We start from the raw sequence: 569,372 nt of genomic DNA on the forward strand, positions 1-569,372 counted from the left end.
TAAAAATGTCAAAAGTTCAAGTCCGGAAAATTGAAAACATAGCAAGTCGAAATACAGAAAAATATAGAAAGGTCAAAATATGATACAGTAAAATCGAAAATCCGTATACGATTCTATATTACCGAGAGGAATTCCGAGTATTCGACCGTTTGGCATTATATGTTCTGATCTTTTCAATCTTTTACTTTTCCATCCGTCGATTGCCAACACTTTTGAATTCTATATGTCAAGTTTTCGCTTTTTTAAAAATTCGATATTGCGGCGTTTCGATCTACTCATCTTTCTATATTTTTACCCCCACTCTTTTGAGGGAGCAATCGGAAGGAAGCTGCACACCCGCGTCCTCAATCAGTCAATCCGATCGCTCTTCTACGCGGCGACGTTCCTTCCCCAGCCGTTCTCACTAATCTGACGCCAAAGCGGCATGGATACAGGGGATTCACTGGTCGGGTGGTTCCTCAAATGGTCACCGATGGTGCCACCACCCTGGCGGTATCAAGGGCCACGCGTGATGCCGGCTTTCTCACGTTTGCTCTCGAGGTTCACGTCGGTCCGTCGGTCCATCCGCAGGATCGTTTGAACGAATGAGAAGTTTTGGCGTCGCTAGCGCGATATTCGCCGCGGCTAGGTACTTTAGTTGCGGTGCCATGAAGCTTTCGCGGTTGCACGATTGAACGTACATACACGAATACATGCATACACATATTTTTTTCTCGAAAAAAAAAGGTTATGAATTCAGTTTTAGTTATAGAATTTCTTTGATAATTGTGACACGGTGTGAAATATCTTGCACATTTTGTTAAAATGAAACTGCTGAAACCTAACTGGGTTACTCACGATGGTTTGTACCGCAATCTCCTAACCGATACCTAACCTCAAATCCGACTCGAAAATCTTTATTCATATTTTATACATTTCTAGAATTTCCCATATTTTCTGTTGATATACATCCCGATGGCAAAAGATTCGCGACTGGTGGACAAGGTGAGTTACTTTTTGTTATTATTTCGGAGGATGGATTTTAAAAAACAAACATTTTTGTCAGCGATCGGTCCATCGGCCCCTGCGCGAAGGGCAATGTCCGATAGGTTAGGATTTAAAAACCCGCCCATTTTTAATCTGTCTACACTTTGCTACCGATGTTCAGAGTAGGGAAACATGTTTTATCCTAATATTATGAATCTCAATAATTCGTTACTGGTTTCGTATCAAGTTCTCCGTGTCAATCGGGTTAAAGTTTGTCTCAATTTGAGCGTGTTGGATAATCAAAGCAAGCATGGATTATTAACCGTTTGTCGTTGAATTAGGAAGATGTGCTAATATTATTAAAATCTGAGATTGTATACTATGCTTTACAATAATCTGTTTTTTATTGTTTCAATAGGAGGTGATTCCGGCAGAGTGGTAATATGGAATATGCAGCCAATAATTGATGAGTCTGCGGAGATTAATCAAAATGTTCCTAGAATGCTGTGTCAACTAGATAATCATCTTGGTAACCAATTATTTATGTCGATGTTGTCAATCATAGTAATCCAGAGACTGGTTTGAAGGAGAAAATTCAAATCAGGAAATAATATTTATTTGGACAATTATTTGAATTTTTTACCATACCTTTACCATAATGCTGTTTGGTATCTGATACTACAACAGGTCAGGTATTGCAATGTTTTCGAAAATGCTTATGCTACCTGCAACTACTTATTCAGAAACTCAGAGAAAGAAACAACAAACAATTGGAATTGAACGAGGAGTATACGATATACTTTCAGGCTCAGGTTCTATTAGAAATACAAACTATTATTTGTTACCGAACAAACTGATTTAATACAATCAGTCCAGTTCTTTACACTGAGTCATATTGAAGAAACAGTAAATCAAAATTGATACTCGTTTAGCCCTCATTCCATCCAGTCTCTTAAGTATTTGACTTGCCAAAATCCTGAGTTGATAAAACTCGCTGACTACATTCCATTTGCCTATGTATAAGTAATGTATATTTTCTCGTGTGACACATTCTTACAGCATGTGTAAATTGTGTTCGTTGGAGCAGTGGTGGCTTGTTGGCCTCGGGAGGAGATGACAAGCTCATAATGATATGGAGACTATCGGGAGGTAGTGGTGGAAGTTCTATCTTTGGTAGCAAAGCCGGAGTCGAGACTTGGCGATGTATAGCGACACTCAGATCCCACGAAGGAGACGTCCTAGACTTAGCGTGGGCACCTCATAGTCCTTGGCTGGCCTCAGCATCTGTTGACAACAGTGTCATCATATGGGATGCATCTAAATTCCCAGCCGTGGTCGCTGTACTGAAAGGACATACCGGGCTAGTAAAAGGTGTCACTTGGGACCCGGTCGGAAAGTACTTGGCGTCGCAGTCCGATGATAAAACATTACGAGTTTGGCGGACTACAGACTGGGCTGAAGAAGCTTTAATTTCAGAGCCATTCGAAGAGTGTGGTGGCACGACTCACGTTCTTCGATTATCCTGGAGCCCTGATGGACAGTACCTGGTTTCAGCCCATGCAATGAATGGTGGAGGTCCGACTGCACAGATTATCGAAAGAGATGGCTGGACACAAGACAAAGACTTTGTTGGACACAGAAAGGCTGTCACTTGCGTTGTACGTGAAAATATTTGATATTTTTGATACCACGATTATACTGTTACATATTGCCACAAAATTCATGTCTGCTTCTGTAATTTTCAGAGATTCAATGGTAATATTCTACAAAAAAAACCTCCAGGTAGCACGAAACCTCAACAGTATTGTTGCGTTGCGATCGGATCTCGAGATCGTTCACTTTCGGTGTGGTTGACGTCACTCAAGAGGCCTCTGGTTGTGGTGCACGAATTGTTTACTCATTCAGTACTGGATGCCAGTTGGTCTCCATGTGGCCTAAGATTGGCTGCCTGCTCTTGGGACGGGTCAGTCGTTTTCATCGAATTTACGCAGCAGGAGCTTGGTCAGCCACTAGACCACACAGAGCAGGTATGTTTACATGTGTTATCTTTAATGTAATCGTTTTTCAAGTCATAATGGGTCGTCCAGTGTATGTTTATACTTCGACTTTTAACAAGTAACTCCTCGCATACTGCACAACCATCAAACGACTCGATAGTAACGGATTGAAATAAAATAAAGTGAATAAGGAGTTTCTAAAATCTAAAGTATTGACGACAATTGAAGATTTGAAGTATAAATCGAATACTCAGTTCTTTGCCAACAGAATTTAGAGCCTGCTGCAGCGAGATACTCTCTAGTAAACAGCAACGAGATTAATTTGAATAAAAAGATAGAATGCGTACAGCAGGGAAGTAAGCAATCGGATGTCATTTTACAGAGCACTCTCCACGAACGTATGTATGGTAAACCACTGGTTCAAGGGGGTTGTATGGTCATGGAGGCCCCTGAGCTGCTCAACTTGAAACCTCCAGCGCCACCCTCTCAGCCTTGTCCACCGCGGCCAGTACCGGCTAACAATACGCCTCCTCCTTCTATAACTTCAACACCAGCTAAAGGCCCTATCAATAAACAAATTGAGACGAGGACCTCGGATGGAAGGAGAAGAATTACACCCATGTTCATACCGCCACCACCAGACACAATGTGAGCTGAAAAATAATAACGAAGTTTTGATCATGATTGCACTGAAATCTTTAGATATTGCACTTGATTTCTTAAGCTAAGTTCATCAAGCGATGGAGACCAAATTTTTGTATTTTCTACAGGGACACATCGATAGGTGGAGGTGTAGGGCCCCCAACGTTTACTAGCACATCACAAACGAAGAGTTCTATTATCATAGAGAAACGAGACGATGTTGTTACTCCCAATGTCAGTTCAGCATTGAATGCCACACTGCCTGCAACACCAGTGCCGACACTGACGTTAAAACGTCGTGAACAGACTGCCTCGAAACCGCATCATTCTACCCTTAGCAAAAGACTGAAATTAGTTGCAGAAAGAAGTGCAAATCACATTGTTTTCCCTGCGATAAAGCCATCCAGCTCTTTGTCTCAACAAGCCGGACACTATGCAGTGACCGTCACAAGTAGTCAAGGATTGGCTCACCTGCAAGTATTCAGGGGCACCGATTCCGAACCTATTTGGGAACTGTACCTCGGTTATAATGCGGTGGCCTTGGCCGCTTCCCCGGCAGTTATAGTATTAGCACTAGAAGACGGCAGTATTCACACTTTTCATCCAGCTAAAGGATCGAGACCTGCTCCTCCACTGGCTCCTCCAGCACCACTGGCCAAATTATATGCCATTGGAAACATGGTCAGTTGATTGTTTTTATTCTAAGAGTCGACGATTCTGCGAAGCACTTAGAAATAGCTTACATACCTATTTCTTCTGCAAGGTAATGGTCATATCAAGCTGCGGTGCCGTCAGAGTATGGGAATTCGGTCCATCTCCTCGTCTCATCGTCTCAACTTCAGCAGTTCATTTAGTCTCACCTGGAGCATCACTCTTGTCCTGTACCATACACAACGGGATGCCACATTTATCATTTACGAACGCCCGAGCTTACATATATCACAAAGAAATGGGTAAGACTAAGTTCTTGATAATTTTCCCTAATTTGACGGTCACTTCACTTATTTCATAGTTGCGAAATAAGTCGTTTATTGCATATTTGGCTGCAACATTTCTTATCCACCTGTAAATCCGTAACTCAATTATTTTTTTCCAAACGATACATCAGGTACTTGGCTCTTGATTGGTGATAACCAGGATCCGGTATGGCGGTGGTCGTCTCAAGTGGCTTCCAGCACGTCTGGTGGCAGAGCGCCGCGAGGCCCACTATCATCGTTGCAGGAAGCTCTTCAGCGTACAGCGGGAAGTGCGCCACCACACCCGAGACCACCTCACAGTGCGCCAAGTGTTGTTGCTTATTTGGAGCAACAACTTCTCGCTTCGAAAGCGCTCGGCAGTTCGCAAGAATACGTCCACTGGCTTATGGCATTAGTATCTTTTTTGTTAACTCAAGGCAAGTTGTGAAGGACGGTCATGTTGGCTTTGTAATATTGTTTGGCTCGTATCTAATATGCTCACTATTTAATGATACATTTTGAAGTTGAATCTTTATTACAGATGGATTAGAGAAACGTTTAAGGATAATACTCGATGATTTATTGGGACCGAGTCATGGATCGGCTGCAAAAAGTGCCTGGGAACCTACAATGCTGGTATGTAACAAACCAGCACTAAATACATTTTTCTTTAATTTTAATTGATAATTCGAAAGTAATAAAATTTTACTTACTCGGGTCAGGGGATGAACAAACACAAGTTGCTGAGCGACGTATTGGCTGTTGTTGGGGGGCATCTGCGCTGGCAAAGGCTGTATCTGGAATATGCTGAACAGTTAGCAGCGATGAAACAGACATGATAATAACGGTACGACGACACGGTAGACTGAATTTTCATTGCAACAATGATATTTATATATATATATACATATATATACATATATACATAGGTATACCTAACTACTATACAAAATGTATATTTATTGCAACATTTATCAATGAAGACTGTACAGATTTTTATATTTTACGTTGTATGATAGTGAAAATAAATTATTATGAAATGAGTTTGGTGAAGTTGTCACTACTTTTTATGTTGGAAACTTGTATCAGCACGATTAAAACTTTGCTGACAAATACACAGATCGTTATAAATTTTTTCAAACCGTAATCCGAGGGAAAGGGAAGGATATAGAAAAAATACACGCGAAATAACTGCATTGTATTTAATAGTGTTTATAGCAATATATTATAATATCGATAGATGTACACCACCGTTAAGCTCTTTCTTTATAAAAATACGTAACAAAGCTCAATGTGCAATAAGCAAAAAACATGTAAATTATCAAGCGTAACTATTTGGCTTTAGGCCCGGTAAGTATTCGTATTTTATTTCGCCAATTAACTTATGGTTAATCTGTGCGTTCAATAATTTCTCGTTCGTTTTCGGAACAATTTCTTTCGATTCTTGTTACACTTTCAACATGGTATACACACATTGTTCGTACCATCATTCGATAAACTTTCGCATTCTGATTCAGATACACGCACGGCAGTAATATAATAACAATTGATTATACAATTAAATCAATTATATTGTACATATCTAATTTCCTTCTGTCGAGAAAACCGCAACTGGAATAGCACCATCGGACCATGGATATTGTTCTAAGTCTGACTTTGAATGTTCCACTCTTCAAAATCAGACTTATAACTAAATCGCAATAAAACTAAAACAATATAGAAAAATAAAGTTAGGCAAGTATCCTTTGTTCCCCTCTATAGTATGAATGTTGCGTACAGTAGGAATACATGTATTATAATGTTAAATAAAAGTACTTTATAATATATTATACGAGAGGTTAATCAGGGTATATTGCGGGATTGATTTTTGTTTTATCATATATTTGGATAAGATCACAATTTGGACACGAATATTGTAATAATAAATAAGACGCATTTCAACAACAAAAAATGATATAAATAAAATTGTGATCATATCCGATATTAATTTACGTATAATAATAACATGTGTCGGTTATCGCAAATTATAGTGTATAGATATTACGTAGTAGCGGTATTAAATTTCATACGGCACGCGTGTTTGATTAAGTAGAATATAAGTATACATTACCATCAAAGGATGTCAGCCTTTTCTTTTTTATCAATCGTTTTATCTCGGCGTCGTATGTACTTTTCTCGCTTGATGTACATACTTTTGTTTCTTTCAAAATCATAAATGCAACAGTCGTAATAATATATATCAATTTCAGACGTCAAGATTTGGTAATTACACATCCATATATCAAGACTTCTTCCGAGCGATCCGTACACGCAATATTACATCATAATATACAAAAGAACGTAAAATAAATTATAACAATTATTCTCTGCCAGCCATTACGAATATTCAACCGCTTGGTCCGCTATATATGTTTTCTTTATTTACAAAATCTTCTTGTAAAACTAACTATAATCTAACATTACAGCAGTATAAACTGTGCTAGGTAATGAGAGATGAAAATGTACGAATAACGCGCGTAGTCGCCTCCACCGAATAATTAACTCTTTGCACTTAGCCACTTTTACTCCAGCACAGATTACATCATGCTGTAAAGTCTATACTGACTGGCATTTGAGAAGAAGTATTAATGTCTTTGACACTGTTACAGGGGAGGAGGTCCGTTAGTATATTCAAACGATGGACTGAGGCTTTTCGCCAAATTGTTAGATAGCGTGCAACTGTAATCTTCTTCCGCCGAAGGTACCAAAGTTGCAACGCCAAGCAACAACAGCATTAACGCTTGGATCGGAAGCGAGGCTCGTAAAACACGTCCCAAGAACCGATATCCTCGCGCTAATACGGTTCGATCTTCGTTGTCACCACTGAAACACAGGTAAACGGCAATGTAATGAACAGGTCAATTTTTTCCCGTCGCTGAAATGACAAACTCCAACTAATAAAATTACAGATATACAGGTGCTCTACGAGTGAAAACTATAAAACGCTATTTTTAAAATACGTTTCAGCAAAATATATTGCTTGGTCTATAATTCTTCTGAAGAAAATGAGTGTTTTCGATATCACGTATTTCAATCAAATTCGTTAGTCTCCGACTGGACTTACGTCCGTATTCAACAACGAACACTTGACGGGCTTAAAACGAGTGTCATACTTTTATTTCTTAATGATTGTATACAAGGAAATAGTGAAACATACTCTCCAGCAGCCGTGTCGTGGGGTTGAACAGTTCCTGAGGTAGCTTCGTCGAGTAACTAAAATTAAACAAAAAAAGAAAACGAAAACTATAGATACGGTGCACTGTGTGGTTTCTACTTCAATACATAAGAGCGAAATTTAGACAGGCGAATATACATTACATCGTTTTTCTCAATCCCATCAAACTACATTATTATTATTCTTTTTACCTAGATGTGGCTCTACTTTGGTGCAATTACCTGGGTTACCTTAATCCAATAATACCAAAGAAAACGTTATAATTTTGACTAAATATGAACAACGTCAGAACTCATTTTTCGCATTATGCAATTTATCGTTCTTAAAAAGTTTCTCATTACTACAATGTTAATCGCACAGAATAAAATATATTCATCGCTGACCGCAAAAAAAAAAAAAACGATCCGTTAGTGTTGCGAAATTTTACGTTACAGAGTTAATACTTTCTTGTGATCGAGTAAATACTTACATCTTGAGAAAGGGACGCAAGCGACGAAGATGTTGCAGCGAGGCCCACTTCTCGTGGATCTAGTCCAAGAGCTGCGCCCAATTTTAAGGCGTAAATTCCGGTCAGTCGACGAAGCGACTGCAACCGAAGACGAAGTTCCGAAAGTCGTTTACGAGCTTCGCCGCGTTCTTCCAGCAACTGGTTAGCAGACTCTTGCAGAGACAATACGCGAGGTTCGCATCGTTCGAGATCACTGCGCAGCTCCCTAAAACGTAACATAGTTAGTAGGACAGTGGTCCACGGGTATTTCTCCAGTCCGATCTTATATCATCGCTGATCGTCTTTATCCGCAAAGAATTGGGCGAACTCACCTGAACTTGTTGTACTTTGCCTGGATGATGTTGTTATTTTCCGTTAGGTCGATGGGTTCGCTGGCTCTTATCGAAACCTCGGTTCTTTCGAGCCAAGTTACGAGTTCCTCGATAATACGGTGGAACTGCTGATTGCCCATGAGGGCTGTTTGCAGCGCCGATTGCCACGAGCCTGCTGCTTGGCAAACTCTGTCCCAGCGCATATTCGCCGTTGCCAATCTTTCCCGCAGTTCGTTTGCACGTTCTATATCTTCCGTGTGATCAGCGAGATGAGTTCCCACTATATTCAGACTGACGACTATGCTCTTATGACTGTCAAGATCGAGTAGGAATTCACGGTGGTCTTGTATCACGTCTTCGAGTTGTTCTATATCACTCGGCGGCGATTGCTGCTCGCTTTGTGTACCCTCTGCCAGCTGTAGCCACTTCTCTAATCTCCATAGATCATTATCAAGCTGAGCCCAATTTCGCCGCGAGCAAAGCGGGCATGTCAATCTTCCGCCGTCACTGTATTACGGAGAAGAGAGATGTTTTAACAAGAGTTCCTATGCGGTAGTATTAATTAATCATTTGCATGTTTGTTGTGTATTTGCACGGAGATTGTGGTGTTTCGTTTGAAACTGCGGATTATAATACATATCATGCACTGTTAATATTGTAAGCTGGTAAGTTAAAGGACTCACTGTTCGCATGGAAAAGAGTAATCGTCTGAGAGAGGAGACCTGGATACGAAGAATAAATTTTAGTTAGTATTGCAGTGGCGTTGAATATATTATTTTTGATCAGTTGGTTGATTAATATTGCTTAAAACTATTAAAAGCTGGAAAAAATCTGTATGATCGAATTCTCGAAGTGTATAATATTAATTGTAGTTAGAGCAATCACCGTTTGTAAAAAATTATAGCCAGACTTTATAGTGTGATCATAATTAGGCTGAAATGAAAGCGTTATTCTCCGTTGTTAATGCGTTAAAATAAATTCCACGATGAAGACTATCTGAAAATTTCAGAAGCAAATATCACGCCGTACGGTAAAGTACCTGATTTCTCTTATTTGCTGTTCTCGAGCTCGTGCTCGAATCAAAAGTTCCTCATATCGAGCTGTCAGTACTGCGACTTCAGAACTCTTCGCAGCTTCTTCACTCAGCTTCTCGTCTCCGACCAGCAAACCGTGTAAATGTCTGACCAATTCCACGGAGGATTGACAGCTTCCAATCAATTTGGCCTGGGTGAACAAGTACAAAGGAATAGAAATACGGCGGAAGAGACATAATGGTGGAATCCAAAAGTGCACAGAATGTAATTTGAATTTCATCACATTCTGTGAGGAGTTTCCATCACTTCGGTAATAATGATTCAGCATTAATACTAACCATGATTTTCGCAGCGGCAGGAAGACCCGGTCCAGCAACGGGATCCGGTGTGACGGCAACCTCTAGAGCATCAAGTGCGGCTCGACACTCTCTAATCGCACCTTCCAATTCCATGAGATAAGCGTCGCACGAGGTCATCCTAACAATTCTTGGCAAGGTGTCAACCTGCACAGCCGAATCTTGTTCAAATTTAAGTGTTTCCACCTGTATGGCTGCGTCGACTTCCATTTTCTCTTGCGATTCAACTTGAGCGGGGAGATCGGCGAGACGGGATTTAATGTCCTTCCACAAAAGTTGATATTCGTCAACAAGTTCCTGAATAGTACCGACATCGTCGGCGTGACTCTCCTCCATCACTTTCAACGCTAATTTGTCAGCCCGTTCTAGGGTCGCGTCCAGCGCTACCAATTCTTTTGCTATCTCTGCAAGTTGCTGCATCCTTTTTCGCGGAGAGGCTTTTTGCTCTGGAGTAGCCAAGTGCTGAAGCTGCGTCAACCGAACGTCGATTTGCGTCAGCGCAACGACAGCTGTGCCGTGAATAGTGATGAATTCGCGATAACTCTTGTGCTCGCTTTGCAGCGCAGTCAACACCGCATCAATTCTGGGTCGAAGCGCGTTCCACCTATCGATTACTCCACGAACATCAGCGGTCAAAGATCTCAAATTGTCAGGCTCCAAACCACCCTTAGCGAGGCGGCTGTAGTTCTGTTCGAGTGTCTGACGAGCGGGACTGTGAGCTTCGACGTCTTTTAACATCTTCTTGGCCTTCTGCACAGTCTTCGCAGTCTCCTTTTTCGACAGGTCATCGACATGACTTTCGAGCTTCTGCAATTCCGATTCGGTTTTTATGAGCCACTCTTCGTGTTCCGTTTTTAGCTTCTCCAACTGCTGGAGCAGCTTCCACGCAATCATGATCTTCCGTTTGCGTTCTGCGGAACCGACGCAAGCCGCTTTCCACCGTCGTTCCAAACCGTCCATCCCAGACTTGATGGCATCCGTGTTGAAGGATGCCTTCCAAGAGTCACAATCACTGAGCAGTATTTCACACAGGTTCAGAACCTCTCCGATGTTGCCGCTTTCGGCTTCGATCATCTTCTGCAGGACGTCGTGATCTTGGATCTTCTTGTCGACGGCATTCTGACTCCTTGCTTCAAGGATGAACGGCTCATTCAACTGCACTTCGATTCCTCCGAGCCACTGTCTTATCTCGGCTATTCGTCTTTCCAAGTTATTAGTCGTGTGAACCAGGTCTTCTATCTTGCTTGTCCGAGCTTTACTGGCATTCAACAACTTCGACCATCTCTCGTTGAGCTCGTCTAACGATCTCTCCAGTTTCTCTCTCTCCGTGCTGTCCTCTGCAACCTCAATTAACTCTTTACCAGTGTTCTGAAGCCAGTCCAATTCCCTCTGCTTAAGAGCCATTTCGGCTTGAAGTTCGGACTCTACCCTCTTCAGAGCCTCTTCAGGTTCATCCACAGCCATAGAGTCACAGTTCTGTATTCTATCCTCGGCATCTACTGTCCAAGTGATCAATCGAGATCGTCTAGTTTCCCAGCGGTTATAAAGGCCGCATCGTTCTCCTAGTCTGTGAGCAAGAAGAGCCAACTGATGTTCGAGGTCCCCGTGCTGCTGCCACAGAAGAGAACCGTGCTGGTTCAGGGACTTCATTTCGGAAGGACTCAGGCACTCCTTCAATTGTTCGGCCGTTATACCAAGCGCTTCAAGATCGGAGGTGGTAGCAGCCAGTTTGGCCTTGACATCCTGAAGCGAGTCGAGCTCTTGACGAGTTCGCGTTAGACTGCTGGGTCCAAGGAGGAAGGCGTTGTTCAGCGATTGGCTGACTTCTTGGAAGGCAGATGTGATTTTGGCGCTTTGTTTTTCGTGCTGTTCACTGAGCTCCTGTATCCGGACGACGAAGTCCTTCCAAGTTTCAAGTCCAGCCCGAATGTTTGCTATACGTTGCGTATTCGCGGCGTGTTCCATGCGCACCGAAGCGGCAAGGGCCTCGTCGCAGTTGACCAGCAGAGATTCTTGCAGGCCGGAAAGAGACTCGGCCTGCATCTCGCCAGCGGGTAATTTCTCCAAGAGAGAATGGATTCTCGCGAGGACCTTGTCCAGTCTTCGCAGATGGATGAACCGGAGCTGGAGTCTGCTCCTTTCCCTCTCCGTCTCCTTGAGCCAGGCCAAAAGCCTGTTCTGGTCATGTCTGTACTTTTCCCAAGCAGCGAGACGGTCTCGCACCGCGGCATGTCGTTCCATGATCTTTGCGAGAGTCTCATTGTGGAGATTCGTCAAGGCGTTAAACTGCTCGGCCACGGAGAGTTCGCGACCCTCCTCGGAATTTACGGTCAGCAAGAGATTCTGCTGATCAGTTAGCAGGTTCTTGTGAACCTCGCACAGGTGTCTGTGCTCTGAGAGACCGCTGTAATCCCCGGGGACTCCCATCGACAGGAAGTCTTGAACATGAGCGAGATACTCCTGCCAGAGACGCAAAGCAGCCGCGCCGTCCTGCGAACGAACCAATCGAGCCGACAGCCGATGATACTGCTGGAAAGTCTCTCGGAAGACCCTTTGCCATAGTTGCAGTACTTCGACCACGGAGGTTTCTTGAGGTGCAGTCTCCAGGGCTCGGTCTTTTATCGACTGCAAATGAGGCTCCGTTCGCGTTAACGCTAGGAGATGATTTCTGAGTAATTTCAGTTGCTCCTTTGAATCTCCATGACCTACGGCCGCGAGACTCTGGAATCGAGATAAGATTGTGTTGCGTAATTATTTTAACGAAAGACGTATTTACACATGGTAACGGAGTAAAAGTGAAACACTGTTTGGTAAATGTTTTCATACGGAGCGGAAGAAAAAAGATTCATCTTAAACTGTGGGGGATATAGCATGTCGGTAATCGCTGTTTGATCTTGAATCGGGCGATTGCAACTGCAATGGAAATTCTATCGGGGAATTCACGCCGCCTTCGAAACTCCAGTGTACGTTAAGTTATAGGAACCACAGCCACTCAGCTGTTGCGGATTCCGTGACCAATGTAATTGCCACTCAGTGAGCCTACTGACCTTGACATAACAAATTGTTTCGAAACTACAATTAAAATATAAGCGTGTGCCGGGGGGTATGATTGAGTTGTGCCAAGCACCAGAATCGCGCCAAATGCCCGCGCTAACATCAACGGGAAAGGCGCCGTGACTAATAACTCGCAATATCGTAAATCCACGCCACGTATACACGTTTATTCAATCTACACCTCGAAATCACCAATTAAGCTAAAAATCCACAACCCGTCTGTTTCTGAGGTACCGATGAATAATTGTTTCTTTATTTTGTTTTTTTTCAAGCAAAGTTGCGCTATATTCTCTTTATTAGCCGGTCCACTTTCCGATTGAACTTATTTTTGTTTACACGAACAAAACCATCCCAAGAGCCACACGTAGTAGACTGTGTGAAGAGCGGTACTTGTGCCGGTGACACCGTATCTGGATATATTCAAGAGAGCGTCCGAGGATACGATAAGCAAGATTTCTGACCACTCTCGAAGACTACTCTGACAAGAACGTAACCGGAAGATAACGATCTATAAACATATATCTACTTAACGTACAAGCTCGCTTCTTCCGGCACCGCAAAACAATGCAAATTGTTACACAAATCACGCACTTCCGTTCCAGGTTACAGACACGGGGGTTGGTGCCGGTATCATTTAAAGTTTACGTCGCTGAAAATTGCGTACACACCTGCTGGACAGAGTCGAGGAAGATCTTCGTATGGTTAAGATCACCGATCGCCAACTCCTGGTTCAGCGCTCTGGCGTCTGCTGTGTCGGCCAGAGTCGACAGGGCTTCCCTTACATCCTCAAGACGGCGACCCAGCGCCTCGACCTCCGTGTGTAAAGGGCCGCCTGCGTCAAGGCCAACGTCCGAGGCGATCTGTGCCACAAGTCCACGAAGTTCGGCCAATCTCTCCTTGTGTTCGGCTAGTGTTTCCTCGCAAACCTGCATTTTACAATTGATGAGAAAAGAAAAGACGTTAAAAATTGAACGAGGAGAATTGAAATAAACATTTTTTTCTGAAATTTATTGCAAGATTTCATCGGCATTAATTCAGTGACGCAATCGACGATCTGCAGATCTTTGTAGTTAAATTTCAAATAGAATTAACTTTGGACTAGATTTGTTAACAGTTTAATGCCCTTAATTTAAACTGAGGGAAACCCTGTTTATATAAACTTTATGAATTCGTTTTTCGTAATTTTGTGATAAATTGTCGCAAAAGAGAAGTTTCGAGAAAACGTGTCTGAACTTGCTACTTGTAATAAAATTAATTCAAATATATCCAAAGAATATCTTAATGCTGTTTACAAATGCGTAATAATTATCGTTTCTCAAGGTCCAATTACGATTCGACGAGTTATCGTTACGTATTAATGTTACTTGCTGTATGAAAGTACGTAACAATAACGGATATATAATATTATTACCCGAACGAGAGTGCCGATAGACGCTGTTCTTTTTTTAGCCGTCTGTATTATCGGTGCAGCTTTAAACGTGTTTGAGAAATTCTTTTCTCCAAACGTTAAGGATTCTCGTTTCAAAAGCTACATAATATTCTAATATCAATACTGACGCAACCGAACGATTCCGAGATCAACAACTTCTATAACCGTCAAGCATTATTTGTATATTATACAAAAATTCCACAGCAGCACAAAATGATGCCGATAATTCATACCTATATTCATATTCTTTCCTGAGAACGAAGCAAAAAATGTATTAAAACTTTCACTATATCGGCCGTAGGAATTTCCATTTCGTATGTAATACGCGGGAACTACGGCAGCTGCCGGTATTTTATATATTTGCTGGTATTTGCCCCGGAACAAACCAACTCTTGTGCGCGAGCGTGTGTTTATTGTGACTTTGAGGATATTTATAGATATCACCACGAGGTTTCAGTCTCCTCCGTCGCTCTCCACCAGGCTACAGGAGTGTTATAATTTTGAAACGAATTTCAACCGCGGTTGGCAGCGTATATGCATAGAATTTCATCGACAATCCAAGGATCTTTGCCGTTTCATTACTATCCGTATTTCGTTACAGTATGGATAAATTTTATATTCTTAAAATCGATCAAATTTAGCGATACATCGAATGCGTCTCATCTCCCGCGGTTAATTGAGAAAATAAAATAAATTCGAGCTACTTTCGTGCATATATGTCAACAGATGTTTAAGCAGGCCGTAGAAACCAGCAACAGCGACCAGATGGCGAATTACGCTCAACGGAATCGTGATGATTCGGAAGCATTTGACGTAATCGCCAAGTTACCAAGTGTGTTATTCGTGTTCGCTTAATTAGACTATATTTAATTAAACAACGATCGAGTATACAGTTAGCTCTTGATACTCAAGTAATGAGATCGGGTAATTAATCGGTACTTTAGTCAATCGGTCTAATGCCCTTTCGCTTGCAATAACACAGTATTATAGGTAGGTACTGTCTACGAAGTTAATCAATTTAATTAAAATGCTCGCTGCAACAACCAAGGACTTAATTTTTGTATTATATCCATGTGCAGGTACAAAAATTCTTTGCAAGTAAAGTTTGAAGTCTTTGTAATCGTAAATAACCGCTGCCATGTACGTTTATGTGATAAAAACTGAGAGACAAATTTTTAGAATATTAAATGCTTTTCCGCACCAATTTCTTGTACATGTCTGTACAAATTTTTTAATAAAAAGAAAGCGACGGTATAACGAACCGAAAATAAATGTTGGGTCATTGACATTTTTAGTCCCCGTCTATAAGCTCTATTCCGAACCAACTAAATTACGTTGAAGTACGTGGGCTTATCATCGGTGGTCCGTCTCTCGTCTGAATACCACAGTTTTTAGAAACCTTCTCGTACAAAACAGACTTTCAAATAGTTCAATTTTTATTATGTAGCAAGCGCAGTTTTTCAGATGTGTGCAAGTTAAGAAGCTTAGTTCATTTCATATATCTGAGATATGACATGCGAGATAAGTTTAGTGCTGACTTAGCTAGAGAAATTGTTTAACATTCCAAGATAGCAGAACTAATTATACAACGTGCCTTTATCAAACATGTTTCTTCTTCTTTCTTATTTGTACTAATCTTTGAAGTGATCTTACAGTAATTGGTTCATGTTTTCGATCAATTGAAGCTGCAGACTTACTGCGATTAAAACGATTGAACTCCGATGAACTGCAAGTAAGGAAAATTGCAGAAAAGTGAAGAAAAAACGAAAGTTACACGATACGTGCTTCTTAACGCTATTATACCTTTAGTTCTTCCGGAGTGCACATAGTTCGCTCATTTGTACCCAAGCGGTAAAATAATCTTCACGTGCCGTTGACTGCACTTTGACGTTTCACTAATTGACATCACGTGGCCCTAAGCCACTGGAACGAAAGTGAGAGAAAGAGAGAGATAGAGATAGCGAAACACGTGTGTACAGATACTCGGAAGGAACGTCATGTCTGCGCAAGCAGCATACCGAGAAAGTGGGCGTAAAATATAAGATAGATCCGACTGATTATATCCATTTAAAAACCCCGGACCCGGGTGTATTAATTTTAGCTGAGTTTTATTAGCGTGGGCAACAACAACGGGGACGAAATCACTGTAGCGTATAATGGAACACTGTGTTAGGATATGGATGCAAAAAATTAACACTCGACAGCCCGCCGAGATGAACTCATCGTCGAGTTCAGGCTCGGAGGAGACCAAAAATTTTTTCAAATATTCGAAAAATCCGGAAACGCCGATCGGCAGGCGCGAATACACACGAACGAAGGCTGAACGCGGATGTGTATCTGTGAAGCAGGCGTCGCGACGCCCTGGTCCAGACTGGCGTCTGGGAGGATCGATGCGCCGACTCCCTCGCACAATACTTCCCCTGTCGACTGTCGACGACCCCTCCGACCGACTCGCCGAGCACCCTTCCAAAAATCTTCGGCCATTTTTCCCGACCCTGCAGGGATTTCTCGTTTAGAAACAGGGGAGCCGTCGGAGCGATCTCACTGCGGATGACAATGGCTACGCTTTTTCAAATAACCGGCCGGAACTCTGCACGTGCCTGACGCACTTTTCGAGATGATGATCGCGCGTGCGTCATACGACGATCCCCCCAAAGCCATGCGGGATAATCAGTCATTGAAGGGGTCCGAAGGACCGGGAGGGTGGAGATCGCCCGAGGAAAGATAATGGTCTATTTCAATTTTATAATCAATATATTTAGAGACTAGACCCCGATGAAAATTCAAAAATAAATTATTGGAATTTTATTCCTAGTAAGAGGCAAAAATACCTACGCTGGGCAGTTAAAATTCAATACTTTGTTTTAGTAACTTTATTATATCACTAGGTGGTCGAGTGTTTATCTAAATACTACAGTCGTAAGTTAACAGCGATTGTTTTATAGAAATGTAGAAAGGAAGGAGGAACAAAATTATAAACTAAAAACTAAACTGACTTATTTTCTTTGGGAAAATTATTTCTCACTGATTCAACGAGACGGATTTTTTTTTCGCATTGAAGTCAATTCAGTATCGCTAAAATAAAGCAAACTGCGTGCATTTTTTAAAACTATTAATCAAAAATGGAATTAAACAATTCCTAAAATTATAATTTCGACCCGCGACGCAGTGGCGTTCGATTTGTCAATGCCCGATGACATCACGTGCGCCCTGCAGCAGCGACAACTGTTCATTTTCCGACCATATGTCAGGCCCTTGGGGTGTCGTGGGTTAGGAACAAAAACCGGCCACGAAGGCGAGCCGAGGGGCGGATGTACCAAGTCTTTCCGTAGAAATAATACACCCTGAGACGATTCATTTATAGGGGTTTCTTACGCGCGAGATTTATTTTCTACACCTGTATTCGTTTCGTTGCAAAATCGTTCAATTAACATCTATTCAAACTGACCATTTCTCACGAAGAATTATAAAAAATAATTTAAAAATATATCCCCAAAGTAAGAAACCTATTGCGAGATATTGTGAATAGAGGTAAACGAGTGATTGGTCAAAGCCGGTTTATTACGGTTGCAATCTCTACGTTTTATTTTTAATGAGGTTCAAGAAACACTGCCTGATCTCTAGAGGCCACGTTATTAAGATAATCTCTCCCGAAGAGGCTGCACGCTGCAGATAAGAACTTGCGTCCAACGCGCTGACGGTAACTTAAAGCTGCAACTGAATTGACAACTATTATATGTATGCATCTTGAAATCAGCGTGCGTCACGCGTAAGTGTAAGCTAATCAAGCTACGCATGATCTATTAGCAAAGCCTTCCGCTTCTACTAACTTCCGGATTAACCCTAATCGGTCACTGAGTGTGAACCCCCCCGCCCCACGACATTTTTCAAACTCCTCGTAGAGTTCAGAAATAGACTTTCATAGTTTGTTTGCTCGAAATCAATTTTGTAAAAAAAAATTTTGTAAAAGTTTTTTATTCCGTTTTACCCAAATTGTGACGACGTTTTACACTATTTAAACAATCAATTTTGGTTAGGAATATTGGGAGAATTTTTTCAACGATCCTTAAATAATAACTAGATACCTTTTTAGATTTTTAGAACTCATTGTTGAAACAGGATATCACTTTTTTAGAGCTGGGGTGAATTTCACCTCGCGTGAGCGTTAGACGATTCTACCAAGGTGTGACAATATTAGGGTTAATACGCCAAAAAAGCAGTGAGCGCAACAGGGATTTGTACGGTTTCAATTTATTACACTGCTATACTTCGAGCGCATCGGAATTTGCAGATCATTCGACGAGAATTATCGTACGTCTTAGATTAGGCGTGAAAATTAATTTTATAAAAATCAAAAAAAATTCATAATATCAAGTTTTCCCTGAAGTAAGTATGTTAGAGCACGACGTAAAATGGAAATAGTTGAAGCGTCGTCTGACCTTCCCTAAATCGCACGATTTATGCCTGCGACAACCTTTGAGCCATTGAGTCATGGACTCGATTAGGACCGGAAACCGTTCACCGATGCCCTCAACCTTATTCACCAGTGCCAACTGGCAAGACGTGATTAAAGTAAAAAACAAACAATTCTTATTTGCATACATTTCGGCATCGGACCACCGCTGTGTATGTATCTAATATACCTCTGAATAGGCCAGTGTTATAAAAGTGCGTCATACGGTGGTAATTTTGGAATCATTCCGACTATCGATGACTCACGTTTCCAATGTGTTTGTGCATATACACAATTGACAAACACTAATGCGTGCGGTCGATCTGTGTTCGGTACCGACTCAAGGTTCAGTTTCGCTGTAATCGGACGCTGATCGCAATGTCAAAGTCATTCGCATAGGTTACTCCGTGACCTTAAAGAGGGGATGCCAGTAGACGGCTAACAATGTGGGTGAATTTTAGAAATTTGTATATCCCGCCAAGCAATCACTCGACTCGATTCGATTGGGGTTTGTTTTATTGAAAAGTAAAAGACCGTGGTGTATTATTTACATTTCTTTTTTTTCACGCTTTACAATAACAATGCTTCCTACTAATTGATTCTAATTGAAAAAAATATCTCGACGAAGCTTGATCTATAAAAATACACCCCAATTGAAATCAATAATTTGTTACGGGGCTGAAGTTAGTAACGTTAACGTAACGAACCATCAGGTGATAAAATAATAAATTCGCAACTTTAGAATGACTTTAAAGAACTTGGCATTTCGAACTAAGAGTATGTTTCGTTTATCATGGTTTACCAAATTTCATACATTCCTGAAAATGCGAAGTAACAATTTTTCCTAAACATGCATCGTTACAGTAACGTTACTAACTTCATGCTCAAAATTAATTGCGGTTATCGCGGTATGAATTTCTGGAATTCACCTACTTTTTCCACGTCTTACACTCGTTTTCAGTTACCGATTAATGAATAAAGCTAGTTCGTCGATTATGCAACTGATTGCCGATTAATCGCCACGTATCGTGTCAGAATTTAATTTTTTTCTTATCTCTGCCTATCTTAATTTCCACATACCTTGACTTGCTTCCTTGCTTCTTCGGGTGGCAAGTTGGACACGCTGCCCATTTGCGTGTCGACCCAAGCCTTGACAGCGGCGCTTGCGTCCCGATATTGCTGCCAAAGTCTAACAGCGTGATTATACTTGTTGCAAAGGGCGTCTAGTTCCGCCCTCGTATCTTCCCAGGCCTGGACCGCCTCCTGGACGGCGGCTTCGACGCGTTCCCCGACCTCCGCCGTGCAGGACTCCCGTAGAGGTTCGGCTGCGGCCCGAAGTTCTCCAACAAGGGCCTCGCGAGCGCCCAAATCTCCGCTTAGACCCTGAAAATTTGTTAAGAAAATGTTGGTCAATTTTTCGGATTGGTCAGACGGTTTTTACCATCACTGGATTATGTTCTCCGACTAATGCTTCACTCCGGCCAACCGTTCTAGCCTTTAAAATAAACAAGGTCGCTGATATTTCTACATCGATGTTGGACTCGGAAGTCTATGTATGTATAGAAATCTGTGGCTGGAAGTCGGTTTCCGGCTTATATTCGCGTCTCTGTAGGCGATAAATACAACCAAAGATCAAAACAGTGGTTTTCCAGGCGGCTAGACCGGGTACCTACGTTATGTTATATACAATTCCTGTGCACTGCTTGATCGTAAAATCGCATCTGGTTTTGCTCTCGTTTCAAACAGAGATATTCAACAGACCGGAGTTCACTTGTGGCTATACATAGACGCGTCGAAGCAATGTCGATTTCAACTAACAGACGGTACAGCTTTATGGTCTGCATTCGCTTATCTGCACGTCTTGTATTCGTTCGTCTTCAGTCGAGAGAGGTTCACGCGATTGGAAGTATAATCTATACACCTATACATATATACATGTAATATGCATATGAAGATTAGTCTTTCGAGGAGAGAGTGATAAAAAATTTTAAATACACCATGCGTGGGTAATAAAATATCCCTATTATACATATACGAGTACGTGATGCACTAAGGCACAAAACGGAATTTATTCTTATCATTATGCAAAAAATAAAATATCTAATTTTGCAGTCAATTTTCTTTCGCATAGCTTTCTGTCCTCGATTCCTTCTACAAATAAACTTCCCCGCTATGTAATGTCGTTGTAATACCGATTCTCAGTGGCACGCTATCGCACCGCTCAGAAAATGTTTTACAACAATTATAAGATGCCGAGCGAATCAGTTCTTGACGTATTACCCTTCACTTACTAATTCTAAGTGAGCCGGCCACTCCTAAAACCATTTCTTCAGATATCGGTTGAATCAATACATACTTTCGTATCCTCAACGTTTCTGCGCTCGAAACGAGTCCCTGTATCGCCGTACAAAAGGCACGTATCGAAGTTTGCATTCGGTTTAAGGCTAAGTAGCCACACACGCGAGTCTCTGCGTGTATGCAAAAAGATTCCTCCCGGCTCTGGCCCAAGTATATTAAAGTTAATTTTATTCCTTCATTCGTACTGGTGGAATGACGTAAGATTTTTTCACGTACAGCCAGGGAATCGACGCACGTACGATTCTGCCGACGATGGATGATTCACGAATTGAAGTATCAATAAGGATTATACTAAAGTAACAAGTTCGATTTGGCTGCCGTAAAAATATTGCAAACAATCGTACAACATATATTTGTATTCTTATAAACATTGAACAGTCCTAAAAGTGGAAAAACGTACCAATAATTCAACGTTAATTTTTTCCTCCACTAAATTATGAACAGTAATTTAAACTTTCCTGATTAAAAACCACCTCTGTAATGATAATAATAATAATCACGATGCTAATTCTTATCTGCCGTGAAACTAAAATCTCATAAATCACAACAATAATACGCAGCATGATTTATTCAAGAACTAACATCATCCATCACGGACTTCCAATTTTTCATTTGAAACGGTGTTTTCTTCTTCTTTCTTTATCTCCAATTTTTCTTACCGGAGACCGAGGACTCTTTGGTTTTGAAAAATTTGCATAGTACGGTATAAAGTAAACGTAGATGAAACTGCCGTTCTAAGGTAAATACTCGTGCGGGTATACCAAACATATTGCAGAGGTGCACGTGATGCTTTTTTACATGAATAGGAAGGTCCACGTGGCGACATTTAGTGACACCGTTCGGTCAGCGCGTAACAACTTTAGCGATTATGTCATTCCAAGTATAATTATTATTAACTGGATTAACAAACGGCACGTTGCAGGATATATTCACAAGAGATAATACCAACTATGAAAGAGAGACACGCGCGTTAGGCACCTACACAAATTTACACAAACATTCATTCCCAAGCAATCAACCGTGTCCATATAATATAATATAATAGGATACGAGAAACGTATCAATGAAGGACTCACGACGCAAAGTCTTAAGAGGATTTATTTTTTGCTTAGCCAAATTACCCGGGATTTGAACCAAATATTTTCTTTTCAGTGCGTAGTATTGGAAAAAAATTCTTACTATTACGTAACGAACAACGATACAATAAGGACAAGTGCGTCGGGTTTTGACTTTTAAAGGACGTGAATTAACGATCGTTCGTTACTTTTTTTTTCATCTAGGAAGATTTTTTTTTCTTGTTTGCTAGTTGGAAATTTTTGAACGTGAGTCAATGTACACGTGACTCGAGTTTCTTATCGTCAGCAGCAATTCACGATGAACTATAGCTACGGAGACTTCCGTTAGTGGAGCTAGTGCTAAAGTTAACCGAAACTAAAGCAAAGTAACGGCTTAACTATAAATAACCACCTCTATATCTATAAACGCGTTGCATTTCGCGGTGAGGAGCGAAGCTGCAAGTCGCATATTTTTTGTACTTTATACATCAAATCACGGTACAAAACGTTGGCTTGCAGTCGAATACGGATCTAAAATTTTACTCGGCGGTATATAATTCTGGCTATCCATTTTGCAACGTCAACGTTCATTGCAGCGTGATTCCCATGGAACAATGACGAGATTACCTGGGAAACTAGGAAGACATTCACAGCTCGCGTCACGACTCAGCCAATGTTTTACGGTTCAGTGCCTGTGCAGCAGGACGCGATGCCGGTTCGCTAACCGGAGGTATAAAATCTGCGGACACCAGCTAATTGCAAACGTCAACGTCAACGAATAATTTGCATAATGCGCGGAATACGTTAGCTAATTTTTTACCTGCAATTTTTTGTATCCAAAGACCATCAAATATGCGGGTAGCGACTACGAAAATACATTGCATATAATTCTACAATAAGTTTAAACGAAATAGAATGAATGACCGTTCTCACCTAAATATCCGCCGTTCGATAGCAAGAATAGCAGAGAGTTCGAGATGATTGAGTGGCTATGTGCAACGATAAACAGTTTAGAACAATGCAGAGAAATTATGAAACCGAGACTGCAGATCTCAAGGCGTCTCAGCTATGCAGTCATCGAAGAAAACTGCGATAATATGCACGAGTAAGAACCTTGGCGTCCACGTGAACACGAGAGATAGGCGTTCTGCACACGGAAAATATGCAATAAACTGCATTAACGTATTTTTTAAACGGATTCACAATTACGTATATAACACTATCTTGTAATACCACGAGGAACAACACCAACGATGAAACGTAACATGCAAAACGATGTACAAACATTAAGAATTTGTTTAAACGACGTGGAGGTTCCGACACTCGATCACCGGTGTGTTAGAGCGCGCGATCTTTACTCGCCCACGATTGGGCGCCGACTGGCGAGAAGACCGTTGATAGCACCGTGGCCGCTACTGATAGCATTCCGAAACAAATACATAATACGAATCAAGCCGCCCGTCCGATTGGTCGGTGCGCGTGCGTAGCCGGCGAGTTTTAACGTCCGTGAAACGGTCGGAAGTTGGATGGATGGGTGAGTCGTTGGTGTGTGCAGCCCGGCGAGGGCGTGGATCGAGTCAAAGAGTCTTATCTCCACGGCTCCATGCAAGTCTGACGCCTCGGCTTTTTCGTCCAAACTACGACGCCGAGAATTTCATTATATTCTGAGGGTTTGAGTCGCTCAAATTCGAAACACATTAAATAAGAATGTACGTGTAAACTAAGTTGTCACACATATTTCTTGTGCCGAAATAAAGATACTCTAAAAATTTGAAACTGTTCGGAGCAGCATTAGGGTAGATACAGCGCATAAGGCGTCTGAATACGGTCATAAGTCAAAAGGTTCCTTGTTTATGATGGAACTGTACATAGACCGTTTTTGGATAAGATAAAACATTACGGTAGCCTATTTTCTACTTTACCGGCATTTTGTGGAGGTATTATGTAGCCGGCTATTGAATGCCGTTTCTTAGAGCTTGGTTATCTTAGACTCCATGGTTATGAGTATGGTGTAGACTCGGAATAAAATGTTCGAAAAGCGCTAACGACATTTCAAAGTGCGACTAGTAATACATCGTGTTTTATGACAGAATTTGAAACAGGTTGTTATATTATTGGCCAACTATTTCACTCGTCGATTAACACCTACACGCTGGCAAGTCAGAAACGCCTTGAGATATGAGGTCGGCGTCAATTATAATGAACTGTTCATAGTACCTACGACTCCGCGATATTGATGTGTCAATGTGGCACATGATAGTTTTTTATTTGAAATCTATACGCGAATATAACGTACTATGCAACAGGAAAATGGTATCAGAATTCTTTTTCAAATGCAAGGGGCGAGGAGAATCGAGATGTATTTTTAATCCAGTTTCAACGTCTATATATATTTCACAAGGGTCATTGAAACCTGCTGCACCGAAGCCCAAGAATGCTTCGCTGACGATAAGCTGCGTCTGCAGTAACAGTTCTCTGTCGTTACAGAATTTGAAAGGGTTCGTTAAGCAATACAACGATTGTAAAGTTGAAACTGGCAAATTGGTAAAAAAACCGTAGTTACTGAACGACAATTTATTTACCCTCTTTTTAAGGTATAGAGCAAGAATTTAATGGGGTATTATAATTGGATTTATCCACGGATTCGATTGGATGGATTTTCATAAATTATTAAACGGCAAATAATACATAGCAACAATAGTCATTACACCGAACTCTACTACCCACCGAGCTCATTGTGTTACGAGCGACACCTTTAAAGTGATGTTCTTCAAGTGATAAAAAGACGATTAATTTATACCGATATCTTACCTCCAGCCGTTCGGTCGCCTTTAGCAGTCTCTCGTAGTCAACGGATCCCTGGACGGTAAGAAGTTCCATCATGTAATCCGCCTCCTGAACGGACTGCTGAACGACCTCCAACTGCCTTTCAAATCTGCGCCAGAGCCCGAGTCTGTTCCGAAGAAGAGTAAGGAGTCTTGCGCACCGGGATTCCAGTTCAGTGTGTACATCCTGAAGGTTGGAGATTTTTCTTTCAACGGCGAGTGGTGACACCGACACCCTGGTCCGCATCGGTAGGGTATGAAGAACCTGGCGTAGTCCCATCAGGTCTTGCCACAAGTTGGTCAACTCCTCGGCGACGCCGTGGCACCGATCCACGCACGCCGCCACGATTTCACTACCTTGACCCTCGTTGCCTTCGCATTGGTCAAGAACGGATGACTGTCTCTGATGAGATCTACGAACCCGCGCGAGACCTCGTTGCAAGGCTTGCAAGCGCTCTCTGAGAAGTTGCGCAGCGTCTAGCTCCTCGCCGATCAATCCTTCGATGCGGCGTGCCGATGACAGCAGGACTCCGACCCGCTCGCTTTCTGCAGCCGGAAGTAGTCCTAGCCGGCCGAGTTCCTCCTGTATGATGACGACTCTATCGAAGAGAACAGATAACCGTTCAACGTACAGGTCAAGCTCTTCTTCGGTCTTCAGAACTCCATGGAAATCGTCGATGGTGACACGAAGTTCGTTCAGTTCTCGCTCCAAGAGCTTCAGCTTGTCGTTAACCGGGACGTCGCTCGACGATATATTTTCGGCAACGGAAGCTTGGATCGTGTTTATCTTTTCGGTAACGCCTTGCCAACGGTCTTGGAGCTCACCGTGGAACTGCCTCTGAAGCATCTCGTCTGACAATGGAACGATTCTAAGTGCCTGCTCGAAGTTGTTCTCAGCCTCGTTACGGATATTGTTGTGCACCTCGTACTGCGCTTTTATTTCCTGGAAGAAAGGAGAGACCTTGATTTATTTATTTATTTATTTATTATTTCATCTCAAAAACCCTCTTTTGGCGGGGAATTCAACTACTCGAAAGAAGGACTCCGTGTATCCGGATCTTTAACCGAATTCGTTGGGCTCATATGTCACTGCCGCATCTTGTCTGAGGGGGTATATTTACTCTAAAAATACCAAAGTTGATGGTGTACTCGCCTGTGGCGGTGAGCCAAGTCTATTTTCAAACTTGACCTGAATCTATGAGCAAGCTCTTAACCCGTAGCTACATGAAAGAAAGTTCGAGAGGTTTGGACACCGAGAGAAAGCTTTAAGTATTTACAAATATAACATAAATTCGTGAAAACTTACCCAGAATTGTCGCATGTTACCGCCCGATGGATCGTGGACAAATGCAAGATCACGTTCCGCGGAGTTCATCCAATTTTCCAATCGACCAACTAACGCTTCCTGGGTTGTCCAGCGATCTTTAAATGCTATGAGACGCCTCAAAGAAGATTCCACTTCGTCTTGAAGCTTGATGATAACATCCAGTGCCTCTCCATATCGATCTTCGGGGTCTTCAATTTGCACCAATTCTTCCAAGCTACGAGCTACTCCTAATAGCTGAATTAGACGTGCATGGTGGGTCGCGATGTCGGAGGATAATGACTGAAAACCATATTGCAATGAGTCACATCACCAAAAGATTAAGTACTGTAATCGAAAAAAAATTATATAATAATTCTTACCTGATAAAGCGAAATATACTGTTCATAGTCAGACGACGTGACTGTTTGTAGGTCCGGAACCCGTTGGTGAGCAACTCCCAGCCATCCCCTTTCCTCCTTAAGTCCTTGTTCAAGTATAATCCATCTTGAAGCTGCCAGAGACATCTGCTGAGCGCGAGAAGCAGCCTGGTCAAGCAGCGTGGTTGCTTTCCTGTGAAGTTCCTCGTGGAGATCGGAATACTTTGCTCTTGTCTCTCTATCAAGGTTGCCCTCTAGAGATTCGAGAATAGCGCGACAGTGGTTCAAGTTGACGAAGAATTTCCGATGCTTCTGCATTTCCTCCTGCAGGTCTTCTAAGCTCGCGACTGATATTGGACTGTCCAATAAGTTCTCCGCTATCTCGGTGATCTGTGCAAATTCCTGCAACGTTTGCTCGTACTCTTCGGCGAGGGAAAGAAGTTGTAGCAGTCGGTCTCTCTCAATGCAGATGGTGTACTCGATGACTCGGGTCATTTCGTGAGCGGCGTAAGTGTCCTCGGGGACAATCTTCCCGGGATAATCCTTCAAAATTCGTCTCGCGGCAGAAACCAACTTTCCAGTCTTCCACATGTGACAGCGGTTAGTGTTATCAATTTTTTCTAGCTCTTGAAGCTTCCACTGCGTCGACGCATCACTCGCTATGATGATATCCAGTTGCTTTCGATGTTCGTCAACTAGTCGAGAGACGTTGTTAACACCATTCAGGAACTCGTCCCAGCGGATAAGTTCCGTAGTAGCGTACTTCTCTCCGTCATCGGTGACGTTTTCGATTGCCTGAACCTGAGACTGTAGAGCATCCAGGCACTCCATTATTCTTTCACGATCTTCTTCTACGAAGTGCACTTCGACGTTATTCCAAATAGAGTCCAACTCCCTGACACTTTCCTCGACATGATTGATTTCTTCTTTCAGTTCAATGAACGTTCGCAGGTCGTCGTGTGAAGGTCCGTGGGGACTTTCCCTACTCAGAAAAATTCTGTACTCCACAGACTCGAGCCAGGTTGATATGGTCTCAACTACTGTGATCAGAGTATGTTTTATAATGACTGTATCACTTTCTTCTTCGACAGCAGCTCGCAGCTGGCCCAAACCGCGTTGAACAGTTCCACTTAGTTCTTCGATGGATTCGGTCGTAATCACCTGATCCAGAGTTGCTATGTAAAGTATGTTGGATAAATGAGTGGTTTGTTTCGCATTTTGCGAGTTCCTTACACGGTCTGCTATGACTTTTGTGGCTCTTGTACGCTGTGAGACTTGATTTTGCGGAACACCGTATTCCAACGCCTCCGCAAGAAGCAAGGATGTTGGGCTAGGTGTTTTTCGAACAGGACTGTGCGATACTAAGAGTCTGTCTTCCCAGCTGGAGTTGGGACTGGTATCACGTTTTTCATACTCTGTACTCAAAGGCACAGGAACTTTGGATGTTTTTTGGTCGTCAATCGTGTCGGTATAAGATTTCACTTCCACTTTTGATGATGGTTTAGTTTTTGCGGAAAGCACAGATTCCGTTGGAGAAAGGGGTTCCTCTGTCGTATCCATTGGTTCAGGAGCTGTTACAATGCTTATAGCCTCTCTTATAGATTGACGAGAATCTATACCTACTTGGCTCGAATCTGGAGTTTTCGCTGGCTTAGCTGATACATCAGAATAAGTTGAGTGGAAAGTTGGGCCTTGAGATTGATCCGTTGATATTATCAGCTTTACCTCATCTTTAGGCATTTTTTCCGTAAGGCGTTCTTGGTGTGGCGAAATTTCTTGAGAAACTGACACAACCTGCACTTGGGCTGTATTCGGATCAGAAGACTTCAATTTCGCAATGGTAACTTTGGACGTGATGATTTCTGCCTCGGTTTCATATTTCTGCGAAACTTTACCTTGCGCTCTGATGGAGCTTAGGTCAATATCGGTCAATACTTTTCCTACAACGATGTTGCCCGGTTGTTTATTCGTGGCATATTCTTCAGAAGAATCTGGTGGCGACCCAGATCTCGTTTGATCGGAATTTTTTCTGGCTACGTCGGAATAAGACAATTTTGGTCGTGACTCAAGAGCCGTTGTAGGCTGACCAAATATTGTTTCAAGATCAGTTTTTTCTTTTTCTTTGGTAAATGGAGCCGACTCTTGTGCCTCATTTGTCTTGTGTTTTCTTTTCCTCCGCTGTCTTCTCCCTAGCCTGGCTGTATCATCTTCCAAGCTCGTAACGTTCTCCGAAAGTTCTTCGGTAATACTCGTGTCTTGCGACGTTTCTATCGCTGAAGCGCGTTCAAAATCTAGGAAACTTTGACTGGCGCTATCAGGTATTTCGATGGTGGCTTGGACGTGAATTTCGTACGAAGTATCCGTAAACGAGTCCGTCTCCGATTGCTGTTGAACAGGCTGTTCTTTTTTAGCAACGATTCTTGTCACTTCCAGTTCCTTTGTGGCTAAATCTTTCTTTTCAGGTGTACGATCAGCAGTTTTTTCTGGCACTATAGTTTGAGCACTAATATCAAGCGTAGTTGGAACAGCTTGAGTGCTTTCTTCAGAAGTTGGAACAAGTTCATGCATCTTAGTTTGTATCGACGAATCTACAGCTGTCAATTTTTCGGGAACAACAGTTTGCGACTCTCCTTCGACAGTTATCGTGGTTTTTTCGACAGTTGTCATGGCTAGTAATTCAGGGGCTTCGGTAGGCTCTGGACTTTGAATGGTGCTTGTTTGCGCAGCACTTTCAGTGGTTGGTTCTGGTGTCTTGGTCTGTATTTCCATATCGGAAGTAACTGCCGGACGCGGGCTTTCTTTAGGGGTTGTCTGCGTCTCGGAGGTATCGATTTGCATATGATCGACTACGTCAGTCTGTATGGTGGAGTCTTCTAATACAGGCATTGCAGGCGTGGGTGTTACACTGGTTTGTATGTCCACTTCCGTCGTGACGACAGGTTCTGGTGTGATAGTCTGCATCGTAGCTTCCTGTGATACCACCTTTGTTTCATTAGGCAATGGAGTTGTTTGCTGAACTGCGTCTTCGAGCACTGCTTTGGGCTCTGGTGAAATTGTTTGTGTCTCTATTTCATTGGTGGGCTCTCTTTGGATTGGAGAGGTTTGAGATTCTATGGTGATTCCTTCAACTGGAGTGGTCTGCACTTGAATGTCGTCAACCTCTGTCTTCTCTAAATCGACAGGGCTCGTTTGTACTTGCGCATCGTCGATCTCTGTTTTTTCAGGTTCAATCGGGCTGGTTTGAACATACGTTTCTCCAATTTCTGGTACCTCCAATGGAATTGGACTCGTTTGCATAAAAGCCTCATCAACAGCCACCCTCTCGAGTTCGATTGGGCTCGTTTGAACGTAGATTTCATTAATTTCTGGTTTGTCAGGTTGCACTGGACTTGTCTGCATGAAATGCTCCTCAATTGCTGGCTTCTCTGGCTCAATCGGGCTGGTTTGACACTGCATTTCTCCAACAACCGGCTTTTCAGGGTGAATAGGACTTGTCTGGACAAAGTTTTCCTCCAGGATTACCTTCTCAGATTCGAAAGGACTCGTTTGAACGGAGGTTTCCTCAGCACGCGGTTTTTCGGGTTCGACTGGGCTAGTTTGAACATACGTTTCTTCGATAACCGGCTTTTCGACTTGAATTGGACTCGTTTGTACAAAAGTTTCGTCAATCTTGGGTTTCTCTTCCTGTACAGGACTTGTTTGCACCTCATCATCTGCGGTCGGTGTAGGAATAGGCGTGACCGTTTGCATAGCCAAGTGTTCTATATCTGGTGTTTCAGGCTTACTAGTTTGATTGGACACGTCAACGGCGGGTTTTGGAGAAGTTTGCACCTCGATATTAATTTCGCTCAATTTTTCTGTCTGAACTTCTTGTTCCTCGTTGTCCGCTACTACAGGTTCAGGTGAAGTTTGTGCTGAGCTTGTGATGATTTGTGGTATTTCGGGTGACATGACTCCGGCTCCTACGTCACAAGTTTCAACGACAGTTTGCGTTTCAATCTCAGTACGTATCGGTTCCGGTTCTTTAGGTTTTATTTCGATTTCTATGTTCTCAACATTCGATAAAGCCTCGCTCTTCTGCCTACGCTTCTTATCCTTCGCATCCACTTGACTCGCTTCAGAATCAACAGGAATAATTTCATCCGTGAAGTCTGCTTCGTCGGTAGTTGTTTTAGGTACTTCTGAGTTTTCGTCATGCTTAGTTTTCACCTTCTGCTTCTTCTTCTTTTTCTTCTTGTTCTTTTTCTTCCCACCTTCGTCATCCTCAGCGGTAGAAATTTCATCTACTGTTGTTTTGTCGTCAGGTTCGTAACCGTGATCCGGTTCCGAGTTATCATCGCGGAAAGTTGAAATCAAAGACAATGGTTCTGTAATATCTTTCAAGTCCGGTTGCGGCTGTTCAGATTCATGTTTTGAAGAATCTGTCATCGGTACGTTAATATCGGTAGAATCAGCAATCGTGGTAGTAATGGAGGCGCTGGAGTCTTCTGTAACGGATTTTTCAGGGGTTTCAGGTTTATTTTTATGTTTTTTCTTTTTTCGAATTTTCCTACTCGTTGTACCGTCGGATTCACTTTTTTCAGAAGGCTCAGGGTACGTCTCGGTTTCTTTTTCAGTTGTCGGAAGGGTGCTTGTTTGTACTATTTTGTTGTGGATTACGTGCACTGTTTGTTTCTCTGCAGGGAGATTAATGTCTACGTCTTCCTTCACTATGTGATACGGAGCTACCTCAGGACGTTCAGCCTCAGTTCTTACGAATACAGATGAACCTGCCTCTTCGTCTTTCTTCTGTACCGATAAAGATATTTCAACCTTTTCCATCACTGGTTTGTACTCGGATCCGCAAGAGACTGAACTCAATTGTGGGTCTGTCAATGCATTCGCACGTTCGTGTTCAATGAAGTCATCGTTTGATTTATGATGAGTTACAATTTGGTAGGTGAACGTTTCTCTTTTATTATCTGGTTGCTCTGGAATGACAATATTCTCTTTTGTAGATTGTTGAACCTTATTTTCATCATCGTCAGCTATAAGTTTTGAAGTATCTTGCACCGGCTGAGTTTCAAGTACTAATGGCGTCGTGGATTCAAGAGCTTTAGGTGAATCAGGTATTTGGTGAACTGCCTCGATCGGTTCTATTACCACGCTTTCAGTCTCCATCAATTTTATTATTAATTTTTGTTCAGCTGTTGGACTTAGTTCTTTTGAAGGCTGTTTTTCAGGTGTTGCTTCTTTCTCCTGAATTCTGACGAGCTCATCACGGTTCATTTCTTCTGGCACAGGGATACTTTGTTTATTAAAATCTTCTACTGTGCTGCTACCTGCATGCTCTACTATTTCTACCGTGCCGGATACTAGTTTCGTGATTTGTGAGTCACCTTTACTAGGTGCATCGGACTTACACTTAGCGCGAGCTACGACATCATCCTCAGCAGTAGCAGTTTCTACGGATGGTTCGGTTTTTGAATCACCAATCGACACGTCATCGATAGGAGTCTGCAAAATTTGACATTTTTCAGTGTTGATTAACAATTGACTTAGACCAGCTGCTGGCTGATGGTCGTGTGCATCATTTACCTCAATGGGCAAATATTCCATAGCATGTTTCTCGACAACTGTGATCTTTGGAATTACATCTACCACAACAGGGGTTTCAGTACGTTCCGATTCCATAGTCACAGATTTAACATCAAACGAAGTTTGAATGTTCGATTCAACAATTCCTTCATCGTCTTTCGACGGCTCCTCAAAAGCTTGATCTATCATCTTGTTTTCTGCGGCTAAGGGGCTTTCTTCGTCACTACCTTTCTCCGATTTCTTCAGAACTTCTTCCGGCTTCGACTCGATGGAAGTAGGAGCTTGAATTGTCTCTGTAAAAGAAGATTTTGATGTCATATCTTTGGCAAATGGTCCAAAGAACGGTCCTTGCATCGGACTTCCCGGTGTAAGTGGCACCGTACCTTCCGGAAGTAGTGGCTGAGGTACCTGCGCACTGGCCTGGGCATCAAAGATATGTCTTTCAACTCCAGTACCTTCAGGAGCAAATGCAATACTGTTATCGATGATTCTCTCATTGTCATTTCTGGTTACGTTGATACTGATGTGCGGTATATCTTGCTCGTCGATTTCTACTTCTTCCGGTTCTTCGATAACTTCCTCAGTCGTTGTTTCTTTGCCGTCAATTATGGTAATCTTCCGAATGGTGCGCCTGGTTCTTCTGATCACTCGGCGAGTAACTTGCTGGACTACGGCGTGAACGCTCGAAGTGGTAGTTTGATACTCCCCAGATTCTACTGCCGACGGTTCACCTTCTATCGGTTTAAGCTGCAAATCCTGAATGTTGCCTTGGATTATTTGGTGCGAATGCTGAGGTCCCGTCTCGAACTCTTCAACGTTGATTTCGCCGCCCGGTGCACCAGTGGTAACGCGTCCCCCGTAGGACTGAGTCGTCGACAGTTCAACAGTTCCATCGGGCTTCGATCGCGTGACGGTAACTTGTTGGCCTCTCATGGTGGCCTCTGAAAAGGCTTGCGTAACCGGCGGGTTACCGTCCACTGCTGTCGACAAGGTGGTCAAATGTTGTTGAGTTGTTTGTTGGCTTGTTACCAAAGTGCGCCGGAGCTTTCGAACGATGATTCTCTTCGTGCCATCGGCGTCGACCACTACTTCAGTTGTCGTATCGTCAGGTTCTGTCAGGAAAGTTTCGAAGGCCTGCGGAGCAGCGTGCGATATGTTCAACTCCGACGTCGCGCTCTCGGTCTTCTGCGCGTCTTGGTACTTCATGTCGACCACTATGTCATCTGGCATTGACCCAGATTGTTCGCGTCTGATGAATTCTGAGCTCGTACTGGAAGGCACATTTTTCGTCGCTATTTCGATTACATCGTGATTGCCGTCCGAAGATTTTACGATTTTGATCGTCTCCTGAGTTTGGGCGTTGTCCTCGTCTCTCTTCACGAGTGTGCTTGATTCCGTTGGCATCGTTTGAGACGCGGTAGAGACCGGTATCTGAGTGGTGGACGTTTGTTTGGTGAGCTGAGCTGGTTTTTGAACAGTTGTTGTTGTCGTTGACGTTTGTTTTGTCAGCTGGGCTGGTTTTTCAATCGTGATCGCATTGAGTAACAAGCTCTGACCGGTTTGCAAAGAAACATCAGCTTGCGATGGCAGAGAATGGGGCTCGTGCTCTAAAGAGGAGTGAATCGAAGGCGCTGAGTCTAAAGTACCTTCCCCACGCTCGGACGCGTCATCTTCTGCCTCTGCCATTTCCTCTAAGTCCTCAATCTCCTATAATTTGGGAAGAAGATTGTGATTGGAAATTTCACTTAACGATGAACGTTTATCACTTGTTATTTTTTTTTAGTCAGCAGTTACGTATGTAGCGAGAAATAATAGAATTGAATTTGCAGACAGATAGCGTGCAGTTTCAAAGTTTCAATATTCTGTCGGAAAAGAAATGTGTTCAAACCACTCGAAAGCATTGACCTAAGAGATCCTTCAATTCTTTTATTTCTCGAACTATTACTGGCTCAGTGATCTCGAGTACAGGAATTTATTCGTTGATTAAAAGGAAAAAATATCCAGTCCCGCACATCCGGTGCAGACTGATACAGACTGACACTTAGGTAGTGAGTTATACTTAGCGACGTACCAGAAGCGAGGAATTAGCCAAGACTTTATTTGGATTAGCATACAAAACAAATTACATACGTGCAGGGAACGTGATTGGCCTAGACGAACACTGTGCAAGGTCAATGACGCTGGTTGACAAAATTACCGATCAAATTAGATCATCATTGCATAACATACTTGGCAGATACTGAACCAGGTATATTGATTTTTACATGAGGGTTATCAAGCGCAATTTATGAATGTAATTTACATTTAAAATTTCTATCTTTTTTTGGAAAAAAATTCCGTGCCATAAAATCATTTGGTTTTATTCTCAAAATTTTCCACATGCGGCTACTTTTAAACGAGGATATTACATATTCATAAAAATATCGAGAGCACCGAATATTGTATAAGAGTTGACTAAGTGACAAGTTGGCGAAAACGATTAGTAATGACTCACTGAAAATGACAAATTGTCGTCTAATCTACCGAGAAATTATGTTTCTGTAGTCATGGATTACATATTTAGAGATAATCTGTTCTGAAGCGAACATTATTTTATTTTGATATCAAACAGATTTCCGAGAAATTAAAATTTACGAGTACGTTGTGGTAGTTTTTCTTGAATCTATCACAAAAGTATTTTGCGAGATTCGAGTAACAAATTTTCCGGAGTCATCGTTCACTTAGTTTGATTATGAATTGTGCTCTTTAAATATTGATAAAATCAGTTTTCGTCTGATTTTTCAATTAAGGACGCATAATATTTGCAGATCGGTAATAATGCAACACTTAACAGAGTATACAGCAGAGATTAAAATAACGATAGGAAATTAATCAGAAAAGTTTAATTATGTCAAAATACAATGATGAATTAACATTCCTTAAGTACATGCAACTCCTACAATTACATCTATCTTTTTACATTAACAAATATGTGTAGTAAATATGAGCTATGATAAATGATATGCAGAAAGATACAAAATAATATACGTATATCAGTGATGGGATGGATAAACGATAATATAAGCAAGAATATACAATCTACGCAGACAATAGCGAGCAGTACTTAAATATGCAAATTTGATTCTACTGTACTGAATTAAACATCGGTTCTGAAAACGATAGTAAAGCTTCTTCTGATTGTTTGCGTACAGCGTAGACGAGCGTATAGACGCTGAAAAGCTTGATGGTCGACGCAAATAGAGATAGATAGTTGAGAAGTAGAACCAATTACCGACGACTTAATTAAGGTTTTACTGCATTGAAGAATATTCCTGGAACATGCTGTGTGTTTTAAGTAATACCATTTGACACCATGATTAGGTACATGAAAACTATAGGATGATTCCTACATACCTATAAATTGTGATTATTTGTCATTCTCTCTTGAAGCAGACGAAATTAAAAAAAAATTTGACATCGTCTGCTCCAAATGCGAAACCAGGTTATACCACAATGCGTAATGTGACTTACACTTGGGTGCAAATTGGGGGTGAGAATTGCAAGGATATGATTTAAGCGATGGAAAAAAAAAATAGGGCACGATGAAGGAGCGTGAGAAGAAATGAATAATTACACTCTACAGGCTTGCTTGCGCGAGCAGGCCGCCCGAGAGTTCAGCTAGAAGCGAACCCCGCCACCTTAGCGTGGAGTGTTGCGAACAGTGCGAAAGCCCCGAGATGTTGTAAGCGTTGAGTACCTGCTGCTTGTGTCGTAGACGCGTCGCAACGTCCGTCAGAGCCTCCCTCATAGTTTTCGCCAGGGCACTCACTTCGGGAAGTGACTCCATTTCCGCAACTCGCTTCTCCCGAGTTTCTATTTCCTGGAGAAGCACCTATCAGGGCCGAAACGTATTTTATCATCATTGTTACGAAAGTGGTTTCTATCTAGTGGACACCAGAAATGACCTACAGCATCCAATTCAAGCCGCTTTACAAACCTTGCACGCCGTCACTGATTGTTTTTCGTGTATGGTCGCGATGATCTGCCTAATCCATATTTCAGTTTCATCCAGGAATGACATGTAGATTTGGACTTCTCGCTGACGACGTTCTTGTGCACTTCGTGCATTCTCCAATGCAACAGTTCCCTGCTCTGCTTGCGATGAAAGGGTTGCGATTCGCGCACGAATTTCCTTGAGAGTCGATGACAATTGCTGAGTTTCGGAATCTCTGGGGATCGTTGCCAATGACGTGTTTATGCCGACTGCCTGTCGGTCGTACACCTGAAGATCCGCTAGTATTGTCTGAAAGTTTATTGTCGTGTCTCTTGATAGCAATTTCATATCAGCGTCTTGCGCGGGTTTTAGATTATGATTTTGTAAATAGAGGAACATTGAGGGTCTCAAGACGAGTTATAGGAGGATTTTGAATCTAAAATCTCACCACAAGTGCCGAAAGCATAGACTGTATGCTATCTCCGGGCAAACAATCTAATGATAGCTCAAGTCGCGTCACTGCCAACTTCAGGGATGCAAGGTCATCCGAAATCGATTCCTAAAACGATCAATCAATTAATACGCAGATTACGAATATCGCGAATCACTTAATTCATGCCGTGCATTCGACGAACGCCAATCTTACTCCAGCGATGAATTAATATATTAGCTTCAAGGAAATCAGCAAACCTGTCAATTAAATAAACACAATTAATGAGTTAAGGACGGTCGCATGAACCGAGCTGAAGCACGATTTTAGCATTGGATAAAACTGCTTCATACAATGAGTAAAAAAATCTCGAACGATTGATATGCATGACGAAATTCAGCTCGATTCAAAAACGATAAGACAACGATAACGACGAAGATGATATGGGTTCCTGAGCAACGAGGATTTATGTACAAAATTGCGGGACGATTGAAGCAACGCAAGCGAGATGAGGATTGAACGATGTGCGGTATGACATGCAGGTTGAGGGCGAGCCGGAAGCGAACACCTACTGCACAATACATCATGTTGACAACAAAAAATGTCAGTTAAAATAATAGTAACAAGTTGTAAAAAAATCTTGTAAAACATTTGTCCATTGAAAATGGAAAGAAAATTGATCAATGGCAGACTGTGTCGCACCTTGAGCCTTCGGGTTCTCTCGGCCACGGTCACGGCCGTTGCCATGGTATCTCTCTCCACCTCCCGGAGTGAACTCCAGTGCTGCATGGATGTTTCTGTCTGTCTACCTAAAGATGAAGAGGGTGGCGGTATGGCATGGGAAGGGGTTGAAGATAAGGTCAAGGTTTCGGAGTACGGACTATCGGGAACATCTAAATCGGTTATAATCTCTTCTGCCATTCTACGAACTAGCTCGGATGTATGGTCTGGCCGAAGGTCTTGATGATTATCTAACGGTTCGTTAGCTAAGTAAGTGCTATAATCAGTCCAACTACCGATACCGCCCGGAAGATCTGCGACTAAACGTTCCGTCTGCGGCGCGCTCGCGGATGTTTGCGAACTCAGGCCATTGGAAAGACCTTGCGGGCCGTTACGATGAGAATTATTATCGTCGTCGTTGTCATCATCTTTGTCATGTGGACCCTTATCACTGGGCTCGTCTTCATTTGTTACTTCTGGCTTCTCAACGATTGCTAAGTTTTCGAACAGAAGACGTTCTGCTTCGTGGTAGTCCCACTTTTCGAACCAAAAACCACTGTCTAATGGTATGAATTTCGACAAAGCTGTCAAGCCCGACTCTTTTTTGGGCAAAATGATTTTCTCATCGTGTTTACTGAGGTCAAGTACTTCGTCATCGATGTAAAATTGCACTTTCTGTTTCGGTGCTGCGTCGGATTCAAGGTGCTGTGTTTCTATGATCGTTTCTTCAGGGGACTCTGGGACCTCCTCCTGGATGTTCTTTTCAATGACAAGTTTTTCTTTCACTTCTTTCAACGGCTTTTGTTCAAATTTAAGCTCTGTGACGATTGCGGAAGAAACTTTTTCTCCTGGTTTGTCGATTTCGTCTACTGATGTTGTAGAAGGTGTCGGTAATCCGGTTGATGGAATTTTAGTAGCAACTTGCTGGAGTTTCTCAGGTTCCGTATCTGCAGATTTTTTATTCTTATCCGTAGGTTCCTCTGGCTTTGAAACTGCTTTTTTGTCCTTCGTTTTTGTCTCAAGTGTTGTCTCGACGCTAGTTTTTACAGTGTCTTTGAGTGGGTCTGATGTTTGACTCTCGAGTTTTGCTTTTGGTAGATGTTTATCTATGTCCAAATTCTTATCTTCTTTAGGTTTCTCCTTTGCCTCACGTACTTTTTGATCGTCTTTTAACACTCCTTCACCTTCAACACTTCGATCGCTGAGCTCATTCTTTGCAACGATCGAAATCTTATCATCGGTCTCAACTTTTTCGTGGACAGCGTGCTTCGATTGACCATCGACAACTTGTTGCTTCAGAGATACATCATACTTTGTTTCCACTGTTTCCGTCCTCTTCGGTACTTGATCATTTTGAGCAGCGGTAATTTCCTCAGACTCCTTACCTTTCTTCGATTTACTTGTCGCCTGTTTCTCTGTTTTGATACTTGATTCCACTGCAATCTTTACTGTTTCTTCAAGCTTGACTTGAGTCTGAACTGGCTTTGAATCTTTCGGTTTGGATTCTGCTGCCACGTCTTTTGGAGGTGTTGCAACATCTTTTTCCACTTTGGTCACAGTCTGGGGTTTCTTCTCTTCTTTAGGCTGTGCCGTTTCAGGTGATTTTGATTCCTTTCGCGTAATCGACTGTTCTTTGGATTCATCAGATTTCTTAGATGAACTCGGAGCCTCACTTTTGTCCTTATCTACAATTTCTGGCTGCTTTTTCTTATCTTTTTTTTCTTTTTTGTTTTGGATATTATCTGGTGTTTTAATAGCGCCAGTATCTAGTTCAGATTTCGTCTGAGTGACTTCACTTACTTTCTTCTCCTCAACGATTAATTTCTGGTCTTCTGTCTTAGCTTCCACTTTTGGTTTTACTTCTTCACGTTTAGTTTCCTGTTTGACTTTCTTTTCCTTACTTACTGTAACTGGATCTTTGGGCTTCTCTATCGTAGCTCCTAGGTTTTGCAGTACTACTGCAGCTATGTCCTTCAAGTCTTCAACTTTCGTTGATAATTCAGGAATTAGAGTTTTTGAATCAATTACCGTCTTTTTCTGATCACTTGATTTCGTGGCTGACTTTGTTGTTTTCTGGGTCTCATGCTCCTGTATTTCAGATTTCTCTTTGGACTTTTTAGGTTCAACATCTGTTTGAATTATTTCTGCTTTTGAATCAACGATGGGAATTGATCCTTCTTTAATTTCGAGATTTTCCTTCAGCTTTGCCTGATCACTGGATTTTGTGGATTTCTTTGATTTGCTCTTCTCCGACGTTGCTGGCGCTTTGCCTTTATCCGTCACTTTGGTTTCTCCGCTCAAAGCCGGTGTTTCAGGTTTTTTAACTTCGGCTGGCATAGGCTTTTCTTGTTTCGACGCCATTTCTGCAGTTTTTTCTTTCTCCTCAGGCTGTTCCTTGATTTTTTGTGGCTCAGCCACCTTAGCGGAATTTTTAGATTTTACTTCTTCAGAGATTATATCCTCCTTTGCTTTAGTCTCGGTTTTTTTACTTATATTGGGTGTAACCTGTATTTCTTGCGGTTGTGGTTTCTTAGGCGTCTGATCTGACTCGTATTTTTGCTTTGACTCCAATTTTTCCTTCAATTTCCGCTGCTGAATAGTCTCAACAGATTCGATCGATATTACTTCCTTCTGCTTTTGATCTATTGTGGTAGTCACTTCTTCAGCTTTCTCAAGAGTAGAGGATGCTTCAGATTCTTGCGATTTAGCGTCAGGGGAGGTCTTTGCTTTATCTTTCACCTCAGACTGTTCTTTCGCTTTTTCTTGGTCGCTCAACTTGCGAGCTTTCTTCGATTTTTTGTCTTCTGGAACTTTTTCTTTGTTTGTTTTATCCGTTTCCTTTATTTTTTCTGCCTTAGCAAGCACGGAAGATTCCGATAACTTCACCTCAGCACTTGTCTTTCCTTTATTCGTTGGTTCATTTTTTTCGACAGTTTTTTCTTCTTCACTTGGTAGTTTCTTTAACTTTTTATCTTCCTGAGCCTTTTCATCTTTGACCTTAGTTTTATCAACCTTCAGTTTTTCCGTTTTCGCATCCAAAGTGGGTTCCTGCACTCTTGAATCAATTGCGGATGTCACGACATCTTTCGTTTCTAGCTTTTCGTTAGACTTATCCTGGTCACTTGATTTCGATGCTTTTTTAGTTTTTGAGTCTGCAGAAGTTTTTTGTTCTTTCGCCTTTGGTTTCTCTTTCGGTTCTTTTACTTTTGGTTCGTGGGCCTTGACATCACCAGTGGGCTTCGCAATTTCTTCAGTCTCAGTGGATTCAATTGCTTTTGCTTTGTCTACCGCATCTGATTTTTGTTTTGAAACTTCAACCTTCGTTTCAATTTTTTCGACTTTAATTTCACTTGCTGCCCGTGTAATATCAGTTTTATGAATGCCTTCCTCTGTTTTTGCTTGAGGAATTGGTTTCTGCTCATTAGGTGCCTGTACTTCATCTGCAGAAACAATTTGGTCTTTCGGTTTAGCCTTATTCTTTCCCTTTGTTTGACCTTTGGTAGCTTTAACCTCCTTCTCAGATGTAGCTTTATCTGGAACGTCTTTAGTTTTTGATCTGCTTTCACGCTGCTGCTTGGTAGGTTCTTCTTTTTGATTTGGTTGTTTCGGCTTTGTTTGATCCTTGATTTTAGAGTCCTTCTTATGCTTCACATCAGGTTCTTGTGTCAAAATATCTTTTACCTTAGCACCTGTATCTGGATGACTTCTGTCAACCGTTTTGGCTAGACTTTCTTGTTTAACCTCGACCTTCGTATCACTTCTATCTTGAGATCTTGCATCAGCATTACCTTGTTTACCAAATTCTTGGTCAGTCATTTCATGGGCTTGCAATGGAACATTCCGTTCTCGCCTAGCACTCCTAGAACGTGATCTAGACCTTCTGGAACGCAGTTCTTTCTTGTTCAAAAATTCCATGAATCCCTGATCGTCAACTTTAACAATATTTTCAATGGGTTCAACTTCCGGAACTTCTTCCACAAGAATTTGTACATGTGAAACAGGTGGTGCAGACTTGTGAACTGGACTGCGTTCGCGTGTAATCACAGCCGACTCAATCGACGTGGATGTTTCAGTAGTTTTAGTCCCAACGATGGCGGCCCACGATTTCGAATCAACTTTCACGGTGTTATCCGAAGAGGAAACTTCTTCTGGTGCAGATGGGAGACTGAAATCTTCAATTTCGTCAGCCCAAAGTGAAGATTGCGGCTCCGTATGCGATCTTGTATCAATTTCTGCCGGTTTGTTTTCTTCGTGCGACATCACCAAGGCCAAAATATCGGGTTCTTTATTTTCTCCCAAGGCTTCAGTGTCACGTACCGTCGGAGCCTCCACAACTTCCACGCTTAGTTTATCTCTACCATGAGGTTTATCTTTGCGCGGGCGTGCGTGCGTCGGTGATTTATTTATTTGTGTCCTAGTTTCTGTTGGTTTTTCCAGAAGTGATTGGTCAGTATCTTTGGTAGATATCGCGGTCTTGATATCAACGTCATTATCCGAAACTGTAGCGATTGCTTGAGATGTCAGAGTAGCTGATTCCTCGGAATGAGTTTGGGAAGAGACTTTTGTCGAACTTGCCACGATAGAAGCCCACGATTTACCATTAGCATCTTTTGTGGTATCAGTCTCGGAAATGGTGAATTCGATAACCGGAGCACTAGTCGTAAGTGAATCGATGGATATTACAGGCTCATCTTTTTCAAGAACCTCGGCCTGTTCGACTTCGACATGTTTGCCCTTCTTCTTATTTTTCTTCGCTGATATAACTGGCGCTGCTGGTTCTTGAGTCTTTTCTTTCTGTTGCTCAACTGTTGCAGTCTTTGATATATCTTCTTCGGTTGTTATTTTCGGCAAGTCAAATGTTTCAGGCTGTACAGATGATATAATTTCGACAGCTGCAACCTTCGGCGTTGCTTCAGACCTGCCCAGCGACTGTTCGGTAGTTTCTACTTTTTGCAAGGTATTTGGGTCAGATTTAGGGCTGTCAGTCACGCTCTTCTTTCCAACGACGGATGCCCATGATTTGGCATTTGGATTTAGTCGATTGTCGAACTTGGTGGGTTCTTCCTTTGAATCAAGCGAGACTGTTTCTTCTGTTTTGAGAACAGACTTTAGTACATTTTCTTGAGTAATGGATTTCTTAGAGACAACGTTCACGTCTTGGGAAACCGATGTGGCAACTTTAGACTTTCCTTCTTTCTTCCCTTTCGTAATTTCCGTGGTATTCACTTCTGGCTCGGAATCAATATGAGCTGCCTGTTTTTTTGTCGGTTTAGTTGATTTTTCTTGCTCTGTAACCATGTCGTGAGTTTTCGGTTCCTTAACGTTCACTGAAATTTCTTGCTTGATTTGCTCACTTTGCTTGACTGATTTTTCTACTACAACAGCTTCTGACTTTTTGTGCTCCTCGACTTTCGTTTGTTTCTTGGGTGACGGTTTGATATTATGTTTCGATTTTTCCTGGGGTTCTGAAACTTCAGTCTCGTCAAAACCATCGTCGCAAACAGTCATTTCCTCGTCCAGTATAATCGTGTCCATCCACGAATCACAAGACACCAAATGAACGGATTTAGGTTCTTCGACTGGTTTGATCGGAACGATAGTTTGAACCTCCACTTCACTCTGGATTACTTCTTTCGTTTCACTTTCGTCTTTTCCAACTGAAGCTTTCGACTCAACAGCTTCTTTTGGTTTGGATTTATCAGTAACCTTCTCGTCCACAGTTGTCCGCTTGATTTTAATTTCTGCACTTTGTGCTTGTTTTTCACTGGTCTTCGGCTGTACAACGATCTTTTCTTCAGATTTAAGTTTCTGATCGACCTTGACCTTGGATTCCTCCCACTCCTCAAAGCCATCGTCTTCGATTACCACATCTTCGTCCAGGAGATCCATCCATGAGTCATCAGAGACAAGGTGAATAGATTTACTTTTTTCTTCGGATTTAACTTGACTCGGTTCATCGGGCTTTGGCTTAGCAGGGACTTCTGGTTTCTTCTCTTCCTTCTGTCCGAAAATCGCTGGGACTTCCTCCTTTTGTTTGTATTGAACTGCAGACACTGATTCATTCTTTAGCTTTTCCTCGCTAACGACAGTTGCTTTTTTAGTACTCGTTTTCGGTTCAACTTTAACTGTCAAGTCCGGAGACTTTTTGGACTCATCTTCTGATTTGACAGCTTCTGGTTTTTTCGATGTATTAGTTTTTTCCTGAGTTTTTTCTTTGATCTCTATGGCGTGCTCCTTTTTATCCTTGACGACTGTTGCCGTTTCGATATTCGGCTTCGGTGTAATTTTATCTGCAGGTTTGGATGGTTCTTTTGTCTTCTCCTCTGGCTTCTGCATATCATCAGCCTTCTTTTTTGTCTCATCTATCGGCTGTTTCGAGCACACACTGAGTGACAGATCTTGTCGCGAATTTTCGTGCTCAAATGTCGGCTGACTTCCAAGTTTTTCCTCGGTCACAATAGGTGTACTAACAGCAGTTTCTGATTTAATAATAACTTCCTCTTTCGTCACAGTTATTGTAGTAGGTATTGGAATGTCCTTGGTAGCCGGTGGTTTCTTCGGTTTGACCTCGGACTTTGAAGCAGGTTGTTTCTTATCTTGAGATTTCTTCTTACTCTTCTGATCTACACTTAGCTTTTCTTCGGTGTTAACCTCGACTTCCACTTTTATCTTTGTATCCGTTGCGACCACTTCAACATCTTGAATCGTATCCTTTACTTTAAGTGCTTCGTGACTTTGAATTTTCTTCTTGGGCGCCTCGTTAGATTCCTGGTCTTTAGGAACTGGACCCTGTTCAACATTAACGGCTTGTGGTGTTGGAATAAACGTAGATTGAGTTGGTAACTCATTTTCCATTGCTTCTTTCGTAGGTTCTTTTTTATCGGTCATTTTACCATCTTTGGGCTGCTTACTAATTTTGTTAGATTTTGGTTGATCTTTTGTGACAATTCGTATATTACTTTGTGGATGGGGGTCTTCTGGCTGAACTTTTCCTTGTATTTCTTGAGGTTCGATTTCCTTTCCACCAATCTTACATACAGCTTCAGTTTTCTGTATCACCGTCGATTGCTCCATTTCCGGTTTCTTTTCGCTGGCTTCAGCTTTCTGTACCACCGTCGATTGCTTCGTTTCTGGCTTCTTTTCACTGGCTTCAGTTTTCTGTATCACCGTCAACTGCTCCGTTTCTGGTTTCTTTTCACTGACTGCAGTTTTATGTTTATTTACTCCTATTGGTTTTATTTCATCCTGTGATTTTTTATCCGCTGAAATTTGTTCCATTTTAATGGTCTCTTCAATTTTGACTGATTTCACATGTTTCTCTTCTTCCTTACTTGGTTCAGAATCTTTCTTAATGATGGTAGTATCCTGCTTAGCATCAGTTTGGACTTTGATTTTGGAATCAGTCATCTTTTCTGCCGTAGAAACAATTTTACTTTTCTGGTCTCTCGCATCTATTTGCTCTACTGGTTTTTGAGCATTTTCTTCAATTGGCTTTTCTATAGGCTTAGCCGTTGGATTGGTCTTTTTCGAAACTTTTTTCTCTTCCACTTTTCCTTTAACAGCAACTTCCTTGCTGCTTGTAGAGGTAAGTAGCTCACCTTCACTGGCATGTTCTTCCTTAGTCGTTTTTACAATATGTACGGTAGCTACTTGAGACTCACGTACCGTGGAACGTTCAGACTTTGTTACTTTTGTATCTTGCAACACGTTTGTGGGTTTGTCGTTATCGGATTTTGCTTTCTGCTCTGGAACTGGCAAGTCAATGATTGTTTTCGATGTTGTTTGCTCATCTACTTCATGTTGAGTAGTTTTAAAATACTCTTTCGGAGCTGGTTTATTCACCTCAGAAACATCGTACTTCGATTGCAAATCGGCCTGAGTGTCTGTAGAAGGATTGATCTCTGCTTCTTCTGCACTTGTTGCACTTATCAGTTCTCGCCGCGTTTTATTCTCGACCCATCTAGACTCAATATCGTAAAAGTTCGTTTCCAAATATTTGGGAGCTTCATTGGAAAGTGCAAGCAGTCTTAGCTCTTCCTCTGACTCCTGTTGGGCTGGAAGGGAGGCATTCTTTGGATCACGCATCTTCGATTCTTGGATTATTTTTTCAATATCTGATGGACTAAGTTTTTCAGGAGCAGCTGGTAAGACTTGTTTTTCTATCGTTTTGACGACAGTGTAGTGCTGATGGAATTGTCTCTCTGCATCCGCATAGTGGTGATAGTCTATCCAGTATGGTTTAATAATTTCTGCTGAATTCTTGAGATTTTCAGTAGGACTGCTAGTGTCGATTGGTTCTTCCTCAGGTAATACTTCTTGAAGTTTCATTTCACTGTTCTCCTCATGTTTAATTTTTTCAGGTTTATTAGATGCCATTGGTTGCAATGTGAGCTTCTCCTGGGGCTTATTTGCGTCACTTACCTTGATAACAGGTTTGGTAGTTTCATCAAATATCACGGTCTGTTCAGAATCAATTGCCTTAACTACTTTGGTGTTGCTAACGCTGGTAGAATCGAAGCTTTCTTTTACAATTTGTTGCGATTCTTTTTGAATAAACTCTTCAGGTAGGGTGGGGCGCTTCTTAGTCTTCTTTTTTAAATTGTTCTCAATACTTTTCATGAACAATTGATCTTCCTCGGTTAAAACTACATCCGAATGCTGCGAAATTTCTTTCTTGTCGGTAATGATTTTGTTAGATTCACCTACAGCACTTGAAACCTGGGAAACTTCATCTGAAGCTAAGAGATAACTTCTACTCCTGTCCTTAACGCTACCAAACAAAGGAGCCTCTTCCTGCAACGAAACGATAGCAGAATACGCGGAAAGACTTTGGACATCCGACTGCGAATCTGTAACAGTTTCACCTATCGACTGAGCTACTTGATCTATTGGCGCGGAATCGACGTCTCCGACCCTAGCATAAGTTGTCGTTAACGTAGCCTCTACATTTTCCGGTCGCAAAGATATTAATTCCGTTTCTTTTGTACCTACTGTAACCGGAAGTGGAACGTTTTCTAAAATTTCAACGGACTTGACAGACTTAATAGCGGGAGGTTTTATTTCCTCTGATCCAGCAGTTGTGGTTGTTACGGTGGTAACTGTTTTCTCAATGATGAGAGCTTTTCCAGTCTGGATTTTTTCTCTAGGACCTTCATCAATTACTAGCATTGTATCGGTCTCCAAATGAGAAAGGACCCCCTCAGAATCGGCTTCATCTTTTGGTTTTAACGCAGCATCGCTCACAGGCCGAACTGGCTCTGTTATTTTGGCCTCCTCCGTAGGTTCAGACAATTTTTCTGTCTTAGATTTCCATTGTTCTTTGGATTTAGCTTTCTCATCTAGCTTACTTGTGGACTTAGTACTCAGATTTTCTACTCCTGATGATTTTTTAACCTCTGATTTTTGGCTATTTCCAAGTTTCTCGTTCAGCTTTGTCTGTATTTCAGTACCAGCACCCGATTTTTCTGGTATGTTCTTCTGTTCAGGCTTATCCTGATGTCCGCTCGGTTTTATCGATGTCGTAATTTCGGCCCGTTTAGTTTCAAACTGCACATCCTCTTTTACAGAGGTGGACGCAGATGTACTGTGGGATTCCGATACAACCGTCACTTTTTCCACAGATACAGATTTGTCCTTACAATCAACTGGCTTGTTGGTTGTTGTGCTTGTAGTCTCAACAACTGTAGAAAGAACTTGTGTGATAGGTTTAGTTTCTTCAATTTTAGTCGTCTCTTTCTTAGACTCGCCCGTTTGTTCGCTATGTTTTCTTTTGTTCTTGTCAGCAAGTACAGTCGCGGGAGAGCTGTGTTGTTTCTTAGGTTCAGCATCTATGTTGGATAAAACTTCAACTTTGACATCGAGTTTTTTCTCAGATTTATCAACAGCACTAATAGTTTGTTCAAATGAAACCTTGTTAACAAGTTGCTTGGGTGTTTCGCGAATCTCGGGAGATTGCGGCTTATTTTCAATTTTACTTGTTGCGTCGGAAGTTTTCTCAGCAGTGACGATTACTTGTTCCTCACCTTTCACTTCCGTTACAGATTTATTTTGTTTGTTAGATTTAGATTTGCTCTTTGTCGACGTTTGTTCTTCGATTTTAGTCTCTTTAGGAGTAGCCTGCTCTACAGGGGTAGATTTAACTTTGGAAGACTGTGGTTCAGCAAGCCTTTCCTCAATTTCCGCGACATCTGCTTTTTTAATTTCAACCGTGACCTTCGAGGTGGATTTTTCCAAGATCTTTTCATCTTCTGTGACGACGATTTGTTTCTCAGAGATTTGTTCATTCTTAGAAAATATCTCCTTTGTGGGTTCGATTTTAACCTCGGTAGAAACTTTAAGTTGAGTTTCGGATTTGATGGGCGAGTCAGTTTTTGGAGCTTCAATTACAGGTGTTGTTAAAGTAATTGGTTTTTCTGGTACAATGTCAACTTTTTGCGCAAACTTTTCTATGGAAGGTTCGTTCTTCAAAGTAGATTTTACGTCTTTGTCTTTGGGAGCCTTTTGCTTATTCGACTTCGGTTTGCCCTTTGATGAGGTACGTTCCTCTGGTGAAGATTCAACGATGGGAGATGGCGGTGCGCCAGATTTTTCTTTTTCGGAAGTAATTACTTCTTCACGTATGAAACCAGAAGAAATTCCTACCGAAGATTCCACTGTTTGTTTAGCTATGACTGTTTTCGATGCGGTCGTGATTTGAACGTCCGTCACTTCTTGGGTCTGGTGTTGATCTCCCTTTGTTGGGACGATTTCACCTTCAGGATTAACTTGGTCCTTAACAGGTTTTTCATCTTTTGGTTTTGCACCATCATTTGAATCAGTTTTACTCTTTGCATTAGCCACATGCTCCACAGATTTGTCTTTTGTTTCAAATGGGGTTTGTTGTTCAGACTGCTCCTTTTTAGGTGGAACTTTTTCCGTTTTAGGAGCAATCTTTTCCTTTTCTGGTATAATCTGTTTCTTATCAGCAATAAGCTTTTCTTTTTGAGGAATAACTGTTTCTTTTTCAGGAGCAACCGTTTCCTTTTCTGAAATAACCTGTTTCTTTTCAGGAACAACTTTTTCCTGTTGAAGAGCAATTGTTTCCTTTTTAGGAGCAAGCTTTTCCTTTTCAGGGACAACCGGCTTCTTTTCAGAAATAACTTTCTCTTTTCGAGGAGGAACTGTTTCTTTGTCAGGAACAACCTGTTCTTTTTCGGGAACAACTTTTTCTACTTGAGGAGCAACTGTTTCCTTTTTAGGAGCAACCTTTTCCTTTTCAGGAACAGCATGTTTCTTTTCAGGTGTAACATTTTCCTGTTGAGGAGCAGCCTGTTTCTTTTCAGGAACAACTTTCTCTTTTCGTGGAGCAGTTGTTTCTTTGTCAGGATTAACCTGTTCCTTTTTAGGAATAATCTTTTCCTTTTGAGGAGCAGCTTCTTCCTTTGTAGGAAGAACTTGTTCCTTTTCAGAAGTAACTTTTCCCTTCCCCGAAACAACGGCTTCCATTATAGGAGCAATTTTGTCTTTTTCAGAAGTAACTTTTACCTTTTCAGGTACGTCTTTTTCAGCAACAATCTTATCCTGTTCTGGCTGAAGTTGAACACTGGTAACAGTTTTTACCGTCGTTTCGACCACGTTCTTTGTAATAATCTCTTCTTTCGGAATGACTTCGACTTTGGAAATAGATTGTTCCTTAGACCTTGTTGGTTGCTCAGGACAAATTTGTTTTGTGGTCTTGCCTTTGGTTTTGGTGGGAGTTTGATCTTTGATCTCCTGCTTTGACTTCAAATTAGTTGCTGTCTTTGGTGTATCATTTTCTTTAGAGTCAGCTTTTTCTATAGGCTTGGTTTTCATGTCGAGGATACTTTTGTCTTCAAACTTAGGCTCGTCCTTCAACACAATAGGACTTATGGGCTTCGAATCGTCTTTCGAGTCGTTTTGATCTGAACGAACTTTTTCTGTTTTAGTGGATATCGTGCCTACAACAGTGATTGTTTCTTGGGAACTTATTTGAGAGACAGTTTTGTTCTTGCCAGCAATTGGGGTAAGTTGTTCCATGAGCTTGGTTTTCTTGCCAGTATCTGACGAGAGCTCAGAAGGATCCTCTGGTTTCGAAGGTATTTGCTTGAGTGGTTCAACTTTTGTCTCAACAGCCAGTGAAGGTGTCGAGGTTTTCATTACTTCTATTTTAGACTCAGATGTGCCGATGATTCCCACAGGAGAGATGTCAGTATCCTTAATGACACTTTGGTCTTTTTGGATAGATTTAGTTTCGATGAGAGTTTGTTCCTTAGGCTTATCTTCTTGAACAACTTTTCCTTTTTCTGACTTAATGTTTTCTGTTGAAGAGATCTCTTGGGTGAGACTTACTGTAGTTATCGGAACTGATTCCTCTGGTTTGCCGTCCGTCTTCGGCTTATTTTCCTTGTGACTAGATTGTCGAGTAACTTTGATCTTAGTTTTTGAGTCAATTTGAACACCAGTTTTGCCAGGAGTTTGATGTTCTTCTAAAAGGGGCTGAGAAGTACTGACGGTTTTTGCCTTGCCTTCAGTTTCATTGATTGGCACAATTTCTCCTTTGAAAACAGTTTTATCTGTTGGCTGGTGCTCCATCTTAACCTGATTTGCAGCAGTCATTACCTCTAGATCGCTTTTACCTGCTAAAACTGTTTGTTCCTTGGAAATAAATGTGGTCTTCAGAGTTTCTTGGGTATGAATCGTTGTCGTGAATGTTTCTGCTGAAGTAGAAACTTCCTCTTGTTTACCCTGTTTCTGAGATATCATTTCTTTTCCAGGTCCTTCCGGCTTCTTTTGAATGATTTGTTCTTTGAGCTGTACTTCCTTCTTAGATTTTGCTTCAGCCTTAGATTTGCTTTTATTCGACACCTGTTTCTCCTCTTTCGTTACATCTGTTGATTTTTGTGTCCCTTCAATCGTAGGAGATTTGCTTTTTTCTTTTGCTACGATTGGTTCACTCGCAGGTGTGTCGACCTTAGATTGGGCTTCAACTTTAGCAGTTTTCTTTGACTGAGCTTGTTTCTGAGATTTCTTACTCTTAGATTGGACTGTCTCCTTGGAAGCAACTTGAGTTTCAGGTTTCTTCACTTCCTCGGGCTTGGGCTCGATAGAAGGAGTAGTTTTTGGCTGCTCAGATTTTGCTTCACCCTTCATCGAAACATCCTGTTTGATAGCAGTCTCAACTGAGAGAACTTTTTCCGCATCTGGCTGAGCTTTTTGCGGGGAAACAGTTTGCTTTTCGGACTTTGATTTCGTCTTAGTTGAAATTTGTTCCTTAGTTTTTTCCTGGCCTTTGCTGGGAGCTGTTCCCTTCGCGTCGACTTCAACTTGACAACGTACAAGCTGTTCTTTTGGTTTGATCTCCTTTTTGGGAGTATCTTGCTTTTCTGGCTTATTTTTGGACTTGGAAGATGCCTGATCTTTCGATTTGGACTCCTCTTTCTTAGTAGCCTGTTTTGTAGCAGAAGTTTTTACAGTCGTTGATACTTGTTCCGCAGATTTAGCTTCTTTTGGCAAATTAATGTGTTTCTCAGATTTCGTTTTCTCCTTCGAATGAGCTTGATTTTTCAAAACGTCATCAGTGACAGATGAGAGAGACAATGACGCCGATTCTTTATGCTTGATCGTTTCCTTATTGGAAATTTGTTTATCTAGTTTGCTCTCATCTTTCGTGGCAACTTTTCCCTGAATATTCGTTTCGTTTTTATTTTTCTTCTTGTCTATTACCTTGGCATCATCCCCTGCAATTTTGTCTTCTTCGGGCTGCTCTTTCTTAGCAATGACTACATCTTGCGTAATGATTTCCTTAGTAGTATTGACTTTATCCGTTGGTGCGACATTGTCCTTATTTTTCTTAGCATCCTTATTAGATTTGGATTTACCACCTTTCTTATCTCTATTTTCTGAAATAACCTGTGCCTCGGATTTTTCCTGCAGCTGAGTTTCTTGCTTTACCTTAGTTTGTTCTTTAGGCTTTGGTTCATTTCTAGGCTTGGATTTCTCCTTTGATTCTGTACCGTTCACAGGCTTCTTTGCCTCTTTGAATTTATCTTCATTTGTTGGTCTATGAATATTCTGCGTTGCAGAGTCGTTATCAATCTTGACCTCTTCAGTGAGGATAATGTTCTCTTTCGGTTTATTTGAACCCTTGGATTTCTCCTTCCCTGTTTTCGGCTTATGTTTATTCATATCTTCGATTTCTTTGAGCGCCTTTTCTATCTCATCGTCTTGAGATTTCTCTATCTTCTTCTTTTTTGGTTTGCGTTTCTTTGCTTGCTGCGCATCGTTGGCACTCTGCTCAACGACGGCACTTGGGCTCTGCCTTTGAATATTATCAACGTTTTTCTTCAGCTCGGTTAGTTCTTTCATCACCGTTACAGTAGTTGTACTTCCGCTCGATTGTCTCGGAGGAGTATTTCTCTCAGTTCGCCGATTGGATTTCCATCCCTTCCTATCATCCTCACGTTGGGGTCTGTCTTCCTGATACTGTTTTTTCTTTATCTCTTTCTTCTTCATAACGTCCCACTCATTATCTTTCTTCACTTGCGAGAACTGGGTCTTTTCCAAATTGCCCGTCTGCTGAGGTTTAGCATATTGTGGAGGGGAAGATTCTTTTGGCGATAAGGATCTGCGTGGCTGTTGTTCACTACCACTTTTTTCCCTAGGAGGCGTCGTGGCTTTCGGACTAAGTCCTTGCGATAATATTTGTGCATAAGAGAAGGAATGTCCACGAGAATCAGAAGCAGGTAAAGAACCTTCTCTCTGTTCGTGTCGTAAAGTCATTTCACTGGTAGAAATAACTGAACTAGTTTGCGTAACAGCTTGTTCTTTGTGCTCGATGTGCTCGACGTGCTCGCTTATTTGTTCGGCTGGTTCAGTTAATACTGGCACATCATTTTGAGGGATATTTTGATTGAAAGAGAAATCATCCGGCACATGTTGTTGCTCCATCTCAATTACATTACTAGAAGGTGTTTGCTGTACAATTGTTTGCTGATGTTGATGATACAATTCTGCAGTCGTCGGCAAGTAAGATCCCTGCGTAACGTAATGCTCGCTTGTGTAACCGACCATGTGACTTTCGTAAGGATTCAATGGAATCGCGTCCAACTGTTGGACCCGCTGCGAGTCCGGCGCGTAGACGTAAGAAGTTACCGGATAGGCACCAAGTTGTGAGTTTATGTAACCGACGAGTTCCGGCATAGGATGAATGTAGTCGTAAATCTCTGCGGGAGGTCTATTGATAGTTTCGTAGTGCTTATTTTCGATTACGTTGTAACCTTCCACCGGTTCGTCGGCCCAATTTGTCGTCTCTTTGGTGTAACGGGTTATCTGTTCTCTACTTATTTCCTCAACATTTTTTGAACCGTCCAACTGACCGATGTTTTGATACGAGTCTGTAACAACGTTGGGAGCTTGAGGGCCAGCGGGAATATTATGAGCTTCGATTGGTAGCTTGCCTTCTTCCATTGTGTGAGTGGGTTGAGCCACAGACTCTTCAACGTGGCTGACTACCATTTCCGCGCTCTGACTTAGATTGACAAGATCTTCTCGAGGCGCATGATGACGAGTTTCCTTCGAAAGTTGCACCATGTCTCGAGAGTCAGACGCTGCTTCGGAAGACGCGCGAAGTTCGGCCTGCATTCTTCCTCTGAGAATGTCCGCGTAAGACGTTGAACCCGGAATCCATATCGGACTTGGAGAACGTCCCCTGATTTCACGCGGCGCAAGAGTGTTAGACTGACGCGTTTGAGGCTCCTCGGACACCTCGCGGACATTATGAACGTAGTGCTGTGTCTCTACATGTATCGAAGGTACTTCCTTGACCTCCTTCACCGCTTGGGGCTCTCTGGAGTCCTTCTCCTTTCGTTTGGATGCTTCCTTCCGAGTCGGAGAACGCCCGCGTCTCGATGGACGTTCGACGTTTCTTTGCATCGACGAATTTCCGGTCGACTTTTCAGTGGCGCTAACTTTACTCGCCGATATCGTTCGGCTTTGTTTCTCTCGTTTATACTCGACGGCTGTTACCTGCTGTGTCGATACTTGTTCGACCGCAGCTGGTTCGGGTTGCTGCTGATACTGAAGGGGCTGAACGGGCACTTGTGGCTCCGAGATACTAACGGTTTCTACAACGGTTTGCCTAGCCGGCGTCGGATGCAGAACGTGCACAAGCACCTGAGGAGGAGGCTCATCGCGTTGGGCCCTCTGAGGACTACCGCCTCTAGAATTTGGGCTCATGCGGCCCGCAGCGATATCTGCGTAAGAAATGAGCCCGGGTTGGCGGGGATTCGCATCACCCCCGAGAATATAGTAAGGGTCCACTGCATGAATCTGATCCACCAGAATTCTCGAGCGTTGCCTCCAACCGTCCATCTGTGTCTGCAAGGCCTGTTACCATTGCAACAGCCAAAGAATATGGTATTGTCAATTGATATTTGTATCAGAGTGATAATATGGTTTTTAGTTCTTACTTATTTTTCATTTTCTTAAAATCATTTATTGTATTTTGCGTTTCCAATACATATAATATCATATGTCGTTACGCTTTAAGCGTTTCTCATAAAAATTACAAAACATACTAAGGCACATGATTCAGAAACTGGACTTGATACACGTTGTTCAATAGGTAAATCGGTAAATCGGTTAAATCGACAAATCCTAATAAATAGCATAATATCTAAAGGTACGAAATACGAAGGCTGCGTATCTTGTAATTATCAACTATTCCACTCATTCATAACAGTTTTATACACGACGAGATTTTATGTCATTTAATGTAAAATAACGAGACTTTACAACAATAACAACAACAACGACGAGGCCAAAAAAGAAAAGAAGAACTTACAGGTTCTTAAATGGAAAAATTTATTTAAGTAAATCACGTTTCGATAAATTAAAATAAAATTAATGATCCGTTGACTCGTTCCACGTTCATGCGATATACCGATCTAAACGTCCAACGGTTCGACATCGGGAGATCCGCGTTGAATCAAGAGCTTCGATCGCTCGGTACGCGCAGCTATCTTCGTTTGAAGCGATTTAATCTTCTCTCGATACGACTAATCGACAGCGCAAAGAATAGAGCAGAGAGAGATGGAGAGAGAATGAGGTTATCATGGCGAGTATATAGTATGATACGAGAAGATAGAATTACACGATTTCAAGATGACGAGAATGAAGAGATGACCAAGTGACGGGGGGTTCAGTTGGAAGGAGAGGATGCAGCAAACAAAAGTTATGAGTGAAATGCTAGTCGACGAAAAAAAAAAGGTTTGTTTTTATACATCCTGTTTTAAAAAAAAGTATGTAAGTACTTTTGCATTAGTCAAAGTTCTGTTTCTTTGTTTTTCTCTTTCTGAAGAATTGTTGAAATAATAATGCATTTCAGGGAAGTCACTTGATTGTGCGATGCTTGTCGATGATACCCTTGACACGAGTCAATGTTGAGTCTGAATATAATATAGATGATCGAAATAATAAAAGGTCAATGATTAGGTGCTGTGCAATATACAGCGAATGTTAAGCCCCCGTATAATGATTGTCAAGGGCTTACATGTGTGACAGAAGCTACCAACACCATCACATGTATGTGTGCGTAATACACCAAAGTATAATACCAAAATATTTGTCAATTATGATACAATAAATTATAAGTATAAAACAAATCAAACTCAGCGTAAAGTGAAAATGAATTAAACACAAACAACAAAATCAAGTATTCCCCTTTTCCTTATTTAAAATAACAGTATAATAATGTATCAATAATAGTAACAACAAACAATCTTAAAACTAAGAAAATAAAAAAGAAAACACAACCAAGAACAAAAAAAAAAAACAAGATACCAACCAATACCCTGTACATGAAATACCACCATAAGGCTTTTACAATGAAAATCTGTCCTGCCGGACATCGTCACGCGCCAGCTGTGACTCGATCCCACAGAACAGCCTACATTGTATATATTTGTTACACATAGTATTAGTACAGCTACTGTTAGACGATGTTATCGTGCGTATTAGTTTACGTCAGTATAATAAATATGCGGGTGTGACAGTGACTGCAGCGTATGGTGCGAGCTTTTGTTACGCGTGTTCTTCCAGAATAAGATGTTAAAAGCATAAGCAAAATTACGAATGAGATGTGTGTTCGACGGAAGTGAAGTGAGGGTGAAGAGCGAAATGTGACATGAGGGAAATTAGTTGTGAGTGAATTATAACGTATACAGCAACGGTTGAGGTGTGATATATTAAATTGGCGTAAGGGATGGAATGGGTGCTTAGTTGGGAGGTGATGATGTACTGTAATGGAAACACCTTGATGATAGCTGATTAGATCTTTACCTCATCCTTCCTCAATCTCCGTCGCGCGAACGCGGACAAGACACGCAGCCAAACGTTCTCTGGCATCAAAATGTTTCCACTTAAATCATGTATTAAACTACAGATTTGCAGGTCAATTATTTTTAGATAGTTAAAGAAGTGCCATTGCTTCAATTCAATCGTACAATACGTAATGATAACGTAACGGTACCAGGTAAATCTCGGAACGATAGAAGGAAATAAAAAAAATTATCAAAAAAAAAAAAGACTTTTAGGTACTCGCCGCGGCTAATTACTGCAGGGGATGAAATAACTTCTAATATATAACTTTTAGTATGTAGTCTTGCGTATTATTTACAAATTTACTACAAACACAGTTATAGTATTAAGTGCAATTTGGTGGCTAGTAGCTCAACTCTCAATGTTTCATACATGTAAATTGGTGGTGGTGGTTTTCAGTTGGTATCGATATAATAATCGTATAATAAATTAATTTATGCGCAGAGCACAGTGCTTGGTGAGTATATATTACGTAATAAAACCTACCTGTTGCTCTTGTAGCGCTCTTTCCCGATCGTTGGGTAGATACGTCGGACTGAGCACTGTTCGAAGCTGCTGTTCAACCTGGACAATCTGTTGACGAAGCTGCTGAATCTCCTGTAATCAAATTTGAAGAGAACAGTTTTAGATATTTCAAGCTTTCGACAAGGATGGAACCCCCTCAACTTTCGCAGATGAACCGCGAGACGCGTTTGTACCTGTTGGTACTGGTCAATCTGGGCGAGGCAGGTCTCCAAAGAAGCGGTTTGATCCTTGACAGATTCGTGAAGGACATCCAACTCCTTGATCAGTTCGTTGGCAGCTTCGCTAATCCGTGTGTCACCACCGACTCCGGACCTGAAATGAACCTGCAGTTTTTCCACCGAGATGGATATCTTCGTTTTCTGGATGGTAATGTCGCTGAGCATCTTCTCCCTCGTCGCGTGCTGATCCCTTAGCGGTTTTTTCTTGCTTTGAGGCGACTCTAAAGTTTGTCTAGCTTTGTCTAGCCAACTCCTAACGTCTTTCATCTTCTTCTCGCACTGTTCCCATTCTTCGCTCGTCTCTTGGAGCAGAGAATTCTGAAATAATTATCGGAACCTGTAGTATTGCCGTGACCGACTGGCGACGACGTGTTACAATCAATGCCCGACGACCCACCCTTTCGAGTAGTTGACCCTCGACCTCAACCTTGGCGTCTTCGGCTTCGGTCAGTTTCTCTGGAAGATTTCCGACGTTCGTCACCTGACCTATACCTTCCAACTCCTTGCTCATTTCACTCAAGTTCTTGTTTACTTGCTTGCAGCTCTTTACCGCGGTCTGAAAGGATGCAGAAAAATCGTAAGACGGTCAACGCGCAGGCGCCGTAGGGTAGAGTAGAAAAAAAATGTCTGTCAACCGAGTGAAACACCTACGGAATAATCGTGGAGTCTCTGTCTGGCTTGTATCAAAGTACTAAGCTGCAGAGGCTCAACAAGGAAGACCCGTTTCTCCTTAATCCATGCCATGACCGCTTCGTGAAGTGTAAGGAATCTCTGCCACGCGTCCAACGTGTCGCCAACTTGTTGCTTCTTCTCCTCGAGCCATGATCGTACCTGAGCTAGCTGCTCGGTCAAGTTGTTGACTGTGCTTTTTATGAGTTCCCTCTCGTTTCCATCCTTCGTATTGTCAATTATCACCTGTCCGTTTCTAGTCAGCCTTTCCAGTTTATCGGTAATCAGTCCAATCTCGTTTTGTATCTGCTGAAGGTGTTCCTTGAGCTTCAAAGGCTCCATGGAACGATCCTGCACCTTGAGCTCAGCGGCACGAATCCACGTCTGGACTTCATCGACGTCGGCGATGTAGTCAGAGCGCGTAGTTCTTGCTCGCTTTTGTTCGCGTTGCTTCTCCTCCATCGCTGAAGCTGCGCTCTCGGCCGCTAGTTCGAGAGCAGTCAGCTGCTGGCCGATATCGGTTGGAACCAACTGCTGGCTAGCTTGGTACCGCGCCTTAGTGTCTCCCGAAAGCTTCTTGCCCGTCTCGACGAGCCCTTCGAGGTACGAACGGAGCGCCCCGAGTTCGGTCTCAGTCGCGTCCTGGTTCGCCCCGAAAACGTATAAAGAGGTCGTCTGGTGATGGACCTCTTCCAATCGCTTCTTCAACTCCTGTACCTCGTGTTCGATCGTTTCGAGTGTTTCCAAGTCCTCACTTGCCTTCTTGGACTTATTGCGTAGTGAATCGACAAGCCTGTTTGGATAAATATCAACACATTGAACACTGAAGTAAAAATGATGATCCTAATTATACTATTTGCCTCCTCGTGATTACGTGATAAGTACGTCAGATATTTGTGTTCGGAAAAAACTCGCACGAATTGATACGCGTGTTAGAAAATTTGGAGAATAAAAAAAAAAAAAAAAAAATACAGCAATAAATATTGGAGAGGAGAAAACGATCTTGTTCAACAATATTGTTGACGGTTTAAACCGCGAGATTCCCAGGCAGGCAGAAAAGCAGTCGCTAGCCAGTTGCACGCACGGCCAAGCCAAGGTGGGTGGCAGGCGGTTAGCAGCCTTGGCTAAAAGTAGACGGTTGAAATCCGGCGTTAGGCCGAAGAGGCGCGAGGAGTTTTTGCTCCTCGGAAAAAATTTTCACTACGAAGCTTTCTAGGTTTATACATTCAACTTTTACTTGTACGCATAATTAGGCTTGAAACGCAAGCGCAGCTGCGTCTTGGCGTGACATCGCTTCAGGCTACGCATCCCTCGGCACGTATACGCGTATCCTGACCGATAAATATAACCGTGGTCGCTATACGCACATCCGCGCTATAACCGAACCTAATAAAATAAAATCTCTACATAGTCCTGAATCTTATGGAGCGATGACATCACGGCTAAGCTAACCCGTATAGAATCTGCACACGGATTGCGTACGCGTGCGATTATATACGCATGTGAAAATTATTTCCCACCGAAACTGGTATTTGAATGTATACTTTTGTGGCGAAAATTCCAACACCGTCAACGTCCACGTGACACCGGTTAACCGACATCTAGTTGTACGTTAAACAGTCACAAGTGACGTATTGTGAATTGTCTAAGATATTTGAAAACTAATAACTATAACGTATTCATAAATTTTCTTTGCAACGCTGAACTGGAGAACAAACCACGCATTATTGTTTCGCGGTCACGACGTTTAGAGGTGTGCAATATTTGGCCTCCGGTTAATTTATATTTGGTATTTCAAGCCCACCTATAGTACTGCTTGACGTTGTATCACAATTATTGTCAGGTGAGGTTTGGTAGTAAGGCAACGAAAATATAAATAAATAAACAAGTAAGTAAATAAATAAAAGTAAAAAACAAAAAACTCGGTACAGTTCGGAGTACAGTATGTGGCGCGGCACTATCAAGCCAAACAGCGTCGGTCGCGGTTCGAAACGTATTGCCTGCCGGCGGATGAGCTCCGACGCGAGCGAGCGATGGGCAGAACGGGCTAGCTGGCAAAACGCCGGGGCGCATGCGCAAACCTCCCTGTTTCGAGGCGAGCGAAGCTTTCGACGCCGGATATAAAATGCCGAATGTGCAGTCTCCCTAAGAATACAGGCACGCATATCGCGGCGACAAGCAGGAAGACTTATTTACGTCGCCGAGAAACGCCTTGAGACACTAGAGGACAAACGAACTGATTCTGATATCGGGGAGTAAGGCTACAACCGCCTAATAAGGATGCAAAGATATTAGATACAGGGGCGAGATGAAGCGTTTCACATCAAAGATCAACGTCCTTTGATCGAAGGCTTATCTTTATTCCGTTTGGGTGGGTTCTATTTGCGGTCCCGAATTCGCGTGATTTCGTATTCTTTGCCAACTATCCGAACGCTGGGCACGGAACTCTTCGTGATCTTTGCCTTGTTGTTGCCGTTGGCAGTATTCTCGACTCTCCGACGACTATGCGGTACTAGGGTAATTTATAAGTATTCAAGGGCGCTCGGTGACCTCGACTTGGGACTCTTTATTCGCTTAAATATTTCGCTTCGAAAGTTGCACGGATCAAGTACTTATTACGCTCGAAGATTTTCCTTCGGAATTGTTTTACGCCGAGTAAGCCAATTCCGAAATGACCCTGGCTGGATTTAGAGGTGAGGTAATGACGAATCAAAATTAATTTAAACCACTGCGTCATCTCTTAACACATATTCAAATGAGAAATGCTGACAAACACACCAATGGTCTGCTTATTGATTTCTTCGATTTTCCGTTAACTCGCTGACCAAAAGAGACTAAAAAGCTAATTGTTAATTAAATTCGGTGAACCCATAAGCAACGAATCTATGACTATGCCTTATGAAGACACTTCGTTTAAACCTTTGAACTGAGGAGAAAAAAATATTGTGAGTTGCCATGATCTGTTTACAGTATGCACAAAACAACGAGCACGTGCGAGCGCAAAATTGAAATAAGAGGTCTCGGGATGCTCGCTACGACCAATCGAGATTCGTTGGTTTTATTTTTCTTTTCAACGGCATACCGATCGATCTACTTATACACGAGAAGAAAAAGATTAAAAGATTCGAGTATTCGACATAATCTTCCGGGTTCTGCAAATCGAAATACGCGATTGTAAAGAGAGAGAGAAAGAGAGAGATAAAGTATTTTTAGAGACGTACCAGACAACCAGCGAATACTCAAATGGCACACATGACTACTATTACACTTGAGTGATACATGGCCCCTGTGATATCGTTGCCAAAATCGAATACCATTCTATCGTCGTTCTATTTCTGCGCAAGATCATCTCTCTCGAGTTGCCTTTTTTCTGCACCTTAGTATCACGTTAGCTCATCGCCCGGTGAGATTCGTAATCAAAAATAGATTTCAATTGTTGAATGCTTCACCAAGTGCGAGTATAAACACAGAGCAGCACGTTTTCAGCCTGCAGACTTCAGCCGTATAGGAGTTCTTTGAGGTGGAATAGCTCCATTAATTTTTGGGCGATTGCCATTTACTCAAAATCTTCTAACTTTTATCCTCACAAAACAACATAGAAGAAATAAGGGCACGATGAAACAAATTATCGAAAAAACTAGAAAAGTGGGCAAGAAAATAGCACATCGATGATTCGCAGTGAACTGGAGAATAAAATGCGATGTACATATAATTAGAGCTCAGAAGTATCGTCATCTATAAAAAAGTGCGTTTCAAAAATGCTGTTTCTCTGGAGATATCGTAAGGTTGTAAAGGAAACAATCACACTTATGCTTCGGAGATATCGTTCCATTCTATTTCGGATGGTACGTATACATAGGTGAAGTCCGCGGACGTTTCATTGATTACATTATCCTTTGAGTGGACAGTTTAACGTGTACATATTTGATGTATACCTATGGATTGTACCCAAATGTATGTTACTGCTACTGAGTGAGGCGAAATCAATTTAAGCTCAGCTTCACGTTTAAGTGCAAAAATAGCCAGGCTGCAAAATTTTTTTATTCAGCTAATGGAGTTCTACTCGAACTTTGTCCAACTTAAGACTACTTTCACTGGCTCCACTGTATAAATTGTGATTTATGAAACACATTTTCTGACACAAATTTACAGAGAATGACCGTCTGATATTGGCTTTTCGACAACCTTCTTTGCTTTTCGAAGGATCAAGAACTGCGGGCAGTTTTTCCAATGCCAAACAGACTTTCGCTTCGCTATGATGCCTCCGTATAACTTTAACTATCCTAGCTGAAAAGATCAATAGCGGCAAAGCGTAAATGATGGAAAAACAATTCAATAATTGAAACATGTTGAGGAGCAAGAACTCGCGGTGAATTTGCTTTAATCATGAATCATGCGCTGAAATCAATCGAGATGAATTATTTAGTCTCGTTCGTTAGTTGTCTTCGGTAGAATGCCGGTTTCACCTCGTGAATATCACGCTATATCCACAAGTAACGATTCTAGCACCTATCGACGTAATTTTGGCCGAAAATTAGGTAAAAAGAAAAAAGTTATAAATCGAAGAAGTACCAAAACGAGCTACAAAAACTTCGCAAAAAATAAAATGCGGTACGATCGTGTAATTCTGTACTTGCAGAGCCCCAAAAATTGGTACTAACGCGAGTTGGCATTTAAAATTCGCTTATACGTAGATTCGCATAAAAACCACGTGTTTCCTATAATCAGCGAACCTGTCGATGAAAAAACGAACAAGCTTACCTTGAAGGAACATTGTGCTCGCAAGGCTGCAAGCTCACTGTGCCAAAAACATTATGTCGTTAAGAGTTTTGAAAATATACGAAAACGATAAAAAGTATATGTATATACACGTATGAACTGTGTCAAAATATTGTCGGTATATACAGAGCGCGATATCACGTTAATTAAAAAAATCTTATACTGTGGTTTTTACAGAAGCCTTGCGTTGTCACGATTTATTAATAGAACACTCATACACGTGAGGAACACGGCACTCTATCGTTAACCGTACACACTTTCCTTTTCAAATCACTGGCGGTCCGCTCGATCGAGCGAACGGATGCGTGAATTTACTATCGCGAATGGAAGTAAAATCGAAACGGATAAACTGTTCGTATATAGTACTAAAAAGTCGTTCATCCAATGCAGTTAGATTGTTTTACTTCCGATCTAATATGCAGCCGCGCACCGTTTGGAAAGCCTCGAACGAACTAGACACCAGCTCGACGGCAACAGGTTGACTAAACGCCTCTGACTATATGAATCGTGCGTCGAGTCCGCGAATTATGCTACCGGCGTTCCGTCCGCCTCCGTACAAACTTGCGCTCTGCTCGGACAGCCAGGCGATAAAATGGAATGGAATGGAGTGGAATGGTGAGGAGCTGCGACCTTCCGGCTGTTTACCATTGTGTCACGGCACAAATTTGGTTATGACGTCACAGTTACATACGTGATGCAAGTTCCTCAAGAGGCATCTTTTAGCGCTCTGTGTCGACACTTGACATACGTCTATCCTTCGCACGCTAGAACTGTCTATACGCGGTGTATCGCTCGCCGACCAAGCAAGCTTTTACGACATGACAGGGCTTTGCGTTATCGCTCTACGGAATATCCAGCTACTCGGCGCTTGCGCATCGTTCGCTTTAACTCCGTGCGGCGAAGCCGCTGCGATTAATGGTCGCGTTTTACCTTGAACTTGTGTGGGTGACCTGTAACGTTATACGTCAGTTCGAACACGTGCTGCGTCCGACTTAGGCGCCCTTGTTGCTAACTAAGTTTTTCGAGATTATACGATCCTAATGTGTCCGTTTGGACAAAAGTACAATCCGCAAGTTAGCTGTAATTGCATATAAGTAAGGAGAGAAAATTAATTCACCAGTGACATTGCTGGACGCCAATTCAAATCTCATTTTATGCCAAAAGCAAGGATTATTGGCATTCAAAAGTTTTTTTTGTTAATTACGCCATCTGATCTATCGTACACACCGTGTATGCGTACGTATCGATTATGCGTTTACGCTGCAGGTGGTCAACCGAGACGAATTATTCTTACAATTTTATTGATCCTCAATGCATTCGGAACTAAGTCGCGGACATACGCCTATATTGCATCAGACTCGGGATTGGGTGTAAAATTCAATACCGCTGTGCACTATGCGTTCCTCCCCAGAGGCCGCCTTTTCCTCTACTTTTACTCTGTAACGATCAAACCCACGTTCGGTTGAAACGGAAGATTGATTCGAGAAATTTTTACCACCCTCAATTTTTAGACCGTAACTTGAATGGATCAGGGGTCGGACGGAGCTTTTAGGGGCGGAAAAAGCCTTCGACGGAAATTCGATTTAACATGTTACGGAGTCGGTCTAAAAATCTTACATTCTTTGAAAAATCGAGCGTGCAAAACTTTCAAAGACGAATTATACGCTGGCTCGATTTTGTGTAATACTGTACCGGAAAGTATGCTTCGACACAAATTCGTTGACGATAAAATATTTTTATCGGCATTGCAGCTGAGCTGAAGTCACTATCCTGCAGATAATTTTTGTGCAAATGTCAAAACAGGCTGCATGTTCGCGATATCCAGCAACTCTCGCGATCAAGTTATCTGCTGATACCGAGTTTCACCGATAAAAGAATGACTATCATATATGTTGGAGAATTGCCACACCCTCTCTGTTAAAGTTATTCTGTACACCTAGATCTGAAACCTTTTACATTACTTATACTTTTAGAAAATTTACAATTTTAATATAAGTCCACATCGTTTGATGCAAAATTCAACACCATCGGTGTAAATTGTGCTTTTTTCATTCCAAATGATGATAATATCGACACCAAAATACTGTGTGAACTTTAATGTAATTTTTATTCTCTCCTAACAATGTATATTCGACAAACGTAACAAATCGTCGCGGATAAATCACTGGGGCTGCAGCTCGTCAGTCGTAACCGGAAACCTCTGGCGGTTTGCGACCATTGTACACATCTGCGACTGGCCACATGTATAGGTACTCTCTCATTTATTTACTTTATGCTTTTACTTTATGTTTTCACTTTATCCCGTCCCCTCTCTGAACTGATTCAGAAAACGGCCGGCATAGTAGTGGATATCATATCGTTACTTCCGGGACCGGAAGTCTACTGACCTTGAAACCTTGCACGTGATTGTGATGATTGCAAACATCTATAAAAATGTAGAATACAATTTGAAGCACATTTTACGCAGTTCGTTAAACACTCGCTAGTTTTGTTCCGGAAATTCATTTAATTAACTGGTTTATTGGCTCGACTTCTTCCTCCCGCCTGGGACTCGTAAATTTGCATAATATTCAATTAGTTATTCGATCTCTCCTGGGAAGCTATGGGCTAGAGCAGGACGAGATACAAATATAATCAGATTTTGTGCAATTATACATTATATTTGTGTTATATCGCTCCTGAATATGACTGCAATCTGGTGCGTATCGGCTCATTCCAGAACTCCCTAATGTACGTAGTAGGTAAATGAATTTTGTGTACGATAATAATCTCTCTCAGTGTAAGCCGAATGGCTTTCTCCTACTGAGGAATGCACTGCGCAAACACATGTCGGCAATTACTCAGTGCAGCATCGTGATTTCAATTCTACTAATGCCTTTATCGTACAAGTTATGTTGCCATTGAGCCAGTTCGCAGTGGCTGATCTTATGCTGGCGGTAATAAAAAATCAGTCACTGCTTATGCTGGAATGGCAAATAGTCAGATATTTAAACTAGATTTACTCGTAGGTATGATAATTTGGACAGTCGACGTTATAAATGTATTGTCGATATAAATAAAATGTGAAATAACGTTGGTTATTGGGGTGTGAATCACAAGAAAATGAGCCATCGTGAGGATTAAGGTTTGGCGTTTGCCTGAATTGTCACAGAGTGCAGTCACAAGTTTTTTCGGGTATAACGTTGAACACGTTTCTGATTCGTTTTGATTGTTTTCACCTTGAGATCTATGAAAATTTACAACCGTTTGACAACATTATACACAGTCAACTTAATCTAAAGTTATACAACGTCCTGAAAACTGAAAGAGATGTTAAACAGATTTATGCAAAGATTGTATAATAATAACGAACGACATTTTTATATTATTTTTTTGTTCAAGATACCTGTGAAGAGAAATAAAGAGAGAAGAAATTTACGACTTATACATATAGTGAAAAAAAAGCATATAAGCCCACTGCAAACACACACACGCATACTCATGCAAATGTGCTCGAGTATACAACGGCCGCCAAAATATGGGCGAGGGGATCCCGTTTTATCATGAATTCAAATAATCGCAAATCGTTGTCGCGAAAATTGATCTCAAACTTTGCATGAAAAATTCCAAGTTTTTGTAAAGTTATAAAAGTTTACAGATTCAGGAAATGTTTTGAATTCACCAGGGTTACAATTGCTAAAGAACACAATCGTGAATTATACATATCGAAAGGAAACATTCGCAAGTATATATAAATAGTAAAGAAACGGATTTAATCCCAGCTATTTCTAACGGTCCCTATAATTAGAGCATATAATCTACACGGTGCCAAAACGCCAGGGAACCTTTCGAATAACAAAATTAGGCATTTATCAGAAACCGATTAGATTGAACAGCGCACACATTACGTCTAAGGTATCGCGGCTGGAATAAGGCACAATAATGAAATGAACGATATCGATAACCGATATCTTCAGAGTCAAGGTCTCAACCCTACAGGGATTGCTCGGGATTCCTTTCAGCGTCGCACGAATACTCTTTCGATTTTGCGCGCATATCTTCACCTACAGTTACAGATAAGCCCCCAAGGGAGGCTTGGTGGGGATGAAACGCGCCTACGGGGGTTGTGGGGGGGTATTTTGGCTGGCCTGAGTTTCGAGTCGACGAAATAAGGAAAAGAATTGATTTTTCACTCACGACTGCACCGACTGTGAAAGTTTCTTCAGACGTTCTTCAAGGATGCGTGCCGGCTCTTCGGTGAAGGCAGCGAGATAGGCAAGGACGGGACCAGCGAGCGTTCGCACCTCGTCGGTTGCCGGTTTCAGTCGTTCACCCTCGGCCAGAAGCTCCTGCGATAATAGAAAACGGCGAAACTTAATGATCAAGGATCCGGTGAAACTGCCCACACGATCAGCACTCCTCACTGCTTACACTAGAAATCGACTAGATTTCGTGTATAATCGTATTGTGCCCCAGTTGAACGTTAATTTGGGGGTTGGGGACGGGGACCGAGGTGGGGTCACGCACCTGCGGTACCTGGCTGTGCAAGCCTGGCAGCTCTGCCCTCTTTTCAACCGTTTCGGGGATGGAAAAATTAAATATCAGCCTCGTCTAAGAGTCGAAAGAATTATCACGAATTGGCGAAAAATTCCTCGGCTGGAATTACTTTTCGAAATATTTTTTCGTTCGATCTTCAAGTCGGTCTTCAATTTATACACATTCAAAATTGTTCCATTTTCGCATTGAAATTTCTCGCCCTTGATTCATTCATGATTATAATAAGAAATAACAATGTGAAACTCATTTTGAAATTAAAAACATAATTGTGAATAATTTGACAATTAGCAGGCACAGGCGCTTAGGAGTGAAAATTGAAGAAAAAAAATATGTAAGCTTCGATAAAAGACTGACGAAACTTTGAGGTCATGATTATGTAAAGAACTTGTCACTGTACAGACGACTGAATTAATTCCGCGTCACAATAAAATGCTGAACAGCTTTATCATAACTTATGTATACGGTTAATTTCTAAGAATACTCGCGATGACGTAACCCTCAGTTATACTGCACATCGAGTTTTTACTTTGTTGGTATAACATTTCCCGACGGTGACGTCATCAGCAGCATAGCTGTCAACCTCTGATTTATGTGCAAATATTAACGATTCTTTCGATTGTGTATACCAAAACATCGCACTGACCATAAACGATAAAAATACTCATTTCAAATCATGACTGAAAGGGAGATTTGATCAGAAACGGAATAGAATATGGTAAAATTATTGCTCAAAAATGACTGTTCTGTCATATACGAACGAGGAAAGCATCTTTGTTAAAAGTGTGTGCGGTTGAAAGACTAGGCGTAATTTTTATAAATATAACATTTTCCCTTGGACATTCAATCTTATAAATCTTCCGATCTGAACAAATGTTCTTTGATTATCGTGATCAGCGGGTTTACTCTAGTGGTTTTGATCCTCACGATGCGGAGGTGAATAATGGCGATGTAATTATAATAATTGAATCGAAATATTATACTCACATCCAAAGACTTGGTTGTGTCTATGAGATGCTGTTTCGATCGGACGATGTTATCGATAAGTTTATTTCGTTCATCGTTGGCGTTGAGTCGTGCTTCGACCTGGGACCATTGCGCCTCGAGTTCCTCCCAGTGCCGAGAAAGAGCCTCAAGAGTGTTGCGGCGACCTTCGAGTCCGGAAACCAGATCACGCCATTCAAGAGTCGTAGCTGACAATTGAGTCTCAATAATAGATTTGTTTGCAGAATCGGCCTGGTCTAGAACCTCCCTTCCACGTTCGTTCAAGAGATCTAGCTCGAACTGTTGATTCTGTGAACCACGAACGTTGGAAGATCTATTTTAGCATATAGTACTCTCTACAAAAAGTAGTAATAATAAATAACGGAAATGGTCAGCTGCCTGCAGAAGCCTCATCCGTCATTCATCGCAACCGGTAGTGATATCACCGAGATTTTCGTCCTATAATTTTAAACTGACACGTTTAAAGTTGTAAAAATACTCGGCGATTGAGAAAACATTCACCACCATCGACGATTCGGGTCAAGGTTGCATAATTTGTTGCAAAGTAATATTCACGTTACATAAATACCGAGAGTGCAATTGGTGACAGATAAGGTTCTACTTATCTTTGATAAGTAAATTCCGGAATCGGAATTACTGTTCACGATTAGATGAATAATCAGGTGACACATACAGCTTAATAATATTCGTATTTCACGTACAAAAGTCGGAATGAACCTGAACACCATACTGTTAGCAATAATCCAGGTGCTGTGTCTCACCTGAATGTCGTTGAGGGCGTGAGTAATTTTCTGAATATTGAATTGCAGACCGGCCAGAGTGCTGACGGGATCATCGGAGAATCTGGTCCTGGCAATTACAGCTCGAACGCGTTCTAAAGTCTGCGAATAATCACGCCAAGTCTCAGCACCTTGTTCAAGACGAGCGCGTTGCGATTTCGCAGTATTCAAGGTATTCTTAAGCAGCTGAGTGTGCTGCTGTTGTTCCCTACTCAGCTCTTCCTGTTCCGAACTGTTCAACGACGGCCAGATTTTGTCCGCTGCCTGCTGTATCTGCTGTGAAACCAACTCCCGTATCGATGATTCCGTGCTGAAGTAGATCTACAACATTCAAGAGATTCGATGGAGGTTCAACATTGGTGTCAAGGAAAATAAGATACACAATAATGTAACTCTCCGACAGCCTATTATTGACAAATAAAAGTTTGCAGATAAATACCTTGTGCTCCTCCAAGTCGGCCAGTATATTTTCAAAGTCAAGGCCGTCCTTATCGCTCTGTAATCGGATATCAGCTTCCCTGACCCAAGCGTGCAGTTTATCTGTCAAAGCCGCGTAGTCAAGACGCATCAGTCTGTTAGTTTCAAGGTAGGTACCACGATCGTCCATTTCCCGAGGAAGCGATGTCATCAAAGAGGCAGCCTCGCTGAGCATCTCCTTCAGCGAACCAGGCATGCCCTCATCGTGGCGGACGGATTCCTTCAGGACGCGTATTCTCTCCAGATTTTCATTGACACTGTCGCAGAGTTCCTTGTGCTTCTTCAGTTCCGCATCAACGTTCGCCGAGTCGCGTTCGAGAAGCGGACGAGATTTAACGTCCTTTTCCTTGCTTTGAAGCCAGTCGAGAATATCTGCCAATTCGTTCGCCAATCGTCTGTGTTCGGCAGCGGCCAACTCGTGTTCTTCGCGTTGAGACTCGACGGCGCGTCTCAGTGACTGGAGTTGCTGTTTGAGGGACTGAAGTTGTTCGGTCACATTGTTTCGGTCGGCCGCTGATCCTTCGGCTGCGATTTGCTGCCCCTTGTCAGTAGCGCTAGCCAGAGTCGCTTCGCACTCCTGGATCTTTAAAATCACGTCGTCATAGCGTTTGATTTTTTCCTCAGTCGTCTGGCCGGACTTTTCAATATCTCTAACTACCCCAGTGTACTTCGTAATGAAGGTCATAATCTCTGTTACCAGAGCAATGAACTGTTGTCTGAGCAGAAGGAGTTGGCGTAATTTCGCTATCTGGGACTCAAGCGCTCTGATCAGGTCATCCTGCTGGCTCACAACGCCGTGAAGATCACCGACGTTTCCAGACTGCAGGTCAGCCAGCTTTGCTTTATTGGCCTTCAGGTCTCCTAAGATTCGTTCGTAAGTCGCCAACATGCCTTCTACATCTTCGGCGCGTGACCCTATCGGCTTGTTCAGTTCTTGGAGCTCTCGTTGTATGTCAGTCATGAATTGCACCGCTTCCGCGACTCTCGCAGCTGCCTCTTCAGCTTCGGCTATACTTGCCTGGAGGGCCAAGGCTCTCTCATTGATTATGCCAGCTACTCTGCGATGCGAGTCTTTCAAGTTCTTCAGTTGCTCACTAAGCTCTAGCTTATCGGCGTCGCTAATTGTCGGAAGGATCGATTTTCCTTGCTGCGTTATGTTCTCAATTTCGTCAGCGTACTCGTTCGCTTCTTTCTTTAGTCGATCGTACTGAAAATAATATCATAAAAAACATGCTTATCGTAGCAAAAATGATTGCGTAACTTAAAAAAGTAAAACGTCGCTTACCTTGGCCAGTTGTTCGCGAAGGACATCGACGCTGGTGGTACGGAGTTCCACGGACGTTGCGACCTCAGCTTCGTTGATCCATCGTTGGCACCTGTCCAAGTCATTTTCGAAGGCCTTTCGTCCTTGGAGAAGGTCAGCAAGGGCCGCCTGTTTTTCTTGAGCTTCTTTCTTCAGCGCGTCATACTCTTCGTTAACGGTATTCAATACTGCTTGAAGCCGACCGCGATCCTCGTCGGTGCAATCCTTAAGCAGCGCGTTACCTTGCTTAAGGACATCGTTGAGTTCGGTCTCGTTGAAGTTTGCAATGTCGGATTCAAAACCATGGTGCTGGCTGATATCTTGCTCCACTTTTTTCGCCTTCAACGGTAAATAGCCGCTGAGCTTCTTCAGGTCGCTGCTCTTCGCTTTTATCCACAGTCGAGCGCGCTCTAAGTCCGTCTCGAGCTTTCGTCGAGCATCCGCAGCCGCTGTGGTACCCGAAATTTCTTCCCTCAGAATGGAGCACAGCTCCGCCTGCTCACCCCGCAGTGCTCGCGAGTCTGACTCGAGTTGTTGTTGTTCACTGGTTTCCAACTCATTTTGCATGTTGCTGACCCTTTTTTCCAGTGTTCCAATAAGGACCTGTTTTCCCTCAGCCTCCTTGAGCAGTGCCTGTAATTTAATTGTCTCAAATGTCAGAAGGAATTGCGGAACTGTAGGTAACAATGTAAAGACGCTGTCGATTGTGCAGCTCTGCAATCAACCGCGAACCATAAATAATGTAAGTTTGCTTGCACGAAATTATTCAAGGAATCGAACGATTTATCATCTTCAGCCAGTCGGCGATAAGCGGCTTAAGCACCAGAATTCACAGATAAGCCGGCTTTCTACGCTCTGATTAATATCTATTCCTGCTCTAAATAATATGTTCTTTTGATCAAACGTCGTGAGAGAAAGCGAGAGAGATTTTCGGGCGTTACTACCAATGCCACACATTTAAATTCAAACTGATAATAACATTCTGTAATTAAGCTGGGGATGATCAATCGATGGATACACTATCATACATCATATAAACATTATCAAGTGGTGAAAAAAATGATTACAAACAGAAAGTGGCGCTGAAAAGTATCCCTGCAGGAACCTTCAAGATGTTCGAAAAAAGGTTGGTATTACTAATAGAAATTTGATATACTTGCCTTGAGAGACAGAAGCTTCTCATCGGCCATTTTGCTCTCGTAACCAATGGGCTCAGATGTTCTGGCAACTTGCTTTTTCTCAGCGACCCATTTTCTGTTTTCTTCAATCTCGCGTCTCGTGGCTTCAATACCTTGAGCGGTCATGTCCAGTACCTGGCTCTTGCGTTGAAGCTTCTTACCGATGTCACCGTACCTCCTTTCGACGGATTTTATCTGCTCCTCAATTTGCTGGGAGTCAAGATTGCTGACCGAGTCCATAACCAGGTCACCAAGCTTCTTGACTTCATCCAGCTTACCTGCACCCTGAGATTCGAATTCGGCGGTGATTTCTTGAACGGTGGAGATCTTTTGAGCAATTGTCAGACCACTGCCCTTGTCCACAACGTCTGCTCTTTTCGACAAATTATCGAACCAAGTCTGAATGTCCTGAACGTGAGATCTGTACCTCTCGATCAGGTCTTGGGTTGCCTGCTTCCCGGCTATCGCCTCGATCAATTCTCCCTCTAACTTGTTGAGGCCTGATTCAAGGTCATCGGTTTGACCGCCCTGAGCCGAGGAAAGTTCTGTGAGGGTTCGAGTCCGACGCTCTCCAACCCCAGCCAGTAATTCGTTCATCGCTTGAAGCTCGGTGTGTGCAGCTTCTGGCCGCAATTTTGCTGGTCTTGACTTCCATTCGGCGCAAAGAGCCCGCTGCTGGTTTACCCAAACGCTCAGGGCGTTCCGCTGATGGGCACGTTCCTCAAGAGAACCAACCGCCTCAGTGACTGTAGTCAAGTGCGTTTGCATCTGTGGTCACGGAATACGTTGGTATTAAAAAATTAATGCTTTGCGTCAGCATGAACGAATTGATTGGTTGAAATAATTTTCAATAAGACCGATACATTACTATAGCTATGGGATTTCAATCAGAACTGTTAATGTAGAATCAAGCCGTGTTAAATACGAACGAACATTATGTAAATAAAATAATTTACAAAAATGCGGTAATCATGAGAATATGTTCTTACACATAGCGAAATAAAAATAAAAGTGATGCAAACCTTGTCATACATGTAATTAAGTTTCGCTAAGAAGCCGCTGTGCTCAATAATATCTAGCAGAGCTTTCAGTCTTCCTGAATCCTCGTTATTTTTCTGTTTTGAAGGGTGAACAAAAACAAAAATTCACATCAAACATCATGCAAAAATAATCAGAAATAGATTAGCAACAAAAGTGCAAGATCCGAGTAACTTTGTTCTTGCTATCTCATACTTAATGCTGCACTGAATTAAAAAAAAATCTTATTTACTAGGATACAATACAGAGATCCTAGCTTCTATAACACTTCATGCGACAAAAAAATTAAAAACACAAAATCAACCACGAAATTATCGGTAACGTGCAAACAGGTCACGAATTATAATTCCATGTAACTGTTGTTTTCAATCAATTGCAAAACGATGACTAACAAATTGTAGCAGAATAAAAATTAGTCATCATTCAGGAGAAAATTAGCTGATAAGAACTGTACTTTTAAGCGGGTTGACCTAATCAAAACAGCGATAACAAATACGGTGCATATTACAGCTACGGAAACTCTACAAAACTTTCGGAAGTCATACCTGGTCTATGAGGTCTTCGAGCCGAGTTCGCACTTCGACTTCTCTAGCTGGAATTTGTACAGGTGGTGCGTCGAGCGGACTTCCGGGTCGAGAAACGCACGCAGCAGCGGCTTCGCAGGCTTCTACAGCTAAAGCAAGGCGCGCCTTTTCTGATTGCAATTTATTGTGAAGTATTCTCGCACTCTCCAAACTGTGCTGTGCATCCTCCAGATTGTCAATCGGCGCTTCCAACTCTTGAGCAATTTCCGGCTCGTAAGTGTCCAGGTTCTTCATTATGCTTTCAAGGGTGTTTTCATACTCTTGGAACTTCGCTAAAGACTCGGCCAATCGGTTCTTTATCTGAAGTGCAGTGCCCAGGAGAGCATTGTAGCTTTCCTGCACATTTTGGAGCTGCGTTTCGATGGTTGATTCGATCCCCGGAGCGGCTGAAACGTAGCGTTTTATCTGACCGGATCCTTTCGCTCTGAGGTCATCGAGTGTAGACTGATACTTTTGAATCTCTTCGAGCAGAACCTCGTGCTGTTTTATCTGCTCAATCGTCTGATCCTTGTTGGTGATGTATAATGAGTTATGAGCCATAAGCTGGAATGAGATTTGCAGTAACCATTTTTCAGTCTCCTGAAGAGCTGCGTGATAACCGTTGTACTCCTGGAGCTCCTCCTCAAGGAGTTGTTTCCGCTCCTGAACGTGACTACCCAGTTTCTCCCACCGATTCAGCAACAGCTTAGTCTGTTCCTTGGTGGTATTGTTCTTGGCCCAGCTGGATAATTCGTCAGCCTCGTTCAGCAGGTGGTCAAGGTCAGATCGTTTACCCTTCACTTCGTCTTGGGCATGCTTGGTCCTCTCCAGAAGTCTTTTCATTTCTCCAAGCTCACCTTTCGTCTCGGGAAGCACCTTGACGGATTCTTCAGCTTCGCTCAGCCAACTCTCAAACCGTGCTCGAGATTCTGCATAGTCCTCCCACCGACTTAGAACCGATTTCACTTGCGCCTGAATGCTGTTGAGGTCCATGCTGAGCTGCTCCCAGCTTGAACGTAAATCTGCCATGTCAGTTCGTAGTTGCTCTTGTTGTTCCGGAAGAGCGGTATTTATCGCTTTTGCAAACGCGTCTTGCAACGTTGATAGCAAATGTTGGCCCTCGGTTATTCTTGTTGCAACGACCTGAAATTTTCAACAAAAGTATTCGCAATGAACCCCTCCTTTAATACCTACTATACTTCTGAATTCAACATCTTTGGTACTTACACGTGTAGTTTCCAGCTTATCTTTAGCCCACTCGATATCGCCAACTCCAATACAGTCTTGGACAGAACCATGAGCAGTATGAAGCCATTCTTCGAGTTCCTTTTTAGCCTTGAGGAACTCCGTATGGTCGGATAGATTCTTCTCAACTTTGGATACGAGACTTTGTGCTTCTGTCAGCAGGGTCGTGTATGCTGATTGAAGCTGTACTGTTTTATCCCTGGCCCAACTACACGCGCTTACTTCCAAAAGAGCCTCACATTTATCGTTTAGGTCTTCGAGTATTGGTTTCTGACGAACTGCCTCTTCAACGATACGTTTGCATCGTTCCAGGTCTTCCGGGGTTTTGTTGTCCTTGGCAGACTCGTTGCTGACCTTCTTCCTGAACTGATCAAGCCAGTCCTTCATGCTATCAAACGCAGTTGTGAATTGGGTCCAAGTCACGATGCAGCTTGCCAAAGTACATTGGCTGTCACGTGACTGAGTCTTCAGTGATTCCCAGTCAGCGTTTAGTTGCTTAACGTCTTGCTTAATAGAATCTTGTCCTTCAGAGCCAGTAGTCAAAATGACAGAATCCCTCAGTTCCACTGCCTTTTTGATCAAAGATTCACCTTCTGGCATGGATGCTATGATCTGGTTCACCTTTTGCTCTCGTTCAATGACCTTCGCCTTCTCGCCGTGAGTGTCACCGTGTCGCTGCAGTTCAACCTTGGCGCGACGAACCCATTCTACGGCTTCATTTTGAGCTTGGCGTAGGCGGTCATGTTCCTTCACTTGTTCTTCTAAGTCCTGAATGAAAAGATGAAAAATGAAATATGCGATATTCTGTGGATAGAATCTAAAATATGCCAAGTATTTGAATGCTGCAAGGTAAGACCGTAGTTTACTTACACTGATTCTAGCAACCACAAGGGTCTTCAACTCCTCGTACTTTGCAATCGTCGCTTCGTAAGCGTCTTTTGGGATGCTTGAATCTTCGATCAGACGAGCTTGAAGGCGATCTACTGTCTCCGCATGACCATTTATGTCACGTTGCACCGTTTTATACTTCTCGAGGAGAGCTCGCTTCTCACTGAGGTCATTTCGGAATCCTTCTTCGGGCTGTACTTTGTGCTCGACCTCTTCAATCCAGTCAGCGATCAACCTATGCATTTTGTTAAGCTCTTCTAAGACACCAGCTCTTGTAGCGAGTTTCTGCTTCGCTTCTTCGACGTCTGCCAGTAGCTTGTCGAATTCAGTTTTCAGATTTTCAGTATCCTCCTGAATCTTTGCCGCACCGTTCTGCTCCGTGTTCATAATGACCTTTTCTTTCAACTCAAGCACATAGCGAAGCTTGTTCTGACCTTGTTCTAAAGTCTGACGAATAGTTTTGCAGGCATGCAACTTGTTGTTCACTTCTGCTAACGTGTTTGGTATCTCTTTACACTCTCCCAGCTTATCGCGTGTTCGTTCAATCCAATCTTCACATTCTTGGTAGAGGGTATTGTGTTGCTGATGCTCCTATTTACATTTAAAAACCGTACCATCAGAAAATGGACTGACGCCTTAAATTAGAATAAAATAATTTCGAATTCTGATGTTCAAACTGCTCAACTTGGTATCAAACTTACCTGATAATGTAATTCCAATCTTCGCATAATTTCCTTTGCCAGTGACAATAACGCATTGTATTTTGTGGTCAGCTGAGTAACAGCATTTGAGATTCTGGTATCAGCACAAGTTTCGAGAAGCATCTGTGCCTTCATATTAAGACGGTCCAATTCTTTCTGCCAATCGAACAACGTCTGCAAATGAACCTGAAATTCTTCTAGTACAGTTTTCTTCTCTTCAAGGCTATCCTGTAGCTTGTTGTATGGTCGCACCAGCTGTTCAGTTTGCGTTAACCAATCAGAGGCTTCAGAAAACTGATCTTCATATTCAGTCCATTTGACTATACCAATCTCAAGCAGAGATTTGGTGCTGTTCAAGGAATCGCTGTGAAAAAAAATTGATTAGTTCGATTATATTCAATTTACAATTTACGCTAAACGTCGATCAAATTTCCAAGTCTAATACTTACACGTAATTATCGTACTCTTCTTGGAGAAGAGCAACTTCTTCCTCGATAATTTCTTTATCTTCGGCATCAGCCACTTGACATGCAGCGTTACCTTGTTGTAGAGCTTTCTCGAGCTTCTGTTGGCCTTCTGGAAGTTCACTCTCCAGCACTTTCAGCTGCGTGATCTTGCTAGAAAGGGACTCTTTGTCTCCAGTAGGTTCCGAACATTTTCCTAACCGTTCCTTCGCAACACGGATCCATTGAATGAACTCATTACCACTGTCAATGAATGCTTGATGCTGTTCGACGGTTTCCTTCTGTTTAGCATACAATTCCTGGGCTTGTTTACTAAGCGTTTCGTATTTGATTGATATTTCTGTTGCCGGCGTTGCCTGCTGAAGATCCTCAGCCTTTGTCGTTACAGATTGAATCATAGGCTCGAATGCAACGATATCTTGAACGATGCTGTTCGTCTGGCGCAGATTGGCCTTCCTTTCACCGATGGCCAGTGAACTGAGACCAGCCAGACCTTTCCTGGCTTTCGATACCTTCTGTTCGCAAACTTGCTGTAGTTTTGCCTCACGGTCGTTAATCCATTGCTGTAACTGCGAGTATGAAGAGCTATAATCGGCCCACTGAAGAAGGCTGGTCTCCAAGTGGACCTTAGTCGTCGATATCTTCTTCACCAATCTCTCCCAATCATTTTGGATTTCCTTCAATTGTGAGTTGATCTCTTCACGGCCGTCAGATCTCGTGTTACGCATCACTTTTTCGCCACAATTTACGGTAAGATGTACCAAATTTTGTCCATCTTCCCGTTTTCTGAGGAGTTCTTGTATTTTGTTCAGTCTCGATTGTAATTCATCCCGGCTGCTTGTAGAGGCAGCTTCGGTACCTTGGCGAATAATTTGTTTAGCATTCTCAATCCATGCGTGAGCCTTGCCGAGATTTGTTTCGTACTCTTGGTGTTGAGCAAAGTTCGTTTCCACCTTCTTAACGACATCCTTGGCAAGATTCACTTGTACTTGGTATCTGGAGTTCAAATGCCTTAGTTGGTTGTTCACGTATGTGTCAAGATGTGAAGATAACAACCCTGATGCAGTCTTATTGAATTTGTCTATTTGCTCTTGTCCCTTGAGCAAGTTTTCCAGTATTTCCTTGACTTCCTTCACCTGCTTTTCTTTCTCTTTCACGTTTGGTAAGAGAGCGTTCTTCTGTGCCTTTATTAAGATATCGAATTGTTGCAGCCAGTCACTGAGTCTCTCGTATTCGTCCTTATAATCTCGCCACTGACTAACGGTGGCTTCCAGTTGATCTTTCTGTTGCTTGATGTCTAGAAATGGAAATAATAAGAGAATGATTTAGAAAACCGATAAAAATAGGATTCACTCGTGAATGGCAATTATCGAAACCTATATTCAACTTTGAATAATATTTAAACAGAAATTTTAATTTTTCAGACTTTATTATTCAATGTGCTTCGAGATAAACTAGTTTTCGAAGAATAAAAAATAGTTTACCTTTGAATAGCCCTTCAAAACTCTCAGTGAGTGCACGAATGTCGTTTCGAATTACTTCCTGTCCTTGATCACTGGTACTTGCGCAGACCACTTCACCAGTGTGCTGAAGGTGTTCGACCAGCAATTCACCCTGAGCCTTTTTATTCAATAGACTTTCAAGTGGAGCAACAGCGTTTTCAATTGCAAGTTTATCACTGAGCGATCGTTGCTTCATCGATGGTATTTTTTCGCGAGCACGGCTGAGCCAGCCGATAAGATCATCGTGTGCCTCTTTGTAAAGACGGTGGTCTTTGTATTGATCCTCGCGTTCGGAAAGAAGCGATTTGATTTTCTCAAATAGGGAGTCAAACTTGTTTAGAATGTCCTGTGCTTGTGAGGCAGCTAGGCTTTGTTGTCCGCTCGCTATCATCTCGGCAACCTTGGCCTTGAGACTATCGACTTCGATATTTTCGCAACGGACGCGTTCCTCCAAGGTCTTGATTCGCTCTAATTGGGATCGCTTCTCAGACATTGTAGACTGAAACTGTGATATTTCGTTAACCGAAGTCTGCATGTACTCTACGGTTTTATTAATCGATTGAATTTGTTCGAGTAAACCAGCCCAATTATTTATGGAATCGTCCAGGTTTGTTTTGGTTTCCAGCATTTTCGAAGCTAAGGCACTCCATTGCTCTTGAAGCTTGGCCAGAGCGTCGTTTATCGCCTGATGTCCAGGCGGTGCGGTATTCGCGAGTACCGTCTGGGCCAATTCAACGATGCCTTGAACCTTTGAGAATCCATCTTCCTTGTATAAGAGCAGGTCTTGGATGATTTCCATTTTACTCTCCAAGTCTTTCTGCGACGAAGCGCTAAGGTCGGAGCAATAAGCCAATTTGTTTCTGATGTCTTCAAGCCACTGCATACACTCGGACAAGTGATTGTCAAATTCTTGATGACTGGTGAAATACTGTTGCCAACGATTGTTGAGATCCTTAACCTTGCTTGATATTTGCTGATACTTTATTCCAAGTTCAGATATTTGCGAGGTCCGTGATGTGATGTTCTTGTGCAACTGTTGAGCTCGCTCTGTGACTGCGTCTATTTCAAGTTCCTTAGCCCTGACCTCACCCTGAAGAGCGCGAAGTTTCTCTGACTGATCTTTCTTTTCTTGCAGAGTTGACTTCAGATCCACCGCGTGCAGTTTGGTGTCGGTTTCGCGTAGCCAAGCAAAACATGCTTCCTTCGATGACTCAAATTCGTTCCACTGTTGAAGCTTGTTTTCCAACGCTTCGATAGTTGACTTTACAGCGGATACCAACCCTTCCCATTCCTGCTGAGAGGAGTCGATCTGCGAACGGATATTCACTTGTCCCGATTCCAATGTTCCAGGTATTACCTTTTCGCCCAGCGCTCGTATCTGCTGAACGCGTGGCTCATCCTCGGGAAGACTTTGCAGTAGGTTCTGCAGGCGGTCGAGATTCGTGTGCAAAGAAACGCGTTCCAGTTCCGCATCTCCCCAAAGATTCACTGCGTTATGAGTGGCATCTAGCCATTCGTGGGTGTCGAGAACAGCCTTACTGTACTGCTGATGATCGCTCACTATTGCTTCATATCTTTCAACAAAACCTTGAGCACGCTTTAGGATAAAGGCATGTTTTTTGGAAAGTTCATCGAGGACATGGTCAATTTTGTCTGTGCGATCTGGAAGGCTGTCCGCTTTGTCGCGTAAATTGAACAGGTCTTGTTGATGAGACTGAGTCTCGTGCAGAAAAGTGCGATAGACTTGAAGCTGGGCACGTTTTTCATCCAAGGTCGTCTTTAGCTCGATTTCTGAGGGTAGCTGTGCTTCGACTTCCTCCAGCCACTTTTTGAATCCGTCGCTGCATTCATCAAAGCCTGACCAGCGTGAGAGTTTCGTTTGTATTTCACGATCTGTGGACGCAACACCATCGTAGAGCGTTTCCATGGCTTGTTGGAGCTCCAGAAGCTGCTGCCGGATAATTTCTCTGCCCTCCATTCCAGTGGTAGGATAAAGGCGCTCGCCGGCTTCAACTGTACTGTTTACCAGAAGGTTGGCTGAAGCCTGCTGCGCCAAAAGCTCCTTCAATGCATTACTGTGTGAAATTAACTCCTGACGAGTTCCCGAAATTCCATCTCGAGAAGTTTGGAACTTCGACTGTGCGGTTGCCAGCCATTCTGAACAATGCTTGTAGTGCTCCAAGTAGGCCTGGTGATCAGCTGCTGCTTGTTCGCACTTCTTTATCAGTTCCTATACAACGAGAAAACAAGTATTTAGAGCGGAACAAAGTTGAATTGATACAATGAATACGCGAATCATGAAGAACGGTAGTTACGTACCTTGGCAGTTGTTTGAATGGATTGGAAACGAGACGTGACCTGCTGAACGCTTGCGGAGAATCTTGTTTCCCCACTAATTTGTATAAGTTCCGAAGAGTCATCGCTCATTTTGTCAAACTCGGCTTCATTGTGGCGCAAATTCACGATCAATGACTGTAGAAAACATAATGATATTAGGGCGCGTTTACTTCCGGGATATTTATACTTTCTGTATAATCATAGTGTCACGAAAAGAAGAATTTCTTTGCAAATGTTAAATTTCTACCATTAAACCCACATGCCAATGCCATCTAAACGAGTGAAGTGAATTGATAAATGTCGTGAACATAGCAGTCGTCTATTGATAGCAGCTGGAAATCAAGTCGAATTAAAACAAATGCTTTATTCTCTAATGAATGACAGAAAATTCTGCAGGTAAATCGGGTCGATTAATCAAAGAAAGAAAAATTCAGAGTATAGATTTCGGAAGAGTATTCTTCACTTTATAATAGGGACCATTTTCACCATCAGTATTTTCTTTATAGTGAACCGTATCATGTCACATGTCAAGAGTTACGAGGTACATCCTGTGAATGCAAGTCTTATTTACGAAGTAACAATGTGTCACGAGTATAGGGAGGTAGAACTATGAAAATCAACGTGTAGATTTCTTTAAAAGCGAAACCAGTATCTTAAAAATGGAAGGTACCCGTGTTTAATGCTAACTGACATTGTATAATAATATACCAAAAATTTAAGAAAATATGCTTGGATAAAGTTTGGTAAAACTCATGTAGGTATCTATTTGGTTTTACTGTGTACGTGACATATTTCTGGTGTATACCAATCATTGAATGAATGAATGTAAGCCTGCCTACTTTCTGGTTAGACTAATTTTCATACGCGTTAACATAGAGATAAATAGCCAGAAACAAAGGTAGCGAGAAAAAGAGGCATAGATGCTCCAGGCACGCCACAGTACGATCCTCCTACAAGACAAAACAGAAAGACACAGTGATCAAGCCTGGAAGCTTTTCAACGACACGGGCATAATAACAAATAGGACCCACATTCAGAAGTGCAACAAATCGACGTTTGCCTATCCCTTGTCATCAAGGTGAAAAGCGATCATCAGTCTCTATTGAGTAAAGACTATTGTCTATGCAGGGCCTAAGTATACTATGCCTATGACTTATACATCAAGCAATATCGGAATCAGCGCGTTGTTGAAGATTGAATCTGTGGATATATCCGTACTGTAAAAAGAGACTTAAAGTGTATTCAATGAATGCCGAAGATCCCACTTTAACGAGACGCCGATTCCGTGAATTTGCTGTGCAGTACAACAGGCATGTTTATTTTTTAGCAAGATAAATTACCAAGTCAAGTGGATACAGATACTATTCCACTTTTAGCGATACAAGTAAACTTGTTGTACTACACAAAAGAAAAATTTCGAAGCATTCCTGCCGACAACTGCCACCGATGAAAGCTGGAAGCTTTATTATACGAGAAGAAAGTAGCCTACTCAATGGTTCCCTGAAAGCAATGCAACGTGTAAGTGAGTAGTAATTGGTAAGATACTGCAACGAGCCCCAGCCCCTAGAGTGCCGATTCAAGCCCAACCAAGCTTCGGGCCCTACAGATGGAGCCAGAGAGTGTGATCTCTTACTTGATCGAGGTGGTCACCCAGGGCTACCAGTTCCGTCACATCTGAACCTCGAGACTCCGTTATTTTTTGCAGATCCTAAGACATTTCATTAGGTACGTGTGAAGGATTCTTCGTGCGTAAGCCATTAAAAGGGTATACACGACAATAACACCTAGTTATAATCGAGATTCATGCGAAGAAAATCTGTACGTTGACGTAAATATTCTTAAACGACGAATAAGTGTGCGTGAGTAATTATCGTGCGAAAAAATCTATTCGAAGCAAGCACTTCTTCATTCGCTTTTTTTTCGTGTTCTAATCTTAGTGTTGACTAAGCGTGAGAAAAAGATGTTGAAATGGAAACGTCTTGCAACTTCCAATTTTTTGTCTACGTTGAGTGGTATGTGACTAACTTGCGTGGGGTTCTTTTTGGCAAATCACTATGTGTAATAATGTCGAATAACGACTCGCGGAATTCATTATCATGGGCCTTGGACATTTCGAACCGACAGCAAAAGCTGCAACAGTGTTTGTCTCACCTGATATTTTTCTAGTTGTTCCTGCTTTTCTTCGATTGTATTACGCAGAGTGTAATTCTTCAGAGAAGCTTCGGCTTCGGAGAGCCAAGCCAATAATCTGTCCAAAGAGTTTTCGTACTCACTCCACTGTTGAATTCGTTCTTCGATTCCGCGAATAACATCGCTCACAGCTGTGGTAAACTTTTTGTTTTCAAATCTGAAATCAAACGTCAGCCGACGTCAAATCAAAATGCCACGTACTGGGAGAATGAACTCAGATCAATAGGTTCTGAGACTTTTATAACTGACCTAAGATTTGTCAAATCTCTTTCCATGGATTCCTGAGACCTTGGCGGAAGGCTGCCAGCGCTTTGGGCTACATGATCACTGAGGACACGGAGTTTAAGTTCACCTTCGCCTTGACTATCCTGTATCTCAATCACTTTGGCTAATCTAGCCTGTAAGACCGCCTTGTTTCCGGTGTAGTCAGTGTAATTAGCAAGTCTCTCCCATTGCTGCTTCTGATAATCTTGGTAGGCCTTCTGAAGATCATGGAATTGTTGGAATATCTCTAAGAGCGCCTCGAGGTTGGAAATTCCCTTCTGAGAGGCTTCTCCGAGTTTTTCGTACCTCTGAGAAATCGACTTTGCTTTCTCTTGAATGTCAGCTGGTGTTTGGGCACTCTGAGCCAAAGCATTTGCCTTTTCAGATATGGCTTCGATGATGCGTTTGTGGGCAAGGATCTCTTGATGGATTGTCTGAAGTAGTAAAAAGCAAACATATGTCATTCTAGCCACTACTCGCCAGCATCGAAAATTGCTTACCTTGTTCTTCAGCAGCTTGGATCGGATTTCTTGTAGCGACGACCAGACAGCCGCCGAGTCCTGCTTCAAAGTTCTTTCCATACTGTCCAGCCAGGCCAGCGTTTGTTGAAGCGTGTCCTGGTAACTGGACCATTGGAGCGAATGTGCATCTTGTTTCTTCTGTTGTTCCTTAATGCCCTCAGCCAATTTGTCCCATCGTTCACGTGCGTGGCGAAGTTCGTGTCTGATAACCTCTCGACCTTGAGCCGATGTGTCCGGAAGAATTCTTTCACCTGCGGCTGTCAATCCAGCCAGACGATGTTCAGCTTGTTCCCGCTCTGCAAGAAGAACCTGTAGGCGAGACCCCTTTGCTTCGAGGTTACCACCGACCTCCTCTTTTTTTAAACCAGCCAAATTTTGCTCCAATGGACCAAGCCAGGCGTTAACGGCCTCCAGCTTGTCCTGGAAAGCTCGGTGATCGTCGACGAGGGTTTGGCATCGATGGATCACTTCTTTACTCAGCACATGAAGTAATTGATACCTTCGATAAAATCAGTTACAAGTTATTGAAAAACAGTTTATATCAGGTACATTACTTATTATTTTTTCAAACCACTTGCTTACCTGTTACTAATCTGAGAAATCAATGGTTTAATACGATCTACGCCACTGGCGTGAAGAAGACCGTGAGATTTATCGACAAATTCGTCAATTTCTCGCTCCTGTTTCGCAATAGATTCACGTTTATCTTTAAAGGTACTCAGTTGACTTTCCTTGTCTTTCAGAGTGGCTTGAAGCTGTTGATCTCGGAACGCAGCTTCCATTGCACGGAACCATCGAGTGTGTGACTCCAACTGGTCCTCGAAATCTTGCCACTTTTGGAGCGCACCAATTTGCTTGTTCTCCACCGATTCTAGAATCACAGACACAGATACATATTCATTGAATTGCTTTAGCCTTTCACACACAATTGGTTGCGTTGACAGTATTGACTTCCAAACTTACCGATTTCACTCAGATGTTGGTGCAAATCGGCTTCCAGACTTGCAATTTCTTTATTGATGACTTCTTGTCCTTTTGGTGCGGTACTCTTCGAAACAGTTGCGCCTAGCTCCTTCAGACTAGCAAGACGATTAGCTCCCTGAGTTTGTCCGTCCTTCAGAACAGCAAGAGTCGCAAGTCGGCGAGTGATATCACCCTTTTCTCCCGTGACATCATTGCACTCCAGCAGTTTTTCGTGTTCACCGCTCAACCAATCAGTGAAACTCTTACACTGTGCATTAAACTGATTGTGCTTGTCGACACAGTCTTCCAGATTCTCCAACAGATCCTGTGACTTACCCACAATATTCTGGAACAGTTGCTTGATGGATTGCAGGTAGACATTGAGCGACGAATCTTTCGTTTGATCAACGAGTTGCTGAGCTTTGTCACAAACAGATTCCACCAAGGCCTGATGAGACATTATTTCTTGATGCATTATCTTGTGGTTTTGCAGCTGAGCTCGTTTTTCCTGTAAAGATGACTTTAACTCTGTATGTTGGTGCATGGCACGTTCCACATCACGGAGCCACGTGGTAAGTTGCTCTTGAGAAAGTGAAAATTCAGCAAATTGCATCAGGCATTGATCTAACTTTTGCATCGCGGATTGCAAGTCCTCTGAGAAACCGTCCCACACGGTTCTCAAGTTACGCAACTGCTGACGAACAATTTCTCTACCATCCGGTGATGTATGAGCGTACAATTTTTCTCCAAGGTCTATGACCGATTCAAATTTAGCATTTTCTTTGGTTCGAGTGTCGGCCAAGTCACGTATGTTCTTCTGCCTGGTTTGCAACACCGATAAGTCACCGACGATTTGACTGTGTTTTTTCAATTCCCTATCAACGTCACGAACCCATTCTAAGAATTGGTTGTACTTCTCATTGAAGATTTTGTGCTCCTTGACGAATTGTTCGTATCGCGCGACTGCTTCCTTTGCTTGATTTTTGATAGCTTGATATCTCGTTGCTTGTCGTGATATTTTCGTGGCCAATTCTGACTCACCTTCGATTGCCTGGCTTTTTTCAACAGCGGCGTTAAAATCTCCACTTTTCGCATTTATATCTTCCTCCAGTCCTTTCAATTTCTGCAGGTGAATTCGCTTAGTGTCTTCCGTACTCTTCAAACTCTGATCTTTAACTTGTGGTTCCATCTGCTTTATCCACGTTTCTAGCGATTCGACGACCTTTTCAAACTCTGCCCACTTGTCGAAAAGTTGATTCAACTTGTCCCGAGATTCGAGACATTTCTGGATAAACTCGTCCCACTTCAATTCGCTGTGTAGCTTCAGAAGAGGCTGCTGTCCTTGCAACGAAGTTTGTTCCAGTACGACGTTCAACTGGTCGGTAACCTCTTTCATAATTCGATCTCCTTCAGGCTTTTGTTGAAGTATATTTTCTATGAGGGCTATTTTTGCCTTTGCAGTGTCTCTGTCGATAGTTAAATCATCTGTGACAGGCGATGCCTCATTTACCAGAGTATTGATCCAGTCTCGCATCTTTTCAATCGATTGCAAGTAAGATTCATGGTTGGCCACATACTTTTCTGACGTACTAATCTTGTTTTCAACATTCTCCGAAAGCTGATCGTATGCGTCGATCACGTTTTTCAACATCTCAGCTGCGTCGTCATCTGACATGGTCGGAAGTCTGTCCTGAAGTTGTTGCAAGATATTTCTATGCACGTTCACATCCTGAGCGATTGTTCGGAAAAAGTGGAGTTCCAATTTCTTTTCTTGAAGGTTAGGCAAGAGGTGGCACTTTTCTGCGAGTTTGGTCTGAGCATCAAATACCCATTGCTTGACTTGAGAGTATTTGTCCTCGAAAGATGACCTGTGCATCATATCGCTTTCAATTCGCTTGTAAATAACGTTAGCTCGGTCCGTCAATGACTCCACTTGATTTCTGAGATTACGTAACTCCGTTCTAATGGTTTCTCGATTCTCTGGCGTGATTCTGGAATACAGAGCTTCACCAGCTTCTGCAGTACGATTCAAAATTACTTGACCTTTCTCACGTTCTTCAGCGAATCCTTTCAGTTCTTTCAATCGCGATTGATAGAAGGTTATAGCCTTTGGTCCAGAGATCTCACCAAACTTGTTCAATTTCTGTTCAGCAGCTTTAATCCAAGCTTCGAGTTCCTTAACATTAACATGGTATTGGTCGCGACCTCTTGCAACTTCTTCAAGACGCTCCAAATGCGATGATAAAAATTTCACAATAGCTTGATAGCGAGTGTTCAAGTGACCTACGTACTGGCCAACACGGGACTCTGGGCTCACTTTAAGAATGTCTTCGCCCAAGCTACTCAATTCTTTAATTTCCGCTTCATACTTCGAGACAATTGTCTGGAACTCAACTATTTCCTTGATTTTATTTTCAACATCAGTGAGAGTTACCTGAACACTACTTTCTATTCTAATTTTATTCTCAGTTTCCTTCAACCAACTCGAAACATTTTCCGACATCAGCTCGTATCGTTGCCACAGAGCAATATTGCGATCTAAGACTTGTTTTATCTTCGAATAACTTTTCTTCAGCGATTTCAAATCCGCAGCAACCTTGTCGCGTTCTGCCTTTAATCCGACCATTGTTTCCTTACTCTCCACTGACTCCAACAACTTTAATGAATTATCCACGTCAGCTTTACGGGATTCGCAATCAGATATTCCCGTCTCTACATCAATGAGCGAAGCCATCTTTACCTCAAGATTATACCGATCACTACTTTGCTCCGGTTCACACCAAGCTACCTTTTCTTTATGTGTGGCCACCATGCGTTGCAGGGCTCCAAATTTCTCGTGATACAACTTTGTCAAGAAGGCTACCAGAGTGGCGCTTACCTTATCAGCATGACTGGCCACACCGTCATGACGTTGCTGTAGTGCTTGAAGTTCCTTAGGTAACGTAGACTTGGAAATAGCTGGATATTCCGAGGACATGTCTGTTACCTTTTTCTCTACGGCAGAAAGAGCATTGTTGGCTTGTTCCAATTCGCCTTTTAGCGCTTGGCATTTGTTGATCCTTGCAAGAATCTTCGTGTTTTCACCCGTTAGATCATCGCACTTAATAATGTCTTCACGAATTTTCGAAATCGCCTCTCCAGATCGCTTTAGTTCTTCTCGAATATTCTTCTCTTTTTCATGGAATGACGAAGTCACGGACTCCAGTTTATCTGCTGACTCCTTGACGACCCTGAATTGATCGTCCAACAAATCACTGAGGGACTTCAGTGTGGGTATACTTGCATTGTTATTCATTTTCGATAATTGGGCAGTCTTCGCTGCAATGCCTTGTCGGAGTAATTGGTGAGCCGGTAATTCGTCGCGATACCTGGCAAGCTTGAGTTGCCCATTTTCAGCATCAGATAAATTTTTGCAGGCACTCATCAATGCTTCATTTGTGTCACTCAACCACCTCGATAATTCGTACTTTGCTTCATCAATTTGCTTCCATATGATCACCTGAGTTTCGTAAATCTGAGTCTTCTCCACGACGTTTGTATACGCGTCCTGATACTGCTTGCGCATTTTTGCGAGGTCTTTTTCTATAAGCTCAGACTTAAAGTTTGGCATTAGTGACGCTTCCTTGATTAACTGCTGCGCTTTGTTGTCCATTTTCTCCAAGGATTGCTTTCCCTTCTTCAGCATATCAGCGGCTTTCTTATGCTTGTCAAGAGCAGCGCTTGCTTGCGTTATATCATTTGGCACTTCCTGTATAGATTGGCACAATGTTTTTGATTGTTTAAGATGGCTGGATAGCTTCTTTTTAGCTTCTAAAAATTGCTTCCAACCACCATCCATATCGGCATATTTATTCTTCTGCTCTCTCAATAGCTCATTAACTTTCTCCCAGTTGGCATCTGTCGAAGATAAGACAACCTGGATATTAGTCACAGCTCTCTGATCCTCTTTCATCAGGGTATTTCCTTCACGATGCAGAGTTTCCTTGTCCGGTTCACGTTGCTGATGATCAGCGATTAGTTGCTCAATCTGCTCAACCGCTGGAGCCAACTTTTCGCAGGTATCAACCTTCATGGTGATATCCTGGAGTGTGGTTTGTGTTCTGGTAATTTCCTCTGTTAAAATTTGCTGCGTTTTTCTGAAGTTATCCCAACGGGCACTCAAATTTTCCAGTTTGTCACGCTTCGTAGCGAGTTCAGTCTGCAGAGTGACAGCCTTGGCTTCAAGTTCATGCACCAAAGCGGAAGCTGTCAGCGGTTTCTCCAATTTATCGCGCACTTGCACACCCATCGAAGTGTCCACCTGGGGTACTTGTACCTTCCAAGTGTTAATCTTAGTCGACATCGTCTGCAATTCTGATGTCAACCTTTCCAAGTCAGATACAGTTGGTTTATGGGCATCAACTTGATACTTACTGTGACTCAACTGGGCACTCGTGTCTGCGTGCCAGCTCAAAAGTTCCGCCCATTTTTCGAGTCCTTTCTTTTTCTGATTCAGATCGTCCTCAAGAGCCTGGTACTTCGTAGCTAGAGAGGAATAAAGTTCATTCAGCGCTGCCACTTCTTCCGGTGAGCTTTGTTCCGAAAGATGCTTTACCTCTTCGTAAATGCCAGCAAAGCTTGGCTGCTTGTCAGAATGTTCCTGCAAATACGCGTGTACCGCTTGCAGATTCGTGTCGACATTATCAGCGTTCACATCGCTGATCTCAGCTATGTTTGCTCTCAGTCTTGACATCCAGTTGTCAAAGTCTGTCAGTTTAATCTGGAACTCTTGTCGGGCAAGTAAAGCGTCTGATACTTGGTTTATCTGGCCTCTGACAATGTCAGCTAGCTTATTCACGCGAGCCTTCATCTCGACCACCCGTCCCTTCAAATTAGTTGCACCTTCCAACGCCAGGCCATGACTGATGTGATCTGAGACCTGCGTCAGAGATATCAATTGGGCTTGCCTGTCGGATATGTCCTTGTTGAATTCCTTCAAACGAGCAAGTTCTCGTTCTAATTTCACCGTCTCCGGCGTCTTCACGTTCGGCTCCTCCAAAGATCCCTTCTCGCTAACCTGCAGCCAAGAGTCAAATTCCTTTGCCTCTGATTCAAACGTGTTCCAGGACGATACTAGTTTGTCCAGTTTAGTTGCTGTTTGGATGGCTACATCGTGGACGGAGTTCCACCGAGTATGAACAGCATCTACCTCGTCAGGTGCGACTGTTCTACCCGCGATCTGTTGGCTAAGTACCCACAGTTCTTGGACCTGTGGAAGCTGCTCCTCGCATTGTTTTTCGAAGGCCTTTGCCGTTGACAGCATTTCGGTTGCCTGTGCAAGCGTGGACGGTTTCGAGCCGATCGTAGCTGCTTTGATCTCGGCCTGTTCGACCCAAGGCTTGAGCTGCTGAATACCAACTTCATATTCTTTCCATGTAGCCAAATTGCGACCAGCCATTTCCTTTTGGTACACGATACTTTTGTTCAAAGAATTCGCAGCTTCTTGAAGTTCTATAATTTCCGCACGTAATTTCTTCGCCTCAAGATTGTCCTTGTCATCTGTAAATGTAAAAGAGAATGAGTTACCGTGTATATACTTGTTTCATAACAATTGCTACACTAGAGAATCACTTACCCTTTACCAATTGCAAAGACTCTTCGTCGAGAACCTTCAACACGGTTATTTTTTCGTATATCTGTTTTTGCAGGCTCTCGGTTTTGCGTACACGTTCCTCCGGAGATGTTGATATTTCTTGTATCTGAGCGAGAAGTTGCGGTGCACTCTGTTGTGTCCAAGACTGTAATTCACCGAGTCTGGCCTGGAACTTGGTCCACTTCGCATTAAATTGTTGTAGAAAAACGACCCGCTCCTGAACAGTCTCAAGGGTGACGTGAAGCCTTTTTTCTACATCAGTGATTTCTTTTTCCAAAACAGGTCTCTTCTCGGGTGCGGTAACCTCTGAAAGGTTGCTGTAAACATCTCTCAGCTTTTTCAACATCTCTTCGGCAGCCTTGCGCAACGTGATACTCAGCTCGTGTTTACTCTGAAGGTCGGCAGACATTTGGTTAGAATCATGACAGCCCGTCTCGACGCCCCTGAGTTCGCCTTCTGCCTGCTCTATCAAATTCAAGACCTCCTCCTTTTGTTGCTGATAATTGCTCCAGAGTTTCTGAGTGCTCTTTAAGGTCTTCAAAGCCTCGATACTCTGCCCATAGGTGTTATTCCAGCTTGATTCCAGTTGCTGGACTTCTGAGGACACGAAGGTCGGTGCGTGCTGATCTTTCAGTATGTCTTTTCCACGTTGCAGCATACTGACAATATTGGCTCTCTGTTGTTCCAGCTGAGTGAGGCGCGTCTCTTGGTGCGAAAGTGCTTTGCGCAAGATCTCGATACTTTCGGGTTTAACAGGAACAGTAGATTGCTCGCGGACCTTTTCGAGTAAAGTACAAACCTCACGGACCTCTTTCCGGTAGGTATAACTCTTCGAGTAGATGTCCGTCTTTGTCATCGTGATCTCAATTGTTGGTATCAAGTTCTTGTAACGCGTGATAAGTTGTTCCAGTTGATTTTGCTCAGATATTGCTTCGTGATCCGAACGATTCGAGGCGAGGCTATCCAAAGTCTGTACCAACCACTTCATCTCCTCTCGTTTGCTGTCAGCCTCGCGGCATATTTGCTGTTGGAAAACAAACAAATTGGACGTCAAAAATGTGTAATGTGAATAACCGGCATTATCGCGAAAAAAAGTAGATGTAATTAGTAACTAATCGTAAACTCATCTAATCTCCATATTTACCGTCACCGTGTGAAGCTATCCGGGTTAGCAGGACAGAAATACAATCTACTCAGTAAATCGTCGACGAAACATAAATAAATCAGCGATAACTTCACTTACTTGGAATACCGTCTTCTCTTTTTCGAATTCCTCCAAGGAGCTCACTTCCTGTAAAATAGTTCTCAGAGTGCTGTCAACGTGGTCCATCCAGTGCACCATCTCGTTAAACCTGTGATCAAAGGAAGAGCAAAATTTAATGAAATTTAACAAAGGCGTTTTTAATATCGCGGTTCATATTATGAAACATTATCCCGAAATATATTATGACTAGAAATGATGAACAGAATCTCACTTTTGTCTGTAAGCAGCCCATTGTTCAGGCACTTTGCGCAGTTGTTCCCTCAGGGTTTCAACGCGTTGTGCCGTGTCTTCCCATTGATTCTCTGCTCTCTGAGCTGCTTCATTAAGACTTGAGTCGTCTGGCTTAAGGAGATGATAAGCCGTGCTGATCTTTTTCAAGGTTTGCAGGCAGCGTTCTACTTCTAAAACGACACCGCGACTCACGAAGAACTCCGTATTTCGTTGGACGATCCCTCCAACATCGTCGTTTTTAATAAGTGCCTGTTGTTCCGAGTTAATCTCCATCTCAATTTCTTTCAAGTACTGTAAAAAGGCAGCCTCGTCAAGGCGGAACTCAAGTCGCATCAGATGAAGCGGTGCAAATGTCAAGACTTCCTTCCAACGTTTTTGCAGATTGTTTAAAGCCTCGACGATCGGAGCCTGTTGTTCTGCCGGTAGAGCGTTCCTGAGATCTTGACCCGCGTTGACCAAGTCCTGGATCCATTTTTCGTTAACCTTCCCAAAGAAGTTCTTGTGGTATTCCACGGATTGACGACTGTCGATGTGTTTGTCGTTTATCATGGTTTCCGCAGCAGAAAGCCATTCCGAAATCTGTCTTTCACACTCACGGAATTTCGTCCAACAGCGCACGGCTTCTTGAAGTCGCTGCTCCCATATCTGTGCTGATTGCGAAACGTGAGCAAATCGGTCGTTCAAATCACGAAGAGCAGCTCCTCCTTCGGCAACCTCTGTACTCGCCTGACAGTCCACTGATTTCACCATACTGGAGAAAACTTTGTTCTTAGATTCCAACATGGACTTGTAGTACAATGTCCGTGAGAAAAATGCTTTGTGACGGTCGAGGTGAGCTAAGGCCGCGTCTCTGCCTCCCGCAAGATTAATTGAGGTTAACAAACGTTCCGCCTCGTCTAACCAGTTGGAGATTTCCTTCTGCCCAGCTTCCAAGGATTCTTGCTGAACGAGAAGCTGGTGATACAAGTGCAGCTGCATCGGTATCAAAGCGCGGACCTTGACGAGAGCCTCTTTCTCTTTCTTCAACGTGTTCATCATCTTATCGACTTCCTCCCGTGACATGTCTTGAATAAGACATTGGAACTTTTTACTAATGTTCCTAAACAGCTCCTCTATTCCTTCGACTTCGTTGTGCAAAAGTTGAAGCTGTTGTCCGTAGGCCTTGATTCTTTCGGTCGAAGTTAGCTGCGTCGTGGATAGTACTGATTCTGCGTTTCTCAACCATTTCTGCAAGGTCTCAACTCCCGCTCTGTAGTCCTTTCTATTTCTAAGTAAATCTCCGGCGTGCATGTATTGCTTCGCTTCGGAGAAGAGGTGCTCCCATCTCGATGTCATTCGGGTGTACCGGTCCTTCAATTGAAGAGCAACCTGTTCGTCGGAGGTTGCTATGAGGAAGCTAACGGTGTCTGATAGCTGCTGGTATTTATCTTTTCGCACGCTGATGTCCTGGAAGAACTCCATTCGTTCCTCATCCGGTAATTCTAGTGCCGGTTCAGCCTTGGATAGCCAAGATTCAAAATCGTCCGCCACGGTGGCCCAGCGACGCCAATATGCAACAACTTCTTCAAGCATACTTTGCACACAGCGCAAATCCATTGATACGTTTTTCCACTTTTCACCGGTCTCTCGCATAAATCGATCGGCACTGATGGATTCCTGCCGGTCTGTAAAAAAAATGCCAATTCATAAGTTCATTGGGTATAAATAAATCCGTGACAAAGCTTAAACGTTACTCAATTTTGTGTATGTATGAAGGTGAGGCAGTATTCTGAAATGGACTTATAGCTTATAATGCTTTATACTGTAAGGAGTGCCTCCAACACACTTGCGAATAATTCTTATACCATAACGGCCTTATCGGCGCTAAATCGAAAGAAGCTGAACACAAGAGTAATAAACTTTCTAAGTAGTTGTAATCTATCTCCTATCTATTAAAAAGCAGTGTTACCGATCTAACACTCGATACGTCGTAACTCAAGAATTGATGTCCAACGCGTCAGTGGAATAAAAATACCGATGAACGCCAAGCCATTATCACACTTGCTTAGATAACTATAAACGTGCCGCGTGACCTCTCGACTAAAGATGTATGTATGAGAATTTTACTTGTTGTTTTTTTTTCTTCACCAGAAAAAAGTCATAGATCACGTAATTACCGCATATCTGTGACGATAATTATGTGATTCTAACGTTAATACGTAGAGTTATCTCGTCAACTCACCAACGTCTCCCTCCCTCTTGTACTCCTCAACGACTTGTTGCATGTCCAAATACGCCTTCTGAAATTCCTGGAATATTCTGTTTCTCGAGACAAAGTTCCTGTACTGTTCGAGCATCTGATGAACTTTATCCTCTGTTCCGTACTTCACACTCCAGCCCTTCAATTTCGTCTCGACTAAGAATAGGAACGCGATCAGACAACATTTGTGTTCTAGGAACTTAAGACGGATTCTGCGCTTAGCAGCGCGAGTCGGTAAAGTCGCCAGTCTTGAAGCTATGCTTTCCAGTTGTTCCAGAGAGATTTGCTGAGCGACAGGAGATCCTCTAATGCCTTGGAATTTCTCCGTAACCTCCGGCAAGTCCAAAAAGTATTTCTTGTGCTCTTCGAGCTTGTTTGAAATTATACTTGCGGTCTCCTCCGTCATTTCATCCGGGATGTCACCGTCCGATTTGAGGATTTGCTCGGCTCCAGCCAGCCATCTTCCCACTTCTCCAAATTCACCGGGGAGCGATGAATCGAGAAGCCAAAGCCAGCGTAGCATCTGTCGTAAGAAATTGTATACGTAGATTATAAAATCATTGTTTCGATCATCAGCGTCATGAAAATAAAAAAAACTAAAGACCATAAGTGACAATTGCATGCTTGCGTGACTTACCAGGATTTCCATTTTATTCCATAAGGTTTCAATCTGTCTCCAAGAGTCTCGAGTTATGCTGATCATGCTCGGAGTATCGACAAGATTCTGAAGTTTCCGGTAACTGACTGATTTGTCGTCAGTTTCACTTCTGAACAGCATGTATTCCTGAATGCAAAATTTCTCAAAATAAACGCTAAGTAATCGAAGTATCTTCAATATTTAAACGAATGGAAAACTTGATTGGAAAACGAAAATGAATGAAATTAGCCTGTAACAAACGAATGGAGTAGAACGCTTCGCGAACACTAGATGTTTCATCTCACCGGATAGCTCATCGGGAAAGCGTTGGTTCTATCGAGCTGTTCAAGTTGTCTAGTCCTGTCGTTGAGCCAGGCCAAAAGTGAGTCGTACTCCTGTTGCACAGCGGCAAACGAGTCAGGCCCCGTGCTTCTGGGCTCGGGGTACTTGTGCAGAAACTGAGCGACGTAAGTCATGATGGATTTCTCGTCGGGACGCGGCACGTCAACGTCCTCGGGGTCGAGAAGTCGGGCGATTCCCAGCTCTGTTTCAGCGACCTGGAATGCCGTCTCAAGACGAGACTTGTTGGAGGCCTCTCGCATGGCGGCGATGTTGACCAGGTTGGCTCTGATGGCGTCGATTATGGCCAAGAACGCGTTTCCATCCCTCCAACTCTCCCCGAAGTCTCGTACCTGGATTCCGGCGTCCCTGTGAACAGAAAACGTGCGTTGAGTCGCCTTAAACGCGCCTTTCCTTCGCGATGCGGGCTGTCATGGAGGTCCAATCCTTACTTCGGCAAGGCGTTGGTCACCCACTGCAACAACGTCTTCCTGGCGCCCTGCTTCCACTTCTCGCTGCTCTGTCGGCGGCGTTCGTTTGCCGCCGAACCCTGGGTGCCAAGGCTGTCAAGGCTGCTCTGGCTACCCCACGTCTGGCCCAAGTACTCGAGGGCTCTGGTGTTCTCTTCGATCTAGAGAAGAAGGAGAGGTCTTGTGATTGCGCGGGTCTTACTGCATTTTCGACATCTAGCGTGCGTTCTAAAATGTGTCGCGCAAGGCATGCAAGAATGATGCAGTGTGCACGGGCGCTCGCAAGCCCATTTTTAATATATCTCTTTACTCTGTTTGTTACGCTTTGTTGGCTACTCACCCGCCTTCGATCCTTTGATCGTAGCTTGTTAGTTAGAATAGATAAAGTTAGCAACGTTGCATTTTTCGACCTAGCTCGATCGGGCTAACTCGGATAAAAATTGAATAAATTCACGATTCGCCCGGTCAATATCTTTTTCTTCGTGAAACGAAAGTGACTTTACGAGAAATCGAAAAAGGTGAGGAAAATGCGTGAATCTCTTCAAGTACAGTCAGAATTTTGAATCAATTAGGTACCGTTACCTGACTTGATCCTAACTTTCGGTTTCATACGTCTTCACCGGACAACTCCAAATCAACCCGATCATAATACTGTGCTCAACATACTCAGGATGTGTTATGCGCTATTTAGAAGCAGCTATCGCATACTAATGACGTGTATACTGTAACGAAAATAGCTGGTTGATCTAAAATACCTGGAAATACAGGATGATGGTCCAAATAAGTCCCAATACTACCGGAGGTCGTCCATCCACTAGATCGGATGAATTAATGTTCACTAATTTGATCTGAAAAGAAAATACGACGTCCACGGTATAGCCAGTGTGTTGTAAATTGCTAGGGTAAGATCTGTTGTGCATATTCACAAATTAATCCAATTATTCGGATTTATTATTATTATGTACGCTAAGCAATCTATACTCACTTTTTTGCTCTGTAAAAATTGAAGTGCCGTATTTGCATTGCTGAGGAAATGAGGTCTCTTTAAGTTACGTCCTCTTTCAACCGGCTGAAATTGCATTTCAACATTCAAATTCACAAACAATCAGAATTTTTCATGCTATGCTAATTAAACAAAAAGAAGAAGGAATATACGAAAAACCGTTGACAGAATACGTCTTAATTATTGTCAAACGATATTTTGTAGTCTCATATAGTCAGTATGAAGTCCGAATGACATCACGCGACAATCCATTTACTCCGGAATTCTTCACGTAAAAAAAAAAAAAAACTAACTAAGTACAGCATCGATACGGGATTAACGATTAGCAAGAACCAGTCGCCCCAGATTGATTACCCGCGACTAAATACGGTAATGCCGTTTCTATTTACATCAGGATTAATTCTCACCAGTTTCTCCCCAGACAAAACTTCAAGTAGGGCAAGAAGGCGCGTTCCATCTTTCAAATCCTCGATCAGTTCCTCTACTCGAAGCGGTGGAACTCGCTGTAATCAATGAATATGTATACACATGTATTAAAAAATTCAAATTAACCTGAAAATCAGCATATCCGATCGTGTAACTAAAGTGTCTACATGACTTTCAACAGAGAATAATGATGCCGCGATTGATCCTTCGGGCAAAAACTGCCTCAAATCACACCTAATATAATCAATCAGACAAGATACCTGGCAAGTGGTTGTGAATAATGATAAACAAATAAGTGACAAAATATCCACGCAATCCTCTCGTGAGCCGCGGGCCAATTCTACGATATACTCTACTGCCTTTTAGAGCCACAGGTAAGCCCAAAAAAAAAAGAGGAGAGAAAAAAAAAACGACGGAACTCTTTCATGCCGTAGAGCAATTTCGCAGAGGCTATGTACATCACTTTCAACTGGTGCTTTGATGTCGTGCAAAAACATGATTGTTAATGCATAAGAAAAATTGGCAAAATTTTTTCCGGCCTGCAACACCTCCCCGGCAATTCTGTAGGCCAAGCTTTTCAGTCTGGCCGCAGGCCAATGCGTCTCGCATTTTAGACCGAGTCGTTGACTGGCTGTATCAGCTAGGCGCCACTATTTTGCCGGCTGCATACCGAGAAAGCATTTTTCCCAGATGATTAATTCCATCTTCGACGGGTCCGAAATACGAGTCAGCAAATGGTTCCAAACGATTGTAAAACCGATAGAAATTTGCTGTCCAAAAATCTCGAAATTAAATCAGCCAGTTCACGGAAAGCCCAAAAAGCTCGTTTACCGACCTGAGAAGTCGTATCGCGGTAGACGAGCGGATACGTCGAGTAGTTTGCGGGGTGAAATACGAGCCAGGTACGGCCTACACCGTTAATTTTCAAGTTTTGAACTAGAGGAATCGTGCCGGAGGTTGCAGCTTGCAAGCATGGTGCTCAAAGCTCGCGAGAGAGGAGCTGCAGGTTGAAATGCACCGAGTACTGAGAAAGTTGTGAGTAAGTTATAATTATCTTTCAATATAACTGCGTTATGTTGCAGCTGTCAAGCTGTCCTCCGTTGATGGGCAGCGTCTTAACGGAGTGTGCGAATTTCACTCTTATCCGTCGACGTCAACTCGCCGAAGAAATTGTCATAACAAGTTGTTGTTATCGTCTACCGAATGACGTTGTACGGCTCTCTCATGGGAAAAGCAATCAAGATTTATTCTCGGTTGGCGAATTTTTTTTTTTATCCTTACTTCAATCAACCGTTGTACCTACAGAAAATCGGAGGTGAGCTTACATCGCGCAGCTTTTATTCTGTAGATCGTTCGTCATTTCCGAGTCCTAAACGAATCGTCGATTTCACTTTGGCCTTTTATAAAATTCTCCTCGCTTATGAAGTATTTAAAAAAATCCACATTCTCTTGTTTGACGTTTATTTTACCCTAACACCAGGACACGAGTAACGAAATCTATAGTATTCTTCCAATCTATCACCGATCGATCAGCCCTCGTAATTCAAGGACGGTAATAGAAGGAAAGCCGCTTACCTTCGAGAGGTAGGAATTAATCCAATTTACAAAAGTCTTCTTTTGCACGCGCTCCTGTTCATCTGAAACAAAAAATTAAATTATCTTCATTAGAGTCGTTGGTTTTCCATCCACTCTCTGGTTGCCAGAAATTTCGCAACTACTCAAACTTTGTAACACTTAATATATTTTTAGTGCTAGTAAAATTTGGATTCAAAGCTGAAAAAATAAAGCATTACATCAACATTCGGTTGCAGCTGTGTTATTTACACGAGTAAATCATATTCTGTTAATGCATTGGTAAAATGCATTTTGATCATTAATTTTCTTTCTATTTATTTTTCTGTCCCGTGCCGTATAATAAAAATTCATCTGCGATGAAAATCGACGGCGTTCGATGTTTCTTGATTTCAGTAGTATGCGTGAATAATTGTAAATTGTAAGATGATACGAAGTTATCTGTCGATAAAATGACGCGAGACGGGTTTGTTCGTATCTTTAGTTAAACTTGACCTATAAGAAACGACGAAACGTTTCGCCGGCGATGAGAGATGTTACGAGAACATAATCAGTTGAGCCAAAAATAAAAACCCGTCCTAAATGAAGTGTCGCAATACGTGATGGACAGCGGATAGCAGATTTACGCTTTAAAAAAAAAGAAATCTTTTCCCTGTAATAATATTGCTTTATTGTTTTCAAAGAGAAGAAAAGATCACAAGCCTAAATTATTATACTCTGCATCACGTGCGCCGTTGAAGACTGTTAGCTGGTACGGCTTTGACGATATATTATTCATCGCATAAGCCCGTCAATCTAGCTGGAAACTAAAAGCTCGTCAACTGGATCTGCAGTGCCGTTGAAATAAGGCTAAAAATGCGACGTTACCTCAGCCTCAACCCGAAGCCTTGATACGTCTATAAGGCGGTGAGTGACGTAATTTAGGTGCACGCAATTTATGGATCGACTGCAATCTCCGGTCGTAAGATGGAAATCGGCTTGATCCTTCGTGCACCTGCAGTAAGTAATCAGACACGTCTTATCGAGTTCTATAGGATTTACGCTCCTCTCGTTATTTCTCCAAAATCACGAAGAGCGACTCGCCGAATATTGCGCGAAGGCAAATGTATGAGTAGTTCCCGATTAATCTTGTAATTAAAGAACGCCGAGTTAACGTTGAATTCATTCATCGTTCCGCCCAGTGATTATAACTGTGGTTATTAAATTCCCTGTCAAATCGACACAGTGTGCAGGTATACCTACGTGATGCGTAAGACAGTTGTAAAAATTTCCAGACAGACTTACACCGCAATTCTGCACGGTACAATGCAGGTCTGCAACAGCTTGTCCGCCTTTGCATTTGTAATAAGATTTACTTCTGTAACGGTCGTTTTGTGCAACCCGTTTTGCGACGGCAAAATGAAACGCCTTGAGCGATTCCCCAGAATTATATTCAGGACGAGGCGACCTCGCGAGCGATTATGTCATCCTGTTTACAGACACAGTTTCGTTGAGGGGGAGAGATGGAGAAAAAGAGAGAGAGAGAGAGAGAGAGAGAGAGAGAGAGAGAGAGAGAGAGAGAGAGAGAGAGAGAGAGAGAGAGAGAGAGAGAGAGAGAGAGAGAGAGAGCAACAAAATGAGAAAATAAAAGAAATAATTATATTACACGATGTATATTATATGGATATGGGTTATATCTCGAACTTGATTTCAAAGCGACAACTTGTACGTTGTATTACCGCCTAAATTATCACCTCGGTTCAATAGCAAATTGCACAAATACTTCGTTGCGATATTCGTCGCGGTCTCGGCGATTCGGGTTCAGCAACGCTTTTGTACAATATCCCGAGACCAAACTCCGATCCGATTGCGTAAGCTTAGAATTTCAATCGCCGTACCGCACCTGCGGAATAATTACTATTGCTGCACCGGCGGCAGGTCTTTACAAGGTAAATATAGACCGGTAATTTTCGTCTTAGAATATACCTGTAAGCCATGCAGACGAGATCGCGATCCCACCGTTTCTGTTGATCGCAATATCATTGCCAGTTTGAGGAGGTAGTCGCGGGCCTGTTAAATGGACTGGGATCTTTAATTACAGTCTGGAACACAATATCGTACGGTGCATAATTCCTAGATGCAGCATCAGGTGAGAATAGGAATATCGACATTGCAATGTCAACTTGGTGCATTGAGATGCATTTGGCTCAGAATTCAGTTGAATTTTTTTACCACAAACGATGGTCGCCAGCCTCCTGGGACGCTTCTGGATAAGGTCTATGCATGAATCTTTGCAAAATAAGACTCTCAGGTGTTGCAGAAAGATAAGAAGATGAACGCTGCAGAGCTAACGAACACCTTGGCGCAAAACTTTGACTTCTAGTAACGTAACGTCGATCCTAAGGCTAGTGTCAACGTCAACAATCTACCATACCTGAGCCAGGCTCACCTGCTCTCAGACCTCTGTTACACACATTACTTTATGTTAAAACGTTCCTGACATTTACTGAAATCATAACACGTTTTCTTATTCTGTGACCATAGCAACCAAACTATTCCAAATACCTTATCTCGGGATATTACAATAACTACACGGGGTAGTTGCTATGTGATTTTGTAAATCCCGGTGGAATTAACCTTCTAGCCGGACGATAAGGTAAATGTAAAAATATAGTTCCGTTGCAAAATGAGAATAACGATAACCGTATCGCTCGGTATTAATGTTAGTGGTTGTTCATAATAATATTATTGAGAACTTCACGGAATTTCAAGGCGTCTGCGACATGTGTGATTAATTAATTAAAAATAATGTCTATACGCGCGTTGATATGTGCAACGAGCTTTCAGGCTTGCATTATACAAAGTTGAGAAATCCGTTGCGAGCTCAACTTTTTGTATGTTGCGACGTGCTCTGTAACAGGCTGAAGCCACTGTTGATACGCCTGAGTAGAAATACATGGTTTTTTCTTCAAAGATAGCACAGTCGCTGCATCTCAATCTATTGTGTGACCAGGAGCTCCATGCGGCGTTGGATAGTCACGTGCGGTACGGTCTTATCGGTAGCTCGATGGTGTGGCCAAGCAAGTACGAAGCAGCTGATACGGCGTGCAAGTTAATCTGCTTGTACGAAGTTTAAAAATTATTTTATGCAAGTCTTCTTGATATCACTGACACAGTATAAGCTGACGCCGGACCGCGTCTAGTACGTATCCCAACTCACGAATATACTTGGATGAGCTTAGGTCTCGATCGGTCCGCTAGCAGGCTGCATGTGCATTGAATGTGCATCGGACCGACGTGCAGATGTAGGCGTTACGCTGCAACTTGTGCAGCAGCTACTGCGCTCTGATAGGTCGAGCGTAACGGCTCAGGAGTTAACATCGATGCATGATAGAGTTGTGTCTCCTGATTTCAAAAATACCACCCCCCGCTACCCCCCAGCCCTAATTTTGAAGTTATAGCCCGTACGTTCTTGTGTAACTGACTGTATATCATGAGCCAATTAATCACTGCTGGATATACAAAGTCTGCACGCGACTAAAAACCTCATTTTGTTATACTCTAAGGTCACTTTAGCAAGGATCTCGACTGCGGGTCGAGTTCAGCTTGCGAAGCTCCATTTCTGAAGGAGAGACTGACGACCACGCAGAACTTTTACGTACAGAACGAATTTCTCAAGATCGGTAAGGCGCGTAATATCGCGCTGAGACTGTCAGACTCTTTCATGGTTTCACATAAATCGAAAATCTAGATGTACGGAATAAACAAGGCTGCACAACAAACAAGGTGGAACAAGAAACCTTATATAATATAGCGTAAAAAGAACAAATACACGTTTTGCACACCTAACTCAAGGTTTTTAAATGTACCTGTAAGACAACCGTACTTTTCAGAAGCGGACGAATTACGCGCGAAATCTGCTGCAATTCTTCGCGATGGAAACGGAATCGTAAAAATTCTTTATTCTGATACATCCGTGGAGGAAATGGCTGCGGGTTTTGTTAAAGCCAGCGAGGCACGTCCAACGGTCCTTTTTCGTCGAGAGTATTAGCTTTAAGAACCATGGATCAATACCTCCAATCAGTCGGTCACCGAACGCGTTGAAAAATGTCGAATCACGTACACAAATTTCCCCCGTCTATTTTTCACCCTTACAAAACGTTAATCCACGGCTATTCAACCCTGGGCAGACCGCAGCACGTCAAATCGTCGTTGATACATGCCAGTCACGCATAATTCGTCCAATTTGGACGAAAAGTTGCCGAGACTATCCGTGCAGGTGTAAAAAGACGCGTGCTGTTTGCGAATCGAACGCCTTGCCCTTGAGTGACCTTGACGATGCCTATTCGAAAATGGCGAAAATCCTCGCGATATACTTTTGCGCGGTAATTTCGCTGCGCAAGTGTGAACAAGCGGATTGTCCGAACAGCATCGCATCTCTTTGGTAGATCGCTAATTCCCGGTTGCGCAGTTTCAGCTTTGTCATTGTACGTGTGCGTCTGCGAAACTCGTATCGAGGTATGGAAAACAGTCGAGCTTCTCGGGACAGAAACGAACGCATATATATTCGAGCAACGCGACGACGAAAATAATCCAGTGCATCAGCATCAGCATCACCGTCAGCATCGGTATACACATAGCAGTACCTACAGTGTATGGATGTATATGAGTAACGTGTGGGTCACACATGCGGAGGATTAAGCCCGAAGTAGGACACACATGTCGTAATTATTTTCGTTCCCTCCGCAGTGTGCAGATCTCCGATTTCACACCCGGACCACCGTTTTTCACTCATCCGCTCGATCACGCACCGCAGCTTCGCATAATCTTACCGAATCGAAGCTCCGTCGCTTCAACACTTACGCTACAATCATCCACGGTGAAATTTTCAACGTTACACGCAGTTTCGAGGAGGATATTGCGTCCTCGACTCGTTAATCCACCGATTCTAACCACGACGATTTGTTCGCTGTAAGTAAGTTCCTCCAGCGCTCGCCAGCTGCAGCTCGATCAAGTACCGTTGCAAATCACCCCGAAGTGCACAAGGTGCAACACATGTGCACAAGACCCGGGAACCGTGATCAGAAGACGCACGGCAGCTGGTACCAAAGGTATTATTTTATTTAAAGACTCGGAACGATGGTAGTAAAAGCACACACGATATTATTCTCCGAAACGGCAGAGTCGTCGCGTAATTCCATGACGACCTCTTACATCCCACTGCGGACTCGTCAACGACGATACAAGTTCGTACTGTGCCCTTTTTATTTCTCTTTTGCAAATTTAAACTCTTCTTATATTCTCCATGCGCGAGAAATAATCGCCAAAGGCTCTCCTCTGGACAGATGCTAAAGTATCGCGATTCTCGGCGTAAGAAAAAGACCATTCCTTTCCGTCTGACGGAGGGGAAAATTTATGTCGAAATAAATCAGAAACTTGGAGCGAATTATCGGGAGAACTTCTTTGCACGCTCTCTGGAGTGCACTCGAAGCGCTGTCGACATAAAATCCATTCGCGATATGTGAAGGTAAAATGTACATTGCGTTTCTAGCTGCAGAGCCTGGTACCTACTGGTTGTCAGGCTTATAGGTGTAAGCTAATAAAAAGGCAGCATCTAGCCTCGTACGCATTTAATGTATCCGTGTAACACAGCTTGCGACGCGAAGTCTTACAATTTTGCGGTTTACCGTGTACCGCAGGACTCGCAATATGAACAGAACCGCAAAGACGTTCGTCAATTAGGTACAAACACCTTCTGCCAGTTGATCCATATTACAAATCGATCGGATCTTGGTGTAAAACGATATTTTTTCATCAATTTTTTCCACTAAAATACCCGAACCTTGCACAATGCAGACGTGCTCGAATGGTTCTTGATATAGTCACTCTCGAATTGACTACCTTGCCACAATTAATTACCAAAGGAAGGTATATCAGAACGGTTGAGAAAGAACCAAAATTTTAGAACTCCAATTTTTACTACCTGCACCACGCACGTTTTACGCAAAAAATTGGGTCAGTCTCCTACAGAAGAACAGATGTCTTTCAGCCAAGAATTTGGACAAGGTTACAGTAAAAAAAAAATCAGACTGCTACAACTTCCAATTTTCCGCTACGCGTGCATGCAATAATATTGTTTTATTATTACTCGATGATCGTTCCGGAAGTCCGAATTTTTGGCAATTTCAACGCAATTGATATTCAGTGATATTGAAGAGGTTGTGGAAAAAATGTCAACTTTGAAATTCAACCTGTGGTCGTGACGATCTATCGACAATATTCGTGAGTAATATGGAGTTATGCCCAGCCGAGTTCGGGATCGCATGATGTTTTGCGTACAGGGGCGAGTTTTGAAACATCTCGAAAGCACCCGAGAATCCCCAAGCCGAGGCTGGCACGAGGGAACTGAGATGCCAGTCCCTATTGCACAGGGAATGTTTCCGAGGAGGAATGAAACTTACTTGCCTGCCAGAAAGAGGCACGATATTACGCAAGGCAATTCCGGCTGTCATCGTAAATAATAATAATATTATACTTCTGGTTAAGTTCGTGACATTAAAAACTTTAAATAGAAAGAACCCATCGCGCGAGTGGCTCGAGAGCCACCGACTATCTCCGACAAGAAAAGGAAACGAAAAAAAAAACTCATACCTCTACCGGTCTCAGGTACCACAACTTGTTAAACGCCGAGCCAAAAGCTCCGAGTCACTTTCCGGGGGAATTTAAAGCTCGTGGTTTCCGGTTCTTTCCGCTTGTCAGACGTCTTTAATACTGCACAAGCAGTGAAATTATTTTTTTTTTTTTTTACTTTACACTTTTTTTAACGCTTTTCTGAGATCGTGGCTACGTAAAACACAGATTTTTAAACTCTTGGCAGCAGAGAAACGTTCGAATAGATTTCCTGCCTTTGCCGTGTCTTCCGAAAATTTGATTCCAGTACGAACAGACCCTTCACAAACCACAGTTACTGAAATTATAAATTCAAAAATTTCCCAAAAATTTGCCCAACTTTGACTTGATGTACCTGCACGTTTCGTCCTCTGTATTAAAATGTATACAGTTTTATCAGAGACACAGAATGCGTGGCCGTTTTCTTCTCACGTGGAACAATGCGTCGTGAATTTTATTCTTATCTGATAAATCGTGACGTGCGTCACGTAGACGTGGAAATAATAAAAATTCCGGATGTTACAGACGTGTACAGGAGAAAGAAATTACTCACGTAGCAACGAAGCAGAGCCGGGTGCTTTCGCATATCTCTTGCAAGCTTGCGAGCTTGCTGCAACGGCACTTGAGTAAGACACTCACTATTTTTTTCTTTTCTCCGACACTACGCCTGCATTTCTATACCTCGCACAAAAGAAGAGCACCTGAGATATGAGAACACGTGCCTTACACTCCCCTTACAGCATCTTGAAAATTCGATTCAAGGAAGTGTACGCATCTCTGAAAGCTTCTCCAAAAAATTACGAACCACAATGTCGTGTAGAAGTTTTCGCGCGAAGCCGATTGCTCCAAAAACTGATCGTTCAGAGGGCTGATCAGCGATGAGCATAATCAGTTTCTTTGGATAATTTTAACCCTCAAAGTAAGTTTGACGTATCGACGTTTCAATTCAGAGCGTATCGGATGTCGCCACGTTATTCTCCTCCTTCATATTATGTACGAAGTATCTCGCGTTACGGTAATCTAATGTTGAATTAATCCAGGGCGGGATCGATTTCCTACCCTTGGATACAGTCTCGGCTGACATCGCGGACGACGGATGGTAAATAAAAAACAAAGTGCATGCCGGTATGAATAGATAAAATGGAGCTAGAGCCAAGCCCGATGTCGAATCGATGGAATCAATACCAACGGCTCATCCAATCACTATTCACTACCGGAAAAACCGATCATCACCAGTTTGCTTGTAATCGCTACATAGCGTGTTCGCTGTCTGTATGTTTATCATTTTCTTCCTTGTTTTTTTTTTTTTTTCCTAAAATCGCTAAAACTGATTAAAAGGTCCGTCATGCTCGGCCTTTGTTTCAGTCAGATCATGTCAGAGACAAATAATCTCTGCCCTGCGAAACGCGGTGTCTATTTCCGGATCGCTTTACATCGCGTTCCTGGACCGAATATGTCGAGTGTAAGACAAGCTTGAAAAGCTCAAGAATCTCGAAACCTATTTGCTTTTCTGCTGAAGGTGAAGATCTAACGGTGGAAGACTGGCACCGCGTTTGATCAAAATTTTTTCGAATCTTCATCGCTGGCCAAGAACACGTCTCTTAGAGTCGACCAGACACAAACTCGACACTTCCGGCTTACATCTCAGCCAAGATACGGAAAATTGGCCTCGAAATGTGTATGATACTTGCGAATGTAAAACTGGTTGAATACAATTTAACTAGAAAATTTCGAGGCCGCCGAAACGTCGATAGGGAATAAAATCGGAAGTTCATAAATTTTCATCTCATTATTGGAAACCGAATGTGAATCGGACCGACCGCTACAGCTTCGACACACGTGCCAGAATTGGCCTCGGTCTTGTTTGATCGAGGTGAAATTTTTCCAACTCGAAAGATACTTTGTCAATGATCTATATAAAGGATTTCTCTCTAATATGTAGACTTGTAAGAGTTCGCGTGACGATATCGTGCCGTTAGACAATGAAGGGAAAGAATAATTCGGCGAGGAAGAAGAAAAAACAAGGGAGAAGAGTAAAAGAATGAGGAAAGGAATGCGAAGGTTGGAATCGCGTGGAACGGACCAACGAGAGGGGGATGAAATCCCAAAAGACCAATAAGTCAACTGGTTGAAAACCCGAAATTTTCTACCGACGAATTTTAAAACAAAAAATGACCAGCGTACCGAAGCTGGGATTTTTGAAAAATCACCCAGTAGAGCAACTGTTTTTCCGAAAGTTCGTTTAACCGAACACTCTCTTATTAGAAAAAGTATTTTCAGAACAGTCGGCATTCCGAATGACCAAAGCACAGAATGTGGAGGTACAGAAAAATGAGAGTTCCGAAATTAAAAATTGCGAGTGGCTAATGCTTCGAACAGCCACAAAATCGATGAAATTAGCTGTCGACAATCAAAGCAATGAATGAAATGAATTTTTCAGTTCAGGAGAAGAAAATGCAGAATGGCCAGAAAGCTGAAAGGCCGCAATACGGTTGTCATAGTTATGTAGACTTGTGTTACATGGCACTAGACACAGACCATTGGATACATGTGGCGCCGCAGAGAATAATATATGGGTTTCTGACGTCATCCAACCATTCAGCATTTTGGCCATTCTGTCTTTGACAGGTTTCGGGATTTCGATCTTTCGATGCTTTGGACAGTCGTCATTGATAAATTCGGATTTGTCGATTTTCGACACAGGCACGAGTCTGCCACTTGAAAAGTTGACTTTTTGACTGTGCGTTTTATCGCAATTTAATATTTCGTCTTTCGAAATCTTAGCCATTTAAAAAAAAAAATGTCGGTATAAATTTATAATATTTACACATTTTTGCATTCTCAATTTTTACTTTTCTACAAGTCGTGTTTACATATTTATGGTCTTCCTACGCTTTTAACTATCGGTAGTTTGACTTTCGGGATTTTGTCCAGTCGACTTTTTAACCTTTCGCAATTTTATACCCCACGCCAAACTAAGAAGGAACTATCCGGTTACGTATTATACTTCCGGTTCCATATTCTTATTCGTATGATAGATGATGCACGATAAATTATGCACAAGTAGTGCATACTTGGGGTTCGCTCGCAAATCGGTTCGATTTCCAACTTCCGAAGGGGAATTCGTCATCTTAATAGGAAACAGGATGAAATTAATTACGAAACTAGTGGTTCCACCTCGTTGGTCAAGCTTTCAATTTTCCATAAACGTGATTTCGAGAACTAATACACTTATAATTTTTAACTGCTCACGCGAAATTAAACACCGAGATCGAATCCTGAATAGCGCACACCGTTAAAAATGTTTATAAATTCACTACGTATTTACTGTACAAAAGAGTTACGATAAAAATGTTTAATTTTACGAAATTTTATAAGAAAAATACATAAAGGCAATTCGAATTTACCAAATTGTGTAGTAAATTTATTGTATTTGTAAATTGAATTATCAATGAACGTATGGTGAATTCACTGTTCCGTATCCGAATAAAACTTCCAATACAGTGTAGGAAGTTCCATACAAAAATTTTTAACATTGCTTTTATTCGCCGGATGACGCAACACTTGGCAATGTAATAAATTTAGAATCCTTCTTCGTACGATACGTATTATCAGAAGTATAGGCTTTGAGCAACGCGATTCGGGCTGAATTACACCTTCGCATTATACGTATGTATATACATTCTACAGATGCGGAGAAGGCTTGCATCAAAGATATGTAAGAGATCGCTTATCCTCGCGGCCACACCCAAAGTCTGGTCAAATGAGAGTAAAAAGGAAAATACAACTGTTAAAAATTTCCGTATGGAACTTCTTACACTGTATTAAAAGTTTTATTCTCATACAGGACAGAGAATTCACCATACGTTCTCTGTTTGTTCAATTTACAAATATAACAAATTTACTACACAATTTAGTAAATTCAAATTATTTTTTTCGTATTTTTCTTATACATTTTAGTTAAATCGAACATTCTTATCGTAAATATAAGGCAAATACATTGTAATTAACGTCGCTACGACGAATTTTTTAATTTTCAATTTGATTTTGTAATTTGGCAACTGTTTTGTACTATAAATGTGTAGTAAATTCACGATGATTTTTAACAGTGTATTGTACCTGCAATTAGGTATATTCTCGGGCAGGATTGCAGATAAATATACGCGTTATGTCAGGTTTACTGATTATTTATTGTTACTCACCTCTTTCCGATAAAGGAGAAAGAGTCAGAGAGAGAAAATTTCAGAAATCCTTTACGTGATCTCAGAATCCTTTTCGTCCTGACGGTAAATATTTGGCTAAAATAATGAGGCGTTGATTGAGCGCGGATACTTCACGTTTCGTTGAGAGATACTCGTTACATCTGCAATTCCTGCGAGTATTCAGTCTTTCTGTACTAGTTTGCCATGGACTTCTGTAATTCCTTAATGAAGTGAGTCCTTTGAATTATGAGTGATGTTTCTATATTCATTTCTAACGAATAAATGAGGAATTCACTAAGCACACGTGGACAAAGTATTCTGTATTTGACAGAATTAAAGTATGACCAAGTTCAAGCACGCAATTAATTCTATTGCATTAATTATTATTAGTCTTATATTATTGTTATTATTACTTGTAATCAGGGGTAATTGATCAGCAATAAATTCTCGGTCGCTTAATCCTGCTGCGAGGATTAAATTGTGTTGTTTGCTGAAAATTATTAGAGATCTTACGACGACGAGCGGTAATAATTATAAATTGCCTCACAACACAATCAGGGTTAAAAGTTACTACGTATGAATAATTCACAATTTATCGATGCTTGCCTTTGTGTAAATCGAACTTTCTCTTTCCTCTGGAGCTCGAAATCAAAGAATAAAAAAAATGGACCTTGGGAGAATTTTTTCACTTAGGTAAAGGATTAAACTTTTAATCAACTTTCAAGTTCATGCGAATTGCAGGCTTGCCATACCCACGTCATTGATAATTCCGTATAATGTTACGGCATCGATATAATCGCTTGCCGCACGTGCCGATTCTTTTCGCAATATTTGTTTGGCTGCAAATAATACGCGAACCTCGGCTGACAGATTCGTGCAAGCATAATACAATTTAGCAAGTGAGAGACAGGATATGTACTTGAACGAAAGACGAAACCTACACGCATGGCGACCGTGACCTAGTCGCTTATTCGTTCAATGTATATTACCTTGTTTTGTGCCGGCGATGATAGTTTTTTTTTTTTAGATTTCGACGAGAGACCGAATGTGCTGCAGGCATTGCGTATTGCGAGTTCGTCGTTGCTTTTCATTCTAATTTTATAACACGTTTTATTATCCTGTGCACTAATTATCTCAGCAGCAGCTACGAAAGCTTGCTGTATTAAAATGACCTATACAATTTTACCATTTATAAACACACCGTACGTTGTTCTATGAGTTAATAATCTAGATTAAAAATACAGCGCCTTCTCGTGCAATGTGAACAGTTAAAAATAAATTTTCACCTATAGATAAACCTGATCTACTTAATATTTCAACGATGTTACGATCACAAAGTTGTAAAAATTCGTTCGTCGTGTTTCCTATCAATTTCATACCCGTATCAGTTTTCAAATGTAATATCCACGTCCTCATATGAAACATAAAATGATTGTCTATGAGACCTCGTAATTAATTGCGTTATTATTCTTAAAAGAGGTCTGTCGTACTACGATTCTCAAATTCGGATAAATTTTTTGTCAAATCTCTCAACACTTTCCCACCATTCGAGGTTCTCAACAACAAGCTATCGAAAAATGCTATCCAACGATATGAATATATGCTCAACGTATACGTGCGATATAATATAATATAACCAGTCGACGTACTTTCGCATAACTCAATGGATTCAGTCGTGGCGGTACAATAACAAAGTCGTGATAAAATCGTCACAGTTTGTCGCTTTCACAGTGCGATGTTCACTCTTCGCCTCTTGTGGCAGCGATTCCGATGCAGAAGGTTCACCGGTTAAGTGGGACAGGTTCTCAGCGATGAGGTCAGACACTGGAATCGAGTCTCTCTCTCTCTCTCTCACTCTCTCTCTCTCTCATTCTCGCTCTCTATCTCTTTCGTACCTCTCCTTCGCTTCACTCCCAATTACATAATCGTGTCAGCGAAGGCCTCGTCCATGGCATAGCGCTTTTACACTGATTGCGCCTATCGTCTACACAGGTATATTCAATTCAAATGAAAGAACTGCTCGAGGTGCAATTTATAGAAATCTTACAGGCGTCCCTAATTTGCCGGTATTATTGGGTGAAAAGGAGTACAGACAGGTGTCCTGGTAGACACCTTGAATTTGTCAAGTGCTAGCTTCTTCAATTTTATTACCAATTTAAATTATATCGGGAGCGTTTCCGCGGCAGGTGTGCAAAAAAATCCAGGAGCGCTTTTAATGAAGAATCAAGTCAAAGATAAAATATTAATTTCTGTCCAACACTTACAGTTTTTGATCTGCCTTTTCTGCTTCGTCAATCGGATAATGTAAACCTGACGATGCAGAAATAAAACGTAATTGAATTCTGTACCCCAAAGTCACCAATTCATCGTCCAGGTGATATTTTGGAAGATTTAAAAGTTATTTAAAAAAATGGGGGTGCTTGAGGTAAATATCGTGGCACTTAAAACGAACATACTTTAAGTAATCGGAAGCCTTCAAGACCGTGCGTGTTTTTCGTAAAAACAGTCATGGATACGATTCTTCGAGAGTCGTTCATTTAAATTTCAGAATTCCAGACCGCCGACCATTTCTTGGAGGCCTGAACCATATTTCGTGACAAAGTGACAAAGTACCAGCCGTATAATTACGTGTCCAACTATATGTTTTATGAAAGACGCAACTTGTTCATACAATGCATTATAACTTGTAGAAACTGAGTACGTGTCATTCAACCGGTTAATTTATGACTCTGCGTTGTCGTCAAAATATTTTCTCAGACTCGCTGAGATGTTATTCTGACAAATAAAAACTAAAAACAGGTTTTCCGTGAACGTAGACAAGTCGAATCGTCCGAGTCTGAGCTTAATAGAGGAGTGAAACTATAGCTGACAACTTTTGCTAGTTATTCCTACGTATACATGAATAATTATTGAAAGTATCGGTATCTCGGTTGCAGCCGCCGATCACGTATTACAACAAACGAGAAACAATCCTTCGAAAATAGCCCGGAGGTCAAAGCCACGAGGAATTTCATAATCCATCAACGTGCAGCGAGTTTAAAGACGTTGACTTCTCGTAACGATGACGTAACGTCTTACGCCGAAAGGCATGCCTAATAATCTTGTAAAAACCCAACGGCCAATCAGAGATAATCCATTTAAAATGAGATCAATCCGTTCCGTGACGTGTAATAAAATCTCTCAATGGCATCGTTTTCTTGATAACGCGCGAAGAAATTCGATTCGAGTAAAATGCCGGAGTTACGTTTGACGCGGTAAAGTTCGTCAACGATGTTGTCAAATAATTAACAGTTCAGACTAACAACGAGCATTCGGCTTGTGTTCAGAGCTACGAGACGTCGTTTATAACATAATTTAAAGCTGCTAGTCGAATCGATTTACGACGGAGGTTAGAGGTCACAGAAGCAGAGTAACCCTCGGTGAATGTTATAAATAGGAATGACGAGTGAATCATGAATGGTATGTTATCAATTACAATAAAGGGTGTTACACATAATTGAAATAAATCCTAATTTTCACCGAGCAGCCTTTGATTCTTTGGTATTAGGTATTATTACTATCATCGACGCGACAAAATTAATTAATATACCGTTTCTCATCGTGGCTGTTGGGCGCTACGGTGACGAAGCGGATAAAACGATCATTGATTCTCAATCCCATTAGCCTGACTATCGCACACATAGTGTAGTACTCATATTTTTATTAGATACGAATAGAAAAGGAGAAAAAACTGTTTAAAGAATCTCCAACAATGTTATTTGCACCAAGATATTTCGTCAAGATATACGCGAATAACATTTCGGGAGTTTTTCTCTCTTTTCCTAGCTTTTGATTCTGACTGTATAAGGCACCATTCATCCTCGCAGATCATATACAGTACACCATAAAATATTTAAGAGCAGCTTCGAAGTGTCTCGTTCGAATTTTATTTTACGACACAAGACTCGGAAAATTTTTTTGCATTTTGCAAGTGTAAAAACTCCCCGATATCCGTACATATTATTCAAAACCATCTCATTTCGATAACTAAACATGCTCCTTTGAAGAGAGTGTACAATAATTCCACATCGATTTCCTATAAGGTGAGAACCGTCGTTGTAATCCCGCGAAAGAGCGAGCCTGCAGAAATATCGAGTTCATGTTGGCAGTGATTTGACGAGTGAAGCAAATACGAGATCGTTAAAAATATACGTATATTATACATCGACTTACGGTATTCTACCAAGACATACGATATCCGGAAAAAATATTATCTTACCAAGCTTGCTGCGAAGCTGCCGCTGCTTCGGACACTTTTCCGTCCATATTTACTACGCGTCGCGTGAGTCTCTCTGCCTGTACACCCCGATAGAAAACCAAACCACGTTTCTCACCCCAGCCAAGGGAGCAATCGCCCCAGTGCGATAAATTGACGGTGCGTACGCCTTAGTATTCACTATTACAAGACCGACAACTGGGTGGCTAGAGAATCAATACTGACCGGTGTGTCCAGGTGAGGGTTGAACACTTTCCCATGCTCTAGGTGTGCTTGCACGGCACTTGCGTGGTTACCCGATTCACCTTGAATTCTTTTTCTCTACATCGGTTACTGTTTTTCGACCTGTTATACATTGCAAGTCAGTATGAGAGAGAGAAAGTTAACTGGACGCGTTTCTTTGACGATCGAGTGTAATGTGATTTTTATCAAAATTGGTACGACCCAATTCGGAGGATCCGGTTTCGGTAACGATTTTGTAAGCTCGTTGTATTCTTGGTCACATAAGAAACGTCGAAGATTGCGGTGACTGCAATCGCAATTTAGTAACTCGAAATATGTGTATGATCGATTGTAGTATTTAGAAAATTCTAGTGAAATGGGAACAGTGAAAATAATGGTTTAAATATTCTTATAATTACCTACAAGAAAGCGTGATACGTACTAGTAACTATTCAATCTGATTACAGTTGTCGGCAATAAATTTTTTGCTGATTCAAAATTCTATCCGTTAGTCTAGTTATTACTACATTTTTTCAGTTAGAATAGGGCCTTAGATTAAATCATTGTTTTCCCAATATCAAATATTGCACATATACCTAGGTAGAATTACGAGAAAGTACGGCACGAGTGACGATAAGCAAAGAGAATAGTAACACTCGCTAGATTTTCCGATCATAGCTGCAAAACTTATTTCTATCTTGTACCCAGAACTGCATTTTACGGTTGTGGTAAAAACGAGAATAAACGATAACTGTACTGTAACAATAACCAAAAATTTCTCTCACCAAAGAGCGAAGAGTTGCTCGTTTCTGCCCATCAAGTTTTTAAGCTAAATATCAAATTGCGTCTTCGGTTCAAGAGCACAAAACGCCAAAGATGTTCGCCTTCTCAATTCCGAAACGGACCAAAGGCTAGAACCCAAATTTTTACGAGCGGTGAAAAAAGGTTTTAAATCCAACCAACGCGCGAAAAGACGTCATTTAAAATTGAAATGCCTGTGCGAGGGATTAGGATGAGAAATACAAGGATCTGAAGGTGGAGGCGAGTGAAATCCTCCGAAACAGACTACGACTACTTTAACGTGTGGGTTCGAATTGATTTCTGACAGTTGGTGAAGTCAATCTCATCGCTGCTTGGCGAACAAAATTGTTTCATAATTACTTGATAATTGGTGTGTTTCCGACGTGTACAGGTAATAGGTATATAGGGTTAAAATCGCATGCCGAGAGCACGTAGAGTCTGACAGTGATTTTGGTAAACTCGTGGTGCATGCGAGGCAAACTGAAACTAGGATAATACCGATTCTAACTTCTACGTCACGGTTAACAAGCCTCGTGTTTGTATCTTGTGGGCAGCGTAGATTCTCTCCAGTCTTTTGCGGATCATATTCTTCATGTCGTATGTAATGAACTCATTCCATCACTCCGGCTCGTGATGCCCGTAATACATATAATCAACCGTTTAACGCGGTTCAGCCTTGTCATTTGACGCGTGTGTACCTACTCGGCACGCGTGATTAGTTGTCATGAAAAATGTCGGGACTGCATAATACGCAGGGATAAAATCTGCGTGAGAGTCGCTTCGCTGCTCCAATTTTACGCTAGTAATTATCAGTACCAGTTACTGACCCTGTCCCAATTTTTGACCTTTTTTGGTTGTATCTGTTCGATCCTTAGTTCTCTAATTACCGAGAAATACATTTGTAGTCTCTAATTCTCCAGCAATTGGTTTTAGTCGTCGAGAAATTCGCAACTTATACCGTCAATTCGTAAGTTTGGTAAATAAATGGGTCCGTAATTGGGTCTGAACGTGTCAATAACTGGTACATTTACCTTAAATACTGTTATACAAGTACGAAATATTGTGTTTCAGTAAAGTATACAGCATATCCACAGCCACATCGTCACAGTAGGTACTGTGCCGCTTGCGCCACGCAATGGAAGTCGGTCAACATCGATAAATAAGACAAACAACTCGATATTCCTTGTTGACTTGCGGTTGATTTCATCGCAAGACGTACAGGTGAGAAAACAATGGGCAAAGCCCGGGGAAAGTCGTTTGAAAATGTTCCGAATCGTTCGAAAAGCAAATTTTAACGAAAATCTGTGACACGCCTCGGTTTAATAAACGCGATCCTCTTTTCAGTGGCATGAGAATCGTGTAGATTTCTTGCGTCGGTGACGAGTGTGTAATTTATCAGTCGGCAAAAGTAAGCTTCATACAGCGGTTTGTCACGCCGGTGGATGTCTGTTGTACGTGTAGTTGTACACAAGCTACAACCTTGAACCGGCATACAGCGTCGACTGTAAGCGTTTCGCGGCGTCGCACGAGGCTAGAAATGCCGGCCGGCACTCGATGTAATCAGTGGGCGTAGCGCGTTTCCCATGCTTCAAATTTACCCCATTATCCTGCCAATTTCGAGGCTAATGACGGGTACCGACCACTGACCGTGATGATACGATATCGCTTTCATCGGTTGCCACGGCGCGTTACGAACCGACTTCGAAGGTGTCCGTTGACCTTGGCTAGCTAGGCGCGGCATCCCGATCATCTTTAAAAAGTGAAAGTACAGGCGCAACGGTCCAACGATTATTTATCAGAGGCCATCGAAGTCCGGTGTCTTCTGGCATTTCACGGAGCCAGGTGGCTTTGTAAATTAGGCGCGAACGATCCGCAGCCATGTAATTTTGCATCGGTCTAACCGTCGCGACCGCCATGACAGTACCGACCGAACCCATCTTTGAACACCTTCTCAACAGGTTGAATAGAACGCAATCGTAAAACACAAAGCTCAAGAATTCTTGCTGCTAGTAGCACACTGCAAGCGACTAATATTCAACCAATCGACGGTAGAAAATTAAGACAGCTGATGAAAAGGGCGTTTTCAAAGCCAACGGTTGACTTTGACATCGACCAGACGTTCGCGAATATCCGCTTGGTTTGCGGCTTGCGATCAATCTAGGGTGCAAGTTCGATGTAAATTCACTTATTAACGCGATCAGAGAATAGTGAAACTTGTTTTCATCTAGATTTTGTTTTGATTTTTCTCGATCTCGACGTTCTGAAGACATTCGTGAACATAGAGTTGGCACAACTTTGACTCTAGGCTTATTGACAGTCATTACACCACATCTCATGGGGAAATTATGATGGTCACCGTCTTTTTTCTAATCCATTGACACCAAGCAGGCCATTTGTTACACTAGCCAAATGATAGTCGTCGGCGCGACGCCTCGACAAGTGTGCTATGCACCTGGTAACGACCTGCAACTTATAGGTACATCATCTCAAGGTAGATACCTCTTATCTCAGCAATGTGAGCGTCGTACTCGCTGCGACTTCGCTGGTACTCCATCCTGACAGCGATGTTCTGGAAGCTCTGATTCCGGTACTCAGCGTACCACTCGGCGGAAGGTCGCTCAGCGCCGAATCCCTCAAAATCGGGGGTCCCGGTCCTGTGGGGGCTGGCCCCTTTGCTCCTGGACAGACTCTCCTCGGAGGGAAACCTTGTGAAGGAGGTGACCGAGCTGGACTTGCTGCCGTGGACCCCGTGGCTCTGGTAGGCCGAATCCTCAAGGGCCTGCTCCTCGCTCGGGGTCCGACTGGCGGTCCCCAGGGTGCCTGGGCCCCGGAGGGTCGTGGTTGTAGAGGTCGTGCTATCGAGCTCTCTGACACTTTTCCGAACGGTGATCTTCTCGAACTTGACCACCTTGGCGCCGTTGAGCTCGCCCTCTTCGACGAGTCGCTCGAAGCTCTCCTCGAAGGAGGAGTTGCTCGTCCTGGAGGAGGGCCTCATCGTCATCGGGGAACGCGGGTGTACCGCGTGGTCTACCTCGTCGACGAGGTCCTCGGTGCTGGAGGTCCGTCCTCCGGAGGCCCACACCTGCTCGAAGAAGCTCACGCGATCGCGAAGCCGGGTGCCGCGTGGCGTCCGGGGACTTCCGGCGCCCCCGGGGCTGCCGCCCCCCGGCGGAGGCTGTGACATCTTATTCTAGACGGGTGAGATCCCGGAGACCATCCCGGTCCGGTACCACTTCCGAGGTTAAACCTGCCGCACTGCACTTCGCGAGCCAAGGTGGTTCTACGGGTCGCTTAACCGCCCCTCGACTCTGCTTCTCTTTGTCCGGCCGAAGGCGCGCGTGCTCCGAACGCTTTTCTACCCTCCTCACCCTCTGGCGAACCCTTCGACTCGGTGTCGACTCTCTTGCTACGGTTCCTGGGAAAAGCCGGGTTCCTCTACTCCTCCAATTCTCGACGCACAATCGCCCCCGACTACGAGGCGTATCACTAAACGCGGTATAAAATGGAATGCCGTATATGGAATGTACGCATCTAGACTCGGCTGGCGCCGGTTCGATACTGACGACCGACGAGGCGCCGCCGTCGAGTCGAACGTCCTCTACCCGCCCCCATGCCACCGCCGCAGTTCCCCCAACGGAGCCGCTTCCACCGCCTCCGCCACCTCCGTGAACCTTCGATCAATCCTTTATCTTGTCTGGTCCTTCGCCGGCCGGCCGGCATAACCTCTTGCGGAATATCGTACCTACGGCGACTCGGTCCAGGACTCCGCAAAGGAAACCACTCGGTGTCCGCTTCTTTTCGGAACACCGCCCACACGCGCACTCGCCACTAAATGGTGAACGAGGAAATGCAAATGCAACATCCCACCAGCGGCAAAGGTCCGAAGGTTTATCGCCTCTAACGAGCGGTACTTTCAGGAGATTATAGAGTCACGGATTCTGCCGCCAAATTCATTTTTAAAGTCTCTTTTGTGTATAAATTATAGACTCGGCCTTGAATTAGTTCACGGCAATTTGTGTATCTGAAAGTTGGTTCAGAATGTAACTATCGGCTTGAAAATTGTTACAACAAATACTTAATTGATACTCTTTTTTTTTCGTCTCGCGTCGATTAAGTTCTTGAAGAAATTCATAGTCGGGAAATCAATTTTGCAGAAATAAAATGTTGACTTACAGATTACTATACTTGTAGTGTACAAAAGAGATACCATTCGCAAATTATACCTCCCCCAATTATGCAATACTTCCAATAATTTGCAATTGGAACAATATCACAATTTAAGCAACTTTAATCATCACAGAATTCAGTTTTATGAATATTTTGATGATATGTTACTCTCTAAATCGCTGCTTACAGTTTACGTAAGTGAGAGAACCAACGTAATGAAAGTTATCTCAACAACTTTATTTTTTGCTTATCGTTCCTCTCGTTTGCGGATCTTTCTAAGAAAAACATTCCGATAAGTTAATCGAATGGTATAATGAAAGCTGGTTCATAACATGTTTGAATACGGTCAAGTATGCGGTTTTTCAAAATTTCTTGTTTCAAAGAAACAAGCCAACATCGGAATTTTCACTTCGCGTTCAGTGCAGGTATGGACACATCAAAATTCGAGTCATAAACACCGGCGCGTTTTGCTCCGATACCCGAGTTAATTGAATCCCCGGTCACCGCAACGAGGAAACTTTTATCGCTTCCGAAATACGACTAACAGGAGCTTACGCAATTCGACCAAATTCAGCGATCCAAAGCTTTGGTTAATTAGTTCCAGTGGCAGCCTACACGCCTTTAATTAGTCGCCACTGCACTTGGACTCGTATCCTAAAGAATCCAAACGATCGTTTTCACAATGTTCGGTCCAATCGCGCACGTGGACGAATTGACCGCTGCAATTGCATAATTACATTAACAAGACTGTATCGAGCAAATACGATTTTTGGTATATCATCCATATGTATATTATGTATAATATTAATACACCTGCACAAAGCAATATCGGTCATCCTTGCTAACTGAATGAAATATACAATCCACGTGAACGATTTGAATAAACAAACCGATATGATGCCGGATGAAGCGATCGCGTAAGCTACAGTAATTCGTCACCTTTGATTCGTTAAAATTTAGTTTTTTGTTCACCGTCAATACGGCAGGTCTGACCTGTAATATTAAAACTATAATCAAGAAGAAAACAGACGGAGTGATGATAGGACGAAGACTCAAGTTGACGCTTGTTTGAAGCAATTATAAATCCATTCGACTCGTCTTCCTAATTGTATTTCGAGCCTCGATGTCTTATACAATGAGTGAAAAAACGCTAAGATAAACACTTGTTCAGCGTGTTTAAAAAATATAATATTTGGAGATATTAGTTCCACGTGTCTAAAAAATATATAATATTTAGACAGTCGGTTATGCGCTACGTAAATAGTTTATCACAGATTATAAGAATGAAAAAAGAAGATCGGATTATTTTTATACACTGACTTTCGAGTTCAACGCGACATTCGATGAAGCGCGAGACTAAGCAGGCTCGTGTGATTAATAATCTTGACTTTCTTTGCTTCGAATACATTATATATGTGTAATATATGTACGTGTAGAGATAGCATCGACGTAGCGTTGCTGTGAGAAACCAGTTTGACTTCCCCCGCTGTTAGGTATTGAACTTTTCTTTGTTTTTTTTTTTTTTACATAAAAAAAAGAAGATAAAATTATCTCGCACACTATATATACATATGTAATATATAAGCATACAAAATTAAATAATTTAATATCATTACTGCCGTGTTGATCTTGTGTTTTGCTGCGCAAACAACGGTCAACTCACTAATCTAATCTGTATTATAAATTTACGGCAGAATTAGCCGATTACATCGATAACAGCGCCAGAGTCTCGTGTTATAACTCTCAACGATCAAATTAAACCATCGCCAGATACGGTACAACGGCATGTGGAACGGATTTTTTTCTCTATTACTCTCACGCTGATGCAATGAGTCGCACGGCACGTGGACATCGGATACTATCAGCCAAATGACCGCAAGATCGACGAAAGTTCTCGGCACTTCGTTAATGTTCACGAATCGCATAGTATAGTTCACGAGAAACGCCTGCATGATATTGACCCATACTTTTCGTTGGCACTTTCTCGAGCAGCCGCTCTGTCCTTGCTGCGCCGTAAAGCATTCAGCGCAGTAATCGGTAAGTGGCGGTTGCCTATACACAAGTAATTTGATACACCGGGTGTCCCATTCGAATCGATTCTCCAATTTACGTTGAGAAAGTGGATACAACCATTCGGAACGACTAATTACGGCGGAAGAGATTGTTGAAAAATTTGTTATTTTTCGAACTGCATTTATGTCCTATGAGCGCTGTCAGCTACCAAATACGAGACTATCAGTCATTAGCGTAAACGACATTGCTGAATATTTTTTAAACGGTTTCTCATCTTTACCAAAATTCAATTCTGACTCTGCGTCCCATTCAGTCCTAAATTTCAAGATACCAACATCCACGACACAATGACTCAATACTTCCGTAATTTTCTATGATACAAGAAGAATATTCCACAGTGCCAATTGATGCTCGGTAAGTTCAACTTTGAAAATATCAATCAGACCCTGAATTTCCTGGTCAAACTGTGCCGTAATTAATCGAGCAAGCGTAAAAATTAAAACGGACTACTCTGTGTGCAGGGCAGGAATACACAAACGTAATACGGTCCGCATACGACGGGTAAAAATGAATACAATTCGTCGGTGAGATGGCCTCGCACACGCGAATTGGGCGGATGTGTCTTCGGTACCAACATTCGCGTCTTCCTCGTACACACGTCTCTTCGAAAAGCCGGTTTGCATCCCGGCGGTCGCAGTTGGTGCCAAATGACCGTGTCGGCGAGCGAAGGTCATTCCGTGAGGCGCGTCAAGGAGATAGAACTTTGGGCATTTTCTTATTTCATCCAGCAATCGAACCGAGAACTGCGTGGTTTTGCCACGGCGATGAATTATGTCCGAGGCAGAAAACGAGCAAACAAGTTGATGACCAGGTTCACCACCCGTAATCCCGCGTGTCCAACTCGTTACGAGGAACCTAAGCTTTCCGATCAATATGGCGACCGTTGCTTTCCGCTGACATCGACCCTCCGGTCGAACACCGCTTGCCAGGGTTTGAACAGCTTTTTTGTTATTTTCCGCAATCAGTACGAACGAGTGGCGAATGAAATTTTCAAAACAGAACTTACACTCGTTTGGCCCAAATTTCGGACTGTCAGAGGTAGCGGTTTGAAAGGAAACTTCATTCGATCTAAGAGCAAACGGTATATTTCCTTCGACGTATTTCATTTAACGCCAAGAAATGGCCATCGAATTTTCCGACAAATCACATCGAGTGTAATGACCGAATTAACGAGTAAGTTACCGTAAAGATTTCAAACACTTCGGGAGGTTGGTCCGATAATGAAACGGTGGAACTTTTAAAATTCAGCAATCAGCATTCTTACGGAGAACGAGCTTCTCTGAAAACAAGCTTTCCGGAATTTGAAAAATTTAATCAACCCCTCGCTACAACGATATCTAGATGAAACGAAAGTAGAGGAAGTTTTATTGAATTTTTACGAGATCTGTAAACAAGAAAGTAAACCACTTTACAGGGTGTTACACAGCACTTTTATCGGTGACAAGAAATCCGCCGTTTATACACCACGTGTCGCGTATTCAGTTCATGAGCACCGGCCGAACAATTACCGAGAACACTCTCAATTTCGTCGGCTCGACGTTTAACGGAAAGGGCATTTTTTTGTGCAGGGTATGAGAAAAAACGGCCTCGGCTAAAAGTTACACCGTAATCACGCGATGACCGACGGTACACTGAGTAAGTGGGTATTATAATCGACGTAACAGCTGACCGATCGTCGAGTATTAAAGCCGCATAGCCCCGTGATCGTTCACCGCATCGATCCGTTAATAATTCGATCGGAAATCATCGATACGCGAACGAGACACGCGTGTCTCGCATCGCTTTTTTTTATCCTTGTCCCGCAGTCGCAACATCGATGCGTTACCCTGCTGCATAATTTCATCCACCCCGACTGCATGAATTTCCCTGCCGACTTATTAAGTTGTAAACTTGCCACCAAACGTAATTACTCAAGTGCGCAGCTATGAATTTGTACACCTTGAACGGCCTGCTTCGGCATTCCTTGCATTCCCGGGATTAAATTCACTCTTGATATTATGCGTTGCTCGTTTCGCCTCGGTAATGCGATCTGGTTATTTACGCGAAAATTTCCACTTCTGTGAACTGCATAATCCTACAGACAGTTTTAATTTTTCTTCACGCCTTCCTTGTTCCAAACTTTCTTCTTACTCAAATTATCAAAATTTCCAAAAAATTTTTATATTCGTGGTGAAATTTTCTTCAATTTCTTGTAACGCCAGACTGATGTTTTACCTATACGTAAAATCTTGGCTCTGAAAGTGGTGCTGGTCAATAAAGCGTTACGTAACGTATAATAAGTGTAAGGCTTGAACTTTTGGAAGACTGTATAAATATAAAATCATTCTCCCTAGGGATTGCTAAAGAATAACAAGTCTACGTACAAATCGTCTCAATAATTTTCAGTTATTCGAACTTGTAACGATAAGCCGAGTTCGTAAAATTCTAGCGGGTGTTTGTTTTTGGTAACTTTTGCCCGATCAGCTGATGTTGCGTAGCTATAAAAATTTCCGGAGCTCCTCTACTTTATTTCACGACTTATAGTTTTACTTGATCGCACCAGTTAATTCGTTCGCTCCGTTGAGCTAATCAATGTGGAAAAATCCTTTTGATTTGCCGAGCGTTACTGTGAAGCTAATCGATGCATGGTGCCTGGAAAAGTGTACAGCAATGCCAATTGGAAAAAACGACATCGGCGAAAATTATTGGAGCTGATAATGAACAAAAGAACCTTAACGATGCTACATCGAAGCATGTAAACTTACAAACTATGTAACCCAGTTTTTACAGCTGTATACATATATGTAAAGATAAAACCGATTAAGGGGTCCAAACAACTTTCACGGTACGATGAATTGTTTATTAAAAATCGTATAGACAGCTGAGCTGCACCTTAAGAAACTCGAGGGAGCGATAGCGGGGACTATGATAAAAGGGAATCCATTATTTCCCAAATCGCCGTATAAATATTTGAGTAGAATCGAAGCCTTCCTCCTGCAGTGGTATACATTGTATTTCTGACAGTCGACGAATCGAGGTGATTTATTTTTATTGCTCAGTCTTCCGAACGATACTGATACAATTTACACAGATCGGAACTCCATGTTTAGTATCAGAGTGAATTTGCCTTTATCCGAAACGAAATATGAACCCAATTAAATACATCACGAAACCTCGCGCAAATCGGAGGACGAGTCGAAGTCCATTCCAGTTAAAGTCTTCAAGGAATAAAAAAAAAAAAAAACGATTAGGAATAACGGCGTGGTTCCTCGCTCTAGGCGAAATGAATCGATTGATTCGACAAAACCTGTATCGATTTCAGGAAATGGATCAGCTCAATCCAAGCTCACGAACCAGGAGTATAAAAATCCTTTCAGGTCGAGCATAAGTAACGTGCAAGTCTGGAAGAGCGATGAGACAACAGGATGGGCACAATTGCGTGGGCAAAACTACCTCGGTCAGACTATGCTAAACGGGTTTCTCAACCGTACAATCTTGTGAATATCCGGCGAAGCACAAGCAACGCGTGCAGACTCGGGTGCGACATAAGCGCAAGTTGAATTCTCACCTCTCGAGCTTTCATCGAAGACAAATTCACGACTAAGCCATTCTTGCCATTATTTTACTTAGCGTCGAATAATTCTGGATCAAAATTAAACTCCATAAATGGATTTGTAGCTAAAATTAAACCGCAGGCGTGCAGATTGGCGGCCATGTTGGTTCCGTAGTAGAGTTTCCTTGTTTCCTATCCTATAGTTGCGTCCACATTTTCACGCGATCTGACGATCAGCCTGAGCATTATTTGGACCCAAGGCATCATTAATCTGGTTCGAAAGTATCTCTCTATTACCGAGAATTCGTCCAGAGTAATTTATTCGCATTTTTGCCTGGGATGGAAACGGTTCGCTCTTCACCCTCAACGATTTTCGTGTAACACGAGCTAATATGCAAAGCGACGTGTCGACGCTGCTCCATTATTCGGTACGACATAGGTGCGTGTACGTAAAAATACGGGTGTAATATACCGACTCTCTGCGAGCGAACAAATAAACGGAAATTTTTTTTCTTGGTGGTTATTCTTTGTAGAACGGTTCTTCGGCATGAGTGATTGTACATGGTGTTAGCACTTGTATATTTTGTGTAATACTTAATTTGATGGTAGTTCGCCGCTACGGAAGTCCATATCATCGACTCGGAATAAAAGTGTGCTAATACAGGTTATTGATACGGATGTGTTTATCTTTCGAAATCTGGTTCAATGGGTAAATACGCGTTGATACCTCCGCCGTTGGATACCGGAGAAACGAAAAGGGGCAGCTTATGCCTGCAGCTATCGTCTATCGAACAAACATTCTGTGACTGGGAAAACGACAATGAGTTCTAGATGGAAGTTCGTGTCGCCGCATCTAAATTCACGTCATAAACAAGTTACGAGTTTCCGCATGCCGATATACGTATATTAGATGCAGAGGGAAGATGCATATTTACAACCTGAGTATATTACGTGCACAAGTGAGAGACACATTGAACGAGGGTTATTACGTTCGGTCTACGATTTTAGGAGAAAATCTGGGGGCAATCCTCCGTCGACAAAATCTTTGACACACCGTAAACTGAAAGCCAATAATCATTCCCACTGTCCTAAAAGCAGCGACTGCTATCAAACTTTTTCACCGTTACACGATCGATGCAGAAAAATTTTGCGCCACACGTGAGAGCCGAGAATAAACACGTCGCGAAAGTAAAAACTCGATTACGTGGGTGCAAGAAAAATAGGATTGCACGCTACGTGGACTCGGTTATGACGAGGCGGTGCATTCGGTGCAGAAAAAAAAATACGCAAACAGTATGAGAGTTTAGCGGCGACGAAATCGCCGGAAATAAACGTTCCGTGTAAATTGAAACGTGCAACTCTACATCTGCCAACTTTGCACAGCCGCGATTTGCTACAGATGCATGAATTTCGAGCGCAACAAATGATTCGCATTTGCAATCACCCTCGGATCGTCCAAAGACACGGCTTAGTTCGCAGTGAAACATTGTGCCATAGGGAAACAATTAATAGCTTCTATCGAGACGATTGATTTAACCCTACCTTGTTAAATAATACTGCTTTCTAAATAACTGGCTGCTGGATTCTTGTCCAGGTAATCAATGTATTGACATTTCCAATTGAGGCTTCGATTCATTGCGCAACGCTTCACAGCACTCGTTGCAATGCGAGCTGTTCGACTCTTGACTCTTAAGGAACCCTTTAATCCGAGTGCATTTATAAGGTTCGCTACAACAAGCGACACGGCTATTCCGACTTTCACCAGATTGTGTTTAGAGACTTCAGCATCAAACTGTCATGTTAAAGCTTGAAAAACGCGCTCAAGATAAAGACTGCTTCGAAAATCCCCCTCTTTAATATGCCATAACAACGGACGTTCGGAGGCTGTTTGGTAGCCTTTACGACTGGTCGATTCCCGGAATATCTAGCCCTAAATGTACGGAGCAATTCCGGAAAATCAGCGGGGACCACTTTGTAGCGTGAACCACATTTAGTCTCGCTCAAGCGTCTATTTTACACAAGTGTAACGATGTCAAGGTAACAAAGTTTCCAGCCGAAGGTGCAAGGGTCGAGAAACTTGAGTAGGACCTTATTGAAAATTAAATTTCGCGCGATTCGAGGCACGATCATCGGTTCTCGGTCTTGAAATTGGCCTCAGATCTTGGCATCCATTGAGGACGGAACCGTTAGTCTTGGGTCTCGAACCGGCTACTGGGATCCATGTGAGTACGTATCGCCACATCGCGACTCGATAGTAGCCAGAACATGACCAGGGCATAAATATATCCTGGACTTCTTACCGAGAAGCATCAAACGCTGCGTGATTCAGAGACGTGACTATAGCGACCCCGATTTCTCCCCGGCGATTGGACGAGACCGTAAGTCGGTGCAGAAAGCTCATTCGCAACAACTGCACATCTATACGCTCGGATAAAACTGAGCTGCATTCGAAAACGGTTGGAATTTGAGAATTGAAAATGAGAAGAAAAACCTTGAAAAAATCGGGCGAATATAGCTGCAGTATTTGTTTTGGCAGGTTCACACCTCGTGATGTTTACCAGGATTTTTAACGAGCTTCCCCGATGAGTTTGAGGCGTTATTAAACCCGACTGTATACCTGTTTCATCTAGGCACTCCGGGTGTCGTGCATGTACATCATTGTAAATATTTACAGAAGCCGCACGATCTTATGAGCGAAATGAACGCGATCATCGGTCTTTTTGCCCGTACCTAGCTCATCAGGGTGCGGACACTCTACCATTTCACGGACGAATTATTCGTCGACTTGGACCAAAGTGCAGTCAACATAATAATGAGATTTCCACTAAAGATATTACAGAATATTTTATATTATCACTGAAGTAGTTGGTAAATCTGTATTTATGCCATGTGCCGATTAATAACAGTTTTACCCAAGCCGCTTACAACGATTCATGAATCGCTTTTATATTGTCATTCGCAAATTTTTTTATCCGTATTAATCGATCCGTTAATAATTTTATCTTAAAAGAAAGCACGAGAAAGCGCCACTCGAAATCAAGAATACAACGAAAAAAATTTCTATGTTCTAAACTTTTGTCCCACCGTTGCGACATCGCTTTGGTGGTCCAAACCTTACGAATAACGTGTGGAGGGAAGTATCAAGAGTCCACACCCTGGAGCTCATGTTCTCCTCGTAATAATTACGACTTTCTCTGCGGTCATGCGCAGCTTAAGAAAGCTCGATTCAATCAGCGATAAGCAAACTTGTAGACCCCGTTTACACGTGTCAACTTATCTTTGCGTACACACAGTGTAGGGTTTCAAGTCGCCCTGAACCTTGCAGCTTTAAACACAGTTTGCAGCGCGCGTGCTCTGCTGCTTGCTACCGCTACCGCTGAGACTTGGGTATATAGGTATAAAGATTTTGCCGTCACGAGTGAAAATAGAAAGATCAGTTTTATTTTTGTCACCGACAAAGAGACCACGAAGAGTTTTACACCGCGAGACCACGATCGCGGCGTTTCTTGTGCCCACCTTCGTAGTTATAAACTATCGACCTGCACCATGTGGCATGGGGAAGCGGTAAAAGACGAGCTACTCGAATTACGCCCGTCTCTCCGACAGGCAAATCTCTGCCGAACTGTGGAAACCTCGTGATTATTAACGATCGTTGGATCAGTTTCGTTTCGTAAGCGTTCACCCGCTTCCAAAGCCGCAAATCACTCGCCGATCGGCAGAAATCGGTTTCCTCCACATGCCTGCGACAAAGTCCCGCAGATCGAAGTCTGCATAGCCGGGCGGCGTTTCAAGTGCGTTGAAAAATACTTCGAGCCGGTTTATATGTCCCAGATGTGTCTGTCGTCGAATAAAAATACGTAAGAGACAAGAGGCCCCATTGGCCAAGCGGGAGCGGCACAACTGCGAAGCCATAAATCGGACCGTTCTGCCTTTCGCGCCCACGGTAAAATAGCCCCGAGTTCTGTCGATGCGGTTCGTATCGGTTCGGAGTCGAAGCTCGTCGTCGTAAATTAGCCCGACGATATTCGCCGTTAAATGAAAACTTCGCGGTTCGGTGGCGGAAAATTTCTTCCGAGACAGCCGAGATTTCCACAACTACGTGAAATCACACAAGTACACGGACCTTTCACTCGGGACCTTCGAAAGATCTGTTTTTGCACTCGTTTATTGACCTTTGCCAAAAAATTTCTTTACAGTTCAACAAATATGATGAAGCAGAATTTGCGTCTGTTATACTAGGAAATTTTTTCCGTACCGTAATTTCATTTCACGATCCGCTTTCGAGGTAACGAAACTTGTATTCTGAACCGAGTCTCGACTTTCTTCTGCAACTTTTCATGCAAGGCAGGCTTTCCTTCATCCATCTTACGATTTCTACTCCTCGTTAATCTAAGAATTTCCGTTTGAAGATACAATCATTCAAATTTGAGAAGTTAAAGAAAGAGCTTGAACACAAGGAAAGAGCTTTTTTGATCCCAGTTGTCTCTTCTACATGAAATTATAACAGCGAAACAGCTGCGCTCTAAGAAACCTGTGAAGCAAACTGGCACCACCGATCACTTCCGGTATGAAAGAGACTGAAGGAGGCTGATTGAAATCTCGTATTCAGTTCCGCATACTTTGAATCAACTTGAGATTGAACCTGCTAAACATTGTCGGAGTCGATCAAACGGTCACCGAAAAATTGGAATGATGCAGAAAATCAAAAAATAGAAAGTGGTGAGTAGAGTTAGAAGTCAGCCGAGCTGACAGAGGTGCATTCCACTTCCTGGACTTCCCTGAATTGAACACCAAAAGTGCAATTCATCGGCACAAGCCTTCTGACCGGCATTAACTTTGGCGTAGCGTTACGATTTCAGCCGACGTAACATCGTTACATGTTAAGCCTTCAGCACGATCCCCACCAGTGAATGTGAATGGTTCGCGGGCAGGTGTTCGTCACTTCTATTTATAGAACGGTGTCCTACTGTACTCACGGTGGAGCGGCGTTAACGAATATTTATTGTGTTTCTCCGAAAAGAAGAGAATACCGCGGCTTCGCGCGTTACAAAGCTTGCGGCACGCGTCGCCTTGCGCAATATGAAACGCGGTGAAAATCGAGGTGATAAGAAACGGAGCCGCGGGCTTGAGAATTGCACCCTTAGTTCGAAGGACCGTGAGTATCATTTGATGGACGCAAATTCCCAGGCATGAATGATGCGCGTGTTGACTCCCAAGTTACGGTTCCACTAGATTCAGACTCGTAACCGGCGGTCTAGGGTTATATTTTCGAGAAAATATCTCGGGCAAAGTTTTATCAATAACCCCGCGATTCATGGAGAGGGTAATTGATGGGCACGCCATGGCATCGGAATGCCTGCTATGCACCAGTCAACAATTCCATGTACCTCAGGAATTGGAGAAAAAAATATCGCTCGACGATAACACTGGAGTAATCTAACCCAATTTGGATTTCGGACCGGGGACGCTTCGCATTCTAATTTTATTCGTAATCATGTCGTAAAGCTATTCCGATGGTTTTCTCGAGCCCTACTCGATCAGAGAACTCGAATGAACGCGGTTCTGATTCAAAGCACGGTTTTAGAATAGTCGCTTACTACGATTGGCGACGAGCAGAACACCTGACGGAAGTACGGCGGCGTGTGGATGGACCACGAATCACTTAAGAATATGACTAATTGTCATTTATACGAAGAGGAAATGATCCTTTCAGAAGCAAGGAATTTGCGAGAGAGAAAAAATTAACTGCTTCCATTTACGACTAAATATACGGTCGGGCATAAAATATTCGTGCACTGGACGACGGGGAAAAAACTGAAATCTTAGAGCCAATTTCCTAGAAGCTGTGCGTATTTTTCAACACTCGAGAGAAATATCAAAGAAAAAACCTGGAGCTTGGAATCGACTTGAAATTGGTCAGGAATAGTGTTCTATTTCCGCTTTTCTTGTGGCAGAAATATAAAACGCTCCCAATTCCGCGCCTCGTTGTCACAGTTGTCATTCGATAAATATGAGAGTGGTTTCTTTTCCGAAAAGTCAAAGATCCTGCAGACGATTGAAGTCATTTTTACCCGATTACAATAATAATCAGTTTCTAATGCCGCATGAACCCGAAGAGTTTCGTAGAGGCTGAGACTCGAGTCACGTGGCCAAAGTTTTTCTATATTCCAAAAATATTCAGCTTTTCAAAAGGAAAAAAATTAATTGCAACATGTTCGAGCCTCGACGTTTTCCATTTGTCAAAGTTGACCCGAACCGAACTGTTTCGCGGTAACTTCGACCCGTGCCAGCGACGTAAAAGATGCAGGAGAAAGGTAATAACAACTAGCGGTTCATGTGTTTATAGAAAAATCACCTTGACCTTCAACCTTCGTCAACGTTTCACGTGGCAAAAATTTTCCAGTCAGCCAGCTAAGCTTTGCCGGCTTAGCGACGCGGACTGACGCCGGAAGCATACAGTCACGTCAAACCGACTCCTTCGGACGCCTTTCTTGGTTCTAGATTTCCTGGGATAAGTATGCTTGGACTGTACTTTTCACCCAACACCCGACACACTCCGCCATGAAACCCTACGTCGGTGTAAGAATAAAGCCGAACCGAGAGGTTGAAGCCCGCTCGTATGATGCTTGCAGTAAGTGAGCTTTATGCATGATCTAATTGAAGATTATTGCTACGGAAAATACTTACATCCTGTACGCTAATTCACAAGGTCCGGTAAATTTCTCTGTACCGTGATGAAACAGGCACTTGCGTGTCGAAAATCCAATCAAAGTCTGATCAAAAGTATTGCTCGTTTTTATTCTTCTTTATTTTTTTTTTGGGGAAATAAACCCAATCAAATGGGCAACAGCTTTGATGGAAGAATGCAACAACCTTTGATTATTTTGGTATACTGACCCGAAAGCCAAATCGTGGGATGAAAGATTTACGCAAGATTAAAGATCCGCCGCATATAGGTGTCGATGATGCAATTTGTAAAATTAACGAATCGCAAAGTGACGCCTAAAGACTACGCGTAAATATTTGCGAGATGAATTAACACCCAAGTCGACTCGTGACAAGAGGATCACCTCTTATATGTACTGTAGACATTTTGGCAGAGCCTTTTTCATTTAGATTCAACGTGCCAAACTTGCCCACTTGCTTACTCACTGCAGGCTTGCACACTCTGCGTTACTTTCAGAGACGCCGAAATACAACGTAATCTTATTTCAGCTTATCCGACGCTGATCATGTACCAGAAAATCAATAAGCAAACAACTCTCACTAACCACAAATCGGTCAGTTTTTGCACGGTTATCGCAACGAAGACGCCTCTTCGCTTAGATAGTTCACCCAAGCTTTCGGAGCTTTTTCCGTTTTGTTATTCATCCGAGATAAAATGTGGGCAATTATTTTTTTCATTCACTGCCGTAACCGGAGGCTGCAGAATAATATACAAAGCCCACCGCGAGTTCACCACCGGATTTTAACTCTTAAGAGACCATCAGCCGCTTGTTATACCTCACGTCCTACTATCGCGTAGGAACAGGGCTCGGACTCGTAAACTCATTCACAAACCTATCCAGTGCCAGTGGGTAACGGTGAATGAAATTTGACTGACAGCGGCCAGGTGTTGATATAGCCACCTTGCGCAATACAAGGGAAATAAAAAGCGCCGCGCTATACGGTCAGAATAAATTGCTTAACATCCGTGCACCACCCACGTGTTATATGAAAACAGGCGCTCTTTGTTTACGTATATATGTATATAACGAGACAGAGAATAAGAATCAAGCAGGCGTGCAGTCGAATCTGTGTTTAACAATCATCGCTTCTGGCGCTGCAGCTTTTTCAATTATTCTCATGAGTATAGCACCTAATCGCTTTCATGAAACACTTGGCAAACACTTCATTCATTGCCGGGGTCTTGGATCTGCCTTTTAGAAACCTTGAACTTCGTAGTAATAATCCAAAGATTTTAATAAGCATCAATTTTTCTTTTTTCTTTTCCTTTTCCATCTTTCAATTCGACCGATTGCGTCATTAGTGTTGTAAATTTTTAATTGCTACTTCGATGATAACGATACTCTAAGATAAGACTGATTTCGCATTTGGGCCTATATTATAAAATACATAGTCATCCCCAACAAGATCCTGTACACTTCAATCAATCGGTATCGGAAACGAAAAAAAGCTACGCTACGTACAGTGGAACGTTAAACACAAACTGTCAGGTCGTATAGCATCTCTTTTGGCATTGATATGGATATCTATTACAGCATGTGAATACGTATGGTAGTTGCAAATAAAGCTCGTGTCAAGAACCTTTCAGAGTTTTGCATAGAAATGACTGACTTCATTCCCGGCCTTGGGTACAAAAATAAATCCTACGAGATGTAGGTAAAATAGAATTACCTTCACTTTAAATCCATGACACGTGTTCATTCGATTGGTGTGGGTGAACTTTACAGAATAGGATACCTACACTCTGCCAGACACGCACATTACCTAACGATTACGTGACTCTGCCATAATCAATTTGGTCGATGACAAAGGTAAGCAAGGTAAAAGAAATACTAAAAAAACTATTTAAACGATCCAGCGCTCTACTATGATTACGATTTATACGATCGTTGTCCGCGCTGCGACGATTTTTTTTTTTTTTTTTTCTTCCTCCGATTTTCTTATCAACAGATGATTTCGAAAAAAAAAAAACTAATCTTGAAGTGAGATGAGACTCGGATCGAAGTTTTCGAGATGCGAAGCGATGAAATGGGAGGAAAAATATAGCTGTTGAAAAGCTGACACAGAATTTACGATATTTCGGCATCACGTCTGAGAGAGGCGTTAACGTCCATTAATTAAACTTATTATACACGAAGGAAAACAAAAACACAGCTTATGCATGTTACCGCCGCGCGTGAATTGGGTCGTTGAAATAATTCATAGCGTAATAACAGCTGTCACCATACACTAATTGATCGTGACCCAATGACGTCTCCGTCATTTGTCCGGGATAGTTGGGTCGACCACCTATCGGCGTTGAACATTTCGTGAAACATTTAACTGCGCATCTGACACGTGCAACGGCTCAAGCTTCATCGTCAGCCCGTAATAGCATCTAGTCGGATAGCCGAGGACTGGCTGTGTATACACGTCTGGATATAATATCGAGGTGAGAAGACGTGCAAAGAGAAAAACGCTATCTCGACTAATTTTCAAATTCTGTCGAATGAATAATATTTGTTTTAGCTAAGATAAAATATAGATTTTTCCGAACTAAATAAGTGGATACATAACATTTCGAATCAGCGGGGGAAATCAAAGAAATATAACAATCGCATATTCGATCAACGAAAATACTTTACTCCTTATACCGAAAAGTCATTAAGCCTCAGCTAGGCTTTTCGTTCAACAGCCTCAGATGTATATTCTTTAACTGTGAAACTGAAAGAAATATCGTTTCATATTTTTATCGATTGAGAAACGAACTATGTCTACAGCAAGTTGACGAGAATGCGGTATAAATAATGATTTTCCGTTTATTTGAACATTGTCTTGAATTTTCAGAATCGAAAGGGCTAATTACTGTTCACGTTATCGGAGTCTACACGCCTGCGGCAACAGCATGTTGACACTTTTCTAATGTTAGTTATAACAGAGTTAACGGCTTGTAAGCGAGCAGCCGGAGTCAGTAGTTACGGTCAGTAATTATCAGCCGAAAGCGCCTACCGTTTGTCACCTTGAACGCCGCACCGCGTACCGTGTAATCTGAATTCAGGCGTACGGTTCAACCAGTTGATTAATACCTTGTTGCGGTCTATTTTTACAAGGTGGGAATATAAATATAGGCAGAAAAAAAATCATGGAACGCAGTACCTAAGAACGATCTCTGAAGTTTTGAGAAAGTAATGGGAAGAGTGAATGTCTGAGAATGAATAGTTTTGGAATGTTTTACGCGTTTTACACGATCGTTAATCGTCCGGTGAATCTTGTTTGAAGTTAGCTGCTCAACGCGGCTAGATTATCAGGCAGATTTTCTATCCTCTTTATAAATAAAATCCCAAGGGGATCGAGCAGATCGAGCGTGAAACTCACCCTGAAGTTGTTGGATGGTCGCTTGGTACTCGGCTAGCTTCTCGTCAACGTAATCCTGGCTCTGACTCGCGATGATTTCCGCCGTACTCGGACCCGTCGCTTCTTCGTCGCCCTGACTCGGCTCCAACGGCACACCGACGTACTCGTAATCACCGGGTCTGTACGGTGCGATCAGGTATTCCGGTGGACCACAGGGAATCGGTGAACCGCTTCCGCTTCCTACCGGACTCTGCGTAGGCCGAAAATAATTATCTCGCGTGACTGTCAAGTCGAATTTTTGCGACATCGATTTATCCTTGTCAAAAATCGATGACCCCTGAATTCTCGCAGAGTGATTTAGATCTCGAAAAAGAATTTTTCGGATGAAAAATGGGTATTCCCGCTTGGGACATATTTAAATTGTGCAATAAATGACGTAAAAATAACTGTTCGTACACAGAGAGCAAGACGTGTGGGTTCAATTAATTGAACACCTTCAAGCGAAATGATTAGTTTCAAGTTTTCAACCAACTTAACTCAACTCAACAGTATTAGGGAAATATTTTGAACCGACCACTAATTTTTTGAAAAACTCTATCTGCTTATTGAACCCCAAACTATGATTTCAATTGCAGGGTTGCAACATTTAAATTTCGATGTGTAGCAATAAACCACTGAAATTTCAGTGCAATAAACGATATCTTCATAATCCTCAGAGCACGAAATCTGGTGTACATACATAAAAAAATTAATGACTGCAGAATAATTATTTAAAAATCGCGGTAAACGATACGAGTTTTCGGTGAAAACTGCATCCAAGGAGGTTGGAGGGCCAAGAATCGATACTTTTTATTAATTTTACAACGATATAGTCGTTAATTGAGGATTAATAAAATTAACCTACTTGCAAACCGCGATAATATCTCAAAAATTGACATAACCAAACATATTGAAATTATATACAGAAGCTTGGATATCGATGGCTGATTTCATTCAGAAGTCTATATTTCTTACAAATTCACCGAATAAAACTTTTTCCTATTCGCCGATTCGATATTGCCATTTATTGATAATGTGCACAACGACGTTGTGTAATTAAAATCTAAACGAGATAAGCATGTTGAAACCAAAAGTGTTTCATGAGGATCGTAGAAATTATTCTTGTGAATAAAATGAGTCATCGGAGCGTAAAAAATCGTAAGAATCTACCAGATTTTCCATAATTTGTAAGCGATCTAAACATCGATATCCGAGCTTTTGTTTATAATCTCACTATTTCTTGTTTCCGTATTTTTGAAGAAAATATCATTGCTCGCAAACAAACCGTCCGTCGATTCGCTGAATACTCAACATGCTGACGACAGGATGTACATTCGATGAAGACGAATGTTTTTCTCACCTGCGGTGGTAAATAAGGTCGAGGAACCGACCCCGGCGGCAAAGGCGACGGCCATCGAGGTCTCGGGCATTGGATGTATCCCGGCGGTGGTGGACAGCCGAAAATGGGTGACATTCCCGGGGAAATGGGCATGCCCATGGGCACCGGACTCATCGGGTGCATCATGGGGGGATAGCTGAGCGGCGACATGGGGTGCGGGTGCATGGGGGTGGTTGGCCCGCGAGAGCGGTTATGGGGGTGGGGTAAGGAGTGGGGGTGGTTGTGGGGATGGTGGTGGGGCGGGGGTGAGGGACTGTAGGGAGACGCCGGTCGGAACGGACTTGGAGCGCCTGGCCGGTTCGCCCAGCTTCCCGGAGGAACACCGGGAGGCCCAGGCATGCCCGGCGGACGCGTCGGGTGCTGCGACATGTCGCACTACTTTTTTATACTGCTGAAACTGGCCCTCTCTTCGCTGATCAGCATCGCTGTAAATAGATTTATAAACAATCACGTTATTGTCGTCTACATTGGTATGGCCGATAAGGAAATGGGAGATTTTCAGGTTTGAAAGTGCAACTGAAGTTCATCGAGTTGAATTTACAATTATTTGAAACTGAATTTCTCAAGCAGGAGAAAAGAAATTGAGAACGATAATTTTCAGCTACAATTGAATAATTACTGATGACTCTGGAAAGATCCTGTCATCAAATTAATTCTACGATGAAAAAATCACACGTTAATGAACTAGTGCTCATTTTCTTCGTCAACGAATTCTCTACAAATCGAAAAAATCAGTTTTTGGATAACTGTCGAGCTTTTTTATTTGTTGGGCAATTGTTTACCCTGCATCACTTATACTAGTTTTACTAATCATACTTTTTTCGATCAACTGAGAAAACGAATCGAAAATGTGTCCTTGTTATTTGTAGACAGTTCATTTACGGTTTAAACGAGCTCTAGTTCATTTTAAACGTTCAAACAATGCGATTTTTTTCATTGTGGAAACTATTTAATAACGGGATATCTTCACTCAACAATAATTATCCCGTTGTAGCTGAAATTTACGGTTTTAAATTTTGTTCAGTGTTAAACAAATATTGCTTCAACTAAATTCAAATCGATGAACTTTGGTTCCGTTTTCAAGCCTTCGTTATATGATATTTCTGTCTTTACAGCTTTTTGACTGGACTGTACAGTTGTTACATGCTTAAGTATCCTGTTTACATTTCCGCAAGAATCCTCCATACCTACCAATACGATAATAGGTATTATGATGATAAAATTATTTTCAGAATCATGCGCTTTCTTGATTAACACTTTAGTAAAGTAAATTAGATGGAACTGCTCTTTTCTAACTAACCCGCTGTTGGTTACGATAAAAAAAATATTGGCTAAAATAGTTGCGATTTATTTTACATTATCAGATGTGAATTATGTAACAGTTTATTTCTGAAAATTTGTAAAATTTGTGAACCATTGAAATCCGCTCAAAGAAATTTCCACACAGATATGTAAAATTATCTGGATTTCGTAATCGGATATCGTATAGCCAAAATTATTTTTTTCGCGTTGTAAAATTTATGTCAGACGTTGACAGACAGAAGCCAGGCAAAGAAATAAACTATTGTCATCGTCCTGGTTTCTTTAACAAAGTGCAGATCAGGTATGACGTAATTTAACGTAATACTAACGATGAGACATATTACTGCAACTGATTGTGAGCGGGAAAGATCGAGTGATATTCAAAATTTGTAAGTCAGAAAAAGATTGATCGTATATCAAGTTCCTTTCGAAAAAGGTTATATTCAAAGTTTCTTAACAAAGAACTAATGATATGACGTAAAGATTCAAAAGTTCGACACCAAAAGAAGAAAAGACGGAAAGAATTCGAAACTTCTAATTCATAGTGAAGAATAAAAAATTTTTAAATTAGAAAAAAATCGATCGATTACGTAAACGGCGATCTATCAATCAAGTTTCACCCGTCAACCGTCCGTCGACAGATTTTCAACCCAGTTAATATGGCATAACTTTTTTCCCGGACGGTACGAGTATCGTGCAGTTAGTTACGCGATAAAATAAATTCGTAGTACCGGCCACGACAGGCATAAAACATCATTCGGTGAACATGATCGCTTGACCAAGGATTCTTCGAGGAATGCATTCGTTATCCGCCCGCAAGTTTATCTCATGTTATGGAAAATTGCTTGTCGTCGAAGCTCGACATGCTTTGAAATATTCAGGGTACCGGGTGCCAGGCTTTCGATGGGAACGAAATTCATGCCGCTGTAAAAAAAGAACGTTTCTGCCCGAAGAGAACGACAACCGCGTTTCATTATCCAATAGATCGATGGCCATTAAGCTAAAAATAATCGATGCATCACACGTTTGATCTAGGACAAAAAAACAATCGAACACAACTCGAATGAATCGGTAAACATTAATCGATTATATCGTATTTTTTTTGAAACGATGTGTTTGAAACCAAAATTACGTAAATTTCAGTATACAGTCTTGATTATTATAATATTAATATACTTAATATTTTTGAACTTCAGGTAAAAATATTCAATTATCTTTCACTTGTTATGTCAAATAGGTACTCAGCAAAGAAAGACAATGATAATAATTGATACTTTAATCACAGAAATTAATATTGTATTGCGTCTTTCATGGAAGTAAAAAACAAAAACCGATTGTGAGAAAAAATAATCGTATATACTCGATTAATCGGGAAAAATTTATCAATTTAATCGAAAATCGATCATTTGATGATAGTCAGCTGCTGCCGCTCTACTCACGCGCCTCGCATTAATACTGATCAACCTCTATCAAAGGTTCTCGATTCTCTATTTACTAAATTAAATAATCCACGTAATTGATCGCGCTTTATTATTCGTTGATATAATTCAATTGTCTTTAGCTAATAATAAAACGAATTGAGGGCGAATTTCGAGTGAGCTGTTGATTTGTTAAATATCATAAAATATTATTTCGAATTATCGACGAAGTGCTTTGATCTCAATTTCGATCAATTAAAATCCATGTGACCATTAATTTACTTCCCTTTCAATGCATCATCGCTTGATTTAACTTCACGGTTGCGCAACGATCACTAGCGGGAATAAAAATAATTTTTACAGCGATTGCGGGATGGTTATACAGTGGGAAACTTCGCCCACTGTGCAGACGAATCTCGAAGGTGGTCATCTGCTCTTCAGGTTGACTTGTGACTTCGGTCTTTTCCCGTATTTCTCGTCGTTATATATTATCGGGTGCGAAAACTACGCGTGCGTCTAAAAATTCCCCGTTATACTGCGATCGCGGAGATCGTTCGGCGAATTGGGTCTTTGCATTAATAAACAGCCATTATTCACACGTGTATAAAGCAGAGAAACATAAAATAATCAGGTGATATTTTTTTCACCGAAAAAGAAAATTTCCTATGTTATAACGAGCAGTTCAATTTCGCTGATTTTGTAATACATGAGTGACGTCATGCTGTACTTTTCAATCTGCTATATTTCCTTGATTTTTTTGTTCAGTCGAAAAAAGTAAAAATAGCGTTATTAATTTTGGTTTCTCTATTATTTGGTTTTTCTATGCATACATTTTTATTAAAGATCCAGCAATTGTTGGTTTTCACAATTTGTCAAATTTCGCTTAAAACCGTGTTTGCGATTCCAGAATCTGAAAATAACGTGCCGCTTATCATCTGCAGATTTTCATTGACCCGTGATTAATTACTGCGGCATCATTCGCGACACAGTGATTAATTACGATCAATAACGGTCTTGTAATCTCGTCGAATTCTTCGCACGAGCCTTCTTAAATTCCGGGTAATAAATTGGGATGACTAGGAGAGATTTTTATCCAAACGAACTAGAATATCAGTCGTGAAAGCTGCCGCGGTGATCCGGGCAATAAGGAAAATCCTGCGCTCGAACTTTTAGCCAGAGGTCCCATAATGGAACCGAGTGAGCGTTGAGTGAGCAGTTTGTATGGCGCTACGCCAATCCCTCCCGAAATAGTGCGTCGTCTGCACGTACGCGCTATAGAAAGGCCATGTACCGAGATCAACCAAAGAGTTCATTCCCCGCTTATACATGCTACAGTCTGTAATATTTTTCGCAGGCATCGCACGAGCCTTGGTTTTTAACAGTCGCCCGACGTCTACCGGAGATCACCTATTTTTCATGACGAATTAGAAGCCAGAAGATGTCGATTTCACAAGACCGCAGAATTTTGTGCAAAATGTTAATTTTTACTTGAATTTTGACGTGGACGGATGAAACAAATTATTCCGTTATAATTAATTTCGTGCGGCTAATTGAGCAGCGGTTACGGGTTTTTGTTATGTTCGCTAATTGCTGTGAATTTACTGTGGCGTATTCATGGACCATTTTTGCTATGATATATTGACACGCGCACTGTGCAATATTCAGTTGACAAAATTTTAGCTCAGCGATGCTTTGGTTTGACCAACTGCGCATTTTATTTCTGTGCGTTCTCGTTACAATCACAATCCCATCAGTCATGCGTGTGTTTTGCTGGTTACAAGATCGCAGGGAGAAACCTTATCTACTTCCATTAAGTAACGAATGAGTGGCGAAACGAATCGCGGGCCTTGCTACTCGAGTAAAATTAATTAAATCAAGGACGCCCATGCACTTTTTTCGCTACTAATTTTTATGAAAACTTACTACATAATGTGTACGGAAAACAAATAATTTTTAGATTATTTTTATATTCCGTGACTGAATTATTCCGAAAATGACGTTATATTCGTGGGGGAAATTGTTTTCTTAAAAAATAGTTCTTTCCCCCTTGTAGAAGTATTTAATGAATACAAAAACGATTTCTTGAAGGTTCTTCTTGACTGGCATGTGTGAAAAAATTTCCTACATACACTTTGGGCTAAATTTTTCTGCGCCGCAAACGAAATTTCGCTAAAGATGATATAATTCCTCGGAGACGTTTTATCTGTTTTTCGGTGAAAGCTAGTCGAACTTCTATAAAACACTTGGCAGCAATTCAAAAATTAAATAATCCAAAACCAAAAGCCTAACGCTTATGCAAAATTTGAAGATTACAAAATTTCATAATTTGGCAGTCCAAAACTTGAAGCTTGACCACTCAGAAAGTTCTTGAATCGGAAAAACACCGATCAAAGGCACAACGTTTTGCCCGATGGATTAATTAGTAGCGATAATTTCCGGTACATTGTGAAAATGGTCGGTGGATAAAAAATTTGGGCACCTGGTCATCTCCTATGTAAGAAATTCGAGGCATTTCATCTTTTAAACCAGTTCAAAGCACGGCAATATAGACATCAAAGTCGGAGCGATTGTCGTAAAGTATAGACAGTATCGGTAACAACAGAAGTCCTCTGAAATATGGTAGTAAAATATAAAAGCCAGCCAAAAAGTATGCATGTATGGCATATGTCATAAATTCAGGTTATTTAAAAGGACTTAAAAACGGGCCTTGAAAATAGTACAGGAAGTACGATAAAATTCATCAGTGCAATATTTTCCACGTTTCTGAACGCAATTTCAATGCGATCTGTAGGAAGTTATAAGAATAGCTATCTATAATTTATCTCGTGAGTCACGTCAACTCTGAAAACGCGCAATATGTTGAAATAAGATTGTACGTTTTTTTTTGCGATTCGTTTGAGACAGACCAGGTCCTTGGAAAAAATTTACCCTTTGACATTATCATTCTCTATCAAACGGTTGAACATATTCATATAAATACGAATCCTGCGGCAAGATATTTTCAGATCCGAATACACCGCGGCATGAAATCGGTCAGCCGCAGTTGCGGAGGCCTATTAAAAGTGAATCGCCAATCCTTAAATTAACCACAGCCCAACGGCGGCCTGATGACTGACCCGGTATAAAAATTTGAATTTTTCGCGCAGTGCACGTAGCCACGTTTCAAGTTGAAACATGTGTTACAGGTATGCGTGTGTTTCTACACGTGAGACTACGTGTCTCTGTAAGTATGAGCGAATCCGAGTCTAACTAAATATAAATCTAATTCTATTTTTGAGTTGGAAGCGACATGGATTGGATGCACACTATATTCTTGGTGTCTACCGTGGATATTTCAGAATCTGACACAAATATTTAAATTCGCAACGCCCTTCGCGATGACGCTTGTGCCGAGCGCTGAGCGTGTGGCCTAATAACACGCGACGACGGCTAAAAGAATGGATTAATTTTAACGTTTCGATGCGACGCTGTTGATTACCAAAATGTTTATTTCGATTTTAACAACGACACGATTGAAAATGCGTTCGTAGAATTTTCATACGCAAATTACTACACTGTTGGAAAAATTTGACTAAAGATAATGTTTCAGCAGGTCCACTTTATGTTTGAGTTATTCGTTACATTTCTGCTAGTAAATATGACACAAATTATTGTAATTTTAACATTTTAATTGTAATATCGACATGTCATTTGTAATTTGTACTTTATTTTTCACTTGGTGATACACTAGAAAATGGTTTAATCAACCAAAAAATCTTAGCGGACCTGTTGGGACATTTTTTTTCTATCTGTGTACCTGCAGTTGACGCTCTTTCTGTATATCCTTCCCAATGCATTTTTCTACTACAGTGTGACAGTAATTTTACGTTGATGAATGGCAAGAACTAACTTTAGATGCAGAGCCTGAATTGAGAACACAATTTTCTAAAAATTGAATTACATTTTTATCGTACCATTCACAAAGTAGAGTCTGCTGTGATGCTGAAAATTAGTTGTTCACCGAATTTCAATAAGTTTCTTCAAGCCGTTGAGCAGATATTTCCATCGAGTACTTTTCAAAATTGCGATCTATTACATTTGCGCGAAAACAATTGTGCTCGAGTATTTCATTCTACTCGTTAACTGGCTGCTCGTCTCTGAAACGTTCAATTCTAATCGTTTGAAAACAGACTAGACATTGACGTGTAATCAATTACAATGAAAAAAATCTTTTGATAAAATCCTTCTCGATCGATCGACGATTTTAAAACAATCGTTTGAAAGAAATAGGAAGCCAAATCAACGACAGTTAATTGCGACGCAAAAGGCCGTTTGAATTCAGTTTTACGTACCACTTCGATATACAATAAAAAATTTAACATAATCAGCAACGACTTAATACGGAATCCTTAATATTTCGGTGAAAAATTTACTCTTGACGTGACAAAACTGACAGGCATGAGCGCATTCGATAAAAAATTCGAATCGGAAAATCATGAACTTCGATGGAAAATAATGTCAATTTTTAACGGCTGTAACAGATATCCTGTTGATCGGAAAAATTCATCCGTGAGACAGGATTAGGACGTAAATAATTGCGCGGCGGCACTTTCTGCCAAGAGTAAACCGCAATCATATCCGCCATATTTTGGGCAGCGTGCACCCATTTCGAATTAATTTTATAATTCACTTTCGGCTATAATGATTGAATACTTTAAAATGTATTCACGAAACGCACAGGGCAATGGACCGCGCGAAGGCTGAATCCTGGATCCCGAATGCTGAGTCCAAAAATAAAATCAATCGTGAATTGCCGATCAGAAATAGTTCCGCTCTAAGCGGAAGTCATGTTCCTAATAGATCGAAAATTCCGCAACGTCCTCCGGGTCTTTTCCGCTCACTGTACAATCGGCGTCGCAATGAGAAGTCACAACAATTCCTCGATGCGGAGAAAAATTTCTCAACTACGCTAGGAAACTCGTGTAAGAAAACGTTCCTCCGTGTACTTTAAACAACGTGTCCGTACACGTTGATCTATAAATCGATTGAGAGCATTTTGAAGAGGAAATACATATAATAGGATAGTAGGAAAAAATCCGTTTTTGCTGAATTGAAAATTTGACGAAGAAAAGGGAGAGAAAGAAGGAGGCGGGGAATTAGGGGTGAGTTTAGAGTCGAGATCCGGAAACTCGGCATGGATCGGATATCTTCCTATATCGACGGCCTCGAGGATCGTTACGAGTGACTCTGCACAGGATTCACAGAACAACCTTGGCTCACCTATAAGCATGTACTCCGGAAAAGAAGTCACCGTCTACCGGTTAGCGAAAAGCTTGTATCGAGAAGCACTGTTTGTGAAAACGCGTCACAGTCCGTTCGTGATTCGTCTTCAGAGGTAAGCCGTAAAGTGTATATAATCGTATTATTATCGCTGGTTGTAATCCCTGTTTCTGTTTTACCACCCCGGTTCTGATTATCGAAGTCTCCCGCGAACGGCCGACGCAGAGATCACGACGAGACTGGCCAGATTGGTCCAGGATGAGCGTCGGGGCGCGGGCGTCGAGACGCTTGCCGCCACATTTATATTTAACTTTGGCATCACTCGACGAAGAAGATCCAGCACCTCCCCCACCAACGACACCCGGCGTCGCGACGCTGCTATTATCTTCGATGAGCCCGCGACGTTGCGTATGAGACATTACGGCTTCGGATCATCGATAAATTAAGTATCTGCGTGCAGAGTGGATTACAAAATGCAACTTACGAACCAACCGAATTAGCCCTTCCATTCTCTCACCACCTCGGCTTCGTCCGTGGTTGAATCTTGCGTTACGATTGATACGAATAACGTTGTTCGACGTGGGATTGAAGGTGACTTGAGAGTATGCGTAGGTTGCGAAAGATGCTTGACAAGTTATTCATGAAAAATAATGAAAAATTCGCTTTGATCTTAAAACGGGAAACCGTTGCAGTTCCCGGGGCAACCGGGAGTGCAGTATAATTGTGGCGGTGACGATGTTAGAAAAATTCATTTCCAGCAATGTATCGAAACTTTTCCAGTAGCTGTATGCCTTTCAAAATTAAACAGAAATTTTTATCCCGCAAAAATTTAAGGCGTCAAGAATATCGTCTGTTCTCATTCACTTTCGTGTAACTTAACAGTGGTCGAATAATGCTTTATGAAGGCATTTTGACAATGCCAAAAAACAATTACAAGACCATGTGATAAGAATTAATCTTTTATCGTGTTTTCCGTGATCTGACTTCGAAAAAACTGGAAGAAAGAACAATTTTTGTTTGAAAAATAATTATTACTTTACTTGTATTGTTTTCGTGACCATATAGATTTCCACGCTTGCTGCGCACACGTAAAAGTAAGTACAACACGACGAAATAGGATGATTTGATTAAATTCTGACGTGCATTATTATACCTAATTGATAAAGAACACAACGTATATCATCGACCGCGTATTCATTTAAAGATAAACAGTGAATTGAAATACTGGTAGAATTTTAATGGCAAGTCTTGTAACAACAGAATCCAACCCGTCATTTTACTCCAATAAAAGCCCGGAACAATATTGTGGAATTTATCAATTGCCGATTCAACTACACTGTTAAATCAGAAACTTTTAGCCATACATACCTGTACACGATGATATTACATACTAATCATAAGATATAAACTTGAATATAGTATTATAATTGAATTAAAGATGCGCTCATATACTATAGCTTATAATATGGATGACAGGATGATGGGAGTGGAACGTTAATTGGAGCATCGAGCAAAATTCAAAACAAAGCGTTATTTTTCACTTATAGTACATCGTTGAAAACCAGTTATCACTATTGCAGCTTTTTTTTCATTCCATTCCTGGAATAACGCGGGGTCTTTGAATTTTGCACAAATGCTAAATAAGTACACTTTGTGAAACATTGATATACATGTAATAAAAGTTTACTTTATTAATTTCCTGATCTTTATAATAGGATCGGATAGCAAGATGGTGTTAATTATTTCTTTGCGACTGGTCCAGATTTTGCATGGTTGGGATTTCCTTGGTTTGCATGATTATCCAAATCCGCTTTGGTCCCTGAACCGTGATACCCAGCGTCGCGACCGGGGCCAGAGGGTTGATGCTGTGGGTTCTCCTGGCGAGAACGGTTATCGCGTGCATCCCTGTCCATTTTTCTGTAACGATTTGAAGAAAGTCAGATAGTTACATACAGTTATCATTTTACATGTTAATAATATAACTATCGACATCACATGCATAGTCCTTCTAATGTGACTTAATTGTACTTGAATACGCAAGAAACTGATCACCGAAAACATATGAAGTGTACTTTAAGATCCCAACATTAAGAAAAACTTTTCTTGACCTAAAGCTGATCCATTTGCATATTAGTAAATTTCATGCCGGAAACAAAATTTAATTAGCAGTTACCTTCCAAGTTTTTTTTCCTGAGACTGGTTACGAGATGCAGTGAACATTCTGGATGCGCACATCAAATTCACTCACTTCAAAATTCTCAGTTGATTTTCAAAAATATCAAGCATTCGTACACGATTCGAAAAATGTTTCAAGCATTCAATTATAGAAACTAGTAATTCGTTTCAATTCAAGATGATTCTCGATTATTTCAATTCAATGTACAGAGTTCCTGTTACTTTAAAGTAATCCACCTAATTCATATAAATTTTTTTTAACCTAACTCCTCATTATTATTCAGATTTTTCCCCACTCAAATCTTATTATTTCAGTTATTTCTCAGTTAATTCCCAATACTTCAGGGTTTAAAATTAATTCACGATCTATTGACACGTTAATTTAACAACTTATTTCCCCCTTGAATTTGCGCATCCGAAAGATACCAATTCACTAAATGTAGTCTTAGAAATATGACCGTCGCATGAAAGGCCACGGTTGGAGAATATTTTGACGAACACGTTATAAATTCTATCACGCAGGAAATGGTGCAAAAATTATTTTTTATGGGTAAATGGTAAAATGTTGAACACGTTCAGCACTTGGTTAAACAAGACATTACGAAAGTGTTGAGCTTCAAGTAGGATGATTATGAAACGTACCTGGATTTATTACTGTTGAAAACTGTAGAAAACTTCGGAGATTTTGTCGTACGATTCGCTGTGACTGTTAACTGAAGTCTGTGCCCTCCCGAGGATCGGCAGCCTTTTATATTTCTTAAGGAGTGCGCAAAAGATTGAACAGAGCACAGGGGGGTGGGGGTGGACGATCACCCTTGTTCCTCAAATTGGCGGAGCGGCAATTCTGGGAATTACATTATCTGCTTCTACTTCCACCAATTGGTGAACCAAGTGAACCGGAAACACGATGTACGAAATTAAAGGAAACTTATTCCTCTTTTGATTCCGAAAAATAGTGTGCCACTGGAAACCTATTAATGAACATTACAGTAGATGCATACGTGAGATTAATATACCACCAAAAAATTGTCTTATATTTTATTGCAGTGCAGTCGGGTATTCTTTTGATTTGTTTCGCGACCGGAAGTTTTCAAAGTCACGCAGCCGCGGACGACGCCAACAGATAGACGAACAGAAGATAGATATAGAAGTTCATCTCTTGGTCTCATCGTAAATTCCACAGCTCTGTCGAATCAGTTGAGTTAGTTGTCCACAGCAACGAGAGGTAGAATTTGGGCAGAATCTGCATTATCGATACAATTGTTTACCGCTCGTTTTTCGAGGTTATGATTTACTACAGTGCGCTTTCATTCTGATTGTGAATACAAATAATAAAAGCTACTCTACAATGGATAAATGATTGAATCGAATTTCTGTAACATAAATTCACATGTTTTGTGGTTGAGTCAGCGGTTAGAAGCGGTTCGTAAAATCCCAAGCCACAGTCATGGCTCAGTCTTATAATCCTTACTACAATGAATATCATCAAAACTTGGAACTGCAACAGAATATAAAATATAAGAAAAAGTATAGAAAGCTGAAAAGGATCGTCAAAGACACAGTCTTCGTAAGTACGCATCAGGTTTTACCGAACCATCGCTTCGACATGTTCCAAACATTGTCTCTGGATAGAATTCAAATAGTTAATATTAGGTTTGCAGTCGATTCCTCCAATAATGAAAAACGTTGGAAGTCATATCTGGGAATAGATTTATGTTCAAATTAAAATCTACAAATGTATCTTTTGCGTTTTTAGGAGAATGCCGCACTTTGTGATCAAGTTGCACAAATGCAGGAGAATCTTTTGGTTGTCAAGGAAGAGAGACATTTTTTGCTGCGTAAACTTTACCAACAACAGGGTGAAGTCGATCCTACAATGCTGACAAAATCGCAGACGAACAGCTTTGGATCACCATCTCCAAACCATGAAGGAGTGGCCCCAAAGAAAAGTGTAAAAAAGAGGAACTCTACCGAAGCACTGGGTAAATAGCGATGATCAGGCTTATATTTCGCTGCTCTAGCAGACCTCAGTTTCTCACATTTTACGAAACTTACTTTTCAGAAACTAAGAGCAAACCAAAGAGGTACTGCAAGGCAATGCGAAGGGTGGTGCAGCTCATACCGCTAGATATTCACGGTCGCCCCGTTTTTCCAATTTCTTTAGGTGATCTGACAGTCTATTCGCTCGGAGAAGTTGTTTCAGATCGCATTGCATACCATACAGAAGATCTTATTTATCCTGTTGGTTATTGCAGCACGAGAATGTTTGCGAGCTTGAGAGATGCTCATACCAAGAGTTTATACACTTGTAAGATTTTAGATGGCGGTTCAAATCCAAGGTACAATAGCACTGTTTTGTTCTTTAGAAGATTTCTTTCCAAAAACCAAAGGTTTCTCAATTTTTCTGTAGATTTTATCAGAAAGCTTATATTACTTGCAGGATAAGCTCAACTATTTCTTCACTCATTTCTTTCCAATAAACAGGTTTGAAATAGTTTCGGACAGTGATCCTGATCAGCCTTTAGTTGGCTTGTCACCCGACGAATGCCATTCCAGACTCTTAGCTGCGATTTCTCCTACCCTTTGTTCCATTCCTCCAAGAGGAGCAGATTTCTTCGGGATTTCTCATCCAACCATTCAGAATTTGATACAGAGTTCACCTGGAACACGAAAACTTGCAAACTACAAATCAGTACGTTTTGAGGTATGTATTAACAGAATATGTAATTTATTTTAGGTATTTGACTGTTAAGTTGTTATAAACCTTCGTTTTATGAACCGCAAATTCAACAAAAGCGGTTACTTTTTTTGAACAAATACAAATGAGGGTTTCAATTATACAGGTTTACAAGAATCAAAATTCCGATCGAGCATCGAGTCCCATTGCCGAGGAAGAAACAGACCCTGGTCTTGGGTTTTCTGCCTTACACAGGACTTTTGCAATTCCTAATGGTTACAGAATTAAAGAGGAACCACCAGATCCCAACTTACTTACGTTCCAAGATTTCCTCATGTGATGTTTACGCTCAGTATTAACAGTGTATGCGAGACTAATAGTGTATTCCATGTTAATTCTAGTTACTCGATTTAATCAAATTGAACAAATCTACAAATGCTAGTGTTACTTGTTGAAACCATGTGTTTGAATAATTTTTCAACCAAATTGAGATTCAATTAATTGTAAAAAGTGATGAACGGCAATGAGAAGAGCCTGCTTGACATATTAAAAGCTATGTAGTAAAAAATTAAATGCAGCGGAAATAATTGTCACAAAAATTTATAATGCATTGTAATGCGTGTAAGTATAAACAAAAAATGTTTTTAACGTTGTATACAAAAAGATTTATTGTACATCAGATTCATAACACGTACGATGGGCCCTGTCTCACATTTGATAAAGATAACATAAAAAGGTATTTATCACAAGTTGATAAACAAAACGATAATAATAGTTTCATTTCAGTTATTTAGCTATAAAATGAAATCCCTGGATTTTATTAAGTTAATATTAAAACGTACTTCACTATACCTGCCAAAAACAAAAATTAATTCTTTGTGCATGATGTCAATAAACGTTGGGCATATTTAGATTTGAGGTAAAAATCAATCTACATCCAATTATGCTGAATTGTTTCATTAGATAGTCTGACGAATATTGAAGCATTTCTATTTATAATAGTCAATTATTTATAACTATATTTATGTCAAATGAAGTAAGTAGATTACATTTTCGTACTCAATACAGATGATCATTTTTAAAAATCACGAGCAAGTTATCTAGGTTGATCTGTTAAATCTGTGTCGAACAGTTTGTCACTTGACTGCTTTTGTACGATTCAAAGTAATGTTGAATATAAAGTAGATTAATTCTTTTAAGGTCAAAATTCATTTCACAATTTCTATATTGTATATATAGAATTCTGTCTCAGAAGGCGTTACTATTATCTAGGTATATGCAAACAGAACCTATTATAGCCAATAACAAGAACACAGCTGCCGAATATGCTATAATCCACAATATGATTTAAAACCTCTTCATGTCCAACAATTATTGATCAGTCTAATCAGGAGCGAAATCTGATATTTTTGTATTAAGGAACAAGAGATCTCAAAGTCACTAATTAAATCTGTGGAGTTGTCTAGTTGTGTTCCTATTCTTAGCGTTGACTATTGTATCAGCATGCAATCGGAAGAACAACACAGTAAGAAATTACATTCTCAAATATATATACATGTTATGTTATTTTACGGGATATGTATTGTTGCAAATGTTTTTGCCTAAATATCTGCGGCGTAAGTGCTGATTTCTCGTCTCATATTGATTACCTAACTCACAAAGCATCGTTTGCGTTAAGCCATTTTTGAGTATCAGATATTCTCAAGTAAATTCTGATGAAAAATTAAGCTTAGGTTATATTTTAAGTAACGTGAAACCGAAATCTTGGTAGATTATACGATAATTATACCTTGCCTTAAACTGTAAAGCACTATCTGATTGCTGGTTGTTTTTTTTTTCACTAACATTTTTTTCCGCGCACATATACACACACATATACTGAATGTAGCAGGCATACAAAATAATATAGCACTCAGTTCTGTTTTAGGAAATACGTGCTTTGCGTTTTGATACGTAAAAATTGTTATAAAAATCTTATGTGTATACAAATAGACCGAATCTGCGTTTACCAAAGTAATTGATTCGTCCGATAAACTAGCCGTCTCTGAATCAATGTCTACATGTGTACATACATACATTACCTAATTTTTACTGACTAATGTCGATTTTCTTTAAATATCCTCGAAAAATACAACTAGTTAGGTTATATTTAGTAAGTAAATTACAATTACGTGCACTTACAACTTATTCATACATGTATGTATATATTCAGTGTTATTAATTGTTTGTTGTATAATAACAGTTGCGATAAGTATTCGTTGTATGTACAGCTTAGGGCATATAGTTAGAATGATTCAGATCCCTCCGATATCCCTAGTAATTTTACGACCCACGGTTTTCGATGAACACTGTTGACACTGCCGACCGCGCGTCTCAAGTCTTTTTCGAATAGAGAGTCGCAAAATTACTTGGGATATCGAAGAAATCAGAATCAATCTAAGTGTCTATACTTACAGTTGTTATTTAGACACCGCAGAATGAACACTAATTATCAATGCTTTTGCAAGTCACCAGTATATATATGTACGTCACGTTGAGTGTCGTCATTCAGTATGTTGATCTTCCACCACGCATACTTACAGAGGGTATACCATGGATAAACTTTCTTACATCCTATCGATTTTTTGTTCAAACTCACTCAATTATCATATTTCAAATATAGTTCTCAATGTTCATCGAAATGAATCGTTAATCGTGTAAAAGCTTACCATGCCCTTGAAAAATAAAATATAATTTGTGACAGGGTTGGTGGATGCTAAAATTTTCGACTCGTTTAACTAATTAAACAGAAGTAATGGGTATTTAAATTATCTTCAATGTTGGTACATTGTATGATAATGTGAAATAAAATTCTGAATCTATGCTCTAAATTAAAAGTCTTATAATTGTAAGACATTAACTGAAGCTGAAATATCCTAAAGAAATTGAATTTTTACCATCGTAATTGCTGGTTGATCTCGTACAATGATAATTAGTGCTCATCTAATAGATAGCTGCTTTTCAATGCGACAGTGCAGTAAATAGCAATAAGCTTGTTATGATGTTGTTGCTTCCGTATTTCACTCGTGCATACTTGAAATAGCAGCATTTGGAGTACCGTGCAATTGTCACCGTCTGGTGGCAGGCCGGATAGTTTTATTGAATAGAGTATTCGCAATGGCAATGACTGGTGAAAAGAGCTTGAGCGGATAATCACTGCAACAATCAAAAAACATCGTACTAGGTAAACTAGCAAAACATAAAAACTTCGTCTCAACATAACTTCAGATGTGCAGTCTGGAATAGTTTATTGCTACGTTTACCCAGGTTTGAAAAAATATCATCAAACCAAGAGTAACAAACATCAATGAAGTAGTAACATTTGTATTATATTTACCAGACTCCAGTCACTGGATCTGCTTCATTTCCACTGATTATGAACAGTGGAAATAAAATGGAGAAGACGCACCCGCTAAAAACAATTATATCAAATGCATTTAAATGACGAAATTTGTAACATGAATAGATTTGATTCAAGATAAATCCAATAAACGTAAGAAAAACAAAAAGCCTTCAACAATTCTTCATGGACAGTCAATCGTACCTTATAACATATGAGTTTGGAAGCTGTGTCAAAACGGCTAGTGGAAGTCCAAATCCAATAAAATAAGGCCAATTTCCTTCAATGAAGGTCAGTCGCCTGTGCAGTTCCCAGCCCATGTTAAACCACTTGTACTCAAAGGCATACAAGGCGTAGAGGAGGCACATATGCACAAGAGCTAGAAGATCGCCTACAGGCGGAAGAGGCACTCGCGACACCAGCATTCCTTGCCCCAGGAAAAGTGCCTGAACCAAAACACTGAACAGCATGTCAGCCACCAGCTTACTTACACTTGATAACAAGTGGGGCCTGCCCTGCCTGTATCTGTACGCACTATCGGCTATATCCTGAAATGAAAGTAAAATCTGTCACTCATTTGCCAGTACATTTCAAACATTCGTTTATTGTGTCAACTTATTTTGAAAATCATCATTCTGCACCGAGATTTGTTTCATGAGTTAAATTTCAGCTTCAATCTAACCTTTCAATTAACCTCACAACAAGTGACTGAGAATGATATAGTTTGATAACAGAAATTGCAAAATGCATTACACATACCTGAAACCATAAGCTATTCACTATCCTACTGAGTAAAAAAAGTGGTAGCACCCATATAGTGCCAAATGTTAGGGAAAGAAAAGGCTTCATCCAAGACCAAATCATGATGCCCATTCCAGAAGAGTCACCGAACATAATAGTTAGTAGATATTTGAGGGACGGCAGCACTCCGCATTCAAAAATGAAAATACTGGCCCAAAAGACTCCGCCGTTAAGTGCGCAACACTGTATTGTTCTTTTGAGGACCTTTGATTCCCTGAAACAATGATCGTACGAATTAAAGTAAAACCTATAATTGTATCATCTCGAAACATATTATTTGCGATATTTACTGTGTTAGTAATCTGCTTTACAGAATTTTCAAGGTACTTTGGCTGATAAATTGAATTCAAGGTTCAAACAACGTGATTTTAATTCATTGACCAACGTACTGTTGGTGTTTTGGCTGCTTGCTCGATTCTCGTTTCTGTAGTCCGGAATCTCTCCTCAGTGGAGGATTTCTGAGTGCCCTCTCATTGATCTGTTTGTCCATGTAAAATAGAACCAGAGCACCTTTCAAACTGTCCATAAAACCTCGGCACATCGCTCGTACTATACCCTGTGAGAAAAAAATAATTATCCATGACAAAAAAAATGTGAGCTATGACAATGAATGTTATTTGTAAAATAGTAACCAAACTACTTTTCATCACAGCTTCAGTTGCAACTAACAGAGGAATTCGCATATTTTAAAAATTATTATTATTATTTACAGTCAACTTTCAAAAATCTAATTTAAAATAAATCCAGCCATTTCGGGTGATGGGTACATAATATCTTGGATCCCGCTTTACCATTTTAGCAAATCTTTTAACTGTAAACCGTAACATGAACAAGCAGGTAAATATTTTGCAAATTTCACGGGTATTTCTATTTGTTCAATATTTTGTAACTATGAAGCAGAGAAAGAAAACAACAAAACAAATTTTTGTCCTTTTCAGGATAATGCAATTCATGCCTCCAGACTTAAAATTCAATTTCGATTCATGCGTGCATTATAATGAATAGCGAATGCTTCAGCTGTATTTGGTGGAAATTTAAGCTGGGCAAAGAGTGACGAATAAGCGGCTAATCAAAGTAAGGAAATAGAAGGTATAAAAATGTTTGACAACAAAGGAATGGGCTACATTTGTTTACTAAATGTGTGAGGAATGTGTAAAGGTAAAGGCAAGGAACAGAGGTTAGTAAAGAATTTTGGCCCGCTAATAAGAGGAAGGGAAATTACATAAAACATATGCGTAAAATATTCTTGCAATGAGGTAATTGTTAGATAGCTAGGTATTAATAGAAAACGATATAAGGTTAGTGTAGCGGTAAACGTGTAATTACGGATAAACGAAGTATCATTTTCCAATGAAAAATACATGGATAAACGCGGGAAGATTATGTGTGATTACCGTCATGTTGTCCATGTCTCATCACACTGTTGTCCACCTTTAATAAAATAATAAATAACGCTAATATTTTTGATCACGTCTAGCCAGTAGACATTTTCGATACGACATCTGTGCGGGCTGATCGATAGTTCAAAGTACAACGGAACGATCATTTCATTTTGAACTCGACCTGAGTTGGTTAGTTTTACACGTGTGAAACAGGTTATAGTATTTTTTTATTTTTCGTTTCTTCCTGCAATTTAACGCTGAAATATAATGTTTCAAAAATTTATCGATGGTGGTGGTGGTACTGAAATAGATAATTTAGAAAACAACGTGTTCGAATATTCCGCTTCCTTTTAACCTTATGACGCAGTGCGAGATAACGACATTTAAAGGAGTCGATACTGACATCGAGTATCGACTCGACGAAGAAGAGAAGTCGCCGTCAGCTGTGTTTGACAGGTGAAACAGGCAACATAACCTATTCGAGTCGAGTTCAGTCAATCTTTCACGTTTATCATGGTAATATACGGCGTGTATATTGTTTCCAAATCCGGGGGATTGATATTCAACCATGACCACAACGTTCCCAAAGTAGAAACTGAAAGGACGTTTACATATCCGTTGGATATTCAGTTAAATTATGAAAATAAAAAGATTGTTGTTGCCTTCGGTCAAAAGGATGGTATTAAAGGTGGGATTCTAGTATTTATTATCTCCAAAGTCTCCATGTTTTCTCTTTGATTTTCGAATCATTTTGCACTTTCTCGCTAACAATTTTATACACTGAGCTCGCGCTGTTGCTGTGTTCTAAATTCTTGTAATGTTTACTAAAGTGAGAATTTTTATCACAATGCACCTGTTGAAGGCAAAGCTATATTCTTTCGTTACACATACCTATATTCTGCAGTGTACACGCAGTATTTATCGAATGAAATTAATTATCTTCTTGATTTCACAGAACATATTTGGTTTCTGTAATTTTATTATTTATAACCTATCTAGTACGGAAAACAAAGTCGATTTTACAGCTATCTGTATGAAGCGTGGTATGAGAATAAACTCAGTTGGTCAAGTAAGGAGTGTAGCCTGTTATTGAGTTACTGATAACGTTGTCGATTACAGGAAAAAATCACAGAATCTATCAATAATCCATTGATCTGGCTAGTTTATCTGTTTGATTTTATATACGGCTATCAAGGTGTAAATAAAATCAGGACTATAAGTACTGATTTATGTCAATAATGAAATGACCTGATATTGATTTAAATAATATTCAGTTGCTAAGAAAAACATAATGTTCACTAAACATTGATTTGCATTATCCGGCTGTCCTATTTCGTATGAATATTTTTCACTAAATTTTATCCCTTACAATTGCAGTGGGTCACGTATTGACTTCGGTGAATAAAAATCCAGTGAACGGCCGGGAGTTGGATGATGGAAGAGACGTTTTGGACATGTTGTCCAATGCCGAGAATTTTCCTATACTGCTAAAATTTAGTAGATCAAAAATGACGACGAACGAGAAAATCTTCCTGGCCTCCATGTTCTACCCGTTGTTTGCCATTGCAAGTCAGCTCAGTCCGGAACCAAAGTGTTCTGGAATAGAAGTCTTGGAAGCTGACACCTTCCGTTTATACTGTTATCAAACGTTAACCGGAGTGAAATTCATGGTAGTAGCTGAACCCACTCAGGCTGGAATGGATATTTTGCTGAAACGAGTCTACGAACTTTACGCCGATTATGCACTCAAGAATCCATTCTATTCTCTAGAAATGCCGATAAGATGCGAACTCTTTGAAACACATCTTCAAACTTTATTAGAGACGGTAGAAAAATCAGGCATAAGCAACGTGTAAAATCATTATTGAAAAAATTTCTTAAAGATTTATCAATTAAGATATCAGGTGCAGTGAACATGATCCTGTTGAGCAATAGTATTCCTCAAACTTCAGGTTAATTTGGTACATGCAACACACCAAAGCGAATAAGCTAAGATCTGCCTTGGAGGTAAAGAAAAAAACAGAACAAACGTTTATCATTCATCCAACGTTATTGTACAGTAAAAAGTATTTATAATAAACTATATGTATAAATAAGATATAGTATCATGTACATATGGAATAAGCCCTTACTTGTAATAAATTGACGTATATTAATATGGTAACTTATAGAGATTTTACATCTCACTGATTTAATCAGAATTCCATAGAATGCAAGTTTGATATATTAAATACAAGTAAAATTATCTAGATTTAAAGGCTGCTGCACCGAGACTGTAACAATTCGTTAGAAGCCGAGTGTATCTCGCACACGTGTCGAGCCGTTAAACGGCGTCGAAACGATTTGCTGGAGTGCGATCCTCTGGAATTTATAAGCTTTAGAGAGAATGAAGATCGGTTCAGTGGCCAATGAGTATCGGCCGTTACCGGTTGCCCACTCATGGGCAAGGTATGCGGCAGCTATGCAGGTGAACGGAGAGATGCGACGCCGTTGAGACCATGCATATACACCGCGCAGACAACCAGGTCTAATTTTGGGGTCACTGACCCGAAATTCCAAAATATTCGGGACGATCGAAATCCACCCGATGCTCCCCGCATTCCATAGCGCGTACACCCCTGAAACGAGGTGAACCGCTCTGTGATTATTAATGTGAAAAGCGTCGATCAAAGGACGAATTTCAAATCAGTTCTGCGATTTTTAATTCCAGAAGTACCTGGTCCAGTCATAGAGTAATCACAGATTCATGATCGTTCACACGTAACGGTGTAAAAAAGGTCCGAGATTCGCAGGGCTGTAAACGGATTACGAAACATGAGATATGAACCGCGACGAAAACGCTGCAGGTATAATAAACGGTGCAGGTATGTGAGACACATTATACATCGGAACCTGCGTTAGCTTCCTATATGCCTACCCACCACCTCTTCGCCTTTTATTTTATAGTCAGGATGCGAGCAGGTACGTGACGTCACTCAGCAGGCGCGCCGTTTTCTTCAACAGATTCCGAGGAATCTGTTCAGCTATTTGTTAGGTCCGTACCGTGGCACTCGCTTTAACCAGTCGCTGTAATTCGTACCGTTTCAGAACACTGGCTGGGCTTACGGGAATAGAGTCTTCAGGAGATGACTTAATTAAACGGGTCGTGTAAATGTGCGAAAAAAAAGAGGATACTCTTAACAAGCATCGGCGTCTTAAGAGGAATGCGAATTGCACGATAGAGGTCTAATTTAAACGCTCGTAACGGCCTGGTGGATGAAAAATTCCTTCGCGGTTTATAGGCCTCAAGGTCAAATTCGTACAAAATTTCGCCCGACTATTAACAGGAACAAATTACGCATGCGATTGTAGTATTTGCGAGGACACAGGATCTACGTCCGCATCACAATTTTTCTGGTTAATGATTACTAATATTATCGTTGCGGGGGTTGACTCATCGATTGATAATTATCGTTAAAACGGCGTGAGACATTGTAAGGACGACGAGTATCGTGCGGTGAGTCACTCGGCGCCTAAAAGATGATTCTCACGCTGTAACGGTTAGTTAATGTGTCGCCTCGGTTGCCTGACCGCAGGCGCCGCGTCACATTTATCCGCGGTTAGTCGCCCCCACCCCCCTCCAGCAATTTGTTCCACAAATCATTCCCTTAACGAGGATCACTCGACACGAAAATCCACATTCCTCGCAACTGGCTACTTTCGTTAATCTTGAGCTAATGACGTAACAACAACTAGACATACGAAAATAAAATATTTTTTCAGCGAACCCGATTAGTAAAAACAATTCTAATTTTATCGACACCGCAGCTTTACGCCGGTGTCGAAGTGAAACCTATGCGACGATACTTGTTGTTCAGCGAGAGTTATTTCTAAGATAAAAAATAAAACGCGACGTTTTTGGGTACGACTACTCCATTCAACCGAAAACACGACCAGCTGTAATGTAACGTTTTTACGATTTGGCGCGGGCGTCCTTCCTGCTTTCCAGGAAGCCCGACAATTCGTTGGCACAGTTTTTAAGATTCTAGTTGGACGATCCATTCAAATGACATACGCTACGCGATCTCTTTGCCGCGTCATAAAATTTTCCTGTAACTCGACTCGTCAGCAGGGATCGTGGTTCAAAATTCATCGTCGCCTAGTAGCGTGGGGCAGTCTCGACGTAACGAAGGCCGCGTCGCGACGCCTGTCGCCCATATTTCATTAATTGTAAGATGACTAACTCTCCCACGAATACGACGAACGCAGACACTATCCGAAGCTTGCATTCAACATGGTTTTCGGACGACTGCTCGTCGCGTACGCACGAGTATCGGGCGATATCGTCCGCCCGTCGTTGCGGCGGGACGCAGCGGAAGCCGGCCGCTACGTCGAAACGGTAAAACGTAAAACCACATCCGCCCCCGCCATACGCGTATACCCAAATCAATGGACCGGAAGGTAGGTGTTTATTTTTGTAACATTGCAGAAGCCAGTGATTAGCCGGGAGAAACTTTCGGCGTGTACATTATGCGGAGGAGTGCAGCCGGTCGGCACCGTGCGCAGCTTTTTTCTCTTCGGTCGACGTGATTCAGCGACGAACCTCGCCGCGCTCGCCCCTCCGGGCGCAGCTTCGCTGGTTCCCAGAATCCGCGGGCGATTCGCCTCCGCCAATAGGACGACGAGATTTCGGTCCATTCACGCCTGAGAACCATGCCACGGAACCGCCTGACGTCAGACCTGGGAAATACGCTGGGCCAAGTGGTGGCATAATGGTGCTGCTGCTGCTGTTGCTTGCGGAGCAAACTGCAGAGGAATTCTTAGAACTAATAGTCGCTTTATGCAGCCTCTGAATCGCGGCGCGAATATCTAGGCTTTAGGAGGAATCATTCGGTAATCCGCAAAACGGAATTTCGAGCACCAGTGGCGTAATATAGACTGCTGCAGCCGTCAAGGACACGGTTCGTAACTCGACGATATATCGCATCCCAAGTCGCACGATTTACGCAATATTTTGACAATTCTTGAATAGGATCTGCTGCTGTTATTTTCCCCCAACAAGTTCCAGGAATCCATTCGACGACCGACTGACTGCAATTCCTGTTTCACCTGCAGGCCGCCCGATGGAGCAGCTTGATATTCCTCGGCGAAAATACAAGGTAAACGACGGGTAAACGTTGGGCTTGCGGATTGTTCCAAAAAAATCGAGATCGAAACAGCCGTCTTGTCCGTAAGACGAAGGATCGATACCCCTCGATCTCTCCCGGGGAATTTGATTTATCGTGCGGTGTGGTACCGACACCGCAGTCGTAACTACCAAAAGTAACGAGATACTTACTAGTCTGTCGATTGCCGACGGCGCCGCAAGCGGGTCCAGCCGCGCCGAGAAGTCCGCTCACTCACGCGCTCTGAATAATCAAAACTCGATGTGAATCCCGGAAGGTGGATGATTCCGATTACCGAGAAATCCCGGCTACTATTGACGCGCGAAACCGGATGCGGCCTTTGAGGAGTCATCGATGTCCATGAATCAGCAACGCAGTCACTCAGACGAGCTGCATCGCGGCGCCCGCCGTCTTACCGAGACGCTCCGCGGGCCTCAAGACAGTCCCGAGTCGTCGACAGGTGAAGATGAACTCGTTGCAGAGGTGCGGACAAGTCCGAGCCGAGTGTCCTGGTCCCTCGACGACATCGAGGAACACCTCACGGGGAAAAGCGGAGCATCGGTAGCACGCGGTTCGAGGGAAGAGCCCTTCGATCAGGGGAGGATAAACTGCAATCCGCGGCGAAATCCCCGCAGATCGATCAGGGCCAAGCCATTGTCTTACATCGAATACACGGAGCTCGATGAGTCGTCGTCGACGCGGGTTTTTGGAGAGAAACCGTTGACGGATGCTTCCGGTGAGGAAGGTGGTGATTCAGAGGGAAGATCGGAGATTGGTGGTGCCGGAGAATCGCGGTCCTCGGTGAGTCAGGAATCGAATAAAAACGTACGCGCTCTAGTTGGGACCAGGAACTGCGGACAAGTTTGCAGGCATGGAGAGATGTGCGAGGCAGACTTGGAGCTCCGCCGGGAGTTGGAGCACCTCGACAAGGGATCAAGGGAAGGCGTCGAGGAATCCTGGGCTTTCATCTTTCACGGCAAGTCTCGAGAGTCGTCGGCTCCTGCGAGGATCACCGGAACTGGAGGAAGTCCGTCACGCTCCGGGGAAGGGACCTTCTTCAGGAATAACCCCAGGATTACCGAACCTGCCGCCGCTTTTCCGACCAAGGAACGTCGCGACGTCGAGTGTGGATCTAGTGCCAGTGCGTCGCAACGTGTGGCAGGGCAGTCCTGCATCCGACCTGGAAAACACGCGGCTCCGGAGAACAGCGACGGACCCCGAGATCCTTTCCCTGCTGGGGCCGCCCAGCTATCGCAGTCCGGAGAACGTGGAACGGCTGACGATGAAGATCCACTCGAGGACTCTTCGCGTCTATCGAAAGGCCTTCTGCCGGGATCTTTGCAAACGTCGGAGTTCCGCGAAGGCTTCTGCAGAGATATGCAGCGTGCGGGAGACGGAAGTGCCGTTAGAAAAGGAGGCGGATGTAAGGTGAAACCGGAAAAACCGAAGAAACCCCCGGACGCTGAACAGACCGATGAACTGGTCCTGGTGCCTTTCGGTGAGTAACGTTTGTTTGTTTGTTTGTTTGTTTGCTTGTTCTGCGGTATTCGTTTAGTTGCAAACTAGCGACGCATGCTCGACTCGAGAGCTGAACATCTTACACTGTGTGGATGTTGTTCGAAGCTAATCGACGACCATAATAGCAATAATAAACAACGAAGGTCAAGGTGACGGGAATGACGGAGTGGAATTATTATGACGTGTCTCGAAGTTTGCGTATGCAATTCAGTTCCAGTCGTAGATTGTTTCTGGGAAATAGCCTACGCGTTACTCTTATTATATTTTCACGGATCGGCGTCGTCCGACGGACGTGCGTCGATTGTGCTATTGGCAAGTAACTACAAGTGTCGTTTGTGTTGAACGCCGCGCGATGAGTTACGACGTAAACGTAACTGCTGATGGAGTGCAGTATAAAAATAATAAGGACTTTGCGGTACTAAAGTATAATTACGTAACGAGGCATCGTCGTGGCTTAACAGTGCTCATTGTTATACGGTATTTACAGCAACGGTGACTGATTAAATCTGAATCATAATACACACATCATTGTCAGACGTGAGAAGCATAAATAAAAAAAGTTCAATCCTAAGTGCAAACATGTTTTTGGAGGTGACTTGGCAGAGTGAAACGGGGTTTTAGGGAATAGCTGTTATTTATTCCGTGAATCTGTCCCAAAAATTGATGGTGCTGTCACGCGTAATTTGCATATTGCACAATTGAAGCAGATCAAGTGGGAAGGTCTTACCAAGAATTGAGGAATACGTGAATTCTTGCGACGTTCATTCTGTGCCTTCAGTCGATAATTTACTCCAGCCAACTTGATCATTTGACTTTGTTTTTTTCGGGTCTCGTTTGATCGGATCGTACTAGGAACTGGGGGCCACCTAACACTCACGATTATTTTTCCGTTTTTTCAAGTCGCTATCCACTTTAAACGGTGTTTATTAATCGCCCGGTTTCTCTGAACACAGTAAATCGATCGTGATCATTAAATTCCTCTGAACCGTATTTCAAATAGTTTCAAAAATCCGGCGGTTACAATTAGTCGAAACGATAAAATTACGCGATGCAACACAACGATGACCTGCAATTGATATACGTATCCAATCTTAAATATTCCTAACAAACCATGTTTTAAATACTACGAGACAATTCTTATTTTATCTCTCTCTCTCTCTCTCTCTCTCTCTCTCTCTCTCTCTCTCTCTCTCTCTCTCTCGGTCATTATCATAAAGCAATCAACGCTCGTACATTGTCGTTTTAATTGCTGACTACAGACCCTTCGGAATGGAACGAAAGCCACGTGGCTTCATGGGTGGCCTGGTGTACGCGGACATTCTCTATGAAATCGGCACCATCTACCACGGATTTGCCACCAACAGGAAAGGAGCTGTTGGACCTGACAGCGGAGCGTTGGAAAAGCTTACCTGGAGGAAATATTCTGGCAGTTCACCTGGCACACCGTCGTTTCCAAGCGACAGGAGTATCTAGCCCAATCCTCCAGGAAATGAACAAGCTTCCTTGCAACGAAATCGGTGAGTTATTCAAATTGGGTGATAAATTTGCGATGCACTCTTCCGTGCTTTTTTAATGTTCTCCGTAGCTTGAACGTATGCCAACGCTTCACGGACGCATGATTCACAAAAAAAGAACACGATTGCATCACTTGCGTGCATGCAGCCTTCCATTTGGTCATGATGTATGTAGTATTTGCAACTCTCTCCGCCAACGGGTGTTGTGCAAGTTCATGCTTGTACGGAGCATATTCTCCGAAGTACAGGTCAGTGTAATAGAAAGCGAATTCTCGCGTCTATCGTTCAATCTGGATTCCACTTCAGGTGAAAAAGTGGTTGAATTTCGAAGATACTAAAAAACATATCCACATGAAGTTATCTTATTTTTACTCCCGCGGTATCAAATGTTAAACGTGTTATCGCGTAGCCAGATTATCCAAAATCGATGCAATCTTTATTCACGACCCTCTCTTTGAAAGATCAATGAATTAATAGCCGCTTCAGGGAACGCGGATTCCTTTTGAAAGGGGTGGCTGGCTCGTAGGTAGAAATTCGGTTGAAACAGAGTCTATAAATCTCGAATCCTAGATCTCAGATCCAAATGGGCGGGTCTTTTCACACTCGTAACTCTTTCCCATAAAAAGCACCAGCCGTACGTGGAACGAAGTCCCAGCTGCGCCGCGTTTCACAATTTTATTAGAGAATTATTCATACAGCCTGAAAGAAATGTGTGAAAATTTTTTGAAAGCACTATAGTCAAAGCATATTATAGCTTCGTTCAAAATCTAAAAAAAGAAAATGTCGCGATTGAATAAGCAAGGACGTAATTTATCCTTATCGGTCAATTCGCGCCATAAATCTTATGGAGTCCGAGCTGCACGGCCAGCACGGGGGTTAATACGGGTCTCCCGTTTCTCCCAGTCTGGAATTACCGGAAACGACTAACCGCTCCCAAGGGCGGCGAGACCTTTCATCTTATCTCTAACGAGGGAGCGATCTATCAGCGATAAGGCCAGTCCGAAAAGTAAATATCGGGCTGATAATAGCCTCTTTCAGCTACCGGTCAGTGCAACTATCCCCTCCTCCTATCAACCTCTGGCGTTTATACCACTGTAACTTATCAAGATGGGCTTCCAGAGGCTTGCGGGTAAATCGATTCTGGATCGCCCATTATCGCCTCGGAACGGAATGAGAGCTTAAAGTTTACCGACTGTCAGAATAATAGATTTTTCAATTCTCATTACTGTGTTTTTACGTAACGGTTGTTTCTCACGTTTTTAGAAGGGTTCGGTTATTAAGGCTGGGACTTCAGTCACGCTTTGGATTTTTATCTCCAAACATCAGTGGTTTTAGATTCACAATTTCGATCAGAATTTGTTCTTCTCCTCTTCATCATCTTCGCATGAATCATGACGTGAACGTTCTGCGGAAATCTCTGTTCACTTATTTACCTCGCTATAAAAACCTTGCGGACTGATTCAGGTGACGGATGAAAAAGTGCAGAGATGAGTCGAATGTGATGGTTTCAAGTTAAGCTGGAAGAACGCTGCAAAGTGCTTTGAAAGTATTTAAAATCATCGAAATCCTACGGGATGCTTTTTTTAAGCGGTGATTCAAACTGCATGTTTACTGGTTTAATTATTCAAGGACACCATGAACATAGAAATTGCGCAAAATGCGTGCAATAAACTGTGCAAAAACATATCAACACCAGGAATAAAATTCTCTCATATTCCTCGCCCCTTCAATTAGTCAATACAGCGTCTCCTTGACGAAATAGAAAGGAACCGCGTATAACAAATGTACTTGGAGCGCATGAATCAGAATGTGTCAAGTCCTTGGGGAAGGCGTTTTGCCGGGTGCAGTCATCCGCGTCGCAGGAGTCCTTGCGGTAACCGCGAAGGACGAATAAATGTGAGCGAAGGACAGTCGTAGGTCGGACTCTCGTAAGCCTGCTGAAGGCGATGGGAAGTGTTTTGTGGGCGATAGGTCGAGTCGAGGATTTCAGCTCTGGCGTCGCGGCGCATGGCTCGAATCCCCGGGATTAGAGGATCAAGTGTCGCAAACTCCGCCCGGTCACGTTCGCGTTCTCGGCGAGGCGCAACCTCCTCGGGAGGAAAGGGCCCAGGAGGAGGAGGCCCCTCTGCACCCCCGACGAACAAGTAATCCGCAATTCAACGCCTAGCAGTTACAGCTAGACACGTGCTGTGTCGGGAATTCCACGTAAACCCAACCACCATTGATCATCGATCGATAATTATCATTTTCGATTCGCTTCAATCCTTTTTATACCGCACAGCAGGTTCGATTTCGATCTTTCAGGATCTGCCTTTTTTCAACGTCTTGACCAGAGTTGCGAATTTCCAACCCTTCTGTCGACTTTCAAAAAAAGAAAGTAAAATTCGAAAGTCAATTTCACACATGGTCACGTTTGGCGCGGAGATTTCAGTGGTGGAATGATTAGAAAACATGACGACGTTTCTCCTTCTCAAAATTGACTCTTACGATATAGCTGTGTAGCCGAAAAGGGCAATTTGTCATCCCTGTCAAAGAAAATCAAATGAAAATATATAACTCGGCAATAAGCTCTCACTGGAAAAGTATTCGAGATATACGTCACCGATTTTCTTAATTCCATGATATGTCGTAATACGTCATAAACCATTCGACAGGAATTTTTTACCTCGTAATTCGGCCATTGAAGGGATGAGAAGAACCCCTGATTTGACCTTGAAAAAATAACCGATGCGACTTGTAGAGGCAAACACACCGCGCATATTATCGTTTCTTAATACTGAAAAATGTTCATTTGTGACCATCAAAAAAGATTTCTTTAGTATCAAGAGATATTAAAAAATCTATTTTTGCGAGTAAACTTTAGGGGTGATTTCTAACCCTTGAACTGTCGATCGAGCAAGTACAAAAAATAAGCGTCTAATGTTTTCGATGTACTGTAACGTATTATAAAGTGAGGAAATCCAATGATAAACTTTCACCAGTGAAGGAATATCGAATTCACATGAAATGCCCTGTATAAATCCAAGAAGCGAAGCTTTCCTTGGTTTCCTCAAATCCACCCCCGCCTCCCGAGGCACGCATAGGTGTCTCCAGACGTGGCGGATACACACGTCCGTGTACGTGGACTGGGTAGGTATTCGAGAACATTCGCCACCCCTTCGCTCGACGATATAACACCCCCCACATTATACTTTTAGATAGCAGTGGCTATTTCGTTCGGCATGAAGCGGCCAACCCTCACGAAGCTCAAGGGATTTCCCCTCCGTGTAATTTCAAATTAATTAATTTACCGCCATTAAACGTCCTACTGCAGTATTGAGATCGGAAAATCGACCATCGAATACCTTCGGATTAGCCTGCAGTGCAAGAGAAAGCGTTGACTTTTTTATCTAGACGCATCGTCGTGTCGATTAATTGATTTTTTACATTTAAATTAAATATTTTAATTAGCTTATCTTACGTTGATGCAATCGCGAGCAATCGCAGAATCAGGTTTTCATTGTGTAAAAGGCGTTGACGTTATATCGTGATTATTGTATACTTCTCACCTTCTCAACTATTGTCATTTTTTTGATCCTCGTCGAAAAATATAGTTATGGAGACGAAATAATCATGAGTCTTGTTGCTGCAACGAGAAAATTTGTATGTCGTGTTAATATATTTTTCAATTTTTTATTTACGTATAATAACTCGTAATATATTTTACTGTAACTGTTTCAATAATGTGATGTCGATACAACAATAAATCGATTTTAAGGCCTTGTTCGGCAGGAAAAATATGTTGAATTAAAGGAACAGATTTAATATTTTAGTAAACAGAAAATTTAATATTATCAACTATTAATAACACTATAAAATATTTACCCGCGCAACATATTTCCTTTTAATTCCACCAATATTTATACCATTCTTGCGACGATATGCAGGCCACTTTGCTAGAATTCAAGTACAAAAAATGAAATTTTTCCAAGTAATAGCTCTGCAGGGGTAAAGTATATTTTTACAAGAAACCGAATGTCCTCTCGCAGAATAATTTTTTTTTTTTATATTTGACGGGGATAGAGTTGAGAAGCTCACGAGGGATAACCTGTTTCAACGTGTAACACAAAAGTGGTGAAAAAATATCGATTCTCGAGTACCTGGTCTACAACTTCGAAAGCTTGACACCGGGCACAATGTATCGAAGCAGGAAAATTCAAAGTTTCGACCTTAGCTCCCTGATAAAGGGCCGCCCCGGTACTGCAGTATAGCGGCTCTTGACACGGTAAGCCCTCCCCGAGATATATAGACGTTTAAATAATGTTGTACTCGGTGGCGCCCTTTGCCGTTTATTAAATGAATCAGTGTTATCGCGGTAAGAGTCTCCTCATGAATAAACCATCAAGAGTGTTTAGAGAAGGGGACGCCCGGCGGGGGTTGAGGGGGGGTTGCCGGGGGCGAAACACCCCCGGAGGAGGCTTCGCGGGTTGATAGGTGGTGGGTTTTGGCGGGAGGACGACCGGGCGGTTCCAGGGTGGAGGTAAGCTCGCCACGGGGTGCTGCTATATTGTTTTCTTGATGAGCTTGAAACATCCCCCTTGGATCATAGAAGATATAGATGCTCCGTGCAGTTTGCGCCCATTCGATTGTTCTGTATTGTATTAAACATATCTATAAGCCATATCTCTGTGTAAGGTACGTATGCCGGTAAGATTTTACCATCGACCGTAGGATAAATTCCTTGAGCTTTCGAAACGGGGAAACCGAACAGTTTTCTCTGTCTCTTAATTTGAATGAGACGAAATCGGAGAACCGATTCCATGGCACCGATTTAAAATCAATAATCCACTCGTCTCGATCCTTGCAGATGAAAATTTGTGTCACCACTCGTTTCAAGTGTCCATCGCTTATCGTTGGTGGGTATTAACGATTTGGTACCTCGCGATGGTTGGTTTACAAGATGACGGTGAGGTGGTTATGAGCGGGGGATTACACGAAGAGCATTCGCACCCCCGCTGGAACCGGTTACATGTAAGAAGAAAATTTCATTACACATCCGGTGGCGAAGCCGGCTCTCCTAAACACAAACGATATCAGAAAATCCCAAAATTTAGCTCTTCTCCTTGTGCACATAATATATTGCTTTTTATGCAGTGCATGATTTGTACTTGAGACATAAAATTCTCTTTTACAAAATTTTCACCAAATTTTTTCCTGATTTACGATCAATAATCTCGCAGTGTAACAGTCATGAATTTAGTTACGAATTAGCCACCTTTAATGACCCATCAATTTTTACCGAAACTGCAAAATATTTATTGATACTTCGATTTTTTGCTAAGTACGTAAGGGATGCATTTTAGGCGGCCCCCTTCCCAGGTTTCGGTAAAATATGGAATAATTTCTTGGATTTCCGACTTCCGGATCTGTCCTCCGCGTAGGGGGTGGAAAGCTCCTCATCGCGCCTCGTCGCCAACTCGGATGGCGAAGCGGGGGCGTCAGGGGTTGAAACCAGAGAGGGCAAAGGTCGCTCAGTTTCTCGTTGTCCACCAGCTGGTGAGCTTTATTTTATTTACCATCAACCGCCGGGTCTTTATCTCGGAGTAAAGTTGCGGCTTCATCTACAGCGACAGGCATTTATTGCTCAACCAATTAATAAACAATATTTCGTTACGATTGTGGAAAAGAAAATGGATGAATATGATTTTATGGTGAAATGTGAAGCTAGAAGCTAACCGTTCATTTGAAAGCCAATTAAGTTATTAAAAGCTCGTAGCTCGTCGTTGGTTACATCAAAGTGTTTTTTTTTTTTTCTTAAACAACCTGGAGTATATAAACAATGTAAAATATGAACAAAATCTCACTTCTCCAGTATTCTGCGAATTTTTGTTTCTGATTTTCACATGTGGACTCCGATACTGTCATGATATGGCGTATTTAGCTCAAGTCGCGTCGAGGTCACGCTGAATCGGTACCAAATAACATCCTTTTTGCTGGGTTACGTTAATTCGTATTCGTTTTTCTTAGCCAAATAATCGAAGATTTATGTGTCTGCGGTTCTTTGCAATCTGGTATTCTCAAGCTGGGCCGTCGTCATCCCAACTTTTAAGTGCTACTCAAAGGTCAATCTTTCCGGGGATTTAAGATTATTTGCCTCTTTGTGCGTAGCGCGATATGTGCTAGTCTCACAAACGGATAATTCTTACCCTTATTGTTAGTCACTTTCTTTACGACCAAGCTTTTAAACGGACATTCCAAGTAATAACAACCTTTCCGCAAGGTTCAACGTCGGCGTCAACAAATAAAAAAAGTACCTTGAAACATGTAGAAACCTTTTACTTTCCTGACTAAAATACCGATTAAACCCTGCATTTGATACTGTATGTAATTAAAATTGGAAAGAAACATAATAGAATTCTCCAGACCTCATTTATAGGTTACATATGTGAAATGACGATTGTATTAGATTGTTGTTAATAAAAATATATATCAGCGCGGGTGTGGACGCGATGTACGATAGCTTATATTCAAATTGTGCGAGAATTGGTGCAAAGGAAGAAAATGCGAGGTGAAATGCGAAGTAAATCAAACAAAATGCTGAAACTGACGATGGTACTAAGTTACAAAGTAATCAGTGAAACAGTGCGTGGTTCCGGAGTTCTAAAACGATGCACCCCATGCCTCTGTTAAACCGGAGTAATGTGGAGGTTACAAACGCACCCGCTGCACATTCAGCAGGACTCCAGACTTCATCCATCCACAGCTGCCATTTTCTACAATGGTACTTTGCATGATAATGTATATAAAAAGCCATTCTGTAAGTCAAGCGAACAAAAGATCGACGATGCGGTTATTATTTGTCGTTTGAAAATTCTGGCTGAGAATATTATTGTCAGCAAGTTTGCAGTTCACTCGCAATCATTGGTAATAGCTAATTATAACCGCACGAACACCACCATCTAAACCCTATTCTCTTGCATGATTCAGCGCCAAACTTTTGATTGGATTTAATTCTTCGTTTCGTTCATCGGTTTCAGGTCTTTGTTTGCCGTGAAGTCATCATTTTCAAATAGTATTTATCGTATAACATTGTCGAAAATATCAATTGTAGCGATCATTTACACTCACAGATCGTACAGTGTTCAAAAATAATTAGTATCCAGCTTCTTATAAGCTAGTTGTTTTTTTTTTTTTTATAAATTTGTAATGTTACCGGACATCGATGCATGCATCAGGGTGTCTGTCTTGAAGGGTGTGATCTCCCCCTTCGCCATGGTAATGACAGGCTTATAAGTCGCGTGGATATTCCCCGAATATCCCGGCATAGGCTCAACCCATAATTAAGTACACGGGTGGTTAGTTTAAGCGACAAATCACTGATCTAATAATACACAGCCACGCGTATTATGGCAAACACTTAGATTCGTGCTAATAGCTCTGTTTCAAGTTTAATCGTCTATGTATACTTAACATTGTATACAAAGATTGCGAAGTAGATATTTTTTGCTTTATAGATCATCCTCTTGCTATAATAAATTTCACGACGCTGCAAGCGTATCGACTTTTCTGCGGTATCCAGACTGAATTTCTCGATGAAATGATTCGATGATAATCTGCAATATAATTCAAAATTGCAATTTGTGCATTATGCGTTGAAGCTAATTTTCTATCAATGAAGCTTCGAAAACAGTAAATCTGCGTATTGAAATCTTGAATTAAAAGTTTGAAGAGTTGAATATTTTCGATTACAAATCTGGCCCAGATCCCAAAACTACATCTCCTGTAAAATAATCCCAAGATTTTTACCTTACTTATGGTACATGTAATTATTTACAACGGCTATTTTTCTAAGTAACTGCACCATATTCCGGCTAGCGCGTTTATTTGACGAAAATCATTCTTTTCAAGAAAACTACCCGCCAATTTCCGATGTTAAATATATGATCCTGACAGATTTCAGGAAGTTTAGAAATACTGCAATGAAACTTGTCCAATCACACGAATTACACAGATGTAAGTATAATGTGTATAAGCTATATCATGACAACAGCTTGAATAAGCGTAATTTGAAGATTGTTGAATCTGCGACCGCAATCGGCAAGGTCTTCCAAAATCCTATTACTAATCGGTGATTAAGTTACGCGGCTTGATCGCGGCCATTCGCGTTTGTACCGCATGGCGGTCGTCTCGATCCGGTAGACTGCAAAAGTCCCACCCAGGTATAAGGTATCTCCTAGAAAAGCAAACCACGGACTTAATTGCCAGTTCTTAGTATCGCCGTCTCGCTTGTGTATCTATAATAGTATAAAATCTATCGAGGCCGACACGTCCTGTTATTTCATTCCCGACAGCTATTTTTTTACTCAACCTTTCATATATCTATACGTATGAGTATCTGGTTTCTCTCCCGCCGTACCAGCTCCAGCTTTATACCTTCTCTTCGGTCCCGCTTTTCCCGCCTCCTTAACGTTTACCGTCATTTTTATACATCTGTTTGGCTCTTCGACACAACCATACGGCCGCATCACGCCTACGCCTGTTACGCCTCTGCCACCATTTTGGTGAACATGGATATGCTTTTAAGACACTTCGGGATTATAATAATTAACACATAACGAAGGAATTGGAAATTCGCTACAGTTATTCTACTGCGTTGATAAAAAATTTTGTTGTCGGTCTTACTTTTTGCATAATATTCAATACTTTCGACAACTTATACCGAATTTTGTAATTTTCAAACATATCCTTCGGCTTCGTCAATAAAAGCGGTCTCTTAGGCAGTTTGGAAAAATTTTGAAACGTTTTTCCATCAATTGAACCACCGGAACAAGGTATTAAGTATATACGTAAAGATCATGAGTATAAAGTGTGTCGGATTTACAGATTACTCTTTGGAGAAATCAATTGATCTGATTACAGATATTACAGTTTACGTCTATTCGACACCCTCTTTTTCCCATGGCACGATCGAGCCAATATCATTTCTTCATTTATACACGACGCGTTATTCATAACATTACGATAACTCTCTGTGCTTACGCAATGAGCTATATAAAAGTACGATCTAAAACAGTAATCTAGCAATCCTCAATTCTCTATCATTGGACTGAAATGCCCATATAATTTCGCGCTCACTCTTTTTCTCTCTCTCTCTCTCTCTCTCTCTCTCGCTCTCTTATTCCAAAAATGTAAAAAACTCGCCGCATTATATTTTTATCATTATTTCACTCCTTCGTACATATTTTCCTTTGCTCATTGTCCGCATAGCGGCGAAACTCATGGCGCTAGGCGCAGGTGCCGAGGTGAGCTATATACGCAGACTTCCTATACACGTATAAAGCAGAAGGCAGATATAGCCGCCCCTCGAGTGACTCTCGGCATAAATTTCCTCTCTCTCCACATTTTCAGAACGGATCAGCCTCCTGCAGAGAACTTGTTCGCTGATTGGCTCAGGAAGCGGAGGCCCCGGATCGGTCGGGGGAGGTCAGGTCCAGCTGTGGCAGTTCCTCCTAGAGCTACTCTCCGATTCGTCGAACGCCTCCTGCATTGCGTGGGAGGGCTCAAACGGAGAGTTCAAGCTCACCGACCCGGACGAGGTGGCGCGGAGATGGGGCGAACGCAAGAGCAAACCCAACATGAACTACGACAAACTTTCGAGAGCCCTCAGGTGCGTAATATTGGTATCGATCCGAAAGTGTCCAAGAGTACCCTGCGTCAGATTTTTAATCAGAGGAACTTTAATTACTGAAATCTGAGGAAACACATCGAAGCGAATCACTTCGAATGACTGGAGAAATCCCGCTGCAAGTATTATTTGGAATAATGGTAACGATCGTTGTAAGTCTTGCGGTAAACCCACAAATCGTTTCGATCAATTAACGCTTCGTCGATTTCCGTCTTGTCGTGCACTTTGACTGATAATTGTGATTTCCAGTGATTTTCAGTGATTTTTCAGCGTTCTGTAAGGTGTTTTTCCTGAAATTCTATCTAATACGAAAATCACCGAAAGTTGTCAGATACAACGCTTATAGACTTCATTCTAAATCAATGTTAACGAATCGAAGCCATTCGTTTGATTTAGAAGTAAAAGGGCCTCTTGTACTGTACTAGACACCTCGAACGAATCTACCTCACAGGTGTTCATACGTGTATCTTGCAGTCTTTATCAATCGATACCTTACATAGAGGACTTATACTGGTTTCGAAGCAATCATTTTATTCATGCTTCAAGTAAAATCGAACATTTGATCTCACATATTGTACGAAACTGTTGTATTCAATCAGAATTAGAAGAATTTGTATGTTAAATTGCTGAAAAACTTTTGCTATAATACTAAACACTGTCAAAAACTAATTTAATTTTAGATTCTTGAGTGAATTACATGACGATTATAAACGTGACGTAAGTTGTTACAGGAGATGCATCCATTATCATTGAATATTTAAACCGTTATATAACGCAGTTCTATATTTTCTGTGCAGGTATTACTACGACAAGAACATAATGACGAAAGTCCACGGCAAAAGATACGCCTATAAATTTGACTACCATGGGTTAATGGCGGCATGTCAGGCCCAAGCAGGTGTGACGGTGGACCAGCCGCATCCCCATCATATTTACCCATCGGGCCCACCGCCTCCACCACCACCGCCCCCGCCGCCTCCACACTATTGTTGGCCCTACAACGCGCGCTACAGTCCGACAATTTAAAAGTCAACCAAAACCACTAACCTTCGATGACTCAGGATCCCGATGCAGTTCCTTGGATTCCTTAATCTCGCAAGGACGTACGGGAAATACTTGAAAATTACCATAAAAAAAAAACATTCTGTGTAGATAAATCTTGAAATTTATAGAACAGTCGCAATAGTATATATGATAACTGTTGTTAATTATTGTAATAACATTGTATAATTTATAATAAAAACAATAAATGTCCTTATTCCCGAATTTACCTATATTCTACATCGACTTCAGAATGATTCCTGTAGTGTGCCTCGTTCGAAGAAAAGAAGACATAATATTCCTCGAGTTTGTGTCTAATCCACTGGCAGAAGAAAATAAAAATTATTTGAACGTCGCTAAATTTTACGGTTGATATATAATCCACTGAACGATGTGTTGATACAATCGCAAAATTACTCGAATTTTTTTGCATAAGGAATCAAAATATTTTAGCTATTTTCACCGAAAAAGTTCAATACAGCAATTGAAAATATTCCGTTAGAAAGATGAAATCAGACTTACACAGTAAATTCGTTTTGTAAGGTTTGTAAAGTAATTTTTTAACTGTGTTAATTTCAAAAATTATCGCTTAACCGTTTTTTTTTTATGCTACGTGAATCGGAAGCAGCTTGAAACTATTTCAAGAAATCTGCGTTGTTACTGGTAAGCTCATTAAAAAAACTCTTCATCTGCTGCGATGACTGGTTAAAAAAATACAACTGGAGGAAAACGAAGATATCTTGTCGTATTTTCTCAGCGGTTCATCCTAAAATTTTCTGCCTCTGTTTCTACCAATAGACTGGAATAAGTGTGCGGTGAAATGTAAAAAAAATTTATAATACGTATCTAAAATATGTTCAGTTCAAGTCAACTTAAGCGCAAATAACAGTGTGCCAAGATGTGCGTAGAACTACATCATATCTTGTATATTAAATTGAACCAAATAGTATTAAATTATACATTTAGTCAGCCTGAGTGAGTCTGCAAGTGAAATCGATGGTGCAAGAACGCATGTAGCTGCACTTATAAACTAACAATAATCATACGATATTTTATTGTACAAGTGTTAATTACCAATTTTCAGACTGATATTACTTACAATTTCCTGAATTGATTTGCGTACCTACGAATAAGCTGTTGAATTTGAAGTAGAAACTATACGCTTAGAAAAATAAATTGATGATGCATTGCAGACATGTTAGGTTCTAAATTTATATATATGAGAAATATGTATACATATATTTATTACGAATAGAACAAATTTCACAATATTAACAACGCATCCGTTTTGTTTGAAGTGTTTCATCTATTTGACTGGGTAGATAGGTAGGTTTGTTTTACGAGTTCTGAGATATTGACAAATTTTTTAAGACCAATATTAAATATTCTCTTCTGCAAAAATATCGTAGAATACCGAATTTTTAATTTAACAGAGTGTATCGTTACAGGCCAAGGTTGATTGACAACCAAATGGAGAACATGCGCAACCTTTGAATATATTGGACGATTACTTGAGTATTTATTCCTATCAGGTAGGTATGAATAGGTTCGTATTTGTTCAATAGTCAATCCTTTCTTCAATGACTGACAGAAAAGTATTACAGTTCGGTAATTTAATTTTTTAAGTCATCCCCGTGCAATTGTATAAGCGGTTGCCAGCTTACCATCGAATTATTTAACCTCATGGGGCTGTACGGGCTATACAGCTGTAAATATCTTAAGAGGCCTGAACTTTTGTTTGTTGGTAAGAAAAACGTTACCTTGACTGGCAGTCGTATACTGAACCTCTTGAAGGCCCTCCGCCGGGAGTTAACTGAACTTGTGGTATAATGCTAATATTCAGGCTGTCACAGTAACGTTTTTATTTCAAATAAAAAATCCAATAAGCAATCGTGACTAGAACGAATACCATATGGTATTAAAATAATTATTCATCGATCTTATTATGAAATCTTTTTATAAATTTCACCCTGCAAAAAATTAATTATAAGTTTTTACTGTGCGCGTAAAATATATAGGTAAGCAAATTCCTAATGGATTTAGTAAAAGACATAAATATTATGCAAACTTTCCTATTCCATAAATGAAAATCTCGAGAATGATGCACTTCCGAAAAAAAATATGAAATTCATTCAAACTGGCCCGCGGTAAGTAGTCGGAATATGGACATCGACCGCTGACATCTGATTTGAGAACGCACCAATGACGCTCATCCAATCAGTTGAAGTTTCAACAAGCTCCAAGTAGCAACTACAGCTATTTCCCTTTCCGGTTAAGAAAAGGTAAATGTAGCGCACGTCGTGTAACTGGTGTTCGAATCGAGCGAATTTACGATAATCAGTGTTCCACTTGTGAAAATAAATCGTTTTGAGCAAACTAGAATCATTTTGTAATAATCTTGTGTGTATATTTCAGGTCTCCAGCGAGCTCCAACAATGTCTGATGTGGAAACGTAAGTGTCTTGCAACACGTCTAACCTCTAACAACTGTTTACACACTAGATATTCTGATACTCCAGAAACCATAATCAAGTTGTAAATGTTATTTATGTGATGATACATTTAGGCAGGCTCCCTCTTCTGAGACGAACCCTAAAATTTCATTTAAATATGCTGTGTAAAGCCTTCTGACAGTCCGCCGACCACATAACCTTACTTCCTACTGGCACCATACCTGATGCTAATTATTTTTTATCCATTTCTCTTCTCATAGCGATGATATTCCCTCCGGTGTGGCGGCTGGGGGACCCATGGACGTCAATACAGCCCTTCAAGAAGTTTTGAAGAATGCTCTTATTCACGACGGAGTTGTTCACGGACTCCATGAAGCGGCAAAAGCGCTTGACAAGTATGTGTTGGATTTTATTTCTTGACATTGTATCAGTTCACGATTCTATCACTTATAATTTCCTGTAATATTTACTAAAGCTATCTTCAATCTTGAGTCAATCTGATGTTGATTTATAAATCCAGATATTGTTTAATTTTTAGTACATACTTGAAGATCTTTTGGATATGTTTTACTTTATAAGATTAGATATTCAAGAACCGTATTTAATTTTATTATGGTAAAATTTTGGGTATTTGAGTTGTAACGACACTATATATGATGAGACACAAAGGCAGGCTCCCTCTGCTGAGATGAACCCAAATTTAAAAAAACAGTGCTGTGTAAAGCCTTACTGAATACAAAATGTATATCCATTTTGAAAGAAACTCATTGATGCGGTAAAGGTTTAATTTTCTTTTGTAATTATTGTTAACAGGAGGCAGGCGATGCTCTGCATTCTGGCAGAAAACTGCAACGAGCCGATGTACAAAAAGCTAGTACAGGCATTGTGTAACGAGCATCAGATTCCTCTGATCAAAGTTGACAATAACAAGAAACTGGGTGAATGGGCTGGACTCTGCAAAATCGATAACGCTGGTAAAGCGCGCAAAGTTGTTGGGTGCTCCTGCGTTGTCATCAAGGTATATATAGGCATTGATGTTTAAAGTTCCATTCCAATAGATTCAATAAAAATGATTATGTGGTTACCGAAGAATTGTTTCGAAAATCAACATTAGATGATCTTATAGTCATTTTTGTTAGTTTTTGTACCACAGTTTTATACTCATGATGAAATTTAAAGTAGTTTGTGAAAGATCTTGTTTATAGTAGTAGCCACATTTAAACAATTAATCCACAAATTCAACGAACTATTATATTCACCTGACTAATAAAAAATACCAGAACATTCCAGTTTCGTACATTGCTTAGTATTTTTATTCAAGAAAGCTGGTATCTCATAAATGAAATGCATTAACGTTCTCATTGCCTTATGCAAAAAAAGCCCTTGCGTGACTGCTGCTTGTTCATCTAATGCAGACATGCTTATATTCATGGTTTATATGATGATACTTTCCAAGGCAGGCTCCCTCTTCTGAGGTGAACCCAAAAACGTAAATCCTGCTGAGAAAAGCCTTTCTGACTATCCCACCCAGTATTGAATTTATTTTCCTTATTCTATTCTGAATGAAATCTTTTTCTCATGTATTAATTCATGTAATTAAATTTTTCAGGATTTTGGAGAAGAGACGCCTGCCAGGGATGTTCTTATGGAGTACCTCAAACAAAGCTCTGTACTATAAGCTCGTTTTAATAAAACTTCCTAAACTGTAATCTCGCTCGACGCTATCTTACTTTTCATTGAAGTAGTTATACATATACCTAATTCAATCTTTTATCTGGCCATCCTGAAATCCGTGACTTCTCTGCATGAAAACACATCCTTAAATTTTGTCCCTTCCGTTAACGTTCTAATTGAATAACACTGAGATTCCTAAATAATTTTATATTTTACCGATCCTTAAGCAAATATTCTATTAATAATTTAATGCATCTGCTAGACGTATGAGAGGAACATATAAAATAAGTTATCATAGCCCTGATAGCGAGCTAAAAGCTCAGAAAATGCGTGGTTCCGCAATTAATTAAAATTCCATCAGACATCAGTAATGATGTGAAATTTCTAAATTATCTAAACTGAATCTCTGCCTACAGAAACATTCGATTTGTCGTGATCCTTTTCGAAAGTTTTATAAATGTGCTAGTGTGAAATCATAGCATGATTGCAGTATTAGCTCCGAATTGTAAAAGACGATATTACAATTCAATAAAGATTTAGCGTATTTCTCAAATGTTTTCAATTGCCCTGATTGTGTATGTCGTCGCTCTACTGGTATAATATACCGTATTGAACTGAATGAACGTTATCATGGAGCATTAAATGTATTGATGTTGCAGAATGCCGCAGAAGTAAAGGGTAGGGCAACACCGAAGTTTATAGCTACGATCTAAGCATAATTCGGAACGTCCCGTATAACGCACATAATAAATAGGCATAATATAGCCTTCTGCAAACTCTTGGCAAAGCCTTGACAAAATAATACTCAACCGGACGAAACAACCAATCCCACAATTCGGCTTCTAAGAAAGTACAACTGATTCGATTAATTTACCATTTCAGTACAAATTTCATCTTTAATAAATTAATCTGCCTAGACATTGAAAAGGTCTTTGATGCTGTCTAGCACAAGGGAATAAGTTACAAACTTTACGAGTTCGACATCCCTTTTTAGATTATAAAAATCTTATAGATGTACCTAAGAGAGAATATTCGCGGTCTCAGTAAACTGTGAATCCTTAGGGAATCAAAAAATAATAGCTCGAATACTCCAGGAGTTAATTTCAGGTCTAGTATTATTTCTCCATTACATAAATGACATCTCAGCATTAGACGAAACGCAACTAGTACTATTATGAGATGATACCACACCTCCTAGAGCAATAAATTAGAAGTCATATGCAACATGTCGAATAAATCACGAGTCATTTCCGCAAATGGAAAATGAATGTAACAGAAATCGTCGCGTTTAGTAAAAAAAAAAGGTAGCTATACCAACATTTAATATAAATAAGGAGCTAATAGAATTGATGTTCAAAAATGCTTTACTTCAAATAATATTTCATCATTCTTTTGTAGCATGGTTGCAGCATTATTTCTTTCATAATCATAAAGGACAACATCAGAGTTCAACATAGAAAGAGCGTATTTTTCGAGTACTTTAAATTTTCTTGATTATGGAGTTCGTCGCAATGCTAGTATTATAAACTGTATTGAAGCTACGAACGCTATCCCGAAGGATTAACTTTATTGACGTTAGAGAATGACGCATGTGAAAAGGATGGGTCGTTTGTAATACCTATTTAATATTTATAACCTAAGCATAATTCAATACGCCCAATAAAACTTATAACAAATGGATTCAGTAGCTTATTTACGAGGTATGTTTCGATTGTCGAACATTTTGCAAAGATTTTTGTGGTGGCCCTGAAAAGGGCCGTTGTTTGTATCATGTCGCTGACGAGCTCACTTGGAACTAGTATATTTGGTGACGGCTTTGGTGCCCTCACTCACAGCGTGCTTCGCCAATTCACCCGGTAGCAAAAGCCGAACTGCTGTCTGAATTTCCCGAGAAGTGATGGTGGACCGCTTGTTGTAATGAGCGAGTCGAGATGCCTCTGCAGCAATACGCTCGAAGATGTCATTAACAAAGCTGTTCATGATGCTCATTGCCTTGCTGGAAATTCCAGTGTCAGGGTGGACTTGCTTCAGCACTTTGTAGATGTAAATGGCATAGCTCTCCTTCCTCTTCTTCTTTTTTTTCTTGTCGCCTTTCGAGATGTTTTTCTGGGCCTTTCCAGCTTTTTTGGCCGCCTTGCCACTAGTCTTCGGTGCCATGGTTCAACAAGCTTCTACTGCGTATGTTCTGATTTGTAACCGTTGGGTCTCAAATGATGACTGTACTCGGTCAAGCGTCTCCCTGCGTATTTATTACGCTCTACGCCTCGCTGGCCGGCCCAATCAGGGAGCGCGGCGAGCGGTGCCGCACTCTCATTGGCCCGCGGCTCGGAGCGCCAAGAGTATATAAGCTTAGCTAAAGCTAAACTCGGCACTCACGACTTGTCAGCTGCAGTGTGCAGTTCGTATCAGTTCGACCGTAATCACCCGAATCACAGCGACATAATGTCTGGACGCGGCAAGGGCGGTAAAGTAAAGGGAAAGGCAAAGTCTCGCTCTAGTAGAGCCGGACTTCAATTCCCAGTTGGACGAATTCATCGATTGTTGCGCAAAGGAAATTACGCCGAGCGCGTTGGTGCTGGAGCTCCAGTCTATTTGGCTGCTGTGATGGAATATCTGGCTGCCGAAGTATTGGAGTTGGCTGGAAATGCTGCTCGTGACAATAAGAAGACTAGGATTATTCCTCGTCATTTGCAGTTGGCCATACGCAATGATGAAGAGTTGAACAAACTGCTGTCTGGAGTAACGATCGCTCAAGGTGGCGTCTTGCCCAACATACAAGCAGTGCTGTTACCTAAGAAAACCGAAAAGAAGGCGTAAAGCAACGATGCTGTCAACGTAAACAACCGGCCCTTTTCAGGGCCACCAAATTATTCGGATATAGCAAACAAACGAATATTCTATCTGGCACGTTACGGAGCATTCAGTTTTTCCGCAATTTTTTGAATTTCTTTAATACACGTATTCGCCTCCATATAAAATTATTGATTTTGTTGTTGATGGCTAACTATTCCTATTAATGCAGGAAAGTCCTATTTCAATAGAAATCAATTCAGCTCAAGATTAAATGTCTTCGTCGAAAATATTTTCATTCAGTACATATGTATACTGTCAATTTCAACGTCCAGAACTACGGAATGCCGAGAAATATACATACATGTGCAATAGATTGATTACAAATCAATCGTTTTCTTTTTCAAAGTTGCATGTTTAATAGTTGTCAGAAGAGAAAATAAACGCCTGCTACAATACGAGCACTTAATATTAATGTTTAGCGTTCCTGAGCGCAATGAAACATTTGATTAACATGAAAAAATAAGTGATCTATTTCTGAATTTTACAGCTCAGTAACGAAGCAATGTACATAAATGTCCGATACGTATTTTTTTAAGAAACTCCACATGGATAGCCATTTCCAAAAAATACAAAATTTGAAAAATGTCAACATCGTTTGAATACTCGTGCTCGTCAGCGATGTAGATGCTGATATTCATCGAGTTTCTATGTTTCTTTTTTTTATCAAGTCTTAGAAACTCTTTTTCATCAGTTGGGTCATAATTCCTGGATCAGCGACTGAAATTCGTTTATCGAACTGACAGATACGAGAATTCACTGAATAATCAATTCGGTAGAATATCGATTTGTAATTTATCCTAATATCTGTTTTTTTTTTTTATACAGTTCGAAGATTGTTTTCTACAAGAACGAAGTTCTCACGATTCATCGTTTCTTAGAGACTTGTTCCTCTCACAAGTAGAATCTTATAGGATCATAAAATTTTTTAACTCTACGTGACCTTTATCATCAAAATGAAGATCAATTTTGTGGCGACGATTTTTTTCAGGATCTGTGCTGATCTCAACATGGAAAATCCTCTGGTAAAACGATGACACATAATTTTTTTACACCCTGTACAACAGGACGAAGAAAAGGTCAAATGGCGGTTTAAAAATTGGCGAGAATAAAGGTCGATTCACAGTATATGGCACGATACGTATCGCCAACAAAATTATTACTGGCGCTCCAGTAGGAATATTTCACTCATACCTACATTTCAAATCAAGAGAATATGTACTCCTCAAATTCATACTATAAGAATTTGTCTGGTTTATTTTTTTTCTGCAACAGGTATTGGGCATTTGTATGGTTTACGTTGCGTCGGACTGCAGCGAATGGTCAATACTTGTGAATCAAGCTTGTTCAGAACAAGATATATGACTGGTCGTTTGCGTCGCAATAACTTCTCCATTATTTTTCTTACAGTATATGGATAAACATCGGACTAAGCGTAGTTTGAAATTCGATTTCTAGTCCTTAAGCTGTAACCGTAACAGCGATACGCCAGGTGAGCCTAATCCGGAACGCGGCGTGGCGTCCCAACATTTTTTTGGCCAGGTAGACTGCGTCCCCTCGAGCAGTTACAATGGTTAGCGAAGGGTATCCAACCACCTGGCTTGCGTATACAGCTGGCTCAAGAATCCAGTGAAATTTTTCCACAGCAATATTTGCCGCTACCAGTGAATATCTGATGTATAAAGGATGTATGGGCCGTATCGTCTGCGTCAAGAGTAAAGGATAATTATTTAAATCAAGATAAAATATTTAATTTATCACGTTTTTAAAACAAATTAAAAAGTATGAGACAATTTGTTCTAGCCCCATACAGATTTAACACGAAAAAAGTAGGGTGCATGTATTAGATAATTGTAACGAGGGCAGAAAGTAGCTGCCGTTGAGAAAATTCAAACAATTCGTATCGTTTACAACGCAATAAAATTTTTAGTGACCGGGGTGAACTATTTGTGCATTAACTATCTATTGGATGCGCACCACATTTTTCGTTTTAAATCTGTGTGGGGCCAGGGGAAATTATTTTGTATTTTTTAGTCCGTTTTAAAAACGTAGTAAGTTAAAATTTTTATATTTAAATAATTATTTTCTGCTTTTCCGTCATATGTGTGTGAAATTTTGCAATGGGTTTCATACATCTTGACGAGATTATGACAGAGCATGTAGCACGTAGGGAAAACCGTTGGAAAAATCTCGTTTTGTTCTTTGCATCAACGATAGTGAAAATGAACAAAATAACATTCCTAAAATATTGTCAGAACAAGCCGAGTAAATTTGAATAACACAAGCAAAGGTATCAACAAGGTTTCATGATCATAACGTTTGATATGATAAAACTGCCGTTATTGATGTGATCAAATTTTAATGGGGTCTTTTGTTCATTTCACTTACTGACCGTATTCGTATAAATTGTCTTAAACTTGGCCACGAACATCTGTCGTACCCTTTGGTTTGTTTTATTCGAGTTTTCTCAGATTTATTTTACTACAAAGTCGGAAAATTATTTTATTCGTGTTCAGTGCCATTAGCACAAATAAAATTGATTTTTTGTTTTTTTTTTTGTTTTTTACTTCGCGAAATTTCGATACAAACGGTATTCATACGTATTACTGCTTTGGACGGCATATGCATTTGTGTAAGCTCATTAGATTTTTTTTCGTAAACATTCAGAATTTTCATACTAAAATTTATGTTTCAAATCTCTAACACTGGCAAAGTTATCAATACTAATTTTCATTTCGCTGTGTATTATTTATTTACTGAAGAGTATCTTTAACGTTGCAAAATTGCAAGTGGAAATCTCGGGAGTATACATAATTCAACTATTTTAGGTACATTTGTCTGATGAATTGGAAATTTTCCTAGCGATGCTAATTTTTTGATTCCTGTCTTTGGCATACTGTATTGGTTTGTTTGGAAAATCTAATCATCTAAGAGTAAAGAGCATTCTATGTATAGAAAATGTAACGTGAGATCAAATGAAACGGTGTGCTTTCGAGTAAATAATTGTTTCCATACCATATCTAATATTGTATTCCTTCAGTTTTGCAATTTGCTAGCATAGATTTAATACAGAAGACAAAATCCGGACTTAATACATGTGATGTATTGATAAAATCACTAGGATACTCGAAGGGTGAATTTTCAAAGGTAGTTTCACAACACGATAAACTACGAATCGTAAAATCATATGTAAGGTAAAAATGCGTGTTTGGATCAGTTCTTTGCTTCGACTAAAATTGGTGGCCCTGATAAGGGCCGGTTGGTTTTTCTCTCGACGTATGTCTCGTGAATCAATTACGCTCGCTCGCCACGAATGCGACGTGCCAACTGTATGTCCTTGGGCATGATAGTGACACGTTTGGCGTGAATAGCGCACAGATTCGTGTCCTCAAATAGTCCAACCAAGTAAGCCTCGCTAGCTTCCTGAAGAGCCATAACTGCAGAACTCTGGAACCGAAGGTCAGTCTTGAAATCTTGGGCAATTTCACGTACCAACCGCTGGAATGGAAGCTTGCGAATTAAAAGTTCCGTGCTCTTCTGGTATCTACGAATTTCACGAAGAGCAACAGTTCCAGGACGGTAACGATGAGGCTTCTTTACTCCACCTGTGGCCGGGGCACTTTTCCTTGCTGCTTTTGTGGCCAACTGTTTCCGCGGAGCTTTGCCACCGGTCGATTTGCGGGCAGTTTGCTTCGTACGTGCCATATCTAAGTTAGTTAGTAGCTTGAACCGAAGTTACTTTAGCGTCGTAGGTCCGTGGTCAAATGAACTCTATACGATAGTAACAGCTGCGAGCCCCACCCGAAGTATATAACCCCAAGGCGAACCGCAGCGGGACCGTTGATTGGTCCGTGCCGCAGAGTGGGGGAACCGGTCTGAAAGGTATATATATCGGCTGTGCCTGGCCCTAGACAGCATTCGTGCATAGACTCTCCGACGTTAATAAGTCTATACAAGGTTTTAAGATGACTGGTCGAGGAAAGGGAGGAAAGGGATTGGGAAAAGGAGGAGCGAAGCGGCACAGGAAGGTGCTTCGTGATAACATCCAGGGAATAACCAAGCCCGCTATTCGTCGTCTGGCCCGCCGTGGTGGAGTGAAAAGAATCTCCGGGCTGATCTATGAAGAGACTCGTGGTGTCCTAAAGGTGTTTCTTGAGAACGTCATTCGTGATGCTGTGACTTACACCGAGCACGCCAAGAGGAAAACTGTGACCGCGATGGACGTTGTATACGCTCTGAAACGACAAGGTCGCACTCTTTACGGATTTGGAGGTTAAATCTACAAGCGCTTGCCCGCGTCGGCACCACAACCGGCCCTTTTCAGGGCCACGAAAATTTTTAAAGCAAATGAATTTCGTACGAAAATGCAAATAGTATTATTAAAATACATTTTATGATGTACTTGTCAATATGTAACTGACTTCATCGTGTAACAGACACTATTCGTACTATTCGGATTCAAATTGTGAACGTAACCGTTTGACCGTTCCGATAGTATAGCGGAATATTATTATACCATACATATATCCTAATGGAGTGCAAATATTGAATAGTATACGATAATAAATGAATGAAATTATGGACAAACACTGGCAGAGATGGCCAGTTATTTTAATTCCGCAAATTCAGTTTGCATTGCTCTTGCAGGTGTGTAAGTATAATCGACACATGCCGAGTATTTAGATATGAAAGTTCCAGATCTTTCGTGGCATGCCGGCTGTTGCTGCCAAACAAGTCCTCACACTACAGTGCCGTTCTCATGCACCGTACACACATAAGGACGTATATGTACGTACACGGTAAGGCATTACCCAACGAATTTAAATGGTATTTCATTTGTGACGAATTATGGTGCTCGGTTACAGGAAAACACTAGATTGTCTTGAACCCATTAATTCGCTGACCGGAATACATATTCAATTGTACTGTGCAATTGAATAGCTGTAATAAATAATACACTCAATTAGATTTATTGAGTAGGTGCAATAAATAATACGTTGAATTAGATTTATTAAATTTATCAGAGACGTGTTAGTTATTTACAAACTCAGCCAAATCAAGGCTAGAAACCCTCCAGGGACGTAGAATTCGTTATATCCAGAACGAATCGATTGAGAAAAAAAAGTGGAGCCGTGTACTAAACCTGTATTGTGCAGGCTTCTACAGTCCGTCCGTGCCTACCTGACCAGTCCGATCGAGTTTCTCATGCCCTTTTCTCAATGAGAAATACTTAATTCACCTATGATAAGATATTGCGTAAAATTTTTTAGAGGAACACGTTCGCCAAAAAGTTAATTGTTTTGTGCACGTTGGGATTTTCCACCATTTTGAACTGCTTGAGGAAGCGAAACAAAGTTTACATACATCGATATACGTATGCATATGAGATACGCATATATGTATATGTATAAGAACTATATGTATACGTAAATAAGACTAGTGTTGCATTGCCACGTACCAGGAAGGAACAACAGTGGCGTATACGATAAAAGTGCATATGATGCAGATAGCGCCGCACGGCCTGATGATAGACGCTACGTGGCGCTGCATTATGAATTCAAATAAATGCCGGACTCGGAAAGTAAAGTGCATAATTCCACCAAAATTTATTAGCAACGGCCAACAGTTCAGTCACAAGTCGCATATGTTCGTTCTGTTTCGACGAAGTTCTCTACTGTGAGGTAACGAAGCATCCCGGCAATTAATCCACCGGGTTAATTATCCTGAAGACATTTTACCATGGAGTATTATTTTTGTGAAAGTGAAAACATCGTATTGAAAGCTAAATGTTACTTGATTAGAAACCTACTGGTCAAATTAAAAGGAAAGAGATAATTGTTACAAGTAAGTATTAGCACATTTAAGTTAAATCTTCATTCAGTATTTTACTAGATACTGCATATTCTGTTTCTCATTATTTTCCCGGTTAAACTTGTTGCAGTAGGAAATGTTAATCATTCGGTACAGTGTGTTAATTAAATCGTATCACCTGTATAACTTATAAGTAGCCCTAGTGAAAAATTACGGTGTAAATGATATGCGCACATCAGGTTTGACCATAGTACGCGTTAAGGCACCAATCTGTGACAGTAGGTATAATTTACAACCGTTGAAGCATTACTCGGTAACTACTTGACAGTATATCCGCATTTATGATAAGAATTTTAGATAGAATACCAAATAAGTGGGACACGCCAAAAGGTAAACCTTGCCTTTTTGATACTACGAAGATTTATAAGGACACGTTTGTCCGAAGGTACTCGCGATCGCCTTAAATACACGCCGTGTAACTCAAACCACAGCATTTATAATTTAAAACGCCCCGCACAGTGTCATAGATTTGTATTATTTTGCTGTGCAGTATATGTCGAAGAAATTCGCAACGTAGTTTTTTATTCAAAGAAGCTTACGGAAATGCAAATGAAAGGTCTGTTCACATCATCAATCATTCTGCTTCTTGTTGTCCCAGGATATTTCGCATCCTTGCCAAATTCAGCGATCAAGGAACTTCGCAAAAAATATGATGGATACGGAGATGATTGGATCTTCATGCCAGATGGAAATGGTCAACCACAAGTTGCCGTTCTAAAGGGATATGTGCCAGAGACTCGTGGTTTTTTCGACGAAGATCGAATTACCTACTTCCTGCATACACGGTATTCGAGAAGCAATGAGATAGAGTCGCACAGCAGTGATCTGGAGAATTTTTACTTTTGAACCGAAAGCAATAGACCAGTACAGGTTTAATACGAAATATCTGAAATACGTAATATCATCATTTTCAGAGAGGGTCCCAAAAACGGTACGAAAATTAAAATAAATGACAAGGAAGCGTTAAACAAGTCAGGATTTTCTCCGTCGCGTCCAACAAAGTTCATCACTCATGGTTGGAAATCTAGTGCGTTTAGTGCTGGTTTTCGAGATATGAAAGACGGTAAGTTATATACACTTTTTTCCCACCAAAACATTTCCTTTTGAGACTGGTGTCGCAAATTGGCCACATTTCAACATTTTCATCTTCCATTTGGTGTTCCATTCCCTAAATTACTCTCATCTTTTATGTCCGCTTTCCAGTGTTTGCTAAACGACAAGACAGAATTACAGAAAAGCTATAAGAACTATTTTCATTAATATAATCACTGGTAGATTTCTAACATAATATTTGGACATAATTTCTAAAGCGTGGTTGGCTCAGGGTGAGTACAACGTCTTCCTGGTTGATTGGGAGCCCCTGGCTGCTAGCACGTTTTATCTAGGACCGATGGCGAACACCGGAAGAGTGGGAAAAGACGCGGCCACGTTTATTGACTTCTTAGTTCACGCGACTGGGATGAAAACAGAGGACGTTCATTTCATTGGTAAGTTGACGGTGTGAAAAATTTCAAGCAATTTAAGATTTTGGGCGTTGATGAAATATTGACAAATGTAAGGACATTCCCTGGGAGCGCACGTTGCCGGAAACACAGGACATCAAACAACTTCTGGTCTTCTCGGTCGTATAACAGGATTGGATCCCGCATTACCGGGTATTCACATATTCTCAACTTTAGAAACTCGATTGGACCCGTCTGACGCTAAGTTTGTTGACATCATTCATTCCTGCGGTGGAGTTTTGGGCTACTTCCAGCCCTTAGGTCATGCAGACTTCTATCCAAATGGAGGAACTGCGGTGCAGCCCGGATGTTGCTGCATTCCAGAGCTGTTGGGTGAGGCAATTAGTAGTGATTTAGATGGAAAATTTCCGGAATAAAACTGACGATGTAAAAATTATGGATTTCAGAGGCCTGCAGCCACGGAAGATCTTACGAATATTTTATCGAGAGTATAATTATAAAAAACGGGTTTCCGGCCACAAGATGTTCCGACTGGGACCATTACATGGGGAAAAAATGCTCTGATTCTGATGTCGCGTACATGGGAGCTCACACCGATCCTTCTACGAATGGCTCTTACTTTTTGCAAACTAGACACGAGAAGCCTTATGGTTATGCTGCGGAAGTCACTCAAAATGAAGTTTGATCCATAGTTGCGCGAAGCATCCCAAAACTAATGCTTGTCTAGTCTGGACGGAGTATAACATGTAACACAGTAACAAATGCATCGTTTTAAATGTTATACCTATTTCACGTAATGCATTTTTTTGCTGGAAATTTCATGCGCGTGTGTAATGTGATTGTAATCAATAAATATCGCTAAACTATAAGGTGATCAGAGAAAATTTATAATGAAAACTTCGTCACTATGTAAATTAACGTTTTCTTATAATTTTTTATTATTATTTTTCTCTCGCGTTTCTTTTTTGTTTATCAATAGTCGATACATTTCCCACAATATTCTTACATTACTGTACAATAAACGAATGCACCATTTTTCATGCTTCAATATTAATTCACAAAATTCACAAGATCGACTTACGGATTACATTATCGACGTGAACAATTCGAGAAACTTTTGATTTTAATAAATAATAGTTACAATACTCAACAGATACGTAAGGTACAATATATTACAAGCTAAAGAGGATCGAGGGTAATCACTTTAATCAAATGTCGTTATAGACAATCACTAATGTTCTGTTATTTGACATGTAAGCGAAAAATCTTTTGTAAGTATTTCTTGACAGAAACTAACATACTTTAATGAAACGAAACTATAGCAACTTTTTTACAGAGGAATGAGAAAGAAAAGAAATATTATATAGGCTTGTAGAGTAGAGTTGTAACGTATTTTTTGCGATAACGATGGGTGGCCGAAAGAACCATCACACTGTCTTTGATGCTCAAGGCATAAAGGTGATTCAACATAACGTGGTTTGGCTCAGGTAGAAGCGTTGGTTCACACTGAAAGGTATAATTTAGGAACGAATAAATATGCGTAAGTGAAAAAAGAAAACTTACTAAAATTTTATGCGTATTAAAGGCTAGATGTTAATACTGACAGACATGGGAGTGTCCTTGTTCAAAATAACTTGCAATAAGTGTGGTGGCAAGACTGGAGGGCCAGCAACTTTTTCCCAAGGCTTATTTGGCGGAATCTCTTGACTGTATTCTGTCTGAGCACTGCTAATTATTCCTTCGCTGTCTTTTGCCAGCGCTTGGAAGACCTCGAAATCTGATTGTTTCACTGAGACAAGGTTATTCTTTGATCCCAAACCGTTGTCAACGATTTTCTGTAATTTTTAAATTAACAGAATAGAACACAAGAATGAAACAGGTATTATATAATATCAACAAGGCTATTTTGCAATATTAGGAAGAGTCAATACATAGAAATCAATTCACAGCTGTTTCCAAACAACTCTCCTAATATCTATTCCATCGACAAACTGGCCTTAGATGAGGATAATTTGTAGCCTTCGTGTTATGAAAGTAGTAATTTTTATTCCAACTATCAGCTCTTGATATATATTGATATTAAAATTGATTTGTCTTCCAACTCACCAATCCTGGATCATGTCTCCATTCCCCATCTACATAGAATTTGTATTGATGTTCACCCTCGGGCAAATCGATGATCGTCACAAAATCTCCGTGGCTTTTAACCATTGGTAATGTTTTCCATTCCGTGAAAGTACCACTGATATATACTTGTTTACCACCTCCTTCCCATTTGAACACAGTCGGTAATACTTTGCTATCGGAAACTTTGGTTCCCTCAGATACTGTATTTGAACGAGGACGCCCAGGTCCAAAGTTGTCCCCATCTCCTGGACCAGCCTGTTCAATACTTAGCGGTTCAGTGCCCATACCAAATTGGTATCACGATTATACATGGCATGTGTATCTTTATTCAACTTGTTGAGTTTTATGTTTGGTCAGGACACAAAGAAATACTAATTTTATATTCTTTTACAGACTGAAAAGCAAGTATTACATAGAAGCAGAATAAACGTAGTTAATTTGCTAGAAGGAATTTCACACTGAGGTGAGGCCGTGAAAGTGGAATCTATTTGAGTTTTACTTTGTTATTAAAGTTCATAACTATCATATTCAAAAAAAGCTGTTCATAATCATAAAATTTAATCAAAATCAAAGATCCGTGCGCAGTAATAAGTGTAGTTTTCAAGTAACTATTTGTCAAATGATAAAATTATTAATCACACCTTTGTGTAATAAGGCTCTTCCTCGTCGTGAGACGATTGAAAGACTAGCTTTTGACTTGGCTTTTTGTCAAAAATAAAAGCTTGTCCATCTTTTCCAGGGGAGGAAGGTGGATGATCCTTGCCATGTCTGTGATGACTTTCTCGTACTACGCTACTACTATGATGTCCAGGAACATGGCTGCCTGCGTTACCCATCCTTGAGCTTTGATCCCTAGATAAAAGGTTAATTCAGATTCATGGAATATCTAATTAGTACATAAGCTAACTGTTTAGGTTGGCTAAAAGACCTAAAAGTACAATGATGTCATTAGCAATCAAGGAATTACGAAGAATTAATCATAACATCGAGATGGATGTAGTTTCTAACGATATGAAAATTTGTCACGTTTGTTTACCAACGAAATCGTTATCTGCTTATTCATTACATACCTTAGATAATAGCGTCTCGGCTAACAAAATTTCATCGAACTTGATACATGCTTTAGTTTTTTTATTTTATTCTATTTTATTTTATCACAGGTAGAATAAACGTTACAGCAGCAAAAATTACCAAAATTAGGTTTTAATTACTTGAGGATATCAGCTGTTGCGTGACAAAAAAGCAGCCCTTGAGCAAGATTGATATACTTGGTGATGAGGTTACCTCGATCAGACCAATGGCGCCTGATTGGTTACCTCGACTGACGTCGTTGTAATTTGCTTCGAAACATTCAACACTTCTACCGTCATTTTGCAGTTTGTAGAAAAGTTCTGTTTCATAAGGTTTTGCGTCAGTATGAAACTTTAAAATTGTGAATTCAGGCAATTGCCTTTTTCTTTAACGTCTATCTACTTGCCGTAAATAAGTAGAGAGCCATCTCTGTTTGCAGGAAACTAGACGTCTAGGTCATCTGGCAGAATATTTTGGAACTATTCACATCTTAGTCGTGAGAAGGATGAGTGAACTCCCGAGAACATTTATTATTAGCAGTGCTTAACAGTCTTTGGGAGGGGGTCGGTCGCTTACTGGTAAAAAATTTTGTCAAAAATCACCATCGGCGCTGGGATTTCGCCCCCAGTTGACATAGCCTTCAAAATCGGATCATCCGTAATTTTGTGAACAAAACTAATTTTATGCCGACAATTGCCTGCATGATTGAAGACCGTGATCAGAGTCGTTGAAACCATGGACGATTTTTCGAAAGCTGAACTGCGCAAGGCTGGTTCTGATGACGATCTTTGGAAAATATTCAAGAACCATACTGATATCGAAGCCATCGTTGCGGAATATGTAAGTTGCGCAATCTTATGGGTCTGAAAAGATACATCGACCAAAGAATTGTTGAAGACGACAAGACATGTGGATCATTTTGAAGTGTGTAGAAAAGCATGGTTAGCCTAGGTCACAGACCGTGGCCGAGGTCAACACAGTGTTCTGTGTTCACTGACTTGCTCATTGGCTTATAATGTGAATTCTTGTGTTTTTTTTTTTTTCATTATTGGACACCGGTAATGAGGTAATTTGAATAACAGCAGAAAAATTCTGGAAAAGAAAGAAAGAATCCATGCAATCAAATACCTCCAAGGATCTTTATTCAATGTATTATTTAACTCAACAACATCGGTTTATGCGTTGCACTAAGATAACGATGTTTTCTCCTTTTTTTTTTTAGAATAGTTGGTTCCCAGATCCAGTGGTTGGGTGGACTGATGAATTTTGTATCTCCGAGGCGTTGAGTTTGTGTGTATGGAAAGAAATTCCAGAAAATGATATTGAAGGACACTTGGTAAGATTTGTAAATCTTTGGTTCTCAGATGACAAGATTGAACCAGAAGAAATTAACATTATTATCAGAAATGTACTTCTCATGTTTCCACTTGGCACATGTAATGAATTACTGCTCAAAAATGTGTTCGATTCAGCGATCGAAACAGCACAGATTCCTACGGCCGTTGAGGCTGACAAACACGTAATTAAAGATCCTGTTGTGGATGATCTTGATTGTGACGTCAAAGCCAATGTTTTTGCTTTTCACAACTGGCTGAAAGAGAATTTAATTCTTTTAAAAGCCACTGATAACGATATGCATAGTTCTGCCAGTTACAAGCTCAGGACTGTACTTGGATTCTTTGCTCTAATACTGATGCAACTGATAGTCAGGAAAGAGTCGCACGTCAAAGAATACTTTCCCTATAAAGCTTGGAAAATATTTGATTGCTTGTTTCCCGACATCAACCTCACTGTTGCTTTAGTCGCACCTTCGGCAAATTGCTTAAAATTGGCGTCAGATGCTCTGAATAAGAATCGCAAGAATAAGGCTCGTAATCTATTTCATTTATTAATATTTGAGTACACAAAAACTATGATTGAAGGTGGTGAATCTGAATCTGCTCTATTTGCTAAACAAATTCTTCAGAATGGGTGTCTTAAATTCATGGAAGGCAATGGAATTGGATTAGTGACCATGTTTCTTGATGTCAAGTTACTATACAAAAATATTGAGGAAAAACAATTGCTTTCATTTATCGCCAACAGTGAAAAGGATACGGAGAGTTACGAGCGGCTGATTAATTTTTTGGATATCTACATGCAGCAAGAGAAACCTCAGTACTCGTGGAAATGGGCGAGAATATTGTTTGAAGATATTTTTCGTCATTTGAACATTCGTGAGAATCAATCTTTTTGTTCTAAGCTTGCATCATTACTCATCAAGAAAAGACCTGGTATATTTCAACATAAAGATCTGAAAACTGATAACCCTTACGCCAGTTCATCGGTCAAGTGGGCAAAATACGCTACTAGAAAGTTGATAAAACTAAATAATCAATATTCGCAAACTTGAGGTAGCATGATCATCAACTCATTGAAAGCAGAACAAATTCAAAATCAAATGTACTGAAATTGATGAATATATCTCTATATAGAGAACTTTCGACCAAGTCTGTTATCAAACATTTTGTTTGTTTAATGACAAACCAAATTTTATAAAAAGACAAATTAGGACATCCAACTTTTACAAAAATTCCAGAAATTGCAAGGTTCGAAACAGTCTATCTGTTCTTGATATGTAAAATTTACTATTTTAAATAATATTGGTGCTACTCTATGATATTTGTAAATTTTAACCCTTTGTGATACTGCCATTGTAAAAAAAATTGCCAGAGAAATAATTAACTTCACATCTCTAATTTAATAAACAAGGCTGCTTCCTTTGCAGGAGCCACTGAACTAATCTGGAGTACAGTAAATCTAAATAACCGTTTTTAAACTAACATGTAGACTAAGGATAAACCCAACCGAGGTTTTGGAAGCGTAAGATAAGAAAGAGAACTGCCGACAATGCTTGCAGTCGATAATGCAATATCCACTAGGAGTTAGGAAACTGTATGGAAACTGACCGTCTCCTTCGTAGTCTCCCAGATCGATGATCGTATTGGCCGATTCTTCTGTAATACTGTTGCGATTGGTTAATACTTTTTGTAAATCCAGATTAACTATCGTATGATCGAGACGCTGCTGGGTACTGTATGTTGGCGTTTGCGTTGCTTCCTCACGTGATGTATATACTATACGTTCTTTCTTATCGACTTCTGTCGGCGAGACATCTGGTGGAAAAATGTGAACAAAATGTACAAATTACAGGTATATGTTTCGGACTGGGGGTAGAGTAGTGAATCATATATATTCGAATGCTTGTAAAATCGCGCCAAACGTTAGTCAGGGAATCACCTGTCCGCACGCCTTTTTTCTACTTGTTTAGCTGTCTTTACAAGTTCGTCAGTATAATCGCCACAGCTTCTTTCATTTTGTGTTCATATCTCGAGTGTCTACTTGTTAAACCATGTCTGCTGGTTCAAAATCTACATTTGAAATGTCAGAAGAGGAAACGGTAGACTTGCCGGAAGAACTGGAAATAGAGTTTAAATGGTCAGACGAAATCTGTATGACTAAAGGGCAGAGACGGTGTGTTTGGTTAAAAATTCCAGAGAGCGATGTCAGAGGACACTTGGTGAACTTTGCAAATTTTTGGTTTACGACAGAGAGTATTAGACCAAAAGAAATTCTTACTGTAATCAGAAACGTTCTACTGTTGATTCCAGTTGGAAAAACAAATAAATTACTACTTCAAGATGTGCTTGATTTGGCAGTTGAAAAAGCAAAGACCCCGCCAGCTGTGGAGACTGGGAAGATTGTACTTAAAGAACCCACTGTTCATCGTCTTGGTCCTAAAGACAAAGCAGCTGTTCTCTCTTTCCATAATTGGATAAAACAACATTTACTCCGTTTAAATGCAGCTGATAAGGAGACCCTTAAGACTGCAGACTATAACTTTGAATATAAAGTGGCCAGTGAAAGACTCAGAACCGTTTTCGGCTTTTGTGCTCTGATACTAATGCGATTAATGGTTAAGAAGGATTCACAAATAGGAAAGTGTTTTCCTAACTATGTGACAAAAACTTTTCATAGTTTGTTTCCTAAGGTTGGGCTCACAGTTGCTATTGTAGCACCTTCGCCAAAGTGCATGGAATTGGTATCAGCCACTGTGTCACATGATTCTCCTACCAGGGCAAAGGCTGTTAATGTTATGTATTTATTAATGATTCAATACATAAAATCCTCAAATAAAGATGAAAAATCAGCTCAACGTACCAGACGAATTTTAGAGGAAGGATGTCTTAACATTCTGGAAGAAAACGGAATGGGACTATTGCAGATGTTCCAAGGTGTTAAGAAAATTTACAGTAATGTTGAGGAGAGACAATTGCTTTCATTGATACCTGAGAATAAAAGGGATACTAAAAGCAGCAAAATTCTGATGAAATTCTTGGATACATCTTTCCAGCAAGGCAAAAAGCAGTACTCATGGAAATGGGCGAGAATATTCTCCCCTGGTGATTTCATTTATATGAATATTCGTAGAAACTTGTCTCTTTGTTCGAAGTTTGCTGCGCTTCAAATTGAGAAAAATCCTTCTATATTTGAGCATGAAAGTTTGAAAACTGGAAATGTTTTTGCTCAGCCATCGTTGAAATGGGCTAAATCTGCCAGGATTAAGTTGCAAGAACTAGATAAAGCGCTGGCGCAAGGTCATCATCCGAATAATCATGATTGAGAAATATATAATCTATACATATATGCACTAAGAGATCCATCTCCATGCGACCTGATATTATCATGAGTATGTGCTTTGAGATGTTTTGGGAAATCGATTTGAGTGTAAAATATGATTTCAAAAGGCGATCAATACCATAGGAGTTGATTATTTTTCTGATTTTTTGATATGTAATTTCATAGTAGTGTGTCAGTGGTGTCATAAATTCTAAATTTTGTAACTATTGACCTTTAAAAACTTAGAATTGTGATGTCAAATGTTAATACTGCTTTGAAGAAATGCTGCATCAACGTAAATTTAAAAATACACAGTGGAAACTGGTCACTATTTTGCAACTTTACAATGACTTTCAAGGAGTTAATTTTACTAAATAAGTTCAAAACTGCAAGAATTTGGTTCCTCAAAAATGTATTACATCAATGTGACGAAGTTTAACCTTATTTAAATATCCTCTTCTTGAATCCTCATCATGTACCAGATAGAAGAGATTAAGAACCAATAACGTCACGTGTTTATATTGTAATCTACATTTAATTTAGTAATTGGAGACATTTAATTTAGTATCATTTTAATATACGCTTGGTTTGATAGCTGATAAATAAGTTCGTTTATTTTTAACATATGTGTTTGATATTTTCCAACTTGATATGTAACCTTACTTTTTCAATTTGATTTAATTTTCAAAACCGATTCAATTGATGCAAATAAATGAATAACTTTTCAGTTATATTTATGGATCGATAATGGTATGGCAATATTTTTCGCCATGGTGCAATTGTGCAAACCCTGTTCCTTTTAGGTTATAAAATCCGGCTTCAAGTATGACTAAAAGACGGTACCTTGAGTCCCAGTGACTATAAATTAGATGCCGGAATAATTCTGGAATTGAATGAACGTCTTTTTTCCCCTTGCATAATATTTATTTCCGTTTTTTAATATGTACTTCTAAACGATGTTTCGAACCAATTGGAAGTATATGTATAGATTCCATCATCACCGAGTGTCAGTGAACCAGCATCAATTCTTGAACGTCCTAGACAGCGTATCGTGGAATTCAACGACATCGGACAGAGCGGCGTGACGTAACTGCGCGAAAGATCGATTTAGGGCAACTGCGCATTCTCCATACGGGTCCAGGGCCGAGCGGCTTGAAATCTGAAAGCGACGTTACTCGCCGCTGAGCTAGCGGACGGATCGTTTCGTGCGTGGGATTAGCACCGATTGCTTATCGTGTCTCAAGTGTCATTTCCAGGTGCATCACAAATACCGATCGTGATCAAACTTGCCAATTTGATTAAAGAGGTGCGTTGGTGTTTATATGTAAATTTATGTGAATCTCTTGTGATAACTCGTAGCGTGTCGTTGTCAAGTTTCGTAGAAATATAGATACAAAAAAGTTGAGAAGAATTTAATGAAAGAAACAAATAAAGACAAAAGATAATCGACAAGGAATTATTGCCAGGAATATCCATGCAGGTTTTCATTTTGATATTACATATGTCTTACGATTTTTTCTCTTCGAAGGCAAACGCATCTCCAATATCTATAAATATCATGTCTGAACTCTTTGTGGCAGACATTCGCGTAGGTTCATTTTTTCTCAAATTCTTTCAGTTAAATTGAATTACAGTAAAATCAGTTATTTCCTGTTGATCAATTAATTCACAACGTGATTAAGTGTGGAGGTCCGACCTCAGCCGGGTCGTTATAACTTCATGTAGCTACCGGAGCTATTCCAGCAATTCTAAATCTTCGGAGTAAATCTAGTAGAGTTGGTATCTTTTATGACAAATAATCCCAGCTGTAAATTGCGTTTCTTCGACCAGTTTATCGAGCGTCATTGACACTCATTTTACGTGATATATAAACAAGCTATGGAAGCGTTTGTGCTCGCTGTCCGTTGCAAAGCCGAGCGGGGGAGGGATATAATTGCCGTATCTTCCTCTGAAAGAAGTGATTTTTTAAAGCAGGATATGAGTCATAAATGTAGCACCGAATCGGGACGAGACGAGACGAGAGACAAGAGAAGAGAAGACGAGACGAAACGAGGGCGAGGCGAAGTGAAGCGAGGCGTCGCTCTTGGATCTAGACTTTGAGGGCGGAACGCCTTGGCAAGGGGTGCGTTCGGCGCAGCGGCGCACGCGATCAATAAACCCTGCCTCTAGCCCGAGCCGAGGCTCGCGTTAGTATTTTCTGCCGATTGTAATCAACCGCACACGTGCATGCACGAAGCCGAAAGCTGGGAGTTGAAATGGAAAACGAAATTGAAATTATTCGCCAACCGTTGGCGCGCGTTCTGCGCTGCACGCGATCGTCCAACTTCTACCAGAGTCAGAGAGGCCGAAGTGCGCGGCTGACGCGATCCGCAATAATAATTTCCAGGATGAACTCGGCGGTGCGGCGGTGCGACGGACCAAGCATCAATGCATCATGATAATGATTACAACTTTGCTCTCGATTCCGAGGCAAGCGGGTCTATCAGACCTCCGCTCACACGCCAATGCGAGAACTGCATCTCACCCTCGCGCTCTTCACGCATCTGTCCATCCTGCCCATCTTTCAATGTCTGTATGGGTATACCCGTATCCGCGTATATAGGATTCATTTTCACTCTGCTGGATGGGCGGCGAAGGGCGGGAAGGGGCGCCAGGGGCAAGTCTTAAATGAAAACGCAGATGCGGCCTTTTCACGTTCGACCAGACGTCGATGGTCTGTGTTATATATAGATATAGAGATTTTTAAGCCTCGAGAGTAAACCATAGACAAAAGGATGTTCCCCGAGCGAAATTGTATTTCAGGTACAAAACTGCGCTGAGCGTAATGGGTATTCCTCGCAATATTTATCACTTGTCAAAAATGAGTTGAAATTTAAAATCAGATAATATGTATAACTACTCGCAGGTTGAAAATCGTACTGGTGCTGATAGGTACTTGTTTAATTATGTGCGATCAGGTGGTGTTGATCCTGTTCAACGTTCTCTTCAGGATGTGGTGTGATCCGCCTGGCGGGCGCAGGGCCCCGTTAGCCCTGCTAATAACAGCGATGATGGCGTTTACGAATGGTAAGTTGGCAAAATATATCTGTTAAATTTCTGGTATCGAACAGTAGTGCAAAGTTTGAAACGAGATGATTCCGAAACCCGTACAAAATTTGGAATTTGCTCATCACAGACGTGATTCAACCGTTATGTTATATATGAAATCCAAGAAGCTGTTTTCACTCCCACGGCGAGGTTCCTGCAGGCAGGGTTCGGTGAGAACTTGCTTACCACGAAATGATGCGAACGTGCATGGAGTCGATAAAACGCCTATTGACGAATACATCGCTCTGTCTTCTAATACCTACAGCTACGGTATAGCGCTTGAGATTTTTCGCAGCGACTCAAGGTGAGAATACGGGGGTCAAATCCCTCGATGAGAACGACCGTACGTCTCTTGTCCAGATCGCCGAACATGCCGTGGTATAAAAAGAAACCCGAGACTCCTACATCCGACGCATTTTTCCAAGGCTCGTTTAAACTCGAGCATTAAATACTTATTAGGAACCTGATACATTTTCGGTACGCGGATGTTTCTTTCCCGAGGAGGAATGAATCTCTTCTACATAATCGCTGCTTATCTATCAGTGCACGTGTGAGGTACCTTGGTGGCTGGTTTTGTTGTGCCTAAGCACACACGGGAATGTATAATGTACGAGAAAAATTAACACCGTTGAACCGGGTCGAGGAACTTCTTCTTCCTAATGCTAAATATAGAACGCACCAATCAAATTCCACGCGTTTATTGTTCCGGGCTATATAGGCTGCGCACTCGAACTCTTCTTTCTATTCAAGGTTCAGACGAATAAAGATCTTCACGGTATAACAGGCAGTGTGGCTCCTCTACACCTTCCGTCTATACAACGATACATTACAGTAATTAAAGCAGTAGAAAGTCTCCGAAGAACTTTAGGCGCCGGGCGTTACAAGTTCACGCGTGTTGTTGTATTATGTCTATCATAAGTGATAATGAACGACGAGAATCGGCTCGATATTCCTCGAGCATATTTACATACATGTATGAAACTGCAAAGAAGTCACAGTGAGGTCTTTCATGAATGATATACTGCAGTTAAAGTTTTATCTTACCCTGCAACGACTTCATCGTATCATGCTTGACCGTAAAAACAATTTCAAGTATCTTTTTCCAACTATGCATGTATCAAATACGTACGTATTATACTAGCAGTGGTTTTACGATGACTTCATATTTATGCATATAGTAGGTGTATAGAACATTGAGAAACCGCGTCTCTGTAACCTTGACGTGTTTCTCTCCTACGTGATAAAGGCGAGAGGGATTGCAGATTGAATGGGAATTGACCGTTTCTAGCACATTTGTCATAATTATACACATGTACGGTGAACTTTTGTATCTCGTGCCGAAACAAAGAAAGATAATGAACGAGTCAGCTAAACGAATGTCGTGTATACACGGCCTAAATAAACGATTTTTTTAACAACAAAAATAAGCATGAAACGAAAGCTCCTGTTGCGGTAAAAATTTCAGAAAGAGACGCTTTTGCTTTTTGTTATTCGCTTTTCACGAAAACTCACCAAAAGTTTCTCTTTTACCGTATAATTAGGCCATGAAAAAGATAGCTGGCACCTCTAACTACGGCTTTTACATGCGATATTGTGCGTTTATTACACGTGTGACACGCTAGTCGTCAGAGACAGTCGCAACAGATTAATGACAATCGCTCATCCGTGGTGCAATTAGTTAAACTGTGAAACACACACGTGAACGTTGCGGTTTGTAATCTATCCGCTCCTGCCTAAACTACATCATATTGAAGTTAGTAACGTTATCTTAATGAATCGTGTTGATAAAAAACTGTCATTTCGCAATTTTGGAATTGTTTAAAATTCAGTAGATCGTATGATAAAACAAAACACAATCATGTTGCGAAATCTTAGTTGCGAAATCTTAGTTGCGAAATCTTAGTTGCTTGAAAATCATTGTAAAATTATGAAAATAGTGATATTTTCCCGATGTTTAGTTACGATAACGTTATTAACTTCAATTTCGTTAAAACTGCTCAACTAGTGCAAGTCAGAATCAAGCCTAGAGAATTTTCATCCGTGTTATCTTAATAGAATATGACGTACCGGTACAAAGGCGGAACTTTTATTGAACATCCTATCATCTACTTACACCTATAACAATTCTCATGACGATGCCAATCACGTTTCATACGACGAATTTATTCCGAGGCCGTCATTATAGTCGAGATTTAGGCTACAATTGTCATTTATGAATATGTAACGGGCCCAGCTGCATGCAGAGACTGTTTGTAATTCCACCGTTCCATTTCGATTGCAAAAGATTCGGTGTCTTTGACTTGTTTTTTCATACTGCAGACTGCAGTGACGGTGAAATTGGACTTTGAATTTTATCATTTTTCGGCGATACAATCGTACCACATGAATCCAAAAAAAGTTAATTTCGTGATTCACATTTATTATTATTATTATGCATCATGCATACATTTACGTATACAAATTCTGACTCTTCCAAGCCTTTATATTATGCCGAGGGGGAGAAATAGGGCTGCAAGTATAAGGTATATAGATGACTAACTCCATGACAACGAGGAAACATTGATTCGTCAAGGGCCTCGGTGACGTCGTTATTATACCACTAATTAATTTCATTATTATTTTTATCCCTTACCGCCACGTAGCGGCGATTCGCCGAAAATATTACAGCTTTCGAAAGATACCATTTCACTTTACGTCATGGCGTTCGATCAATTCTTAATTCGGTGTCTTTTATATTTCTGAAAGGAATGGGAATTAATTCTGCTTCATCTTCTCTGATTCTGCGGTGTTGGGTACTAATTAATCAGGCTCACCGAACGGTACTTTGTGAGACACTTAATTATTTTTACATAAATTATTCGTCTTCCGTTCCTTTGTACAGCATTATTTCCTCGATAAAGGATGAGGCTGACTTGGATTTTTAGTTGTATCTTTTGAACGCGTTGTTTCATCGACCAATTGGTACTAGATAGTCGTGATATTTTTGTCTTGCAAAAATATGTTGATATATAACTTGGGAAAAAATTGATCGTAACGTTTTTTAAAGTTCCTAAAAATATTGGCAAAAATCAAAAGAGTTCGCCATGAAGTTTTTTGTCTCTCTTGTATTTTCGAACAAAGTCGAGCACAATGATGTTCAATGTGGCATCTCATTAGCATTAGAGGAAAGGGCGCAAGCGCTCCCATAATTATACTAGCATGTATATTAGGGTGTTTCAGAAAAAAATAATTTGCGATTTGCCACCATGGCATCCCCGAAAAAGTTTGTTTACGTTGAAAGAAAGGTTCCCTCAAAAGATGAGCGTTTTATGTTATGTGCCAGATCGCACGCAGTTGATTGTTCACTTTGATCAATTTTTTTAAATCCATAAAGTATAATGAATAAATTTTTTTTTATTGCTTACACCAATATAATAGCAATTTACGTTTACAATTAAGACTCCAGTTAATGTTTGGGAAGCGTATCTGACGACTTTTTCATTATTAATTCAATCTCATAAAATAGTTATCATTTAATACGAACTTTTAATTTATGTTACGGATCGTGATCTTTGGGTTGATCATAAATGCCAGGAAAGAAATAATAATCGAAGTGCTACAACGTGTTTATTTGCTTATTCAAAAAAATGTGTAAAAAAGTGAAAGATCTACTGAGCGTGATCTTCCACGTAAAGTAAAACGCTCACCTTTGCACAGAATCTTTCCTTTAACCCGAACAAACTTTTTAGGGGTTACCACGGTGGAAAATTGTAAATTGTTTTTTTCTTAAACACCCTAATATACGCGCTAGTAAAATTACGTGAGAGCTTCGCACCCTTTCCTCTGTAATAATGGTCGAAAATCAATTTTTGGTTCTCGGCTTGTTATTTCAACGAACCTCGAATTGCTCCCGACCCGTAAGTTCCTGTCGGAAGTACACGATTCATGGGACACATGTGCAGCCGCCCGTCTTCGAGCAGCGTTCGCCATGCAGGCTGCTCCCGGCGCTGCTCGTCCTAGCCCGGAAGTTCCGGAGTTAACAGTTATAAGGACGCGATTCCTGCAGCACTCCGGCACATCCATGGCATGCGCTTGAAACGGCGTCGTCGCTCAATTCGGAACGCCACCCTCATCCACCTAAGGCACATATACGTAAATACTTGCCGCGACCCTGCAGCAAGTCGAGGAGTAGTAATCTCTTCTTTTTTCCTACCACAGTTATTCTCTCTACCGTGATCCTTTGTTTGGACAGCTTCGGATATTCGCTTGACGAGTTGTGAAAATAAGAGAGGCATTATACGGTTTAGGTGACGGTTCTTTGGTCGAATCTTCGAATTGGACAGGATCGAATTCCTGTTTAGTATATGAGGCATTCGAGCCCAAACCGATCTACGCCTAACTTCCGCTATCGGCGGTTTTTTATTTTTATTTTTAAGGAAAATGTTTTTGGGAGGAATAAAAACGTGACCCGTGATCCAAAAAATCTACAACTCGATGAAAGATGTTATTTTTGTACACTGTACACCGTACTTAAAAATATAAAAAATCGCTGTTGGTGAGTATTAGACGTACTTCAGTTTGGGGTGGAATGCCTCATATGTACTTAGGTCTAATCGGTCCGGGAAAATAACGAATAACTATTTCGAATATTCAACACCTCCAATCTATCCGTATGTACAGAAAAAAGTTTACAAACTCGTTGAAGAGAGCAAAAAAAAATAGAAAAAATTGCACACGTGTGGTCACACAACGGTATAATACATGTAAAGTGATGTTGTTTTTTTGTCTGTATTATCATGACTTCATCACCGAATAATTATAAACATATATTGAATTTTTTTTTCTCACCTCTTTTTAATTCAACTCCACGTTGAAAAAGTGATCATAATCACGATTGATTCCTGAAATTATTTTCTTAGCGAAAAGACTTTCCTGCGAATAAAATCACGTATAAAATCAAATGAGATAATAGCACATATATACCTGAACGCAGCTACATATTTTCATCCTTCGTGCGAGTTTTCATGTCAAATTTTACACTCGTTAGCTCAGGATCGTATATTTTACGTGTCCGTAGGATGAGATCATCTTTTGCCAGCTGACGCTGGTTGGACAGGCTGGTTTGCCTCGGTTTTAGCCGTTGGAGGATGGATTCTGAAACGATGCATGCACAGTCGTGGTTGAGGCTCGCAATAGTAAAAAAAAAAAAAGTAAATAAATAAATAAACAACTTGGTTCTTCCGCTTTCGTTACAATGTTAATTAATTTTTCGTCACCTCGGACGAAAATTCTCAAAATGCACGAGAAGAGCGTACAAAATGAGTAATTTCGTTACTTCGTGCAGACGCGGGCTTGACCGGAAGTCGAGATTTACCGGGGCTCTCGCTTCGCGTTCAATTATCGTAACTCTAGCTCATCCGGTAAACTCGGTCGTCTCTAATTCTCGTAAGAGTCATTCGCTCTTGCGTTTCAAGGTAAAGGACATTTGCGCCGCATAAAGATGACTCAGGAATGACTGGACAACGGTATGTACGTGTCTTATAATTATTCTAGAAATGAATAATCAACGCGAGATTTTCACCTCAAATTAACGGAGATTGTTATTATATCGTACAAATATATATCTCACACAATCGTCGGTACGAATATTGTATTTATAATGTACATACGTCACTGCACAAGGCAGGATACCAGCTATCTATGTATAGTCGTCGCAAAGGAATGGCTTATTATAGTCTTTCTCATCTTGCAGAAATTTCACCAACACTTTTACGGTCTCGTACACTTCGCTCCTTCTTACAGGCTCGTTGCAACTACGCATGCATTATATTCCCCCAGGAATACGTGCACTGCGGTATGTTGCCCTACCTAGGACCTTAAAATCTAAATATATCCTTACGGAGTGTAAAATTGGCGTATAGAGGCGGAAAGGAAAACCGCGAGGTGCGGTCTCGCGTGCCTAGAATACGGTCGAAGAGAATCTCGTGATTCGAAAGATTGGCTGTAGCTTACTATTAGTTAGTCATAGTTTGTCACCGTGTACTCGAATATACATATAGTATAATATGCAGGTACGTGAGTAGGTAAATGATTAACATTTAGCTGACTCCTTGTAGTCGTTTCTGACGTAATGGTTTTTTAATCCAGATTTTCGTAAGTTGAAAGTTTCTGCCTTTTAACAAATTTTTTACAACCTTAAAATTAAAAATTAGTGTTGCGACCTTTTTTATCTTGTAAAAGACACTTAGGTCGAACAAATAAAAAAAAAAACAATTCAAGTAAAAATATGAAATCGCTTATATACCAGATAAAGGTGTCAGCTAAAGGTCAAGGACTAATGACAGAATCGCGTCTATAATCGGCAATTATTATCTAAACTTAACAAATGAGTAAGAGTTGACTTGATAATCGTCTGCTTTGTTCGGACTTTCTCTGATATACTCGAGTAGATGTACCGCAGTCGTATAAATATATTGATTTAGTCTTGAGGTTTTATATACAGGGGTCACATACACCTGAATGAATACCCATATCGAAGTTCGACAACCTCGCTCGTCGGCCCGGCAATGCGAATATTACATTTTTATACCGGCACAGTATAACCGCTGCAATGAGTTGGAATTATTTGTGGAAAAAGCGTCATATAAATGATTTACGGGAGTTGATACCGCATTGCAGTGGTTTTATATTATATATATTATTATTATATATATTAGTACATATATATATATATAAATATATATATATATTATAGCTATAGCATATCGTCTGCTTGTAAGAAAGAATTCTTTCGCCAGAGATTATTTCTCGTGAAGACTCTGAGAAGACCTCTGCCGAGGATGTGGAGGGCGACCGCAGAGTTAGGGAGGGAAATATGTAAGGTAGTCGGCATCATCGGCAGCTGCGCTCTGCCAAAGGCGTAGAATATAAGAAGCTGCGGAGCTCGAAGAATCGACGAGACGATGAAGAGAAGAACCCAGGCGACTCCTAGGAACGGCGAGGAGAAGAGAGAAAAGGAGAGAGATAGAGAGAGAGAGAGAGAGAGATGAAGGAGAAGGACGAACACCTGTCGTTTTTAAGAAAGAAGGAGACGTTGGTCCCATCAGCCAGGTGTTCGAATCCCGAGGAATCCCTTTTCTCCACGCTTTATCCTGGAAGCCTGCTGGCCGTTGGTCGTTTTCTTTTGTACAGATTGAACCACAGTTTTTCACGGTCCAGCAGTTAGACCTACTTGCAGAGTCCAGCTTTGCGAATGACGAGATGAAATACCGATGCCCCATGATCGAGAATTTCTTCCTAGTTTGATGGAGTAATGCGATGATTGCTTGTTTTGTACCTTATACACTCTTCGTGCTGACAGCCATAAATTTTACTCGAGCCACGCGATTTATATTCCAGAGATTTCGTAATGTATTTGCGAAATGTTTTTCAGAAAGTTTTTATTTTTATTTTCTCTCACCATTTTCTTGGTGGTTCTCAGATTTTATTAACGTCTCATTATCGAATAATTGAGAAAAATTGTTAATATGCAACTTTCAGATTGTATAAAATTCAATATACATTAACAAAAAAAAACATACTTGTATTTTGCAAAGACAACTCCATGAGAATCATTCTAATACTGCACATTGATGAATTTTTTCCTGATGTTTCGTTACTTTAACATTACTAACTTCAAGCTCTACGAATTATACATGATTCGACTTCATAGGCTTACACAATGTGCGACCAAAAAAAAAAAAAATGGGTTATAACTGCAATATTGATCCGCGTATTCTGATTGTATGATCTATTATCAAGGGGTAACAACTCATTCTGGCTTCAACGTAAGGATGTCGGGTTCGTCAGTGCTGAAATTTTCAATGAATTATTACATCCATTTTTCATCCCATATATATCATACATTACTGACAAGTAGAAAAAGGCTTTTGAAACACTATCTATCCATTCAACAATTGTTTCAATATCCATTAACAATGGGAAAAATAATAATAAAAAACAATGAATGGTATATAATGAATGAAAACGTTGGTAGTTTTTGTCTGCAGACCTGTACAGAGTTCAACTGCGTCTCTGCAGTCTCCTTTACAATTTCTCTTCGTATAGACATCTATTATATTCAACAACTAAGCGCTAATTGGAAGTCGTATATATACTTTCCAATTCTGCTTGATTACGGAGACGAACGAACAGAGACGTTCTGAGCAAAATTTGGTTGATAACATCGAAAAATTGCATGGCATCTTCCTATTTTGGTAGAAAAATATTGTATCCGAGTGCAATAGCCAAAGCGATAGCAAAAAACAACTAAATAATCTTTCGGTCTTTGGTCAGAATTCCTAGCAGTTTGAAATTAATTTTCATAGTAGAACTTTTCATACCGATCGTAAATTCGATTGTCCAGCTATATTTCAAATGGGTTACTCAAGTTTTACTGTAGAAATAAGAAGAAATCTTTTTTTCCCCAAGACTTGCGATTAGTTCGCTGTTTTCTGCTGCACGTATCAGTGTTAAATCAGGGTTGAACTGCCCGTGCATGAGGTAGGATCGTATCAATTTCAGTGTCTTTCGGTTGTCGGAGAGGTAGGAAAGGAAGCCCGTTGCTCATGCCTGTGCAGGGTGGCTACTCGTTCGGAAAATCTATAAAGTCGGGAAATGTCGGGGAATTTTAGAACATACTTGCAGTTGTTGTTAAAAATCGCGTGAAAATTGGTATTTCTATGTAATCTATAAATCTTTTCGACTATTATGTAATAATTCGAATCGCTGTCCACAATTTTAATTCCTCGGATGTTTTTTTTTAAATTCTTATTTTCCTCTCTAACTTCGTTAGATCGTTAATATTTATTTATACAGAATACAGATAATAGTAATGATCTCCATTAAAACGTGAATACATAAATACTTGATGTCTAAAATACGTTCGTAATAGCATTGATGACCTTCTGTTTTTTATGAATGAACTATTATGAAACATGAAATGAATGAAATAACAATTTCAACGTTTCTAGAAATATGCAGAAAGTATTGCGTAATGCGATTACGATTGAAGCACGAAGATGAGAAAAAAAACGATTGATTTAGTCAGCAAAACCGGGGAAATTTCGAAAATTTTCATAAATGACTTTAAAAGGATTGGCCAGCCTGAGGGATGTAGAAAGGTTAGGAATAAATATCGAAATTTTCTCAAGCACGTGAAAACATGTCTGAAAAAGTTGAAAAATCTAGAAACCGCAAACATACAAAAGTTCAAAATATATCTAAAAAGTTCAGAAAGTATGTGGAAAATCAAAATACACAATCATCGGAATTCTGTCTTAATCTTTGGCTTTCTACAATCATTCCTTACATTAATTCCAACGATTCCGTGCAATTATTTTAACCCTCTGCAATACTTTAACTCAATCTTTTCTACACCTCGACTTTTGACTACGAACCAATCTTCTACCTTTCGAAATCCTACGAAATAGATTCTCGCGTGTTTGATCATTCTCTATACCGCGACCATTTAATTTTTTTATCATTCCACACCGACCCTCCCCCCCCCCCCTCCCACGCTCGTGCCTATTTAACAACGCATAACGTATAACGTTAAACATATTCTCACGCCTCACGCACGATCAGCTAGGATTTACCGAGAGGTTTTCTCTGCTCCCTGGTGTGCGCGGATGCGTCGCGGGGGGAGGATGAGGATGATGTCGAGGATGAGGGGGATGAGGGGGATGAGGGGGATGAGGGGGAGGGTTTAGCCTCCGTGGCGGATGGCTCGGCGTTCTTCTTCCTCCTCGTATGCAGCGCCGGTTTGCCCTCGACGACGACGGCTTGGCGCGAGAGGATTGGGATGTGGAATTGCACGTGACCTAGCATTTTAATGCGCACCCCCACACGCTTTGAATCTCGCGTGTATGTATCCACATACGTACGTTGAGCGCAACGTTGATGTATGCGTTCATGTATACCCGTTAAAACAAACACTGTCGCGCGCCTCCCAGAAATCGCTGAAAATAATGCACCGACGCTCGGCGTCCATGTAATACGGTTCTGAATCTATATGCATGCACGTATTTGTACACACTTGTACGTACATACGTGTTTGTGTGTGTGCGTTAGTGTATATATGTATAGTAGACGAGGATGATCGGGCTACTCGATCCTCAAGGCGACGATGGTCGCGTTTCTTTGATTTTTATCTCTAATTCGTTTTATTCGTATTTTTTTTTTTATCTTTACGGTCAACTGTGACAAATTTCATACCAGCAATAGCCCTTTTTTTATTGAATTTATGGATATTTCGATTGATTGTTGTAATTATTTTTTAATACTTGCGTCAATAACGACAGAGAATTTTTATTTTTCAATTCATTCGTTTCAGTTTTTATTATTGTCATCGATTTTAATAGAATAAGGAAAGTTTTTCACGTACCTATCCTAAACTCTGGAATAACTACAAAGAATTTTTTCGATAAATTTTGAAACGAATTTTGCTGTATATATCTATGCTTTGGTATTTTTCCTTGTACTTTAAGTCTTGTCTCAAGTTATATCTCGTCGAATCATGAATTATAATTATCCCGTGGTAAGATTGTCAGAAAAGTATGCGCGTGAAAAGCTTCCACACCTCGGTATTCCTCTTTTGCACCTTCATTAAATTTCAATCCTCGTTACTTTAATGAGGCAATGAAAAAAAAAAAAAAATTATGCGCATGCACCGTTGCATCTTTTGTTCAGGCTTATGCATTGCTTGTAACGCAATTCACGCTGATACAGTTGTGTATTATTTAACATACACCGGTGGAGTGATTTTCAATACGAGCAGAGTTAGTAATTCATTTGAAGAAAATTTTCAAGTGTCCATGTCCCCGTGCATTTCGACCTTAGGTGTATATACATACATTTCGAGATACCGACACACCGTCACGTGACTCATTTAATTCTACTTCTATACGAACGCTTTCTTCGTATTCATAAGTGTGCGTGTAAGGGTGTGAAACAGGGTCCCTTGCTAACGGCCATGCGCCCAACTGCGAGGGTGTGAAAAGGGTAACCTTAATAACAAGCCACCGAGTGCGAACGAGTTACGAGTTCTCAAGACTCGAAACTCCGTGATAGGTAGGTAGGTAGAATGCACTTTACATCATCTTTACTCTTCGTCCTCCGGAGCGGATATCGAGCATTCGGCTTTTATCCAACTTTATGCAGTACCTCGATATAGAAAAATCCCCAAACTGTATCAACGCGAAATTGCAGCAGAAGTATGATTGCGATGATTTAATTTTCCGCATATTTGGCGCAAGTGTTAGTGGAAATATCGTATAAAACATTAGTTTTCGAAGGCGCTGGTATGAACACAGAACAAGACTGCATCGGTTGATTGCACGCCGGTGCATCTGTTTATTAATGTCATGTCAGGGAAAAAAGGGTTGCGCTCACGAAGCTCATATCCTCCTCTCGGTGGAGCCGAAAAGCTTAGTTGTTTTGTCGCGTCGTAAGAGAAATATTTGGAAGTTGTTGTTCTCGATGCTTCTCTCCATAGTTTGGTGTGAAAAAAAAGGTGTGAAGGAAAAAAGGGATGTTCTTATACGGAAGTGAGGCATGTATGAATGATCCATCTATATGCAAGGAAAACCCAGCTGCTGTACATCCTAGGATTATATGTACACCGGCTTTATAAGCGATACGGTGACGACGTCGACGATACGAGACTCTCTGAACCAGCTTCTTTTCAACCGTTTTCTTCATCCTCGCCGTAAATATCGATCCTTTCCACTCGGCGACGCCCAGCAGGCAGTTTGCAGTTTGCCACGGAACGTTGAGTCGCGTCTAGTATGTTGTATATATATAGCTTTAAGAAAATGTTTAAAATAAAACGGCACTTCAATTTACCCCGATAACTAAAATCAACAAAGACCTCCTTTCAGCTTTCAGATCGAAGCGTTTATTCAAGCCCAAAATGCAACTAACTAGACGGAAACTCGCTTGCTGCAAGATCAGCCGAACCAAAAAGCTTCATTAGGTTTGTGTGTTGACGTAACTCATCGCGTCAGGAGTTAGAAGTTGACGTCATGTATCTTTTTATAATTTTTTTTCACCGTAATTTATTAAAATCTGTCAAAATTTGTTCCCCGTTCGAGCATCTAATATTTTGCCTTCGTAATTCAACGCGTTTCATATTTTTCACAACTTATCTGAACCATGCACCTCTAATATACGATATATTCGACGATTGCCACATCGTTTGATGCATTTACACACGTATTATACACATGATACACTTGGCGCATCGACGTTCCTGCACTCCCATTACGGAAACTTAATAAATATACATGCACGGAGAACATCCGTTCATTGTTCTAAGGGTCGCTTACTTTATAGTTTACCGATTAGTAATCAGCTACCAGCAACCTTAATTGGCCACAATGTCTGAACACGTGGTATAAAACCGAAGAGTCTGCAGACTACCGAATCGATGACCTCGATAAATTATCATGTACAACAACTCGCTTGCTCATCCTAAGTTTCAAGTCGTGGCACGAACTGGAATTTTTATTTTTTTCAAAGTAAATGTAACATCGTTGGGGATACTCGATAACCTCAGGCATGTCTAAAATTTCGCATCTAGTTCTGATATACAAGATACTTGTCTAGCTTCTTTTTACGCAAAATTCAACCATCATTTCAATAGTCTTGAAAACGCGATTAATGGAAGCACTCAAATTCCGATTATCGATACGATTCACGCGCATTAACGCTTCGGTGTTTGTAAACCATCAACTGAAGCGACTATGGTCGTAACTCGTATTTTCAATTGATACCCAAATGTGCCAGGTGTAAAAATTTGATACCAATATCGTTAGGCGTCTGTCTTCATCGAAGTTACAACGTGCTCAGAAGTGGAACTACACACCAAAGTGTTTTGCAAGGTATATAATACTTGCGCAACGTTCTCTTTATGTGCCTACATAGTTATCTGTTAAAGTAGTAAAATACTTGCTGAAAACCGGTCATCCCACCACTTACTCACTACTCGGTCGGGCAACCTACCTGCTAAACACATACAAGGCAGAATATCGTACACCTGCCGTTCTTCCGAGACTGGAGCGCCGCAAATTGCATTCGAGTAAAAAACGTGGCGAGATACGCACGCGAAAATTTAATCCCCGTTATTGTCTTTTTGGTTTTTCATTTCCCTGATTGAACGTTCGAGGAAGTCAGGTACGATCTTCTGCTCAGAAATACTTGCATGATTTTATATTTAATCAAACATTTTGCATATTCTATGGACGTAGAGGAATATTTAACGTGTACGATGGGCTTGTGATCAATCTTATAGCATTTTCAACAAGATTACGTATTGTGTATATTTTTTTTATATAGAGGTGCAGCAGTCTGCATGGGCGTTAAAAGAGAAAACAGTTATATTCTGATGTATACGACCGAAGCAAATATTACAGTCACATCGTACACGTGGGATTCGGTAAAATTGTCGATTCTAATGATTTCGTTTTTTTTTTTATCTTACTATCCTTAACCAATTTTTGGGCTTTCGCAACATTCGGGGCGAATGTTTAAGCGGTGATGTTTGAGGAAAGTTTGGGCTACATTCGAAGTATGTTGCAGGATAACTGTGCAGAAAAAATGTTAAAATATTGCAAATTTAAAGCAGAATATAACGTTTCATCCTTTAACCATTTCAAAGTAAATAATTTCTATTTTAAGTCGTTTAAACGGTATGATATTTATTTGGTATAAAACCGGCCTTCTTTGGCTCGTAGGACTCTGGAAAAGTAATTAAACCTGGAAATTGATGGGTCTAAACCAACTGCAACCCCGTAAACATGAGCTTGCGGTATTTGAGAGGCCGACAATATTCCATGATTGATACCATGACGATGACACCGAGACATTGGGTTATGCATCAATGTACAATTCTTGTCGAGAGCGTAGTTTGACCAACAAGCCCCGACAAATTGAAAAGACTTTCGTGTCGGGAGAAAGGCTTAAGGATTTTGGACTCCACGTTCACACAATAAACAAAGAATAAAATATGAATATCGCGTGTTCTTCTTTGCGTTTGTGCGATTGTGGCGTGTAATTGAACCTCGTGAACTTTGGGAGGCTTTGGAGTTTCTCTCAACATCCTCTTTCGTTCACTTTCCTTGTTTATTTCTCTTTAGCGGTTCCCCCCCACGGTTTTATATAATTACTAATCATTGCTCTAATTTACCGGCCCCCGGAACAGCGGGTAAAAAGGCACCAGCCGCGCAGGGTCGTTAGGATTCACATGATCTTTGAAACGACGCACAGACTCTTCCGTCATGATCTGTATAGTTTTTATTTTTCCAAGATAAATTAGTCGCTGGACCGTAGTCGAGTTTGACTCGAGTCGCAGCTTTCAGGGCATTCTTGTGTCACGTGTATAACAGTTTTCTTCATCTATTTTCTGGCTACTCTCCGAGCTCGCTCCTCCTCGGTGGTGGAATACCCACCCATGCTGCCCAGCTATAATGATTCGTCGTGGCTTTTGTGAAACGCCGACAGTTTCGGGCGGTTCTTTTAATTTTCTTTTTCTTCAATTTCTTACACAATCTGCCAGCCGTCGCGTTGCAAACGCAGCGTGAAAAGGTCGTGGAAAAAGAAATTAGGGCTTCTCGTTTACAATCAGCTGTCGAGACGTCGCGGCTTTTGCTGGGCTCTTCTTACACCGCGCTCCTATAAGCATTTGGTACTACGAATGGTCAATTGAACGTGGGTGTTAACATCCTCATAAAAGATTACGATAAACAAACACCAACGAGCTCGATACCCGCCGACACGCGTTATAGGAGAGGTGGTGCTATATCTGATTACCACTGTTTTCCACCCACGCAAAAGGGTTTGCGCTCCACGGAAATTCTACGACGTTTTAATAGTTATAAATAAGTTGGGCACTTTGTCATACGAACTGTACCGTCTCCCACGTGCTAATTACACCAGATGAAATTACACCAGACTGCCGAGGAATTCGCGTTATTTTACCGGAGTAATGGTAAACGTATTCCAACAACCGGTTACTTCCGTGCCTTTCATCATTGCATGAGCGTAAGCGCGTTTATTAAAGCTCTGAACGGCCCTTTGAAAGTACAAGTGACCTAATTCGACATCGTTATATGTATATCCAATGTTTCTTCTCCGCGCGTTTTATACACGCTATTGTTTAGTCCCTGAATATCAAAAGGGGTAAAATTTCAGGCGATAATTTCTTATCACGTGGAAAAGACGTGTGACTAGAATCGATTTTCTTAATCTGTCGCGTCTGCAGGCGAGTTTAAGTTTGAAATCTAGGAAATGAGGTATTGTTGTAAAATCTAAAAAAATACCAATTTATATTTCGGTATTAGACAAAAAACAAAAATAAAAAATGAGCACGAATTTAACCCCTCGTGGACGAATACGTATCCTATTGCATCCAGTTTATATATTTATATATACTGTATACTTTCAGTGCTTGTCTTGAAGTATATAAAAGCGTGCAGCTATCTGGTATGTATAAAGTAATGGTGCGATGTATTAATAGACCCGACGATTTATTTACTCAGAATTAATGGGGGTCTTATGGACAGTGTGTTATACATCGACGGTACAAATGTAGTCTGCGTTGTTAACAAAGATTCACTTGAAAATAAAAATGAAAGAAAAAACGGGAATCAACAACGCCGACCGCAATATGATGGTAAAAATAGAAATTTGATGGGGAAAAAATGTGTGTATTTTCTCGATAGCTGGAGTGTCTCTCTTCTGCGTAGCTAGCCGTGGAACGATACATAATGTAAGGTGATAAAAATACCCATAATATCTTCGACAAATGTGTTCTTGTCGTCCTGGGTATTCGTGTGTTGTACAGAATCTTGGACAAAACCATAAAGAAGATCCCTTGCGACGTTTTTCCAAGTTTCCGGCCTTCGATTTTAATCTAATCCTAGCTTGTTCGACTTAAAAACATCTTCCAACTCATGCGATAAGTTTTTAACAACCGAGCAGCGATTGCATTTGACGAGGCGTATAGAAGAGCACAGAAGGAGCAAAATGAAGAATCGAAATTCACCGCGTAAGTTGGCGGCGGTACTTAAATGTTACAACGAGGAGAACATATACTATATATATATGTATATATGTAATTGCCTCACTGAAAGATAAAAAGCTTTTGTCTCGTTGTCACTTTGAGATTTACACTGCAGAGAAAGAGAAGAGTTGCCGCAACGAGAGGAAATCGTGAAATAGGTATGAAACAAGATGTAGAACGGAAAGGAGATAAAATCTTAAATGGTATCCGTATCGTTTCCTCTACAACTCTGAATATTTCGTTTGTACTCACCCAAAGAGTATCGTTGACGCTTGCTGATAAAGTTGAAAGCTTTGTCCTCCATCCGGCCAGTGAAAAGAATCTCCGGATGATATGACGTAATGGGTGCAAAAATTTTCTAGTCGGTCGAGATGAAGAAAAAAACGAAGAAAAAAAAAAGATTAAAAGACATCGTTTCAAACGGTTGCATAGTTCATTCGTTCGAGTGTAGAAAGCAAAGTGCAAGAAAACACCCGAGCATAAATCAGCACTAACAGTACTATCATTAATAACAGCCGATTATGCAAGTTATACCTCTTGAGAAACAAAAGTAGAGGAAATCGACAATCAGAAGCAAAGAAGGAGAAAATAAACTGCAGAGCTGAAAGCGAACCGGAAACGGGATGAATTCTAAGCCATTATTGTAACATCTATAACGAAAATTCCTGTCGCATATTTTGCGGTACACGTGTTGGTGTGCCATTTGAAAAAAAAAATATAGCACGTCATACGAAATGCAAACGATGTTAAAAATGCGTAATTAACTTACGACAGCTAAATACTTCAACGGTATTTGACACCTATGTTTATGGGCGGTATTGGATTATATTTCATTTATGCAATTCCGGGTCGAGAAATTTTCTCCTGTGTTAAACTTTGCATAAATATATGAAAACAATATAAGAACGGAACCGCTCTGTGATTCTGGTTTGATCATGCGGCGAAATTTTACTCTGAAAAGGAATAACGAGTAGTAATACGATGACGTGATAGAATGGTTCTAATTCAAGTGCAAGATCACGATGATTAATTAGCACCGTAGTTAAACTGCAGCTGGACTCTTCCGAGCCTTATTGGACTTAAGCCTGAATATTTCTACCATTGGGTCCAACCCAATCATTAATTACTACCAATTATAATTGAGGAAGTATGTATGGGAAAATGAGTAATTTCATTTTATATGCTCGAAGGAACGAAATTTCAACGAAACTAATCGAATTACTGGTGGTTACTACGAACGCGTGGAAACACGCTAGAACATAAAGGCGTTACGGATAAGATATAGATTCCACCCTTTCACGGTGATAATAAAAGTACAATGAACCTCGCGGCATTTATAAATGCGCTAAGCATTCTTGCCTCGCGATTTCTGAGTAGTCAAAGTAATGCTTTAATTCCGACGCGAGCGTGTTTGTTTGTGAAGAATATCGACCTGGTCGACGGGTATTTTCCAAAGCTAACAATGAGTTGTACGAACGGTAAACGTGCAGTGTAAGCTGATACATAGTAACACTTGAGTATCATCTTACAATAAGTAAGCTGCAGGTAAAGTTGAAAGCACTCAAAGTCGACATAAACCACTACCCTAAATTTTATCTCCACTTTTCGATCACGGATTTTATTTTAAAAATGTTTTTAAAACACCGTTTTCAGCAGCGAACTGTAACGTCGCGGTTGCTGGCTAGCTAAACCAGATTTAGGATTGAAGAAAAAAAAAAAACACCCCGAAGACGAAAAAAGGACAAGTCTAGTTACTAATAGCTCCGTGTAGAAAATCTGGCTACACTAACCCGTTTCTCGTGGTTAAAACGAAGAGACAGACAACGGGAAAACAGCCGGTTTCTTTACTTAAGGTTCTCCAGTCGAGTCCGATCGCGTGCAGAGTGCTGCTACATGGCCACACGTTTGTTTATTAGCAACAACCGACCGACAGGTTGGCGTGCATCCGCATTCGTCGTATGTGACACCGTATACAGAAGCAGGAAATGAATCCCGCAGGTGTCAAATTAATATTGACTTCCGTCGGACGAGACGTTGTACATATCAGCCTATCGATACGTGTCCAACTGTCCATGGCACGGTGCGACTGGACGAGGAAACTTTTTTTTTATCCCAACATTAATCAACGCTGCTAATTTCCGAGCCGTGAATCAATCGGAATTAGTTTTTTCAGGTCAAGCAATCACGTGTACATAATTAACGCTGTTAAATTGAGTAAGGGAAAATCAGGTTACGTAAATTAAGGATTAACCCGGCGAGAGATACACTCAATACTTATAATTACTGCATGCAGAGCGCAGATTAGACGTGCAGCTATGTCACGAGTAAACCGCATTCAGTGCAGACATTTCGCTAATGAGAAAATAGAAACACGAAAAAATGAATAATTTAATCGCTTCTGGTACGTGGTGCTCTGAGTACTTTTTCGCAGAACGGGGTCACGTAGTTCTTACTCTAGTTTGAAAATTCCTACGATTTTCAAACGCCCTCTCGTGTGTTCCTCGCTCGCTCCACATTGCTGAACCGGTTTCTATGCTTAATTGAGATTCTGCAGCGTCGTCGCGAATTCAGGCTGGCAGCCTTTAGTTGCGGAGTGGATCGGTGAGGTGTATTTTCTTCGACTCACTCAAAAGTTTGATACTTGGTGAAACGGGTTCCATATTCCTCTTTTCAAGAATCTGGGAGTGTCGTCAGAGAAATTGACACGCGACATTGATGAAATAGTGTCCTATCGCAGTATCATCATCGACGATGTGCCCGCTAATGGATCCTTGTGTAAAGGACGAAAATAGTCCTTGAATAGTATAGAAATAACGTCTGTCGACGCAAGCATCCCTAACGATAAGTTTTTCTTCACTCGCAATTAATGGCTTCGGAAAACATCGGGGGTTGAGGAAAGAAAGCTTTTCGTACGTAGTTCTCAGTTGACCATTACTCGTAGCAAAAGTGTATCTACACTTCGTGCACGTATGTCAGGGTGAGAGAAAAACAGGCACGTGGTGGCCAGATGCTGCTGCGAAGAGGCCCATGAACGTGATCCTTCATGATTTGCGACATGGTGTAACGAGTATACAAGGGTGTGTGAAATTTTTGAGAGACTCTTAACCAACGAAAGCTTCGTAACCACTCCCCTTGTTGATTTTACAGAAATTTATTTTTACTTTCCCCAATTCTTGTCGCGACGACCCGCAGACGTTGCGGAGTCGAATCGATAGATGCGCCTCGCTGGCATCTGCGCCGAGTACCTATCGAGAGACTCTGTTCAATCCAATATATCCGCAAAGTTGTACTCTTTTTTTTATGCAGAGATCACTGCCGCGCTTCTTCCAATTTGATCTCGCGTACGCGGAGAAAACGCCTGCGGATAGTTTTGTCATTTTCTTTTCCCTCTTATATCTTTCCTTCTTCTCTGCCTCGATTCCATCGCTTCTTCGGCTCATTCGAGGCGTGTAATTACGTGTCAGGTATGCGAAACGATAAGCTTGATATTTCTGGAGCAGAGTCACGTGTCGTCCTTATAGGTATACGTCTATCACCCACCAGGCTGTAAACTATAATTCGAGACTTGTTTTAGCAGTGTCCGGTTTCTGCACGTTCTGTAGACAGACGCTCATCGTTTGCACAAAGGAATGTCCTGATTGTCGCTTTAAGCTGGACAACCGCTTGATTGCGGACTTGAGGTTTTGCCAAGGCGAGCGTGTTGCGAGTCAATTTATTCGCCTCGAAACTGAGAGTGAAAACAGCTGATTAGATTTCTCTTGTATGTTTTTTTTGTTTTTTCATTTCTTTACTTCCATTTCTTTCGTCCACCGATTCGTGCGAGAGATGCCGGTTTTAATCTTCTTGAAATTTTAATACAACTTACTTGCTGCGGTGATTAAACCGGATATTATTTTTCTCTGCTTCAGTATTCGCTGATGACGAATCTATGGGGCCGGTTTTTATCAAGGAACCACCGAATCGAATTGACTTTTCCAACGGCACTGGAGCTGTGGTCGAATGTCAGGCTAGAGGAAACCCCCAACCGGATATTATTTGGGTACGAACTTCTGATGGAACAGCTGTCGGCGATGTCCCTGGACTTAGACAAGTGAGTATTATATCATAACACATTTAGCATCAATGTTTAATCAATATTATACATATAGGTATATTTAAACGTACGTATATATAGATTAATGCGCGCGTTTTGCGACGAGAATAAAATTGGTTTGATTCCGCATTAATTTTCAGGTACTTCCCAATGGAAATTTGGTCTTTCCGCCGTTCAGAGCCGAAGATTATCGTCAAGAAGTACACGCTCAGGTTTACAGTTGCCTTGCTCGATCTCCGGCAGGATCGGTTCACAGTCGCGACGTTAATGTCAGGGCCGGTAAGTTTCGTTAATTTCATTTTTACACACTGTGCTGCATTTATTCCAGCTAGCGTATCCAGCGAGCTGACACACTTTCAAGTATTTATTGCTCAATGAGTTTTTACAGAAAATCAAGATACGTTCGGAGGAATATTCTTGAGAATCGTTATGGATAACTATATTAGACGTATATACTTTTTCTTACATTTCGGGTGAAATTACTAACAATCTTCATTTGCTTGATTATGTACAAAGTTTTTGGAATAATCGCTGGATGCGGACGATGAAAAAAGATGATCGTAAAATATCCGTTTATCCATGTTTCGTGTACAAATGACTTAAATACTGAAGATTGAGTATTTAGGGTCATTGTTTAAAATCTTGATTATAGTTGTAAATTGGCCACATGACGCCTGCCGCGTACGAATGCCTTCAGTCTTCTGGTATTTGCTTTATTTAAACTATCTTCGCAGATGTCAACTGCGATCCTTGATCTCCGAGTTATTGTCACTACTCGTTGCGTGTTGAAATCATGTAACTGCAAACGGATTCCGTAACTGAGTATTATTTGCGAACGAAAACCAGGGTGGCCACACACATGGAAAACCTGGAAATGTCAGGGGATTTTTAATTTTGTCATGGAATGAACTGGAAATATGAATTTTCTATCATGGGAATTGAAAATGATTTTCTCAGGTAACAAGTTTACTTTTTTGTCGTCGAGAAAAGAAATTGGCTCAGACTGACTTTTTTCTACATTAAATTTTTCTTCAATTTCATTTGAATTTGAATCGAATACTAGAGCTGGGAAAATGTCAGGGAAAACTAGGCTTTAAGTCCTGGAAAACCTGGAAATGTCATGGAATTTTTTTCCCAATAATTTGTGGCCACCCTGAAAACGAACTTTTGCTTTTCTGCTCCATGGATAAAACCAATATAGTCAATGGAGGCGCTTTTTTCATTCGTGTTATATAGTGTATTAAGCTGTCGCATATATGACAGAGTTTTGTATAAAGATTCGTTTTTATGCACAAAACTTAAAACAGATAATCAGATTCCCTAGATTGACAAGAGAGAAATCGTGTCAACGAACCTAGATAATACAGGGAATTTACGATCATTTCGTTTCACTCGAGGAGTTTTCAATCTTGTCTCGTATTTATTTCTAATATTTCAGGAACTTTCAGAAAGGAAGCAGCGACGTTTACTTCGAGTATATATAATATCTACACAATACGTATGCGATATTACATGCTATAGACCGCAGCCCATATATCGTACATCTGTATGTCACACTGTTATTTGATCCGTAAATTTCCATGTGTTTTCAGGCTGAAACCGCACATTCTCCAACCCTAAATTACATATACGAGTTGATCTAATAACTCGCCGACTTCCGTTCAGACGGAGCGTAATAAGTACGTATATGTATAAAGTTTGCCGCTCTGCCATTTAAGGGGTTAATAAACGTATTACGGTCTGGTGAAGTGAAACCGAGACTCAAACGTCCCAACATTTCGAGCATCGGCACTAAAGCATTCGGGATGCAAAAATGCGAAATAAAAATGAAACAAGTTACCGTTAATCGTCCGCAGATAATGAGATACGGGAATACGCTTTACTGTAAAAAAAAAAAAAAAATCCTTTCGTTTATATATTTGCTATTTTTACGAATGATGCGCGCTTCGTAGTAAAGGCTGATCATCTATTTATGCGAATTTACATTCATTGTCAGTGCTAAACTTCGCGAGTCATTATTTCCTCAAGGCGTAGACGCACACATATGCATTCAAAATAATTAACGGAACATCATGTGTTCAATACAAAATATAAATAACGAAATTATAATATTTTCAAGGAGTTGGAATTTGGAGCACGGTACGAAACTAGAAATTCGATATTTCATAAAATTCCTACTTGGTTTGTCTTGATTGTAGTATATTTCTTAATGGAATGCGGAAGTCTGCAGATAGATAGTGCCATGAATTAATTTACATATTGTTAACAATATGTCTATCTTGTGATGTTTTCTTTTTTTCACCGCAAAAATAATCTTTTTACGGATGGCTTGTATTTAAACAGTTTTCTGGGTATCGGGGAATGTGCGGTTCATGACAGCGTAATGAATTTCTGAAATATCTTTCAGCTTGTCGTCAACGACCGGGTGTCATTCAAAGTTTCGCCACGCGAACGATCGATAAAAATTTATCGTTCGATCGACGTGTCGAAGAATTGATTATTACGTGTCTGCAGCGGTATATTTTTAAATGTTTTTATTTATTTTCATTCCCATTAATGACAGTGGTGGCACAGTATTACGACGTCGATGTGAACAAGGAATATGCCATCAGAGGTAACAGCGCAATAATGAAATGCGTCGTCCCATCGTTCGTCGGTGACTTTGTTAAAGTTGTCTCTTGGCACACTGACCAGAACGAGGAATTCGTAGCAGGGGATGATTACGGTAGAATGTCAAACGGATATTACGTTACATGTCAGAGAATAAAAACCCATCGCCTTGAATACACTCGAAAAATCATAATTCTCGGTCACGGGCAGATGGCGCTCGCAAATTCCAGCATACTATAACCCATAACGCCTCGTGTTTCGAGTTGAGAAGAATGGGGTTCGTTGCTCGGTTATTTCAGGCTGTTTTTAGGGGAAAATAAAGGCTCGGTTGTTGAGGGCCCTTTGTAAACCACGGGGGGATTACTAGGGTGCCGATTCTTTGAGGGTGTCTTTTAACGCTAAAACGCAAACGTTATACGCGAAGTGCTCTCATGTATGGGGGAGACTTATCCACCTGCTAGACCTCTGTGATAATCAAATTTTACACGCCTGGTGGACGATTTTCGTTTTACAAATTTACCGCAGAAGCGAGAATCTCTCAGTGATAAAAACGACGATATGGCGGATCGATTTTTCAATCACACACTTACGTTTACCCTTCGCAAACACACGCGCGTACATACATATACATATTTATATATGACGTTGTACCTATGCGTACGTACATGGGGGCACACGAATATACATAGTTAACTACCAAGCACCGTGATTGGTCCAGGACTTAACGTATCTAGTCCAATTCGTTTTTAACTCGTTATCTACGCTCGCTAATAATTGGCGAATATTGCCAGCGGTGCTCCCACTTGTACACATGTACGTACATACATGCCGCGTTTTAGCCCTAGACCAGCAATTTGTGGCACTGTATGCGCGCAGGCATCGGTCGGAAGATAAACATTGCGATTACCGTATTAACAATACTTGCATGTTGTCGCCAGACAAATTACCCACTGTAGAAAATTGGCGGAAATTTGAAGGGCATATCGTGGAACCGCCGAATGATTTTTTAAACTAAATACATCCGACTGCCCGTGACGGAATTAAATTTGTTAGCGTACCTACGCGATATGCTGCTGTCAACGTCGTCGAATATTTTTCTCTGTATTTCACCGGTCATTTTTACATGTAAACATAATATGTTCTCACTGTCGAAATGGTAGATTCAGACGAATCACGTGACTTGAATGAAACTCCTGGCCAAATGTCGTCCAACTAGTCGATTCGATGAGACCCTGCTTCGTTGTTGAAGTGTACTAAAGGAAGACGGTCCAACGTCTATTGTCTTATAAATATTCAACACCATTCGCCGAATTGGATTTGTACGACGATATATTGACTTGGCGGTCATACTTCAGCTGCATCTTTTATTCAGCTGAATCGTTTTGCACCCTAAACTGCGACTCGAGATCGCGCAGGACATAGGATACAAACTTTCATTGAAAGATAGATGTCCCCTCATATACCCAAGTACTTGAATCCCGCGTTGTTACACGGTCAGTTGATATAAAATTACTTCAATTCCATTTGTAGTCGTTCATCAGTACTATCAATCCGAGGTAAATAACGAGTACGTTATTCGAGGAAACGCGGCGATTCTAAAATGTAGTATCCCAAGTTTTGTGGCGGAGTTCGTTCAGGTCGTCGGATGGCAAGATGACCAAGGCAATGATTTTGGCCCTGAAGAAAATAACGGTAGAACCATGACATTTTCAAAGTCTACTATGTAAAAACAAAATATTACTGACTCATTTGTCGTTCCACTTTAGTAGCAAGCAGCGGCGTCGGCGTTTCACTTTCCGTCGTGTAACTGTGTATGAAAAAAGAGAAAATAATAAACAAAAAATAATGTATCATTAGGTAGATGAAACATCGCAAAAGCGAATCGTTGGTGCATCATCGTCATGTTGATACTATTTTCACCGCACTGTTTAGTCGTCACCCAGTACTACGAGGCTGAGGTCGTTTCGGAGTATGTGATTCGCGGTAATGCTGCGATTGTCAAATGCACCATTCCCAGTTTCGTCGCTGAATTTGTCTCCGTCGAGTCTTGGCAAGGGAGCGACGGCTCAAGCTATAGACCGTCTAACGACACTGGTATTCATATGGAAAAAAACACTTTGAGTCAAATTAAGGTATCCAATTTTCCTGGTGAACGCGAGTAGCGGCTAAATTTATTTTGCAATTGATATTCGACGTGCGAATCTTCCGAGGATATTTTATTAATACGCCCTTGTGCGACGTGGTATTCAACGTAATTCGAGAGCAATAATACTTTGTGAATAATGGGTCTTTTCTCTGGTTCTTTCTTTTTTTTTTCTTTTTTTTTGGTTCCAAATCGCTTTTTAGTGGTCACTCAACTCTATCAGCCTGAAATAATGACGGAATACGTGATCCGAGGAAACAGTGCAATTTTGAAATGTAGCATTCCAAGTTATATAGCAGAATTTGTTACCGTCGAGGCCTGGATTCGCGAGGACGGAGAAACTTATCTTCCTGGTCCTGTTCCAGAGCGGGGTATACGTATAAAGAGAATTTAGAAATTCGTAATTGATCCAACTGCTGATATCCTGTAACTGTCCGTCATGTGAATTCCTTGCTAATAAATCTTTGTACGAATTTCGTTAACTAACGTTATGTTTGCGGGGGCAGTTGTGTCGCAGTACTACGTCACAGAGGCTGAAAACGAGTATGTAATACGTGGGAACAGTGCTATTATGAAATGCAAAATTCCCAGTTTTGTTTCCGAGTTTCTTTTTGTGGATCAATGGACGGCCGACGATGGGAGCATCTATACAACTGGCACGGAATATGGTACACTATGGGACTTTGAGAGACGATATTTCGTAGATTTGATAACGGATTAAATTCCCCCACAGCCGTCCTGATAAATGACATCATAAGAGAAATTCCCATCAACGATTTCTTTCTACCCGCAACCTCGCAGATGCTGCCTTGTGAAAATCAATTTTATGCACGTTTTAAAAGTAACCTGAAATATTGGGGTTTGCGCGTTGCAGTGGTTCATCAATTTTACGAAACAAGAATCACGGACGAGTTTGTCCTGCGAGGGAATACGGCGACTCTGAAGTGCATTGTGCCAAGCTTTGTGGCCGAGTTTGTAGACGTTATCGAATGGAAGGCAGACGATGGGTCAAGTTACACTCCAGACAATACCGACAAAATGGGTATAACTGGGAAATCATGATACCTTACACTGTGTTCCACGCTACTGTATTATCAAAAAGCTATTCCAACGTAACTGTTGTACACCACGTGACAAAAACCTGACCGTACATTCACGATGCTTAGCACTGATATCTTTTTCTCTCACTTTTATGTGTCGTTTGAACAGTATCACGGTACTGTTCCGTATTCTACACAACTACCAGACATCTCTTATACTAACACCTAATTGAACGGATCTGGGGTCAGAGCACAGCGATGGACGTGTGCATTTGTAGCGAGTGTAAAAACAGTCATAGCCATGTGGTGTAACTGAATTTTATCGTCCAATTATTGAACAAAGTCACTAATGACGAAGAGTAAATTGTTTGAAAGGAAAAACATGTTGTGTCGTTTGCAGTGGTATCTCAGTATTTCGAAGCACAAGTTTACGACGTGTTTGCTATCCGTGGAAACGCAGCTATATTCAAATGTCAGATTCCCTCGTTTGTGGGCGATCACGTTGACGTTGTTGGTTGGATTGATTCGAATGGCGGAAGTTACGTTGCCGAGAAAGAATCCGACGGTACAAGAGTGCAGAATTTTTGTTTTTTTCTTCAAGTCCTCTCAAAAATCGTTTCCACGTAGTTAATCTATGAACCGGAAATCGTGTCTGGTTGCAGTGGTCGGGCAGCGGTACGCAGTGAATGTGATGGACGAACATGTCCTTCGGGGGAATGCGGCTATTCTCAAGTGCCATATTCCAAGCTTTGTTGCTGAATTCGTCGAGGTCGACTCTTGGGTACAAGATGAATCTACTAACATATACGCTAGGCCAGATTATGGTACATACATAAATCATTTTTTCTCATCTCAATATTGTTAATTGGTTTAGCGAATTTTTTTTCCATATCGTCAAGCTCAAAAGTTCGCCAATCACTTGAAAAATTGAAAAAGGGAATTACTACTACTGTACACAGTTATAGAACAGCACTGTTCTCTTGTAAACGTTATTTCTACTATAAATCTTGGAATCTAAATTAACAATCGAGTGAATCCGTGCTAGTTAATCTCAGTACGTCCGCCATGTACGATAAATCCACTCATAGTTATCTATTGCCTTTAATAATGTACGTATTTGCGTGTAATTTTCTGCCTGTATATAAATCCGTGCCGGTTGAATAGCGGATTTGGTGTCTTCCGTTGCGTAGTAAAAGTGATAACACTTGGTTTTCGCATAATTTTGGTAACATGTTTAATAGTATCCACGTTATACCTCTGCAACTGTAACAAGTGACATTTGAAAGGGGTAATCTTGTTGAAGTTCTGGAATAAATTGATCCATTGCAATATGAAACAAACATTGATCTTGAGTCTATAAGAATCGAGCCCATTGTCTGCTGTCTTTGCTAACGAAAAGAAATTCAACATATTATACGAGTATACTGACAATGAGCTTTGAATGTAAAGCCGTAAAAAAGATAAAAAATTTAAAAAAAAAATTCGATTTACATTAATATTAGACGTGTTCTGTTTGAATTGATTTATATGACGTTGACCGCCGCTGCTCGCGCTGCCCCCAGACCCTTTCCTCGGTACCTCAGACCTATCCTCAAGCCTGGACCCTTATTCCTGTACTTGTCATGTAGCAATTGTAACAGTAGTTGTAGCGAGCGAAGTAGCTTAGTTAGCTAGTAAATGTCAAAGGCTTGAAAGAGCACTTGGGGTCGCCTGTTACGAGGGGAGAAAAAATTCTTTTGTATTTAGAACGCGGACGTGTTTTACGAATGCGAAACGGTCCCGCATTATATGCGAATTATAACGCTAGATGCATTATTGGTCACGAAGTTTTTGTGCGCGGTGATACCGGATGTGCACCATTGTGGACGACATTCAAATTTCGTACGATTGTATGCATACGTATATCAAACTTTCGTTCTTTATACACCTGTTGAGAATAATCGTATTATCGTATTAATCAGCTTCTTTTCTTTCCTCGTATCGTGGTCGATCGACTAATTGGAAATTTCTGAAAATCAATTACTTAATTCTTGTCAATTTTAACTAATTATTCTAATACTTGGAAAAAAAATCCTTAGTTGTCAATCGAATATTTAAACAATCTTCAGCTCTTCTCTGAGCGGTTTTGAATTTAAGTTAGGGTCCGATATTTGAGTGGACGTAGGGTTTTTAGCTATGCATGCTGGTTAGAGTTCTATTACGTATTGCATTCTATACTTATCACCGATTTCATTAGCTCGATAGTGAGGAAATAGGTGAATTAATTATTGGCAAGATAATTCATCTTCGTAATTGTTCCACGTTACATGATTTCGTGAAAGAACTTTATCGCGTAGTTTTTTTCTTATCGTAGCAATGGTGATTGTGATGAATTAGGAATACGTAATAGAACTAGGAATAAATCTAGAAACTTGATTTGTTTATATTAATCTCCATATCTTATTGACAACAGATGGAAAATACCTGGTGTTACCCTCGGGAGAATTACATATCAAAGATGTCGGGCCAGAAGATGGTTACAAAACTTACCAATGCAGAACAAAGCATAGATTGACCGGCGAAACTAGACTTTCGGCTACCAAAGGACGTTTGGTCATTACTGGTAAGTTTTTCCCCTCTTCGTTTCATACATTCAAATCTAAATCTCATGACAATCCTGGTACATCGGTTCTCGAAGCATTGAAATATTTTTACAGAATTTTCAAGTTCGGCAAATATTTTCGGAAAATCAAATATCACGATAATTTTGAAATATGATTTTTAATTCAGTGGGTACAAAAATATTTTTGTGAAACGCCAGACTTTTTTCGTAAAATATTTTTCATTCAGAATTCGTGTAATTTTACTTTATCGATTAATAGTTGGAAGCAATAAACTTCAAGCTTATATGTCAAACGTTATCTTGCAATCATAACGGATTTCAAATAGTAAACCAGGAGAGTCAAGATTTTATACAAAAAATGTAAGTGTGCAAGATATTGGGCTGGCTTGTCGACGGTAATAATAAAAGTTATCTCCTCCTCAGATGTTAAATTTCGTTGGTAACACAATAAATTAAAACATAAGAAATGCAAACTGATAGCATATTCACAGGTACCCCATAAAATGATCGCAGTACTAAAATGAGTTTACAATTTTTTCTGTACTATTGCTTGTTATGGTAAAACTAGCGAATTTGTAAGATTGAAACTCGATTCATATCGCATCAGAGAGTGGTTCTAATTTGTTTATCAAATCCGCCTACATAGAACAAATTTCATACAACATTTTATGAACCTGAATTTCAATATTCAGTAATTTCGTCATAGAATCGAACTTGCACACCTACATTTCAGTTCTCTTACTGTATGCAATCAATTCTCTGATTTTCAATTTAATTATCTGTATACAATTGGCATATATAATAAACTATGCGTGTTAGCTACACGCACAAATTGAATAATCCTATGAAATCCGGATAACATTTATTGAATTGTATATTTGGATTCAGCGTAGCAGAGAATTGGTTCAGCAAATTTTGTAACGGCATGCTATGTCTATTTATGCCAGCGTGCTTGGTCTCATGCATAAAATTGTTAATTTATGCCTATTTCCCGATCAGTAATCGTGTAAAACAAGGTTTAATTTTTTAAAGCAAAAACCTCGAGTTACGCTAAAGTATCGCGAAAAATTAAACATCCGCAATTGCGCTGATAATCGACACAGCTGTGATCCGAGATGAATGTGATGAGATGAGTCGTCAAGCACTCGTCACGCCTCATCGGTCTCGCATAACGAGGTCGAACATTCTTCGGTACATAATGTAGTAACGAGATTAATAAAGCAAAGACCAAGCTCGTTGATCGCCTGAATGCTGGGACAGGGTACCCCTGCGGGCACGCGCCACCGTCCGCCCTCGATCCCATGAATTCCCGCTCTCAAATTCACCAAATTATTGTCACTTCGCTATTGTTCTTCTTACAAATGAAAGGTAAGTTTCTTAAATAAGATAGTAAAAGAGCAAGGATTTAGCCGCAAGTTAATACGTAGTATTAAGGTTGGCCTAGCAGGGGGCCTAAGCAAGCTCGAGACATTTTTTTTTCTTTTCTTTTCTTTTGTCAATACGCAGAACCTATGGGAAGTGCGAGACCTAAATTTCCAAGTTTGGACAACTTGAACGGACTTTCCACCCATTTCGGCTGGAGTCTACCGCTCCTCTGTCCTGCACAGGGGTTCCCGGTTCCATCATATAGGTAGGAGATCCAATTTCCTGGCTTCTGTAAAAGTTTGTGTACGCATATTTTTCATGTTTACTCAATTTGCTAACAGCTAGGTATCTTTTCTTTATTCCTTTCGATCACTCGGTATATGAGTGTTTAATACGTACTTCGGTACAACTTCTCGCTGATACGTCAATGAGAGACGGACCTTCTTTCCGACTTTCGAACAATCGCGTACTTGGGTACTGTAGCATTCACTTTGGAAAATATATTTCGTTTTTATAGAACCAGTGGGAAGTGCTAGACCAAAGTTTCCGACAATGGACGATGTTCGTGGATTTAAATCAATTATCGGAGGATCGATTACTTTGTTATGCCCTGCTCAGGGGTTTCCTGTTCCAGTGCGCAGGTAGAATGAGAATAAGAAATAGTATATTTTATAATACAGAACCCGTCGGCAGTGTTAGACCAAAGTTTCCGACCGTCGACGACTCTAGAAGCTTCAGAACAATGAACGGTGGTTCTGTAACGTTGATGTGTCCCGCTCAAGGGTTCCCTGTTCCAATGTACAAGTAAGTCGAAGCTTGAAACTAAAGGTTCAATTTCAATTCCGTAAACCACAGAGCCAGTAGGTAGTGCCAGGCCCAAATTTCCGACAATGGACAACTCCCGTGGTTTCACCTCGATAATCGGAGGTGCTTTAACGCTGCTGTGTCCGGCGCAGGGGTTTCCCGTTCCTATGCATAGGTAGGATCCTTTCAAAACATCATTATTTCCTCATGTAGAGCCAGTGTCGAGCGCCAGGCCGAAATTTCCAATGATGGAAAATTCAAGAACTTATACAGTTTTCCTCAAGAGACCAATGACCTTGTTATGTCCTGCGCAGGGGTTTCCCGTTCCAAATTACAGGTGATTTTTCTCTTTCTTGTATTAACTCGCAATTGCCATTCACTGTTATTCGTCAATTATGGTAAATTATAACTGGTATGTCAAATATCGAACAACGTACCTCTTCTATATTCAGAACCAGTCGCTAGCTCTCGTCCAAAATTTTCCACCACGGAACATACGAGGGGATACATTGTACCCATCATTGGTTCGTTGACAATTACTTGTCCGGCTCAGGGATTCCCTGTTCCATCGTTCAGGTGATTACATTTATTTGGAATATTTATTTTATTGTTGACACCTGTCAGCTGAGTGTAGGTATACATCAATGTTGCCTGAGTGACTTTACGTCGCTGTTATCGAATGTACTTTTTGCATATAGAGCCAGTCGCAAGCTCTCGCCCGAAATTTCCATCGTTGGCTGATTCTCAGACTTTCAAGGTCTTGCTTGGTGGCGCGATGACTCTATTATGTCCTGCCCAAGGGTTCCCCGTTCCATCGTACAGGTAAATTCGTACTAAAAGAAAAAGATCTACTTATTATTCTCAGAACCAGTCTCTAGTTCTCGGCCAAAATTATCCGGTACAAGTGATCTTCAGAGATTTACTGTCAGTTTAAATAAACAAACAACACTACTATGTCCTGCCCAAGGGTTCCCAGTTCCATCATATAGGTAGGAAAGTTACTGATTTTTATTCCTTAGAGTAAAATAAATTCTGTGTCAAGAATCGGAATTATAGCATAGTCAAGGGTGTAGGTAATTAATAGTACTCGGAAATTTTGTAGCACTTAAGTGTTGTCAAATACTTTTTCACTTTCAATAGTCTGTGTGACTACAACAGTTAACGATGGAAGGTAACTGAATTGAATATGATTTGTTCCCTAACTTTATAGAGCCAGTGACAAGTTCTAAGCCACAGTTTCCATCTGTAAATGACATCGGCTTGAGAGCTATACAAGGATCAAACTTTACTTTGTTGTGTCCAGCACAAGCGTTTCCAGTTCCCATGTTTAGGTATGGTCACTATTTCATTTGCCTTTTTACTAAATAAGTTAGACAAAGTAAAATTTTTGCAACTTTTTCTTCGCTACACCTCAGACGTTTCCTGTCCCAGCAGACTAGCATTGAAACTATTCAGCAAACGTTAGTATTCAGTTTAATTTTTAGAACCCGTCGGTTTTGCTAAACCAAAATTTTCAACCATCGACAAGAGTCGCACGTTTGAAATTCAGAAAGGCCAAGGTGTTCCGCTGGTCTGTCCGGCACAGGCCCATCCTGTCCCAGTTTTTAAGTGAGTTTGAATCAGTTGGTTGTAAATCAATTTGTTTAAACATTATGACGGTATTAAGGTTTTTATTTCAATCTAATATAGAGCCAGTGTCGAGTACAAAACCAAAATTAACAGCGCTAGATGTAAAGGCTATAAATCCTAGTATATCGTCTAAGGGAGCCGTGACTTTGCTCTGTCCTGTACAAGGATTCCCTGTCCCTGCAATGAGGTAAATATTTCAGCCATCCGTTCATGTTATGATATTTTTTGGTAGAGCCAGTTTCAAGTTCCAAGCCGAAGTTCACAACCGTAGCTGTCAAAGCATTGGAACCAAGTGTCCCTGAACGAAATCATATTACGCTCCTTTGTCCTGCTCAAGCATATCCTGTACCAATGTTCAGGTACAATTATAAACATGTAATATTTGTAACACATAATATTTGTGTTTGGTAATTCAACACTGTACCGGATATGATCTTTTGTTTATTGAAAAATGAAAATATTTCGATTCAAAGATTGATTTATTTGCTTGGCGAAAGGGTTACCTAGATTCCAGCATTCAACATTTTTTTGGCCAACAGAAATTTATAGATATTTCTTCGTTCCTCGTATAGAGCCAGTATCAAGTTCTAAGCCGAAGTTTGCTGGGGTAGCTGTAAAGACTTTGGAAGTGATTGTTAGTAAAGAGAAGCCAGCAACGTTACTTTGCCCCGCTCAAGGATTTCCTGTCCCAGCATTTAGGTACATTAAAAAGAAAAAAAAATATATACTTGACGATTCAAAGTGTGAATATAAATTCCCATTTTTATGTTGATTTTTCAAAAATTTTATGCCAAATATTATGTCATGAACTCATTTAAAAACTTGATGTTTCATATCCTCTTTCCCAGAACCCGTATCCAGTACGAAACCAAAATTTACAAATTCAGATATAAAAGTTGTGAAGCCTACGATACACTCTACCGCTGTATCTTTGATATGTCCTGCTCAAGGTTTCCCTGTCCCCATTACACGGTTAGTAATTTTTCCATTGTTGCACACTTACGTCGACTAAGTATTTATACTTTTGTTAGAACCTACCTCAAGTGCAAAACCGAAATTTCCAACTATTGACAAAGTTGAGTGGGCTGAAGTCGTATTAAATAAATCAGCAGCCTTGTTGTGCTCTGCTCAGGGATACCCTGTTCCTATTTCAAGGTGAGACGACTCCTTTCGTTGATTAAATGTTACACCCATTAGCTAGTCTTAGCAATCAGTCGATTGATTTTCGAATGTGACGCCTACAATGCACTCTGACGCAGTATCTTTGATATGTTCTGCTCAAGGTTTCCCTGTCCCTGTCACACGGTTAGTGATTTCTCCGTCATTGCATACTTATACCGACTAAGTATTTGTATTTTCATTAGAACCCACTTCGAGCGCAAAACCAAAATTCCCGACCATTAACAAAGTTGAATGGGCTGAAGTCATGTTGAAAAATTCAGCAGCTTTGTTGTGCCCTGCTCAGGGATATCCCGTTCCTATTTCGAGGTGAGACGGTATTTTAATTATCAAAATATTATTAGTCTTAACAGTTCGCCGCTATCCATTCCATACAATCAAATGGTAAGTAAACTTCTCTACTGGGACAATTTTCACTATTGTACTAGGAATACTTTGCTCAAATTCTACGAAAATTGTCATTTCGGTAGAAGTAAAGCATAGCCTAAAGCATTGATTTTTTCCCCAAAAAACTGGGGTTTCCTGTCCTAACCTTCGGGTTTTTACTCGATTTGTTGTTTTATCTTGTTATATTTTTAGAACCAGTCGGCTTAAAATCACCAAAATTTTCATCTGATGATACATCAAGGGCTTTTAACCGTTACAAAGGCTTAAGCGTCTCTATAATGTGTAATGCACAAGGTCACCCTCCTCCATCTACTAGGTAAATTTATCTTATCATTAGGTACTAAACTGTTCTGAAATTTAGATTATCAGGGATTATTTTGATGTAGAATGTCGGGGTACCCTAGCCGATCCTACAGGTGAAACAAAAATGGTTTAATTTTTCTTACAACGTTTGGTCAAGTTTCTCTTTTTCACTTTCTGTAGAACCTGTTGGACAAAAATCTCCAACCTTCTCTACAGACGATTCGCTTAGTGCATTTGTGAGGCGTAAAGATACGAATATCGCACTAACGTGCAACGCTCAAGGGCACCCTGTCCCAAAGACAAGGTAACATAAATATTTCAGTCTAAAATATTTTCAGAACCCATCGGTGCAAAATCTCCCAAATTATCCTCCGATGATTTGAGTAGAACAATTCGAAGACACACCGGACAAGGCGTTGCGTTGTTTTGTACTGCACAGGGAAGCCCTGTCCCAAAAACTAGGTAAACTTATACATCTTGGGAATTACATAAGACCTTTCTTCACTTAGAACCAGTCGGCAGCAAAGCACCTGCGTTTTCGGGGGATGTCAAGTTGTCCTTGTTGGTTCGAAGGGCTGGTTTAGGAATAAGTCTTCCTTGTAACGCTCAGGGTCATCCTGTTCCAGTTACTAGGTATTGTGTGTTTTGTCGTTGAGTAGAGTTATTTCTTTTTTACGTTCCCAGTATACTTTCATCTTGTTGTCTTGGTATCTAATACTAGTGCAGACTGGATAATGAATAATTATTTCTGCATCTTCGGGATAGGTAGATGTGTTTCCATGTAGAAATAACTGAATAGACAGCTAATTCCAAATTACTATTTTAAAACAGAACCAGTTGGCAGTAAGGCTCCAAAGTTTTCGAGCAGTAACAAACTATCTTGGTTTGAACAAAAGTCCAAACAAGAGTTTGCTCTGTTTTGTCCGGCACAAGGTGTGCCTGTCCCAACATTCAGGTGTGTGCAGCATTTACAATGATTAATAATTATAAATTTATATTGAAAACCTCGAACCAGAGCCAGTCGGGTCCAAAGCGCCAAAGTTTTCTAACGATGCAAAGAAAGCTTGGTACGAAAGACTTACCGGTCAAGATCTGACGGTACTTTGTCCTGCCCAAGGGTTCCCTGTTCCAACGTATAGGTAATTTGGAATTTGATATAACATACTGTCCTTAAAATAGAACCTGTTGGAAGCAAGGCACCAGCATTGACCGGTGATTTGAAAGGTGGATGGTTGGAGAAGAGAGTAAAGTTTAGCATTGTGATGTTGTGTCCGGCTCAAGGGCACCCTGTCCCCATGTTTAGGTAATTTCTTATATTCTGTTTGACGAGTTGTTAATTATATCAATAGAACCAGTAGGGAGTAAAGCTCCGTCGATTTTGGGAGAAAAAGGGAGTCTGATGGAGAGGCGGGCTGCAACAAATATTGTAATTCTCTGCCAGGGGCAGAGTCATCCTGTCCCAACATTTAGGTAATAATTCTTTCTTACTTCATTGCACATGATTCCACTTCTTCTTTTCTTCTTTCAAACAAGAACCAGTTGGTAGTAAGGCACCGGCTATTATTGGTGACGCCAAACGTTGGTTAAAGACTCAAGCAACGAAAATTTCTGAAATTCCTTGCCAAGCTCAAGGACATCCAGTTCCAGCATTCAGGTAGAACTAGCATTGTCTTAATTATTTTACCTCACTTTTACTTGCTTTCATATTTTTGGTATTAAAAGTATTTACAACCAACTGTATCGGCCCAAGTTTACCGTTCCTCTCTTCTCTCTAACTGAAGAGTTATTGTAAATTAATTTTCAAATATCGCTATCTAGAACCGATGGGAGTAAAAGCTCCTAAATTTTCAACTGATAATCGAGTCAACTCGTTTTTTCGCCCCGTCGGGGGAATCCTTACTTTGCTATGCTCTGCTCAAGGGTTTCCAGTACCACTCTTTAGGTAACTATTAGAATTTTATTATTCTCGCATGTTAATTGTAGCCTTTAGGGTTTTATCGAGGGCAGTTTTTCACTTTTCAGAATCAAATTCCTCAGGTAATGCGATAAGTATTGTTATATCTTATAGTACATTTCACGTAATACTACAATGAATGGCAATTGAAATACAAGTTCGATTAAATCATTGGCTCGCTTTTAATATATTCCACTGGATTGTATGAAAATTTGAATTTCCATTCTCTTCAGAACCTATGGGGTCAAAAGCACCATCTTTTGAAAGTGACGCAAAGAGTAGTACATATTTGCGCGAAGCAGGGTTACCAATTAGTCTGTTATGCTCCGCACAGGGATCACCTGTTCCAATTTCTAGGTAAATGAAACGTTCTTTCAGTTGAATATAAAATTAATTGATTCCAAATTTCCTACGATTAAGGGTCAAATTATTGTACTATTGCCAAGATCCCAGTATTCAGGTAACATTATGTATTAAAAGTTGTAAATTTAACATTTTTCTAATACCATCTCAGACCCAGCAGGACGAGTGTCTCCCAAATTTCCCAAGTCGGCAAAGTCTGATTCCTTTGACGTGGCGGGTGGTACGGATCTTAGCTTACTTTGCGATGCCCAGGCGTTACCTCCTCCCATGTTTAGGTCAGTTCGACAGCTGTAAACAAATCATAAAATTGTTCGTAGAACCCGTAAATGGTGCAGCACCTAGAGTACCACCAACGGCAAAGTATAGCGTGCAGATGAGTGGTATCGGGCAAGCCATCACAATGCTATGCGAGGCTCAGGGAAATCCGCTTCCAATTTTTAGGTAGGACTCGAATTTGTTTTTTATACATTGATTGGTATTGAAAGTTTGTTGGTGGACCTCATACGATACTGTCCGCGAAATTTGTCGTTTCAGTGTCATCAAATGGGTTTTTTAATTTTTCTGAATACGTAGTGGAAATTATTTTCGAATAGGCTCCTTCAGTTTCCAAGGAAAAGTGTCTGTTCTTTGTTGCATCTGCAGTTTTGGTTCAACGTCTTATGTTGATAACTTCTCACATTATAGAGCCTGTCGGAAGTAGCCCACCTCGTCTTCCACCTCGATCAAGGTTAGATGCTATTTTTGGGCATGTAGCAACATCCCTGACATTGCTGTGCGACGCACAGTCTAGTCCGCCACCTTTGTTCAGGTATTGAAAATTCACTTTTATCATAAATATTGGCATTCTTGTTTCTAGAGCCGGTGGGAAGTAGCCCTCCACGTTTGCCACGTAGATCCAAGTTTGATGGAATGACTAAATGTCAAACCGAATCTGTTTCACTACTTTGCGAGGCACAGTCTAGTCCACCACCATTGTTTAGGTGAGGCATGAAGTTCTAGAGCTTATAACAAAAACCATTAGTAGTATCGACTGTTCACTCTGAATAATTACAAATATGCTAGTTTTGCAATACCGATATCCAGCAAAAATAAGGTAATTACTTTTTCCCAAATTTCTCCACTGTGTAACCGAGATACCCAGTCTCCAGCATTTAGACACTTTGTCTAGGATCGAGCTTAAGCATTTTTCGTAATTGCAAAATTACAGAGCCTGAGGCCAGTGTGCCTCCAAATGTACGCGACAAAGACTATAACGGTATGAGGAAATTGATAAAAGCAAAGCAAACAACTGGGTTACTCTGTCCCGCACAAGGATTCCCAGCTCCCATATTCAGGTAGTGAAAAGATTTGTGTAAAATCTCATGCATAATTTTAGAAAAGATTCGGTGGCAGTGCTTCAGTGGTATTCTTGAACTAGTATCCCTATCTTTCATCTTGTAAGATTGAAAAACTATCTTACAGAGCCTACAAGCAACATTGCTCCTCAAATCGCTGGTAAAAAATACGAAGGTGGAGAGCTAGCGAATGTTTTATTAAGGAATGTTGCTGCCTTGAGCTGTGCTGTACAGGCGTTTCCTGTCCCTATAACAAGGTACCGCCTTCTTATTTTTCTTTTCATCTCCTTTACAGAACCAACGAGCAATGTTGCTCCACGCGTAGCTGGTGAACGTTACGAAGGTGGAAAATTAGTTACAGTCTTCATAAATAAAACAGGGGCATTAGGATGTGCTCTTCAGGGGTTCCCTGTTCCCATAACAAGGTAGACGTTGAAAATTTCTTATTCACTTTTCAGAACCAACATCTAATGTTGTTCCGAAATCTCCAGGAAAGAAATTCGAAAGAGAATTACTTTCCGCATCAATGAAACAAACTGTGGCATTAGGTTGTGCTCTTCAAGGATTCCCTGTTCCTGTAACGAGGTATAAATTATTCTTTCAATTTTCCACATAAATTCTCTTATGGAAATCTTGAAAACCAGTAATTTTGTCCAAACCAAGGTGGGCATGTTGCTTTCAATACTTTTCTCCTAACTGGAAACTCGATCTTGCTTAACTTGGGCGTTAATAGAGACTGATAGAATCAGGAATGAATTAAAGTTTATTGTTTCGTATGCAATGAATCGTTCTGCATTCATCATCCGACGCTAAAGGTAGGTAATATTTTTTGAAAATTAAAATTACTTTGGGCATTTGGCTGGTGTCGTATATCACGGACTGATGGATCAGTAACAAAAAAGGTTGGTTCATAGCTCACACTATAAATTTAGATAAATTATCCTTTCAGAACCATCAGGTCGCACCGCCCCAAAAGCGACCGGAGACGGTCTTAAGTACCGTGGGGTAGAGGGCGAGTCTCTGGCGCTGGCATGCGCGGCTCAGGGGTTTCCTGCCCCTATAACTAGGTACACTAGCTCCTTTTTCCTGGTTTTCCTATTTTCTCTTTAGACTTACCCTTACCCTCTACCCCGCGTGGGCGGCGGCACCAGATTTAGTTTTTTACTTTCCTCGAGAAGCATTAAAGAATTTTCCTCTAAGAAGTTCCTTGACAAGAAAACTTCCTTAGATCCTCTCGGGGCCAATCAGGCGTGTTGGTTTCAGACCCGACTGGACACGTCGTCCTCAAAGTGAGCGGTGATCGCTTGAATAAGGCCTGAAGTGGGGTTGATGAGGGGTCTGCTCTGCGACGCCCAGGCCTTCTCTGGGTTCGGCTTCAGGTGGGCTACCTACCTACACAGTCCCAAAGACTGGCTGGTAAGTCCCGTCGTCGTCAGTCGTCAGTCCTCAGTGCCCAATCCATATCTTTGTATTTCAACCATCAATCTCACACATTGTATCCAGCATCTCGCCTGCCTCGTTATCGGATTAAATTTAGTATGTCTAGTGCACCGCCGCCCCGCTCACCACAAAATTTATCATCACCACTTACTTCCAATCATCCGAACATCACCAATTTTCCAAATCAGTTGCTCTGTTCTCCTGCCCCTTCCTATAATACCGTGCTTCTTTGCAGTTAATTTATAAGGATATTTTGCATATGAGGATATATTTAGTACAATAATATTCATCCTAATCATTTATATTCTGTCACCGTCAGAGATAGCATATTGATTTAACCTGAAAATTTTTGATATTGTAAATTTGTTGTTCTGATAGTAATTTGAGCTCAATCTATTATCAGGATAAATCATTTTCACTCATATTTCATCGAGTTAAACACTGAAGGAAACAGTGATCGAGTACCAGAAAAATATTGTCTGTTGTCGCTTAGAAAAAAGTGATTCAAAGTGCCGAGACGCCCAATACCCGTTGTAAACCTTGAATCCCCGCTTCAGTCAGCGTATTTTAGTCATCTTAAATTTGAAGGCAGGCAACTGCCAAATCGGTAGACTGTGATATCTAAATTTGAATTTTGTTTCAGATGGTACAAATTTATTGATGGAACCAGCCGCAGGCATCCAGTTCAGTTGAACGAACGTGTTCGCCAAGTAAGCGGTACTTTGATAATTCGCGAAGCTCGTGTTGATGACTCTGGAAAATATCTATGCGTCGTGAACAACTCTGTTGGAGGAGAGAGTGTTGAAACTGTCCTTACTGTAACTGCACCTTTGGCAGCTGAAATTGAACCTCGAACGCAAACTATTGATTTTGGAAGACCAGCTAAATTTGTATGTAACTTTGAGGGAAATCCAATCAAAACTATCTCTTGGCTGAAAGATGGAAAACCACTTCAATTTGAAGAATCCATTCTCACAATTGACGCAGTAAAGAAAGAGGACAAAGGAATGTACCAATGTTTTGTTAGAAATGACCAGGAAAGTGCTCAGGCCACTGCTGAATTGAAACTTGGAGGTCGCTGTAAGTATAAAGTCTGATCACATTTCCTATGAAATTAACTGATAAATGTGAAATCAAATGAAAAAAATCATTTAACCGTTATTACATCAGTAAAGATAACTCTTCACTCTCTTGTCCAGTTGAACCACCACAAATTCGACAAACCTTTCCTGAAGAAACTCTACAGCCTGGACCCAGCGTCTTTTTAAAGTGTGTTGCTAGTGGTAATCCCACACCAGAAATTACATGGGAACTTGACGGAAAACGATTATCCAACACTGACAGACTCCAAGTTGGACAATACGTCACTGTTAATGGAGATGTCTTCTCACAGCTGAATATTTCGAGCATTCATACGAACGATGGAGGAATGTACAAGTGTATCGCTGCTTCTAAGGTATTGCAGTTGTACAGAAATTTCAAATACATATATATATATTTTTGTGTGTAACCATTTGTTGCAATTATTTTCAAAAATTGTAAATCTTAATAATAAGTCATGCCCTTCAACTATTCCTATTGGATGTCTTATAAGGTCACATCAACAACCACGAACATTATGTTTACACATCAGACTATGGAATCATGATCTAAACTTGGTGTTTTGTCCCTATAGGTTGGTTCAGCAGAACACTCTGCACGTTTGAATGTCTATGGTCTACCCTTCATTCGTCACATGGATAAGAAAGCTATCGTAGCCGGAGAGACGCTGCGTGTGACATGTCCTGTTGCTGGCTACCCTATCGAAACTATAGTTTGGGAACGAGATAGCAGAGTTCTACCAATAAATAGGAAGCAGAAGGTCTTCGCCAATGGTACATTGATCATCGAAAATGTCGAACGAATGAGCGACCAGGCGACATATACTTGCGTGGCAAGAAATGCTCAGGGATACAGTGCAAGAGGAACTCTAGAAGTACAAGTTATGGGTAAGTTTCAATTTCAGATTCTCTTTAATCTAATCATACAAATTTGAAGAGTATTTGATGAAATCCGTTTTTGACAATAGGTTTACCGGTTTCACATTTTTAAATAAGATATTTCGATACCAAAAATAATAAATTGTTGAAAATCTTGATTGAATTTTGATGAACTCTAATATTATACAATTAATTTCATTACTTCGAGTTAAATATACAATATTGTTTTGAATTGAAGTACTTTCGTAATGATTGAAGGATGGATTCGAAGTTTAAATTAGAGCCTACGTCTTGCCCATCTTCGAAGCAAGTTAATAAATATTCAAAGTATTCTTTAATAAGATCTCGTAAATATTTTTTGTGCCTTTATGTATTTCAGATATTTTTTAGGTCTTACAAAGTGAGTTTTATACATTGCTTGATCCGTATATATACATATATATACATACATACACGTGTCATAGATTTTTATAAGAAATCACAGTACGACAATGATAGGTGCAGTAACTCATTAGCAGAATACTTTCTGATATATGAAGGAGGTAAACTTCTGTAGGAATTCGTATAGCGTCATCGTTGACCATTGAGTTACTGCGATAATTATTTCTGCTCCTAGTGCCACCCACGATAGATCCATTTGCATTTACAAAACTCCCCATGAATGCTTATGAATTTGCAAATCTACAATGTATCGTTCCTACTGGGGATTTTCCTCTGAGTGTACGTTGGAATTATCCTGGAGAAGAAATGGGTGGTGCTTCAGGCGTACTCACTAAGAAAGTGGCAGATCGAGTTAGCATGCTCATGATCCCTGTTATTGCTGCGAGACATGCAGGAGAATATACTTGTACCGCACAAAATGCAGCTGGAATAGTATCTCATTCGACATTCCTAATAGTCAATGGTTCGCAATTGATAATATGTTTTGCATAGCCCGTATTGATTTTCATCAATTTTTGCTACAAGCGCACATTCCTGCACATTCCTCACACATACGTTCAATTTCAATTCTTAGCAATAGGTTTAGTAGCTGCCCCTCACTTGAATGACTCTGACTTTCCAAATGGTTAATAGATGAAAATTGTGTTGTTAAAAATTTTTTCTATACTCGTACGGTGTTTGTTAGAATCAGTTTTATCATATATTACAGATTAAATTAGATACTGCTTGACATCATTACAGTAACTAGGAAAATCAGAGAGAATTTGATAACCAACATTAGCATCCATATATTTAATTCCGTGATAACAACTTCACGCATTTATTATCTTGTTATAAAATAGATTGATCATATAGTACCTAGAAGCTAGAAAAAGTCTAGCAAAATCAGAACACATGGGAGAAATTTGTGTTTTCTAATATCATCGGTTCTTGTGTCCCTCAACGAGCACATTGTACGTCTTATTTTTATTTGCATCTTATTAGGCCACTCAGTTTCATGACTTTCATGTTTCATGAATTAAAAAAGGTATGATTGGCATAGCTCCTTTAACACAGAACAGTAATGATAACAGGGAGATTTCGAGTGCAAGCATTGGAGTATAATATTACTTACTGACTAATTGTGAAATAATAATTGGCTTACTTTAGCGTCATTATAGTTCTTTGAAATTGAGAATAGTTTTCATTTTGTATATGTATAAAGAACAACATTTTAGTTGCTCCCCAGATAATGCCATTCTCATTCGGAGATGAACCAGCTAGTGCTGGAGAGAGTATCAGCGTGCAATGTTCAGTCCGAAAAGGAGATTTACCTTTAAAATTTGAATGGAGTCACGGTAATCACGTTATTACGCATATTGATGCTGCCGATGGAATTACATACAGAGTTGATAAAAGAGTTACTACATTAAATATTGAGGCTGTCGCAGCGAGACATGCTGGAGAATATACTTGTTCTGCCTCCAATAGAGCGGGTGGTGCTAGTCATACCGAAAGACTTGCGGTCAATGGTATATGAATAAATATTTGACTCCATTTATAGTGAAAATATGTAGATTTTTCACGGCAATGATGTAGTTCTCTTAGACTCGTATCTTTGTTTTTATTTTTGTAAAAACTGTCCATACTCCTTTCCAATCGGTTAATAATGTCGGAAAAGATCAGCGATATTCATAAGGTATTGAAGGATTACGGTGGAGTTAATCACATGCATCGAATTTAGTTGGTCCACAGTTAGGTCCAATTTCCTTCAACGCTGAAACTGCGAATTGGGGAGACTCTGTCTCTGCAGCCTGTTCGGTGCTAAAAGGTGATATGCCAATGGATATTACCTGGGCATTCAATGGTGAAATAATAAATTCCAAATATCCAGAAATAGCAATAACTAGAATCAACAAACATATGAGCGCAATAAGTATAGATGGAGTTACAGCAAAACATTCTGGGGAATATACATGCTCCGCTTCAAATCTCGCTGGAACCGTCAGTCATTCTACATATTTAGCTGTGAACGGTATATGGATGCAACATTAACAATAAAAACACATTGAATGTGTTAAATCTTAGATATGAATTCGAATTTGTAGCTGTGAGTCACGTTCATAGAATTACTTATCCTCTCCTATCCTACGAATTTCACGTTAATGATTACGTGCTCATTATGCTTAGTTTTCTCTTTCATTTCTCCAATAGATTTTCAATTTCGTTCACCTATAAACTATCAAACATTATCTTTATTTAACGCAATCGGAATGTTCATTACTTTACTTACATTCTCTAGATTACTATACTTATAATTCCTTCACTGGGGTTTCTTAGTCGCTCCACAGATTCTTCCATTCACTTTTGGTGAAGAACCAGCCAATTGGGGTGAGCTAGTGTCAGTTACTTGTTCGGTCATCAAAGGAGATGTTCCCATTGTTATATCGTGGGCTTTCAATGGAGAACCAATTGAAAACGATCAAACAGATGTAACTATCGGAAGCACAAATAAAAAAAATAGTGTTCTGAGCATAGAAGCAGTAGCTGCTCGACATGCTGGAGAATACACTTGTTCAGCATCTAATAAGGCTGGTGCTACAAGTCACTCTGCGGCATTATTTGTCAATGGTACTAGATTTTCGCTGGTCATCCTTCATAGTATTTTCGTAGAACCCATTCATTCACACCTTTATCTCCTGTATTTATCCCTTTCCAAATGCGATAAGCTGAATGCTAAAATACTCATTCTGGTCTTCAGTTCCGGATGCGTAGAGTGAATTCATTGCTGTCATCCGCAATGTATTCAAGCAAGGTCTCAGCGGAAAACAAAAAAATTGGTGCAATTCTCAAAAATTAATTATCTTATTCTTCAAATATTCTGCAAGTTGAAGCATTAGATGACTATTAGCTTATTGAAAAGATTTCACTATGTATTATTCTATAACATACTGTTGAACATTTGTAAGGATTCTATAATTTTGTACTTCATCTACTGTATTTCATTCTCCTACAAAGGTTGGAAAATTTACATACATGGAATTGTATTTTACAAACCTGTACATTTTGCTGTATAAAATTTGAAAGAAGAGCGTAGCCAAAGCTGCTAAATTCCCATTTAATTTTTATAGTCGCACCGCAAATCATGCAATTTTCTTTTGGCGATGGTCCTCTGAACTCTGGTGAAATGCTCTCTGTTTCCTGCACGATTTTGAAGGGCGATTTCCCAGTAAATTTAACATGGACTTTCAATGACAAACCATTAAATTATCATCAACCTGATGTAAATATTGTCAACAATAAAAGGGTCAGCTTTCTAAGCATTGACAGCGTAGCAGCAAGGCATGCTGGAGAATATAAGTGTACTGCAGCGAATGCAGCTGGATCTGACAGTCACACAGCCGTCTTGTCCGTTAATGGTAGCATATAAATCCCAGCACTTTTGTAACTTGTTCGCACATGAAAGTAGCACATTTCAGCATAGATTTCAGTAATAGCCTTGCAAATTTATTCACCTGACTGAGATGCTCTATAAACCAAATTTTATCATCATTGAAATGGGATAACACGTTTGTAGATTATATTTATTTTGCTTACATGTCTTTTAATTATGCATATAGACGTTACCGTAATTGTAGTTAATTTACTGCAGTTTTCAATATTTTTCATTTCTATATTACATGTTTCATATATGTAGCATAGAATGTGATCCTATTTCAAGTGCATTATTATTGATCAGTATACTCAAATGAAAAAATCGATCCAAATTATATTGCTGAAAAATTGAAATTTATGCGGCTACCAAGTGCTTGATGTGATCTATTAGACTTAAAAAATTTCCTCGCACCACCCATTTCCTATAGTTAGTTCCATTCCTCCTATTGTTTAAGGTTTTTTTCAAACTTCTAGTGGCACCACAGATAGGGTATTTCTCATTTGACAACGAAGCTGCAAACGCAGGAGATATGGCCACTGTTCAATGTGCCGTGACAAAAGGGGATTTACCAATAGATATTACATGGTCTTTAAATGGCCAGTCTATTGGAAATGATTACTTGGATATCATTGTTAGTAGAAGTAGTAAGAGGGCTAGTACATTAACAATCGATTCAGTGGCGGCAAGACATGCAGGCGAATATACCTGTTCGGCAAGCAATGCTGCTGGATTTGTTACACATTCAGCGACTCTTACCGTTAATGGTACACTAAAGGATTATGCACAATACATATCATGCACTAGTTTACATTAGTGTGTATAATGCTTTTTACTTGAACCTATATACCTATATCGGCAACCTTTTCTTATAAGTTCAGTCTTAATGATCATTTTTGAACGATTGATACTTAACGAGATAAAAAAAAATTATTTTACTCATATGGCTTCAAGTAAAGTGCTTACATAAACCATTTCCATGTCAAAATCCTGCCGCACCTTACTTTTAAAAACGGCTAACGTGATTGATCCCTTTGACAATTTACAAACGAAATTAACCACCATGTTTCAAGTGGTAATTTACTTGACCTGATCTTCAGTTTTATACATTTCAGTTCCTCCTCAGATAGTTCCATTCGAAATATCAGACGAACCTTCAAATTGGGGTGATTCGATATCTGTCGTTTGTTCTATTGTAAAGGGGGATGCTCCAATTGAAATTTCATGGGCACTCAATGGTGATGTAATTGGAAATAACTATCCTGACATTGCTATTACAACAAATAAGAAGAACAGTCTACTTAGCATTGACCCTGTAAAAGCAAAACATGCTGGAGAATATACTTGTACAGCATGGAATAGAGCAGGAGCTGCAAGTCATTCAGCAACACTAGCTGTGAATGGTACTTCCGACCCAAATGTCAACCGAATGAAAAATATACTACTACCTTGTACCCATCCGAACCTACATCCCGACACTAATCCCTAAGCACATCTACGCATACTAGAGTGGAGCTCAATCGACAGAGTTCAAGATGCACATGTTTTGAATAGGCAATTGATATTTCTTCCCGGTTGTTAGTTTCTCCACAGATAGGTCCCTTTGAAATTGCCGAAGAGGCTGTAAATTGGGGCGACTCTGTTTCTGCAGTTTGTACAATAGTTAAAGGAGATTCACCAGTTGATATTTATTGGGCAATAAATGGAGAACCTATTGGAGAAAATTATCGCGACGTATCTATAACGACGAATAAAAGAAACAGTCTCTTAAGTATCGACTCTGTGTCTGCTAGACATGCCGGTGAATATACCTGTACTGCTTCTAACAGAGCTGGGGCGACAAGTCACACATCTGTATTAGCAGTGAATGGTATTCCATTTCACATAATTCTAGTTGTTATGAAAATCATCCCATCCTTCTGTACCACACATCCCGTGACATGAACCTATCCACACACATAGGAATTCTGAGATCTGTTGGATGAAGGATATTGAATATTAATGTCTTGTGTGCTAACTTCAGTGAATTACTCGATTCTAATCAGTACATAACGTTACTATCCAAGAAAAATTTCAGTTGCTCCACAGATCGCACCAATCACAATAGCAGATGAACCAGTTAACTGGGGTGAATCCATCTCTGTAGTTTGCGTTATCCTAAAAGGCGATTTACCAATTGATATATCATGGGCTTTGAATGGTGAACCTATTGGACAGAATCATCCAGATATCAATATTCTGGCTACAACAAAAAGGAATAGTATTATGAGTATAGATTCCATCGCCGCACGACACGCCGGAGAATATACGTGTACTGCGTCGAATAAAGCTGGAGCGACAAGTCAATCTGCTACACTTGCTGTAAACGGTACTTCATGAAAGAAATGAACGCACATTCATTTTAATTTCCTTCTACTCGAAAAAGTGAAAATCCTACCAACGCTCACAGTCCCTTTCTCACGATGGCTTATAGTGTATGAAATCCTGCAATTTGAGCTAAGTTAGCAGGGGGCTTAGGTCAGTTCACAGATAGCACAGGGCACTCCATCAACTACAAGAATAAAAAAGTATCTACAAGTATGCGTACATATTGATTCTATATCGACTTGATTACATATTTCTCTTCGTCAGTCGCTCCACAGATAGCACCATTCGTTATTAGTGAAGAACCAGCTAATTGGGGTGAAACTGTAACGGCAACCTGCACTGTGATAAAGGGAGATCATCCTGTTACGATTGAATGGAATCTCAAGGGAGAACCAATTAATTACAATTACCCGGACATATCAATTATTAACACTAGCAAGCGAGTTAGTGTGCTCACAATTGAAGCCGTATCAGCAAGTCATTCAGGAGAATATACTTGTACCGCAAGTAATGCTGCAGGGGGGACAAGCTACACTGCATTATTAGTCGTCAATGGTAGATTGTACCACATTCTTATTTGATTGTTGTATTGAAATTCATTTTCCTATCCCACATTTACTTGACACTGGATTTACTATTCTCTGATATTCTCTTATCAATGTTTTTATTTTCGATAGGTTCCAGTCTTCGTCGCGGGTTTGAACTTTATTAATATTTCCAAGATGAATTCAGGGCGATATATTTAGTACTTTACACTCAGGGGTTTTCATTGAATTGAAATTGGTATATTGATCTCATTTTAGTTGCTCCGCAAATAGGCCCATTTTCAATCAGTGATGGTCCAGCAAATTGGGGTGATATGGTATCAGCTACTTGTTCCATAGTAAAGGGTGATTTTCCAGTAGAAATTGTTTGGCAATTTAATGGGAATCCTATTAATTTTGGCGATGATGATATTGTAATAACAAGAATCAACAGACACATGAGCGCTGTCAGCATAGAGTCAGTTGCAGCCAGACATGCAGGAGAATATACTTGTACTGCTATGAACAGAGCTGGAAACGTCAGTCATTCAACTACCCTGGCTGTTAATGGTATCCATAATCTAAAACGCATTGAATTTTCTATTGCTTTGTGAGCACAATATCATACTAATGCACAATTCAGTAACATCAAAGCTTTTTCGCTTCCCTCATTGATTATAAGACCCATTTTTATTTTGATAGAAATTATTATTGCTGCATATTTGACAGCGATTGTTATTAATTCATCGTGAGCATTGTATGAGTACTTTTGTTGTTGTTGACGTGTTTAATTTCACCACTTTGTCAACGTAACAATGGTATTCACGTATCTGAGCTATTTGGCTTAAATTCGTCTCTCATAAAAACTGGACACTTCAGTTGCTCCCCAGATATTTCCATTTTCTTTCGGCGACGAACCAACAAACTCAGGAGAAGCGATGTCAGTTACATGCTCTATTATGAAAGGAGACTTTCCTATGGATATCTCATGGGCGCTAAACGGAGAACCTATAACTGCTGAACAATCGGACATAACCATTTCAAATAGCAAACGTGTTAGTTTGTTGGCGATTGATGCTGTAGCTGCAAGACATGCTGGGGAATATACTTGCACTGCCTCAAATAAAGCAGGAGCTACAAGCCACTCTGCACTTCTAGCAGTCAACGGTAGATTTACACTGAAAACGAAGCATTTTCTGATTGCCACAATAGTTGGATTTCAGCTTCAAATTTTCATCAATCCTACCTCTTTCCTTGATTCTCCCTACGTGCAGTTCATTGTTCGATGTCAGTGTTTATATAGACGAGGCGCATAAACAGAATACATTGCACAAAGTTTTCAAACCCTAATTGAGTTCATTCGCAAGATGATTATTTTGTATGTTGGGAATAGATTTAGAAATAAAATCCTCTAAAAAATAAAATATCTTAGTTGCACCACAGATAGCACCATTTACAATCAGCGATGAACCAGCTAACTGGGGCGAAGCAGTATCAGCTGTTTGCACGATTGTTAAAGGAGATTATCCCATTGAAATAAGTTGGGCATTCAATGGAGAGCGTATTACAAATAATAAACCAGATATTGTCATATCTAGCTCTAGTAAACGAGTTAGTCTACTGACCATTGACGCTGTAAATGCTGGACATGCTGGAGAATATACTTGCATTGCTTCAAATAAAGCTGGAGCAATTAGTCATTCGTCGACGTTGGCTGTGAATGGTATTGATTGACACATCACATCTAGATGATTCTCACTCCTGTACACTCGACCATCCCTGCCCATATTATGAAGATGATCCATCTTTATTATTTTTATAACAATTTTTTTTTTTTTTTCTTTAATCAATTCTACCACCTCTGTTCCATTTCTATTTTTTGATCCGTAACATTCCTCATTTGGTATGCAGAGATGGTACATTATTAATTCGATTTCAAAATACGTTGTGAGACTTTGCAGGGAAATGATGGTATGAAAGTGGAAGGTTGATGATTGTTTTGGTATGAAATATTATCTACGGCCTTTCATTCGCAATTGGGTTTTTTAGTTGCTCCGCAGATAGCCTCATTTACAATTGGAGAGGAGCCTGCAAATTGGGGTGAACAAGTATCGGCAATGTGTAGTATTCTCAAAGGCGATTATCCTATCGAGATGCAGTGGACTTTGAATGGAGAACCCATAAATCACCAAAATCATCCGGACATTTCAATTATGAAAACTAGCAAAAAAATTTCACTACTTAGTATTGATTCCGTTGCTGCGCATCACGCTGGCGAATATACTTGTATTGCAAGTAATATCGTGGGATCTACAAGTCATTCGGCCACTTTGGCAGTCAATGGTATAGTGGTATCGTTTACTATTTTTTTTTCAATGCCTTGGTGTATCGAAAAGTAGTGCTATAGAGTTATCGGCAATACATTTTTTTTACTTTTCATGCATTTTTTCACTGCCCGATATTCCTTGTCTCGAATGCTGTTTGTGAAAATCAGCTGATCCCTCCTACAGTGATACGTCTTCATTACACAATACCATATACATTGAGCTTGTAAACCGGTATGCAAATACTCGTTAATTTCCAGTTTGAGTGTCGTTCCATTTATAAAACAACCAGAAAATTATCCAACTGAGTAAATTTTCATATGATTAAAAATCTTCCTAAGTTGCTCCACAGATAGGTCCATTTTCATTTGGTGATGAATCCATAAACGCCGGTGATATGGCATCTGTCCAATGTGCCGTCATCAAGGGTGACCTTCCGTTAGAAATTTCTTGGGCATTCAAGGGCCAACCAATAAGACCTGACCAGTTAGACATCGCAGTATCTAGTTCAGGAAAGCGACTAAAGCAACTGACCATCGAGTCAGTTGCGGCAAGGCATGCGGGAGAGTATACTTGTATTGCATCAAATAAAGCAGGCTCGACATCACACTCGGCGACATTAGATGTCAACGGTACTTGGTTAATATTAGTAGGACAGTTGGTTTAGGTGTATGTAGTTGTCATAGTATATTGTGACTACAATGCTCATTGTTCGAAATTTGTTGTTATGGGTCATTTTAAAACTTTACATTTTTCCCAACCCCATGTCATACAATCCCTCTATTATTCAGCGCGACTTTTAACATGGTAGCATACGTTGTCTGCAGTTGCTCCACAGATTCAGCCACTCATGTTTGCTGAAGATTTTGTAAATGCTGGCGATATGGTGATAATTCAATGCAGCGTAGCTAAAGGCGATCTTCCTATACAAATAATTTGGACTTTGAACGATTTACCATTGGATCCAACCGATTCCATGATAACTGCAACAATGTTCAACAGTAGAACTGGAATACTTACTGTTGAAACAGCCAGTGGACGACATGCTGGCAAATATGCCTGTCACGCATCTAATAAAGCAGGATCTGCGCAACGTTTTGCTAACTTGGCAGTAAATGGTACAAAATCAAATTTGTGTACAGCTACCGCCACAGTATTTTTGCTCTCTTTACGATATCTTCACGCATTCTGATAAGTTTCGAATTTATTTCTGTTCGGTGTAGTTTAACAATTTCGCATAAAACTTGCAACAGGCTCAGAAGACATCTTGTATGGTATTTTTATTATCGTACTGTATCTTGCTGTTCTCCTTAAAATCATAGGATGATCCGACTATGTAAACTCTGCTTGAACAAATTTCACAAGCATCAATACCTGTCCTGTATCATTATTTATTATATTACATAATCAGTTTTGTTCTCATTTACTTTCATGATATACAAACTTCTATATTTATCAGTTCTTTAGGCTTCGTGGACTAAAATTATACATATGTAAACGTATCTATGGCTGTACATTTTATCCAAATGCATCATCTTACACTCTCGTTAACTGATATTAGATTTGCAATAGCTCTTTCCAATCGTTTCAAAAATTTACAATGTTTTCTGGATCATCCTATACATTCCTGCTTCCCAGTTGCACCTCACATTGCACCTTTCACGGCTTCGGAGGACATAAACGCTGGAGATAATGTCCAACTAATTTGCAACGTGGCTAAGGGTGATCGTCCCTTGTCAATTTCTTGGAATTTTCATGGAGAGCAGTTGTCCAGTTCAGCAAGTGGAATATCAACGATGAAGATTAGCAGTGGAAGTGCCAGCCTATTGACGATTGAATCTGCTAAAGCAATGCATGCTGGGAATTATACGTGTACAGTATCGAATCCAGCTGGCACAGTGAGCTACACAACGACATTGAAAGTCAACGGTAGAGCAAGCACAGAAAAGTGGAACTGACACTTGACTAAAAAGTACTAACATTATTCGATAAGTTCAACTAAAAAAAAAACTGATACCGAGGGTTTTTGTTTCATACGGCTAATCTTGCCTCAGACAAAGGGGGATGAATGCTGTCCTACAACTAATTAAGTTCATGTAATTAATCGATTCTTCTCCGTTTTAGAGTTCCTGGGATTTGTTAGGAGAGTTAGGAATTCCATCCATCAAATTTGACTTGTAGCTGGGCGTCTCGTTAGGTTTTGCAAATGAGTGGGTCTGGTCGATAATTTTTTTAGCAGATTATATTTGTTTTACAGTAATCCCAAGACTGTTACCGTTTACGTTTGGTGACAAACCGCTCAACTCTGGTCAAGTAGTGACAGTACCTTGTGCAGTAATAGAAGGCGATCAGCCTTTGAAACTTCGTTGGACGTTAAATGGGCATTCTATTTCACCGCATTCTGGAGTTTCGATTTTGGATCTTGGTGGACGAGGTGCTATATTAAGCATAGGATCTGTCCAAGCAACACACGCCGGGTCATACACGTGCATAGCAGAAAATTTTGCTGGACGACATGAATTATCAGCAGATCTCATTGTCAATGGTTTAAGAAAATTATTTCAAAGCCTTCGAATATTCTTTCTGTTTTGTAGAGTATCGCATTTTTTATTGCTGATTTGTTTTTCTTTTAGTTCATATCAATCCCGAATCCAACCGTCGTCATCCTTTTCCAAAAATACTACACAATGTGCATTGCTGCTGAGGGGACAGTGTAACTCGAAGCATTGGGCGCAGTACATTGGGAAACGATTTATTAATTGAAACCGGCAGTTCATATTTAATTTCTCAAATTAGTGAAATCTTGTATTTTCTGCAGTTGCTCCCCATGTTCAACCGTTCTCATTTGATGAGATGAATACTGGAGATCTTATAATAGTTCATTGTGCCGTGGTAAAGGGCGATTCACCAATCTCTGTGAGATGGTTTTTTGAGGGTCGCCACTTAGAGATAGGGGATGGCGTGCATATAACTCCAATGGGTGACAGAGTATCGGCTCTAACTATCCCAGCCGTAAGAGGAGAGCATTCTGGAGAGTATGCTTGTGTTGCCGACAATCCTGCTGGTCAAGCAAAGCATAGCGCTCATCTCAAAGTCAATGGTACACGGCCTCTGATAGTGTAGTTTTGATCAGTGTTAAAATTCTTGTCTACAATCCATAGTACAGCAACTCTGAACTATCTGTTCGCGTATTTAGTAATATGTACCAAAGCTGACTGCCCAGATTTGGTTCGGAGCATTGATAGATGCTTGGATTAATGTGTAGATTGAATAATCGTTCATTGAATTAATATCGTATAAAGTAAATATTTGTAGCTTGGGATGCCCTTTCTCCAATCCTTCCAGTAATGTCCTCTTATGAAAAATAAATGGAAATATTTCAAATGATATGGCCAATGTCGTCTAGTTGGATTTTCTGTTCTCAACATTTTACTCCAGATATTTAATCAGGCGAATATTAAGTTTTTGTTATACATACCTACATAAATTATGTTGCGATAGATCCAATATCTTCTAGGTGTTGCTTTTTTAAGATCGTGTACTAGTGAAAGGAATTACGATATAATTGCTCTTCGAAGTTGAATATTTAATCGAGAATCAACAACTTATTGGTGTCAAGAATGCGGATTTGATGACCCGTGACTTGCAGACGCTAACCAGATTAAAAGAAAACTGAAATTTCAATGAAATGGTGCAACTTGTCAATATTCAACGATATATTCCAGTATTACCTCGCATCAGCCCATTTGATTTTGGCGATCAACCAATTTATACTGGACAAGCAGCTCAAGTAGCTTGCATGGTGATGGTTGGAGACACACCAATAAATATGACATGGACATTTAATGGAGAACCATTATCTCAATTCATGGGATATACAACAGGAATACTAGGACCAAGAACAAGTGTTTTATTAATTGAAACTGTAACTTCAAAACATGGTGGAACGTACGCATGTATTGCAAATAATCCATCAGGAAAGGCTATTCATGAAGCCATACTACAAGTCCATGGTTAGGAGAAAGGAAAAAAATACCACGAATGAGGATCAAATTGAAATGAGCTGCTCTTTAAAGATGTCGCTTTTGAATGAATTGACGTTGACGTTGCTTTCTCTTGAGGATGATTCTGCTGTTATTCTTTTTATGTTTGTTTTGAAACAGTTGAGTTAACGTTGTCGGAATAATCGTTAATAAACAGGCATTCTGTTGCTTAATAGAGGGTGTGTAAGCCAAAAGCGAATAATGATCACATCAAAATAAACTAACTGTCCTGATAATGGTAATGTCATGGTGTCAAGATCATATACGTTCATCTATACTAGTTGTTAATTCAAAAAAACATATGTACTTATCGTATTAACTTGTTGATTGTTTTTTAAGTGCAGAATTGGTTTTTAGTAATATTTCAAAGACTACTCAAATTTCGAAGCATTTTGAAACGCACATTCATGATTGTATATGTACTAATTGCCATCATGCGCTCTGTTATGCTTCAGACTCAATGGCTTGTTACTTGCCTGTGTGTATGTCATTTGAAAAGAATGGTTGAGTAAGGGCGTATTCTTCGATGCATCGTTAAATCCGTCGTAGCGGTATCTGAGGAGGCAGCACTCTTCCTGAATTCTATCCTAAACCCTAGTAATCCATGATTGTGCTGCCGTTTGTTTCAGGATAGGCTTTCGGGTTGCGCTTCTTATCGTTCTGTCAAGAATCCTATTTCCTCAACCTACCCAGGCCTCTCACCTTTTCATTTTGTATCATAATGCATGTTTCCTACTACTGACATCGCAGTTTAGCATGCAACTGTCTTTGGTTCAACTTTTTTTACTAGGCTCCTTCTGAGCAGACATCATTTATATTCAGTAGCTTATAGTTAATGTGTAGAGAGCGAGTTTTATTAAATGCATGGTTTCAATTATATCTCGTGCCTTGTCCATCGAGTCATTTGCTCTTATTGTTGTACCGTAAAATTAAACAATTCATACTAATCAGACACAAGTCAAGCAGGTAAAATACATCCAGTTCAATCCATCTATATAATATACCTATATAACATCACTTTTATAAACCAATGAATATATCAAATGAAATTTGTCATCTTCTATATGATATCCATTTCTTTGAGATACTAGCAGTCATTTAAATTCAATAATATTATATACATTTGTAATTTATTTGTGAAGGCACGAGGTAACTCGCTCTATAGTTGATAGTAGCTAAAAGAACATTGCAATTAACCGGATATATTCTTCAGTGCCTCCTCGTTGGATTCTTGAACCAACCGATAAAGCATTCGCTCAAGGTTCAGATGCAAGAGTTGAGTGCAAAGCCGATGGTTTTCCCAGGCCCCAAGTGACATGGAAGCGGGCAGCTGGTATGAAATTGTTTTAATTGTTACATTGTTTCAACAACATTCAGAGCGTTACATCCTAGCGGAATCATTTTTATTACAAACATTACAGGAGAAACACCTGGTGATTATAAGGATTTGAAATTGAGCAATCCTGATATTAGCATTGAGGATGGCACTTTGTCAATAAATAATATTCAGAAAACGAATGAAGGTTATTACTTATGCGAAGCCGTTAATGGTATTGGAGCTGGATTGTCTGCCGTCATTTTGATCTCAGTGCAAGGTATGAATTCATTTTAATATTTTCCGACAGTATTTGCTTTAGTGACTTGGCAAGACAGTTTTACGTCATCCAATTGATATTTTCAAATTGCAGCCCCACCCCAATTCGAGATTAAGTTACGCAATCAGACAGCTCGTCGAGGAGAACCTGCTGTACTACAATGCGAAGCTCAAGGTGAAAAACCAATTGGAATTTTATGGAATATGAATAACAAGAGACTAGACCCGAAAAGCGATGCTCGATACACAATTCGTGAAGAAATTTTGGCCAATGGAGTTTTGTCTGACTTGAGCATTAAGAGGACTGAACGAACTGATTCTGCACTATTTACATGCGTTGCCACAAATGCTTTTGGAAGTGATGATACTAGCATCAACATGATTGTACAAGGTGGGCAGTATGATGATTTTTAATTATTCTTCAAAATGAATAAGTCGTCTATTTTCAAACACAGTGTTTGTTTTTTAAAGTAGGTGTATTTGAAAGTTATATTTCACGTTTTCAGAGGTCCCCGAAGTTCCATATGGATTGAAAGTATTGGATAAATCTGGCCGTTCAGTTCAGCTCTCATGGGCAGCACCTTACGATGGCAATAGTCCTATTAAACGTTATCTTATTGAATACAAAATTAGCAAGGGATCCTGGGAGAATGATATCGATAAAGTCTTGGTACCTGGCTCTCAACAAAATGTTGCTGGTGTCTTTAATTTGAGACCTGCTACAACTTACCATTTACGTATCGTTGCTGAAAATGAAATCGGTGCTTCAGATCCTTCCGATACTGTCACTATTATTACTGCCGAAGAAGCTCCCTCGGGTCCACCAAGCTCAGTCAGAGTTGATGCCCTTGACCAACACACCTTGAAGGTAGATATTTTTCGCTCTTATTTCAAACAGTATTATTCTAAATGTCTATCCTTAAACTGTCACGGTGGATATCATTGTAAAATATATACACTAGATACTAATAATGTACACAATACAGTATTAAGGGATGTTGAATAGAATAGGAAACTCTAGATGTTTCAATTTTTTATTTTTTTTCCAGGTGACATGGAAACCACCTCCACGTGAAGATTGGAACGGTGAAATTCTTGGCTACTATGTTGGCTACAAGCTTTCGTCAGCTGACAAACCCTTCATGTTTGAAACTGTTGAATTTTCGAAGGAAGATGGCAAGGAGCACCATTTACAGATAATGAATTTAAAAACTTATACTCAGTACAGCGTGGTTGTACAAGCATTTAACAAAGTTGGAGCTGGACCTATGAGTGAAGAACGCAGACAGCACACAGCTGAAGGAGTCCCTGAGCAACCACCCCATGACACCACTTGCACGACATTGACTGCTCAAACTGTAAGAGTTTCATGGGTATCTCCTCCTCTGAGTGCAGCTAATGGCGTAATCACTGGATACAAGGTATGCAATTGTTATTATGATGAATATATTTGCAAATGTTATAATGTATATTACAAAATACAGAGCATTGAACTAAATTTTAATCTAGTATTGCAGAGGTAACCAAGGTGTGTGTCAATATTCTTCAAATGGATATTTCAAACCATTTTGTCTTTCTATAGGTAATCTATGGACCGTCTGACTCCTGGTATGACGAAAACTCCAAGGATACTAAAATAACATCATCTAGTGAAACTATCTTGCACGGATTAAAGAAATATACAAACTACAGCATGCATGTTCTCGCTTTCACGTCTGGAGGAGATGGTGTTAAATCTGCACCCATTCACTGCCAAACTGAACAAGACGGTGAGTAGATTTTTGAACTTCAATAACCATCTTTGTGAAACGAACAATGGAAATATTCGTAGCAAAAGTATAACATGTAAAATACTATATTTTAATCGAAATATTAATTTTTTTTTGGTCAATAGTTCCGGAAGCCCCAGTTGCCATCAAAGCCCTGGTAATGTCTGCCGAGTCAATTCTCATTTCATGGCGCCCACCAAGCCAGCCAAATGGCGTAATCTCTCAATACACTGTCTATGCTAAAGCTGAAAATCGTGAGGAACCAACCACCCAGAAAGTTTTGCCGAACCAATTAACTCATGAAGCAACTGGTTTAGACAAACAATATAGATACGATTTTTGGGTTACGGCAAGTACGAATATAGGCGAAGGTCAAGCATCTAAGATTGTTACACTGTCTCCTAGCACCCGTGGTGAGTCTTGTTTCAAAATAAATCAGTATGATCTATCATTCGCAAATTCAGAAATATTATTCGTAATCTGAAATAAGTTGAATAAACATCCTCTTTTATTCGGTTCAAGTACCTGCAAAAATCGCTTCGTTCGATGATAAGTTTACTGCAACGTACAAGGAAGATGTTAAACTGCCCTGCCTCGCCGTTGGGGTCCCTGCTCCTGAAGTAACATGGAAAGTACGCGGAGCTACCTTGGAGCCCAGCGACAGATTGAGACAATTACCGGAAGGATTTCTTTTTATAAAAGAAGTGGACAGAGCCGATGCTGGAGAATACGCTTGTTACGTTGAAAATTCATTCGGTCATGACACTGTAACTCATCAGCTAGTTGTTCATGGTATAAAAAGCTAACAGTAATACATTTACAGGCCAATACTGTACTCCAGAGTAAGATATATATGATACTATTAATTTTTGTATTTTTCAGCTCCTCCTCATTCTCCACAAGTCACGCTAACAGCAACCACTACAAACTCATTGACAATGAAGCTCAGACCTCATCCCACAGATAATGCTCCCCTTCAGGGATACACTATTCACTACAAACCAGAATTCGGAGAGTTGAAAACGGTCCAAGTTAGCTCAACTGCACAAAAATATACTCTAGAAAATCTATGGTGTGGTTCGAGATATCAAATCTATGTCACAGCTTATAACGGGTTAGTTCGTCTCATTTAAATACTAATATCTTTCATACTGTTATTGTCTATTTGCGATATTTACAAGTTTCTCATTTTCAGTATTGGAACTGGAGATCGGTCAGATATTTTGAACACACGAACTAAGGGTTCAAAGCCAATAATACCTGAGGCTGCAAGATTTATTGAAGTGTCGACGAACAGTATCACGCTGCATTTGAGTGCTTGGTCCGATGGAGGGTGTCCTATGTTGTACTTTGTTGTTGAACACAAGAAGAAGTAAGATGATCAATCGATTCCCTTAGTAGCCTCTCAAGAATAGATAGACAGATACTTCATAGTCGAACCCTGTCACGTTATGAATGTAACTAAGTATTTTGTAGTGATTATAATTAATTGTTTTACACATAAAATATTTTGCATTTCCTGTAGGCTTCAGCAGGAATGGAATCAAGTTTCTAACAACGTGAAACCAGGCGGTAATTTCGTTGTCTTGGACCTAGATCCTGCAAGCTGGTATCATCTGCGTGTAACTGCACACAACGATGCTGGATTTGCTGTTGCTGAATACGAGTTCGCTACTCTCACTGTGACTGGTGGTGCGTCAATATCTTTCTTCATGATTATAAGCATACATATAATTCTATGGGCAAAGAAAGACCCAGATCCTTACCAATGAGCTACAAATCACTTTCTCTCTGATTACGTTCATGTTCATTCTCTTACGGGAATATGATACAATATAACGTATCTTTCATTTTGTATTTCTGTTGGTTTTATACCCCTCAGTCGATTCTGTTATGGGTCGGTGCTCTGGTGGCTGGATTTAATTTGAAATAGCGAGAAAAAAAGAAATTATTTTTTGTTCCAGGCACCATTGCCCCGGCCCGCGAACTTCCCGATGTTAATGATGGTGTTAGTGATGAGGATCCAATGAAAATACTAATGGCAAACTTAAACCTCGTTGTACCGGTTGTTGCTGCTATTCTGGTCATAATTGTTGCCGTTATCGTGATTTGTGTGCTTAAAGGCAAGGGGCATGGCAATGACAAGGGTTAGTGAAGAATTTATTATCTTATCTTAAAACAGGCACAATTGCACCACCTGTTCGAGAGACTGGAACAGAGAATACGGATGTTAGGAGGTATTTCCCATGGCTGCCTAGCTGGCTGGATGTCAACGTTGTTGTTCCTGTCGCAGCAACTGTTGTCGTCATTATTGTTGGAATAGTTGTCATATGTGTTGCACTGTCCAGAAGAACTCGTGGGCCTGAACAAACACGGCTCCGAGGTATCTCATCAGCCGACGAGAAATATTACGAGGGACAATGTATACAATTTTATTTATTATTATTCACACACACTATACATTTAAAATTAGAAATTTGATTGCTGTCCCTCGTGGCTTATGCCTGCAACAACTAATCAATTTATGGCAATCTGCTATAACAATATTGTGACTTATTTATCTCATGTATAGCGAGGGACAGCTATTTTGCTAATTTCAAATACCTATATTTTTTATGCTTTACATACGTGAAACATATCATTCAAAAGGGGGCCATTATCATATACTTGCACACTCAAATCATGCAATAATCACGTTTATCATAATTTTTGAATTTATAATGAAAGATTAAACGAAAAATTATTCCTGTTGATCTGGATTATAACTAAACTGAACAAACTGCATCAAATTATTAATGTTTCATGTATCATATAACATCTTCAGGACTGCAAAACAGTCGGCCAGTACTTCGAATTCATTGATTCTTCCAGCTTTCTTAAATTTGTAAAATAGTTCTGTCAAGCGAAGAAAGACTTAGAAATAGTAAATAAGGAAAAGCATAAAAACAGTAAAATTTTCAAGTGTTGCGTGTGTCTAGAGATCATTTTTAGAATTATTTTTCATTTTCGTACATTGATATGATTTTTTAGATGACGTTGTGTATCAACAAACTGGAGTTGTTGGAGCTACTTTGGATAAACGCAGGCCAGACCTTCGAGATGAACTTGGTTACATTGCTCCACCGAACCGCAAACTTCCACCTGTTCCTGGCTCGAATTATAACACTTGTGACCGTATCAAGCGAGGTACAGTGATAAGTAAGCCAGAACTGCCAACACTTTGACTAATAACTTCATCTAGGTGTTGTTGCGTTGGCACGACAATTCGGTTTTTAAAACACGACTATTGGGTGTCACCTGTTAAACAGCGCATGTATCGTCATATTTCTATAATTATTGATTAATGCTTTTTATCATTTGCTTTACCCCAAAGTTATTATCGCTACTTCAAAGCACACTCTAATTTAATTTAATTTCAAGCTTCAAGCACTCTGTGTACCAAGTATGATCAATATGTTGAAAAAAAGCTACTTTCGGAAATGGTCAAAATAAGTTGACAGAAAACTACCTTACCCTTTCTTTCTGGCATTATACACTCTTACGATTAATTTGTATCGCAGAGTATATAATGCGTTTATAGTTGTGAAATTCTGATTCGAAATGGAAATATCTTAATGTGATAAATAATTATTACTTATGAATGATAAAAGCTCTGTATGTATGAGCAAAGCATATAGACATCGAAAATAAGTTTTATCAAAGTGCTTGGTAGGCAAAAGTGGTAGAACATCTTTGTAGCATTTGTTTGACAGGTGGGACAGGCTCTTTAAGGAGTCATTCGACTTGGGATCCGAGAAGAAATATGTACGAAGAATTGACTCATTGTGCGCCAAATAGAAGATGCCCACCACCTCCCCATATGGGCAGTGCTGAAGGGCTCTCGCATAGAGGTTGGTAATTATGAAACATACACTTCGCCTGTCATCATTCATTCATTCATTTACAATACAATGCACATTACGTTTTGTACTGATTCGTAATTTTCACATTTATTTCAAAATTCTTCATTTGTCTTGATCATGTATGAAAAAGATTTTATATTCGTAATGTAAACCCAATTTAATAGTGATGACCTCATATGAGTTGGTATATTGCTGATTCATGCCTTCGGAATGAACAATTCAGCCAAGTTTCGTATCCATTATTTATTGTAACACAATTTTTCTTCTAATCAAATTGGAGATTTCATCCATTTGCAATTCGTTAAGATAATTTCATCATTGAATCATAGTAACTGGGAACTCAAAAAATAATACACTCCTGCACAATATTTCTTGCATTCATAAAATTTAACTATAGAGTCGATTTTAAAATTTACTATTATGTTTTTGACTCACACATCAATTACTCTTCTCATAAAAACATGATAAAATCACCGCAAAACAACTTGAACCAAATATGAACAAACGTTGGAGGTAATACAGCGTCATAATGTAAGTTCTCCATGTTCAGTGTTAGTTACTTTTCACGAAGTTTCAGTGTCGCACGTTTGCATGATAGGGGTAGTTTTTGTTACGTTAATTATTTTCTTACTTATATTAATTATTTAAAGAACCAACCGTTCGTATTTTCCATCGCTCCATTTGATTATGATAATTCAGTTAATTTAATGCATTTCATAGCATGGACTGGAATGCATTTAATGGCGTTATGAAAAATGTTGAAAAAAAGACTTGGCTTCACGTAATGGAAATTAGTGTTGACTAATTAACAAATAATACCACTGAACTAAGTTTTGTCTTGTGCCAAGGAAAGTCAATCATAAATGACTCAATGCAGAAATACATCTTAATTATCCTTTTGTGGCGTTCGCAAATACTTTCTAATAATAATTGTTGAATGCGCAAACTTTTCTCTAAAATATTTGGTTTTGTCTTGGATAATGTAAGTAACGTATCACGAGTCTTCTATCCAGGATTTGTCATAAAATGAATGCAAAAAACGTATAACATCTAAAAAATTTTATCGTGTGCTTAAAAAAGAAAGCGAGTCTCTCAAATCTGCCTCTTCAATTATATTAAATGCAGCATCTACCCTCTAAAAATATTTCCAGGCATGGAGGATGAGATCTGCCCGTATGCCACCTTTCACCTATTAGGTTTCCGTGAAGAAATGGATCCGAACAAAGCCATGCAATTCCAAACATTCCCTCATCCAGCCAATGGACACTCTGGAACCATGGGACCGCCTTCTAGTCATCCTACTAATGCATCTGCCCACAGCAGATCTGGATCACAATCTATGGTAAATATTATACAGCCATTTCAAACGATTAACTAAGAAAGTAAATGTAACTGAAATTGAATATAATGCAATTATTTTTTTACAGTTGAAATTGTGTACAGGATGATAACGTGGGAATTAAATCGAATTGTACTCTTTTTCGGCATCTTTGAGTCTTTGATTAATAACTATATATATTAATGAATCAATATCTTGAAGCTATACTTTATTTAATAAAATAATTTTTTCACTTTCAACAGCCTCGTCAAAATGGCCGCTATTCGCGCGTCCCATCTCAAGGTGGTGGTCCCCACAACATGTTTTCTCCTGAATATGATGACCCAGCCAATTGCGCTCCTGAAGAAGATCAGTACGGTTCACAATACGGTCAATACGGCGCTCCTTACGATCACTACGGATCTCGTGGTTCTGTTGGCCGTCGCAGTGTTGGATCAGCTCGAAACCTACCAATGTCTGGTTCCCCCGAACCCCCACCACCACCACCAAGAAATCATGATCCAAACAACTCGAGTTTCAATGACAGCAAAGAAAGCAACGAGATTAGCGAAGCAGAATGCGACCGTGATCAAATAATCAACCGCAACTACGGTGGTCAGTACTACTAAATTGAAAGGACATCACGAGACATGACCACTAGGCCCAAACAACCGGAACCTCGTAAGATTCAGAGGAAGTCAGTTTTTGCCCACTGCAACAAAATATTTAAACATATGATAATGACATATACTTTTTTGTTTCTACTACTAGATTCATGGCCTGGTCTGTATTCTAATATGTTATGTGATTAACAGAATCGGTCTTTCTTTCTAGTTATGTATACGTAATTACTCGTCTAACAGGTACATAAATAATTTTCGTTTTGTTTTAAAAAATTTTAATTCAATGACTTTAGCTTGTTTCTGCAACTACTTATCACGTGATGAGAAAGTCTCTGCAAAGTTATTGTTATTTACAAGGAAGTTATACTTATTAACAATTCCAACACATGCGATTTATATATTAATTGCACATCTTGAAAACACCAAACATTTTACAACAATTTTGTGTCAATGTCATTAACAATTATAAAGTAAGCTCTGAATCTTACAGGGGTACTTGGTTCGGTTTGCATGTTACAGGAGGGGCCGAGGCGTTTCTCTTCCGCAGATTTAGCAGAGTTACGCAAAGCCCAGTTTCCCGTTCCCGAGCATGTTATGTGTCGTAGTAACCGTTGTGTCAATTGGTCTGTGTGTTTCTCTATTTCAGTGAATGCTCGCAGCAAGGATGGCATGACCACCGAGGAGATGCGCAAACTCATAGAGAGGTTAGTAGCGTGGATGATTGGAGATACGAATGAATCTTTTTTAGCTAACTAGCGAATGAACAATGCGATATTCCTTTAATCTGAAAACAGTTCATCAAATTATCCCTTTAATACACATTTAAGAAAAAATTCGTCTCATCTACAGTGCGAAACTAAATAAATTTTCAACTGTCGACATTATTACTGACCACTTAATGAACTTGAATTTCATTGGAAGTTTGCATATAAGTGCCTTTATGTTCTTTGATAATTATGGTAGAATTTTAAAAAGTATTCCAAACGATGGTCATGGTAGCATGAAATCACATCCTTGACTGAATTCTCTAGTTACACGTTTTATTTTACGTCTTGTGAAGTCATGCACAATAATTGTTGATGTGAAATATTATTTTTTCAATCTTGACCTCAGCGAAATTACCCCGTCAAATAGTCTAGAAATCGGGGAAAAATAGATCCAAAATTTTGTTATGATTTTGCTACGTGTGAGTGAATAAAATAGATCTGTCATGGATGACCCCAGGAGCTCTATCATGTCTAACATATCCTGACCTTCTCTTGTTTCATGACTCTTTGTGCAGGAAACCGTAAGTGTTTTACCTCTTCGATGGGTGTATTCTGATAATCAATAGTAAAAATCAGTGTACAAATTGTTAGAGGTTCTTGAAATATAGTCAAAAATCATCTAAATTGATGTCAGAATATACTTCCTGCGTGTAACTAAACATGACGCTAGTACACTTCATTAACATGCTATTCAACACCTATTTTTTGCATGTAATTGTTTGTTAATGCTTGTAGTAAGTCATAGTGATACATTTTTCAGGCTTAAAATAAATTGTCATCCCAATTTAGTTATGCGTCTTCCCATTTTCCAATAACACTTACCATTGTTCACAGTAAGAATAATGCATAAAGAATTTGAGACGTTTTTCATATACATGTGCTTTTGTTCTTAGCGCTCCAGAAAATCAGAATCCATCCGTATTTACGTCATTAGAGTAATCATAATCCATCTTCCGCTATTTTTAAACAGATTGTTTAACTCTCGCAATTCAAAACTACATGCCCACGAAAGCTGCTGCCGCATTTGCTTCTCAAATAGCATTTTAATGTTTTTTATAACATGGATGCAATCATGCAAATGGCAGATATAATACTGCGCCCCAAAAACTTCCTAACTGTCATTTTTGACGATATTTGATTTTCAGAAACGAAGCTACCGGCAGGCAAACCAGCGGCCCCCCCGGCAGTCACGGCGGACTCCTCACACCCTACGATACTGTGGCAGTGTAACTTGTAAATCTCCTACCCACACCTACGACCATAGAAGAGTTGACAGCCTATATGCCATGTATGCGGCATGTTCATGAGTATGTAAGCAAATACCAAACATACTACTTCCCCAGTGTTGTCAGTCCAATTGCAACGACTTTAAATTATTGCCATTGCGGTTAGCTAGATTTGATTATCACATAAGGATTAAATTACTATAATCTAATGTAGAAAATGATGGCAAATATCTTGGAAATTCTCTTTCGAATATATTATAATGTGGAATATTACATACATGATAATTATCAAAATTACGCCAAATTATTGTATTAAGTGATTTAATAGCAATGCTGAATTTTCGATTATAAACTTTCGAACTATTTTATGAGTAGCGAAGAAAAGACGTGTTAAATCATGTGCGGTGTAAACTATCCATCTGCTGCAAAATGCATAAAAAGAAGGTAATCAATGATATGCATAGTTTTCCTGACATTCAGGTAAATCATTGAACTCGAAGAAACATGGGATAATTGTTTGCATCTTAATTCTATTGATTACTTGAGTATTATTTATTGACAAAAGTTTTGATTTGAAATTATACAATGTTTTTAAAATGGTCTTTCGTAAAAACTGCCAGATTTTCATACCTGTTGTCACATCTGTGTACATCGGAGTAGAAATACCAAAATTTTGTTAAAGTTTGATACCAAGAATTAAGCTGCAAGTTCAGAAAATTATGATCTAACAGGAAAATAATTTGGCAACAAAGAATGAAACTTATGTTTGGTCAAGAGTTCGTAAAGTTTTGAACATTTCATGAAATAACTACTCTATCGAATCTAACATGTCATTGATGGTAAAGGGGATCCTGACAGAAGTCGATAATCACCAAACGGCAAAAGACGAAGAAATAACATGTCATTTCTTCAATATTTGAAAGCCTGCAATTTTAAAGTTGACAGGGAAATCTAGTTTCTCGTTTTGAGTCAAGGTTGTGCCACACTGCCGCATGTTGGCAAACAATTTATAATTTCGTAACGAAGGTTGTGTCTCCAATGATTGATGATAATTTTAACGACAGACAAAGCAGGGGCGATGTGTCTGTACGCATCAACTATTGTAATTATTATCATTGCATTACCTAATTTTCCTAATAATTGCATATATTTTCAAACTGATTAATTACAATTGAAAAGAAATCTATTTGATCGCTGAAGAACCTACTATTATATTGGTAACCATCCTATTTAATCTACAACCCATAACTATTACAACATAATGCTATAATTAATTTCACTTCAATGATTGATGATATTAAAAGCGTACGTGATTAATTAATGATTAAACTTATAATAGATAGGTTTTAAGTAGGACAGATGGTCGCGAGGTGGTACTATTATCAGCAAGAATGGTACGAATCTCATAGTATATAATACTGGTTTTTATCATACTACTATCCCTAGGTATTGTAGGTGTCTTGTTTACGTTGGTGTAGGACTTGTCCAATGCGAGTTTTCATAAAAGGTGAGGGGAAGACTTTTACATAATAAAGCATTATAACCTAGCGCGCCACTTTGTATGAGAAGTTTTCCCACTCACCAATAGTAGAAATTCTCAATTTGGCTGAGTCTAACAATGCTTTACTCATTGATGTGATTTAATCGCTGCGCAAATTTTTGTGTATCGTGTATGTGTTGGATATTGCACAACCGAATAGTGTTAATACTTAAACTATAATATGATATACTAACTAACATGCAAAAGCTTGTCGCTTATCACATTTAAAACTTTAATCCTAAATATGAATAACCACAATACTATGATACAATGGTAACGAAGTAACATTTTAGATATGGAAATGTTACAAAAATATAAATACGTATATTACATAACGTCTAGCTGTGTTACTGGATAAGTTTTGTTTAGTTGTCGATATTATAAGCCTATGGATTAAAATTATAATATTAAGATACAGTCACTCATATAGCTTAGTTTAAGCTGCTTAGTGCTTCGGTGCACATTTTCCGAGAGGTAAAAACTGGTGTACGATTTTGAATGTTGAATTTTTTGTGTAATATAATGATTATTAACAGCTACGACTTTGATTTGCGCAGAGGTTTTGTATGTGCTTGCATATTGGAGACTTTCGTTATCGCCAGTTACATATATTCTATGCTCTTTTTCAATCCTCATATAATTATTACACAATTTCCTATACGATTTAATACACAGCAAAACTGAGGTACTGATGTTTTTCACATTTCTAGTTATTCGAAACTCCGATCAGAACAATTACCGTCTCTCCAGTGCCACTCTTTTATGTTTTTGTACCAAAGTTGTAGTATCTAATTTTACGTTGAATAAATAATACATGAAAACAACTGATTGAGCATATCTGTATATTATTACATTGATTTCTTTATATCTTAAGCCGCTATGAACAACTGATTACAATTGACAGCCGAAAATCGAAAATTTTCAACGTCTTTTCCTCGTATTTCCTCAGTCACTAGTCTTACGTTGTTTAAGATGTCTCTTTTGATTTTCGGAGGTACAATTAAGTACTTCAGAAAGGCTCATATACATGCAAATCGATCCTGACAACAAACGTTTTACGTTCCCAGAATCGCAGGAAAACGGGAAGGGTTATCCCTCCGAGTTTTTTTACTAGAGATTTCGTTTGTTTTTCAAAAACACTAGAATCAATTTAATTATCCCCTGTTTCTACGTAATTGTGTGACCGAAAATGATTACGCACTGGAGTTTCTAGTCCCGGCGCTTAGCGGATCAAGAGACACCCGAAAATAATGGTAAACAAAGAGTGTTTCATTTGGCTGACTTTGCTAAAGAATGCCTGAGGTCTGTGAGCATAAGAACTTCCATTGACTGAAGAATATGAAAACGGATACCCCTGGGTGAATTTTTGTGACCAGTTTTCGGCGGGCAAGTGGGCCTGGGAGCGTGGGAGGGTTCAGCTCTATCGACTCTACCTAACGAGCTCGCACCGACATTGGCAGCAGCCAAAGTAGTGTCGGTATGGAAGCTTGACATTAAGTCAGTACAAAGTGAGTACGTAAGACTGTAAGTCGACTGCGACTTAAAAATATCGATCAGCTCGATCATCCCCGTGAGAAGACGCGTAACCGCGTCCAACGCCAACGACCCCAACTACCTTCGAGCACCTCCAACCACCGTCAACCACCTCTGACCACCCCCCTCATCATACGTCCGGATAGTGCCAGAAAGAATTTATCCCAGCACTTTTCAAAATCGCAAAAATTTTTGACAAAAATGCAAACCTTACTTTTCTTTCATTTTTCGACCAAAAAATTTTTGGTCTCGGATTCGATTTGTGTGACAGTTGCCCGACTGATTGGACCCCCAGAAACTCGAAAAACGCAGCGAAAAGAGCGTGGAATCAACAGGAGAGTAATTACGAAGGAAAAAGCACCAGCTGAAAAATGTCGAAAACACAGGTTCTCGTTTTTCGGCTCTAACTTTTGATGCGTTGATCGCAGCGTATTAGGACTGCGCCCAATCGATTTCTCTCGCAAAATTACGTCCGAATAGTGCTAGAAAGAATTTATTCCAGCACATTTTAAAATCGCGAAAATTTTCGCCAAAAATGCAAAGGGGTTAGCCTTCCTTTTTTTTCATTTTTGGGGCCGAAAATTTATGGTCTCAGATTCGATTTAAATTACCCTTTCCTGACTAATTGGACCACCAGGAACTCAGAAAACGCAGCGAAAAGAGCGTGGGATCAACAGGAGAGAAATTACGAAGGAAAAAGCACCCGCTGAAAAATGTCGAAAACACAGGTTCTCGTTTTTCGGCTCCAACTTTTGATGCGTTGATCGCAGCGTATTAGGACTGCGCCCAATCGATTTCTCTCGCAAAATTAGGTCGGAATAGTGCATAAGAGAATTCCTTTCAGCACTTTTTGAAATCGCGAAAATTTTCGCCAAAAATGCAAAGGGGTTAGCCTTACTTTTTTCTTCGATTTTTGACCAAAAAATTTTAGGTCTCAGATTCGATTTAAATGACCCTTTCCTGACTAATTGGACCACCTGGAACTCAGAAAACGCAGCGAAAAGAGCGTGGGATCAACAGGAGAGAAATTACGAAGGAAAAAGCACCAGCTGAAAAATGTCGAAAACACAGGTTCTCGTTTTATGGCTGTAACTTTTGATGCGTTGATCGCAGCGTATTGGGACTGCGCCCAATCGATTTCTCTCGCAAAATTACGTCCGAATAGTGCTAGAAAGAATTTATTCCAGCACATTTTAAAATCGCGAAAATTTTCGCCAAAAATGCAAAGGGGTTAGTCTTCCTTTTTTTTCATTTTTGGGGCCGAAAATTTCAGGTCTCAGATTCGATTTAAATGACCCTTTCCTGACTAATTGGACCACCAGGAACTCAGAAAACGCAGCGAAAAGAGCGTGGGATCAACAGGAGAGAAATTACGAAGGAAAAAGCACCCGCTGAAAAATGTCGAAAACACAGGTTCTCGTTTTTCGGCTCTAACTTTTGATGCGTTGATCGCAGCGTATTAGTACTGCGCCCAATCGATTTCTCTCGCAAAATTACGTCGGAATAGTGCATAAGAGAATTCATTCCAGCACTTTTCAAAATCGCGAAAATTTTCGCCAAAAATGCAAAGGGGTTAGCCTTACTTTTTTCTTCAATTTTTGACCAAAAAATTTTGGGTCTCAAATTCGATTTAAATGACCCTTTTCTGACTAATTGGACCACCAGGAACTCAGAAAACGCAGCGAAAAGTGCGTGGGATCAACAGGAGAGAAATTACGAAGGAAAAAGCACCAGCTGAAAAATGTCGAAAACACAGGTTCTCGTTTTTTGGCTCTAACTTTTGATGCGTTGATCGCAGTGTATTAGGACTGCGCCCAATCGATTTCTCTCACAAAATTAGGTCGGAATAGTGCATAAGAGAATTCATTCCAGCACTTTTCAAAATCGCGAAAATTTTCACCAAAAATGCAAAGGGCCTTACTTTTTTTTCATTTTTGAGGCCGAAAATTTATGGTCTCAGATTCGATTTAAATGACCCTTCCCTGACTAATTGGACCACCAGGAACTCAGAAAACGCAGCGAAAAGAGCGTGGGACCAACAGGAGAAAAATTACGAAGGAAAAAGCACTAGCTGAAAAATGTCGTAAACACAGGTTCTCGTTTTTCGGCTCTAACTTTTGATGCGTTGATCGCAGCGTATTAGGACTGCGCCCAATCGATTTCTCTCGCAAAATCACGTCCGAATAGTGCTGGAAAGAATTTATTCCAGCACATTTTAAAATCGCGAAAATTTTCGCCAAAAATGCAAAGGGGTTAGCCTTCCTTTTTTTTCATTTTTGGGGCTGAAAATTTATGGTCTCAGATTCGATTTAAATTACCCTTTCCTGACTAATTGGACCACCAGGAACTCAGAAAACGCAGCGAAAAGAGCGTGGGATCAACAGGAGAGAAATTACGAAGGAAAAAGCACCAGCTGAAAGATGTCGAAAACACAGGTTCTCGTTTTTCGGCTCTAACTTTTGATGCGTTGATCGCAGCGTATTAGGACTGCGCCCAATCGATTTCTCTCGCAAAATTACGTCGGAATAGTGCATAAGAGAATTCATTCCAGCACTTTTCAAAATCGCGAAAATTTTCGCCAAAAATGCAAAGGGGTTAGCCTTACTTTTTTCTTCAATTTTTGACCAAAAAATTTTGGGTCTCAAATTCGATTTAAATGACCCTTTCCTGACTAATTGGACCACCAGGAACTCAGAAAACGCAGCGAAAAGTGCGTGGGATCAACAGGAGAGAAATTACGAAGGAAAAAGCACCAGCTGAAAAATGTCGAAAACACAGGTTCTCGTTTTTTGGCTCTAACTTTTGATGCGTTGATCGCAGCGTATTAGGACTGCGCCCAATCGATTTCTCTCACAAAATTAGGTCGGAATAGTGCATAAGAGAATTCATTCCAGCACTTTTCAAAATCGCGAAAATTTTCGCCAAAAATGCAAAGGGGTTAGCCTTACTTTTTACTTCAATTTTTGACCAAAAAATTTTGGGTCTCAAATTCGATTTAAATGACCCTTTCCTGACTAATTGGACCACCAGGAACTCAGAAAACGTAGCGAAAAGAGCGTGGGATCAACAGGAGAGAAATTACGAAGGAAAAAGCACCAGCTGAAAAATGTCGAAAACACAGGTTCTCGTTTTATGGCTGTAACTTTTGATGCGTTGATCGCAGCGTATTGGGACTGCGCCCAATCGATTTCTCTCGCAAAATCACGTCCGAATAGTGCTGGAAAGAATTTATTCCAGCACATTTTAAAATCGCGAAAATTTTCGCCAAAAATGCAAAGGGGTTAGCCTTCCTTTTTTTTCATTTTTGGGGCCGAAAATTTATGGTCTCAGATTCGATTTAAATTACCCTTTCCTGACTAATTGGACCACCAGGAACTCAGAAAACGCAGCGAAAAGAGCGTGGGATCAACAGGAGAGAAATTACGAAGGAAAAAGCACCCGCTGAAAAATGTCGAAAACACAGGTTCTCGTTTTTCGGCTCTAACTTTTGATGCGTTGATCGCAGCGTATTAGGACTGCGCCCAATCGATTTCTCTCGCAAAATTAGGTCGGAATAGTGCATAAGAGAATTTATTCCAGCACTTTTCAAAATCGCGAAAATTTTCGCCAAAAATGCAAAGGGGTTAGCCTTACTCTTTTCTTCATTTTTTGATCGAAAGATATTAGACTCAGATTCGATTAGTATGCCCGTCACACTAATTGGACCTACAGGAACGCAAAATAGCTCAAAAACGAGCGTAGAATCAGCAGCAGGGGAACTACTAACGGAATCTTCTATTTGTTGTCCGCTACTCTTGGTGCGTTCCTCGCAGCGTATTGGAACTGCGTCGAATCGACTTTTCTCAGTCAACTACGTCGAAGCCTCGTATGAAGAGATTAGTTTCACTATTGTCCAAAATTCACAAACAACGGATAGAAAAAAACTGACGAGGTCTACCTTCCTTTGTTTCGAGCGGATAATTTTTCGTCATAGAATCAATTCGAACGACCCCTTTTCAGACTTATAGCAACTCTAGTATTACGAAAAGGTATTTGGAGCATCGTGGGACCAATACCTGAGAGGATGCGAAAAAATTACAGAGAAATTCCAATAGGTGTTATTCAATTTATTCAATGTTACGTATAATAGTAATACAAGATTACACATCTCGAATCCTGCAGAGGTGCATTGTAGCTTTTAGCATTGTAGGTAGTCAGACTGGAACCCAAACTGCGCTTACAAATAACATTAATAACTATTTTATCTAACATTGTTCATATTTTACTCAATGCAATATATGTCGCAGTATCTATTCCATGTAGAAATAACATACCAATTTTATCAATAAGAATATTATTATAGTAATTATTGGTATAAAATCATTAGTATAATGTATTAGCATAACATAATAGATTCATAGTACTTGGAAACTTGGTAAAGTAGTATACACTGACACCTGAACACTTGTACTACATTGAATAAACTGGAACTGGAACTTTGTCCCTACGAGTTTGTGATTTTTCTTTCCCACCTGGTTGAAAATCCAGTGCAAATTTGATGTTTTTCAGCCGTAAGTTTTGATTTGTTGCAAAATTATGTTGATACTGGGTGTGAATAAATCTATATCAGCATATCCCAAAATCAGCCAAAAATTTGCGACTCTCGGAGTTTGGAAACTTTTTGTCGTAAAATCGTTTTGCAGGACTCTTTTTAAATCAGATAATTCTAACCCTCAAAAATGCCGAAAAGACATTTTATAAAGCGTATACAGGACCAACAGCAGAGGATTACGAACAAAATCTTACGTTTTCGGCTGTACTTTTGATACTTCGCCTGCAGCGTATTCCACAAAACTTTTCTATAAGCTCCATGAGTAGCTGTTAGAGACATAAGAAAAAAAATCTAATTCATTCTCATTATTCTAGAATCGTCATACATGTAATGCAGTGCAATGAATAAAGTGTTAATATCTTTTTTATTTTTGTTTATTGTTCAGAAGAAAGGCCCTGGACACACCGCAATGTTTTCAGTATCGACCATTCGGTAATAAACGTATGAAAAGGCATGATAATTATGCACGAGTGCACGATTCCGGAATAATGAGAATAAATTGGATTATTTTCTCACCTGAAAAAACCGCTAACGTTTAAATTGATTTCCTTTTTGCTTCTTCATTATATCCCTTTGTTCAAATTTCGAATTAACAATCCTAGATTTCTCAATTCTTAGGATAAAAACGTAACAGTACCACTGACTCAACCACATAGTTTTGACCACGGTCTTACTAGTCCGGGAGCCGATCGCGGGTTATACTTCGAATATTAATAACTATTTTTAGTATTAGAACACAACAAAAGTATTGTGTAAGGATCAATACAGTTTCTTTATTGACACATTTTACCGAGAAGATTATGAGATTATAAAAAATTATAGAATTTTATTAGCTACTGAATTTGTGCTTGCGCAAAAAATGAATTGAAATAATCTCTTGTTAACATGACAAGTTTAACCAGAACTACGGAAGATTAGTCCCGAATGTCTAAAGTCACCAGGTGAAGGACCTGGACAGACAGAACTACGGAGCGCTCGTCCTGGAACTCGAGTTGCACCAGGAAACGGGCCCAGAGCGCAGGATCTGAGAGGTAGAGAACCCGGTATTCGAAATCTGCGGAGCGCGATTCTCATCCGTCCGCTCTACTGCACGGTTGTTTCCAAACTAAGGAATTCGGCTAGCTGATTGCTATACATCGATGACGTCAAGAGAAAAAAAATTTTGGATGACGTCACTTCCAAAACATCCGAACGTTTGTTTCGAACTATGTATGATGTATGATGTATGAAGATGTATGATGATATGATATGATGTATAATGATTTTAGTTTTTACGTTTCAGACAAGAGATACGCACTTTGTCTTTTCTGATGGATTCTTGGTCTCCGCATCATTATCACATCTGATCCATTATCATTTATGATTTACGTAGACATTCTTCTCTCGGGTACCTATATTTTAATCAAATCACTGTTTTGCTACGAATTTTGGATGAAATTCATTCTCATTATTAATTTCTTGTATCGCCGACAAGTCGGTAAGTACACACAGGCTAAGTACTGGCTTGGGCTTACCATTGCGATAACTGTTACTCGGAAGGTGAATGCAGCCAGCATCATGTCGAAATCGGTAACTCTTTGATGTTCTGCAATATGTTTTCAATTCTACCGTTGGAACATCTCAGAGAGCGCAAGCGCACGACGATTTTTGGTTGTCACACCAAAGCCCATTAGGGCAACTGTCTTTATATTTCTCAGTCAACAGAACTTCCCTCTGCGATTCGCGTCAAGCCCACAAATCACTACAAACGAAATTTTTCTATTTACCTCATCTTGTCATAGTAATAAGTCCAACAATAAATGTCCCTGAAGCTCATAACTTTTGTCATTCCTAAATAATTAAAAGTCGCGTAGACTCTTTGTTCATTCGTTCTACAATTCTCCAAACTTAACTTGTACATTATGATTTTGAAAGCATAGCAATATTTTTCGAATACGCCTAACGTTATGTAACTGTAGCTACATATTTTATTTACGGTGAACTCTGTAAGATAGCACTGTCGATTCTCCAAGGATGTGGCGCCATCTGGTATCGATTTGGTAGATTACCAACTGCTACGGCTCGACAGTCAAGCCGTTCCGAATCCGCAGCTACATTTCGTATAACGGATTTGACAACAATTTGTTTATATCATGGCGTCCACCGGGGGTACGTATGTAGTACATATTTCGGTTTTTTACTATTAATTACCAATGCTTGTTGGTGGCCTGTATTATAGAGTTCCAAATCTAAAAATTAGTACTCTTTTTTAATGTAGAAACCACAACCGAAGAGCGGACTGAGCCAGCGCCAGCTCAACCCAGCACTAATGTAGTGTCAGACGCAGCGAACGTAAGAATAACCTTAAATTTACAAACTACCGGTCTTTGTGATTGACTGGTTGAAGTGATTTTAGATTTAAAAATCTTATTTGCTTTCTTGCGGCCCAGACGCAGCAGAAAATCAATCGATATTCAAATTCAACATCAACTCTTAAATAAAAAATAATAGTATAATTGTGGAGCATGCTTTGGCAATATAACTGTCTAGGTTCGACGAAATTAGCTTTTTCTCAGTCTCTGCCCTACTGATTCTTTCGCAATAACAAACAACAACCCGTGTATTATTAAAATTCAATAAATCATGGTCAGTCTGAAAATAAGTTGGACTTTGAGTTTACCTTAATTCCACATAGTTCATTAGTGTTGACAATTTTGCCTAAGCCTTTTTAAATGGTTACACATTTTGTGAATTGCCTATTCAAACATCCCGAACACTCACCTCATTTAACGTATCCATGGTTTTAGAAAATAATATCGATGGAGAAGGAAGCAGACTTGACTGCTGCACCGCAGAAGAAATCTAGAGTAGAGGTCCAGTCGCTGCCGACAAGACAGTACTTGGATCAGACCGTTGTGCCAATATTACTCCAAGCATTATCAAGTCTTGCCAAAGAAAGACCGCCAGATCCTATTAATTTTTTAGCTGCTTATCTATTGAAAAATAAGAGCCAATATGACAACAGTGGGTCACCACCGACTAGTCAATAACAATAGATTCTATATTAACTAAATCAACATTTCAAATAAGGACGTATTGTTTAATAATTATCATTTATTTGGAGGTGTTTTATATGTGTATTACCAGAATTCTTGTATGCTGGGATGATTTTTTATTATGGATTAAATGTTCAATAGTTTTTCAATGTTCAATGAAGTTTGTCAATACCAAAACTAAGCACGTCATTTTTATATTTATAATAATTGTGTCCATTAGAATGAAATCAGTGTGCAGATTTAGAGAAAAGAATTTATATTGTTTAAGCATGATTTTTACGTATTATAATAATTTCTTTATAAATATCGGCTGATCATATGGACCCAAAATAGGGGGTCCCAGTCGCAAAAATTGGAATAAGTGTCATCTGATGGTGAAAAATATAATGCTAATCCAAGAGTTTCATACTATATCTGAAGTACGCGTTTTATCTTAAATTTTATTCTGTATTACTTCAATATGACAAAATAAAATCTTGATGGACAGTTTTCAACTCCTATTTCATATTTGTAGAACTACCAACAGGGATAAGCGGACCACAATCTGATCTTCGTCATATTACGTAGCTATGCCCATATTGTATTTTATCCCTATACAGTGTGAAGAAAAATAATATCAATACCAGTAATAGTAATGATAATAATAATATTACACCGGATATTTAGCCTGTGTATGTGTGTTTGTACAGTGAGTTGGGATGCAAAGGGGGAAGCCTCATTGCAGGAACGAAATACTGTGGGTTGTTGTCACTTATGCGTCCCCCACTACGCAGCATTATTGCTTGACTCATTGCTCATCCGTGTTGAGTTATCAGCGTAACGATAACAGGCAGTAATCGGCCTTCGACGAGGGCTCAGGTGTGGCCATTCGTTGCGTGTGAATATAACGAAAATAAATCTGATTGTGATCGAGGCTGTGAATGGTTCGTTCGAAAATCCCGCTTCATTATTCATGATGTTAATTCGGTTTCTCGCGGTGGTGTTCAATTATCATACCAATGAGTCGTGCATTCGAACTGTGTAAATTTAGAACCATACGTAATAATTCAAACATGGTCGAAAATAACCGGCGTTGTTCGACTGCTTGACTGACTATTCATTGTATTATTATTGAAGAGCTGCAACGGGTGGTTGCAGAACTAGATTAGTGACTGCTATAACTATTTCTGTGGTTATTACTAGCACGTGTTACTGTAATCAACTAGTTGACAACGAGCGGTAGTCCCGTTGCGTAATCTCTATTAAACGTCCAATTTTCTCGCTTCTTCACGCGTCACACGGTTGCGTAGAGGACTGAACAATTCGGTTGATTCCCTATCGTAACACTGGCCTAGAGAAATACATTCCAGGCCTTCGGATAATCGTGAGAATGCCGGATTCAATAGTCTCGGTTGCGGTGGCCATCGGTAACGACCAAACTCTGGTGAAGATGGACCGCAGTCTCCCACTGGATGAGATTATAGCCGATCTCTGCGTGAATCACGGTCTGATAGGAGAGTGCCACAAGTATGCGTTGCAAATAGCACGACCGTCGCCGAAGGCCGAAGACCAGACGATATCGAACCGTTACGTAACACCAGAATTAATATCCCAAGTTCTAGACGGTACAGAATTGCGATTGGTATTCTCGGCCGCAACGACCGTCCGCCTTCTCTTTGAAGTGATCACAGACGAGCGGGGATCCAAGCGTAAAAGCGCCCTGCAAAAGCTCGCCAATGCCTGCGAAGACCCGGAATTCGCGAGGTGTTTCGTCGAGGTCGAAGGGCCGTCGATGATCGTTGAGAAGCTGAAAGTTGCCGCGGCCGGTGAAATCACCGCCGCATTGGCGTGTCTCAGACTGTCGATGCAGCACGGATACCTGGACCAGCTTTGTCACGTCGGTATCGACAGAGTCGTTGCCGAAATCGCCGGTCCCGGGGAGAGCGAAGCCCTGAGAGAAGCTTTGCTGATCGCCTGCCTGGTCATCGCCAGAAGCGAGCCTGAGCACGGGGAGAGGCTGCGAGCTGCGTTGACGACTACGGAGATTTTGACCTTGGTCAAGGGCAGGTCGCCCGGTGTTCAACTGGCCGTTCTGGGCCTGGTCAATGCGATTCTGCTCTCATCGGAGTCCCCGCGACGCGAAGAAGACTTGAAAGCTTTGGCGGATTCGCAGTGGAGGCAGCTCATCTTCCGTCATGTTCTTGGTTCCGGGCAGCGGAATGCGGGCGACGAGTTGGCTCACCAGCTCCACGTCCTTCAAACGATGCTCCTGAATTCCATTCTTGGACAGAGCCAGGAAACGCTAGTCGAAAACGACGACGAGAACGGGAAAATACCCTCTTTCTGGCGGAGAGTCAGCACCGAGACCATCCTTGAGTCCGTCGAATCAATGCCGAGCACCCCGGAACTCAGCAGGCAGGGTTCCACCATCACTTTGGACGAGGTGACCCAGACCTACATGCCCTCCATGCCGTTGCCTTCGCCGAAACCACCCCCAACCCTCAAGAGATATTTCTCTTACATGTCCGACTCGAGCAACGACACGATCAGCCATCTGACCCCAAACTGTCTCGAATACTTTTCTCAGAAGTATCACGACAGTTTCGTCCTCGCCAAGGAGGAGGCTGAGCTTCTCTCTGACCTGAATCATGTCGCTCAGAACGTCGTAGATGTTCTGTGCACCGTCCTTCGGGTGGGAACGAGTCACGAACGAACTTCGACCAGGTACTGTCCTCTCTTCTTCAGCGCTAGGGACGCCTTCTTCGAGGAACTATTCTGCCACGCTATATGGACTTTGGGAAAGACCGTGAGGGATTTGAGGACCCGAGAGCCCGAGGATCACTTGATTGCACTTCGAGTTCTCCATCGCCAGCTGAAGGACGCCCTGGACGCCAGGCCGACGACTTTGTCCGCATTGGCCGAAAACCTCAAGGAAACATCCGCTGCTCATGTTCAAGAATTGTGGGCCGCTGAGCGGCAGGCCAAGTTTGAAAACCTTCTTCAAAAGCATCCAGCGATTGATGATCTGAGGAATGATATCAGGCCGAAAGCTGCGAGGCTCGTCACCCTTCAGAGATTGAACGCGCTGAAGGCGGGTCACAAGTTCTCAAAACACTTTGATACCCTCAAGGCACAGGTGAGCAGCACTGATTCGGATACCCTTGTTTGTCAGTAGGGTTTCTGACTTCTTGACATACTTTTTTTCTCGGGACTCGAGAATTCTTGACTAGGACTTCCCGTGGATTCTTGGATTTTCGAGAAATTTATAAAATTTTTAATAAAAATCACAAAATTGTTAATTGAATGCGAAATAAATTACGCTAATTAATAATCATCAAAATTTGTGTTTTATAGTCTTGTTTACATTTGAATTTTAATTACTTATACATTTTATTAACAAAACTAACTAAATTAAACTTTGATGAGTATCTTCCTATAAAACTTTTAATTTATCTTTTTATTAAGTAAAGTAGGTACTTTGAATATGTATCTTAGCTTCCTTCCTGACTTAAGTAAAAACATTAACTTCGCAGTCTTTCAGTTAAACAAATAGTAGATACCTGAACTATCTTTATAAAAACAATCTTTAAATTAAAGTTATGTACCGTATCTTTCTTCCTATAAATATGTATAACTTTTAATCACAGTGTTCTAATTGAACAAAAATTTCAATTTTTAATAACACAATCAACTGAAGAATCTACTTTGAGTATCTGCTGATAAAATTTTTGACTACACAGTCTTTTAATTAGGTACAAAAAGAAACCACGAGAATCCTCAAAACAGACTAGCTTATTAGTCTTAAAAACGTAGGATAAAGTAAATAAGCGGAGGACAGGGCACAAGCACAATTAAGGCGCAATTTTTGAATTTCTCGACACTTATTTCTCGTCTCGAAAAAGATTTCCCGGGAATTCTCGCTTCCTGAAGTCTCGACCAGAAACCCTATATGTCAGAAGCGCTGTATCTTCTGCTAACGCGAAAGTGACAGAAAACTATTTATTTTTACCTAATTTTGTAGTTTCAAATTTAAATTTAATTTCATTTCAATTTATATTTCCGAGCAGAAGGCCAAGAATTGGTGGTTCGTTCATCTGTCGGATGACGAACGGGTTCTCATTTACGGAGACTGGGACTCGGAAAGTCAACCGTACTCAAACTTGCACAAGAGGATCAGCGTGGCTTCTGCTACGGGGTTGGCGACTGGCAAGAGATGCCCGCATGCCAAGGGTCGGAAATATCCTACCGATAAGACATTTTTTTCGCTACTGCACGAGGGCGGTTCCCTCGACTTTATCGCTCCTAACAAAGAAATCTATAACTTGTGGACCGACGGGCTCACCGCGCTGCTGGGTAATCTTTCACTTTATCTAACTCTGTTTATTCAACTCCTCGTCAATTTTACAAGAATCAAGAATTACAACAATTACCGACGCACAAGCTTACCAAGTTTCGAAAATCTGCGAGAGCCGGAGATGACGAAATATTATATCTTTCACTTACGCAAAATATAATCCAGCAAGACGTGTTAGTCGTACTAAAATAAATTTTCTTTTACTACTCGAATAAACTGGTGGCAGATATCTACTGTCTGAAAGAATTTGATATTCGGAGAAAAACCAATCTCTTTTACCGTGCCGATGTAGTTTTGGAATATTAGCCTGCGGCGGATTTATCAGGCGTTTTTTTTTTCTGCCCCGCAGAAAAAAGATGCCTGGAATTCCCGGGGCACGTCACAGGTTTATATTTGATTTTTTCCTGACGCAGAGACGGATTCCCCTTGTTTCAGGACGGCCCGTGCTGAGCGCCGCGTTTCACGAAGACGTCGACATGATCGTTGACATGGAGGTGAGATTGAGACTTCTGGATCTCGGCGACGCCCCGACGCCTGTACCCATGGATCCACCGCCTCTGCCATCTCCTCCGGCGAACTACGAGTTCTGCGACGAATCCCTGGTGTGAAACCGATCGCGACTGAGGATCGAGAGCTGTGGAAACCGTAAAAGGAAGAACCCCGTGCATGTATACATAGCCATATCCAGGGCCGTGGATCGCTTCCAATAAAGCACATCTCGAGACGTGGTACTCCGAATTGGGTTCAAATTTGCAACGGGTTAGAGAGGGCGGAAGGTGGAATAAGAAGGAAAGAAAGAACAAATCCTTACTCTTGTTCTGCGGCTCGTGGTGTGAAATTGTAGAGGTGCCAGGTGTCGAATAACGCGTGCGAATTTGTATTCAGATGTATGCAGAGCTCGCGAAACTTCTCCCCTCTGCACTTTCGGATAGCACATATATACAATACTACCACATGCACACGGCCGTCTTTAATATAAAAGTGTAACTATAACAGGAATATGCTAAATTGGCTAATAATACTGGTGTTCTTGAAGCTTGCATCGCGCGTTCTAGCGGGATTTGCTTTGAATTTAAACGTTCCTAAAATATATCTTCATGTTACACGGTAAGAGACTATTTATCAGTCGAGTACCTACAGAAGAGGTCAAGGGGTAAAGTGATTCTTCTTGACGCTTTGTACGTTTTAAAATTTATGTCCGTTCAAGGTATCGAGTAAAAGTAAAAACAATGAAACAAATTACAATGGTAATTTTACTTTGTAACTCCAATCGACGGAATAATGAATTGCCGAGAAATCGTTACGTTTTTTTGTATGAAACGGGAAGCTTCACGTTCTTTCGTGGAAAATTTCGGCTGCTCTGGTTCACCGGAACAAACCGTGACAGAGGTTGATTAAAAAATGTCCGGTTCATCGACAGATTCGAATCACCTGCTAGTCACTGCAGTGTTTTTCGCGCCACCGAGTTGAATGGCAAATTGGTTCGATTAGCTGGGCGTATAGCAGTGATTTTAATTGAAGGAACAGTTCAATTGCAAGTAATTAAGCGTAATCGAACTGAATGTTTCAGGGATCGGATCGTTAATCTTGATCGGACGTAGGAATGTAGAATGCGTGGGTTGGTTTCATATGCGTACAACACGGACGAAATCTGCGCCACACTGCGTCAGTCGAGGAGTTTAAATACGAACGGTTGGACAAAAAAATGCAGCGACATGCAAACTTGATCGATTTATTTCGGGGGTTGGTAGAATATGAAATTTCATTGTCCGTCGGATGAGAGAATTTTTTTCTTTCACACATAAATAATACAATATTTTCTCCCCATTGCGATGGCGTTTATTTTTATCGCTTCCAGGCTCCGTCACTGTAGCAGTGGTTTGCTTTCCATTTCCCTCCCGCTCGAAAATTTCCATTCAAAACGACGGATAATAACGAAAGCAATTGTCATTGTCTGAAACGGAGGCGGCTGAAACTCAGTCCCTCCTTTTCCTCGTCTCCTCGCCGTTATTCAACATGATCGTTTAAGATTATTGCGTACCCTGCTGCACAGAGTGCGCCCTTCAATTTGAGCGCTTTCTCGAACAATAATTGGAATCTATGAAATAAACCTTCCCTTCCGTTCTTATCTTCACCTTTTATTCTCCACCCCCTGATTCGCCCTCGGCAAGGCTCGGGTTTCGGATTTTCCTCGAAAAGCACTTTGCGCGCGTGGCGGAGATCCTGCAAAGTCTGGGAAGGCCGCTGCTTACGTGAAATAACCCTAATTTACCTGGACTTATCCTTGCGAAGATCTTCTTGTCTGCAATTGCTTGTTATTGTCTAATATCTCAACCACCACGCAGACATACGAAAACACAAAGAAGTAATAAGAAGAAACCTCATTATATAATACACACAATTTGGTTTGTTGATATTCGGGGTTTCATTTTGGTTTACGAAGTTATTTATCGAAGGTAAGATAATCGTTCCAAGATGAGATTCTTTCGAAATTCCCCTAAAATATTATAGTTGCAATATGTAACAACAATCATGATACTAATACCGATTAAATTTTGGGTTGTATACTGTAATGGAGTTTAACAACTGAGCTTGAGCATCGATCAGGTGCTTAAGAGGTACGCTGGATTCGTTGTTTCATATTGTTTGAACAACCCAGAGGCGTGATTTTGCTCGAGCGTCAAAGGTCAAAGAGGAGCTCAGGATTTTCACCCCTCCGGCAATTTTTGTCCTTTATAAGTACAGCGAAACAAGTCCTGGTTAAAACCGAACCCTCTAACTGCTGTATTTACGTTTACTGCTCAGGCTTTCCCGGAAACACGTAATTCCGAATGATTATCGAACCTGTGGGGTGTTTTTTCATTATTGGTATCAGATTGTATAAGGCTGAAATTCGCGGTGTGAAATTGTCCGTGGTCATTTTGCTAATGGAACAGGTACATTTGCGGTGAAATATTTCGCAGATGCCGATTTGAGAATCGACTCGCGAAATCGAGCGTTAAAACGGGCGCTGGGTTCGGTTGTACAGAAGACATCGCGAACGGCCCCTTCTGCTTTTTGCAAGAGAAAGCAGAGTGTGCGTAATAAAATTGAAAAAGTTTCGCATCAATTTTCCCCACTTCAGATCCCGTCTATAGCACGGTGTCTGCAAAGATGTAAATTGCTATCCGAGCACTACCCTCTGCAGCCTTTCTGCGCGATTGACAATGAACACCGAGAGTTCAGACAGGTAATTACGTCACGCGACTTGGGGAGAAAAAAATCTTCTCCCTCGGAGCATGCGGTTATTGGTTCTAAGTCGATATTTGACTTTCAGCGATGAAGACACGCCACGCACTTTTTTTTTTGGTTGTTCAAGAAATGGAGTGGCTTGAGGAAACTTTAGGGAAACCGTTTCTGAAAGGTATAACGGATGCTTTTCCAATTCAATATATATATATATCACGTATTCAAAAGTCGAGAGAGTGGCGCTAAACCGAATTTCGAAAATCAGCCAACACTAGCTTCACGTTTTCAAATTTGTAGCAAAATGCTACAAACTACGTGATTCTGCTTTGAAGTCGACACTTCCAAATGCTACGGGTAAACTTGAGTTGACATGTTAATTACAACGCGTTATCACGATGCTTTGAGTCATCAAGGGGAAAATGTTTGCTTAGCTACGAAAGCTCCAAAACTACTTCCGCCTCGTAGCAAGGCTGCCACCTCGAGCTGCGTCACTGCATTTTGTTGACGCTGCATGTAAGAAAATTTCCTGCGTAACGGTGCGAGATTCGATAATTTTCATTTCGAAAAACCTTTTGTCATATACATATAGGCATAATCGGGTAAATATGGTATGGTAAAACTCCTCATTCAACGCTGAGTATACATTTATATTTTCCACGCTTAAAAGCTTGTTAGAGCTTTCCAAATTCAGCAAATAGATTCATTGAATTCTTGACATCTGAACGAAAAAAAACTTGCCCTATTTTACGCAACTGGCGCTACATATCGCGGAATTAATCTTCCGACATTACGTATCCAGCTGCTGGCAGCTTCCAGGGCTGGAAAATGTGGGTTCAGGTCGCGGGGGTGGATAGGCGGCAAGTTTCGCAGTAGTAGCGGCATAGTTTCCAAGCGAGACAAAGCGTCGAGGATAACGGTCCAGGAGACAGAGCGCGGGACGCCCTTTCGGACCTCGGAGGTCTTCGAGGAGCACGTCAGCCTCGCAAGCCCAACATTTCAGGTCGGCGCGGCGAGATTGGGGCAATTCTGCGGCGGACTACTAGCGTTCATTTTAGCCCCTCGCCTATACGCGCCGGGCTCAGAGCGGAATCCCTTGGTCGTTCACGAGATCGCACCCTCCGTTCAATTAACGGGACGCGGTGCGACCTCCACCCTTCATCCCTCTGTCCTCTTTCCGTCCCTCGGGTGACGTAGTCACTCCCACACGCGCGGGTATGTCTCATACAAGTGTTGTATGAATTTTATTACAGGTACTTGCACTTCGTAGCTGCACGTTAAACACCCTTGCGAGCTTGTATGGGAGACCAATTTTTTAAACATTTTTCTACCGACGCCCCCGAGACGTGCGTTGCCCCACGTTTACGTATATATATGTATGTGCGAATCCCGTATATTATCTGCCCTCGGGTACTTTTCGATTACGCTTTACTTTCATCGTAAGCCGATTACCTTCGGGAGCATCGTTTTCTCCCCCTTTATAACTCCCCGCAGCTTTCCTTTGCTCGCTCGTTATTCATCACGGTCACGGCAGAGTCTGAATTCCCATTATTTTTATAGGCACGATCGTAAAACGGAGCGTTTGTTGTACCTACTATTTGTCATCGCAAGAAATGTCATCCTGAGAAAAAAAAATAAAATATTCCACTTTGAAGCACGTTTCATTACTTGCACGACCCGCTTCGAAACTTTTTCAACACGCGTCTGCGTGTGTTGGTAAAAAATGTTGTAACCTGAATTTCGGAAAAACGGCTCCGTCAATTTTCCTAATAAATGGGTGAAAAAATGTTCGATTTGAGTCAGTTTAATTCGTCGAACGAAAAAAGACAAAGAAAGAAAGACGTCACCCCAAGATCGAGTAGTTAATCGAAGGTATTCACGGGATGCCGGATAGTTTGGCGTGACCTGCAATTGTGCCAAGTGTACGGTAGCGAAACTTCCGCGGAGACTAATCTGCGCAAGAACGAATTGGCCCCGGTGGCTAGAGGGCCAAGAGTTTCTATGAATGTCTAACGAGGAGTTATCTCGCGCCATTTAATCTAATCATCGTATCAAAGTTCTAGCCTACTACACGGAGCTTTATCTCGACTGGGTTGCCGGGCGAGGGCGAGATTCTGGGTAGAATATGGTATAAGGCGGGTATTATTAACGCACAGCGACCCGCGCCGTGAGAACTAATTCTTTTTTTGAAAATGTACTTTTTTTTTTTTCATATCTCTTTAATGCCGTTTATTTCCTTCTTTTTCCGCAGCTATCTTCCACTCCTCTTTCAAGTGTTTAACAAACTTGAGACCGCGACCTCACGGTCTTATCGGTATTACCGCTAATTTTAATGGCTCGAAAAGTTTCTTAAAACTCTTACGCGGGAAATTACGTGCTTGCGGACTTCAAAACGTATACGCATTATTATATTTCAGTGAGCGCCAAAGGTGTAAATGAACATGTATATGTAGTATGTATACAATATATTGTACCATGTCACGAAGCAAACACGTTGCTGTAGTTTCTCCGGGTTCCGCGAAACCAAGGCTTTAGACGCCACTTGGCTCGGAGACGATCTTAAGTTTAAGTTAGAGCAAAAGCTCTCGGCGTTTCATTTCAGTGAAATTAATTTTCGGCGCCACCTTAAACTGCTTGTGTACCATCGTCACCGTCTACACGCTGCCGGATGTTCGTGTGAATACATCCGTGTGCGTATTATACGCATATTGGGAGGAGGGATCTACTTGGTCATATTTAATCTTGGATAATTTTGAGTAAACGAAAATGAAACCGTCTCTACAGGTACGTACATCAAGTCAAAGAGAATCCAGACATCACGTAATTGTTCACGTTCTTGACAAACGTAAATAGAAATAAAAAAAAAACTGGTAAGCCTAATTCACCACTGTGTAAGAAGTACCAAAATGGCGGTCCGTTTTTGCGTGACAATGCGTAAATTTTTATATTCCACGAGGCCATAAAGCCCTTCGCGTATCAGATTTACAGACTTCCGCCTCCGTGCTTTACGGATCTCGGGCACGTTTAATACCCAACGAATCGCGTATGGGAAATAAATTTATTCCGTGCCAATTTCCCGCTGCACTTTCACATGCCTCGGCGGTTTCCACTTAGCGGCGTTACGTTTTTCCGCGAATTCTCATAAAGGGGTGGGAATGGTGTAAGGTGTAAGAAGAGTGGAGGGAGGGAAGCGGGATGACGAAACCGGAGGATGAGGGGCGAGATCCGGGAAGTCGCTTGCAGCAGATGCGCGCTCCTTCATTCAATTATGCTAAATCTCAGGACTAGCCTCGCGAGATATGCCATATTTTATTATCATGTCTATTTCCAGTCCCGTGGGTAAAATGCATATATAATATATATATATATATATATATATATATATACTAGGGTGTTGCGAAAAAATATAATTTACGATTTCCACATTGGCAACCCCTAAAAAGTTTGTTTAGGTTAAATGAAAGATTTTGCGAAAAGATGAGCGTTCTACGTTATGTGGAAGATCGCGCTCATTTGATATTTGATTTTTTGTTACATATTACTTTGGATTTTTAAAGAAATACGTTGTAGCATTTCAATTATTATTTTTCTCCTGATATTTATGTTCAACCCCAAGATCACGATCCATAACATAACGATATACCAACCGGGAATCTTATTCTCTTAAATTAAAAGATCATATTAAATTAAAACTATTTTATGAGATTGTATTAATAATGAAAAAGTCGTCAGATTCACTTCTTAAACATCAACTGGAGGCTTAATATTGCAAGTGGGGATCTTCTTTGTGACGTAAATTGATATTGTGTTTGATGTAAGCAGGAGAAAAAAAATGTACAAAAGTGAAAAATCAACTGAGCACAATCTTTCACATAACGCAGAACGCTCATTTTTTGACAGAACCTTTCTTTCAACGTAAACAAACTTTTTAGGGGTGCAATAGTGGAAAATCGCAAATTATTTTTTTTGGAAACACTCTAATATATGTATATACATAGGTATCGTCCGTAATCTACATCACACGGAACAAAATGTCGAAGAAGTGCGTCATGCTCCATTTTTGTACATTTGGTCGATTATGCGTTACCTCACTGCGTAGAAAATCAATTTTCTCTTCTCTTTGTTCACTTTGCTCGATTCCGGAAATCCGTAAATTTTAATGTCGCACCTGAAATATACCAATAGGCCGCACTTGCAAGTATCGCGAATAATAACATGATACTGAAATATTTATCAAATCGTTGGCAATACTTCTTTCTACAACGGGTTCGTGTATCGCACTGAGGCATATGCGATAGTATAGAAATAGTACAATTTTACATAAATTTAGATTAAATTCATATATTACAGTAATCATGATGAGAATTAGCAATTCCTTAACTGCGCGAAAATATTTTCTTTAAATTACGTCGCGTGGTTAATTAAAGTATATAAGGTACCTACTCGAAATCTTTTCCTGGATCAACATTCATTCGTCGGCAATGGTACGCAGAGAAAATTCTCCGCGAATAAATTTATTCACGTGCCTGTCAAGAAAACTGTATGTTTAACGAATGTACATAAATAACAATTGTCATGCTATTTCTCTGCATTGAAAGCGTGTAGATAAATACGATAAAAAATACACATAATGAAAGTAGGTAAATAAGTAAACGCAAAAATTGTTGGTCATGATTGGAAAAACACATTAGCGTCATATTCTCGTGTATCGTATCAGCCTATACGTCATACAACAACAATAAATATTACTTATAATTTAACGACAAATAAACTGTGCACATGTATCCACCCACCTCCCCGGAGTGTGATTACAGTTATTAGTTACAAATGGATATTAAATGTGACAAAGCTGTTGATTCACATTCGACTGTATCCTATATTTTAAACACACGATCTACGCAACGCGTTACAATGGATCAAAATTATTCAGCAAACATTGCATAATGACTAATGAAAGAAAAATACATAAAGGAAATAAAGTCAGCGAGTAGGAGTCGCTTCATAATTGAATCCCAAATACATCGGGTGTACCCAAATTACCCTGTATACAGAGCGTAACAGGGAAGTAAAGGGAAAACGGGTTATGGCCGCGTAACGCGTTGTCCTTCTATACATATATGTATATGTGATCGGGGTAAGGGAGAAAAAGAGAGTGAAGCTCATGGCCAGTGATCCCGTTGTTCGTTTGGAGCCATTGTTAGAAGTAGTTGATAAATAGTGCAAGATTATTTTTCAGGTATCCTTAACCCTTCGGCAAAGTGTAAAGCGTAAAATTTTTAAAAGTTTATCAACCCCCAGCGTCACGTTTCCTCCCGTACAAATTTAGTGAAGAGATTTAGTAAGTAGAGCTTAGTACCTGGATATCTGATACGGGTAAATGGAAAATCTATTTTTATTTTGTACGAATGAAATAAATTGAAATTAACTCATTGTTGAGAAACAATTGCCTTATCACCGGATGAAATGTTCATTTTGCTGACACAAAACGTGTTATGCAATTTTTGTTCCAATCCTTCGTGTCTCATTCTTTTTTTTATCTTTCTTTTTTCCCCATCACTGGCTACCTGTAGTTGGCGACACGTTCGGATTCACACGATCCCGGGTGGTAATCGAGTCTCGCGGATTTCCCTGGGAAAAACCTCATATACCTATATACGATACGATCTACGACACGTTTCCCGGAAATTCAAGGCAACGATCGCATCGCCTCTCCCTCTTTTACTCCTCGCCCGGTCGCACGTCTCACCAACATAACATATACACGTAATACTATAAACAGCCGATAATGCTAAAAGCATGTCAAACCGAGGGCTCAGGGGCGTATCTGCGCGAGGCCCCGGGCCCCGGGGGTTCCCCAAAACCCCGAACGCTCAGCTGGAGTCGGCTTACACCAGGCTCTGGGCGATCGGAAGGCATCGCGGTAATGGCGATTCCATGTCCGTCCAGATTCCCTCTTTTGCCAGCTGTTGCCCCGATGCATTCGCAAGGACGCACCCTCACCTGGGGACGCGTGCAGACCAGTCCATCCTCGACCTCAACCCCGGCTAACGTTTCAGGTTCCTCACCTCTTCGCTCCTTCGTCACTTTTCCAGTTATTGCTTTCCCAGAATTTTTACCAACCGTTTTGACAGTGGTCAGTTCCAGAATTCGGGTTATCTATGATAGTAAAGAAATAAGCGTTCAAAGCCAGAATACGCATGCATCACTTCCGATCCAAGTGTGAAAAAATTTTCTGATACTGGTCCCGCGAACTGTCGAATATCGGGTTGGCTTGAATTATTAACGAGTTGAAGCGATGAAATTTTCCGATCGGAACTTCAAATCGCGTCAAATTTGGGAATATTGGCGGGTGCAGAGACAAATTGTATCAGGCAGTCTACGGGTAGGGAAATTCCACACTGTTTATTTATAGGTGTCTCATTATGCGTGTATTGCGAGTTGTACAAGCAGCGACGTTTGTCCTATATCTAATCAATTACCAAGTGATCTCGAGAGTTAACAGCGATGTTTGCCGTTACCCTGCACGTATCTCATTAATTAACGGAAATTCCTATTAGAACTCCGTATCGCAAGGGCTCCGAGAATTCGTTAGACCAAGTTCAAAAGCTACCTTTGACGACAAGTCGACAGAAACAAACGCGGTCTCTCTGAACCCTATCCTCTACGTATCTCTTCCTTAACTCACTAGCTCACGTGTTTCTAGCTCGGTTTTATAGCTTAGAAATACTCAGAGAATATCTACGTTTTCAAAGTTAGAATCGAGTTCAATACTCCCTCACGATTTACACTCACGAGATTATGATATTAGCCGCGAAAAGAGCCCTGCGCGATTTAGAGGACATCGTGTACGACTTGAAGCTGTTTCTGAATTCGCAATCCTTGAACAAGCTTCCCACGTATCGTCACACATCCTTTATCCTTACAAACAAGATTGCCAGATGCTTTTCGCGAAATTTAATCCTGCGCTGTACGAGGTACAACGAATTTAACGGAACTGTTGAAACCACTCAGCGACTCCGACAAACGTAACAGCTCGGGAAAGGAAATCGATTTTACGGGGGCTTAGGGTAACGCGATGCAAAATTTGCTATCAAAAATCGTCGGACAAAAAGCAAGCCCGTGGTATCCAGACCGTGGCGCGGTGACAACCGCGACCCTCTTTAAATTAATCTCTGTTCCGCAAAAAAAGGCCCACGACTTGGGCGGCGATAGATCAAAACGCTGGCTCCTAATAGGTATCTTTTCCCCATTCTCCCGCACCGACCTCACAGCCGCACCCGGGAACGCCGCAGATTTTCATTTCAGATCTGGCTCGTCCGCGCTGGGGAAGAAGTTGCTCGCCTCGTCCGTTGATTTCAATCTGTTTGATGGCCTTGTTCTCTACATTCGCGAAGTTAGCGAGTCGCGGCTCGACATGTCCTATCGCTCCCCGACATCGCGGGGCACATCCCAATGCCTCTATTGCGAGTCATTTTCGGACTTCCCATCCACCACTATTCTCCAATAGAGCAATCAGACAGGCTGCTATCTGGAGGGATGAGATCCATCCGTCCTCCTCTCTTCCGTTTGACTTTTCCTTATTTTCGGGAAAACGAAGGAATTCTCCGCGAAAGCTCGGATTTGTTTTCTACCTAATCGCAGACGTCGGTCGCCTCTTACCCGCTATTTCGGCAAGTAAAAACAGACCCAGCAGCTTTTAATACTACTTTCATATTTTTCTTATCTCCTCTTTTCTGTTTTCCCCAAAATATAATCACGGGCAAATACTCAGTGAAAAGCTCTACTGCCAGTCGAGTATCTTTATGCTACGAGCCCAATTTCAGAGTTGTCTGAACGAATGTAGTCCAACCGCGATTGCGTCATCTTGGATCGTACAAGGAGTGTGTACTCTGATTGCCTGTTCAAATTGAAGAGTCTTTAGCCCCACGGGACGTTGGTTCTCAAATCTTCCTACCTGTGACAGACCAATCAGCTTTGGCCCCCGAGTCTGGTGATTCCTGAGAGGCCACATTGTGCGAGAGGTCTTTAGACGGCAGTCGATTATTACAGCAGACGAATCACACATTCAGTCACAAGGTATTTTGAACTACGCTTTCTGTAAAATCTTCTACGTGCTTACAAATGTTTTTGTTCGCAAGCACTAAGCTCATAGCCTGAGGAGCAGCTTCTCGTGTGAGTAATCTTAATCAGCATCTCTCACCTGTATATACGAGCAGCAAGGCAGAGAATCGCTTTGACTTAGAGGCACCGTAAGGCTCAACGCTTGTATACTGTTCAACCAGGCGAACGTCAATATCCATTGCCAACTGTTTCTAACGCCGTTGAGTATATTATATGTATACACACACACACAACATACACGAGAAAATTGACTCCCTGAATCATCAGTTTGGGCTCAGTTTTGATAGAAGTATCATGACTTTCGTTTCATTCGTGGAGATGATGTTTTTCCGATTTCGAGGAACCTTTTGTCTTTCATTACCGTCAACTTTCTTGCCTCGATCCGCGCGCAATTCCGAAATTAAAAATCTACCCGAGGATGAATTTATATACGTGGTCAAATAAAAGCACCGCACCAAGTTAATTTATATTTGTTGGATTCCTTAAACACGGCCGTGTCAGCTTCTCTGGGGACGGAGTTTGATGGCGCGCTTAATCCCAAGGTGTAGGAGGTAGGAGCCAAGGAATTAAAGCAAACGTTGATTTGTGGCCGTGCGGTTGCTAGTCGCGGCATTATTTATAATTTGCGGGTATTAAACGAGGCTTCCGAGTCCTTCCCGTCTCTCCTGCTCTCCACCTCGTTTCGTCCCGTCTTCGCAACGACAATTTACCGTAAATTATGGCTTTGGAATACTCGAACAGAATAGCGGCAGTGACAATTCATCCCGACCGCAGCTGAACGCAACGCGCCGTTTCGGTCCCCTCGTTATCATTGAAATATATCAGCTATATCTATTTCGCGCGTGATTTTCTCTCGTGTAAGATATTTCACCGACATCACGGTACAAGGTTCGTTGGGTCGGGTCGACTAGTTGAAACCCTATAAAATAAAAAATAAAAAAAATCTTCGCACCTTAATAGAGTGTAAAAAATTTCGGCCAAATAATAGAAGTCTCCATATTCTTTGTACCGCGCATGCGGCATCAGCATGCAAATGAAATACGTACCGACGTTCGAGCAAACTCTGTTTGCCATATCGTATCGGGATACTGGAACGACTATGGTAATGGAAAGAGCGACGTTGTAACCATGCCAGAAGTGTATTGAATATATTAGGCAGAATCTCGATTGCACGTTTTCCAATTCTTCTCGCTCTCCCCTTATCGCAGCTTATATTCGCGACGAAACAGGAAAGCGTAAAACGGGCTGTCTGCGCACCCCTGCAAGCGCTTGATCCTAATTACTACAATTGCCGAAAGTTCCAGGCTAATTGTAACCCCCTTAGCCCCGAGTCTAATTGTAATCTTGTTCAATAATGAGGTCTTCTCGTTTTGCGAGGTGGGGCGGGAGCCCGGAAATATTCAAATTCCACCCGCCGTAGGCCGCCTTCTCGGGCCGGAAGTCCCGGAAGTGTGCCCTGGAGGGCTGATGGTGGGAAATAAATAAGCAGCTCCACCGCCGGCTGCCTATTATTATTTAATATCCACCCACCGATATTTCTGACCGTCCCGCGGAGCTGAACTCGCGGAAAAGGAGAAGGACTCTTGGAGGAGGTTACGAGCTCTCGGCTCGTGTAGCTCTCATGAAAATATTAGTCTGGCCGGGTGAGTTATGCCCCCGTAAGGTATTATTCCCAGTAAAGGATGGGCATACCGTACACCGCTATCTGATTCTGTTATCTCGCGAAGCCGTATGCTATCCTTGGCTCTGCCGCGAAATAATAGGGTAGGTATCTAGGAGAGCCAGTTCGCTTATCCTACATCTTTTTTATTGACGTTACCCGAGGAATTTTTGAGGCCAGGCCGCGTTCCCGTTCGAACCGCGTACAGTTTATGCTCCAGCGTGCGTGTGTGTGTGTGAGTGTCTCTGCGTATCTAGACGAGACTTCCTCCTTCGCGTTGCGGAGGTTGTTTTAACCGAATGGCCACTTCCTATAAATTATGCATTTATGCTCTTTGATCCATAAATATGAACCGTCGGGACGGTGAAATTCAAATTCCGGAACCTGGGTATCAGAATCGACTCTAGTGCCCGAAGGAGGAGGCCCCTTATCGGCTCGGGCACCGTCGCTTCCATCTTTCAAAACTCACCCTCGCTACTCCCTTGTTAAGGTAATACGCCGAACGCCGGGCCACGATGGGTATCGCCATACGTATAACCTGCCCTCCGTACACGCCGCCAAACGAGGCTACTTCGGCACCTCTATTTCTTCAAACGCTTCGAAGGATAATAATCTTCGTTCGAAGGTGTTCATCATTGGAGTCCGAGTGGTATAATTTTATAGTCAAGTAGCTCAGGTTTCATCCTGACCTGCAGCTTGGTTCTTGAAACAAACTAAATGGATTATACGCCCAGTCGAGACGAGAGAAAGAAAAACGGTAAGTAACGATAAATCACCATAAAAAGGTGCGAAACCAGACAGCGTCTTACGATACCCTCAATCTTCGCTGATTACCTTTTAAGACAGTTAGGAGTACGTGCAGGGCTAGACTGTTATTCCCCCGATTCTGTCACGATTTATAATACTGTAGTCTCGTATTTTGGGACTTGACTTAATTCGAAATAGCTTACCGATATTCTGGTTTGGCTTTCGCAGACAGACAGGTAGTATAGGTATACCTGCGATGGGGATGGAGCATGGGACGCGACGCCGAGGCACTTTACGAAACGGATAATTACCTGCACCGAGTGAACGTAGATCACAGTGCGGATCCACAACTTGCCTATTGATACATCCTCGGCACTGTTTTCCATTGGCACAGTAGCTCGCAGCTCTGTCCGTGCCGCACAGATTGTAGATTTTAGACGGTATATTGCAGCAGTTTGCGAATCGTACACACTGTAGATCCACTCAACGCCGTATACATATAGTCTAGGCTAGTCGTCCCCGCAGTGCATTACCCAACTTGGTAAATATTTGCAGTGGTTTGTATCAGAGCTAGCACTAGACGAGGCTAACGTTTCTCGAGGAAATTAGCAACGGCGTTTTCCCAAGCCGTTGATCCCTCATCCTTCATCCCTTTCGTCTCCTCCCCTCTCCTCTCCTACTCGGCTCACGATCGGTCCGCCTCACCATCCGTACAACTTTTCGTGTATCCAGGATATTTCCTCCCGACTTTTATACGTCTTATACACATAAACATCGATACTCGATATTTGTTTGGTGTTTTCCTCAGCTGCAGGGGGGTACGATCGGATTGGTCGTTGGCGCGTAACGGATATTCTTTCGAGCGACAAATCTCAAGTTTCTAGACACCCGCGAGTTTGCTCGGAGTTAAAGGCCATCGATTACAAACCGCACGCAGAGCTTGACATCGTCTGATAAATGTTTTCCTTTACCATTACCATCGACGTAGAAAACAGAGTTGCTAAAGACACCTGCACGGAGCTTTGGTCTCGTACTCGGTAAGGTGTGTGAGAGAGAGAGAGAGAGAGAGAGAGAGAGAGAGAGAGAGAGAGAGAGAGAGAGAGAGTGAAAGAGTGGTCAGGTCAGTCGGAAACCAGCTCATAAACAGTTCCGCAATAACACAAAATTCCATTTAACTTTAGCAGTTGGGAAATTGAAGATACTTACGCGATTCACCGCATCATAAATCAATAGCGAATTGGAATTCTCCACCCAATAAATCACCATTGTATAAACCAACTTGCGCCCCGCATCTTCTCCGGCGGCTAAATCTACCAACACGCCAACTTTCCACGTGCCCCGATACATACACAGTTAATGCCTTGCTCCAGAAACCGTGCAACCTGTTCCACACCGTCGGACCGTTTGCGCGTGTCACGAATCGAGTTATCGGTACCAAAAGCCAGCGCATAGAACACGATGTAAATCGGTCCATTCTTTACCCCTAATCCCATTTCGATATATTCGTCGTACGTCAGGTCTCGATGGAAGAAATAAAGAGTTTGCATTTGTCTCGTGATTTCGATGAACGATCAGGGACGTCTGGACCGGATGGAGAATCGCTCACCGGCCAGCGGATCGCGACGTTTCGGGTTCGTGGTTGCGTGTGATACAAAGGGCTCGGTAAAGGGCCGAGGGACAAGTATTATTTTCATATTTTTTCCTGCCTCGCTCACCCCCTCGTGTACAGGGTACGTTATAGCCGGGCTGGTGCGACAACGACAACGATTCGAGCCCAGCGAAGCCGAGGCTTGGCCGGCTACCCGGGATTCGAGAGATTTCGAGAGCAGAACGATGCGTCGCGGGGCCCCGTCCTCGTAGGCATTTTATTTGCTGACAAACCCCCATAAACCACGAGGCGAAACAATTGCAATATTTTTTCGCGCACGACCCCGCCTACCTGCGCCTTGCCATCCCGGTTCCCGTTCCCTCTCTTCGGCTTGTCCTCTCTTCCCCGTCTCCCGTAGGTACCTTATACCGCGTGCAGCCCACGGGGACCGGTGTTGCCGACATTTGAATTCCCCGTTAAACACGCCGCCCTATCTTAATGGACATCTACCCCGGTCCCCGATCCAGGAGCATGGAGTCCTTCCTTCTCTTCCCCGCTTTCGCCGCCCTCTTCTTCAACCCCGGCTCACCGTTTCTCCGGCTCTCTTTCGCTCCCTCGGGAGGACGGAGTGAAAGGAACCGGGGTGGTTCGCGGCGCGGGGAAAACTGAAGGCCTCTATTTGTTTCTCAACGATTTACTATAATGACGTGATATATCAGGGAACGGCTGACGGGTCGGGACGATTGTTTTGGTCGGGTCGCTGCGGCTGCGAGTGACGAGGGACTCCCCTGGGATACTCGAGGGTTCCTGCAAGGGCTTCCCGCTCATTTCTTAGCTTCATCAATCCGCGGATCGTAACCCTCCGATTGTATCGTCGTTTAACAACATTCTCACGCGCTCATGCCAATTTTCTTTAAACGTATCGGAGAGACGCGTGCAAAAATAGTGTCGCCTTTGCCCTTTTTGATACTCAAACACGATATTCGTTTCTCACTTGCGGGAACCGGTGTGTCATGGAAACTGATGACGACAGGATACTGCTGTCTGGTTTGTTTTCCAGTACCATAATCTCTGACGGTTTCAAAAAATACATGATTTATGTTTGCTGTTTAAGTATTAGAACTATATTTCACAGAGTTAATTCATGCGCGGCACGCAGGTCAACGCATAGTTTCATTTTTCAGCAAAATCAGTTGGTTGTCGCAACGGTGAAGGTACACCGTTAATCCATTTTCACTTCACAAGGCACTGTAGTCTGTGAAAAAAGATGAAATATGGCAATGTAGAGAACTGAAAAAATCGCGTCGCTACTTTGCACATGACTCATCGTCAGTTGAAAATGAAAATCAAGAAAATCCCTGTGTTCAAACAAAAATGGCATTTCGTCTGAAGAGACGACGAAATTCTTGCGACGTCAAATTCGAGTAATTGTGCAGCTTCAATCTCACGACAACCAAATGATTTTGCTGAAACATGAACCTGCATACGTTCTGATCTGTGCATCGCCTATGAATTAATTACCTGAAACGTGAAGTTCGATGTTCAAACAGTGAACATGAACAGTGATATTTTTTTGGTACTCTAGAATTAATAGTAATCGATAAAAAAGTTGATCTTTGCATCCTATTGGGACATAGCGGTCCCCTTAAAACTCGTAATCTGATCTAGTCTGCGATTGAAAACAAATCGATCAGAAAATTCAAGATGTTTTCTGACTAGTTTCTCATTCGATTTTCTTCACGAGAGAACAACTTTACACCCGAGCGAAAATATCTTCACGCTAGTACATCGTTGTGCGTAAATAGCGAGGTAATGCGAGAATCTATCCAGTCATAGATGCAGAGTGCGTGTGTCGGCTGATAAACTAACGTGACGCGTCATCAAAATGCAATATCGATGATGTCGCATCGGATATTTAGACGGTCATTGACTCGCTGTTTATTCTGCAGGCACAGGCGAGAATTTCTGTATCGCAGAAGTAACGCCGTTGCCCTCCTCATGTTTTAAGTAAATGTGAGAATAAATTAACTCAGTTATCGCTCGGTTGAGCTCTGACGGTAATCTGAGGATTATTCAACGTTCTATACGCGATATATCACACCAACTTCATTAGGGATGGTAAAAAACCGGATTAATGTCAAGTGCAGAGGTCTCAGATTCCGACGTTACTTTTTTCCCCCCATTTGTACATTTCCTCATTTTTCATGTTCTCTTCCTGAAAACGGACAGAATAAGCGCTACTTTTTCTTCATAAAAATATGCTTCTCGATTCGATAATCTTGTGGTCAGGAAGAATAGTGAGAATCGCTGGAACCAAAGTCACCGTTGAAATCGCGTTCCTTCCAACTTTGGTTCAATTAAATGAAAATTTCATTACACCCGTGGCAAATTTTTTCATCGAACGGTCGCGATTTTGCACAGAGGCCGCCAGTAATGATCGCTTACCATTTAGGACCGCGAACTTGATATGCAGAATGTAAGAAACGGGAGGAGATAGAGGTAGATAGTGAAATTACGTATGTAAAAAATTTTAGTCAGACTTTCGCGAGGTTAGCATAGTCGTGACGACCGTATTTATAAGTGCTAAAAGCGAGGTAGGAGTGAATATTTGCGTTCGCGAAAAGTGTTCGGCGCTTCTTCGAAACAAACGTTGCGTGCTGCCCGCCTTTTTTATCCGATCTACGTCGACGCCCTGAGGGAGCATCGTGGGAATACAAAATCACCGCGTGGCTTTCGAAATTTTCACTACAGTTGCGCGGTACATATTTTCGGCGATGTGAAAAACCGCGCGCAGCGTTCCACGTGCAATTTTTCAATTGCCCGTCCGCAATCCCCCCCCCCCCCCCAGTTAGACTACGTGTGCAGTTTCGCGTCGAATTGACCCCTAATTCCGTCCCCCTAAAGATCCGGTAACGGGATTTCCCTGGGGTGGTTCCGGGGCGTGGAAAATTGTCAAGGAGCAAGGATCTGCGGGGCACCTCGGCCAGGTCACCCTCTTCCAGACGCTCCGCACGCTGACCGTCAATGCTCCGAGGTCCTTGGCCCTGCTGCGTACACACAAGAGGTGCGGCCATCCGCTCACTCAAGGGGGTCGCGTCGAAAGTGTATTAAAATGTAAATGCGTGGGTAGCTAGTTATTATGCGGCGCCTAGGGTGGCGCTCCTTGACTCCTCCTCCCCTCCCCTTCCCCCCCTCTCCCTTCTACGACCGCTGGTTTCGCCGTCCTTCGTCCTTCGATCCTTCCTAGCTTGCTCGCGTTTCGCGCAGGATGATGCGCCCTTCGCCCCAAGGTCCTCCCTCGTAAACACCCGATAATGGGGAAACCGTGTCACTTCCCGTACCGCCAGACCTCCACTCGCGTATCGGGGACGAGGTGAAGCTGCGACCTTTGGCCCTTTGGCTTCTCGTATCTAGTCTTTGCGGGCCTGCACGGGGACCTTGTGCGCCTGTTCACCTATACGGTACCTGCAGTCACTGCAGAGTGCATAAATTTCGTACGACCCGGCGAGGGAACTACACGGAACCGTTCGTTACGTGTAACCGATAACAATCCGCTGAAATTTATTGCGATAATTGCTTCTCGTTATGCGCTGTTCAAACTTCGAGCTCCGAACCGTTTGTTCCAATCATATTATAGTATACGAGATTAATCAATGTCGGCGAAATCGCTTGAAAATGTATTCGAAACATCGTCATTTTATGAAATTGGTACCTCAGTTTCACCTCGTTTCAATGCTCCGATGAAACGCAATGAGCTTACAAATATGGCTTTCGAATTTGAAACGAGTCTACGTAGTCGAAGTTAAAAAGCGATATTGAAAGTCTGACCGTGGGCATTGAATCCCAGAACCATTATCCACAGATACATGCAATGGTTGCAAAAAAAGTTGGAGGTATAAGTCACGGCGCGGAAAGCCGTCCGTTTGTGGAGATTCAGACAGTGATATCTGCGGGCAGGCAGTTTACGAAGAAGCTTATAACTCGCTGTAAGTACGTACAGTCCATAAAACGAGGATAGAGATTGATCAGCGATGCTGAATGGAATCGTGTGAAAGTAGCAGACATACCTATAACCGTACATCGCATGTTGATCCTCGCGACAACGTTTCTCGCGCGTTTATCAAGGGGTTGGCCAAAAGCTGACTCAACTGTAAATAGCCAGAAGATCAACTGTCGCTGCACCGAGTAGAGCCGGCCAACAAACTGCATCCAAGGAGGAGTTTAAGTGGCGACCAGTTATCCTGCACCCACCCAGTTCCACTCGGAGCCCAGTTCCCTGCTTACCGCAGTCGCATTGCAGCTGTTTCGCGGAGCTAGGCACGTTAGGGAGATGTTTACAGGAGCCTGGAATAGCAAATAGAAATTGGCAGTGAAGGTGGATAGAGACTGCGCTTCACGCTAAGCTACCGCCGGTTGACTACCCGACTCCACTTCTGCGGTTCGCTAAGGAAGCAATCTAGTTTAATTATAAATTGATGGAACTTGCGATCGAGTTGCCTTCGACACGCGGGGAGAACGCGGCGTTTATGCCGTCTAACGGTGTTTCGCGAACCAGACGATCGCATGGAACAACTAACTCGAAAGGTCGGCGAGTCGGACAGATATTGCAATTTTCTAAAAAAGTAAAACAGTCACTTTTACAACACGAATAAAAATTCCTTCGACCGTATCCTCGAGAGCTGCGAAGGGTCTTTCGGTGTGTGGCTGATTCAATTTCTATCTTTCAACGCCAGACTTCACAGCGCAATGCGGCTGGGGTTCAATTGAGGGGTTATTAACCACGTACAACCCACGCCTCTACACCAACGGAGTCCACAAATACTGTTGCACAATAGCCTCTCTCGAGTTACGGTAATTGGCATCACAGCGGTGGTCCTTCGGGTTCCCCGGAGTCTACCGTGCATCGTCGTATTTTCTTATCGCGTGCTCTCCCGTACCCTCGACGTATTTCTAATTCCGAGGTCTCCTCGACTAGTGATATTTGCTTCTGATTCACCCTGGCAATGTACCTCGATTGTCTCCTCTAAGCGGTTTTTTAGGTCGTCGCGCAATTGCCGAATTGGTTGGCTTCTCCGATTCACCTGAATCCAGCCGCAAGAAATTGAGACGGTATCAGAGATTCTCAACAGTGCGTCAAGTTTCTTGTCAGGGTTTTGCTTTACGGTTCCATTCGACGTTTGCCTCAAAGCCGCAGAGAGTCTCTGATGTTTAACGAACGGTATTATTCGCCGGTTAGCTTTTGATATCGTTGACTCGTGCCTCGAAGCACCCGCACCTTTATCATGTCGCTTTCGTCTCGTCGCCTCCGATATTATGCTTTATATAAAGAAATTCCGGTCGGTCAAGTATTCGTTTAATGATATGGGCAGGTGGGTAGAAGTAATATAGGTACAGGTACTTGTATAAGAGCGCCAAGTTTCAAAAGTCTTTTGAGAACCGTTGGGAAAACGTAAGGATATATTCGTTTCGACAGATTCAATGTTTATCCTTTGTCAAATTATTATACAAACAAGTCGTCGTGCAGATTCGTCGTAAAATTTTTATTAATATTATTGCGAATTATTCATCAACTCAATTTACTCTGTATTCCGTTTATATTTTTATGATGGTCGCCTTACTTTATGAAGCGAAAAAATCTCTCTCACACTCTGCTTAACAATTTCACTGTTGACAGGCCCGTTTTAGCATTCTTGTTTCACTCATCAAATATGCATAGGATAAATATGTATTGATGAAGTATAAAGTTGAAGACATCCATCTGAAGCGAAGTTAATAATTGGGCTTGATGGAGTTTTATATTCATGGTGTTTCAATTTTTTTCCAAATGTCAGGGATTATTACACATGAGAAATATTTTTATTCAACTGTACGGGATGTTTTGGGTAAATATTATGTCTTCGAGTGCGCTGAATCCAGGAATGACTTTTCCTTCATCACGTACAGTATTTGTGCAAAATACAAGTTGTTCGCATAGAAAAACCATATCAATAATGAAAGAACCACCATTTTATTGCAATGAACTTAAACAATATTTCTTATAAAATGAAACAAACAATTTTTTCTGAAATGTATTTAACATTCCGTGTTCATTCTTTTTGGCTATGAAACCTTTTCTTCTTCTTTTTGATACTTCTCCGAACACGCTTCTGCTTTCCATTTTCCGTTTCGCTATTAGCATTGATTCTAGAGTTTCACTGTAATGCGTATTAAATGGAAGTAAGGAATTACTTTTCTATAGGATTTTTAGAATCAAGAATTGGATACCAGATTTCGAATTAAACGGGAGTTTCACTCTAACAATAAGTGAAACTACAAACACGAGTAAAAGAAAACCCTGACGTGATGGAACTTTTTGAGTAATTCTCCCGGTTTCAGTGAGCAAAAATCTGTAAGCAAGAGTATAGAAATCCTGTATAGTTTCTTCACTGCAATCCTGTGTTATTGTTTCAGTGCAACGAACTCGATCGATTTTAATCGCACCTTTCAAACCATCGCTTCGGCATTCCTGTGATTGGACACATTTTCGACGAGACTATACGCTCGATACATTCTTATTTGATTTACGATAATTATTACAAGGGTATAAGAAGCCCTTCCAATCCCCGATCTTCGTGAAAGGTGAGAGGTCTTCAAGACGCTACTCATTCTAAATGAGAGCACGCACAAGTATAGATATCGATCTTCGTTCAATTAGCTGAATACTGAAGCTACAATTTGAAGGAGAAAACGGGAGTTTCAATTGGTCGAAAGCCCCACGCTCATCTGGACAAGACATTCAAAGAATCTTGAAACTGCTCGAGCCCCGATTCATGGGGCAGACACTTGATCATCGCCATTACCTGACACTCTTGAATCTCAACTTCTCCAATGTTTCTGCAGGTAATTCAGATGAAAAAGATTGTCGTTTCGCCTCCGGAAGATATGCCCCGTTATTGTCGCTCCTAGCAGCCATGGACAAAGGGTATAATTTCAGGGCTTATTTGTGGGTAAATCGTATACGCCGGGTATTGAAATGTCGGTTTCGAATGACGGCGACCAAATACAAGAGATTATTAAAATATTTAAACGAGGCCGTCTGCTGGTCGTTACGAAGCGACGTCTCTTCGCAAAGTTCTCAATTAAATGCTAACAAGCGAAGAGCTCGGAACCGCTTCCCCGCATTCTCCTTGTCTCGAAGCTCTCTTTTCCCCGCGAATCCCGCCTCCTCGGCAAGGGCGCGAGTGTAGCCAACAACACCCACCGTCGCCCTCGACAACAGGAAGCGACATTGTTTTAACGAGGAGGATAAAACCCTCCGATTTGTTCGGCCTGGACGAACCGACGGATCCGGATGGAGATCGCAGGGCTTTCTACATTATGGATTATGTTCGACTCATGTTTGATTTATACATAATTATAAGCGTTAAAATCTCTGAGCTGTGAACAACTCGACGGACTCACGTGTCAATATATCGTGCCGATGTTCGTGCATTAATTGGTATTATTGATAAATTACTGTGTACGTATTGCTTGAAAAGTTGACGGCAATTAACAGTAATTAAAATTTATCGATAAAAAAGTTAGGGTATTATTTGGAGATATTCGTAGCTTGATAGAAATTTCACCAGTAGAATGCGATTTGAAAAATCTGCATCGAGCGATTCGCTTCGTCTTCACACATCTGTAATATACTTCGGGCAGTTGAGTAACGAAGACACGAAATGTATGCATGTGTGTATGTATATTTAACCTGTAACCAACTTTCTCCACATCGAGAAACTTGCATTGGAAATTTTATGTACTTACTTACAGAATTTACGTCGGTATAATGTGTATCTACTCCGGAGCCCTGTGACGATGTGGAAATTTACAGAGCTGGTGGACTCGCTTCTCTTCGGACGGGTTGCTCAAGTTAAATTTTAATTTGCAACTAGTTAAAAAGTTTGCCCGCGAAGAAGCCTCCGGCTGCTAGTGGCGGCGGTGATAATAAGGAGCGAACTTTACCACAGGGCTTAAAGAGCTGCAGCCAGTCCAGGGCACCGGGAAACTCAGCCTTTCTTCGCTCTTCTTTCCATATTTCATAAAAATTGCATATTTTTCATCCCCCGCGTATTTCCTCCAACCAAACTCTGCAATACCCACGTTTCGCGGATTCCGAAATGGACTTGAGCAAATTAATTTTTACCTTGCGGTGCGACATAAAATTATTTTTTACCTCTAATCAACTGCGGATATTCGAAAATTAAATTTAACCGTGACGAATGACAAGATATTCAACTTTTGCTGACTGTACGATCGCATAAAAACAATTGTTACCTCTATTTCGTTGTAAATTTGGATCGCCAAAACGTCGGCTCGTAAAATTGCATTCCATCGTGACAATTAAACTACGTATAAAACAGCTCCAAACTATAAATGGATGATAAATTCAGTGTCTAGAGCGAACAGTGGTCTAAATATCAACGTCACTTAGGTGAAATCAATTGAGACATAACGGATCATCGCGTGCCTGTCAGTTTGACGTCTATCCAGTACTGGGCGTATTCACTGTCAGTTTAACAGCGTCGATCCTCGTTAAGTAATAACGTCAAGTTTATCACCTGCTGGATGCCATGACGCTCGATCGTTTGCTGTCAGTCAAACGCTGTAACGAGCACTTACACATCCGTGTAGAAAAAAAAAAAAAAAATAAATGAATAAATAAATGTAAAATCAAAGGAGGAAGAAGAGCAGAAATTAGACGGTGCAGCTGGATGAAGTGAAAAATGTTGGACTCTGGCATTGCGATTCGCTCTCAGGCAATTCGTACCACACAAGACGAGACACAGGACGCACCTCCACTTGGAAAACAAAGCTCGCAGGAGTTTTCAATCAACCGCCTCACAATAAGTTCTTCGATCGCTTGCAAACCCTCGGGGTCCTCGCGGGCCGTTAACTTGTGCTAGAATTGGCCAGTGTTTTTTCCCCGATCGTAAATAGTAACCCTTGTCGCTGGCAGCGGCAGTGGAGTTATCGAAAGTTGCGTGAGTTAATGGGCGTAATAAGTTGCCGGTAGGAGAACGAACGAATCAAAACGAAAACCCACACGGCGAAAATATGTTTTTTCGAATTACCGAAAGCTTCGATGTTGCGGATTAGACGCGGGTTTTGGGTTCAACGAATTCAAATATCTCAATTCGGGTGGCATTTTAAATACAGGACCGGAATATCGAATTTTCAATGACGCGAAAATATGTTTCACAGAATGTGTAAAAATCTAGAAAGTTGGATTGTAGCAAATTCAAAATACAGAAATAATCTCTACATTGAAAAAATCTTTAAGATTGATTTGCGCAATTTTAATGATCCGATATTGTTACCCGTCTGTTTTCTGATTCTTATAAAGTTTTACACCCCTCAACAACTAGGTCTCGTTTTAAACCTCGCATTCATTCCCGCGCGAGACAAGAGAAAAATTGTAATGGCAGGAAAATAATTCGTCGCGAGGTGAAAATAAGCCGGTCAGATGTAAATATTTCTCTGCACAAAGGGTATACGAAGACATTTGTTGCGCTGCAGGTCCCCGAGGAGGGTTGTCGCGTGTCCTCGGCGTCGTTAAGCCCCCGTCGTCGCCCGGGCAGGAGCTAGATAAGCGTCGCGACGCCTCAGGCTAATCGTAATTCTGCTGATCCTATAAACATGTACATAATGTGAATACAGCAGAGGCGTGTGAAGTCGCACGGACCTGGAACACCTACGGAAAGGGTGAACGTGTTGCCTGCAGTGACAGATTCGTCGAAGATTTGATTCAGTTTATTCGCGAATAACGTGACCGAGCTTTCGGCGTGAAAATAATTCGTTGAAAATTCAAATAGAGAAAATGTTTCGACGAAGTTTCTAAAAACGTTCGGCACTCGGAATCTGCCAATCGTCGAGAAATTCGCAGATAATTTTAACGTCGAAAATATTGGGATCAAGATTTCGAAAAGCGTTCGTAATTGGGAAACTATTACTCTGATGAATTTTCGTTTAACGCAACGCCCACGACCCCCTTCTACTTAGAATCGCCTGTATCGATTTATCGACTGTATGTTTTATCCATTCACGGTCCTAACAAGATCGCTCTGCCGCTGCAGATCCATGCATAATGAGGGAGCGAACCTGCAGAATTTACACGCGGATTCAATCTGTGCGGAATAATTCGAGTGGCGAAGAATTGTGAATACGTATCATTAAAAACCACTCGCACCTGTGCAATTACGGCTCTCCGATGGATTCTGAATCGCAATAAAGAAGTGCATTTCAATTCTTTCCCATCCCATTAATCGCTCGTTCAAATTCGATAGTTTATATCGCATCGGAGAAGCCAAGAGCACGACTTTTATCCAGGGAGATAAACTGCGGCCTGCGATTCTCGAGAGAAACTTGGCGTATACTGCTGCTGATATCGTATCAAGTCTTTGTTATTCCGCCAATTTTCTCGTAAAATACCCCGGACCAAAGATTCCGCATTTCGATTGGCGGGCTTCTAATTGCTCGACTTTATCACTACGTAGGTTCGTTGAGTGCCTCTTTACGAGTAGGTATAGATTCTTATCGCTATTGACTTGTGGAACTGTTTGTTATTTTCGTGCTTAACTTTCACTAACGTAGGTATCAAAGAATCACTGAGACCTGGTCAGAAAAGTAAGTTGCCAGTCTGCGATCCTCTCTTCGGCAACTTTTTTCACTTCATCCGACCGGTGAATCCCGAAGATTTGTACTGATTACTCGAGAGACTCTTTTTACTCCGGTCTATTTCTGGTGGCTTGGAATCCTTGAATCAGAATATACGCCCTCCCTTCACACTCTACGACCACACATACCTGCACACTTGAGACTTCACCCAGCAGCACCAGCTTCCATCATTGGTAATGGGCCCTAAGGGAGAATTTCGCCCAACGCCCACGGAAATCCATATCCAAGTTCCTGAGGGACGAACCGACTGGCGGAGTCTTAAAGAAGTCAAAATTTAGGGCTGTATTTTTACACATAATATAAGTCAGCCACCTGAGCTCTTCTCCCCCAACCCCAGTTGATCCCAGGTGGAATTCTCTTAGCCTTTTCTTCAGGCTTATAAATATCGCACCGACCGTCCTTGCGCAGTTTTTTTCATCTCTTCCCTACCCGGACATCCTTCTTTTCTTGGTGTATTATTCGCGCAGCGTGTAAGGTGTATTCGTACAACAACAGAACTCGGTCGATATTTTCCACACGCAGAAAAATGCACTCGCGATTCGTCCTTTTTTTAATTTCTCACCCCCTTCCAATTATTCATAACGCTGCAGGTTTCCACACGGCTTGCGTCGCACCTTCAGGCCAACAAGCAGATGCGCCCGGTTAATTAAACAGCTCGCGAAGCGTTCGAATCAACCGCGAGTACATTCCGGGGGTCCTGGGGGTCCTCCTCCTCGTCCTGCGGGTGCAGGATGGGTCCTGAGCTTGACTGCCACTGATAACGAGTCACGCTATGTATGTACGCGGACAATGCCGACCCTGCGCCTGCAGAAGTGTCGATATGTACTCGTGGGAGCGCCGACTGGGATGAGAAATGCATCGCCGGCTCTGGATATTCCGGAATTGTCATAATTAACGGGGTTTGATTGTTGTATTATTGCCTCGTGATATTCGCGGTGCCCGGCTGCCGCTCCTCGCGCTATCATCAGCGCACCATCGTCGGAGCTAGAATATGTACAGTTGTCGGTGTAAGAGATGCTCGTAGCTGATTCGCCGTGTTTTACGTTTCGGATGATAGAAATTGTCGGATACTACAGCGTCGGTGACTGAGCTAAGAATAATCGATGCATCGATTAATCGAGTCCAAAAAGTGATCGAACATGACTCGATTACATAGATAAAAATTAATCGATTCGTCGCTTGTTTCGTATTTTTTTGAAACGGTGCATTTGAAACCAACATTTCGTTAATTTCAATACGTAGTCTCAACGGCGAAAAAGTTGTTTCATAGTTTACAGTTTCATTCGAAATATTTTTCAATTTCAGGTAAAAATATTCATATATCTTTCACTTGTTACACCAAGTAGGTACTTAATAAGTAAGAAAATGATAATTAATTGATACTTTAATCACACAAATTTATATTGTATTGCATCCATTTTATTCTTCATGGGATTAAAAAACAAAAACCGATTCCGAGGAAAAATAATCGATTCGGTGGATTGATCGCGTTTGATAAATAATCGATTATACTCGATTTATCGGGAAAAACGATCTATTTAATCGAAAATTGATGATTTTGGATCATTCTTACGTATAGTGCACAATGCGGAGAAAGAATTTGAGGATTCTAATAATCAAGGGGATGGAACAGCGTTCTTTTTTTATCGAAGCAACCAGTCCAGGACAGAACGATGATTAGCATTATTTACTGAAAACACGTTGATTTAATCAAGCAAACACTTCTATCGCTACGTCTGGTGAATAGAATAAATTTTTCTCTGCGCGTTAAATTTGACTAACCTTCAACATTACGAAAACCAACTAATCTTGCTGAAAAATTAACCTATAAATATGTGTTGACCTACAATGTACTGCTCATGAATTAGTTACGTAAAATTTGGTTGTTCATGGTCAAACAGTAAATCTTTATATCAAGCACGAAGTTTTCAAAACCTCGAGAATTTATGATACTCAAGACGAAGATGATATTTGCTTTCTACATAGTCATCAGTTTGCGTGCCTAAACTGCCTGATAGAAAACGATGTTGTGAAAAATAAACTATATTCTTAGAAACTTGATTTTCTCACTTTTTCCCCTCTTTCCTCAGGTGGATTTCCGATGATTTCCCGAGTCATCGTCTCGTGAAAATTTCCGGATCGACGTTCCGCGGTGGCGTTGCGACGACGACGTCGTCGTCGTGGCTTCGTGCTCTCTCCGTTGGATCTGGCAGTTTGGGGTTTCGCCGGGTCGCGGGGACCTGCGTGCTCGTTTCAGAGCGCGAGAGGGTGACAGCCACTTCCTGCCTAATTGCTCGGGGTCCCTCGCTGACCGGAAGTCTCGCGGAAACATTACTTCCGCCATCTGAAAGCCGGCTCCTCGTGCACGTAAGTGGAGCCGAACTGCGGGCGGGAATATTTCCGACGTGGCAACTTCGGGTACTGAAAGAGATATGACGCCCGACCCTTTAATTCATGAATTATCGCGACACCGCAGAGTTTCGACGGGGTTTCGTTGAGTCGAATTCGCGTCGGTGTCACGGAGTTGAACGTTAAAAACTCCATACTTGTATGAAAGTTTGCTGTATTGCGATGTCTGTCGTCATGCGAATAACGTGCGATCGAAAGATTATCTAATAATTATCTGCGTTCAATCTTTCGCATTATCATACGCGCACTGTTGTATACATTCTATAGTATACCTATTATTCGCATGTATTCTAGCTGCTTGTTTCAACATAATTCGTGCGAAATTTGAATTCGAAACGAACGGAATTGCTCGTTTCAAATTCATTACATATACCGTTTCTGGTAAACCCGCCACGAGCAATTACACCAATTGTAATACTTCGTCGACAACTGTACACTGTTGCTGCTCATGTCCCAAAAGATTAATTTTGAATTTAAATTATACTTATACCTCTAAAACTGTCCGCACGTGATATTGGCATCGAACGTGAAAGTATTCGACAATATTAACTTATCTTGTATTGTTTACTCGTAGAAATCGGCGAAGGAAAATCTGGATCCGAGAGAAAAGTAGTTCAACATAAAAACAAGTCAAAAACTGAAACTGAAACTAAAAAAAAAATACAAAAAAAAAAAAAAAAATGAAATGAAAAAATAACACTGAAACGAGGGAGTGAAAATGGATTAAAATGTTCAACGGGGAATCTACAACGTCGCTGCAGGATGTCCCTTTTCACAGCGTGTAGCCCCGTTATCAAGTTGACGTTGGGTACGTAATATATCACGCTAAGTGGATATATAGGTATATCATGCATCGCAGTTCATCGCGTGACTGTGCCTTTGATCCAGGTATTAAAAAACAGAGAGAGAGAGAGAGAGAGAGAGGGCAAAAAACCAAAGCACCAAAAAAATAATAAAAAAACAAAAAAAAAGGGACGCATTATATGCTAACACGATGACGTCGACGGAATCACGTGATCTATTATCGGAGCTACACGTAGGTGTATAATACATAGAACAAATCTTTGCTAACTCTGACATGTGCGTCCACGTCATTTTTAAGGGTTGCATTATGCGCGTGTAATTACTGTGGAAAAAGTAAAACCGAGCCGCAGGGGCCTCGATGGGACGAGAGAAGAGCGAAAGGACGTGAATGGAATGGAAAGGAGAGGAGGAGGCACGTGACATCCGCATCGTGAGCCAAAGCGCAGGCTCTGTGCTTCCTGCGGGTGGAAAAGCGACAAGGCATTTTCTCTGCGCTCTAAGTGAAAACTCATATTTACTGGTTAGTAGAGGCGCACGAAGAAGATACGCTATAATTCTGCCTTATGGCTTATGCGATACCTTGGGAATATGGGCTGTGCTCGTCTCTGTAGTGCAGTTTGCAAAAGCGGGGTGAAAGGGAGAGAGAGAGAGAGAGAGAGGGATGAAAGTGCAGCCGGCGGTGTTGCGTCTGTCGCCTTAGCAAATACACGCGGACTCCCTATCTTTTAAATTAAAACTGCGTTCCAGGCGCGAGATCCAGTTTTGCTGGAATTTTACTCCAAGTATGAACAGCGTTCTCATTATATCTATGCATAGGTGTACCGCAGAACTTCTATCGCTTATATTTTCCGTCCGAAGGTTTTACCTCTTTTATTTACCACCGAGAGTAGAATTATTATTGTTTGGTGTATGGACCTCACTGAGAGCAGGTATAAGCTCGTTTTTCGGTAATTGTTGTTGCACAGAGCATCATCTTGTGTTTACACGCGAGATGAGAATTTACAAAGAAACGAGTGGTGGAAATTTCAATTCCAATCGGCATCCTTATTATCCACTGTATTTGTATAATTATACATGTATCAGCGCTCAAATTCGACTCCTGATACGAGTTCAATCAATTCGAAGAATCCAAAAACGTCCCATTTTCGCAATTTCTAACGACTATCTCAAATTCGTGTACCTCATGTTTGATGTAGCTTTTAAACGTGCATCAAAAAGCCACCGTCAATTAGATACCATCGAAAAGCTTCGTGATTCTTAGAAGATACATTTTGAACGAGATTCAATTCGATTTTCCCACTACGGCCATTATTTTAAAATCCTGCAGCGGCAATCAAATGCGAAGGGGTGTATATTATAGCCTCGGTGGAAACCACGATGTAGTAGATACTTCATTGGAGGATTAAACTTTCTCCAAAGTGAGTTTTACGAGTAGGTACGTGACGTAGAAATGTAAGGACTGCAATTTTATTGTAAGTACGAACAACCACCCTGTTTCTGCTGCAAAATTTACTTTACTTCGAGTAAAGAGCGTTGGGTCAACTGACAGGAAAGGAAACCTTCAAGCCATTAGAGGACAAACTCGTAGTGTCCCTTGCAGTGATACGCGGGAAAAAATATTGAAATAGTTTCAAGTTTGCTGGGTGAAAGTCCCGCACCCAGATTTCCTAGCAATAGTAGAACGGTTACGATCTCTGATTATTGATTATAATTAAATCTATGCAGTTCCCTGACGCGAATATTCTCTTCGAGGCGGTGAGTCATTCTTAAAATTTACTCAACCGATCTTCAGTTCCAAGAATTAGAACCAATTAGTCGGTAACTAATTGGTAGGAATTACATCGTTCAAACATTGTACAGTAATGTTAATTAATGGGCTTTCAATGGCTTGTTATTTTTTGAAATTAAAACTGAAACAAGCCTTCTTTCTATGGAAATTTTACGTGTCTATGATCAAGGTATCGTTTGTTTCATTTGTCACTTGCGTCGCTAGTCATTGGAACATAAACTTTGCTTGGTAACGGTGCTCGTTTCACTTCTGAATCCCCCACCCCCCAAAAAAAAAAAAAAAAAAAAATAGCGAGCCACTGGTAACCTATTAATGAACATTACTCTACATACTTTGTAAACATTTAATTCCATGATCATGGAAGCTTCGAAGATTCATCTTTACATGGGCTCCTCTGATATTTTAGTGGTGCACGAATTTATGCTCAGTCGATTATCAAATATTGTACCTCAATTTGTAGAAGGAATGTTCATTATGTTTGCACTTCAGGATTTTTTTTTATTTGTCTAATGTGCGCCCGAGAGATCGAATTTCAACATTTGACCGTGTTATTTTAATACACTTTCGTATTTGTGTTGAAATTTGCGAATATCAATTGATTGATCGAATTGATTTGACGTACACGATGTATATCAGCGAATTGGCACGAATATACGTATACGTGAAATCAGTTAAAAACGTTTCTACTTTCAGGACGAGAATTTCAACACTTTGAATAGACGGCGTACATGGTAGATGGTATCTTCCGCCGGAGTGAAGCCATTCGTTCCACACGTTTAATAACCGTGATACGTCGTCTGGATTGAAATACCCTGTCTCCGTTAATGGGTCGGTAATAAATATTGCGAATACCACTGAGCGTTAATTTAGCACACGATAGGTCTAATGTTGTACGACACGGGTTACCATGGTTACTGTTTTGCACCATTAGGACTTTTCAACTTTTAGCCACCACCACCATCACCACCGCCACTCAGTGACGCTGTAATGACCAACATTATCGCGATGAACGGATGGAAATTGATGCGGAGTTGCTAAAATGTTTTAATGTATTTTCACCCTCTAATGCCTCGGAACACGATACATTTATACCTGAGTGATATGTCTACGGATCTACTACCATTACTTTTTTTCACTCTTCGTCACGACGACCGAACGTCGAACAGTCCGCAGGTCTGACATTATCACGTTTCCCCCTATTTCTCCTCGAGGAAAGTAATTTGATATTTATCATCTATGGATTTGATCTTTTCCCTGAGTTTAAAAAAAATCTCGAAAATACGTTTACCAGCTCTAAAAATCGCATTTGACCGTTGATACGAACGGAATATTGCGCAGTAGATGGAAGTTTCAAATTATGCAGCAGCATGTCAGAGTCGGGGCTTCTCTTCTCGCTCGAGGCAAAAATGTAATTCGAGAAACGACATATCGGTCTCAGTTGCGTCGAGACACAATTCTCAGAAACGTCCACCAAAATATTTGTTTCGAGAATTGATTCACTCAATCCTTTCAGGATGATTAATTAAACTTCTCGGTAGTCTAATAAATTGAGTCAATAGTTTACAACTGGATTCATGCTCCAGACTGTTTCACCTGGGAAAAATTTCTTTCCTCCATGCAGGACTAATTGCTGAGTTTCTATTCTGAGCCGTCCAAGGAAGAAGGAGAACAGACCAAGAAATGAGCAGAGACAAGTCAGCCCGCTTACTTGACTTCCAGTTACGTATAATTCATACTCTTGGTTCGACCTGCATGTGGAATAGTTTGGACTCGAAACCAAATCTTTGCCACTGGGAGAACGGCACTGCGGTGATAATATGCTTAAAACTGTGTACGCAATGTGTTATTTAGAGAGAGCGGCTCGATTTATTACAGAGTTTGACATGAGCTTAATCAACATCAGGCGCTGGAGGAGTTTAGAGTTAGTAAGACGATCCTGCGAAGCGCTGATCCGAGGCGAAAGTGTTGGTCTCAAGAATCTCGCGCCGATTTTCAAAAACCCTTTACGAGGTAGTTGCGTAAGCAGGAGAAGCGGGTAACGTTCACGGAGGAAAGTGTGAAAAATGATCGCGGAACGAGAAATTGACGATTTTGCGTACCCACTGTGCCAGATAAGGCTGAATGCATTATGATTACCGGTTCAAATGCGCTGGCAACACGGCGCAACAAAGGCTGGTTGAATTTATCGCATGCACAGCAACGTTGCGGCCTCGGTGCATAAATACTAAACTAAACTTGGTCGCTATTCCGGCGGCTTTGCCTGTTGCAGTATGTTTTTGTCGTCCGCCCGGACCGTCGGTCTCACTACCAATGCAGGCGTGTCGCATCTTTGTTCCCCTCAAGCAGCTACACAAGAATATACGTAGAGTGCCGAGTTTGTCACACAAACGTATTTTATAATAGCCTGCACCATAGACTCTCTGGATAACGAATTTCCACTGGTTTTATCGCGTGTCAGAGACGGTGATGAGAAGGCTGACGATTGTTTACACAGTCGAGTGAGAAAGGTTGAAAACTGCAAAAATCGCGAGGACGATATTTTATTAGCAAAGGGAAAAAAGCCGGTGCTAATTCGCGTGTCCGTGTGCAGCTGCAATTTATGCGCACATGTATTTCAATTAAAAAATACTTTCCAAGCCTGTTACACTCGAATCTTATACGCAGCTTTTCACAGCGCAGGTTACAAAAGGAGTAACGAGTTCCAGAGTTTCGAAATTGCAGTTTTAATTTCGCGAATTAGGCGACTCGACGCCCGCTGACGAGATCATGTTACGTGTAATATACGGGTTCTCACGGTCTTATTTTTTAAGCGTATAATTTTTCGCTCTTTATTTTACGTTTTTTGTTTTTTGCCGTACCAAAACTTTCCAGAGATTTGTTGGAATTTTACTGGAACGTGAAACGCGTAACGTGCGGACTGTACGAGTTACTCGGCTATTCATGGAAACTTCGCGTCTTTCGTTGCCGCATAGAGCGAGTCGTGTAGCAGGTCCAGTTTCGTACGTGACGAAGCAACGCGCCTTTCATTCTTGAATTCGAAAATTTACATTCGTATTCATCGTTAACATGTCCGCATATCCGAACACACGGAGACGCGGTGAAATTTATCTAAAATTCATATCCCTTCCACCTCGATCTCCGCCTTTTTAACTTCGGCAAATTTGTTCTCTCCTCACTGCCGTAGTTTCGCGTCTTTGCGTACGAGCGCATCTCGTACAGCTCGTATAATTTTTACTCATAAAATAAGAATAAAAAAAAAAAATGATGAAAATTTTCTTCTCAATATCGTCTTTACAGGGTCTTTGAGCCGGGCATAAAAGGTGAAAAGAAATGTATGGGATTAGCTTTCACCCATCAAGATACCTAATGAAAAGTACACGAGACCCTGCAGCGCGACCCCAAGCTAAGGCGATGGGATTCGTATCTTATAATTATGGAACAATAACCTGCAGGCGGAGGTAGGACGATGCTGGCGCGTTGAGAGATACACTCTTTTCTTTCCTTAATTAAAAATTCCAAAGTGTACGTTTGCACCGTATTTCCCGCGCATTTCTCACACTGCACAGCCGTATAATACCGACCCGTTCTCTTTCTGAATATTATATCCCCTCCCCTCCTCGCCCCTCGGCCACCTCGTAGGAAATACCTAGCAAACAAGGAACACGACTGCAAAATTATTAATTAAGACCACTCTAGTTTGCGCTGCGGAGAAACTGCGAAATATACTGGCGCATAAGCTACACCCATGCCTTATACCTATATGTATATATACATATATATGTCAGGCACCTACAGGCGCCTTTGTATTTACCGTAATACAAACTCGCAAACACGTTTGCGGCGTGATACCGGGATCGCTCGGGTTCGCATGGGTTCAACGTTTAACAATGGTTTTACACCGTTGCGCCAGGGCAAATGGTGGTTATTAAATTCATCCCGAATGGTTGAGAGGATGGTGAATTTTTAATCACACCTTGTATTACCTCGGCGCCTCTCGATATCTCGACCAAACTACCTGCACTCGTATAGATATACTGTACAGCCAACCTGGAAGCTAGCGTGTCAAGCGGCTTATTTGATGCGCTGCGCGGAGTAATTAATAGATATGATAACGGACAACGGTGTGACGTCAGAGATTTATGATTTATCATTGAGTGTATTCTTTCACCCGCTTTCAATGATTAATTCTCTTCAGTCTCTTTTGTCTATCGGTTAAAGAACCGGGATGATGTATAAAGAAAACTGGACAAGTGCGAGTAGGACTCGCGCTCTGAGGATTCCCTACAAATTTAGCTATTTTTTTTTTGTGTGATATAACAAAAAATTAACTATTTTCAGACTTTTTCCTTTATTTGTATCACGAGATCTGGCTTCTCTCCAAATTTCATGATTCTAGGTCAACGGAGAGAAAACACTATAGGTTTTCACGAGTGAGTTTGCGAGTATCAAAATATGTCATATAAATGGCCGTGTATTTTGATTGCGTCGACTTAGAAGTTTGAATTTTTTACACCTCCAAGAGACCGTAAACCTTAGTATTTGATATGAATTTCAACCTGATACCTCTACCCGTTCCTGAGAAAAATGGTCTGGACAGACGGACGGACAACGAAGTAATCCTTAAGGATTCCGTTTTCACCTTTTGAGGTACGGAACCCTAAAAAAGTAAAAACAAAAACAAAGATAGTTTCTTGAGAAATAAATAGTCTAGGTAGATATCTTGTAGAATTTTGAGAACAGAGTGGGTATCAAGACCGGTTCGCTTGATCGTGAGCTCGGCTGACCAAACTTGTTGACTTTTGACGTCCGGAGAAGATCGCTCGGGCAACTCCTTCAATTTGGTTAATTGCTTTGGGATAATGGGGTCGTGTTTAGGAGGTGGATATCACGATGAGGGTTATCCGACAGAGGACCTCCTCACTCAGAAACTGAAGGCACGTGTCGGACGGGATGATTCGAGGGAGGCGTGAATCCGTCTCGTATACGTACATTTTTACTTCATTTTTTGGTAAAAATATTATGCATCACACATTCGCACCTCTGTATCATCGTTGCGCGGTATGACATTATATATGATATACATATATATATGTATATTTAATACGCGTGTATATCGTATACGTTATAACATCAAAAGCGAATTTCCTTTCTCTTTCATTATTTTTTTTTTTTATTTTATTTTTTTTTCATCTTCTTGCTTTTTCATCTCTTTGCAAGCCTCGCAGTGACAGGCTGATCAAGGCGCGAATTCGCGTATGCGTCACTCGTCACAGCTGGTTTATAGCTGTGACTCTCGGAGATGAGATAAAGAGGGGGAGGAAGCGTTACACGGGCGCCAGCATAGTTTCGGCCTGATGAAAATGTGCTCGCTCTCCTTTAGAGATTTATCAAAACTCGAGCACTACGAATTTGATGTTGAAAAGCGTAAAAATGACGAAAAAATAAAGGAAAAAAAAAAATAAAATAAACGTTACTTTTACCACCCAGTATATTGCTTCGAGGGGAAAAGAAAAAAAAAAAACGAAAAACTCTCAAAGGGAGAAAGAGAAAAATAATAACGCTGGAACCCCCGTGCTGAGAATTACGGGGAGAGAAAAATAAAAAAGAAGGGAAATGAAAATTAGAAAAAAAAAAAAAAAATAGCAACAGAAACGTACTTTTAGTAAATGAGGAGATGAAAAAACTGGACACCAACCCTGTGTTGGATTTAATTGCACCAGCACCGTTGCGTATAATACGTCTACCTACCCACCTGCCCTCCAGGAATCTTCTTTAAATGTTCTTTTCTTCCCTCTTTTTCTTTTTACTTTTTTATTTCCTTGTTGCTTAGGGTATTAATTCTTTTTCTTTCCTCATCATTTGTACTACCAACACTTTGTCTTCTCACCTTATCATCCCGTCTCTTTCTGCACGTACAAACACGCGGGAAAGTCGGATTTCTGAATTGTGGTTACAACGCAATCAATCAAGACCGTCACGCGTCAGGCCTTCAACGAGAAGTTGTTATTTATTGGATTTACTACAGAAGATAAACTTTCGTGTTTAACTCTTGGAACGTTCGATTACAATTTTCATTGCTGTTTGTTTTTTTTTTGTTCGTTCTTCAAAGCGTGCAATCGCAATACCGATAAGAGACGATGGTAACAAACTGTCGCGCATTAATGAATAATCATTGATAAGAAGATCACGGTTTATCCCAGGTCTCCTCACCAATCTGGGAACCCAATTTCCTCGGATATCCCCGTACGGAGTTATCCTGCCCCTTGTAACGAGAGCTCAGCTATGGCGTACCTGGCGATCCTGTCGGCTCCTGAGGGCGCCGACCCGCTTCATTTGGTTACGTTATGAAGCGAGGTTATACCCGACCCTGGAACCGTAAAACAACTCTATAACCAGAGCCTCTTCTCTTCCGCACCCGCCATAATGTCCGTACACCTACGTATATACGTGTATAATATAGGCAGTTCGGTACGTCAGATCTGGAAGTACGGAGCAGCGCGTTTCGTCATAGTACAAGAACGGATACTGTCCGATCAGTGGACCATTCGCCATTTGCTAATTTTGTACATGGACTTGCATTTCTGAGAAAACTCAGTTTACTGTTTAGAGATTTTACTTACAATAATGAGAGTGAGAGTGTTTCAGGGTTTTATGAGATAAAGCTATAAAAAGTTACGAATGTTATTTTGAGAAAAGTTTATCCTTTTAAGGATTGTGACACTCACTTCGTGAAGTAATGTGCGAAATAATTAAACCCGTGCATATATGCATAATGAGATCGTTTTAATTACCGCGTGATCAGTTATGTCGCGTTTTACGAAAGAGAAAATATTCTCGATGAAAATCACTTGACTATTTTGCACTAAAAATGGAGCACTCTGTGGGTTGCTGACCTGAAAATCTTGTCTCCAGCTTACTGTATCTGGTCCCCACTCGTAAGGGTCGTCGCACATTATCCCTTATCCATAAAATTCGGAAGTTAAGCTTGAACGATGATGAAAACTGAAGTATAGGTCGAAGTAGGGATGAAGTCATTGCCTCTTAAATTTGTTAATTGCGGGATTGTTTATGCACGAGGTTTGATACGTACATATATTACACGTGAACCAATCCATCGGTACCTTTTAAGGACGATGTTACAAGCATGGGAAATTACAGAAAAACCAGGAGAGAGGGTGAAGGGATGGTCCGTTGAGGTTTGAGATGGTCCAATCATCAAGGGGTGAAAGTTTTGAGAGAGGTTGAATCCAAAACTGGCCCATGTATACAAACCGGTATGCATGGGCTTCAGCCAAAGCTTTTGAAGTATCGAACCAAATTATCATAATGGCTTTCGTTTTAGTCCTGCAGTGAGCCAAATAATCGAGGAATGTAGCTTCGAGCGTCGGAGTATCGAGATTTCGTTTTTCTGCTCTTTCTCGTTAGATAACGCGACGCGGTCCGTCGATGATATAAAAAAATCGTCCGCGATTTCGAGGCGAGGAATTCTTAATCAACCGGATAAAATCCATCGCGCCAAAACGTCTTCGGATATGTTCGAAAATGTTTTTCACGATTGTAATTCTCCGGCGAATGAAAAACTCGATATTATCTGGAGCAAAATCACCGTTCGTTGAAACTTTTTGAATTTTGAGTAATAAAAATGTTGAAGCCTGAAATAAGGGTAGAAAAAGCTTCTGCCTTTGCCCATCTATCACCTTCATCTACGTAGTCGCAACTCGAGTTTATAACGTGCTCTTAAATTACTCGGAGGCAAACTTCGCAGCTTTTACAACTCGGTATACAGCAGCGAGCTGGCTGCACTGGTATATAAATTCTGCTCATTTTATTTATCATTTTATTGCTGTAGCCAGGGCAAAATTTTACGCCAAGGTACGTAGGTACATCCCTGTATGAGCCTACATACTCCTCCATACAGCTCGTTTACGCGGGCATTAGGCGTGTAAGTCCGAGCTTGAAGCTGACCCTTTACGATGTGAAAATGAGCTTGGACAGCGGGTTTTTCGCCCGGCGAGCGAAGAGACTCGAATTTGTTATTTCACCGTCGCAGCTCGACGCATGCGGGGGTCGCTACGCTTTCCTCGTTACGTATTTTGAAAAATACCGCACCAGAAGCCCTGAATTATTGCTGTTGGCAGGACGCGGCCAGTTATTTTCCTTAACCATACGCTTTCCCGCCCTGTTATTAGCCGGTTCTACACACGAGTTTATACTACGAACCCTCCTCGGCAATACGAGCTCTTTTGCGCGCGCTTCCGGCCCTTCGGCTCAAGGCCACGGTCCGAGCTTTTTGCAATTACTTCCGAGGCGCGTGAAATTGTGTTACAATTAAGCTGAACCCCGCCGTTCCAACTCCTCTTTCGATCATCCCCGGTTCCCCGCACTCGACGTTCTAACTTCCAATTCCTTTTTTCCCCGGAAAAGAGATAAAACAACAAGAAAACCGAAAACAAACAAACAAACAAACAAATAAAAAAAATTTCGAGGAAAATTAGCGAAAGCTTTACAATCCGTTACTCGAATCGACGAGCACTCGAGCCGAAGTATTCTCCTCACGAAATTTCCACCCATCGCGCAACACCGCGCCTTCGGCGGTGTGCTCGGATTGCAAAAATGTCCCAGCCGAGAGTTACAGTATAATGACCGTGATGCAAGGGTCGGGGCGTCGCGTTAACAAAAGCTTCAGCTTTAATTACAGAGCCGTACGCGGGTCGCCGGGACGGAGACAGGTGAACGCAGAGGGGCGTGAAGCGTCGAATATACCCTCATGCATAATATATATCGGCAGACGCGTGCGCGGTTATATCGGTCGCCATGCACCCCCGGTATTCTAATCTGTATAATACGAGCCCTTCCAGCATTCCCCTCGGCCACTGGACCGCGGGAGAAGATCGCCGAGTCCCGTAGGACGGGTCGCATTGGGGCCCATTGGCCGCGGTAAAGGGCCCGCTGGACTTCGATCTCCTCGCGCAGGAGTATGGATTCCATCGTGAATTTGTCACGTGTTACATGCGGGCATATAGGACGAAATTACACCGAGCCTACATGCTGGGGTTTTGTGAAATATTGAGTGGTCGTTGGTGCTGCCGCGCCAGCACCGCGGAAGCGCTATTAAATCACCGGAAGTGGGTGTTAGCGGGCCAGCTTCCAGGTCTGGTGCGTTAGATGCCGCCGCCAAGCTCGGCTGCCCACCTGCCAATTACGCCCCTGGGTCCCAGGGCTTCGAACCACCTTCTGTGGCTTTCAAAGTCCGCGAACGGTACGCCGCGTTATCGATGACGTGAGTTTCGTTCAACTTCCGAGCCGAGCCGAGGCTACGTCGTAGGTGAAAATGCTACGAAAAGCACAGACCTGAGTACAAGATGAAAATCGGTTTTGTAACTGAAAATTTATTCCTTTTCATCGTGGTCTGCATTAAAATGTATATAATTATGTTGTATTGCTTTTCATCACCTTTGGTGATGTAAGGAAAGTATTGGTTTCGGTCGGAAAACACTGTTTTTCATTTAAACGAATTTTTACGTTCTCGAACCTCTAGAATTCAAAGGATAGGTTTGTAGAAAGATTTTGGTCTGTTCGACAAACTCTCGCGATGATCTTGGAAACGGTTCGATGAAAAAATTTGAAACTCGCAAGATTTTACAATCGCACTAAACAGTTACTTGCACTATTTTACTAGAATCTTCTGGTAACAGTAACAAATGAAATATTTTCTAATTGTAATTTCAATCTATTCCTGCACAACGGATGGGCACAACTTTTGCTAATAGCGAACAATTGCCAAATGATATTTCTTTGATTGGCAATAACAACTGATTTACCGCGGTCCAACGATTATATTCACTTTCGATGCAGAGACGATAGCAAAGCAATTCGCGAGGTCTTTTGTCAAGTTTGATTTTCACAAATATCCTTTGTGCGTACGCTGGATATTCGATTCGTAGCACAGGTACTCCTAAATTTTAATGTAGTATAAATCGGATAGCAGCTCGACTCATCTCGTCTGCAACTGGTTCGAGCATCGGTTCCCACAACTCGATTAGTGGGACCCAAAATGAGACTTCAAACAACGGAAATCCTTAAACGAACATTTGGATGTTCTTCTCGATACGTTAATCAAATTATTCGCAATTAAAATTCAGCGATTCTTAGTTTAAAAACTACAAGTATATATTAGGAAGTACGAGACAAGCAAGTTGGCTTTTTCCCCACATGTGATCCTTGAATAATGAATTCAATGCACTGTTTATCAATATTTATTAATAATTTGCCATACTCAAACATTCGAATTCAACAGCTTATAGCTACGGCAATATGGGTGTATGTGTAATATATTGTGCATGTATTTGTATGTAGGGGATATATTCAGCGATGTGACAGTTTGATAAGTTGATTACAGCTCTCGGTCATGTGCATGGTAAAATAATAAGTGGCCGTGGTAAAAAGAGGGCGGAAGAGGTTACGTATATATAGTTTTACAAGCTGTTCAATATTTACACATACGTACCTTGCCGGTGTATTGTATGAATATACGGCTATGTATTCATGCCGAACCGTGCAGCGTAGTGCCCATCTGATATTTGCTTCGGTCCTACGGGCAAACATTTTTCTTCGGTACAAACGTTTTATCCGGCTAACATCACCGCCATAATACACCCCTTTTGTTCAAACAGAAGTAAAAATTGTTTGAAAAAATAGGAGGAGAAGGAAGAGGAAAAAGCTCGCGAAACAGTACTTGAAACGTATACCTAAAACATTATCGCTTTATTTCCGTTTACCGAGCTTATTACGTATTTATATACTTACTTCCGAGGGATCGATGTTATATTTACCGATTAGATGCAAGTGGTGGATACGTGGGCGTGAATTTCTCGGATAATCCGTAACGGGGAAATTCATTTTATCCGTTTCTCCACCTTTCGAAAGAACAAATAATCTATGAAAATAAACTTTTGCACAATGTATACGTACATGTAATATTATTGTAATACGTATGGTACAAGCGCTGCTTTGAAAAATATTTCCTCTTCTTCGAAAGGCGGTTTTCCACTCCCAGTTTTCTTATTTTTACTTCCACTTTCTGCTCCCGTAGAGTCTCAAACGGATTTTACCATTTTTTTTTTTTTTCAGAACTTTTTCCCCCTGGGAAAGACAACACGTACAGCCGATGTCCCCTGTTTGCTTTCCCAATTTCGCGTCGTTCTCGATTCGTTCAAATCTACGGTATCCTGGTCAATCGCTTTCGCTTTCGAATCAGGCCCAACAGCGAGAGTGAAAAACAATCGGTCCAGCATCACCTTAATTTTCAGACGTTTTCAAAAAAAAAAAAAAAAATTAGGCAATTCGTGTAAGTTATACTTTATTTTTTGTACTTTTAGCTAGCAATCGATCGTGTGGCAAAATGCCGAGTATGAATGGGGGCATTTGTTCGCAGCGGTTAAAGAATTTGGAAAAACGAGTAAAAAGAAGACGAAAAAGAGAAAAAAAAAAAAAATGCGAAACCTTACTGAAAGCCGTTGTTGCCAAACAATAGAAAAATAAAAAAAATAAAAAATAATAAATAACGGAGCTGTACGGACGACTCTCGAAGCGTTTAAATTCTTGGCAAAAGAATACAGAAACTGTGGAAGCGAATTAGAGATGGTTGATGAAAAAGCTGCAGACAGGGTCGAGTTACCCTCGAATATAAACTAACCTGAAAATAAACGAGATCACTTTTTCGCGGCTGCGTCGCGTTTCCCGGTATGAGCTTTCGGGATAAAAAGGGGTGTTCGAAATTAGTCCATTTCCCCCCCCCCCCCCCCCCCCCCTCTCACTCTCTCTCTCTCTCTCTCTCTTAATTCCAGCTACTACCGCACTTTGCTCACCATGATTTACGGTATTCACTCGACTTTTCATATTATATACGTAGAAGTACATGAGCTGGTTAACCAGCGGCTGCAGGGTGCAGAGTAATATGCGGAGGTAATGAATGCCTGGAGAGATAAGTACACGGTGCGAACCATTCGGCTTGCAAACGACACTTTAAATATCGAAATTCAATAGCGCAGTCTCGCTATTTATTTCGCCTCTCGCCCGACCCACCCCTCCTAACTTGGGAAACTCAAACTGTACTACTTATGCAAATTTATCGGCAGGAAATTGCACGCGTATGTACATGTACTTATGCCGACAATGCATACCTGTAAAAGTCCGGTCTCGCAGTTGAAAATTTACGGTCTTTTCCTGCTATCGCCTCTGTCTGCCCCGACTCGAAGTCTTCGGCTGAACTTATCGCCTGAATCATTTCACCCCGCGTTCTAGAGAACCGTTTTCGTTACTATGAATTATTATTGTTCACCCTTAGAAACGCTGCATCTATCGCCGGGGTTGAATTTCGAAATTCCAATTCGACTCGTTGACGGGTGATTGGATCGCAGTTATTCCGACGCATGGATCTCGCGGTTTTCAACTGGGTTCAAACGCCATTTCATCGAATATATACAACTGAGCTCGGGATAGCGATCCGAGAAGGGTTTTCGAAGCCTCGAGTAAACTGCCCGCAGTCACGATACTCGTTCCTGACTCTTTCGACGTGTCTGCATAGGGTGCATGTTCACCTTCGTCGACGCGTCGATTGATCGTCCTTAATGATCGTGTTCGGAGATACGTTGCACCCACTGCAGAGCCTTTCTGGCCTAAACGGGGCGAAACTAATAATTTTCTTCCGCTCAATTCTGGACGGACACTTTCAACCAGACCGACATTTTTAGAGCAGGTATCATGTTCAAGTTTACTTTCATTTTAGCGATGGTGCGGACTTTCTCGTTCACCAAGTATATGTTACCATAAAAATTCATTGTCATGAATTTTTCTTAATGCTTAGGTATTTGATTGAAATCTTAAGCTCACAGCGAAAATGCCAACATGTTTAGTTTCTTTATGGATGAGCTAGTCTTTGCGTCAATTATGTAGCTTCAAAATCTTACCGAGAAGTACGAATTTTCGCAAACAATTGTCGACAGTTAATTGACTGTAGAATTAATCCCCGATTACAGCAAAGCTTCAGGGAATTTTCACATGTGTGACGAAATTTTTTCTCCTGCGAATGGCCCGGATTTCGTTACCGCACGGACACTCCAAATATTTTACAACGAGGTAAAGAGCAACGAAAGTAGTTTTTTTAGCCCGCTCAACCCACCGCTAGCTGTTATTTTTGCCCAAAGGTTGTGCAGTCACAGGGGTTGAAAATTACTAGAATTAGATGGTGCCAGATTTATGGAACGAATTATGTGAAACTATTAAGCCGAGTGAAATCATGACGATTTTAGAATCGTTCTACTTCCAGTCACGCGAAGTTTCAGGTCAGCCTGGCTCTAAACGATTCAATAAATCCATTAATTTCCCCATTTCTGTTTGAAAACAAACAATTCGGGATTCCTGAAAGTATTTCGAAGTAATGACGTAGCGCTTTGACGCTAAATTTCAGAGGCGATATTTTACATTGTTGCTGTTATTCCATCGCACCGAAAATTATTAATATTGATTGTTGTTTAGGCGCGATTGTGTCGTTCGAGAGTGTGAGCCGTCGTCGGAAATTCAACACAGCGATGAAATTAATCGGCTAGACTTCCGCGTTCTTCGGGCATTTCTTCGAAAGGCAGGCGGAAAACAATGCCATTGGTTGACGACGGTATAACACCGTAACTGCGGCCCAAACCTCTAATGGCTTCTGACAATTAAACGGTAAGAATTGCGCTGAAAGCCTTTCGACGGCAAGTTTCCCGCTTTCTCGGTAAGTTCCCGCCTCCGTGAAAATATTTAAGCTCCTCGCACAGCTACGTCTGCAACACTTTGCAAGTTTTATTCAACCACTGTGTTGTAGAGAATTTTTCGCGTCACTGAAATCACAGAAAGTGTAACTAATGCCATAACCACTGCATTTGTGCAACCGTGAAACTAGCGCCAATGATATTCCTTACGCAATTATATATCACTCAATTTTCCATTAAGACAAGTAACCTCATTTACTTAATTCCCTGGAAATTTTTATTTGGATTCAAATAGGGCTTTTCAATTATTATTATATTTTTATAAAAGTTTTAGAGTTCGATTTAATTGGAAATTCTGATATCAATCAATTTCAGTATTCTTTATTATTGAACGGTTCAAATAATGAATTAATGATTGTGTCCACATATATAGCTGGGCGTTGACTCGGCTAATTTTCGAAACTTAATATGTTAATTGTCGAAATTAGACAGAATAATAAGACCGTGAATTAAACCAAAATATTGTAGAATCGTCAAAATTCTCATATTTCTCCACATATTCGTATTTATCGTAACAATTTTGTATAGTTTCCTTCCCATATTTCGACTTTTTTGTCTCTTAAGATTCTAAAATTCGAAATACCATCAATCAGCTCTCATTGTCGGCAAAAATGTGTTTTTGATTGTTCAACTACTTTTTGATCGCAATTCTAACGCGTGTGATCGAAGGGCGCAAGAGCAGCGTAACATATCCTGAACTGAAATAATTCCGAATGTTATATTTCATAATTTGAGCTTGAGCCGCCCGAATACTCGCCATTTTTGAACCCGCACCGAGGACCTGATACATCTGTGTTACACGTATGAATACAGCTCGCGCCTCGGCACGCATTTTCACCCTTTGGCCATGGCCATTCTCGGATTTTTCCCCCTCTCCACGTTTTTCGTATTTCACCTGCGCCAGGCGAAATACGAATAAAAAATTAACAGCGTTTTTAGAATAGCGAGCGTGAATCGCGTGGGTGGTTGCCTGATGAGATATTGTCACCCTTCGGGCCTCCGTTTTTCACGCGAGACACACACCACGTGACGATGTCGAGCCTGTTTCGTGTCACAAAATTATTCCCTGACTATTTCGCGCGCAAAAATTTTCACCAAATTCATTTCGCAAGCTCGGCTTGCGCCTCCTTGCTTCCGCGATTTTGGGTTGGGTAGAGGAAAGCTGCGGTTTCAATCGCATCCCGCAGCGCTCCGCGTGGGCGGCGGAAAAAGTGTAAAGTGATCCTTTTTGCTGATCGTCACTCGTCGTGTGAATGACGTCAATTTATTCCTGATTTGCTGAAAACGCGGATGGTCTTGAAATTAGGGTGTTTTGACAATCGGTTCTGGCGTTGACACCGCGATTTTTTGTCTCGTCAAAATATGTCGGTTTTTAAATTTGAGGGGAAAAGTTTTTTACGGCGCGGCGGCGGTGCGGTTGGATATCATGACTCTCTGCGACGGCTCGAACAAAAAAATTTTGGTGAATAGCCATTGATCAACGAAATACCGAAACACGTGTTGCAATCAGATTTTTTGTCATTTTATGAACTCCCGATCTCCGTGACGAGCTTTGAATTTTTCATCATTCTCATACACTGCATGCGACCAATTCGTTTGCGACCGACACGTGAAAAATTTCGTGATTGGCAATTAAATGAATTTTTTGAATAAATGCTCGATTTATCGATCCACGTTTCACCTCTTTCACCACCCCACCTTCTTCTTTGCAGGTATATAATATTCAGACTTCTTCTTTATAAAATTACTAGGTCGGATGCCTAGTGTAACTGGTTTTTCTGCTCGTGTGCTTCCTTACTCGTTGTCAGTGTTTTACCAGATGACATAGTTTTAGAGGAGACTAGGGCACGATGACTCCCCAAGAAATTCTGGTATTTGCTTCACAGTATACAGAATGAACACTGTCTTTGTGCATGTGACGCAAACCGAATCTGCTCGTAATATTTTTTCTGTATACATATAATACTACAAATCACGTTTACACGTGTATGTAAGGCTGACGTATTGTGATTTTATGACTATAAATTTCATCAAAAACACCACAGAAAAATCAACAAGGTACTAACAGATTTGCAACACGACGCACAGCAATTTTAACTCTGATTGAACGACGTTATTGTCATGTATTCCTATTTATAATATGCCAACTACTCACCAATTGCAATTTGTTGATCCTGGTCGTTCGATTTTTTTTCGGATTCACAATGTTATCCGAAGCATGCATATTGGTTTGATAGTATAAAACATGACGTTTTCAATAATCAAACTTGTAAACTTGAAAATTAGTCCTGAAAGTCAAAAGTCACCAGGTCAAGGACCTGGACAGCCAAAACCACGGAGCGCTTGTTCAGGAGGTCGAGATCCACCAGGTGGAGGACCTTGACAGCCAAATCTACGGAAAATTAGTCCTGAAGGTCGAAAGTCATCGGGTCAAGGACCTGGACAGCCAGAACTACGGAGCGCTTGTTCTGGATGTCGAGTTACATCAGGAAGCGGACCTGGAGCGCAGAAACTACGCAGCGCTTGGTCAAAAGTCACCAGGTCAAGAACCTGGACAGCCAGAACTACGAAAAATTAATCCTGAAGGTAAAAACTCACCAGATCAAGGACCTGGACAGCCAGAATTACGGAGCGCTTGTCCTGGAACTGGAGTTGCACCAGGAAGCGGACCGGTAGCACAGGATCCAGGAGGTAGAGAACCCGGTACTCGAAATCTGCGGAGCGCAATTCTCATCCGTCCGCTCTACTGCGCGGTTGTTTCCAGACTGAGGAATTCGGCTAGCTGATTACTATAGATCGATGACGTCAAGAGAAAAAAAATTTTGGGGACGTCACTTTCGGAACATCCGAACTTTGGTTTCGAACTTTAATACTATGTATGATTACCGAACATTCAATGCCGAGAATTTACCACATAAAATCTTTCTGGCACGATGAAACGAGTAACTTTTTTCAAAATAACAACGTTTCTTACAGCCAAGTAACTCGATAATTATAAATTGCCGATGACTAACGAGATCAATCGAGATCCAACATGACTGAACCTTAATAATTATTACAGTTCCTCACACGTCAAACTCGACTACTCATACCTTTGCACTCTCGACAAAGTTCCATCAAATCATCGGCAGAGTTCTTCGGAAGAATATAATGGGAGGTAAACCCGATTCTGGAGCACCTTTAAATCACGTCAATCCATTTGTTCCGACCCCTGCAGCGATTAATTCCGCCCATAGAAGGCGAGCGGGGGAAGCGATCGCAAGCTTTGTAGGTAGGTACGTACTAATACCAACAATATAAGATTGGGACGTAAGCAATGGGGGCAACGGGAATGGGTACAAAGTGACGGGACGGCCGCCATGTGTCTTCAGTTCGGACGGCTGTTTGGACGAGCGTTCGCCTTGTAATTGCATTTGTGTGTAGCCGAGAGCTTTTATTTCCTTGGCATTTATTCAGCTCAAAGAGGCAGCTCCACTTAAGACGCTGCAAGGCAGATAGATGGATTCTTATATTGCCCGAAAATCTGCTCGGCGATCCTCGTTAACAACATTCGTTTTCGCCGTCTATGTATAAAGCTCTTTGCAAAATTACAACCCCCTTTTCCGTTCCGATTTTTTTTTGCACACACTCATTACTCACCTCAACGTCGGAAATTTTCTTACTGCGTGCAAAACTCATCCGCTGCAGCGCTGCTGTGAAAGATCCTGTTTTTAATATCCCGACCGGAACGGAAGATGAATAAACGAAAAAAAATAAATAAATAAATATGAATTTTGCGCGAAATCGGATCCAAGCGACCGGAAGTTTGTAACCACCGTGACCCTAAAAACTGGCCGCTGAGTTTCTTCGCGCCCTTCCGATTCTACTCCTTCTTCTGTTCCTCCTCTAATTTGTAGATCCGGCAGACAACCCGCACCGGCCGATTTAGACGTGGCGAACTAAAACCTAAGCGACGGGAATTAATTCGATTGTCGCGAAAAGCTACGGCCCCGCACTGTACCTAACCTCTAGGAAGGCTATCTCGATGGTCCTGGTATCTCGATTTCTTCCCGAATTAGAGAGGGGACGGGAAATCGCCCGTGCAGGCGAGATAACAAATCTGCCGAACCTTCTCGAACTTCGTCGCCTCTGCATAGATATACTATACGTACATTAGAGTGATTAAGAAAAAAATAATTGACCATTTTCGACCGTAGCATCTCCTAAAAGGTTTGTCGAGGTTGAAAAAAAGATTCTGTGCAAAGATGAGCGATCTACGTTATGTGGAAAATTGCGTTCATTTGATTTTTCATTGTTTTTACACTTTTTTTTAAATTTGTAAAGAAACTCGCTGTTGCACTTTAATTATTATTTGTCTCCTGATGTTTAAGTTCAACCCAAAGATGAGGTTAAATTAATAATGAAAAAGTCGTCAGACACACTGCTCAAGCATCAACTGGAGACTCGATATCACAAGTGCGCATCTTCTTATTGTAAGCAATAAAAATATGTTTATTCACGATACGCCATAAATTTGAAAGAATGTATAAAAGTAAAAAATTAACTGAGCGCGATCTTCCACATAACGTAGAACATTAATCTTTTGACAGAACCAATTCAGCCTGAACAAAACTTTTCAGCCGGTGTCATAGTGGAAAATCGCAAATAATTTTTTTCTGAAACACTCTAACGTACGCATTGTATCCATATATCCGTCAATCCACACCCGAGTTTAACTCACATTCAAGTTCCAAGATTGAAGAGAGAAAACAAAAAAATAACATGTGGTTATAAAACTTGTCAATCAATGTCAAGACGAAACGACTGTAAACATAAAATAAAATATTTGCAAGATCGGGGAAAAAACGGGGGGCCAATAGACAAATAAAGTTCGAACCGAGAATTTTGGGTACGGATAGATAGGTGGGCATGTGTAGGTATAGAGCGCGAATACGATTTACACGCATTGTATAATAATGACGTTGGAGAAAATATAAGTTTCAACGTCTGGCCGCACTTTACGAGGCAATAAAATGGCGTAATTTAACGCAACGTATTTCCGGGTAACCCTCTCTTCTCCTCTTCACGTCCGTCCCGTCATTCCACACGTCCTGCGGTACGTCCACGACTTTCGTCGGTTTCCTCCCGCTGCACGTTGCGTTGTGACGTTGCAGCTTGTATCCACACAGTTTGAGACCGCGGCACTCTCTGACATAAACTCGACTTTTTAACGATGTCGTCAAGGTACCCGCGGATTTATGTAGCATAAGGAGATTAAACGCTACCTCCATAGATAGGTATGTGGATACCCTGTAGGTATACCGATACCGAAGGAGGTAGGCGGAGGAAAAATGAGAACAAAACGCCTGAAACTTTTAATTATACCGACAAATAATTCACTTTAGGCTTGACCCCGACCCTTTCCTTGCTTTAACAACCCTCGGATATCGTTGAAAGCGAAACGCTGCACCCCGGGAGAATGTTACCGATGAACGAGAAAAAAATTACCGTAGATCACTGTCGGTGAAATTCGCGTACCTACTGCCTGTATAGACGAACGTGTTTTCACTTATCTCGTACGAAGGGTTTTCAATTTACACTTTTGGTTGTTAGTCGTGTTGTGAAGTTATTTCAATATACTCGAACGGTCGGGTCGAAAATGTGTCGAGACAGAAATGTGGCTCTAACGAGGATTTGGAGGTCGCTATTGAAACTAATCCAATTAAACCTGATTAAAAAAGTCTCCGAAATCTCGAAAATTAATGTGCATACACTGATATTCAACTGTCATCACTTTGTTATCAACATCTCTAGAGAAATTAATTATACTTGTCTCATATTTTACCACAAAAAATGAACGTAGTTCGATACGACAAATTGTACTGTATAATTTTATTCTTTTCTTTAGTTCGTAAATAGGTAAAAAAAAAAAAAAAACAACATCTACAACAGCAACTGACACTTTTTGCGTTTAATCGTTATCATTCATAGATGATGATCTAATAGAATGGAGGAAAAAATACGTGTTTGTTGTTAATCAAAACCTAACTACTCGGACGATCAGATTTCTGTGATCCGTTGTTTATGTAATCACACATCCGGTAACATTGCTTTTTGTATTGCTTGCTGACACTCTTTGTTAATTATATTCCCATGGTAAAAATAACGAATCACTATTCTATGCTGATTTAATCAGGTGTACCAATTTTGAAAATGGTGTTTCCAAATTTTCACCCGTATCGCAGAGCTTTTTTCACACGACTGTAACTAGATTAACATCAGTGGCACTCGTCGAAGCTTCGTTCTGTCACGTTTTTGTTTCAACGCTTCGTCGGGTCGTACATTATTGAAGAAATCATAAATTTAAATGTTTTTATGCAAAAATATATTCACAGAACCGATGTTCTTCGTAAATTTTCCGGTGATTGACTCCACGTACCGCAATTCCGTAACTCACGTCGATGAATTCTTGCGTGGCAAGGTAAGCGTAAATAGAGAAAGAAAGCAAGCACGAACCCTCGGTGAAAACTTGCAGTGAATTCGCAGTATAGAATAATTCGCGACGATACGGAACCGTCCCCTAGCTCGGAGTGAAATATTTACCAGTATCCTGAGAGGGGTGCAGGAAAACCCGGGGGCAGAAATGCTCCGGGGAACAATATGCGGCGTACCTTCGGGACGGGGCGACCTGTTCCCGAAGCGTTATGACGTCCCGGTACAGAGTGTGGAATGTAGAAACACAATCTAGCTCGGGAGCAAGCCCGCAATTCGTGCGGACATATCCAAGGAATTTTCAAGAAATTTTCTCGGGGCCCAAAGGAGGGGGTGGAGGGCGGATGCGGGGCCGTAAGACCCAAAGGTGGAGCGGAGCGAACTGCGCGCGGTAAAACGGTATTATAGAAGAAGAACAATTTGCATAAAAATGTCCCCCATATTTATATCTCAAGCACAGCTGGCGTACCAACGTTTTCCCCCAAGAAAGCTCCCCGACTGCCAGCCGTGGTGGGTATGGTGTATGTACGTGTATAGTATATACAGGTATACACATTCATACTTGCACGTAGATGTATACGTTGTAGATGGCCGACGTCGAAACCCACGCGACTTCTCCGTCATCCGGCGACTTTTACGACCCCCGAAGCCTGCATGATCTCGAGTCATTTTTTGTTTGTATTTGAGTTGAAAAATTAGACCTGCTTCTCGGGGGTTCCAGAGCGAGACTTTCCCGCCGCTATGCTCGTGGTTTTAATATTATTTTATCGACTCGCAAAGGAGAATCTCGACCCGAAGCTTTATGCCCGAGAAAAGCGAGGCGAGGCGAGGCGAGCAAATCTTTTTCAATCTTTTTTGAATCTTTTATGTGGTGGACGAGATTGGTCTCCCCGTAGCTTCTGAGAGGCGGCTCGCCCCGAGGAAGGGGAAAGGGTTTTTCTTACCCAGACATTGATTTGCTTGTAAATTTCTCATAAATTATAATGGACTTTGGGGTTATCCTGTAGGATTATTTCTTATATTCTCACCATCTGCCCGTGCACACTCGACTTGCCCGTCTCGCATTATAATACCGGAGAGGAAAATAATCACAGTGGGTATTAACATTTTTCCGATTAATTCAAGCTGCGCTTTCTCTCCAACGAGCAATATACATCTTACTTTTTTTTCACCTCACTTTTCAGACACCCGATATTATACAGAGGTAGAATTACTGTCTGGATACTTTTTCATTCGCTGATATAATCAATTTCGCTATGTACATGGAAAACCGTTTTCTCTCTTATACTTTGTACCGACCGGTGAACAAAGGGATTTTATTAAAAACTCACAATTTGTGCAAAAAATTGTCAAGACTTACGAGTATATATACGTTATACGCTGCAAATGCGAAAAATTAACCGAAGCAAGGAAACTCGAATGAATTTCGTATTTTTGCTTTTTCATCGAATGGAGAGATTCCCGCAATAAACTGCGATCCAAATCTACCATCGCAAGACTTGGGACTTTTCGAGAGTAGAGGAGAGTCCCACGGGAAAACTTGTACCTGTACGTAATACTCGAGAGAATTGCCGTGTGATCCGTTATCTCTCCTGAAACGATTATAAGGGTCCTCGTCATGGCTCTGTCGACAAACGGACACGGGAAATCCAAGTTCTATTCTTCAGCGGGTACTACATTTATTCAATATACGCCACCTGGAACGCACGATTTTAATCCGAAAGCTGTACGACTAAAGTGACTCCAAGAGTTGAATTCATTTCACGTAATGCCTGCCGAATATATATTAGTAATTCTCTACAAATTAGTTCCATCTGTTCGCAAATCAATTCTCTTGAATTTATTGAAAAAGAAGATTTTTACCCATCAGTTCGTTGCAGAACCGTTGTAAGGTTCTTCATTTTAAGAATAAAAATGGAGAGAAAATCATAGAACGATGATCGCGAACTGTCGAAAATTGTATTTACAAAATGAAATTTCGTCTTATTTGAACCGGCGAGTTTTCTAATCGCAATAAATTCAATTCACCGAACGTAAGATTCACTTTCACAACGTTTACTTCACGATGTTTCAGCATCATACGTGGCTTGTTTTTAACTTTCAAGGTATTCGAATTTTTGTCCTGCTTGGTGAATTCGATGCTGCAAATTTCCACTTACTCTTCGTCTAGGTATAGCGAATATCTTGCCACTGACGTTTCAATAGCACCCGGGGTTTGGATTGCATGCGCGTGTGGAGTTCCTTGCTTCTGCTATCGAGCGATTCGATTTCACTCGGATCAGTTGAACCTGTCATTGGTAGACGTCGGTGCAATCACCCCGAGGCTAAACTGTCCCGTCACGTGATCCACCGATCGAGTACCTACCTTCGTTCGTTCCACGAGTGCATCGTTATGCATGCGAATAAGGGTGAGAAGGGTGGGAAAAAGATTGCATGAAATTTCGCGGTGGGGGCGCAGCTGAATAAGGGGCACATTGGGAAAAGAGTTTATTTACTGTTAAAAAACGTACATTCGGATACGGCGGAATAGATGTTTCGTCATGATGATCAAATTTTACTTCAGTCGAATAATGATAGATAGAATTTTGTTAATAGTTAACCCTAGAACGGTAACACGGTAGTGAAAAAATATCCTACACGAATTCAAATTTCCCACCGCAAAAGAAGCCGACCGTAATTCAATTTTTTGGCACTTATGCGAAAAGCATTTTTTGACCACGTGATTCTTTATTAAAGAACAATGAAAATGAGAACATATAGGATCCTTAACGATACGATCTGCCCGAGAGATGGAATTTAAATGTTTGTGCCGTGTTTTCACCGTATTTTCACAAAAATAACGTTACCGTGATCCAGGATTAACAAATCATATATGGCTCGGTTGGAATGTGATAATAATAACGAAACATTTATTTTACCGAATCCAAATATACGTTTGTTAACGGTAAATAAATTCTTTTCTCAGTGCAAGAACGGGGCCGCTGACTCGACGCGATTCCCGCATCGCGGGTCTCTCGAAGAGCTTCCGGTGACCGGAAGTCGTCGTCGGATTGTGGCTTGTGTGCCTAATCGTTCCCACGCAGGGGGAGAGATGTCGAGTCCCAATTTGGGCCAGACAAACGGGCAGTTACGTCGTCAGTATCAACGAAATAACTGAGAACGTCGTCCGCTGTTCAAGACGGAATTCGCAAACTCGCGATTCGTATCTCGTCCGATATTGTTTGACTCCGTTTCGCGTTCCTGACGGTTTTCTGGATCGCTAGCAGCTTTTGCCCTCGTTTATAGGGACGATTGAAGGACGGATGAAGCGACGGACGGTCGTCGCCCGCAGAATAGAGTCGTGCCAAGATTGCGAGCTGGAGATTCCAATTTAGATGAGGCACCATCGGATAGACTCGCGAAGCTGAGAGTCGTTTGTACACAAATTTTCCGACACAAACCGGAAATTAAGGAGCCCGAACTTCGTCGAGGACTTCGCAGCTAGCCGCCGATCCGCAGTGCTGCTTGTGATGTTTTTCCGCAACATCTCGTGCCCATCGAATACATCCTGCATAGTTTGCCAAAAATGCGAAAATACGACGAAAACAACAACGAAAGAAATTTCATCCCACAGGCGAATCCTTCTCGATCTATCCTGCCGAATCTGATCTCAAAAGTCTACGCGACTTACACGCACTTGGGTTCGCACACCTGACTCAACGTTTCGCGAATCGCGAATTTATTTTTCTCTATTTACCCTCAGCGCAAAAGATGGATTAGAATTTCAAAAACTTACCGGCACCTTACCCGAATATTTTACGTACGCATCTACGCAACAATAAATCACTTGTATAAATTTATGCAGAGTCCTTTCATCGTTTGATTGGAAAATGCGAAGCAGTCGATGTACGTTATATCGCATATCTATAGGTGAGGGTGTAACCGTTTCGGTCGGACTTTGTCGCGGGTCGGGTTAGCATTGTGCCGGAATTTTTCTTTTGTTGAAGAAATGATTGATTGAAATTATTTCATTCATCGTCGGTCGCGCGCGCCTTTCACTCTCGCTTATATCGCGTTTCGTGTTGTATGTCCCACGCGTTCGGTAATCTCGATGATATTTATACCCCGCCTGAGGTATCTACACAATATAACCGCCCACACAGATGACAATTTCCGGTTAAAGAATAACAATTTATGGCCGTCCAATAACTTTTTTCAATATACGTGTACTCCTGCGAGACGCTTGTGAAAAATTAAATTAATATCCGGTCGCTTGCTGTGAAAATATACAAATATACGCGAGTTTTGAATTTCTTTCATTCGGAGAAAAACGCGTATATATAAGCTCAGAAATTAGGCGCCGCCGATTCGGTGGCTCTACGGGTCCGGCTATAAATTTTCTTTCCATTTTTCCTTCTTTTCTTTTTCTTTTTTTTCTTTCACTTTGAGAGAGAAAGTTGAGTTTGCCTTCCCGAGTCAGGCCTGCCGAGCGGAGTTTCATTCATCCCCTTACTCCGAGAAAAAAAATCTCCCGGCAGCTGTTATCTTTATTTATTATTTATTAACAAAGTTTGACGTGGGCACTATGAGGTTTAATTTGAATTTAAAATTGCACCTTAGTTGGCAAAGAGTGGGCGGGTAGACATAAGAAGGGGGGAAGAAAAAAGATGAAAGAAAATCAATGAGAAATATCAATCTAAACTAATCCAATCCCGCACCGCAAAGAAACCGCGCTCCTCTCAAAGCTCCGTAAGATTATAACTTATACCAATGCATTGAGGAAGGATAAAAGTATAAAGTCGGCGTATCGCTGCATGGGCGCGCAGGCTTGCAGGACCTTTATTAATATTGCTTCCGGTGTTACTGCCTGGAGTAACGGCCCTTTCGCTTCCGCACATAGGCTTCTTCGATCCGCAAAGACGTAGCAATTGGCCGTTTCCGTGGTTTTATTTTATTCGCGAACACACGGGGAACCGGTTGCAGTAAAAACTGCAGCGCAAGGCGGAGTGCGAAAAAGCTCTCGGGGCTCGTGGCGGCAATTAATGTCGAGATAAAATCGGACCGGGTAGCATCCGAACGTAATTCTTATTCTCCGGCGGAAAGTACGATGCTGTGCGGATTCGGGACGGGGAATGAAATTTACGCTTTTTCTCTGTAAATCGGTAAGTTTTATCTAGGAATTATAATTGTTGCAGGAACGTCGCGGCTGCGGTTTGAAGCGGGGCTTTAAAACGCGTGGACATATATTGCGGAAAGAAGAAAAGAGGGAAACGGAGGAAACATTGTAATTCCAGGAACGACGTTGTTATTAGCATGCCGGGTGTGGAAACGAGGAGGTTGAAAAATCGGGAAAAAGTAATCTCCCGGCTCTTTTCATTTCTGCGTTTTGCTGTTTCATATTTTTTTTCCATTTCCTGTACGTACGTATCATACAACATCCTGTAACGCTCCTTCCGTCCGTTCGCACAAAGAAAGGGGCTGCACGAACACGTTCGCTTTCAACAAGAAGTTCAAAGTCGATTTTTTTCCCCGTTTTTTTTTTTTTTTATTTTTTTTTTCATCTACAACGACGCAATTATCTGGAGCTGCGCTTGCAGGCGAGATCAGGCGCGATTTCGGAAGAAAAAATTATAAAAATATTCCGTCGAAGAGACGCAACATCCACATGGCTGATCTTTAGCTTTTTCGTTAGCACGCTTCTCCCGAAGCGGGAAGTAAAGATTACACCGTCCTGCGTGTAGGGTGAATCCCGGAAAATGGGGCCTGAGCCGGGAAGCAGCATGGAATCAATGATCCTCACCTCGTAATAAATCCGGCAGGGTCGATTTTATTGCCTGCCCAGTTGGACGTTATCTATAAATTCGGTGGGAGAAATTACCAATGAGAAGGATCATTTAGCAGTTAAATTTCATAAAGACGGAAGCTACACGCCCTCTGGACTCCAGCTGAGGGTTTTCAAGGGGATCGGCAGTCAGTTCTACCCTTCATAAAGTCTGTATATTACGATTTGTCGCCTATTCGATGTAGCCGGCACTGCGGAGGTTCGTCGTGATGTCATTTCCGGCAGCTTTATCACAATTGTTTTTCGGGTTCGGATCATCGTGCATGTAAGGAAAAAAATCAACTCTCTCTTTCTGTTTTTAAAAGAAAACAAAGCTCGAGTATTTAAATTACGCGCCCTCTGTCTGACACTGATCTGCAGTCGTGGAATAATAATATAATATACACACACGCGCACACTCACATATATATGTAATGAGTAAATAAGCAGAAAATTTTTAAGCTCCTCCCACGGGGCTTCGCGAAGCTTTTAATCCGTTCCTTGATTAAATTCGTGTTTATACGTGATAAGTTATGCGGCGAAGTATTACCACTTAGATTGCAAATACTGCTTGCTGGGATGAAAGATTTTCTCCAAATTCTATATCCCACTGCTAATGAGTCCCTTATAAACAATCTGCTCGCTCCGTAGTCTCGGCAAATTAAACCCCACGCACACACGTTGCCTGGGTTGATTATGCCCAATCCCATCATCCGGTTTGCAATTATTGTGCACGGAATTGTGTTTTCACGGAAATGCCTTCAGTCAGGGGTGATTCAATAAATAATTGCGCGATTCTTTTGGAAAATTGAAATGGCGCTCGCAAAGCACCTGTTGTTGTTGATTTGTGAAAATCATTCTTCCGTGTTCCCTTCCATTACATACGATTCGTAGCGAATATCCCGATTGGGTTGATTAAAACAGTAAATAAATAAGAGACCAACGCCGACTGGCGATCCGCTGAAAGATATAAAAGGGCAATGCAAGGGTCAGAAGATCGGGCGTCTTGAACCCTCGTAATACCCTTTAGCATTTTGGCGAGCGCGGGTCTTTTGTTGTAGGCGGTGTGGAATCGCATATACAGAGAAAACGTGACAGCAATGAATAGAAAGATTTATCCGTCGGCACTATATTTCAATATTTCAATTTTCCCGAGTCAAAAAGAGAGTGTGTGGGAAAAACAGAATATAATAATAAAATGTGAGGCAGAAGATGGAAAAACGAAACAGAGAGCTGAAAGAAATGAACAACGAGATATGGAGGGAAAGAAAAGATTGAGTGACGCGTCGCCGAATTCCCCCCTCGCACTTTTACACCTTTTCACTTTACTCCTTGCCCTGCCATTCCCCGCCATAACGACCCCGTCAACTATTCTCAAGGCTTAAAAATATACGCTAACTCGCACCCTGCGCACGACGCCGCCCGTCCTGCAGGACTGACATCCATCAAATATGACGTCCGACGCCGGTTTTGTCCCATATTCAACGCGGACGTGCATGTATACCGAAATTTAATGTACACAAAAATCCACCCTGCGGTTTCACGGCGTGTCGTGCGTTGAAAAGAGAGAGAGAGAGAGAGGGGGGGGAAAAAAAAAACCACGGGTGATGCCTCGCGGAATAGCAAGTCGACGGTAATGAAAAATTATGCGATGAAAGAATCCGGCTCTTTTTAAAATTTGATGTTCTCCGAGATTTCATGTCGTTTTTTTGGTTTCACGCATTCACTCCTGGTCTTGTTTATTTAAATTCACCCCCCAAGGATGTTTTCCGGTATAAATGTAGACTATTCTGGTATGAAAAGAATTATTGTTGTAGGATTTTTATATTTCACGATGCAAGAGAAAGCGTATCGAGATTCAGCGATACCAACAGCAAAGTGAGTATCCAAAAAATTTTGCGCAAAAAAAGAACAGCATATATTGTACCAGCAGTATTTTGCCGTATAGTTTGCACTAATTATGGTAAAATATGCAACTATTCTCGTAAAATTTGATCACCGAGTTTTACCTTTTGGTCTAAGAGTTATGTAAGATCCTGTTTAAATAACATACGATTCATTTTTCTCCATTTATTTTCCTCGTAGTTGAACCCTGATGTTCCATCAGACCTTTTCGTCTCACGATATGGAGTTCAAAAAAAAAAACAAAAAATTCATCTGGTTAGGTCTGGTCCATTCAGCATGAAACTTCAATTCTTATTTCCCTCCACGATGAAGAATGTTTTAAAAAACGGAGCTGTGTAACTGTCATTCAAGTTTGAAACCCGTGAATCCTGAGATGGTGGCAAATATCTGATGGAAATAATTATTCCACTGGCGTTAACGTACACAAGAACAGTTACGTTATGACGAATTCAAAGAGAAGTCTGTGTCAAGGCGAGCAGATACCTTGGACGGTTGTGATGAATACGAAATGTTACACCTTAACGTATGCATTGCTTCTGCAATGCTTGCGTAACATCCAAGAGACGATGATAGCCGAGTTATGATCCGGCTCAGATTACACCTGGTATCTTCGCATGCGGTGGAAGTGGTTCTTTGCAGAAATCTGCAGACGTCAGAAGAGAACGTGCCTCGGTAAACGACTCGGCGCAGAAGGTGTGCGGCCGAGGTTTCAGTGCGACTCGTAACCCCGATATTGAGCTGGAAAGTGAAACCGTTTCTCGTGTAGTTAAGCCAGTATTTCCCCATTATTCGGCAGTTCACAGGGCGCGCCAGGAGTGACATTATCGCACGTATTTCGCCCCTGGATTTCGTTCTAAATCTCGAGTAACGTTCATTTGAAAGTAGGGTCGACTGGAAATTTTTTTAATTTTTTTACGCTGCCTAAATTTCGAGTAAAAACGAGAAAATAAAGAATTAATAAAATTGCGTATCCGTCTGAGAACCAAGAGCCAGCTCGTTCGAGTTTGACCCACACACGTGCACCTACCGCCCTACGATATTGAATACGTAAAACATTTCTCGATTCGGTGGAAATTCAACCCGGCGCAAAGTGAGGGCACTGAATTCTATGTCGATAATTTAGGATTCATTCGCCCCGCGTTCTTTATCCAACAGTTTTGGCTCCGAAATCAGTTTCCGGAATAGTTTCTCAATCCAATAGCTTGGGAACAATGGGAACTGATGCGGAATTGATACTAAGCTAGCTCGAGTTTGTAATAAGATTGCCCCCGTAGCTCGGGGGTATTGTTCTATTCAAAGAGCACATCCCGATCCCGTCTCACCCTCCTTAAGCCCGAGTCGCCTCGCTTCCTCGTTCGTTGCCTGCGCGGATGACATCATTCAAACACCTCTCCTCAGTCTACGCGAAGAATTTTATTACACCTCCCGGATTTCCTCGCACGTCTATCGTCCGATGAAACCATCGGAAGAAGCGCGATCTTCTCTAGGTGTACACCTTGTTCCGCTTCTAGCTATTTTCCGGTCCTACACGTCGTTTTGTTTCGCTATTTACACGTGAAAATTCTGCTCAGACATTTATTGAAAGTATGGAAGAGAACTTTGGGAGACGGATTATACTTTCACCAGTATGCATACAGAAAGTCGTACGCAAACTTGCGCTTCTCGTGTCAAGGGTGAAAGTTGCCCTAGTATTCTCTGTCCCTATTCACCACAATCACAAACCTGCACTGAGATTATTCTCTCTGTAACGTATGTGTCTGCCTAGGTGCTCAACTGCTGCGGGAACATGCAAGTGGGTTGGAAATTTGCCCGGTACGATGAAACGGAGAGAAAATATAACATGTATGTACAATTGATAAGGAGGTATTCCCTGCCAAATGACACACCCTCCGAATCAAGGATGACCGTTTCACTCGCTGTTCGAATGCCTGATTCAGTACGTGTAATGTGCACTGAACCAATTTCAAAAACGTCCACTTAAATGTGTATTGGCTTCTAGTTCCTAACTAGAGTTACTCTAATTTTTCAAATGTCTAACGATCACTGGTTCAATTTTATTTTCGTTCAGAGCTGTACGACGAATTCAACGTGAATAACAGCCTCGCGATCTTATCGTCAGTTGTAATCAATCATTTTTGTATTAAGGGTTGTGACTCTTGCGATTTTTTTTTCTCCTACGGATTTGGCTCGATCTTGCGGGCTTACAATCAATTCTGAAAAGGGGGAATTACACCTCTCGCCTCTGTTCAACTGCCGGCTAGATGCTGGATAGACGAATGGACTTACCTTAGATTCGAGGTCCGTGATGTTGCATAGGCATGAGATCGGATGCGATATCGATTACGGTTGACTCCAAAGGTGGATTACCGGCGTAGAAAACTCACAATCTCGCGTACATGAGAAATTTTTTCACGCAGAAAAAAAAGAAGAATAAGTGAAGGGGAAAGAGTGCCATCCAGATCTTGACACAGCGGTAAATGGAGAAGCTCTCTCTCTCTCTCTCTCTCTCTCTTTCTGAGTAATTCTTGGAAAGATTTTCGGAGTTCTTTTGAACTTGCGAGGTCTCACGATGCACGTGTATGCTCGGATGTGGGCAGGTACCAGATGAGAGGGAACGAGAGAAGAGAAAGAGGAAGCAGAGAAGCGAGAAGCACACAGGGATTGTATCCACTTGACCGAAGGGTGCAAAATCTACAGTCGAGTCGTTTTTGTCGAGGCTTTGAATTAACGCGTGGAATTTGAGTGGAGAAAACAGGAGGGCAAACTCTAATCTGCGGAGGTTCACGGTGAGGTAACGTCGAGAAGAGGGCCAAAGAAACAAGGTCAGTACTTATTCAGATCTCGGTTCTTACAAAACTTTCGTTTTCAAAGTTTCATCAGAATTTTTCACACTCTCTGCTGACGAAAAGCTTCTTCATTCACTCCTGTGTGATTTCAAGTGTTTTGCATACTATATGCGGTAAGATGTTCCCGTTGGTCAAGTTTTATACCGTTAAGAAATATTCTAAATTTCAGATTGTTCAGTAACTTACATTATTTCAGATTTGAAACGGTTATCTCGTTTTTTCAAATTTTTTTCCACGTCGGAAAGCGCAACTTGCGATTTTTTTGATTTGTTTTGACTTTGTAACTAATAGTTAATATTATCCACGATCTTCTAGTACCGGGTCAGTTTAATGTGCGACTTACCGATCATAGACATTATAGTGGCGTCAATAATCGAAGCTTCGTTCGCTTCGTGGAGTAAATGACGGTATACATGACTGATACCGAGTGGAATCGACATGTTTCCGCATTCCAATTCTCACATCACACGGCTGAATCGAATAAGTGTAATACGCGACGTACGTATACAGACAGATGTATATTCCACGCATCGCTGGACCGCGAAGGTTTCCAACGGCGACGTAGTGCCCTCATTACCCACAAATTATTTTGAGGCACCGAATTGGATGTCCGGAATTGACGACATTTCGGGGCAGGCTGGACGGAGACGGTGAGAATCGCGTCGTCCCCTTCACTGATATACCGGTATCATGTCGTGTGCGTATGTGTGAAGCCGCCACGTACGTGTAATGGTAATACACAGGGTGTCCTGCGGCGAGATTTTCCGGACGGAAAAATTGATCCCCTTCGAATACCGAAGTCGACAGAGAAACGAGGAAAAGACTGTTTCCCGGAGTTTCCATCACGGCATGGTTGGTCTATTCCACGGTCTTACAGACAGGTCTGGGAACTCCGGCTGTAAAACCGTGCTCGAAAATGAAGTCGATGTTGTGAGTTTTCGCCGCTAGCGCTAGTGAGGGAGAGGCCTACTTAGTACGCATACACCGGCCTCGGAGATTGCAGCGCTCCGGTCTTTGGTGCACAAATTGAGAAACACACGCTTCAAGACGGTCACGCTGCGTTATACAGGAAGGGGCTTGGAGTGCCAAGACCTGTGTATAAGACCGTGGTCTATTCATACAGTTTGATGACCGTTTATGGGTAAGAAGAGAACCGGCGTAAATATCCGCCGTCGAAAGGAGACACCTCGTGGTTTGGGTTGCTGTATGGAATTGCGTGGACATGTACATGGCAAAGTACTTCTCGGAGTGTAACCTAACGGCGTTGGTCCCCCGTTATATAAGGGAGGCGTTTCTGCGAGTGGCAATGCGCGGGTGTGTATCTAGAGGCGGGGTGTGATTTGGTCCTGGTTTTATTCTCAGTTCAGAATCCCGGGGAATCGAGGGATCGCCTTGTACTATTCACCAATCAAGTTATGGACTCGTGTATTTCAGCCTTTTCGTAATTATCTCAGGTGGAATTATGCGCCAAGCTAGACTTGGCGCGGGTTTGTCAAACCATGGGGAATTAGGCGGTGAAAAAAGTGTGAAAATTCCCGGAATTTTTCCTGCGGTGGTTCGTTATCGAATTTTCGCAAATTAACAAGCCTGTGCAAAATTCTCGTTCACCGTCCTTCTGCGCGGACACCGCCGATCCCAGCGAACGTGAAATATTAAAATTTCACCGCTGATTGGAATTTCAGGAAAAGTCATTTCAAACAGTCACGGTTTGCAGGGGAACAACAAACCCTCAACAATACTCGGCTAATGCACGCAACGCGTTTGGCCCGGTCTATACTGTCATTTGGTACGTTGAATATGCACGAGGAAAAGTAGAAACTGAAGATAATTGCCAGTTTAATACACGCTCCGGGTATATGTAGCATCCACATTTCAATCGACACGCATACGTGGTACAAGTCTAATTATTACCCGACTCTTATCTGCTCCAACCATCTGCGGCGCAATTTCGTATCGACGTGTTCCGTTGTCTCTCATCTTAGTCTTGCGAAAATAGGTAGCAAAAATTTCCGCACGCTACCGTTTCATGCTCCATGGAATCGCGGGTTCAACGTACTTCTTGAGATACGTTAATTTTTTCGCGCCGATCGATCGGTTACTTTAATTTCCTCAAACAAAATGTAGAATGGAAGGCGTATAATTGAATCTTCAATCCTGTCGCCTCTTCTCATCCATCATACACCAGTTATCTATTAATCTACGATCGATACGAATTTATCGAAGCTCCAACACCAGCGTCGGAAATTCTCGGTGCGAAGCTTAACGAGGTCAGACACACGCAGCTATTTCTTACAAGACATCCTATGAAGTACAATTTTTTGCGCAGACTCACCCGGTCTCTGGTCGTGGACAATCTCTGCGAGGAGCTTTTAAATCTACATCAAATTTAGTGATAAAATTTAACGAAATTCAGCGATAAAACTACACAGACCTGCACCCCTCACTCCGTCTTTGATCGACGCTCTTCGATGCTTAACCCGGGTGGAATTACGAGTCATCGATTTTGGATAAAATGAATACCCGTAATCAATTAGTCAAGTGATTGTCGATCAGGGGTATGACTTCTCGCGTTATGAATTGAATATCACCGAAGAACAGAAGTCTTAAACTAAAAGACTGTAGTTCGATACCTGTCATGTTTATTATTAACGCGTTAAATCGAATCACCAAATCATGTTTTCACTTTCCACCGGCTGTTTCTCAATTTCTTGGTAAGTGTTGTATTCCGCAGCCGCAGGATCTTACATCACTGTAAATAAAATCGCAATTGAAGAGTCTAGGGGAAAAACCACTTTAGTCTACTCGGACTGATTCTAAGAAAATTGCTAATTAGTGTTTGCTTTCTCGCGGGAGTACGTACAAAAGCAATTCTTCTGGCAGGTCTTTCACCGACTGATGCTGGTTTCCCCATTCAACACTGGTATTTTCTCAAAGTACTCTCTAATTCCTCAACAATGGCACCACTGGCTCGTTTTCCGCAGTGGTTTCTTCCCCTGGAGTCTTCAATTGAATTAATTATAGAAAACTCGGTGAGGTTCGACCCTGTCATTCTACTGGCGCAGTGTGATTTATCCATAAGACACGTATCGAGGTTGTTTTTCACCAGGATTGACGCGCATCAAAGGATGACCGCGGGGGTTGCTTGTATTTTCGCTATGCTGCCCTCGGCTGATAACGAGAGGTCAAAAGCTCATGGAATTGTCGAAGGTGGCGGGGTTGGTTCGCCCTTTCTTCGAGTCGTTCACGATAAGGTTGGGAGGACGTAGATGCCCGAACCTTACTCGACCGGCCTGCGAGCGCCTGACCCGTTTCCGTTTTTCGTTTCTGAAGACGTGCCCCGACCAGCGAAGATAAAACGAAGAAAGAAATCCTTCTAGTCTCTCTCATAATCTCACATCGGATGTTGTTCATTGTTCCCGGCTGCCCTCCGCTTTCTCTCTCGCCCCGCGAACAATAATTGTTATAATAATTACCGTTCCCCGGCGCGTCTGCGTCTGCACCCCTCGGTAATAAAATAGTGCCTCGCCTGGGGCGAAGGGGAATTTCGTGGGTTATTAATAATACAAACCCTCGGCCTGGTTCCGCCGTTGCAGCCATCTTTGGCCTCATCCGGACAAACGTGATTATGGTAACGACTCGACTCTAAACAAACCACGCGACTGGTGGATCACGGGCCTTATTCTTCGTGCCGATTAGAGAATTGTAAGATATCGCGGGGATGATATTCGGCTGAAAGTGGCAGGAGTCAAGAGGTGAATTGAGATGGGAAAGCGGCAGCCGTCCTCGACCAAGGACCTCTTCGAGCCAAGTCGTTTGTCTGGCACATACGTCCTCCCCCTGCAGCTGCCCGACTTCTTCAACTAATATCGTCGTATTTTTCCACCCCCAGAATAAGCGACTTCTGCGCTCAGAGTTCCCCGTTTTTGAAAATGAAATATTGACACGTCGTGACGCAAGTGCAGAGCTTCGGTTCTTTTATTTATTATCCGCCTTGCCCACGATTTCGACGTCGCTTCAACAAAATTTCAAACAACCGCTACTGAAATTTCGCACTAAATTTTCTTGCTATCTCACCGCGTATTTCGAATCTGGCCATCATTCCGTAGATAATGCTTGGATCTCAACGGGTGAGAAAGCGAACCAATTATCGAAGATCTAGAGCGATAAATTTTCAGCAAAGCAAATAACACAGGAATAGATCGACCGAATTTTGTCAAAATATCATCAGTTATAAGCTACGAAAAACGGCACGTAATCAGATCAAGATAATGAAAACCCGTTTATTCGTTTGGAGACAAGAAACTTGGTATCATCCAAACGTCGTTGCGGAAATGGTCGCAGGTGATTCTCTAGAGTTTGAAACGTAAAGAATTCTAATTCTCTGGGTGATTAGAACAACCTTCCGTCTAAGAAAAGCGGGATCTTAAAAAAATGCTAGACGAAGGGCAACGTGAGAAAAATATCGAATTCCCGGTGAAGACGTCTGGACGAAAATATGCGCATGGGTTTTGAGTGGATATGGTGGCACCTGGAACCTCGAGTTCCTCCAATTTGTGAAGAATAGTAGTTGATTGGTCCCCGCAGCGCCGCAGACGGGGTTCTAAAATATCCCCCAACTGCTTGTTAGCGGATTCACCCGCAGCTGTCACTCTAATCAAAGTTAACTCGGTTGTAACGCGGTATCCGTGTAATCCAGCACCCACCCTCCTCGACGTCGGAGACACACACGCGCAGGAATAGCAATTGTTGAAATAGGGAGTAGAGAGTGAGAGGGCGAGAAGGGGGGAAGAAAAGGGCGAAAGAGGACAGGGGTAGAGGACGAGGCGAGATTTGGCGTAGGTATAGCTGAGCATAATCACGCGCGATTCGCCGAGTCACGTAGCGATCTTGATAATTAGTCGACGGGCGCTCCCTCAATCAGCGCCGGTGCTTCGTCTGTGAGCCGAGGTTCTACCTACGCCGCGAAGAACGGACCTCCGGACCACCGGAGGCGAAAGGAAAGGAACGGAGCGCTTCTGATTCAATCCTGAGCCTTGTTAGCGGCGGCCTCCTCGGCTTTGCTTCCTCGCGGAAATAGGAGCAGGGCTCTCGGGGCTCGGGAATCGGCGAGTCGACGGGGTTGAAGCAACCCTCGCATCACCTCGCGGACACGCCGACCGCCGACCGTCGGCGCCCAGATTGCCGGAAGGAAAAGGTTGTTCGCGGCTGTTCGTCGGTCGAGGGTTATTAGATTACTTCGTCGTTAGTTCGTTGTTGTACCGCGTTACTCGTACGTCTCACTATGCTTCCAGTCGGGATCACTCCTCTGCTTTGAGAACACCATTTCGTACCGATAATCGGAACCGACGCGACGGTGACTGATTTACTTGGAAAAATTATGCCCAAGTCTTGTTTCTTACGGATTTACAGTTATCTCAGGGGAACTTTGTATCTGTGAAAATTTTTCGTTAGAAAAGTATTTTCTAATATTTACTCGCACTAAAGCAACATGGATGAAAAACGGTAACGAATTTTTCGGTGATATTGAACACTGGGTATCATCAGTATCATTCCCCAGATCATACCTACGTTAGAGTTCAATTCTTCAACTCGCAATTAAATTAATGTGTATAATCAACGCACTCTGTAATAATAAACGTTCATTGCCAAGGTTCTTTCAAATTTGATTAATGTATATCGTTTAAACTTGGTCAGTACAAAGATCGAGTGAAAGCGATAAGAAAACACGGTTTTGACTCTGGAAGTCCTAAAATCCTCTCCAAATTTCAAATAACCCGACTGTTTGACGCCCTGACTTTTCGCAACGGTGAAACACGCATTGTTGGTGCGCAATTATCTTTTACGGTGATGGTTCTCCAGCGAGAAAATTGTTAGGAACAGTTATGGCTGCTAATGGTAGCTTCGTTACCAGTGCGGTAACCAGTGTTCATGACAACTGTGCAGGCCGTTTCGGGTAACGATCCGCAGAAGAATAGCGTCAATTTGTGAATCTAGTACTTATGTCCGTGTAGAAATAACCGTACTGGAGAGTTGGTAGTTTTGATTAATCGCGCTGCTGCCGTTAAAAGTCTTTAATAACGTTTTTTAGGCACTCAATTCTCACCGCTTGGCTCTCACAAAATAGCAACCATTGAAGTTGCTTAGAAGTAATTTTTCTCAGCAGAAATGATCCTCAATTTTCTCGACGATTCCGATTGGTCAGTTATCGTGTTGTTCTACCGCGATCCACTTTGCGTGAGCAATTATTGTTTCGACTAGACTGCATTCATACCATCGACATTCAATCGCCTTCAACGATCTCACGTAGGACGTGTAATCCATTCTCCAACGAAAGTCTCGACCGATTCATATCTTTTCTTCCGCACCATCGCTGTCTGTATTTGACACACCGCGTTTCGTTGGGTGGAAGGCGGATTTATTGAGACCGTAGCTTGGGGCTAATAATACACTCCGCGATAGCTGATCGCCAGATCAAGAAATGTACGATATGTTATCGGATACGCGGAATTTCTTTCTCCAAGAAAAGCTTTCCACCCTATTTAAGTTCGGTTGTTAATGAATTACAAACGAAAATAACGTGGACGTCGCGTATCATCCGAGTTTGCTTCTGCAGCGAAACACGTACCGTGTAAGGAAAAATCATTCCAATATCTGCCACGAAAGATAAACCTCGGAGATGATATGCAAAGAATCGAAAGTCACGCCCGTCGAGTTTACTTTGGTTGAAATGGGGCGAAACAATTCGCCGCGATGCATGAAGTTGAGCAAATACAATTTTTCTCTGTATCTCTGCGCGACGTTTCGAGCCTTGAATAAGTAACGAGTTTGTACTGAAATAGATAATGTGTGCAAAGAAGGGTGAAGTAAAATCGGATACGAATAGCACTTACATATATGTGCGTAACACTTTCAAAATACCTACCACGTATTTGCTTTTGCTTAGTACCGACGATCAGCTCGAATCCTGTCAGATTTACCGTTTTCACTTCGCGATGACGAAGATTTCTTCTCCGTTTTTGAGGGCGATGAGGGTCTCATATACACACAGACATCGCATCTTCGCAAACATTTTTCAAATAGTATTACGAGGTTGGATAATCCAGCAAGCGTGGCCTTACCGTCGTCACCATGATCAAAATTTTTTACAGAGACATCCGTTCGTACGGTGAAAGTCGAGGGTTAATGAGTTTGGCAATTAAGCAAGTCATACGTCACGTGTCGCATGCAGGAAAAAAATTTGCTCAACCCTTAGCTGCAGGGCATTTCTTTTTTCTTGTGTTTCAAGAGTTACCGCCTCTGCACATCGGTTATATTTTTACTCAAGACACGAAAGGTGTTACACGTTTGTAATTACCGTGTAAGTTAACTATCATTTGATATCTTGATCAAATCGATACGTTGCCAAGGATTGGCAAGGTTGTAAATATGAAAGTTCACGTTTCAAACACGACCCTGGAATATTTTTGACCGTTAAAACAGTATGAATTTAAAGATTCTCAAAAATTCCGCGAAACTCGTAGATCACGGAAGTTAATTAAAATATATAAGACCGCATCAGAATTAGGGGCTGAAATTCGGTAACGTAATCTTAGGAAAAATTTTATGAGTCCACACGTATGCTGGTAGGTACGGAGGATTTTCTGTCTGCTAAGTAAAAAGTGCACTCCATCTCATTTTCTTAAAATTGTTATTCACTCCAGTCTCGCTGAACTCCATGCGCCTTTTGGGGTCACGCGGCAGGATTTATGTTTCAGTCAGCTTTCAAAACAACCAGAGTGCAAAGCACTCACTCGGATTTGCTGCACCTATCACCTTCTTAGTTTCCGAAATTTTCTGTCGCCTTACCCGACGACTGTTCACATTAGTCCTGGGCGTATAATTACCATTGAACTTTATTCCACACTAGTGCAAATCGTTTCATCATAATTTCGCATGATAATCTCAATTTACTGCGAGAAATAAAGATCAATTATCCATGCAGTAGAAAAATCTGATCGAATCGATCGCAGTTTCGTTGAATTTCGTTCCGGCAAACCCCTGCCCGTTTATCTTACCGTTCGGTTCTATCCGTGGAGCGCAGCAGCCCCTAATAAAAACACACCCTACTAAGTCAATTTCCCCCTATTCGAGGGCGAGCGACAGGAGGACAATCATTTACAGATTTTTTCCTCGTTAAACCACATTAAAATCTCATAAATTAGAGGTGCTATTTTTCATCCGGAGCTTTCGCAAGCTTTATTAATTCAGTGCCAGCCTGTATAAGTCAACGCGACAACCCGAATTCCGAAAAAATTCATTTCAACAGCGGGTCTCGCATCTCTGAAACTATTTTACCAGATTTTCATCCTCCCTCCTGCCCTTGTGCTCCGTCTCCGAATCACCTTCTATCCGGTGCGTATTTGATAGAAATCGAGTTATTTTCACCCGCGTCTGCTCACCGCGCTAATACTGTGACGAAATTGAATTTTCCGTCGTTTCTCCCGCCTCCTATCTCCGCCCTCCTTTCCATTTCACTGTATAATTATTTTATACTGCGCGAGCTTCGATCATCCATTATTTGCCGTTCGCGTCAAGCTTCCCGATCTCCCGCCGTAGTTCAACTACTTGAATTTTTATTATTCTGAAGATAATTAAATGCGTATCTAGGTTTCAGCTCGATCGTTTGATCGTTAAAGTTCTCTCGGATGGTGTTTTGCCGTGAATAAAATTTTATACAACTTTCGAGATTGATTTTTTTCTGTAATAGTTTGATTTCTTTAGCATCAAAATTTTTGTACATTTTTCTCATTTATTCACAAAGTTTCAAATATTCATATTCAACTCTTCTTTGGATAGTGAAAAATTGAAAATTCGCGTGATTTCCAAATATCACGACATAATTAGTGGATTTTTTAGATCTGTAAAATCTAGCTATAGTAACGACTAATTGTAAAATGAACGAATAAGTTTGCCTGTTTGGAATAGAAAATAAACTTTATTTCTGGTTTTGGTATGGCAACGATTGAGACCGGAGGTACATTGTATCGAAGGGTGAATCTAATACTCATTATAATAATAGCGAGATATGATTTAGTGTACGTAATAACACGGATCAAGTGAACCGATCTCTTGACACTGACAGAGAGTACAGATCTCTCAATGAAAGCACTGGGCTCTCAACTACCAAAGAGAGAACTGGTCACTAAAAGAAAGCACACTGAGCTCTCAAACTGAATGAAAGTGGACAGAAATAAAGTAAACAAATGAAAATAACATAAATTATCTGGGTTGAACTCACGGTCGAAAGGGAAGGAAAACCTCGTATTTGAAAAAAGGGGTAACCAAAATAAAAGAAAAAAAAAGATAGCCGGGATTGAATATAATGGTAAACACCGATAGCAATTCGAGTGTAGCTCCAGATCGTACAACCGCACTCGGCGACCACCGAATACAGAATGAGATCTGAGCTATGTTTCGTCGTTCAAAAGCCGGATTACCGATTGTTGTCGGTGCGATCGATGTTGGTGATCGTTAGAGCGTTGTTACGGTCGGGCGGTCAGCTGGTCTTTGATACATAGATTCAGAAACAAAGGCCGTGACGTGGACTGAGTTTCCTTCCAAATCCCAACAAAGTTGTACACCGACAAAATAATTATTGAAATCGAAGAATAATTTGATTTATGAATCTGGTTAAATAAAAAATTTTGCCAAAACCGATGAAATATTTGAACGATATAGAAAAACGTCGGCCTTGCTAGAATATGAAAAAAAAAAAAAAAAAAAAAACAGTACTTCTCAGCGTCGTAAAATGACACTGGCCAAATTATCCGGGAAAAGATATATCCGTACAGTGGTATACGCGTATCTGTGTTATGTAGACATAATACACGCATGTACCTACTAGTCACGTGTGCGTGCCATTGCCAGCGCATTCATAGAGACGTGGAGTGATATGCGATAGTCGTTGTCAACAGGCTATTACTAATTCAGAAGGTGGATGGATGCAGGAGTGCGGTAATGCCATGCCTGTGGAGGCGGCCTGCAGGAAGGCATGCGAGTCGGGGGGGGGGGGGGGGGGGGGGAATGTATTCTGCATTCTATGGACGCCACATTCTGCATTCTGCGTTCTGCGTTCTGCGTTCTGCGCTCCGGGCATCCGCGATCTCTGGAACTGCACAATAGTTGCCACCGAGTGACGCGCATGTGAATTTCGAAACATCAGCCCGAGTGTTACGGAGTTCTCGCTCCGGTGGTCGGTTGCTACGCAACAATCGTCATAGAATGGAGTTGCTCGAGCAATTTCTTTGTATTTTATAGGGGAGAAGCTCCGCTCGGTGAGGTTTGAAAGGTTTGGGAGATCGGGAAATCTATTTCTCTGTAATCCGTACGCCGAACCGAGTATCGATCATTTCCGATCGGAGATCGAACCCGCAGGGACGAAGAACCGTTCTGCAATCAATCCGCTAATGGCCCCTGGACAATATGCATCGTCTGTCTACGTATGTGCGAATGCACGCGATTACTTACAATTACCGAAGTTCGCGGAAAGCCTTAAGCTTGTTGACACGATTCGTTGATTGGATGAGTTTACACGGTATTCGCCATTTCATTTTATTATATGCACAGCTCGTGCACTCGATCCGCGCTAACGAGTTCGTTTTAATTAATTCATGATTTGACGAATTTCGTCCCATGTCCAAAGCGAGCTCAAAGGAACGATTTAAAAAATGAACTGAGCACTGTGTAAGCTTTACCACCATGTGCATTTGTAATTAATTTGCATTACCATTTGTCGACTGGTATAAAGTATAATACTTCGTTCGCTGGTAATCCCAGAGGCGCAAATTCCAAAACAAAAAAAAAAAAAATAAACAATTCGCAAATTAAAAGCGAAGTGTTGATGAAATAATTAAATATTCGCCATCGAGTCGTATAAGAACAGAGTATTAAAAATCCATTGATAACTCCAAACAAATTCATAACTCCAGCTTCTTATGATAATTGACGTAAGTTCCGAACCGAAGTAAAAACTTCGTCAAAGAAGCGCGAAGCGACGCGACATGATTGCCAAAGTTTGCACAAGCATCGACACGGCAATGTTTGCGCAGGATTATCGAACCACTGCATGACGCGTGCGGTTCAACTTCACATGCTTGACGTTACTCGGCATTCAGCGAGTCCTCCTGGTCTGACGATTCCACGATGGTAAATATGCTCGGTTAATACCTGCTCCGGTTAATACGAGGGATGAGAATTGAGAGTGGAAAATAGTTTTTCGAGCTCGCGTTTCGCGGGCTGATTAATGTGCGCGGAGAGGCGGGCGGGGGTTTCAACCCCCACGAAATGACAATGCTGCGGAGTAATTTTGTCACCAGAAGTACACTGCGGGAGGACGACCGCGTCAGCTATAACAACTGTTCATGCAAATTTTTGAACCTCCGGGGAGTTACTTTTATTCGAAAGTTTCCCCGCCGCTGCGCACCATTTGTCACGCTGAAATTGGTTTTCTCACTCTGTGTAATAAATAGCCGAATAAATAATCATATTCCTCCCTCACGATTTTATGCTTCTATGGCCGACGATTCATTTTACATATGGGGCTAAAGCAACGTTTCCATTTTCATATCTTTTTTTTTTTTTACTTTTCCTCTTTCTTCTTTCGTTCTTTAGAGTTTGAGCATAAGTACGTGAGGCGGCACGGATGTAACAGTTGACGAAGTTTCTTAACCGAACACTCCAACGTTTGTATGGAATGATGGGTGTAGTTGGTGGGATTCAACGCAATCGATCAGATCGTTTGACTATAAATTCTAGCTCGGTGTGAATTCTTCGGAGAAATTTTCGATTCCGAGGCACGTTTTCATTTCGAGAACTCGAACTGCCTCCGTCTCACTCGTACATGTTATACATGGATATGTGTAGAGGTAACTGGGTAACATGTCGCGCCACTTTTGGTTCGTCGAGCGCATTTATATCGGCTATTTATCGGGGTATTGGAATAATTTTGCATTTTATAAACGTCCTAGCTTTAGATAACGGACAGCTGAAAACAAAAGCTTCTGATACCACCGTTCAAACAGAGATCAGTTATTCCTCGGTTTGTTGAAATCATTTTTTGTTTCCCGAACTTGAAACTGACGTCTTACAATATTACACGTAACTTCCATTTCTCGCCGTCTTTTTCCGAACATCTCGAAGCAAACAAGGACAATTCGAGGGCAATCGTTAATCCAATTATCCGGAGTGTCGCGAAACGATGTACTCGACGCGGCTTTCGCCCCGCGAATTCGTTAGTTCACAGAAAATCTCCCAGGAGGTGCACTTTCCGCTACAAAGAGGTTCGGCGGGAGAAAGTTGCGGAAACTAGGGGTGAGAGAAAAAAGAAGCACCGTTCTTCGACGGGGTTGAAAACAGAGGCGAAGACGGACAAATTGAAACAGCAAAACTGAAGGAGAGAATGACGGAGAGGAGCGGCGAGTTACTAGAAGCGAAAATTTGTCGCACAGACTTAGCTTAGCTTCCTGCGACTGGACACCTTCGATATTTCATGGTGGCGATGGGAGGGGAAGGGGAGGTATGCTTTATCGGCGAGTACCACTCGGGCATTAATATGGAACGGCAGTTTGGTGCACTTGGAAAGCTCCTCGCGGGGTCCAGGAGCTTGAACAAGGGTGCGGGATTCGCGCAGCTCCTTTTTCGTTTCCGTTTTGTGCCTGTGATTTTTCACGCACCGGCTTGTCCTGATGTCGTCATCAGTCGACGACGCCTCGTACCGTCCGGCGTAAATCGCTCGTTTGGGGACGCCTCACGTATCGCGACGTGTGTCGGATATATCCGATTCACCCCCAAAAATGGCGCTCCTGTTTTTACAAACGAACCAACGAGCGAGGCTGATGCCTGAACAGGAGTACCTTAGAATTTTTCACTTTTCCTCCTGCAGTCTCGTTTCGCATTTTTCCTAAACTCGCTGCTGCCTGCGGCGCGATAAACTCTGTAATAGGAAAAATCGCGCCAGGCGACGAGGTCCGGTAACGACCCTCGTTTCGGTATTCATGGACGATTTCGATCGGACCCAAAGAATCCGCGCCGGGTTTTGCGGGGATCCTGATAAATGGCCGCTCGTTCACGCCGACTTCTTCTTCTTCTTCTTCTTCGTTATTCAGGTTATCACTTTTCTCGCCAGCTTTATACCCGTGAGCTCTGCGGTTGACCGTTATTTCGATTTTCGCATCTTCCCGTTTTTTGCATTATGGATCGACTCTAGTAGTATATTCCTCGAAAATATTATACACAACGACGGACTCGCGTTTATTTTACAGACTTTTTTTCACATCCTTTTCCATTCCCCTCAATTTCATGCTGTGTGTGAAAAATGACGAAATGACAATAACTATCGCAACTGACACGTTGCCTCGCCTTTCGCTTTTCTCGCCGTCCTCGTGACACTTTTCTCACGAGTTTAACCTGACTATCCCTATTTTTACGCTTGTCCATCTTCTCCGCGCGTGATTTACTCGAGGGTTCAAATTACCAATCGATTCCTGTACATGATAACGGATCAAAAAACTTCCTCCGCCTCATTATCCTGCACGCGAAGATACTAATTACGTATTTTTAGACGAGTAATCATTATTTCACGCGAAACGAATTCGTAATTAAGTTCTTCGTTTGCGAATCGGTACATATCGCGAAATCTGCGTCCTTGAGATCATGTTTACAAAAAAGCCATAACTATCTTTTCCTTTGTTATTTTTTTCGTTACACCCGTCGATTAGTGACCGGAATTTTGTCAGCTCTCCCCGTAATTACTGCAGCCGAACGTAAGTCACATCGAAACGAAACTCTGCTTCTCGTATTCAGGGGAGCAGGTCAATTAACGCAGAGCCTCCCTCTGCCAGGAGCTGAAATATATTCCTCAAGGATATTGCCGAAAACAGGTTGGAAAAGGCGCTGGGTTCTTGGAGGCAACGGAGGCCAAAGAGCAGCGTTCGAGAATCGATTTGATTTTCTTACGTGGGTACGATAATATTGAGTAATAATTTTTCTGTGTATCGGCAAGGGATTCTGGGTAGAAAGTTTTTCCATACAGACACGATGGAAGCCGCATCGAGTGGGTTGAAATACCGTTCGTTCTATCGCTAAGGAATTTTTCGAAAGGCCCTACGGGATTCAATATTTCGATCAGCTGTAGATTATCCGCTGGGCGTTTTTGCAATACGCTGTCAAATCAATCCGATGTATGGCGAGTCTCTTAAGCCCAAGTTTCTTCACAGTTTCAGTCGTCTGGCGCTGCAGTGAAGTTTATACGCCTTCGTCTATATACAAAGTTAGTACATGTAACACACATCTTTACGTATAGACGAGCATTTATCACGGTGGAAGTTTAGAGACCCTCGTGCAGACAACTTTGTCTCAAGTTTGAAAGTAAGCTAAGCCTGTATATACCTACGGTATATAGAATTTCAAACATTTTTCAACGTTTTATCGCTCTTCAGCCGCGATGCGTTGAAAGTTCGCAACGAGATGTTTTTCAAGAGCAGCGTCCTCGGCTGAGAAAAATAATTTCGGAACAGAATCATTGTAACTTGTGACTTTGATCGAATGAGCAGTAATATTGGCAGAATCAACCGAAACGGATGCTCTCCAAATATGAATCAATTACAAGAATACAATTGGAAAATAGTCAGTGAAAGTACTTGCAGTAAAAATCAGTGAAAACTCATTCAGGGGGAATCAGTGAAGTTTCACCGATTAAAACTTAGAGCGTAAATAAATTCTATTTTAATGTATCAAACATGGAAAATTTACAGCTTTAGCAATACAAACCCTTAGCAATACGAGAATCAATAAAAAAGTGGTCTATACGAAAGACTAGACCTATGAATTTTTATGTATTTTGACGTGCTGAATCCGGATCCGGGATCAGAAATGCTCGAACACGCGCCATTTTTTTTATATATATATTAAAAAAACACCCTTGAAAACAGGAAATTCATTACAAAGGGGATCAGCGTTAGCAAACCGACTGAAAATGACTGCAAGATTTAATCTATATGTATTTTGATGCACTGACACTGAATCCAGGGCCCAGAATCGCTCCATTACCGCCGTTTTTAAATCGCCAAATAACACCCCTAACCCTTTGTTGCAGAAATTTTTGTGCCGAGTCGTCTTTTACAACGAATTGGTATTCTGTGCTTTTTAAGGTCGTTGGTCACGAATCTGAATTCTATTTTTAAGATTGAGTATGGCAAATCCAATCAGCATTCCCGAAAATCCCTGCATAGAGTTTGTTGACCGTATTCGATCAAATTTGTAATTTTTATTCACCATATAGGGTCCACGATCTTGAATTTTTGAAATCTGCCTCCAAATTCGTAATCAGTGACCCCTTTTTTTAATATTAAAAAGAAAGAAAAAACGGTGTGTGTTGGAGCATTTCTGACTCTGGATTCGGATTCAGCACGTCAAAATACACAAGAATTCCTGGATCCGTTCCTTGGGACAGACGGTTTTTTTTTTCGAGTGCCAAAATATTCCCGTGCAATATTCCCGTTCTTCCTCTTTCGGTTAATAAATCGTATCAAATGAAATATTTGATCTGGCAAGTAATTAAACATTGAAATTGAAGCCTCTGGTCACGGCTGCCACAGGCGGCCTGAAGCATTCGCAGTGCCTACGGTCATTTTATCATTCTACTATTCTGTATCAGTCACTGTAATTATCTACAGTACATATAATACACCGGCATACGTGGGGGTCATTATACGTATTTCGTTTTCGGGTCACGAGGTGATATTCAACGGATAAATCGCAGCTTTGAAAATTGAGCTCTGCTGTGAAACACAGCCGAACTGTTTGTTTGTACATGTACAGTCGAATCCCATCGCATCGACGCGGTCAACAGTTGTTTCAATGCTAATATTATTTTCACAACAAATTGTTCTCGATTTTATATACGATTATGTACGTACACAGCCGGCACACACATGCATCGACACTTTAGTGGCATTCATCGTCTCTCCGTTTCATTGACAAGTAAAATATTCTTTAGATACTAATTACAAAATGTCCAGCAATAGACTAAAGTCTGGTATTAGTAAATACTGGTATCATCGAGAAATTTCAATCCTACATGCAATTGACATTTTGGATATTGACTAAGTATTGTCTCAATAGATCAGTTATACGCTTACAATTTTCAGCCATTCAGAGTGATGATCTATGGAATGATTATACTGGTATCCCTGAGTCCTGCGATTGCAAATTTGTTTACTGCTGTAATAGATGTACGTTCCTTCTTCCCTGTTACAAACGTACTCAACTTTAAACAGAAATTGAAGAAATTCACTTCAAACACACAGTGAAATACCATATTAGAATGAATTTTTATGAAAAATAATTGACAGAATTCCGAAACGAATTAAAAGGTTGTTCATAATCACACGTTGACTATCGCACTTTGTCCCCATTTCTAATCTACCCTGTATGTCCATTTTCTCAAGTAAATAGTCGCAGATATAATATTTTTCCTCAGAGAAAAATGGCCGGGTCTCTAGCTCCGTATAAAAAGGCAGCAAAATGGCTACCCGATGATTGGCTTTCACCGCAGGTTTCTTCAATTAACCGGCAGCCCGCGCTGTGCGCCAGGCGAGCAGATATCCCGGAGGAGAAAAAATCCTGGAAGACAGGGATGATAAGAACGAATACGAAGGCGTCGAGTCTCGCTGGCGAAGGTCAGAATTAGGAGAAGGTGCGGGGTCAATTTTTTCAGTTGAGTCCAGCTCACGGTCACGTGACACAGCTACAGGAAGACGGGCTGCGGAGGGGCGGGAGATGAGCTAATATGTCAGAGTGGTGTTTGGTCAGCCGCAGGACACGCGGCAATTAATCATCATTAAGTTTAATCACACGAGACAGGCGGGCGGGGGGTCGAGGGAGGAGGGGGGGGGGGGGGGGGGGGGGAAGCAAAGCGAAGGGACGCCTGCAGGACTCCGGGACTCCGTGCGGCGTGCCTGGTAAGGGTGGGATGGCCCGGCCCAACGCGCCCCGTACATTTCCGTTCTGGGATGAGCTCAACCGTTCATTAATATAAATAAGGTTGATTAATTCGGGTAGACGCCTTTGTTGCTCGCGCATAAGTTTCCCCGGTAATAAACACGTGTTAGCCTCTATGGTGTGCGTATACGTATACGAATCGATGTACCTGATACACATGCGTAAGGATCATCAACTGAAAGTCTATACCTAGAACGACTCTGCAGACTTAAGAATTTTTTATTTATATAAGGAGTTTTTACAAAGCGATTCAGTTGAACTCGATTTTTCTGACTTGCTTTACTATTATAATAAACCGTTTTTACGAAGTATAGCGGTATGTTTAACAGAAAATATTATTCGAGGTTATTTATTAATAAATTTATTGAGAAGAATTTGGAATAAAATTGTAATATTTTCATCATCACTACTGGTAATTACTCAAATTTCATGACTCCTTTTAGAACATGTACATGCTGTTTCAATTATTCGAGCTTGTGTATTTGTAGTACTAATTATTTTGTATTCTTGAGAAGTATAATAATGTCGGAGAAAAATTTATCTTTGGTTTGTTTCCGAGTAAATCACATTTGGATATAATGTCAATTGAACTTCTTGTATGTCGATGAATTTTTGAAAAAAAAAAAACAACCGCAGAGGATCGCTAAAAAAGTGCCACTTTCTCAACTCACTGCGTACAGTATTTTGTTTTTTATTTCTTCACCTCGAAATATTCACTATTTTTCGTAGTATTTTAAATTCCATATCATTTTATACAAACAAATTTTCGCTGCACCTGTGGTTTCGGCGAATCGCCTGCATGTACTTGGAATCGTTGAACAACATGTAATACTTTCATTCGTATTATTAAGAATTTGTATAACTAATTTGAAAAATGATCGAATCACGAAGGTAATTCGGCAGAATAAAAATTCATCACGTGTCAGTCACATTCCCTCTGGGATCCGAGATAACCCGATCAGAGAAAACACTTGTCCCCCAGAGATCCCGGGGTGAAATCTTTTCTTAGCACTTTCGCGACCGCGTCGCCACTCGACTCGTCAAGTTCTCCTGTCGGCGCTAAGAAATTGACGATAAAATGAGGAAGAGAGCAAGATACCTTACGCAAGATACATATCTTCCGGGTCGGGTTTACGTGTTACCATAATTGGGCAGAGGCCGAGAGCCTCCTCAAGTTCTCCGGACTTTCCACCCGCCTCTCTTCTCGTTGCTCCCGCCATTCGGGATAAAACCCGAGATCCTCTCCTCGCGCGTGCAGGCGAACTGATTTAGGAGGAAAAGAGTCACCGAGGTCTGAAACTGAGACCGTTTCGCCGGTAGCTTCGTGCGGCTACCCCCGGCGAAATGATAGCGTTCGCGAATCTCAGCGGTGGTCAGCGCTCGTAAAGTAATCCGACCCCCCGAGCTCGGATAGCCGTATATATCTATGGGGTGAGTTAATCGCTTCACGCCCAGGAAGACAACTCGGACGCTGGGGAGCGGGAGCGGGGAAAAAAGGGGCGAAACTGCAGGAGGCGACAGCCCGGCAAACCGTCTAATAAAGTTAGTTTAGTTCCAGGTTAGGCATGGGACTCCTAACTCTGTGCTCCTCTCTCTTTCTCTCTCTGTTTCTCTCCTTCTCTCCGTTCTTGCGAAACTTCACTTCGCGTGCAGTCGTAGAATTTTACAGAACTGCAGCTGTGTTCACGATCGTTGAAATCATCGACTAATTCGCTCGAAAAATTATACGCAATATGATCACTGTTATAATCGAGCCCAATTTCCTTCTCAGGTTTTCTTCCCGCCTGCACTGATAAAATTGAGACACCTATACTCATCCCATGGGTTGTTATTACGTGGGGTGTCTAATGGAATAAATTATACCGACTAAAGTTTTGCCGACTTGGCTCATCTGTACTCGGTGATCATTACGCGATGCTCGGTGTAAGCCCGTTGTTCAGTCGGTTCGGTACTTCGATAGTTATTTTACAGTAATTATATCGTGATCGATATAGTTTACTTGTGAAATTCTGCGAATAGACTGTAGATTACGGCAGAGAATTTTCGATGATGTTTAGTTCGTGATTTAATTATCGGAAGACTGATAATGAGCGCACGGTGACTTATGGGCACAGGCGGAATAATAATTAATAGAATTTATACCTTGTGCAAAGGCAAAAAAAAAAACAAAAACTTTTATTAAACTTACAGAATACTCTGCGAACAAAACCTGTCCACATTCTTCAAAGCAGTTCAACGAAGTGGTTAGCAAGAATCAAAATACGAAGAAAAGCAAAAAACTTTGCCCTTCACTGAGAAAAATTTCCTTTGTTACGGTAACTAGAAAAATTCAGTAAAACAAGTATCGTTAAAAAAAACTGTTTGGATATCGTTGGAATTACGAAAAACGGGGTACGTGTAACCATTTTGCACTATTGTCGATCATTTTTTGGTAATTGCAATGCAAAATCAGTTTGTTCGGTTTACTCTACTTTTTTAGTTAAATAAGGCTTTAACGTCAACTTATTGTTCGGCAAGCATTATTAAATTTTCGCAACAGTTACAAGAAAATATAGCAACAGTGATCGTGATGAGAAAGAATAGTAATAGGTACTAGACTTTCTGGTAACAGCTACAAATCTAATTTTCATTTTGTACCTAAAACTATATTTTTCGATTGTGGTAAAAAATGAAAATAGTTAAGGACTGAGCGGTAACCGGAACTAAAAATTTCTCTCAGTGTTCCCATCACGTACAGTGTAAGAATACATCGCGTATATATACCGATACGCATAGTGGAACATTTCAGTTAAGCCAGCATCTAGCTTGCCACGCAATATCCGCCTTTCTGGATCACACGTTGCGTGGTGTATCCACATGAAATATTACACCCTTCACAGAGGTATCGAGATGCGTGGTAATGTTGTGTGGCAATGCGCTCAGAGCAAGTTCTGGAACCGAGTTCTGTACGCAAGAAGACTCGAGTTATCAGAGCGTGGCTGTGGAAGAGCCGACACGTGAAGAGAGACGCGTTTTATGTGACTCGAGTCTAAAAAGTATTCGACATTCATTCTTCTAGGAAGAGAGCCTGAAGAGAGCGCGGAAAGAACTAGGAGAAAAAATTGACACATTCCTTATGCGAATAATATCACAGCCGCGAGAAAGTATAACGGGTAGAAAATTGACGGGGGAAAAAATGGCAAAATAAAGAGTAGAGCAAAGCGGAGAAAGCCGAGAGATGAGTTTCTTCGCTGACGTCGCTTCGCGTCCCTTGGATCCTCGACAATTTCGACTTTCGCCCGCAGCAATCGGGACAGCCCTTGGAATTCGGAATCCGTGGATGTGAATTCGGTCGACGAGTTTCCGGGAGTCGCCGTCCCCTTCGCACGGCAAGCTTTCATTGTTTGTCTTTGATTAAACGAAAACAGACAAAGACGGTTCGTCTCCTATCCCGATCCCTTCACCGCGGTACATCCATTCGGTCGCTTTAAAACGTTGGCTCGTATGGTGAAGAACTGGGACGCGTGAAAAGAATTCCTCTATATTCGACCGAGTTCCATTAACCCGATGAACTAGTATTTTTGGTCGTTTAAAATCACGCCGAGAGAGTCAGCGTTTCGGAGCTTGAAGTTTGAATACTCCCCGTTTTCCGAATTTTAATGAAAGCTCGGATATTTAAATTGCTCATTTACCTGTTTGCCCATACCGAAAGCAGACGCTGTAGAAAGTTTTGTATTCATCGGGCAGGGCCAATTTTCCCAACAATTATGAACCAAACAATTATTCTCGCGACTTCTGCTCGCCTTCGATTATTGCGCCCGAGTACCGAACAGACCTTCACTTATCGATCCTGACGTACGGTGCGAAAAGTACTTCCAGAGACGATTTAGATACCTGTCACAACGAAACTTTCTCACATTAGAAGACATCTTAGAGACAATTCTTTTCTTCGTAATAATTCTGTCTTCCAAGCCGCTTACTCTTGTGAAATCTGTACGCATTTGAAGCTACTGATTATTGAGCTTTTTCGTTATGTACTGCTTCAACACGAAAGTTCGCGCATCTTCTGATCAGCTATCGATTTGTTTTTCTATTTCCGATTCGAAGTGAAAGGTTCTTGGAAAAAACGTTTGATCGGTGACCGTAATATACATCGAAAAGAATTCCATTATTGATGTTGTCTTTCCTACCTCGTATCTAAGAAACGCTGTTTTTTCACCCACTGATTCACACGAGTCTGCATGTTTACACGAACGCGTAACGACGTATCGAGTTTCCGAAAGTTTAACAGGCGTGTCAAGATCTCATTCGGTGCTTTTGATAATGCGACTAAACGAGGTTGGTAACACTCGGTAATAGGAAATAATTAGTTCCGGTCTTATCAAATGATCTGAGACCATGCTGCAGACGGCTCAAGAAACTCCGTAGCAAAAATTGGTAACTACAAATCGTGAGTGTTTAAAGGTGGATGCGCTGTAAAGAAAAGTCACCCGGTATACAGAGCTTTCCTATAATTCGCGTAGATTGTATGCGATGCTTGAGAGATAATAAACGTCACGAATTCACGATTGGCGTCAATTAGCGCAGCCTGATCTCCACTCTAGAGCTGCTGCCGTCTAGTCTGTCCGAGTCATGTATAAATAGACCAAAAGTGGAAGTCTTTCAGCCCTTCGACTGACCCCTGCATCTCATCTGCTCGCTCACATCCTTCCGTTCTCACCCTTCCTCTCCGCGTTCCATTCTTGGCCCTCTATTCGTACGTTTCGAGGGCGAGGGGGTGACTTTTTACACGAAACGGGAAACGGGTCGAGAAGGTGGAGACATCGCGACAGATGGCGCTCAACAAGTCGTGGTGCGTCGCCCCAGGCGTTGGAGGTTCGCGATCAATGCACACCGCACGCGACCTCTCTCTCTCTTTCTCTCCTCTTCTATGTCCCTCTTTTCGCGTGTTCCTCCCCCTCCCCCCACCCTTTCCACCATCTTCGTATCCACTTTTCTCCCCCGCAGACCCCGTCGACCTCTGTATTCATCGGTTGAATCGCGACACCTCCCCGCTTCCTTACTCCGACTATAAAAGCCACCCTTACGAGAGGGAGCGGCGGGGGCGGCGGAGGGCGGGGGGGGGGGGGGGGGAGCTCACTTGCACCTTATCCCAACCGACTATGCACACTGGGTGATCGACGCCGTGGTGACGTTTTTTTTTTTTTTTTGAACCCGAAACGCCGCGATTATTCCAACATCCGGACCCTCCGTCTTTTTTTTTTCGGAAATCCGTTTACTCCAATTTGTTGTAGAAGAGAACTCGTATTGAGAATTTTTACGATGGATTCAGGCAGCATTGTGAGACGTTACTTATAGGTTATACATGAGATTGTGGACGAAATTTTGGTTGGATGAAAAAGAAAATGTTGCGGCTAATATTTAGAAACTTGTAGCTGAAAATAACTAGTAAAGCTAATCTGGTCAAATACATGTGCAGGTTTTAAAACTCCGAAAGTAATCGAATTAATTGTTTTTGAGATCTAAATGGTAGTGTAACTAGACAGCCAATGGTGAAAAAAGGTAAAATTTTTCATATAAAAAGAGTGCATATCGGCGATGGTGAATTCTAAACGTGGCTTCTTCTTATACCGGAGAAATAGTCATCAAATGACACGATTTTTAAGACAAAATATTCGCTGATTATTTCGCGTGAATATTAGAAAAGGAAATTTTTATACATCCTTTTCAATTTATAAGAAGACGCGAATCCTTTGGCAAGCGTGATATTATATATACACATATAATGTAGGTATATATATCTCTTGATATGGATTCTGACTCTTGGTACCTCCGGGAAACGATGCGGTGGCGAACAGAAATTGAATCGCATGAGCGAATTCACGTGATTCCTGGTAACTTGAGCGAATGGGGTGCTCGGCTCCTTGTTATCAGGGGCTCATCTGCCTATACGCTCCTATAACACGAGCAGTCATTCTCCGCTCCCGTTAACCTGGCTTCCCAAATTAAGAAAAGTCTTTGAATCATCGAGAATTTCGCGTTCCGATTATTCGCATCTTACCTTACTGGCGGATACTTCCTCCTTACTATATTATGTACCATTAAATTCCCTTGATTTACATGTTTCGGCCAGATCGGTAATTTCTGCAACCCGTCAAATATTGCTCATTTTCAATAGTGACGATTAGGCTCGGTTCATAATTTCGAAAATTTAACTATCTCGCATAATCTTGACAATTATCAAAGTATTTAGTAATAGCAGAAAAGGAATAAACGGCCCGTTCGTTTTATTCTTCTACTTAAGTTAACGAAGGTTTTTCATTTTGAACTCCTCCGCGTTGATCTCATTTTTTTTTTTTTTTTTCTTTTTGCTTATCTTGGTCTTTTTTTTATTACGAGGCACTCGTGAATGGCGTTCTAAACCTGGCCTTCTGGCCTTTCATGCTCGTAAAACACAGACGTATCGTTAATTTGAGAAACGCTGTCCGCTAAACGGTGCACGGTGTGTCAGAAGTTTGGATTTTACGAGGGTTTCGAGGCAATTCCTGTGCAGCCTATCTGTCATTTATCCACCATGCAGCTTTCCGTTGCATGTGGCGACCGGATCACCGTTAGAGTCGTTATCGTCGGCAGCACGCTATCTTTATACCTACCTTGTTCACGATGTCTGTTTTTCCCTACTTTTTATCACATTTTAGTAAGTAATAAAAACCTCTTTTCGCACCTGCGCGCGTCAATCACGTCATTCGCCACCATTCTTTTTTGACGTTATTTTAATCCGAAAGAAATTCAGTTGTTTCGATATTATTACATTTTTCGAACATCGATTTCAAGCATTTGTTAAACGAGAATGTTTTTATTCTTTCTTTTTTTTTTTTTGAAAACTCAATCAAACTTCAATATTTATACCCACATACACGGAGACAATTTTTATCACCTCTGCAAGGTTTATAAATAAAAAAATATGATCCGAAAATCAACATACGATCAGAAATACTTGAAAATATGATACAAATGTCTATGCAAGTATGGTTACGCAATAAATATCAACAACCAATTATCCTGTGGTACAAGGAGTTCAATATTATAATTTTCAATTCCTCCTAAAAATCATAACTTCTTACAACTGTGAAAAATCAAAGCAGCGAAGAACTGTAATCTAGTACACGTAACCAAAATTGGATATTCTCCTCTCAACGAAGGGGAAAACTTTAAACGATGTCGAGCCCGAATCCCATGTAAATGTAATGTAATTTGCAAGTTCCGTATGTACATGACAACAGACGTAGGCATATGTATAGGACATGTCACAAAATGGCGCGGTGAGACCGCAGTGGGGTCAGGTGCACAATTTCGGCTGATGCGAAGGGAGGGTGAAAGGGAACCGTAACCCGGTGGTTGAGTAGACGGTGCTTCGAACCACTTTTATATCAGTATTTTTACACCACGCGTTTCATTTGCGGCGGTGGCCTTGGCTAAGTTGTTTTACCCGGACTTTTTGCTACCTCCAAGCGCGTTTCTCCCCTCCCCCCCGAAAAACACACGACTGGATATAGATAGGCATTTCAGCCTACGCCTACGCACGAACCGAGAGATGTGATAATATCGGAACAAAAACAGGGTGTCGCGGGAAAATAACCACCCTTCATTGATTCTCGCGGTTGTAACACAGGCCGGTATATATTTCAAGTTTTGTTGAAACGCGGTTAATCACCTCCCGGAGCTAAATTGGGAAATAAAAAATTACAGTCTCGCGTTTTAATTTCTTCCAATATTGTACCAAGAATTTCGGGAACCAAATATCGGAACGTGAGGTAAAATGGGGGGTAAAAAAATTTCTCTCCGAAGCACAAACAATATTCAAATTTGAATAATAATTTTATTCGGTGGACCAACGTGGTTTTTATTCATTTTTATTTTTCGTTTTCTTTTTGCTGTCAAGCATGTAATTCAAATTTTCCCTGCGTATCGTGGGTCAGGTTGTATTATTTTAAACAGAGTCCGGCTGTTCAAACAGTCGGAATTTAATTCTTGTTCTTTCAGCCACCAATTTTTTTCACTTCAAATCGTGATTGGAATTGGTCGCCTGGATTTCTCAAGCTTCTAACGCTTTCGAAATAGATATTAATGTTTTAAAAAATGATTCGAGAGAAGGGTGCAGAGTTGAGAATAAATGGGTTGGAAAACTGAAAGAGAAAAACTAAAAGAAGGTATAAAACAAACGCTGCGATGCCTGCATGTAACAATGAAGTCGATGCTGAATATGACGGAGGATTTCTAGGAAAGTAGGACATCCTGAAGGTACAGATGCGTAGGTAGGTCATGCACAGACTCTGAATGGTCCCTGCTTTCTGAACATGGATAGAACAGTGTTGCACATATAGGTTACCGTCTGTTGTCATGCGGTATATACGCAGGGTATATGCACGGACATGTATACATAAAAGCTCGAAGTATACGAAAGCAGAGCCAGGTATTTTCCACAGGACTGTCGGGATAAAACTGCGTCGGATAATACCGTCGTAACAATTGGTCATTCAGGCAAAATGTGATAGCACTTTTTTCCTCTCCCCTTCCAGAGCTGACAGAAACGTATAGCGCTGAATTCAACGTTGCTTTTACTTATTTTCTTTTCCACCTTTGTTCATCTCGGTGAACTTGATCAGGAAAAAGAATTGGACAACGTACAAAACAGTATCAGCTTATCTTGTCAGTTGAATGTTACAGCTTAAGAAAACAAAAATATCTATTGGACGTATTAACAACAGAGTGCAGGACAGGCATTTCACTCCAAATCGACCCACGTCTAAGCCTTACCATCGGCGATTTAAAAAACTTTTAAGTACGGTGTAGAGTGTGCAAAAAGAACATTATTCACAGTGCTTTAGATTTTTTAGACCACAGGTTTGATTTTTCTGATCCCAGAAGACACGAAAATCCAATTTTCGATTATACACGTATCGAAGGTGAGTTAAAGATGCCAGAGGTCCGCAAGAATGGTGGTCCAAATGAGGTTGAGGACGGCTGATTGTGCGACAAAATATCTTCAAGCCTCGCAGTATCTGATTCCGTTAAAATTGAAGTTTATCAATTACCGTACATCGAAGGAAGTCCAATTTGCCCATGCGACACGGGGCGACAAAGGCTCGTCTCTGGCTCCTGTAGGAGCGGTGCAAGGTGAGTTAGAAAACGAGAGGGACAAACAAGAAGCGACATTCCTACCCACTTTGCTGATTAAGTTTCTCCCCGGTGGACCCGGATACTCGGCCTGGCATGGAAGAGTACTGAAAGGCTGTAGTCTCGCTGTCGTTGGCGTTTCCGGAAATGGTTCTGCCAGTGGTCGAAGAAGCTCAGGTAGCGGGATGCTGCAAGCTGCACACCATCGCTGATTCTCCACGTCCCTCTTCATTGTTGGAAGCATTAAGTTCACGCATGCAAGAAGGCAGCTTCTTTGTTATACGTTACATATATTTACATCGAAATTCTACACATCAGCTACAGTGACAGGGCAGAGCTTCCGGAATGAAGCTGAAGCTTACTGTTCAAATTGGGGACGAATCGGGGTTAGGAGAACCGGTGACGGGAGAATTTTAATTCGGTTGGTTGTGGATGTGAATTAGGTAAAAAGGTGAAGAAATCACGCAGGGACAGTGTATACAAGTGTTTGAATAGCGGAACGTTTTTTCGATGAAAATAAATTGCATTACCGTGCTTCTAGTGAAGAGATGCAACAAATCGTGACTCGCAAAATTTCAGCTTCTTCAATATCTTCATAGTGGTCTGCGTCGTTAATCCACAGGATCGAATCTGGTGTTTGAATAAAATCTAAAGTAGTTTACGGGGCAGAAAAAGAAAACGATTTTCGAATTACGGAATTATACTCCTACGCATGAGGGTCGGGCTGAAATATCCGTTAAGTTTGTATGAGAATATATTCGGCTCAAAATTTGAACAATTTTTATAACAAAAATTAACGGCTACTCTTCTGTTTCGCTTTCCATGCCTCGTAAGATGAAGCCTTGTTGCAAATTAGCCTAAATCCCTGTGTACAACTGTACCCCAAAATGAAGTAATTCGTGTAGACTTTGCAAAACCTTTTGGGTGTTGTTTCTGTGGCAGAAAATTCCGTCGAAAATAGTAAAAATTTTAAACGAGCTGCATGCGGAGATAATTGTTTCTTTTTTTTTTATTCTCCGGAAAAACAATCGAACAGGCGTTCAGCGTGGTTTTGAAAATTATTTTTACCGCCCGGATCGTCAAGCATCGAAATATATTTATCGATACGGGAAAGAAGTTCCATATTTACCTGTCAGGTTTGCCGAGTAATGAAAAGTTTCATTTCGGCACTGACACATTATATCCCCTCGCGAAAGAGAATAGAAGGCATTCTCCTCGATTCGATCCCCCGATCTTGAGAGGGTTCGTAGTCACGTGTCAATGCAACCTGGGCCGGAGCCCGGGGTTATTGAAGTTTAGCGACAATCTGCGGATGGGATTCGATAACGGGCTCGTGAACCGATGAACAGCTGCGTGGCCGGATTGCTTGGAGCGCAAACTTTGATGATTAAGAAATGCGTGCAGAGCCTCCCTTCGGTCGAACAGTTTCCGATTGAAACGCGACTTACTTTCTTACGTCAATATCGTCAGGATGGCTTCGCTCTCGTTCTGAAGACGTTGCGCAGCTTTTTGTTTGATATAAGAACATTCTAACGGAATTGCTCAGACGAAGGGAGAAGATTTGTTGTTATTGAGGTTTTGAGAGCCAGGTATTATTATCCGTTTCACCAGAAGCCATGGGTATACTTTCGTTATTGGAAATGATTGTACGGAATTAAACTACGAATGGAGACAACGAATTTCATACTTTTGCATTTGTATTTATTTTATACAATGAACATGTAGAAATTACGATATTCCAGCAAAATCTGACTGTTTCGAATCGATTAATATAAAATATTTCATCGCAAGTGAGATAAATCGAATATTTTATGGTTCTAGGCAGTTCATTTGTTCGGTCGCTATTCTCCCCCTTGGTTAAAAATTGGCAGAATGACTATCGCGTGGTGAAAGACATTCGACGGTAATCGCGGTGAACTTCCGAGCGGTTGCGATTGAAGACTAGGATCGAAGAACGCAAGGGAGGAAAGCGGTCCTCGAACGAGGACCAAAGTGAGAATCCTTTTATGGTCGGCAGGCAGAGATCGTCTCATCAGGCGACCCGATGCGGGTCCAGACCCGGGCTCATCAATCTCTGGACACGGCTATGCGTCCTCCTCTGCCGTCCGGCGGCGGTCAGCGGTGGTCGAGACATTCGAAGATAAAAGCCGGTTGGCGGCCGAAGTACAGCCTCCGGGTGGATGGATTCGTCAGGGGCCATGAAAAATAGACGAGCGTGGCTGAGGGGGCGGGAGGGAGGGAGGGGTCGATTTGAAAAAGTGGAAAACCTGTCGAAAAACTACCGTATGCCCCGGCGTAGGAAGGATAAAGTCCAACTTAAAGTGTTATGGCCGAGGGATGAACGTCACGGGTTAAAATTTCACCCTCCGTATATATTTCTCCGGGTGTCCCGGAGAATTTGTCCGCTCCGAGTTCAGGACGTCCATGTAACGTCGAGATTGTAGGTTCGAATTTAATCTTCTAATGATATTAGATTCAGATATTTTGAATTCTCAATCCACGATGAGCTATTTCTGCTATTCCACAGTCACATGCGTGTCAAGTTACACAATTGAGACATTGATAAATGAGTTCCGATCAGTTTAATAGGAAAATGGAGCACCTAGAATATGAGGATAACGTGACATTGTTATATTTCTTTGATAGGTTGCGCACACGTCATGTGTTATCGGAACTGTTGCATTATAGCCTGATTTGCAGTGTTAACTCGAAACGTCATGTTAAAAAAAAAACTAACATGGATACTTTCGAAAAATTATATTCTTCTTACGGTCGTGAAAATGTTTCATTCAACGGAAATATATCGAGTACTTATGTGGTCAAATTTTGAATCGTGGGAAAAAAAGTTTTAGATTATTCTCTTAAAGTTTGGAGCAGCTTCCATCGGGAAAGCTTGTGAACGGTATCCGCAGTCTATTACTTGGTCCAAGAAGCAGAATGTTCAGGTCTGTGTCACTTAACTTTTACGTGTAAACGTGTTCTTGCAAATTGAATGAGCCGGTATCACGAGGCCACGTGTATTCGGGAGGGTTCATTACGTAAAACAATCGACGAATTAATGGGGTGTGGTTTTGCATTCGAGAAGTATAGTTCCAGGGGGTTGGGGCTTAGCGCATTTACGAAACATCGTCACGTGTCTTACAGCTGACATCTCGTTTCATAGAAAATGCGATTTCCGCCATTCAAAGTAAGACGATAATAACTGTAATACAACAACAAATATCTACCAGACAGAGGCACCGTGCCCTGAATGCGCAATTGCTTATACCTACCAGATGTAGCGCGGTATTATTCCACCTTTTAATCAGAAACAAACGAATGTTTATTTGACCTGGAGGGTAAGGTAGGGGTGAAGGGGTTGAAAGCGGAAGGCGATGGCTTGCGGACCATTACAGCCAGAATTCAATTAGGGGTGCTGGGTAAGCTCGATGTACGGGGTGACCGTGCTTGTTGTTCTAGGTTCCACCCTGCGCCCATGGTACACATACATCCATGGCTCGCACAATCAGCCAAGACCCGCGACCGTAAGGATAGGCGCCCGTCTCTCGGGCTCCATCTTAGGACCATTATTATCAGAATCGGAACCGCCGTCCACCCCTTTAAAGCTCGGATTCTAGCCTCAATGGAAATGGAGATTAGGTGTAATGCAAATGCGTGACGCGTTTCATTTGTAAGCCTCTTTAAACGTTGCCGAACACGTGGCGTTATTACGACGGTAACATCCGAGCGCCCCGTTTATCGATCTTTAACCATTTTTTTTATCCTCCCCCTTCGTGCTCGCAACGTTGACCCATTAATTACCTAATGGAAATGGTCACCTAACTGTCCGAGATCGTACAATTATTTTAAAACGATCTTTCACGCGATCGATGCGCATGAGCTTTATTGATTCCTTGGATTTGAAAGTGGTCACGCCGTTTATGCAGCTAGACCTGAGCGCGAAGCCCGCAGCTTTTTTTTCAGCTGTCGTTGTGATTTCAGGATTTTCTCTCCCCCAGAAAAAGACGAACCAATGGGAGTCAAAATTACCCCCCTTCTTGCTTCTTTATGTTCGAAAACAAGCATGCCACTTGTTTGAAAAAATGTAGAGATAGTTACAAGAAAACTAGTATCAGGTCGAGATCAATTGTCCACAGCAAAGGTTTCACGAATTATATACTTTACATATTTTCCATGAAATTTTCTATTGAATTCAAATACTCAATAAACATCGAAACATTAAGAACCCATCGCAGTTGTATAAGTAGTAAAATATCTGTCGATTATAAATACTAATTAGTACAATGTGGTCTTAAATTTATTATAATCCAGTGTGCTCACCTCACGTATATTTTTACACGCAGAACCAGTAAGCTCAAAAAAATTCGTGCTCATTTTCTGTTCAATAATTAATTCAACCGAGATCTCGTTAAAAAATACTGCGAGAATTTTAGCACAGTTGGAAATTCATATTATAATATACATTTCAGAGCGTGACTCAATGTTTTCCTTTGTCCGTTAATGAATGTTAGAGTCGTAATAACAATGTTTAAAAAACGTTAAACGAACTGTTTCCTGTAATCTTTGAAGTTCATCTCCGATACACCTGAACGTTCAGTTTTGTAGGAGGTTGTGCCTCTGCCCCGTTATGAAGCGAAAAATACTTCTTACAAAGTACGAATAACAGATCGTACTCTTGTGATAAGCTCGTGAAACACGAGATCAGCTATCTGGTATTCGGTTTAGATTGTTAACAATTAGCAGAAAATTTTACAGCTTTGGCCGATCGGGTGTTCGATAAATGAACATACCGGGAAAGTACGTCCATGTACAAACTCGTTGTCTATCCATCATCGATGACGTAATGGATTGTTAAAAAGAAGCAAACTCAAATCGAGAAGCCTGTTAGATAAACAAAATACTGATACTGGTACTTCCCGCAGACTTCATACTAATATCGCCAGTATTACATAAGCGAAAGTTATTTCACGTCCCTTGCCACAGTAACTCTTCAGGAACCATTACATGGACAATTTCTTGGATAAGCTGCATAGTAAAAGGTACCTAAAGCTCTAAAACGTCGAGTTATCGGATGAAAATTAATATGGATTTATCCGAGATAAGCGTGAATTATAATCTTTTAACGAGGGATCAAAGTATCGTTGCGAATGTATGATATCGGTGTAAAGGACTGTCAGTCGATTGAAACGCGCATCTTTTACGCACGGCTTTGACGAGGGTATTGAAAACGTGGAGGCGTCGATGAGGGTTTCGATTGCATGAGATTCCAAAGTGGCGAAAAGCGGAAACGGAAAGAAGAAGAATAAAACAAATAGTAGAATGGAAGAAAGAATCGTGCTGGAATGAAGTAAGTCTTAAGAGTACGTTCAAGTTCTGCGGGTATAGGTATAGTACTCGCAGATAATGCAACGAATTATTCAGCGTAGCCAACTTGGAAAGTGGTCCCCGAAAACTTCCCCCCCCCCCCCCCCCCTCCGTAGTGAAAGGCTGGCCGAGTAAGAGGAAGAGATGAAGATAGAAAGAAAGTGAGAGGGAATCAAAGCAGGAAGAACACCGAGGAGAAGATAAAGGGGGAAGGTACCTTCCGCCGCGTGCGTCGAGAGCTTAAAAGCCATCTCAGCGAGGTTTTTGACTCAGATATTGCGTCCGCGATCCTCGTAACCCTTACGCCACGTGTCTTGGCTCTGAATTTATACAGGATACACCATTGTAGGCTCATGCATAATTATGGTGCACCCCTCGACTCGAAAGAGCTTCTGTCAATTATTTCAGCTTTTCCGTCTAGGCCTGAATTTTCATTTCGAAACTTTCCGCGAAAAATTCTGCAACAATTAAGGGGAGTACGGCTTGGACGGTCTAAAATCATACCTCGGTCAATTTTTATTCGATTGAATTGAAATTTTAACACAACCTGTAAAACTTGTTTATCGATTCAAGTTTGTGGCTGGATTTTTGAACTTCAATCTCAAAATCTTTACTATCCATTACAAGTTGAACAGTGACCTCAGGAGATGAGCCACCGTTAAAGGCTTCGAGTTCGGAGTCGTTCGCTACTCACATGCGCGATACCGTCATTTTCTAATTAATTTGTATGATAGAATTTATAAATGTTCTTGGAACTATAAATAATAAAGCACTCAAACTAAAATTGCTCCAAGTGTTTACATTTTCTTTAAAAAAAATTCTTAAAAATTGGTACGATTTTAGACCGTCCTAGCTGTGACACCCCTTTAAGGTACCGAAATAAATTCCGAAGTTCAAGTCTTCGTCGAACACGGTTTGTTTGTTGGTTTGAAATTCGCGTCATTCGCTAATCTAAAAATAATATTCGAAGCTTCCATCGATCAAGCTCTAATGAAAGCTCAATTTTACCTCATTCTGACTATGAACCTTGGTAACTAAAGAATATCAATCGGTGCGATGCTTATCGTGAACTTCGTCATTTTGTAGTTTTAAATAGTTGACGAACCAAGGTACTGTGAAAGTTTTCGATAAAGCTTGATCGATCGAAATTTCAGGTTACATACAATAGACATCATTGTATCGAACTGAAAGTTTGATCATCTTTGGTACAGGTAACGTAATTCTTCCATATTATCGATTGCAAAATTTGACGTAGAAATGCATCACCTCTGCAACAGAGTCTAAAAAATGAACATCCGCCATAATTAACAGCAAGCTATCGTCGTGCGGTTGACATCATACAAACAAATTGCTAGTGACGCACGACGACGACGACGATGAGGTTCCGTTCAAGTCGACGTAAATTTCCCTATATCCACCAATAATTCGAAGGAGACGGAGTTGATACCATTGTACACCATGACCGGGATCAGGCTTCTAGGTATCCGAAACCCCAGCCGCGTGTCGCGATATCGAGTCTCCATATCCACGGGCAGCCAGATCAGCTCTCCACGGAGCTAACACACCTGTGTTATACACGCGTGCCGAGCGGAACGGAGGCTAACCGGCTAGGCGAGAATATAGGGGGAGAGAGACGGCAGAAGGACACATACCTAGCAGAGCGGTATGGAGCCATGGGGATTGTTAGCCGACGGGGTTTCGGGGGCTCGGTTTCCATCTGGGCGCGCATCGCATTGTTCGCAAGCCAGATAGCGAGCTGGAACAATGGGAGGGAGGTTTGAAAGGGGGTAAAGGTGGGTGATTAAACCGGCCAAAGAACCTGCACCCTCGTTCAACCCCATCGACGTTCGCGGCATCGTCCTGCCGCAGACTTCGGCTCGTTTCTACTACTGTGGGTCGTTATTGTTATGGTACTAGGGGGTGTTCGTTCGCCCCCGGTATTGCATGGTCAAGTCTGTCCCTTTATAATTCTTTCCACTTCCCGCGCTCTTATTTCTCCCGCGAAACCCATGCACTTCCAATAACAAAGGGATCGGGACCGCCGATTTACATTCGGTATGTCGAATCTCGCCTGTTTGTTCTGGTCTCGAGAGCCGGAATACCAATCAGCTGATCTCTCTGCCCGAACGAGTCGCCAAACAGATCAGAGATTTGCCGTGGTTTTAGCCAGAGCGACGTTTTCCAGCTGTGTTTAATTCGCGCTTTTCAAAATCCCATCCCAAGCACTGACGAGGCAGGTGGACCTCATCGATTTTGTTCACTCCGTGATCTGTTGTACATGGCACATATTTTTTTTTTTTTACCTACGTTCCAGTATTTCTGGGGCAAAGACCACCATAACGTTTAACCTACAAGAATAAGGGATGTAACCCCTGAAGTTAGAAACACCGCGCATATTTTCGCACGTTGATAGTGAATAATCTCAATTGGTACTATCGAAAAACTGGGATCTGCGATAAATCCAAAAAAAAAAAGAAAAACGATTCCTGGGGAAAAATTTAAGAATTTATTAATGCTTACACGCGGATTCGAGCTATTCAGATATTCGGACATCCAAATTACTCGGATCCGTCAGTTGTGAAACTTCAAATACGGATAGTTCGAGTATCCGGGTAATTTGGATAACCGGATAGAGTGAGTATCCGTACAGTTAGTACATCTAGAACAATGTGTACAGGACGCGAAAATAAATTGCGTTCACACCACAAGTTTGAGAAATTTGAAAAACAATGATGTATTTTTGCAACAAAATTTTATAAGATTGTTAGTCAGCAGTGAAATTCACACGGAATCCAAATAAATCAAGTGCTCTAACTATTTGAATAGTTTGGATATTTCGGATAGTACGGATACCCGGGTACTCGAGTACTCAAACTATCTTGATAGTCCGGATATCCGGATTGGAAACGTTGGATCCGGTGGATCCAGGTCGTTTGGATAATCCGGATACCCGAAAAAGTGGTTTGAAAAAATACTTGTTTCACGTTTTTTAATGCGCCACAATACATCGCAGAATGAACGAAAATTGGAGAGGTAGTGTAACGGTTGTTATCTATTAGAAGAAATATTCCGTTAACACAAGTAAAAAAAGAAAACTTATAGGGTTCTAACCAGAAGGAAAACCATACACGTAACTTTAGTTAAATTTTGTTTTATTGATAGTTCGAGTGAAATTTCTTCTTTTTCAATCAACTGTGTGTATTTTCTTTTTTCGGTTCAAATAAATAAACGAATCAGAGGTGTACATATTTGTGAAGATAAAATTGTGAATATTAATTATTTTTATGAGGATACGTTCACATGATTAAAGTACGCCTTATTACATATATAAGTGTTAATTTTCAATTTTAATACAATTTTTTTGTGATTAGTATTTCTCAAAATAATAACAGCTCTCCCCCCTCTCCCTTTTTTTTTTACTCAGCTTTATTTTTCTTTGCGATTGTCAAAAAGCTGATTTTTTTTGTTGGTGACTAGACTTTCTTGATTAAAAAATGTCGATTCCGAAACTAGATATATGAAAATAGATTGAAAATGTGGATTACGAGGTATGAATTATATGTTACATTTTTTATTTTTTTTATTTATTTTTATTGTACACTTTGTATATTTTTTTTGATGAGTGAACTATCGGTACAGCCAGGATCTTCTCAGCAAGTTTTCGGAGAGAGTGAAAGTGAGTTCTGAAAGTAAAAATACAGCTACAACACAATTATTTGGTTAAAATGCTAACTCCCTTTCTGTCTCTGCCATCTTTATTGTGTGACAATGAGCGCTTAAAGCAGGTGTCTGTGCTATTATCGAGGTGCTATCGGAGCGATCAATTGAGCCAGCTTATATTTCGTTTTATTATTTAAAAATGGGTTCGAAGGTACACTGTAGAAATGACGTACATTACTTTGGCCCACGGTTAGATGGGACGTACGAATAAACAACCCAGGGAACAAAAATTTACACGCAGTGAAGTGAAAAGTCGCCAGAATTAAAGATGATTGATAACGAAATAAGAAGAGTAATCCTCCTTCCCACGCCGGCCACGAATGAAAAATTTTAACCCGTCGATCCACGAACTTGGCAAGTATAACTTTACCTTACATTTAACATTTACTGTGAATTCCGATTGTATCGATTTAGATTATGACCTGTTATTGATTCAGTTAAGCAAGAAAATAAGAAGGTGCTAAAAAAGTCACGTTCCGCTTGTTTAGAAGTTTGGGCCAAAGCACCTTGTGTAATTGTTATTGTTGGCCGTATAAAATGCCATCTCTTTTCAGGAAACGCGGTCGAACCAGTAACGGTCCCAAAACACGTGACGAGTCTTTGCGTAGTCTTTGAATAATTAATAAGATGGAAATGAAAAAAGAAACGTAGCAAGAAAGACAAGTCGAAGAGCCTGGAGGAAAGTGATTGTTGAGCTTTCGAGAACGAGAATAATGAATCGCATCGATCTGGAGCCGACTCACTAACGTAGTCTAAAGTCAACCTAATTGGGTCGAAAAATAAAGTGCCTTCGAAACAATTTTATACACCCTATTTCACAACGAAACCATTACGAAAGACCGGATTTCATGAACGTTGATCCTGATAAGGTGGTCACTCAGCTTGCAGAGTGATTAGGTGTCGATTGAAAGCCTCACCAACGAAACCTCAAATCGATATCGTGGAACCGAATTCCATCATTGCGACTGGTCAAAACTCGCAACGGTCCGAATTCCTCAACGGTTATAATATCTGGTACGAATTCTGGAGCAACGCAACGCAACGATATCGAATTTCTACCCGTCGCAGGCAATTTGAACCTCCGCTCTTAATTCTGACCTTCGGAAATCGGGCCGAAGGAGCGAGCGTAGTTGGCAAGGTCGCGCAAAGGTCAACAGCGAAGGTATCCACGCTGCAGGATGGTTTCCCGAACGGGATACCTGTTGGCATCGTTCCTCCTTTTCGGTACGTCCGGGACTCGGTGGGACGTCCGGGTCGAAGGGGAGCGACGCCGGCGCCCTGCCGACCCGAAGCAGGGAAAGGAACGGAGAATAGCGCCTGAGACAGCCGGCGTCTCGGCCGGGAGAGCCTCCGATCACCTTCGCACTCACTCTGACTGCGGGACCGTGGACACAAATTGGAAACGTGAGGTGAAAATCCAGCGGGTTTCCACGCTCAGACCGCACGCGGCGACGACGTCAGCCTGCGGCCGTGATTTGCATTGTATTATGCCGCACCGCAGCGAGTTTCCGACGGATTAAATTACTTGGCAACGAACTCGAAAGTTCCTTTCCCTGCACCCGCGAGGACTCTCCTTCGCCTCCTCTTACCTCCGCAATTGTACGAAACGATTATAACGGTTACCGCGTTGATAGCATCTGCGAAATTCGGAATTAGCTGTGGCTGCTGCTGAAGCTGCGCTTGTGCCGGTAGCGTTTTCTATCCACAAGCCACCCTCACGTGCCGATACAAAGACGGTGCCGGCAATGGAGGGGTGAATTCGATCCGCGTTCCCGCGGACAACGTTTCAGGGTCGGAAAGCTCGAGTTTCGAAACGTCGGTAATGGACGAATCGCGCGCCGATGTTTGTTCCGGGAATAAGTGTACGGAAACTTTTGATATAGTTTCAAGGTCAGGGGTATGCGAAAAAAAAAATAAATAAATAAATAAAAATTTCATCGCCTTACGCGATGAAACTGAAGTATTGAATAATTTCGAATTTCGTCTTTCCTGAGCTTTCTGAGCGGCGGAAGGATTTGAACGAATAATATATTCGAACGGGACTATATTTCGAAACAGAAAAGAAGAAAGTGGTAACTCTGATACTAAAAATAAAGGAATATATGGACGAGAAATTAAGAATAACATAAATTCTTCCGAAAAACATATTGTAGTTATAATTCTTTAGACCACAATTGCTTTAAATCCAAGTTCACGATACACGCACTGAATTTAATTATCGTTAACAGGGGTTCCTTTGGGATGGAAAGCTTCAAATATTCAGGGAATTTTATTGTATTATTAATTATTTGTCTTCATTAACATAGGTAAGTCAATGAATTACAGTTTCATACGCGTTGCTGGATGGAGATTAATTTTCAGTCCGCATGAATACACGCTTCGTAGAAAACAGTAATGAAAATCTCTCCACCGAGTGGAGAGCGTAAATGTTCTACTTTGTCGAAGTGATTTACGTAATTACAATTTACTCAAGCTCTGCTTTTGTAAGCTTCCAATGAATTGAAGGTATTAGGAAAACAATGACAGCAGTAACAATGTGAATAATATTATGATATCATGCTACCCAAAATAATCTCACAAAGATTGATATTAAGCTAATGGGGCAGGTTTTTGAACATCTATTTGAACGGTATGTATTGAAGGTAAATATGCCGATCAGTAGCGAGTCTGTCGATTACGTCATCGCAGACTGGCAAATCGTAATACCCAAGTATCCAATAATAATACCCATAATTAAATCCTCAGATGTTGTTGTACCTACGTTGTATTGGCAGATACAAAGTTGGTATTGTTTCGTTTTATCGTTACCCTCCTGAAACGTGACTAATTTCCGACAGGGCGAAACTTTACTGCAAGGGCGGTGGAATTTTGGCCGCGGTGAAGAAATCACCTCGACGGAATTCAGGTTAATATTTAACAAGGTTGGCCGATTGGTTCGTGGCTGTGGTTTCTTCGAGGAAAATCCTCTCGCCTTTGGCTCTGCGCACCTGGTAGCAAAGCAGCTAGAACTTTTTATCCCCGAAGGGCAACTCCGCGCGGTTCGCGTGGCGGGAAGCGAGAGGCGAGAGGCGTACACCTACCCTTTTTATGCCTAGGGAGAGAATAAATATGGAAATTCGGGGGTAGGCACCCCTGAGAGGAGTATATTGGCGAGTTGTGCTCGCAAACCGGATATTGGAACCTTGCTTCGGGGTTGGAGGTCGAATTCACCTATGTAATATATACCCCCTTGCGGAATATCAGTTCCAGCGGTTCCAATTTTCCAATATTCTCATCGTGACAACACCTTCCCGACTTCCCGCTACGAATTATTCTCTTTCCGAATGTCCGTGCTTCGGGAACTCTCTCTCCGGGCATAACATCGGCCTTTTTTATCTACCTCGCGATAAAGGTTGTACAAAACTCTTCAAACGGTTATTATTGAACAACATTTGCCCTTGAAAAGTCTCTTTCCGAGAACTTGGCAAAAAACCGTTGAAAAGGGTTTTGATCTTCTTAGTGTGTTGTAAACCATTGATTCACACAGTGAATAATACAACGTCACTTCCATTTTGTTGTTTGTCTAACTTCAGCGTATCGCAATCGCATCTGCGGTTTAAAACGCAAGCTAAGAAAAAGTAATATATAAAAGTACTTTTTTTCTTAGCTTTTTCAAATTAACTACTCAAGTCTATCTAAAAATTGCAATTAATTTTCGAAATTATTTTCTCAAAACGTCTGCTCATTTTAAAGTCTCGAATTAAAAAATCAACGGGAGTATTGATTCTGTCTTGTTCCGCATCATGTATGAAATTTGGATTCAGCATTATACATTTGCAATTCGAAAACGTGAATTTATTATCCAATAAATTAGCGACGTGTGTCCTGGTCGTTGTTGGGTTCGAGAACCGGGATCAAAGTGCCGCTTCCGATTGTTCCGAGTAACCGAATGTATAATGCAGAGCGAATCGTACGAGTCACGCACCGCATATCGGTGTCCACACATCAGGACATATCCACGATACGGAAAGCATCAGGCAACCGCGGGAAGCGGAAAGAACGATGTAAAAAGAAAGCGCGAAAGGGGTAAATTCACGAAATCGACCACCCTTCCCGGGGTGGGGGTCAAAACCTTGTTGGATCGATATTTAGAATGGCCGATATATCAAAATTTCCAACATGCGAAAATAAAATATCGAAAGACGAATTGTTGGGATTGTTGATTTGCGAAAGTGTCACGGATAAAAAATTCCGTTTCTAATTTTACAAAATTCAATATTTCTAACTAGAATTTCTAACCCGGAAGTTTCGGTTCCTCTCTCACAAGGACTGCAAACGAGCCAGTCCCCTCCGCACGTGCATCGCGAAGTGGGCCCTTCTTCTTATTCGTCCTCCTTCGGCGTCGCTGCCCCCGCTGATCGCCGCAACAACGGGGCACGAGAACAGCGCCGGCATCGTGTTAAAACTCGCCAACCGGCGTCGAGCGTTCGCGTGTCGGGCGCACGCGCTTCGGGAATCGATGCCAGCTACGTATAAAGCTCTCCTCGGCACGAGCGCGCGACAGTCAGCCGCGTTCGGATATCGAGGATGCGTCGTCGCGGCTTCGAATCGCGCCTGACGCTGAGACCGAGCCTTGAGCTTAACGCGCAGTGGTGAGAGCCCTTAGAGACGGCCTTTGATCGAGCCGGAGTACGAGAGTAGTACGATAGTATAGAGGAACGTTGAACGTTGCAAGTCAGCCGTTCGGCGGTGCGGTTCGTCGCGTCGGGAGGATTACCGTAGCTCGCTTATTTTATTCGCTATTCTTGCAGCTGTTCAGTTTTCTCGGTAATTGTGAAGTGAAGTGTCGCGGTTTCCGTGCTTTCGAAAGCCGAGAAACGAAAACGATACCGAAACCGCCCAATTCGGCTCCATCGGCGTCCGCTGACATATGCTTCGAGGGGTGAATGTGACGGTACTGCCTGCACTGCTCGTCGGTCATCGTAAAAGCCGTCATAACGGAGTCTCTACAAGGAATATCGTCCCTCCTCCACTTCTTCTTCATCCACCCCGGGTGGGACATCGTGAAGACGTCCCGCGGGCACCGGCCGCAGCCCACCGCCCCCCCGGCGTCGAGGAAGGCGACGTTGCTCCGGTTTTCCGCCCCCGCGGAGGCGGCCCCTTCCTCGCCCCCGTCGTCGGCGTCCCAAACGTCGTCGGCGAGGCGATCGCAGCAAAAACGGCGGTGCTCGGCCCCCGGAAATTCCGCTGCCGTTGCCGCCCGGCGTCACGGGGAAAATACACACCAGCAGGACCGGAAACCGGATGGGTGGCGGCCGCCGCGATGTGACATGGATGTCCTAGGCTTTGCCTGCGCCCTCGCCGCCGCAGCCCTTTACCGCAACACCCTCGATGCCGGATTCGTTTACGACGATCGGTGAGTCGAACCTTCCTTGACTTTGATCTACGCACCGCGTCGCCTCAAAGTGCCCGAGCCACCTGTTCGCCCTCCTCCCCTCGCCTCTTCTCGAGAGAAGGTAAACACGCATCCGCGATCTAGTTTCATCTTCTTCTCCCACTCACGCGAAGCATTTGCTACATTTTTCCGAGCTTATTCCATCTGTGATGGGTTGGATTCTGCATATTGCGTTTTTTTTTTTTTTTTTGTCATTTTGTACGGGAAAGGATTTCACGTTCAAATATCTGTAACGCGGAAATAATATCCCCTGTGTGCGTAGGGGTCGAAAGCTCTGCTTGCAACGAAAGAGGAGAGGAATAATAAAAAAAAAAAAGGGGAGGAGCGTACAAGAAAGAGGGAAATCGGGGAAAAACGGGGAAACAAAACACCCTCGCCGGGGGCTTAACGCACGGGCGTCGCTGTTTTGATGGAAAAAACGATACCCTACGCTGAAAGCTTCATTCTCAGATTCATGCTGTTCCTTCGGCTGGAATATCGCCGGCTTTCGTTTCGGGACCTCTTCTCTTCCTCCCTTCTATTTCTTCACTCTATTTCCGGATTTTCGAAAAACAACTGACTGTTGCGCTTGTGTCTTGTTGTTCCCCGCAACCTCGTTTTTCGCTCAGCCCTGCCTGACTTCGTCACGCTCGATTTAACCCCCGCAGAATACTTTCAGCGCACACCGCCGCTTACCTTCTTTTTCTTTCGTACCATCGACCGAACCAACATCCATTCCTCCGAAATTCTTTTATCACACACGGACCGAGTTGGCTTCTGTTTCCGTCTCGCTATAAGCTGGTTTTCGAAACTGAGAATCACCATTTTGCCTCATTTACTGGGCTCTGAAAAAAAGCATTCGGCTCCGTTTGGCGTTAATCCATCGAAAACGAGACCGCGGAAACTTTAATTCTCTGTCAGGTGAGACAAGATCGAGGAAATTTATCTGGCTACAGAATTTGAGGAATGTCGGATTGGATTAACGTCGCAATTTTCTCGCCAACGTATATAACTCGACACGGTCTAAAACGGGAGCTTCGTGCAGGAGAATAACCGGGCAACTTTTTAAGCTAGTTTTTTTTTTTTTTTTATGCGAAGCATCGAGGGTTTTTCTCCTCCCTCCTTGCGTATTACGTCATTCTAACGGAATAGATTATATGCGCAGTTTATCCTCGTCGTCGTCGTCGGCCCCGGCTGCTCGCTCAACTTACTCTTGGTTAAATTTTATCCCGGAAACTTGTTCCCCAGAATGACCCTGCTAAATTGAGGCAAGGCCAAGCCTTCTTTTTTTCAACCCTGCACTCTCTCCTTCTCTTCGCCAGTTTATACCGCAACCCCTAAGAATAATTAACCTAAACGAGATATATTTTCGCACTTTGAACCACCCCGCAGTTTTTCTCAGATGAAAGGGCTTATCGCGAAACCTGCCAGCTGCGACATGTGCGTGCAAGCCCGAGGCGAGCTTTATTTTTATTTCCGAGGAAAAAGAAAAACGCGCGACGCACGTGGCCGGAAGAAACTGATCTAGCAAACTACAGACCTCCGGTCAACTTCTTTAACTGTGATTGATTCGAACGTCGAATTATCGTTTGTACGTACGCGGGTAGTGAAATTTGCTATAGACAAAGATGTTAAACAAGCCACAGACACAAGACTCTAATATATGCACACGTAAACAAGCCACATACAAACGTCTCTAATATGCCTCTTGCGACGAATTCAAATATATACAAAGTCACGGCACACGAAAACCAAAACAAACTTCGGATACAGGTGATTAGAGAAATTAATGACATTGTAGTCAGGACGGCTAGGTGGTCTAGTGGAGTAAGTCTCCGGTAAAGCATCTCTAGATACGAGGTTCGATTCCTGGCTCCGTCGTTAATTTTTCAATTCACCTAAAATATTGGAACTTTGCAGTTCATAGATAGAGAACGTCAACCGTATACAATAATTCGTTATCCATGGAGTGATTTGAACTTTTGTTTCAAACTCCTCTCTGGCACCTGTATTGTGTGTTCGATACAGAGGTCGAAAATTTTCCGCGTGACCTCTGAACTTACCTTCCACACTCATCCAACAGTTCGGTATTCCGACACTCAATAGCTGCACAGGATCGAATTCTCCTGACACGAAATTATTGGATAATGTGTACCCTGAAACTCGGCGTAATTGTTTATGTATTCCATTCGATTACTATCACACGATACGACAAACATAACTGTCTACGAGTCACGACGATCGTTCGACGATAAAGATATCGAGAGAAAAATATACCCGTCAATTTGTCTCCGCACAATGGAACTCAGGGTAAAGTAAAAATTCTTGTTCTTCGCGTGGTGATAAGAAAAAAGGAACTGTTCATGGTCTCGTGCGTAGTTTACGACTTTAGAATTAGTCGTCCCCAGGCAAAAGCATTCGTTGGTAATTGTTACTAATTAATGGGGCTATTAGGCGTATGTCATGACAACACTGAGCGTGGAAAAAGTAGGATTATTTTGAGAGCGTAACGCGAACCTCCGGACCGAGATCAAGGAGACTGAATGGTTGTAACGATTGTAACGATAACTTCGTACAAACGGTATATTTGTCGGAGTTGATTAATCTGGGAAAGTGAGTGCGAAGAAAAAAGAATAAGAGCGAAAGAAAAATTGATATCAATTAAGGTCATGTCGAGGAGTAAGAAAAAGTTTGTTAATAATAGCGGAGGGGAGCTGTGAGTAAAAGTGGGCATTGAAATATCTGTATTCGGAAATGTCTCATTAAAAGTGTAATAAAGAATGAATTATTACGCTTTGGAATATCTCTCATACCCCTTTTAAGAGCTAACAGAATTAGTTTGTACCTCGGTGTTGTATAACTGTGCAATAATAGATTAAATTAACTGTTGATTACCGGCATTGATATTGAGATTGGATCAGGATCCTACCAGCCCTCGCCTCCTGCTCCTGCAGATGCCGCGTCGGGGTGAAAAGAGTTGTTCCATACTGCTCGCGCGATATCGGGTTCAGGGGTTTTTGAATTGCGATAAATTCGGACCCCGTTCCCTCGCTTCGGCTTACGCCTCCCCTTCCGTTCCTCCGAAATGGCGAGTTCAGAACCCTTCTTATCACGGACTATCCTCATCCTTTGTCTGTAAGGTCGCGCCCGGACTATTCAGCAGATTCTTTATCCCGTTTCGCCCCTTACTACGGAAAAATTATCTCTGCACAAATTGAGACGACGCCACGAAGAGCATACAACATTTTTCGGTTTTACATAAATTTATTACAAACCTTCGTTACGCCACCCTCGATTTCAATTTGCATACTTGAATGTTCACAGAGAGAAACAAACATGATCGAAACATTTATCAAACACCTCATAGGTTTTTCCTTCAGGATGCAATCACTTCCCGAACTTTTACCCTCTATTACTTAAAGATCGTTGAATAATTTGTTCAATATACCGCTTAACGTCTACAGTATCCATTCTTAATCATCCGCACGCAGCCTGCACTTGAATAACAACGACAAATTGCCCACGATATCAGCAACTTTCTTGGAAATATGTAATCGACCGAGTCACTTCCTGTTCATGAACCATTCATGACTGGTCAACTATTTCCATTCTCGCCCAAGAGTCAAGTGACTTTTTTTTATAGAATCATTACTTAGAGCCTCATGCTGCTTGTCTTACCGATTTCTGTTTGTTTCTGTGACGAATGATGATCGCATCTTCATCTTCCATCACTTTGACCTCCGTCGTGTGAAGAGGAGAGAAGAGAGAGAGAGAGAGAAAAAAAAACGCTGTGAAGCAAACTTTGAAAGAGCTGGAGAGAAAAGAAGACAATGAATTATTTTCATCCTTCGGAATTAGGTTCTCCCTTTTCCACCGAGTAACGGTAGCTCAAAGCTGGGCAATAAATTCGAGGGATTGAAGTAACAGACTGTTGGTACATCTCCACGTGTGCGCAACGGCACGTGTGGACATTTGTAATTATTACAGACACTCGCGACCGAGAAAGCTTCTCTTTTCTCCTTTCACAGGAGTTGTGACTAGAAGAACGCAGGCATATTGACGTTGGTAAACGCGAACAGCAGGAAATGGTGAAACGCATTATGCATGGGCAATTTTTCATCTCTATATCGACCATCGCACTGTGGCTATGGGCATTTTGCTGCGCTCCAATTCCTCCGCCATCGCTCCGTACTCGGCCCTTTGCACGAGGCAGCGGTATATTATAGTGGCTAACACGCTGGTATAGTGGCCATAATTAAGTCTGGATTATTAACCGAATCCCAGGCATGGCGCCCCCGGTTTTGACCCCTTCTAGCGCCCCTGGTCCTTTATTACCCCGTTTTAACTGATATTGAATATGGCCGAGCGTTCAGGGCGTTTGCCTTCCCGTTTCGAGTAGCTTGTTATGTTTATGCAGGAGGCGAAGTCGGAGCGCAGAAATACAGCATCGCTTCAAAAGGTAGATGAATTAAGCTTTTCACCGACACGGTGCATCTCGACTGTGTGACCTTACTTAGAAGAGCCTGAATTATTCAGTGTTGAAATAAGGCGGCGAGAAATATTCAAAGTGGAATCTATAATTAGAATGGGACGAAGTGATTGCACCTACCTCGTTGATGAGGAAACGTGTAGTTTAGCAAGGAGAATTCTGCGTACAGATCCCGATACCGACATCTGATCGACTCTTTAACCGCATCACAGCTCAGATACAAACCCTTTTTTCAGGTGGAAGTTATCCCCACCCCGATGAAGAGGAAGAAAATTAGGAGGATTTTTTGCGACGGTTAAAAAAGTTAATGTGGGGGATAACACCTACCTGAAAAAAGGTTTGTGTCTGAGCTGTGAAGCTGTTAACGTGTCGGTAAGATGTCGGTATTGGGATCTGTAGGCAGAAATTTTCTTGCTTTACTACTACTAATTAAACGAGTCAGAAGTGGGTGAAATCTCGATACATGCATACATCATCGATCGGTGTAATTGATGTGCACGTGAATCAAGTCCAAATTGCAAATATTATGATCTCATGCAGATTCTGTAGAATCGGTAGAAAACAAAATTTGTCCACGGTTCTAACAATCCTTTTTTACAGTTAAATGTCGTCTGTCATTTAATACATCAGGTTATTCGAGTGTGAGACTACTGCTCAGCTTTCTCCGATTCTGAAGCGTGAAATATCACTTTAGCGGTTGTTGAAAAAACCTCTTCTACTTCAGAGTATTTTTTGCAACAGAACCTTTCCACCCCGGACCTTCAATTTACTCTTTGAATAAAATTTCGGTGAAAAAGGGATACTGCTTCGGAAAAGTTTTGACATTGATTGACCTTGACTGGACTGCGTGGTATTCGTTCGTTTGATCACATTTTTTGTTTTGCATCACTCTTCTTTTACTAAATGTCCAATAAAGGATCATTTCTATTATGTGAATCCACTATATGAATAAAGATATGTCGAGTTTCTGAATTAATGGATAAGGTTTCATTTGATCTCAAGTTCCGTGTCTTGTTTACCAAATTCTCAACTTTTTCCACGCAGTCCAAACACCTTGATCATGCCCTCCCATCGATTCGGAGATGCGATATTAGATTTTAACATTGTATACCCGATACCCGCCGGTTCTAATGGATTCACCGTGTACTCAGCTCGTGAATGGAGTGAATTTTCCTCTACCTTTTCTTCCTCCAAATTCGGATTTCAACCCCCTCGCGTATAAGGTACGCCCTTCTTTAAAAGGCAGGCAGGCAGGCTGAGGCGATCCGAGAGCAAAATGGAGTTGGAGGTAATCGTATGGAAATTGTGAAAGGTTTTGGCAAAGGTCTCTGTATTCGGTAATATTCCGGATGATGTAAATGAAATTTGGAAATACCTTGGCATGCGTTGCGAAGCGGACAGGTTTGAGGCGTCTGCCGCATAGCCAGCCGGAGAAAACGGCGGACCTAAGCAGAAGGAGGAGAAGAAGAAAATTCTTTCGGCTCTTTTATTGTCCGTACTTCGGCCTCTTCCAGTTTACCTAGGCTTGATTAAATACGGCAACCCTCATAGTTGGCATTTCCGACGTTTTCGATACCCCGACGTCAGTCAGTTTTATTAGTTTTCCTCTCCTGGGGACGCAAGTTTCCTTCGTCGTTGGTCCCTGCAGCTCTGTGTTGCGTCTCACATAAAAGTATACAGTAATGAAAACCCGACCCAAGGGACGGGGATTTCTCTTTTTAATCGGCAGTCCCCACGGGTTGTTTTCGAATCGGAACTCTATCACCTATGTAACAAATAAAATACATGAAAAAGATTTCCCCGAGAAAGAGTTCTTCATCCTTGGCTGAGCGCCGTGTCCTTCACCCTAGAACAAATACCGCGTTGTCCATAAGACACATCACGGGGAGGAATAGGAAAAAGTAAAGAAAGAGGGGAAAAACAACAACTACAAACAAAGAAAATTATACTGAAAGTAAAATGCCTTACGGACGGAGTATGCACCGTAAAAAAGGGTAACAGGGATGAGGGAGGAGAGAGGTTTTAAAAAGAAAAAGGCCATATAGGTATGGGGTTCGTCGGGGATTTCGGGTGGTGGTTGTCCGCGGGGGGAAAAGGGCGTGCTTGGAAACACAAAAGATGGCCGTCCCCGAGTTTATGCTCGGATTGTGGCATGGTATATGGTACATGAAAAACTCATATGATATTATATATATGATATATAAGGGACGGTATTTTACTGCGGTATGCTGACTACAATGGGCTAGGAAAAGAATACACGGACGTATTTATTTGCATAGTTTATGCACGGCCTCCCGAAGCGAAGGAGGAATGAAAAAAAGAAACGACAACAAGGAGCGCTAAAAAGATGGGGAATAAAAAAGATAACGGCCTCCGCGACTCAGTTACAACCCTCAAAGATCCACGGGTTCGTCAAAATTCACATAACGTCATTTCATTTCGTTGCTGTCACCTTTGACGAGGTTGCCTGGCCAAGAATCGATATTTTTTATTCATTTTGTTACGAGATAGTCGTACATTGAGTAAGTATCAATCGACATTTTTATTCCTAAGCTACAAAGATCTATTTGATAATACTAAAATGGAAGATACTAAAAATTCTAGATATCGATGTTTCATTTTGCATCGCTGCCAAGTGGTTAAAAATTTCAAAGATTCGTTCGACTTCGCTCTACGCTAGATCATTTTGTCGAAAATATTATTTTCTGAGAAGTCACTGAAAAGTTTCTCTTTCCAATAGTCGATTCAATGTTGCCATCGATTTGTTAAAATCAATATCAATTCAACGTTGTGAGACTTCCAACATAATGAAATAAGGTGTTTAAGTGACTTATAAAATATAACCCTCCGAATAAAACGACCCGTTGTGGAGTGCAATTGGAAGTATTCGTGAAATTTATACATCTTTATATTTTTAGCTTAACGAAAGCTCATGAATGCAATGATTCTTTTAAGAAATTAGCTCGTAATACAATTGACAAAAATTATCGAGGTTCGAAAAACCAGTCTCATTGGAGAAATTAAATTTTGAACATTACTTCACTTCGATTGTAATTCTTGGCTGTACCTGAGATCGGAGGGGCGATCGCTTATTGCCGTAATAAAGTAGTCGATTTTTAAGGTGTCCTTTGTATAAAAGAGAGAGAAGCGTCAATTCACCCTCGGACAAGTCCCCTCGAGCGGTACGTAGAACACACACATGTACACACATAAAATGTGTACAGGTATAAAATACAATAAAATCAACAACAAAATTAAAACCAGAGTTGACAAGGATTGACAATAGAAGAGAGATAAAAGTAGATAAAAATAAATCGAACTGAAATGAGCGATAAATAAAGATAAAACAAATAAATAAATAAATGAAAGAGAGAGAAAGAGAGACATAGGCCGAGGGAGAGCGGCAGAGAGGGTGGTATAAGGATGTTCGAAATTCAGAGGAGATGTTGTATGGAAAGTGGAAGGTTCTATAGGGAGAATAAAGTGGTCCAGAGAGAGGCTGCGGACTGCGGTGCAGAGCGAGTTTATGCGGTGTCCGTTGTACCGTGGGTGTGAATCTTTGCCAAAAAATTTTCGTATTCATTTCGTATCGAGGCGAAAGGGAGCCGAATAGTAACAGTCTGTGACTCGTGACCGTCTGCGGCTTCTCAACCTTCTGAAATTACATCACGCAGTGTCCGATTACCGCGTATACTGCAAAAGTCACGTGATGTATCTTACAGGAAACACGATACAAGCAAAATCATTCGCAACGTGTAATAATAATTCGTATTCGACGAGAAATGGTCGAGTATAGATAGCAAAGAAATTGAGAAATAAAACGGAGGAGGTGCGATTTCTGGAAGACTCGTTCGACTGTGCGTGATTTAATAAGTTTGCCTGAAAAATTTCACTTTGAATGGCAAACGTTGAACGTCTTCTATCCTTCTCACGTGCTTGAGACGTTATCACGTCTGCAGTCCGCATTAAATGGCACAGCGGGGAGCGGAAATTTCTTTAATTATCAATTAAGGGGTCGCCGTGCGCCGGGGACACGTCGTGCCCTACGATGTTCATCCTCCGGGAGGCCTGGAAACCCGTCCCTCATCACCGCCCGAAGGGAATGAAAATCCCGAAAAAAGCGAAGCGTCGACGATCGAAAACGGAATTCGTTACGTCGCGAGGGGAGCAATGTTTAAAAAATTCATGCATTCCCACCCGTTGCGTCATTCCGAGTGAAGGGTCAGATATGTACTTGGACTACGATTGTGTCACGGTGAAATTGCGGCAATTGAATACAATATGCTCGTGGACGTCTAGGAGACGTTTATTCGGTATAATGTGCCGGACGAAACGTTTTAGTCGTTAGTCACGCTGCCAGCCCCGACGTCAAGTAAAACTCTGTCAATTGGCGGGTCAATTTTTCAACTCATCAAACGACCTACGTGAAACGGACGCCTTGCTGGTGGAATTGTTATTCGTATCTCCCTTCGTCGATATGTAAGAAAGAAAGAAGGAGAAATAATAACGGAGTTTACTGGTGATTGAATTTCCAAACTCTCGTGAAAATTACACAAGACTTTGTAAATGATGTTCACTATGAGTTTTGCAAAATCTTTCGATGTCGCTGTGAAACGTTATTGTGTCTTGTATGTACCAATAATGTACCATATCCTGAAGAATTTTGATGAATTCCCTGGAATCTCGCAGGATTTTGGGCAATCCCGTGTGTATAAGCACAATGAAGTCTGAGATGTAGGTGGGTATATGAAATTTCTGAAATATCTTGGATCGTTCGAAGTTTCGAAATCTGGGTATGAAATTTTTCGAAGTGATGAACCTTTTTTAGAAAATTATTCAGGCACGGGTTTCGACGCTAGTTTATTACGTATTGAACAAATTTCAGATTCCGCGGGTATTGGATTCGACGAGCTTTTCTTTGCTCTCTTCAAAACTATTCACGCGTCTGATCGATATAATTAAAGTTCGAACCGGTTAGGAGGCAAACTTGGATGAAAAAAATGTGCGCAAGTATTTGTTGATCCGTTTTGTACAGAAAAATTTGCGTATGAGCCACGCGTCCGGCAGTCACACTGTAAAAAATTAAATTTTGACACCGACAGAGGCCTGAGAACGAGGAAAAAGCAACTCGACGTCTCGGTGCGTGACGGCGTGTCGTTCGTCCTTTCATTTCGTTGTTCTGGGATGATCACCAGCGGTTTTGGTCAATTAGTTTAATTTCCTACTCCGACGACCGCGACGATAAACGTAATGAAATAATCGTTTTTGCGGTATCTACTAGCGGTCGGCAGGATCACGTCACGCAAGGTTGGATTAAGTTGGTTCTGTGCCGGCTGCGCGGGACGCGATTCGATTACTATTTAATGGAAAACAAATCAACTTGATTGGATCTCTCCAGGCTGCTGCCATGATCGAGAGTGATTCGCAAATACACCATTACGAAATAACTCCTCCCGCCCCTCCCCCCTCCCGCAACTCTCTCTCTCTCTCTCTCCCGCTACTCTCTTCCTTCGTGCTTCTGGCCATTTATCATTTCGATTCTCCCACCCGTGTGATCGTGTATACAAATTCACCAAATTACTCTTCATCACTCCGAGATCATCCAGCACCGTTCAACCCGAAATAAACGCTGGTTCTCATTTTTAATTCAGCGTCTTATCTCTCGCTCATTTTGCCCCGCAAGCTTCTAGCTGTAACTTCCGCACTTCGTTATACGATGAAACAAATGATAATTGTTCTCCTCATCTCTTCTTCAAAGTCATCGTTAACTGATATGTAAAATTATTTTAGGCTGTAATTTTTCACATTCTAATCGTAACTGCCGATCCTCGCTCGTGAAAGTATGAAGTCAAATTTTGTGTACCGGCCGCGGTGAATTCACTCGGGTTTTCTCACTACAAGTAATACTTGGCGTGTCGTATAAGACTCGGAACGGTGAGTTGTAATGAATAATTAATTGAAATACGTCCGATAAGCCAGAAAATAATAAGGTCGGGATAAGTTAAACGACGGGCAGTCGAAGGGTGCGGACTCTCGGGTTAACTTTTATCGCCGAAAACTTTTCCCTCAGTCGTTAACGCGTATTATATCTATATATACGTTGCATAACTTTGGACACCAAACACAGGCTTGAGCCAAGTTTTGGTAGACGCACCATTTGCGGTCATGAAAAATAATTTAACCGCCATTTCATCTGGATTCGTATAATTTCGTGCCTTGATATTTTCCGTCAAATCACGCCTACAGCCTAGTTGCAATTTTGGAATAAATTCTCCAATTAATTTTTCTCTGTCTTAATTACGCTGATTAGCAAAGTCGGGCATCGCCCTTGTATCCTTATTCAAGTCCCAGAACGTAAAAATGCACTTATTTGTGCCCCGATGATCATTTCTTGCACCGTCGCGGAAACAATTACTTTACGCACTGAACACGGATAAAAGAAAAGAACTGCCCGCGTAAAGCATACCCAGTATTACGTAAAATAATTCACTCGGAAGCTTCAAACCATGTCTCGCAAAGCCACTAAATATTTACATAATTCTCCCGGGGATTCGGGCAATGAATTCACTTCGCCTCCGCCTCCCCCTCAAATCCTCAATTCTCGATCAACCTCGAGTTTCCCACGTCCTCCCCTCGTGTCTTTGAGGCTCACTCGATCGTACCGCCGCCGTCCTATTTCCACACTTTGTGTCCGTTCGTCCATGGCGCTTCTCTTCTAGCCGCGGACGCAAAGCTCCGGCACTTAAATTCGCTCGCCACTTGGGAACCTAGTCGGTCGTTCTAAAAGGCAAATATTTAATGGTTTCCACCGAGCGGGTGTTCTCATGCCTCGGTACTGCGGTAGTTGAGCCGCACCTGAGACGGGAAATTTCTCTTTTTTACTAAATTTATTTCGAACCGTGTTTCAGACGCCCCCGAAGAAATAAAAAGACAGATTTACCATCCGTGCAAAAAAACTCTTTGCACACATCTACGTATGGGGCATTCCACGTCAAATTAGCAGCCCGTGTACCTTACCACCTTTGATTCTGATTCTTTTTTGGTATGATGTTTTTACCAACCCGAAAGTGTCTCGGGAATTTTTTCAGATTTTTTTCCAGCCATTGGTGAAATTTATACAAAATTGCAAAACCGGTTACGAAAACGGCATATTTAAAAATCTTAGAAAATTTACACTGTTTCTATGATTCAAAATGTGATTTTTGAACGAAACATGATAATGGCATATCAATACTTACTATTTTTTTCTCATGTTTTTTTTCTTTTTCATCTTTTATATGCCCCGATCTAAATATATTGCAGGATCACATTATTTTCATGACTCTGTGATCTGTTTAGATTGCGGAATAGAAAAATAAAACTCCAAACGGAAAGACTAAAAACTTACGAAAAAATTGTAAATATGGAGATCTCATTATCGTGTGATACTTTTAAATCTGATTTAAAATCATAGACTCTGTGTGAATTTTTTCAGATTTGAAAGAACGGAGTTTTTCGCAATTGGTTTACGATTCGATTCAAATTTCACCGGTGGCTAAAGAAAAATTCAAAAAAAGTTACGAGACCTTTTTGGGTCGGTATGATCCTAATACTAGAAAATTATTAAGATCGTACAGTTTTTCTTTGCAGCTCAGAATCAGTCCAGCGCCTAAGTTTCCAGGATATTGTTATTTTTTTTACTTCTCGTCGAACTCTGTTGTTGTTGTTGTTCTTTCTTTTTTTTTTTTCCTTCTACTTACTTATCTCCGTTTTTAATCTGTCGAAGAGCTTCACACGTAACGAGAAATCGCGCAGTCCCGACTCTCTCTTCTCATCTCAGCCTTGTTTCGCTCTTCATTCCTCCGTATTCCTTCAAGCTCTTCTCGTTCGTTTCGCCTCGGCGTGTACCTCTTGAAGATTGCAGCAAAGTGCACTCCCGTACAAGTACGGATAAGTGCACTCTTTTCCTAGATTGGAACGATCTGGGTTAACGATATTTTCATATAACGTAGAGCCGTGTACCTTTGACCGTTGTATAATAAGTCTCCATTTTTTCCCCCTTTCTTTCTTCCTGATTAAACCACGCGAACGCCTTAAACCGATCAAAGTTATCGTTACATCGCGATCCCGTGTCGGCGAGATAAAATTTCACCTTCTCGGTTGAATTTTCACAAAATTCCGGATAATTTGTTATGCCGGTAACGAGTGAGCGAACGATTGAATGGGTGAATGTAAATTAAGTTTGCGAAAATTATCGCGTGACTTGGTCTCTTAAATAGTTAAACGAATATTCAGAGGGGTTACTATAGGTGCTCGTACTCAGGTGTGAATTCGGCAAGAATTACTCATAATCGCTGGCTATTCAAGAGTTTTTTCAAAGTCACCCAAGGTTTATTTAAACTATACAACGATGTCATTATTTCAAGTCTAGCAGCGTAGGTGAACCGAAGAATGTAAGAATTTTAGAATCACGAGCAGCCGGATTATCGATAAAAAATATCGAGAATACCTTGGCACAAATCTTATCGCCTAAATCCAGGGTCGCACGGAAATTAATCCCGTGTTGTAAAAGACTCGACTCGAGTGAGTCTTTCCTTAAAGGGTGGATGTCTTCCTTAATTTCCCATCTCTTCTAGTGCCAGGAGTATATAATGTATAATATATATGTATATAGATCCGGAGCGTAAACACATTCACTGTCAACTTTGGTTAAACTTGGGCCCTAACACAGCTCCGAGGGTTTCGTTGCCCGGTTCCTCAGGTTTGGCTAGATCGGTCGAGAGACGCTGCAAGCTCGGGAACGCGGCTGACGCTGTATAGAATCGCGTCGTCGCGACGCCCCGGCGTCCGTAGGCGTTGAAGCGAAACGGGAAATCCTTGAATAAACGGTTTTTCCCCGATGAACGAGGCTTAGCGAGGAGCTTATCTACCGACTACGCAGATGCAGGAAACAAAGGAGAGATATGCCGCCACCCGCTCTGCACCAAAAGTCCGGGGAAAGAAATCTTCTTCGCGAATATAATTCCCTTCAAACTCGAAAGTCCCTCCCGCGAAAACTTTGGACATTCGGGCCAAACTCTAATTATTATTTCAAAAGATATTCCGGAAAATGAATAACATTTCTCATGCCGTTGATATTATAATTATTATTTTTCCTTCTCATTCTTTCACTCCCTCTCTTCGGTACGTTTGATAATTGCTTTTCTTCACCCGCCCAAGTACCCTCGATTTAACAACTTTGGGGTGTTCAACTCGAATCGTCAAATTGTCACTGGAATCTAAATTGTCAGGACATTTAACATCAAAAAAGGAATCCTTGGCAAGTCGAATCGGATTCATTCGAAATTCGGTTCTCTACGGAATTGAAATTCATCCCGATCTCCACGTCCTGAGCTTGCGGAGTAATTTTCTTGCGATAATCACCGATCGACATTGTTCCATTACCAATGTCTGCAGTGCATAACTTGCTCGAAACACACTGTTACGTGTCAGGTAAACATATGATACACCGCTGACCATAAACAATAAATCGTTGTACGTCGCTTAAAGTCCGCAGATATAATTGGCTCAATATGTGTCATTTGAAGTGAAACCGTATCCAATTACGTTGAACGAATTAACAGAGAATCGCTAATATACTCGTATGGATCAGCATAGGACTGTAGAGGGTTGAATGAGACACATAAGCTGCTCAACTCGTACGACACACCTACGCATAGTTGAATGCATAATCGTTGCGGTTACACGTACAGTTGATACGTAATTCGAGGAGCTTTCAGGGGATTATACATCTTCTCATCATTCGCGTAATAATTGTGTCGGCGGCACAGCTCTCAGGTTTCATCTTCCGCACTTCAAAGGAATTCATGTATAGTTCATACACGTATGAGCGTCAATTTCGCAAAGATTTGTGTCTCGTAGACACCTTAACCGCAAATCTGCGATCCCGGCCACTTTGTCAGATAAACTGTTCGCTCAGGCTAACGACGACCGGAGAACTGTTCGACGAGACCGAATGTTAATTTCCCATTTCCTGCGTTTATTTTTTCTACCCGGTGCGGTTCAATCAGTAAGCGAGCCGAGTTTAACGGTATGAAGTATGTATATATGTATAAAGAAGCTGCATATTTTCCTACGCTCGGACTGTGGAAGTTATGTTAACACTCAACCCTATCGCGTGGTCGTTTGTAAACGAGGGGCCGGTTTACGAGCTGAAATAAGGTGGCCTGCGCGCTACGTAAGACGGCATAACCGTAACACATAAGCCGACGTAACCAGACATAACGTTGCAACAATGCTATCTCCATCGCTTATCGTAAACTCGCGCGTTACAGCAAAGAAGCCCCCTTTCTCTTTCGCCCCTTCCCCCACCCCACCTATTTTCTACCCGCCCCCGACGGCCATATGAAATCGATAAGCTCGCCGGACGAAAGCTCCGTTTGCCAGCTGTGGGTGTTATCAAGGGCAAAAAAATAAGTCGAGGCTAGTCCTGAACGCGTGGGCTATTGTCCTCGCTAAGGACCTCGTATATATGTATATGTATACGTGTGTATGTGAGTAAGTATGTATGTATGAGGTCCTTTATATTGACACTTTCTTTCGGGGGCTTGCCTCTGACCTAAATGATTGTTGCCACTATTGTGCCGGGTTCCTTTTTTTACCAGGGTACAAAGCGAGGGCTCGACGACGAGGCGTATGGCGGAAATTCCCGTAGATGATGAAAGATGGCCAAGACCTCCAGGTTGCACTTCTCTAATTTTATTCGGTGAAGGAGATCGTTCTTTTTCAATGTTATACATGTATGCTTACCGAAAGCGATTCGCGATTTTGTAGAAATTCGGGTAGCTTGAATATGCAGGGTAGTGAATATATACAAAGATTTTAGCGAGATTATTGTCTTCGCGATCGAGTTCTATATATGTGCAGGAGCAGCCCTTTTCGTTTCGACGAAAGTTCAATTATCGTTGATATGCCAATTCAATCGACCTCTCGCAGAAAGGTCGGTTTCCTTTTATTACGCCAGAACCCCTCCAAGGGACGTTGCAATTTTCATCCAGCACCCCGGCTGATCGGGACCGATAACTATAAAATTATTTAATTGATCGTAACTCGGTTTTATCACGGGCGTTGCGTTCAAGGGCCGGGAGCACACTCCTGCTGCTGGGGTGTCACTGAATTGTTGGAAAGTTTGAATTTAGCGGATAGCGATAAACAGATGGCGGAGACCAAGGAGACGCTGCAGAGCATATAAACGCGGCTGAAGCGTGACTCAAAGTTACCGACGAAAAAACGTCGACGAAGGGAAGTGGAAGAATATCGGATTATAGAAACTGCAAACTCCTTCGGCGTCAGCTCATTATGCGAGTATCGTAATAATTCTAGAAAGCTCTTGCCGTTATCTGGTCAATTTTCGATTAACTTGGAGGGTGAAGTGAGGATTATGCCAATTAAAAAGACAATCGTAAAACGACGCCGAGTAATTAGAACCATTTGTATATTCGTTGAACCCCGTCTTTGCTGCATCGTTAATTCGATATTTCGATCTTGACGGCACCGTCGGATCCTCGTAAAAAAAAAACTCATCGACGGGATGTCTTTTCCGCTAACAAGCATCGCAAGGTGGAATTTCCGCGCAGCCAGAGCCGCAAGAGCGGTGAAAGGCGCCTTTTTTCACGCATATCTATCAGCTGCGCTCAATTACGTGCACGCATCTCGAACTTGAAAGGGATGCGAAATCCTGCAGGTTGCGTGCAGACGGGCAAAAGACTGTTACTCACTTCCGGACGGAAGTCGTCTTGACTCCACTTTATATACTCGAGGAGTGAACCCGGGTGTATATAAGTCGGTTTTCTGCCGTGTTAAACGATCACGCGCAGCCAAAGTTTCGCCCTGACTTACGGCCGGCGTAACTGAAACGAAATGCTCCGTAGAAAACAACAAGAAGGAGAGAGTGTGAGAGAAAGAGTGTGTGTGTGTGTGTGAGAGAGAGAGAGAGAGAGAGCTGCTCTCCCCTTATTCCATTTTCGTAAGCCCGTGTGAAAGGAAAAATACAGGTAGAATCATATCTCTGTGTAAATGGGTTGGGAAACAGGAGCTGTGATACTGCTGGATTGGATAACTTTTCAGACGTGTTTGAGACCCCGGCGCCGCTCTTTTGTCACTTTAATTTACGCCATTAAGGAGGCAGGGGGACTTGGCTAAAGTGTCTTTGAAATTTTAAGCTCCCTCCTTTCCAACCTTTACTTTTCTCTCTCTCTCTCTCTCTCTCTTTCTCTCTCTCCAATTCTGTATGAATGACAGGAGTAAAACACTTGTAAATAAATGTCGCCGGCAGTGTTAGGCGAATTGGTTTTCGAAACTTCGGGGTGAAACTTCCGGAAAAAAATCAGGAAATCTGGCGTTATTGTATCACCAAAGATGACGTATACAACCCGCTTGTCTAATGCCCATCGCTGTAATCATCCCTGAAGGTAGCGGAGAGAGAGAAAATTACTTTTTTCCATCCTCTTTCCTCTCCGAAATCTGGTAAACGCCAGAAAGAGGGAGAGGATGCGAGGGTTGAAAAAGTTACGCGAATTGGTATAGAGAAAGTTGCCGAAGTATAACGCGAAGGAGACTTTGAGAGCTGCGACTAAACGACAAGACGGCAATTTCTGCAGAGAATCCTTCGAATATTCATACATATGTATTTATAGATATACGTATACACAGAATTCGGATGAAGCCGTAAAAGAAAATCCTTCAATTCTCCGGACCTTCTTTTCTTCTTCTCTCCCTATTCTTCGTCTCCCTTTTTCTCCTCCTTATTCCGCCCCAGAGTCACGGGGCGATCTTTTTCATATCGAATATTGCGTTATTTGCATACTTTCTTGGGGCGGCAAGCCGTGCGGGGAGGGACTAAAGATGGGAAAATATACGCAATTCTCTTCGCTTTCTTCTGAAAATATTCAAACAATGCAATATGAATCGCTCGTTTCGCTACGAGCCGCCAGCTCCGCTGTTCCGACTCTGAGAACGACTCGGGCGGGTGATCGGAGCCGTTGCATTCTACTTCGCCTTATTTCTCGCGAAACAACTATCAAGAATTGTTGCAGCTCCCTTTGAGATCGCGCGAGCACTCGAGGATCCTTTATGAAAACAATTAATAACCGCCCAACTCCTCCAGCCGCTATCCCTCGCCGCCCTTTTTAAATGCCTGGGAAGGTGAAACTATCCCAGAAAATGAAAAACCGATGCGTTTCATATCCCAGTTGCATCGGCTCACCCGGGGATTATAATAAGTATAACGCAATTACCAGTGGAAACACCTGCGGAATGCATCTCAAACTCGATCCGCTAGATGCGAAAGTTGGATTACTTCGATTGTTCAATTCCTTTGACTTCAGTTTCATATCCTGAAACTTTTGAAATAACGAGCTCTCAAACCTCTTATACAAGACTTCTCTTTCTGGGCACGTGGAACTTTATACTTCTCTGTCAATTGACCCAATTCTCAGTTCATTGTTCACCCGGTTTCGTGACGTTATCGAGGTTCTTGATCTTTGAGAAACGGAACGATGGGTTCAAGTTTCACCCTTGCGATTTTTAAATCAGAGTAACGAAACTTAGTTAAAACACAAATCAAAGAGCGAAGCTTGTCGTTGTCAATCGATCAGATTTCGTCTCTTTTAACTGGTAAAATCTGAGAGTCCCTTAGCGGATGCACTTGAACTTTTATCCGCCTCGTTATACATACGAGACGCTTGAAACGACGGAGCGATACTTGCAGAACGGTTCTGCAAACGGCAGAGTTGACAGTCGGTAAATTGCTCGGAAGTAATGCGGAGGGAATTGTTTGTAATGAGGATGAACACAGCGGCTTTGTGAACGGTGTGTTGAAACCGGAGAGCTCTCGTGAATTCGGCGTTCCCGCATATGGTGCATCGAGGAGTTCCGTAACCAGCCGCTAACCGGATGTTGTTGGCGCAATCAACCGAGCAAGTCGTTACGTACTTACCAATCCCTTGGTATTCGAGGGATGAAGAATTGGATTTTGGAGGGGGAAAACGGTCAGCGAACCGTCCTCGGCGATAACTCGGTCTTTCAATTCAAGTTCCGAATGTTCTCCTGACCGCGTCGTGACAATACACGCAGAGTTTGCGATGGGGGAGCGGCAGGATGCGATTAGGAACCACAGCTTTGAACAGGATTCAGGGAATTTGGCTGGCCTGCTAGGACTTCGAGTCGATCGCTCGGAACAAACCGCCAAAGTAGTGGACAGAGTGACGGTGGAGATCTGAGCTTTGAAGAGGATGCAGACGAGGGTAGCGTTAATCTTGAATTCCCCGGGAATTACTGTCGTCGGAAGCTCTCTTCCAGATGGACAAACACGCGACTGTCCGATGCCGCTTGGCGACTGCGATACGAGCCAACCTCTGCAGCCCGGAATTGTTCCAACTCCAGGAATCGTCTCCGCCACAGCTCGGTGCTTAGCGTCATTTCAAAGCTCCCATCATCCGCCCTTTCCAACAATCCATACTTCATCTCGACTTGAGAGGAGATCTCACTCAGAAGAATAGCCGCGCTTCAGAGACTCGGGAGAACCATCGCCACGTTTAAATTTACACCCCGAAGGTGCGTTACGCTCTGGTTATCGACTTGCCTCTTATCATTGCCACTCCCTCACCGATTCATTCTCTCTTCAGCCTTGTCCCCTATTCGTAAGATGTCGGGAATTTGTATCCTGCGCGCGTACAAAAGCGTAAAACGATTGCGGACGGTGGGTTGTGTATCGATATTCTGTCTTAAAATGTTGTCTCCCAAGGATCAGAAAATGAGTGGGGTTGACACTTTTCGCTCCGACAGTGTTTCACTCTGTGTTCGTTCCTCCAGAAAATTCTCTGCGAAGTAGTACTTAAATTGTCGTTTCAGACGATCCGAGAGTCAACTAGTTCCGTCTTTCTTGTTAGCTTGTCTTGCTCTTCGTCTTCGCATACCACTCGATAGATCTTTCCAGGATATTCTGAACGTTTTACAAACTGCAGCAAAGGTGTGTGAAATTGATTGTTGAAATCTTCACTCGCGAGTAGATGTGGTCGAAATTTGACTCGCGTTTTTCTCTCTACCGTGACTTCCGTCAGTCAATTAGGTACACTTTAAACGAGTAATGCGTAACGCTTTAACAAGACTCCGTCATTGAGTCGTTTCCTCGAGCAATTTCACCCCTTCAACATTCCCACTTTTACGCTGAAGAACTCTTCACAAGTTGCTGTACAAACCTTTACAGTGCTTTTGAGCTGTACGAATGCTTGTAACGAAATCGATAGTATATCCAGCAGTTACTCGCAGTAAACATGATACGGTTTCCTTTTAACGAATTCACGCAGCCAGTAGGTTTTTCAACTTCAAAATAAGTGCAGTCTACGATTGCTGTGTACGAGTTGGTACAGCTCACATTTTCAAGCACACGAAGTACCGGGTGTTATAAATTCACAATCGTCACGAAAACGAAAAATGCGAATGATGGAAGAAAGAATAAAATAAAAATAAAAATAAAATACGTGACAAATGCTCGTCAGACTATACTTGACACTCGAGTCTCTCGAACATTACGGCTGCTGTACCCGGGCTGCGTATTACATTCGAATTTGCATCGGAGACGTCGAGCTCCGGTTGGATATCTATAAGCGTTATGCAGCATCGAGATTTGAGCTTGCTGCATCGCGTCATGGATTAATAATATAATCAGCGAGGGATGGCAATTAGAGGCGACGTCACGTCGACAGGTCCCTCCTCTTTCCTCCGGCGCGCCTGGCCGCGTCGTTTCGCCGGGCCCCGCGGGGGCGAAGATAATTAAACCCCTCCCCCAAACGTGGCTTGGAGTAACGGAATTACCATCTCAGTTACCTGCATGTTACCGGAGGCGTCGCTGTAGACCGTTGCTGTTCCTACACGTAGGTACAAGGGTGTCGGTTGAATCGGGGCGACGAGGACACGCGAGAGACAACCTTAATAATGCAGGAGTAAGGCCAAGACGGTGACTGCGTCGGTGATGGAAAACGGGGTCGCCTTGCAGCTGCAGGTTTTTGGTGCCCCCCGATGTGTTTTAACCACCCACCCACTGTTCGACTTGCGACACACGTTCACCCCTCTCGCCTCTCTTGCGCTGCTATTTTACTCCAGCTGCCGGATGAAATTTAAATGAGAGACGGGGAGCGACTTCGCTGTAAAACTTCTTGCGCTCCTCCTTGCGCCGCTCTATCTTTGGGAAGATATTCCAAGTTGTATATAATCTTTGGATATTATCTAGGAGCTTAATTTTAATGATAAATCAGGAGTTCGGCAGTGTCTGATTCCTCCTTTCGTTATCTTTACGAAGACGTTACGAGTAGGCTGCTGGTCATCAAAGAGAAGAGAATGAGTCTGCTTTAGTTGAAACTCGTTTTCAGCTCATGGGAAGTATTTATTGATCCTGTACATTGGCAGTAATATTGGGCAGTTGCCGTATGGACGATCCGCACTATCTGCTGTTCCTCCAGCGCTGGTGCCACTGCTGGAAATTGTTACACTACGGTTACGAGGTAATAATGCAGATTAATTGGTATAGCGTTGCACAAGGATTACGATAGGGAGTGTACAGCTACACGACAATAGGGCAGTTTGCTCTTCGTTACCTAAATGCAAATACAGCCCTAATAGAAAATTAATATTGCGTGTATTATCGTCGGGGTAATCAGAGCTTCGCGACCGATAATATCGATAATGGAAACTACAGGCTCTGAAAAGGCAGGATATTGTACACCGTACAATATACATAGTAACATGCAAAGTCAAAACAATACCACAGCTGTCACTCCGTTGTCTGTATCCACAATCACAAAATGTATTGTAACGTGTCTTAGGAAGCATGCCACTGTGTGCAATAATGATAAAACGGCTCTAGGTTTGTAAAACGCGAACATTGATCTCGATCGGAGAGAATCATGCAGATTAAGTTTAAACCTTTAACTACAAAAAACGGTAGAGAATCACGCGGTGTCTTCACATGACTACGGATTTGCTTAGAGAGGGTATGGACAGAACTGAGGAAGTGGCACCGGATCGAGGAAGATTTCGTTCGCAATACTTTTGGTTAAGATGACTAACCTCCGGGTATAAACCGTTAAAGACACGGAGAACTTTTTATCGTGTCAGTCTGGGAAGATGAGGAGAGATAGGAAGGCCGAAAGCGACCCTCACCCTTCTTCGAAATCCATTCATCTTCGGCGAGAAAAAAAGGTGGATCGTTCTGGTTTCAAGCAAGCCAACCAGCTGGATATTCCAAAATGCTTGGTTATTGTTTTCACGGTGAATACGGGCCCCGATTTCACTGTATTATTCCTCCTTAAGTCACGGGGAGATGAAATGGCTTCAGCCGCTCGACTTGTCAGCCTCACCAATCATCCCCCTTTCGCGATGCGATTCAGGGCGGGAAAAGCGATTCAATGGATTCACGTGCATCGGGAATCGCCGCTTTCCATGCCCCGATGCTTTCGAGTGCAGTATGCGTTATTTACAGTTTCCTCTTTACGAGCCATCTCCCGCTTTCTGGAAGCTCAACCTTTTTGCCTCTTTAGAAGAAAACTGAACGAGATCGTGACGGAGCTGAGAAGTAACGCCGCGTGGGACGCAAGGGGTTGGATGAAACTCAAGGGAGGGTGGCAGTGGGCGCCATCTTATTATTTTCATTCCCTAACACTCGGCAAATATTTGCATAATAGTACACACCCTCAGAGGATTCGTGAAAATCTTCCCTTGCGATCCTTGGCCGTTCTTTCTCCGCAGCTCCGTCACCTTCTCTTCTACTTTTTCTGCCTCAAATTATTTCGTTACAACCACCGACGCGACGTCCCGTTCCTTTAATCACGATTTCGCTGTACGTTTTATATCCAACAAACGAAATTCCGCTTCAGAGAATGACGCGTGGCTCTCAGAATGAGATGAATTCTGAGCTGGTATGAGAAGTTCGCTGTTTATTCAAATTTAAACTTCATCGTACGGGTAAAAATGTCGGTAATTTCATTTTCGACCCGCCTTGTTTACGGCGTGTCAACGTTTTGAGAGTAAAATTGTATCAGAGCTAGATAAAGCAGGATATCCGAATCTTGAGGGATTAAAGTTTGAATCTAACGGAAAAAATATCAACGACACGAGTACAACTGAATCGGATGACCGCACATTATTGGTTGGTTAAAGCGTTGCCTGCCTTTCCAATCAGGCGTAAACACTGTGGTAGTTGAAATGAAATTATACCACAGATAGAAGATTTCAGTACCATAATTCTGGATCTTTTATAACTGAAAATAAGCCGTTATTCAAATTTCAGTTACGCCCGCCTCGTTTTATCGCAGTTGACAGAATACTCTAATCGAATTATCATATCTTCGGCAATTCGATCATTCAAATCCATTTTTTCAAAAAAATACTCACTCATCGATCGTTTTAACAGAACACCGGTTTCCCAGTTTGAAGCTGGTAGCTAATTACCACACCTCAACTTTAGGCAATCTCACGAAGTCATTATTGCGTCTGATGTTAGACGCGTAATACACCGGCTGAGATCGAATAGATGAACCAACGCATCACGCAGTAGACAAACAATTTACCCGTTTGTAAGGTGATATCAACCGACTGCCTACATCGCATGCGGTTCATCGATCGGTCGAAATTGACATTCCGAAGCACCTCAAGGTGTGCTGACTTAAAGCTCTTTTACCGTCACGAAGATCCGTCACGAAGATTCGTATCGAATTTCGCACCGCTATGCAGAGTCATATATTTTTGATCGCCAATCGAAAAATACCAACCTTCGAATATTCCTAAATTTTTCGCCTCGCGTCCTCTCTGTATATATCACTATACCTGCACATATTTCCTCCATCCAGTCAATCTCGGGGTTACTATCATCACCGGTCGTTTGTAGGTTTCGGTCACATGTCTGGAGATTTTGGGGCCCTTCGCAGGAAATATTGCTCGTTCGCCAAACGCACCGTGCTGCGCAGCCCGGAAGTTGATACTATTACGTGGTATCGTGATTTGAACCTTCACGGTGTGTTTTGCTACGACGTTTGGCACTCTTGAAGCTTCGTTTTGGGTGCGCCTTATTAACGTGTCACGTCGAAAGAAAAAGAGACGACACGAAGATGGGCACATATGGATGTTGGTGAATATAACCATTTGACTTGACACCGTCTGAAAGACAGACCCTATGGCTCAGGCTGGCTCTGCGCGGTACGTTGTAACAAATGACGCGACGTCAGGAGAGAAATGCCGGCAGAAAATGGCAGAAACTCTTCCGGTGAGAGAGATTTCCACTCGGAAAGACTACCCTCTTTTTTTCATATTCGCGGGACCATAATCTCCGTAAATCATTTCTGTCCGTTGGTAATTCTGCAAGACTTATAGTAACCCTGCCCCCGCGCCTCGCTGGCTTCTCCACTCTGCAAAATGTGATATTTTCGGTAGATTTTTTTCAAATTTGCGTCGGCACTCTAAATGGGCCGCTCAAATGACGATGAAACACTTCTGGCACTAGATATACCGCCATTATTCACCCTGGAGAGAGAATATTGGGCGAATCTCGGACAAAGGAGAATGATCGCATTAGTTGGAGGGATTGAGAATGACGATATGTGCTTGTGTGCATAATTGTAATTACCCTTTTGTCCGATCGTCATTGTCAGAGTGGCGAATAGGCGCTTGGGTCTGAATATGATGTTCGTCCCTTTCAATAAACCTGCAAGGGGGCAACTTTTGTTGCTAATTTACCGTAACTAACCACGCCGGAAAGTGGTTCCTGGTTAAGCCCCTTTATTCTACTCCCGTTCATACATAGAAAGCAGCTTAAACTTCGGCGGTAAAGTCGACCCGAATTACGGCAAACCGGTCGAGTGAAGGACCATTTCGAGTGAAGAGGGTGGGTCCCGCATTGTTTGCTCCGCCTGGATTGGTCCTTTCGATGGGACAAAGATCGAATACTCTTTAAAGAGTCAACTTCACAGGGTCAAAAAGACTTCCCGGGCACCTTGTGACTGGAGAAAGACGTTGCGAAGGAGATAATTTCATACGAATTCACCTTCAAAGCTGCAGGCTCAACTATATTATTATCGCCTCTGCACGGTGCGAATTCCCAGACAGAGTCTACCGGAATATCTCCAGTCGCTGTCGTACAGACGTTTCCTTACTGCCGTTTACTTGATACTGAACTCGAATCAACTTGACTCGGAAGCAGAGACTCATTAAACAGTTGGGAAGGTATTCGCATGGCTTCTCACTATAATTCTCAACTTTACGGAATTTCGAGTACTCGAGTTCCGCAGTGCTCATGCTCCGCTTCACCCCCTCCCACTGATTGAGTTTCTCTAAGAGAAAACCCTTAGGGGAACGTAGTTAAAGCAACTGTGTACCCAGTATCGCATTATGAACAGGTAAACTAAATTGCATCGTATCATAAATTCTTGAACGAACTGGGACTGATCGTCGAATGGACGTCCTTAAATAGTGCATCCTCACATATCAATTCGTGATGGACCACTCATCGACTCGCTTCTTTTCGCCGAATCAAACACACGAATAAATTCATTCCAGTCTTTAATAGCCGTGCTCAGTGTCAAAGACTGGACAACAATTTGACCCGAGGGTGAGAGTCAGCCGGGTTAGGGATGGATTAACAGGTCAGTAAGTGGGCTCGATCGATGCCGGGAAATCGAGTCGAAACCCATCGTGCCGAGTGAGGTATGGACTAGGCGCTCGGGTCTCGAAGGAGAAGTATCAAACTGATTGTGAGACTGAAATGTAAACGGGGTCTAAATTCTGGTATCTTGTTTGGTCATCCCCCATTTCCATTCCATTAACCGGTTGAATATTCACAGGTCCTTCGGTATATATTCACTCCTCGGGCATGGAGGGACTATACCACCCATTAGAGTTCAGTTGTACGACCTGGCGGGGGCAAGAACCAACCTCCGAATGTAGATCCGTCTTCCTATCGCTGTTTCCACCTAACGTAACTCACTGCCGAACCCTGGAGCCTGACAATGAGTTAACCTTAGACGACCTTAGCTAACCCAGTTCCGTACGGGAGGTCCGACCTCGCCTCCTGTTGGTGCTGCGGATACCTAACGCGACGTCGAAGGTTTCTCTGTGCAGCTCTATTGCTCGATCTGAATGCTGACGAAGATGTTTGGTCGCCGTCGCTCGGGATGCAGCGAATTGACAATGCTCCCTTTTACCCTTATCCAGCTGATGCAAATGCAAAGCGAATTCACTCGCTGCTGACCGCGGATCCTCAACCAAACCAACATGGCTGCCCTTAAAGATATGCAAATTTGTAAAATTTGGTACGAACGGCGAGTTTGAGCCGGGTAAAAGGGCGTATCCGAGGCTTCGTTGTTCACCAGTTTCCTTCTGTTTGGTCCTTTCTTCTTGGTCGTGGTCGTACAGACATACCAGTACCGTCTCTCTGTACCTTTATACGTGTACAACGAACGTCTCTTTTACTTTGCGTATACATCCACCCGCTACTTTATTATCCAGGACAAATTAAAACTTGGCCAAGACATTCACGCACGCACATGAAAATGTACGAACGTTATCCACAGGCCGTAAAGTACCCGGACCATAAAGTTTCCGCATTTAAGTAACCCTGGTGTCTTCCTCATTTGGGCTTAAAACTCGTTGCCAAACATTATTCAAGGCTTATCGTTCTCCTCTTTTATTCTCTCACCAAAGTATAATTGATATCACTGACCCAACTTATCCGCCGAGAAGAAACTTTGATCTCAAGAACAGAATTTACCACCGAATTAACGCCGAGTTGGCGAAATGACGGTAGGCAGACCGGCGATAATTTGATTGCTGGAAATCGTTGGGTCGCCAAAACGGTGCAATGGTTTACTCAGGTCGGCAACATCTCCCCAAAGGCGACCATCCAAGCTGCTGTTGATAGTAACTCGATACTTCTTAGAGCCGGGCCCGGCTTTCAAGATGTCAGAGAAAGGTCTAAGCAAGCTTTATCAAGTTCACCGGTAGTTATACGGGTTTCACCACTGTATATTAGCGGCTTACAATGCGGCTGCGCGACAGCCCACGACTTGAGAGAAATTGCAATTAGGGAAAGGTAAAGGGTGCGGCAACCCTTAATGCTCAGTGTTCCCCGTCTATTCTGACCTTGAGACGTGGGCGTGCTTTTGTCCGTGAAAAATCGCGACTTTTGTTGTCTGCGGTATTAGGTAAGTGGTGATATATCGTAAACGAACTGTGGAGTTGCAGGTGGGATTTTGCGATTGAATGCGGGAGCTTGAAAACCCATTTTCCGGGTGACTCGATCTCTGTGCGTAGGTAATAAACAATAGGCAAACACGGTCGGTACACATGTAGCCGCGCGTGCATGGGGTGGAAATGTTTTAACGAAAATTGTTTGAACAGCGAGGGAATAATGCCCGGAACAAACGCGCGTACGATCATTAAGCCCGCATGAAACACGACGATGATGTTTAAATGATTAAAAACTGGAAATGGCGTTCGCGGTGATAATTTTTCCACGCTACGTAGGCGAAACGCCCGCGACATCGCCCGCACGATCGTTACAACGTCACGAGTTTCGCAATGTTTTCTCGTTATTAACTCATTTCCCGGTTCGCCGGCACAGAGAGCGGCAACAACGGCTATACAACCTCTGCCCGTGTATATCGCAATCACTGAATATGATTTAAGCTTCGCAATATAAAAATATTATACACACACGCAGATGGTGCCGTAGATTCATGCTATTGCGTTTTTATCGTCGGTGTAATTTGTTTTTTTTTTTTTTTTTGTTTTTTTTTTTTTGTTTTTTTCCTTCACTGTTCCGAATTTTTTTCGCAGCTTTTCGCAGGGTTGAAACTGAAAATTTATTTCTTATTGCATTAGGAAATTATAGTCGTAAGGTCGATTTTGCATGCATGCGTATTGTATATTTATACGAGAAGAAAGTTTTCTCCGAGCGGGAAAAACGCCCGAAGCTCTAACGTTTCACCGTTTTTATATATAATGCTTCGGGAAAACGTAGCTCGATGAAAGAAAAAAAAAAAAAAAAAAAGACTGAAAGCTTCCAGCAAAAAGTTTTTCGCGTTCGTCTTATATTCCCCGCTGTGGTTAACTCAAACGCTGATTTCCTGGGGTAATTTTTTGTCCTATTCCCTTGCCGCAGCGCGGCTGGAAAACCGGATGTCCAAAGAATTCTTTCGCTTTCGTCGTTATTCAACTTGACTCACGCGTCTAAACAGTTCTGTCGTATTTTTGCATTATACATGCCTATAAGCGGCGAAGAAGTGATAATTCACCTTTTTACGGGGTGAATTGTCGACCTAGTTTTGCGGGAAAACATCTTTTCAGGAACTGCAGGCCTCGAGCAGTGCTGAGAATAATAACTCAGCACAGTTTTCAAGTGATCACACACTCGTGACTTCCTGAAAAGGTCCTCGCGACGTCACACATGCAATTTTATACGAGTTCCGCGAGATTTCTTACAATAATAAGCTTTCAAGTGGTCCGAAATCATGTGCTTTGCGAGTTTTGTGGGAATGACACACGGTTACGCATGCGTGAGACGATGATTGCCTTTTCAGGAAATCGGTATAAATTTGATTCTAAAATAACACGACTGTCGAAAGTAAATGACAGATCCAAATCACGCTAATCGAGAACTGAAAGATCTGGCAAGTGATCACACGATCTGGCTGCATGCGTTTGTCGGTGGTGAATATCGAAATGTTTCTAGATATGCGTGAATGCGGTATCTAAATCGGCTGTCTGGGGTTTCGATGCGGAGAAACGGGGCGGCGCACGTCGAGCCCGCATTGATTATTATACTTGAGGTGTCTACTTCGGATTTCGGTGAAATTCCCCGCAGGCTAGCGTCGCGACGCCCGTGACGCATTCGATTCGTCGTAATACCTACCCACCACCCCAACAGACTGCGAATATATCCACCGATGTCAGCTGTGTGTAACCTGCGAAGTGTTGGATGTCAATGTAGCTGAAATACGACCGACAAGCTTGCGGCAGTTTCGGAAAATCATTAGCGAAATCTCACCGAAGTCTGGTGAAAGCGTCTTCGTTACTTCAATTCTATTTCCTTTCTTTCTTTCGCCCCGTTGGTGATAAATCTACTTCAGCATATTTTTTACTCTTTCTTATGTTTTCCATACTGGGTAACGGAAAATTTTTACTTTGAATTTGAAAACTGACCTCCATCTCCGACGCAGCGTTACGTTTCTGCGAAAGGTTTCACGTTTGGGAATTTATGGGAGCGCGGAAATCAGAAGCTGGAAATACGAAAATGGAGGTTTTGAATCCTTCCATTCTAAACGAACTTTTTGGCATAATTATTTCCACGCTTGGTTTGATTCCTGCGAAATGAACTGTCGAGTGGATGCGTGCACGCCTCATTTTTGTAGGTCATTATAGGTATGCCTTATATAACCTCAGAGTAATTCTGAACAAAGGAGTGAACAACGAAACTTCTCTGTGACTCCGCGAAGTTCATGTGACCAGCTCAGGAGAGTTAAGCTTTGCAGGGATCCCTTTATGAGCAACTTCTAGGTGTGTTCCAGCTGAGAGTTTCTAGTGGTTTCTTAGCCGCGAAATCTGGGCGTTGTTTACACCCGGACCACAAAATTCAACGACCCGAAATGTGTGGTAATCTTTGCTAATTGGCAGTAGCGAAAAATCATTGTTACCGTGTCAACGAAGATCGGAAATCCTAGTCGACCAATTAGCGTTCTTCGATCTCTGGGAATACGAGCGATAAAACGACAATGAATATGTGTTTGATTTGCGTAAATGTGGCTGCAAAACGTTCCTGCAATCGTCAACTGCGATATTAAAACGGTAAATAATAATGCGGAGGGAAACCAGTTACTTTGCAATTACGGGGAGAGGGGGAGTAGATTGGCCACGGTTGATCCTACCGACGATTGCACAGTAATTTTCAGTGCGGCGATATATGTGCGTACATTTGTAACAAGCGACAGAAGTGCGCCAATTATTATCGGCAAATTAAAATTGGAATCGAATTTTGGCGTGCGTGTGCGCGTGCAAACCTGTAAATAAATTACGTACACGAAGCATGTGAAGCTCGATAGACTCGACAGGGCTGCACGAGCGAATACTTTTCGCCCCTTGGACAGAGTTCGCAATATTGAAAGTTCGCGTTTACCTCGAAACAGGCAAATCAATTTTCCAATCGGAACCCCAGTTCCCTCTAATATTCAATTTTTAATCAAAAGTTCATTAGGGTCGGTGATCGGGTATTTCGAACGTATCGATGGCAAGTTTATCGCTACAAAAGCCCCGCGGATTCCATCATCCCCGGCGTTATTTCCGTCGACCGTTAACCTAATAACGATATTAAACATGAAATTGAATGCAGAAACGATCCGATCGCGCGCTTTCCTAATCCCTACGGGTTATTCAAATCCACTCTTTGAGTGCAGCGCCATCCTGCGCTTTCAATCTGTATCCCGGGACACGCAAAGGATCCTTTCGGAATAACGAAGCTCGATTCAATTTCCGAAGGGCTCACATTACGCCCTTGATCTTCAGGTGTAGAGCCCCAATTTACTCGCGCAATAAAACCAGCCAGTCAGAGAAGACGTGCAGCAGCTGCTGCAGCGACTGGAAGAGTGGAATTCTCCACGATTCGGTGCAGTTTCTTAACTTCTTCTCCGTATTCTTCGCCTTCGTTTTCTTCTTTTTCTCTCCCCGTCAGCTAGGCACTTTTGTCGTAACAGCCCGCAACTCGGAAAGTACATAATTGGACTCCTTCTGTTCTGCATTCGCCTACTCGCGTGTTGCGAAAATTTTCCATCTAGTTTCGCATCCGCGGCATGCGAAACACCCCCAAGAATATCGCTACGATTCTGTTTATTAAACCTGTGAAATATTCGGACAAGTCTCTCGCCCTGAGTGGCCATATTGGACCGGCTGTTTCTGAGTGGTTGCCACGTGCCGACCAGCTGCTGGAAAAATAAAGGCTTATATAGAACCTTTGCGACTGTCTAATATCCGACGAGTTACGGTGCATGCAGAGCTCCTTTGCGATTATACTAGTTTTTTTTTTTTTTTACTTCTCTCTCTCTCAACGCATTTCTTAGCATATGCGAAAGTTTTCTCCCACGGATATAATATTTTTCTCTACCCTGTGTATAATATCGTGACAGGTGAGACCGTTGAGACTGTCGGGCGGGTGTAACTGTTACTTCGGAATTTTAACTTGAAGATTTCCTCACTTTTCCATTCGCTCAACTATCTCGTGATTATAGCTGACGTATAGAAACGAGATTATCTTGTGAATAATTGATTCAAAGCTCCACCCTGTGGCGCAGAGGGCTTCGCAACTTTCCTTTTTCGTATACACCAACAACTTCGGGGGCTCGTGAATGAAAATCATGATAACAATCTCGTCTTTATTGACGGTTCTAATCAATAATTCAAGCGCTGGGTGAAGCTCGATTCGAAGGAGGGCATGGGTGACGACACCCCGCTTTTTACGTATTCAAGTAATTGCCTATAACTTTAAGGATGAAACGACTACTGCAGTTCAAAAGTCGTGATGAAATGTACCTTCGATGAATCAATGATTCAACGTTTTCAAATTTTGGTTTACAGCGTCTGAAATTTGATTCACCGTTATATTCTGTATTCCACCACTCGATTGGTGTGCGAATTTAAATTTGTCAACATCGAATATTCATGACCATGTAATTTTACGTGCCTCGTACCAACGCTCGGAGAATCCGCGGTATATAAAATCCGAGGTAAGGAAAATTGGCGACAAATCATCGAAAATCGCAATCGCGTGTTCAATTTCACCGGGAGAATGTCTGGGACTTTTCCTTCAATCTAAAAAAGTTGTATACCTTTGGCAGAAAAAAGGCATAAGAGGAAAGAAAAATAAAATAGCCTTCTACATCAAGACGGTGGGTTGTTTCAGAAGAACTATAAGAGAAAGCTCATTAGGTTTTGAAAAGTCGAGTAAGGCTAAGTTGCGTTATGTTCTTCTAAACATACATTCAGCCCAAGTATGCAGAGCTTCGTCATTAGAGTGAATTTAAAGTTGTAAGTCGCTTCCGCAGCCTCTCACTCTACAAAATTCAAAAGCTTCAAGTGTGCCGTTTAAGAGTAAAACTTTCAGCTTTTTCAGGTCGCGATCCTTAAACCGGCAACTCGTCGTCATGGCGTCCTGAGAGCTTTAGGCGGTGTACGCAATCATTTTGATCGCTATCATGGTCTGCGGCAAACCGTCGCTTAACCTCCCCGACTCTTTTCCGGGTCGACTCGACCAGCGTCATCATCCCTTACGTGCACACTTAGATACAGGCGAACCCGGGCTACAAACTCGGGAACATTTATCCGAGCTTTTGGAAGCCCGGGTGCCCATAAGTGCGGGACGAAGAATGCAAAATGTCGGTTATAGTCTGCAGAGCTTTGTCGAAGCTTTTGAGGCTGGGTTAACACGCCGTGTTTCGCAACGAATAGGAGAGTTTAGGGGAAAAAGGAAAAAAAAAAGAAAAAATTGAACCAACGAAAGAATAGAGAAGGGTGAAAATCCACGGGGTCGCGGTCTAAAGGGTGGCTCGACGCGTACACCCGCGCTTCCGGTGAATGCATGAATATAGATGGCGTTGAATTTGTATCTGGCGACAGAATAAGGCGAGCCCCGCACTCTCCGGCATCCTTGTATTTGTGTTACACTCCTGTTTCCACTAGTATAGCACCGGAGCTACCATTTCGCCGTCTCTCTCGACGAGTTCCCGTCACACCGCGTAGCTCTATGAAGAGAAAGAGACTGTAGCGCAGGGTGTAACCGTCATGCTGCGCCGACGACGTCGCGTCGCGTCGTTGCCCAGAAGATATTTGTATACGCGTTGAACTCCGGTAACAGGTAGAGACGCGGATGCCTCGCCGCATCCCGGAGTGCTCGGGGAGCATGGGAATCCATTGTTGTGTCCCGAAGTTCGCGTCAAGAAAATGAAGATCCTCCTTTTCCCTTCTCCTCGCCTCCGTGCAGCTACGTCTTTCCATATTTCTCGTATTTCCGCAGGCTGCCGCAACGTTGCGGAGAAAACGCGAAGCCAAGCCGTGCCGGGTCTTCAACCCTTCACGCTGATAGCCGACGTCATCTACGTTTGAAAATTCAATCTCCAACGAATTTTCTCGAATCACTCCTGTATTGGATTGCGGCTAACGCGTTTCCCGCTCCACTTTTGCGTTTTTCGCAAAATAGATTCGTCCTATTCGGATTTATACGTCTCCATATTTCATCCCTCTGAGCTTTGACGTGTCTATCGGACGACACCATCTGGTGCTCGAAAATACGGCGTATAAAGGTCGTTGAACTTAATCACGAGACTATAGTTTTCATCTCGATTTTCTTACCGAAATTAAACTTGAAACACGGAACAAAATTGAAACTGCGTAATATCGAAACGTTACGAATTGTTAGGAAAAATATTTCCTTACTTATATCTACTTGATACACGGACTTGCAGGATTTGCCGAATGGCAGAGAATATCGAGAAGTTGACAGATCGGCTCATTTTACAGAATTCCGCGGCTTTGATCAAGCTCAAAGTGTCGCCGAGTTTTTTTATAAGGAATTTTACTTCAGATCCGACATTTATACCGGTCAAAGTAAATATGATAAAGGAGACGGCAACTTATCGTTTCTCATTGGTTGTATAAGTGTGCGTTGAACTTTGACTCGGTCTTTGCACCTTCGATCAGGAGTAGGTCGTTAAAATTTTTCAACGAACCAAGGTTTCCCTTTTCACGGTATTATACTTCATTTTTCCTCACGTCAGCCTGGCATGGATAATTAGAGATAACTAGAACTCTTGTGACTTAATTGGAACAAAAATGCTCCGAGGGCGAGCTGGAAGTACTCTTTGGTGAAAGAACCTCGTTTATTTTTCTCCAATTTACTTTATCACGTACGAAACTTGAGCTGATCCCCAACGATTTTACACATTCCTGCACACGAATAGAACGATAAGAATTTGGAATGGATACGTTTTTTTTTTTATCGTTCGTGAATATTATCATCGTTGTCGTCATTATCGTCATTAAATGCAGATTTGTAAGTCGATGAATCGTCGATTCGTCAAAGATAATTTGTCAAACGGGCAGCAAAGGTAAAAGCCCTAGTCTCTGAAATGAGAGAAAGCAGCGAGAAGCATAAGTTATATGCAGCATTATACGTATGCATAACAGACGAATACAGACTCATATACCTGTGTATAAGGACATCATAAGGAGTTCATCTTTTCTCAGTTCAGTTTTAATAAGCAAAGTTTCTACGACGTAACCAGTTCCAAGATCAATATTAGAAGGCTCCACAATCCGGGGACGTTTGACCTCGGCTTTTGCAGCAAATTACAGCAAAGAACGAAGAGTCTGATAATTCTGAGAGAGCGTAAATCTTGAAAATCACGGAGGAAAATTCATGAGATAATCGAGATTCCACCGAATCGTCGAATTCGTTCTTGTTCCGGAAATAGAAGTTACATGTACCGGGGGAAAAATAAGGAAGGGCATGGATCCGGGGATGATATCTTGATATCGCGGGGCGAAAGAGCAAAAGGCCCTGGAGCAGGGCGCGATACCGTAGCCCTAAACTTCGTATCATGGGTCTTCCACGGGCTGACGCCTCCCTATGAAGTGCTAATGCCTACTAGCTTAAATCACTGTCGTCTCAGCGTCTCCAACCCCATCCAGGTGGTTGTGCGGTTGCTCGAGGGGCTTCCCTTCTTCTTTTGCGGTTGGAACTTTTCCCTGTGTGTGTCTGTGAGAGAGCGTGCACGTACGTTAGAATGGGAGATAGGAATCTTGCCGCGTGTGCCTCTCGATCTACGCAGATCCAACCTTTGTATCCTATTGTGCTGAACTCTGCTGAGGTTAGCAAATTGCGAAACGTGACACACGGCGAAGTGAAACTGCTTAACATCAGTCCCCAAACTTCACTGATCGCTTTGCTTCACTCATGCTCACACGTTGATTTGGCCAAAAACAAGGTTCCGGATTTTGTCACTGAGAATAGCAATTTTTATCTTCCACTTTGAATGATTCTACCTGGTAATTGATGAGATCCGAAATACGATAGTGAATACAAATTTTCATCTTTTTTAATCTGCCCCATTACCAGCCGGTTTTTTTTGAGGCTTTTCCCGCCGAACTAAAGGAATTTGGATCCGAGATATGGTTACGGCAGAGAAATCTGTTTTATCTTCCGAGAAAAGGAAAGAAAAATCTCCTTTCCGCACTGCCGTACAAAATTTTCGGGGTCTTAGATGTATAGAATAGAAGTTTGAGATAGCATGGCAACAATTGGTCTATCGGTAACCAGGTTGCCTTAATGATGGGTGGCCTATATTTGTTCGTAACGGCGGAGGCGTCGCGACGTCGAGGAGGAGGTATTGCGTTCGATATGTTCTGTAAATACCGCGGGGTGGTTTGTCGAACCTTAATTATCTCGAGAGGGTCATCTTCTTCCTCTCCGCCTCGATTTGATGCTATATCTTTTTTTCCTCGCTTCTTCCTCATGACCTGCACAACGCGGAGAGAGCTACAACCGCTTGCGTTGAGTTTTGCAATTACCGGAAGCGAGAGTATCTCGGACTTTTGTTATTATAAGAAGAAATCGAAGTTCACCAAAGGGAAAATGAATTTTCCATCGATACGCACTGAGCCGCGACGCGCACGTTCATCTGGAATTGAGATCAACTTTACGATCGGCGAGCGTTATCTCAATACTCATACATTTCTCTGTCGGTAGATATATGCATGTGTATTATACAACGGAAGGGGCAGATTGCGGGTTCTTCGCCATGGGTGGAGAGCAGGGGAGGCCGCGTGGGTATCCGTTCGCCTCTATACGCCGTATTTGCATATGATAAACGAGGATCACCTCTTGCATCTCTAAAAGGTAGCGCGGCGTCCTTTTGCAGCGCCGAAGGGGGGGTAGGCATACAGCAAGAAGCGGAAGTTACCGATGAAAAATGACGCCGAATGGCTCGTACGACAATACCAACCAAGAGAGCCATATATATCCGTGTATACGTACCCTGCACCCCCGCCCATCCCCTCCTCCTCTTCGTCATGCTCTCTATTCCCCTCTCCATACGCGAGTCTCGAATCTCTTATACACGGGTAAAAATCCACCCCGGTCGAAGGGTGGATGCCGCTTTGAAAAAGAGGGCGTATTACTTCGGGATAGGAGATCTAATTTATCTCCGGCTCCTCGCGACTTACTCTACGAAAATGGGTTAGCTTTTTAACTGCAGCTGCAAGGTATTCACAAATTTTTCGTATATGTAACACAATTCAACCTCGAGGGTAGAAAGCTTACTAGATGAAGCGTAAGAAAAGAAATCCATCCTTCAATAACGATTTGTGTATGATCATCGCTTTCGGCTTTCAATTTCACTCTGTCAGTTTCTCCGAGCTTGATGCGTGATTCGGATATCTGCCTTCGCGGTGTCTAATTACCGAAGCTCTTCCGATTATCGATTCGCCAAATATTCATTTTATCTCTCATATGTTTTACCTATTTTGTCCTGACTTTATTCTTACGCATCTAAAATCTCAGCTGACGATCTTACTGAAAACTTCTCGGGAATGCAAATTAAATTAGTGAAAGGGAAATTCGGGAAAGTTAATGCTTATTATAAGTTGATTTGTGAATTGCCTCATTTTCAAGATTTTTCGAGTACTTCGTGCTTTTATAAAGGAAAAGACATGTTTTGATTATTACCGGCGGATGGTGAGTCTGCAGACAAATTCAAAATCGTATTATTTTCCATTAAAAATTTATTATATAATTTTTTCTACGTTTTCGAGTTTGTTTTCAACCCCGCTATCGGCCGATCACAATCAAAATACTTGGTCCCATTCCTAAACCACGAAGTACTAAAAAAATCTCGAAAACGGCGCAATTCACAAACCAACCCATATCAGCATTATCTTTCCCCCTCGAAATCCTCCAGGTTTTGTACAAAACTTGTTTTGTCATCTCTTCTAGTTTAATTCGAAATATTGGCCTGTGGCGATTTAAAAAAAAAAAACCACCCCGTACGAGCTTAAAAAAGTTCAGCTTCCTTTCTGTCCTTGTGACGGAAAATCGAAGCCTCGCAGCAAAGTAAATTAATACCGCAGTGATATTCGCAAATTGAATATCATCAACACTTTATCCGTCAATTGTTATTTATTAGATTCACTTATTTATTATCGACATTTTCGCAAAAACCACGGGATTTTGGGTGACGTTGAGAACGAGGGGGAGGCTTCGCTAATTCAAAGCGTACCTTGGCTTTTTCCGACTCCGCTTTGTGTCTCGGAGGATCGGAGTTATAAGCTCCGAATGAATATTTAGGCCGTGCTTTTGTCGCGTAATCGACGTAGCGGGTATAAACGTGCTGCGAATTTGTAAGGGGATATCGCAATTCGCGGGTACGAGGTGGGCGAAGGCAGACTGCCGGCTGGTTTCGCGTGCAACGCGTCTCTAACGGCGTAGCCCGAATCAATCGGAGTGACTCGCGAATTAGATCGGATCGTCCCAACCCTGTAGAGGAGAAATCTCCACCCCCGAAGCCCGGGAACATCTCGGAAACACGTTTTCACTATTCGCACGGGATTCGAGCTCCGGCGCGGCTAATAAACAAATTGGTATTCTCCTTTCGCCCGGCCCTCTCGCCAGCTGAAATATATCGACAAAGTCGATTCGGGCACCCTGTGCGGATATTAATTTTCCCTGGATTTACTTATTTCGCTGCGGAGCGAAGTCGCAGGATTTGAAAAATGTACACTACACTAGCTTTCACGACCTTATATACGTACATCTTAATAAGTCGATCAAGTCGCAAGTCTTTCACATTTTCAGAGTTTTTCAATATCACATATATATATATATATATACTACAGAGATTCAATTTCCGATAGAAAAGAATGAATTTAAAATGATGCGAGGTAATAATTTTTGACATTTTTCGTTTTTTTTTTCATTTTTTTCTTTCTTTTTCGAAACACGTACCCTGGGGGCATCTTTTCACAATACATTTCACCCGCACGAGCAGTTATGTACAGCTATACATACTATATTTCTGTTTAATGCTCGGGAGGAAAAATGTGTTCGGTATTATATATTTAATATTCAATTCACATTTTATCTTTCGTTATAATTTATATGTATTTTTTTTTTATTTTATATCGTCTCCTTTTCTCCTCTTTTTCTCTTTACTTTCATTACGTGTGCCTCGGCCCGGCCGTCTCCCCATCCCTCCTTTCTCATTCCTCTCTGTCTCTCTCTCTCTCTCTCTCTCTCTCTCTCTCTCTCTCTCTCTCTCTCTCTCTCTCTCTCTCTCTCTCTCTCTCTCTCTCTCGCTCTCTCTCTCTCTCTCTCTCTCTCTCTCGATTTTCCCGCACCCTTCTATCGCTGCGGCAGCTTTTCATAACGGCCGCCGGGTTTCAAGGGAGGCTGGGAGAATTTGTTGGAAAAAGCTCTTTATACATGCACGTGTTTTTTCAACGGCTCTCACACCGACAACGGCGCAGCCCGTATCCCTTCGAAGCTTCTGCCTGCAAGCTTCGTCCGATCGCCGGCGTACAAGTCCTGACTTATCCGTATAGAGATGAGAGCTATAGGATCTTTCCCTGCAGGATATTCCTACACGTCGTTAAATCGTCCTCCTCACCTGGACACCTCGTCGACCCCCACAGCTATTGCCGTCAGATTTCCCCGTTGACGTCCTGCTGGGGTATATCGGATGGGCAGGCCATTACCGTCGCGACCATTAGTAACGGGAGATCATCTCCGCCTCGCGGAACATCGTGAAACTCGATATTATCGATGATCGCAATCGAGCAATGCAACGCAACGCAACGCAACGCAACGTAACGTAACGCAGCCGAGAGGTAATCATCCCAGTTGTATCTAGACGTAGGGAATTTTTCTCGACCAATATTTTCAGATGCTTTTTGCGGTTTCTTGTATCGTTTCCTTTTTTTTTTCACTTTCCGCTCCTCTATTTTCAGAGAAGAAAGGAAATTATTCTAATCACCCCGAAAATTAAATTTTGAGTTTTCACTAGATCTCGACGTTTCAAGGTCTAGGAAATCACCCCCCCCCCCCCCCCCCCCCCCCCACCATTTTCGGACGGACTTCTGTGGGTTTCTATGTGTGTACCTACATATGTATGTGATCAATTTCTTTGTCCGAAGATATCTCGAGAACGAGTTACCGGACGTCAATAATTTTGGTCTCAATCGACACGGCTTTCGTAATTTCAGAACTGATCAGATTTTGGTGTTGAGCGGTTCGGTATGTTTTCAGTTACCTAAATAATAAGATTCCAAAACATGAAATAAAAATTATGATATCTTGAGAATGGATGAATGGATTTGAAAATTGGTAACGTAATGTTTTTTGGGTCACCGATAACGAACCCAAGGTCAAACTTCCAAAATTTATAATCATGGATCCACTATACTGGTTCGAAATGGAAAATATCGTCATATTTTTATATAGTGTAGTTTGCGAGAGTTTTAAAAGCATCAATCACGAATCTGCATTTGCAGTTCGAAATTCGAATTGGATATTGTTCTTCTTTTTCTCTATAAACTCGGAATCTGCAGAGTGAGAACGGAAAGTTCAAGGGCTGGCTCATGGCCGGTCCAAGCCAGTTTTTTTTTTTTTTTAACAATCTACCAGATATTAGTACGAATAAATAGTTGAGAGACTAATTACTCAAAGACAATAAATAAAAATTTGTTTATAAAACCCTAGTCCGCTCGACTGTTATTTTGGTCACTTTTTTTCTAGTAATCTATTATCGTATTTTATGTAAATTGTGCTAAACGGTTGTGGTCTATGACACGGCTAAATTGTACGAAGAATGTAAAAATGAGGGAAAAAAGTTGAGGGGAATAGAGTCTAGTTGATGAAGCAGGCTCAATACCACCCCTTTAAATTCTATCACTCTCTCTCTCTTTCTCTCGCTCTCTCATCGTTTCCCTCGGGCTCGCCGCCCCCTGATTGGTCTAGTGGAGCTATTCGGTGAGTTGGCAGTGGGTGATGGACTCGGTCACATCCGATAATCAGCTGCCAATCACCCGTTATTCACCAATAATGGGAAGGCGTTTCTATATATCGAAACCGCCGTCGGATAGACGTATAACACATGTACTTGTCGTGAACGTGTATACGAGTGAGAATCGCGTGTACGGAATAATGACACAAAAGCCGGGAATGTGGGTGAAGGCAGCCGATTGTCTACGGCGAATGCCGCGCGTCTCACAGCGCCCATATCTTTGGGGGAATGCAGGATAAATGACGGGGCGTACACAGATAACGGTACTATCGATGTCACTCCCATTGTCCCGGTTACTTTGCCCGCCCGATGCGAGGGTGAGAGGCTGCTAGAGACGCGGACCCGTTTTCCCCGAGCTTTAACCCCGGTTCTTCCTTACACTTTAACGGTTCACGGTGCGGGTAGAAATGACGCTGCATTTTTTCCTGCTTCCACGTCGTCGGATCGAAGGTGCAGCTCAATGATTAGAATGCTTTAAGCTCTCCGTTTTTACGGGACGAAGCATGCCATGGCGCGACATGGCGTAGTGCAGGTCGATTCTCTTTTTATCAGGTCACTGAGCTGGTCTCGAGAGAAGGTGAAGCCGTAACTCGTACACTATAATTTCTTCTGCATCATATCCTCCCTGCGCAGGTGTATCTATTCTCTGAATTAAACGAACGTATTTTTTTTTGTTTCAGGTAAGCAATAATCGACTTTTTACCGAGGTCATCGTCAGCCCGAGTGCTTCGTGTATCTCGACTCGCGTCCACGCTTCTACCTGTAAATAAGAATTTCAAAATCTCAGAAAATCATTCCCGTCACTCAGGTGAGTACAAAGCTAAAAGATGCCCGGGTGTAAGGAGCGAAGGGATTTATCCTACACCCTGATCCGTTTTGGGAATGAAGAAATCGAACTTCCGTTGTATCGCAGGACGTTGAAAGCTCGTGTGTTCCGATCCGATAATTGATGAATCAGGAGTCGGAATCACCCGAGAAAAATGAAGCGAGACCCGCTGGGCTACCAATCGTTCGATTTTATTAAAACGTCCCGCATCCACCTGCAACGCGAACTCACAATCCCTTAACTCGATTAATCGGCTATAATCATTCGCTGGAAATACTCGATAAGAAGACACGCGATTGCGGTTCGTATCCAAGCCAGGCGTGCATATACGGCTCATGGATTGATCGACAAAGCTCGGGGGCTTTAATCACTAATTTCTGAGCCTACCGCAGGCGGACGGCATAGAGTGGCGAGGTAAAACAGACGAGAAGTCTCCGCTAGTTGACGTCTTAATCCACCTTGTCCGCCGGTGTCCGAATTGATCCGTTCCGTTGATTCCCGCCGGAATCGAAGCTCCGCTCGTCTCTTATATTTCGCTTCAACCGATCATCGTCTGTGCAGATCCCACCTCGGATCGGATTTCCCCTTTTTATTTCCCTGCACACTCGTGCAACGGCATATTATTATTCCTCGCTACTACCGCGATATGAGGATGTATGCCAACGGTTTGTTATGCGAATAACAGGGCGCAGCGGCGAGGCGCTTGTTTGCGACGTCGAGTGCCTCTGGACGAGTCGAGAGGCTACTTGGGCCGGTCCATTGTCCCAGCATCCCTTCTGGTCCAGTTCTCCACCGCCACTCTCTCCGTACGGACCATTGCATAGGGGATGGGATTGTGCGGGCTGCGCCACTATTCGCCTCGCAGCTTTCGACCGCGCTTATACGGTTTATTCGCGAAGCAGCAGACCCAGGGGTATACGGGGTTATATGTCCGGACAATGAGAGAGATAGAGAAAAGGAATCGGATCTCCGGTTCAATCCGAGCTCGTTGAAGCCCGGCTGAATATTGCCACTTGTACTGCACTCGCAGGATTATTATTATTATCATCATCATCATTATTACTATTATTGTTATTTTAATTATATTTCCGAAAAGTCGAACAAGGGCTTTTTCGGTCTAAGAATTGCTAGTAAGGGATATATTTAGGATGGGGGATGAAATGTCGAAGCGAATACAGAGGTACAAGGAAAAGGAAAAAAAATTACAGAAGAAGAAGAGAACGGGGTGAATCGAAGCGCGAGTGTGGAATCGCGGATCGTTTCGTTGAAGGGGATTTCCGGGGTTCTGGTTAAGGCAACAAGCTGATGGTATTGAGCCCGCAGGGGGCTGCGAGCGTTGTTTTGTTTGTGTTCCCAGACACGTTGTCGCTTACCGGGGCGCCCCTGCACCACCACCGACTACGAGGAGAACCCCGGAGCGTCCCTCTTTTCCCGTTTATGTATTTTACCCTGCCACATTCTCTACAAAGTTTCCCGGCAAAAGGAGCAACGGGAACCAACATCCAACCTTAGAACTCGGATGTGAAACGGAGTAGCGCGCTAGCGCACGTTAAACCACCAAAGTCGAAATTCTCCATCTTGCGCATATGCGATCGCAGAAAAATTCAGTTTTTACTCTTGATCGAGCGAATCCCAATATTAGTATTTCATGATACCAGGTCTTCCGGAATGAGAAAACTCTTCGTCACGTCGTTCAACCGGTCGAATCCAGTCCAAAGTCATGATGACTCAAATTGGTTCACGATCTGTAGGCATGTTTATTTATTATTATTATTATTTTTTGTCGTAGTAAAATTAGCAAAATTTCCCTTCGCCCGAAACCGGTAGGTGCTTGTAATTTTTAATTCGCCCAAGTAACCAAAAGCGAACTGCGGTAACTTGAGGCTCGTTTTATGCAAAAATTGGAAGCGAGTGATACTCGAAGATTTGTTCTCCCTATCTCCGTGGGCGTTGCCTCGATATTCAGTCCTGGGGGACATAGGAAAGGACAATCCTGCTGTATCGTTGGGCAAGGGGCGTCGGGCTCACGTACCCGAGGGAACGTGCCAAAGGTATATTTTAATATTCAATTACGCTTTCGTGCAGGGCGGTTATCCGCAGGTGTACATCTAGATCGCTGTGTGAGATAGTCGGGCGTCGTGTTGGGTGCCCCGTGACTTGATAAATATATGTCTCTCTGCGTCCGTGTCTGTAATGCGCACTTTCTATTGTATTTCTGTATACAACACGTACACACGCAACAACGTACATATCGCAGAAAGCGGGAGGAACGACGAAGGCCTCTGTATTACCTCCGCTTGGCTAAATTCCCTCAAGATTGGCTCGAGTCCGTAAATCGAATGATTTCGTTACCCTAGTCAATACGCATCGCGGCTCACCGAGCGGCTAATGGAAAACTAACAAGCAGCCCCCTGCAGGATTATATGTACCTATAATAATCTTTCGATGATGAGGATGATAATTGCGTCCCGTTGAACCGCGGACCTCGACTCGGTAGAGCCTGCAGGATTTGTTGCAGCCGCTTATTCCTCGTCCTCCGATTCCTCATCGTTGTCCTCACCCTCCTTCAAGGGGATATCTCCCCGAGTTTCGGGTCCTCAGTTTGCCGCCCAAGCCGTCGCTGTACCGTATTGCCTATCAAATCGCGCGGAAGATATGCCTCCTGATCCCGGGGCCAAATCGACATCTTTGCAAGCGCTGAACGTCTGGCTCGGCTATATTGCTCCTGCATATTTTATTTCTCATCATTAATCCGGACGAAATAAACCCCCGAATATCTATCGTACCAGAAATAATTCCTTCCTCGTTCGTTTCTCGCTCGCTCGTCGGGTAAAACTCTCCGCGAGCCTATAGCGTTTTACCCCCCCCCCCACCACCTTCCACGCTGTTTTATACGTTTCGCGAAGAACCGCGAAGCTTTTCCTTCAACTTTTTCTCATCGCGCTGCCACTGCGCGTTATTTCTTGGAGACATTTTTATCGAACAACCAGCTAGTAGAACACGCCCTCTGCGCACCGTGACAAACTCAACGAGACAGCTCGAAGCCCTTCGCGATGCGGGTAATTCCATGTTCTCGATAAAGAGTTCGGACCACGTCATTCAATGCGCTCAACACTGACTATCGCCGGTTAGACAACTTGATGCGAAAGCACAGGACACGTCGTTCAACATGTATGAAAATATATGTGGGCATCTTCGGTTCAACTTGAAGCGCGAAAAGCTCGAGAGTGTGTATACGGGGGAAATGAAAGAAGGAGATAACTGACTCGAGTCTTCGTTAAACAACGAGGTCTGCTCGGCGATCATAGCCGCCGACCCCTGATACATTCGTGAGGCGAAAAAAAGCTCTGCAAATTGCCGTCGAGCTTCAAGACGAACCTAGAAATGTATGAGAGACCGGATTACAGCTGCGTAGTATAAGCCGAAGCTCAAAATGAAAGCGTACCGGGGTCGGTGGAGGTGTTCATCAAAGACGAAGAAGAAGAAGAAGAAGAAGAGGAGGAGGGAGGAGGATGAGGGGAGAGAGGAGGAAGAGGCGGTGCGCAAATCAGGGCCACGCTTCAAGTTCCTTCTAATCCGCTTCCGTCGTTAGTCGTCGGTGATGGGTTGATCTTCAACTCCTGAGGCAGACAGAAACGAAATAATGAATGGCTTCTGCAGCAGCAGCGGCGGCGGGGGGGGGGGGGGGGGAAGAGGAGGACGTATATAGGCGAGCCACCCGGAGCTTTTGCCTTTACGTGCCTCGGCCCCGGGTTCCCGGCTCGTTTTCCACCTCCGACGGTGATGGCAAATGAGAAACACCATTGGCCCACCTCCAAAGGCACACCCACTAAATATTCTTCGCTACAGTTTTATCACGCTTCAACGATCAGCTTAAACTCCCCCCCTTGCAGTAATACTTACGCACTTATCGTTAGTCCCTCTGCCGCTGCTGCCAGTGAGTCCATTACCGCAGACCACGAGGCGCGATCAAGATAGCGATTGATGGCTCGCTGCGATTTTTTTTCTTCTCTCCCTTCATAACCAACTATTACTTTCTTCAGAATTTTCGCTACCTTGACACCGTTTTATCCAGTCTTTGTGGTCCACCTCATTAGGCAACGTAAACGTCGCGATAAATGGTACGGAGAAAAACTACCAAACGCGACGACATTTCATATATTATTATTTGGATCGGTGAGTCGTGTTAGGTATTCATATACATGTATATGTATGTACAGGGATTCATTTTTTCCGCTTTTATCACGAATATACGCGAGTGATGTAGAAAAATCTCTTCCATGGGTAAGAACTGACGATTGCAGTTACTTTCAGGACGCAAAGTAGCACTTTCCTTATCTTCCGCTTCAGGCTTGTTAGAAGCTGTGAATTAGAAAAGCTTTTCGGAGCATGATCTCGAGAGCTTGGCCCTTTGCAGATTTGATTAGCGAATCGTACAGACGTGCAGATTCAACTGTGAGCAGATGAGAAACAGCGACAGAATTAATCGTGATTCGTGTCGTTTCAAGGTTTAATTGAACGTTTTGTTAATTGAGTTTTACGTTTATTATGAATTCAGAGAGCAATTTTGACGAGTACCAAGAATTGCTTTGACTGTAATTTTCATTGGTAAATATCCGAATGCGAGCCTTGGACTTGACCAAATTACGAATGCTTCCTAACACTGTGAATTAAATTGGGAGCCGTATTAATCAATCCGTCGCACAAGCGTGGAAACTCAAGTGATGTATTATAATTTCAAAGGGGATTTGCGAAAATGAAAGGTAACCAGAGTTACGGAGAGAACGAACGCTTAGACGAAGACGAAACCGAGGAACTTTTGATCAGAGGAACGACGAGCTAAACGCGGGAAAGAAATTGGCACGATTTCGAATCAGCCATCCATGTATACGATCTTGTATACACAATGGTCTCGCTTTTCCCAAACAAGAAACTCCGGCGATGCGTGAAAACCTCCCGCAGATAGGCGTAGCTAACTGCTAACGCACTAATTGTAAGCCAGAGGGATAAATAACTTTGGGTATGTGGCATCTGACAGTAGTAGCTGCCGCTTCTGCCAAGGGTATAGCGCGGCGTATTAAATTATGCAAAGCCGAGATTTGGAGGGAAGCGTTATGGCCCACGGGCGCTCTCCCGAGTAGCTACCTAATAGGTATTTCTCATTCCGTGAAATTTAGATACCAGCTAATATATCCAGAGCGGCATTAAGAGCGTTATAATACAGCTCGGCAAGGACGAGCGCGCCGATTTGCACACACGTGGGATCAATCCGCGAGTCGTTCGCCGCGGTTCTTGGCGGTGCAATTCGAGGCGTCTGGGTGTGGATGTGTGTGCGTGTGTGTGTGTGTGTGTGTGTGTGTGTGTGTGTGTGTGTGTGCCACTCGACACGTGAAATCAGTCAGCGGCCTCCACATAGCGGGTGATGAAATGCCGACCCGGCACAGCTGTGCGGAAATCGTTCCAACCAATCTCGCGTGTGAAAAGCAATTCTGGCAACTATTACTTTGATTAGTTCGTCGCCGAGTCGCGGTGACAGAGCTTGCGAAGGACGAAGGGAGCCGCTCAACCTTAGGCGGGGGCGGAGGCGGGGGCGGAGGTGGAGGTATCTCATCTTCCGACGCTTCGGGGTACGAATCGCGGGGTGCGAACGCTTCTCTCTCGAACGCGACGTGCCGAGGCATCCTCCCAGGACCTTGTCGCGGAGCAGGAATAAGAATCAAGGAAGTGTTTCGTGTCCTCTGTACCGCGAAGTAGATTTCACCGAAATACGTCGATCGAGCCTGCATAGGTACCCAAGGCTCAGCAGAATTACTCAGGCCACCAGACCGTGCTTTCCCATCGACGCTAACCGGAGAGTGTCACGCAATATCGACTCATTGTCAGTCACAATTTCGTTGGTCGAATACTCGACTGTCAAAAAAGAGTCGATTATACATGGATGGATTTATATTTGAATCGGCGCGACTTCCCACCCTCGGGGCTGCGAGGTTCTAGAATTTTGACTTCACGTCTGAGTGAATGAACTGTAATTTGATATCCGGGATTAGTAAGAGAGCTAATTGTTTCAGGGCGTGGGTCAAATTTCAGAATTATTGATGTTCAGACAGACCGTCACATACTTTCGAAGTTGCATGTAACGTTCGGTGTTTCGACCGTTAGAAATTTTAGACCGTTTGGTGTTTTGATCATTCAACGTATCAACGGTCTGCCTGAACTTTGACCCGAATCCTTTTTTCGCCAGGACAACGACTTTGGAAGTACAGCTACGTAGCGTGCAATAATCGAAACGATCGAGGAGAGGAATACCGACGTATACTCGCACATATGTAATACATAACCTGGTTGGATAAGATCCCGATTCCTGGGTCATTCTCATCTCGTGAAAAATAGTTGCAGACGCTGCACCGACGTCGACGGGATTCAGACTCGACACTGTCTCTCCGAGTGCACGCGAGGCACGGATGACTCGAGGCATCGATAGAGTCCGCGAGGTTATCGTCCAGCTTTATAACCTACTCTGAAGAGAATCGAACAATAATCGGCTGTGAACCGCAATTGGATCGTGGAGAACTCCTTTTGATAGAGTCCTCGAATTTGCGGAAAAGTACGACGAAGAAAACACGGACTTTGCGGATATTCTCAGAGAAATACATACGTATCTGTACATGTGTGCATATATACGTTTAACGGGATGTTCGTCACATCCACAGTCAGTCAGCGATTCTCACATATAGTACGTACCTATGATATATGTTTCATGTATGCCAACTCGCTCATACAAGTAAATAAGTATGTATCAGTAACCTTAGCCGGGATTTGACGCTTTACTAGTCGAGGAGAAGAGGACGATGGCGGTCTGCAGGATATGGAGGACACTGTCCGCAGATATACAGATATACCGGAAGCGTTCGAGTCACGCTGAAAGCACCTGAGGCAAAGCTCCGAGCTCCGTTCAACCTGTTCGTCTCTTTATTTCGTCCGAATCTCGCCCGTTGGATCTGGAACCGATCTGTTGACACTGTAGTTTCATTAAACCTCGATAAACATCGGGGGTTATATTTGCGCGTGTCCTTTCCTGGTATCTATGTAGGTGAATCCGGACGAAGCGACGACGTCTCGGATATAATGGCCAACGATTGTTACTCGTCGCAGCGCGTCGCGTGGATCTGTTTTAAGCTTAAGCCGATCTCCGAAAATTAGGCTAAAATCAGGACGCTCCTCGATCCTCTGATTGGTAATCTCCGCAGGGGTGGTTATGCTTGTGTTGACGCCGAGCCGTCGAACGATCGAGGCTCAACGAGGTACCCCGCAGGTGAAAATTGCTGCTCGTTGTTTTTCGAGGAGCCCCTCTTATAAGTCGAGAGCGTTTTCAGCCGAGTCTCTCGACCCACTGGGACCCTTGACGCCTCTGACGCAAGACTGCTCGAGCTCGGCGGGTGACGCACTCGGGGTGAAAATTACAGTTCCTCGGGGCTGCTGCGGCAGCTCGCGTCAAATTCGGAAGAAGTAACGTCGGGGACGTAGATCGACGTGTACATTCGACGTCGAATCAGCCGCGGCCATCGTCGTTATCAAGTATGTTTCACGAGTCGCTTTGCCCCTGAGGGACACTTAACGTGGACGGGGCGAAAAATGTTTAAGTTTCAAGCGATGTCGCCCATAGAGTCTAGGCACCGGTTCCTCTCCGCATCCCCCGGGGGCCTCACTCACTCTCTCTCTCTCTCTCTCTCTCTCTCTCTCTCTCTCTCTCTCTCTCTCTCTCTCTCTCTCTCTCTCTCTTCACGGCAGAAGTTACACACCAGCTCCTGCGTGGAATCTAAAATCAACCAACGCTGATTGTTATTATTCAGGGCAACCACTCGAGGATTCATCCGGGTCACGCGGACTGAATGTGCAGTGCCAGGTCGGCGACGGGGTGGAAATAGGGAAACGGAAGAGTGCCAGAGCCACGCTTCGAGACAACAAAAAGTTTCGCTAATTAACGGGGAATCTCTGCAATACATACTCTTCGATCTACGACGTTATACATTCAGGAGAAAGAAGTCCCCCGATCACTCCCTTCGAGGCGATATTTAATTTATACCGATCTCGGTAAAGCCGTGGTCGTTTCGCTCAATTATTCTCATCCTCGACGGTGTCGAATTAGGACCCCTGTAGAAGAATGATCTTTGCCTCTCGGCTTCGATCGTCCTACCTTTATTTGCTTTAAAATGTAATTCTAAAATTCACCCTCACGGCTCAGAAGCGAATAACGATATTGGAAGCCGATTTGATCTCGCAGCTTCATCCTTCACTAGGTATAAAGATTTCCAGCTTTGTATTATTCGCTGATCGCGCTCCGTGGCATTCATGCAACGCTGATTAATTAACGTGAAAAATCTCAGAGAAACCTCATTTTATCCGTGACTATAAACATGCAGCAATGTTCAATTCCTGCTGACCAGGATATCCGATCCTTGAGACAACACGTCACGTCGTTGATATAAAAATGCATCGACCGATCTCTTCGGCCTAATGTGTTTCTCAGATTCGAGGTCGACGTTTGCCTGCGGAAATCGCAATACGTACATCGCGTTTTACCGAGTTTTATCACGGCACGTGGAAATCCGCACACTGCACGCACAGGAACACATTAACAACGCCGGGGGCGGGGCCGCGGGGGCAGAAACACAGTCTGCGGCCTCCGGTCTGTCCCCGAGCTCGTTATCGCGGCCCTCGCTGCAAACAACGTGGCGGCACCGCGTTCGCCATGCCCTCAGGACGCCGGCTACCGGGAGGGGCGAACGCTTTCCCACCCTTAAGAAGCGCAGACAACGAAGGGCTGGCTGCGTTTCCCGGTTTAATTATAGAATTTAATAATCCCTAAGACGACGGTACGAGATTTAGAATTAGTAATAATCGTGTAGCGGGTGCTGGGAAGAGCTTGATCATGCTACCGGTGCTTTTATTTCTTCCTTACCGCACGCAGGTTTGATTACACGCCGCCTCTAAGCTCCGCTCTGCTTCTCACTTCGTCCTTCTTCTTCCTTTTGGCGCGATCCTGCGGGTCCATCCTCCCCGAGATGTCGATGACGGGCTTTGCCGACGGCTCGGTTTACGCCCGGCGAAGCTCGCTGAAAGCTGAGAGATCGATCGAGTCTCTTCTAGAGCTATCGAATACATCCTGCACCGACACTCTGAGCTCCTCGCGTATATTACACCCTCTATACTCTTGTCCCATAGAAGTCGCTGTGCTCCGTCGCTGCGGAGTGCAGGGGTAATTATCGGCACCCTGTATCCTACACAGGCTTCGATATCCGTGCGATATATCGCTATCGGTGTACGGATCCTCCGTGTCGAGGATTTACCGTGTTCCCTTTATCGAAAGGTGTTGAGCTCCAAGGAGGAGATGCGATGTGGGGAAGGAATTCTCACCTTTTAATCAAGATCAACCCTCATCCTTGAGGATCCCTCAATGGCCTCTGGCAGGTTGGGTATGTGCAATGGCTTTTGAGGGTGAAACATCTTACCTTATACGTCTAATCAGCACCTCTGAAAACCCGGATCTTTTCACAAGGCAAGAGTCGTATTATTTATCTGGATAATTTATTCCAGTAAATTGAATGTATGAACCCTTGAAACGACAAAAAATGTAGTGCCAATTTTCACAATGAGTCAAATTTCACCCTCTTCAGCAATCAATTAGTCGCGTTGCTTTACTTTTCATACTCAGTGATACACGTTCTAATTGAATTCGATCACTTTGACGAAGAATCGAGCCTCGCGAAGTTGGGATGATCTTGAACGTCGTTGTCGAATGAAAATTGGCAAATCCAAGATTGCCCCTCGGCCAAAGGGCCCCGTGTTACATCCCAAGATACTAACTTTTATCGCGAAATGGTCAGAGATTTATATACCTTGACGTAGTCGTAAAATAAAGCCTTAAACGTGTCGTTAAAACGTTGTCTCGAAAGTGAGGTTGACTCTGCCGGTGGGATCGAAACGGTCCCGTGCAGGATCATGAAATATAAATTTCGGTTTCTGGGTGGATGTATCGGAATAAAGGACAGAAAATAAAAGAAAATAAATAAATAAATAAATAAATAAATGTATTTGCCTTCTCCCGTGCAATCTCTTCCGATTCAATTCACTCGCCGCTGAGCTATGAACATAAATTTTCTCAATTCGCTTTTACCAATATCGTGTTTACATCATTTCCGCCGAAATGATTTCACGTTTTTTAAACCCGATTTGCTTGCCGAATATATTTATATTACGTTCCCGGTTCAAACATCCCGGATATCTATATTCTCTCTCTCGTATACATTTGTATATAGCGTACTGCAGTTCGATATTCCACCCATGATTCGGTACGTTTGCGTGGGTTATTTAGTTTGCATTCTAGCGTTGAAATTTGAATTTGAAACAACCTCGTAAACAAACACCGTGTATAACGCTCCATAGAATTTCAAGCGAGCAACGTTTAAACTTTCCCAACTTCACATGCAGTTTGATAATCTATTTAATACGAGTGTTGCTCTAATCAAAAGCTATCAGCCCACATAACGCTGTCAAACGATTTACAAGATTTCCACGAAATAACTCCCGAGAGTTCCTAGAACTCGTCCGTTGAATGAAATACAACTTTTTGAACTCAAGAAGGCCAGAATTTTGAAAAAAAATTACCAGGTAGTGAAGCTCGTCAAAGTGTTCGCTATATCAATTTCGCGGGAAACGATAAAAATCCGACAGGTTTAATACCGCTATATTTTAAGGCTTCGTCAACGAATGCTGGATTCAAACTTTGCCTTTGTTTGAAGTTTCCGGTTTCAAGTTTCCTCAAACAATCTCTGGCTGCAGAGAAAATACGAGAACCAAAGGCACGAAGGTAGATGATCGAAAAACGATCAGAGAGGTTGATGCAAAGCTCTGCGATAACGATCGATCCCGCGTGTCTTCCATGAATTTTGGCAATCCAATTCGATATAGATCGTTATCGTTTCAGAGCGATCGCGAAATGGGGTAAAAGCGCAGTTAATCAATCCGGAAAAAAGGGGGCGGGAATTCGGTATTTGCAGATCTTACCGAAGGAACTCAAGGATCGTTTTCCAAAGCTATTCTAGCAAGAATCCTAGCTGATCGTACAACGCCTATATAAGCTGGTACAGCAAAGTTTCAAATCACTTTGTAGGTACAATATTTACGCGAAGGATCCGACGACGATCGCGACAATCGGACGTGGCTCGGTTGCAACGTCAGAGATTCGTCAGGATCAACCCCAGCCCTGCATACACGCAGGCAGCGCGCGATAAATATCGATAAATGGAATTTCGCGTGTGGAATAGGTAAACCGGCGAAATCAGCGCGGCGATGATCGAATTCTACACGCGTGCATCGTAACCTAACCCGTAATCACCGCGGAAGCATTTCGCGGCCGAGAAGAGAGGAGTCGAAAAATGGCGGAGAGCCCTCGGTCTAATTCCGGGTGGTTACCTAGTTGCAAATAATTACAAGGACTCGAGTCCGCCGTGCCGAGCGGTAATGCAATACGCGAAATACACTCACGAGCTGCCCACCGAGTTTCCACTAACTGACTGCGGCACACAACCTATATTTCACACTCTAATGGCCGACTTAGCATAATGTATGCTGGAGGCGCAACCACCTCTCGATTTCGTGCCCCAACGGCACCCGGACCTCCACCTTCACCTCTTAGCCACAACCATTGCCACAATTACTGGCACTCGCCACCGCCGTTCCAGGAAACACGCCACCGGTTGGTCCGAAAAAGAGGCTTCACTGCAGCATGCGGAATAAGGTGAAAGCTCGGCAAGAATTTACGGATTTCGCGTTCGTCCGATCAACGATACGGGTTTTGATATTTGTAATGTTTTTTTTCTTTTTTCTTCCGCTAACGGATTATGTCCGAAAGTATTTTATCGTGTTCGTTGCTAGGTGAGAAGAAAAAAAAATAACTGAGAGCTTTTATTATACGATCGGGAACTGATTTCTCTGCCCGTTTTTACTTCACGCACCTGCAGCTCACAATAACCTTGCGATCGTGAGTTATTGCTAAACTGTTCTCGCAAAATTGACCACTTTTGATTTGACGTGAAATTCATGCTTGATATTTCACACGGCTCGATGGCCGCGACATAAAGCTGGGTATAAAAAGCATCCTCGTAGTGAGCTTTTACCGGCATTGTACATGATCGTATGTATAGAATATATTCCCCTTCAGCTTTGTATGTTTTATATATATATATGTATATATATATATATACATATATACACTTGATGCGAGGGTCTACATCCGCTTACGTAGTTACGTGTTTACGTCGTAGTCGTAACTTTAGACTTCGAGATTTCTCTCTCTCCCCCTCGAATTATTGAGGTTTTGGGGGAGCCCGCCCTAAATTTAGCCCTTGTACCGAATAACCTGCAGGCTGTGTGCCGATGATAATGACGAGTTATTATCGTCCTCGCTCATAATAGGCAAGATGATACAGGGAGAAACTAAATATATTACCTCTCGATACACGTATTCCCCACCAACCAACTGCTAGGCGTAATCACGTCGCGATACAATAATTCGAAATTCGGTCGTTGTATAAATATGATACAAAATACAGCTCGTCGACAGCGAGTTTAGCCAGCGTTTTTTATAACTGCGTATAATTAGAAAATCGAGGCGAAGTTTCGTGGCGTCTCGTGTTATAGAGCTGGCTGAATAATCGTACCAACACACTTCAAAGGACACCCCAAATTTCTGCGTAATAAAAAGGAAGCGTGGTTTGAAAATTGCCCCGAGACACGCCAGTCCGTTTAAAAATACCTTTGTATATCAAGAAGGAAATAAGGAAAAGGAAAATGAAATACGACTAAATACCGAGTCTAACAGGAATTCAGTTTTCCAGGGTATTATGTACACGCTTCGGAGCGAAGATTTTCGCCTCGAGCTTTGGCGACGCTTGCGGGTACGAGCCTCTTAATCGACCGTAAGCTCTGACTTCGGGTCGCTCCTTCAACCCGGTCATTAGATAACCATTAGCTAGGACCGAACTACTGGATCAAATTGAAATTAACCCTGCGCGCTCGCATTGGGTCGATTTTATCCCAAGCGAAATTTCACTTGAGAATCTCTGGAAAACTGAAAAGGGGCAGGCCGTGGCTTCCGTCCTAAAAAAAAAAAAAAAAAAAAAAACTTGATACAGGTATGATTCTGCAGTTCAGTTAGTCCTTGAGCTACTGCGGTGTATACTTGTCGAGAGGATGAAAACCCAGTGCGACCGGCGTGTGGGTAGGAGTTTTTTTATTCGTGAGGCTTCTAGTGGTGCATTAAAGTATGTAAATAAATATCTTGATAGTATTATTTTTTTTTTTGTCAAAATAAAAAGCATAAGAATTATTTTTTTTATTTTTTATTTAGGGTTAGTTTTGAATTTTAATCTCTTGTTTGAGTAAAAATAATATTATTTTTGAATGAAAATCTCCGATTTTCCTGTCCTCGAAATTGTGCATTTCCAAGCGATCCAATAATTATACTTTTTTCGGCAGAAACGACCAAGGCCTGGTTTTTCTTGAATATTAGGGTGTCCATAACGACAATCTATGGTAAGTTGTTTTTTAGCATAGCGCATTCTTTAGTTGTTGAATTTTAGGCCAAAATATGTTCTTCTAGTGTTTTCGGTGAAATACCAATGAAGAGTACAAAATGTAATAACTTTTGTACTGAAGTAATCGTAGATTTAAATCCCAGAAAGATTCAAGAGTATTCATGGATCTTTTTACATTTTTTTTGAATCCAATACCAAATTTAAATAAATGTTTATCCTTTACGAGCGGCAAACATGCTCCGGCCGGTTTTCCGGCCTCCGATATCACGACGTCTGAGCTGGCGGGAAATCACCGAGCGGAAAATGCAGAACGCTCAAGGTGTCTGAGTCGCTGCACGTAGCTGAACTGCATTTGATGAAAACAGTCGCGCAGGATGCGACGAGCGAACCGAAAGGAATCGTAACTAATTTTCATCACCTTGGGTGCTGCGCTTATAAACCGTGTCCGAGAACTAATTCTTGGCTTTTGAAGAAAAGGATGACGATCAAGGGGAGGAGCTGAGCTCGAGCAGCGAAAAGAACGGAAAGCGTCTTATGAACGAAAGGGTGGGATGAAAAGAGACGAAAAATGAGACGGAGAGTTGAGGAGATGGGGAAAAACTTGGAAAAGTATATTATAGAGGGAAGAGATATTGATATAGTAATTATAACATTGCGGCTGCAGGGCAAGAAGAAAAAGGTGAGCGAAAAACTTGAGGCACAACTTTTTCGCCTCGTTCTACGATAATGTTGGAAACTCGTAATATCAATGATCTGCATTTAAACTACGTTAGTTTTCTTTTCGCACACGTTTTGACTCTCGATCACGATATTCGTACCAACTATCCAAGGATTTTTTCCCTTCTAGCGAACGAAAAACTATCCGTTGCATTCAAGTGCGATATTACAGAATGCAAAATTTTTTATCTAATTCCTAAGCGAATGTAATTTTACACAAAGATATAATTTGCATTTCCTACTGATTTTTCACAGCGGTTCTCGATCATTTTTCAATGATTTCACGCGAACTCTAGATCCGTCGTGTTGTTCGCAAAAGCGAGACAAAGATGGAGTGAGAGAGATAGAGAGGGAGAGAAAGCGAGAAGAAAGAGGGAAAACGGGGGGTATAAAAATTTCAGGAGTTCCATTCGGAAAGTTGGAATTCGGCTCCGATCAGAGTGGCGCGAGTCGAGAAGGGCGAACACAATCACACGATCGGGTAACTTCGCAATCTGAAGTTAAGAACGAGCGCCTCTCGAGGTCCTTCTCCGCCCTTATTCGCTCCTCCCTATTCGCCCCACGATATCAGGGAACTTATCGCGGATCTTAGTTTTAAAATAATCCGCCATGCTCGGGAAGTTTAGTTTGTAACTGCCGTAGAGAAGGCGACGTTCGCAATTAGATCCTCCCTCCGCCACCTCTCGCCGCCCCTCACTCTCCTCTCTCTCTCTCTTTCTCTCTCTCGCTTTCTCTCTTTCTCGTCTGCAACTTCGCGTTAGGCAGAGATCATCCCCGCAATTTGCGCCCCAGCGTTGCAGAACTGCATTGGGATTCTGCAGCGCGTTAAACGCCCCCGGATAAGCGTGCGCTAGACTCTCCTGAATCCAGTTAAGATCGCGGGAATAATAATACCGAAGATGGTACCTGAGATGAACGCAGACTCCCTAGATACGGAACGAGCTGCGGGCGTTGCACCAGCCTTAGCCAAAGACACTTCTATACCAGGTGCCGCATTTTTATACCGCGCAGTCATTTTCTAACGGTTTATAACCACCCTTAAACCAATCCTTGATCCTCGACGCGATCCGAGAGAGCTTTGTTCCCATTATTCTCGAACGATGGTTACATTTGTATGCTCACTGGTGTGGGAGGTAGAATAAACTCGGAAGTTGACTTGCTATAATTTGAAATTATTCGATTGGTGTAGAGAGACTCTGTAAATCGTGATCATTTACACATTTCTTGTTGTTGGACAAAATAACTTGAACCGAGTAAAAGACCGCACGTCACGCATCGATATACGAATAAAGAAGAGAGAGATAATTCGGCGAAAATTTATGAGAGAGAAGAAAAAGAGTTTCGGAAACTTTTTTTCACTCGATAATACGTATTTCCTGTGTTTCATCCAAAGGGCGGAAAATCCCGGGATGTGAAAATTTGGAGAGGTAAAGCCGTGACCCGCAGCTGCGCGGGAAACGAGAAACGCTTTGGGCTTTATGGGTCGAAATTACCCTCCACAAGGGCTGCTGTATTCTGTGAGTTGTGCGGCGTATAATTTCGCTGGCGAATAAATATGAGGAATTCGTCTCGTGCTCCTCCTCGGCTGAGATGGGTTCTGACATCCCGGAAGGCCAAAATCCGATTTACCGAAACTCCGGTTGGTCGAGATCCAAAGCCAGGAAGAATTGGAAGACCAATTCTCAGAATACCAGGATTCCAAAAAAAAAAAATCTTCGAAACTGCAAAGTCAAGCCCTGGTGCTACATTCGATGAGTCGACGAGTTGCTGATCGAGCAAATGAACATGTGTGGCGTATGCGAGTGGGGAGGATTCGATACATGGATGTTTTGGAACCTTGCCACATCGGTATTCTGTTGTTCGCAGCCACGACGATTCCCAATTCTGCACATTCGGGACTTTGGACCTTTGCAATCTGGCTGTTGGGACTGTTGATCTTCTTTAGAATGTTGTGAAATGAAGAGATAAACCTTTGGAATTCTGCGTTTTGGTACTCTGCACGTTCGAATGTTATTGCGCTTCAAAGGTTTCTGAATTTTGAACCCCATCAGCCGACTGACCGCAACGGCCGATATTCTTTGAAGAAATACACACACCGTGCAGTTCAGCCTGCCGGCTCTACCAACCAGCCTGCACGCTCGGCTCACTCTAAACTTTTCTTGTTAGCGTTCTGCATAATCCAATTTGGTCTTTATGCATAAGATATTACTTGCCCTCGGGAATGCACTGAGCTCTCAACATCGCCAGTTTGTGCTGCGGTGAACGCTTTACCGCGAGCACTTACGTACAAGCTATGGGTGAGCAAGGCTGATGGATATACTCTGATGAATTCCTGCGGCGATTCGCCCCGATCGATCATTCCCAAAAGGGCTCTCTGGTAACTCGGTTTTACCCATTTTTCACAATGTATATTCACTCAAATATCGCGCATCAAAGGAATCGCCTTCGCCAACTGCAGCCCAAATCGTTCAACAGCTTAGCGTTCCAAGATCAATTATGTGTCGGGGAAAAAGACAGTGGGGTGAAAGTAATGCCGACATAGTTTTTTTTTTTTTTTTTCTAGATCATTTTACACTACGCCGATAAATAGTTCAGCTCGTGTTCAGCAGGCCATTCGCTCTGAAACGTGAAAACGATGACTTCTGAAGAGGAAGGCGGAAGCCTTGAACAAATCGGATCGAGTAGAAACTGGAGCTCGAATGGTCGAAGGCAGGAGTAGCTGAGGTCAGAGTTTACGGCCAACGCAGCCTTCTGGCTCACCGACCAGACAGTGCATTCGTTAAGCTTGTCAAACGTCACCGCTAATTGCCAGTCGTTCCGTGCAAATAGCGAATTACTCTTAAACGGGGAATCGCGGATAAATTCCGTGAATTGACGGTAGCCAGCCGGGTGTGTATTAAATTCCTGTTCGTCCTCCGAACTGAGCAGGGAGAGTCTCGAAGCACTCCGAATGGTCGATGTGATTGTATTAGCAGTTGAACTCAGCATTTCTACATAACTAATTACACCCTATACGGAAATTTAATCCATTGCTTACCTATATTCCTCTGAATTTTCTCCTTTCCTTTTACCTTACCTTTACCTTTCTCCTTTATTTTAAAATAATCTCGTCTGAAAGTTTTCCGAGTAGACCTTGCAGCCATTGTGTTTTGGGGTGTACAGGAACGAAATATAAGGCGAGCTACAGAAACAGGGGCAAAAGTTGACAAGGGCCACCCGAGACACAGGCGAAAGAATCCTGCAAGTCTCTCTTGATCTGGTCGAAACGGTTTTGCTGATTTCGTCAAAGTTTTTTACGCTCTTTCGAAAGTTTCGAGAAAACGTAGTATACGTGTAGGGAAGCTTTCTCGCTAGGTACGCAAAGATATACACATACAGATACATTCGAGCGTCGCGTCGACGAGGCGAGGGTGAGTTGCTTTCATATTCGTTTCTTCTCCCCCGTACAGACGCCGTCTTATACATATATATATATATATATATATATAGGTATATGTCACGCGCATTGTGTATCTGTTATCGTTCGATTCGGAAACTCCCTGTTGTCGCAGACTCGGTTCACCGCGAATCGAATCTTCCCGACGATTAGGTACACGCTCTGCACCGTCGAGGGATAACCGAACAACTCGCTTCCTCTTTCGAGACTTTTAACTTCGCAACTTCCTCAATTACTGGAAAAGGGTCGAATTTTCAAATGGCTTCTGCAGGGGCTCAGGTGATGTAAAAACCAATCTACACTCCTCCCGTTTCTGTCTGTCGCCATTATATATTTTTCTCTTCTCCTGACCCTGATTGGTTAGTTTCTTATATCGTTTTTTTTCGCTTTAGCTAAGATTGAATGTATAAAATTCCGTGAGAACGCGCGATTCTTGCCTTTTTACACAGCATCGCGGGACGAGCTCTGCGGAGAAAAATGAACCGTCTCGCCTTTTGTTCGAATCCTTTGATACCAAAGCCGATGAACGTTGTTACCGTCTCAGCTTCTACGGCCATTAGACGTTGTCCGGAGGAGAAATTTTTTAGGTTTGGAGGCCGGGAGAGCTTCTGACTTTATTTTTCACCCACCTCCGCTCGTCTGATTTTTTTCATCCATTTTTTTTCTCGTTTCACCTCTCCCCGGTATCTTATGCCTCATTTAAACGAAAATCACGAGTCTAGTTCACGTGATACGTGACGCATCTTTTTCCATTAGACAAAAACAATCGGCATTAGTTAGAAAGCTTTTGAGTATACGATTTGAATATCTAGCTAATCGACCTCGTTCAGTCTATTCAGAGAATTGAATTTTTAAAACACGTCTATTTCGGATTTCGATGGCGGAAACTAATCTTGAGACCTCCGGGGAGCTTTTTCTATCCAGCATATCACGCTTATATGTCTATATATCCAAACGGAGTCGGGTTCGCCAATTGATCGGTAGAGAGTTCCGCATTGCTCCAGGCATTTTCCGACTTCCCATCTATCCATCTGTCTCTCCTCGTCCTATCTTTTGGCATTTGCAGCCACGTTCCGTAGCAGCTTTATCTGTACGCCGACCGTCGCTCCCCTGGACCAACATATGCAGGCTCCAGATACGGCTGATGACGCATAGCGCAGACGCCGGGATGTCACTGAAATTTATCGAGCGAAAAAAAAATTGTTGAGTCTCGAGAGGCTGCATAAAGATTCCGTTAAAAAAAAAAAAAAACAAATTATCGAATCTGGAAAGGCTGTATAAAGATTCCGTCAAAGTTAACTGACCCAAAGTGATTCCATCCGACGGAAATAAGTAAAAATTTTAAGTCAACGTTGATCTTTCAACCGGGCTTATACTTTATATTTAACTTGTGGTTTTCTAACGCGGTTTTGTCTAAATCGATTATGAAGTTTTGCTTAATACCAACACGAGAAAAAACTGATGAAAAGTTGAATTTCCAGGTGAATTACTGACGCGGACCGTTCAACCTTATAGCTTTGAACTCGCTTTTGATTAGGCGCGACGCGTTTCGTGCTCCCGAAAATCTCGAGCAGAATTACAGTCAATTAGGGTAGACAGGCAGTAATTATAAGTTAACTGCATTACCGGATCAAAATTATAATATTTACTGCTTGAAAATTTAGAAGAATCGCTCTGTTTTTGCGAGCAAGCAATAACGAATAATTCGTGTGACATACAAATTCGAAGTGTTGTCAGTAATCCTTAATTATCTCTTAAGGTTCGCGTACAATTATGTTAAACCTGATATTTGGCTTTTCTAGCACGGGTCTGCTTACGATATTGTGCACGTATCGCGCTCGCCGACGCGAAAAATGCTCTTTCAGCATTCATATAAACATCTGCGCAGTTATACTGTCAAATTTAATCCTGGCACGGTTTTAGCGCGGCTTTGGCGTCGTTCATATTGCTGCAGTTTGAACGGAATAAAACGTGAAACGAATATCTGTAGATACGGGAAATCCTCTGGGAATCGAATTCGCAGTTGCCATTGTGATTGGGAGTGTGAAATTTCGCTAAATCACGTATATGTATAAACAGCGTATTCGACGCAGTTTGTTCAAAGTACAGAACATTCCGCTAAAATTAAGGCTTTTCTCGTAAATGTATACAGTATACACGGAGTTCACTATATCGAGGTATAATATATGAAAGAAACAAATGAAAGGATGAGAACGACAATGGTTGAATTTGAAACAAGAAAAATGAGATGAAACAGCAGAGATAAAGGCAAGAAGAATAAATGAAAGAAAGAAAGCAAGAAAGAATGAAAGAAAGAAAGGAACGCGGTTGAAGACGGGAACAAAAGTGAGACAACGGGATTCCCCAATAATTCTGCAATGAGCGGGGATTACGTTTCTGAGCCCTCTCTCTCTCTCTCCCTCTCTCCCTCTCCCTTTTCCTCTCTTCTCTCCTTCTCTCCTTTCCTCCGTTGCCAACGGAGAGCCGGACCGACCAAACCCGACGACACGACGGCGCTTTTGTAATAAGTAGAGTAGAGCGACCTCCGGCTCCTTCGGGTTCGTCTTCTCTGCGCACTTGGCCTGCCTTCTTCATTTCTCCCCAGGGTGCAGAGCTTCATCGGGTATAGTGAACATCTCGCCCCGGGACGCGACGGAGTTGCAAGTATTCCCGAGCCTCGAGAACGAGTAGAAAAAGTCTCACGCAGTAAGCGAATTTGTTACATGCAGATTACACCTCGCTGCAGGAGAATGTGCAGTGCAGTTTCTGCTTTGCAGAAACCGAGTTCTTTCTTCTTATTCCACGTAGTCAAACCGGGGCGAAGAATAGGAATTGCAAATTTTCCAACCATTACTCATCTCGAATCTTCTTCATTCTCAAATCGCGCAAGTCTTCCGAATTTTTTGCATGGATCGCATCATCGCGATTTTAGATCAAATCTGTAATTTCTTAGGGCACAATTATTCACTTACTATCCAGAATATCATCGTCTCGTTACTGGAGATAAACGTTTTCTTCTAATTCTTGTTTCCTTCTCTCCTGCCGCCTCGATTCTCCATTTCGATATTCCGATCGCTCCGGAAGATGAAGCAATTCGCTACAACGAATTCAGACTCGACGTTACAATTATGGTTGAAGGCCATCAATTACGATGAAGCTTCTGACTAGTTGTCACCAGCACCTGAATTCCGCGTTGTCAAAGTTGGCGCATTTCTTACCGAGCTACGAGATTGACCATGCGCCACGATTTCTGGTATATTACTAATTACCGACTGCTTAGTTGCCCGCATAACGAACATCATATATCCCAATTTTTACCGTACTGGAGCAGAACAACAGTGCCATACGCATTGTGTTCGATCTCTAGAGAGTATTATTATTATTATTATTATTATTATTAAATTCGATACAGTCGAAGCTGGAGTATCGAAGTGAAGGATTCGGAAGCTGCTGGATGCGTAGGGCGATCTTGTTTATTCCGTTCACAGAACGAGGTGGGAATTTTCTAGCAGGCGAGGTTTACGCGCTCGTTGGCTTTTCTTCACGGGGTGAATCTCGAAACACGCAAACACGCGCGTCCACAACAGACAAACACATAGAACGAACCGCAATACGAGGCCGCTGATTGCTCTGCGGCTTTAACAATTGTAGTTCTACATGCGACGAGAATCGAGATGGTGTACCTCTGTGGTTTGAGATTTTTCTACAGCATAATTACAGCATCGCGTGCAGAGCGGCCTTGTTTCGCCGACGCTATTGCGGTGCACCAAGACTACTCGTTTGCGGTACATCAGGGTGCAACAATGGGCACTACTGCCGTGCCTCGGCAGTTCCTCGTTCACCGAGTCATTCGCGGATCGGAGCCACCGGCTCTGAAAGCCACCCCGAGGACTTCTTAACTCGGTTCTCAAGACGCGGTAACTCGTTTTCTCGAGGAGGGGTGTGCGAAGTATAACATCTTCCGGTGGTAGGAAAAAAGTTCCCTTACCACTCGCCTTTCGACGGACACACACCCGTACTCTGGCAGGAGCTAGGTTCTGGATAGCGCCAGAAATCACGCCGAACAATGTCGTTGTAATAAATACGATGTATGCCAGGCGTATGCTTTATATCTCTTACACACTCGCATCGAACATCACGTATATAAATATTTGTTATTGCCACGTTTTACCGCCGCCTGGGCATAATGACGTGACGAGGTTGTTTCTGCGGTGAAACGAGGTAAATCGCTTTCACGTCGTCCGGGGCGAACGATTTATTCCGCACGTGTTTTTCATGGGGGACCGTTAAGGATACATTCACCACGAGAGCGCGGAGAGTGTTTACTGTTCCGAAAATGCGATCACTGGCTTGTAACCTCGGAAAAATTTGCCGGAGGATCCATGAGGATTAGGCTTCTAATATCAGCAGTCGTTCGGCTTCGCAGACAAGGTTAATCCGCCATCAGGGTCTAGGTGTTAAACTGAGACTCCAAGCTAAGCCCGGACCGGCAGGTTGTTTCGCCGGGTCAACGAAGACCCTTTACTCTCCGATCCTCTTCCTTCCAATCTACATCAACTCGTCGACCATGGATACCCATCGCCGAGATACGCCATTCTCCGACGTTCAAGACTCATTATATCAAAGCCAGAGTAATCCCCGTACCTTCTGCTCAATTTGGCTCGTTTGTGGGTCGACTGTTAAGGAGCTCCTTCGATCCCGATACATACACCAACTTCTCGTCGTGGATTCCGACGTTTCGCATCAAGTTATCGCATCATTCCCTGTCCAACAATTATTTGGCTTCGCTGTCGATCGTCAAATCGTACTCAGAATTTGTCTGATTTATCGTACAATTGGATTTGTTCCGACTACGTTCTTCGAAACGAAACTTTTCACCGAATGGAATTACGTTTCATAGACCAAAAGTCCGAGTCATAAGAAGCCGGTGGGTGAAAAGCTTGGTTGAAAAATGACCTAAAATGCAGTTTTTCGGTCGCCCAGGTGTTTCGGGGATTAAAACATATCCAGAGAGAGCTTTTAACCCAAATCAACCAGTTAGTTGCGAACCTGGTCTGAATGTACGCAGCGGGAGGAGAGATTACGGGAACGTTATTCGTTAAAGTTAAGCACAGCTTGGCTCTTTGTTGCCTTTTTACGATAACCGTATCGTTTTATATATACATGTACATGTAATACAAGGGCGGCGCAAGAGCTTTCGAGGGGTTGTGCACGTTCCGGGTATTCGTATTGTGCTCGACGCAATTTGGCGATATTACAGTGAAACATTTGGTACGACGTAACAAATTTCGTCCCTTGTTTTATATCGCGCTATTCCAGCTTCTCGAGAATTCGTTGTCGTAGGTACACAGTGCTGTGCGCGGACGTCCGATGATCGCCCATTCCTCCGCGCTTTCTCCCCTAATAAACCCGTGGAAAGTGAACTGAATTGGCCGGATTAGAACCGCTGGTCGTAGAAGCCCCCCGGCCAATAAGTCAAAACGTGGTGCCGACCTTCCGACGAAATATATGGAAAATCTCGCCTGTTTTCCTTCTTCGCATCGCGGATTTCAATCTATCCATCCCAATTCCTCATCTCGCTTCTCCTTGTCTCTGTCTTCGCCAAAGCCTCGGAACAACCCTAAGTATATTAAAATCATGATTCATACTTGGCGGTGGAATAAACGCTAAGCAAACTTTGCGGTAATAGCGACGTGCTCCGGGTTCGCAACAGCTTTCCTCCTCGGGTTAATTAGCTCGTCAACACACGCACGTCTCGTATCGCGGAACAACTTTTAGCTGTAAGGTAACGATATTTGCATACCTACTTTGCCCGGACTAATCTAATCCTCGTTCGTTGTCTCTCTCTCTCTCTCTCTCTCTCTCTCTTCCTCTCACTTTTTATTCCATGCCCAAGATTGCTCGGCAAATATCACGCTGCACTTTGCGTTCGTTATTACATGAATTTTTCTCACACGGTAACGCTAGCGATTAGTTTCCTCATTTTCGGAACTCTGTAAGCTTTCGGGGGTAAGAGGGACACGCAAAAAACGCTGTGGATGCACCCACTAATTGCGTGACTCGCCGCTTACTTATTCTGGTGAAAATCGATGGCAAGGTTATACGTACTGAGGAAAAATTGCCGTTCTGGCGGGGAAAATTGAACTGCACCGATGGCGTGAGCTAATGCTTGCAAGGCGAACGCTGCAGTCTATAGAAAAGTTGACGCGGTGAGGACGTTGCGGAAAATAGAAGAGCTGAATAAATGCAACGGAGAAGAAAGTATAGGCGAGATCGGAGAGTGATCAATCCTTCACAGATGATAGGGCATCGTGGTTTAGACGCGTGAAACTTGACCTCGTGCCATCGGCCTAGATATTCTATCTAGCTGTACGGGAATGTAGAGCTGGGCCATCGATGATCCGGAAGTTAGTATTTTCAGGCCGAATTTCGAGGAAATATATTCACCGTCGAAGCTTTAGCTAGAACTGGTTTTTCCGAAATCCGGGCAGCGATTTATCTGCATATTTAAAAAAGATCAGCGTCGAGTAAGTGAAAAGAGATTGAAGGTGCGAGTGTTCTTCAGAGACAAGCTCGAGTGGGGCGGCTGAAATTGTTTTTTTGGTTTTGGGCAAAGGAAGTTGCAGGGTGAGGAATTTTTTAAAAGTGTTAAACTCGGTTTAAATTAACGGGCGTGGCTGGTGGTGTGTATAGTAATGATTTTAACGGTGTGGCAAGCGGCTAGTACGCACCTTGGGATCCTAAGTTTCTTTTCGGTTACTTTGTTAAAGTTAATTACGCCGCCAACTCGCCAGCTTACGACGTCGAAAATACTTTAAGCCACCCCAGAATATTTCACTATGCACGGAGCTTGCCCACGTTGTTAATTACAAGCAACGAATAACAATTAATGTTGAACCAAGTATACTCTTGCACAAATATTAGACTTTAATTTTGGAAGATCATTGCATGCACGGTTGTTTGCTTCATCAAGCCCTGATTATGCCAATCTCCTATCTCCTTCCTTCAGCTTCTGCTCACTCAAACTCCTCTCCTTCTTTCGTCCAATATATTTGAGATTCGGTGGATGATATACAGCCCTTCGTACACGCCTGAACCGCCTGACCGTATTCAATTATGAACTTGAAACCGGACTACGAATAAAATAACTTTGTTCTTCTCTTGTGACTATAAAATCGTTTCCTTAGGAGTATCTATCAGTGTGTATCACATTGTTTCAAATAGATTATATGTAGATCGGACGCATTTGTTCGTGCCCGGAAATTCTGACGAGGTGATACAAACGAGGTGAGCAGCTATCGGGTTCACAGTTGACTAGGTATGTAGTTTCGTATCCAATACCTCTGTGTATTGCGATACCGTGCTTTCAACTAGACCGGGATGCGACATGACGAGGCTAATTATGGCCATCTTAGCAACAGTTCAAAGAGACCGCAACGCAATGCGAGACAACGCGAATTACATCGAAACACAGTAAAAGACAATGTTGACGGAAAGTACATGCTAATGCGTATTTGCATACAAACCAGGTGCACTGTGTGTGACAATGTTTGTTCAAGTTTACAGAGAGCCTGAAATTTTAGTTCAAGGAAGGGACAGCTAAGATCGAAGAACGCGAGATCCGAGTGGTGACGCAGCCGTTTCCTACTCTGCATATTGAAATTTAATTTACGTATATGGCTGCTGCGCGGAGCCATTAGGGTGACAAGGGCAGCAGCCAACCCGGTCTGAAGTCTGCGCAAGAAGTAGCTGGACAAATCAAGATGGAAGAGTTACGTGAGCCGTAAAAAGTTTGTTGCTGCGACTCGAGGATAGAGGTACGTGCAAGCCTATAGAAGTAGCGATCCATCTTGCGATATCGAACTAAGCGTGGCGGGTCGGCTTTGTGCGCTGAAAGGTCAAATGACGCTGGCTGGATCGGAATATATTGTGAAAGATTGATGAATTATTTACGACGTTATTAGACTTGTATATACCTATTGTATAAATTGTCTGGCTCGGTGTAGATTAGCCACCTGATAAGAGCCCGCCGGCAGCGACACCGCAGCTTAGCGGGTGCGCTGCAGGATTTAAAAGGATCCCGGACCCTCCGATCGACCGGAATTTTGCTAGGAGTAAAATCATCCCTTCCATTTCTCCGGCGTTCGAGGGGACCTCTGCCTGCTGGATATAAGGCATTTGATGCTTAACATTTAACGTACCTCGAGTATATATCTATATGTATATATGTATGCATATATATATATATACACGGGCAAACGCGGAGCTTTAACTCGGGTAAAAAATTGAATCCTCTCGGGAAGCCCGTTGTAGTAGGTACTCCGGGATTGAGAGGGGGGACGGGAGTCGGGAATCGAGAACCCCATTCTCTCCTCCTGCTCGAAGAAATCGCCCTCAAGCCACGGAAGGATCTTCGGGAGAAACGATTGCATATGATTGCTCAAAGCTTTCTCCTCTTCTCTTTGGGAATCCCGGTTTCAAGAATCGAGGACATCGAGCTGGCTGGCTCGCTTTTATACCTCTGAAATTCCGCCGGCAGCGAAGAGCCTCGGGATCAACAAAACGTGGAAAACGGTACGCCTACTGATCCACGTATCCATTCCTCTATAATCCATCCAACTCGGCTGGAGGAAAAATGTATTGTTGATTGAGAGTTGATTCCAGTCTCAAGCCCAGAGCCATTGTCGAGCGAGGGGTTAGTTGATGGAATAGCGGGCAAAGACGCGGGATGAGGGCGAAAGAGAGATCGAAAAGTCCGGATCAAGTTGATGAAATGAAATGAGGAACTTGGCGGCTCTGGGGCGGCTTCTTCGACCGGCTTCGGGGGGGGGGCGAGAGGCGAAAGACGCTTTCTCAGCTAGAACTCGGGAGAGAGAAACTGGCGGCAGTAGATAAAATTCATTCGTTTTGTCAGCCCCGCGTTACAGGGAAGCTCCGGGAGAAACCGAGGAGAGATTGAGGACATAGAAATTTTTGGCGGGAAGAGGCTCTCGAGCGCCGAGGGGGCTTTGCCAAAGTTATAAATATACATGCCTATAATCTTCAAATGGTAATTTCTAACGGAATTCCTATGCCTGCGCGCGTTCCACCGTATCTTAATAAACATTTATGGATATTTCGGGGGGCAATTTCGGCGAAGATGCCGGTACACTAATACCCTGGACACCCGATTAGGGTTGGACAGGGAAACACTGGCCGGTCGGAAGAGAGAACCTGGCCGCTCATATCTATATGAATAATTGATTCCGCTTTTCGGAGTGGCCGATGAATACTCAAATCGACTGTCAACAGCTATGCAGCTCACTGGCTCACCGGCATGTAATCAAAACAAACAATTGATGCACCCGTTGTCCCGAATCCGTAATTCCTTGTTGTCCTTTAGTTGAATCGGAACGCTTGATGAGTCGGGTGAAGTTGCAAGCTCAAATGTTTTAGACCGATCGGAAATAAATACCGCTTCCGCACGAGTGGGAAAACGTTCAAGTGTCGGACTGCCAATGAATAAACGAGTAGGAGTTTACGTATTCGATAGGTAAGCTCACAGGACATCAATTTCTTCCAGAATATGACAATCTCAGCCACAAATTTGACTTTTATCTACAACTTGCCAAAGCGTAGGAGCTAAGTATACGGATTCCGATCGAGCCAAATCCGTGGTAGCGTAAATATAACGTCGCAACACGCAAAAATACACGACGACTACTTTTAGAGGCTAAGTTATATCTCGGCGGTTTGCGTAACGCGCCAGTCGGTAATCGTGGGGTGATTCGGGTGTTCTATAATCTGAACAGTGCACTCGATTCGTCGGCGTGTTTTGAACGTGACAGAATATTGCGTGGGTGCAACGACGGCGCCGATACGTCGAGGGGTTGAATTTTTCTCCAAACTATTCACATACTTCGTCGTTATGGATTGGCTGTTCGGCGTCAGGCTCAATTACGGAGAGGGTTGGAGTTTCCAGCCTTTGTCAGGCTGCTTATTGTCAATCGATCAATCGAACGGCGTAGCATTCGATCATACAAACTGACAAGTGCAGAGTGAGGCGGCTAATGAACACGTCCATTCCTGATTAAACTGCCTTCTGTGTACACTCTCTGCCGGATGAATTCCGCATCGTGATACGGAAACTCGGTCTCGACCCCCGCCGTCGAGTGTCAAGTCCTCGGATAATACTTTATAGAACATGAACGAGGAGTCGTGAAGCTCATCGTGTCAGTCACGGATCATAAACAGGGTGCGAATCGTAGCTACTACTTATATAGAAATGTCAAATCAATATCTCCTCCTTCCAAATCGGTACCAACACCAGAGTGACTAATCTTGCCAAGTAGACGATTTCAGCCGTCACCACTTTATGATATCGTTTCCTGTTTCTTTTACTTTTTTTTTTTCTTTCTTGACACATTTCTACATAATTTCGTCGACGTTGCACACGCTGGAACGGAATCTAATCAACTCAGTTCACTTCATTCGAAGTCGGAAAGAACTCGATCACCTTCCGCACATTATTTGCCATATGGATTGGGCACTTTAACGTTGGAAAAAGCGTCATTACAGACCAAATCATCGGAAAAACCGAAATGGGGTGTGGACGAAAATTGCGTTGAAAGCGGGCAGGGAAATACGTGTAATAAACCGAATATTCTCTGTTCAAGGAATAATATTTGATTATATTTTCGATCGGCTTCCCGACTTACCTGATACGTAAGCCGAATGGCTCTTGGTCGATTCCCGGGTGATAATTCATGCGTAAAGTAATTCAGGGAGAATTAATCGAAGCCCCAGGGAGAGTAGTATTTCACCTTACGGACAACGCGTACAATTTGTCTTCTCGGACGTAATGAAAGGAGTTTTGTAAGGCGGGTGTACGAAACGCCGCGGCCCGATCGAACGCAGCGCTGCGCGGTGCTGACAATCACCATTATATGAGGAAAACAATGGCGCCGGGAATATGTAACGATTTGTATCTGTCAGCCGTCTAAAAGCAGGCGATAATAAAAGCTAACACGGTGAATAGACGGCGGAAGGCCGCAGCGGCGAAACCGGGGACGGCGTGACGTCGCACCTGGCACCCCGACACCTAGCCACCAACGACATCCCGGTACCCGTCGACCCCCTTCGGCCCGACGTAAGCCGCTCGTGTCTGCGTTAGCCTGTGTGCGTCAACTTCCGTCGGGGCTTCCGTCGACGAGCGATTACCTGTCCTGCAGGAACGAGTATTATGGCTAATAGACCGGGAAGGCTGCGCAATCCGCGCGGCGAGGACGTCGGGATAGCTCCGAGTCTCGGTGCGCCCTGCATTCGTACTCTTTGTACTCGATTCCGAGGGGATGAAAAAGCCGGAGTGAGGCAAGGAAGAAGGAAAAATATCCACGAGACGAGAAAAAATTGCGATCGCTTCGCAGCGGGAGCTGCAGCGATGCGATCTCAAGGTCTCATTTTCCGTACCTCGGCTTATGCCGTAAAGCAATTTGGAAAATCCTTATACCTTAATCCCGATGACCGAGGTTCCGATCCTTTTGTACTTTACAAGAACGCTGGCCCGTTTCGGGCAGCGAGACTGGGATTGGTCGTTCAGTTTGACGAATCGAGGCTTCGGCCCGTGATTGTTCGACCCGGTTATCGGGCTGCGGGTTTTAACTTGATGCAAAGACCGGCTTGGCGGGGTCACGGAATGAGCGAGGCGAGATAAAGAGAGAGCCTCGAGGACATCAGAGACTGAAGGAGCACTCGGCGCTGGTGCTTCGGCAGTTTGAACCGGCACAAAGGGAGAACGAAGCTTATTGAGAAGCCCCTTGCAGAAACAGCGGAATGTCCAAGTCAATAATCAAGACGGACCAATCGTGTCGAAACGGTTCGAATTGCGTCGAATCTGAGGAGAAACGGGAAGCCTGAATTGGGCAAGAAACCCTTCGCGAGGGGATGGAGTCGACTCTGAGTATAAAGTGAGAGGCGTACGGTGTAAAAGGGGGTGGTAAATTCGCTAGGAGATAGCGAGTATCCTGCAACGTCGAATACATTCGCTAACGGTCGACCATTGCGGAATACCGACGCGCAATTGCAGGCGACGCCTCGCCGGAGGCGAATAAAAAACTGTATTAATTTTATGACGTCGTAAACGTGGCACGTAACTTGCTCTCGAGGGTTGGCGGAAAGACAGGCCGTACACCGCACAATAATGCCGGGCCATTCTCCGCAGCTAGGGCGTATATCTCCAATAGCCTCTCAACATCCCGGCTGAATATTGAGCAAGGAATAGCCGTTGGTAGGTATACCGTCTTATTTTCCGACGTCTTGTCACTCCGTCGCAATCTTTCAATGATACAAACAAGCATCGGTCTCCAGCCTGTCAAAGTGTCGGACGGACGACGTGACCTCGTGTCGAGATAATCCGTTTGATTCATCTCATTCCGACCACGACTCGGCCCGGAACTAACGGACCTCGTGAACTCGATGTGTATGTATCGGGATTCGGGCTTTGTTTCGAGGATCGATGGCCGCATCGAACTTACAGCCCGATGCTCGGTCGATTGGTCAATTGGTGCCCGGAAGCCGTTCTAGGCGTGGATTTAGGGAAATTTGTGAGGCAATTTCTGTCTCACCTTGCAGCCCTTGGTGGTGCAGTAAATGAGACCGCACTGCGAACGCGAACGCGTTTTTCAACCGTAGTTTTATTACGCGATCGTTGAACCCTTGAGAATAGCAAAGGGCAATAGGGAGTTTCTTAACTCACCGGTTATGATAAAACGATCGATAAACAAACAGCGTAACAGCAACTTTAACAGAGGCCACGATTTTCTTTCTAAAATGATTCATCGCCCCTTGGCTTTGGGCTGCGATGTTCGACCTATGGACTCTTGGCTGATTCATAAACAAGGAAGGTTCCATCGGTTGCACAGGGTGAGTCGTCCTTTGGTCGAATGTTTGAAACGAGTTGCCGCGTCAATGAGTAGCGTTACGTCACACTGCGGCAAATTAGTTCCTAATTACGCCTCATGCGGGCAGAGATGCCGGGATTCTCCACAATTTAGAGATCAGGAATGGGCAATGGAAGGAAGAACGCGTGACCTCTTCATACGTCGGGTGAGTGAGGCGGTAGAACGAAGGTGTGTTAAGTCGGGAGTAGATAGCTGCGGCGAAAATAGGGTTACCAGCTTTTCTTGTTCTCTGACCGCCCCGCCACTCGGTCAGCGAGGTGGAAAGGGGCGGCCGACGGCCTAGGGTAGTGATTGATGGGGGTAGGTTAGCTTTCCGGATCGCCCCGTTAGGAGATTGACCCCGTCAGGGGTTTCTATTACAGCCCTCCACGCGCTCTTGAATCTTTCGCGAATTGATCCCGACTCCACTCGCAGGAATATAGATCAATTTGTATATCGACACCCCGCCGAACTGTTGCGTTTGATAAAGGGCTCCCGGAGGAAGCGAGACCGCTCAGCTTGGATCTTTCCGAGTCAGAAAGAAGCACTCGGTCGAACGTCGAAATCAAAGTGGTGAATTTTTTGCAACGATCACAAACCAATGCAGGATGCAAAAAACGAGAACCTCCTTGCTCTTATGAAAAGAAGAAGAAAGAGCTCACGAACAATATACTTCGAGTTGAGTTTAATTGCGCAACGGTCGCTTACGCAAGTGCTGAGACAGTATACATAAAAGACGGAGTTGAGTGTTGAGAACAGCGAGGTGGAGAGAAGCTTTCTGGTTGGGTGATATCTGAGGTCTGAGACCGAAGGGTGGAGAGGCGAGGGTTCGAGGGTTGAGGAATGGAATGAGTTTTCCGGACGATTTAGCCAGGTATTTATTTGGAGTTCCCTCCGCGTTCTGCGTCGTCTTCCAGGGTCCTCCTACGGAGTTTCTCGGGTCCTCTGTAAGCCACCGAGCGAGGTAAAATGTCTGACAAAATGTAGCGTCAGGCCATCGCCAGTACTCTTAGGAGAGACACCCTTCCAGGGTTCGGTTGGTCCGCGATTGAGGCACGTTCCTCGAGTCATTTACGAGCCGAGAGGAAGGTCGACGTCTAGCGATACAACAGCGAAGGATGCGAAGGATACGAGAAGGAGGACGAAGGAGGAGAGGAAGAGAGGCGGATTGAGGTGGAAGGCGGGAGAGAAAGACCAGCAGTAACGTCGGAGAACTGTGTGCAAATTGCTGCCAGCCAGCGACAGCTCCCACGGGACTGACGTCAAAGTTTTCGTTCAAATTTTAGGTCCTTCCTTCTGCTTTTGTCCTTCACTGAACGAGCAAAAGTAGGGGGAAAGTAAGTAAAAGACATTTGGGATGCGATGCGATGCATGTCTGTTGCAACGCTGTTTTATTCGGATTGCAAAGCCACGTTTATCCATTTGACGGGGTTATCAAACCATTTCTGAGACAATCGGTTGTGTTTCGTCGCTTTTCAACAATTTTCTTCATACGCTCCTCCAAAACGTCGACAACATGAGTGCTCTTTGCGCGTTCGCATAACGATGAAATCTTCCTTAACCCACGTCAGTCGTCACGTGTTTGCCTGAATTGGAAGAACTATAAACCCGGGAATCGGTTTGGGGAGAGGGAGGGGAGAGCAAAATTGATTCGGAGAATTATCTTTCAGCCTGAGTCTGTTTTCATTTTGATCGTCGGTACGCTTGCGCACCCGGTGCCATATTGATTTATTCCAAGATCCGTATAATATACGATCAGAGAATTTAGGGAAAGTCGAATAATACCGTGACTTAAACGATCCGGAAAAGCTTCAGGGTGAGGTAATGACGATTTCTGTGATAATATTCGCGGTGATTTTTCACCGATGTTCACATACGCATGTATATGTTGTATAATATATTGTATTTGGAGAAGCTGCTAAAATTTATTGAATGAATTTGTCAGCGGTTTAACGAAATATGAAGCGAATCCGTTGACGTGGGATTGTCGAGCATGTGTCTTCACAAATGGGTAAAATGAAACGCGTTTGAAGGTAAATATCATACATACAACTATCCCGTTCGTTTCCGTAAGCTCAAATACACATCGACGATGCGGCGCTGCGACTCGGACGAGCTTTCGCCAAAGTTTTTAATCAAACATTCACCCCGCCCTTTTTAGTCGAATCAGCCTTTTCGAGGCCCATTGGTACGCCTGCTCGGCTTTCGGTGGTGGTAGCGAAAATTAAAGGATACCGTTGTACGCTAGCGTAGCTGATGGGCGATTAATTCCGCCGGTCTGTTAACGGCTTCGTGTCGATGAGCGAACTGTCTTAAGGAAGGCAAATTCGCAGGTAGACGGGATCCGGCGGCAGCTCTTATATTTACATTTTACGAGACGGGGGAGCGAGCTGAGCTCGTGTACAACTACTGAAACATCTTCCGTGCGACGCGACGCCATCAGGCCTGTTTCACATTGCTCAAGTTAATGCCTCGGCGGAAATTAAAGTCAAACGTCGACACCCCGCCTGTCGCGTCACCTTTGCTCGGAGACGCCAGCTCGAAGATATCGCGCCTCAGAAAAATACATCCATTAGCGAGTCGATCTACTTCCGACGTGTCTTCGCATAGCACGAAACGTGAGAGGCATCGGTTCCGCCGCATGTCGACACTTTAAGGCTGAGTGCTCGTCTAGAATTTCGCTGTAGCTCATACTTTCTTCTCATCCGGTGCTTCCTCGCTTTTACTCCTAGTACTGAAATCGATAGCTCAGAGCCACGAATTGGCAAAACAGTCATTCGCCGATCTCGAGTGGGATGATATTTCTCGCAAGCTCCGCTCGTTCCAGATTGTAACTGCCGTGTGAAAAAGTTAAAGTGGATTTATCTAGAAACAGAGCTGAGAGAGTGAAGATTTACTCGGACTGATGGCTTCACGAGTGATTTTCATCGAATAGTGGGAAGTGAAGTTGGCACATTTCAGTTACCAGTCTTTATGTCACGTCACGCTAATATCAGCGTTGATTGTAATTTATTAAAAGAATGAGAATCGAGAGAAAGAAAGCAGTAAATAAATCTGCCAGCACCACCAATAATTTTCTAACCAGCCGCTAAACGATTTCCGATTCCTTATCTTGAAATTGAATTTCTTTTCTCGTTTAATCACAGTCAGTTCGCTATAGATTTGTGAATTGCAAGTTTTACTCTTACTTTGAAATTTATACAGTGACTGTATAATTCTTCTGTTTTTTAAACATTGTAAGGCCAGGGCGTTTGAACCTAATTAGCTTCCGCAGCAAGGTTGTGACATTTTCAGAATTATGACGACATATTTGCCAATCAAATTTAGTTACATCAATTAATTAACTAATCTTATCAAGTCTACTAAAATTGCGGCAGGCACCTGAAATTAGGTTCTACGAATACCACAAGCTGACCGCAAAAATGTATCTAAATTTTATACTACTTTTTTTTCTCCCTTTGTATAGTGTGAAGCATTAATTAAATAAGTTGAAAATTGATGGATCCTTTGCAATTTCAGCTGCCGGTAAAAGTGGCGATACATACTGCCGACAATTTCTGAGTATGCAAGATCAATCTGATTTTCAGAAGACACAAAAATCAGGGCAGCAGCGCACAGCAGAAGCTGCTCAATGAAGAATTCCCAGAATTTGATTCTGAAGGAAGATGCAATGTTTTATTCCCGAATTGAACGGGTTAAAACAGCGTGATATTGGGATACACAAGGCGCAGTACGTATACATATATACGTACATAGCTGTGAGGTTGATTGCTTTGCGGACTATTGAATGCCAACCTACCCACGCAAATATTGTGATTGAGTTCAAGTTTACATTTGCAATTTAATTGGGTTGTTATTATACTCTGGGTACCGCTATCGGCCTTGGCGCGTCCGCCGAAAACGCGTCGGCTTTCGATGTGATCTTGAGCGGAAATATCGCATTGAGGTGTTCGTATGTATATTTGCTCTAGCCTCTGCTAGAGGAAACCGGACACAATTCTGCCTTGGACATGGACAAAGTGCTTTCCGGAAATTCAGGGCCATCGGCTTATATTATACAAGCAATAACCATACATATAGGTATAATACTAGCGAATTGAAGCTGAAATGATTTTCCAACGCTTTGTCGTAAACTTTAGAATACAATTGCGAAAATGATTTTGAATGACGGAACTTTAAAAAATGTTACTCGTAGCTGCGAGACCAGACGTATTAAATGTGTTTCTATCTCGTTCTGACAAATCGCCGATTGTATATGTATGCATGCACGTGTATGTATGATGTCAGTCTTGCGTAACGCTTCGCGTGCAATGAGAATATTTGGTATTTTTCTCCAGGTTTTTATCCGTGCGTTTCAGCCATCCCAAGCAGCGAGGATCAACGATTTAAGTAACGAAGCGAGCCAGGAAAGCGGTAGGCACTCGCGAAATGAGCGAGCACGGATGAAAAACGAAGTGAGTTAAAAAAAAGGGCAAGAGGACAGCGACGAGTCGGAGACAAAATAAAACAGAGAGAAAAAGAATTAAGAAGAAAAAGCGAGCGCGAACCAACGAAGAAGAGAATAATGAATAAAAAAACGTAGAAAAACTATTGGTGCGAAAAGCCGGCTAGAAATGAAAAAGGCAAAACGGTTCTTCGGGTATTTTACTCTAGAACTTTATTGTAGCCCGATATCCCGTTCCTCGTAATATGTATGCCTTCCTCCCCGTCCCATTTTCCCTTTTCCTTTTTTATCTACCGCCATTTTCATTAAGGCGTACGATGTCTTCCGCGCAGCTGGCCGCATTGATATTGATGGGTTCATCTCCTCGGTCCCACGCGTTCAACCGAGACGTTCGTGAAAGTCTCGTCCTCCTCCTTAACTTTGCCTCCGAGGGCTGAGGAGGAGGCTCTGCAGGCCGCAGTCAGGCGATTCCGGAACCGGAAGGAACCGGGGAATTGATATAAACGACGTTTTCACCCGCCGAACGCACTTTCGTGCAGCAGAAACTTATTCCCACGAAATTAAAACCATATATCGGCACGCACTGCTCTGCAGGTCATTTTTACTCCAAACTGCTGGCCGGCCGAACTGCCAGTAGTAGCGGCGCGAGTTTGGTCAGACCTTCGTGCCGCTTCGAATGAAACTGCATTACTTTAGGGACTCGAAGGAAGAAAAGAAGACCAGTGGATGTTAAATTCCGTTGAAGCATCGGTTAATGAAAGTATCAATGACGAATGGTGGGAACTCTTCAAATGAAAAGATCGACCAAGCAACATTCGATGAGATCAACTTTATTGGAAATTGAGAATTTGAATGATTTATTCGATACGGAATGAATAACGACAGGAATAATTCAGGATCCTTATCGCTCGCATTAGTATCACATTGAAAATTTATCGTCAGATACTTTGCAGTAGGTGCTTCATTTACTTATATCCTGTGATCAGATGTACATCGAGCACGATTCGATCATGCCTCAAGGACGCACCCGTTCGTGAGAGGAGGTATTAGAGCTTAGAACGGTCGATTCTTCATTAAACCGATGGTGGAAGTTGCGTTTTTAATTACTTTTGGCGTAATTAATAAGTATAATAACGAAGCCGGCCTTACATAATGTTCTATTCGCAAAATCATTTCCTGAATGCTAACGCGCAGTGCTTCATCATCCGGCCTGTTCTTGATTACCTTTTCATTTGCTGAAAGCCAAGTCAAATTAAGTCGTTATATTTCTACTCGCAACATGTATACACGCACAAATACACAGTACATATATACATACCTATTTACAACCTCTGACTTTACCGCTACACTACAGAAAATCAATCATGCCCCCCGTAAGGTGTGTACCGTTTCCGGTCACCGGCTAACTGATAAATTCACGCATTAGCTGATACTAACTATATATCCCCGCGTATACTTTGCCTGATTAACGGTCACCCACATTCTCCTTCATTTCCCCGTTCCAGGACACGTGGATATTCAAACATTGGCGTGAATCCTGACGTTGTAATTGATTATCGCTTGGGCGTGTGCAACCCGGAATGTTTATCCTACATTTTCGTCGAATACGTTCCTAATTTTCTTCGCTTAAAACGTCAGAACGATATAAGAGAAAGAGGGTGCTAGGAAATTTCGATCGGGACTTTAATTTGTCGCACGGATCTGAGGGCGAAATCCGCCTCAATTTTTAGGCGCTCAGCATTCATTTCTGCGGGATGAGAATTAGCAGGAAATTTAAGGAGAATGATGAGAGACGAGGAGAGGGGGAGGGGCGGGAGGGGCGGGAGGGGTGGGCAGATACAGCGAGAATAATTATCACTCTGTTCGTATTAGCGCAGCGGCCCCTCGACGAGGCGATAACGCAAACCCCTGTTAAAATAGGCTTGGCATAAATTAGACCTTGAGCGAATTCGCAGACACAGCATTCGCGTTTACTCAGGTCGTCGGTTCCCAATCATATTTCAGAATTATAGCTATCAAAATTTTCGCCCCCACGGGAGCAGCCGCGAGCCGCAGAATTGACGCTCTAATTGCTTATAACCCTTTCCAATGATTAATTTACAGTCTCCTCACTGTGCGGCCTGTGTAACACGGGGTCACTTTGAACAATAGAACCCTCCGCACGTATTTCATTGTCCTGATTCTGAGCCCATTTTTGGCAATAAACATTTCCGAGAGCGAAAATTGGGGAAACTTGGATATACACGCGGTTGTATAAATGAATGAAAATAATTTTATGTTTTTTTTTTGTGTTTCGTGTTCCAACACAATGTGAAAAATTGAGGAAATACGAACGAGCGAAATCGAGTCTCATTATATACCTTACAAACGTGAAGAACTCTTTTCAAACACATGTACGGCCATTATTGTCCTTCAATATTTGAGAAAAATGTGAACTTTCGACATAGTACATTCAATTTGTGATCATTTAGTTCGTTCGTCGGAGTTTCGCTAGACAGGATATAACGCTTGGCTCACAATGAAAAGGTTACGACGCATAGTTATTAATTCTGAAGCTTAGCCGTTCATTTCTCGCTACGGAATTATGTAATATTACGTAATTTTAATCCCGGCTCGAGCGTTGCGAGCCAGGCAGGGTGAAAAAGAGCTATCGCAAAAAAATTTTCATCCGTATCAACAGTATCAAAGGTTCGCTCAGCTATGGAAAATGCAGATTGCATGAGGCTCCGTTTTTGTAGGCACTGGAATGCCTGGATGACCTGCATCGGCGCATTTCTCTCTTTGAATAGTGCGAACGACCACATTTCAGAGTCCGAAATGAAAATTTTCGACTTCTCTGCCATTGTTTTTTTCACAAAAACATCAAACACTTCTGAATTTTCTGTATTATAAACATCTATTCACAATATTCTATTTCAATATTAATCAGGAAGGATTGAAAAATATCCTCGCCTGCATCCATTGAGATAATTAAAACTTTGTTCGTTGATTGTCTGAACGGCTTCGAAAGATGTAAAAACATTTGAAGAAAGGTTAGTAAAAGATGAATTAAAAGTAATTCATAGTAAATTGATCAACTCGTTTCTCCGGAACCGTAAGAGTCAGGTAACAAAATTTTGTCGCAGCATCTTCTGTAGCTGATGAACGGTGGTCGGTTCACACGATTCCAGGGATGTTTCAATGACCCGAATATGCCATGTAAACACTGCAGGATAAATAATCGACAGACTTTACAAAATTTGACGTTCCCAATATCGGGGGTCAGACATTTTGACCCTCGGTCCCTGAAACCCATTTTACGCACTTTCGAGCTACTCGGTTCGCCTTCCGAATATCGCGTGGTTCCCACGAGAGCCGTAGCACCCCGGGGCAAAGAAGCACTTTGTAAGCCGGACGATCGCTGTTCCAGCACAAGCGTGCTTCGGGACTGCGTGGAAAACTGGGCCGAATCACCGGTTTATTTTTTTTACCTCAAGTAACTCGGTTCACCGACTCGAGTGATCGAAACAGAACCGAGGAATCCGGACTTGCAGAGAGAATCAGGGGCGTGAAGGTGATGAAAAATTTAGAGGCTGCGAGAATTTGTCGTTCGAAGGAAACGAGACGCTGGTGCAACATTCTAATCGCATTCTCTGATTGAAAACTGGAATAAATGAAAAAGAAGACAGGCTCGCCTTTTTCTGACCCACAATCCAGTGTTAACAACAATCCTAACAGCAGCTCTTCTCTCTCGTATTCAAATTTTTTGCTCCTGTTTTTACGGTCACCGCCTGAGGCCAAAGGCCAGAGCGACATCCCATAGTACCTACAGATCTTTCTCGGTGTCGGTTCAGCAGGTGTATAATTTAAAGTTTCTACTCCCTGCAGGGCGCTGCGGGCAGCTGCGAGTTGGCTGCGGGTCAATAAGAGGGGCCAATCGGTGGAAGCTGTCGTACTGAATCAAAGACCAATGTCTCAACTGCAGTCCGGCAAAATCCCCGCGCCTCGATTGCTCAGCTGGCCAAATTCTCGTCCTTGCGAACAATCCGTTCAGCAGTCGAATCCGGGAATCGGATGTTATTCGTCAGATCTGAAAATATCTTTGAGCCGGATTGACTCGGTGGTATATACAATAACTAATTTCGAAACCTTATCCTTTTTTTAGCCTGGGTCGCTCGGTTTCCGTGCCACGTGCTGCGGCTGAACAGCGTGCTTTCATTTTACTGAAACACGGTTGCGTCGGCATATCGCAAGCTCGGATGCTGGTCAATACCCCCCGATGATCAAAACTCGGTCTGGCCTTTGTATCGAAATGAAAATTCCAACTGATCAGAATTTACGAATGGAATTTCCAATTCGAATGCGAGAAAAATTCTGATCGGCGTAGTTTGCGAATGTTTAATTTTCTGCGGATCGTTGCAGGCACCGTCGGTGAATATATTTAAATTTATACCCACCCTCATTCAAAGATTTATCTACCATAAAGTGAATGTTGAAACTTTTCGATAATTAAATGTCAATGAAAATTCTGTAAAGCCAACCTTTATTTCGGCTAAAGCTGATACAAAAATTGACAAAAATTCGCCTAAAATATACTTACACAATTACTTCAACGTTTTTTACGAAATGTCGAAAGGAAAATGTCCACTGGATTTAGTATCGATGCTCGTATCGTTTCAAATTCTGATGTGACCGTTTCTACTTAATGAACCAGTTGGAATTTCGATCGTTGAAAATCTGAACCCTCACCAGTATCGATTCATCAGGGATAACGGAGTGTCGGTGGCTTGACAGACCGTTCCGTGACCTTCCAGTTCACCGGACCGCGAGTCTTCTCCCGAGGAATCGGTGGGGATAAACCAGCCGAGTAGTAAGAGACCCCGAGCGAGATATCCTCCTTTCCGCCGCTCGACCCCCATGAATACTAATCTTCAATTAAAATCCGAGGTCTTCTCTGCCCCCGTTCCTGCATCCCTTGATTCCCATCGCCGCGGCGATATCCAAGGGACTGTGTTCTAATCGAAGGGTTGATCTGCCAAGCCGACCATCATTCACCGTAATGACTTATCAAATTCCAATTTGTCCTAATGTCAGTATAACGAAGTTACGGGAGCCGCGCGTTGTTATCAGGGGATTATCACTAGCCGATCGGACGATTTCTCTGAAACGAATTACGCACCGCTCTTACAATATTCCGTGATACGTGTATATGTATGTATGTCATATTTTCAGACATTTACAGATTTCAGAAACGTTGCGAATTTCAAGGATTGGCGCGTAAAAATCCACATCCGTCGAAATTTCAGAAGGTTTGGACGAGGGGAGTGGAAGAAAGAAAAAAAAAAAAACAACATAAAATAGAAGCGAAAAGAAGGAAAATTATTCAGCCAAGCGTCAGTTTACGATCGGATTTTCCGGGACCACTTTTATAACTCGGGCTTTATTGAATTCATAAAGTGATATCGATTTCTCCTTTGGGCAAAATGGTTTCTCAACTTTGCCGGGTTATTCGGAATTCAGTTATAACTCGGGCTTTACGCCCGTCTTCCGTAGCCTCATCGTCGTCGTTGTCGTCGTCTTCGTCGTCGTCGTACCGAGAGGACCAAGGGAACAAGGAATCCTGAGCCGAAGGCGGCAGCCTTCGCCGTTATCCTCTTCCCCCGATCTCCTGCCACGCAAAAGAGCACAGCAACGATGAAAAAAGCGGATCCCCTTACAAACGAGGAACTCCGCGTTGCCGCGGGAGCTAAAGGCGATTAATATCGTAAGCGGTTTAGAGTTGCGAGCGATCCTCGCGAGGACACTCGAAACTAGTTTCCTCGCGAAAATCTCTACCCGCGTTCTCATCGCTCTCACGGCTGCATCGTGATTGCATTTTAAACACACACACACACACGCATACTTGCAAATATTTAGCGAGCTGACACCGGATATGTCATTTTCATTTTCCAGGCGGGCTATCCTGACGAATCCTGACCTCCTTCCGGGCACACCCTGGTCTCAACTCCTCGAGGATGACTTCTGGGGTACTCCGTTGAAGGAAAGAGGGTCTCACGGTAGCTACCGACCCTTTTGCGTCGCCACCTTTCGCCTAAATTACTTGGCCGGTGGTCTGGATCCCTGGGGTTATCACCTGGTCAACGTCGCACTTCACGCCGCATGCGCTGGTCTCGTTGTCAGAGCTGCCAGAAAGGTGAGCAAGGTTTTTCAACACGATTGCCATAACCGGAAACAGATTTTTGATTTTCGTTAAGCGGAAGGTTGTTCTTCACAAACTCGCGGAAAGCTGCGCAATCAAAATTGAACTCGATCAAAAAGTGGCCTATCATTAAAGATGCGAGTTTTTTTTGTTTGGAATTTACTTACCGTTTTTATTTGATAGAAGAAATTGACACGGCTATGACAAGTAACGCACGATTTTCGTTCGGTTTTCATGTTGACTGTAATCGAAACGCATGTGAAGTTGTCGGATTAATGCCGTATACTGATATTTGCTTTTTTGATGACATGGGGATATTTTCGAACGGTTTTCAATACCGTTCCGCGATCACTGATGATATACATATAGATATAATGTATAGATTCCGAGAACGACGGTTTTATGGAAATGTCACTGAATGGGGACAGTTCAGGTATTTTATCGCTGATGCCATCTGAAACATAAGAAAGGAGAATGTAGAGAGGATAAATGCGGGTGCAGGAGATGCGGCGAGGATAATAGTAAGACCCTGAATTCGTCTCGAACCATCGATTGAACGTCGTATAAAACTTATCTTTGTATTAACATTTTCAAACCTTTATCAACGACTATTACGAAAATTTGGCCCGAGTGATTTTTCAACTTTTATTTACGATTTTCATTTTCTCTTAAATTAAAATCATGCATTTGAAGTGTCGGTCTGGCGAACGATTTAGCAAAATTTGTATCAATGTGAATCTGCTATATACGTCTAGAATAAAAAAGATCACTGAATATCAAATTGAGTTGGGAATGTCGAGTTGTTCATAAAATTGCGAAAATGAAAAAATGTAAATCTGTTCAGTTTGAAATAGAACGATTCCGATTTATAACAAGTGGCACGAATGAAGTCTACCGTGAAATGTGATTTACCATTTCCCCGAGAATACCAACCCATCAGCTCACTTGTAACGGTAATTGCATTAAAATCACGCATCATTGAAACGATAACAATGAACAGTTATGGATCAGTTCGTACATTCAGAGATTCTACGCTGTAACCAATGCACTGACCGCACTAATTGTAACCAGCTCACCATGTAACCATTCGATTAACGAGTGAACGCGATTACACGGTAGAGAGTTAATTTTACGTCACGAAAATTACAGTAACGATTTCAGTTTTGACCCGATAATTTCAACGATCAATATTGAAATTTACGTAATTGAGCACCTCCGACCGAGTTGTTGCCCACAGTTTGCACAGTAAGATCTTTTTTAGTAACGCATAACGTCAGGTACGTTGATCTCGAACGCTTCATGACAAGCACATGAAAATCAGTATCTAAACGTGTAAAAAAAAAATAATATCGAAATTTTTTTATCCTCCTTCTCCAGGTTCTTCCTGGGCAAAGTTTAGCGCACGCGATGGCCGGCCTTCTTTTCGCGGTGCATCCGGTTCACAGCGAAGCCGTGGCTGGAATAGTTGGCCGCGCCGATCTCCTGGCTTGTCTTTTTACCCTGGTGGCCTTCCTCGCCTACGCGGCGCATCGCGACGACGCCCGGAAGCCGGCGCCCCTTTTCCTGACTCTGATCGCCTCCGCCTTGGCGACCCTTGCCAAAGAGACCGGTATCGCCTCCCTGGCTCTCTGTCTGCTCTGGGAATTTTGTCGAGGCGAGCCACGGCGAAAGGTGAGAAATTCGCCGAGTCCGCTCCTTTTTTTTTTGTCAAACGAACCAGTAGTCGTGGAAGCTGACCGTTGTGGGATGCAAAAGTACATAGATTTTTTTGTTTTCGGGTACCGTAAGTCCTTAGGATTTCGTAAAACTGATCGTTTATGTTCGCTGTTTGAACGTTGAAAACCACAATAGTACGTGCATAAGCTCATTCATTCGTTAAACCTCACAAACAGCACTCTTCTCTTTATGAAACATCGTATTTTCGCTCTGACGAATGTTCCTGTAGTCTTGAACAGTCAGCGAATTACAAGGAAAAAAGATTTGAAGCTACGAGCTTATCCATTTACACCCGCTCACGAGCTTCGCTCAGTTGGATAATGGTGCTCTGAATTCCACCCGGGAAGTTGAAACAAATCGGAGCTTTCCCGTGTAATTAAAATTGGCCTGATCCGCACCCTGCGTTTCAGCAATAGGTATAACGAAGTAAATACCTGCTGATTATTTTCCTACATTACGGCAATTTCTCTCACGCGGGAAGTAAATTGAGCGGATTGCCGCCTTCGAGCAAGAACGTATATATATGTAGGTGCATACCTACCTAGGCTATTTAGCAGTGGGTATAATAATACACGTGCAGCTGCAGCGCACCACTTCAACCTGATACGCCAATTACGATGGAAGTTTTGCGGTGCGAAGTATCATGCCGACAATACATTATACCGGTGTATTCGTAAGTTATAACGGAAGTTGGATACTAGCTGCCATGCCGGGAGTGTAATTATAGCTCTCCATTGTCTAAAGTCGCTAATTGTTAAGTCATTATTTGCCAAGGATATTCGCTCGATTTAAACTTAGAGATTTGTCCTATCTCTCCTCTCCACCTGAACCCGTTAGGAGGACTGTGTTCTCAGCGTTAATTATCCACCTCCTTCGAAGATATGATTGTCTTGTAATTAAGGCGAGGGGTGCGAGGATGATGCGTAGGTACAAGAGTCGGATTTCCCGGGAATTCGATCGCGAATTTCTCGCTAATTCCGTGGGAAACAAACGACTCGGTCGCTTTCGCCTCGCCAGCGGGAAAAGCTAGTCGATAGATAGTTTCAATTTCAATAATACGAACGAGGCGGGAATCGCTTCGGCTTCCCCAACGCAATGCGGCTCCGCGAGCTGTCCTGGACAGGAAACTGATGCACGGCCACCTCCCGGGTCGTCCCCGTTACACTAGGTGCACCAGACGCGTGGCGTGATGCATGTTGCACCCCCGGCGAGGGCTGGAGGCGTGCCAAGGGTAGTTCGCATCGCCTCGCACCTCGTCCGTCCCCCACCCTTTTCTCTCTTTTCATTCCCGAAGTTCGCATTTCCCTGATTTCGTTCAGCCAAAGCAGGATGCACGTGCGGCTATCCTACGTATGCAAATCCTCTTCGAGGATAAGGAATTTTGACATCACGTAGCGCATCGTTCGTTCCGCCAATTGGATAGCGCTTCGCTTTAACGGCCTTCGACTCAATTATACTCTGCACTGGTTGTTGTTCGGGATAGAAAATTTTCGCATACAAGGTACGGTGTTAAAAACAGAACTTTATGAGGTGCGAATACGACGTTGAGGAGTGTAGACGGTAGAAATTCATTTTTCGAGACTCGAGAGCAGAGCCAACTCTCGAATGTGTTTTCAAAGCTTTGTGCTAGGATTTGTTTAGTCAAAATAACTTTTTGCATGATTCGTGAAAAAATTCAGAAAGGTATAAACTTGAAGGTGATAAAAATTAAAGTACAAAATTATGTAAATATTCGTTGAATATCACGAAGAATATCAATTTTATTTTTTTAATAAAAGATTCGTACAACGATCATACACATCTTCCAACAGAATATATTCAATATTCGGTTCTCCGACGTTTAAGCTCGAAAATCCTGTCGAAACAATCATAAGCGTCAAACTTGAAGAGGACAATTGTTATGCAAAACTTTGCCAGTGAAGGAAAATTTCCTAGCAGATTTTCCGAATGACTTCTCTCGCTGACTTTTCATCCTCATGAAATTTCAACTCTTTGCATCGCGGTGTTGTCGTTAGTAATCTTCATCCCGTTATTTACGGAAGACAAAAGTTTTCACTTTATATACCGCGGTGTGACAGACAAGAATGAGTTTGTAAAGTCAGTCAGGCAACGAGGGGCAGGTATTAGAGCGTCAAACTGATAAATAGCCCTGCCGCCAGTCGAGTTGAAACTCTTTAGCGAAACATCTGAATGGCAGTCGGCCATCTTGACTTTTATCCACGGGCGTCAAAAAAGCTTCGGTGGAGGAAAGCGTCGATCCGCGTCCGCCGGGCGGGTATACATATACAGGACTCTTCATGAACCGAGGCAGGACTTTGCATCACAATGCTCGACCATTGTACCATAACAAAGAACGAGGGCCTCCGGGGCGCTCTATAGAGAGTTACCGAATTCAAAACCCGGGCTTGTTATATTTTACACTAATATTCGAAACCCCAGTCGATAGGCGGAAAGGGATTTTTCATTATTGTTATGCTTTTTCCTTCTTTTTTTCACGGATGCCCGGTTCAGACTACCAACAAGCTGCAGGGATGAACGCCGGAGGCGAACGTGCCTCGCGAATGTATGAAGAGCATGCTGACCCCGTACCAGCCGAGTGTCAATCAGTGTGAGGCCTGTCGTTCCTTATCACAATACGCACGCCGCGAATAATATAGGCGAGAATCCAATGAAGGCCGGTGTATTCACTCCCGGATCGTTACACCCGCGTTACACGAAAAATTTCCAGGGGATGAAAATGCGAGCGAGAGATAGATGGAGAGAGAGAGAGAGAGGCGAAAACGGGAAATAAAGCGGCGTACGTGTAATGCGGATTAAATCTTCTTGTAAGCTCCAATTCGTTAATGGACATCCGTTCATGATTTCAACATCAAATAAAGAGCTAATCCGGCTCGCGATGCTGCCGCGCATGAAAAAGAGTCGCGTACGGTTGTTATGTTGATATTCGGGTACCGCGACCATGTTAAATACGACAATAGTGCCAAATTCAATTTGGAACGGGATTAAAACCGAATCAATGCGAATCCGGGCACGTGCAACGCCACGTTTCATTTCCGTAACGCGACTATGTTCAGGGGAAGAAACCGGACCACCGAAGCTTAATCTGGAGCAGATGGAACAGGAGCTTTCGAATAAGGTGAGAGGGAAACGCGCCCGCCGGAGGTACATGAAAAGAGTAATTAAGGCCGTATTCAAAGATGATCACTGCTGCGACAACAAAGGCGAGCAGCACCAGGTCGACATCCGGAGTAACGTACGTAGCGCGAGAACAAACCATTCCAACTCGTTGTTCACCGTCTGTGAACGTATGACGGTGAGATACGTGACGTTTCTGCGTGATTTTCATCGGAATCTACGTTACCACGCCAACTCTGATTCCGCTTGTGTTTCCCTGTACACGTACCTATTTGCATCGGAGGGTAGGGCTGACGGGCACAAAGAGACAAGGAGATTCGAAATGGAGGGCGGCAATGAGAAGGGCGTCTATTATCATCTTCCGAATGGGTGATGATGAACTCTGCGGCATAGTGACGTCACGTGCCCGCCGTGCCAGCGATGTTACATCTTTCGACCCCGTGGCCTCGTCAAAGGGCTGCAGGCACGTCGGTTTGTGACGGCCCTCGGTCAGCTCTGCCTGTCCAGTCCAGTTAGTCCGCTTAAGAGGGATGCCCGGCAGTCTGTCCGACCGTCCGACCATCCGGTGGGCGGACCGACAGGACTACCGACAGACCCTCTCAGCTTCAGGATTGATGGACCGAGTTCCATGCAGTCAGTGAGCCCCTGAGTGGGACAATTAGTGTAATAGCTCCGCACCTGCTCTGTTGCTCAGAGTTCCTCTCGCCGAGTGGAAACAGCCTCGGCTTTCAAACTGTTCTATCTAACCGATTCCTCATCTTCGGGTACCTATTCGACCTAATTGTTGTCGCTAAATAATTACTCGACTCGTTCGTCGTAGTGCGGAAAGGTTCCGTTCATCCCTCCTCTTCGTTCTCTCAACACGCTCGCTCGGTCGGATAACAACTCGACGTCAAAGGCTCGGTTCTCTTTCCTCTTCCCGCAGTAGTCGGTCTCGCTGTTGTAGACGCGTGTTTAGAATCATGTTTTCAGCTGTCGAGTGGTTCTGTAGACAGTTTCGGTTTCGTATTGTACACGTGTAACGGAAGTTTGCACGGACTAGTTTGATAGGATGCGTTAATTCTACCTCTTCAAATGGTATATTTTTTCACCTAGACGGAAAACGACGCTTTTCACGGTTCCATCGTCGAATATCGAAGTAGAGAATATCGAACACGTAATTTGCATGGGACCCGATCAGTGACCCAGCAGCAAACGCGGAGCAATATCAATTTAAAACGAATTCCGTGGCTCGAAATGGAAGCAAAAAGATACGGTCGATACTTCTCGTGTATAAAAGTGTAAAAAATGGTGATCAAGGGTGAGCTTCTGAGCGGGGTGGCGGTTCAATCAATTGCAATAACAGGGGGCCGAGCTGCGCCCGATCATGTACGCATATACGTTTGTTAATCAATTTTCACTCGCGATATTCGCCGGGTGGTTGAGCACGCGAATCGCGCACGCCGCGGAACCGGAGAAATCCGGGATGCAACGCGTAACCGTGGGTCCCGCAGGATGAAATACGGGCGGCAATTGCGCGCTCTGGACGTACGCGCGGCACTGAATCACGTAATCTTCTCGCGAGTGACGCCGCGTTCCCTCCCTCCCCGCCATATCGCGTGATTTATCAAAGTGCAATTCCGTTCCAGGGAACCAGATGGACCCGCCGTCGGAGCGTCGGCCTCGTCACCGGGACCCTGGTCCTCCTCCTGATCGTTCGGCTTCGCGTCGGAGGTTCGCCGCCGGAATTCGCGACGGCTGACAACCCCGCGGCCAGGCACCCTTCGCGATTCGCCAGGGGGCTGACCTTCCTCTATTTGCCGGCGGTGAACGCCAGGATGCTTCTCTGCCCCAGCACCCTCAGCTTCGACTGGTCGATGGACGCCGTTCCCAGGATAACGACGCTCAAGGACCCGAGGAACCTGGAGTCGGCGGCGCTTTACGCCGCGCTTGCGGGCGCCGGTTTCTGGGCGGCGAAGGGACTCCGGAAAGCGTCGTGTTCGAGCTGCGTGAAGCGGTTCCTCGGACACACGGATCGCTGCCGAGCGGCGAACAACAACAACGCGCCGATAAGCAACTGCTACTGCCCGAAGAAGTCTGGCCTTGCCTTGCAGATTCCCGCGGCCGTTGCTGTATCCCTAGGATTTCTTGGGCTTCCCTTTTTACCGGCTAGCAACCTCTTCTTCTACGTTGGTTTCGTTATCGCCGAGAGAGTTTTGTACCTACCCAGTGTCGGGTTATGCCTTTTGTTCGGCGCCGGTCTTTGTAAATTTTACCGTCACGCCCGACGGACATCCAGGTCCTACGGACGGATCGTTCTCGCCGTTGCCACCCTGCTTCTCACCCTCATGGCGGCAAAAACCTTGAGGAGGAATCTGGACTGGTACGACGAGGAGAGCCTCTACAGGTCCGCGCTGCACGTCAATCCCCCGAAAGGTCAGTATGTAAAATCGTTATTTCGACACCTGTTATATCCGAGTCTCGCGATGAGGTCGATATCTGTTGTTCTTTTTTATTTTTCAATATTTCGACGCCCGAATTATTATTCCACAAAGGAAGAACGGGAGAAAGGAGAAGAGAAGAAATCAAACCAGTCGACAGATCTCGCTGCGAGACCGTGGGATGACTCGAAATATGCAGTCTGGAGATGGCAGCTGAGCCGGAGCACGGAAGGAATTTCGGAATTTAATAACCGAGACTCTTCCGCGCATCCTGCAGCTCTTCTCAGTCCTCCCTCGTCTCGGGCGGACCACCCTTTTCATTTCGTCACAATTTTGACAGATGGACCTGCCATTTCTATTACCCCGGGATTCCCCGTTCCCGGTGTGACGCGAAACGTCGGCTCGAGCTGTTTTCTCGCTTCTTCGGTTCTATCTGTTAGCTTTAATTGCCCGATGATACCAGCTATTCGGTCGAATTAATATTACGGTTGAAGGAGAGAAGTCGATTTGAGAATGTTATAAAAACGTTACCTTCATTCGGATTATTTTTACGACCCTGCAGGCGTCGAGCGAAAAACTGTTTTCTCCTTGGAGGAGGGGTGATTCGTTCTTCGGCCTTTTCTTAACACTTATTTTTTAGTACGGTGAAAGGAGCTGGCTGAGGTGAACTGCCCTTCAAAATGGCGCTGAAATTGCACAACTTGTAATCCGATCACGCGTCAGAAATAAAATATCTTGAGTATTCCATTTTCATTTTCGTTGATTTTTTTTTTTTTTTTTTTGTTTTTCTCTTCTCTTCATTTTTCTTTTCACACGTAATCGCGATAACGAGGTGAAAATTCTCGGCCGTAAGTTTTAAACTCGGAAATAATTCGAAAGGGTTTTTTAATTAAACAAATTCCAGAAACGAGTTATTTATAACCTGTGTATAGGAAAGGCTCGAAACTCCTTAGCAAGCGGATTTTTCCGCCGCATTGCAAGAATAACGAAAGTTTCGAAAAGTATTTATCCAACTTGCCTTCCTCGACTGTTAAAAGTAAACAAGCGAGCGTTTATACTCGGGCGCATTATATCCGCGGCAAGTAACTTACGCGGTTTGTAAACGGCGTTGAATTCCCCCTTGGAAAAGTTGAAAGCGGCGTTGACGAGAGCGCCGTAGGCTGAAGAGCAGTTTTTCCGAAAGGGGAGCTGCCGGTTTAAATATCGTGGTCGCATACTTGCCGAAAACATAAACGGTTTTTAGGACGGTATAAACCTCCGGGTAGGTACCCGGAGCTAGCCTGAGCCGTTAACCGCAGCCAGTTTCGGTCAGCAATCCAGCCTCGGTTCGGCTCTCGGATCACCGACGACAACGTCTTTTTCATTTTTACGTCTTTGCGGGTCGAGGCGTTCCGATCGTGCGTGAGATCAGGGGAAATTGAAGAATGGCTCATTTCTCCACTCGAGTTGCATCGAGTTTACCGAAATCGCTTCATTCTATGTTTCCCAAAAGCAACACATGCTGGTAGTTCCAATTTGTCGAGCCCCAATTCGCATGACTAACATAAAACTTCGCACCTTGCAATCAGGGAATAGAAATCGCTTGCCGGTAATTCCCTTCTTCACTCTTGTTGCGATCGAATTTTGTTTATAACTTGGTAAATGTCGTGAATTTTGTTTGTTGTAAATTTGGATTAGAGTCATGGTTTTTGAATAGTCGTTCCTTTTGTAAATTGCTTGCAGCCAAACTTTGCCATACTGGATCTAGTCGCGTCGGCTTGTTTTGAAAGTGTCACTTTTCAGCTAGGTCGCGTATCTCTGTGAGTGCTCGGTCAGCCAGTAAGACAGTTTGGTTTCACATGCGTTGCGTTTGATACGTTAATTTCTGAAATAAGTTGGAGTTTATTTCGAGGTTTAGAGCGAGCTGACTCGTAACGAGATACTTCTTTTATTTGTTCGTTTTTTAATTATATTGCGATTAGCGCGTTGAAGAAGAAGTTGCAAATCGACACACGTTACACGTGTGAAATTACTTTCGAGGAAGCGAAGCTGTGCCAAGGATCGACATCGGACGATGGGTTCAATGAACGCGGGACGCAAATAGAAGGCGAATAAGCCTCGCGTGACGGGTGGAAAATTCATCAGCATCCAGCTTATACACGCATGTAGTTTCCGAGTTGAAAATTTTACTCGATATCAGAACGGTTCAATACCGGTCCGCAGAGTCCAATATCTTCGTATTATTCCTCAGCGACCCTGATTTAGCTCACGCGCCGCGAGATTACTTCAGCCAGTCGTAGTCGTCAATTCTTATATATTTCCGGATTGAGAATAGCCGATCTGGCATCGAATCGATCTCGAATAGACTTCCTCCGACGGTTTATATTGCTCGTAAATAACACCCTTTGCCAGAACGAGGCACGCCTTTCTGTCAATATTTTATTACCATCTATGCGTAATGCGTATCGTTATTCAGATTATTATGCGATTCCGTACGCGAATGGATGCCGGTGTTGTACAAATGCCTTTTTTACCCTCTATCGCTATTCGCGTTGCTCATCTTTTACCGCAAAGCTCACTCTTTGCTCCTACGTTACACGCACTGCACCGAATGAATGATTATATTACTGTAAAGTAATCAACAGTAAACTGATCAACGAAAAAAGTGGAAATAAATATTTAAATAACGAAACCTCAGAAGGTCAAATAAATTATCCCACCGTTAATACCGCCAATTAACCTTAATATCAACGAAATTATATAAAATCGTAAAGAGATATCAGCGTATTCGTGGGAATTTTTCCGAGTTATGAAATGAAATGAAAAAAGATGGTGCAGGTTACCCGGCCCATCAACCTGCGGCATCGTAACGCGATACTAATTGCAGCTTTTCTTGTCTATTTCAGCCTATGGGAATTTGGGAAGCGTGCTGAGTGCTCAGGGGCGAATCACAGAGGCCGAGGAGGCCTTTACCCAGGCTCTTCGGTATCGACCAAACATGGCTGATGTCCACTACAACCTGTGAGTACCCTCTTACGTTAAGTTTACGATTAAGTGGGACGTTCGTCACGTGACTCGCGTCGAAGAAACTTAGCAAAGGGGGCAAAAAATGTGCAACGAATCGAGGACGAATGAGCTGGAAATTCGAGCGAACGAATGGAAATTAAAACGGTAAATAACACCGCGGGTGAAAAAGTTTTACAGCGAACTTTTGTTTTCCTTTTTATACCTCTGAGAATCAATCCGTGCCCGATTTCACGATAAATTCAGCTTCGGCGCTGCTCGGTCCGAGGCCCGTCATCCGATGCTTTATGGTTTATGGTCCTGTATCCGACCGGCGAACCTCCTGACGGATCATTTCTCCAGCGTTTTTTTCTCCGCACTACCCGCCGGTCAGTCCGTTGGTCTGTCCGATAGAAAATCGCCACCGCCATGCTTGTCTCCGTTGCGCGAGTGATTTATTTTCCACCCCTTTCGACCTCCGCTCTTTTCACCCCCGTGCTCTACACGCACTTCAGCGTTCTCTAGTGTTTTTCAGGTACCCTGGAAAATTACCCTACATTGCGGCTAAAGTGCTCTGAGCTCGTGAAGCCAATTACTCGATTCGCGACAAACGCCGTGCGTGCTCGTACGCCTGGCAGCTCGCTTAGAGACCTCGGTATAATACGAGTTGCGACTCTTTGACGAATGCTGGGGGAAATTATAAGACGGATCAATTCGTGGTACAGCTTTGAGAAACTCCACAACTTACGGAGGGACGAATTCGAGCTATCCGAAGGGCAAAAAACCCCAAATCGCGAGGCAAACTGCGGGTCAGAAGGGTGGGGATAAAAATATAGAAATATCAAAAAATTGAAAGTCCAAAATATAAAATTTTGAAAGTAGAAACAAGGAGAAGTAACAAATTAGAGAGGTCGGACACATAGAATGCTGAACTGTAGAATTGTCAGAACTTTTTCTTTCGATAATATAGAATCGTATGGAGATTCTCGATTTTGCCGTTCTATGTATTGACCTTTCTATATTTCGTCATTCTATACTTCGACTTTCTATACTTACAATTTTCTACACTTTGACTTTCCACATTTTTATATTTTGTGAATCAGATTATCGTATCCATGAAAATTCGATATTCTGGTCCTTCTATCAATCGACGATTCTAGTTTTTTATCTCTCCCCGTCAAGAAATCAAGAGAACGGCCGACAACCACTTTTTCGAAATATATTACAGGTCGCATGCGGTAGTAACTCTCAGTCAATATGTCATTCCGTGAATCTGCGAGAAAATATGTCTAGGAACGGAATGTTGTACGTCGTCAAAACGAAATAGGCTGACAATAAAACGCTCCTTGGTCGTAACGGCGAGATGGATATATACATTTCGTAGTCAGATATCTCAGCACGTCAAACAACCACGGCTTTACCGTATAATGACGCATGACATTTCTCGGTCTATAATTTTTTTTCAAACACAGGATTCGAACAAAGTTTAATAGAGCTTAGAAAGCTATGGATAAAAACTTTATTTGTGGTGAATCTTGATCAACAGGTATATTATAGGTTTACTTAGTAGTCAAGGCATCTTACGAGTTTTTGTGAAATCCGAATTATTATGGAAATGAAACACGATGGGCATGTTTGCTTGCTATTCTCAGTCAATAATATTTCACAACGTGGGAATTAGCAGGAATGAGAATATAATATGTACGATGTATTGTCCCTAGGTCAATTTGTGAGGATTGAAGAACTGCTTACATTGAATAATTTCCTTTTTTAATTTAAGTGGCAAAATTTGCGTGGGCTTATTATTTCGTGCACAGCTATCAAGCATAATTATTCAGAATTCGAGAAGTGATTTTAACTGAAAAATTCAACGGACTTTAATTTTGACAGAGTCATTATTGACGTTTTTGAAACAAAAAGGCAAAATGACCGCTCAAATCAGCACAAGGAATTCAACACCCCAAAAAGACTATATTGTGTTAATGACCGGACCAGCAGTCTTAATCTCGGAAGTTTGACACATTTTCCAAATAAATATTTTAGGAGGTTGATTTCTCGAAAATCGATGCTTCTTATTATTTTATCACCAGATCGTCGTACATCGAGTATTTATCGAATTATTGTATGTCTAAGCTTTATACGAAGAGAACTTTAAAAGTAAAAAAATTGAAAACACAGAAATTTATATCAATCAGAAAGTGATACTATTACTTCCTAATATCGACAAAAGTTTCATCTCAAACCGCTTCAGAATTAATAAAAAACTAGTGGATTTCTCTCATTTCACTCCACGATGTCTCGTTTACTCACAAACTTATTCTCTACAATTCACCAAAATACTCTATTTTTTGTCACGTTGAACAAAGTGATTAGGCGTACCTCGTTCTTCGTAATTCCAACAATATTCAAACAGTTTTTTCAACGATACCTGCTTTACTGAATTTTTCTAGTTACTATAACAAATGAAATTCTTCTCAGTCCAAGTTGTTAATTCGACGAATAGCAGATGTCCGACCATCTCCAAATAAGTTAATTAAAAATCAACGATTCCCGGCCAGCGAATCCCTCTCCAAGCGGCCTCTCGACGAGGAGCATTTACCCTACGACCGGCGTCACTCCCTCTGTACCGTCGATAATCTTGCACCGCGTCGAGCAGGCCGCTGCAAGCTCGTGATAAGCCGGGGCCCGTGGGCCCCTTTCTCTCTGGAAGGGTTCGAGCCCCCGCAGATCTGTCACAACAGCGTAGCGCCGATAGCGCAGGGCTCGGCTGCCGCGGCTGCGAGAGCTTAGCAGGTAGACCAGGTCGACTGCGTTCGAGCAGATAAGCTTCTACGGTCCCTTCCGGACATCGATCACCCCATCCTCCCCGCTGCTCCTGCACACCCGCGAATCTACGCTCTAAAATGCGAACGGTAGATGTGTAGATCCTCCGGATGGGACTCCCGCGTCCTGCGAGCTAATGTACCAAAGAATACCGATCGTCCGAGTACGCGGTGTAACCGGGACTCGTAATTTCCGATGAAATTCCGCGCTGCGAGAAAAATTTTTTGTTGCGGTTGATAAAAAAATCTAGTCAAACGCGTGCTGATACGAACAAGACGTTCTTGAAATTAAAAGAAAATTTTCAACAAGTATTTAGAGTAATTACAGTTGCCAATACTTCATTTTTTCGTTATAGAAGCACGTGATATGGTTCTTTAAATTATTGGGTTTTTTCAGCTGAGTAACGACTTATCGCGTAAATTTTTAGTAAAATGAAAATACAAGTAGTACTCGAACGAAAGTAATCGATAAAAATAGTTGAGTTGAAAAATTTAGAACAGTATACAATTTTGTACAGGAAACACAGTCTAGATATTAACTCCTATTTAATCGCGTCGATCTCGAACGGCGTGGTTCCAAAAAAAAAAGGTTCCAGCTAAAAACTGGAGGAGATGCGACAGCGAATCATCGATTTCCTGACAATTTCAGGTCGCATTTGGACCCTTGAATATGCAAAACTCGAGCATTGTTTTGCAAAAGACGGATCTAACCTTCGGCCGGCAAAGTTCTTGCATCAAGAACGTCGTTTAACCCGGAGTTGGCAAAAAACGGCGTTAGAAACCGAGGGACCGCGATCCCATCCTAACGGTGAATCCCATCGGCCTCAACTTTTTACAGCAGTTAGGCACATCATTGCTTCAACTTAGGCTTCCATACCAATCTGATTAACTCGAAGACTGCGATCTCTGATTTCCCGTGAACCTCCAATAGTAGAAAGTAGAAGTTTGAAAGTTCGATTCGAAAAAAAATGTCACACTCTGTGCCAAAAAATTCCTCATCAACCTTTTTCTATTGAATATTTATAATCTTTGACGATTCAAGTTTCAAGTTTATTATGCATGGGATAAATTCTTGTAAACCGTTGTTGTCAATTAGATGCAAAGCGTCGCGAATGGCGCCTGATTACCGGTTGAAATTGACCTAAAGAACCGAATTCGACAAGGTTTGAACCCCGGCAAGGACAGCGCGCGTCTTCTTGGCGACATCTCGCATGCACGGTTCACTCCAAAGACGTTGCCGTGTAGCTTTGAATACCTGACGTCAATTATTCCCTCTGAAATACCGGCGTGCGTGTGTTTCCGTATACTCGCGTACATACCACCTATTTAAATACAACTTGAATGCGGGAGCCGCAGCGTTTCTAGGTGCTCGCTTCACCCACCCCGCGGTATCATCTGGTATTACTACTAAGACCGGGGTCCCAGCGTTAAACCCCAGTCAAATTATTCCCCATCCTTTCCACACCGGAAGGAATTGCGCCAGCAGGAGGGCGGAAGCGCCTTAGGGAGTGGGATACATGAATCGAACATGTTTTCGAATCAGCCCTGGATTAGCTGTCTTAGAGAATATTGAATACCATCGCCAGAGTCTTCGTTTAAAGTCGCAGCGAGCGTTTTTTGCCTCTTCGACGACCATTAATCGAAACTCTGCGGAATTTTCACTCGTAAACGGCAACTCGAAATGCGTGTACAGGTAAAAAATCGAGTTTATAAGAGAATCTGATTCGATGAGTTAATATTCTTTGCGTAAAGAAAGTTCTTGATTCTCTTGGTCCTCTTATTTAGACTTTGGGAAAAGCGGTTTGGATTTGTCTCATGTTTTTCTCACCCTGCGTTGAAATTTATAAGTCATCAGCCAACTTCCGACTCCCAGATAAGTAAAAAAAAGTTTCTAAATTCAGAACCGTTCGCTTCGTTGTCTCCATTATATTCTAAATATACCATTTATTCTGACAAACGAATTTTTCCGAGTATTAAAGCATTTCCGCGAATTCCATTTATTCATATTCATTTCATTCGTTTGATATTTTGGTCTATATCATTCCACCAGCACGATGATATTCTTCCAAAATTGAAGCTCCGCAATTTTACAGATTACAAAAAATCACTCTCCGCGTATCATCACGATGAGGCCTCGTCATCGAGCAGACATCGCGTTTGGCTTACCGGTGAATATTGCCGACTTTAAACTGAAAATCGAAACTAAAATACCCGATTAATCGGCAAGATCGCGTGCAGTCGCTTACAATTAGCAGCCACTCAAAACACAGTCGGTTGAATCCTGCAGCAAGCTGGAAACTAAATGCCGAGGTTTAAAACTTTGCCGCAAAAGGTTCGAATTATTTCCAACCCTCCTAGCTGGTCGCGCGGGGATCTCATCCAGGACCAATTTATTTACCAGCCCCTATTTGTCGTTTATATCGAGCCGTTAAAAGCGCGGAGTCGAATTACGGCTCGTTGCAGCGGCAGCTACGCTCGGATTTTAATCTCGATCGATGCAAACCGTGGGTCGATGCAGCCGCTCTTTTACACAAATGTACATAAACCCTAATTCTAGATTTTTTCGGCCCTTGTTTGCCACCCTGATGGCGGAAAGTCGTGCTCAATTTTACCGGGAAAAGTTTTACTGCAGATGATCTGCAAACTTCGGATTCGTTATATTTTATCGACGCTCACGAGTCCGAATTATTTAATGGTTGAAAGTCCGAATGATTACAAGTTTTGAATACTCAATATGTGACTCAATAGTTTGCACGCTTGCGGAGTGAATTTTTCGTACCTGATTCAGATTCAGAACCATCCGAAATTCTGACCGCAAGTGTGTTAATTTAAGTCATAATTAGGATTGTTGACCATATTGGAATTCGATAACCATTCGGAATTTCGACCCTTCGGTAAATGAAACCACCTCGCGAATAACTTTGACCTCTCGAAAATGCCAACCATTCGAAATAACGACCCCTTGATAATTCAAACAGTTGATCAGAATGTTTATCTTACCCGAGAATTTCGGCTACTAGTCAGCACCTTGACCCTGGCGTACTTTGATCCGAATTTTTTCAACGACTCGGGACTCTGTCCACTAGCCATGAGTTTCACCCCGCAACGAGCCGCAGTCTCAGGATCGACCCGAATCACGCCCCTTGTTCACTGGTTAACTGATCCAAATTGAATGGGAAATTGATGGGCAAGTTCCGCTACCCTCGGAGGTCGATGCATGCGTATCCGGTCGGACGTAGGTCTTGACCGCTGTAGTTTAGAGCCGTGTGTAAGGTCCAAACCTGCGACAGTATCCGCTGTCCCGTGTTTCCGGACACCTCAACCTTCGCACCCTTTAAGGACAGCACGCGCCGAGTTCCGTTTGCTTATAGGTCGTTCTCCTGAACGGTGTTTGCACGTTGACCACCTGAATATGTATCGCCGTTGATCTTTGATTGTATTGTATGCATACATGCGGCGTGTGAGTATAACATATACGTAGTATGCTATACGTACTCGAATGTATGCATATGCCTCGGGGCATTTGCATGCCACAGCCTGGAACGCCTCGAAGCTTACATCTCGGGAGAGGCTCAACACCCTCGCATACCTATCACTTCCTCATTTATCCTGCACCCTCTACTTCCGCTCTTCGCCAATTTACCCACTCACCAATTTCGCGTTACACGTACCCTGCCGGGAATTACACCGAGGCTAATTATAATCAAACAACGTGGTCGGTTCACCTGCCGATTCCCAAGACTAATAATCTTCCCAAGACTGAGCTTGTGGCTCGTTTAAGCAGCAGCTGAGTTGCCCGGCATTCGTTGGAATACTCCGAGTATACTTGTAGGTCAAGTGCTCGTGAACCTTTTTTCGTCAGTTCTGATAGCAAACCAGAATCTTTTGACTCGGCGCTACGCATTCCGCTCGAATAATTCTTCCGCCATCGAGAAATATCTTCGAGTCAAGCGAATGACTGAACCCTTATAAAGCCAGGCGTCGCCAAATATGTAGCGATCGCATTCAAGGGACTGGAATAATACGACGTGGGCTAGAGATATAAGCTGAGAGAAGAAGGGAGCACCGTGATCAATGGAGCAAGTTTTATCCCTGTTCTTGCGAGCCGCGGGACGCGGATCCTGGCAAAGTTAAACGATTAGGAATAAATAGAGATAGTGAAACGGCATATAGCGACGGTCCGCTGCAGCGTCGGGAGGCGAGGGGAATGACAAAGATGCAGGAAATCAAAGGTCGAAAGGGGTGGAGGGGTGGTTGAGGAGGAGACGGGATCGGCGATCCTAGTGCGGGGTTCGATTGTAATTTCTGAAAGGCAAAAGTTTGCGAGCGGACGGTGAAGCGGCATTGACAGTGTCTCTTGTTTGGATCGGAGAGGGCGAGAAGAAGGAAAGCTCGGGGTAAGCGGAGGAAACAGACTTATACCTACCCACCCTCGACTTCGAGGAACACCCATCACGATACGCGAACGACGAACACCGGCTCGAACTACGGGGATAAGTTCTAGCCTGGTGAAATGGCTCGAAGTCGAGGTAACTGTGGGGTGAAAATGAGGATCGTAAAAATATAAACTTTCTCTAACTGACACCAAGCCTTACATACTTTATAGGTACATACCTAACGATCGGATATGCAATTCGCCCTCTCATTTATCGTAATGCTGCAGGATTTCATACCGCGTTAAAATTTTACCCAGACTTCGATTCACGGATTTTATGTCTTCTGTGACAGTAATTCAAGGCGGTGTCTTGGAATTAGTGCGAGGATGAGTGACAGATAATTTATATCTGTGTCTTACTTCTGGTGCAACGTCTTCCGAGGTTGGAGGGAATTATGTATGAGGAAGACGAGTTGAGTACCTTATACACTGAAATGACACGATAAGCTGATTCGGTGTATACTTGTGACTGAATGACTGGTCAGACGGGACGGTATAATTATGAAAATGATTGCTTGAGCCAAGTTGTAGAAAATTAGACAGCGCGTATAATTTATCAACGTCAGTTTGGCTGAGGACGATGTGACATCGTGGAATTGAAGTTCGTGGCGTTAATTTAGCGTTTTTACGGAAAATCGTTCTTCCGAACTTCAAGGTAGTCCGAATTTTATTAAACTCTATAAATAAGCCGTGATAAATCAACACCGCATTAAAATCACATAGAAAATGACGTAACAGTGAATACAAAAATTCGAAAATTTTACGGTAAGCCTCCGAAGTTTGAGATGGACCCCTGGAGACGGGAACGTAAACGAAGAAAGGGGTGAAATTTGTGCGCGTAGAAATGCTAACGTTGTGAAAACGTGACTGGAGGTGAGGGAGAATCTCGGGTTAAAATGCGGTTAATGAGACCAACTTGGAGGGGAAAATATTCATCTGTACTTGGCCCGAGGGTACATTAATGCGACCCGATTCCGTGTCTCTTTTAAACTCTGTCTGTTGTCAAGGCTGTACAAGCCGTGAGTCAGAAATATGGAATCTGGAAGTAAAGGGAAGTATCTCATACGGGTTTTCAACTCAAGAAGCAAGAAGTACTGGTTCAACAAGTCACCGGAACGGCGCTTACAAGCAATAAAGGAACCAATCTGATTGGCGCTGACTCGAACTTTTGCTACAGTAACGTCATCTTAATTTTCGTCCACTATACGAACACTTTCTATAAACGGAGACAGTCCTCCTTACCTCTCTACCCTCCATGGCCGGGAACAAGCGCAGACTTTAGAACCCAGCGCGAAGAGGCGTCGTAATTCTGAAAGAGTATCAGCCAGCTAAGCATTTCATCAATTCCTAGGAATTTCATTGTCCATATTGCAGCAGCGGCAGAAGCGGAAGAGCTGCGTCGATTAATGCGCGAAGAATCTCCTCTAACACGAGCTTCTAGTTTCCGATGAGATGTTTAACGAAGAAGAGGCCTTGCATAGCCTCGGCTTACAAGGCTATCTTCCCCTTCATCTTTTCGAGTGGTTCCAGCCACCGGCTTAGCTCTTCTCCGCGTGTCTGCAGCTCGTTTCTTACGCTCCTTGCAGTGAATTAATTAGTTTGCAAACATGAAAGCGGCCAACCGGAGACCGGAGGCTATCCATTGGCCACCGAGGAGATCCAGAGACGGCAAAGGGTTCGGCGAGTGTCTTCTAATTCTGTGTGCATTGCTCTGCTTCTACACCTTCGAACCCCCGACGTCCGTGGTCCTCTTCGCCCCTCCCGCTCTATTCATCGCTTCACTCATGCCAAATGGCCCAAGTTCATCTATTACAGAGCGCCGACTTTGAGCCCGTGTCACTTCTGGCCCCATCCGTCTCTCGGTTTTTCATTTCGACATTTTTTTCTTTCTCACCTTTTTTTTACACGTCTTCTGGATCGACTGAAATATGGATGTTCCCCTTTTGACTGGTGCTGTTGTTTGCCGCGCGAACTTTGTCTGCAGTGTACAATTTATGACCTGTCATGTTTGAATATCACGGCTCATTTTTCACCAACGGTATATATCGACGCGGGAAATCGGCTTCTCAAATTTAAGCCAGACAACTCGGTACATCGACATTTCTAAGTCGACTTGGCTAATGGGAACAAATTGCACTTGGTCAAAGTTTCTTCCTTAACAGTCAAGTCCGCACGCTAAGTCACAATGGACTTAGCGCGTAAGTAAGGCCTTCGAGAGTAGGTCTTCGGTAAGAATTTATAGAAGCTTACGGTCAGCCGTTTCAAGCTTCATCATTTTCAGTTCACCAAATTCGAAAAGGAATTTAAACCCGAGGAATGTTCCGATAAATATACACGTCGGTTCGATAAAAAATTACTCCCATTACATGAGCATCTTTGAGGAGGAGGACTAAAATCGGACAGTGGTTTTTAGGTAGAATGAAAGTGGTTACTAGTCGGCTTGCAAAGTTGTTCCTGGCTGAGAACGTAACCATTGAATTTAACCCTTTGCATATTTCATGCTACCCACGGTTTCTTGGCGGTATTAGTTTGCGAGGCTGGCAAATCCAACGTAGTGAAATTCCGTATGATTCGAGAAAGTGACAATACGCCGGAGACGAGACAGAGAGATAGAGAGCGAGAGAGAAAGTGAGAGAGCCGAAGAATTGGTCGCGGAATGCGTAAACCGAGGAGCGATGATCAGGAACGGAATTCCGGGAGCGATGGCGGGAGGTTTGATATTCAAGAAGGCGTTTTGCACTGGTTTCCGGATCGACGAGAGATGATTCGCGGTAGTTTGGCACGAAGAGGAGGATGCGGTCACCCGGCATCCCGACGTCGTCATCGGGACGTCGCCACGTGGATTACATTCTCGCCTTCGCCCTAATTAGCCGGGAGTTAGTCAAACTCCTGCGAGTTCGCGCGATCAAAAACCCTCCCTCGCCTCGCAGGACCAAACCTACACCTAGGTACCTACTCGGGGGAACTACCAGCCTGAAATACGATTATAATTCCCTTTTGTCTCCTAAATCGGGCGCGCCTTCCTCGAGCTTTCGTCCCTCGGATTCCCCGGAACTCCCCTGTCTTGCTCAATAATGCATGCGGCGCTTCCCCGCTATCCCGGTTCCTTTATCGCGCAGCTTCTGGGGGCCCTTGGTCCCAACTTCTGCCCCCCTCGGGTATCGAAGTCATGCGCGTCCTCGGCCGCCACCCCTGACCTCTGGTACGTCATATCCGTATATCTTTACCGCTTCGTTTCACGAAATCGTATATTGCGGGGGCATAATGACGGGGGCAATTAACCCCCCTTTCACCTCTCATGCTCGTGATCTCTTGGCGCGGGGTCGTTTGTTCTTTTTTATTCCCTGGTGAGCAGCCGGCTATGCGTAGGTCGATTCGTTATTGTGCTTCGGCTTAGCCTCCGGCTTTGTGATATTGAATCCATGATGAAGGTGCAGAAAGTGAAGATTAGCCAAGCGCCGCCTCCGACAAACGCGAGCGGATGGGATGTTTCATAATTAACTGCCCAAGTTCGCGCACTACAATCCCAATTTTCGCATCAAATTTTGACGGTTTGAATTAATCGTTATCAACACCGAACAGTCAACACTCTTAGGTACGCTGATTTATGGCGTTCAACGTCGGGAGGATCTGTATTCGTAAACGAGATACATCAACATAGGGCTTTCAGCAGATTGTACATCAATATCGGTTGATAGATCAAAGCGTTTTCATTTTCTATTTTTCTTCTCTCAAAACGTCCTGCGGTGTGAAAATAATAGTTCTACTTTGCTTATCGTTTGACATTTAGTAAAGTGAAAGAATTACCCGAAAATGGAATCTGAGAGAAAACTGTTTCTTTGTACGCGAATGATTTCATAAAATCATTTATCCCGCGTAGAGAATCAAAAAAATTTCACAACTTTTGCACATATATTTATAAAAGAGGACGGAATTTTGCGGGTATTTTATTTCGTGATATATTTGTCAGTTAGAAAAATCTACCAGACTTGTAAAAGCTCTCAGTCTTCATATTCTATCAATTTTTCCTATCGATCTACTAAAGGGTGAAAAATTTCCAGCATCCGAAGCTGGGGCCGAAAGTATTTCATCGACTATGAAAGATTGGTCAGTCGAGCGAGTGTGAAATGTAAAAAATATTGAAGGAAATAGTAAATACAGTGACTCGGTAAAGAGAGAACGAAAAAGGCCTGAGTGGGTAACCTGGAGAACGATTGAACGGCGCTTTCAACTTTTTTACGCAACTTTTCATTCCTCTCTATTTTCCTCGAAATTTTATTCTCGTTCCAATTTTCTCCAACAAAAATCACCGTTTTTCCATCACTTGTATCCGATGACGTGACGATTTGTCGACGTGATATTTTGTCGATCATTTTATCTCCTCAAAGGGTCAAATTTTTCCAGATATCTTGTCTCTCCGTTCTAGGCAAAATTCGGAGAACAGTGGAAGACATCGTGTGAAGAGTCAAAGCGATTTTTTCATTCTCATATCGCTGTTCTAAGAAGTTGTGTCACGCTCGAGTCGAGCTGAATCCCGTTACTGCTGGTCCTTAAAATATTTCTCTCGAATTTCCTTTTCAGATACGAACGAGGTCCTTGAAATGCGAAGACGTTTCTTTTCCGCAGCAGCGGGCTTCCTCGCTGTTTATTCTGTAATAAAAGAATAGTGCATAAAAGATTTCCGTTAGAGTCTTATATCGCAAAGACACTGGCATGCTTTCAATTGCAATTACCGTATGCTAACAAGCTGTGGAGAAGTTTATCATCACTGTTCTGAAAGGATCTACATCACGATACTGTATACATAATATCTCAGCCTTGGAAAAATATTTTCCACAAAAGGAAGGAAAAATATTGCAAAGCTCTTGTAAAAAGTAGACGCAGAGCTACCGACGAGAACAGGCGGTGTAAGTCCGAAGAGCACGTGGCGCTGTCGTGCAGGGAGGAAAAGTAAGTTAGTAACGAAAGTCGTGTTTTATTAGAAAAGTTATTCGGGAATTAGCCAAAAACAGCGAGCGAGGAGAGCGAGGGAGAGAAACGACAGAGCAGAGAGAGAGGGAGAGAGAGAGCGAAAAAGCTCTGGGCGAGGTCATTACAGAAGCTTCGGAGAGAACTTATACCGTGCGGCAGTGCGGCGGCTTTAATAAGCGTTTTAACATCCCGCCTATAAATTTTACGCGATGTAAAATTAGCGCAGACCCAATGGCAGTGCTAAAGCCTGTCTGCCTGCCCCCGTATCAGAATAATAGCTCTCGCCGTTAGCCTTTTCCACATTTAATACTCTTTACATCCAACCCCTAACATACTTACCTTTGTCCCTTCAACCGCCGTTCCGTTCCATTCTGATTTCATTTCACTTTTCTCCTCAATACCTAATTGAACTTCAAGTTTTCATTAAAGTTAAGCCCTTGCAATTGGGGGAACGGCGCTGAGAATGAAACCAGTGAATCTTTATACCAATACCGTGAAACACGAATTTCCGTCTAATCAGTGAATCATTATAATTAACACCCAATTCTCAAATTTCAATCATTTAGTAATGATTACACAACTGAACTGAATAAATACTTTTGCGAAGAAGTTCTATTGAATATTTGAGAAAGCACTAAAAGTTCGTGATTTCAAATCAGATTCACATATTTCATCGACCGGAATGTTTGGTAATATATTTCTTCAGAAGCTTCCACAAACTTTGCATTTACTTTCAGTTTTATTCTCCACATGTCTGTATACCCAAGTAAATATTACGGTGAAAATAATGTTGGCTATTATACAACTAGCAGGTACAGGGCGGGGTTGAAGTTCCGAAAACGCCTAATTTCGAATTACTTGGTGGCGAAACTTGAAGTAAAGAAATCAAACTTTGACGAAAACAACAAAGTTTCGAATGGTCGGAAACTCGATGGCTCAAAGTTCCGAAATGCAAGATTCAGAATATTCAAGTTACGTTAGAGCAAAGTTCCGAAAAGTAAAGTTTCGCTGGAGTGAAATTCCGAAAATTAAAATATACTCCCACAGAGTAGTTGACTCAACGAGTGGGTGAAAAAAATTAGGAAAAAACGAAAATTAGAATGACGAAGATTCCGAACGTAAAGTTATCGAAAATCCAAAACAAAGAAAGATCAACGTGGTGAAATTTCACCAAGCCAAAAATTCACGGAACTGAAAATTTTCGATCGTTCAGAATTCCGACGTTTCAAATTTTTAGCTTTTCTCATTTTCGCACCTTCGGAACTTTGACTTATCGTATTTACGCCCTTTCCACATTTCGTCCTTTGGGAATTTTACCCTTTCGTAACTTTGAGCATCGGCTTTCGAACCATTCGAAACATTGATGTTTCGTCAAAGTTTTGTTTCTTAACCTCACGTTTCACCACCAAAAAATTCCGAATCAGGCGGTTTTGGAACTTTTCAAATTCGAAATCTCAACCCCGCCCCGCAGGTAACACTGTAATTCACCCGTTGGTGCGCGGTTTATTGAACGACCGTGAGATCGAGTCTTGTATACATATGTATATATGTATATGCATATAACGTGTATACACGAGCTTCTCCTTAATTTATACGGTTGAAAATTTCCGGCTGGTCTACAAAGCCGGCGATGACGCGGGCGTGCTCACGAGAACTGGCTAACGACTGATACAGCACGCACGCATGTTACGCGCCCCGTTACGTTACGCCAATCTACGAGAATCAGCAAATACTTTTATCACGACTTCCGAGCACGCAACACCTTCCGGCTTCACCTTCAGCCAGCGGTAGCCGGTAGCTGCCCTCTCCCTTCCCTTCTCTCTCACTCTCTCCCTACCTCTTTTTCACTTCAACGTTTCCTGATTTGCTTCTCACTCCAGCTCTAATTCTCTCTGATTACATTCGTCACCCGGAGCTTTCAACGGATAGGAAATAATTAATTCAGGGGTGAGAGAACAAAAGAAAAACATTAAGGGTGGACGAAATTAGTGCGTTAGATTCTTTGGACAAAACGTATATTCAAACAACGCGGGGGAAATAGAAGAAGCGATTAAGCGTTGGCGTATTTTACTCAAAATAACTGCCAATTATGGTGACGCACGATGCGTGATTACAATGACAGGCGTCTAATGACGACGCCATTCTTACAGATCGTATGTGTATACTTTTCCCATGAACGTAGACAATGGTGCGATTCAACGTCGGTACAATGTACGAAAAAACAAGATACCCAGAGGTAACCTAATATAAATGGGAAAGATAACGACAGTGCAGGTGTTGCGGAAGAGGCGAAAAACACCCTGGAGTAACGGTTACCGCCTAATGTATCCGCATAATGGCGAACAGCGAATCGAGGGTGCGCGAAAGGCACACGAGGTGCCGGCATTGGAGTGTGAAATATGCACAACGTCGGTACAGGATGGGCCAAATATTCTCGCTGATCAGATATCAGCGATCCACCCTTTCGTTTAATTTCCGCATGGCGCAGAGACTCGCCTCTGGCGGCGGGCCATCGGTTTGTATCCTTTATTCATTGAATGAGGGATCACCTTTTAATTGATTGCTAAACCATCCGGCCGCACGCTATACAGGAATCTACGTACATGCGCAGATCGCCTGTAAGACACGCTATATTCCTCGCTAACGACCACCTATACCGTCGACTTAAGACGGATCGAACGAGTCTTTAATGGCAGGCTGCGATATTACACGGAAACACACTACGGCACTTAACTTACGCCGGGCTGTAGTGTTGACTTTACGGCACCACGCACCTTGTGTCTTGATTTCGACCCTCGCCATCCAGCCGCAAAATGAAGTCTCTGTATCTACGCGAGAGGGCCGCATAAAAATTTATTACACGTGATATCGCTCCTCAATTTCGAAACAAATTATACAAGGGGTACGAAACTCGTAACCTTTTTTTTCATGCTTTCACTGAACTTGAGCACGGGAATTTTCATCCTTTGTGCAGGGATTTTATCCATTATAGGGTTGAAATATTTTTTCTTTTTTTTTTTTCTACTATTTCTTATTGTAAAGCCTGCTGGATTGTGGAAGATTTTCAGTGTAAAGAGCTGAGCGCATGGGCAGATTTCTACCGACGACATGAGGAAGAATGAGAGTAAGAGAAATGTAAGAGAGGAAAGAGAAAAAAGAAGGAAAGAAAGAGAAATAGATTGAAATCTAACGAAAAGACAGCTTAGGTAGAATTTCATCCGCAGACTTTCAACAATCGTTGGATATAACCATGGCCTTTTCCAGTTGAATCGCCGGTGCCTCGTCTTGGCTTGGGTCCAGGGTAAAACGTAAGCTCTTCAGGATTCGACAGGACTCTTGGTTGAGGTCGAGACGCTGCTTTCACTGAATATGGTTTCCCTCTTCCTCTCTTTCCTTTTTTTTTTTTTTTACTCTTGTTTTGTTTTATTTTATTTCTGGGGTTTTTTCGTATTCTCGCATTCTTGCATTCCCACGGGGCAACGGTGCTAGAAAGTCGGAGGTATGATTCCATAAAACACGCCTGAATAAGTTATCGCATCCTGAGCCTCTGACGGGTACTTATTCAAACATATAATATACAAACAGCTGCACCTTCATGCTGATGCATTGAAGATAACAAGCGAAAAATAGAAGGAAGACGAGACGATGGAAAGGAAACAGACCACGGATGGTTCTAAAATCAAATCTCATATGCAGTTATATATTAACTGATACACACGAACAGAAAATCAAGATAAAAGTGGCTCATCGTGAAAAACCGCGTGCTCAAAATCCACAAAAACAATTTTTCTAATGGCTATCCCCTTCTTTTCACCATCAAATTTGCAGTAATTTCACAAGAATCGCTGTACCAGGAAAACCACGACATTAGGTATGTTTCAGCTTCCAGCCCTCTATCGTTATGTAAAATATTAAAATAACCGAGAAATTTTCGTGGAACATGGAGAACCTTTGACGTCCTACGACCAGAGATAAAAAAAAAGATAACCAACTGATGGAATAATGCGAGAGATTCTTTTTTTTATTTCTCCATTGAAAGGGCGAACAGACTTCAAAGTCTCTACTATTACGTGTCGAAGTTGACCTGCGAACACACCAGAGCTGATCATGTAACCGTCCTTCCTGTTAGCGTCAGACGGTGCACTCTAGCGCTCCATTTATGGGGTTTCTGCACTAATTGGCCGCGTTATCCGCTGCGGCATGAAGAAAGGATTGCAACTTTTTATGGGCATTATATACACCGGCAACCAGCCAAGCGGCTTATCCCCATATAAGCAATATACCCATGTATACGACATTCAGAGCCGAGTATGAAAATTTCGAAGGAGCGAAGTTAGGCTCCGAAAAAATGGGAAGCGAAGGAATTTTCCCACTTTTGCCCCTGCAAAGCCTCGATTTCACGGTGTCGTAAGAAACGGAACGGCGAGACACCGCAAGCTTCGCTTATTTATGCCCATATATAGCGGGATCAAGGGGAAGTCAGGCATTCTAAATGCACATTTTCCGGGCTTCGCCGAAACGTCGCGGGGCTCGACCTTAACTTGGTTTATACCAAATTGAAGAATTAACCAACAGCCCAAGGTTCGACTTCACCCTCGGGCCGAGCCTCCTTTCCTCCTGAATAAAATACATCCCCGGTTATATTATAACCGCTGTGCCTAACAGACGCGGAGGGTGCCTAGCTTCGTGGCTTCCGTTGATGGGGCCCTGCGACAATGGAAGGAAACTCCTTTGCTCCCGCAATAATGTGAAACTTTATAACGTTTCTCCGCTGCAGGTTGTAATATCCACACCGAAATCGCGGGCATTTATATTCCGAACTCGACTATACTCCGCGAGTTATCGCAGCTCGCGTTTCACGGAAAATTAAGGGGGCTGGTTATCCAAAAACCGATACTTTTCGAAAAATTTTCAACGAGATGGTCACAGTCACATACAGGCTACAAAAGTCTTATGAAAAATATAAAAATTGTAGAAAATAATGAAATAATGAAAATAAAATTAATGGAATGTATCGATTCTTGGCCAACGAATCTCCTATCAGAGGAAATTGACGAATTACTATCTGGAAATAGCGTTGTAGCCAGAAAATATACGTCAATTCATACAATATTCCTCAAAATTAACCCACTTCGCGTTTTCCCGTCATAATTTAATTCGCAGAACCGGCAAAAGGCTACTAATTCATTTAAAATTGTTTTCATGCACCGATGAATCCCGAAATCGGGCAACATGACAAAGAATCGGGTTATGAAATCTGCTGGTTGCTGGAATAGAATCCGAGGCGCCGTTGTACAGATTTCGTCTGAAAAGTTTGTCGAATATATTACCGCAAGGATAACGGTATTGAGTAGAGTCGAGGTGTATGCGAAAGGGTTGTGTAAAAACATAAGCAAGAATGTCAAAAGATATCCTGTAAACAGGCGTCAAATTATTCAGAAGAGATCGACGACGGTAATTTTATCAAGATATCAGACGCATATGTTACGATTTTGATAGATCGAATGCGAGCGCGGATCAACCTACAAATCACTTCACCATACCAAACTCTTTCATTCAGTGCTTCTGAAGTCCAAACTGCCGTGGACTGCAGTTGTAAAAACGAAGGGTTAAAGGACTTGTTTCACTTATTTACTGTACACACTTAGCCGAATACATTCCAGTCGCCTTTTACTTAACCGGGTTGGGTCAGGTCAGGTCGATATCAGAGACTCGTCCCCGTGGCGTGCAACTATTTTAGCAATTACCACCCGCCTTGCACACACCCTTAACCGCGTTCTGCAGTGTGTGTTAACGGGGTTCGTGACGGGCAAAAACGTGGCAAGCACTTTGTTGCCAGTCCAACTTGCTGTTCAATTATTCAGATAGGGGACGAGGTTTGCAGCGATAGTTTTCCTTGAAATCTTGGTCCGCGACTTTCTTCCCCATCCGGCCCGCGGCTCGAAATTCACGATTTCCGCAGCTGGATTAATCCATTTGCCAGAGAAATAAATATTTTGCGGCCTGGATTTCACGTGCTGCATCACGCATTCACACCTGTATGTTATGTACGGATATTGCGAAACGGATATGTGTATACATAGAAGGGGAGAGAAAATGGTTGGATGGGAGACGCGGCGGCGTGGCGTCTGCGTGGAATTCCTTTTCACTTTGCATCCCTTAGGAAGTCGCCCGTGTTACGGGCAACGGGGAAATGTGAGTGGAGTGAAATAGGTAACGTCGGGCGAAATATCCATCCTCGAATGGGTTGCGAGGGGCCGCCGGGCAGCATTTCTGAACGTTCGGAAGCGACGTTTACAAATGATTTTCAACCGAAATGAAATTCTCCCTTGCGGGTTGTTATTATCGCCTTAACTCTTGCCGCGCACCTTGCATACATCCCTCCTTCACTTCGTTACAGCCCGTTAAGGAAATTCAGTGGATACACCGGCTGATCCGTGGGTAATAAAAGGCGAGAAAAAAACAGGTAGGTGGATATCACTCCGCGTCGCGACAACCATTAATCAAAACCCTGTAATCGGCCGAAAGCTGAGGCAATTCAATTATCTTAGTACCGTGTATTTCGCGGTCGGACAAAAATAAAGTCAAGCTCGTATTACGCGAGGGGCTTCAAGCTTTCACGACACCTCGTACCTGCAGACACTTCGACTTGAGTTACTCTAAGACTCGCGCGTTGAGCTCGGTTCTTTCATAAAATTATGATAATTCATCGCGTCGACTTGCCAAAATCGACGAAAATTTTTCACGCTGTTACTTTTACCAAAACTTTTATCAAAACCCATGGCCAAGCTTCTCGCGGTCATTTCCTCGTCGTTGAACTTACCAATCGACCGAAACCCGAGCCTAACTTGGTTCTCACCTTCTGATACTCCTCACCAACTTTTGCTGATGGTTGGATATTCCAACACCTGTAGACAACCCTTAGTTTAGTCGTCTTGTCAGAACGTCGCTGACGTTTTGCAACGCGATATCCCTAACGGACGTGGAACCGACTCTCAATGGCCAAAGTGAGGGCTGCTTGACACGGAAGTCTGAGGTTAGCTTCGCTATTTTGGAGGAAACTCAAATTTCTCCGATCGTTCCGTGTCGTGACCTGATCACTCGTTATACGACGCACCTTGCCAGTGATTGACGCATTTTTACAAATGGATTACAAAGAGCTTGGTTATCTTTTTTGTAACACTGCAGGCACACGTAGACAAAAATCAATTTTTCATTCTTACGTCTCGGTTTACCTGCCGAGTTACTCGAGTCTGTAGGTACAATTGAGATTCGGGCACTGCAAACACGAAATGGTAGAGCTACTCCGTCTCACAATGCGGCTGATAACACAGAGGAAATTGAGCTTGAATGCTTGACGACTAGATCAACGTTAAACAATGCATGATTCAATCTTCCTGCAGACGTTTGCTCAGCTCAATCGAGGATCAGGAAATCAGGTTATCTTCGAGGAATCGCAGGCTGAGTAAGATTGGCTTGTAGAAAAAACCTGAAACCTTTCCCACTACTTTGATTTCCCAAACGAACTCTTGGCAGCACCTACGTCCCTACGACAGTATGAAAAAGACTATGTTTCTGAATCGTTGAAATTTTTAGCTAAATATGGAGCACTCTGCGTAGAGGATAAATTGAAATTGTTTGTAATATCCCCATCGAAGAAAGCTTCCGCAACTACGTTCGAACACTTATGCTTTAATAACCGCGTCCTGAAACGGAGGGGAAAAGACTTGATCTATCGCTTGCAATTAGAGGTCAACACGTGCTTGAGTCCAATTACGCGGTGTACAGGAAACGTAATTTCGATAGTTACCGCAATCTGAGCGGAGAATCGCGCACACGGCATGCCATGCGATTCGGCCTGGCTCGGCTCGAGTTCCCAAGTAGCTTCTGCGGTCGTCAGCACCAGGCGAACTCGCGTCACCGTCAGGCCTCGGCGTAAAGCCGTCGACGTAAGGCTGCTGCAGTAGGCACACGCCTCGGGCTCCAGGGGTATCGATTACCGCCGACAAAAGCATCACGCTCTGAAAACAACATTTTCATACTTGGCGAAAGTCGTCGCAGAAATAGGAATCGCCGTGTCGAGTTGGATCGTTTCGAACTTCGAAACACACTCCGTGCTGTGATCCCAAGAACAAGGTTGTGCCGTCATCTTATTCTCGCCAAGTTTTTTTAGGCCTCTCGGCGCGTTACTGCCGGGCAATAGAGATTGAAAACCGAACGAGAAGTGATTGAGAATGTCGAATAACGACGATCGCGAACGGATTGCAAAATTCATTGGCACCGACATCTGATTGGAAGACGCTTATGTCGATGGTTCCGCAATCTCTGCGAAATTGGCATCTGCGTCGAGCACTGGGTACAAGTTTAATACGAAACCTGCAGCTGCTTTCTCGCAGAGAAATTTCCGCGTCATTTGCACTGGACATACTCCAAGATGCATACTCATTCATTGCGGCAAACGATTAGGCACAGCGTAGCTTCTTGACTCGCCGGAAGTGCAGAGAAGAAAGTGAAAGAAATTCAGTAAAAAACACAGGAACACCTCTCAGCGATTTGGATCGCTTTCTATGTTCGTCACGCAACATTGTGGTCGCATTGGGTCGGGTCAGTTCAAGCTTAATTCCACACCACGTGAAGTTATAAATTATTTTACAACTTCTTTGCAGTGTGCCGCGAAGCGATCACGATAGCTTTAGAAAAGCATAAATGTCCCTCGAGCTTCTCGTAATCATTTTGCTCTTTTTGCTCATTAAGCAGAGGACTGAAAAGCACGCCGTACTGTCCAACTCGTAATAATCCCTTATAATAAGTAGATTTAACGACAGTAACAACATTCGTAAAAAGCCTGCGAGAGCTTATGAACTGCCTTTCTGCCATCACGAGCCGGCTCGACCCCAACTTGCTAAAACTCCACGACAAAGCTGCTCGTGCTGAATGCGTATCGTGATAAAAGGCTCGACGCAGTCGTAATATCAAGAATTTCTGATGCACGGTACATTGCCGAATCATAGACGAGTGCGTGCGGCACTTTGCACCCCCAAATAGAAAATGGAAGGCATGATCAGGCCCGAGGCTCCGTCTTACGCTCAGTACTTAAAGTGGTGCGAAATGGGCTTAGCGTTGAGCGTCTGAAACGGCGGTGAAAGAGCCAAAGCGAGCGGTATCATGACCGGGACGTTTTTTGCCACGCGCGTGTGTGTGTGTAGATTTTCTGATCCGCCCTTTGGAGTGAGACGTGCGATGCTGCGTTGATCTACGTTGGGTAAGAGGATTTCACATCGAAATGCGCTTCGCCGGATAGAACGCGGAACCATTTTATCAGCACCGTGACTAACACCAGGGAGGCCTCCTCAGTGGTCCCTCTGGAACGGTCCCAGCCGACAATATTCGAATATAAGCCGCGATCAGGAGGCTCTTCACCCTCCGTGCTCCCTTCATCCTCTGGCTTCACGGCCATGCCACGAAAGCGCTCCGGTATACCCTTTATTACTTCGAGGCTAAGCGGTTTGGCGTAAACTCTGAACTCCTAAAGTACGACTAAAGCTTCTGTCGAGTTCAGGCCAGTCTCGAGTCTCCGGTATCATCGAGGTCTCTGCTTAGTCAATATTCGAAATTCTCGGTACAATTACATGGCCGTATTAATGTGGCAACTTCGTAGAGAGAAGAAGAAACTGCCACTGTTTTGGGAAACTTGGCAGTATCAAAGTTTGATGCTCTGTCTTCCAGTTCACGATCCATCCTTTCGCGACGTCCAATTATCGAGATATGGAACTAATCCTTTCCCAGAGGCAATTGAAAAACCATAAAGTAGACCAAGATATCACGATCCTGTGGAACGCGTATTTCTGAGTACCGCCAACACGTTTCGCAACGTTTCACTCGTTAGGTGGTCTAACCATCACGAGGCTCTTGAATCGATTCCAGCGTATGGATGAATAAAGTTTTAATCATCATCGTCGGGAATTAAAGAGAAAGACGGGACTTCAGCGAGTGCACATAAATCATTTGATCGAAGAGAGGCGGCCTTCCGTGATAACTTTGGTCGTTACAAATTTTGCAATTTGAGAAATGCCGATGATCGTTAAAAGTTGCGTAGTGCCTCGTTAATAATTCACACGCCTCGTTGGTTCCCAAGTTCACTGCATCGGGACGCATACACATAGGTACCCTTATAGCTACGGCCTGGGTTCGATCACGCGAGCCGAGGCGTACTTCCGAAGTGCAATTAGCCGATGGAGACGTGCGGGCGGGAGCCTTATAATCGCTCGAATTCTGTACCCCTAAGTCACACAGTGTACCTGTGAGATTATCATATTTACGTCCAGCGGAACGTCAGCACCTGCGACCCGAGACGCGTTTGTTACAACCACAAGCCCCGGTTCTCGTTTATACGCTACCGGCGTTGATCAAGTTCGATATTATGCAAATTACCGCTTTGTTTATGTCCCTGTAACAGGGCAAGTGTTTACTGACTCACGCTTCAACCCCAAAGCACCCTTATTACTGCGGCCTACGACACGGTCCGTTCAAACCTTGACTTCCAGATTGCGATCGCGGCTATACGGTTATCAAGTTAGAATTTTGTCTCTCAGCTTCTGGCACTCGGGGAAATTTGATTCATGAATAATTTACTAGAGTGATGTACGATCAAACAATCACGTACCATTCGTGATCTACAAACATTCTATTTGATATTATTACACGGCAGAGACTGTATTAACCTGCGATCAATAATGCAATACTGATCGGTGTGATTCTTGAGGGTCTTCGAATTGGTTATCGTAATGGGATGTTACAGGTAGTTTCAACTGCTTGGGCGAGTGATATATTATTCGTTTCGTTATATGTACTTAAAATACAGCGGTAGATTAAAAAATCAAAAATATTCTCTCACACATATATCATTACATGCGAATTTTATCACAGTATACTTTAAATTCAAAGCCGTAGTACATGGTTTGTCTATTTAGTTGAGACTATGCTGAATTTTTATCGCCTACATTGTACGTTTATAAAGCTTTTTCTTTCCAGAATCGTTATTTTGCGGTTTTCGAGAAGCAATCAGATTATAATTGATACAAGAGGTCGATTACGGTTCGCATTTAATCCTCGATTACAGCTTTTCATACGGGATTTGGATCATTTTAAACAACCGATGCATATGCACATTATCCTGTTATACCTCTGGCAGGATTTATAAACTGTCACAGTAGCCATGGATGAGAGCTTGTCATTTCCATTGATAAAAGCCTCGGGCAAAACTACAGAATTCAAATGCCTACGAAGCGGTAACATGTTCCACGTGAAATGCATTCAGGGTCACATATCATTCCCCGCCGATTAAATACGTATGTGCAAATTACATACCCACAGCTGTGTATGGATTTACATAAAACGCGAGGTCCGCGCTCCACGTATATCCAATATCGTCGATACGTAGATATCGACACGTACCGCAGGCATACTCGGTCGCTAGGATTCACTTCCCCGTCGCTGTAATAGGAAGGGTAGGCACTCGGTAGGGCGAATACGCGGTAGGAATTCAAGACGCCGTGTAACCGAGCCGATTCGATTGCGGTAATGGATTTTGGCAACTGTGGCGCGGGTAAATCGAGCTGCAGGGTGCAGCTGCAGGGTGACTTAAAATCGAGGAGAGAGCGTTAACCCGGGTGAAATTTAACCCCGCACCCCTGAAGCTCGAGTCGCAATTTTCGCACCTCCGAGCCGTCTGCATGATGTATATGCTTTCCAATATCTGAATTCTACACCCCCGCGGCGCATCCGACGCGGATTCTGAATTCCGAATTTCGCATTCCGAACGGATGGGCTTCGTTCTCTGAACGTAAACATTTACTGCCGCCTGGATACCCGCTATTTTATCGTTCACACCTTTCTACACTGTACCTACCTACAATTTTTATCGGCGCGTCCCAAACGAACGAGCGCTCACCTCGTCCGCATTTTCTAACCACGTGGCCAGAACCGCGACGCAATTTTTTCGCTCCTTTTTGTGGTTTTATAAAATTCTTTCATCCCTGGCGTGTTGTTATTTTGTCAATGCAGTTACGTCACAACTCTGCAGTCCTCTTTCTCTGTAACTTTTAAACGGGGTTAAAATCGTCGACGAAGCGCTGCTCGCTATTTAAAATTTCTATTTTAATATAGGCGGAGAACCCCGCCAACAATAATTGAGGTATTAAAAAGTTGGGTCTCTTTGAACTGTTATTCGTATTTCCAGATTTAGTTTCCGTTCAACGTGTCATCGTACCTAAGAAATAGTTAGTCGTGTCGATATTAATATTCAAGGTGACTAATATTCGGGAGAACAATAAATTGAACTTCAATCGTATGTGCTATTGTATCGCTAATTTTTGTCAATTTATTTTTAAGTTTGAAAAAATGATGCAATAAAAAAAGTACCAGAGTTAAATGTCAGCTGATATATTTGGCACGAAGTGAATTTTCATTAATATCTCATGCTTCTGCAATAATCCGACAAATCAGTGGAATTCCGTCGTAAAGTATCAAGAAACACCCAAGTTTTCATGTTTAAAAAAAACTTGTCGGGCGTACCCGATCGGCAATTCGCCTCCGTGTAGAATTATGTTGTAAGAGGTATAATACCTGCGATCTCGTGTCGTTCCGAAGTTTTTTGATTCGAATAAAACTTTTGCAATATTACGCCCAGTTCGGTCGCTGAAAGTCGATACGGACTTTTCACAATTCGTGTAACACAGGTATAATAATCCTACCGCGTCGATATATCTTTTTTTTTTCTTTTTTTTTCTTTTGTTTTCTACAGGCGATACGCAAATTGCGTGCCGCGGTGCAGTTGTAGTAAATCGTTCGATTTCTTGTTCTCGTTTTTGCATCGGCAAGAATCTCATGCCTTGTGATGCGACCACTTGCGCCATCCCGCCACTGACAATGAGACGTGCAGCTGCAGTCGAGCTTCAATTTATTTATCTATTCAATTTTATACCAGCGTGCATTTGATAATTGGTTTTGCTTTCACTCAGGCTCGTTCACCTGCGCTAACGAACCTCCGATAAATACCTATAATTGGCATTGAGCCGAACAATTCACGCTGCAGTTTCACCAGACCAGAGAAATATTTTTTTTATTTTTAGAGTGTACGTGTTTTTATCCCGCGTGCAGACACACGACGTGATTCCTGTGCTATATCGTAATTACTCGTCCTCTTTAAAAATAAAAGAGTCTACAAAAAATAATACGCCGATTCTTTCTCTCCGTTCAATGCATCTTTTTTTCTCTCCCACTCCAGCTCTTCGCTCGTTTATTCCGCATCCCTGATAGCATTCGTGCTATCATCTCGATGATTTCCAGCAAACTTTTCTTTCATGGATTAACCTCGACCCTTCTGTCTACATGTCTATGCATTTTACACGTCAGCCATCATGTTTTTATGTTAGCTTTGTTAGGTTTGAATGCATCCCAGCCATGCCACGGGCTTTGTCATGGCTGAACGGCCAGTATTGAAACTATTATGCGAAAAGCGATCTCTTTCTGTCAGTTTCATTCGTTCAGTTTTACCTCCGGAATTTTTACTTCTGTAACCTTTATCGTGTTTCAATCCTTTTTTCAAGCTCTTGTTCAAAAAACGCGGACGGAATGCGCGAGAATATTTGGTTCTCTTCCGTTTCACGAAATTACAACGTAATTTTGAATTTACTACTACACAAACGCCATTTCGTTCGTAATTTCCGAAAAAAAGTGCGTCAAGTTCAATTGACACGTTGGTGATTTACTGTTCAGAAATTTTTTACTTCAAATGCGAATTTCGTTTAACTTGAAGAACAATTTTCCAGCTCACTAAAAATGCGATTTTCCATCAAATTCACCAAAATTTTCCAACAACCTTTAGCGAACATTTATATTTCACAGTTAATTTACCTCTTTCAATAGATTCTAAACGAATGTTCTAATTAAAGTTTTGCCAGTCTATGATTCGACGTTATTTATTGACGGTATGAAACATATATAGCCGGCTGTCACCGCGTTATAAGCAAGATGAATGACGCGTTTTTGGATCTCAATGGAAACGTCTATTAGATATATTTTCTATTCATTCGATATAACATTATAAAGGTTCGTTGGAATAAAGGAGAAAATCCTCCATGTTTCGGAAACAAATCCCTCAGTTGATTTATGCATTCGGTAACACGTGTTGTCATTCGATCGATCTTCTCCTACAAATTCAATCCCGGGCAATAATTTTTCACGTCTCATTAAGCTCGCCACAATTTTAATGCCGGGTACAGTTGCGAAGCTTGAAAATGAACACGTTACACGTAGATAACTCGATGTGGATTACGATGATTCGATGATTAATGAACGATTTTTCAGAGCGTTGAAACCGTGTCGATTTTCAAAATGAAACACAATTTTCTCACCCGATTCCTCCCTTTCTCCCACTCCCAATTCCACGACATAATATTACACGCATATCCAGGGTTCATAGATGAAGCTCAGAATCGACTCTCTCACGGCCGAATCGACCTTTACCGCATGTTCCCTGACAGGCCTGGCACCCTGACCGTAATTATAAAACGTTAAACCACCCTTGGGAGACGATCGTTTAGCGAGTGGACGAGGCCGCACATCCCTTGCGGAGGCCTCGAAACTTCTCTAACAGGTATATGATGCGGGGTAATCCGCTTTTAACACTGCCGGCTGCTAACTTGTTTTGTTTTACGCGGTAAAAGGCGTGTTATATAGGCGAGTAGAATGTACATAGTTGAAGGTAATTTCGTAACTACGATATTTCAGAACTTCCTTAGTTCTACATTCATTTCTAACTCGAGTTAGAAAAGCATTTATGTATATATTAGGGTGGTATTTTTAAAACTTTTATTTTCTACTTACGTAACCTTCGAATAGTTAGTTTTTAACCTCAAACAAAGTCTTGTGAAACCGGAACCCGGTATCGAAATTCTAAAAGGTGCTTCATCCATTTCGAATTTTTCAAACACTCTGATCGGAATATTTCGAAAACTGTACAAGTTGAGAAGCTGTTCATGGTTTCATTGAATAGACAATAAAATTTTATATAAAAAAAGTCGACACTACTATACACCTATAAAATGTTGATCTTGTATTCGATACAAACGTTAAAAACTAACTTGTCGAAGGGTACGTAAGAAGGGGAAAAAAAGTATTACTAAAAACCACCCTAATACATATGTATGGCAGCAAATTCATGGAAGCATAAAAATTTGGACGCGTTTCAATTGTACCAAAAAGATACGCCCCCGCAACCCTCTGGACTCAATCGAATTATCATTTAACGGTCAATGGTGGGTTTTCAAGAAACTCTTCTCAAGTCATTTGCCCAGGTTATTCAGAGGGTCGCCCCGAGGAAGGTCGGTCAATTCTTTATCGGCACTGCTTTGTTCGGAATTTTATTTAAATGAGTCGTGAAACGTGTCTCTTGCGGCGCTTCGTTACCAGATAGTAAAAAAGAAGAATGGAAAACCGCCACCCTCTCGTCAACTCTTGTTTTTCCTTCTCGGATCGTCGTAAACACAAATAACATTGCCGACTCTGTCAGGGATGAAGGGAGAGGGTGAAATTCAGGGGAAAAAAACAACGTACCCAAGCGGGAAGAAGAGGCGAAGGGGGTGAAAAGAAAGGGGGTTCTTCTCTAAGTTAGCCACGCTGAGTAATCTTACGGCAGAAATAACTTGGCAGGTAATTCGTCGTTCAGTGTCTACCCATTGTTTTGTCATCCGGCCGGTCAAGAACGTTTCGTCTGGAAAAACGGGAGTTTCACGATCTCTTCAAAATTTCATCGGCAGTAATCTTTGCCGTATACATATACACGTACAATAAAATGGTTCTTTAATTTTTCGATTCTCGTCAGATTAACCGCGTCGTTACCAATTTTTCGTTTTGCATGTTCACAAATGATCAAATTTCAACTATAAACGTTTTACAATTTTCATCACGATTATTGCGGCATTTCGCGTGAACGCATCGCGAAGATAGAACGTATTGCCCGGTTTTCACACTCATCACCCAAGTATAAGTAGGCGATTTGGGGTGAGAATTAGATAATCCTCGTTATTGTTATTGTTGTATATCTCGCTCAATACATCGGCCAATGAGATTACGCTAAACAGCTCCGAAATCCTTAATCCTGTACCGGGAGGACCCGCGGCGAACGGATGCACTTAGTCTATACACCCGCCTACTTGAGCCAAATGCTAATTAAGTAGGTAGAAGGTGGTCGGAAGGTAAGCATCGGAGGTCTGTAATCCGTTTACTTAGACTATATCGATCCTCATAACGAGGGTGTGAAACCCCGAGGAACACTCACCGGCTTATCGTTCCCCCACCTTTTCACTTTCGGGGGGTTGGAATTCACTGCGATATCCGTCGGATGCGGAACGGCGTCAGATGACGAACGTCGCAAATTAATTTTAATTACAATTCAGAGAGGGCTCTGATCAGTGGAAAGAAAGCGGATCCGGAAACGAGTCTCTCTAGCCAACGCGAATCGCTGGCAACCGGAAACCCGGACTCGATGGGCGGCTTCCGGCTTCGCATTGCCAAACCGCGCGAATCCCTCCGTCATCAAGTCTCGCGACTTGTATAATTGCTGCGATTACGCGTCGTTTTCGACGCTAATCAAGTTTTCTCTAATTACGACGACGTCCGAGTGCGTCGACGACCCCCGACGGAGGAGCGGCGGTCGCCTAGCGATTTCGGTTATACAATGGACGCTTGATGTAGGTAAATTACCCTCGCAGCGTAGCTACAAGCTACAGCCTAACAACCCTGTCGAGAGAAAAGCGAGCGATGCGGAACGGTTTCAAATTTCAAACGATCCCTCATACAGCCTGCTTTTCTGCCTAATTGAGCAGCCTTCCGAAACGCGCTGCAAGCTCTTCTGACATCGTCTTTTTCATCACGGAATTTCTCCAGACTGTGCTACCGTATGACTCTGGATGTACAGGGTGATTCAGTACCAACTCCGAAAGTGGGAGGAGCTTAATTAATTCGTGTATCAATAGATGTTGCGATGTGGTCAATCAGACGAATAATCCGGCGGCCATCTCAAAGCAAAGTCGAAGTTACGAGTTTCACTTATTTCATATGGATTGATTGGTTTCTTGAGAAACTTTTTACGTCACTTTTGCATCAAACGGAGACGCCTCTCAATTTGAACAGAGCTTTCGCAAATCACCAAGACTAGTATCTAAACACTTCCGGTAGTCGTTTGTGGTCTTATACTTTGGTATTCATGAGTTGCCACTACTGGAATTACCAGAAATTTACTCCGATATCGATATCGTCGTCGAGTCAATGTAATCAATACCGGGTGGCGTCCATTGATAAAATGAGATCCTCCTATAATTCTTGGAGTCTGTATCCCTTCACCCTTAATAGTACAACGCCCACCTCTCATCATGTTTCGTTAGAGACGGGAAATTAATATCACGCTCTGCGTCTCGTTTTACCCGCTGAGCTCATCGACCTCTTCGGTTTATTTTCGAGGACTTAAAATTCGCAGAAGGTGGATCGTACATTCACATGTATAGGTAGATCTACGTGTACGAACTTACGTCGAAGCGAAATTCGTGTGTATCAATTAGGCTTCTGCTAACTGCAGGTGTATTGTTAATTAGCGTGTAGCACCGTGCTGGAATAATTCACAGTCTGATGAAGAGTGAAGTAGGTATAATCGTTAAAACACGATGTGTAATACCGTACAGACCAAAAATAATTATCTCGTGGCTACCAACTTTTAATTCCTCAGCTTTCCGCTTCATCGTGAGTGGATCACTTTGAATCCGTTAGTAATAGACACAACGTACCGGATTTCACAATGCCTCGTAACCTTGTAACTTTGTATAAATCGTTACTGAAGTGTTCGTTGTCTGGTTTGTTTCAGGGGAATCCTTCAGCAGGGAAGGAAAAACTACGAAGAAGCCATTCTCAGCTATCAGCGGGCAATCCACTTCAGGCCTTCGTTGGCACGTGAGTAAATTTCATCATAACCCCTAACTTTACCCTTATGAATATCTGCGATCAACCTTATAAGGGAATACCTTAAAATATCGTTACAGTCTCTGTATCGAGTGCAAATCTAACACAGAGTTCATATTTTTCACGGTATTTTTAGATCAGAAAGAATTATTCGCCATTCACCAAATTCATCCTTCGCCACGTCCCGTACCGAGTTTCTTGCAACATCTTTGTCCGAACAATGTATTTACATTTCGCCAACAAGTGATAGCTTCGCAACTTCAAGATACAAGCTATGTATAGGCACGAGTAGTCAGCATCGCGTGATGGGGAATATCCGTATTTCCGGACACGACGCCGTGCTGACAGTTATCGACTTACAGATGTAATTTAGCCGGGGAATTCGGAGGGCGAGACGCGTCTGTCCGAATGTCCATTCAAGTCTGCCTTTCCTCACCCGGCTCTAACTTTCCTCACTCGGCTCCAAGACCCGATTTCTCGTCTCTGAAAATATTTGGTTGAGAGACATTCGGTCGGATGACTGGAAAATTCTGGATGCACGTACCGAGTGTTGCCGGAAAAAAGTACCACAAGTCGAGATATTTCGTTCGCTACTCCGGTCACTAGGTTTTCCATCAAAATTTCGAACGCCGTGATCAGTTTGTGGATCTCACCCCAAAAGTCAGTATGGAAAATATAACGATTCGTAAAAATTTCCGTCAAGTCTCCCCAGAGATTTAAGGACAACTACCAAAGACCACGAATCGAAAACAGATTGGAAATATCGTTGTTTCTCATTTTTGTAGGTGGGTCGAATGTCTTGTACAATCTGTACATCATAACCAAGCGATAAACGAGTTCACTCTTCTGAATATATACGAGGATAAAGTGGAAATGTCAACTTGGTACGCCCTGTACGTGTACGAAAAGACTCGCACCCATGCGGAGAGGGAGTTAAGGTTGGTTGAGTAACCCGATGGCGTGGACGGCTTGGCTCTTGAGGTGGTCTTCGCCGCATAATGCGGCGACTGACCCTTGACCCCGTTCCTCGCGTTAGGTACCCACTTCGCTCAGGAAATAGCGCTAAAGTCCTGGAGCGTAAATTCTTTCCTTACACGAGTGTTGGCCATCCACCTTATAGGTACCGCGACTAAAAACGATTCGCTATTTTTACCTGCTACTAGCTTCACTAACTTCGTCCCAACTCTTCGAATTCACGAGTACTTCAGGCACTTTTGCTGGGTTCCACCTACGGTCATTGAATTGATTTAAGCACGAAGCCCATGAATTTTTATGCACACGAAGAACTCGGTGAAAATATATATAATTTTTCCCCCTAGTTCTCTGATCAAAGAGGATCTAGTCACTCCCAACTTTTGACTATGTACGTGATTTTTTCCGGGCTTTCGAAGCTCGTCGCCGTCAGTTTCGATCGGAGCTTTCGGTCCCTGCAGGGCGATGACGGAAGGCTACATGTAGAGTTCAGCAACGTTTCGAATTTGATAGATTCTCCGAATGCAGCGACGGATGGTTGCGGTGATTTTAACTTCCCGTAAATTCACTGGATTCCTACGGCCAGTGCGAAATTATATTGCTAAACTGTTGGGAATGATGAGCTGACATATTTGGAGCAGAAACTGTCACCCGATTTCGTAAATCACGTCTGTCGTTCCCTCGTCAGCTTTTGCGAATTTACCTGTCTCGAATCGACGATCGATTCTCGGAAAAAATAACGTAAATGAACATCGCAGTTAATTCATCGGCCAAATTTTTATCCCCTCGAGCACGCGGTTCAGGGATAAGTAAGCCCTGTACGAGTTATAAGGGTCGTCAAAGTGCGACACGGTTACTATTCAGACTCCACGGGAGTAGACTCAATTAAAGCAAACCCTCCGAAACAAACAGACAGGCTCAAGTTTGAAGTCTGCATAAGGCTGATTTTCGCCTGGAAAAGGCTCGCGACGAGACGAGAATACAACCTTGATACAGCATGAAAATTTCCAAGGCGGTCGACGGACTTCGCCATTCGAACGCGGCTATGGCTGTGCTAAGTTTGTTACACCGCCAAACTTTAACTTGGTAAATACGTGGAGGCGTGAATTTGGCCGAGTTCGAGGCAGGGATTCGTTAGAGTTTATACCGGTTTTGGTTTCCGCCGAACCCGTATCCCGTTCACGGAGAAATTGAGGAGAAAATATTCAAATGGAACTTTGACAGTTTCGTTTTTGTTATAAAAATATTTAGAAAGATCACGTTCTTGAAACATTTATTTTTTCTTGTTTTATCAATCAGCTTGTGGGCTTGATTCAACTGCGAAATGAATACACGATGAATTGACTTAGACGAGTGTTTAAATTGTTTCAATTATAAATGTTATCAGAACTCTTCATCTCGTGTAGAAAATTTCAACAGAATTTATGTACGATCGGTAAATTCTTGACTCTAATTTTTCATAACTGGATCAAAGACACGGTTTCGCTATTAACAAATTAAACTAATGTCATAATGATATATTTATAAAGTTGTTAAATTAACCGAAGTTTCGCAGTTTAGCCTTGCAATTCTACAATTAATTTTTTTGTAATTGTATGGATCAAATTCAAACCTCTCCGTTGTCTTCAGCGATTCCTCTTGAACCGTTGTTTCATCTTTATCTGGTCTAGCTAATACGTTGACTAGATTTCAAACAGATACCAAGAATTTCTTTGGAAAATTAACTGATACAGGAAGAGAAAAAGGTGAACACGCGGTTTATCCCAAGCGAGATAGTAATTTTGGCTATTTGAAATAGTTAAGACAAACCTCTTTTGAAGCGTAGACTTTACTGTGACTAAAATTTACAAGCTAGACTTGTAATTCCTACTACCGTCAGGCCACAAATCAACCTACTAGCAAAAAATGGTAATCTTACGCAAAAATCTAGTTAAATATTGTGCATCTTTTCTCTCGCTCCATACCGGAAGGTACAGTTTCTTTACCCTAGTTTTTCATTCTTCCATCGAAATAGACGAGGAGCACTGGCGTTCACGTCGAATATATTCAAGCACGCGTAACCATGACAATAATTGTCAAGTTAAACTATCATCCGGGATTCGTAGCGCGGCTTAGGGATGCCATAATGGCAACGATCTGCCGGCTCTGCATATTCAATTATCAATGACCACTATTCACGCGTATTCGGTTATATATACTTCCACCGATCGATCGGCAAACAGGTATTTGTGGTCCTGGTGGTCGTATGGATGTTTGGGCACGTGGGGATTTCCATCAGGGATGAATCTCCCCTAATATCGCTCCGACTTTTGCGAGATATTTAAAACAATCGAGAACAAAAGACGGCCGTTGAATTGATTCCGATTACCCGGCAATCCCTATATCTGTAACCCTCGCGGGCTGCTGCGGCGACCGATAAACAAATTGGCCGCCTCTCGTGATGTGCTATTCAATCCCCCCTCTCGCTTCGCATACCGCTCACAATTTCCAGGACGAGTTATTCCCGCGTCCTGATGTATATCACTCACCCGATATATCAACAGGAATCTGCGAAATCGCCGAATGGATTTGTCGAGAACTCTTAGTTGGAAATACCGATGCTCGAATTCAATTTTCTTACGCTGCATCGCAGTTTCACCGTTGGAAATTTTTTAAATGACCGTTTAATACGGTAATCTTCTCGGTATTTTTGAATACCGACAATTTTTTTTCCACGTACTGAATATTGGCGCAATTTTTGCATTCAAGGCAGATGAAATACATTAATCAAAGAGCAATCACCGACATTCTGTATAGGAGTTGATTTTTTATACCACTCGAGAGCTCGGGAATTGAGTCGAATTAGACGAAACGTATATGATGCACGTGTGTGCCGGGTGAAATTGATTAGTAATTGTAATTGGAATACACTTGTGTATAACAAGTGCTCAATCAGCCAGACCAATTTCGGAAGTTTGAGATGTTGATTACAGGTCGAATGCTACGTAGCGTGGCTAACATCGATTCCGATTCTTATCACGGCCCACTAACGAGCGAATATTCTTATGAAACTTTCGTCGTTTCGAAACATTCCCGGCACGTGAAATCATCCCAGGTACCAGAATTATTTTTCAATAATTTTTACCAGAAGTCAAACTTGCCGGAATATCGATGTGGAAAATTCGCTTTGTACCGATGATATATTTACATACTTATATCGGCCGAGAATGTTTCTTTAAAATCGTTTCCAAGCAATCGCCACAACTCGCAAAATTTTCATACCGAAATAACAAATACGAAGGATAAAAATTAGTTTAGTGATATTATGTAGCGGAATCGAGGTAATAAATAAAAAAAAATTCTCCCTGCGCATCAAGTTGCTTACGATGCTCGCATCATATTCACATCACACTATGATGTGGAAGTTTTCGGAAAGGCTGAAGAACCGAAGCAGGTATCGCATTTCATTCGAGGACACTCGCATTTTATCGACCCGAAGCGGAAAATTGAACCTTCCATCGATTTCGGTTGAAATTTCGCGAGAATCCTGTCGGCTTGAGCCGAAAATTAAACAGGATACTGCCGACCGAATGGTCCGCTCTCCATACGCGTCAAAATACGTGCCAACATCGCCGTGTGAAAGATAATCTTTCCAGTCCCTCACCCAGGCCGCTTTGTTCTTGTAGGTATGTGTATATATATATAAATACACACACACACACACATATATATATATATGTATATATATATATTATTTATGGGCGTGGGTACAGCGATATGCGGGTGAATACCGAAGCGCGTTCCGCAGGTTCGGCGGTGCGTCGGATTTTCGGAGCTGAATCGTTGAAAAATGTCATGAGAAAATAAACCCCCGACGGTTGAAAGAGATTGCAGGCAGCAGCGACGGGCAAAATGCCATTTCCACGCTCCATCGACCACGAAAGGCTCTCCTCTGGTTGACTGGCTGACTGCTGGCTGGTTCGTTGGTTGCAGGGTGGATGCTGCACGCACAGGGAAATCCTCGAGCCAAAACCAACCCCAACCTCCCGACTTGCAATTCGATTCTTCGACAATTAGGCTTTACTATACAGGTATAAAGTCAGCGTACGGATGAACCGCGAATTACGAATTGAGAGAAATTTCTAGTCGTGTAGATTGTTGTACGATGTTTAGCTGTTTTTAATTTTTTTTACCATAACCGAGAAATACGATTTAGCCGGATGCGAAATGAGAATTAGTTTTGTTACTCTGACCAGGAAAGCTAACATTATCGTAGTATTTATATTCTGTGTTTTCGTGGCGATAAATTGATACTTGACTTGTGTAACTGGAAAATTTGGATAATTAAACAAAAAAAAAAAAAACAGATTCCACGGTGCAATAACCACCAAATTTAGTATTTTCAATTATAATCACACTAAGCAGGTACTTGTGGTATAATTTTCAGTAACACTAACGATATTTGTTTAATTTAGTTAATTTCCTTACTTACACGTTACTCACTTTACTGGAACGTTTTAATTATAACTGTAGGAAATTGAATATATCCTGGTGTAATAAAACTTACATCCTATTTTTAGTCAGTTCACCTGATGGTCTACTTTCAAAAATCATTTATCTGCATCAAAATTGTAGCCTCAAATTTTTGACAGCTCTACTGCAGACTCAAAGAAGTGAAACAATTATCTGTACATTTCGTGCTCGTGACAAGAATAAATATTTTCACCCACTAACACATAAAATATTGAAATATTCAGCCATTGTATAACGCCATGATTACGAATAAAACATTAATCAGTACTTCAATGTATTTCGGTCCCGCCGTTGAATATAGTTGCTCTGAAAATTTTATGGGATACCCAATTATGCAATATTCGAAACGGCTATCTGCGTCCACGTATACGCGCACATATGTACGTACATACAGCTGCCTGGGTTCAGGTTTCATACAGGTCAATATATTAACTGAAATTGAACTCGACCAGCCCTCGCGTATAACAAATTCTCCCTAGCAGCCCTAAAATTTTTATTTACGAGCGCAGTATCGGGGCTGGCTTCCCATCACGTAACCCAGGTATATATAATCTACCCTCGAAGATATTGTTCGTTCCCGACTCGTTTATTGGTAAGTTAGAAACCGCGGAATCACGAAGTACCGTATTTTCATCCGGTACGTTGGATATTTTGGTCAGGATAGTGTCTAGATACAACGATTATGCACAATCACGCTGATTACCGCGTTGATGAACAGAATATAGAGTTTTAGAACCAAACTTAAACGATAACAGGATTCAGTGGAATTACCGTGAAATAGACTGTCAAAAAAGTTGGAACGGTTGCCGAAGGAACAACCGTTTTTTTTTTTTTTTTTTTTTTTTTTTAATCTCTTTTCTGGTTTTGAGTCGAGTGTTTTGCCGGAATTTTTATGTTCGGATATTAAGTGGCTACAGACGTTTAGGTATATTGAATTCTGAATTGTAACTGCACAACAAGCCGTCTTTGAAATCTTTTCACCTAACAATCAGACTTAATATAAGTATACAACATATACAGCATAATTTTATCGCCGCCCTAATAAACTGTTCCGAATAATTCGGCCATTGTGCTATGTAACGAATACATCGACGAAATGATTCATCAACAGTCCCGCTTGACGTAAACTAAATTTTGAATGTTTTCTTCCCTATATATTTGCGGTCACCATAAACACGATTATCCGATCCGCGTTCGGCACATAAATATATGTCAGGAACGAATCTCCTGAATATACCTACACGAAAAACGGACGATGATCGGTATTTCCGGTGGCGGCGCAGCTTCGAGGCATTTATTTGTTTATTTTTTCAATTTTTTTTCTCCCCAACCCGCAGCGGTACCAGCTTCAAATTTTCCCGGCAGCTCAATTTTCGACCAACCCCAAACCGGGCAGTACATCGGCACTCGGGATGCCGAAGGCCTACCGGATCGATAAGGGCAGTCGGGGGATCGTCGATTGTGCAGGGTCATGCCCACCCACGTACTTCCACCCCTTTTCATCCCCTGGAATGAACGAACGCGCGTTCGCCCGTCGGAGTTTGGCCTGCGGCAGCCATCCGCAAATTGGCGGCCGATCCCGCCGCTAATTGGTGGAATGAAGCGGTGGTATTTTAAAAGCTAGATGTGCTAAATCACGGCCTTCCTGACCGGCGGAGAAGGAAGGCAAGGGGTGTCCTCAAAAACGTCGACGGGCTTATTGAGGCAATTTCGAAGGGGGATGACGGGGGTGAGAAATCGGTGTAAGGGGGTAGGAGGAGGGTTGACGGCACTCGAGTGGTCTCCGTAAGAGTCTGGAAACTTTCCACGTGTAACCATATAGTATATACTTCAGTTTCGATATTGAAAAATGGGACACAGACTGCGCAGCTTGCCCGGCACTCGATGGTCGAGAGTCGAGCCGCAATTTAGGACTTGCGATTTAAGTTATTATAGACACATAGGTAATACAGGTATATACATACATACGAGGGAAAATTGAACGCGGTCTTCCCCTGATTAATTTCCGCGTTTTGTTTGTTTCCCCCTCACTTCACCCACACAGGGTGAAAAGTCGTCCTGTTCCAAACGCGCCGCCGCATCAAGGCCAGCCCTCCCCCCCCCCCCCCCCCCCCACTACCATCCAAGCGGTTTTGCGCGGGTTTGTGTGGATAGAATGTGACGTGTAACTGTTTATACATGTATATGTATTTCACTTTCAACTTTAACTTCCGAATCCCTTTCTATCTCTCTTTCTCTCGCTTTCGAAGGTTTTCGACAGGGGTTTTGATGGTCGATTTAAAAATGATTTACTATTTAATTTAAACGGATTGCACATTCATTATTATTCTTGGAATCTTCTGATGGGCCGCGAAATCACCCCCGGTCATCATTCCTTTATCCTTCAAAAGTTTCGGCCTCTTTTTACTTGCAGCATTTTTTCTTCCCATTCACTTTCTGAAGCTGTTTTCATTCTTTTTTTCTTTTTTTTTTTTTCATTCACTTTTCTTTTCTTTCTTAAATTTGAAAGTTAACGGATCTGAATATTTATGACTTTCACCCGGCTCCATGCCTCAACTTTTTAATATAAATTAACCCTCTTTGGTTAAACTGATTTTTTTTTTTTGCTTTGGAACCAGCTCTCGAGCATTGTATACACCGAATCGAGCACGAAAATTTCCAACGTTAAACAGCAGACCGTTAATACCGGTCACGGAAAGTGAGACGCTCCAACCCTCTTATTATACGAGCAAAAAGTCAACACCTTTCATAACCTTCTTTTTGTCAACCTTCTCAATGCGCGTTCATCCCTACCCCCCTAATTCGCTTTCTTCCCTTGGCGGGACCCCGAAGGATAGCGAAGGGTTGGGACAGCTAGAAGCTCCGAGAGCATTTTGCTAAAAGTAGAACAGAGGGACGCGAGGAGCGGAAACTGCTGTTTGATCTCAGAGCCAGCCAAGTTGGCAAGACGTGGCTCTGTTTGCTTCCTAATTACCGGGAAAGCCAACTCGCGTGACTCGCCTGCCATCCGCTGGAAGATGCGGGGGAAACCCGGCGAACCTCATCCGCGCTAACTCACCTCACCGACTTAAGATTCCGCCCCGTCTACCGGGGGTGAATTGTCAGCCTTGCAATTCCCTCGGATATGGGTTATAGGCACAGCCAGCTGGACTTCGCTTGGTTAGCTACTTCCTAAGCTCGCAATATCCACTCGAGATACCTCAGCTCTTCCGGCTGATTAAGGAGCCGAGTGAAAGAGGGCGAAAGTAGAAAAGAAACTTGATAAGCCGCTTGTGCCAAATTCCCAGAATCCATCGAACCTCGACGGTCAGAGATCACCTCGTGCCCTCGAGCTTATCGATCTACAAAGGTACGATTTCGCATTCAATATGTTAAATATGTGGTGCAAGGATTTCGACGAGGAGTCTGCAGGTACAAACGACATCGGGAAGGGGTTGCGAATCCGGAATTATTCTTCCCGACGAAGTCGCGTTAAAAGGCAACTGATCGCGGTGATAATAGGTGCGAAGAGTCGATTTCCGCCTCGAGTTGAGGAAAAGGTGGAAGGTGGAACGGAGAAAAACGGTCGAATAGACAAAGTGAGGAAAGGGGGGAAGGGTTGAAGCGATTTATCATCGCTGGGCTCGCGGCGATAACTCGAATCGACTCGCTATTACGGGTTCGTGTTTTCTCTGCGTCGAAAGGTATACCGTAGGTACTGTATACCCGTTCACAATTTATCTGTGAGAGTAATAAATAAAAATAGATACATAAATTGCTGCCGCAGAATCGCGCGGCTCTTTATTTCCATCAAAACCGATCCCGAAGTAATACGCGACGTAATATCCGTAGACTTCTGACGATCCTTTGATCCGATAAAGAGGGTCCTTTGTACAGACGGAAACAGCACGCGGTGTATACCTTCCATGTTTATTTTATGTATGCGACTTTTATACAGAATGGTAAAAGAAATTGATCGTCCTACCCGTCGTAACTGTATACGAGGTATAGATCAGCCGCGTGGATCAGCTCGATGATGTAAAGATCCGCGCCGTATCGGTTCCAGCTTCACTGTCAGTCTGAGATTTCTTTTCATTTCGCGAGCTTCTTTTTCCTATCGAAATCAAGGCGAACGATGGAATTTCTTGCGGGAACCGAATCTTCGCAATAAATACCGCAAACCCGAACGATTTGTATGCCGTATCTTGTATGTTTGTCTCAGTCGCTTTTAGTCCAATATTTTACTCCGGCCCCGCAATGCGCCGCGCGTTTCATTTCGCGTGAGTTTGACTCGCTCCAAGCAGTCAGACGTTGAAAAATCCTCATTGCCGTGATTCTCGTCCGTTCTTTTTTTTTTTTTTCTTGTCCGAGGAAATAATTTCAAACATATTTGCACAGTCGTCTCTTCGATTTGTTTGACGATTCGTTGAATCGTTTTATTTTTCTACACGGTCCATTTTCCTTTCTCCGGTTGACTTGAAAAATTGTTTATAGACATCTTACACCGCTGCCTATACTCGGGATAAACATGCGGAATATATGTATTATGTCACCGAATCGAAGTGGATATGCACTCTAGAATTAATCTTTCGGAATATTGGATGGCTCGGCTGAATTCGTTCGGTAAGAATATAAGCGGCGTTATCAGTCATGTGATAAAGCTAAATCATCCGTTGCGAAAACTCGTGGAAGTCTCGACCCTCTGCAATGTTATAGCCGTCTGTATGAATTTTGCAATTCTGCACAAATTGAAAACAAAAAACGCGAGCTTCTCACTCGCGATCAGCTTATACGCACGAATTTAATAAACTTCATTCGTATCTGATAATCCAGTTGACCTGCGTAAGAAGAAACGAAATAATTTGGTTTTCTTTCGATCCGAATGAAATTTTCAATCAGTTGTATAACCAAACTAATATAATCCTCAATTATTTGCAAGCGTGTTACAGGATCGATTTATCATGAAACGACGGTTACAAACAGATTTCTTTCACCGCCAGTAATTGCAATTGTCTATGTACCCGTAATTCAAAGTCATTCGTTTAAAATACTCATACCGTTATCACGCACCTTTTGCTTTCTCTAGGTCACTCTGACAAAGCCGGCAACAATTAGCCAAATTTTGAATTCAAGGATCCAGGAAGCGCGTACGCGTAATTCCGATGCGGAGAGTCACGAAAGTTGGTTATGCGAAGAGCGTGTCTACTTTCGGCATGCCTAATTTATTATAGAGGCTGTTATCTGCCTTTCCACGCCAGCACTCCCTGCTTTTTAATAACACACGAGAATTCCTCTCTTCTGCTCCCTCGTTCGCTTGCCGTTTCTCCTCTCGGATTTCCCCCGGCTGTCTCGTTCATTCTCTCGCTTCTGCTCGTCATTACTAAACTCTCCCCCCCCCCTCTCTCTCTCGCTATCTCTCTCTTACTCTCCTATTATTTGGGATAATCATTTTTGGTAAATTTTTTCCTATATTTATTTTGTGAATTTTTGAATTTCGTGAATTATGGACTTACTTGATTCCACCTAAGTGACACTGTCTCACGGTAACAAAATTCTATTATATTCTCTCTCTCTCTATCTCTCTTTTACCCTGTATATTTTTGTTACTTTTATTATATTCACACATATGCACGTCAGTAAAATTCCATGCAGATTGTTTTCGCACCGCATTGCAGCAGCGTATTAAACTTAAGATTCCTAGAGTCGTTGCTCTTTGTTCGTTACGGAGCAATCAGCTTTATCAAATTAATATATTTGTGGAATAATTTTTCTAAACAAAAGAAAGATAATACTAAAATCGTGAAAATCAACTTGTTATAGATATCGATTATTGACTTGAAATCAGAACTAACAGCACAATCAGAAACTAGAACTCGTTCAGAAAACTTCAATTCAATGAATCATTGATTTATTACATGGTATTATTATATGGTTTAACAGAGAAAATCACCAGCCACACACTAAACAGAATTATTTTCCTGCGAACGTTACCTGCGATACTCGGATTCCCTTTCTGCAGCGGGGCAAGAGTGAGAAAGTGGATTTTCAGTGGGGAGGGGGGAGACTGGGGTGAAAACACGAATCTGGGAAATCGTGAATTGAACTGAAAACGCATCTTTCGAATTGATGAGAAAACGTGAGGATTGCGTTGCGAAGTGCGATAAGAAACGGGAAAAGATTTTTTCAACGACACTCACAATCAGAAGAATTGAGTGATAAAAAAAAGAAAAAAGAAAAGTTATCTGATAATTCAGTGTAATGACCTGCCATTAAGCTGCACTCCGGTTGGTTACATTCGACAATTCATCAGCTGAGCGAGAGGAGAGGAACGTTTATCACGATTTGCACACTTTTGTCGTTTTTACACACCACGTTACACGCGGAGAGTTTTGTGGCGAAGCGGTGCCTCTCGGAAATAACCATAATCCAAAGATTTTTGCCCTTCTCTTTCGACGCGATATAACGGATGGGGAAAAAACCCCCCCTTGTATAATTGATTGCACGAAATGAATTCGATGCAGGGATTGATAAGAAGTTGTGATAAAAAATGTTGGGGAAAGGCTTGACGATTAATCAGAGCGAGAAGGAAGTTTATTTTAAACATAGAATAACGACGGCAATCAACAACAGTGAAATTGAAGCGAGACGCAGCCGGGGTCGAAACACAACCCTTAATCAACCACTCCTAGGGACATTTTCCTCGTGTCTGCTGCTCGGGGCGAGTGAAATTCTTTCGTGCAGATCTAGTTTCCGATCGTGGGTGAGCCGGGCTGCGAAGGCAGAAGGTAGGAGAAATAAAAAATGGTCACCCTCGAGCCTGCGGGCCTGTCTAGAGCCCCTCGTTCGAAATTTAACTCTCTTCGCGGGGTGAGTTCGCCACCTGGAGCGCTCGTAAAAGCGAAGAAATACGCCCGCCTCGTTCTCTCGATATTTCCGTCTTTCCGGTGTCTGGCAAATCAACTCGAGTTTGACGTGTACGTTGCAGGGATTGTTTTGAAGAACCTTTACAAGCCGCGGTGTATTTCCGATACAAGCCGATCGCGCCGCGTTCTATAAAACGCAGTTTTGAGGTCGGGACAGTCTCAGCGAGAATTTCACTCGCGGCTTCGCCCATTATTTCCGGCTTAGAGCTTTTTAAATCGGGAAACAGTCAAGTGTTACGTCCTGGGTTATCTTTACGCCTGTCGTGTTTCCGCTTTACGCCTCTGGTTGACGGTTATAACGGCGGCCGTATCATTCCGCGTATGAATTTATTATCGTTGTCATTCGTTCCGTCTAGCTGCACCCCGCAATCCCTCTAAACAGCAGTTCTCCGGCTCAACCCGAGTGGTCGAACCGCCGTCTATAATCCACTCGGTAAGCCGTCGATGAAATCTACTCAAGTTCCTCAGGCCAATTATCTGCCTTGCTGCAAGGGTTCATGTGCCGATGAATTATTGAGAGGAGGCGCTAATTTCCGTCTTTACTGCCGGATGAATATGAGTATTGTTATACCTGTCAGATATCGGCAATTGTATAAACAAAGCCACAGCTAGGGCCAAAATTCACGGTTTCTTATTCAAGGCAAGATTTCGTCAAAACAATTCACTTTTGGATTGAACAGTTTCCTTGAAGATTGATTAATTTTTCTTCTGCTATCCTCACGAAGAGCCTTCTTCCCGACAAACCAGACAAATTTCTCAATGCAGCAGAATCACTGGAATCGCAGACCATTCTTGCAGGCGAATTTATGTTTTTCACCGGGTAAAAACCGCGAGTATATATCGGTTTGGATTGGAGAACGGGATGTCCTTGCAGGCTGGTACATTCCGCACGGCAACCGTTAATTTGCAAGTGTTCCTCGCCTCGGGCAAAATAATAAAAAATGTGAAAGAAATAAAGAAAGAAAGGAGGAAAAAAAGAAACACTACCCTGCTTTCGCTGGCTGCAATTATTGGTATTCGTGGGCGCCTGCTATATAACGCCATGGAACGAATTCCGTGCATCCGGTGCGGCAAGACGCGGCGACTTATATTTTCCACGTCACGAATACAGCATTTTTCCAATATTATACATCGTAATAATGTACGATGTTTTACTTGTAAGTTTCGAGTGTAATTTAGACAGGCGTCGTCAAAAAATTCATTCCATCGATCAACGTTGAAACGATTGTTTCGAACTAAAAAGCACGAGAGTGAAAAGTTTTAGTGTGGTCTCCGAATATGGACTTGAGCGAAACCTTGTCCATCTTTTTTTGACCACATCCAAAATATAATAATACCGGCCAATGAAATAATTCGCGATTTTAAAATCGATCGTAGCCAGTATATAAAAATTCTCTTCTTTTCACTTTTTTCCGACAGTCAATTGTCTCTGGGACGTAAAAATTTACCTGGTACTTTTGAAAGCTCAAATCGTATCTTTGGAAACTTCGTGCGATCGTATTTTACCAGAGGTAAAATCCAACGATCGTTCGTTCATAGACCGTGAGTAAAAATAATACGGCCAAATCACTCTGACCCACCCCTAATTGACAAACGGCCCACTCACCCGACACTCCGGTGATTTTGTCAATTACAGAAGCGTACGTGAACCTCGGAGCAGCCTTGATCTCCGCTGGCAGAGGTACGGAGGCTGCGGCGATCCTGAGGACGGGAGCTTCTCTGGATGGTTCAGGGCTGAAGGACCGAAGAGCGCACGAGGCGGCGCGGGTTCAAGCCCTGCTTCAGCTGGGGGCCCTATACGGGGACCAGGGCCGTCTTCAAAGGGCGCTGGCCGCCTACCGAGAGGCGTTGCACGCTCTGCCGGAACACTATCCGCCCCAGGTGAGTATCAATTGAGCGAAACTAAGCCGAGGGCCGGTGAAAAGCCGGCGGATCAGCGAGCGGAAAATGGCGGAAATGAATTTCGGTTCATTGACCGTGAAAAAAGCCCGTTAATTTCGCGTTAAAAAGGCGTAGCCAGCCGCTTCTGACGGTGACATGATCAGCGTCTTCGATTCCTTTGAGATCCTCTCGTAACAAGGGCTCGATAAATCGTTTTTCTCCTGTCCGTGAAAACCGGCCCACGCAGCGCTTCGCCGCAGGGGGAATGAGTCGTAAAGGCTATTTGAAGAAGGTCCTGACCCTACGTACCGCAAAAAATAACCTTTTTTTTTTTTACAAACTCCACGGCGTCGTATTAGGAAAAAAAGAATAGGACTCACCGATCGACTCTGCGTGCCTCGTCTCTTGGGACAGGGATACAATTCTATACTCTTTAGATCGGTTTTGCTGAACGGTCAGATTTTTCGTGAAAATTCCATTATGCGACGCCTTGTAACGATGATTTTTTGTGGAAACATCGATTTATGATTGATTACGTATCGAAAATGACGACTCGATTGATCGTCGAATCCCCGATTGTCGATAACTCTTCTCATTCGTAACTGCTGTATACATTTTGATCAGTTACTCGAGTTAAAATTCAGCGAGCCTCGACTCTGTACGCGTGTAATGTAGGTAAAAAGAGACTTTTTCGGTAGATTCGTAAAATATTTGTCGTGAAATAAATTCTTGACTAAGAGCTGAGCTCTGTGTATAAAGGGAAGGTTCATCTCCCTTATTCAAACGGGAGAAAGCGAGACAAAAAGCAGGAGTTGGTAGATAATTCACTGGCTCGAGAATTGGAGCGAAAAGTTGAACTTTTTAGTTCCCCCTGTTCTCCGGATTTGTCGTCGTCGAGCGGAGAACCGTCCCCCACTCTTTCAATCGTCCTCTCTCTCTCTCTCTCTCTCTCTTTCTCTCTCTCTCAGTCTCTTAAATTCCTCTCTTACAGCTCAGCCCCGCAGCAGTCGCAGCGGTGGAAAAGAGTGCGGGTATATTGAGTTTATACACTTTTACCTCGGGGCGCAAGAACCTCCGTCCTACGCAAGACTACAAGCAATCAGTCGCATTCATGAATAATTTCTTACCTTCCCGGAGATTTTACGATTCGAAGCCAACGACCGTGAAACCGAGGATCTGAGTGTCCGACGGAATCCCTCGCAAGAGATTTTCCAACGCTCGTCATATATCGTCTGGTGGCTGCGTCGTTTTTAATCCTCCGAAAGTTAGTTCTAAAATTCTCACAACACATTTCTCACCACCGCCATCGATTTCATCGACTACTTTTACTACTTCACCGTAATCGCAGTCTTTTAAATGATTTTAAGCGCGTAGTTCTGAACAGACGATTTCTGGGGCGTTTTAAACTGATCGTAATCCTGTTTTACCGATTACGGGAACGGTCGATAATGCGGAACGCGGAACTATCGATATCGCATCTCCTAGATCATCTAAGGTTCTAAAAATTATTGAAGATATAAATGTGAATTGGTGTTACTGTTGAAATTACAGATGTAATTGAACAAAATCCTTTTTCAGCAAACATTTGAATTACAAATTACCATTTTGCCGAGCTTGTCGCGTGTACCTGAAACTACAGCTGTGGTGAATGAAAATCTGCATGCTTGTTAGTCCGGAATTAACCTCGTACTCCGAAGGAAGGGTGTGAACGAACCGGCAGTTCACCTTTAATTCTCAGCGTGGATGTGTGTGTAAGGTGTTACGCATATATATGAGGTGATTTTCGAGCAGGCGAATTTATTTAAACCATTATTGTGCGGTCGGTCGCCGAGCACGAGCCGTGCGCATCGGTGTCGGAGACAATTTTTTTCGTCTCTCAGTTCTGTTCGTTCTCTTGTTCGTTTTGCGTTTTCATTATACCGACGTGTTTGTTTTCTTTACTTTTTTTTTTTTTTGTTTTTTTTCCGTTCTTGTTTTCATCTCGTTGTTTTATAAATCCTGAAAACGAGAATAAAACCTTCCGAGGAATATCACGCGAAGCAATCGGGGGTTTCCCACGTGAAATACCGACGCAAAATCGATAGAGGAGCGCCCGACGATAAGGGGTGACACTATTAAAGCGTCCCTGCCAACCCTCCAAAAGCGTCTCGTGGTAAAACGTGGGTATAATATTGATACATATATATATGTAATACATATCCGATCGCGATTTTATTGGCTATTAATTGCATCGGCTGCAGCCTAAGGTTACTGTGGTCCTCGTGGGATTCGAGCTTGGCACTTTGCGTTTGGCGTTTGCGCTTGCACGGATCAAGCTTTTGACATCAGTCAAAGCCACGTGACTAGAGCCATCAAAGTCATCGAGTTACGTCCGGATGTATTTGCAGACTCCATTTATAGGCTCGACGTTGATGCTCTCTGTACACACCTATAATGACGATGAGCCAAAGCAAATTCACCCTAGAGCATCAAGCCGTTACCTTTGGCGTCAATTATTCCTCTGATCTTGCTGATCACGCAGCTGCTTGGGCCTTGATGAGCGGATCAGAATCCCAATTAGACCCAATACGTAACGTCGCTGGATGACGGTGGGTATAATATAAACGGATATACCGTGCTGTCGGTCTTAAATATCAACGTACTGGTTCATGCCTAATTATGAGTCCGAGACGAGTATCGGTTTATCTGAAATATATTTAGAAAACTGCATGGACAATCCAGAAGTAATTCTGTGCAGTGAAATAACGTAACTCGATGTGTAATCTCGTCTCAAGTTGTAACAAAAAACCATTGTTTCCTACCTATTGGTAAAACGTATTTAAACAACGTTTGCATGAAATCAAAATGGCCGCCATTCTCACGCTTGCCGTTTTATTCCGGTTACGCAATCGTTTTCAGGTCGTGACAATTATCGAGCGCTATCTTACACCCAACAAAGCGATAGCAAGAACAGTTTTAACGAAATTTCACAACCGAGAATATCTTTACGATCCGAGAATTCAGCTTGATAGATTCCTCGCCATCAGGGTACATATATCATATAGTTTTGAGGACGTCAATATACGAAAACATTTTCTTCTCTCCATACGTATACTATATCGAAAGTAAAGTTTACTCTCAGATAAAATTCAGTGAAGCGAATGTCGGTGGCTGATTGATTCGATATTGCGGGATGCGCTCCGCGAGCGTATAACCAAACAAATATGTCCTCAAAGCCGTGAGTACAGAGACAGAAAGATACACACATAGGCGAAAGGTAAAAATATGGGGTGACGTGATAAATTTACTCGCTCGTCTCGCGACGAGTTTGACCGGGCTGGAAGATAGAATTTCATCCGGCATGCACTTCGATTACATGCATTTCGATATATCGATGTCTATGTGCAAGCTTCTACACAGGGCTGTAGCTACTCCGGGCGATATTTTCTTCCAGTTTTTTATTCGTTTTCTTTTCATTTTCATGTATATATATTGTTTTGTTTTTTTTGTTTGAATTTTATTTCGAACTCTGTTCTACTTACATCCTTTATAGCGGTACTGTCGAAGTTCTCGACAAGTGAACAACAACGGAAACAACACGCTAGGTGAGCTGAGCCAACCGACTGTTCAGATTTGATGGAGAAGTTTGCATTTTTACGAGATATTCGCTTGCTCGCTAGCTTGTTTTGCTTCTGTCCTCTGGGATATCGCATTTACGGATGCCACCAGTGCGCGACAATTTATACGAAAAGTATTTTCTCGTTACAACCGAACGAGTGAGGCGCGCGTGCCAAGAAAATTATTGTGCTTTCGAGAGTATGATTGCGAATTTTCTACACAGAATTTATGAAACGTGAGAACAACGATCACAACCCTGCACCGGACTTATAATAGTACCTATATTCTCCCTTCGTTTATTCGTCTAAATTTTACGTACTTCGTTCTCGCACGCGTTCAGCTCAGACGTAAAAATGTTTTCTTTGAACACGAATTGAAAAAAAAAAATCACCTTTGAGACAGGTAAATTAACATTCATCGTGAATGAAAGATACTCGAAGCTTTCATTTCGTATAATACGGCTGAACCACTGGGTTATTAGTTAAATTTTGTGCTCGCGACGGACAAAAATTTATTATATACAAAATAAATCAAAATTTCTACCTACCCCGATTATTCAATGTAAACGAAACAAAACCTTGATATGCTTGACGTATGTCTAGGGAGAAAAACCAGTTAAGCGGTCTGAAATTATTCAAATATCCAGTTTCAATGAGTGAAACACGAAGAGAAAATTCGTACCCCAATTTTCCACTCTACAGACCGTACAACTCGGAGAAATAAACTGAAACGCGATCGTTCGACGTCAGTTTTTGATACCGCCGTGAAAATCACGCTCAAAAATCACGTGATCTCGGAATTTTTATCAAAGAACCCGTACAAAATAGTAAGTAAATCAATTCCACCGAACGACGTGTGTTTCTTCTCTAAAAATTGTCAGCACGATCACAGGACAGAGAATATATGTATATCAAAGAAATTCACACGGCGAAGACCGTTGATTAATTCTTGGACACGAAATCCCGAAGATCCGCTGTCTCGAATGGGAAAGCGAAAAAACAGCAGGTCAATGGAAAAAAACGTATCATCGGCAATGTACTCAGGCTCTCGAAGATACCTACCACGTACGTATGTACGTACGAAAGCGATTGGATGACTTTGGCCATTATATTCCGGCGGTCTGTGGCCCTCTGTTCCTGGCCAATTGACTTGGAATAGAACACGCAAGGTAATAGGGTTCGAGAATGGCCAGGATGTAACCATTCGATACGGCCTGAAAGGAACTCGGCCCGGCGCTAGAAGCCTTCATTGTGCGGAGGCACGCGTCGGGTATTTCCGAAGATGGTACCCGAGGTGCCGCTTCGGAGGTACGAATTGCATCCAGGCATCTTGAAGTATCAATTTTCCAGAGCTGAGACTGGGAATCGGCCGACGCGTGCGTTTACTGTCCACCCAGGAAATTGACGCGATCTATAAACACGTCCGCCTGTTCTCTTTTCCCTGAGTAAAATTTTCCCGCGTGCCGTTCTGTGACGATGTATATATTTTGATAGACGAAAGTAAGAACCGAAGTTCGGACGGATCAGCGGATCAGCAGATCGGCAAATTGGTAGGCCTACGACTTTAGAAGGAGAGAGTTGTGTATGGAGGTGTCAGGAAATCATAAAGTGTGTGAAATTAACTCAAATCCTGATCAGGTAACAAATTCAATAAATAACGACGAACTGAAACAATAAAGAAAGTCACACCATTCTAAAATTATAAATACGACACATCAAACACTCTCCCTTCAAATTCTTTGAATAATTGTTCCGCTCGATTTTATCTATATACACTTTTACCGTCCGCTTTTATGTTATCGTTACTATTTTGTTTTATTCTTACTCGACTATTGTCTCTTATATCTTTTAACTTATGCACCTGTGCCGTCCACTTATATTTTTTAAACTATCAAACCAAGTTTGTTGGGTTGCGACGTGCAGGGACTATAAATTTGGTATTCCGTACTATTAAATTATAATTGACTTTTTAAACCAAAATGACCCAAATAAATGCATGATTTTCTCTTTGATCGTCAACACCTATTTCTCGAATTGTCTATTTATTTACCTTTCTTCTATATTTGACTTATAACCAATAAACTAAAATTCATTACAGTTCACTTTTCATAGATGGAGGTGAAAATATAGAAAGGTGAAAAAATAGACGAGCCACAATGTCGAATTTTCAAGGAAACGAAAATTTGATTGATAGAATTAATGAATATAGATAGTCGATGTATAGGGTAGTATAAATAAAAAGGAAGGTCAGGATACGGAATGCCAAAATATAGAATCATCAGAATTCGTCTCGACGATATAGAATCGTATACATATTATAGATTTCTCCGATCTATGCTTTGACCGTTCTCTGTTTTTTTTTTTTTACATACTTGGACTTCCTAAATTTTCACACGTAATCCTGGAAATTAGATTTTCGAGTCTTTGAAAATTCGATATTTTGGGCCTTCAGTCAATCGGCCATTCCAGTTTCTTACTCCCACTCCTTTTCATTTTCATTTCCTATTACCTGAACACTGGAATCTGGGGTGTGAGTTTCTGCACGTGAAGAGTTTTCGTCGGTAGAAGTCTACTTTTTTTTTCACGATACTTTGATAATTTTAATCAGACTTGATCAGCTTTCTTAATCTAACTAACTTGAAAAACTATCACACAACCTCATCGACTTTTGCCCAGCTTCCACTTACGTAATATTAGCTACAAGTATGTATGTAGAATATCAGCGAATCCTAATAATACGGATGTCATGTTATATATTGGATTATAAAACCCGCGTAGCGCTTGTTACACTTCATGCGTGACTTATTTCCCGCACTCTGCACGTCCCATGGACGCATCAATCATATTTCAGCTGGTAAAGAGACCATGCAACGATCCCCGCGGTTAATTGACTTTACTTTTGTTCCCCTCGGTATAAAACTTGTCTGTATATATGCGAACGAGGGTTGGTACCAACATGATAACACCGCAATGAAAAGTGATTTTTTTTTTCGAAAACCTTTTTTCCACTCTGTCATTCTTGCCATATGAATAAAAAAAAAAAAAAAGTAAAAAATAACAAAACGCATTAATGATTGTCACATAAATGGAACAGTGATCGAGTACGTGCAATATACGGTTAATAGGCGGCCATCGAGAGATGATCAGCGGAAATTTGAAGAGGGCGTAATTCGTTAACGAGTTAATAAATATCGTGGCTAGTTTGAAATTCGGTGAAATTGAGCAGCTGCCTGCCGTAGCGTCGAGTGGAAGAATTTTACAAAACTTTTCACCGGCTTAGTGATATACTTGAAACCACGGGCAAGCTGACGTCATCATCTCATCGCTGCTGCAGTCTCGACTGAGAGCTCGGTTATAACGTTCGGCACGGCTATAAGACAGCCGCAAGCTCCCGCGGTCTTTCCGCGTGGAAGTTTGAAGAAATTTTCCAAACTTTCGGAATTTCTGATGTGCCACGATTACGCGGTGGGGAAAAAATTAATTATGCATTCCGATGGATTATCATAAAGTCTTTAGGTTAACTAGTTCGCCGCAATAAAAGACGCTAACAGACCAACTGGAATAACACCCGCAGCCTTACGCCGCGACGAGACCGCGTCGATGAATATTGCATTTAGGTAAAGTCCTCGTCGCTTCTGCCAATTTCGATCCACCTTTTTTCTCCGTTGCCTCGACATTATCCAAGTTTTGAAATATTTCCCACTCTTCTTCCCGTCTCACATGCACTTCGTCATCGTCCTCCGGTCTCGTTATGCAAAACGAAATCCTCAAGTGGGTAGAAATTTGACTCGGAACACTGCACCTGACCGTCTCGGGGGCAATCTTTTATCCGAAAGATTATTCCGCAACGTCGTCCGCCTTTTTGGTGCCAATTTTTCTTCTCCGATGTTTTTTCGCCGCTCCTGTGGTCGGGCACACGTGCCTAGACACACGAACCCCTCGCAGGGGTGAAATGGATCGTATCGCTCGGTGGAGTGACGTAAGAGAGCGGCCTCACAGCGTACGGCTCTCTCATGTATGCCGAATGAATTTACCGTCAGAAAGAATGGAGCCCGTTTAAATAATTGAGGAGGATATTCTTTATTCAGGAAGTTCGTTTTGCCGCGTCACTTCTTTACGCGGAAAAAGCTCCTCTCGCGGTTTCTAGGAATAGACTTTTTCCTCTTCTCGTCCTCGTCCAGATACATAGGCGCGAGGATACGGAAAACTTCTGCGAGACATAAAAATCACGGGATTTCGTTTTTTTCTTTCTTTTTCTTGCTTTTGTTACAGTCACTTCGAGCAAGGACGAACCTCGCCTTGGATAGCGAAAGTATTGGATTTCGGAGTACGAAACCTTGCAGTAGTTTGCGACGACGTTGAGTCGTAATTGAGTGGGTGTACCTCAGACACAATATTATACCTACCTCGGGCGGAAATTGAGCCGGTAATATCATCGCGTTATTTCTAATAAAACTTCACGATCCGAAACCCCTGAGCGTGATTCTTGGCTGTAAAAGAAGAAACGTGAAAATACAAAGTGGAATTACTTACAAGTTCGTCGGGAGTTCGTATACGACCGAAATTATTACGATATCGTGGATAAAACCAATCAGCTCTGATCGCGCGCCAATTCATGGGAAACAATTGAAAACTAAAATTGATAAAATCGTTTGACATTCGACGAGGCAGAATTTTGCGTTCAAATCGTTCTCCGCGTGTGGGTGAATCGACGAGACGGAGTTTCAAGCACGACGAAACTTCGGTATAAACTCCGGCCTCTGAATTTATACGCGCGAAGCCGTCACTCCCCCGCAAATTTCTGGCACAATATATTATCTCGTCTGAATTAATTGAAATTATCAAGGTACCCAAATCGTAGAACGCCAGCAAATACCGAGAGAGCTGGAGGTAAATAATAAAACGTGAACGGAATATCGCTGATAGCGGAGACACTTGACGGATTGCACTGGGTCTTATTTGCAAAATTGAAACGGCGTCGCGACGCCGTGCAAAGTGCAAGCGCAGCCCAGCTCTCGAGGCTCGCGTCTCCGAGGGCATTAATTAGCCAAGTTTATAGTCTGCGGTCCGGTTGACAGATGGGTGATGGGAAATGGGCGGTGAAAAGGAGCCGGTCCCTCGTTATCAACGCGATGAATGGCTCGTCTTCGCATTACAGTTAAATAATACCACCCTTGTTATTAATTCCAGGATGAATGACTCCTCGGCATATAGTTCCAGGGCTGTTGGACGCTGCGCGGTTTCGTATTAATTATTGGGATCTCAGCTTGAGAGCAATTTATTGCCGGAGAATATTACCTCCGCCTAGCTATTATTATTATTATATATTATTAAAAAAACTCCGTCGCTTTCACGTGTAATTGTAATTACGGTGAAAACCTCGCGTACGAGACGGTTTCGTGTATACGTGCGAGGTTCGCAATTAGGCTAATTCGACTCCCCGAAATTGACAGCGCATTTGGAAACCCGACGACTCTCGCTTCGGCGACCTTTTTCGCAGCGTTGTCACCCTCGGATCTGATGGCAATTGACTCATTTGATATACGTTTAATTTATTTCACTTGTTAGCGTATTGACACACAGGGTGAAGCTGGATGAGGTTCTAATCGTATCTCTTTTTGCTCTGCAACGAGCTTGGAAAAAAGTTAAATAATTATTTCGTACAGAAAGAATTCTCGTGCGCAAGTCGGACTGTACAAATTTTGTTTACATTTATCCTAAAAATAATAAATTCAACAAGAAATCCCAACCGTTTGACTAAAAACGTGCATTTTGTTATACAAATTTGGAATCCGGGTGGAAAATTCTGTCGTGACGATACGGAAAAGTAATTTGACGAATCCGATGTTCCCGTGCAAAAAATGCATTTTAAAAATCCAAGTGGAAACTTCTTTGTTTTCTATCTTTTTCTTTTTTTGCGCAGACTTTTTTTTCAATTTTACTCGGAGAATGCGCAATTTCCACGAATATGACGTTTCAATAACACGGGACGTTTTGTTCGGCAGTATTTGAGTGACTAATTAGAGGCCTCAAGCCCTAGGCACTGCGCATACAATACGTATTTCTACACGAGGTGATTCTACCCTTCTGCATGTTCGAATTTTACTCCTCTCCGTACTCGGGCCTCCACCTCATCCTCTTCTCCTCTCACTTCACGGCACATATCTATATCGACCTCTGAAATCCTCAGCTGACGTTTCATTTCCCAACATCAAGTGTTCACAGATCCCATATGAATCCGGGGAATAATTCAACGCTGCAGTTTGCAGAATCGCACGATGAAGTTTTCCCACCAGAATATGAAACCTTTGCACAAAATCTTTGACGGTGAAAAAACATTCTTATCGTTCATTTTTCTGAAATTTTAACACTTCCCGGCATCGTTTCGAGATCGTTTTCAACTAGTAGTGCCGATTAAGGAAGAAAAGAAACCCGCCGAGGAGCGCCCGCATGAGTATATAAGAGGGCCAATTAAGCGAGAACAGTTCGAGCGAGTTCAGAAACTGCGTCATGTCCGTCTTTTTAACTCATTTTTGTTGGCCGTTTCAGCACGACTAAAACACGAGAAGCTAACCGCGAGTCCGGCAGCTTTTGCGAGTCTCTTTGGCGGGGTTCTTGCCTAGCAAAAGTGCAAAGCCGGGGAGTTTGCTCTCGTGTGAAATTGCTAGATGAAAAATAGACTGGGAAAAGAGCCGGTGACAATAGAATGCTCGTGAGTCTGGGTCGAGATATGGCGACGCGAAACGTAGAAACGTAATGAATTTACTTTGCTTCTTACAGGACCGGCTATAATTAAGCGACAGCGTGGATTATTTCAAAATTTGTTAAGCTCCGAATTTTTCAGACATTGCCATTTTATAATATAAGTTCAATTCACTCATCCTGAAGCGGTTACAGAGAATTCTTTGCAGCAGGTAAAATATTTCGCAAATTTTTCCCTCGATTCAATCGCCGCGGGTTTTGTATTCAGGGAAATGCGTAGAGGCCTTTACTCCAACAGATTTTTGTACTAACGGTGACCAACAATTGGAATGTTTCGTCAATCAGTTGGCTAGTCAGTCGCCAGCTGACGCGGAGATATTCCAATGAATATAAAAATCGACATGAAACCTATTCGGTGAAAAGAAATCACTCGATACTGCTCGATTAGTAGTATGTGATTTCACGGTAATTATCAGCATTTTTTTCACGCCGTATGTTCAGAGAATGTTCGTTTCTAGTTCGTTAAAAAAATATTAGCCGCGAACCTATGACTACAATAATAAATGTATGAGATTGTATATTTTTGCAGAGCTTATTACGACTTGCAAAAATCGTTAACTGAATAGAGTTTCGCGAATAATGAATACATTAATCTTGAATTACAATATTCCTCCTTTGAAGAAAAATCAAAGGTACGTAGTAACCAATCTACCTGCAGCATCAAAGGGAATATAAACTCGTCTCGGGTATAATAATTTGTAATATATACACAGAGTATGAGGCAGGAACGTTTTAGCGAAACATTCAACAGTAAAATTAGCACAATTATTCTTTTTTACCTTTTCGTTCGCGCAGAAAACGGGCTTCTGAATATTCAGCTGAGAGCAGCTTAATTTAACAAGATTATAAAAAGATTATGCGTTTGATATTCGTCCTAAACAAACGGAAAACCATGCGATTCAACTAACGAACCCGGATCGCCAGAGAACGAATTTTCTTAATATACTTGTAATAACCGACGCCGTTTGATGTCGGCTTCAATCTCGTATAAATTCATGACGACGCTGACTTATTACGAAATTCATATTACACGGCTGCAGTATTTTACATATATATGCACGAAAGAAGTGTCTCTATGATGAAACCAACCTGCGGCATTCATCCTCGGAGCATAGATGACGCGTTGCACTTTAGTAATTAACGAACACGCGCGATTCCAAAGTACACAGGCTCTTTCGCATACAACATTCAAGTTATTTTCGATGTTGTAAATTTTGACTGCCGAAAACGTGCAAACGGAAAAGGTATGCGGATACATTCCCGCTGTTTTTCTACGTTCGCAAACGAACCGCGATATCCTGAGAATGAGCTCGACGAACACGGTTCTCAGGATTTTATTATCCTTGTATAATAACCCACTGCAAGAGGGCGATCCTTCGCTCTGGAAAAGCACCTACGACAACGAAAATCGGGGATGAGAGAGGGTGGAGTGAATGCGATCTGGAAAATCCCTTCGGATACGACGGTTCGCTGATTGGTATAATCCCGGAACTTTTCATTAAGTATTTATCAGCGCTTCGCCATTCCTCGCGGCGGTCTTGACGTCGAAGAGTGGATGATTCGGACGGATTTGAGACCCTCCTTTCCTCTCCCCCTCCTCCTCTCCTCACCGGCTCTCTTCACCCTCGGATAATATGCATTGTGAAACGGGTCTGGCTGGCAAGTTGCCGGAAGCTCGACGTCTGTTGTTCGCGAAAGCTGATATGAAAGCAACCATTGACTTACCTTCAACTATGATCCGGCTTACTTCCGGTGTGTTAGACCGCGATATGTCGACTCTCTCGCCCATGGAAATTGACTTCTGTCAATCTGTGGTACCACGCGATTCGTCGTAATTCACGCGAAGCTTTGCAAGCTGGGCGGCACCCCTTCATTGATTATTATCGTCGGCTCTTCCAACGAATTATAACCGATTTACTCGGCACGTGATTCGGATCTCTGATCCTCTGCTTTGTCGGTGCCGTAAATTTCTCGTGTCGCAAAATTGACAGGATTAGCGAGAAGTGTGCGATCTCCATCTTTCGACGATGAATAATCAATTAATCATCCGTCATGCCGTTTAAATGATAACCAGACTCGCAAAGCATCCAGCGACGTGAGAAAAAACGTCGCGTGGAATCATCTGGCCGTATAAAGAAGGCTGAGACAGGCCGAAGAACTGTCGCGCCCAGGCATTTAAGACACGTGGCGTTTTTCCTACGGGTTTTGTTGAAACGCTGAAATGCAGGACTCCGGGAATCGTTCCATCTCCGTTGTGGCCCGGGTTTAATGGCTTGGAACACTCGGAGCAGCGAGATCCTGACCCGAATAAAAAACGTGGATGTTTTCACCAAATTATTATTGGAAATTGAAAGTCTTTTCCGTGCGGCGCTAATGTGATTATTTTACGATTGCTCATTTACTCAACGGGAGATTTTGCGATGCTGGTAATTATGACGTTTAAATATTTTTTTAAGAATAAAACGAGCGAACAATGTAAAATATTATATAATATAAAAATAAAATAACGGACTGAAATTTTATACTGACACGGATCGTAAATCGAGTTACCAGAGAATATGTATAGACAGACATATCGGGTGTAGTTTTATGCCGCGCGCAATGGGGATTGATTAAGTATTACAGCCTCAGTCTCTGATTATGTACAGACCACTATGAAATATACAGATTATTATTTTTACACCTGCGTATAGTCTGAAAAAAATATAATTTTCATGGTATGCCTACATATAACTGAAAACGTTTCCTGGAATCGAAAAATCAGTCATAATTAGTCGGAAGTTGTGGAATGAAATTGGACAGGAATTTTCTTTGGTTTAGAAAACTGAGCATAACAGTGTTAAGAAATATCCTTAAATGTAATCAGTTTGCGGGTGTTATTCGAAATCATCATACATCATATCATACATCGTACATCATGCATCATACATAGTATTAAAGTTCGAAACCAAAGCTTGGATGTTCAGATGTTCGGATGTTTAGAAAGTGACGTTACCCAAAATTTTTTTTCTCTCGACGTCATCGATCTATAGTAACTGTCGAGAACCAAAATCAGCTAGCCCAATTCCTCAGTCTGGAAACAACCGCGCAGTCGAGCGGACGGGTGAGAATCGCGCTCCGCAGATTTCGAGTACCGGCTTCTCTACCTCCTGGATCCTGCGCTACGGGTCCGCTTCCTGGTGAAACTCGACTTCCAGGACAAGCGCTCCGTAATTTCCGCGCTCCAGGTCCACCACCTGCTAAAACTCGACTTCCAGGACAAACGCTCCGTGGTTCCTGCGCTCCAGGTACGCTACCTGGTGACTTTTGACCTGCAGGACTAATTTTCCGTAGTTCTGGCTGTCCAGGTCCTCCACCTGACGGATCTCGACCTCCAGGACAAATACTCCGTAGCTTTGGCTGTTCAGGTCCTTGACCTGCTGACTTGTGACCTTTATAAGTAATTTTCTGTAGTTCCTGCGTTCCAGGTACGATACTTGGTGAAACACGACTTCCAGGTCAAGCGCTCCGTGGTTTCTGCGCTCCAGGTCCTTCATCTGGTGAATTTCGACCTCCAGGACCAGCGCTCCATAGTTCCTCATAGTTCCTGCGCTCCAGGTGATTTACCTGATGAATTGCGACTTCCAGGTCCTCTACCTGGTGAATTTCGACCTCCAGGACGAGGGCTCGGTAGTTCCTGCTCAGTGCAGTGAGCAGTAAGGACCTGTGGTATCTCATTAATCTCGTATCATCTGGTAAAACACTGACAACGAGTAAGCGAGCACAAAAACCAGCTACACTAGGCATCCTCCGTTTTAAAGATAGTAGGTATGTATTAAGTATGTAACTGCTTGTAGGGCAGATGCGAACATGCTCTGTATTCTCTGTGTGGATTTTACATTTGAATAGACCTTCGCGGGCATAATCTACCGCTCGACACGAACGCTGGGTCGTTAAAATGTAGTAACAACCGTTTTGCTATGTTTCTAAATACCTATTTCACGGCGTGTTGCCAAAAATAATCGCTATGTAACGAAGAAGAAACGGAGTCGTGAAAGTTAGTTCATCAAGCAAACGTGTAGGGATCAACGTAATAGCTTAAGGTCAAAATTCAACAAGTTTGAAGGTGGTAAATAACATCAACCCTTTTTCACCTATATTGTACACGTATTAATATTCTCATATTGATGATTTTTGGCAAATAATGATTTGCAATGTAGGAGTATCAAGTGGCTTGGTATCAGATTATAGAAAAAAAATTGTTGAGCCTGGTTGCAGAAAAAACCGACGAATCGCGGAAACTCGGAGCCGGTTTGTAGCCTTTTTTTCTAATTCATTTCCATCCCCGCAAGTCGAAACGGCGCGGTAAACGAAGCGAAATATGTGCTGCGTCAGCATTGCAGAGAGGCTCGCTTCTGCATCATCTTTATGAGAAGCTAAAAATGAACGGGGAATTTTCGTTAATTGAGGGCGTAAATGGGTCGAGATTACAAAGACAATATTGAAAAGAGACTTTTCTCCAAGTTGTCTGTGCGCGCAAGCCGGAAAGCTACGATCGTTGGATCGCTGCCACGTTCGCCGGTTCTTCGGGCAATTCAGAAAATTGCGATGAGAAGAAAAAAAACAATAATAAAAAAAAAGAAAAAGAAAAGAAAACCGAAGGAAAGTAAGAGGTGGATAAGGAAAAAGATATACAGAAAGGAGGAGAGACCGGGGAATTAGGATTCTGCGAGCGTGGCTTTTTTTTAACTGTCATCTGACGATTACAAGAAACAATTTCCCGGAAGTGGGGAGTTGTCTGATCCTCGGGAAAACTTCAGCAGGGTTATACCTTTAAGATCACGGTGATGGGAAGAGGAGGAGTTGGTAAGAACGGAACGCGCAATAAAAGTTTGACGTTAATGGACGGTATCAACCGCAGAATACCAATCTATGCGTTTGTACGGCGCCGTTTCTGAAACACAACCCCGCGACATATTGCTATAACGCATTTTGCGAAGCGAGGAATATGTCCTATTTGAAGATTTTCTGGCTGACGCAATCCAAATTATATTTGGTCGGATTGGGAAACTCAAATTGGTTGCCTGAAATCGAATTTAATACTAAAACGAAAAGTAAAAAGGAAGATAAGTATAGAATTCGCATGAAATTTGGCCTGTACTGAAATATTGACTAATTTCTGTTCATTGTCTCTTTGAATGAAAATAAAACTTTGATATATAAATAGGCTTTTATGTATGTTGGGAAAAACATAATACCGAATTCAGAGTATAATTTCAAATCAGCTTCGAGTTTTCGAACTTTGATATTCATTCCGCATATTGAACTATTCTACTTATTTCGAAAGACCATATTGATACGCAAATTTTAGATTCACAAGTTTAAATTTTAATCTGGGGTCGATAAGCGAGAAGTTTCACGAGTATAATTAAACTTTCGATCATATCCCCAAATGTCAAATATCGAATGCAATTCCTCAAAATAATTCTTAATGCATTTTCATATTTATCACTTTTACAATACGTAGACTAAATTTTTACTCTCACCTCTGTTGCAAGGTAATCTCGAGACGCAATTATTTATAAAACCTTCCTTGGCGTATAATCTGATTATGTATTAGGTTTAATTGGGCTAGCCTGTTGCATGTATTAATTTGTGCAGCTGCAGCTCGCTAGTTTCGCATTTCACATCACACACTGGTTGATATTACGTATACGTTACAACTTTCCATAAACTATAATTGGATATACACGTAGGTATAACATGATTACACGCATCAATAGAGAGAAATATTAACCGCTGTCGGGTGACGTTGATTAATGTGGTAATTTTTCTTTTATTTCTGTTTTTTTTTCAACTCCACTTTTGTTTTTTTTCATTTCCCAGTCCATTGACATCGCTAATTGGACCTACCTTGCAAATTATACGGGTAAATAACGTGGGAAATTCGTTACAATTACACGATGCGCACATCAATCGACGTGGCTTTGAATAGATTAACGATTCTGTGTAATATTATACCATTCCAACCCCGATTTTCAACTACGGATGTATCCACCACTTGAACAAAATTAATATATCAGATTAAATACCGCTTACACCTATTATGCAAAATAGTCGCATAGATTGCGAATTGAATTATTATATGACGATGAATAATTTCAATACGAAGCGTATCAGATACAATTTTACGCAATTTTTCGACTCATGCTCAATTGTGGAATAATTATGTGCTAAAGTAATCTTCGTCGGAGATCCGCTGAATTAAATCGCGCAAAGATATTACTGCAGTTGTAACGCAAAATAAGAGGATAACGATTTATTCTGGAATTGCCCAGAAATATTTGATTATCGCAATAACGGTTCATGTTTGGAGTTTCGTGCGTCGCATGATTTCTGAGATATCGATCGAATCGAAGGAGGGAAAGAAGGCAGCGCAATAAGTTTATAAGGTGAAATATAAGGGCGAATTTAAGGGCGTGGAAGATATTTCTAAACGACTTTAATCCTGAACCGTTCATTAAATTAAACGAGGAGATTTCTGATGCTAATTAATTTAAATAACACCATCAATTTCCATTTTCACAACGAGCAAGCTTCTGTGCAGGCTTTTACGAGCTGCCGCCCGCGCCCCGAGATCTATAAAATAAAAACAGATCGAGCCTCGCTCCGGGAGTTTGATAATTGGTCGATTATTCTTCCTCTCGCCGCGGACTCGCCGGTATGTGAATTCTTTCCTTCCTCCTCGTCATGTTTTTTCCGAAACTTGGTAAAAAAACTCCCCAAATTCCAGCCCACTAAGCGCTCTCGTAGTACAAACATCAAATGGGATTTTAATCAACTCCGATCTCTCGCAAAACGGTTCCCCAAGTGACCACCGAGGCATACAGGAAGACGAGGAATAAAACATCGCGGCGAAGATTAGACCGAAGTTTTGCCAGTTTCGCCGCGGTTTCACCGAGTTCCGTTCTTTCATCGCGATAGCCAGGCCGTCGCCACCGTTTCTGAGCTCGTCTTTTACACGGCCACGGATTTTTCGCGGGGTGGGAAAAATCTTTCGAGTTAAAAGAGAGGGTCGGAGTCGAGGCGAGGCGAGATAAGAAGAACCGGAGGAGCGATAAGGATGCGACGAGAAAATCATTGTTCCTGACCGCGGGGATATTACCCGGCGACGTCTTTCCTCGCGGTCACATATGGACCGACTTTTCGACGTTTCGAAAACTTTTCCGGATTAGAAATATAGGTACCGCAGCGCCAAGGCTCAGAGCTATGCGACGCGATTGTCCGCGAGAGGCGAAACTTCGCCGAGTATTATTCCACCTTCTGCAGCAAGTAGGTGCATATACACCCTGTTGTATAACCTACCGGCTACGCTACGCTACTGCTGCTACTTTTATTGCCGTACTAGCAAAAAGACCTGCCTGCGCAATGGAAGAACACCGAGTGAAACGAAACCGGGGAAAGAGAAATGCCGGGGAGAAGTTTAAAGAAATGAAATTGCTCGAGTCTCCCTCGCCGCCTACGCGGCTATATCGCTTCAGCTTCAGAAATCAAATTTCTCGTCTCCGGTACACGCCCAAATAAACAGTGAGATTCATCTCCCTCCACCTTTCTCATATTCACGCAATACTTTTTTCCGCGCTTTGACGGCTCTGCATTCCTTGATTTTCTTTATTTGCAAAATGAACCGTATCGCCAGTCGAGGAAAAACCGATTTGAATGGAAAACGGCGGAGAAATCTAGCTACAATTAATTTCACCCAATTTTCATGTCATTGAAGATTTTTTTCTCGTTGTCATACAACGTTTGAAGAGAAATTTGTAGAGAATTTTAAATAATACAGTAAAACTTTTTCGGTAATTATAAGGGAACAACATTAAATTAGGTATAATTATTCAGTGAAAATATGGGAAAGAAAAATGAAGTACGGAACAACTCATCTTTCACTAATGATCACGTAATCAAGACTCCGTCAAGTTTCGACTAATGATTTGAGTTTAAATTGAGAACGTGAGGTGTTCCAAGATTAACCTCTGAAATTGAAAACGAAACTCAAGCGCCTGAGAGAACAGTACACAGTATCTGTAGTACCTACCAGAATTTCCCGCATGACAAGTGGGTAAATTAGCGAGAAATGTAAGACCCACATCAAAAGTGAACAATGAGAGGAGTTTTTAAACCAAACGGCGGGGGGCGGTATATCACCAACGATATATCTAAAGTGGTATACACGCGTCCGTAAACATATCCGAAAACAAAGCCCGACCTCATTAGCCCGCTGTTATGATTGGGATACTCCTCCCGGTTTGCGTAGGCGGTCCTCAGGATCGGGGAACACCGAGAGGCCACGTAGCTTTCAGGGACTCGAAACGGCGATGGAAGAAGAAGCGTACGAGAAGAGGGTGTCCGGAAGGGTGGAAGTCGACCCACACGTTCAACAAAAACAATTAAGTCGGAAGCAATTAGAGCGCCCCAGTGTTGGTGGCGGAGCCGGAAGAGGGAACCCCCGGGAAACCGGGAAACCGGGAGACCGGGAACCGTGCAGTTCAACTGGGGAACCGGAGCTCAGCTGCGGCGAGAGTGCGCACGAACTAATCGGTGGGAATAATTTGATTAACGCAGACGTGTTTTCAGCCCGGGCGTCGTTGGACTTGATTTAAACCGGTGGTAAGGTTCTCGCGGTTCCATTCAAGATCCTCATCTTACCGCTTCCCACTGTGCTCTGCTGCCGACTTTCGTTCTTTTTGCACCTGCGGGGCGGCGCACTTTTCCGTGAAATTAACACCGGCTCAAACAAAGTTGAGCAGCCGAGAGCCGGCGCGAAGGTCTGGATAAAAGTCGCTGCTAAAATTGAACACGATTCGGAATTTTCTCTCCTTCGCGTATATCCGGAACAACGGATGAGTGGGAAGATGGAATCCCGGGGAACAAGCAATCTCTAATGCCGTCTCATATTTCAAGACATCTCGGGTTCAATCTGCAGTACCCGTGGAACGGGACGCAGTTGGAGAGGGTTGGAAGAAAATGAGGAGCTGAGAAATATGGAAGGACGTGTAAAAGTAATTTAGGCAAAAAACTAAAAAGCGAACGGGGCGCTGGACTGTGTGAGGGATTAATACACGTTCTTTGCTTGTTACATCTTCTTTTTGGAGCTTCGCATCAACCAGTCTGAGAACCGGCTCTGGGTCCTCACCGCTCGCATTGTTCACTCGCCCATTATTCACTTGGGCTACTTTTTGAGGATGCTAGACTCGACTCGCTACGTACTTTGCAGGGCATATACCGAGTGTCGCGCGACACGGAGGACACATTTCTGGACACAATGGCCTCAAGTTTTCGCCACCGCATTATTGCACCATCCTCTGTGGTGTAGTTACATGAGGTAACGAAAGATGCTTAATTTGAGAAAACGAATCGCTGCTGACCATTCGTTTGTAGAAATATAGCTTGTCAAAATACCGATGACGATAAGTTTGGAGTTTCAAGGTTAGGTACTAAAGGTTGTTGGTGAATTGCCAAGTATGCGAATTACCGCAGAAGAAAAGCTTTCTGAAACTTACTTCATGCTTACCTTTGCTTAGTAACACACGGGAGTGGGAAGCGGGATTAATAAAGTTTATCTCGCCAACCGAGCAGCAAACATCGTGCTGATCAAGAAATTCTCGACAGTGTTTCGCTAATCTCTTGTTTATGACGCCAGCTTATGAGCGGGCGAAACTGGCGACGGGTGTAATTATACTACGATAAAATTAACTCGCGAAAAGTAATTTCAAACTGAATGGGCTCGGAACTTGAACCGCAAAAACCAAATTACGATGACAAGCTAGGAGTTCAGGGTAAGAAATTTCGTGCCAAAAGTCATTCGCAGTCGCGACTCTTGGGTGAAAAAACCTGGGTCAACTTCGAAAACCCAACATATCGACACCAAGTTTTTCCACGCAATAAGATTGACCAGGCTCAGCGATAACGAGGGGGAGCTCAGAGATCTACAGGTGATACCCTTCATCTTATAACTTATCTTTTCAGCCAACATCCGAACACTCGAAAGCTGCGGGGATCCAGCGGAGACTATAAGGGCAGCTTTCTTCGCCCGACACATTTCCCATTCTCGTACTTGAAACAAAATCATAAAAGTTTTATCCGAACTCCGCATGGATGCGCCTAGCCGCTAGTCAGCTTTCACCGGTTTCTGGAAAAGCTTGTTCAGGAGCGCGTGGTTTGTTCTCCCCGTCGTCTCACCGGCTCGATGTTGAAGCCACGCACGGTGCGTACGCCTTTTGCGTGTGTGAGTTTTCACCAGCCATTAGCAGCAGCCGGCCTGCGAAATCAGAAAACTTCTTAACCTAATCCTCGAAGCGAGAAATTCCCGGTTAAACCGGGAGTATCTTTCGGGCTTCGCGCAACCCAATTACCTTTTTCGAAAAGGATTTCCCGGCCGTGCGGTGTGTCGCATTGTGGTCGGTGGTATTTGCTGACCGGCCGAGAGCTTAAGCCGTATGCAGACTCGTTCGAATCCCTCGGGACTCACATGTCCATCCCTCTGCCGCTGCGTATGTCCCTCAGGTATCTGCGGAGAACTTCTTGTCGTGCCTAGTAGTTTCCCTAATTTTGTTCCATCCAGGCTTCTAGTCGAGTCGTTTGGTCCGCTGACATCTGTTCCGAATTACGTTGTACCGAGATTGCCCTAATATCGTGACGTTGAAAACTTTCCACGGATCGAGGGAAGTTCTGATATTGCTGAGAATATCCGGGATTTCATTATGGGTACGTACATATCTACACGTTCGCGGTATGGAAACTCTCTGCAAGTTCAAGCCAACTGCTCTGAAGCGAGATGAAATTCCCATAAACCGCTATCCGTACCACTTGCGAGGTGAGAAAAGCTGGAGACAAAAACGAGGTGTCGGATACTTAACGAGCGGCTACTCAAATAACAGGCAGTTAAAAAGATTTCGCCGCGAATATAGCAGTGTGAGGAAAATTGGGGCAAGGCTTACGAGGTAACCCGAAACGAAATTTGCAAAGGAGTTTTGCGTCTGCGGGTTTTGATACCAGCTTGTCAAATTTGCATGCAAAAAGCCTTTGCACACCCGTCGCGTCCCGCGTGTATAAGGTATAGCTGGTACCACGGAGCTAAGAGTGGTGCAATTTAGATTCTCTCGGTCTTTGCTTTGTCCGCTCTTTGGTGGTCCGTGTGCACCAGTTTCGCATCGGGTATGCATGTGCGTCTTATTGGTATGCCAGAGGGTTTCGTCCTTTATCCTTTGTCCTCGGCTAGGAATCCTCTTCAACCTATCCTGACCCCCACACTGAAACCTCTCGCACGTGCACGGTAACTCATACTCGTAGATGTAACCACCCTTTTGGAATACAGGATGGAAATCCGCCGAGCTGCGCAGGCGACGAGACTGTTGCTTCGGCTGTTTCCATTTGACGCGCCACATATGCTGCACCAGACGGTGCGTCTTCTTCTTCTTTCTTTATTCACGTTTCATTAGACGGCCTCAACCTGTCCACAAATATTCAAACGACTCTCCAAACGACTCCGAATATGTTGGCTCGAAACTACAGCGTACACGTGACTGTGCATATTTACGTATCGTCAGTAACCACGGGCGCCAATACCGTTTATCTACAACCGAGAGCAAAGACGGGGAAATCGAGGCTTTCATCTCTCCACGTCTCAATCGCTTTGGATAAATATTGCACTTACTTATGCACATCCATGAACACGTGCAATCGTTGATGTTGCAACTTTTTTCTCCGAGTAAATCGTAGCACAGTTCTGTCGGGTAAAGAATCGTTCTGAGTAAATTGGATATTTGAAATTTCTGCTAAATTTTTCTCGCGAAGGTCACAGCTGTTAAAAACGCAGACATTGCAATTTTGCTGAAATTGCTTGAGAGAATTCCTTAGACCGCGTATCGCACAGTCCAATCTTGGACGATCGGCGAGATACAATTCTGGACCGAAGCGAGAACGAATTCCGGTCTCTCTTGTGCTCTGAAATAATCTCGGTTCCGTGTATTCGGACAAGCACTAGGGTGAAAAGTCTCTGTTTTCTGCTTGCAGAGTGTTTACAACCTGTTAGGAGAGACGCTGTCCAGGCTGCAGCAGTACGCCGAAGCTGAGAGATGGTTCCAGGCGAGTCTGGCCAGCCAGCCGGACCACGTGCCTGCTCATATCACTTACGGGAAACTTCTAGCTCGCAATGTGAGTCCTTTTTTATTCCGTACATCTCGCGAGATTGCTTTCAGGCTTACGGCGCCGCCGATCTCCGCCCCTTAGATCGGTTTTGAACGCGGTTCAATCACGTAGCGAGTCTTCGGAACCGGAATCGAACAGAGCGTGTTGAATACCCGTTCGTTGCATAAGTTAGTTGAACTCTGTCGATAGTCGGTGTTCTTGATTTCGTCGATTTTCCTCGATTCCATGGAAACCTAGAAGGCAGACCTTGCGCCAATGGAGCACGAACCAGACGGCGACAAGGGCCGTTAGTTTGTTAACCGATATAACTTGGGCCGTGACCAAGCGAAAGATACGCTCTGAGGGATTTAGGTATTGCTCGAGATAGTCGGAGGTGCAAGTGAAAATAGTCGAACCCCCAATTCCCCATCCATTCGTTCGATTTTTTTTCTTTCTTTGTTTCCTTCGATAGCTCCCACCCTCCGGCTCCTCTACCCGCCATTATTTAGTCCGTATCTAAAGTCCTCGATCGATGGACCCGCTATTTTCGATCTTGCACATCCCCACATATCCGGGATTAGAAATCGGTGCATCGGTGAACGGATGCGGTCGCATCAACCGTACCACGACGACAACGATTCAAGGATGTCTCATATTTTCTGTTTCAGTCTAGTCGCGTCTTGGAAGCTGAAAGATGGTTTCTGAGAGCACAACGTCTGGCTCCTCAAGACTCCAGTGTACACCATCACTACGGTGAGTACGATGGCGTGTTTCGTTAGCATTATCATCATCATCATCGTTACCATTATCATCATCGTTACGCTTACTTACTCTTTTCACAACAATGGATCTGCTTACGCAAAACAGAGTATAGTGTCCGCTGTATTTCTAACCGTACAGATACGCTAAGAGCCGGTCAGTGACACGGACTAATCTTTTCCGCTTCAGGTCAAGCCTTGTCTAAATAAAACTCTTGTCACGTCTTTTCGCGAAAGACGTTACGAGGTGTCAAATATTTCGCTGACGTTCTACCGGACTTGACGAGTATATCACTCGAAGTTACCCAGCAATCCTTCAGTTCGTCAACTCTAGCACGTTCGCATAGGACGCGTTAACTAAGGGAACAGTTACATGCACAATTTCTTCAACTTCGGAAGAAATCGATTAGTTGTAATGACCTCCCGTAATTTTCCAAGTTGTCGTCGTTAACGTCACGACACCCAAAGCATTTTTTCATTTCTACCACCTCACCACTCCTGCGGCGCTGAAACAAATGTTTCCAAGTTCGTCCAGCAATCAATTATCAAAATGTCAAGTGTTGACAGTTGTTATTAACTTGACTGAAAAATACACGGAATGACTGACACGTTCAAATTCTACATAGTTCAAAATTTCTAATCCAAATATGAACTAAGGGAAAAGCACTGATAAATGGTTGTAAAAGCGTTACTCATCATTCTCGAATCATCTGCGGTTATCATATTTCATAGATAGTTAGCATAACGCGTGAATTTGGAAATGGGTAATTAAATAACAATATAATTATTGAAAGGGAAAATCTTAACGGATCGTTAATCCTACGTCTGTACGTACTCCAAACGTTCATGAATTCATTCTGCCCGATTGCCTATATTTCGTACACGGTAACATTTGGTGCCAGAGGTGGGATTCGAATCGATGCTGAGTTCCGGTGATGTCAACTGGTTTCATCATCTGTGCAACATGAAACGTGAGGACAGAATGACTTTCATACCTTGATCGTAACAAAAAAGACGATGATGCAGGGTTTATCTCTGAACATATCCATGCAGACAGACATTTTCTTATCTGGCTGAATATCGTCCTGCATTTGGTCTTCTGTTTTCCTTCATTTCCAAATTGATCATGGGCGGGATGTAACAGCGGGGCTTCGAATTTCCCAGACGTGTGGATCACTCAATGATGCGCACGACTCACCGGCGTCAGCAATTAAGTCGTAAACATTATGTAGCGCATCTAGACGTTCCGGAGTCTCCTGATATTAGGAAGCAAAGACGAGCTTTTCCACCAGGAAGCTGTCGCGGTGGTTTGGCAAGGGCGAGAGTAGAATTTCAACGAGATAGGTACATCGGTATAACCTGCCTCCACGTATTAAATTGGCTAAGTTTCTCACGCTCGTGTCTCCACGCTCAATATTTGACCGTGTTGCTGAAAGTTGCCGAGACACGGATGCTGCAGCAGCCAAGAACCGAATAGCGGATCCAACGGCGAGATGCGGTCCATCGAAAATCACCTCCGACGCCGACGAAGAGCACCCCGGTGCTTCGGGGAAGTCCCACGCCTCGTAAACACCCCGGCAGCGTATTACATTGCCCCGGAGCTGGGGAACTTTGCTCTAAATCCGCGTGTCGACGTCGCACAGAAAGTCCGTGTCCAGAGTGAAGACGAGTAAAGTATGTATAATATAATTATGATTCGCTTTATTTCAAGGTTGTGGAAAAATTTGTTAAAAATAATTAACGTTTCGCGTTAAGCGAAGCCAAGCGAGGACCGAGAACTGTCATGATTTTCGAGCATCAAGAATTTACAACTTCTGATTACACTCTCGTGCTCAAAGATTTTTCGATTGATTACTTAATCTTACAGCATTGACTAGGTACGTAATTTCTACAACAATTTAGCATAGGTAGGTTTAAGCAATCTCCCAATTCTTATCAGTGACGGATGAGTAATGAAAAGTATTTCATTCATGTCATCGATTAAATATAAATATTGTGTAAAATTTTGAACAGATTTTAAGTAAAGCTTGTTGGGTATATCCGAAGTATTTAGTGGTGGAATCCGCCAGAGGCAGTGATTTTACAAGTTTGATTCGCGCACATAAGCGAGATGGCGTCAATGACATCAAATTGATACATGCCAGCCGGTTTATCCAGTTAATTAAGTTCGCGTATGATTCCCATGCCCCAGGAGCAACAGCGGTTATTCATGTCAGCATTTCAATAATTTCTAGGCCGTTCAATATCCTACAAGAATTTCCATTACATAATTTCTGAAAACATTATACAAATGTGGCTGCAATTATAACCGCATGAATAAAATATTGTATCACCTCGATTCACGCTCGATATTCATTATTCTCCCTTTAAACGCGTTTCTTGTATAATATACGAGTAATGCGTCCGGTTCGTACATTGGCTAAATTGAAAAATATAACAAGTAGTAAGGAAGTTCAAAAAATTGGCTAATCGATGCTTTAAAGATTGAAAAATGATCAAAAATGATTTGATATTCGTTAATGGAACCTCACGATTCTAAACACAGGGTATTGTCTGCTTGAAGTACGACGCAATTCTTTCGAAAAAAATCTCTTGAGTCATTTTATGAAAAACGAAAATTAAGCTAACTATCAAAGATATCGGTTTGCATTGTAATCAAAATCACGTTAATAAATCTTTCACTTTCCGATCGAAAGTGTTTCAGGCGCAGCGTTAGTAGGAATTTTTCATCGCTCCTGCAGGAACATTCTCAGGCAAAATAAGTAGAGGGTGACCGCGGGTGCCAAATCGCTACACGGATCACGATGTTATATTATCGACCCAAGTTCGTGCACTGGAAATGTTATGCCTTACCCTTCGTCCTCGGTTTCATGGATTTATAGTCATAAGAATATAACTCCGAAGGAATCACCTGCTGCTGCTACCGCTGCTGCTGCTGCTATCCGTGCCCGTGTGCGTGGGTATATTGTATATATACGTATATATATATCTGTGTAACATCCGCATCCCCTGAGATATGATTGGGGGAGAGGTCACTCTCGTCCCAGATGAGAACTGGTAAATAAGTTAGGCGAAACCTGGGAAAGTTTAGGGGCTGGAAGGGAACGCGAGAGACGTTCCTAAATTTTTTATTACGGTTTAAGGCCGGGTCTCCGTCCCTTTTATTCTTGGCCACGAAATGACGAGAGATACCCGCTGCACAGCTCCTCTACCATACCAAGGACCGGAAAGACTCCGAGTTGATCTGGTTTACCAAGAAGCAGAGAAGAACACAAAAATATTGACCGAAATTGAAATTCCTACCGTGTACCCGGGTGTGTGGTGGCTCTAGGCATTCCGACCGAGTTTTCGCTACCCGACTACCGCTGAGGTTGTCACCCATCTTCTTGTTTATTCACGTCCGCGAACCCCCCAAGCTCTATGGGTCTTATGGCAATACACTAGACCACGCGAAAGAGTCTGCATTTTGTTCGCTTCGAGCCGGCCCTTCCGATGCCTCGGGAATTTTAAACGCGAAAAAACTTATGCTGGGCAGCAGTTTCTCATATATCGTATTTTTCCTCACGCGAAGAATTGATTTGATCGCTTAGTTTTAGAATAATTCAATGGAGAACACTGGATTACTGAGAAATGTCGAAGCATCGTCGCCAAAGAATGGTCGACTAATTTTGATAAACACGAAATTTGCTGTACAAAAAATAATTGATTATTCCAATTCTACCAAGCTCTTTGTAATCGGAATATTTCTCGAAATTTCAACTGTAGTGAAGTCTGTTGTTTTTTTTTTTTTTCATATCCAGCAAATGGCAAAAGCGAACTAGCTCCAGTATTCTTTGAACCATGTAGTTTCGGTTCTGAGAAAAAAAAGTTTCATCCGACTCAGGTAGACCAAATGATCAATAGAGAGGAAGAAAAAAGTGAGAAAATTGCGATAAATAAATCTGAAAGGTATTAATTTGAAACTTCCCTCCGTTGAGTGCTTGAGAGTTCCGAGGAAAGTAGGGTGACTGAACACAAGTGGTTGAGTCTGAGTGACTTCGGCCCCCTGATTTTAGAGAATCGAGGTTAAATCCAGCGCGGTAACTGGCTCGACCTTATTTTTGCGCTCCTATTCGATTTCTTTATTATTCGAAAGATTATTACCTGTGAATACGAGGGAACGAATAACGGGTGAAACGGGCCATTGTGAGAGCGAACATCAGATTTCGAAAATATTACGTTTATGTGATTTATGATTCAATCTTGAGTCGAGGGTTGAAAGACCCTTCCAATAGAATACACCTGCCTCTTTTATCGGGTTCCCTCTTTATTTTCTCTACAAAATTTCACCCTCCTCCAAGTGTATTATATAAAATCAATGAGACAATTTCCATGTTCTCTAAAATTCGAGAATACGACGACGACGGTATCTCAGCTCACGCCGCAGTTCCGACGCCAGTGAATCCGGTGATATTATTTTCTAACCGCGAGGGATTTCATTCCCAATGTAAACACCCGCAGCCCCGCTTCTCTCTATATTTTCCATTGAAATCCGGCGGAATTCACACCGCTACGTTACAGGTGCAACTACGTACACATCCATGTATTGTACATAAGGCACCCACCTATCTTCGTACCCGCGGTAAACCAGCCAACAACCTCTCTATCTGAGGAACGTGGAGAAATATTTGCTGAAAAATTTCAGCGCGTCACGCGTTAGCTACGGGACTTTTTATTCAGTTTCTGTATGTTGTATACTCGCATATGTATATCAAGGGTCTCACGTTGCGGAGCGATTTTACACCACGCTAGAACGGGGGGTACAGTATGAAACGCCCCCAACGGTACACCCTTCCGATTGCAGAAGCAAAGAGTATGGATACTTAAAGCGATACGAAAAGCTTGTCGCCTAACGAAGTGCGGCATCGCAAGCCGATTTCATTTATCCGGCAAACGTCATCGTAGATTACGAAGAAAAAAACATTTTTTTAAAGAAAAAAGACACAAGGGAATTGGAATGCGAGAGGAAATTTTTCTGTTTTATCGTCTAGACGGTTTCTGGCACTTCGTTTCCATGCCGGAATTTTCCAACTGGGTAAGCTCATCAACGTCGCAGCTACCCTGCCGTTCGGTGCAGGTCTTCTCCAACGACGTGTAACTATCCCACGAGAGATTCCTGAGATAGCCGTGACGTTGGAAGCGAATGTTTCAACTGTACGAATTCCAATTTTACATAGCAGAAATGCTTCGTGAAATACCTGCCGCACGGAGATACGTTCGCGAAGTTGATTCTCTGACAGCTTTGTTTCCCGCTGTGGGTATAACAACTTACACGAATCCTGAGGTGAAAATTTACTACCGCGTAGGCTTATGGTTACAAATTCCTTCAAAGTGATTTCGCGTTTCAGGATTCGTCTACCGAAGCTCTCCAATTTATAAATTTCGTGAAAATGTCTGTTTTAGTCATGTCTGTAATACGTAATTATGAACTTGTGATCATGCATTTTGACCGATCCCCGATAATCGTATGAAGATCTCATTGAAGAGAACGAAACGATGGTCAAATTTTCGGATGGACTCTGTCTAGTTCATGATAAATCACCCTTATTCTTCGTAATTTGAAAATCCCAACATATGTGTAACGAGACGCGCCTTGTTTTGCGGGGCACAAATCTCATTCAATTTACAAAACGGACTATCCGACACGGACCCGGGGAGCAATCTGTGGGCGAGTTTAAAGAAGTGCATCCTTCACCTGACTAAATCCTGCATCTCTATCACCGAGAATCTTTCCCTAAGCTTGAGCCATACGTTCCTGTCGAAACATGCCCGTCTTTCAACTCAGTCAATACTGCGACACCGTGAATCACGTCCTCCCAGACACACGATTCCTTCTGTTCCATTAGTTGGAAGACGTATATACGTACTGCAGCAGCCTTTGTAAAAGGGGATGTTTTTTAAGGGGTGTACGGTTGGTGCGACTTGTCTATAAGACAAATATCTTGGAGATAACGGTTTAACCACCAACTGTTGTTTCAAGAAGCGTATGTCAGGATCTGCCTGAAGAAATACCAGTCCTAAAAAGGCTTGGGCGTGTACGTTCCAATGTTGGTTACAACAGATCGATTTTACGCGTCACGAGTAACGATTTACTTTGTAATATATGCGTCATTTTCGCTTATACTGTCTGTATAATAGAAAATGTGCGATAATGGAATGAAAAATCACTTTAAGCGAAAATGGTGAAAGCCATTCATAGTAGACACTGGTGTTCCGGCAAGAGCAACAATTCGTATTGTCCTACAACTAATTTCGTCCATTTTCACAGCTGTTGATTCACAGCCAATGTTTTGGTTGTTTTTTGCATTCCCGAAGGTTCAATAAGTGACAAAAGAAGTAAATCCTAATGAAAATCGGGAAAAAGGCAAGGCTGTTACCCTTTGGCATCTTTCAGCTCATTTTTAACGGAACTTTAAAAACCGCATAATCAAATTATTGAGACACTATATTGACGTAATTTTGCGAGAGAAATCGATTGTGCCTAGCCTCTTCGTTGTGAAAAGCGAATTAAAAGTAACGGTAAAAAAATGAAAAATTCTGTAGTATTTCCTTTGTACTTACTCGCCGCTTATCCTACGGTGTCGTAAATACCTGTATCAAATTCTTCTAAATCAAATTAATCTAGAAATGATCGTTCAAATTGATTCTAAGACGAAAGCTTCCCGGCTCGAAAAACCTTTTATCAGTTTCAGTTGACCAATTCGCACAAACGTTTGGACGCCATTTCGATGTAATTTAGCGAAAGCCAACTAGATTTGGAAAATGCCAGTGAAGGTTTCGATTCTATGAACAATACAAACAGCTAGTCATTCTTGTCGACGTGTTTCATGATCGCCCCAAAATAATCTCGCTGTAACCATACGTACATCTAGAAACGAAAACCTAAAATCCCGCGTCGTTGTTTCAGGCGTGTTTCTAACTTCCCAAGGCCGCCTGGCAGAGGCAGCCGAGCAGCACGTGAAAGCGGCGGAGCTTTCGACGAAGGATTACGAGCTTGCGGTGGCCGCGGCCTCGGCGCTGCGTCAATCGGACCGTCGTGCGGAGGCTGAGACTTGGTACAGACACGCGGCGATCCTGCGTCCCCAGGAAGCAAGGAGCCACACCAATCTCGGGGCGATATTGCATCTCAACGGAAAATACAAACAGGCTGCCGCGGCCTACGGAGAGGCACTAAGGCTGCAACCAGGCGACGCAACGACATTGACCAATCTACATAAACTGGCCGCTCTGTTGGCGTGACCAGTAATCATTGAATACAAATGCAAATACAAATCCCTAACTATGTACTATATCCCCTCACGTCATTTAATCCCTATTTCTCCCAGTAATTATTTATCTATAAGTATCAATGATCGTTGTACTAATAAATGTACACTAAACTGTACGCCTGCTATGATGATATATAAAGAATAAAGCTTCATTTATTTTTGTCTAAGATATCGTTTTTCTGCTTCACCTACACACGTCAGATACGTCGTTACCCCGCATCGCATCCTCCTTCAGGACCCGTGCAGGGATCAAGAGGAAGAATCCACGATGGAGAATCTTTTGACGAGCGAGTGGATATTGGATACGAAGGTCAGTGATAAAGACACATGTTGACTTTTCGACCCGAATCAGAACCCTCTTGAGAACGTAATTATTCCGTCGTATTAATCTGTCACAATAAAAAACAAAGAAAATACGTAATACATACAAGGCTTACAATTAATATCTTCAATGGAGAATCTTTTCTTGAAGAACTTTTGTAACTACTCAAATTTCAATCGGGCTGGATGAGAATTCTTGACCGTTAGCAGGGAAGTTTTCAAATTCATCTTTTCAGGCAAAGTATAAGTACACAAAATTTGATTCAAAATAGATCTGTGCAAGACAGATGCATAGTGACTTTATTAAGATGCTGGGGTAGTATTTTTTAGAGTGCCGGTAGACAAGCTACGAGTGGAAGTTGGACTAGATGAGGTCTTTTGGTGAAGGTACAAGTAAGAGCCGAGTAATTTTCTTTACTTTCTGTTTTTTTTTTCCTTTTCTCTCTCTCTCTCTCTCTCTCTCTCTCTCTCTCTCTCTCTCGCGCTCATGAAATTGTTATACGAAGTAAAATCCAATTATAAAACGTCAAATATTTCCCTCGCCGTACATAACTGCATTCACTTGTTTGCATATTATTAATGTAGGGTGTATTTGAGCTGTCGGAGGCAGTGGCGGAAATATTCAAGTTTACATTTTACGTTACGTCCCCGAGTACATAAGTACTCGCCGCGGGCGCAATGCCACCTGTCGCGTCCCGGACCCGCTGTTCAAACACTTGACGTTGGACGGGTCTGCCTTTATTCTCTTAAATCTAGCTTCGTTATCCAGGAAACCTAAATACTCCGTCAACCGGCACTGCGCGAAAGGTAACACGGAAATTATTTAGTCGTGTAATATCCAATGGCCGACGGTTAATCCACTCGTTTCATTAACGGTGTATGAAGAAGTGGGGGAATTTCGGGAATTTACATTTCGACAGTCAGTTACCGAATGGGATTGGACTTTTTAAGAGTGTTATTGACAATAACGTCAACCGTTTTACTCGGTGACATGTTTCGCGATGCCGACGATATCTAAAAAACGATTAAAATGATTTTACCTAAAATTCGAAGGCGGTGTTCTTGCGTTATTTACCCTCTTTGCCTCGATACCTGTTTATTCCAAAATGTCAAATTGTTTTCTATCAATTAAATCAAACAGTCGTAAATTTTAAACGAAAAATCGAATATCAACTTCAAACTGTCTTCAGTTCTCCAAAGAATTTCGGAACATGGCAAAATAGATAAGCTATCCAAAAATGTCGTCTCCGAATTCCAAGTTAATCGGTTGAGCCGAAAAAATATGTAAACGAAACGCGATCGACGTACTTTTAAATAAAACAACCCTCGATGGAATCGAATAATTATTTGTCGAAATATAAATTCTCAAAATTGGCGCAGTATTTTTAACCGTCTGTGTCGCTAACGTTGAAATTTGAACGAAGATGAGCGAGTTTTTTGGAGATGAATTTCACCGGGAAGTTGGTTGCGAGGACGGCCACGCTCGCGAGTAAGCTTCCCAACAGAGTCAAGTAGTTTACAATTAGTACTGCAGTTGACTCGTTGGATGAGATGAGTAACGCTTCTGAGAGCTTCGAGCAAGTCACGCGAATCGCGGACGGAATGGAGGTGAAACTGGTAAATGACGGAAAGTTTCGAAGTTGGCTGAGTTAATCTTAGAGTTTGTTTCGCTACCCCCGGGGGCGAAGCATCGGGCGAGGGGTAAGTTGTACCCGTTGGTGTGTGCGGCTGTACACGTATACGTATACGTACGAGAGATTCAAAACAATCCGGGAAATTCGCCCTAATCTTATTGTTTGACTTTGGCCGAACATCGGACGCGGACGGATCGACGAATTCAATCCTGTAGCTCCGCGATGCTCCGCAGCCCTGCAGCCAGCTTAAACAACGGGCGAAACCCTGCGGAAGACGGAATCTAGAACCGAGTTGAAAACGTGCAATTTGAACGCCTATATCCTCCGGCAGTTTGTTGCATTATCTATGAGAGGGGTTGGCCGAGTGAGCTCTCGCCGGCACCGCAAATGCAATAATGCAAACGCAATCGCCGTAGGACATATTCTCTCTCTCTCTCTCTCTCTCTCTCTCTCTCTCTCGCTCCTACCCTCCCCAGCCCATCTGCCTTAACAGTTTTGCTTGCAAGTTGCGGTCTCGACGAGGAAATCTCAGAGTGAATTGCCAAAGTTACTTCACCATTTGCAGCTGCATGTAGGTGCTGATACACCGCGAGTCCTACAGTTTCACCTTTTTATTCTTCTCTCTCCCTCTCTCTCTCTCTATCTCTTTCTTACCGCACGGAAAAGCTTTTCCAGAGCTTTCTCGCTTTTAATCCTTTTTACGTAAGTTTTTTTTTTTTTTTCTTCTACATGTCGCGAACTGAGATAAATATTTGGTCGGAATAACTAAATTTTAACTACAATGATTTTGGAGAGATTTTGTGACATCTGATTACCCTGTGCGCATGTAAAACATAAAATTTGTACTATGATAGATGGATTACTTGACCATGTTGAATAGGCGTACACGCCAGGTACACGAATAGTTGCTATTCTATTACAACAATTGAATTCCCCTAACATGGAAGGAAGGTAATCATTCACATTTTAGATATATTTTTTTTATGTATATTCCCAATAGTTTAAATTCTGTGTAACTTCTTTGAATCGATTGAGTTAGGTAATTCATAATCATACATTGCAATGGCTTCTTGATTCGCAATTTGTACGTGAAGCTGGAATATCGATTAGACCTTGGATTTTACAGTTCCGGAATATGTTTTTCACGAAATAAGCGAATTAAAAATCATTTTATCAATACTAATGAAACACATTTAATTGTACTTATCTCGTAATTTCAGAGTATTTACGAATTTCTGCCAAGGGACCTTTTTCGCTGCTGAATTCAAATGAGATCTGTTGTTGAAGTGTTGTGCAAATATAAAGAAGCGTAGAATTGGATATATTTTCCGTAGCAGAGCTGAGAATCTTCCGAGTAGACTAATGAATTTTTCTTCAAGTCTCTGATGAAAATAATATAATTGTAAACAGAGTACCTACGTAATGAGGTAATTTTATCTTGCGAATATTTGACGTAGCTTTGCAACGTCGCGTCGTGAATTCTTTCCAGATTTTTCCGCGAGGGATCTCATTATAACGAAGAAACCCCAGCCTTTTGGAAAGAACGAGAAAAAGATGAAGTTACATTTAACCGCGAGCTGTTTTCGGACTCGCAGTGCAATCTTTGATCCCAAGTTAAATAAGAGATTGAAAGCGAAGCGGAACGATCCGCGGTGGTATTAGCGGGTGTGTGCGCCAGTGTGACGTCACAGTTCACAATTAATTGAGTCTTATGCTGCCTAATAAAAGTCAAAGCCAAAGACGGAACTTCGAGTGCGGCTTTACTTGTAAGTCAAGTTTAAGACTTCGCGAGAAGAAACTTGGAGATTGCTCCAATTTACGAAGGTAACATCGTAATCCCACCGAGTGTACGCATCGAGGAGGCCATACGCTCATAATTTTTCTTTGAAAGTCTCTTTTAATTTTTATAAATATCATTTGCTTTCACTTTATAACAAGTAACGAAACTTATAATCAGCTTAGCTATTATACATGTGTTCCGCACACTTTATACGCATACGCGTTACGTTACTTGTATCTTTTCATGGATTCAAACATGACGATCGTATATTTTTTTTTCTTCCGTCATTAAATTTTGTCGTATGCTTATTTTTTAAATACTAGCCTCTGTCAACTTTACGTTAAATTAGATATTTTCCATATTTAATTTAACATAACCGGAAGCGCTAATTATCATAACGAGCTTAATTATTGAATAATAATTATTATCGGACATACTGTCATGAGGTTTTTCCATTCCAAATTACGAGCAAAAATTTGTACCCATCGTTCGCCCTTGTCGCCTGCAGCTGCAGCGAGCGGACAATAACAGCTGTTGAATAATTTGGAAAGCACAATAATCACAGTGTTTGATTCATCGCCATGAAACTGCAAAACATTAAATCAAGTTATTATAATTTCGTCAAAAATGATATTATCGAGTGGCGACACGAGAGACGTAGAGCCACATCACGCGGACGATGAAATCGGCGTGATCGTATTTTTTTATATCGTCCATTCTCACCTGCACGTTTCAAATTTCTGCGAAAAGTACAAGTAAGAAAATTCCGCAATTTCATCCCGACGACAAAAGTGCAGAGATCATGTATCGAGACACGGTATCCATAACACGAAAATACCCTGAAAATGGAGGGCGCGCAAAGGCCAGCCGACGAGAAGAAAATGGTCAGCCTGGCGAAAAGGTCGCGCAGATTGGCTCGGGTCAAGCGAGACTTCATTATATCCCATCCTATACTGGCGAACTAGATCCAACCAAACCCAACCCGGTCAGCTCTGTACTGTAATGCATTATTTACATGCAGCCTTGGTACTCGAGCGTCGGTTTATCGTGTAGTATTCGCACCTGCCTCAAGCCTTTGGCAAACAGTAATAGGTGTAGTCACTATGACAACGAGCTTTGCGGCTGCAAGCTTCTCGTGGCAGAGTGTAGGTACACGGAATTTATTTCTCGACTCAATGATGATTCCCTGTTACTTCTTTCCTTCAGGCTTTCGAATCACGGGAATTATTGAACGTATCTGATTGCTGATGTTTATTATATTTGAAATTTTTTTTTTTTTTTTTTTACTTGTCGTAGTAATCGCACCTGCTTTTTTTTATTATTGATCGAACTTTCAAAAGAGGTATCAAAACGTAAGAGTTACGAGATCGTTGTTTCTTGGCATATCACATACAAATTTACTGTAAGCCACGGTCAGTTTTTCGATAATAATTCATTCGTCAGATCAATCAGAGGAAATATTTCGCACTGTGTTTCGTACATAAAATTCATGGCACAACTATTTTCAATACATTGAACACACGCGAAGTAGAAAAATGAGCTTCGTTCTGCGAAATCATGATTAAATTTATCGTTGAATCTCACGAATAAATTGCAATGGTCAAAAAGCAGGCAAAAATCACATCGGTGTAAATGGCCGTTATAAATGTTGATGGAACGAATTCGAGTTTTTATTAATCGTTGGAAATCAAAGTTTAATAAAATTTCACTGATATTTGACGTCGGTGCATAACTCATAAAATCTAAACTAAAATAAATATTCTCAATACTCGTGTCAGAATTTCGCTGATGAAGCAATCGACTAAATTCACCAATGAATTCTCTGTGTCGAAGACAGTTTCACCGAGTCAACGAAAGTTCGTGCAATTTTATATTCGTCTGAACTTTGACCTCACGTTTGTGTTCGGTTAATTGCTTTATTTATCTCGCCGTTGAGTTGAGGTCAGCACGACACGTATCCGCTAATTGAAGAATCTCGTTTGTAGTTTAACGCACAAGGTCGGTAGGTATATGTATAAGTGTGTGTATAAAATGAGACGGCAAACTCAGTATTGAACGTAAATAATCGCGTTAGAAGTTTATCAGAGGAGTAGGATTCACTCGCCACAAATTAATGGGGGAGATACAAACTTTTTTTCACGTTATTCCTTTAACTACTCCGCGCTTTTTCCCTCTGTTCATTTCACACGCGAAACCAACAGCGCAAACAAGATTAATCTAGTTACTGAAATACTTACGTTCCATCAAAAGTAAGGAATTAGAAGTAAAAATCTTCCGATTCAATAGATCGTCAACAAAATAAACGTACCTGTATTGAAAATTGATTTCGTGAAAGAAAAAAAAAAAAATACAAAATTATTACTTTCCTTCAAACGCTTTATTTTCTCCACATCCCAAGTATAAATGTGCAAGTCGAAATTCGATACGAATAGCTTATCAAACAAGAATAAATGTGGTCGAACATTTTCGACCTCCGGATATGTTATTCGAATGGAATATTTTCGCAAACGCGTCGAAAAGCCGTAGCGCGTGTAACGTGAAATGGTACAGCAATGCGGAGAGCGGTGTTGAAACACGGGGAGAATGCGAGCCCAGAATCCCGGAATCGAGGCGCAGATCCCGGTGTCTCTTCTAGTACCTACCCGAATCCCCCAGCAAACCGCTTCGCTTAGAGTTCCGGTCGACGGAAGTAGCGCGGGACCGGAAATGCCGCGAACAGTATGGCAAAACTCCCGGTTGACGCATTCCGCACATAGCGAGGCGACGCGGCGTTGTTCGTGCCTCTACTCTCCTCGTTAGTGATTACTAGCCGCGGGATTTTTTCGCCGAAACGTAGAGAAATAAAACCTCGAGCTTTTCGCGTCGCGCAGCTGCTGCTGAATGCAAAATTCTTATATACCGACTCCGAACGGGGTCTCCCAACAAACCGCAATGCTGGGAAACTTTTAATTAAGATTTGTCGCCGTCCTCCGAGCCGCGTCCCGGCACAACGAAATTCCGAATTACTCCTCCGGAGGTTTCGGGGAAAGGCACGGGCGCCACCCTGCAACCCTGTCCTGGGGAAATTCTCGCGGATGGGGGTCGAATCGGCGGGTTTTCAAGGGTATGCGGCGTCGGGATCGGGGGCTGTTCGGCTGGCCTCTAGGCAGAGTTGGGCGTAATTAAACACGGCTGCTAATTAAAACAGTGGGAAACGCGCCCCTTCGCGATCTTCTCCTCACCGCCGTAAATCATTACGATATAAATCCACGTGTGAAGCGAAATATACGGGATTTACCGCGTATCCCAAGAGTACCTGCACGGATAGCGTTGCGTAGGCTATAAAACACAAGCAAGATACGTTCGCAGATAGAATCATCGCGCTTCTCGCTCCGTTGCACACAACGCATGCACGTATCTTTGCTTTGCGATATATATATATATATATATACCTATGTATGATGACGATGAAGAATCGTGTGCGGAAATATCCGACGATGCAGGTTTTTAGTGATTGAATATTATTTACTCACATGCTGTTGAAAATTTAACAGTATCAAGTGCCGTGTCAATTACTACGTGCGAGGTCGCATTCGGTGCGCCAGTTATTGAAAATTTCAGAAAAACTCTCGAAACGACAGAGAGAGTATTTTACAGGATAGAAATTGCACCAGGTAGTGTGGAATTTTACACGAAACTTCGTGCGATTTGCTTTTACTTTTAATTTACGTACTTCATCGCGCACCAGCATCGATGACCGTGAAAGTGATAAAAGTCACGATATACGGTACTACTAATTCGCGCAGATTAATTGACGGCCTGTTTATTGGTTGTGTAACTTGTGTAGATATACGCGTTGAACTTTCGCGTAAAAAGTTTTACGAAGGCAAAGGGCTACGGAATTTTTCTTTATTAACTTCCATATTTCTTCGGGCAATTTACGACTGTCGGATTTTTCCTACGAGTTCCTGCACGTGAACGCGGGTACGGCGAGTCATATAGCCGGCCTTTCCTATTCCGGATGATTTAGAATAGCAGGGTAAAAATTGGCTAATAACGCGTAAAATGACTTTTGGCTATGTCGCTTGGTCGTTTAGCTAGCTAGCCAACGTTTTTATGATTTTATATTTTTTTCACAGTGCTGTAAATTTATAATCCTGTTGTGACGGTTTGAAAATTAACGACTGTCTGTTATGCACGTAATTTTTGCACGTACTATGATTTGGAGAAGATCGAGAGAAAGTGAAAAAAAAATTATACCGCAGTGATGCTCACGTAGAAACATTAATTTGCAATCAAGGGGCAGCTAATCTGTTTCGACGAAAAATAAATTTATCCTGACTATGATATCTACCCTTAACTCGCAACAAAAATATGGAAGATGTTTTGCCGCACCAAGATGTAATAAATAATGATAACATAAGGGGCTGGGTGAAATTTTTTGCGAATAACGAAATAAACCGCTCGTCAATTACCGCAGAATTTAAAAATATGGACGCTCACCGACGGATATATAATACATCTGGCGGCGAGTTTTTCCATCACCACGTCAGAGCCGCAGCGGAGAATGTCGTACTCGAGGTAGAATTTATTAAAAACAATACTTCGCAACGCGAATTAGCGGGTATGAATTTTTATCCGCGTCGGCTCGGCCATTCCGCACCGTGCCGAGCTAATTTAATCCCATAATAGTTTCGAAAAGCATGAGTATAAATTCCGCGTAGGTATAACGCGGGGTAATATTTGAAGAGGCCCGATGTGATGGGCATTCATTTTCGCACGGTGCGCCCGCCGCGTCGGCCGCCCAACAACGGGCATCAAACACAAATTCATATTCACCCCATTTACATGTTATACAGATGCACACACACACGCACGCCCGCGAATCCCTGTCCATTTAGATTTACGCGTGTGCGAAAGAGCCGCAGGTACGATAGGAACGAATACGCGAATTTATGCGCACGAAACCGAGGAGGCTGTGAGACGTCGCGCGGTGGAAAATGTTTAGCGGCAATCATGAAAGAAAATTTTCATTAGCCTAATGAAATAAATGACTCTTTCGTAACTGTAGGCGGTAAAGTGAATCGCGGAGATAGGAATGGGCGGCCTGGAAAGGTCGGAGGGACCCGTCCCGGGGTGAGGAGCCAAGGGTGGATTGCCCGCGCTTTAATCACACAAATTAAATTACTAAACGAAACACAGCCGTTTATGCCTCTGAACTCGAGCTCCCACCTCTTCCCTCCCTCCATGCCGCCATTTTTGCCCGCACTCGCTCTTCCAGCGTTTCGCCAATCCCCGTTCATCTGCCTTCATCCCCCGTCTACCGTTACTTGGCAATTATTTCCATTCTCTCTTTTCTCATCCATCTCTGCGATTACGTGTATAACGGTGGAAAGAACGTTGTTCCAGTCGGTCGACGACTCCCCGCAGATCGGTCGAAAGGACTGCTATGCGTATACAAAGTGAATTGGTAAAGAACGAACGGTTTGATGCGCTTGCGCGAATATTCGAGAGCCAGATCAGATGTCTTGTCAGGGTGACCAACGTTTCTGAGGCTTTATACATCGCGGCGTCGTGTCATCTGAATATAAAAATGTTGGTCGCCCTGACGGAGAAGCTGCTGCTGCTCTCGAATTTTCACACATGCGCATCAAACTGTTCGGTCGTTAGTGATTCACTCTGTATTATATATGTACATTGTATATAATACGGGCACAGCATGGAAGACGTTTGATAATTTTCAGGACTTCTTCCGATTCGGAAATCGAGGAAAACTAGGCCTAGCCAACTAGCATAAGTTGCGAGGGTTCAAAGTTCTTTCTCTTCTTCTTTGTCTTTTCCTTTTTTTTCCTTTCTCTCTCCCTCTCTTTAGACCTTGATATAGAACCCCGGAAACTACCAACCTCCTGCACCCTCTTCCTATTTTCGGGAAGCATATCCTAGAAGGGCTGGCGATAACTTTTATTCCAGAAGCTAGGCTGGGCGACTTCCAAATTGTAAGTGATGCTCTAATCTCCGGAGTACATTGGAAGAGCAAACGTTCTACGGTCAGCCCGCGAAGATGGTCTGGACATTTTTAATTGCTTCTTTACAGCGTGTCGGTGCAGAAAAACGCCTTGTTTTATCTCCTGCGATAAATTCCCGTGTACATTACATACACTGTCCTAGCTAAAAAAACATTGCTTTTCTCAAACGAAGCTGTGAAGTATATTTTTATAATCCTTTTAGAGAGTCTGTGTTCCGTCTAGTCTTGCAGCTAGAATCAAGACGCACAGCTGGAGAGGAGAAAGAAATTGGAAAAGAGATAAAGAAAACAAAAACAAAAACAAAAAACGACTTGCAGCGGACAGTCGAGCTTTTTGACAGATAAGAAAACACGGAGAGGACAGACCGCGGAAGGATGCACTGATCTCATTACGATAATGGTGCATCCGTCGTACGTTCCCCCATGAATTCTCCATTGAAGTTCCATCAAGCGCTTCCAGCAGGTTCGCTCTACGACCACAATTATTTGTCTATAGCTATATACACACGACGTAGAAGGCAGAGTGCTTGTTTGTTCCTCGAAGCTTTGATGTACGTACCAGCCTTCATACCGCGTATATACTCGTGCCTACGCTTCTCTACCAGTTATCTCACTCGTACTTTTGATACCAGAGATGAGCTTGGAAGATAAGGTAACAACGTTACACCGTAACTTCAAGTGGATCATTGAATCCATCCATGAGGAGAGAGGCCAGGCGTGCAGGTCGTTGTGAGATTCACTTGAAACTTATTCGTGTTTCCTCGGATGAATTCGGGGAGCCGTTTTGAACTTTCCATCCTTCCCTGCCTTCCCCATTTCCTCGTTTCACCTATTCAGCACTTACCTTATCGAACATTTAGTAGTTTGTTTTAACTAATTACTTAAATGTCAGGGAGCACACGCTTCCTTCTCGTACTAATCTACTAGTGAGAGCTCGTTCTTGGAAGCTGCGCAGTTAATTTCTTTGAATTTCGTACACGGAAGTGAAGGGTCAGTCGTTCACATGCCTGTCTCGGAATCCTGCCATTTTCCTCTCTGAGCATGTACTGAATTCATCGACATCACATAGCAGAGGCAAGTATATACTAGCTCCATTTTTACTGTTGTAAGCTAGAAAAGCTAAGTTTCTCAATCTCTGATCAATCTTTTAAATACTCTCTTTTTTACCGTGATTAAAACTGAACCTTGGATATAAGAACAATCAGTAAGTGTGTACTCACAGTGAAAAAGCTCACTCTGAACACCATAAATCAATTAGAAGCCTAGAACAAAAACAAAGTGATTCAGAACGTTTGCGGGATCCGTTTTTCGATGAATCACTGATGTTACTTGTGAGTTATTGGTAGGCGGTACTTGACCCAACCTTGAAGTTGAATAGTAGATTAGGGTCGATTGATCCTGACCACGTGTGAAACTCCTATGCTTAAAGATTTTCTTTTTCAGAAAACACCGTCGTCCACGGTGTGTTGTCAATTTCATCGGTTGCTTACCGTATAAGTGGTGATTGGGAGTGGTTCATTATTCCGGGTTCATGGATAGAAACGATAGCTGTAAAAAATTGATCGTACGTAATACGAGCTAGTGGCTATGAACGATCCGTTTCTGGCTGATTTTCAAGACTCGGAGTTAACGAGATACTCGGGGATTTGTAAACGCGGTCCGAGGCAATTGGCAATAAACGCAAAACCTGCTGAATAGTGTCAGCTAATTTTTCGAAGGTGCACCATTTTCCGAAGACGTGACCCAGCGGCGGTAGTGCCGAAGAAGACCGGCTAGCTCGTCGGCTAACGACGCAGCAACTTGTTTTACTCGCGATCTCGGACCAAACACGGTTAGCGTCCTCCACTCACCCTTCTTACCCACCCACTTACGGACGCCTACCCAGGTTCGTGTCTCTGGAAAAAGGGTGGACGAGGGCGAGGCGAGCCAGGGGGCAGCAGGGCTGACTGGCCTCGCTGGCCCGGCTCTTTGGTCTTGGGCTCTTGGGTCTCTGGGCGGTAACTCGATTTGTCGCCCGTCTTGAGCCAGATGGATCGGAAGTAGACGCGGACGCCGGCCGCATCTTAAACAGCCATTCCTAGTTTTCCACGAACCAGTCGATACCGTGGCATGGATTACCGCTCCTCCAGGAAGCGAGACTCTTAGGAGTACAATGCTGTCCCATCGTCCAGGACGAATGCAGGAGCCACCGCCGCGGATCCCGCACTAAAATCTATTCGATTCGCGATCCACCGACGGTCCCCCGAACTCCGATTTACCGGGACCACCAGGAGGGGGAGGGTGGGTTTGCCTTCCCCGAGGTGGGATCGCATCGATGGCTTCTCCAGAATTTAAAAAAGCTCCTTTACATAACGGCCGAGTAATTTTCCTCACTCTCGTGCCTGTGGATGATCGGGATCGGGTATCACCACCGAATTGACAATGCGAAGGATACGTTCCTTTTGTCCTTTTTGTAATTGTTCGTCTCTTACGTGAAACATTGGATGAAATTGGTACCTACGACTGTTCTTCACCGTCCCCCTAGCTCTTATTCACATTCTATATCCTCTTACCGGCTCTGTTTCTGTCCGAATAATAACAATGATCTAGTGCCCGTGAAAAGATACATGTTCCGCGACAATGAGAGTGTGCTTCCAGCCTCTTTGTTTCCCGTAGATACATATGTGGTGGCTCCACGCGCAACGATGGCGAACGGAAGATTTCAGCGGCGAAATGAAATATCGATTTCCAACTTGGCAACCGGTTTAATATTACAGAGTGGTAGTTTAAAGTCATTTCTCATTTTCTCCATCTCTCTCTCTCTCGCTCCCTTGCGCTCCCTAGGGTGGCGCAAATCGACACGTACCCTTGAGATGTAATCAAATCAGGCAGGAACTGAGAAGGCCATCGAACATCAAGGACTGCCCTTCAGATTCCGAGCTTGTCGGCTGCTCTCACCCTTATTTGATATCGTCCTTCAACCCGTTGTACGCGTTTTCCGCTTTCCAGACCAAAGTCTACTTGCAATTAACATGTAGGAATATACGAACACAAAGCCTCACACCGGGAATTTGGTGGTTGTAAATAAATTTATATAAAAAATTAGACCTCATACCACCATCGATATATAGAATAAAGAGATTCTCGATACTAGCTAGTCTGCGAACTTATATTTTTCGACCTTTGCTCAGGACGGTCGACGGTGTTTGAGGATAAAATGAACCTTTAATGAATCGCGAATTTCTCAGCTAATTGCTCATACTGTTAGCGGGTACAAATTATGAACTCGACGAAGTATCTAATTTTAATTAAGTTTAACTTTCGGGATCCTACCGCGACGAGCATTGAGTTTCTGTAAGTCAAACGTTTTATAGTCAAATCATCGATCTAGGCAAGAGTTGAGCCAGAAGTCTGCAGGTAATAAATCTCACAGACCAATGTTTCTAATTTCTTCCTTTAAAAAAAAAAATTTAAGAAAAACATGCGCACCGCTTTTTGAACGGATCGTCACATGCCTCGGGTCGACATAAGAAAATTATTACAAATTGTTAAGTAAAAAATGAGGTATGATCCACCGGCGAAGTAACACTGCAATTTTTTTGCCACTTGGAAGGGTCGGAGTGTAAGGCTTTTTGTCATTTACAGGGGAAATATAACGACGACATGAGAACAAGGCGACCTTATCCCTTTTACGCGGTACATATTCCACCGTGAATTCATTCCCTGGGTAGATGTAACGCATATGCTTGAGTTATTCCGGTCGAGTTGTAAACTTTTGCCGTCGGAAATCACCGGCGAAAAACCAGAAAACGCTGCAGGGGATCCTCCCTGTCTGCCTTTGTGGCTTTATACATAGGCAGGGTTCGTTGGTTGGTTTCCTCAACGACAAAGCTTTGCTAGTTACCGTTTTATTCATCGCAACTTTGCACAACGCAAAACACTGTCAGCTAAGATGATACGTGTGGCAGTATTCGCCTGAGTGAAAACCGCGGGACCTTTACCAACTGCTGTAACTTTTCCACATAAATGACGCCAAATTCCAGCCTGACTCGCATTCGGTGTTACAAATTGCACGTCTGGCGTCTGAAAAATAAAGCAGGCTATCAATCGGAGCATAATGATTTTCATTGAAACAGATCGTATTATAATAAAAATAGGAACCCCGGCAGACCCGCGGTATCGACGTTCTGAAATTTGGAAAGTGAAAAAAACGTCGGATTAATACCACCTGAACAATTTCGCATCGTCGTATATCAAAGCGACGCATTAATAGGTCTTCGGCGTCAGAGTTCCAGAAGTGCGAGGCTCTTTTTGGCTGTGAGAAAAAGAGGGGCGAGTGCGGAGGGGGAGCTTTCCGCATGAAGAAGACCCGCGTGGTACGGTACAGCCGCACAGAGAGTCTGGAGGTGGGTAATCCGGTACTGAGTCAACGGCCTACAGGATGCCGCGATGCGGCGACTGAAAATGGAAAGCTTATGCGCGGATAAGCTCGTTCGTTGGTTTCAGCGTGTATCGTGGCGGTCGGAGAGATAGAATGCGAGGCGAGGCGTACTCGGGAGGGCCGCGTTGGGACAGCGGAGGGTATCACGCCGACCAGGTGCCTCGGGTGCCATTAGCAGGGTGTGTTTTGCGCGCGGGTCGCAAAACTGGAAGGGAATGAGAGACGTGGGGCTAGGTCGCCTCTATTGTTGTCACCCTGCATGCCACCCCTCGGCCCAATGCGACCCGCTATGCATATTTAACGCCGCCCCCGCCCGCCACTCCGCGTGCTTTAATTTCCAGAGTTCAATGTATTCGAAACGGATGCTGGCCTGGTTTTAAATTGTTCCGATGATTTTCGCCCCGCTGTCTAGCCGTCGAATCGCTGGAGCTTTCTTCAAATATTCAAATCTCCCGCTATTTAATTTATCCATCTACGCGTTGACAGAAGAATATAAAGACGGATACCCTTGGATGAATTTTTGTGACCAATTTTTGGCGGGCAATTGGCCCTAGGTGGGCCTAGAAGCGTAGGAGGGTTCTGCTCTATCGACTTTACCTAACGGGCTCGCACCGACATACGTAGCAGCGAAAGTAGCATCGGTATGGAAGCTTGACATTAAGTCGGTACAAAGTGAGTACGTGAGACTGTTAGTCGACTGCGACTTAGAAATGTCGATCAGCTCGATCATGCCCGTGAGAAGACGCGTAACCGCGTCCACCGCCAACCGCTTCCGACGACCACCGCGTGCACCGCCAACGACCTCATCTACCTCCGAGCACCTCCAACCACCTTCGTCCTCGTCATCCACCTCGTCCTGGTCCTCCTCCTCGTTCTCCACCCCCTCGTCCTCCTCGTCGTCATCGTCCTCCTCGACCACCGCCGATTACCTCCAACCATCACCAAACACTTCCCACCCCCTCCAATCACCACCTAACACCTCCTGCTACGTCCTACCACCTCCAATCAGCTTCTACCACCTCCTACCATCACTGACCACCTTCGTCCTCCTCGCCCCCCCCCCCCCCCCCCCTACTCCGATCAGGACCAACCTCCTCCATATACCTACTATGTTGACTGAAGAATATGAAGACAGTTGCCCTAATGTGCTTAGGTGTGACAACCGAAAATCGTCGTGCGCTTGCGCTCCCTGAAATGTTCCAACAGTAGAGTTAGGAACTTATTGCAGAATTTTCGAAACGTCTTCGTATGGGAAAAAGTTCAGAGTAACTGTAATACATTACGAATGTATTGATTTTGATCCAGATGAAATGGATGCTCCGTATATGAGACAGTATTTAACGCAGTGTCCTAATTTGAAGATCTGAAAATGTGATTGTAAGCGGTTTTTATTTACTTATTTTTTTGATACGAAGAGAAAGAACGAAGCTCCTTATAACTTCTAATGTATTTTACGACATTTGAAAGCTACGAGCAAAAATTTTTATCATCCAACTGTCGCAGAACGGCAGCGTTATTAGCTGGCCCGTTAACTGAAGAATATATCATATAAAACTAGAATCATTATGTATCATATCATATCATCGTACATCATACATCATCATACATCATACATCATACATAGTATGAAAGTTCAAAATCAAAGTTTTCATGTCGGATGTTCGGATGTTCATAAAGTGACGTCACCCAAAATTTTTTTTCTCTTGAAGTCATCGATCTAAAGTAATCAGCTAGCCGAATTTCTCAGTCTGGAAACAATCGCGCAGTAGAGCGGACGGATGAGAATCGCGCTCCGCAGATTTCGAGTACCGGCTTCTCTATATTCTGGATCCTGCACTCCGGGATCGCTTCCTAGTGCAACTGGAGTTCCAGGACAAGCGCTCCGTAGTTTCTGCTCTCAAAGTCCGCTACCTGGTAAAACTGGACATCCAGGACAAGAGCTTCGTAGTTCCTGCCCTCCAGGTACGCTACCTGGGGAAATTCAACTTCAGGAACAAGAGATGAACGAGAAGGACGAGGATTTCTGCACGGTAAGTATAACATTTTTATAATATTTAATGGCAATTGTAATTATATTTCATCAAAAATCCTTTAAACTTGTCATGTTTACAATAAATTCTTACAATTCATTTTTCGCGCAAGCACAAATTCAGTAGCTATAAGTGCGCTAATGAAATTTATTATGTTATTATGTAATTAATTAATTATAATAATCCTTACACAATATTTTTGATGAGTTCTTATACTGAAAATATTTATTACTATTCCTGGTATGACCGAGGTGGTTATCGGTGGTTGTTGGAGGTGGTTGGCGGTGGTTGGAGGTAGTCGGAGGTGGACGAGGAGGAGTATGAGGAAGACGAGAACAAGGTGAACAAGGAGGACGAGGATTTGTGCTCGGTGAGTTTAACATTTTTATAATATTTAAGGGCAATTGTAATTACATTTTGGCTACAATTTTTTAAACTTGTCAGTTTACAATACATTATTCCAATTATTTCTTTGCGCAAGCACGAATTCAGTAGCTATAAATGCGCTCAATAAATTTTTTTTATTATTAATTATTTAATTGATTATATTAATACTTAAAGAAAATTTTTGATGTGTTCTTACACTGAGAATATTTATTACTCTTCAAGGTAATCCGAGATGCTTCGCGGTGGTCGTTGGAGGTGGTTGGCGATGGTTGGAGGTGGTCGTACGTGGTTGGCGGTTATAGTAGGTGGCTGCAGTAGTAAGAGACGGCGGAGGAGGAGGACGAAGAGGATGAGGACGAAGACGAGGAACACGGAATTGGTAGGAGGTAGGAGGGGGGATGGTAGGTAGAAGTATGAGTAGGAGTTGGAGAAGGAGTGGAAGTGTAAGGAGTTGGGTAGAAGGTGAGAGGTGAGGTAAGGTGGGTAGGGTGAGGTGAGGTGGGGTGAAGCAAGGTTGGGGTCGGGTAGGGTAGGGTAGGGAAGGGTAGGGTAGGGTAGGGTTGGGTAGAGGGTAGGGGGTAGGGTAGGGGGTAGGGTAGGGTAGGGTAGGGTAGGGTAGCGAAAAAGCACCTGCTGAAGAATGTCGAAAAAACAGGTTCTCGTTTTTTGGCTGTAACTTTTGATGCGTTGATCGCAGCGTATTGGAATTGCGCCCAATCAATTTCTCTCGCAAAATTACGTCGATATAGTGCGCCAAAGAATTGATTCCAGCGCTTTTGAAAATCGCGAAAATTTTCGCCAAAAATACAAAGGGGTGTTACGCCCCGACGTACCGCCTTGGCGTACCTTTTTCAAAATTCCATTTCATTTCATTTCTTTAATTTCTTCAATGCACAGATATCATTTCATCAAAATCTCATATTCTAATAACGGCGAGTTCCACCCCTCCTGGCAAAAGTCACGTAGAGACCAACGATGATCCCTAGTATAAGGTTCAACTTTATTCTATTTAACTGGTACCAAGAACTGAGATAGGAGACTGCTGAATTAGCATCAGTAGCGCTCAGCCTGGAAATATCCCTCTTTTTAAGTTAAAACTATAATCAATAACTAGGATAAACCACTACCTTTAGAACCACCAAATTAAAATAGATTACTTATTGGAATGTATGAATGAATGTGTGAACATTGCATGTAAATATCTTTTGTTCATATCTTCAATGTGTCACCGACGAGATTGAGAATCGTCGGATCACCGTCGAAGAGCGAGAAGTAACGCTGACCATGTGGATTTGGGCACCAGGAGGTCGCCCTCGCACCTCATTGGCTAATTACCGTTGTAACTAATTACAACTGCAGCTCCTTGGACCCTCGGGCCCAAGAAGCCGCGTCTTTCGTCTGTCAAGTCGCGAAGTGCGTGGACCCGGATTAGCCCTCTCGAGCAAGAGTAGCGTTTGGAAAATCTTAGTTGTGACCGACCTAAAGTCTCGCGCTAATTCGTCAAATTCGAACATTCAGTTATTCTGTTAATTGCAAGAGACTCACTTTCTTCTACGTTTCCATCTTTTCTGTTCTTTACTAAATCTCATCATTTCGCGAATAGACATTTTTATGCAATTCCATTTTCCATAATCAAATTGAGTTCGGCCCTGACTCAACCGAATCAGGTAATATGAAGTAATAATAATAATAATTACACTATCATTTTCAATAAATAAATCGTTCCAATCAATTTCATCATACATTAGAATCAGAAAATTGACACTTTCAACTATAACTTTCGATAACAAGATATAATTCCAAATCTAAAAGACTAAGTGGCCGACGTTCAACATCATTCGATTGATCAACTCTTCCAAATTTGAGGTAAGGCCCCTGGTCCAGCATTCTACCAACGCAGACCGACACGATCCGACGGCTCTCAATCTCGTCGACCGATTCACCTAAAGCTAAGTCAATCCGAGTGTTAATCTTCGAAATTAAACGAATTTTTATTTCACCTTTATAATCAAAATCTACTTCAGTAATTTTCATTCAAAATCAAGTCTGGAATTGGTGACTAGCTTCACTACCCCCAATTAAATCGTAGTTATTGTTTCCAAGAATCAACGAATAAGACTTAACAATAGTATATATAATCGATTTAAGATAATCTAAAAAGAGAGATATAATACAATAATCACGACCAGCTAGTTAACCATCGTTCAGAGTAGATGTTCCTGGTACCAAATAATAATATCCATTAGAATAGTATAACACACGATTTGTATAAACTTGAACACTCTATAAATTGTTATTTTCGGCTCATATATCATTATCACCATTGATTGTTACCAGACATTTCAATAAACAAATCGAAACAGAATATACTTCATCTTTTACCAGTTAAATCGTATTAAACATTTATTTTGAACGACCTTCTTCCCATTTTTATTATTGTAAAATTGCCTCAACAATTGAAACAAACCTCACAGACCTGTACAGGACTATAGCAACACGATCCTACAAATTACCGGCTTATCAAAAGGTAGGTCTTCTCTTAGTTTTAATAATTATTCATTGTCGTTACGTGGGAGCTTGATTATTCAATCAATCAATAACTACCTCCGCTCAGTACACCCTCACCCCCACGTAACAGGGGTTAGCCTTACTTTTTTTTTGGGCAAAAAACTTTTGGTCTCAGATTCGATTCAAATGACCCTTATCTGACCAATTGGACCCTCAGAAACTCAGAAATCGCAGCGAAAAGAGCGTTGGACCAACAGGAGAGAAACGGCGAGCAAAAAAGCACCTGCTGAAAAATGTCGGAAACACAGGATCTCGTTTTTTGGCTGTAACTTTTGATGCGTTGATCGCAGCGTATTGGAATTGGGCCCAATCGATTTCTCTCGCAAAATTACGTTGATACAGTGCGCCAAAGAAATGATTCCAGCGCTTTCGAAAATCGCGGAAATTTTCGCCAAAAATACAAAGGGGTTAGCCTTACTTTTTTTTTGGGCAAAAAACTTTTGGTCTCAGATCCGATTTAAATGACCCTTACCTGACCAATTGGACCCTCAGAAACTCAGAAATCGCAGCGAAAAGAGCGTTGGACTAACAGGAGAGAAACGGCGATCAAAAAAGCACCTGCTGAAAAATGTCGGAAACACAGGATCTCGTTTTTTGGCTGTAACTTTTGATGCGTTGATCGCAGCGTATTGGAATTGCGCCCAATCGATTTCTCTCGCAAAATTACGTCGATATAGTGCGCCAAAGAATTGATTCCAGCGCTTTTGAAAATCGCGAAAATTTTCGCCAAAAATACAAAGGGGTTAGCCTTACTTTTTTTTTGGGCAAAAAACTTTTGGTCTCAGATCCGATTTAAATGACCCTTACCTGACCAATTGGACCCTCAGAAACTCAGAAATCGCAGCGAAAAGAGCGTTGGACTAACAGGAGAGAAACGGCGATCAAAAAAGCACCTGCTGAAAAATGTCGGAAACACAGGATCTCGTTTTTTGGCTGTAACTTTTGATGCGTTGATCGCAGCGTATTGGAATTGCGCCCAATCGATTTCTCTCGCAAAATTACGTCGATATAGTGCGCCAAAGAATTGATTCCAGCGCTTTTGAAAATCGCGAAAATTTTCGCCAAAAATACAAAGGGGTTAGCCTTACTTTTTTTTTGGGCAAAAAAACTTTTGGTCTCAGATTCGATTCAAATGACCCTCATCCGACCAATTGGACCCTCAGAAACTCAGAAATCACAGCGAAAAGAGCGTTGGACTAACAGGAGAGAAACGGCGATCAAAAAAGCACCTGCTGAAAAATGTCGGAAACACAGGATCTCGTTTTTTGGCTGTAACTTTTGATGCGTTGATCGCAGCGTATTGGAATTGCGCCCAATCGATTTCTCTCGCAAAATTACGTCGATATAGTGCGCCAAAGAAATGATTCCAGCGCTTTTGAAAATCGCGGAAATTTTCGCCAAAAATACAAAGGGGTTAGCCTTACTTTTTTTTTGGGCAAAAAACTTTTGTTCTCAGATTCGATTTAAATGACCCTCATCCGACCAATTGGACCCTCAGAAACTCAGAAATCGCAGCGAAAAGAGCGTTGGACTAACAGGAGAGAAACGGCGATCAAAAAAGCACCTGCTGAAAAATGTCGGAAACACAGGATCTCGTTTTTTGGCTGTAACTTTTGATGCGTTGATCGCAGCGTATTGGAATTGCGCCCAATCGATTTCTCTCGCAAAATTACGTCGATATAGTGCGCCAAAGAAATGATTCCAGCGCTTTTGAAAATCGCGAAAATTTTCGCCAAAAATACAAAGGGCTTACTTTTTTTTTGGGCAAAAAACTTTTAGTCTCAGATTCGATTTAAATGACCCTCATCCGACCAATTGGACCCTCAGAAACTCATAAAACGCAGAGAAAAGAGCGTAGGACCAACAGGAGAGAAATGGCGAGCGAAAAAGCACCTGCTGAAAAACGTGGAAAACACAGGTTCTCGTTTTTTGGCTGTAACTTTTGATGCGTTGATCGCAGCGTATTGGAATTGCGCCCAATCGATTTCTCTCGCAAAATTACGTCGGAATTGTGCCACAAATAATTTATTTCAGCACTTTTGGAAATCGCGAAAATTTTCGTCAAAAATGCAACGGGGTGTTACCCTCACCATCGGATGAAGAATATAAAGACAGTCGCCCTTATGGGCTTAGACGTGACATCCGACAATTTCTCC

The 569,372-nt window shown here is 42.2% G+C and overlaps 17 protein-coding genes across 49 annotated transcripts; 12 read left to right on the plus strand and 5 right to left on the minus strand.

Annotated features, from left to right (window-relative positions):
* Positions 1-510: 510 nt before the first annotated feature.
* LOC107225937 (protein HIRA homolog) lies at positions 511-5,596 on the plus strand. Of its 3 annotated transcripts, none has more exons than XM_046735958.1 (11): positions 511-841; positions 922-984; positions 1,385-1,495; positions 2,026-2,624; positions 2,712-2,993; positions 3,232-3,611; positions 3,734-4,286; positions 4,369-4,558; positions 4,714-4,998; positions 5,103-5,197; positions 5,284-5,596. In XM_046735958.1, the coding sequence occupies exons 1-11, from the start codon at positions 805-807 to the stop codon at positions 5,398-5,400; spliced, it is 2,712 nt and encodes a 903-aa protein (XP_046591914.1). In that variant the 5' UTR covers positions 511-804; the 3' UTR covers positions 5,401-5,596. The 3 variants fall into 3 exon arrangements, with proteins under 3 accessions (XP_046591914.1, XP_015522061.2, XP_046591915.1); XM_015666575.2 differs by having other exon boundaries at positions 513-841; positions 3,346-3,611; positions 5,284-5,594; XM_046735959.1 differs by lacking the exons at positions 511-841; positions 922-984 and having other exon boundaries at positions 1,408-1,495; positions 2,054-2,624.
* A 153-nt stretch (positions 5,597-5,749) lies between these two features.
* On the minus strand, positions 5,750-143,475 carry LOC107223529 (nesprin-1). 6 transcript variants are annotated; one of them, XM_046735953.1, is made up of 56 exons: positions 143,248-143,475; positions 135,230-135,693; positions 133,852-134,080; positions 97,875-97,936; positions 96,281-96,376; positions 95,856-95,939; positions 95,626-95,718; positions 95,211-95,234; positions 94,853-95,031; positions 94,367-94,769; positions 94,062-94,208; positions 93,407-93,947; positions 91,166-92,849; positions 90,934-91,042; positions 90,835-90,849; positions 89,673-90,714; positions 84,059-89,596; positions 83,678-83,966; positions 83,075-83,594; positions 82,560-83,008; positions 82,272-82,467; positions 81,754-81,828; positions 80,103-80,255; positions 77,766-80,013; positions 76,267-77,578; positions 75,818-76,181; positions 75,099-75,707; positions 74,211-74,996; positions 72,966-74,126; positions 72,405-72,497; positions 71,365-72,150; positions 70,187-70,837; positions 68,864-70,108; positions 68,407-68,745; positions 67,628-67,933; positions 66,284-66,435; positions 57,311-58,121; positions 57,057-57,215; positions 56,615-56,977; positions 56,403-56,513; positions 37,524-53,924; positions 36,840-36,950; positions 36,395-36,700; positions 36,155-36,289; positions 26,845-34,125; positions 26,465-26,764; positions 25,145-26,101; positions 20,001-20,303; positions 13,707-13,964; positions 9,967-12,705; positions 9,634-9,818; positions 9,278-9,316; positions 8,595-9,101; positions 8,245-8,488; positions 7,758-7,813; positions 5,750-7,423 (listed from the first exon to the last, which is right to left on the minus strand). In XM_046735953.1, the coding sequence occupies exons 2-56, from the start codon at positions 135,635-135,637 to the stop codon at positions 7,204-7,206; spliced, it is 53,874 nt and encodes a 17,957-aa protein (XP_046591909.1). In that variant the 5' UTR covers positions 135,638-135,693; positions 143,248-143,475; the 3' UTR covers positions 5,750-7,203. The 6 variants fall into 6 exon arrangements, with proteins under 6 accessions (XP_046591909.1, XP_046591910.1, XP_046591908.1 ...); XM_046735954.1 differs by lacking the exons at positions 133,852-134,080; positions 135,230-135,693; positions 143,248-143,475 and adding an exon at positions 116,499-117,198 and having other exon boundaries at positions 26,845-32,711; positions 32,802-34,125; XM_046735952.1 differs by lacking the exons at positions 95,211-95,234; positions 133,852-134,080; positions 135,230-135,693; positions 143,248-143,475 and adding an exon at positions 116,499-117,198.
* A 3,033-nt stretch (positions 143,476-146,508) lies between these two features.
* LOC107224233 (transforming growth factor beta regulator 1) lies at positions 146,509-149,809 on the plus strand. Its single transcript, XM_015664210.2, has 5 exons — positions 146,509-146,989; positions 147,179-147,404; positions 147,485-147,761; positions 147,907-148,126; positions 148,266-149,809. Exons 1-5 carry the CDS (start codon positions 146,870-146,872, stop codon positions 148,437-148,439), a joined length of 1,017 nt encoding a protein of 338 aa, XP_015519696.1. The 5' UTR covers positions 146,509-146,869; the 3' UTR covers positions 148,440-149,809.
* Positions 149,810-149,849: 40 nt separating this feature from the next.
* LOC107224239 (etoposide-induced protein 2.4 homolog) lies at positions 149,850-153,817 on the minus strand. The gene is made up of 6 exons (XM_015664218.2): positions 153,674-153,817; positions 152,669-152,835; positions 152,238-152,493; positions 151,683-152,026; positions 151,476-151,550; positions 149,850-151,294 (listed from the first exon to the last, which is right to left on the minus strand). Exons 1-6 carry the CDS (start codon positions 153,686-153,688, stop codon positions 151,207-151,209), a joined length of 945 nt encoding a protein of 314 aa, XP_015519704.1. The 5' UTR covers positions 153,689-153,817; the 3' UTR covers positions 149,850-151,206.
* Positions 153,818-154,074: 257 nt separating this feature from the next.
* On the plus strand, positions 154,075-155,829 carry LOC107224235 (trafficking protein particle complex subunit 4). The gene is made up of 2 exons (XM_015664214.2): positions 154,075-154,349; positions 155,039-155,829. The coding sequence occupies exons 1-2, from the start codon at positions 154,175-154,177 to the stop codon at positions 155,515-155,517; spliced, it is 654 nt and encodes a 217-aa protein (XP_015519700.1). The 5' UTR covers positions 154,075-154,174; the 3' UTR covers positions 155,518-155,829.
* A 2,532-nt stretch (positions 155,830-158,361) lies between these two features.
* LOC107224234 lies at positions 158,362-172,693 on the plus strand. Its single transcript, XM_015664213.2, has 5 exons — positions 158,362-158,601; positions 158,756-160,303; positions 161,583-161,840; positions 171,225-171,483; positions 172,299-172,693. The coding sequence occupies exons 2-5, from the start codon at positions 159,160-159,162 to the stop codon at positions 172,525-172,527; spliced, it is 1,890 nt and encodes a 629-aa protein (XP_015519699.2). The 5' UTR covers positions 158,362-158,601; positions 158,756-159,159; the 3' UTR covers positions 172,528-172,693.
* A 2,141-nt stretch (positions 172,694-174,834) lies between these two features.
* Positions 174,835-176,703, plus strand: LOC107224232 (40S ribosomal protein S12). The gene is made up of 4 exons (XM_015664209.2): positions 174,835-174,994; positions 175,255-175,389; positions 175,808-176,012; positions 176,604-176,703. Exons 1-4 carry the CDS (start codon positions 174,978-174,980, stop codon positions 176,670-176,672), a joined length of 426 nt encoding a protein of 141 aa, XP_015519695.1. The 5' UTR covers positions 174,835-174,977; the 3' UTR covers positions 176,673-176,703.
* Positions 176,704-178,031: 1,328 nt separating this feature from the next.
* On the minus strand, positions 178,032-178,872 carry LOC107224236 (histone H2B). The gene has a single exon (XM_015664215.2). It carries the CDS (start codon positions 178,823-178,825, stop codon positions 178,454-178,456), a length of 372 nt encoding a protein of 123 aa, XP_015519701.1. The 5' UTR covers positions 178,826-178,872; the 3' UTR covers positions 178,032-178,453.
* A 183-nt stretch (positions 178,873-179,055) lies between these two features.
* On the plus strand, positions 179,056-179,531 carry LOC107224237 (histone H2A). The gene has a single exon (XM_015664216.2). It carries the CDS (start codon positions 179,111-179,113, stop codon positions 179,483-179,485), a length of 375 nt encoding a protein of 124 aa, XP_015519702.1. The 5' UTR covers positions 179,056-179,110; the 3' UTR covers positions 179,486-179,531.
* A 3,223-nt stretch (positions 179,532-182,754) lies between these two features.
* On the minus strand, positions 182,755-183,282 carry LOC107224240 (histone H3). Its single transcript, XM_015664219.2, has one exon. The coding sequence runs from the start codon at positions 183,221-183,223 to the stop codon at positions 182,813-182,815; it is 411 nt and encodes a 136-aa protein (XP_015519705.1). The 5' UTR covers positions 183,224-183,282; the 3' UTR covers positions 182,755-182,812.
* Positions 183,283-183,447: 165 nt separating this feature from the next.
* Positions 183,448-183,817, plus strand: LOC107224243 (histone H4). Its single transcript, XM_015664223.2, has one exon. It carries the CDS (start codon positions 183,484-183,486, stop codon positions 183,793-183,795), a length of 312 nt encoding a protein of 103 aa, XP_015519709.1. The 5' UTR covers positions 183,448-183,483; the 3' UTR covers positions 183,796-183,817.
* Positions 183,818-184,141: 324 nt separating this feature from the next.
* On the plus strand, positions 184,142-188,102 carry LOC107224238 (pancreatic triacylglycerol lipase-like). Of its 5 annotated transcripts, XM_046735246.1 has the most exons (7): positions 184,913-185,099; positions 185,186-185,362; positions 185,988-186,174; positions 186,304-186,452; positions 186,700-186,876; positions 186,949-187,224; positions 187,299-188,102. In XM_046735246.1, exons 3-7 carry the CDS (start codon positions 186,068-186,070, stop codon positions 187,535-187,537), a joined length of 948 nt encoding a protein of 315 aa, XP_046591202.1. In that variant the 5' UTR covers positions 184,913-185,099; positions 185,186-185,362; positions 185,988-186,067; the 3' UTR covers positions 187,538-188,102. The 5 variants fall into 5 exon arrangements, with proteins under 5 accessions (XP_046591200.1, XP_046591202.1, XP_046591201.1 ...); XM_046735244.1 differs by lacking the exons at positions 184,913-185,099; positions 185,186-185,362 and adding an exon at positions 184,142-184,317; XM_046735245.1 differs by lacking the exon at positions 185,186-185,362.
* On the minus strand, positions 187,767-190,546 carry LOC107224242 (5'-AMP-activated protein kinase subunit beta-1). Of its 6 annotated transcripts, none has more exons than XM_046735248.1 (5): positions 190,457-190,546; positions 189,621-189,831; positions 188,959-189,234; positions 188,457-188,687; positions 187,767-188,358 (listed from the first exon to the last, which is right to left on the minus strand). In XM_046735248.1, exons 2-5 carry the CDS (start codon positions 189,813-189,815, stop codon positions 188,212-188,214), a joined length of 849 nt encoding a protein of 282 aa, XP_046591204.1. In that variant the 5' UTR covers positions 189,816-189,831; positions 190,457-190,546; the 3' UTR covers positions 187,767-188,211. The 6 variants fall into 6 exon arrangements, with proteins under 6 accessions (XP_046591204.1, XP_015519708.1, XP_015519707.1 ...); XM_015664222.2 differs by lacking the exon at positions 190,457-190,546 and adding an exon at positions 190,264-190,450; XM_015664221.2 differs by lacking the exon at positions 190,457-190,546 and adding an exon at positions 190,191-190,450.
* A 40-nt stretch (positions 190,547-190,586) lies between these two features.
* Positions 190,587-265,773, plus strand: LOC107224966 (Down syndrome cell adhesion molecule-like protein Dscam2). Of its 15 annotated transcripts, XM_046735228.1 has the most exons (35): positions 190,587-190,890; positions 191,273-196,015; positions 197,667-197,775; positions 217,783-217,964; positions 218,108-218,246; positions 224,161-224,325; positions 224,423-224,584; positions 226,213-226,362; positions 235,976-236,023; positions 236,139-236,265; positions 237,764-238,200; positions 238,320-238,576; positions 238,796-239,108; positions 248,995-249,285; positions 249,806-250,096; positions 250,425-250,712; positions 253,424-253,543; positions 253,632-253,805; positions 253,899-254,195; positions 254,311-254,672; positions 254,854-255,225; positions 255,387-255,573; positions 255,699-255,986; positions 256,096-256,365; positions 256,456-256,687; positions 256,769-256,945; positions 257,099-257,265; positions 257,538-257,720; positions 258,604-258,771; positions 259,326-259,463; positions 260,627-260,817; positions 261,057-261,408; positions 262,063-262,120; positions 262,699-262,704; positions 263,329-265,773. In XM_046735228.1, the coding sequence occupies exons 3-35, from the start codon at positions 197,700-197,702 to the stop codon at positions 263,411-263,413; spliced, it is 6,753 nt and encodes a 2,250-aa protein (XP_046591184.1). In that variant the 5' UTR covers positions 190,587-190,890; positions 191,273-196,015; positions 197,667-197,699; the 3' UTR covers positions 263,414-265,773. The 15 variants fall into 15 exon arrangements, with proteins under 15 accessions (XP_046591184.1, XP_046591192.1, XP_046591191.1 ...); XM_046735236.1 differs by lacking the exons at positions 190,587-190,890; positions 224,161-224,325; positions 224,423-224,584; ... (4 more) ...; positions 250,425-250,712; positions 257,538-257,720 and adding exons at positions 223,227-223,388; positions 229,397-229,520; positions 248,509-248,799; positions 257,756-257,956 and having other exon boundaries at positions 195,586-196,015; XM_046735235.1 differs by lacking the exons at positions 190,587-190,890; positions 224,161-224,325; positions 224,423-224,584; ... (3 more) ...; positions 249,806-250,096; positions 257,538-257,720 and adding exons at positions 220,531-220,692; positions 228,408-228,531; positions 257,756-257,995 and having other exon boundaries at positions 195,589-196,015.
* Positions 265,774-273,131: 7,358 nt separating this feature from the next.
* On the plus strand, positions 273,132-274,597 carry LOC107224965 (protein dpy-30 homolog). Its single transcript, XM_015665244.2, has 3 exons — positions 273,132-273,221; positions 273,331-273,404; positions 273,860-274,597. Exons 1-3 carry the CDS (start codon positions 273,206-273,208, stop codon positions 274,100-274,102), a joined length of 333 nt encoding a protein of 110 aa, XP_015520730.1. The 5' UTR covers positions 273,132-273,205; the 3' UTR covers positions 274,103-274,597.
* A 346-nt stretch (positions 274,598-274,943) lies between these two features.
* On the plus strand, positions 274,944-293,309 carry LOC107224967 (engulfment and cell motility protein 1). Of its 2 annotated transcripts, XR_006903513.1 has the most exons (5): positions 274,944-277,223; positions 278,155-278,440; positions 278,877-279,217; positions 290,901-290,909; positions 293,298-293,309. XR_006903513.1 is itself a non-coding variant. In XM_015665250.2 (3 exons), exons 1-3 carry the CDS (start codon positions 275,478-275,480, stop codon positions 279,047-279,049), a joined length of 2,205 nt encoding a protein of 734 aa, XP_015520736.2. In that variant the 5' UTR covers positions 274,944-275,477; the 3' UTR covers positions 279,050-283,320. The 2 variants fall into 2 exon arrangements, 1 of the variants encoding a protein (XP_015520736.2); XM_015665250.2 differs by lacking the exons at positions 290,901-290,909; positions 293,298-293,309 and having other exon boundaries at positions 278,877-283,320.
* Positions 293,310-380,113: 86,804 nt separating this feature from the next.
* On the plus strand, positions 380,114-548,239 carry LOC107221845 (protein O-mannosyl-transferase TMTC2). 2 transcript variants are annotated; one of them, XM_046734379.1, is made up of 10 exons: positions 380,114-380,984; positions 462,478-462,718; positions 464,102-464,395; positions 469,204-469,990; positions 472,881-472,995; positions 503,123-503,208; positions 517,240-517,484; positions 539,894-540,034; positions 540,676-540,760; positions 547,712-548,239. In XM_046734379.1, exons 1-10 carry the CDS (start codon positions 380,899-380,901, stop codon positions 548,041-548,043), a joined length of 2,412 nt encoding a protein of 803 aa, XP_046590335.1. In that variant the 5' UTR covers positions 380,114-380,898; the 3' UTR covers positions 548,044-548,239. The 2 variants fall into 2 exon arrangements, with proteins under 2 accessions (XP_046590335.1, XP_046590337.1); XM_046734381.1 differs by lacking the exon at positions 539,894-540,034.
* The last annotated feature ends 21,133 nt before the right edge of the window (positions 548,240-569,372 follow it).

This window comes from Neodiprion lecontei, chromosome 3, assembly GCF_021901455.1.
Source record: "Neodiprion lecontei isolate iyNeoLeco1 chromosome 3, iyNeoLeco1.1, whole genome shotgun sequence".
NCBI classification, from domain to species: domain Eukaryota; kingdom Metazoa; phylum Arthropoda; class Insecta; order Hymenoptera; family Diprionidae; genus Neodiprion; species Neodiprion lecontei.

Coding starts and splice junctions, on each gene's coding strand:
- LOC107225937 (XM_046735958.1), top strand. CDS start 805: ATGAAACTGCTGAAACCTAACTGGGTTACTCACGATG. Junction 842..921: donor TAACTGGGTTACTCACGATG/GTTTGTACCGCA, acceptor ATACATTTCTAG/AATTTCCCATATTTTCTGTT. Junction 3,612..3,733: donor CCGCCACCACCAGACACAAT/GTGAGCTGAAAA, acceptor TATTTTCTACAG/GGACACATCGATAGGTGGAG.
- LOC107223529 (XM_046735952.1), bottom strand. CDS start 117,183: ATGTCACAGCCTCCGCCGGGGGGCGGCAGCCCCGGGGGCGCCGGAAGT. Junction 57,216..57,310: donor AGAGACTCCACGATTATTCC/GTAGGTGTTTCA, acceptor GCATCCTTTCAG/ACCGCGGTAAAGAGCTGCAA. Junction 13,965..20,000: donor AAGCAAGGAAGCAAGTCAAG/GTATGTGGAAAT, acceptor TGTAAAATGCAG/GTTTGCGAGGAAACACTAGC.
- LOC107224233 (XM_015664210.2), top strand. CDS start 146,870: ATGGCTCAGTCTTATAATCCTTACTACAATGAATATCATCAAAACTTG. Junction 146,990..147,178: donor TCGTCAAAGACACAGTCTTC/GTAAGTACGCAT, acceptor TTGCGTTTTTAG/GAGAATGCCGCACTTTGTGA. Junction 147,405..147,484: donor GAACTCTACCGAAGCACTGG/GTAAATAGCGAT, acceptor CTTACTTTTCAG/AAACTAAGAGCAAACCAAAG.
- LOC107224239 (XM_015664218.2), bottom strand. Junction 151,551..151,682: donor CCAAACTCATATGTTATAAG/GTACGATTGACT, acceptor AATTGTTTTTAG/CGGGTGCGTCTTCTCCATTT. Junction 151,295..151,475: donor GATCCAGTGACTGGAGTCTG/GTAAATATAATA, acceptor TGATTGTTGCAG/TGATTATCCGCTCAAGCTCT.
- LOC107224235 (XM_015664214.2), top strand. CDS start 154,175: ATGGTAATATACGGCGTGTATATTGTTTCCAAATCCGGGGGATTGATA. Junction 154,350..155,038: donor TCAAAAGGATGGTATTAAAG/GTGGGATTCTAG, acceptor TTACAATTGCAG/TGGGTCACGTATTGACTTCG.
- LOC107224234 (XM_015664213.2), top strand. CDS start 159,160: ATGTCCATGAATCAGCAACGCAGTCACTCAGACGAGCTGCATCGCGGC. Junction 160,304..161,582: donor ACTGGTCCTGGTGCCTTTCG/GTGAGTAACGTT, acceptor TGCTGACTACAG/ACCCTTCGGAATGGAACGAA. Junction 161,841..171,224: donor GCTTCCTTGCAACGAAATCG/GTGAGTTATTCA, acceptor CCACATTTTCAG/AACGGATCAGCCTCCTGCAG.
- LOC107224232 (XM_015664209.2), top strand. Junction 175,390..175,807: donor GCGGCAAAAGCGCTTGACAA/GTATGTGTTGGA, acceptor TATTGTTAACAG/GAGGCAGGCGATGCTCTGCA. Junction 176,013..176,603: donor GCTCCTGCGTTGTCATCAAG/GTATATATAGGC, acceptor TAAATTTTTCAG/GATTTTGGAGAAGAGACGCC.
- LOC107224236 (XM_015664215.2), bottom strand. CDS start 178,825: ATGGCACCGAAGACTAGTGGCAAGGCGGCCAAAAAAGCTGGAAAGGCC.
- LOC107224237 (XM_015664216.2), top strand. CDS start 179,111: ATGTCTGGACGCGGCAAGGGCGGTAAAGTAAAGGGAAAGGCAAAGTCT.
- LOC107224240 (XM_015664219.2), bottom strand. CDS start 183,223: ATGGCACGTACGAAGCAAACTGCCCGCAAATCGACCGGTGGCAAAGCT.
- LOC107224243 (XM_015664223.2), top strand. CDS start 183,484: ATGACTGGTCGAGGAAAGGGAGGAAAGGGATTGGGAAAAGGAGGAGCG.
- LOC107224238 (XM_015664217.2), top strand. CDS start 185,933: ATGCAAATGAAAGGTCTGTTCACATCATCAATCATTCTGCTTCTTGTT. Junction 186,175..186,303: donor ACCTACTTCCTGCATACACG/GTATTCGAGAAG, acceptor CATCATTTTCAG/AGAGGGTCCCAAAAACGGTA. Junction 186,877..186,948: donor AGAGGACGTTCATTTCATTG/GTAAGTTGACGG, acceptor GACAAATGTAAG/GACATTCCCTGGGAGCGCAC.
- LOC107224242 (XM_046735248.1), bottom strand. CDS start 189,815: ATGGGTAACGCAGGCAGCCATGTTCCTGGACATCATAGTAGTAGCGTA. Junction 189,235..189,620: donor AAGAGCCTTATTACACAAAG/GTGTGATTAATA, acceptor AGTATTGAACAG/GCTGGTCCAGGAGATGGGGA. Junction 188,688..188,958: donor GGAGACATGATCCAGGATTG/GTGAGTTGGAAG, acceptor TAAAAATTACAG/AAAATCGTTGACAACGGTTT.
- LOC107224966 (XM_046735228.1), top strand. CDS start 197,700: ATGTGGTGTGATCCGCCTGGCGGGCGCAGGGCCCCGTTAGCCCTGCTA. Junction 238,201..238,319: donor ATTGAAACTTGGAGGTCGCT/GTAAGTATAAAG, acceptor TCTCTTGTCCAG/TTGAACCACCACAAATTCGA. Junction 261,409..262,062: donor AATCAACCGCAACTACGGTG/GTCAGTACTACT, acceptor TCTCTATTTCAG/TGAATGCTCGCAGCAAGGAT.
- LOC107224965 (XM_015665244.2), top strand. Junction 273,405..273,859: donor TAGTGTCAGACGCAGCGAAC/GTAAGAATAACC, acceptor CCATGGTTTTAG/AAAATAATATCGATGGAGAA.
- LOC107224967 (XM_015665250.2), top strand. CDS start 275,478: ATGCCGGATTCAATAGTCTCGGTTGCGGTGGCCATCGGTAACGACCAA. Junction 277,224..278,154: donor TTGATACCCTCAAGGCACAG/GTGAGCAGCACT, acceptor ATTTCCGAGCAG/AAGGCCAAGAATTGGTGGTT. Junction 278,441..278,876: donor CGGGCTCACCGCGCTGCTGG/GTAATCTTTCAC, acceptor CCCTTGTTTCAG/GACGGCCCGTGCTGAGCGCC.
- LOC107221845 (XM_046734379.1), top strand. CDS start 380,899: ATGGATGTCCTAGGCTTTGCCTGCGCCCTCGCCGCCGCAGCCCTTTAC. Junction 472,996..503,122: donor GCTGATGTCCACTACAACCT/GTGAGTACCCTC, acceptor GGTTTGTTTCAG/GGGAATCCTTCAGCAGGGAA. Junction 517,485..539,893: donor CGGAACACTATCCGCCCCAG/GTGAGTATCAAT, acceptor TTCTGCTTGCAG/AGTGTTTACAACCTGTTAGG.